The sequence below is a fragment of the Siniperca chuatsi genome, linkage group LG20, assembly GCF_020085105.1.
Source record: "Siniperca chuatsi isolate FFG_IHB_CAS linkage group LG20, ASM2008510v1, whole genome shotgun sequence".
NCBI lineage: Eukaryota > Metazoa > Chordata > Actinopteri > Centrarchiformes > Sinipercidae > Siniperca > Siniperca chuatsi.
The window spans coordinates 5,084,342-5,607,450 of record NC_058061.1 but is presented as its reverse complement, the minus strand read 5'-3'; the positions used below and the strand labels follow the sequence as shown (position 1 = coordinate 5,607,450).

The following is a 523,109-nucleotide window of genomic DNA, read 5'->3' as shown; positions in this document are numbered from 1 at the left end:
GAATTGTTCTGTGAAGGACATTAGTGTCTAACCTTTTTGCTATCGTTTTACAGCTCTCATCATTAAGTCTTTGCAAGGAGGTATTTATTTGTGTGAACGGAACCGCATGTTATAAAAAAGAAAGATTTCAAACTTTATCGGTGCATTGACGGCATATCTAGCTTTGCTGATTTTGTCATGATGCTGAGCCTTTCCCTTGAGCAGCTTCGGTTTTCCAGCCATTTTAATTTGATTTAGAACAGAAAATATGACAAACTAATAATACACACTCATTACATCAAAACTAAAGCTTCAAAGGCTTTAGGCAGCATGATACAAACCAATGAAAATGATGTAAACAGGCCAATGAGAACACACGTTTCACACACATACTGACGAGACAAAAGCGATATCTAATAGCACAAGACTGTGAGAAACCTTATATTACTGAATGCTGCAAAACACAGGCCTATCATCTCCACTTAAGAACACTAGTTACTAGTGTATGCCTGATCTTATCAGAGCTGCCATCACATTTTGAAGGTATCCATACATGTCTGTTTGCACTATTTAGCTTCTTAAATGGTAAGAGAAGGGACAGGGCTGTCTGTCTACCACAGGTTCTGCCCTCAAAATGTGGCTGTGACATGCCCAAATATGTTGTTATACTTTTACATGTGTGTTTTGTAAAAGAGATATTGTCTCTCAAGAGATTTATTGGTTAGGGAAGAGTTTGACATTTTGGGAAATTTGCTTATTCGCTTTGATACCACTCTCATGTTTGTCCATTAAATATAAGTCTACAGCCAACAGCCGGTTAGCTTAGCTTAGCACAAAGTCTGAAAATGGCGGAAAACAGCTAGCTCGACTCTGTCCAAAGGAAAAAAAATTGTAAAAATGACAATTTGTTGTTTTACGTGAGGTTATGTGCTGGACAAGGAAGTTAGTGCTCCCAGCCATAAAATCCCAACTCCCCACCAGAAATTGATTAAGGGTATTTCCCAAAATGTCAAACTTCTTCTTCTGTTTTAAATAAAGGATATTTTAACACCGGTCAGGGATGACACAAATATATAAAGTTTTTAAAAAATGGGAGACGTTTGACCATTTTAATTTGATAAACTGTAACAGGGTGAAAAATGGCTACAAATCTACGTGAACAGTCAGTCTTTTTCCTTGTTTGCTTGCCTTTTTTGGCAAAGCTACTTACACAATGTGAGTCTGTGAGCTTGATAATGAGCTTGAAGTTGTAGAATCTTCTGTCTCGTCTTCCTCTGCCACAATGATGATGCTAATTATATATGAAATACATTAATTGCCCTCCTACAAGTCATAAATGTTTGATATTCAATGTATAAAATTGACAAATTTCCTGTTTGCCCATCTCTAGAAAAGGTGACTTAAGCACCCTGAGTGCTAATCCCATGAGACGCTGGTCATTTGAAAGTCAATGTCTGAGCAGCACAGAGAGCTTTTGTGAGCAGCCCCACAATAGAGCTCCTAATCCTGCCAGGGGGAAAAGTGGAGACGGGAGAATGGGGGAAAGTTGATTACCCTCACCTGTGACAGTATAAAATGTCTCCTCAAGTTGTCAGGATGTCAGCTGTAGAGTTACTGGTGTTGGTAACCTGTTGAAGAGCCATGATCATCCTCTGACATCTGACTATTCCAAGGTGTTTTTTCCCTACAGGTGAGTCTTTTTTTTATGACAGATTTACATCATTATATGTTATCCTTAAATATTCTCTCATTGCTAAGGCAGACTTCTTAAATCTCTCTGCAGCATCACAGTATGGCTTCCGTCGGTGCATTATTATTGCTTTTGCCGGTTGCATGGACATGCTCTCCCCAAAAAGCAGGTAACATCACTATGGTGCAAAGAGTAGTTGGTACTTATGCGCTTGTGTCATATTAACTGCACAAAACACTGGTCGTCCTGCAGATCCTATGTATTACAAGCAATCATTTGTCAGGTTCACTGGGAGTTTGACTAATGCCAGATGTAATCCTTACAACATACGACCCTCTATCCTTTGACCCTCAATTCGGATAAGGAAAAACGTCCCCAAACAAACTTTAACTGGAAAAAAGGAGAAAGATCAAATGGAATGACATGCAAATGTAAATGTCTATATCCAGAGTAGACAGAAGAAGCAGTAGTAAAATTACAATAGGGAGAAATAGAATGACATTATTAAGTAAATATTAAGTGTATTAAGTAAAGTTTCAGGCAACATGTAAAAGTGTTTTGAGTGAAGACAAGAAATCATTTCTAAAGTTTGTCTCTCTGATTGTGTCTTATCTCAGACTACATTATGGTGTCATGTTTCCCCAACGCCATCATTGCCAACGTCCCAGAGTGTCCTTATGGCTGGGAGATTGACCAGCTGTCCCTGGGTGGAGTCTGTTACTCTGGAATAAACAGCCCAGGCTACTACCGCTTCATCATCTCAGACCTAACACCCAAAAACCACTCGTACTGCGGCACGCAGTCTGAGGTGAGACACCAAGCAGGTAAAGTGCTGGGTCACAATAACATCCTGCATCTAGCCATGGAGATAGTTTTTGTTTTATTTGCCCAGGTTTTGACACATCTGATCATCCCAGCATAATGGAGGTGAATGGAATTTAGTTTGTGGTGCTTAAAGCATTGAAAATTGAAACTTTACAAATTGAAACAAACTTTAATTCACCCACCAGGCATAAACCACAGACACACACAGTAATTGATCCAGTCAGTCCACAAGAGTCGGACCAGAGTAGCCCCACTTTGTGCCTCTCATATATTACCATTACACTTGAGTCACAGAGCTAAGCATCCGTTTTTCCAAAAAATAAATACCTGATGATCTTTGAAAAAAAAAACATCAATACAGACAGATGTGACTAATATAACTTTATTTTTGGTTCACGTTGAACAAATTGAGCACGGACATATGTCATTTCCAGCTACCAAAAGAGGCGGCATACATCGTGCAGCATATTTTTTCATCCAGATGGTTAGAAGAGTCTTTGAGGATTCTGGAAATACATCTAACACAGTGGTAAGTTTTGTTAAACCACCTTCTTGGTTTTTTAAAGATCGCCAGGTATTTATTTTTTGGTTAAATGGATGCTTAGCTCTGAGACTCAAATGGAATGGTAACATATGAGAGACACAGACTGGGGCTAGGACCAAAGTAACTAAACAAAGTAATTAACAGCTCTGGATCTAAATAGAAAACCACCACATGATGACCTGAGAGCTCTAACTGCACAGTGAGCAGGTCGGTAGTGTAGAACACCCTTACATACAACCATTTAAATGCAAGTTAATTAAAAGATTCTGATTCTGATGTTTATCTCCACTGTTCTCCACAGTACATGCCCGGCAAAGACCCCAAGTACATCTTCTATAATTCCATTGTGTCCAATGATACTTCGCTCACAGTCAGAAACCAGCCGGTCAACTACACCTTCAGCTGCATGTACCGAGCAGCCTACCTGGTAAATAACGCCGTCTTCAGCCAAAGGTAAGCATCGAACCCGGACACGAGGCGACCGCAGTTTCTGTGTGGAAGATGCATTCTAACCCAATGACTTGCAGTGTTTTTATTAAACCCTCTGCTTTTTCCAGAGTGGCTACAGTTTATGTCAACAACGGGAGTTTAGGCACTTTTAGATCACAGTTGTCTATGAATGTGTTCACGGTGAGTAGCCGCTCACAGATTCAGTTTCTTCAGTGGAAGCCTTTTGCAATCATGCTATTTTTAGATGTGTTATTTAATAAATCCTGTGCAGAATAGCTGTCTGGATAAATAAAGGTATAATTAAAAGTTGTTTGTTGTATGGGTCATTAGATGTAAATAAAAGAGTTTCAGGCACAGTCAAATGAAGAAATACAATTATTAAAAAATATTTTGCAGAATTCAAAGTTCCTGTATGCCAAGGACGCTCCCTATGTGATTGACACTTCTGAGATCGGCTCGGAAGTCTTCATCGGCATCGAGGCAAAAGGACTAAGTAACAGGTATATTAACAAATTTCAAAACTTTCCTGGCATTTGAATATTAAGTTTATATTCATACAAGTATATTCCATTACAGAGTAGATGCCCCTAGATTTCTAATCTTTTTATTATCATATGCTGTACCTCTCAGATTCAAAGTTGTAATAAACAACTGCTGGGCCACTCCTACTCCGTACTCGACAGACAAGAAGAGGTGGAGTCTCATCATTAACAGGTACAACGTAAAACATTTTAAACTGGTTCAACTTAAAAGCAAAAGTCTCTCTGCTGCCTTAAAAATGTGAGTTAACTGAATTTAACTTAAATTAAATTAGCTTAACAACAAGTTTAATAAACAACTGTTTAGTCACAATGACACACGATACAATTAGTGCTGGCAAAAACCCCGTATACTCAACTCAACACGACTCCACGTGACTCGACTCGTCTGCTGCTGATAACAGCGCTCGTACATACTCGCTGCCCTCAACACTTCCCGTACTGCAACCTGTAACCAAAGAATACCGAAGAGACCGGGGGCTTCGGGGCTCGACAGATTTGTTCATGTACCAGAGTCAGACAGTTGGCTCAGTGCTTGTTAGCCTGTTAGCCTGTGGATACTATCCCTGGCTGCAATTTGGTTGTTTGGTGGTTTGGTTGCAAACCTGTAGTTTGCATTTTTATTTAAATATTTTTATAGTCTCCAGGTCATTTCTTATTTCTGCTACTGTCATGATACGACATACCTACGAGTTGGTAGATTTTTGTTTATTTGCTGTAAAAAAAAAAAAATACAATTATCACAATAAGTTAAGTAAAGTCAGTCATCAGCTTTATGTAGCTTAGAGCTTAATATTTTGGGGGATAACGAAGCATAAATTGCTTTACTTCCGCTCGATACCTACATATGATAGATACATATGTTAGTGTGTGTCTGAAAGGTGTGCAACACCAAATACTCGAAAACTCGAAATCCAGCACTAGTTACAATCAGATTTACCTTCAGCTTACATTTCTCAGTTCTGAAGATTCAGCTGAAAATGAAAACTAGAAAATTTAAGTTGACTTACCTTGAAATGAATAAAACTTTAACATTAAGTTAATTAATGATAAAAGATTAGTTGATTCCACTTAATTCCTGCGTGATGTTTAACAGTATAGTTGAATGTGAAAGAATACTTCTCTATGCCACTTAATGATTGGCTGAACTCTCCAACAGATTCAACATTACTGTAAGTAAAACAAGTTTTGCGTTCCAACAGCTGCTCCTCTGACAACACTGTGACTATTTTTGAGAATGCCAAAGACAGCCGCTCCATGTTCAAGTTCAACTCTTTCCGCTTCCAACGGCTGGAGAAGGTCTCCACAGTCTGGCTTCACTGTGAGGTCCAGGTCTGTGATGGAGAGAGACTCATCTGTCAGCCAGTGAGTACAACGCTTTAATTTGATACTAAACATTAAAGCACTGTGAAATTTTATTTATCTATTTCTTTCTCTCCCATTACAATCCAACTTTTTCCCTCCAGAAATATCACATACAGTAATATATGTTTGTGAGTATACATATGTCTTGTCATTATATGGCATCAGTTTCCAGTGGTGGAGAGTAACTAAGTACATTTACTATACCAAGTACTGTACTTAAGCACAATTTTAAGGTAGTTGTACTTAACTTGAGTGTTTCCTTTTTCTGCCACTTCATACTTCTATATCACTACATTTCAGAGGGAAATGTTATACTTTTTACACCATTATTCATTTGGCAGACGCTTTTATCCAAAGCGACCTACAAAGGAGGTACAATCCATAGACTGTATAAAATATGGACGTAGTCTCCGTGACCCGTCACCCATAGGCGGCTTCTGAAAAGCCAGTGTGAAGCTCATTGTGGTGGCTCCGGCCGTCGCCATCTTGGCAGTGCCTGACTCCACTAGATAATCCAAAAATGGGCAAAGACGTAGAGGACAGCCCCACCTGTCACTCAAAACGGCCACATCCTGAATTATGCATACCTTTAAACCTTAATATAATTTACAGTACAGTTGTCATGAACGGGAAAATTAGCTATAGAGACCAAAACCGTTTTTTTGTACGAGGCTGTAAACATGTTTATTTCTGCTGTGAAGGCATTTTAACATGGGGCTCCGTGGGGATTGACTCGCTTTTAAAGCCTCAAGCCTCAAGTGGTCATTTGAGGAACTGCAGTTTTTTGAACTTCCACGTTGGCTTCATTTTTCAACCCAAGAGGTAGCTGCTTGGTACAATCCAAGCAAGTCCTCTACATTTATTTGACAGCATTAGTTACTAGTTACTTATCAAATTTATATTTTACATAAAAAAACACGTGATCAGCTTATAAAATCCAATTAATTGTTAAAGGTTAAATCAGTGGTTCCCAACCTTTTTGCCAGTGTCTAGACTTCTCGCCTAAACTTCAGAAGAGGTAAATGTACCCAATATTTCCCAACAAAAGTAAAGTTTAGAGAAAAGTCCAAAAAATGAAAACAGATTTGTGTAGTTTTTTCTTTGTTGCTCTCCCATTAATCGTCTCACAACCCCTCAGATTTATCTTGTGACCCTTTGGAGGGGCCCGACCCCTAGGTTGGGAACCGCTGGACTGAACTACCTTACTGCATATAAAGTAGTTAAAACTAGTTCCACCTCGAGCAGCTACAACAGTAAAATGCTGCTTAGACACTGATGCATCAGTATTAAAAATCTAATGTCATATATAATAATGTATCAGTCACTTTTTTGCAGAACAAGTACTTTTACTTTTGATTCTTTAAGCACATTTTGCTGATAACACTTCCGTACTTTTACTTGTACTTTGACCTATCTCACGTGCCTCCAAACAATTTTTTAAATGGTCTTTACTGTTTACGGTTGTTATTTGTGAAACATATCAGGGTTTAATCCAGCTTGTGACTGACTGCTCCTGCATTTATGAAGGAAGGTGGAGCTATTTAAGCCAGAATGTTTACAAAGGATGGGAGGGAGGAGACAATATGGAACAGAGCGCAGGGAACAACCTCAACCTAAATAGGAATTTAACCTTTAGTGTATCCTTCCTATCTGTATGTGTAGTTAATATACTTACATTTATAGTTATTCTTAGTTTAACGTGACAAAATATGCTACTTTGGATCAAGATGCAACCTATGTTTCCTCCTTGTTTCTTTCCTGAAGGGCCCCTGCTCTTTCAGAAGTCTGTCATCAGAGGCAGAACCAAGTGGGGGGATCCTTACTGCTGAGTTTCACATTAAAGGTACAGTACGCCATGTTGCCTATACGAGCCGAGGTATTTTGAACTTCTCACAATATTAAAATGCCCCTCCAGACATTTTTAAAGACAGAATATTAATTTATGTCTGATTTTTTCCAAGTTCAATTACCTAATTATTAAACTCAAACTTCTCAAACATCATTCTGCACAGTGAAGCTCAAGTGTGAAAGGACTTTAAATAAATAGCAAACTGTACCATTGTTATTTTTCCTCTTTCAAACAAAGATACTCCAATAACCTACTAAAAATCAGGTACTTTGTACGTTTGGTTTTTTGTCTTTTGTCTGTACTGTATAAGCTTGTGTTTTGTATTATGATGTTTTGTCTTTGTCTCTTGACAGGTAATGGGTCCTCCAATAATGGACACATAAAAGGTAAACAAATGTGATACAATGATAACTGTGATTGAAATGTATTTGAACTCTAATATTCAGAGCCGTAGGCAGGATATTAGAAATACTGAGGTCATGAGTCCAACGCTGATGAACATGATGATTTGAATCCTGTTTTAAAGCCTTCTCTACACAACCAGAAATCAAATTCTGGTGGGAAAATATGTGATTAATTTATTTGTTGAGAACATGAACTTCAGTAGATACGACTCCATTAATCTTGTTGAAAGTAGTTTCTCTTTCATTAACATTTGATCTGCTGTATCTTCTTTGCCTTTTCCACCACAGGTACTTCACTATTCATCCTGCTGGTGGTCCTGATAAACACATGTTGTGATTTAGTAAATGGATCAAGAATGTAGTAAAAACTTATATTTCATTCAGTCTCATTTATACTCACTTATATTCACACACACAGAGGGGGACGTCACAGGACTCAGGGAGCGTATGAATACAATCCTCCCCCACACTCAAATAAATGATTTTCTCATTTGATTATCTCACAAACAATATTTGTAATTAGCATTTATTGAGATTTTAATATCCTCTTGTGAATGGATATTCTTTTTAAAATGTTACATATATTACTTCACTGCTTTCTCCAATAAAGATTGGATAAAAAAAGATCCTTGTCCCGCTTGTTTTAAATTATGCACAAACCTTTAAAAATCTTCCAGGAATCCTCACAATGTTAGTAAATAAATAAACTATTTTATTCAATCCAGAAATTAAAATCAGACTCTCAACATGACAGCAGCACAATAAACATAAATCAAATGGATAAACATACTTTGATATTTCTTCTGTGTCAATGATACTACCTAGAACAATTGTGAATGTGTAACAATAGTGCTAGTGGATTTATTATAATATATACATAACCATGTTGATTGCATACAGCACTGTTGATATGCCTTCTTAACTCCTCAAGCCATATTGGGATTAGAAACAGTGATCATTTGTTGTTTGTTTGTTACAGCAGCACCAAGACAAAATGAAAACACATTATAAATGCCATTGTTACAACTTCACCAGAGTCACAGATTTTCATTTGTTTTTATAAAGTTCATTAATTTTTGTTTTAAAATATAAGGCCGTGAATGAGGCTGTCTGCTTACTGTCTTCTATACAAAATGCAACAAAAAACACTTTTTAAAAAACACAAAAGTACTTGATGTCTTTCAAGACATCATGGTTTCCGAACTGCAAAGATGGATGATTGATGTTGTCACAAAATTCAACATTATAGCTGCAAGACTAAATTAAAATTGCTTGAATGTCTGTTCTTTTACTTGCCTAACATAAAATGTTCAATTGCATGAGAAAGTTATCATTTAGTCAAGTCATAGCACAAAATATGTGTTACAAAGAACAGTTTGAATTAAACATAATCAGTATTTCTACTTACACTATTTAATGAAAGAGTGGATCTGTAATTGTACCAAAATCACAAAGAATTAAGATAAAAAGTATCTGTAGCCTCTTTTAGCTAATCAAAAGCAAAAGTGTTGAAATCCAGGTTCTTGTCTCTATTTTCTTCTCATGAAGTGTTTTGCATTTTCATTCCAGTCTTTAGTTTCCAGCCCTCCTCTTCACAAGTAGAGGAAACAAACTTGTTTTGCATTCTGTGAGACCTAAATACTTGTCATTTCCTGATATTCCTGTTAATTTATCCAAAATGTGGTCAGAATGTCCACTTGTTCTTTAAATGTGCACTGTAGTCATCATGGTCTCTGACATGTGAGCTTTGGTTTTCTGGGCCTTTTTCTCAGCAGCTCTGGCCATTCCTAGTTTCTTGAACAGAGATATCCCAAATATAGGTCAAAATACAACACCGCATTACATAAAATACTACATACACTGACTGTGCTTAGATGTAGAATGCTGGACTTGTCTCTGCTGGCTGTCTATCATTCAAGGGACAGTGATGTGTGTTAACTGTACCTCTGTTTGTAGTTTGAGACTGTCAGCTGGTGGAGAGCTGTGAGCAAAAAGTGGAGGATTAAATCCATGTTTGCTCAGCAGCCAGTAGGTCTTATGACACCCTTTACCCTGTCATGGACACGAACACACACTGATCAAAAACATGTCAAAAACATAGGTTGTATAAAGAAAACCCATGCAGACTCTTAAGTCACCTTCATTTCGATTTCCCCTCTTTCCTCCAGCTCAAATGACCCAGCCTGGACAAGAATGTCAGCAGTGCACTGAGATATATGAATCTTCAGGGCTGTATAACATAAACATAATTTTAGTTGTTTGTTTTCCAAGTCAAACTTCTGTGTTTGTATTTAATAGATAACAAGAGTAGCAAGAGCTAGAGTCCAAAGGCACGCTAGCAGCTCTGTGAGGCTGTACTTAGACACAGCGGTGCTTCGAGCTAAATGCTAAAGTCAGCATGCTAACATGCTCTCAGAGACAATGCTAACATGCCAATGTTTAGCAGGTAATATTTTTCAGGTTCCCCATCATAGTTTAGCTTGTTAGCATGCTAACATTTGCTGATTAGCATTTAACACAAAGTACAGCTGTGGTTGAGGAGAATGTCCCAATATAACTTAAATGTTTTACCTGATGATGCTGCTAGAGTTAAAGTCAGAGGATCACCAACTTCAGTAGGATTCATCCTCTTGGGACCATGAATGTCTGTACAAAATTTCATAGCAATCCATCCAATTGTTGATTTGGTATTTTAGTCTGGACCAAAATAGTAGAATAACTGACAAACCGGCATCCCTACAGCCGCACCGCTATATATAAACTATATTTTTCATATCTAAAGTCTTACCTAGAAGGTTTAAACAAAGAAATTACAATACTGATGGTCTGAATGAATAGCCTCTGCAAAAGTGTGACTTCAGTTCACTCACGAAAGCTGTTACTTTCCATGCGAGAGGCCATGTTCACCGTGTCACCAAAGAGACAGTAGCGAGGCATAGTAGTCCCTACCACTCCAGCAACCACTGGACCTACAAAACCCATAACAAACTGTACATATGTATTCAAACTTCTCAAATGTCACTTATTTCATGTACAAACTTCAACAAAGTTCTTGCATGCCATTAAGTCTTAATGACAAGTGTGTAGGACCAAAAACTCTGTGGACTTACAACGTTTCTGGCTCCTTCTAAATATTTAATGTACAAAAATATGAACAAATGTCAAATAGTACATGAAAAAATATACAAATATGGCCATATTGTTAGCCAAATAAAATTATTCCAAATATCTTCCATAGGACAAAAGGCAGCAACAAAACCAAATACTTCACTAATAAATCAAAGTTTTTAAAGACAATTGAGCTTAGTTGTCTCTTACCAGAGTGTATCCCAACGCGAATTGCAAGACACTCAGTAGGCATATGACGGATTCTGAAGACCTTGATGGCACTCAGGAAATGTAGAGCCATTGTAGATATCTCCAAAGCATGCTTATTGCCATTGCTGACAGGTAGACCACTGGCTACCATGTATGCATCACCAATTGTTTCCACCTAGTAAATATGCGTGAGGCGTAAGTGTTACTGCCAATTTGTAAAGTAACAATAGAAAGCTTTTGTTTACAAAACTGCACAACTTAATGAAAAAACTAGGCAAACAGAGCAATGCTCAGTTAAATTGAAAATCTCTGTATTTTAAAGGAATAGTTAGGTAGTAGTTAAATTTGTTCGCTGTCTTGCCAAGAGTTAGATGAGAAGAGCAATGCCACTCTCATACAACAAAATCTGCCGACCAGCACCTCTAAAGCTCACTAATAATTTGTTTAATAATCTGTACAAAAAAATTGGTGTAAAAACGTTAATTTTTGGTTTGACGGGCAGTTATGTTACAAGATTCAACATGTTAATTAGTGAGCTTTAGAGGTGTTGATTTTTAGACGTTTACTTGTCTTTCTGTACAGATTTTGTTACCTTTGGACAGAGCCAGGCTAGCTATTTCCCCCCTGTTTCCAGTCTATGCGCTAAGCTAAGCTAACCAGATTCTGGCTGTAGCTTCATATTTACTGTACATACATGAGTGGTATCACTCTTCTCATCTAACTCTCAGCAAGTAAAGCCAATAAGTATATTTCCCAAAATAACAAATATTCCTTCAAAAAAACATACATTTACTAGTCTGATACTTATGATCGTAAATGATTATCTGCAATAAAAATCACACACATTTTCTTATAACACATATAAAGAGTCACCTACCAAATCTTCAAGCCTACATATTTTGGAGATTGACACTCCCCTCTATGTCTCCCCTCATGTCTCTAATGCATAAAGTTGAATGAGAGACAAAAAGTGTTGTGTGTGACTTACTTTGTAGACATCATACATCTTGATGATGTCGTCAAAGAGGCTGTAGAGGTCGTTGAGGAACGTTACCACCTCCATCGCAGAGCTGACAGAGCACATGGAGGTGAAACCCACAATGTCAGAGAAGAAGATGGTCACCATTTCATAGCTTTGCGGCTCCACTGATTTCCCTGCCATCAGCTGATCTGCAATGTACCTATGACCAATGAAGCAACATCAGTGACAAGGTAAGGGATGTAGTCATGGAAGCCCATTGAACCGGTGGCACAGTGGTGATTTGAATGGGTTACCATAAATTGCTAATTGAAAAATATTATATTGATCATTTTGACGTGGTCGCATCTGTTACCTTGGTAACATGCTGGAGAGAAGCTTGTCTGCACGGGCCTTCTCTGCTGTGAGCTGATTGGTCCTCTCCTCCACCACCTCCTCCAAGTGATTTGCATATTTCTCCAACTTTTCCACCATGTTATCCAGTATATTTGCATGACTACAGTACAGAAAATCATGATCACTTCCGTTAAGGAGTTTATGTTTTCAGTCCAGGTTGGTTGGTAGTCAGCAGGATGTCTCAAAGTGTTGTTAATCAGATTTTAATGAAATTTGGTGGAACCATGAATTTTTGGATCATTTTTGGTGATCCAGGATTTAAAAAAAATAATGGCTTTAAAAAAAAGTGTTATCATCACATGTCAGGCACATTTTGAAGCAGATAACAGATTTAGAGGGTTTTACAGCCCTGGCGAAGGTAGTTTATGACAACAAGCTGCCTGATTGTCACTTGCATTGTAAGGTTTGTAACCATATTACATATTGCATCTGCAGGCCCAAATGAGAGACAGGGAGAACAATTTATTTTGGTATTTTGGAGCATATTAAGGGTAAGGGAAAAAAAGTCTGAAAAGTCCTGACCTATCTGGGCTGGTATCCCTCAGCTGTCTCCTTATAGACCCAAACGGCGGTCGGTGGTCAGGGTTTTCACTCCAACAGGCTCTCAGCAGTGAGTTGATGTTCTCCTCACACAGCTGCTCAGACAGCTGTGGTCGGAGGGGTTCCCCTTGGAAAGGCGTCCGCAACTGCATAATAATCTCTGGAGAAAACATGTAGCAAGAAGCAGGAATCACTGTAATGTTGGAATTTTGGTTTGAGTCATGATGGCTGTGTGGCTCTACGGATGGCACTGTTGGCCCATCCACCACTTTTATCCAAATTAAAATGTCTTGGCAACTACTGGATGGAAATGCCATGAAATTTTGTACAGATGTTCATGGTGTCCAGACAATGAATCCCTCTGACTTTGGTGATCAACTGGCATTTCCTCTAGTGTCACCATCAGGTCAAAATTTTAATTTGTCCAATACTTTGGTTTGTTCAGTATGCTACAATGATTGGAAATGAATAAGTGGCTTAATACAATGAATGTCTTTGTATCATGCTAACCTTTGGGCTCCAGGTTGATGTCATGATATGGGCAAGCCTTAGAGTTGTACATGAGTTCCCACATGATGATGGCAAAGCTGTAGATGTCACCTTTGGGCGTTCCATTGACCGGGAGACCGATTTGTCTCAGAAGCTCGGGGGCTGTCCAGTACAGTTCTACACCACAAACAAATGGTAACTAAGGAAAGTTAAGTTCAAATCACCTCACATGTGTTACTTCTCCTGTGCTAAACATAAATGCAAATATATTTAACACTCTTTGACACTCTTATTATAACTTAACACTTTGATTTTGACTGCACCGACTGACCGTCATATTTGGGGTTTTCCAGTTGGATGATCTTATTTTTGCTACCATATTTAAACTCCCGCAGTCCGAAGCCAGAGAGTTTTATCTGAAGTCGACTATCCACCAGACATGTGCTGGGTTTCAGGTTCCCATGAAATCTCAGGCTACTTTTGTGAATGAAATCCATTCCCTAAAGCACAAATGAACAGGGTCAACCTATGAATTGGCCATTGCAATGTGAAAATAAAAAATCAGCCCTGCACTATAACTGCAGTTTGTGTCTGTTTAATTTTGTGGAGCTAGTTGTTGCGTTTTTGTTTAACATTGAGTACAGGGGGCCAACATTAAAGCTAGAGTGTGGGACTTTTACATATAAATGAACGTCTGTTACATTTAAGCCCTTGCCAAATGAGTTCACACAATGCTGATTAAGCCTGTCACCGCCAGGTAAACCTCTCTGTATTTCACAGTATATGGAGTTTTTAAATCTGGTGTCTGCTGCCGGTCCCTCTTGGAATTGCCAGTGTTTGCCAACTCATGCCAATTATTATTACTATTATTATTATTATTATTATTATTATTATTATTATTATTATTATTATTATTATTATTATTATATTATAATTGTCTTGGAACTGTGGAAATTTCTCTGTATGTTTGTAACCATTTCTGAACATGAGTCTGGGGCGAGCTCACTGTAGACATTCGTCATCAGCACGCGTTGACAGTGTGTGTGTAATTACTCTCACTGCCAGAAGAGGGAGACAAAGGTTCAGCACTGCAGGTTTAAGCTTCATTCTCCATTCAGGGTCGTATTGTAGCTACCATTGACTAACATGGTGGGCATTTTATAGGCTGGTTCCAATAATTTCAAGATATTAAAATATGACTACATTTAGACCAACAAAAAATTAACCAGAATTTTGTTTCTGGCAGTGTGGAGAAAGCTTTGAAACACCATTTAGACCTTCATGTTGGGAAATAAACATACATAAAACATGATTGAACAATTTACTGAATAAAGGAAATATGAAAAATCTAGATAACATTTTTGAGACATACTTGGGAGATGCGGTGGGCAGACTTGGACTCTTGTACTACTTGTATTTTCATGTATTTTATTCTAATTATTTATTTCATTTATTTGTACTATTTTAGTTTTTTATTTTTGCATGTATTTTTTATTTATTTATCAGTATTCAGTATTTATCAGTAAATCCTGGCTACATCCCCATTTGTGAAACTTTGATTGTATTCAATGAAGTGTCTTTCCCACCACTACATAATGGCAACAACTTGAACATGCTGCATAAATGAACTGACTCACATTGACAATGTCATAAGCAAAGGACAGTTTAAACATCCTGTCGAGCTCGACATCTGACGCCTTCAGAATATCCTGCAGAAATAAATAACAACATCAAAGAGGGAACAACAATTTGAAGTTAAATATCTAATTACACCCTTTAAAAAATCACTGGGTTGGGTCAGTGTAATATAGCACCAATGCAATATTGGTGCTATATTAACTTTGCCCAGTACTGATGGGTTGTTTTGACGCAGTATTATTTACTCAAACTAAAATATCATTATGTTACACACCATAAGCTCAGGTTTTACCTTAAACTGTCACACATCTATTGTTGGTTGTACAAAGGATGTATCACATATTAACAATCAGTAAGTGACATGTAGACTATAACTGTTTGAAACCATTTTAGTTTGGGTAAATAACCCAACAGTGATATAGAAAATAACACAACTCCTTGTTTATGTGATTTTCTAAGTTAACCCAGTGTTGCATTGGTGATATGTTGACCCAAAATGGGTACATTTTGCCCTATTGATTTTTAGTGAGAGAATTCGTTGCAACTCTAAGAATTTCCCTGCAAAGTGCAAACAAGTATTAAAGTAGCAGTTTTACAGTGATGCTTTACAATATGAAGTAAAAGTGTGTTTACATGCAGTGCAGGCTGAGACACTGACCTTCAGACTGCCTTTCCTGCAGTACTGAATGACCAAACAGACATTCGGTGGCTCGATGCACACACCAAAGAACTGCACCAAGTTCTCATGTTTCATCTCTTTCATCTGAGAGTTTAAGATGGTTAGATACACAATATATCAATTCATGAGTGCAGAAAAAAACAGCTTCACTTATTCACTAATATGTCTTTAATAATATATTTAGCATTTAAATGGTTATTTGTTGCAAGGGTAGAAGAAGATCTGCACCATTATTTTAAGCTAAAGATGTTTCTTCCCCAACATCATGTGAACATTACATATGACTCTTTTTAGTTAGATATACTGTAGCTGAATTTAACTACTGTTACATTTATCAGAAGAACAACATGAGTAACTTTACCTCATTGAACTCTGTGATAATTGAAGGTTTCTGGAAATTACTGCTAATGTGGTTCTTGATGTACTTGATGGCCACTTGATTTCCCTGTATGGAATTTAAAAAATACATTAGGGAAAAGGCACATATTCTGGCTTGTGAAAACCAACTCTTGGCAAAGTTATATGTATATATACAGTATATGCAATTCCATCAAAAATTCATTCTTGTAGGAGGAATTCATAATGCCTGATGAAGACAATGAAGACACTAAAAATTCAAAATGTATGTTAAATGCCTTAAAGTATGACTGTATATCTTTTGAAAGAAGAAATAACACATCAATCCTCTTCTTCAAAATAAAAAGTTAATTTAATTAGCAATAAAACACACACACTTGCCCAGTTCAAAACTGCTGCCATAACCTTAATTGGTCTGGTATGACCGTTAGCTTGCTGGTCTAATGTCAGCTAATATTAGCAAACTTTAGCTAGATTTTGCTGTGAATCTGACATTACTGAGTCACTTTGCTGACTTTATTAGGCCTTTTCCACTACAGGATAACTTAATTACCCATAAGCTGAACCTGTAAGAACCCCATAAGGTATTGGTTCTAGGTTCTACCCTGCTGTTTTCCACTTCCACAATGTTTCAGATATACATCATCATACGTTTTTATGCGCTGCTTGGTAAGCAAGTAAGTGCAGTTGTGGGACAGACGACGATAGAAAAAGTGGTGCTAATATAGGTTTTCTTTTACATTTACACATGTGACTTTTAAACGTCGGTATTGTTAGATTAATGGAAGAGTCCCACCAGCAGTAGGAGTTCGGCAAAGTGGGGTACATGAGACCGGCACCAAACTAGCTCCCACCCTGCTGACCAGCTCTCCAGCACTAGCTGCAGATCGCTACAAATCTGCAACATTGCAGCAAAACACACGTTGGCTATGCTGAATCAGAATATCGCCTATTTATTGAAATACACTTTCTCGCAGTGCTTAAACACACGTCCTGCGTCATCACTTGTGATGTTTGCCATGTTGCAAACCAGCTGTTGCATTCTTCGCCCCGAGAGGACCTGAACTTGGATTTAGCACCATCTCCTGAGCAGCGCTGAAGTTTAGCTTCAGGAACTCCCCAAAGAGGCGGGTGTACAGCGGAAACAAAAGCATAAACCATGACAATGGCTACACAACCCTTGACAATGGCTACACCTTAAAGTGGCAATCCTTAAAATTTCAGTCCTGAGGTGGTCATCCATTACTCCCTGCAATATTTCAAACTGATCCGCTGACAAAAAATCTTTGAGATTGCTACTTTAACTTACAGGCTGTTAAGTTCCTGTAGTGGAAAAGGCATGTGAGACTCTACTTTCACCATTAATCTGTAATTGCCACTGTTCAGGAAAAGTTACATAGGCTCACTTTAAACTCTGAGCAAAACTGGTACCTGATAGAGACCTATAGTGGTGTAGATGTGTTCTCTCCCTGTCTTGTCCCTCAGGCCATAGCTGTTGTTGGAGAAATTGGACTGAGAGCCACTGCTTCCACTTTGACTACCTGTGGTGCTCAGAGACAAACCCTGAATTCCCTGGAGGAGACACAAACACACCAAACAAACATGTGAACACAAAGCCAGGCAAGCAAACAAACACATACAGTACATGAACAGAGGAACTTTTTATTCTTTATCAACAACACATCTGTTGAGTTCTCATACTGAGGGCTCCCTGATGATGCTGATGTCGTTGTAGTTGATCAGCCACCAGCAGGAGTCATCGAGCCTCATCTGGAGTCGTAACTTCTGCAGAATGAGGACCCCAATGCAAAAAACTGCTAGCACACCGATGATGGGGAAGGTCACAAGCAGAGCTAGCAAGGCGATGTCTGTGTCCCATCAAAACAATAAATTATGATGGTGGTTAGCTTAGCCTGAGTGTATGGTTTAAGTAGATATTAAATTATGTTTTATGAGTGTTAGTGGTCTAAAGGGAAACATAAAAACTGAGATAATTGGTATATTTACTGGTTGCATAAGGGGTCTTAAGTCCTGAGTGTTACTTTACCATTAATCAGCCATTCACAGAGTTCGTTGTTGAAACCACATTCTGGTTTGTCAGAAGGAGGTCTTCCCTTTGGCCAGACCACAGAAGCAAACACGGGCGTTGGCCTGAAATTACATTTTTTTGTGTGATTTCCCGAAATTTGTGTATCAAAAAAATGGTATATTGTTTGTCTGAAAAAAAGCGTCTGTTACCGGACAGCTTTGGTGTGACTGTCAAAATGGAGGATGGGTACAAACTTGGTGATGTCTCCTACATGCTGCAGGTCATAAATGGAATAGTCCAAATTTCTTTCCCCCTCTTCGTCAAAGTGGACTAGTCCAGAGGCACCTGCAAAGATAAGCCACCACTGCATGAAACTGCTGAAAATGATGTGCTAGCCTAGTGCTTTTAGTGTTTTGATAGAGGGTTAGGGTGCGATGAATCCATGAGTCAGTGGAACAAAGGCCTTTTAAAGGTTCAGTTCACCTAAAAAAAAAAAAAAACAAACGATAACAAAAAATAAAAATCTATGCCATGCAAATAGTTAAAATTTTGAGATACATTATCTGAGTTTTCTGCTAACACTCCAATACAATGGAGATGGAAAGGGACACAGCAGCACCCGCTGTCGTACCACCAGACTACAGAGCAGCTTCTTCCCTCAGGATGTGAGACTCCTAAATTCATCCTCAGAACTCCACCATGTAAAATTGTTTTCATTTCTATTTCTACTTCTATTTCTATGATTTATTATTTATTAATTGATCTACTGTATATAATTTAGCATAAAGCATAAATATCATTACACAACCCTGTGTTGTATAATGATCTTGTATGGGGTTAAATTTCATCTGTGGTGGTCACAGCAATAAAAAAATTATATTAAAACATAAAAAACTACTTTTGTCTCTATATGAAAACAGTTGACAGTGAGTTCTGTGGATTATTCGGAGTAATCAGGACACCGTATCTGGAAAGAGATGTTACTGTTAAAAGTTTTAAATATAACCTATTCACCTCCACTGTGTTGGGGTGGATGCAGAAATCTCAGAGACGGATATCTCAAAATCTGGGCAAATAAAACCAAAACTACCTCATTTGCATGGCGAGATACCACTAGAGGTAAGTTAAACCAACCCTTTAATGCATCTTTAACTGTTTGCAGACATAATTTGCGCATACATTGAAGAAAAATGCATTCAGCTAACTTATTTTGTGAAAATTAAGAAAATGTTTAAAAATAAATACATAAACTAACACTAGCTCTTAAATTAAGCATGTCAGTGGATGCTTTTTGTGTCAAAATATGATGCAACTATGCAATGAGGATGTCACAGAGACCGTGTGTGATGTGATGATTGGCTAGCTGATGGTATACATAAGTGCAGGTTCATTGCTTGTGACAGAATATATAATCAATTATTCAAAAGGCTTTAAAAGTACCAAACCATAAACTATTTCTGAACAGATGTTCTGTAATGTCCTTGTAAAAAGCCTTACGAACACACAAACTAATAACAAAAAAGCTCTTTTTTTTAGTACTTTGCATACTTGGCACTGCAGAATACACTGATCCCCACAATACATTTATTAAAGCTGCTACCAACCATAAAATCGAATGTTTATATTTTTTAATCTTAGTAGCAGCTGTCGTCCATCATGAGGGTCTTTTCCATCTTTGAGGACTTCCTTCAGTCCCATCGCATAAAGAAGCACTGCATCATGCAGATAGGCAGAGTAAGGGCTAACCTGAAATAACAGAAATAAAATGATTATATCTGTGATTTTCCTTTTTAGCAGAATGGATGTGAAAGTGTTACAACATCTTAATAAAACATTTTCCTATCATGGGTGCTTACCTCACTGTCAGATGTCAGGTTGCTCCGAAATGGGTGTCCTTTTAGTCTTTCAAAGACTTGCTCAAAGAAGTCATAATACTCATAGCCTTCGTAGGATTTCTGGCCAACGATAAAGGCCATGTCAAAAGCTCTTACGGCAGCTTGGTTAATCCTGCTGTTCAAGGCGTATTTCCACAAGTTATCCTGCTCAGGAAAAAGATTAATATGATACACATAAAAAACATCTTAGTAAAGAGGTGTGGAAGATAATAAGTTTGATCATTTGTTAAGAAAGATTTACAGGAAGGATGATGATGGTGGTGAAATACACCAGCAACTTCAGGCTTTTGGGTGTGTTAGCGAATGGTCAGTTATGGTCTCTGCTCTAGTATGATCAGTTTGAGTGAGACAAATCAAGTGAGTGTCTTCACAATTAGTTTTTTTAAAGGGAGTTATATGTTGGAAATCAGAAATGGTTGGTAACAGGGCCCCTATTGACCCCCCCAATGTTTTCTCTCACAATTATTGAGCATGTATTCTGTATGTATTAAGCAGAAATACATTTAGTGAAATGCACCATGTAAGCACAATATAAACTAAAACAATAAAGGCCTTAAAACTAGATACTGCAGGTGTTGCCTTAAAGGTGGGGTATGTGATTCTGGAGAAATCCAATATCATGACAAATACCATGATACAGAGTGAACAATGACACAGCAAGTAATATAACTAACGTTAGCTACCTTGTGGGTTAGCAAACTGTTGCTACAGTTGCTGCTGTGAAGCGAACAGCCAGAGAAGACGAAACATTTCCCAGAGCAGCACAGCAGCTCCAGACAGCGATACTCACAACTCTCCTGCTGCTATAGCTAACATCACAACAGCAGCATATCTTCGCAAACTAGAAAGTAAGCAGAATGTCCGTGGGCAAATCATTTAACGTTACCTATCACACAAATCATGGCTGGAATAGTGTTGTGTGGCCCGGTCTGAGCCACTTTGTTTATTTCCCATTTATAGAGCCAGGGCTGTGTACAAACACTGGACAGCTAGCGGACTGTAAGGAAATATTCGCTGTATTTGACAAAAAAACGTTTTTTGGATTAGAATTGCATACCTCACTTTCATTTTAGTTTAGAAGGTGCTTTTGTGGTGCAAACAGTATTAACAAACAAAGTTTCAATCAATTAAATTACCACACACCAATTGTCATGTGGTGAACCTGGAGCCCTGTTGGTTTGGGGCCCCTGGGAAGTTGCCTGATTTGGTAATCCATCTTTGGTTGCTAAGCACCGATTTTGATTTTGGTCCCAGTAATGGCATGATGTTACCAAACCAGGCAACTTCAGAACGCTGCGCACGATCACTGTACCCAACAGTTGTTTGACAAGAAATAGTTCCAGTACGTAACTCCTTGTAAAACCACAAATTCCTTAATGATAATGATAAAAAAAAATCAAATTAATGCCCATTTTTCTTGGTTCTTATCTTCCTGCTTTTTTTTTGGACAGTTTTCTAAGTTCTGTATGATTTGTTTTCCAATATTTTTCAAACCTTATCAGTATACCTTACAGTTTTTGATTTTACCTAATGGTACAGCTTAACTCAACCGTTTATGTGTTTTAAAGGTTTTACTCACCACGATGCCACTGACCTCAAAATGCTGCACCAGGAAGAACACATAGTCGCCGTTCATCAAACCCTGTCGCTCAGCCTCCAGCAAGAGAGCCATAGAGTCCTCTCTGTTTGTTAGCACCACAATCACTGGAGGACAGCAGGAAACATTTGAACATACAAACAGTAGCTAAATCACTGGTAAAAATGTGGTTATATGTGGTTTCAAAGTGGCAGTTTACCATAAAGTGCTCGTACTCTACTTACCTCTAGCAACTGTTGAGATATACTTAACATTTTGATTAACAAGCTGAGGATTGCTGGTATCAAATTTGACCGCGGCAGCCAGCTTGAATTTGGCTCTCAGTGGACTCTCAATGGTTTTCCACAAAGCGTCAACTTTATCCCAAGTGTTTGAATCTAATCCCCCTCCAATCATCGCTATATGACTCCACCCGAAGAATTCCAAGGTCTTCACCAGGACCTCCGAGCTTCTTTTAAGAGGGGGCAAAATTTTTATGTATGAATCATAGGTATTGCTGTTGTCCATTTTGGAGGACTGTCCCACAAAGCCGAACATGGGGATGTTCCATGCGGATGCAATGAGACCAGTGACCTGCACAGCAGAAATAATGATAATGAAATAATAATAAAAAACTCCATGAAAAGCTCCCGTGGATCTATAATTACCTATCTGATCGCTTGTTTTAGAGAGGTGTTGATTCAACTGTATGGTCATTTGGAGGATGTAGTTTGTGTTGCTGTTTAACTGTATTGCATTATACAGATAGGTGTTTCTGTTGTTTTGCATACCCTCATTGATATAAATGGGGTGGACAAACTAATAGAAACACCTGTCAGTGTAACGCAATACAATTCAACAGCACTACAAACATAAATCAACACCTCTCTAAAAACAACCAACAACTACAAAAACCGAACATTATAACCTTCATGATTGGAGGATTTATTGCAGGATTGTTGTATTAGACTGCAGTAGTTTTAGCTAGGTGTACCTAACAAACTGGCAATTGAGTGTATGTCTGGTGGAACCACAGTATTTTTCAGTATTCTCCCAACTTTTGCATGATTTATAATCTATAGCAGTATGGTTTAAAAACGTATGCCTACCATTTAACATGCATTGGTTTTAGCTAGGTGTGCCTAATAAACTGGCAACTGAGTGTGACAGTACTTCAGTTCTGTCTGCATACATCTAAAAACCTGCATCATGACATATTCTGGTAAGTCATTTATATAAAAACTAAAAAAGAGAAGTGGACCAAGACAGAATCCTGTGGAATTTCTGTTTTAAGCTCTAAAAAAGGTGAGACAAAAAACAAGTCTAATGCATGAATTATCAATTTCCATATTTACACACATCATTTCACATCACACGAATCATACCTCCGCTTCTTCAGGACACGCTGGACCAAATAGTGCAGACACATTTTCTTTCCACACCTGGTGAATGAATCCTCCCAGGGAAACTTTGGGATTACAGTCTGTATCCATGTACACAAAATCCAGACTGTAGTTCCCCAGGAAGGAGGGATTGGTGTTCACCTTTTCCACAGCTATCTGTATGGCTGAGCCCAGTCGCAGGGCACTGAAGGGGAAGGACATATTCCAGGGAGCCTGGAAACCAATGATCAGCTTGTGAGGTTGAGACCCATTGGTGCCGTTTTTGATGACAGCAGCAGTTAACGCAAGTGTGAAGTGAAGCACCAATATGTGCCTCATGCCAGAGGAATATACCGCCCTCAACATCACTCTCATCCTATTAGTTGCTTCATGTTACCAGGCTTAAATACCCGACTTCCCTAGTGATGCTGGACACTTCGTTAGGGAGGAGAAAATGTAAATATGTGGAGGAGAGTGGGAGGTACAAAGAGGCATTAAGCCCATCGTTTTTTGACGTTTTTCATTATCTGCCCTGTAATTCTTCATTAGAGTGTGTCCTACACTAGACTATCAATGTCATAGAAGTCCCCATGCTTCAGTCCATCATTGAATTCAGTGGATGTCTTTAAAGCTCTTTTCAAAGCATTACTCTTAAAGTAGGTGATTAGATTAGTCTCAATGCATTAAGTGTTTAATAAAAAGTAGAATTTCTGTTTTTTTTTTTTTTTTGTTTTACATCTGTATGTTCACGGCTTACATTTCGTACCCAGCAAACTCTTAGCAAGAAGAAATTTAACTGAAAATAACTATAATAAATAATAAATATAACTCTCATCTGATATCATTAAGACAGATTTAGGTGAGTTAAGTCCCTGATTAGATTTTATCAACCACAGATCAGTGAATTTCAAAGGTACCACATCCAGTCTGCCATCCAGTGTCAAAGTTCATCATAATCTCTTCTATCTCTAACACTTCCACTGCATGCAAACACACACAGATTGGGGAAGTGGAAAAATGACAGTAGACAGTTTTATTTAAAAAATGTGGGCTAATTTAATTATATACAGCAAGTTTTCCAAGTGAAAACAGTGCTGTAAAACTCCTGGGAGTGTTTTCTGCTGGTGCAGGGCTGCAGAGACCATAAGAGGCAGGTTGAGCCTTGCTTGGTGCAGAGAAGTTCTCACACACCTGTGTGCAGTTTAAGGTGCTAATGACCTCAGGTGGGCAGATTGTATATTAGTGGTGTTGCTGGCTTCAGCTGCTTCTTCCCAGGGGATTTTTCCTGTTCAGCCTGGCCACCACTGCTAATCCTACCAGGTAACCTTTCAAAGCTTCTCCTAATGAACCTTTATCTTCAGCTCACTGTCCAGCAGTGTTCAAATCATTCACACAAGAAAACATGTTTGAAGGTCAGCATTGTTTCTTTACAAAGTAAATGTATAAACTTTGGAGTGGGGAAATTTATTGATCAGATAGATAATTTAGTTAAGTGTCTGTTTAGATAAGTAATTTTTTCAAGTCTAATTATCTAAGAACTGCATCATTCAGGCTTTGTGAGCCTTAAAGCTAGCATGTACAGTAACTTTTTTAAAAGATGACCTACCACAATCTTCCTCTTACAAATGGAAAGTTAAATTCATAAACAGAAAAATGCACCCTTAATCAAGTCAGTACACTGAGTGGTTTTGTTAGTTATGACCAGTAGCTTATGGTGGCTAATGTTACTGTTAAGCCTTAATCTTCTCTTAAATTAGTCTAATGGAAGTTTCTGAAAGTGAAGATGTATTTTATTCATAAAGGTTATAATGGCAACCACTCAGTTTTTGTTAAATATTTTTGAAGTGTTTTTTAACTCCTCATTTTAAAGGGTAGTTTATGGTTGCTGTTGAATTGTACTGACAGGTGTTTCTTGGTGTATTCATTTCACTTTTCATAGTGTATTTTGTAGTGTATTCATGTCTACCCCTTAGTGTTTGTTTATATAACATTATACATGCGCACATTACTCTGCACTTTAGTTTTTTATGCACCTCTAATTAGATGCTAAACTGCGTTTTCAAGTCTTAGTACTTGATGTGCAATGACAAAGTTGAATCGAAACTCTTATTTTGAATCTGCCTGCATAAAAGGAGGATTTATTGCAGGACTGTTGTATTAGACTGTAGTTTTAGCTAGGTGTACCTAATAAACTGGCAACAGTATTTAAATGTGTGCATTTGTTACAAACTCTTTCTGTGACTTCCTTGACGGAAGTCAGACACCAGTTGCAGGTAACGTTTTCTTTGTTACTACTTCTCATGCACACACATTCGTCTATTCACATTACAAAACAAGCCAAACCACGGCACTGTCTTGCCAACATCCATGCAATCCATAATTTATTTCACCAGCCTTCTTGACTGGCTGGATCAGTCTGTGTGTCAGAGACTGAGGTCCAGCAAGCTACTGAATATAAGGGAGAGCATAATCAGACAAGACACAACTGTGATAATTAGCTCTCCCTGACATTGCTACCACCTCTCCCTCTGCAGCTGACTGCTAACCATGCCCACCGCCCGACTTAGGCCGGGGAGCCATCCGGCCTAACCCACTCCCCATGGCCATCTGCGCCTATGGATCACCTTGAAGTTAAAGGGCTGTAAGGCCAGATACCACTGGGTGATCTGGGTGTTGGCATCCTTCATGCGGTGGAGCCATTGGAGGGGGGCAAGGTCCGAACAGAAGGTGAAGGTGCACCCCAGCGGGTAATAACAGGGCTTGTTATCCTCTTGAATGCCAATTGGCACTGCCATCCACTGGATTTTAAAGCACCTTTTCAGGTGAGATTGGTCAGGGGGCTGGTCAGCTCAGCGAGGTTGGATGACCCACTGGTAATAGCCAGCCAGCCCCAGGAACCGTCGCACCTTTTTTTTTTATTTTTTAACACTTTGGCCTCAGGCAGGTGGTGATCGCTGTTTTATCTACCTGAGGACGCACCTGCCCTCTGCCCAAGTCGTACCCCAGATACATACCTCTCTCTGTCCAACTGCACACTTCTTGGGTTGGTGGTGAGCCCGGCCTGCTTCAGTAACTCGTGCTGCGCCCGAACAACTCTAACGGAAGCGTGACAAATTGGTCACCCGTGTGGAGAGGCCAGTTTTTTCCCTTTATTCCCTGGAGACAAGGAATCAGCCAGTAGCCCTTGGTCAAATCCAGTGTCATGAAAAAAACAAGCTGTACCCAACCGATCCAGAAGTTTATCAACCTGGGGCATTGGGTAGGCATCAAAATGTGATGTCGTTTACTTTGCGGTAGTCTACACAGAACTGTAGTCTCATCCTTGACCACAAGACTGATGGGGCTACACCAGGCACTGCTGGATTCTTCTATTACTCCCATCCCCAGCATGGCCTTCAATTCCTCTTTTCCAACTTTTCGTTTGCATTCAGGCAACCGGTAGGGCGATGAACAGTCACTCCTGGTTGAGTCTAAATGTGGTGCTCTGAGTCTTGTGTGACCAGCAGGAATACATTGCCGAAACACCAGCAGCTCAGCAACATCTGCTCTCTGGGACAGTGTAAGATGGCAGTTGTAATGGAGCGAGGCAGAATTGGTAGATTTTAAAACCTCTGGCCCCAACTTATCTCTCACTGTGGTCACCTGAGAAACAGATGCCTCTCCTAAGGAGATTGAGGTGGTACATTTGTGTTGCCCCTCCGCTGTCAGACTACACAACCTCATTGTCCACGTCACCCACTCACTGTGACCACAAAGCGTCCTTGGCACCTGGCGAGTAATTCGGAGCTGGAAGAAGGGAGCAATAAAAGTACTTTATCTCACGGTGTAAATTGTCTTAACATAGTTCCTGTTATACAGGTGCTGCTGACGTTCCTGGGCCAACTGCTAGAGTGTGTGTGTGTGTGGATCAGGTCCTGGATGTACTGAACTTCCTTTTTGCTCAGACCTCCATCCCAGGTTTCCTTAACCAGGTCCAGAACCCCACATGATTTTCTGCCAAATGGCAGTTCAAAGGGATAAAATCCCATAGAGGCCTGGAGTACCTCACCACACTGCAAACCGAGGGTCTAGTCATGTATCCAATTGCAGTTATCCTCGTGCACAAACTTATGGATCATGGACTTTAAGGTGTCATTCAGATGCTCGACCAGCCTGTCGGTCTGAGGGTGGTAAACGCTGGTCCGAATTGACTTGATGCCCAGTAATCCGTACAGTTCTCTTAGTTTGTGGGTGACATAAACAAGGTGCCCTGGTCAGTCAGGATCTGAAGATGACCTGAAACGGTGCTTTCCCCCCTGAATCCCAGGCCAATAGAGTAAGGCAATTATCTGGTCTAGTGTCTTATTAAACCTCATATGCCTGGCCATTGGGTTATAATGAGCTGCATGGGAAAACTGTTTGCTGGCGGCTTTTCGGTACAAACAATTGAGTAATCTGACGAGTGTCACGATTCACTCTCTACAGCCTGTCCCTGATCCCAGAAAAGTGTGGATATGACTGTGCTGAGTCAGGGCACACCAGATGACAATCAATTATCACTTGATCAAAAGCAAAGCATAGTGTCATCACAAGACTGCTCCAGTGGAAAATCTTCAGTGAAGGGTAACTCTCTATCTGTAGTATCAGATGACCTTGTCACTGCTGAACGTATCCCATGTCCCCGTCGGCCATTAACACTGCCCCACTAATCTATTAACCCTGGCCACTCATGCCCAAAATAAAGGGGTGTGTTGGGCGGAAACTAACTCGACCTTTAACTTTTTTTTTTTTTTTTAAATCCATGATATCTAATTTCTACTCTACAGGGTATCTGTGAATATCCTCCATGCACATTTAATATCTACCCAAGATGCCTCCACCAAAGCCCCAAGTCTAACCAGGCTCTGGTGAATAATAGACAGAGTACAGCCCGACACCACCATTGCCTGGTGTATACCCCTTGGATTCTTACAACTGAATGGCGCAAATCTGAGCTAAGGAATTGTAAATTTCTGTAACATCTGAGGAATCTTAATACAACTTGCACTGAAAAAATGACACTCCACAGGTCAACCTTAAGGTTATTTAACTAGTGCATACTGGAAGTAAAAATGTTTTTACTCTTCTTTTTTAGGTTTGTTTTGTTCCATTTTTGAGATGTAAGGACTTTAAACATAATAAAAAGGAGATAAGACTGACCTTTCATCAGCTGCAGTGTCTTGTCTTCTCTGACATTGTCTCAAAGTTTATCTAGCTGGACTAAAATCAAAGTCAGTCATTGGTTGGTAGAGCTTACAGTTAAGCAGCTTAATAAATTTCACAATACACAATCCAGAAGAGTTTGACATCTGCTTTTTTTTTTTTTAAATCGGTGGAAGTGATTATGGCCAAGGTTCAAAGGTTCCTTTTTAACTCTGTCACTGTTTTATGAGTTCTCATTCTCTATCTCTCTTCAGAGCAGAGGAAGAGGTTCTGCTGTGCACACGCCACACACCTGCCTGTCAACTGGGAGCAGAGCGGAACACCTGAGAGGACCGACAGCAGGTAAGACAGCCAGAGTGACTTTAGCTGCAGCATTGGTCAGTTTAATCAGGCCATTATGCTGGCACTTCTTTAAAATCGATATAAAGGGTCCATTCTTATAAACTAAAGTATTTGTAAAGTGTTGTACGGTGGCCAACAATTGATAATGTACACTTTGAAATAAATGTCATGAGTCTTGCCACCAGATTCCTATTGATGATTCACGCTTGACAAACTTTACTGAATTTTTCTTTAAAACTACTTTAAATGCTTTTAACAGCCATACAAATGCCATAAAACATGCTTGTTCCTAATTACTCTTGATGTGTTCTCATTAAAATAATTGACCCTGACCTCAGTGTAGCTAAATTATGACACATGAGCCAATGTGCATCAAAGGTCAAGACTACTTTATTTTATGCTTTATTAAAAAGGAAGAGAATGCATTTGTAACACCTTCAGACATGGCTTTTAAACTCATGCAGCATCTGTTTACGTGTGTGTAAATAGTGTGCTAAGCTTACTATGGCTATGTATGGATTGTAATGTTCTGAGCATTCATTGGTTGGACACTATCTTGAGTGATTAGGAATAACTCTTGCACAAGTCATGTTGACTTTGACCTCAAGTTATTACGGAGACAATTTCAAGAGCAGTGTCAAGGAGCTCAGAATTGCACGATAGGACTGTATTTCAAATGTTTTAGATCCAACTTGGTTACTTGTAATCTGTGACCGTGTTAAATCCTAACTCTGCATTTTTCTGCATCCCAGCACCATGGACTTTCTCTTCCAGTTGCTGTTCTCCCCTCTCCCGACCCCGGCCATCATCTCCCTGTTTGCCCTGGCAGCTGCTACCTTGTTTTACCTCAAAACGCGGCCCACCCCCATCCACACCACCATTGACCTCAACTGCCAAACTCTGGGCACCAAGGTAAAGTGACAAGCTGTCTGTTTTGTAGAGTTTCATTAGTCTAAAATACATGCACAAATGTGGTGGTGACTGAGCACCTGGGATCATGGGCTTTTATTATTATAGACCTGACAGGAATTATTGATCATATTTATGGAGGTTCAGTGAAGCGCAAGACTGCTGTTCATTCTGTGATTCTGCTTTGTCCTCAGGATGGAGCAAGGAAGCATGCACTGCTTGAGGATAACAACAACCTGATATCATATTACTTTAATGACACAAAGACCATCTATGAGGTCTTTCAGAGGGGTCTGAGAGTTTCAGGTAACTTTCTTTACATTCTTATGATGGGCCTTCATGCTACCAGCCTCCTATTAGCATTTCTCTGGTATGCCATTTCTCTGGTATGCCATTGCACAAAATGTGTAGAATACAAGAACAAAGGTCCCCCCCAATTGTGTTGAACTGTGCCAGTAAATGTCAGTAAGAAGCTGATATGTTTCGTTGTTTTATATCTTGCTTGTGCAAAAACAAGTGTCTGGTTATTTGTCAGACTACTTCTTTGCCAGACTGTGAAGAAAGTCACTGTGCCCAGCCAAGAAATGGTCTGGAAAATAGCCCTCCAGTAAAAATGACAACTAGACATGTTCAGTGCATTTATGACCTAATCTCAACACTGAATCTTCCAACTCACTATACTGAATCACAACTGAGTGGATCAGTAGCTTTGCATTGCATTGTGAATCATAGCTGATCTGACAGTGCAAATGGTCGCCTATTAGGGGTGCCCTGGTAGCTCAAATGGTAGAGCGCGTACCATTAAGGGTGAGTCCTTCCGCAGCAGCCCTCTGCTGCATGTGAGTTCTTTTGCAAATTGGTGGCTGCTGAGTTAATAACTTTATAAAAGGCACTTGTATAAGTACTGAACATAGCAGCTTGAACCAGCAACATACTTAACTGAACTAAAGTCAGTCAGAATCAGTACTGCATGTTGCAGTGTTATGAACAGTGATGCGATTACTCAGCTTAAGTTTTCAAACTAAGGTTTTTGAATCAACAGTTGCATTCCTTCTTGGAGTCATAACTCAGTCAAATCTTAACACACAGACATGGTTTTTTATAGATTCTGTGATTTACACCTGAGGATTTAATCTCCTACATCATAAATCTGCTTTCTAATAACTTGAACCAAAATGTAAGCAAATATGTGCTTTAAATTTTTTTTTTTGTGTAACTCACCAACTCAAGGCAACATTACAGCATGCTTCCTGTTTACATCCCCCAAAACCCACATTTAGCAGGACGCAGTTGTTTTGTTGATTTTTGTCTGAAGGGACTACAGAGTCTGTGAAAACAAATTTCTAAAGTGAACTGAACAAAATAATTTTCATATTCTTAATTTACAACATGTCCATTTCTGTACAGATTAAACTAGATAACATGGTGAACTTTAGAGGTGCTGTTGGGAGGCTTTAAAAAACCCAAAACTCTTGAACGGAGCCAGGTTAACGGTTTACTGTTTCCAGTCTCAACAGTATGCTAAGCTAACTGTCTCCTGGCTGTAGCTTCAAAGTCAATGCAGACACAAGTGGTATCTAACCCTCTGCAAGAATGCAAATAAACTCTTCTTCTCCCCCCCCTCTTAAGGGCATTGTGGTGAGCTGGAACATCAAAATGTGTTTCTGTGGAGTTTAACTAATTTAAAACAAAAAAAATCTAATACAGTATATGTAGTTTAATATTGGGCTCATTTACAGGTAATGGACCATGCCTGGGCTACAGAAAACCAGGAAGGCCATACCAGTGGCTAAAGTACAAACAGGTAAAACAGCATGTGACACCATTCAACATTGGAAAAACATGATAAAGATGAACTATTGTGAATTCCAGCTGACCTTTACTCTACTTCCTCTCTATGTAGGTATCTGATAGAGCGGCGCACATGGGGTCAGGGCTTCTTCATAAGGGTTTAAAGCCAAACGCTGACAGTTTTATTGGCATCTTTGCTCAGAATAGACCTGAGGTAAGTGAGGACATTGTCTTGATGTTTTGTAAAGCAGACATTTTTGGGTTGAACAACTTACTGTAAATGCTGTCTCACTTGTAGTGGATTATTGGTGAACTGGCCTGTTACACCTACTCCATGGTAGCAGTTCCCCTGTACGACACCCTGGGTCCTGAGGCTCTTGAGTTCATTATCGACCAAGGTAATTGGCGCTTCTCTTGCGCTCTAATGCTGCTAATTACAGAGTAGAGTCTTGAATCCAGTAACTCACTGGTCCCTACAGGGCTCTGTCAAGATGTGCTGTAATCTCTTATCACTTATTTATCACACCCGCTCCTTCAATCTGTGCTTCATTTTGCTTTTGATTATCTGATCACTTGTGGACAACTTATCACAAGACAAAGAGCATGACTATTACAGTAAGTCTGCAGTCTCAATACTGCTTGTCTTTTTGTAAATCCTGTTTTTTACTCTGAATCTTACTGATGCTACAACACTAGTGTTGACAAATAGAACATAACTTGGTGTAGCTGCTTGCCTCATAATACCAACAGCACTGGTGTCAACTTTAGCTACTATTGTACTGTATATTTAACTGGTAATACATTCTTCTTTCAGCGGACATCTCCATAGTGCTTTGTGACAATCAAAACAGAGCAGAAACACTGTTGCAGACCCGGGAGAAAGGCCGGACTCCAGTTCTCAAAACTATCATCATCATGGACCCTTTCAACTCTGAGTTGGTCGAGCGAGGAACCAAGTGTGGGGTGGACATCGTGTCCATGCAGGATGTGGAGGTACTGCATGCTGAACTAAACACAAATAAGTGGTTACTGGAGAGTAATTGCTTGTTTATACTGGCTTGATTTCAAGAATGAACTGTTAGTTCTGCACTTGTAACTAATACTGTTGGAAGAAGCAAACAGAATTGAATAACATGTGTTTTTATTCTCCAGGCTCTGGGGAAAAGTAATCTTAAAAATCCAGTTGTAAGTTTGTTTGATTTTCAATTAACAAATTTCAAATGAGATTTAAACAAGCTGTTCTGATATGCAGCTTTCATGTCCCAACAGCCACCAAAGCCAGAGGACCTCAGTATTGTTTGCTTCACCAGTGGCACTACAGGTGATGATTTTACACTTTCTGGGATGTATTTCATCTGCAGGTTTTTTTTTTTTTGTTTTTAATAAATGAAAACAAAAGAACTTGTAGGATCATTAAGAACAATTGATGCCTCCATGTTTGACTGCAGACTGAGCAATATATTCATGAAAAGCAAGAGCAGCCATGGTTGTTTTCAGTTTTAGTTACTCTAAGGATGTCGGTTGGTCGGTCCTACACTTGGGTCCAGACTGAAATATCGGTCTGGACTACCGGACCATTTGCTATGAAATTTGGGGCACACATTCATGTATCCTGCAGGATGAATTATAATAACTTCGGTGATCCTCTAGCACCATCTTATAGTCCAAAATGTAATTTGTTTAGTGCTTTTAGCATGCTAACTAAGATTATGAACATGGAACATTGTACCTGCTAAACATCAGTGTGTTGGCATTGTCTTGTTAGCATGCTGATGGTAGCATTTAGGTCAGTGCTGCTGACATGTCTGTAGCAGGGACACTACTTGTCTTGAAATTTGTCTTAAAAGATATTGTATCTCTCTCAGGAAACCCCAAGGGAGCAATGTTGACCCATGAGAATGTGGTCTCTGATGCTGCAGGTGTCCTCAAATCCTTTGAGGTATGGATCAATAACATTTAGATGTCATTTTAAATGTCTGATGTGGAGGCTTGAAATAAGTGCATATGCCATAGACGCTATTGCTAACAGAGCCTCTATGCATCCCACAGATGTCAGTTGTTCCAAATACCGAGGATGTCAGCATTTCATTCCTGCCTTTAGCGCACATGTTCGAGAGAGTTGTACAGGTGAGGTCCAGACTCCATTTAAGAACAGATGATAAAAGCATGTTTACAATCTTTGTATTTATAAATGAGACTTATGAGGATACCTTGGTTTTTTTTTTTTTTTAATGACTACTTTGTCTGCTTGTAGACAGTGATGTATAGTGCTGGGGCTAAGGTGGGATTCTTCCAGGGTGACATCAGACTTCTTCCAGATGATATGAAAACCCTGCAGCCCACTATTTTCCCAGTAGTGCCTCGACTTCTCAACCGTGTCTATGACAAAGTTAGTGATTTGTGTCGGCCACAACAGCCCCCTCTTTCCCCTCATTCTGCTTTAAACATCAGCCCAACACTTCCAGTTTCTTATTTCAAATGGTGTATTCAAAAATCCTGTCACTAGGTTCAGAGTGGAGCCAAATCACCTCTCAAGAAATGGCTGCTGAACTTTGCTGTGGAGAGGAAATATGCTGAAGTGAGGGAGGGCATCATCAGGAACAACAGCGTGTGGGACAAGCTCATCTTCCACAAAGTCCAGGTACCACTTCTGTTCTAACAAAAGCAGATTGTTATTAGAAACAGTCACTGAATGTAAATGTCCTTGACTGTAGGAGTCTCTGGGGGGACGAGTGCGGGTCATGGTGACGGGAGCAGCACCCATATCTCCCTCTGTTCTCAACTTCCTCAGGGCTGCTCTGGGTTGCCAGGTAATGAATATTGATCCTCACTGTCTTTTTTTTTTTTTTTTTTTAATTAAAAAGATGTCCTTTTTTTTGAATTGCTTTTTTAGGAAGCCATTCTAAAGGTGAAAAATTTGTTTTCTAAGTGCAATACTTTCTGGGATCTAATGTTGCTGGGGTTGACCCAGTTTCTAAAGCAGTAATGTATGATGTTTGAACCTTGGTAAACTGAGGTGTTGGCAACAAAACGACTGATAGTAACGCTTGTTTGTGGAGTAGAGAGTTCATGACAATGTCCGGCTGGTATTGATCACTTCATGTTGTCATGATAACCTGGTCTTTTTATTTGATTGGTACTCTTAGATCTTTGAGGCATATGGCCAGACAGAGTGCACGGCCGGCTGCACCTTCACTATGCCGGGAGATGCCACCTCAGGTATGTAGTTCAACCTCAACTGCCCCACATTTTCTACTTTTACCAGACTAGGACCTGCCCTATGAATAGGGGTATAAATTGATGAAGTAAATTTACTCAAGCACTGTACTTAAGTACAAATTTGAGAAAGTTAGATGCTGTTATTTTGATAAACAGTGATTAAAAGCAATTATCTACCACAGGGCATGTTGGGGTGCCACTGCCTTGTAATATTGTGAAGTTGGAGGATGTTGAAGAAATGAACTACTTTGCTTCAAATGGCGAAGGGGAGGTAAGTTCATGAAAACTGAACAGGTGAGATGGGTTTGATCCTGGCTCTTCAAATTTTCTCTGGCCAGATAGTTAATTATCACCCAAGTGGATGGGTCAGATCTTAAGTCACATCAGCAAAATGTGGTTAATCACTAAATTAAAAGCAAGTGGCATAAATGTAATTTAATGTTATCAGGTTATGTTGCTTTGTTTGAGGTAACCAGAGTAGGAGTTATGGAATATATTGGTTTATTGCAGGGATCCCCACCACACACAAATCCTTGCCCACATTTTAAAATAGTTTAAAGTTAATATGAATTGATTTTGTCACTATTACTTTTGCTGATAATCATTCTAATTTTTGTAACCACTCTTCACATAATGGCTCTAAACAGGAAAAATAATGTTGCCATGGATTGAGTTACACTGTAGCTACATTTTGGCAAAATGGCACCTCTTAAGTGTGCCAAATTAGCTATTAGCAGTTTCTGTTTTCACTGTAGCCTTGGATATAAAGACAACATTACTGGATTACTTTAATACTGAAGAAAACTTAAAGATGTGTTAGTTTCCCAGTATTTACTTGCCCACTTTTTAAAAAAACCTTTAGGAAAATGCAATATTTAAGTAAAACTTAATGGTCTACTGGTATCACTTTGTATTGTTTTCCTGGTGGGCTTTTTCAGGTCTGTATCAAGGGTAGAAATGTGTTCAAGGGGTACTTGAAAGACCCAGAGAAGACTGCAGAGGCCTTGGATAAAGACGGTTGGCTCCACACTGGGGACATAGGAAAATGGCTTCCGGTAAGAACCAAAATCCAGATAATAGGAAAATACCAGTGTTGGCAGATTGTATATTAAGTTCACTGTTTTGAAGAAAGGGATTTAAGCAGCTGGCCTCGTTATGTCCTGGACTATTTCTTGTTTGGGAGCAGTAACTTCCTGGAGTCTATCAATATGATGTTGCCAGACAACCAGTAAGAGTCTGGTTAATTCATACAAAAACCAAAAAAGTAGTTTAACCAACATGTTAGTTGGTGAGCTTTAGAAATCCCCTTACTGGTGGTTGGATTTTCTGGCTTTTTTTTTTTTTTTTTTTTTTTGGAAAGCCAGGCTAGCTGTTAACCCTGTTTCCAGTTGTTATGCTAAAGCTAACCAGCTGCTGGCTGTAGCTTCATATTTAATGGACTGACTTTGTAGTTGTATCAAGTTTCTAAAATAACTTTTGATAAGAAAGCAAATAAGAACAATTCCCAAAATGTCAAACTTGAGGACTATACTCAATCACTATCTAAAATGTTAGTTTTTTTTCTGGACTTGACTGGCACACTTTATGATCACTTTATCTATTCTTATCTAAACAAAAGCACAATGAAACTTCAGCACATTATTTCAGGGAGAACACAATATTAAACTTTTTAATGAGGCAATAAAAGATTTGGACACATGGTCAAAGGTGCTCCATTTCACAACACACTGTGGAAATTAACTTAAGCGTATCTCTAAAGGCTGATTGACTTGTATGTTTATTACAAGAACAAATAGTCCTTGGTTAGTTTTGCAACTTGCCTGTTTTGTGACTAGAGTGGAGTTCTGAAGATCATTGACCGGAAGAAGAATATCTTCAAGCTGGCTCAAGGGGAGTACATAGCACCAGAGAAGATTGAGAATGTGTATGTACGCAGTGGACCAGTGGCCCAAGTATTTGTGCATGGAGACAGTCTACAGGTATGGTAAAACCAGCATCTTTGCGGTCTGTGAATATAGGGTGTATACTCTCAATCCCTCTGATCAAACTTCTTTCTTCTGTCTGTAGTCTTGCTTGGTTGCTGTTGTGGTCCCTGATCCTGAGGTCCTGCCAGGTTTTGCCAAAAATCTGGGGTGCCAAGGCTCCATTGAAGAACTCTGCAAAAACACAGTAATGTTTCTGTCTGGTCTCCTCACATGTGAGGAGGACCTTTCTTCTCTGAACTTGTAGAAAACAACCTCGGGCAGATAATCTGGCATCACTCTATATAAATGAGTGTCTCTAAGTTTACAGTTTACTTTTCTACACAAGCTCTAGGAAATATCTGCAGTAAAATTAAAGAAGCCAGCTGGATAAATCTTGCATGCTTGCTGTAAAACTCATATGGCACAATACCTGCAATCAAACTCAATATTAAAAGTAGAGCAGTGCTGAATTTCTTTTTAAATTACTAATTAATTTTAAGTTCTAACAGTGATCTCTTTTTATTTACAGGAAATTAAGAGAGCCATTCTTTCAGACATGACCAAACTGGGCAAAGAAGCAGGACTCAAGTCCTTTGAGCAGGTAATGGCTCCTCCATAAATTCCCCAAATGAAACAACTACATGTAATGTATATGCAAGTCTATTATCAGACACTTGCAGTTATTTGTAATTGTACAACTGTAGCGATCAAAATTTCTGATTTAAAGATTTATCAGGCTTTTTTCCTCCTGTTCTGGAAACATGTAACTTGTGAAGTTATGACTTGATTTGTAAGACTCAGTTCTAGGAGAGCACAAGTGTCGAGTTACTCTAAATTTGTCAACTGAAACTTCGGGAAGTTTCTAACATTTGAGCTCGGATTCTGGTGCTACACATTTCACTAAACCTGTCTCAGTTCACCATCTAGTGGTTAAAATGAGCAGTTTCAAGACATTTTGTACAGCAGAGGTTTTAAAAGTGGGAGGTGGGCCATCCCTGGGGGATGGGGGGGCTTCAACAGTTTTCAGGGGAAGCTCAGTGAATGGAAGTGAGAAAATTTAGTTATTACATTTATCAAAAGATCACACAGTAAGGCTATTCTGTTTTCCCAGAGTCAGAAACAAAAATGCCTTTAGGACATTTAATGTATTTGGTGTAGTCTGAAGTTATGTCAAACAGCAATATTAGGCTATCTTGGCTCCACTGAGTGTCCTATGGGATCATGATTATGTTTGATCCCATAGGCATCAGAAATTGAGTGGTGATGCCCCCCCAAGCTTTGTCTGATAGGAGGCCCACAGTATCAGACTTGATGTTACTTTGAGGGGTTGTTGAACTGATTTCACACTAAACTCATTTACTCTCCTCACAACACCAAATCCCCCTTCTGCCCTCTTTACACACCCACTGTTATAAACATCTCTCAGCCTACTGGATTAAGACGAGTACAATAATTTCTAAACAGTCCGACTCTAATAATTTAAAACACAAACTTTTTTTTTATTCAGTTTGCATCTTGAACAGAATATTGTATCCAAATAAATTTTAACTCTGTACTATCTCCCCCCTCCCCCCCACCTGATGCAGGTGAAAGATGTTTACCTCCACCCTGAGCTGTTTACCATTGAGAACGGTCTGTTAACTCCCACTCTGAAGGCCAAGCGGGCCGAGCTCAAAGCACTCTTCCAGCCACAGATTGACAGACTGTACGCCAACATCCAATAAATGGAATAAACCTACACCAACTCATCTACTTTGGTCCCTTTATTTATTTACTTAATTTCTGGGTTTGATTTAAAACACAAATCAATTAAACTCTTGTGCAGTAGCCTTTCTAAACATAAGACAAATAAAAGAATAAAAAAACACTTATGCTACGCGTTTTGGCTTTAGAGGCCTGAGACAATGAGATTCTGTTAAACTCATCTTCATTCAGGACAAATCTTGCAGTGCAGCCTTGGGGTTTAGCTGGACAGACTCCTTGGCTACAACCTGAGTGACTCATCCTTACAGTGCCAGTTGGAGGCTGAAGCGCTAACCTCAGTTGAGGAGTTGGATGCATCAAGTCCGCCTCACAAAAGCCTTGAATGCACTCTGTGCATGCATTGAAATGCAGTGGTGGAAGTATAAAGATCCTTAAGTAAAACTACTAATGCAACACTGAAATTACTCTGTCCTGCATTTAAAAACCTTTAATAAAAGTATTATCAGCAAAAGTACTTTTTGTGCAGTAAAATGGTCCTGTCAGTGTTTTTACTATTATACAGTATAGGACTACTACTTTATATACTGTTGGGTAGTTTAATCTACAGCAATGCATCATATCCTATAAGACTGTGTTTGTAGCGTCTCTCCTATGAGAAACCGTGTATCTCTAAAGAGAAACAGCCCTGTTGTCAGCTTTGTGACAATGCATTTTCCAGCTAGTCCAAGGTGGCGTTTAGTTTATTTAGCTTAAGTAGAATTTTCTCAACCCATAAAACACTTAATCCTTAAGTTTATCACAAACACTCAATCACCAAATTTGGAGAAGCATGGTTTTCACTGGACATGAAGGATATGGAAAAAAGTGTAATCTGAAAAGTAACTATGCTGTCAGACAAATCTGGAGTTTAAAAAGTACATTTGCCTCTGAGATGTAGTGGAGTAGAAGTATAAAGTTGCATAAAATGGAAATTTAAAGTACAGTGAGGTACTTGTACAGCACTTAAACGTATATTCCACCACTGAAATGTGTTTTTTCAAATGCTCGACTGTTAATTTGATCACTGCCCTGCTCGCTAAGTTGGGACACGAGTAGTCAAAAATGAGGCAGAGACGGAGAGCCTGACTGACCTGAAGGTTCGGTCACATTAGTTACATTCAGCAAAGTTGCCCTGTACGCAGCCCCAAAAAAGGACATGTCACATTTCTGATGGGGGGGTAATGTATATTGATCAGAGGGATCACAAACTTAACAGTGTGTGAGCGACACTACAGTTCATAGTCTGGTAGTCATAATGTACTGAAAATGGTGATGAAACACAATAGAAATTAACTTTACCACATTCCCAAACAGTTCCTATTGGCCAACTGAACACATCTGATCAAAGGTGAACTCTACAATCTAAAATTTCATCATCTGGAGTGTCCATACTGTAATTTTACTGTGTGCACAGGCTAGACTAACAATCTATTGCATGTCTGTCCATCCTCTGTTGCTCTTACTGATGTGTTTCTTTTTTTTTTTTTTTTTTTTTTTTATTAAAAGAAGTTAGTCCTAATCTCAATTGAGGATTGTATCTCTACAGACTGTAAAGCCCCTTGAGGCAGCTTTGATATTTGGCTTTATAAATAAAATTGACTTGACTGACCAGTGAGCCCTCTGGAGCAGCTGGAGTCTGCACCGCAACAGGAAACGCACACGTTTTGTCCGTTGTGTGGGCTTCAATAGAAGTGAATATTTGCAGGATGGAAATGTAATGTGGCCATAACCTTTGTTCCTAGTATGAGACAAGCTCCAAAACACTCAGTCCTACAACTCTCACAATGCAACTCATTAGCATCTTTTCTTAGATCTCTCTGGCTGGTAAACACCTCATCTTTCAAACACCATGCTTTAGTTTGTAACAGCCTTTGTTTAAAAAAAAAAAAAGTCTCAGCCCAATAAGAGAACCCTCATGACATAAGGGTTATTTTCTCAAAGTTCCCTTCAGATCCACAGAAGACAAATATACAACGGTTTTCTCATAGTTCAGTACTCCTTGTGACAAGTAAACAGTCTTCATATATAAAACCAGAGGAGTGGCCATTTAAATCTTTACCATGTTGCCAATATTACAGAAAAGAAGTGATAAATGTCAATAACTACTACTGTAATCAGTTATATTTTTATAAGGGTAAAGAACAGGGCAACATGATCAGGCAATCAAAATGTGCAAAAATGCAGGTATTATGAATCATGTCCACACTACAATGTAACTGACTATTTCACATTCATTATATACAAGTGCATGCCACTGCTCCTGACAAACATCCACATGGTCAGAATAGGTCTTTACTTTGAGCTGAACATCTATGGAAGCATATTTTATCTAAATCTGGTCTAAAGTCAATTCGCAAGGTTTTACTAAAGCAAAACGGTTTCTGATTTTGTCAACACCGCCCTCATGTGTTACCATACAAACACTGCAGGTACTGAAGATTTACTGCTCTACAGAATTAAACTGTGCCACTGCGTATCATTATTGAAAGGAGTGAATGGAAACATGGCAACAATGGTTCAATGATTCACATCATTAGTGCAGGATGATTAATTATGTATTTGCAACACTCCCAAAATTTACTTAAACTATGCTGAACTGGCTTGCTGATTATTCAAACCACTGATTAGTAGCTAAAATTCATTTAACTGTTGAATTATTTTCAGGGCTTACTGGTAATTGGTATTTTTTCCCCCCTGGAGTAAGCCAGTAAGGAAAAGAAATGATTTATAGTTTTGTATCTCAATTTTCTTACAGAGCAAAAAAGAACATTACATGTGACTGAGTCTTAGTTGAAAAAAGGACTTTCAGCAGCTTTAACTACCATGTGCACTCTAATTTTAAATATATTCATTTAATTTACACAAAATATACATTGACAGATAACCACAACATGGAATGTACAAATGAGGTACAGACTGTGGTACATTATATAGTAGCTGTATATTTTTATCGAGAGGAATGTTCTGCAAGTAAAAACATAATATAAAATAGAATCTGATTCAGCTAAAGAGAAATTTTAGCCTACCTGTCACACATAAGCTGTATGATTATTTGTAGGAACCTTATAGGCTCATGGTTTGTGCATACAGGGATGTTTTTGCTTTGCAGGTCAGCTGAACATGCAAACATACAATTCAGCTTATATTAAGAATAAAGTTTCAAATAATAAATGAATAAACATTTACTTAATTATTTCAAGGAAATTCTTCTGGAAATGAACAAACATGACACAACTAACTAAACTCTCTCAGTACTTTGTGTTTGTTTTTTCCCTTGAATTATCACCAGATCACACAGCTTGTTCCAGGAAATGTTCTAGGAAATTATTTGGAAATAAAATAAAGCATTTCCAAATCAAGACAATTGATTCTTTGTTGGAAAAATGCTCATCCGTCCTGTGTCGTGAGGCTGCTGTAGCTCTGCTTCTGGTGTTAAACAATAAAATTAAACACAAATAGTGTAAATCAAAGCAGTAAAAAATAAATAATAACCTGCCAAAGTTATCTTATAGGCCATTAAAGGGCAAAATATGAGCTTGTAGGTGTTGGAAATGGAAACTGATTTAGCTAAATGAAAGAGAAACATCTGGCCTACTCATGTCAGCAAGACATGATTCTGTATGAGCAATTGTTATAGGCAGTGGTGGAAGAAATATTCAGATACTTTGCTAAAAGTAGCAATGTCACGCTGTGAAAATACTCCACTACAAGTAATAGTCCTGCATTCAAAGCCTTACTTAAGTAAAAGTATTATCAGCAACATTTCAAAAGTATCAAAAGTAAAAGTACTCATTATGCAGAAAAGCAGTCCCTGTCAGTGTTTTACTATTAAATATGATGTTTTTGGATTAATATCACTGCTGCATTAATGTGTATGTTGCATTTCACTGCTGTAGATGTTTAAGGTTGCCCTAATGGTAACTGCTTTATATACTGTTGGGTAGTTTAAACTACAGCAATGCCTCATGGTCTATAAGATCATCATATGGTTGTAGCGTCGCTGTCCTGTGAGAACCACTTATCTCTAAAAGGTCAACTTTTCATGAGCTCCGATAAAAACAGCCTGTTTCCAGCTGATCCGGGGGTTAAATAGTTTATTTAGCTTAAGAAGTAGGAGAATCTTCTCAACCCATATAGGAAAACGTAATCCTTCAGTTTATCAGAAAGACTCAAATTCAAACAAAACATAGTTTTCACTGGACAGGAAATGTGTGGAAAACTTGTGATCTGAAAAAGCTGTCAGACAAATGTGGTGGAGTAAAAAGTGCATTTGCCTCTGAGATGTAGTGGAGTAAAAGTATAAAGCTGTATGTTGAAATACTAAAGTACAAGTAGCCTACCTCGAATTTGTACAGTACTTGAGTAAATGTACTTAGTTACATTAGACCACTGATAGGCTACTCATTTTAAGCCACATTGTTCAATGAATACGCGGGTAAGGGCGCCACCTTGCGCTGGCTTTGCTCGTTGGTTTCCCGGAGAGTCGCTCCGGGCTGCAGCTGGATCCTGCTCCGCTTCACCTGGACTTTCCACCGGGACACACCAACGCTTGCACCGCTCTCCCCGGGCTGCTTTGGGACCACTAAAATGAACAAGTCCTTCAGTTAGTCAGAGAGTGAAGCTGTACGCAAATGTCACCTCATCTTATGCGTTTACATCGCGAATATCTTACAGTCGGTGCGAGGATTTGGCTCGTTGCTCCTTAACAACTCCTGTGATCAAACTTACCTGAGAGCCGGGGCAGCTGCACTGCACACTTCTTCAACATGGCTTCTTCCGCCACAGGTGACCGCGAAGAGCAGGTAAAGCGGATTTTTACTTGCCCTGCTGCTGAAAATGACACTTTTCCATCTTAATGTCAGGATTCATCTCCTCTTTTGGTTTGTTGCAGCTTGTTGAGGTTGTGAAATACAAACTTAGGGGAGCGTGTTTGTTTTCCTCCAAGGTCCTGGCGGTTGTTTTATTTCCCTCTGCGGTGCAGGGGAGAAATAGTCAAAATTACAACCCTCTCTGTATGGCTCGTTTACTCTGCTGTGCAGACCGTGCAATCCTCTAACTGTTACGGAAGGCAAGCTGTGTTTTGAGTCTTGATATTTTTACGTTGTAACGGTTAACATTAGTTTGCGATTCATTCATGTCCCAGAACAGTACATGTAAGTCAACGCTAGAGTTTTTACTTCAACTTGCTGATATGACTCCATGAAATGACATTGGACATATCTGTCTTCAGCTGAATTACTATAACATGCACATTGTATATGTGAACATGAATTTGTATATTGACTGGAATAATGACATTTAAGGACCATATCAGTGTGTTTTCATTAACCTAGTTTTAGCCCCAACATATCATGTGTACATAACATTTTTGCTCAGCATTTTTGAATGGATGCTGTACAGCGTTAGATTTTTTTTTTTTTTATGATTTTAGCGCCACCATTCAAGGCAGCCGTTGGTTTCCATTCATATGGTAGGCTATATAAATGTGGGCCTACTAGCAAACTTTTGAAACTTGAGGTGCTTAATCCATCGAGTCTGCATTCATTTCTGTCAAAGTTACATTATTGTTGCCTTGTCATTTAAATCGTGTCATTTAAAAAAACAAAAACAAAAAATGCCTAAAATTTGATTCCAGTTCTGGTTCCAGACTCTCAGTGATAGTCAGTTGAATATCTTTGGGTTTTGGACTGTTAGTTGGACAAAACGAGTAATATTAATGTGTCAACTTGGGCTCTGAGAAATTGTGATTGGCAGTTTTTACTGTTTTATGGTATTTCATAGACAAAACAACTGATTAATCCAGAAGTTATTCTTTGGATTAATCGATAATGAAAACAATAGTTAGTTACAGCCCTAGTAACACTATTGCTGACCATTTTTGAATATATGCTGACCCCCCCCCAAAAAAAAAAAAATCATTCAAGGCAGCCATTAGTTTCCATTCATTTCTGTATGGTATAAAAACACTGTTAGCAAACTTGCTTGAGTTGCGTAATCCATCATGTCTGCATTAATTTTTGTCAAAGATTATTGTTGCCTGGAATTTAGAGCTGAAATGATTAGTTGAGTAATTGATCAGTTCATCTACAGAAAATTAACAACAACAATTTTGATAATCCATTAATCGTTTAAGTCTTTAAGAAAAAGAAAATGTGGTTTTCTTAGTTTTCTTTTATAGTAAATTGAGTATTGTTTGGTTTTGGGTTGTTGGTCGGACAAAGCAAGCAATATGAATGTCAACTTGCGCTCTGGGAAATTTTGATCAGCATTTTTCACTATTTTCTTACATTTTTTAAATATAATGTGACTAAATGATTAATTAATCAATCAAGAAAATAAGAATCACTGATGAAAATCACCATTAGCTGCAGTCTGACTGGCAGTTAAAGTGCAGATTGATTTGATATGTCTGCGTTTTTGGCCGTCAACAAGTAAAACATGCATAGAAAGCGCAGTTTTAACTTGCAGCGTTTTGCTTTCTGTTCTTTCTGAGCCTTTGGTTTATATAGTGGGAACATGAGGTGGCACATTTTCAATGAAAATTAAATTTTCACATTCATAAAGTATATCTGAAATGCTTATCCTCTGCCTTTAAAAAACATTCATCAGTATAGATGAATGTTTTTTAAAGGCAGAGGATTTTCTGTTGCCTGAAGTCATACGTCCTTTCAGAAAATAATAGGTGTGTATGATGACTTCTTTTAGCCGTACTGTTGATCTATGTGTATTCCAGCCTGTTTGTGCACCTATCTGTCTGCGGTTCCTGCCATCTGTCCATTAATGGTTGACCACAGATTGTAATGGGAAATGGAAGGCAGTTCAGTTTCTCAGTGGTAGTAGTCATAACTGCCTGTTGTCAAGACACTGCGCAGGAGTTTTGTTGTGGCAGAGCAAACACAGTGAGACTCCATCTATTATCCTGGTCAAAAGCAAACTGATAACACAGTGATTAAACTCCACGAGGAGCCAGCAGAGCTGTGTGTGTTTGTACAGGGCGGTCTGACGGGTTAAAAAGTTATTTACAGTTAATTACAGTGCAAATGCAGACATGTATGTGCCTTTAGGGTTGCATGGGGTTGTCGGTAATCAGAAGCGGTTAGTCCTCACCGTCAAAACAGACATTTTATGTCCTATTTGTTGGTGTCCATATTTATGTCCATGGTTTGGCTGGCTGTTGTGTTGCCAGTAGCCACCAACCAAGTACTGCACAGAAGCCACAGCTGGAAATGATGATAGTGTTGCCGCCTCATGTCAAAATCAACATTTGGTTTCAGCTGTAGCCCAACCGATACTAGATTTTTGAGGCCAATGCCAATTTTGATGTTTCAGATTTAAAAAAAAATCTGGTAATGATACATTGGCTGTAGTGCTGCAACTAACTAATCGATTTATTATTTTTTCAGGAAAAAAGAAAAATGCCTGTCATAATTTCCCACAGCCCAAGGTGACATCTTCAGATGTCTTGTTTCGTCCGACCAACAGTCCACAACCCAAAGACAATCAGTTTAATGTCTTGTATCAATACAAAGAAAAGCATCAACTCATCACATTTGAGAAGCTGGAACCAGAAAAGGATCGGAAATCTTGTTTTAAAAAATGTTGATTATCCGGTTATCAAAATAGTTGCCGGATAATTTTCTGTTGATCGACTAATCAGTTAACTGGCTAATCGTTACAGCTCTAATTGGCTGAATTATTTTGCATCCATTTTTGACAAGGATCCCTAAAATTCGTTTTTTAAGAATCGTGACCAAGATATGTACTGAGGGGGACATTTTACAGTTGAAAAATCAACTTGTAAGTGCTCGCCTATGTCATGGAGACACTAACCTTAAAGGTATATTTGGCATTTCTTTACTGCAATTTCTTGTTACTTATCAGCTGAGATGTACGCCAACACCACCTATATAGCTGCAATAATCAGTCTAGCTCTAGTTTCAGCATTAAGGCCAGGACACACTAGGATTTAAGACGGCAAAGCCAATTCATTCACCGCGACGAAAGGAGACGAAATTAATCTGCACAAATGTTCCATGTAGAGTTCAACTTTAGTGAACTTTAATACGAGTTTGTGTCGTTGACCAATAGCAAGCCGTGTTGACAGTGCTGATCTTTGAGGCAACGGAGAGTCAGAGAGTCCAAAATAAAGGAAGTTACTGTAGCTTATATCAACTTTTATGTAACCTCCTCTGTCAGGGGATGTAAACCACTTCTGGCTGAGCTAGTGCTGAAACATGTAAGTCAATCAACACTAAATTAATTAACAACAATTTTGATAATCATTTATTGAACAAAAATGGTTCAAGTCTCTCAAATGTGAGGATTTATCGTATTTCTCTTTTTTATCATTTTAACTTTAATATATTTGGGTTTTGGAGTATTTTGGAAAAAACAGGCAAATTTAAAACATGATTGTGATGGACATTTTTCACAATTTTCATTTGATTCATTATCAGTGCACTTTACTGCATAGATTACAGCTACATGTAAGCTTGGCAATACACCGATGTATTGACATAGGGAATTTAGTAATGTAATTAATTAACTATGAAAGGTCATGAGAACACAAAAGGTTAGCCTGGTCGGCTTAATCATTCTAGTTTTTGTAATAATTTATAACACTTGAGCCTTTTCACGGTCCCTCTCATTTTAATGGGAAAAGTCTAGTTCAGCTGACTCAGCATGCTGCATGGCCGGGGGGGCTGAGCGAGCTTACTGATTCACTCACACTGGCTTTCAGTCAGTGCAGGGTATTGAAATGAGTAAACATGACCTCAGTTGTAGTGAGGTAATGTCAAGTCACTGAGTTAGTGTTTGTGGAGAACATGACTTGTTGTTGGTATCAGACCAGACAGCAGTTATAATTGTAATCTGTTAGCATGTGTGTAAATATGCGGGTGTATTCTGAGCTTAGTTTTAAGTATGTGTGTGTGTGGAAATGTATTACTCATGTTGTGGGGACATAAATCTGTTTACACAGTCACATTGTGGGGACTTGCCTCCCTTGTGGGGACCAAAACGCAAGTCCCTATAACGTAAATCATAACATTTTAGGATGAAGACTTGGTTTAAGGTTAGGGTTAGTGTTAGACAAGTGGTCGTTATGGTTAAGGTTAGGGTAAGTATCCAAGAAATGAATGTAAGTCAATGTATTGCCCTCTGACGTGGTGGAAACATGACTGTGGCTATTGACAAGAACTCCAGGATAAGAATGCCAGTATATGAAGTCTTAGGGGGATATTTACTAATTTACTACTTGTGGCCTTTTTTTAGGCACTAAACAGTCAAATTGTATTTGTCCTTATTTACTAAAGGTTTAACTGAGGTTTTGCACCGGTAAAAAGTAAGAAAATCAGTACAGCTGAACATTGCATGTTTGGGCTTATGCAATATGTATTTTAAGCAACCCTGTCTCATAGAAATGACTAAATTGGTTTCCCCATTATGTTATGATGACAAATGTAATCACTGCCACTGGATTATGTTCAGAGGCAACATTTTTTTGAGTAAATAAAGCAATACATATATGCACCCGCTGGACTGGCTGGGAGGTGGTGAGGGTGGATGGTGGGTGTACGAAGCGCCGGACTTTGATACCAGAGGCTTTGCATCCTGTGGTTAGGTTTAGGCAGTAAAAGCACTTTGGTTAAGGTTAGGAAAAGATAGAGGTTTTGGTTAAATGTTAATAAACACATTGTGTCTAGTGCTTCATGTCACTGCAGACTTTTTCTATTAAACCAAGACCATGATCTTTCTCTAACCTTAACCAAAGTGCTTTTGTTGCCTAAACATAACCATAAAAAAGCTTAATAACGCTGTAGTCACTACAAGCAGATGTTATATTGCAAGATCTTTGGCGGAAAACAAATGAAATACGTTATCAGTGAACATCTTAGTGATACTTTCAGTATCAGTTAATTAATAACATTTCCTCATTATGTTACTAGAAAACGTTATCATGCATTACATTTCCTTCAAAAGGTTTTTCAACAAGTTAAGCAGTAGGAAACTCTTTCTTTTGCACTCCCTTACTTTCCAGACACTCGTCAAAACAGCCCGGCATCAGATCTTATTTACACATTTGTTTGTCCGGTTAGATGACAGGAGGGAATATTGGTTGTTCTGCATTGATAACCTGACAGGACATGCTGCTGTTAACCAAAGCATTTTGAAAAGCATACACGGGACAGCATCTCTAAACCAAGAGACTCTAACAAACCCTTGCATTACCCAGATTTGTCTTAAGATTTTTAGTGACGACGAGACACTTGACGAATAATTTCATATATAACAGTCACCATCACAATTAATGCTTCTGTTCTACAGGCACCAAAAACAATGTGGATATGAGTTTATAAACGTGCAGATAAAAATCAGACAGTAATGATTAACCTCGTTTATTTCATTCGTTGGCTGCACAAAAGCCAGCCTTTAGCTGTTAAACATTAACAAAACAGTTGTTAATTCAAAAATGTACAAAACTGCATTCTCAAATATGGCAAATGTATAATGCTGTAAATAAACTCATAATATAACTCATTTATAACTAAAAACATATGCTGTCATGGCCTAATGTGAGCACAAAACAGATATCCCTACCGCAAGGTATGTGGTTTATCTAAACTTCTTCTCATTCTTGTTTTGAATTTATGATACCAAAGGTCAAAAGGACAAAAAGATACAGAGATCATTTAAGTATAGGCAAAGCTCCAGGTAGGTAATCCGATTGTAAAAGGTTACACCGTGCCTCAGTTGTGAAAAGGAGCATGCCAATGTTTTTGCATGTTTTAGCCCATTAACAACTAATGTTGACCATTTCCATGAAAATCAGGACCGTTTTTTTTTTTTCAGTTCATTTCATGAGGGTATAAAATAATGTTGCCGCAACATTTCAGGAATGAAACTGTGTATTTGAGATCATTTTGAAATGGTTTCAAAATGAAGATTCATGGTGTAGAATACATTTTATATTAGATGGAAATGAGCTGTGGGTTAGCAACACCACAACTGACAAAAGATCTGTTACTGTCTGAACATCTGCACATTGAAAGAATGGATGGATTAATGAATGAATGAGTACCAGTGTGTAAGCAGTAATGACTGAGAATAGGACACACACACACACACACACACACACTCAAACACTACATGCAGGGTCATAGCACTGACTGACACCAGGGTGTTATACAGTATAGGGGGTGTATTCTGTTATATCATATGAATGGGTCAACGTGTGTCAACTGACCCTCTTCCCTGGACTGAACGAGGGTCTGACGTGGGTCAGCGTTCCCATTATTGGGTTCGTCGTCCAAGAACCTGTCTGGACAGCCATACTGGAAGGCAGTATGCTTGTCATAGAGAGGGGGGAGACTCTATATCGTTTAAATATAGGGATAATGGGGCACATTTTCAGACAGTCACTCTTGGGAGGCATTCATAGTGTTGAACTCGGTTCCTCACACGAAGAGTACCACAAATAGTTGTGTAACAAATGGAAAAAGAGAGCTTGAGAGAGAAGTTCAAACCCAGCTTACTTTCTCACCTACACACAGCTGGCCAATCACGGTGGGAAGTGAGCGTGAATGTCGGATCGTCAGGTTTTGGGAAGTAGGGCTGCAACTAACCATTATTTCCATTATCGATTTATCTGCTGATTATTTTCACGATTAATTGTTTAGTCTATAAAATGTCAAAAAATTGTGAAAAATCAATTTCCCAGAGCCCAAAGTGACATCTTCAAATCGCTTCTTTTGTCCAACCAACAGTCCAAAACCCAAAGACTCTTCATTTACTATCATAAATGACAAAGAAAAGCAGCAAATCCTTACATTTAAGAAGCCGGAACCAGCAAATGTTTGACATTTTTACTTGAAAAATTACAGAAACGATGAATCGATTATCAAAATAGTTAGCAGTTAATTTTCTTTCGATCGACTAATCGACTAATCATTGCAGCTCTACTGGGAAGTTATAGAAAAGGTCGGACACAGGCCCCCCCAATCCGACGTCAGAAAGGTGTGTAGGGGAGCGGGTTTCCGAAGCTATTTGACCATCTGACAAGCACTTCCGATGGCATATACTGGCCCCTTAACTTGTGACTGCTGTCCTTTTATGAATAGGTCAAATACCGGTTGATTCAGTAGAGTCCACTGATCTCAGCGACTCCATTAAAATTAACTTTGATCTTATATTTAACTGCCATAAATGCTGGTGTGACTGGGCTTTTATTCTCCTGAAGTTGGAGTGTGTGTCACTTATCTGAGGCTCACTTACCGCCTGAGGCAAGATTTCTTCATAGGCCTGCCCTCGATCTCATTCTTTTTTCATGTACTCTTTCACTTTCTCCTTCTCTCTATTTCCTTGCTTTTTGGTGGCATTGCTGTTTCAGCGTTCTTTCTGTCTTTGAATAAAAAAGTTACGGTTAACCACTGTTTGCAACCTGAATGTCCTCGTGGTGCACCTGGCTGTTACATATATGTATTTATATGATGCGATGTTGTCTAAAGATATTCGGTAGTGTCATTATAGTTCTGCAAGACACACCTATTTTTCTCTGAGCCATCATTACAGCTGGAGAAAACTGTATCATCTAACTACCATTAATTTGCTTTTATGTGTGTGTGTGTGTGTGTGTGTGTTAGAGATCCTTCCTGTGTGTGTATATGTAGGTCAAACTGTCCATGTCCTTATAATTAAAGTGAAGGTGAAGTTATACTAAATAAATTGGACAAAAACTTTGACTTTATTAGTTCAAAGAGTTCAGAACTTAAACCAGGACATTATGGATATATAATATATTTTTAACCACTATCACAGTTTGAGCCACTTGTTAGTTGAGGTGAGGTTTAGAGGTGATAGGACTAGATCTACATAACTATGTTGATTTGAGGAAGCCAACATTTTGATACCACTGTTTTGATGTCAGTTTATTGCCATTTTCCCACCTTCACTGTAAACATTTTCTTTAGTTATATTCGGATGCAAAACATGCAGAGTTGCTGTTTGCTGATATCATAATCAGAACTGTACAGCAGGGCGTTATTAGAGACTAATATTTCGTCAGACGTGCAAAAAGAAAATCACAGAGCGGTAAACTGCAAAAATGTATGTTTTATTGGCAGAATTTTTATTTATATCTGACAAATTTTCTCAATTTAAGTTTTATAGTTCTGTTTATGTGATTGTATTGTGGTTATTATTTAAAATAATTTTAATGTTAAATATATTTACAATTATATATTTAGTGATCTTTGACAGTAAAGTTAACTGTTTGCTGCAGGAAAGCAGTAGATCACTTGAAATTTCTCCATTCCAGCTGGGCAGTTATGATCACTTTTATTTTGGATAGTGTTATATGCTGTATTTATATGACATCTTCTAATCAGGAAAATAAGGTTCACATCAGACATGAAACATGTTAGTTACCCCACCAGCAATCTGCCTACCTTTTTAACAGATTAAGGTATGTGGGTGGACATTGCAGAAGCATTACACAACATCTCATGTTTGACTAATGATTTGAAAGTGCCAAATTAAACATTAGTTAACCAGACCCACAGCCCTCTATCTGGAATTAAAAACACTGAAATCATCAAGGCCCCAGTTGCTCCCAAAGCTGTTGTAACTGATGTTACAGTTTAAGTATCATATATTTTTCTAGTAGTTGCAGAAGAGGCTTCAAAACCCTTGTCAGGGTAGATGAATTTGTGATGAAATACTGGCCGTGTGATTGGATGTGTGTACGAATTGAAGTGGGGGCAAGGAAAGCAGCTTGGTGGTAGAAAGTGAGTCAGGATCCAACTTTCCAGCTCTGCTCCTGTCACCGTGTGGCTCACTGGGGTTGGCGATGAGACCATTTTAGGCGTGGAACTGTGTCCTTTTTGCTGCCATTAGCATTGTGTGAGTGCGCTGGTTCCGAGACAAAGACGGATTGTAAATCAAGGGGAGGTTGGAAAGTCCGTCTCTTTGTGACTGGTGTTGGTGTGTCTGCTCTTTCTCAATAGGCGTGTGTGTGTGTGTGTGTGAGTGAGAGAGGGAGGGATTCCTTCTCTTCTGTGTAAATGAGCCTTTTTTACTTTACGAGTGTTAGTTAACCTTTGCATCGGACACTTAACTTGTGTTCCTCTGGGGTGTTGCAGAAACAGACCCGTCTGATTGGTCAGTTAAAAGGGACAGAACACCACTCAGGTTGAAAAGTTGAAAAAGGATGAAAGTGTTTATTCTTTTTCTTTATTTTTGCTGCTTCCTTTTACCTAAGCACGTTTTAGTAGGTTCATGCCCTCCCCCATAGTTAGTGATGTTACTGTACATTTGTTACCGAAGCCCTGAGCCATCTCTTGTGTACATTTGGCAGTATTTCACTGCTGTAGACCTTCAACTCCCAGCATCTAGTGCATTTTCAGGACACTTATCTCCACCTCGAAATTCACATGACTCAGGACACAGACAGAGAGAAACTAGTAGCTCTGTTGATTTTTACATGATGGTGGTCATGCCAAACGTCCTTTCCAAAGCCCTGATTGGTTCACCCAGCAGAATTCTCACAGTTTATGGGGTTGTCATGGAGAAATCCTGCCACATTTTGGTTGTTTCCATGGTTATTCATCTATTGCCATGGCACCGCCTTGGCAAACAAGTATGAATTCAGACAAATTTCCTCCTGGCTGGTCATTATCAAGATAGCATTAATGTGAAGAGAGTATGGCTGATAGTTTGCATGGGATATAGTTGAATACAGGCATTTCCATTATTTTCTTGCTTAAATATTTGGACATTCAAGTCTGTACTGTCTAAACTGTTGTGTGAAGCTACTATTTTCTTTGGGGTTGGAGGAAAAGGACGGAGGGGAGGAGAAGAGGTAAAGTGATGACAGGAACAAAGAAGATAGGAGAGAAGTGAAGGAAATGAACAAGAGAGGTGAAAGAAAAGTAAAACAGATAAGCTATCCGGGACAAACAGATTACAGGAAAGAGATACTTGATGTGAGAAAAGAATGGCAAAGCGTTTTTTTCTTTGCATTGTTTACATCAAACACTGATCTTATCAGTCATCAACATTCCTAGACGGCAACCAGTGATGTTGCTGAGATAGAGAAAACAGTTTGTAGAAAGACTAATTTGTGAGATTGTTGCTTTCATTTGTGTCTTTAATAAATGTATTGTTTTTACTGTGCTATTAACTATTGCTTTGTCTATTGTCATTGCTGGATTTTTATAGCTGGATTTCACAATCTACGTGGCCAACCCACAACTGCGTGCAACAAGTTCACACCTGTGCTCTGGTGTTTATCAGAAGGCATTTTGGGAAACAGGATGTACAAGATCAAATACTGAAGTAAAAGCAGGCCTACACGTGGCAGGGAAAGTGTGTAGACCATACATCTAATCACAGTTACAAAAAACAGTAATTAGTGGAATGTAAAGACATCTCAGATGGGTGGTTTACAGTATATCAGGGTACAACTCTGGTCGTCTTCCATGCATCGCAGCCAGTAGCTCATTAGCTCACATCAGCATCTATGTCACAACAAACCCATGGCTAGTTTCGCTCTCTCTCTCAGAAACACTCGCACACAAATCACAGGCTTCAGTGTAGAACCACACCTGACATGTTTGCAGGCTCACACACACACACACACACACACACACACACACACACACACACACACACACACTCACACACACGTACAACCTTCCAGTACTCAACAAAAACATTGAGTACATGTCTGCAGATAGCTGAAGCTTAGTGGGGTGTCAGATAGTGGACACCAATTGAAATTGATCCGATCTGTGCCTCTGCCTTTACAGAGTTCGGCTTTTACAGCAGCGATAGAGGAGTGTTTGTGTTGACACCCACTCAGACAAGCAGGCACAAGCCCATTGGTTGGACATACTGTAGAATCATTACGGTACTGTCAAACAGTTTACTGTATGTTACTGTATGAATTGATGTGTTTCCTCTGACCACTGTGTGATTGTTTTTTGGGGGCTTTCTGGTGGGGTGGATGTGTATAATGGTGGGTGGCACATAATAAAGCCAATGCTGAGACTACACAGCTCGAAATAAGATGAAAAAGAATTAGGAGTCTCAAAATGCTGCATATCTTTGTCAGTTTCCACCTTAGCCAAGTTCATAGCTTGTGTGTGTTTTGACAAAAAAACTCCTAACTCAAGGTCCACTGAGCTCTGATCTCCGTGACTGTGATCTCCATTTTATTTGTAAACTACTGTTTATAAAGTCAAGAATGAACTTTCAGGCGCAATTTTGTTCCCCCCTTAAATTTACCGGTCAGTTTTTATTATGAAATTTATAGTGAAATGAAAGTGGAATAATCATTGATTTTCTGAGTATTTTGGTAAATCTCCAGGCACTTGTGAACTAACCATGTGTCTCTTCGCCCTAACAGTTAAAGCCACTTACTGTACTGTGCTTACTTACGTCTGCCAGCATACATACACAACCGCACACACAAACCAGTCATCTTTGAAATGCTTCTGTGGTCAAAGTTCACACCCTCTCTGACAAAAAACCAAGCAATCAGCACACGAGAACATCACTGTTTTGTTGGCTGCAAACTTGCACATGACAGTCGTCGCTGCAGTGAGGAATGTAACATACAAATCTCACAGTATAAACATGTAGCTAAATATAGACAGGCGGCCTTCTTCTTTTCTGTCTCTGTCCTCTCTGATCCTTCCCATCTGTCTCCTCTCACTCTTTTACATGAACATAACTGAAAGCAAACGGTTATCTCTTCTGTCTCTGTCTCTCACACACACTCATTCTATCCCATATCTAAAATTTCCATAATCATTTAAATATGTACCTACTTGTACTGTATATCTCACTACTGAGCTTATTGTTTTGGTCCCATTAGCAACCCACTGGTGCTTACCAACCCCTCTCTCCTGTAACCACCGGTTCTCTTTGCCTATTATAAAAAAATTATAAAGCCACTCCCTTTTTCAATAGGCCTTTAATGGCCGACTGAAGGAGAATATTAGCTATAAAAGTATTGTGTTACCTCTGGGTGCATGGATGTAACCATTTTGGAGGCACATTATCGTGTTTTGTGTGTGTGTGTGTGTGTGTGTGTGTGTGTGTGTTTGAGGCTGTCGGATTGAATTCAGGCGGAGAGTTGAGGAGATACATCAGAGAGAAAGGGCTAGAAAAATAGAAAGGGAGAGAGGTGGATGTAAGCAGAAGACAGCACAATGATGAAACACAAGCTGTAACTTGAACACATCAGAGAAGAGATATTAAGCCAAATTTTATGTTTTATGCATAATGTACAAAAACGATTCTTGCCTTGTAAGGTTATTCTTGAATCATGTCCTTTAAAGACACAATAAAATGGCCTCTTTACTTCTTTAATATGATGTAATTCCTGTTGAAGAAGGGATTTAGAGGGAACCATGATGCAATAAAGTGGAAACAAATGGAATATTAAGTAGAGAATGGCTGTTTGGTTTGATAGGAGGGGCAGAAGGGCAGGAAGACTTAAAGAATTTGTGATGGCTTTATTGGTTTGATTTTATGCTCACATGTACCAGTGCAGAATGAGGTCATTGTTAAAGATTTATTTCCAGAAAGTGACAGCTTCCCAGGAAATTAAAGTGGCCAGCTGTGCCACAATTCAATAAGCAGGCTACAAGCGTGTTCACACTGGAAAAGAAACTAAATTAAAGGGGAACTGTGCCCATTTTACACATCAAAGTCTGTTTACAGGTCGTGGTGAGTACTACTGCATATGTGAAAAAAGTTGTATGAAGCCTTTTGTGGCTCCAGAGGGAGCTGTGTGAGGTCTGATCATGTCGGTTGGTGCTGAAGACAAGTTTGAAAAAGAAAGAAATCTGGGGGTGTGGAGGGAAAAAGAAGTGAGCTTACCTGTAGCCCGCTCCTCATCTCTGCTTGAGGCTTGCGGCTCGAGGCTACATTAGCTGCTACAAGCATAACACATCCGAATCACCGAACAAACTGTCAGCAGTTGAGTTGTATTGTGGTTAATGTAGGAGGCAGGTGCATCGATTTTTTTTTTTTTTATCCTTTTTTTTTTTAACCGTCCATCATGAGTCATTGCTAAATTGACGGAGTACTCTTTTAAGTACACTCAAAGAAAGTCAGTATGGAGGCTGATTGCTGTTGCCCACTATACAATACACAATAGAAATGAAGAAGATGCTCACAGCTGGAAAAAAAATCTAATAAATGGTGGATTGTGATGAGACATCTCCATTAAGATCTTTAGTATAATTATTAAATCTTTGGAAAAACACTTTGCTTTCTCTTTGTCAAGTGGAAGTCCATTTCCTGGTCTGCATGTACTTTACTTTTTGAACAATATGGTAAAATACATGCCATTCTTGTATACTACCAAAAACTATGACAATTAGTATATAGTGCATACTGTGTACAATTAATATCTACTATGGAATTTGGTCCGAACATCTATTTCATTGTGGCTTTATAGGTTTTTAGGATGTAAAAGGACTACAGATGGTTGTTGTTGTCATAGCAAGCCATTGCCACCAGATGTCAGACTGGACTCTTCCATTCAAAGTGTTCAGTGTTACAGTAAAACTTGAAAGCTTGTCTCTCTCCAATAACAGTGACACTAAGAATACACAAAGCAATGATTAACACCGACTCTACTAAGCCCAGGTGAAATATAGCACGTGAGTCTGCATTTTGTTAACTTTGACAGTCATATATTTGCATAGACACTTTATACTACATCTTATTTCAGCTTGGTTTGTGCAAGAGCGACAGACAGCAAAACAGAAAGACAGACAGTTACACAAACTGTGTGTGTGTGTGTATGTGTACATGGCTTTGCAGTGAGTGTGTGTGCCCTTTTCCAGGGAGAGTAACCATAATGAATGGCCCTGAATACAATCCTTGAATCCCTATGCTTCTCAATGGATGATACAGTTATAATTGTACTGGGCTCACATTGGCATAATCTACTCACAACACACACACACACACACAAACAGCAATAATCCACAGTGATCTGCCACCAGGGGTTTTCCTCTCTTTGTTCATTATTGATAAGGAAGAGGCAGAGGGGTGTGTGACAAGGGGCTGTTGAGGCATTTTTATCCTGCTTGGCCAACAGGAATCCATCACTTCTTCTCTCTCTTTCTCTTGTTCACCTTTTCCGTCTCATGTTACTCTTACTAATAAATATATAGACTATTATAAATATATTGACTTGTCTCTCATTGGTAGTCTCTCCTTCCTTAAAATAAAGAGATCTGTGTGACTGACAGCTCTCAAAGGAGAGACGGCTTGATGTCCGACAGGTTTCTTCACACAGGCTGAGGGGGAATCCAGTGATTCATCAGGAGCATTTCAGTCAACTCATCTGCTTAATGTCCCCATTTCATGCCTGAATGTCTCTCTGTGATTAGATTAGAGGCCGAATTAAACATTTATGGCCGAACGTTTTGATCCAACCAACATTTATATTGTGATTTATTTTCAATAGAATCAGATACATTTTAATGTGTTATTTTCTTTGGCATTGTCTGTTTTAACTTGTTGAAGAAACACACTATCTTCTCTCTCTCTCTGTCTCTCTCTCTCTCGCTCTCTACACAGAAACAGGCGCACACACACACAAACAACTGCCGATGAGCTAATATCGATTGCTATTAATACTCAAGCCCCCATAGCTTGTTGCTGCTCTGCTCTCACTTGTGGAGTGTGTGGGAGGCAACCACAGCCACGGACAGGTAGAAGTGAAGTGTGTGTGTCTTTGTGTGAAAGAGAAAGAGAGACAGAAACACACAAAGACAGAGAGAGAAAGAGCGAGAATGTGTGTGTGTGTGTCTCCATCGCTCCTGCTGGGCAGCCTTGCTGGCTCCTCTCCTCGCGGACAGAGAGTGTGTGTGTGTGTGTGTGTGTGTGTGTTAAAGTGGGTGTGAGCAACTGAGCTAGTTGGTCGCTGTGCACGTTCAGAGTGGCCGCCACTCCACTCTTCTCCGCTCATCCATGCTGGATTAAAAAAAAAACCTTTTTTGGACTCATACACACAGCTGTTTGGGGTACACACACACACTCTCACGGCTGCTGAAATGAGTGAGGAGGTTAAAGAGAAGGCGACGGGGAAGTCAGCTCATCGCAAGAAGAAAGGAAAGAAGGTAAAATAATTCATTAAGCCTGACTTGGGTTTGTAAACAACATGGTGCGGCTGCTTCAGTTGAAACCAAAATTTAATCTTAGTGATTCAGACAGGAAATGAGAACTTGTTTTATTTATTACACAAAAGTTACAGACTATTTTGTCAATAACATGTCTGATTTGATATCAGAGCAGGATTATTTGATTCTTTCTGACATGTTAATTTTTGGATATATTGCCTTTGGAAGTTGTGTGTTTGTGGTTTTTGTTGATGGAAGTCAGCTCTTTTGTTGTGTCAGCCTTTGTTAACTGGCGATTTGATGACAGAGCACTATCATGGCATAGCAGGGACTCTAATGGTTAGTTAGGCTTTTGTTCTTCATTCATTCAATAACAAATGGCAGTTTATTCATTCTGAATATAATACTTTTTGGTGTCATGTTCATTGTGTACATTTTACCTATTGAAGGAACTTGTGATGTGATGATGTTGCTGGGATGCTTCCATGTATTTGGATTTGTTTGTCATGTGTGTTGGATTGTAGGAGATATGTCCAGCAATTTTATGTAGCAATCCTGTTTGTTTGACAAAATATTTCCCATGTTGAATACCAATCCTTTTTTTTTTTGCACCACATAGTGTGACTGCAGCCATCAATCACCTGTTAACCTGTTAATATGCCCAGTAAGAGTAAGAGGATAAGAAATGAAAGCGAAATCAGGTCCAAACAGAAAATAAAAGGATGGGAAAGGGAGAAAAGAAATGATGTAAGCAAATGACAAAGAGATGAGGTAAAAGCTAAAAGATGAGAGTAAGAAAAGGCTAAGAAGGAGAGAGGGGGGAGTAAGGAAGAAAAGACTGGAGAGGTGAAGAAGAGCAGGACAGGAGGTGAAAGTGAAAAGAGACGTGGGAGAAAAGAGAGGAGTGCAGGAGATAGCGTGAGTAGGAATAAAACATTTAAAACAATGTGTCTGTATGAATCAACACATTGCAACAAAGACGACTACTTTAACTACTTTAAATTCATGGTAACGACAAAATGGAAAATGTGCCTTTGAGGTAACAGCTGTGATGAATCCACAGCAAAATCTTGCAGCACTACAACAGGAGCCAATATGGCAATAGTTTGTTGCGATGATGATGATGCAGGAAATCCCTTCTTGGTACCTGTCAGTGATTAAAATGTTTTTTTCTGTGCTTGGCAGACATTAGGATTTATAGTTCTACATTAGCTGGCTGTCTGGCTGAGTGGAGGGAGTTTTGTGTTTGTGTGTGTGTGTGTGTGTGTGTAGCCTTGGTTTATGCCACCAAAACACATATTCCAACAAGAAAGAGTTCAGTGTTGAGGAATATTCGCTGGACTTTATTAGGAAAAGGGGTTACATAGTGAGAATGAGATTAGTATTAGGGTTAAGGAATAGGGTTTGGTGTGGTTTGACATTTTTTGATACTAATGCTGATACAATAGCTACCTGACTTTTGGTACCCATACCAAAACAATACTCTTCAGATACCATACTTTGAAAAATATGTTTTTCTTCAAAATTCTGTCCTTTATTTAACATTTAATACATTTATTTTTAAATGTTGCCTAAACAAAAGCAGTTTATGCCTTAGTTCACCAGCTAGGGCTTGTTGGCAAACTACTGGCGAGCTAACCGCTAACACGTAGCCAGCTGCGCTAACGCTAGTCAGTCACAAATAGCTCCTCAAGTTTCTTTCTATTTTCTTTATATTGGGCTGTTAACTCTATCCTGGCATTTTGTTCTCAGGATTGTACATAATTTCATTCAACAAAGAAAAAAAGCTCTCTGAGTTAACAAGCTTGCTAACTGACGGTTAACATTAGCTTGTCAGCTTAGCTCGATCTATAACGGGACAATAAGTTCACACAGTTTATTCAAAAGATGTATTTGTATTATGGACTCTTGTCTTATAACTGTCTTAAATCCACGTCTCTTTTGTGGAGCAGTTTATATTCCAACAGAGGAAGTAAAAGAAGAGTTGATGGTGCAACACAGCTAACAAGCTACGATAGCTTCATGTTTTGACTCTGTCTTTCTGTTCCCTCAAAGTTCAGCACTGTCAAGATGGCTATTGGTCAAGAGTGCAAATTTGCTTGTCAAAGTTCAATAAAGTTGAACTGAAACAATTAGCGCAGATTAATTTTGACAATTCTATTAATTAATAGATTTCAACATTTGGACGTTTTAAATGCTGGCGTCACTGGCCAGCAAAACTGGCAAAATTCTGATTTAAATCCAGGACTATTTTATCAAAGGTAAACAAGATTCTGACTATACATTCAACGCTAACTTTCATGACTTGACAGTTTTTGGTTCTCAGTGCTATAGAAACATTTCAATCAATCAAACCAAAAAAAGTGTTTACGTTTGATACACAGCCCTATCAAGGAGTGTAGATTTCTGTCCTCTTATGTCTGAAAGTATGGCCCAAACTGTGTATTTCTATGCATTTATATACCTGTGTATACAGTGTGTGTTTCTTTGCAGAGCCTACTGCTGTGAAAAAGGCTGCTGGCTAAGCACCTTTATTCTATAAGATTCAGCCTTTTGTTTAGTCAGCTGTTCTTACTTGTCTCCCTGCACACACACACACACACGCACCACAAGCTTCTCTATTTATTTAGTGTAACAGGTGCTTTTGGCTCTCCCAGCGGACAAAAAAGGCAACATACAGTGTATATGATTTAGTACATCTTTTAATATTGATGCTATGTCCTTTGAAAGGGACAGGGCTTTCAGAGTATATATCTGTATATGTTAGGCTATCGTATTGGTGCAGAGATTAATGATTCTTTTTGTATTTGAAGGATGCGAATAGGCGCTACAGAGAGGACAGAGGGAAAGGGAGCTGGAGAGAAAGGACCAGAAAATTAGAGGAGGAGTCAAAAGGGGTGGGGAGGAAGAGATGGAGAAGCGGTGTTAAACAAAAGCAAGGGGGAGAAGAAAATGTCAAAGTGAAGAGAGTCAGGATGAAGGAAGACAGGAGGTGAGGAGGGAAGAAAGAGAGGGAATGTAATGATAAAGTGGAGGGAGAGAAAAGAGAGCTGGAACGAAAACCTCACGATTCTGTTGTGAGACGGCGTCTTGACTGATGAGAGATGACTGTTGTGTCGCTGTGATCCCATGGAGAACAGACAGTCAGGGAGTAATGGAAGAAAAGGGGAGAGGACAGTAGAGAAGATGGCAAAAGCAGATGAAGAAGAAGAGTGTAGAGTGATGTAAAGGAGACGAAAAGGAGCTTGATGGCTCTATTTTAGGGAAGAGGCAAGAAGGCAGATGAAGAGAAGGGTAGGCAGAGAGTGAAGAGGAGGAAAAATAGAGGAAGGCTATTAAAGGAGTGAGTAGACAAGATAAGTAGAGAGATCAGGAGAACAGAAAGTAATCTGAAAAAAAAGGAGAGGAACATGTTTTTGCTCTGATGAGATAAGTGTTGCCTCCACTCTCCACCTGTTGCTAGGGACGCAGAGTATCTGTGGTGATGAACCACAGTAAAAACTGTAGCACTGATGTGGAGGACAACATGCAGCATGTGCATCACTTACCACAAAAAGGAACAATGAATGCTTGGATGTGGGTTTGTTTATGGTGAGATTTATGAGTTTAGATAAGACATTTAGTGAGAGCTGTAATACTTCAGTGGGAGGACCTGACATGAAGCCCACATGTCAGTAAACAGCTGAGTGGTTATTAAGCAAGCCAGTTAAATCCCTACCATTTCTAATACTGCTTTATTGTTGCAACTTAGGCTTTGACTTCCCAAGTGGGAAGATATGCATTATTGTATTTTATCAAACCTTTAGTTAGAAGTTATTTTTTATTTTGTCAATAATTAATAAGTAATTTGCTAACTTTGTGATAGTAAAAGGAAATAGTACCAGTGCTGCAAACACTATAAAATGTCAGTCTGTGTTTTACTAACTCCGCCACAGACATTGTGGTTTTGGTTCCATTCCAAAACTTGTCAAGAGTTTTTGGTGGAAAGCTAGGCCGGGAATTTTCATGTGGAACCAATCATTTTTTTAAAGGGGTATTCTAGTAATTTAGTGTTGCATTTTCATGAAGTTGGGGGACATGCGACAGAAACATGAAAAAAAAAAAAAAAAGAATGGTCAAAGCAAAGGCCGAGATATCCTGACTTTTTCTCCCTGATATTCAGTGGCAGACTCAGGCTGCCTGAGGGACATGGGCGAAAAAAAACCCAAAACGATTGTGCGAGCAAGTTCACTGAGCGGTTTTACACGAACCTACCAACTCTATAAATAATACATAATTTGCTAAGCTATGAGTAGAGGAAAAGTCCCCTAGCCACTAGGCTAATTTATGCAGTGTAAAATGCTATAGGCTTAAGCTAATAATGATGACTAGCAAAAAAATTGTTTTGTATATGAACCTTGATAGTTATTACCCCCCCCTGGCTGAGGGAAACACTGTACTTTGTTTCTACACTGTGTTCAGACTCTGAGATAGTAAAACAGTTGCATTGTGTAGGCCTACCTTTTTCCCACACAGATAATTAATCAGGAATCAATAAGCGAATAGATGAAGAATTGGACCGATAAGCAGAAGTGATAATGGCATTGGTATCAATAAAATCTATTATCCCTAGTGGCAACCACTTCTTAACGTATCAAAAATAGGGACAGCAAACAGCAAAAAGTGCACCCCAAAATGAATACATTTTCAATATTTGTTGCATTAGTAATAATTAAATATTGTTGTTACAGTCGGACCCAGGCAACGCTGCACGTGAGTCAGGGAGTTTACTCGCGTGCCCACAGGCATCTGTTTTAGAGACATTGGCGAAGCAAATAAGGGTGTTTGACTGTGGGGTGAAAAGTTTGACTAACCCGTCAACATCACAAACGAATGCTGGTATTTTGGATACCAGGAATTGAGACGGTGGGCTCGTTAACTGATAACGCTTCAAATTCTGTAAAAAACACAAACTACAAAGAATTTTGTTCGGTTACTGTAATAAAGCTTTTAAACATTCTTTCATGTCACATTTTCATTATTAAGCTAACATATAACTGCATAGTATCTTAATTACTCAAAATATAAGGTGACTAAAAATGGCAACCATATTTTCAGTTTTAGCAACCAAAACCTGATGCATGGTTGCCAGACTGGCAACCACTTTTAAAAGCTAGTGTTGAGCCTGTGACATCATCAGGGTTATTTTCTTAAACTTTACAAAGCTCTCTCCCGAACTACAGAGGACATTATACAACTGTTTTGACAGGCTGTGTAGTACTCCACATGAGTAAACTGATCTTCAAGTTGGTAGTATGCTCCTTTAAGGATTTCTTAACATTGCATGTTTTAACATTTTCACTATTTTGTTCATGAACTACTTACTTAATGGGTGAGAGAAATCTGACGATTCTCTTAAAATAAGATGCTGAACCGGATCCAGTAACTGATTACAAATTTCAGAACATTATCTATTATTAAAATAATTGTAGTAAAGTGAAGTGTCCTGATCTTCTTGTGCAAAAGCTATTCTTTGTATCTGATAATTAAAATAACTGATAAATGGTTAGCCTTGGTGCTTATATATGATCTGTGATTGCTTTCTTAGTGATAAGTAGTGCTCCATCAATGACTTAAAAAGGCCTGTAATGGCAAGAATAAATGTACTGCATGATTGTATAACATACACATGACTTTCTGATATAACATATATATGACTCTTTTATATACCAGGCACATGACTTTCTTGTGGAACATACAGATGCTATACATAACTGTTTGACGTCAGTACTTGATCTCTGTACTCATTCAGAGCAGATTATACTGATGTGTGTTTTGCTGTTGTGAGTCCGTCTGAAGACGTTTGAAGTAAACCTACAGAAAGTGGTTGCCTTGAATGTTTCTTTATTCTGCAGAATTACCACTACAGGCCTCAAAAGGTTAATCCTATTAAATCACTTTTATTTCACTTATTGATAAAGCTAACAATTTGTAAACCATCATTTATTTAAAAAAAATCATGAACAAGATAGAAATGAAAGAGTGGCAAACAAAATGTGACACACTGTGACACGTCCTCCATATTTGCGTTTTTGTTTCTTACCATCATATTTGTGTCCTTGTCTGTCTGCTCTACCTGTAATTACATGCCAGCGGTGTTCTGTGACTATCACAGAAATGGTAGGCAGGAAAAAGAGAGAGAGAGAGAGAGAGAGAGAGAGAGAGAGACATGGGGGACCTAAGAGCTTAGCAGGTGTGTTAATGGATGTAACTATGACAACCAAAGGCCCGCTGGGAGAGGGAGGAAGTGAGAGAACCAGTTTTAAGCTGTGGAAGTTAGTCATCAGGTAGAGAAATTGCATACAGCTCAACTTTAAATATCAAGTTGGACTGGACTACTTCAGTGCATGTAAACACTCTGAACTGGATGAACTCCAGTCTAGGAGGATGAAAACAAATTGATATGGGCTGTCACGCCCTGCACATGGTCTGTGTGTGTGCGTCCAGTATACACACACATATACACAGGCCTGGTATGCATTTTACATTTTTACTATGTAACTCAAAGCCCGTCTGGTTGAGTCTTGTAACTGAGGAGGGAACCAGGAAGACGGGGACAGAGGATCCTTTCAGGCAAGCCACTTGTCCTGAGAAATACCTCAGCAGAGTGTGGAGGTGTAGATGGCACCCAAATGCCAAATAATCTGTTCAATCTGTTAAAAAATGTCGCTTGTTTGTCTAAAAATTGATGAAAACTTTATTTTAAACGTTTCATCGTGAATAAAAAAACATTTGTGCTAATAATTAGAATCTAAATCCTGAATATAATATGATATAATCAATATAATCATAATGTGTGATTATGTCTGAAGTATTAACTGATTTTACTACAGTAACCAGCTAACAGTAGCAGCTCTCTGGCCACTAATAATGACAGCTCCACTTAAATAAAACATCCCATCTGTTAGAGGGAGGTGAGCAACACATATGCATGATGTATCAGTGTTTTTGTGCTGTTTTAGTAAGAGAAGTGGACTATTGCTTATGTAACATGACTACCCACGTTCAGTCATTTTCAACCCACACCCTCTCCAATGTCAATACTGTCAATGCTTTCAATAGTCATGAAGTGGTAGCTTCAGCACACTGGCAATCTGATTTATCCAAAGTGCTAAGAAAATAGGCAGAGTTATTAGCTGAAATTATACATTTCAGATAAATACAGGTGGTTTTAATCTTTTGATTATAAGCATTGCTTTTTATACGTAAGTGACCAGTGTACCTGTAGTCATTCATTCTTTTTACTATCTGCAGCTTTGTTCATGTACTCTCAACAGAAGCTACGTTCAATTTTAAAGTGATACTTCACCCAAAATCGTAGAAAAGGTTTCAGTCGTAGTCATCTGGACACTGTTTTCAGAATCAAGACGTTTCGGCTCCCATCCGGAAGTCATTCTCAATTCTGAAAAATGGTCTGAGAACTCAGAAATTTAAGCTACTCTGTGTTACCCTCAGGAAGGAGTTTTCCTGAGTTTCTGCTATTTACCCTGCCTAGTTTCACCTGAAACTGACCTTCTTTTGTTTCACCCAAAATCTTTTGAGTATGAAACTCTCACTCTTTTGAGTATGGAACTCTCACCCTCTGTGTGGCTGTAAAAACTCTGTAGTTTAGTTAGTCCTTGTCAGTTAAGAACTGAGGCAGTGGTCAGCTTGGATTAATGCTAATTACACTGGATTCCAACAGTGACAAGTTTTTACATCAGAAACTTCTCAAACCCCTCCTGCAGCCTCAAGCAAAGGAGGAGCAGGCAACAGAGGTCTGGTAAGCTCACTTCTTTCTAACTCCACACCCCCAGATTTTTTCACTTTAAAACTTGTAGTCTTCAACTGCCATTGACTCAAGTGACATCACGATATAGCGACAATATATCAGACTTCATGCAAGTACTTTTATACAACTTTTTCACATGTGCAGTGTGGCACTGGCCTCATTTCCAACCTCCTCTTAGCTCTTTTTGATTATAGAAAGTGCAGCATCAGACTAGCCAGCATATCCATACTATATATATATATATATATATATATATAGTGTTCGTCTCTTTTCCCGGCCTGTGGCAGCCTTCCCAGGCTGGTGAAACATGGTCACAAATCCCAGGCGGATGAAGACAGGTGGAATCGGTCTTCTGAACAAAAATTATGACATGCCCTCTTTTCAATTTAGATTTAACTGAAATTATTTATCCACCACCGTTCTCATTACAGACGTTAATGAGATATTAATAGAGGAAATAGTGATTTGCCTGCCTATAGTTGCCTATGTTGGAATTTATTTACTTAATTTTTTTATCTTTTTAGAATGAATGTAAATGCCAGTTCACCTTTGTTTAATGTGAAATAAGGATAGAGGAAGCTTTTATGACCAAGGTCATTAAATACCAACCACTCCTAAATACCATCTCAAAGCTGGGTTATAGGTGCAGGCTACTTGTTTTCATATTTGGCAGCCTAGGACATAGGTTGGCTGTAAGAGGGCTGCAACAACTTGCCCAAAATTGGGGATAAACAGCTTATATTAAAATTAAAATACTGTGCTGTGTCCGTTATCATTGGTAGCCATTATATATGGCATAGACGCTGCTACTTATACCCCTGAGAACTGCTGTATGTTTTGTAGTGACCTACTGTATGCCACTGTACTATGATCCTGTGACTGTACTCTACTGCACCTCCAATATTTGTGTCCTTGTACTGTTCTCTTCTATGTGGACATAAATATATTGTTAAAATGTGGTAATGCAGACTCTGACTGAACTCAGAACTCACCAGTAACTCCAGTTCTTTCTGTTCTTTCCCACCAGTCTCTCCGTTTTCCTCTCATCTGACAATAACCACAAATTTTTCACTGAAGCTGAAACATTTTGAGCTTGCGTGGACGTGTCTGATTGCGTCTAACCTCTCTGCCTCTTTCCGTTTGTATTTAATCACGCCTCTTCTAAAATTGACCTTGCGTTCTGTGGAGCTCTACTGGAGGGATTAAACACCATTCATCCATCCAAATCCAAAACTTGCCATAGGTGTTCAGTTGGTTTGAGATCTGATGACTGTGAAGGTCATAGCATGCGATTCGTGTGATTTTCGTAGCAATCAAACCATAGACCATCTCTGGTTCTGGAAGTGAATTTCCCATTCATTCACCCCACTTACGTTTTAGAAAATCCTTATATAAAGAGTTGTAAGCCTGGAACCAAGCCAACCAACTACAAGATGAATCATGACCATAAAACATTTGATTTGTAACAAAAAAAAATTGGAAAATGGAAAAAAAGGCAAAGCTACAAGACTGTGTACATCATTGAGTGAAGGAACTACTCATCCCATAAACCATTGCGAATGATACCTTTCCAACGACCTCCAACCTAATGATGGTAACAAGGTTTTTCTTGAATTTAACCTTTGTCGTTATTATAGTTTATATTGTTAATAATAGTGTTGTAATATATTGTAGTTTGTGTTGTGTTTGTGTGTCCGGAGACAAGAGGCGTCCAACGCCTAAATAAATAAAAACGGCTGTAAATTTGCAGTGACACACTGAAGCAGCAACCAATTGCACATCGGGATTTGATTTTCTTCCCCCTGTAAATGTTTCCCTATGTACTGAAGTTCCTAGCAAATACTTGTTCCATACTGTTCCATATTGACAATGGAGGAGAAACTGTTTTTTGCGGTCCCCGGTTTCCTGGGGTTTCCCGCCCCTGGCGAGGGCTGGCAGCAAGCAGCCAGCTGCCAGAGCAGCCAGTGGTGCTCACGAAGCTTCTGGTGTGAGCGCACTATAAGGCAAACCATGGTTGCTCTGTGGTAAACGTAACGTAAACGATTGTAGAGTTCAGTGGTAGCAGTAACTCACCTGCTAAACCTGTTTTAAGTTGTAAGTCTCACTAGCCGTTCACGTTCATGGGCGCGGTAAACATTTCCATGGTAACAGCTAGCTCCACCAATCAGGGCCGTCGCTGTTACACTTTAGTATTGTGGGTAGTACTTCTCCATGAGATCGTGAATAAAACGTGTTTTTCTTAGAACTAATATCACACAGACTTGTGACTTCTGGGAACATATACCATTGTTTCACAATCTCATAGCTCGTGGTAAATCTACCTTGGATGGTCTATCTATCTGAAAATATGTTGTGAAAGGCTGTGCTGCCACTTCGACATGAACCTTATAACGGCAGCAGTCCGTTGTATGTAAGTATGTTAACAAAATAAGACTTATCTAGTAGGCGCTCAGTTGAACCATATGCTTGTTCATACACTGTGATGGTTCCAGGCAACAGGAGAGTATTTCCACTTTGGACCAAGTTTCCTCTTCTCCCAAAGGGTGGTGCTGGGTGGAGTCAGACAGGTTACTCTATACCAGGGTGTAATCCCAGTTGGAATGCCCGGTGCACAGCATCTTGTGAGCATGGATCTGGCTGCCCGCCTGTACAGTTCATCATTCCTGACAGACGTTGCCAGGGAAATCTGATAACTCCTCAGGCACTATTACGAGCCATTGATAGGAGTTGAGTTTGGCCAGGTTGTACTATGGGTGCCATATTGCAGACCCTTTTCTGAAAGCAGGAAGTGTTGGCTGCAAAGTGAAGCATTAACTGATCAGATGCCCATTCTAAGATTCTGCTGGCTTGCTCAGAAACTCTGCAATGTTATCCTCAAGTAGCACCCCCGGCGTGATGTACCACTGGAGTGAAAACGAGAGCCATTTAGCAACACCAGGGGGCACTGCAGCGACCCAGGAAGTTTATACATCTTTTGTTATTTTAAGTATCATAAATACCGGCGTTTCTCTCCTGGTGCAGTTTCCCCCAGGAAATTGTTTAGCCCAGACCCTGATGCATCTTGTCTTGTGATGAATTTAATATGCATTCATTTTACTACAAACGCTTAACAATAGTCATGCTCATATTTGCTGCGTGTCTTTATCCCTGAAAGGTAACATAATTTTGTTTTATGAAGTTAGTGGAGGTGGTCTTTGTTTCAGGTGAGGTGGCCCACCTCTACTATAAAACACAATGGGAAAACCCTGCTAACGTTTACCCGTACCACAAATGTATCATAACAGAGAACTTGACATTATTTAAGGTTTTCTTTGTGCATTGTATGTATGTTATGAATGGCAGCACTTTATTCCCAATGGTTTTGCTTTATGTGCTGGTGGATTATTTGGAAGTTGAGACACAGGTGAAAAAAGAGTGAGTTAACTAAATCCATTTAGCCTAGACCTCTCGACTATTTTCCCAGTTGTAGAAACTACTGAGCCAATCAGAGCCTCTATGGGTGGGACTAATGTTGGTGACATGGTGTGTCAGAGTGAGAAAGATCAGGACCAGAGACTCTTGAGGGACTTCTATGACATGCAAGACAGTGGTCATGTGACCGACGGAGGTAGCAGAGTTAGCACTAGTGCTAGCAAGCTAGTGTTAGCTTTTTTAGACAACGACTGGTTGTGCAAGCTACGCTGTTATCTTACAGATCACCACAATCTATGGGTCAATGTTAGTTTGTCAAAAATGCTAAAATATTAACACATCAGTGGAAATTAATTAATAAAAACGTTTGTTGTATTTTAACTTCAATAAGATTGATTTTGTGCTTCCAACAAGACACCATGACCAGAGTTGGTGGAAGTCTTTAACTGGGCCACCACGCACAATAATACATTTGAGAGAAAACTCTGTGATATTAGGACTGTAACAGAAGAACTGAAATAAATTGTGTATTAAAGGGATCCTTACATGTGGCTTTCAAACTCTGAAACGAAGGCAGTGACTTATAGTAATATTGGAGTGGTAACGAAGTGGCCATTCAGTCTAAATATCAGGTTACCATTTGCTACCCTTTCAAAAGATTATTTTAATAGTGAAGGACTCTTCTGTGTGGCAGAGGTTACAGTCGCTAGAATAATACACATGAAAGGTCAAGAGCTTAATTTAAGCGCTCATTGTGAGAGTATAGTTTGTAGTTTAGCCTGCTGAGTCAACCAGGTGTCCTTAAATCCCAGAAGAAAAGCCCACACACAAAATGTGATTATTAAAAAAAAAATAACTTAAAAATAACTTAAGCATGAATATGAAAAAGTCCTGGCTGTAATTATATTTGGATTTTTCAGCAACCAATTGCTTTTTATGAAGAGATGATAAAGCACATGTAGAAAATACTCCAGTAAAGCAGGTATGAAGCAGGAGCAGACTGAGCATTAATACACAGTACTGCAGTTTCTTCCCATTCATCATGCAGTGATTTTCACCCCCTCCCCTATATTTATTGTCCTGGTAGATACTCTAGCCAAATAAGCAGCATACAGTATAATGAAGCTGATGATATTCTGGGGTGAGAGCTCCTGCTAGCGTGGTCCTTTAGAGCCAACATATTGTATTTTTGCTGAGGCAGCCGTGGAGCAGAATGCTGCACTTGGCTCTATTTCTCACACTTCACAGGAACAGGATAAAGCTCTGCTGTTAGCATGGCTTGTTCACTGGTCTCAGGTCTCTCTCTTTTTACCCCCTATCTCTTTCACTCACTCTCTCTCTCTCTCTCTCTCTCTCTCTCTCTCTCTCTCTCTCTCACACACACATACACACACACACACACACACACACACACACACACACACACACACAAGTTGAGACAAAGGAGTTCACTGGAGATGGTAAGGTAAAAGGGTTGAGAGAGGGAGAGAAAGAAACAAAGTGAGATAGTACTACTTATTGGCCTGGACTCGATGATTCAGTTCCAAATGTATATTGCTGTGTTTGCCTTGCTCAGCAGTTGACTGGGACCCAGGACTGCAGACCTTTATTCTGTGCTTTAATCAACTTCCTAATCCTCAGAAAGAAAGAATATATGCACAACATCCATTTGTAATGACATAGATCTTATAATCCTTCTGCGGTCGCTTATTCCTGTTGGCTCATTTGCAGATAAATCTAAGGTCAATCAACAGTCTGCCGTATTTTAATCATTTGGCTTTATTGTTCTCTATGTTGAACTATGCTGAAATAATTGCAGCACGTCCAAGATCACATCATTATCACCATCAAAAATGAGAATGTTTATATTGTAGATGTGTTGGAGGGTCTGGGGTGCTGGACAAACACATCATATACTATATGTGATTATTTTATTTTACTTGTCTTATAGAGCCCGATGGATATTAGATTTTTAAGGCCGATATTTGAATATTGATGTTTAAGAGTTAAAAAAAATCCACTAACGATATATCTGCCAATCTTTTTTGCAATAATTGATTTTTTTATTATTTTTTGGTCACTTGGGAGCAGCGGAAACAAGTTTTGACAACATTGACATATCATCACCTTTTAAGTTGCTTATTTACACATCCAGCTGATACAGAGCAATAGTATCATTCATTTGGAATCGTGTTTCTGGCCACCTGATGAATGTAAATCCAATACTCACTTTGTTTTAGCTCTGTTTTGGGAAATATCTGGCCCATTAGCTGCTAAATGCTCCACTATGTCCACCAGCTAGTCTCTAACTGTGTCTCTCTGCCATTTGGTGCTGAGCAGGTAGTGTGCAGTGGGTTTATAGAGCTCTTTCGCCAAAAACGACACCATGAGAGCGGTGAGAGTGAACCTAAACAGTAAAGTTGCAGCCGGACAGCTAAACAGTGAGCTAAAGCTCACTATAAAGCTTCGTAAAGCCGAGGGGAGCAGCAGATTTGGGTGATAAATATCAGTTGGTTCATCACTACTGATAACAATATATCTGTGATCCTAAAATCGGCAGATAATATCTGCTATGCCAATATATCTGAATAGCTCTATTATCCAGAAAGTCTCGTTGCCCTCCAGAGCAACACACATAAGTGTTTTTTGAGCTAATCTGATGCTCTCATTTTTGTTTGGACAGTCTCCTGATATCTTATTGCTCAAAAGTTCACATTTTCTCCCAATTCTGTACCTGCGGTTTGTAATACCACATTTACTTTGGTCTGTTTTCATTAGTTTCGAACATTTCAAGCCTAAATGTTTAATTCCTTACCACAAATTCCTCTCTTCTTCTAGCTTGTTGCCTTTCTTAATGTCTCATATTTCCCATTTTTGGTCTTTATTTTCTCTTAAGCTTTCGCTCTCTGTTTCATCTGTCTGCCTCATTTCTTTGTTGGTGATGGCCTTTCCTGTTTCTGTCTTTCTTGTAGGGGCCGCTTATATTGCTGCTCACATCATCATGATGTTTAATAGCAGGATCTGTTTTATTAAAATCACTCTGCTTTCTAGTGCAAAGGACAGTAATGTAATGGTAATCAATTGTGAGGAGAGAAATATTAGAGATGCAACTGATACAACACTGTATACAACTGGAGGGATTATGTGTTCAGTATTTGTCCAAGAATGTGTATCAGACTTCACTATAAATGCAAAGAATTGCCTGAATATGATTTGGTATTATACAGTGGTATATGTTTCTTCTGTTCTTTAGCCACACATACACATACATGCAACCCTCGTATGCACCCGAACATCCAAACAAATGCCCTGTGCTCATCCATGACCTGTATGTGTCCAACAAGTGCTAATTAAAGTTTATTTGGATTGATCTCTGTGTGCGAGCTTTTGTGCGAGCACGTTTCTGCACAGTGGTGAACATATTGAGCTAGTAGTCATTTTTATAGCTTATTCCCAAGGCTCATTTCTGTATATTAAAAACAAACGTACGGCTTCAATTTTGTCTTTATTTGATGTGTTGAGCCATTGTTGTAGATATAAATATAATAAATCCCATTGCTGAAAAAGGTTATTGCTGAGAGAAAGCTTCATCTAGTATTACTTTGTGTCAAAGACTGCAGTGAAATGTAAAATGCACAAACACCATATAGCTGGTGAATTAGCTTAATGTTAGAGTGACTGACTAAGCAGCGGCAGTCTCAGAAGGAGCCATGGTTTGCAGAAAAGCTGGCAGAGGATCAGCTATAGATCGCTGTTCAGTACCTACACAAGCAATACAGTAGCTTTACTCAAATTCATTTCTTCTTGGGGGTCGGGATCCCCCCAAGGGGTCGCAAGGTGATAAACAAGAAAGATAGCAGAAAAAATATATTAATGCAACACAAACAAAATTATTTTTATTTTTTTCTGACTTTTATATAATCTTTGCTTTTTTTCTTATGAATTAGTAGATAATTTACTTTCCCTTGCTTTTAAGGATGATTTAAAGCTGCATTTATTTTTTTTGTCAAGGCGCTGTAGTGAGAAAATAGACCACCTTTTATTCAAATAGAAATGACAGGAAGAGGCAGACAAGACAAGTCAAATATACAAAGCCTGGAGTTCAGGGACGGAGCTCGGATGAAGGCTAAGTGAAGGTGTCAGACGTTAGTATGATTAGGCTAATGTGACTCTGTAGCCATGGCAACAGGAGTGTGCAGAAGGTGATGTAATCGTTTCAGGGGAAACATCCATCTCTTTTCCGTCATATTTGTCACAGTACATCATTCAGTCTTTCCCTGACTTTCTTCTCTCCTTTCTTCCCTTGAATGACTGTTCTTTCTCCACCCATGTTTATTTTCTCTTTTTCACTTTCAATCTCTCATTTATGTGTTGTTATCTCTCTTTCTGTCTCATCCTTTTGTCTCGCTGTTTTTCCACATCCACCATTACCTCTTCCTCCTCGCTCATTCTTTCTCTGCCTCTTTCTTGTCTCTCTTTCCTTGCTTTCTTTGACTTTTTAAGTTTCTGAGAAGCTGATTGCAGCTTGTTTTTACTTCCATTATAGAGAGGACAGACAAACAAATGCAGGTATATACCAGGGAGAAAGATGGATGGACAGTTATATAGGTTGGATGTTTGAGTGTAGCCTAAACTGGCAGAGATGTCTTAACCCTTTGAACCCACATCTATTTTTGCTCGGTTTTCACTCCCTTTATTTACATGCTTGTGTAATAGTCACTACATGTCTTAGCTAGACAATCCATTTTTTTATTTTATCAGGTTATCAGGATAAATTAAAGGATAAATTAAGCTACTCAGAAATGCTATCATTTGGCATGTGAGTAACTAGAACTATTGGCTACAGCAGTGGTTCCAAAGTTTTTTTGTCAAATGTAGAACTACCTGTCAGATAAAGTAGCCTTCCTCTTATCCATTACTTTTAGCTAACTATTTCAACTGTTTCCATTACTTTTAGCTGACAATTTCAACTGTCTATCCATTACTTTTAGCTAGCTATTTCAACTGTTTATCCAATACTTTTGGCTAACTATTTCAGTTGTTAATCTATTACTTTTAGCTAACTATTCAGTGGTTATTCAGACTTTGTGCTAAGCTAACCAGCTGGTGGCTGTAGTTTCATATTTAAGCTACTGTAGACATGAGAGTGGTATCAATCTTCTCAACTCTCTGCAAGAAAGAAACTTCCCAAAATGTTGAACTATTCCTTTAACAATAAGTGGAAAGTGAGAACATTCTTAGCCTCAGTAGTGTAGCAAAATGTGTCGATAATGTTAAACAAAAAAAAGCTTATTTTCATGGATTTTGTCAGCCCTATTGTTCTTCTTTTTTAAAATTTCGATATGTTTTTGGCACTGTGGTTCCCATCATGCTTTGGGTGATGTAAACACAGGGTTGCCAGGTCTGTGTGACAAAACCAGCCCAACTGCCAATAAAATCAGCCAAATACCAGAACTCAAAATAGGCCCCTGCCAAACCATATACACTGCTTTTAAAGTCCAACAGCATTGCTATCATTGCCAAATATATTGGAATATCTACAAAGTAACACCAGAAATGTTTAGTGTGCCAGCATTAAAAGCAATTTTCCAAAATTAATTCTTTCTCCTAGGTCCTAAAATGGCCTTGTTTAATCAGATACAATATATTATAATAAATAAAATATATCTCTGTGAACGTGTAGACCAATTCACTGACGCACAAATTAGCTTTCTGTATCCCTTTTCCCTCTTCCTCCCTGCCACTTACCAGGTGTCATGTTTCTCCCCGGGGTTGCTAGCAGGTGGTTTGCTGGCTTCGCTAACTAGCAGAGTTGATCAAGAGGCGGGTGCCGGCGGGTTGGAGAGCACGTTAGGCACGTTGTGTGTGTGTGTGTGTGTGTGTGTGTGTGTGTGTGTGTGTGTGTGTGTGTGTGTGTGTGTGTGACGTGTGACGTGTGTGTCCCATGTCCATGTGTGTACATGTTGATCTGGAGTCCATTTAGTAGGATTTGGGTATAAATAAATAATTTCATTTAAAATATGGATTTTTATTTATAGATATATGTAATTAGGTCAACCCGCGGCAACACTTCAAAAGTAGCCCGATTCCGCAGGAAAACCGCGGACCTGGCAACACTGTGTAAACAGGAAGTGTAATCTTGCCATGGAGTCACTAAGTTAGTCTGTGCGTTCCAGTTTGACTGAGTTATGACTCGAAGAAGAAGAAGAAGAAGAAGAAGAAGAAGAAGAAGAAGAAGAAGGGCCATATCTGTCACAACATCTCGGATGCCACTGCAAGGGTTAACTGCCTCAGGCATGTAAGGCAAACGGACGAATACAAATGACAGATAAAGTAAGAAAGGAAGAGGAACAAGTGCAGTAATGATGTAAGGAGGATAAGCAAAGGCAGACGGCAGAGGGGTTTCTGGACTAGAACATTGAGAGTACTGGCAGATCGCCTGCTGGAAATACCCAGACTGTTCCTCACACACACTGCGACGCACGTCATCATTGTCTGCATGTGTGTGTTGTATGTGTGTTATTAGTGAAGACCGTGTATGTTTACAGTTAATCGGGCCATTTTCAATCATGTCATGTTACACCACACCACTACAGCTAAGGGTGCAGGTAGCAAACACACACAAAGACACACACAATCTGCTTGTTTAGTGTGCCATATGAACAGCATCCTGTTAACAAACAGAACACCTCACAGAACATCATCAAAAAAGCAAGCATGCCCTCTTACTCTCTTAATGTTTCTATTTGTCTCTGTCACTTAGGCACACACACACACAAACGCACACACCAATATTCACTATTTAAAATCAGCACAAAAACAGCACACACACATTAAAAAAGTGGTTTCAATTACATAGTTCAAGCACAAATATGTGCAAACACCTATTTTTTTTGAGCTGATTATATACTATAAACCACTAACACTACTACGACCACTAATATTAATGTCAGTGAAGCATCTGTGTCTAAAATTGACTTTGTTGTATGAACTCAGTTGACCTTCATCCCTTATGCTCACGTTTTGATAGCACTTTAGACTTTGAGATTTTTAAATTTCTTATGCATAAGCCGCATATGATGACAGACCGTAGGGATGTTGATTCTCACGTTTTCCCATATCAAGTGATCATGTCATATACTCGATACCGGGATTGAGTAATCGCACGGAAAAGAAATCTACTGTATTGGCCCAAATATTGGATGACGTAAAACATGAAATACTTCCATCAAAGCAAAGCATAAATCGCACATTTGTGTAGCTTGAATATCAGTCACATATTTGCACTTTCTCTGACAGTTAGCGTTTTCTTTTTGAGCTTGCAGATTATTCGGACACTGGTGTGTTTCTGAAGTCGACGTTGTGAGACTTGTTTTCAATCGGCATTATTTCCTCTGTGGCAGTAATACACATTACATGAGCCATCAAAAACTCCCGTAGGTTGAACTTGGCTTCCTTAACACTTTTATGGCTGACTAACTAACTAACTAACTAACTCTAAGAGTTCTGTAAACAGACCTGAAGACACTCACTAGCCTAGCAAAAGTAAGGCAACGAACAACCCATAATGCAACACTCTCTGTAAGACACGCTCTTAAGAAGAAATGTTATCTGATGTTGTGAACACGAAATTGTCTAGTCTTCGAATATGATACAATCCCTGCTTTTTCAAACCTAATTTCCAGAGAAAAATATCGTCTTATTTAGAACAATACGGTATTTTAGAATGCCGTCTTTTTCGTGCAGCACCACGTTTTTCTACACGCATGCTCTCAAGTTAAGGCAAAAAGATGAGATTAGGGAACAAAAGTAATCGATTAATCTATTACTCATACCTGTCCCTAATAGATAGAGAAAAAGATGCTGGCTGACACCTGGAGACCCAGTTGCATAATTTATAAGATCATTAGCTGCTTTTGTCCTCCTTATTCACTCCTTCATCACCTTCTCACCTCCCTCGCCTACCATTTTCCTGTCTCTTTTATCTTTTTTTCTCATCAAAGGTGCATCCGTTTTCCTTTCACTCCTCCATTTCTCAATTTTACCTCTTACTACTCCTCTTTCCTCCATCCTTTTCTCCTCTCCCTCCTCCTCCCTCCGTTGTCGTAAGTGGCCACATGCCTGCTACTTGATGTGTTGCCATGACAGCCTGCCAAGGTGTCATCGCCAGGGTCATTTGCATAGCTCTACTGAGCATGCCCACCAGAGTTAGGTCAGGATACCCGTCCTGAAGTGGCGGCATCCTGTTGAGCTCGAGTATGCTCGAGTATGCTCTGTGTGTGTGTGTGTGTGTGTGTGTGTGTGTGTGTGTGTGTGTGTGTGTGTGCATGAGATGGTAATGTTTGTCTGTATGGAAAATACATGCTGTATGTGTGTGAATACATGGATTAGGATGAGCTATCAGTATCTATAATGGAAAGTTCAAGTCTAATTAACCTTTATAATGTCAGGGAGGGTTATCATTCCACATGGATTAGAGCTTCAAGACGCACACATACACATGACACAGACATAGAAGAGTGTGATGGACAAATTAGGGTTTGTTCTCCAAAGATGACCAGATGAAAGTGTAATGTCTTATTCAAATCCAGTGTAATTTCAGATGATCCATAAGGAGGTTTTTACTCATTCTGCGAGTGATCACTGGGGCTTCTATGGTGTGTTTGAGCATAAAAAATGTATTGAATGTAGTGTCTTACTTACTCGTTACTAGGCCTTAAAATAAAAACATACAACATGTACTCTTGTTATGAGGGGACCCAGAAGTTATTAAACTTGCATAATATTTTCATTAGAGGAAGGGCTGTGGTTGTAAAACATTAAATAAACATAACATTCTTTTGCTTCCATGAGTATTTAATACATAGATCTAGGGCCTGAAATGTACGATTATTTTCATTATTCATTAATCTGCTGATTACTTTCTCTGTTAATCTTTTTGCCTATAAAATGTGAAAAAATTGTTAAAAATACCTGTTAAAATTTCCCACAGCCCAAGGGGATCTATTTAGATTTGTTTTTTTCAACTAACAGTCCAAAACCCAAAGACATTCAGCCTACTATCATATATGACAAAGAAAAGCAACACATCCTCACATTTGAGAGGCTTGAACCAGCAAGTGTGTGGTATTTTTGCTTCAAAAATTACTAACACGATAAATCAATACATTTTCTGCTGGGTAGAGACAAATCTAAAGGGGTCACAAGATGACTTCCAGTGTTGAAAAAAAGAAAAACCAAAATTCTGCTCCATAAAATTATGTTTATTTTTCAGGCAATTTCAGTTTATCGAAATAAAACGGTCTGTGAAGGGAAAATCAACCTTTGAATGAACTGCTTTGTTTCTATGGACCCCAGGACAAGTAGCTGTTGCTCTGGTAACAATTACAATTTACGGTAGCTCAGTACTTTATATTTAAGGCTTTATTTACTTATTTTACATGTTTTTCACATGCTATAATTTAACATCACACTAAAATGTCCATTCTGTAATAAATATACATAAACAAATACAATGAATTATGGCAAAGGAGAGTTCAAAACTACACATGGCGAGTTTCTCCCATTCCTTAACCCAGTGGAGGGATTATGAAATGTGAAAGGGCGTGATGTGGTTTTATATGGCCCCGGCACAGCGAAGGGATACTCTGCTTGGAGTGCTATTTGTGGCTCGTGTATCCGGTTGCCGTGGAGACAGCTGGCAGAGTGCCAGCAGGAGACCGAAGTTGACCTCAGACAGACAGACAGACAGTTACAGATAAATAAGTAAGCAAATACCCCAACAGGCAGATGTAAACATTACAGGCAGATAGTCGTATATCATGTTTTCTGTTCACTTAAATTTTCTAATGGAGGTGAACACTGGTGATTGTAGCTCTCTCTCTCTCTCTCTCTCTCTCCTAGGTAAGTGGCTGTAATGGTGTCTCTCCCTGTGACTGTGGTGTCTCGACCCCTCAATTAGCCCTCATTCGTTGCAAGCTGCACCCTGCTCTGTTTTTGACTTGGGAAGTCAGCAGGTAAAAGCAGATTGACGAGATATGATTTAACTGACCATGAAAACCATAGACATGGTTACAAATGGCTCCTTTGCTCAAACCACAAGGCTGAGTCACTTCAGACTAGAGCGTAGTTATGACGAAGCTGACCTTTCCATTGTGTCCCAAGAGCTCTCTACTCTACTCTCATTATAGAGTAACAGAAGAGGGGAGGAATGTGTTGTACAGGTGAAATGTGTGATTTAAGGTGGTATTGAAATGTCCTCACATATAATGTCACATAGCATTGTAGTCCCTCCATCCTTTAGGGACATTTATCTCAGGCTCACTTGTAGTCCTGCAGCCAGCCTTATCAGTCTCCATGGTGATAACGCACTAATCTCCACAAGCACCTTCAGTACTTCAGTACTCGCCACTGAGTGGTGCCACCTTAAATGGTCCTGATGAGATTTGTGGCCAATTAGAAACAATTAGGAGGATTTTAGTGTGAGAGGAAGTTTTTCAATGTTGACAGGGTTTTTTTTTGAAGCCATGCCTTTTCAATTAGGGCTGGATATTGTTTGAAATTGTTCAATACGGTTTTACAGATTCCAAAACAATACTTTTTTGTACCTTTTTCTACAGAATCCTTTTGTTTTTTAGAAAAAAGGAAGCCAAAGTTCTCAAAGATGAAATGTTGTCTAAATACAAGAAGCCGTACAAGAATTCTGTCTAAAACTGGTGGAATTTTGATTCAAATCACTAACTATCTGATCAAAGTACACAAGATTATAAATCTGATCAGCTTTCAGACAGTTTTCAATACTCTGCTCTACAGAATCATTTTGTTTGGTACCAAAAAAGTTTTGATGTTTGATAACCAAACCTGAGGGTTTTTTTGCTAACTTTTGAGTACAGCTGTTTGTATTTCATATGTACAGTGACACCTCAGACTACACTGATCAAATCATTAGTCAGTTAATTGATTAGTTAGCAAAAAATGTTAAACAATCTCTGGTTTCAGCAAGCTGAATATCTTTGGGTTTTGGGCCATTGGTCGGACCAAACAAGCGATTTGAAGACATCATCTTTGGCTTTAGAAAATTGTGTTTGTGAAAAATTTAATTTTTTCATTATTTTATAAACCAAATGATTAATGGAGGAAATAATCAGCAAATCTATCGCTCATGAAAATAATTACTTGCAGCCCTAATTTGGCAGCTAGGATGGTGATTTACAAATTGGAGCATCAATAAACTTTAGGTATTCCTACAGGAAACATTTTTGTTATTGTAATGAATAATCACTAAGTAGCATATCTTCTGTATAGTATGTGCACAATAGACTACACACAAAAAAGCATCATAACATGCATGACGATTTCTAGCCACATCACACATACCAAAAGATACTGTTGCATTGCTGCTTCCTCCAAAATGATGTCTCATGTCACCTGGAAGGGTCTTGACCAAAGGTCATTTGAGGAGCAGTGAGTTTTGGGTTCACATGTGATTATTTGTTTCTGCATTGACATTTGAGAAGGGTTCAGCTGCAGTACTATTGGAGGATCCAGAGAGGGTACATGTATGATGGCTACCATTACAGCAGTCTGCCCCCATGAACTCAACCCTGTTGTTAATGGACATTTATCTTTTTTCATGTGGCCAGCCACACCCAAACTGCATCTCGTCCTAATGTGATCTAATCTGCCTGACTGATTCTGCAGGCCAGCAGACTGCAACCATCATCCAACAGTCACTTGAATATTGCAGATAGTATTATGCACTTATATGTATCTAGTTCTTAAGTCCATTTACAGTGTGTCGGATATCTGGATTCTGCTTTGTCAGTGTTGATAGAGCGAGAGAGGAAGAAATAAAGTGTGTGAGAGTGACAGAGACAGCAAGAGAGAGAGTTACAGAGACTAAATCAAACGGAACAGAGCGACAGCCAGGGGAGAGAGAGGCCATGTTATGTCTAAACAATAAGAGCACTTAGACATGACAGCTGAGAGTCACCTCGAGGGCTGCACTGTATCATTTATTTGAATATTTATATAGAGCCCGGCCAATACTGTATTTTGATTCCAATACCAATATTGATATTTGAGAGTTAAAGAATCTGATAATAATATATCGCCCGATACATAAACACCTAACATAAAAAAACCTTTCTGGTAAGAACCCTTTACCCCTTTGGTGATTAAAAGATGGTGAACAAAATACAAAAAAGGAATTTTATGCATATTTGACTTGAAGTTTAATATAATTTAGTTCTATCTAAATAGATTTATAATAATCTTATATTTCTTGTTACTGTCTGATAACAAAGTGTATTGTTTAACTGTAAAACCCTTTACTCAGACACAAAATGTTTATGTGTTTATATAAAAACAAACAAACAAAAAAGAATATCGACCAATATAATCTTATCAGATTTTTATTAAGTATTAATACCAGTCAGGCTCTAGTTTAAGGGGAGTGGTGTGTGTCTGTGTTTGGCCACCTGGGGGCAGCAGAGCAAGCTGTAAACTCAAATTTGATATACAATAATATCTCTTTTTAAAAGTTTTTATGGAAAACTTGTTAGCAAACAGTTGCTTATTTACACATCCTGCAGACACGGACCAATGTAAGTCCAATATTCACTGTCCTCATAGCTCTGGTTGGTCTAAACCAACTCCTGAGAAAGGTTTCAGGCTCTTTAGCTGCTAAATGCTGCACTGTTCTTCACCAGCTAGTCGCTAACTGTGTCTGTCTGAGCAGGTACGGTGGCAGCTTATCAGAGCTTTTTGCTGCTGTTGGAAACGAAGTTGATTAGAGCGATAAGAAGACTGAACCAAAACAGTAAAGTTAGTAAAACCAAAACAATGAGCTGAAAGAGGCTAAAACTCTGTGGTTTTGTCATGAAGAGCTAAGTCTTTCATATTGCAGATAGTCATCTGACCCATTCTTAATATAAAAATATTAATTAGTGCAGCTTTAATTACAATTTTAGTAATGTTTACTGTTTAGAATGTAGATATCTCATTAATGTTAGTCATCTTTGATAAAGAATTCTATACTGTTCAACTGTAAAATATCTTTACTCAGAAACAAAATCATTGTTTATGTTAAGCGTTTTATGTGTGTAAAAAATCAAACAAACCTGAATATCGGTGTATTTTAGCGACTTAGGTGTCTAGTACACATACCATGTAATCACAATGCACCTGGTTCTAATCCAGCTGGGGATGAGTGTTGCGTGCCATCCTCTCTTTCTCCCCCACTTTTACTGTCTATTCCCTACTGACTACTATCAAGTAAAGGCAGTATTCTCAAGTATCAGTATCAGGTCTGGCTTAAAATATTGACCAATATTGGTCAGCTCTTGTTTATGGGGAGTGGTCTGTGTCTGCATATGCTTGATGTTCTTGTGTCTTGTTAAAAAGTGTAGCTGAGCAGTTACCTGAGGTGAAACAGTGATCTAAATGGCACCTTGTTCACTGTTATTTTCATCAGACTTGACCTTACACACAGATGCTGTGATTCTGGTGTATTTGAGACATTGCACTCAATGAAGGCTGTTTTTCTCTCTTATGTTCTCACACACATTGATCTAAGAGAGCTGACTTGACCTGTCTAGCACATTTTAGACAAAGGGCTTGTTTTCCAGTCGTGTTTTTATTTATGAAACGTCATATAGTATTGCAGTAATTTAGGGTTTGAAGACTGAAGGGCAGAAGAATCTCGCAGCTTTATAATGCCCTTAGATTGGCCTAAAATGTGCCTGCATCCTCGTCTCTTTGTTCATTAGTATATCAGTTACAAGGTTGTCTGTGAGATCACACACTGATATACAAATAGAGAGGGAATAAAGCTGTCACCTGACAGCGAGATGCAGTGTACAGGCTTGACTGACGCAGAAGCACCACTGATTAACAAAAGGACATCCGTGTGTCCTGTTCGAAGTGATAAGGCTCAACAATCAGCAGGTTTACTGGTGTTTTGACAAGATAAGGAACAAATGGAGCTTGATATTGGTTACAAAATAAAACTAAAATTGCAGAGAATTGGAGAAAGTGCACGACCACACTATTTTATCCTACACTCGTCTTAAAATCCTGCTTTTCTTAAAACAAGTGAAGAAAATCTTCTGGTGTGGTGAGATGGTTTTATTTGCTTCCAGCTCAGCTCAGCATTTGAATTTTGTCTTGAGAGAACTGCATTATCTGGCACTAGCAGAGTCATTTTTTTTTCTTATCAGCATTTATTTGTTGGAGTGTGAGTGCAGAGAGCTGTCATTTGTACTGTATGTGTACCTGCTGCAACAGAGAAGAGCATCCCATCTCTTTGTTCAGACTTGGAAGTCTGATTCGATATTTAGGTTTAAGAAATACACAAATTTCTGACACCAAGCTATTTGATTTCTGGATATTGAAGTCTTCAAACTTCAGCTACTCGTGGCTCCCATTTCTGGCAATGTGGAAAGTTTTTAAGTGTAGTTTGGAGTGACAATGAAGCTGAATGAAAATGTTGAGAGGATCTTAATTGCATCTAATGTGATGTACTTTCCTATTGATTCAGGATATTGTGGTGGGACATAATGCAGGGTAAATGAGTGCAATATCAATTACAGAGACATTGAAATTTGAGATGGAAATGTTTTTAATTTCACTGAGCTCCAAACAGATAAAGGGTAGCACATAGGACTAAACAACAAGTCCCAGAAAGTGTAGCAAATCACATTAAAGTAACTCCATGAGGTATACTTTAATGGAACATCAGATTACACAATGCTAATGTCCTGATTGGTATAGGTTGTAATCCTCATCCACCTGGTGCTCTGCACATGCTAAAACACATTTCAAGGATAACTTTGATCCAGGTTCAGAGCTCAAACATCTCCTCTTGTTCATGAGCAAGAGTCCATGTTGGTGTCTTAACATTGGTTTGTGTGTGTCCCATTATAGCAAGAAACGTTGGGTTTAATTAGACTGGAGAATACAGAGGTCCAATGGAACAGAGTGCTAACATGATTAGATGCAGTAAATCACATGCACACATAGACACCTACAGAGGACCAGAGGCGTTTTAGGAAACCTACTGTAGTAAAGTGGTGCTTGTTGTGAAAAGCCTGGCTGGAGCAACCCTCACAAAGTAACATATGCATATAAACAGATACATAAAGGAACAGAATTGTAGATACCGCATGCAAAAAACATTTGACCTTTTTGAGATGAACTAGCTTTAAAACACAGTCCTAAAATGTCAAACACAGATCACTTCAATTCACGATGAAGAAAACAGAGAAGTGAAGAGATTAATTATGTATGCTGCTACAGAGCAGGACATATTAGACAAGAGAAAAATATGATAACAAAAAAGGACAAAACCATTTCCACTGCCCGCTGGGCTTAAATCCAGCTGGAAGATGCTAACTGGAGTGCTCTGCAGAGACTTTACTGATACAGGTCTGCGCTCCATATTCTAATTAAGCACTAACTGCAGCACATGTCAAATTAAATTGACATCCACTGCAATTTAAATCTATTTACAGCACACCAGTAATGTGGAACTGCTCTAGTTGGTGCATGGACATTTAATATTTCAGTCTGATTGATACACCAGACAAACCTGAGGTCAATATAAGATTAAAAACTAGCCTGACTGAGACAAGGCTGGCCTGAAAAGATGCCTTTTCATGGTGACATGACACTTTTTGCTGAAAAATAGTAAAAAAGAAAGTAATGCTGGTTCAACCAATAAACTCACTTCATAAAATACCCTTTAGTTCGTCTTTTTAAGTGAGTAAAAAAACAACACAGGGGCATCAACTTGCTTCCAGACATTGGACTGGGATTCTCTTTTCTCTCTGTGTGATGCTGCCTCTAAGTGGTCAGAAAAAGAACTGCATCTTGTACATCTTGTACTGTATCAAAAGAGGGTATATGTTTAGTTTCCCTAAAACCATCACACCTTTAAAGTGCACTATACATGCACACTGACACACACTCAAAATGCTGATCAAAATCATCTCTCAATATTCCCTTTTATTGCACTGACCCCAGCTCAGAGGCAGGAAACTCATATTACTGTGGATTAGTAGTTTCACAGTCTCTATATTAGCGTCTGCAGTATTTATTAGGACTTTAACTTGAGGGGCTAAAAGTGCTTTACACCCATCATGTATAGATGAATAATTCATAGGGCTTGTGAACACCTGAAAGATTTAACGTGTCTCTGTAACGTAAGATAGAAAACAAGCTGTGAAAGTCCTAGATTGCCACTAGAGGGAGCCAGACACCACAGGAAAAATAACTAAGCATCAGTATATTTACATGTAAAGGCAGAATAAAAGTTTTTCTCTTTATAAAGTATCCTTTTATTTGTGGAACAGTAAGTTTTTATGTTTATTTTCTTTGTTTTTGAACATTATAATAACCAATATTACTTTTTCGGTTCACTCTTCATTGTTAACTTCTCTCTCATTCACCTATCATCATATTTCCTGGGGGGCAGGTAAACTTCACCCAGGTTATTGGCTAGGAAACTGGCAGCTACTCATAGGGGGGATAAATCAAACCTTTTCTTGTACACACACACACACAACTCACAAGCATAAAAACACTCACACTTTGTCATCTTTCCTCGCCCTCTCTGCTTCCTCTCTTCCCCTGCTATCGTTAGGCTTTTACTGCCCATCCCGGATCCATTAGGCACAAACAAACACAACCAACTGTCCACATCTGGATTCATGCGTGCATATAAGATGGTGTCTGTGTGCAGTTTGTGTGTGTGCAGGTCAAACAGGAGTGTTTTGCCTGACATCTGAGAACTGCCTTAAGAGTAATTTACAGTGGTTTGTGTGTGTGTGAGATTATGGATGATTGTGTGCTCACTTTTTAAAGCCTTCCTTCCTTCACAGGTGTATTCTGTGATTAAGGTTTGACATGATCATGGTTTTACTATGTGTTTTTTGTGGAAGTGTACTAGAGCTACAACGATTAGTCGATTCATTGACTAGTCAAAGGAGAGAAAATTAATCGGCAACTGTTTTGATGATCGTTTAATATTTAACTGTTGGAGAAACTAGTTCTTATGTTGGCTTTTTTGTCATTTTCTTGTGTGATTTATTTAGCAAAAATGATAAATGGTGTTTTAATATGAAGGTTTGCTGCTTTTCTCTGTTTGGTATCATTGTAAATTAAATACAGTATCTTTCGGTTTTGGACTGTTCGGACAAAACAAGCAAATTAAAGATCTCGACTTGGTCTCATGGAAAATATGATGAGCATTTTTTCACAGTTTTCTGACATTTTATAATGATAAATACCAGAAATATTCAACAGATGAATCGACAATTAAAATAGCTCTAATTCAGACAAATTCCAAAGGACTTTTGGAAAGGATATTTGTGTTGTTATATTCATGTTTTCATATCTGAAATGAGTCTCAGTTCTCTGATTACCCCTCGAGGCCATACTGTGTTTATCCTTCCAGAGTGCAATATTGTTTCTACCTTGTGGAGGCCAGTAATACACACCACCAGAGACAGCAAGCCAAACTCTTAAACCTTTAGACCTCATCGTCTTTTGTTAGGCTAGTTTTACATTTCTGATCCATGTACAGAGAAATCACCTGCTGTTAATCCCAGTTTCAGGACAGACAGAAAGCCTTTAAGGGCTAGCACATCCAATTCATAAGCTCCTCTTACAGATGGAGATAATGAAGGATTAGTCCAATAAATCTGAATTCACTCTGACTGATGACTTATTATGGTGCAGTAACTGAAGTTTGGCCTGGATTTAGCCTCAGACGTTTGGTGGGCTGGAATTTTCTACTTAATGGAACATTTCACTTTAAATATGTTCTGTTTTTAAGGCTGTTTGAGCATCTGTCACAGTAAACTAAGTGCACCTAAAGATTGTGAATGATAGGAGAGAGGAAACTATGTTTTTATAGATGAAACAATGTGCACTTTAGGCACTGAGTTAACACTGTTAAAAAGGGACTTACAGTGAGTGAGCAACGGTGCTAGGATTCATAACTGTCAATGACCAAACTGGATATTTATTACATTTTATTTTGCATTGCAGGATTGAACAGATTGATAGCATCTAAACATGCTTTCAGCGTTAGTTTAACATTTCACCTGCTGCTCTTATAACAGCTGCAGTGTGTGGCTGTGCAGTCTGGAAAAGTCAGGGGATCAGCAATGTCAGTAGGATTCATCCTGTGAGGACCATGAATGTCTGTACAAAGTTTCAGTGCAATCTATCCAATGGTTGTTGAGATATTTCTGTCTGGACCCAAGTGGTGGACCGACTGACCTACATTGCCATCCCTAGAGCCACACCGCTATAATGTTGTCGAAACACAAGCAGCTGTACAATAACTGCCAGTTTACGATACTCTGTGCTACGTACGCATTTTAGCCAGCACCAAAAAAAAGTAATGAGGTTCGATACCCAGCCCTCCTCCTTGGAAAACTGAATTAGAATATTATCTTAAATCAGCCTATTGTCTTTGGGAGATTATCGAGAGTCACACTTTCTTTACATGAGTTATACGCACGGTCACCATTGTTTACACTAGATGCTGCAGTTAATGCCATGCAAGTCAGGTCCAAGTGTTCATTCACTCATTGGCTCATACCCAGAGGGAAATATCTGGGGCACAAGCTGTAGAGCAGCTTGGCTGTTACACTTAAAGGTTACATTAGTTTAACATACAAAACACATACCAGGATGTGATATTACCACATCTTCTGTGATGTCACTTATAAATCATCCTCCACATACAGTAAATAAAATATGTTAGGTCTCGTTTGGTCTTGTCATCTCACAGTAAAAAAAACCAAAACAGGTCAAAAATGTAGTTTAAGAAACATTATATTAGAGGTACAGTTAATAACTATAAAATGTGGGTTGTTTGTATTGAGACATCCTCTCCTCTCCTCTTTGTTATTGTCATTGTGTGGGTGGGACCTCCCTTTCCAAGTAGCCAGTTACGGCTCTCTCACATCCCGGACAGCCAATAGCAAGCCTGCTCTGCTGTCACGTGTCCTTGTCAAGGGCTACAATCCCATCCCCTCTACCATGTTGTTAATATTCAAAGACTGCAGTCTACTGACATGAGCTCATACCAGCACTCATCTCAACCACATACTGGAAACCCAAGATGAGACATAAACACATCCAGAGATGTATTGATCTGTCGGCACACACTCACAGCGAGCTGTAAATTACATTCTTAGGATCATTTTGATACATCGAGGAAAACATTACAGGGCTATTACAAGAACATCTTTGAATTTTAAATTGTTTGCTGATATTAGTTCATAGTTCACTAGTGCAAAAAGACAAAAACTTTAAATGAAAGGTGTGACTTTGACTTTAATGGTAGTTTTCTCACGTAAAGCAAAGCAATGCTGATTTTAATCCAGTTGAAGCTCCAGTGTGTAACATTTAGGAGGAGCTATTGGCAGAAATGGAATATAATATTTAAAAGTATGTTTTTATTAGTGTATAATCACCTGAAAATAAGAATCGTTGTGTTTTCATTACCTTAGAATAAGCCGTTTATATCTGCACAGGGAGCAGAACCCCTTCCATGGAGTTCGCCATGTTGCACCGCCATGTTTCTACAGTAGCCCAGAACGGACAAACCAGACACTGGCTCTAGTAACCGGAGTTTCTCCTACACGCTTGGAAGGTGAGGGTGATGCGAGCGGTATTCAAATGGTTGCAAACTGCAATTTCACCGCTAGATGCCACTAAATCCTACACACTGGACCTTTAACTTAAAATGTTGGCATCTCCCTGTGGGAATGTAACAGCATAATGGACGTTTCTTTTGTAGATTTTTCTGATTTAAAAGTGACAATAAAGAAAAATATAGAAACATTGTGTAACCAAAACAAAACTAAGAGTCAACAGCCACGCTAGCAGCTCTGTGAGGCTGTACTTATACACAGCTGTACTTTAAGCTAAATGCTAACATCAGCATGCTAACATGCTCGGAATGACAATGCTATCATTTTGATGTTTAGCAGGTATACGTTTGGCAGAATCTCCATCTTAGATTCTGCACTTCTGGACTCGACTTTATGCTGATTGGTTGGTTGAACATTTGGTTAGTTGTCATTCACTGTTGGAGCTGTTCTCTGTTTAACTATATAGTGTCTGTTGTTTAAAACGTGCTATATAAATAAACTTGACTATATAGAATTCAGACAGTTTTTGTGAATTGAAAACTGTGATGAAAGTAAATTTACGTCAGTAAGAGATTCACAATGTCGGTAATTTGATTGTTTGTCGTCAGCTCTTGTTTTGTTACAACCGTGACCAAGAAGGAAGAATAGTAGGGATCAAGACAACGAAGAGGCTGAGTGAAAGGAGTTTCATAATAGGAGCATCATGGCTGCACACTTGCTGCTGGACACCCAGCGTGTGTGTACTGTATGTACCCTGTGTGAAGTATCATCCTCCCTTTCTCTCTTTTTATCTCTCAGCCATAGCCAGCTGGTACTAAGCAGAGGTATTCATCCAACCCTACTCCCTCCTTTTTTTGTGCTGTCCCAGCTGCTCTCTCTACCTCTCTCTGCCCCCTCCTTTCTCACCCCTCCCTCCTCCTCCTCCTCCTATCTCAACCTCCTTTCCACTGTCATTTCCATCCTTTTCATATGTCCCGGCGAGACGTTGCAGACTGAGCGTGTGTTTACATAGAGGATGGCTCAGTGCTCAGGTGCAGGCAGTGGGCTCTAGGAACCAGTCAAGCAGGCAACAGAACCAGTTTATTTACCCAGACAACAGAGCACTCTGCTGGGCTTGTGGCTGGAGCTTAAGCCCCTTCTTGGACCTCCACCCTGGAGATCTACTAACATATCTGTAATGTTTATACATTATTTTTAATCAAGAGGACAATTTCACCTGACTGTGGATCATATAAATATATTTTTTTTGTATTTGCTATAATTGGCACTTGTTTTGCACTTTGAACATTGAGCAGTGGAAGCAGCTGCCTTCACAGCAGTGGAGCTTGAGGAGTTGAAACAGAGGAGTATGTCCTGTCTCTGTACTGTTCCAAACTGGACCTTTGCACTGCACAGTGTGGATAGCTGCTGAGGGAGATAAAGAACAAAAGAAAGAGGGAAATCCTTCCTAGACAATCTCCCTCTCACACACCTGTGAGGGCTCCTTCTCAGACAAAAGCACAGCCGAGGATAGGAGGAACAAAAAGAAAATTAGAATCTAAGAAGAAAAGGCTAGAGGAGACTTTTAGTCCACTCTTCATCCCTCCATTCATCCCTCCGTCTCTCTTTCTCCCATTCCCACCTGTGAGGATTAATTGGACCGGAGCAGCATGGCGCATGCTGCCTCACAGATCAAGAAAAGGGCGGATGAGAACCTCAATGCTGCAGAGGAAGAGAAGGAGAAGAAGAAGGCGGCGAGGAAGCGTTCCCGCGAAGTGAAGAAAAAGGTAGAGAAAGAGGAAGGGGGAAGGATGAGGAGTTTGGAGAGAGAGAAAAGAGGGAAAGTATTGGAGGAATGAGAACACACAGCTGATACAGAGGAGAGAAAAAGGCTTTACACGTGTTGGTCTAGTGGAGTCTAGGAGGTTCTCTTTTGTCATGATGCAGCCTCCTCACACACACACACACACACGCACGCACATACACACCCAGTGTGACAAGAGGGGTGGTCCCATTGGGAATACCGACGGGGGGTAGGAGGGTGAAAAGGGCCAAGAAAGATGGATGAGTAGAGAGCATGGACAGGGAAGAAAAGAAAGGAATCAGCTATAGGGGACAGATTGGTATTTTAGGCAGCGGTGTTGCTATTAATATGTTGCGTGTGTGTGTGTGTGTGAAAGAAACAGAGATGATCACTCATACTGCTGAGTTATAAACTGTTTCTGACGGACATGAGAAACCCACTGGGTTGACATCATTGTTGTAATGACTCTTTAGTTCTTCAAAAAAATCTGAAAATATCAAAAACGTGTTCGTTCACCATATGAAAAATTCTCTCTTGCGCATGCACACACACACACACACACACACACACACACACACACACACACACACTCTTGTTTGTTTTGTAATGAAATCTCATTACATGTTCATATAGCACTCCGTTTCCATGTTAACTTTCTTGTATGAAAACATTTTTCTTTATGCCATCACACTGTGCTGTGCTGAAAATAAAATGTGTGTTCTGTCTTTTAACATGGATATTTTGATGTGAAAGGTGTGTGAATTCAGGGGAGAAATCTGTACTGGGCCCGAGAGCGTCAGCAGTCACACCCTGCGGTTAGCTATGTGTTGTTTTTGTGTGTGTGTGTGTGTGTGCGCGCACATACGTCATTGTGCAAGGACAAAGTTAAGATCTCGGACATACACAAACATCCATAAGGTGATCAATAGGTCTGACTTGAAATCAATAATTATCCTCACTGCAGTGACAGAATTTGACAAAATATTTCAGCTGAAGTCGACGTTGATGCACGGTTCAGTGTTTGAATAACTTTGTTGACCTGTGTGTGTGTGTGTGTGTGTGTGTGTGTGTGTGCTTATTTGTCTAACTGTGATTGGCCCGGTGCTAAAAATCATTTGTGTTTGCCTGAGTGTGTACGTGCTAACATTTTGGCTTGTGTGCATGTGTGTGTTTGCGTGTGTGTATACATGCTGACCAGCTTGAGGCCATCATTAGTCCAGGGTTAGCCACTTGTCACAAAGAGTCAATACCAGTGACCTCATTAGCATCAAGGTCAAAATGGATGGAGAGGTGACTTACCGTGGTCACAGGAAGTCAAGGCTGTTGTGAGGTAGTAGTTGTACCACAAAGACAAGCACCAAAACAGTGGGGGTTTTTCATAATGAGCCCGAATGCTCTCTGGAGGGGCAATATTTGAAAATTTCGTAATGGGAGACTGTCCTCCCAGGAAAAACGAGAGCATCAGTCATTACAGCAAATACCAAAAAACAACATACGTGTACGTTAAAGTGACAGAGCCCTTTAGTGGTCGTAGTAATTATGACTCTTGTCTGTCAGGAGCGAACATGGAAGTCGGGTAACGTTATTATAAAGTGCGTTTCTAGTTCGCCTGTTTTTATGCACATTTTCAATTTGCGCATTAAGAAACTTAAGTGGAAACGCCAGAAATTTGAAAAAAAAACTCAAAATATTGCATAAAAGTTTTTATGCATGGCTGAGGTAGAAAGGTTGGTGTATCAATAAAAGCAAAACTGCAGCAAAGTGCAAAGGAAACTTAGCAAGTAAATCATGACGTGCATGAAGCATGTGACTTAAATGTACACTGAAGAGACTAAAAATGGAGGCAGACAAAAACATCAGTTCTGTTTGCAGCGATGAAGAGACTTCCTCAAATTGATACATGGAACAAACAGAAATGCCATATTTCCATCAAGTTTTCCCCATCGTTTTTGTTCGTTTGAGGTTTGACTGGTGCTCTTTCAATTACATCATGTTGTTGTTCCCTCTTCCTCTGCAGTGGTTTAATGGCATCCAACTGGAGAATTAGCACCATCAACTGTTTATCTTGATTCATCCAGTTCCTAATATTCGCATCACAGTAGTGAATGGAAACAAGTTGCATTTTCTTTTGCAGAATTTCTGGAAATTTGATTAAAATTTTTGCTGAATTTAGATGGAAACTCGAACTAGAGAGCCATTAAGTCTACACAGGGAGGAGGTCGGGGTGGATGTATGGGTCAACAAAACGTTGGACTTTTGACAGTCAACGTCTGTTTCTTTTAACTATGACTGCAATCAATCCATAACCTTAACCAAGCGGTTATCATTATATTTTGGTATTTAAATGTGGCTTAGTGATTACAGAATATTGATATTTCAATGTGCCTTTTTTTTTTTCAGAGAGAACAAAATGAATTTGTAATTAATCCCATTTGGGCGTCTGCCATGGTTTCCACCAGTGTATTACACCCCGCGTTTGACACCAGTATGAATTTGAAGGCATCAGAATGTATCGATCCTCTTCATCATGTTGCATGTGTAATAGATCTACTGCATAATGACATGCTTTCATCAAACACTGAAAGGAATTAAAGGCAGAACTCTTTTTGAATGTTGACATTGACGAATCAGAATAGCATGAATGTGACCAGAAATGAAGGAGGGAGGTTTGACCTTGACAGCACAACCTGTAATTTGAGCCTGTGTGAGCACAGATTTATGGTTTCCCTATTAAGGCAACAGGTGAGGGAAACGTGTTGCTATAGTATTATGTGTATAGGGTGACATCAGCAGTGTTTGTATCTTAATGTTGTAGGGAGGGTATCAGCTATCCTGGGCTCACTCAAGGTAAATCTATAACACTGTCTGCCCTGGGCCAACTCTTGGCACCACAGTGCAAAAAATATCCTCTCCCTCCTTGGGTCACATCACCTCAATTACCTTTAATTTCTTTTCCTCGCCTCACTTTAGCGCACCACACTTCTCTGTCTCTCTGATACTTACTATACCTGGCTTGGCTTTTTGTCCTCTCAGACATTAACATATTTAATAGATACTACGCTACACTAGATGTCCAGTGTCTCAACAACCCTACAACAATTTGGGAAATATTTGCTTTCTTTCCGAGAGTTACATGAAAAGATCAATATCAATTTTGTGTCTGTGCTTTTAGTACAGAGTCGGAGTCAGGACGTGTTAGCATAGCTTAGGTTAAAGACTGAAGGAAGGCGGAAACAGCTTGCCTGGCTCTGTCCAAAGTTTAAAAAAATTAATCCTCTGATACTTCAAAAGTTGTCTTATTTACAGAATGTATCTTGTTTGTTTAACCCATACATGAACAGAAATGTAAAAATGACAATCTGTGATTTTAGGGAGAGTTGCGAGCTGGAAATATTTCTAGGCGAGCAACAGTTTGGTCTCCGGCTATGGCGTGGTTTGCCAGATGGGAGACTGCAAGGTGAGGTGTTACCAAACCTTGGCAAACTCCCGGTGACAACATGGCACCTGTCTGTTGTTTACCAAGAATAGTTCCAGCACGTAATCCCTCCCCTAAAATCACAAATTGTCATTTTTACGTTTCTGTTTTTATATGGATTAAACAAACGAGATATGTGTCAATTATAGCCAGCTCTAGAGGTGTTGGTAGGCATTTTTGAACTTTGGATAGGCTAGATATTTGTCCCTCTAGTCTTTATGCTAAACTAGACTAAACATGTTCTGACTCTAGCTCCGTTTTTAATTAAAAAAAATAGTTAGACATTTTACCAAATACACTTATTCACTTTCTAGCCGAGACTTATATGAGCAGATTGATACCACCCTCATCTCTGAGCATTAAGTGTGGATCTAGAGCCAAGAGGCGATTAGCTTAGCTTAGCATAATGACTGGAAGCAGGAGGAAACAGCTAGCTTAGTTCTCTCTAAAGCTCACTAATGAACAAGTTGTATTTCATTTAGTTTAATTAGTACACAAACAGAAATGTAAAAATGACAATTTTCAATCTTAATGCCTTTGCTTGGGCAATGATGAGTTAATCTTCTTTCTGAATTTAATTATGTCTTTGGGCCTCCCTGTCTCTCGCTCTATCATGTATACACACTCCTGCTACATTATGCAGCACTGCATGAAATATCATTCCTTTCATTTGTACCTTTTATTTTAAATTGATTTAGTAATGCATTCCAGGCCCCATGCATCCAGTGGCCAATGCTGTGAACAGTATGGTGTGTTTATGGTTCTTACGGGAAGCTGGAAAACAAAAGTCATGCATTATGAGCACCACTGAGACCAATGCACAGTGCAGCTGCCATTAAAGCTATTAGCTGCATGCTTCAAATAAATGTGTACTATTGAACTACAAGCTATGCTTTTAAGCTGCAATGCATGAACAAGTTGTGTCTCTTGTAGCATCTTAGTCAGTCATACTTGGTTGGCTGGCTGGTAAACTGACTGACTAGTAGGCCTACACTATTGGTAGGCTGATTGACTGAGGCTGTCTGTCTGATTGTGTGGGTGACTGGATGATTGTCTGATTAACTGCTCTGCTACGTTTTTGTCCCTGGTAATAATCTGACTACTTATCAGTCTTTAACATGCAGTGCAAGTTGGGGCATTATCTTCTTTTCCTATGTTTGAAGCATCATTCATTTTGAAAAGTGTAACACAAATATTGATATTTGTGCAAAAAGCCATCTGTGGGCTGACCTTCCAAGGCAGTAGAAGAGGGTAAAATTGCTTTCAGCAGGGACTGAAATTGGAAACAGGACAAAATCAGTGTGTGTAATCAAATGGGCTTTTAGGCAGAGTGTAATGAAAACGCTTCTCTCAGTCAGACTTGTTGGCATCATTTCCCTTCTTCTGCTTGTTTCCTTTATCATTTCGGACCTCATGCTTTTAGTGATGGCGTGACTCCAGACTCTGAGGCAATCGGTGGCGGCTTCACCTCGACTCTACTCTGTCCTTTGTCTTAAATCGCACACACACACATGCACATATGGGCACACACTCCCACAAATACATGCACACACTCAGACATAAAGACAATAAAAGAGCAGAATACACTCAGATGCAATTTCTTTACCTTAGCATGCATTATGACATACTGTATATCCTAATTAATACACATTTTTATTTATTGGGTATTAATATAGGGAGTCACAAATGAATTTGAGTTTATTTATGCACAAGTTAATATCAAATAAAGTAACAAAAAAATAACAATGAAAGGAGGGGAGGGGAAAAAAAACCCACATGGGATTATACATTGCTTCTACCTTTAATAATATAAAGCAGTAAAGTGGTAATGTTAAAGATGTATGCAGAATATGTAAGAAAGGAAGAAACAAAAAATACATAAAACTGGGGATGGCAATGTTGGTTGGTTGGTCCTGCCAGGCGGTCCACCTCCAGACTGAAATATCTCAACAACTATTGGATAGATCGTCATGAAACTTTGTACAGACATTCATGGTCTCCAGACAATGTATCCTAATTACTTTGGTGGTCCTCTGATTTTTCCTTTGGATTATCATGAAATTTGGTAAACTTCATGGCCCTCCTCAGGATGAATAACTTTAGTGATTGATTAACTTTTCATTTAGCGCCATCATATTGATATTTGTGCAAAAAGCCATCTCTGGGCTGACGTTCCAAGGCAGTAGAAAAGGGTAAAATTGCTTTCATCAGGTCAACTTTTTAATGTGTCCAATACTTTGGACACTTCATTACTTTATGAACAAATACCTGCAAAATTTATCAGCCTCAGCTGTACTTTGTGTTTAGTGCTAATTAGCGAATGTTAGCATGCTAACATGCTAAATTAAGATGATAAACATGGTAAACATTATACCTGCTCACCATGTTAGCATTGTCATTGTGAGCATGTTAGCATGCTGACTTTAGCATTTAGCTCAAAGCACCATTGTACCTAAGTACAGCCTCACAGAGCTGCTAGTGTTGGCTGTAAACTCTTTGTGTTTAAACATGTTCTGCAGGACTTTAAGGAAAATGAAATTTCAACCAAATGAGAAAAATATATAGCTGTTAGATAAAGATAAAGATATACTGTAAGATATTTTGAGAAGATGAAGATTAGATGATCTGAAAATAAGACATCAAGTGATCTTGAAGATTTCCCTTTGGAACTGCATCAGAAACACCATTTCATAGGAAGAGAGGGGGTGACATCTCAGCAAAGATCGTACACGGTGATGACTCAGAGAGGTCTAATATTTTGAAGTGAGAGGAGAATTAGCGAGGGGGGATGGAAAGGTTTATTTTTGGGAAGGACTTGATTCTGGCTTCTTTTTTTTTGTCATCTGCAGCCTCTTCTCCGCTCCTCCACTCTGCTCCCCCCATCGTATCTCTCTTTATCTTCCCCTCTACCTCCCTTCACTCCTCTCTCTTTCAATGCCTCCCTCCCTCCCTGCATCTCTGTCAGCTGGCAGAAGGCTGTATTGTTCTGCCACACTTCTGCTTCTGGGACTGGGGGGAACAAGCAGGGTACATTAACACACACACACACACACACACACACGCGCGTGCATGCACGCAGGTCCCTTGTGACCAGGCATTGTACCACTTTAATCCCCTGACACTTATTTAAGCCAAGATTCATATTTGAAGCCTACTCATTCTTGCTGCTGTACAGCCAGTGTGTCTATATCTCTTTGTTCCATAATACTGCCCATATAAATATTCAATCCTTACATGCCTTTTTGTTTTCTTTCCATCTTTTCTGTATGAATACACAGACACTTTATATAGTATGTAGAAGGTTGCATTAAGGCTTTAAGAAAGATAATGTTTGCAAGAAAAAAATTCCAAAAAATAGTTTGTTGTTTTGGGAAAAAGTATTTAAAATACCCAAGAATTTACTTGTGTAACAGTTCAGAAAACTTTTAGAAAAGACATTTTTTAATGAACGTCTCTTTTTTTGTCTTGTCCTTGTCAAGCTCAACATTTTGTGTCTTTATCGTCATTAAAAAGCAGTCATGCTTGTAATGCCCAGAAATTTGTTTCCAAATAACATTTTATGCAACACTGCAATTATGCAATCATACAATTCACAAGTATACCTTGTTATTGCTGCTACATACTGTAATTTATGCATTGATTAAACACATTTGAAGACTTACTGCATTCCTTAATCTCCCATGATAGTAAACTGAATATCTTTGGGTGTTGGACCAGTTTTTCTGAGCAACCGAACAAGAGATTTTTCTCACGTTTTCTAAACCAAATGATTTATTACTCGAGAGAATAAATGGGAGATTAATTGATAATGGAAATAATCATTAGTTGCAACCCTTTACTGTTTTTTCTTTTCCTCACTCTTGCATACCTCTTGTCCCCTGCTTTTACATTAATCCAATCCACTCTTCAGTCAGTCAATTAATCAATCACTTTGTCCCCAAAAGGCAATTGGTTGTGCAGCTTTGAAACGGAAATATGGGATAAAACACAAAGGATATAAATGAATGAATGAACTCTGCTTTCTTTAAAGCTGCATTCTTTTGTTTTTTGTTTTTCTTTGGCCACTTCAGGGCAGCACAACAAGTTTTAAACACAACATTGACATACATATTGGCTTCTTATAAAGTTGACATGGCAAATGTGTAAGCCAACATCGTTGGTGTTTCTGTTCATCTGATGAATGTCAAAGTCCAATATTCAATCTCCTTTTAGCTCTGTACAGAAACTGAGTTGAAATAGTAACATTGTTGGTTTTTCTTACTCATCACACAGTGACAAGCTAAAGGAATCCTTATTTCTGTCATCAGAAGAACGCAGAGTCATTTGTAAGATGATGTTGTAAGTTTTAAAAAGCCTAACACGTGAAGCATCCTCAAGCTGGAGCACCAGATGCCAACACTGACAATCTGACAGCACTCAGCAAAGATGACAAAGTCGGAAACGAGTAACCTAACTGCGCAGAGAGCGTTATGAATTATAGAATGAGTCCATCACAGAGCAGAGAAGAAACGACAGCTGGAGTGGAGAGAAGATAGAATAGAGAGCCAAGATGAAATCTGAAAGGAAAGGGATAAAAGAGGGTTAGAGGAAGAGAGAGGAGAGATTGGAAGTGGGGAGGACTGTGGAGATCGAAAAGAGATGGTGGATAGAAAGGAAAAGTCTATAGGCAGCATGTTTTATGTCACCCTCGCAGCACCAAGCTGTAATGTTCACTGGAATACAGCTGTAGAGGGGGTTGCTGGGCCAGAGGATTGGTGCAGAGCCTGTCAAGCATCGTGATTGGTGGATGAGGACGACTGGGGGCAGTAACACATAACACATCCCCAACATACTGCGAAAAAGAGATAGGAGAGAGAAGGATGAAATCAAATTAAAATGAAAGGGAACTGGGGGGAATACAGAGAGAGATGTGGAGTTAGATGAAGGAGAGCGATTGATGAAGTGGGAGAGCTGATTTGTGGCAGAAAAAGAGGAGGAAATAGGAGAGTGGGCAGAGAGAGACAGAGAAGATGAGGATGTTGTTAGTTATGCCTTTTATCCTCCCTTTCCTCCACTTCCCCGCAGCTCTCTTCTCTCCTCTTAAGTTGAAGATCGACACTAAGAACTGGGACAGTCCATTCATTTACAAGCACACACACACCCACACACTTGCATATCAGCAGATTTAGCCCATCTTCATTTCACTGAACACACAACTGTTTTTGTTTTCTCTTTTTTACAGCCAGATTAGTGTTTAGCACAGTGACATCACAATATGTTGAATTAATCTGACTGAAACGAGACGCCTCCTGGTTTACATCTTGCTGTTTTTACAGGTTGCTGTCATACGTAGCAGTCCCGCCAGGCTCTTGCAGAGTTTTGTTGTGAATGTTGTCGCCGAAATTAACTAAAATAAAAAATATATATATGTTTTTTGACATAAATTGTGGTAAGTGTTTAAAAATTACAAGTTCAAGGGAAGCAAATTGAAAATGATATGCAATAAAGTCTTGGATTATTATATATTATCCAAGATTAGGGTTTGGTTCTGAGAGCTTGTTCCATTTTGGATGCAGTTCCTGGTTGGCAAAAGAGAGTTTTTTGCATTCCTGTAACTTTGTCGGACTCATGATGGAAAGTTTTTAAAAAGAAAAGGATCACAATCGATGCAGCAGAACCAGAGATATCGTCTTTTTTTCCACGCATTCTTCTTCCTTAAGACGGTGTAGTCCCTCAAGGAAGTTCTTCTTCCTTGTCAAAACCTGCTGCCTACATTACCCACAATGCAACTCAAGCAGGAACAGTTGGGTCAGAGATTCGGGTGTGTTATGCTAGTAGCAGCTAATGTAGCCTCATGCCGCTAGCCTCACGCAGAGATGAGGAGCGGGCTACACAGGTCTGGTTAGATTTCTTTCTAACTCCACACCCCCAGATTTTGTTTTTCTCCAGCCCCAACTGATGCTGACTCAAGTGACATCATGTGAGGCAATTTATCAGGGGCACATTCAATCTGAAAACATTGGGCACCGTTTTGCTACGGTTTCCGGGTTGAACGTCATTTTTCCTCAAAACGATGTGCAACAGGCTTTGAGGTATGTTTTCTCTTGTTTGGTGGGCGTGTCAGAGGTGTTACCCAATCAGAAGCAACATGTATATAAACACCGCCGTATTAAAAAGGCACTGCAGTCCGCTTGTATACACAACAGGGTCTTCAATGAACCACCATTTCCATTTAAATACTGTAAACGTTTTGCTATGTTTTGTAGGGGCTGAACGCACCCCAGATTTCATGCAGCTCCCTCTGGAGCTACAAAAGGCCACCATTTTTTATTAACAAAAAGCAATAGAAAAACATACTGATAGGTAGCAGACTTCTCATTTTCAGCTGACTGTCAGACTAGATCGGCTGTAGCTAATTAACGTCAAGCCTGTAATGGTTGTAACAAATAATGTGGGGACTAATTACTTGAAATAATTTTTGCAGTGGCAAAATTGTAAATTCCTGGAGGAAGTTTAACCACCAAGGGACAATATTTGGCACGGGAGAGTTGCTGAGTGGTTTGTCACCTCATAGCCAGAAGGTCCTGGGTTTGAATCCACTGGTGGGCTGTGTGGAGTTGGAATGTTTTCCCTGTGCCTGTGTGGATTCCTTCGGGTGCTCCAGCTTCTCCCACAGTCCAAAGACATGCAGGTTTCGTGAATTTGTAAATCTTAACTTCCCCAGGTGTGAATGGATGTGTTACCCAGTTACAGGGCTGTGGTAGGCTCCAGCCCCTTCCGACCCTGCACAGGATATGTGAGTTTAGAAAATTGCCGGGTGAAAGAAAGGGATCGGGGAACACTGGCATATCATATGAGAAGAGAGAAAAATGGGGGACGGGATTTTTTGGTGTTCCAACCCTGTGTAGGCTCTCAGTGGGTGAGGTGTTGATCCATGGCACGGGTCCAGCACAAAGTCACGACATAGACAGGATGTGAGTCTGTGTGTGTTTGTGTGAGAGAGAAAAAATGAGTCTTCTCCATTGCTCTCTGCTGTATTCTCAGGGTGTAGCGGACATTTTGAAGGTGAGCAGCAGGGAGGAGACCTTCCTAGATCAGACAGACAGAAATAGACAGACAGGCAGGAGCTTGCACACTCTGGAATATCTTATACATCCATGTGTGTGGCAGAAGAGAGAGGGAAGACTAGCCTTGTCTTGTGATGTGTGAAGAGGGCGTTTACATTGAAAACAGATCAAAACTATTCAACCAACATCATCAATGACCGCTGTCATTAGCTGTCATACATACTGTCTACAGTTTCGTATAAAAAAAATACTAGAGCTACACCCGAATCATAATTTACCAAGTTTACAGAGTCTTTAGGCTGAATGTTAGACTTTAGGTGGGGTGGGGTTACAGTCTAGCCCACCTGCAGAGCAGCCGCTCAAACTCCCAAAACATTTTAAGCTGCAACTGTGAATCTGAATGTGTTTGTCTGTGTGTTTTCCCTGTTCCCCCTGCGACAGACTAACAACCTCTACAGGGCATAGATGCATTATAAAAACTGTATTCCGAGATAGCGCAATCTGTAGCATACGACACCCTCAGCCCTTAGACCCTCGATTTGGATGAGGGAAAAACTCCCCAAAAAACAAACCCTTTTAATGGGGGAAAAATGGAAGAAACCTCAAACTGACTGCTGTAGAGTCCAGGGTGATATTGGGGTGATGGGGTGTCTCTAATGTACTGTATTTAGTGTGACTTTCACAGTAGTCCCAACCGGTTGGCTGTACAGGATTGCAGTGGGCCACTATGTGACTACTTTTTGTTGAGAGGTTTTAAGGGTTTCTAAGTTTATTTATGTCCTGACCCACTAACATTGTGCAGAGATGTGCAGCAACCGAGACCACTCAGGAATCATGGAATATTTGGCGTGAGCCAAAAACATTGTCCTCATTTACACAATTCCCTATTCCCTCTCTCTATATGTGTCCATGTTTTTCTTTCGCGCTCTCTATAAAGCTTGCTACACTTCTTCATCTTTCACTTGCACTTCTGAGACTAAAGGGACAATACCATTAAAACAGTTTGTAACTACCAACTTTCAAGTTTTTACTGTACAAATGAGAAAAGAGCTGTCAAATAGAGACTATAGAAAGCCTCTGTTCCCCCAGCTCCTGTAGTTCCGCAATCTCTCATTAAGCATTTATTTTATCAGTTTTTCATTTCTGAAAAATAAAGCGTATTCCCCAGGTTTACCTTCCATATTCAAGGACATATTGGCTCCACTACAGCACTTCCTTTTAGAAGTTGAAACCTTCGTGATTTTAACAAAGTTAAACAATGATACATCTTTTTGCATACAAAAAAACTACAGCTCCCAAATTATCGGAATAATTACAAACACACTCTTTCATGGTCAATTTTACATGTCGTTAGTTGTAATCTCTGCTGTGTAAAAACATTTACGGCTTTTACTCCTCTCTGTCCTGCTGTTATTACAGACATTTCTGAACTAACCATGACCCCTCGACTCTTTTGTTGAGCCGTGATGTTTAACCCACGATGGTCTAGGGCTTATGGGAAATGGTGCTCGTTAAAGGCAGCGAAAAACAGAAATATTAAATAAACAAACGATATTATATTTTCTAAATTACCATGCTTATCTAACAACTCGACATACTGTTGAGAAAGGCTCTGTTCCAAGCCTGGATTTTTAGTTATTAGCGATGGTATAAATGTCAGTGGGATTTTAAATGAGGTTTTCCTACTTAATAGGACCTTGGAAGGTCTGGTTTCACTTCGGCGGCTCTCTATGCAAGTTATCCACAGCTGAGAAAAGAAGGCTAAATACAGAATGTAGGATTTTAATATGACAACCACAGCCCAGTGTGTGTAGCTGGTCGTGGCCATGAGGCCTGAGAGTCAGCAGAGAGAGGAAATAGCAATGCTGATGTAGTTCATACAACTAAAGTGCTCTATTGATTTTCTGAGCAATTCCTTAATTGCCTTTAGACTCTATGAGCTGTAAAGCTAAAGGCCACTGCTCATACAGTACTTCTATTCCTGTTATCTCTGTTTACTGTATTTCATCATTTCCTCATCAACTAATGTTGTGAAGACATTTATGATGCCCAGGTGAACTGACTTTTCTTCTGCCGCCACCATGTACTTTGGTGTATGACCAAATACCTGCAAAACTGACATTCCCATCAGCCTCAGCTGTACTTGCAAATATTAGCATGCTAACAGGCTAAACTAAGATGAAGAGCACTTTTTTTATACAGTCTGTGGATGAACATAATAAACATTATACCTGCTAAACATCATCCTAGCATTGTCATTGTTTGCATGTTAGCATACTGATGTTAGCATTTAGCTCAAAGCACTGCTGTGCCCAAGTACAGCCTCACAGAGCTGCTAGCGTGGCTGTACACTCTTAGTCTTGTTAAACTCTCAAATATCGATATCGCCTCAAAAATCCAGTATCAGTCAGGCTCTGGTATGGAATTTTTCTTGTTTAGGTTTATTTGTCTGTGTCATTACTCTGTTGCAAATGTCGTGAAGACAGGGCTTTGTGTATGCATGAAAGGGCAGTTTGGTTGTTCACATGCAACACACACTCACTGCACATCCCTGTTGGTGCACTGTGTGCTGTGTGTGCTTTTGGTCTTGGGCTGATGTTAATTTATTCATGACCAGCACTCTGTCTCTGTCAGAAGAGATTAACCAAGCAGTGGTAACAGTAGCCCATGCTTCCCTTCTTTCTTACTTGTTTTCCTTCCTTTTGGACCTCATTGTGTTTGTCTTTTGCAGTAGTGCAGTCAAACTGAACTGACTTGTTTTTGACACCCAGATCTGAACCCATGCAGGTTGAGTGTGCGCAAGACTGAGCCGACAGGATCGATGTCTGTCTTTAGGTATTTCTGTCTGATTCCCTGTTTCCCCTCTGGGCAGGCCAGTGTGTCTAACTTAACAGTCACCATACACACACACACACACACACACACACACACACACACATAGACATCAGCACAGTGTCTGTAATCCAGCAGCAGTTGCAGAGCAACGACATCTGCTGTCATCCAATGAGGAGAGAGCAGAGCAGATCTGCCAGCCAATTGCAAGGAGACCTAATGGGGGACAGACCCTGCAGCTGACAATGAGAAATAGTTGAAGGGAGGGCTTCCTGACACACAGTACATGTGTCTGATGTCTGGAGTTTGAACATCTTAAAAAGAGACTAAAAATATGGCCAAATTGTGATTCAGCACAAGACATACATGTGTATATGTATATGTGTGTGTGTGTGTGTTAAAGATCACAGATTTGGAGTCTCTCACATTCAACTGCCATGGAATGTGAAAACAGGGACAGAAAAGAGGAGTTGAAGAGTTTGTACGCCGTGTTTTTATCCTCCTCTCAAGTGCTGTGAGAATACTGAGACTGCAGTAGCCAAGTAGCCAATCAGATTGCAGCACTCAACAGCCAGTCAGAGGTAGGACAAAAACACACACACACACACACACACACACACACACACAGGTTGCCTTTATCTGCCCGTTCTCTGCCGATTTCATAATATATACAATAACAAATGATATGGGCCTTTTTCTAAGAGGGAATGCGCTCGTTCTTATGTAACCAGTTCTTGATACAATATTGATAACAGCATTGATTCTATATTTAAAATTAGTTCTGTGTACTTTTGTTTAAATCTCTTAACAACAACCTGCGACAGACAGTTCTTATTTACATTTAATGACAGTCATCATCACACTATACAAATGTTTTTCTCTCCTGCTGCAGTTGATGCGGTAGTAATACTACTGAGAGACCACTAGGGACTGATATAGGACCTGAAAATTAATGATCGCTGACCAGGCGAGCTGAGAGCTTCTGTGTGTGTGTGTGTGTGTGTGTGTTTGTTTTGTCCATCACACACAAACACATAGATTATAGTGCATATAGTTACAGAAAAGTTGAACTTATAACACGATTGGCTTTAGATTTAAGACTTTTTATCATTCCACACTAGAACCACAATGATTAGTCGATCAATAGAAAATAGCAACTATGTAGCAACTATTTTGATAATTGATTGGTTCAGTCATTTTTCAAGCAAAAATGTCAAAAATTCTTTGGTTCAGGCTTCTCAAATGTGATGATTTGCTGTTTTGCTTTGTCATATATGCTAGTAAATTGAATATCTCAAGGTTTAAGACTGTTAGTCAACCAAAATTAAAAGCAGCTGTTTCTTCCTGCATTTTCAGCCCAAAACCATCTACCTCGTTATTAAAATCCAGGGCTCTGACCAGATCGCTAGATACTTATAGCTAATTATGTACTCTGAGGTAACAGGAAGGTTACCTTCCTGATTACTTTTTGTGATTTGTACAGTTTAAGCCACAAAAACAACTTTTCCTGATGATCTCATCATGCTCATGATCCCCCGTGTGCTCTCTCATCTCATTTTCTAAATGTATTTGTATCATTTAAATCAATTTGTATCATTTATCCTTTTGCTAATAAAAAAAAAGGGCTCTCGCATCTCATGATGGAAAAACTAATGAATACAGCAATTATTCAGAACATGGAGTTGAATATTTTTGTTGATATTCTTCAACACTTCTGATATTTTCCGATACTAGTGCCAATCCAATCCAATTTGGTACCAAAACAATACTTTTTCTCGATACCTCACTTTGAGGAATATACTGTAAACATGTTTTTCTACAAAACCTTTTTTTTTTATTTGACAAAAGAAGCCAAACTTTTCAAATGTTAAATGTTTGAACACATTTAAATAAAATGTAAATGTTTATTTTAATTAGGAACAACACTAAGAATGTGACCAGACATTCAATGCCAGATTTCAGTGCTTGACAGTTTTTGGCTTGCTGTGCTATGGACATATTTTAGCTGGTATCAAAAACATATTGAAATGTAATACCCAACCCTACTCACGAACCAGCCGATTTCTAAAGAACCTACGCAACTATTCCAGTAACAATGTTGTCTCTAATGTTTGGTTGAAAGAGGACCCTCACTGGCATCTGTATCCAGAAGGCCCAGATGTGCCGTTGGTGCCAATCCCATCACATTCGTACTGTACAGGTTAATCCAAATGTCAGTGATTATAGTTCATCAGATGGTTCTATCCATTTCACAACATTCAATGAACCCAGGGCAATGCTGCAAATTTAGGAGCTTCAGTTGCCATGGCAACCCCTCTCTCTCGTATCCTGTCTCCCTCCCCTCACAGATGTCATAAAACACTAAAGACGGACCATTAAACTGGTGTGTGTGTCTGTGTGTGGGGTAGAGATGTGAATGTCTGTATCTCATGGTTAACTCTGATGCTGTGGAGCCTCCTTCCTACTTGCAATGACAAAAGAGACACATTCCTCTGCCTTTCTTTCAGAGCTAAACCACCTACCTGCCTAAAAGAGGTTAAACTATAATCATCATCGAGCCTACAGACCCAGGAAGGCAATACAAAAGAAAAATTGTGTTATTTTGAAAACTCTACTTAGTTTTGAGTGTGAAATAGAAGCAATGCTTCTATTTGATTCTATTTGGACATTGCTAATTCTGCTGGTTGTGATAGATCAGTTAAACAAGGCTGAGCGCAGTGACTTTTGGCATTACTGAAATTGATCCAGTTCCATTTTTATGCAGCAACCGGTCTGATCTTCATTATCATGGTTTTTAGGGAGTATTCAAGCCCTTTGAAAGCATTCCAGTGTACACCAGCTATACGGGGTGAAGATCCCCAGGTGTAGATCCCGTTAGGGTTAGCCCCAAAGCAACCTGCGTACCAGAATCCTCCAAAACACAGCCTGGCGCAGTTTGAAGCATGAGTATCTTGATCTTTGTCAGTGGTGGTGAATTTCTGTCCATTGTGAACAGTTAGAGAATCCCCTAATGGAAAAACCCCAGAAAACACTGGTTAATGGTAACTAATTTGGTCTAACACAGCCATAGAACGAAATACTGACAATGTTTACAATGAAGTTTTGCTCAAATCAAGGACATTTTAACATTTTAGATGGATTTTAAGTACATGTTAAAATATGGCCATAATTTGCTGAATGGGAAAAATGTCCCACCTGCTGCTCCCTTGGTGAAACTTCCCAGGTTTAGCTTGTATCCCTCTGTCTCTGGACCAACGGAGAAGGAAGAATACTGGGCATAAACCCTCTGGCCCTCAAAGTCTTCCATGTCCACCCTCAGCTCGTAGTTTTTGGCCTGGGTCAGAAGGTGCATTGTCTCCAGGCCTGAAAGATAAACAGTGAGGCAACTGTTATCATCTGAAAGTAACTGATATAATCCAAAGTAGACTAATGTCAGTGCTGGAGGGACCATGACCTGTTTAGGGACCCAAGTTTTTACAGGATTTTGCTTATGATCATAAGTGATATTGTGACTATTTGTTCAGTATTCTGAAAAAGCACCATTTTTAAAAGATTAAAATAAGTGTTTTTCTAGAATATTGAACACTTTTTCTGTTTTAAGAAAAATGGCCTCATTTTCATTTTTACTTGACACTAAAGTACAGTTAAGCTGAAACAATGAATCGATCATATGATTTGTCGATTCACAGAAAATTACTTTGATGATCAATTCATCGTTTAAGTCGTTTTTTCCAGCAAAAATGCCAAACATTCAATGGTTCCAGCTTCTCAATTGTGAGGATTTTCTGCTTTTCTGTATTTTATATAATTAAATACTGTATGTTTGGGTTTTGGACTGTCAGTCGAACAAAACAAGCAATTTGAAGACATCACCTTGGGCTTTAGAAAGTTGTGATTAGCATATTTCACATTTTACAGCGCAAATGTGTTTATTGATTAATTGAGAAACTAATCCACAGGTTAATCGATAATGAAAATAATAGTTAGTTGCAGCCCTAGACTTGTGACCTCGAATCTGTCAAACGATACAATAGTTATAATTGTATCTGTATGTATACCATGTCTGTAAACATTTATGAGCTGTTACATTTACAGTGTTTCTAATACTTTCAATCAGACAGATTGTCTGAGCTGAGATGCATAAAAATATTGAAAATTAATTTTACAAAGTTTTTTCCCCTGTGGTCAGTAAACAAAGAATTTCTGTCGTACCCAGCCAGTATTCTCCAGCAGCGCTGCCAAATCCAATTTTGTAGTGATCCCACTTCATGTAGAAGTTCACTGTGCCATCTTGTCTTCTCTGAATGACCTTGTTTTTAGATAGAAGTTCAACAAACAGGGTGAGACAAAAAAGGGAACTGTCACGGAAAGGCAAATTAAAGCCTTACTAATTAATAATTTTATATTAACAATGGATCAAATGTGTACAGTGAAAGGTGTCGCTCATAGTAACAAATCCACAGTGAGTTATAATGACTCTGTAGTTCCCCTTAGTTCTATGGAGCGTTTTAGTGTCTTTCAGCTCAAGTTCTGATAAACTGATTAGTTTAGTATAGTGAAGCATTTAGCAGCTAAAAAGCCAGATTTTTCCTCAGGAGTCGTTGGAGACCAAAACAGAACTAAAAGGAGAGTAAATATTGGACTTACATTTGTAAGGTGGTCAGAAACACGACTCGAAAAACTCACATAAATGCTAATGTTTCTCTGTGTCTACTGATTGTTAAAATAACTGTTATTAATGTTATTAATAACTGTTTACTAATACTTTTGCCAAATAATAAGTCCATGTCGTGTTTACAGCTTCTTCCGCTGCCTTACTAATTGCAGTTGTTGCTGCTAAGGGTGGCCCAACCAGTTATTAGGTTTAGGGGGCAATCACTATTTCACACAGGGCCATGTAGGTTTGGATTTTTTTCACACCACTGTATGTGGATGAGGTTTGGATAAAAAGTGGTGCACTTGGTTTGGTCCTTCAGTCCTCACCGTCCACTTTTCTGTAGAATCGTCATCCTTGTTCATGTCACAGTAAACCTGCACAGGAGAGGTGGGGCCTGCTGGGTAGATGGTGTACACTCCGTCCAGGCCTGAGCCAGCTCTGTAGATGTCACTACAGTCAATGGGTAGAGGGGACTGATAAGCTGCCACTGGCAGCAGCACTGCTAGCATAACTCTGAGCTGTAGTAAAGAGAAAAAACAAGATATTTCTGTCAAAAATAAGGTTCGTAAACAAAAATGCATATACAACACCTGCATTATTTCACTGTCACCTTTAGCTTAATACATTTTCATATCAAGACAAGTAAGCCTGTGTTAGTCCGCTTTAAATAGCATTTGTTTGAATGTTCTTACTGAAAGGTTGTTCTGCAGCTGATTTCATGAATGCATGAGTGTTAAGTCGCTAAACGCAGTAGTGAATGTATCTTTATGTATCATGTCCTACTAGCAAGATTGACAGACATTAAGTGATTAGATGGGTATTCAGTGTCAAGCTCAAGGAGACTTTAACAGGACAAGCGGTTGTTGCCGGCATTGACCCTGTTATCTGTTACAGTCACGAGTCAGGCTGTGGTGCCGCTGTATTTGATAGTCCAGTGTTCATACTTGGTGTTCAGGTGGCGATGAATAGATCTGTCCTTTTCCTATTTTTAGACTTTCTGGTAATAAGTGATCATGTCCTGTAGTAGACTTACTCACACTATGTTAAAAGGATTACTACCTTACCACTTTGTCCTTTCTCATTTCAAAGAAGAAAGTGGCAGGAATGCAATTTGATGATCTTTGAGTGATTATAAAATCCCTTCTAACACTGTCTGAAAGTAGTTTTAAATGAGGAATTTTGCAGATTTTACACATAAAAGTCCCTTTACTGGTATTGGAGTGTAGCGTAGCATATGCAAAAACAGTTATAAAAAGTCTTCCATGGCTCAAGAGGGAGCTTTGCAAAGTCTGAGAAATGCTCAAATGATGTCCTGTGAGTAAATTTCTGTCGGAATTAGAGGCTACAATCTGCGGTGGTGGGAAGAGGAGGGCATCACTAGCCAAGCAGCTCCGATTGAGGCTAACAACTAACCTGTGGAGGGCTCTTTTGAGAAGCTGGTGAGACAGGAAAACATGGCTTACTTATCTGTTAATAGTTGTCACAAACTAAATTTAACATCCACTAAAAAGCAAAATATGACGATGATTGAAAAATGTATTTTCTTGATAACAGTAATGCATTTTCACTGCAGCATAGTGAGCAATAACCATACAACTACAATAGGGCTTCGACTAACAATTATTATCATTATCGATTAATCTATAAATTTTCTTTCAACTAATCGTTTAATCTATAAAATGTCAGAAAATAGTGAAAAATGCAGAACACACATTCCCAGAATCCCAAGGTCGCGTCGTCAAATGTCCTACTTTGTCTGACCAAACGTCCAAAACCAAAAAGTATTCAAGGGGAAAAGCAGCAAATCATCAGGAGAATGTCATACAAGTCGATGCAATTGTGACAGAGTCAAAGGGAAGAAAATGTGTGTGAAATGTTTGGACAAACAATGTATCATCTGATCCCACAAATGATGCCAGAATGTGAATTCTTTGCTTTATACTAAATGGCATTTAACAGAAAGCATTGCCCCCCCTCAAAGTATTCAGAAAAGCAGCAAATCATCACTTTTGAGAAGCTGGATCCAGAGAGTGTTGCTTGAATAAGGACAAACTATCGGCAGAATTGTTGCCTATTTAATCTGCTGTTGATCAATCAGTCAATTAATCGATGAACTGTTTCAGCTCTAAACTATATCTGGGTAAAAAATACATGTAATGCAAAAGTATTGTTTCAGTTCTTATTACTGTTATTATCTCAGTTATGAACAATTTCCACAAGGAGAAGCTCCTCTCCATGCACTTCTAAATAAGCTTTGCATTTATAGTTTTGAAGAAGTTGCACTTACAGTTTTTTAAACAAGGTTTAGGTCTTGAAATGTTTTCACTAAACATGTAAAATGCGTAATATTAAAACCTCTTGAGTAAAGTTGGTCAGTAAAGTATACTTTATGAGGTATGAATTATTGTATAATGAGAGACTTTTTTTGGCCAAGAGAATCAGACTGTAAATTGGTCCTTTTGGCGCTGAAAGTCAGAGTGGTTTCTCCCCAAACCTACACATAAACACAAAAACACAGACCTCTGTTCAAGCGCATACAATGTACCATTGGCTCCCATGTTGTTAAATTACATACCATCATTCTTTTATCAACTTGAGTGAATTGCAAAGAAAAGGCAGTGTGTGGTTATTCTGAAAAGAAAGCAAATATATTTTTAGCATTAACAGTTTCTATAAAGTTCATCAAAATAAGAGCAGATTAAAGTTTGAATTAAAGTTTGATGGGACCAAGTATGAACTTACCGGTAAGAAAAGCGTTCACACCAAGATGTGTTTCAGACATAAGCTGATCCTTTTATATTAGTTCACCTCTGCTGGTTGCAACACCCAGTACTTTCCCTGTGTTTTCCCTCATGCAATAAGTAACATAGTGTTGATTTTCTCCCTGTTTTTTCTCTCTCTTTATCTCTCTCTCAACAGTCAGCGTTAGCACATCAAACATACAGCAACTATTATAGTAGTATTTCTAAACAGTCCGTCTTTTTGTTTGTTATTATGTCATTTTAAAATAACCTCTTTTCATGGAAAATCCAAGTACGTCAAATGTGACAAAGTTTTAATAGACTCATATGTAGGTTCAGTTAAGTTTTTCTTTTTTAAGATGAATTTTTTTTGTGGCTTTTTTTGGCTTTATTTGATAGGATAGCTGAAGAAAGACAGGAAATGTGGGAGAGAGAGAGAGAGGGGATGACATGCAGCAAAGGGCCACGGGTTGGATTCGAACCCATGGGACTTTTCCATTGGATTTTGGATTATTGTAGAAAATAAGCTCTGTGGCAAGCAAACGTTTATGACACTTTTATTCAGCAAGATAATCTTCACAAATCTACACCTCTTTTATAATTTTTGAAACGTAAATGCAATCACCAGAAGTAAAAAGCTAACGTTAAACTATAAATGAACTACACCACGGTCGCATGACTACAGCGTCACCACCACTAAGCTTCCGACTTGTAATTTGATTTTTCGCTGTTGGGCGTGATGAAGTTTAATGTCCCCAACAACCTCTGTAGTCTCATTTAGCCACTTGTTAGCAACCGCCATTTTAAGACACATAAAAGCTTCAAAATAAGAGGAGAAAGACCAAAGAGGAGATTTATGGATGTAGTGAGAGAGGACATGAAGTTAATTGGTGTGAGTGAAGAGGATGCAGAGGACAGGGTTAGATGGAGGCACATGATTCGCTGTGGCGACCCCTGAAAGGGAACAGCTGAAAAGAAAAGAAGAAGGGGTATTTACTGCTGTATTTTATGTCATAGAACAAACCGTGAAAATCACTGAAGCTTGTGTTAACCACAGACCTTATTTCAGGCATCTAACCAAAAACCCATTCAAAAAATGAATTGACTTCCAGACGAGGGATCTCATTTCTGGGGTTCCTCATTTCTGCAGCACTCTATAAGAACATCACTACTTCCTGCTTTGGCACTGAACCAAAAAATGTTGGTTGTTTTAAAGGAATAGTTAAACATTTTTGGAAATGTACTTACTGTATTTACTTTGTGACAGAGAGTTAGATGAGAAGATTGATATCTCTCTCATGTTTGTCAATTAAATATGAAGCTGCAGCCGGTTAGCTTAGCTTAGCATAAAGACTGGAAACTGGGGGAAACAGCTAGCCTGGCTCTGTGCAACTGTCACAAAGTCCACCTACCGTCACCTCTAAAGCTCACTGATTAACACATCATTTGTTTAATCTGTACCACAGTAGAACTGTAAAAATGACAATTTACTGTTTTAAAGGAAGTTATCTGCCAGAAATGTGTCTCTCTAAAGGGCAGTTACAAGCAATGTATTTTGCCGTTTAATTTGGAGGACTTGTTGGTATGTGCTAGGTGTACTGTGATGCTGATTACTTGATCACCTAATTAGCTCCAGACCTACTCACAGACTTTCTGGCAAGGCTACTGACTTTGCTGACTGGATACACCAAGTGGCTCACCAACTAACATTTTAACTTGTTTACTGATTTATTTTTATCAGCTTCTCACTGATTTGAACTCTCACAGGTGGGGTCCTTTTCAGACATACTGGCCATTCTTCTGCCAAGTTAACCAGAGCTTTTTGCCTCTTTAATACCTGAGGAACCATCTAAATCCTGCTAATCTGTCTCCCGGGCTCTTGGCCCTGAAGCCTCATTTGTCTTTGTGTGTATTGGTGTATGTTTGAATCACCCTGGCTTGTTGCACCAGCTAGTTGTCTCTGTTATGTAGAAAGAAATTTGAAGAGAATAGTTTGAGCATACTGGCGGATTTTACTTTCACAGTATGATATTTTGGGTGCAGTGACTTCTGTGTTTACCATGCAACCACCGGCCCAACTCAGTGGAAGTAAGAGATGGTGGATTCGGATATGGTAAGTCAGGCAGGGATTCCCTAAGCATGTTTCATGCACACAGACACACAACTGTTGTGTAGTTGTATTTTAAGCTGAAACTAATGATTATTTTCAAAATTGGTTAATCTGTTTTTTTTCCATTAAAGGTGTCAGAAAAGACCCATCCCAATTTCTCAGGGCCCAAGGTGATGTCTTGTAATGTCTTGTTTTGTCTGACCAAAACTCAAGTATTAAATTTACAATCGTTTAAAACAGAGGAATAGCAGCAAATCCTCATATTTGAGAAGCTGAAACCAGCGAATGTTTGGCATTTTTGCTTTTGTTGACGATAGATTAATTAATCAACTAATTGTATACCTCTAATTGTATTAAATACTACATTATGTATACTGCGTTAGATGACTTTATTTTGACTTAACATTGCGAGATAGGTCACTTGTTACACCGATGTCTATGGCAAAAGAACTGAATTCGTCGTGCATGCGCGAACCCGTCATGATTAAAGTGAATGGTGTGCCGCGACTAAACATACAATAAAACATAACAACCACCTCAAACATCGCTGTAGAAACAAATGCAGCAGGTATGTACGAAATAAGCAATCAGGCATGTGATTTTAGGCACAACCATATTTTGACATACTGTAACTCTAATAGTTTTGGAAATATATCCAGACATATATAGTGGTTGTGCTTGCAGATTTGCATATCATAGAAGACTGGACTATTGGCCTTGGTGGAGGTCTGCGCTCTCCGAGTGCCCTTCTAGTTTATTTTGTACTTAGTATGTGTCTTAAATCTATCTATAGGATGCTTAATAAGTGTGGAGAAGAATCTGAATATGTTCATGTTTTGCTCTGCAAGTTACATTCAGTGGTACAAGAAGCATTCCGATCTTTTACATTAGTAAGAGTATAAATACAAAAATGTAAAAATACTCCATTACAAATAAGTCATTCTGACTTCATTCAAAATGAGTTAGCAAAATGTAGTAAAAGTACTGGTTCTTCAGAAAAATGTCCCCTGTGACTGATATATTAATATACAGGTGTATGACATTATTAGATTGTTAATACTGATGCATCTGTGTCTAAGCAGCATGTTACTATTGAAGCTGCTCAAGGTTGAGCTAGTTTTAACTACTTTATGTACAGTTTGGTAGTTCGGTCCAGTGGTTCCCAACCTAGAGGTCGCCCCCCCAAAAGGGTCATGAGATACATCTGAGAGGTCCTGAGATGATTAATGGGAGAGGAAAGAAGAAAAAAGAAAGTTCTGCAACACAAATCAGCGTTCATTTTTTGGACCTTTCTCTAATCTTATGCTTATTTATGAAATATCAGATAATTTGACCTCTTTGAGCCTCTAACAATTATTTAAATGAAACCAACTGAGATGTTTAGAGGGGAAATATCTCCTTGGTGGAACTGCCAATAACTCATAGACATCTTTGTAGGGGGCCACAAGCCAAAAAGATTGTGAACCACTGATTATCAAATCAAATTATCTGAAAAGTAACTAGAAACTACAACTATCAGATAAATGTAGTAGAGTAAAAAGTACAATATTTCCCTCTTAAATGTAGTGAAGTAAAAGTATAAAGTAGCATAAACTAGAAAGGAACTTTGATTTTTATATTCTGCCTTTAACAAGTGGCAGTGTACACACCCTCATACACTCAGAGCAGTGCATTGTCCTCTGATGCCGTGTTGTTCCAGTGAGAGTTGGTTTGAGATTAATGCCGGAACTCTTCTGTCTCACCCCTCCTCCATGCTCTGGACTTTCTCACTGCAAACCAGGTATTTTTAGCTGTGACATAATGCCCCCCCATCTTATTCACACTCTTTCACTCTCTGTCTTTCCCTCACCCTCTCTCTGTGTCTCTCTGTCTCTCTCTCTCCCTCCCTCCCTGTCACACAGAACGTCCCTCCCTCTCCCCTCTCCTCTCTTGCCCCCATCCCTCTCTCCCTAGCTTCCAGGCTATAGGGCTAGCTGCTACAGTAATTGAGTGCTCAGGTTTCACACTTTCAGCTGCAGGCTGAGAAACATGGCAGTGGAGGAGGCAGCAGACTATTTGGCTGAAGTAAGTCTTTACTGTCTGTACTTTACTGTAAAGTCATTGAGCTCACTGACTGTAAACAGACTTAACCTCCTCTCTCCTGCTACATTGCATTAACGCTAACAAGATTGGGGAATTTATAGCCAGTAGGATTTAGTGATAGTGTGGTTGGCGGTTACCGGTCCAGAGATGGGACATTGTCGGATGAGGTGGGACGTTATAGGTTGGGGGGGTCATTGATGGGACAGGTCGCAGTGGCAACTCTGCTGCACCACTCTGCTGCAGTCTGCGTGTATGTGTGTATGTGTGTGTGTGTGTGTGTGTGTTTATGCCTGTGTGTCTGTTTGCATTCCTAACTGCTTCACTGTGATTGTACATTTATAAATTCCTGGTGATATTTACGTATGAGCCTGTACATACAGTGTTCTGTGGATACAGTTTCATGTTGCAGAGTGATGTGAGTGGAAGCACCTGACCTTGGACAGTGGCACATGCTCTGTATGTGGTTGTGTTTGTGGAAAAGGGGAACAAAAGAGCAAAAAGGGAGACTTAGAAAATAAAAATTAGAGGGAGAGGGATTGATGTTAGAAATTGCCATTTTTAATTAGTTAATTTTTTCATTAACTCAAATCCACTTAGTGAGGTAGAAAGATAGCCCTTCATGAGCCCCATGCACCTGGTGATACAGTATGTGATATACAGTATGCAGTATATGCTAGCTCATGACCCAAGCAGCAGTTTAATGGTAGTTAATAAGGTATCGACTCACATATTAGCTGAATTTATGCAACATTTTTTGACCAAGTAGGAGGAAATGTAAATCTAATGTTTTGGCGTTAAAGAATCTTTTAGTAAACAGGTGTTTCCGTTAAATTTAACTTGTACAGAAAAGCTAGCTGGTGATATGTCTGACTGACACTCACTCGTCCCTCAGCGTCGTCGTTGGTTGCAGGGGGGCAGCTCCCATGTTGGAATGTGTGTAACTGTGTGAGTGTGAAGCAGTGTGTTCTGGAAAAAGAGCGACTGTAGCATTCTTTGCATATCTCTGGTGGATAAATAAAGTTACACTGGAATGACACTTAGCCGATGTTGAACAAGTATCAACCCTGCTGTTACAACCCCAAGACATCATTAAAGTTAAATTACACAAATTTCAGGTTAAACCAGTTTCTCGATCATCTGAAAATAAGATTAGGATTTTGAATCTGGAGTCTTTTTAGTATCTGTGTTAATTTTAATCACCAACAAATACATTTTAATGTTAGTTGGCCAAAGTCCTGCATGACACAAACAGATTAGAGGGGAGAAAATATAATCAGTTTTGCAAAACAAAACTTACAAAATATCCTCTAAATTCATTTGAGTTGGTCTGCTGCCAGTAAATCCCTTAGAAAAATTTAAGTTGGATTTCACCCAGATATTTTCAGATCACAAGTCTGTTCAATACTTTGTATCAAGCCATAATGTGGACAAGGGCCGCAAGTATATTCCTTATCAATTAATCCCAAGGTTATTTTCTTCATTAATCCCTTAATTGTTTGGTCTAAAAAATGTCAGAAAATAGTGAAAAGCCCAAGCTGACATCTTCAAATTGCTTGTTTTGTCCGTCTAACAGTCTAACAGTCAAGATATAGAAGACGCAGTATCTCATGAGACGAAGAAAAGCAGCAAATGACTGAGAAGCTGGAACCAGTGAACGTTTGTCGTTTTTACTCGACATAAAGGATTTATCAATTATCATTTAGAGCTGCCGACTTAATTTTCTGTCTATCCTCTAATCCATGAATCGTTTAATTGTTTCAGCTCTAATGTGGACACAGGAATAGTGTGATAAACAACACAGTGTCAACTGCATTCCTGGCTCACACCAACCAATGTGGAACAGTACTAGAGCTGGAGCAACCTGAGAGGAATGATAATGAATACAGTGGAAGTTGATGTCAGGAATTGCAGACATGAACACTCAAATAGGAAGACATATTTATTGATTCTATTTCTGTAGTCGAATGGCTTCCATGGGCTCTTATCAGTGACATTCCTGTGTGCACATGTACATGCATGTAGTGTGCTGTATGTTACTCAACACTACAGTCATGCAATAAGCACGCATGAAAGCTGCTAAGCTTTCTTTTCCTGTCTTTATCTGCTCAAATCTTAATGTTTTCTTTTCTGACTTTGAATTTTTGAGACAATGCTATTGCTCGTAATGCTAGTAATTCTAAATAGTACATAAGGGTTGTCTTTTCGGCCGAGGAACCAAACAAGAATTTAATCACTCACATAGGCTTGTAAATATGGTGCTACTGTTGTAAAGCGATGACCTGCCAGACATACTGAAGGTCCCTGACCCTTTTTTTAAATCTCCGGATGTAGTTGTATAAGTATAAGTTTGCATTGTTGTAGTTCTCTAGGTGGATGTCCAGTGTTTTACATCTTTGGAACTTGTTTTAGAATGTCAAGCTGTGCATTTGTTTTGTAAATGCAGCCAGAAACTATGTTTAAAGAGGAACACCTTTGAAGGGTTTTTGAATTATTTATGAACAGTTCAATAACAGCTACGACAGAGATAAAAAAGTGACACAAAGATATTGTCAGTGCTATCTTCAGTCTGATTGTCATGTAGTAATAAATAAAGGCTGTGACAAGTGGTCAAGTGCAGCTATTGGTGTCAAGTTTACAAAACTGGGAAATACTCAGCTGGACTTCAGTGCTCTTTGGCCAGAGTACTTTCTAAGAGCGTCATGCTTTGAACTGGAATTCTTATAATGCTCTGAGTTATGAGTAGCCAAGCCTGGTGCCACATTTAATTTAAAAGCCTTGGCAATGTGCCTTACAAATCTCCACAGCACACTGCCTCTCAAGATGCACTGCTTTCATAAAACAGTGGCAGAAATCATCCTCTGCAAATGTCTTATTTTTGATAAGAAACTTTAAATAATACCTTTTTCCACCACTTAACATATGAATTGTGAGATTAAATTTGCACATCGATATTGGCGGCCAGATTTACATATGGTACATGAACATGCAGTACCTATGTGAGCTGTGCCTTTCATTCAATTTGCACTCCCACTGGATGTGTATTTAGCATCTGATTTATAAAGACAAGAAGGATGGAAGGGATTCAATTCCAGGTCAGAGGGAAAAGTCGTGTATGTTTTTAAAGTACACAGCATCAGTTATATGCTGTGGTTGATGCTTTCCTGCGATGTTATAATATTCAGTGTGCTGCACAGGGTCATGTGACACAGGAGTTAATAGTAGCCTAGTCCTTCATCTGCAGAATGTTATGATGTTTTTGCAGCAGAGATCAGCCATTAGGTTCAACCTTGGGCCAGCTTTTTTTCAGCATTGTTCATTGGAGGACCGTTTTACATGTGTAGTCGAAAGCAGGCCTATGTGTTTTGGTACAGCTGAAAGTGTTTTGGTACAGCTGAAAGTGTTTTGGTACAGCTGAAAGGAGGGTGTGAAGGAAGAGACGTGAGGCAAAGATACTGTATGAGGTGAAAGGGTTCGTCCCACAGTAGTTCGTCCCACTGACTTGTCCTGCTTATCAACACGGTCAACAGTTGGAGCTGCAGCAGTGGTTGTGACACACAGCTCATGGAGGCAATTAAGGTACTTTAAATACTTTAACTACTCATTGTCGCAATTTTGTCAAACATCTTACTCCTTCTTGGAGCCATAACTCAGTCAAATCTGAACACACAGACATGATAAGCATATTGTTCGATTGGCTAGATGACTCACACTTCTTGAGGATACCATTATCTCTTATGTCCATCGTGAATAAACATCCATTAATCTGCTTAGAAGTCATTGAAAAAAGATGCTCGTTATAACTACAAACTAATTTTGTTGCTAATTCAGCATGCTTTTAATGGTGCCAGTATAAACAAACATAGGCCAAACTGATGTTCAGTTGCACATTTGTGTGTGCAGTTTAATGGTGTGATTTGTCCAAGTTCAGCAGGGTCAGACAAGAAATAAGGATGTAGTGATACTGTATTAATGAAGTAACAAGATTCAAAAACATGTACAAAGGCTTCAATGCAGTAACAGTAATAATAATAGTAATAATAAATTGTATTCAAGAGGTTTGTAAAATACTCGCAGTAGCGGCCATTCAATAAAGGTCTGTGTGTGCGTTTGTGTGTGTGTTTGTGTGTGTCTGATGTCATGGTCGCAGCCTCATGTCCGGTGAGCCCCCTAGTCTCTGCCCCACAGAATGGATGCTGACACCAAAAACACTCCCTGTGTTTGTGTACGTGTGATGATGAACTCAGATAAGATCCATTCACTAAGTGGGAAATGAGCTCAGCGATCAGCTTTAGCCAACAGTCTGTCTACAATAACAAAGATCATGGTGCAGTGAGCATGACAAGACTGTTCTTTAAATTACAGACAAGGCGTTACTCTTAATTTTCTCTTCAACATGGAAATCCAATGTAATGTCATGTCATATGTTATGATGTTTGTAAAACTATACTTGGATCATTCAGTTGATAGATCAACAACTGAATTCATGTATAGGAATAAAAACAGTTAATGATATCAGTTAATAACAGTTAATATCAACAATGACACTTTAAACTCAATAAATAATGTTTGATGTCTATCTTTACTACACAGAACACTGTCTTTTACTGCATTATCTTTTACTGACGATCAGTTCTAGCCTCTTTTTGGAGAATTATTTGTAAATCAAAACAGCAAAATTATTTTTTTACCCAAAAATGCAGAGGAGTTGGGGGAAATAAGTGTATGTTTAGTGTCCTGCATCAAATACAGAGTTTGTGTGTGGAGTGGGTTTAATGAATGAGCCCAGATGCAAAACTAAGAGCATACCACCTCTGATATTACACCATCAGCCTGTTACTAACTCTATAATGCCTTTTTTGTGTGTATAAGCTTCCTAGAGAATATTGTAGGTTAATAGGCACACGAACAAAGGGTAATTGGAGAGTGCTTATGCTGTGTACAGTGTGGGTATCCGTTTGACTACATGGGTGTGGCAGACTATAGCACTGCACTGCAATCATGAAATCGGAGACACACACTGACAGCCTTCCTGCCTGTTTGTCTTCCCCATATTTTTCAGCCTTTTGCCTCCCCTCCACACTCTCAGTCATTCTGCATCAACATCCCACTCCACCACTGATGTACGCTCTGTTTCTCTTTCTACACAACCCCCTGCATTCACCCACTTCTATGCTCAGCCCCACCCTGAAATCCTCACACACAGACACAGATATACACATGTGCACACACAGCATATTTAGTTCCCTCTTGCAAAATCCTCAGATCGGCTCGATAATGGTACATGTCTTCAGTTGTGACGGGTTAACTGCAAATTGCTCTGTCTCTGTTGCTACTGCTCCCCTGAGAAAAACAGCCAGTCATGGAGGCTGGTGCATGCAGTAGGTGTTAGCATTGTTTGTGTTTGTTTGACCCAATTACACTGCCTTTTGGGAAAACGCACTACAGTGTTCATAAACAGTCATTTTGGATGCTGACCGCCCCCAGTAGTTGTCAAGAGTCAGTCCAGTGTGCATTCAGCATAAAGAGAAACTGTTTTTTATTTGTCAAAAGGCTGGATGTGATCATGTGCTGCTAATAGTTGTAATGTCTACTGGGGGGGGGCTTAAAATCCTGTTCTTGTCCCCCCTACTTTTGATATTTTAGGTTGATTGTCTTTCAAAAATCTCTCTGAACATTGTTCTTACTGTCCAGTCACCACAGTCCAGATGAGAGAAGGGGGTGAGAGGAGAAGAGGTGATAAAAATGTTGATATTTTCATCAGAGTCTCCTTCTGTTATTACTGTGCACTCAAAGCGTTGAGCTGAACCTGAGTAGCAGCGAGTGGTGCAGCAAGGAATTTGCAGACTTTAATTGCCCTGCGTTTTGCCTTTCAGGCTACATACAGGCTGCCCTACCTTATTAGTGGATGTGTTGGTGCCAAATGGTGCCTGAAAGTAAGACCTGCAGACGTTTTTTAGGGCTGAAAAAGTACTTCCACGCCCTCTGCATGTCCTTCAGATTAAAAAAAAAAAAGTATAATTGAATCCATATTTTCAGTTATTCAATATTCTCAAATAGAACATTGATCATAAATAAGACCATAAAAAACAGAGCTCCTTGTTGTAATGACGCAAATACAACCTATCTAGCATCTCTATCAAGGAAACTAAACATGACATTAAGTAGGGTTAATGCAATAACACCACAGCAAAGGTTTCCACAGCATAACCCTTTTTTTGTTTGTTTTGTTATATTACCATTTTATGTGGAAAGCATGATAGCCAGTTTATCATAATTTCTAGCTAGATTGATTTAAATGAAAAACTATATATATATATATCCCTTACCTTACTATTAATTTCTACTTAATTGTTTCCCGTCCCACTTCTGAAACCAAACCTACATTGTGGTACATTTTTCTTCTAAATGTTCATGCATTTTGACTTGTAGCTTAATGCAAAGATGTCTTGTATCTACATTATGTAAAAAATACATTGGCACCAACCAAACCTTATGATAAACAAACAGATATAGTAAATCCCTTGGTTGTAGGCTTGGATTTGGCAGGCTGGTTATTCTTGGCTTGGTGTTGTGCTGTTTCACCAAGCAGGCATGTTGAACACAGTGTATTCTCACTTTCTTCCACCCTCAAACCTTCAAATGATTTCTCATTTTGGCTCTTATTCAGCTTCTGTGAGCTCTACAAGGGCTCGCTATACACAATTTACCCTTTTTCAGCTAATAACATACAAGCCCTGAAGGATTTATTAAACTTATCGCTCACTGCAGGGATTCATAGAGATGCTATGACACATACATAATAGCTTCTGGCTAATGCTGCAATATTTTTACATATTTCCTAAATAATAAATCTCTGAGTTATTAAAAATTTATAATTGCCGTTTTTAAATAATTCACCCTTTTTTGTACTCATAGATACAGCAAAAGCTTTACTATTTTGGAATCTGTTTTGTATTTTTTTATTTACATTTGTAATTGTTTGTTCTTAGATTTATTCATTTTACAGACCAGCAGTTTGTATTTTCCCGTGTACCTGCAGTAACCTTTCTCGTCAGTGAAGTTAAGATGACAAACCAACCTGTTCCTCTCTCTCTGTCTTCCTGCAGACTGATGTAAATGCCTGTTATCTGCGATCAGCCCGGGCCGGGAACCTAGAGAAAGCTTTGGACTACCTGAAGAATGGAGTCGACATAAATATTTGCAATCAGGTAAGCTTCCTAACATACAATCCTCAGAAAACAAGAGTGCACTCCCACTTAATAGTAATCTGTTTTTGGCTTTTACTATCACAATGAAGCTGCCAGTAAAGTCTGCAGAGATCTTGAAGTGATGTTCCACCCAAAATCAATTTTACAAAACATCCATGAAAACCTCTCAAATTGTTCTGCAGCAGCATCCACTTCTCACACAACTATTGGATAGATTGCCATGAAATTTGGACAGAGAGCCACAGACAGGTCAGGGAAGAGACGGACTAATACATTGTTGGCTTTGAACTCTACATGGGATTTGTCAACAATAACAAAAATCTAAAATAATGCTAGCCTAATATTTAATAAGTCATTAACAAATTTGCATCATTTGTTTTGGGTGTTTTATATAGAAATGGTTTGGATTAAAGATCTGATAATGTTCAATGTTAGAGTAAAAGTGCAGAAAGGTGAACAGGGCGAATATTTTTTCACTATATATATACAGGGTTTAATCTTTCCCCTTCTCTTGATTTTAACATCTCTTTCTCTTTTCTCTCTCCAGAATGGCCTGAATGCTCTCCATCTGGCCTCGAAGGAGGGCCATGTGGAAGTGGTGGCTGAGCTCATCAAGCATGGTGCCAATGTGGACGCAGCTACCAAGGTGTGTGCCACCCAGGAGTCACACACACACACACACACACACACACAGTATGCATGAATTCACACACACAGACACACACACACAGTATGCATGAATTCACACACACAGACACACACATACACATACACATACTGTAGTTTGCTTTGTCAGCTCCTTCCCAAAGTCACATTGCTTAAGCAGCACTAAAGGAGATGAATGGTTGTGTGTAAGCAGAGAGGTTGAGTGAACTGATTTAGTGAAAGGAAATAGTCAGTCTTGTCATGTGCATGACAGTGTTTCTCACTTAAACGTTTCTTGCCTGGGTGGTGTATTTAAATTACGTGATGGTGAAACTCTCTACAGGAACGAGTAGAGATGTAAATCCACAGTAAATGCACCCATCAAGCCGAAAAGTAATACAATTTGGCTGTGGTTGCGTTGCTTGCTAGTTCCTGGAGCCGATTGCACCAGCTCTTCATAAATTCAAACTTAGCTTCTAGCTTAAGTGTTTGCTAAGGGAGATTTACGCATCAGTAACTTAGTATTACGTAGAGATAACTTTTTACTAAATATTTACACCCAATATACCTTAAAACATACTTACAAAACGTTATGCTAATAACGGCAGGCTAAATGATTGTCTGTGAACACATTTAGCAACTAAAGAGCCAGATATTTCCCTCAGGAGTGGAGTTCTGGAGACCAAAAACAGAGAGTGAATATTGGACTTACACCAGGTGGCCAGAAAGACAACTCCAAATGAATGCTAATGTTGCTTCATGTCTGCTGGATGTGTAAATAGGCAGCTGTTTGCTAACAAGTTCACCATATCAGTTTTATAAGGTAATAATATGTCAGTGTTGTGTTTATAGCTTGTTTTCCTCTGCCAAAAAAAGTTAATGCAGGTTTAAGTGCATATGAACACACTGTAAGGGAAGCAGAGGTTGAAGCATTAGTTTGTGCACCACTGCTGCATATTAACTCCATCCAAGAGAGGAACTTGTGGCAAATTCAGATTTTATTCTGTTTGGTCCAAAGCGTAACTTATGTTCTGGCATCCATTCATTAACTTTTACATTCAGTATGTTATATATATATAGTTACATATGTCTACATGGTGAAGCATGAGAGGAAAAAGAGATTCAGCAGTTCAGATTCAGGAATGGGAGGAGGTGTATATGTGGAGGTTCCAGTGGCAGCAGGAATGACAACATGGCAACAGCTGCTGCTTAGCTGTTATAGCTGACACACATATAACAGGTGCATCCATTAGAGGTTCAGTATGTTGACACTCCCTTCCTGTCTTCTCTGTTTCTCTGTCACTCTCTTCACCGCCATCAGACAGTAAGATGGTGTTTCCTTCACAATAGACCTCTTACCCTTTTCCCCTTTGCTGCACCTTCCATTAACCTTCCAATCAGGAGGGTTCATAATAATGTTTCAATTGTATGTAACAGAAAGTGACATGACAAACAGACATGCTGACTTTTGTTTTATTAAATAATTAGTTATTGTAGCAAGTTTAAAATAATTTATTTTATATATAAATGCATATAAATTTTGTTATATATACTGTATACCATTGGAGTTGGACAGACTCGGGACGTCGATGTACAGGACTGATGCTGAGGAAGTTTTAAATGTCAAGTAATCTGTATATTGCGTGTGTTTTTTGTGTTATAATATTTAATGTATGTTATTTAATAATTAAACTCATTGAGACTGGAGGAGATCTGAGAGCATAACCATTCCTGAAATTGACAAAGACACATTAAACCATTGATAAAATAACGTAAAAAAACATCATACAAATTTAGAGATAGCTTTGTTTTAAAATAACTGAGGGAAAAATATAGACTTAATTTGACATTGATTTGCAGTCCTTTTGATTCAAAATGTACCAGAAGTAGTACCAGCCTTGGCAGGAGCAGAATGTAGATATATATAACTGATTCGTCCTGCCATCTAGTACCAAACTAAGTGATTCAAATACAAATTAAAAGTGTAATGTACTGTATAGCTTAAAAAAACACCCACCCTGTAGATCAGGGGTTTTCAAAGTCTGTCCCCAGGGCGCAATTTTAAATTGTTGACTTTTTTGTCTATATGTCCACAGATAAGAACCATCATGGGGGACGTGGGACATTCTGATCCTCAATAATGTAAAAAATATATTGATACTACAACATCAAAAAAAGTTTATATTAATGGATTTTGTAACTTGCTTTGATTTGGGGGATCATCGTTCTTTAAGTTTTGGAACTACAGTTCCCATAATTTGGGGGCTTTGGGAGATGTAAACAGGAAGTATAAAATTGGCACCATAAAAAGTATGCGGAATTATGTATTAGCAATTCCTGTTTGCAGTGTACCCATTAATATACAGACAACTATCACTGACTTACGTTGATCCTGAAGAAAACTTAAAAAAGCATGATGATTCTCAGGCAAGTTCTGGAGTTATAACGAGCATCTTTTTTCTATGACTTCTAAGCAGATTTATGTTTATTCACGATGGACATCAAAGATAACGATATACTCGGGAAGTGTAAGTCACAACCAATCTAAAAATATGTGTATCATGTCTGTGTTCATATTTGACTGAGTGTTGACCCTGAGAAGTAGTAACGTCCTAAAGGTTTTAAAGTACCTGAATTGCCTCCATGAGCTGTGTGTCACAGCTGCTGCTGCTGCAACTGCTGACCGTGTTGATCAGTGGGACAAATCAGTGGGGCAAACTACAATATCCAACTACCTCTTGTTTTTAGAACATCTCCATGCAACTGTCCCTTTCGTCTCACACAGTATCTTTGCCTCACGTCTCTCCCTCTGGGGCCCCCCCTTCAACTCTCCCAGCCCTCCACTACTGTTCACACGTTGAAAATGAGAACGTGTTGAAAACAATTAAAAATGTTTTTCATTTTTTTCAAAACAGAAAGGAAACACAGCCCTCCACATAGCTTCCCTTGCTGGCCAGACAGAAGTGGTGAAGGAACTCGTCACCCACAGCGCCAATGTCAATGCACAGTCGCAGGTAAAACACCCACCCACACACACACACACACACACACACACAAAGCTCTCCAATTGTGAAATTATCTTTGTTGGAAATCCATGTTTGAGTGTGTGCGTTCATGCAGATGAATGTGTATACAGATATTGCACACACAGTGTCTATCTGTGAGTGTGTCTGTTTGTGTGCTGTGTCAGCAGCTCTGCAGTGCTTCCTGGCCCACATTCAATCATCAGCACACACACACACACACACACACACACACACACACACTGCTCTGGTCACCACAGCAACCATAATAATGTCAATGTCAAAGCCTTGGTTGTAGCTGTAGAGAGGAAGAAATCAAGTTGGCAATGATTAGCTATAATTTTTGGTGCTGTACTGAAACTCATTGAATCTTTAGTTTGTTTTTTGCGACCATTTATGGTTTTATTTATTTTTTATTTTAAAGCATAATTCAAATGGCCGTACAGACATGAGAGTGGTTTTGAGATTCTCATCTAACTCTTTGCAAGAAAGGGAAGAAGTTTATTTCCCAAAATGTTAAATTATTCCTTTACCATTGCAAATAACCTTTATTAATTATGCAATGCAGTTTCAGATTGTATTTTGACTTTGAAGTTTAAATGAAATGTGTTATGAGAGAATGAACTAGAAGAGAAAAGCTGCTGGTGCATCGACATCAGAATAAATACAAAGAAGTGAGGAGGAGGAGCTTTTTTGCATGCTGAATTGATTTTTGGATCTTTGTGTTGCTATGGAGATGGAGTCTTCTTGGCCTTGTTCTAGTGTCGCACCACACACACACACACACACACACACACACACACACACACACACACACACACACACACACACACACACACACAGTCCTCTTCAACTCGAGCTCCAGAGCAACTTTTATCTTTACTGTTATCAGGTGTGAGGTATGTACGGAGGTGACAGTATGTACTCCATGATAGGTCTGCTGGAATAATACATTCATGTGCAGTTGTAGAGGTTGTAGAAAGAAAATACCTGTTTTGAAGTAGGAGACAGATCAGATACGGATCAAATCTTCAATCATTGTGCTGTATATAATAGCGATATCATGATAAAGCAAATTTTAATTAAGAAACCATTTATAGATCAAAAAAGCCTGATGGGGATGTCTGTTTTTGGCTGACACAGTTAATTAAATACCTGACAAATCAAGGTACTTTATCACATTAAAGGCGGGGTATGCGATTCTGGAGAAATCCAATACCATGACAAACAGCCTAACTGCCAAAGAGGAAGAGACGGTTTGTTTCCCAGAGCAAGCAAACCAACTCCAAACAGCGATACTCACAACTTTCCTGCTACTACAACAGCATATCTTGGCAAACTAGAAAGTAGGCTGAATGTCCGTGAATAGTGCTGTTTCTGTTTCCCATTTACAGAGCCAGGGCTGTGTACAAACACAGGATTTTTAGGTCTAGTGGACCGTGAGGAGATATTCGCTGAATTTGACAAAAAGACGCGTACTGGATTAGAATCGCATACTCCACCTTTTAATGCAACGATCCTGTAAATCCAATATTGCCATAAAGTAGTCCTGCTTATTGATTTTCAACACTGCCTGCAATGACATAATGCAAGAAGAGAAATCAATGGTATAGAACATCATATCGCCAAACCCACTTTGAAGTCAGCCTGACTAACATTTATTGTTTTTTTTAATGCAGTAACATTGTTCTTTTGAACAATATTTTTTTTATTTCGTTTTGATTTTCTGACAACATAGTTACTTGTGAAGCAAAGCTGTTGGTAACACTTTATTTTACTGTACAGGTCCCATATTTTCCTAAAAATGTCCTAGAAAGGAACTGATATTTAACTGTAAATTCACCTGAGACAATGTAATTTGGTACCAAGTAAAAAATGTAACTTGTTTTCATTTGGTACAATTCCAATTAATTAGTTACAAGTAATTTCTAGTGTAACATACAGTATTTTAGGCTGTACACAGCAGGTCATCTGAACATGCAAAAAATGTTTTTTGTCAGTTTTTCCAGTTTTTAAAATTTTAGTAAGTCTTAACAACTGCTAAACTCTACGTTCATCTCTTCTGTTTTTATATGTATACTAACTATTATATCATATTCTGGTTCATTCTTAAAAAGTACAAGTGAATGGCTGTTTACTGTGAGGACTGTCTCAGAATTGTCCCAATTTTCCCTTTTATTAGTACAAAGTGACACATTTCTTTCCAGTAAACTTCAAAATTATTTGGAAATTACAGTGCCTGGAAAGTAAAACTTTACATATTGTGTGTGTGTGTATATATATATATATACATCTCATAATTACTAGAAAAGATCTCAGAATTCCAATAAATCGATCTCATAATTCCAATATAGTTTCTCGTAAATTATGAGGTCTTTTCTTGTAAATTATTATGAGATACAAAAGTCATAATTACAAGATAATGCCTCAAAAAAAATTTTTCTTTGGTGAATGCAATGTGCTGTCATATGTTTTGACAACCCTCTTGTTCATAGAAGATTCAATAGTTACATCTAATGTTCAAATTCCTTGAGTAAAACAGAAAAGCATTGGTTTAACTGTCCTTTAAAAAACAGACATGATCAGGATTGTAGGTCTGATTCAGTGTTTTCTTTTCTTTTCCAGAATGGCTTCACTCCGCTGTATATGGCGGCGCAGGAGAACCACATGGATGTGGTGCAGTTCTTATTGGACAACGGCTCCAGTCAGAGCATCGCCACTGAGGTAACTAAACAAGCACAAACAGATAATGTACAGTGCTTATACACTTAACGCCTGTTTGCACACACACTCATGAGCCCATAACAGCTTATAATAGCTACCCTTAATCTCAGCCCTCATTTAGCCTCCCCGTATTTACACTGCAGCGTTATGACCAACAGATTTGTTGCAAAGGTGCTTGCCACCATCAAGCTGGATAACATATGAAATCATCGTTTACTATAATGTAAGGGGTGAAAAATAATCAAAGGTAATTGTTTTTATAGATGAATCTGTTGACTAAATGGTAAAGAAAGTGAAGAGACGGAGTGATTAGACTTAGAATCCACGAGCCTTAGCCTGTTAAAGATCGTATGGTAAAGCCCTGAGCCTTTTCAGTCCTACTACAGACATAAATCTGGTCACAAATATATATTTACATTGACATCAGGATGGTGTATGTATATTTGAGTCAAAATAAACTACGGTGTGTGTGTTCATGGTAATGCAGGAACATGTCAAGCAGTGTAACAGTGTGACTCAGTTATGTGTTTTTGGACAACAATGGAGCTCTACAGCACAGATAAATAACATATATATATATATATATATTGTTAGAAGGCAGTGATGACTCACCTGCCTGTTTTCTGAATATACAGTTGAAGCTGCAAGTATCTCAATTTGTATATCAATGTGGTGCACTTGTTTACAGAGCTCTGTCCTTGACAGTTCACAAACAACTCCATGGCCGCTCTTCTTCCTCCTCCTTATTTCTCCTCCTCTCTCCTTCTCCCCCTCCATCTTTCCTCCTTTTATCTGCCTCCTTCTCCTCCCCACCACATCTTGCCGTTCTCCTTCTTTCCTCCTCCCCACAGTCTCCTCCTGTCAGAGACAGAGTGAATTATTCATGTGGAGAATTATATATATCCATGTTTGAAGCAACACCCGGTGTTCAATAATTAATATTTAACCATTTCAGCATAGCATGAAGCTGAATAGATCCTATAATAAATCCTCTGTTTTGTTTTTTGTCTGCATTTGATCTTTTTTTGTTGCATGTATTGTATTTTTGAGCATTAAATTACATATATATTTTTTCATCATATTTTCTTAATGATTTGAAGCTAGTATGGAGGCCACTTTTTCAGATCTATTTGTCATGATTCTGCAGTTTTTAAATTATGGCATGTTAGTAGCCCGGTTACAATGAAAATAACTTGTCATGTATAGGTACATAGCGTCATGCTTTCTATAGTTTTGATTTGTGTGACTTAACTTAATGTTTTTAGGTAATTTTGTTTCAGTGAGGCAAAATTATGCTGTGTCATTGCAAGTTTTCAAGCTTGAAGAAAAAAGATCAAACATCCTCTTTTAGTGTCTTTTTGTTTGCTGCTGCCGATGTTGTCTCTGAAGGTATATTTAGGACATTAAACAGACTTTGTGTCTTTTCCTGAATCCATAATAAAGCAGATGAAACGGGAGGGTAGTGCTTTGGGATGGCTTATGACTTTAGACATTATTTAAAAAGGCTAAATTTATGCATTTGAACGTGTCTGTGTGCTTGTGGGTGCGGGCATGTGTGTGTTTTGGAGATATGCTTGTGGATCTGATTATCAGTGTGTGTGTGTGTGTGTGTGTGTGTGTGTGTGTGTGCGTGCGCTAGCATGGGTGTGTTTGTTTGGTTGGCTGTTTGTTTCCCGCCTGCACCGTTTTGTGTGTGAGCTATGCAGGATCTCTGAGGGGAGGTTCTGCTTTGATGTGTGTGTTTACACAGGATGCTGACTGTCTGGATAAAACCAACTCATCATTACTACACCCACACGCCTGTGCAAACACACACAGATACACACACATAATCTCTGTGTTGTTTTACTTGTGATAAATCTTTCATTTTCTTTGATGACTCATAGATACTGCTGCTAGTAAATGTTTGTGCCCATTAGCAACTAAATTTACTTTCAATCTGTCGTTGAGCGAGACACTGAACTCCTACTCAATCACTTAAACTATGTTTAGAGCACTTGCTAAAATGCCTAAATTGCCAAATGGCTATTAGATTTCCCTCCACATGTTAAGCTCATAGACTGCATATACAGATGGACGACGTGTCTCCACTTCCTCCCACTATACAAAAATGAAGCCAAAACATCCTGGATACGGGAGCTGCCATCTCGCGCTGGTGATGTCATTTGGAGCCAGTGTCTGCGCAGCAGTGATCGGAGTAGGAGCTGCGGTATCGAGGTCCCGCCCATACACCCGGCTGACTCACTCGCAAGCGGGCCTCAGCTGTCAATCATGACGTGAAACCCCTTTTTTATAGCATCAAATAACTAATTAAAACCAAACGTATCAGAAAAACGAACACTTGAACACACCTCAGCGTGATAAGAACTAACTAAAATGACAGAAACCATCTTGGGTAACAATTTATTTGACATGTACTTTGATTTTTTTTAGTTTAGCTCATGTCCCATCCATTAACATGGAGGGGGCGAGGTTTATGACCTCTACTGCAGCCAGCCACCAGGGGACGATTGAGATGTTTTGGCTTCACTTTTGGGGAGCTGTCATGTCGGCAATCTTTGGATACAGTCTATGATTAAGCCCCTTTCAGACATGCACTCCTTTATGGCAATTTAACGTGTCGGTCTCATGTCTGAATAAGCATCCTGCTCACTTTTACGTAACAGTCACAATGGCAATCTTACTATCACATTTTTCCCTGTATTGATGAATGACACTGAAGCGTTGTGTGTGTCTGTCTGTGAGCATCCAAGTGAGTGTGCTTGGCTGAGCTAAAGACACATTTCAGATGAGACAGGAATACTAAAATCACTCTGGCGGCTCCGCTGCTGACCCTGTGTGTCTCTCATCAGCTTAATAGGCAGCTGTTTGATTTATATAATCTAAGTCTACATAGGGTGGCCACGGCTGTAGTGACGACAGCAGTCGGCCACTTCAAAGGAGTTTGATTTGATTTTCCTCTGGTTGATGCTTTAAAGCACCAGCACCCAAAATGATCCTGTAGAAAACACATTTTGTTCTTACTGCAGTCAGAAGTTCACCTGAACAAACTCAGGTGTGTGTGTGTGTGTGTGTGTGTGTGTGTGTGTGTGTGTGTGTTTATGTGTTTATGTTTTTCTGTACTATAATGGTGTTTATTGTGTCTGAAGTGACATTTCCAGCTCTGGTTGAATAGTAAAGTTGTATTCTATTCTTTTCCGTTCCAGTTTTATTCTACTCTGCTCTACCCTACTCTACTATTCTGTTCTACTTACTCTGCTATTCTGTTTTACTCTACTCTACTCTTTGATGCTGTTCTATTTTTCTAATCTACTATATTTTTCTGTTCTTCTCACACTTACTCAGACTTTATCTGTAGAATAAAAGTATAGAGGCTAACACCAGTAAATAACGATGCCTTTAATGATACTAAAGGTATTTAAATTGAGGTAACAGTGTTAAAAAAATAAAACGTAACATAACAGTAGATTATCTTTTTAGAGGTGAAGTGAAGAAAAAACAGTATCTGCTAAATTGTAGTCTGCTGGATTTATAAATGGACAGTTGTTTCTTTGGAAAACAAATTCAGTTAACTGTTTTCTAAAATCACAATTTGTTTGTCCTATAAGACAGAAAAATATATATTTGAAATATAATTACTCATAATATTTTGGAAGTGCAAACTAATGTTCTTGTTTATTGCTGTAGCCATTGGTAGCTGCTAGCAGCTAATATTAAGTTTTCACATGGTCGCTTTGTATTTGAACTGTAGTGTATCCGTCTCACTACCGCCTCCTGGTCTTAACTGGTTCTGCTGGTTCACAGGATGGTTTCACTCCTCTGGCAGTGGCGTTGCAGCAGGGCCATGACCAGGTGGTTTCCCTCCTACTGGAAAACGACACCAAGGGGAAGGTCCGCCTGCCAGCGCTGCACATCGCCGCACGGAAAGATGACACCAAGGCCGCCGCGCTTCTCCTCCAGAATGACCACAACGCTGACGTAGAGTCCAAGGTACGCTCTCTGTACGATAGGCAGGACTACAAGTTCCATCATGACCTACTGTCAGAAAGGAAGTGATTTTGTTTATTTTTGTTCTGTTTACGATACTATGCAATTCAATTCAGTTTTATTTATATAGTGCCAATTCATAACAGAAGTTATTTTATTGCACTTTTCATATAGAGCAGATCTAGACCGTGCTCTTTATAATATTATTTACAGAGACCCAGCAATTCCCACCATGAGCAAGCACTATCCAGCTTATTCCTAGCCCTGTGATACCTTGAGTGAATTATGGGCAACTTACATTTATTTCTTTCACTCAACCAGCATCTGCGAGTTATTGGTGTGCTATAGGTATATTTCCTTTTCTTCGAGATTTTGGGGAAATAAATGATGTTGGAGCAAATGAGATTTAGCATTTTAACTAATGAGCTTTAGACATGCTGGTAGGCGGATTTTGTTAGCTTTGGACAGAGCCATGCTAGCTGTTTCACCCTATTTCCAGTCTTTGTGTTTAAACTAAGTTAGGTGGCTGCTGGTTGTAGCTTCATATTTAGTGTAGAAACATGAGAGTGGTGTTGATCTTCTCATCCAACTCTCAGCAAGAAAGTGAATAAGAATGTTTCCCAAAATGTCATATTTTTTCTTTAAACAGGATAATGTGAATATACCTCTGACTTCTAATACCGAGGGATGGGAGGGCGACCTGAAGAAGTGGCCTCTGATAGCAGTAACATACTAAGTTAGCTAAACTTAGCATCTGTTGAAATCCAGATGAGAGAAAAGAGAAACTCCCTCTGAGTCTCCATCTGAGTCGCCTTCAGTTATTACTGAACACTCAGAGCAATAAGCTTTAGAACAGCGGTGAGTAATTGCAGGCTTTATTTGGCCCTGGGTTTTGCCTCTTAGGCAACATACAGTTTACTGCCTGAAAAAATACTGCAAACTCATCTGCAAGTTTTTCGGGTATAAAAAGCAAACATTTAATGTATATTTTTTTACACTCAGTATTCTCCTAAAACTATGCAAGAACTGAACATCAATCAAATATTAAATATTAGATATGGCAGTAAATGACGGTGCTCTTTTTAGTAAAGATGCACATTTTTTCACATATGCTCACACTTCTGAAACCAAACCTACGCCTTCGTCTATTTCCTCAAGAATCTAGGCTTGGAATAAGGTGGATAGGCATTTTCTGTCGTGTTTTGTTATTGTGAGTTTGATGATGCTTTATGTTGGTTCCTATTAAGAGAGCATTTAAGTCCTGAACATGTTTTCTCTGGAACAAAAATGCAACAACAACAACAACTTTATATTTTTGATAAAAGTCTTTACATGTGTGACAATCCAAGTGCCACTCAGGGCAAGAACAGTGTAGTCTTTGACTTTGTTTGTTGAAAACAATAATACAGATATATTTACCACATAGACTGTCTCAGTGTGGAACAAATAACAGACTATAAGGGAGAGTCTCAGTGCATCATCAAGTTGTGTGTACCTCTGTGTTTTAGTTATTTTCATTATCTCCGGCCACATTCTCATATACCCATCAAACAGCTTTGTGCTACCATGGTGTTGGTGTTGCTGTTGTAGTTGTTGTGGTGCACTAACCACCCCATTCTCTCCTCCTCCTCCTCTTCCCTCTATTCGTTCCTTTTTCTTACCCTACCACTTCCCCGTTTTCCTTTTCCCTTCTAGATGATGGTGAATAGAACAACAGAGGTACATCTTGTGGTGTCTTCTCTTTTCCTCTCTTCTGTTCTGTCATTGTTCACTCATGTCACCATTGCAAAGCCAAAGCCTTCTGTCTGCTAGCATGAATGCTAAATGCTGGCATGAATGCTTTTGCTGCTGACAGCTCCTCCCCTTTGTGCCTCTTTTGAAGCCTGCATCACATTTCGACTTTTTGCTTTGTGTGCATCCAGTGGCTTGCTGCTTTTGGGCAGAGATGAAATAAATAACATTAGAATTTTAGTTACCTTGAGCATACCTAGAGCTTTTTGTCATCATAGGCAGACTTAGGTCTTTTTTCAGTAGATATTGTAATGTACTGTAAATTCTCATATAATAGCCGGGGGCCATGGCCAGCACAAACAAATTCAGACCTGTCACTAATACAGGCTGCGTAAAAAAAAACATTGAGGGTGGTGAAAAACCTGGAGCCAACAACAACAGCTCTCAAATGGTAAATTCAGCAGAATAACCTGTTTCATCCGCCTATTAATTCCAGTTTTTCTACTTTTCCATTTTTCCCATCCGATATCAAGCTGCCGTCAATGAAACTCAACACTTCCCATAGATTTTTCACTTTAAAAGCTTACCAATAATGGCAAAGCTGGAATACTTGTGAAAATCTGCCGGAAATGTTGAGTTGCGTTCACGGCAGCTTAACGATCGAGAAAAAAGTGAAAGTACTGAAATTAATTGTTGAATGAAAACGGTAAGAGAAACTGAAAGCAGCACAGTGGTGAGGATGACAAGACTCTGTTGTCGTACTGATGGGATTAGTGCTGTGGAAATCTATATAATACTGAATTTATCAAGAAAACAGGTAAACATGGAAGAAGTTTTGAGTTTGCATTAACTGGGAAGCAGGTGAAATAAGGAATAAAAACCCTGTGACTAATATAAACCTGTTCCAAGTAAAGGTCTGGTTGTCTCTGCCATTGAGGTAAATAAATAAATCCAATTTGAGAATTTACGGTATGCATATAGTAGTTAATCTTGTCCAGTGGAATAGCTGCTCCAGCAAAAAAGCCTCATTTGTATTCAAATCAATGGAAACACTGAAAAAAAAGGGCAGTAGTGGCCGCCTTGCTGCAATTGCTGTTGTCTTCACAGACATCCTGAGGGTTTAACACGTAGTGTACACACTGGTCATTTACTGATTTAGTGTAAAAATATTCTGTGTAATGTTTTGAAAGACTTCACTCCTGCTGGATCTATCAATAGATCTACTGGTAGATCTCAGTTGTTACTTTCTGGTCAAGCTGCAGTGTGTATAACCTGGACATACTCCCGGTCTTTAAATGTTAATTTAAACCTAATTATCTTATCTAATGACGACGTACTGCTTAGCCTTAAAGGAATAGTTTGACATTTTGGGCAATATTCTTATTTGCTTTTTTGCCAAGAGTTAGATGAGAAAATCAATACCACTCTCAAGTCTGTGTGGTAAATATGAAGCTAAAGGCAGCAGTTGGTTAGCTTAGCTTAGCACAAAGACTGGAAACGGGGAAACAGCAACTTTTGACTCTGTTCAAAAGTAACAAACTCTGCCTACCAGCACCTCTAAAGCTCACTAATTAGTTAACAAATGATATCTTGTTAGTGTAATCCGTGCAAAAATCAAAGTGAAAAACGCCTTCATGGAGTCTCCACTGCTTACCTGGTAACCTCACAGTGAGGACAAGGCTCCAGGAAGTCCCTAACTAGTTGCTTCCCCCTGTTTCCAGACTTAACATTTAAGTCACTTAACATAGTTAAGCTAACCGGTTGCTGGATGTAGCTTCATATTTAACGTACAGACATGAGAGTGGTAAACTCTCTGTAATAAAGCAAATAAGCATATTAGCCAAAATGTTTTGAATTTGCCAAAATCCGAACTATTCCTTTTATAGCTCAGAAGAAGAACTAACATTTTGTAATAAAGGATTATGAATGATCAGAAGTGATTTTCTTTTTGTGGTTTGGCCAGAAAATGACTGGCATGTATTGTTCCTGAAAGCCAGATAATTTAACCCTCACCCTCTATTTTTGTCCTAATTTTTCTCTCAAGCCTTGGTGTTATCAAGAAACATCAACTGCAGAATACTGAAGTTTGCATCCGATAGCCTTGTTGTCCTTGACAGTTGTAATAATAGCTTTTACAGAATATACTAGTAGAGGTTTTTATTCTTTCCCCTATGACTTTGCATTTTCCATCCACAGTAGCACCTTTCTGTAATGTGATCCTACTCGAGTTATAATAATATATGTGATAACTAGAAAAAGTGCTTTTGTTCCATGCACTGCTTGAGTGATTGCTTGTAATGCACATAGTCTTGAATTTTAAATTTATTTCAGTGTTGTATGTGCTGCAAATTGCTAATGTCTCGATGTACTTACATCAAGTTAAATTTTGGCTGTGCATGTGACCATCTGTCTATCAAACATCTTGACAGAAACTAAGGCTCTCATCCAGCTGCCAATGAGAGGAAAAACTGGTGGGCCGGAGTTGAGCTGTAGCATGCCGATATATTTTATTTGATTGCATTTTTAACAAACATGAACCTGCCATTGTGCTGACTATCCTTTGAGATAATGCTAATTGCTGTCACTGAAAGCATTTTCATCAGCTTTCAGTAGAACAGCTCCTTGTTTTTATTCTTGACCTTTCCTGTTTGTTGATTTGGAAAAATAAAAACACAAGAATTAAGACTGAACTGGCTAAGATTATCTGATTAAACTGAATGATTTATGTTTTGGATTAATACTTTTTCAGAAGACTGAATTTGAGCTGTTTACATTAATCCAAGCTGGTAACTTTGATATCTTAAAGTGGTTACTTTAGGTCCGGCCTTTAAAGCAGCTCTTTTTAGAACTAGATTGTCCTATTAAATCTAGATTACCTTTAACCAGTGCAGATGCATGCTCACCTGTATGTCTGGGTTTTTGATGAATCACCTTTGCATGGTTTTCATTTGACAGGAGCTTAAAGTGCTTGATTGCTATGATTCTATCCTCTTCACCCCCGAACAATGTCAAGTTGCGGTGCACTTGCCCTTACTATAGCACAAGAGAAGTAGAAATATTGATTTTGTTATAAAAGGAAAATCCAGCACTCTAACACTTTTTAATTTTGTCAAATTTTCAAAGCATGTTTTGCCTTCTGCTCAGCCCTGGTCTGCTGCGCTCTGTTAGCCTGCTTTTGGCCAACCGCTATGTAATGTCCCATCATGCTTTGCTCATGGGTCTTTATGAGAGATGTTTTACTTATTTTCCCCTCTCTTTATTTGATTCTCTGGTTTCTCTTTCTGTCGGTCTGTCTCTCGTCCCACTCAGAGCGGTTTCACTCCTCTCCACATCGCGGCTCACTATGGAAATATCAACGTAGCAACACTCCTGCTTAACAGAGGGGCAGCTGTGGACTTCAAGGCGAGGGTAGGTACTTCGCTTCAAAGACGGCACACACACACACACACACACACACACACACACACACACACACACACACACACACACAGACCTTTTGAAGTGAGCGCTGCTGCAAGCACTCACTCCAAGACTCTCATATGAGAGGGTGGGACGATGTGTGTGTGTGTGTGTGTGTGTGTGTGTGTGCGTGCCAGAATACTGACACATGTAAAATCTACAGCTGTGCTTGTCACTCTGCTGGAGGAAACATATACATGTTGTCTGTGTGCTATATGATCCTACAGATTGGAGGTTTGATGCTGGATTTATGGGTGTTTGAGACTGGGTGTGTGTTTGTGAATGTATATGAAAGTGTTGTCTCAAATAATTTATGTCAATCAATACTTTTTTAAACTGAAAGTCTAATTCAGTTTAACTTTGAAGGCGTTCGTATTTTGTTGTATTTTGTTCCAAGTGTTTTTGTCACTTCACAAAGTAGGTTTACTCTTAACTGTAGAGGACAAATCCCATGGAAAGATCAAAACCAACAATGAATTGATCCTGCTAACAAGTACTGTCTGTGCAACCAAAGTCTGATATATCTAACTCCTCCTGTCTTACTCCTCCGTGGCTGAAAATAGTCCCCAACAAATGCACTATTTACTCCTGTTTGAGAAACATTTGCTAAAAACTATAATGCCCAGCTGTCTTAGGAAATTACTGAGCCAACAGTATTTGTTGTCTGTTTTTAAAGATGTATAGTAAAAATGGACTTGTTGACTATAAGTAAAATATAGAATAATGCCAGCCATATCCTCTAACATTTACTGTACAAAATTGTGCAAATGATGTGTTTTGGTGACATTATTTCAAAGACATGCTGGCAAAGAACACTCTGAAGCAGTCTGTAGTCATACAGATGATATGATGATAAAACAGTTGACCATGTAAGGTACTCACTCCGCAGTGCATAGTGTCCTATTAAAACCTCCTATTTAGCCCTATAGAAGGACACCCAGTGCCACTCTGTTAGTAGATAGAGATACTATTGGCTTCTGGCAGTTTCTCTGGAAAGACAAAGGCCTGTACTGTCAAATAGAGCCCTTTTTCTCTAATTGGGTAAGCAAATTTCAGACAAGTTAGATGTATTAAAATGCTGCAGGCATGGACAGGCTGTCTGAAATGTGTTGTCTTCCTTTTTTCTTAAAATAACTACACCTTAAACTGGGTGTTACAATTCTGAGGCTTCTTGTCTCTGTGGCTGAATGATGAAATGATGCTTCTCTTTCTCCCCAGAATGACATAACACCACTGCACGTAGCATCCAAACGTGGGAATAGCAACATGGTGCGACTGCTGCTGGAGAGAGGGGCCAAGATAGATGCACGGACCAAGGTACACACACACACACACACACACACACACACACACACACACACACACACACACACACACACACACACACACACACACACACACATTATTTTGACCCAAAAAAACCCTAAATTTTTTAACTGATATTAATATTTAAAGGGATACTCCATCGATTTATTACTGCACCTTCATAACGTCAGGGGCTTGCAAAAGACATTAAATAAAGAATACTCAAAATCAAAGCAGCAGAGGACTTGTATGTAGAGAATGTAGCTTGATAGTGTTGCTTTTTTAAACCCTCCCTTTTTTAAGTCCATGCCAGAATTTCTGTTAAACATTTATAATCCCCAAGCCCAAGCCTTGTCCATTTATCCATATTATATCATCATCTCCAAGGTGTCAATAGCAGCTTGTTCAACCCACCATTTTTTTATCAGAGGGATTTTCTCAACCGGCAGACAAACATGTAATCCTACAAATGAAATGAAATCATGAATATCGCCAAAATCATCCGGCAGCTACGTGGAAGTGAAGGTGTCTTGTCATTAACCCCTGCAGTGAGGGCTTCATTGCATTGCTTAAGGACACTGTTGGTGATGGTATGAAGAACATCAGCCTGAACCTATACGGTTTGTTTTCTCAGGATGGTCTGACTCCACTTCACTGTGGTGCCAGGAGTGGCCATGAGCAGGTGGTGGAGATGCTGCTGGATAGAGGAGCTCCAATACTGTCAAAGACCAAGGTACACCTCCAACCCCAGTCTGTCTTCTCTTCTATCATTCTCTGTTTGTTCTCCCTCTCATTTCTTTCTCACCTTCTCTTTTTTACTATTCAAAAATCCCTAAACTGTCTGTGTTTCCCTCTCACTCTGCCTTATCTGTTCTTACAAATACATCTTTCTCCTGTGTTCCTTCCAGAACGGCTTGTCTCCCCTCCACATGGCAACACAGGGCGACCACCTCAACTGCGTCCAGCTGCTGCTGCACCACGAGGTGCCCGTGGACGACGTGACCAATGACTACCTGACAGCGCTGCATGTGGCTGCCCACTGTGGGCACTACAAGGTGGCAAAGGTCATCGTGGACAAGAAGGCCAACCCCAACGCCAAGGCACTGGTGAGGATAAAAGGAGGACGTGGGGGGTCGGCAGCAAAGAGAGACAGTTGATCCTCTGTAGTTTCGGAGACTCACGAATCATTTGTTATGATAAAAATATAAGGAGAGAAAAATTGCTCTCCATTTAAAAGGGTTTAGGATTAATTACTTGATCTGATCTAGACGCAGAAATCAGTACATTTATTTATTTGATAGAATATAAAATTCTGCTACCTATTTTGTGGCGTACAATACGACAGAGCCCAAGCATTGTTAAAAATTATGTTGGGTTGTGACTCTCATTTAATTCCTATATGCTCACATGCTGTATGTCAAACTTTCTGCTGGCTATATTCCAGCAGTTGGCAGGAATGAAAGATGAAAATTTAGAGAGACAGGTGGTCTGACTTTTGTGGTTTTTAAGTTTTCTTTTTCTATTTTGTCCCACGCTGCGAGGTGAAAAACATCAATGAAAATACTTTTTCACACAGTGGTCTGACATAAGAAGAGACTCATTCACAGTATTTTATGGTTTATTAAACAGCACTCTTAGAAGATGGAACAAGAAGTGCATTTTTTATCTCTCTGTGTGTATTTACCTTGTGCTGCTGTAGCCTTTACTTTAATAGGATGGCATTCAGTTCACAATGTTTAAAGAGTTACAGGAATGTTAGAAAGTCCAACTCGTAAGATTGCCATTTTGACTTTAACAGAAAAGTGACTTGTGAAACTACCAGCACATTTTTTTTACAACAAAAAGCGAGCAATAAGGGACTTTAATGGAGAAGGAGAGGGAGTACAGGACAGAGAACATGAAGGAAATTAATGAAGGAAACAGACAAGGAGACTAAAAGAGACTTTATAATCCTGGCCACTGCCTTGGTGTAAGACAACCATCTCTCTTCTGTAATGGGAGAAGTCTGGGTGTGGTTAGAGCACTGGGACTTTATAGCCAGAGAGAAGGAGAAGGAAAAAAAGGACACAGAGAGGAAAATGAAGTCATAGGATTGAGCCAGAAACCTCAAAGTCGAGGGAGTCAAGAGAGGGAGGGAGGGGGCAGAGTGTACGTGTTGGTGAGAGAAGAGTGAGTTGTAAAGAAAAGTATCTATTTCAGTACAGCATAGTTTTTATTTTCTTTACAGCTTAGAGTCAAGTCAATTATTTCCACACATGCTTGTCTGGTTTGCATGCAGAGGGGTTAAAAGAAAAAGTGAAAGAAAGAGGGGAAAAAGGAAAGAAGGTCCCCCTTTGTACTGTATTTTCCATTCGGCGTTCCAGATTCGTCTTCCGCCAGCTCCACAAGACCTGCAAAGCAGCACACAGAAAGTTTTTGGACTATTTTTATACTTTAAAATGTTTATATTTTTGTATTGATTTTTTAGAATGGTTTCACCCCCCTGCACATTGCCTGTAAGAAAAACAGAGTCAAGGTGATGGAGCTACTTCTGAAGCATGGAGCGTCTATACAGGCAGTCACTGAGGTAGGTTTGTGTGTGTGTGTGTGTGTGTGTGTGTGTGTGTGTGTTTGTTTGTTTGTCTATGTGTGAAGAGTGTGTATGTCATGGAAGCACTATGGCATCAGTTGTTTTCTGTGTAATCAGTTTTTACAGCAAAAAAAGCAGGAGTTGTTCTTGTACTCTGTGAACTTCTGGGAGCATCACTGGAGAGAGTAGGCAGGTTTTTCACCTGGGTTAAATTTGTCGTCTCAGTGGTGGAAAGTAACTAAGTACATTTTCTCAAGAACTGTACTTAAGTACAGTTTTGACATATTTGTACTTTAATTTTCTGCTACTTTATACTTCATCTCCACTACATTTCAGAGGGAAATACTGTACTGTTTACTCCACTACATTTATCTGACAGCTGGAGTTACTTTGAAGGTTTTTTTTCTATTATTGAGTCCTAAAAGTTATTTATCTTATTTTCTTAAAACGGAAACTGAAAAAGAATCTGCCATTGTAGAGATGATTTCAACCGCTTTAAATAGAAGTCACCTGGTTTCGTGAATTTTCTAGAATAAACATTTTTCTGATTCTAGAGCAGCAATCCCTTATTACATCTTATTTTAAGATTCTCACAGTTATTTATAAAAAGTTCTTGAAACAAGTTGATTTCTGTAAGAAACATGTTGAAATAATATAACTAGACTTTCAGACCACTAGACTCTAAGAAGACTTTTAGAACTCAATAAGTTAAAACTAATAACTACTATTGTGCAGCACTAAACATAATATGGTCATCATATAAAGTTAACAGTAAAATGCTGCTTACATATTGCAATGCAGTGCATAGGTGATAATAATCAAATGATATGTTATTAAAACACGGGTCATTCTGTATAATGAGTACTTTTACCTTTAATACTTTAAGTACATTTCATGATAATACTTTTACTTAAGTAACATTTTGAATGCTGGACTTTTACTTATTGAGTAGTTTCACACTTTGATATTGATACATGTACTTGTACACAAGTAAAGGATCTGAGTACTTCTTCCACCCCTGTTCTCACATGCAGTAAAAACAACACTTAACACTTTATGTTCAGCTGCCAGTGTCATACAGTATATACTGTAGGTGCAGTGTATTTAGCTAAATACCATATAGGTACTGATCAGTAGCTAGAGAGTATTCTCATGTATCACGAGGTGTAATAAAGAGGTTTTGTTTAGCCCAGTTTACCTAAAATAACTGGATCTGACTCTTCCTCAGTTTAGGTAAAGGATAAAGCTGGAGATATTCTGTATTGTTTCTTATTGTCAACAAATCCCATGAAAAGACCAAAATCAACAATGTGTTAGTCCGTCTCCCTGCCCTGTCTGTGACACTCAGCCTCAAGCCCATTCATTCCTGTTAAAGACATAAATCTTTAAAAACAAAACAGAAACTTTCATTTTTTAATGCAAATGTTACTCATACAGGAGTAAATAGTGCGTTTGATGGGGGCTATTTTCAGCTGCAGATTAATACACAATAGTGAGTATTTCCAGCAGCAGCAGTATATGTGGGATTTACTCCAAATAAAATACAGTGTGTTTGTTCATGTTAATAAAGGGATGTGTTACCCAGTGTAACAGTGTGACTCATTGGTGTGTTTTTAATAGTTTTTGTACAACAGTGGAGCTCTATGATATCTATGAGATATCAGGCTTTGGATACACAAAAACAACAATCAATTAATTGTTTGGTTTTGGTCTTTTCATGGGATTTGTTGACAATTAGAAAAACATAGAAAATCACCACTTATACCTTAACAATCATTTCGTAACAATCAATCATTTCACTTTGTAGAAAATGTCAGTTTCTGTAAACGATATAATATTGGAAGAGAGAGAGAGAATGGGTATGTAGCCGGGGGGATTTTTAGATATTGTTGTATTTGACAGTATAATGAAGGAAGGTTTTGTGAATGTGTGTCTGTGTGTTTATGTGGGCAAGGTGTCAAAGCTGTTAGGCACACTGAACACTGTAGCAGTTAATAAACTGGAAAAGGTGGCTATTTAAGCAGTCATCACTTTTCTGTTTTTATTAATTTCTCCTGTCCTCTGTGTGTCTCTTCACTATACAGTCCGGTCTGACTCCGATCCACGTTGCAGCATTTATGGGACATGATAACATTGTCCACCAGCTAATCAACAATGGGGCTTCACCAAACACAAGCAATGTGGTGAGTTCTTTCTGCCATGTTTCTTTCTTTCTTGTATCCTTCTTGTCCTCCCAAAGAAAATGGAAAATGTCAGTACTACATCATACATGGGGGGACATTTTTTTTAGATATGCAGAACAGATATAAGAGATATACTGTATAAGAAATCTGTTGGTGGTAAGTGTAAGAGTGATTGTCCATCCTCTGTACCTGAGAGAGACAACATGAGATGGCATTTTCGCAGTTTCTCTTCTATAATGCACAGTGGTTGAAAGTAGCTAAGTACAATACATGTACTCAAGTGCTTTAGCTAAGTATAATTTTGAGGTACTTGTACTTTACTTGAGTATTTCCATTTTATTCTGCTCTATACTTATGCTCCTCTACATTTCAGAGGGAAATATTGTACTTCATTTATACATTTAAGTATTCAGTAGGCACTAGTTGCTTTTCAGAGCAATTTCCTAAAGAAAACAATATGGAATAAAATACAATACATTGTTAAAGATTAAACTAGTGGTTCCCAACCTTTTTGGCTCTTGGCCCCTTACAAAAAAGCAGCATGGAGGTGAGACCCCTTGTCATGTTTCAGGTGTCTGTGAGGTGTTAGCAAAGAGACATTTCCCCTCTAAACTTCTCAGTTGGTTTAATTTGAATTATTGTTTTATGCTCCAGGTTAGGGTTAAGAGGTAAAATTATCCAATATTTCACAAAAAAGCTAATATTTTTAAAAAAGCTAAACAGATTTGTGTAGCAAAACTTTGCTTAATCATCTCACCACCACTCAGATTTATATTGTGACTCTTTGGAAGGCACCGACCCCTAGGTTGGGAAACACTGAATGAAACTACTTACTTACTACTACTGCATATAAAGTAGTTCAAACTAGCTCCACCTTGAGCAGATACAGCAGTAAAATGCTGCTTAAACAGTGATTCATCAGTATTGACAATCTAATAATGTCATATGTAATGATATATCAGTTACTGGGGCTATTTTTCTGCAGAACTACTTTTACTTTCAATACTTAAAGTACCTTTTGCTGATACTTTTGCACTTTTATGTAAAGCGGCTATAACCGCTATTTTAATTATAAGAATGTATTAAGTGACAATGTGAAAATGTGACGGGCCGCTTGTAGTGATGAACCTACAGAGAATTATCGCCTAAATCTGCAGCTCCACTCAAGTTTACAGAGTTTTTAGTGAGTTTCAGCTCACTGTTTTGGTTCACTCTCACCGCTCTCATAGTGTCGTTTTCAGCTGCAGCTGGAAGCTGTTTTCAGTGAAACAGCTCAAAAACCCCCTGTACCTGCTTAACACCAAACAGCAGACGGACACAGTTAGAGACTAGCTGGTGAACATCGTGGAGAATTTAGCTGCTTAAAAGCCAGATATTTTCCTCAGGAGTTGGTGGAGACCAAAAACAGAGCTAAAAGAGAGAGAATATTGGGCTTAGATTCACCAGGCAGCCACAAACACAACTCCAAATTAATAAAATTAATGAAAAGTTTGCCAACAAGTTTGCCGTATCAACTTAAAAGTTGATATGTCAAAACGTGTGTCTGCTGTCCCCAAGTGGCCAAAAAAATCAGTTATTGCAGGTTTAAGTTGGCTTTTACTTGTAATGGAATATTTTTACTTTATTGTATTGGTACTTCTTTCACCACTGATAATGTGACACCAAAAAGAGCATTTCACAGAGAGAGACTGATATATTCAAACACAGAAAGTGACTTTACTCCACCCTGCATTACCTTGGACAAATCCGAGCAAGTCCTCCAAAACCTCTGTAGTTCAGGAAGGAGGAGAGAAAAACTATTAATGCCATGTGTACGTAAGGAAAGGACCTCTCACTCTCATCTTGTCCATCAACACTCTTCTACGGGAGCTACAAACTCTTACTACCTACCCTGTTAACTCTTCAATCACATTAAAGGACAAAGAGGAATAAAGAGAAAGAGAGTTAGATGGGAGAAAGAGTTGAAAGAGAAGAACTGAGTAATGAGCAAACTGAGAGGGGGAAGAGTATTGCACATTCAACTCTTCAACCCCAAGTATTTGGTCGCCCACGCCGTGTCTGTGGCCAGGTTACCGTAGAAACGGGGCATTATGGGACGTCATTATGGTGAGTTGGGTGTGGAGAGAGAGGGGTCTCTCTCTTTCTCTCTCTCTCTCTCTCTCTCTCTCTCTCTCTCTCTCTCTCTCTCTCTCTCTCTCCCTCTCTCTGCCTCCCCTTTGCTTTGTACATCTAAACAGAAAGGGAGTTTCTACAAGAGTGTGTTTTCATGAGGAAGGAGGGCAGAGAAGAATCAAAACTTTGGAGTAACTATCAATCCCTCTTTCCTGTGTGTGTGTGTTCCAGAGGGGAGAGACAGCTCTCCACATGGCAGCGAGGGCAGGACAGTCAAATGTGGTCCGATATCTGATCCAGAATGGAGCACAAGTCGATGCCACAGCCAAGGTAGTGCACATGTGACATTTGACTTCAGACAAAAAATCATCCTTCTAAATAGAAAACACATCGAACCATTCAGCATCAGCCACAACTATTTTGTGTGTGTGTGTGTGTGTATTTTTATGTATGTTTGTTTGAGACAAAGTAACGATATTGTCTCTCAGTGTGTGCCTGAGTGTGTGTTTCTATGTGAGAGCGTGGTTTTGTCTTTGCACGTGTCTAATTACTGAGTGACTACAGTGCACAAACATTCCTCTTGTTTCCAATTTGAGGGTTTGTCTTCCTGTTCTCATTGTAAGAGAAACACTTTTTGTAGGGAAACTGTTGTGACATAATGATAGAAATAAATTACTTTGTTGTGCAGATATACTAATATTTGTATTAATTTTAAAGCAACAAGCATGTACATTTTTCTTTTCTTAGAATTTAGACCTATTCTGTAAAAAAGAGTCTTTTTTAAATAAGACACTAGCAAAGCCACTACTCATTATATCAGATACAATTTTCATTCTAAGTTGCGTGAATAGTGTAAATTGAAGGCTTCTCGGATTTAAATCCTATTCAAAATGCACAAAAACTACGAAAATTGCTTTGGCTTTTAGTACAAAGCTCAACATAGCAATTAAGAAGCTGAACACATAAACCCAGTGAGATTTCTTTCTTAGCTGCTGTGTTGTCTTCGTATCAATTAAAAATGTTTGTTTGGTTGTTGTCACCAGGACGACCAGACTCCGCTGCACATCTCAAGCCGTCTTGGTAAACAAGACATTGTCCACCAGCTGCTGGCAAACGGAGCATGCCCAGATGCCACGACCACCTCCGGATACACACCCTTACACCTGGCCGCCAGGGAGGGACACAGAGATGTGGCTTCATCGCTGCTGGACCAAGGAGCTAGTCTGGACATTATTACCAAGGTAAATATCACACACAGACACACACACACAATAAAATCTTATGTGTGGAGACGAATATTTCTTGGACATTGGTTGTTTTGATAGCTGAAGGTTGATAACGCATGTTCATTGACCAACAGATGCACACAAACATACAGTTGGCAAGCAAGAGGATTACTGTTACAGCTACACACACACACACACACACACACACACACACACAGGAACAGAGTGACTAGACACCCACTGGTCCAAAACAACCTGATTCATTTTAAGGGTGATTTACCTGTAGTGTAGAAAAAGATGGAGTAAAAACAAGGGAGAAATACCCTCAAAGATACAAAACGACAACATAGGAAAGACAAAGAATAGAAAGGAAAATAATATTGAGTAACTGGAACTCCCATCAAAGTGACAGACTGTTTTTATGGCAGAAGAATCCAAAAAGCATTGGGGCAGTGCTAATTCTACTGTGAAGTGACTGAATCTGACTGCTGTATCAGCAGTGAGTGCTGAGTGGTCTGGCTTCCAAATGACCTGGTAGTTAACAGTTGTAGATCTGCTACAGGAGACTGTTGCTCCACCTTAAGGGACTCCAGGATTGAGGAACAGAAGACTCAGGTCAGAATAACTTCTCTAGAGTCTGAAAACACTGTTCCAGGAGAGGTTTTTTTTCTTGCATTACTCATGTCATAACATCCATTTAAACTGCAGTAGAGCGTTTAATGGGCACAGTTTCGACACAGAGGAAAGTCCCTAAACTCTAAATACAGTCAAACAGATGAGATGTTTCCAGGTCATTTTCAGCCATGACTGGATATTGGCAAAAACAAAGGAAGGAACAAGCTCTATGTGTTGCCTTTATATTAAATCTATTGAGGTCCTTTTTATGATTGCCACAAGCCAGGAGCCATAGAATTTAATTTAAGTCTTTGTCATAATTTCATGCAATTAGGACAAAGACTCACAAATTTCATTCTTCTATTTTTCTCTTTGTTAAATCATCAACACTTGTGTATTAGTTGTAACTGTGTGAAAGTAGACAGCTGCTAATTAGGCTTGCACAATATGAGGAAAACCTGCAATGTGCGATAACATTATTCAATATTACGATGACAATATGACTTAGGATTAATATTGAAGTGTGCATATCAGCTATACAGTTCCTGTGTCAGCCAGGGTGTCTTTAAATTCAGAACAGGATTAGAATTGAATATAAGTCACTATATAAACTCAATAATATCTCACTGGAAACAAATCTAAAATGTCAATAAAATCAATCATATTCTTGACATCAAAATAACAATAAAGAGCAAAGTTTAGAAAGAATGAAAAACACAGACATCAATCAGTATCAGTCCTTCCTCCTGCCCTCTGTCCTCCTCCCTCTGCTGCTGCTGTGATTCACTGCCTGCAGGTACCGCTGGTAGAAAGAGGAGGGGCTGGTTTGCTAAGTTTACAAGATTTTGCCAAATTTTAAGGTACGTGGCAAACTAAGCTAAACAGTTAGACTACATACAGAAAGCTAAGTTTTAGCTTGTTTGTAGCAATTCGCTATTAGCTGAGCTAGCACGCTGTGCTTGTGTAAAACACAGCGTGGTAGATGGTGGATGAGAGACTGCAGACAGAGCAGATTAAAATATCACTTTCTACATGCTTGTTTAACAGGTGTATTGATAAAGTATTAGCTTTTTACTTGCGAAGGTCTTACTTACAGTAACGAGCAGTAGTTGTCCTCAACTCAAGTAATCTTCAACTTATCTTCACTTCACTGTCTCCACCATGGCCTTTCTTCTCTACTGTCCACTGACTTTGCTCTGTGTGTGTCTGTGTGTGTGTATGTGTAGGTGCCCAGCCCTCCTTAGCATGTTAGCATGCTAAACCAGGTGTGTATTCATGCATCTGGGCATGCTCTGTTTGCCAGCAATGTCTTGCTTACCAAGACGTCTTGAGATGTGCAGCAGAGTCTGGTCGTCCTTATGACATTTGGTCATAAGCCAAAGTATTGGACAAATTGGAATTTTGGGGCTCGAGGGGGCTGGAATGTTTTTAGCAAATTTCATGGAAGGATCAACAAAGTCATTAGGATTCATCATCTTGGAACAATGAATGTCTGTACGAAATTTTATGCCAATCTGTCCAGTAGATGTGGAGATGTTTTACAGAATAAGTGAAAACTTTGACCTACTGGTGGTGCTAGAGGAAAAGTCAGAGGATCACCAAAGTCAATAGGATTCATCCTCTCAGATGAATGTCTGGACGAAATGGTGTGCCAATCTGCGACATGATTTTGCTGCCATGTGACACAAAATGATCCTAACATACTAATGTACTGTACTGTACTGTACTGTACAGTCTGGATTCTGTCAAGTCCCATAACTATCAGTCAGCTCTCTGTTTGCAAGCATACACAGACGAGCACATACATTATACACGTGTGCAAACACACACAGAGCTGGGTCTATCTGGACAGAGTTGGTTTTGAACCACGGTAACAGATATTTGTTGCCTCATAGCTGAAGAATATGATGCAACACAACACACATCCTCTTTCCACACCCTGAGCTCTTATTTTGTTTAATAATTTTTAAGCACCAAATAATCAGTTTCTCATGTTGCCATGACATGCAAATTACTCAATTATAAGTGATTAAACTCATATGGTTTTGTGGAGCAAAGGTTTTGTTGTACCATAGTACAACTCAGATTAGATTTTGTTATAAATTTTGGTTGCAAATAAAACAAAATTCATGCTGTTTACCAGAGACAGAGATATCGATTGGAATAGTATTCATATATCCACTTGAATGGATCTAACATTAAGAAGGTTACTGAGTATAAATATCTTGGCATCTGGCTTGATGAGAAATTTACATTTAAATACCATATAGACAATCTTGTCATCAAACTTTTACAGAAACAGAACCAGCATCAGTAGAAAGAGGATTGTTGAGGCAGTTTTTCTATCAGTTTTGGATTTTTGAGATGTAATTTATAGAAATGCTGCTCCTGCCACTCTGGACACGGCCTATCATTCTACCCCATTACTGGTGATAGCTACAGTACCCAGCATTGTATCCTGTATAATAAGGTGGGTTGGTCTGTGTTTGTCCTATTTATTTTAACTTGTATGTAACTCGACATCATTGCAAATGAGGGCAACCTCAATGGTTCATCGAGTTTAAATAAAGGTTTGAAAATATTCTTTTCTGTTGTTGTGTGTCTGCAGAAGGGCTTCTCTCCTTTGCATGTGGCTGCAAAGTACGGGAAGATCGAGGTCGCCAACCTGCTGCTGCAGAAAAACGCTCCGTCTGATGCTGCAGGGAAGGTAACGCATGTTTAAGCACTGGTGTGTGAAATGATGATTTAAGAGAGACAAGAAGAGACGAGTGTGTGAACTCCCACATAAACAACAGGGCGCAGCATTTGTCCTCATTCTTATATGCCACTCACACACGCACACTATCACATGTGCTGTCTACGTGTTTGTTTTGTAGCTGCACTCATGGTATTCTCTTTATCGCCTCTACTCATACTGCACTATACTGTATGTACTGTATATCACCATCTTACAATGTTTGTGTGTGTGTTCAGAGTGGACTAACTCCACTGCATGTGGCAGCACACTATGATAACCAGAAGGTGGCGCTGCTCTTGCTCAACCAGGGAGCTTCACCGCATGCTGCTGCAAAGGTAAGAGTCAGTCAAAGTGAGTGTGTCAAGGGAATCGAACGTTCCTTAATGCATTAATGCACCAAAACCTCTCTTTCTCTCTTTGGCTCTGGGTGAAAGCAGGCTGACCTAGTTTCAGTCACCCACATAGTGAACCGGCTGAGCGAAGCATTGTGATAGGCTGGCTGGATGTCACTTTCACTCTAACAGCATCTATCCAGAAAGAGCTGCTTCTGAAATTACTTAGGCCCCAATAACTTTTACTCCCTGATGGAATATTGAATAAGTCAGTGTTTTCAGGCCCTAGACATACAAGATATTTAGCAAATATTTTTAAGCAAATAACTTTAGGTCCTGGACATAAACTGTTAGACTGTAACAGTGCTTAAAATAAGTGCTTAAAGTATTGTGCTACGCCCCATATATATATGTATATAAAATGTGTTAATTAATGAGCTTTAGAGGTATTGCTAGGTGAATTTTGGTACCTTTGGACAAAGCCAGGCTAGCTGTTTCCCCCTGCTTCCAGTCTTTGTGCTAAGCTAAGCTAACCGTCTCCTTAGCTTCATATTTAACGTACAGATATGAGAGTGGTATCGATCTTCTCATCCAATTCTCAAATAAACAACACAGACTTTTGTAAAGGGATAACACAATATGATGATATCGTCACAGTGCAATTCCACAGAACGTTGATAGACGATAATATTAAAATATAACCCAGCCCTAACAGATAACACTTACTTTGTGATTCTTTTTAGTGGCAAACAAGTGACAATAATATGTTCTCTCAAATGAGCTATAACTGTCTAACAGGATTATAATACAATTCTTCATGACAGTAAAAAGCCAGTATGCATTCTTCTTATAACTTGTACATGTTTTTGTTGAAAATGCACATAACACATGATACTTTATGAATTGAGCAAGTGCTATTTTGTTTAAATTTAAACTAATTGAGAGTTAGATTCAGAATATTCCAGATTTTGTCTAACTGAATTTGATTTTGACTTGACTGTATGTGAGTGGATGATGGTAAGAAAAAAGAGAATAACATGTGAACAAAGAAACAATCCTCTATGTTTCTTTGTACCCAGAACGGCTACACACCACTCCACATTGCAGCTAAGAAGAATCAGATGGAGATAGCCACCACGTTACTGGAGTACGGTGCCTCCACCAACACAGTAACACGCCAGGGAATCACGCCTTTGCACCTCGCAGCACAGGAAGGCAACGTGGACATAGTGACACTGCTGCTGGCTCGAGACGCTCCCATAAACATGGGTAATAAGGTACGAGCTCTGTGTGTAAAAACTGCCATTGCTACAGATGTTTGACTCTGTATACCAGTGTGTGTGTGTGTCTTACAGGCAGACATGGTACTCATAAAATTAGAGTAATTATTACATTATTTAATATTTAGTGTTTATGTGTGAATTATAAACTTGTGTTTAATGGCCAGGGCCTTATTTAAAAAATGAGACTGTGGGTTTCTGATAGTTTCTGGTATGGGTGTGTCAGCTTCTATTCTCTTGTAATTGGTCACTATAATGCACAGACATGTCATCGTGCTTGGAGCAAGCTTTATTTCTCTACCTTTGGATTATATTGTGCTATATTCAACACCTTTCTATCCTTCTGTCTCTCTCTGTCTATATATTTAACTGTGTCTTGTTTTTCTTTCGCTCTGTCTATATATTTAATTCTGTCTCTGTATTTAACTCTGTATATTTAACTTCCCTGTCTCTGTCTGTCTGTCCTCAGTCCGGTCTGACTCCGCTCCACCTGGCTGCCCAGGAGGATAAAGTCAATGTTGCTGAGGTCTTAGTCAACCAGGGAGCTACTATAGATCCTGAGACCAAGGTAATACTACTTGTGTCTTCTTATCCTTTTGCTCAAGTGATTATCGTTTAAAGGTCCAGTGTGTAACATTTAGGAGGAGCTATTGGCAGAAATGGAATATAATATTTATAAGTATGAAAATAAGAATCGTTGTGTTTTCATTACCTTAGAATAAGCCGTTTTTATCTACATATGGAGCGGGTCCCCTTCCATGGAGGTCGCCATGTTGCACCCCCATGTTTCTACAGTAGCCCACAACAAACAAGCCAAACACTGGCTCTAGATAGGGCCGTCTGCGGCCACCTTAGTTACACGCTTGGAAGGGGAGGGTGATGCGAGCAGTATTCAAATGGTTGCTAACCCTAACCCTTCAATTTCACCACTAGATGCCATTAAATCCTACACACTGGACCTTTAAGTCATTTATGAAGCAAAAATGCCAAGTATCCACTGGTTCCACTACTTCTACTTTTCTCTGTTTTATACCATTGTAAAATTGAATATCTTTGGGTTTTGGACTGTGGGTTGAACAAAACAAGTGTGCCGTATTTCCGGTATTTGCCACAGTGCCCATGTGGCTGTTAAGACTGCCAGCACGTGGAAGTTTATCAGAGCTCACCGTTACACGCTTGACATCCTGTCACTCATGCAAATACAAATACTGCACATGGCAAAATCGAGCTCAGATGATTTGTTGGAACAAGTAAGTAGGATTAACCATACAGTATTACAGTTACAGTCAGACGACATTCAGGAGCTGAGAGGAGTAATACAGTTAACAAAGCTATACATAAAAAAGACATGACATGATATTATTTTGAATGGTTTCTGTCTGATAACACAAAGACAGAACATATTTCTCAAAATCTTTGATAAAAGGATATGTTATTAAATATTTATCTTGACAGTGTCAGATATGCGGTATTATTCTTATCAGTTTAGTGCTCAAGACTGCAAGTGTGGATATTAGCATAGACCCTTTGTCACAATTTTATAGACCCTAGTTTAGATGAATGTAAATTAGGTCACAGGACAAACAAGTTCTCAGGCCTTGCAGGGATCAAAGTTATCCTCTCCATGCTCATCATACTGTCTTATCATTTCATAAAACAAATTACATATTTAAGTTACACATTTGAAGTAGACAAAGAAGAGACGGTGTAGTCCCTCATTCGTCCAGGAGTGTTATATCGTAGAAAAGGTTTCAGCTGTAGTCATCTGGACACTGTTTTTAGAATTAAGATGTTTCGGCTCCCATCCGGAAGTCATTCTCAATTGAGAATGACTTCCGGATGACTACGGCTGAAACCTTTTCTACGATAGACAAAGAAGAGGCAATACTATTAACAATGGCCGGATGATCATCTCTTTGCTAATCACATTTTGCAAATGATTTTCTGTATCATCAGCTGGGATACACTCCTCTCCATGTGGCCTGTCACTATGGCAACGTGAAGATGGTCAATTTCCTGCTGAAAAATCAGGCGAAGGTCAATGCTAAGACAAAGGTAACCATTTAGTGTGTGTGTGTGTGTGTGTGTGTGTGTGTGTGTGTGTGTGTGTGTGTGTGTGTGTGTGTTTTGTCTGTGTGCAGAAGAGTATTGAGCAATTCAATATTTTTCATACAGTATATATTCATTGTATGTCACTGATTGTTTGTGTCAGTGGGTGTAGAATAAATGTATTTTGTTTGCTGTGTGAGTGTTTTCTAACTCTGACCTTTCTCTCTTTTCCCTCCTCTGCAGAACGGTTACACACCTCTTCATCAGGCTGCACAGCAGGGACACACACACATCATCAACTTGCTGCTACATCATGGAGCATCACCCAACGAACTCACAGCTGTTAGTACACACAGACTCAGGCGAATACTATAATATACACTCCAAACATTTTAAGTTTGATTCTGGCTCATAAACTTTGTAGCTTGCAATCTGTTCTTTATCTCCAAATTCTTGTGAACAGTGAATAAGATGTGAAATAGCTTTGATAATTAAAGTTTTAGTGCACACGAAGAAGAGCAGTAGTTTTGATTTCCTGATACTGTTTCAAACCTATCACTCACCTCTTTTATTTTTTTATTTTTTGTCCAGAATGGGAACAGTGCTCTGTCCATTGCCAGGAGGCTCGGCTACATCTCTGTAGTTGACACACTCAAAGTGGTCACAGAGGAAACTCTTACCACTCAGGTGCGTATTTGTTTCTGAGAGAGTGTGTTTAAACATAACGTGTAGGCCTGGTTGACTGAAATGTATAGTTTCCCAAATCCTTCCTTTTTATGATATAAAACAATGGCTGCCTAGTGAACTCTAGCCTGAATTCTTTTAAAACACAACAGACTGAAAAAATTCCACATGCACTTACCATAAACTCTCAAATAGCAGCCATGGTCATTATTCAATACAGGTTTACATTAAAGCCAGGCCTTTATTCCTACTTTTCACATATATTATCATATTTTAGTAAAACATCTGCTTATTTTCTTATCTGCTCTCTAATTTTCTGTTGACGCTTTGCTGTTATTAAAACTCAACACTTCCTCCATGTTTACCTGATATCTTGATAAATTCGGCATAATGTACATGCTCACTACTCTGCTGCTTTGAGTTTCTCTTTTTAGCAGAAACAATCACTAATTAATTGCAGTCGGTTCTAAGTTAAGCTGGTGTCAATGATACTCAAGACTTCCTGCAATAATGTTTCACATTAAAAGCATTCCAGTGGCTCAAAGGGCACAATCCACCTCTTACCTGGTAGGTTCTTAATGTGAAACATCTGCAGGAAGTGTTGAATTTTATTTCTTGTTAGCTTAACGCTGATCAACAAAAACGGCCAAGTAGAAACAATTGGAAGTAATGAATGAAAGCCGTTTTAAAAAGGGAAACATGTAAACTTGAAAGTTATACAAACTGATTCAGTATTGTGGAAATTTACAATGTAAGCCATTAAAGTACAGGTTATTCCACTCTCCCCTCTTTGTTTTTTCCCAAGCCTTGATTTGTTCATGCTGGCCATTATGGGAATAAATGCTTTAATTTAAGACTTCTCTGTAATAATTTTGGTGGTGGTAAACACTGAAAATTCACATCAACACCTTATTAAGAACATATGTTTGTTTAACAGACTGTGATAGAGAAGCACAAGATGAATGTTCCCGAGACAATGAACGAGGTGCTGGACATGTCCGATGATGAAGGTAAGGATTCACTTTACAGCTTTATCTTACAGCTTTGTGTTGTGTAAATCTCTATTACTGTAAATCCATCAAAACAGTTCGCCCAATACAACCTGACCTCAGTCACAAAATCCTGGCGAGACACGCCAAAGTCTATAAAATCCCACTTTGAGTCATATTTGGCTTTTGGGCTTGAATAGGATGAGATCCCAGTGCTGGTCCCTTGGTCGCTAAATTTCCCCATTGTTGTCAAGGAAACAGTTATTTTGTTGTTGCTGCTGAGTAATTCAGGTGAAAAAGCCAACATGTTTTTTTTCCATCATTAACTTATGTAATTTTATTCCATCATTTGACATTTTAGTTACAATCATGAGTATGATTTAAGCCTTTATTTCCAAAGTGACATATCCAACCACTGAAAATGTACAATAATCACTTTGTTGTTTTTAATTCTTTCTTTGTCTGTGATTTTTTTTAATGGATATGATTTATCCATATTTTTGGTTCCCGTTTTTCTCTCTAACCCTCTCCTCCATCCCAATCACACAGTTTGTAAAGCCAATGTCCCCGAAATGATCACAGAGGACTATATATCTGATGTGGAAGAAGGTATTTTTCATCTTTCTTCATTTTTTTGTTATTTAAATCCTCACTTCTTTTTTTCACTTCTTTCATACACCTTTCTGTATGTCAGTCCTCTGTTCTTAACATTTCCAATCTCTGGTTTCTCATTCATTTTTCATTTAACCCTATTCCAGTGGTGTAAAGATTTATATGTACTTTATTTAATTGAAAGTAGTAAAATACCATCATGGAATTGTGTTCTAGTAAAGATTTCTTTTTCTTAAGTGTATGCACAAACCGTTGTACTGTACATGTGCGATACATCATACTGTACTTGAGTACTTTCTGCTGCTGCTTCCTCCGTTCGACTCTCATGCTGTGTTGTTGTAAAGCCTCCAGTACTTTCATGAGCCGAAATGCAGGGAATATGCCTTTCTCCTGGTTGCCATGCCAACTGTCTGCATATGGCGTTGTGGAGTGTGTAACAGACTTCTTTTCATGGCATGGAGTAGACGGCACACACACTCGACCCTTTGTCTTCGGAAGGCTTGTCAGGGACGCTTCCATTGTAGTTTCACACATTTGGGCCAAAGCAAACATGATGTCAGCTGCTGGAGTGTGTGTGTGTATGTGTGTTTGTGTGTGTATTTACTTTGTGTATCTCTTTTCTCATGGTCTCTAGTATGACTCAAAAGTGGCTGAGCTTGAACTCTATACTGATTGTCCCTAATGATACGCAGACTGGGGGAGGAAAAAAACTAGGAATTGATATGTTGAGATTTTTCAATCAATAGTTTGTTTCATTTTAGCTTGGCTCATTCAGCCCCCTAGTGTTTTTGCTAAACAGTCTGCATTGATGGTAAAGAATGGTAGGCATTCATTTTTAGGTAGTCACATGTTTCTTGCTATCTGCAGTTTCCAGTTTTTGTAGCTGCTAAATGTCAGCAGCCTGCAGAAATCCACATTTCCTCAACACAACTGAATCAGTTTACTTTCCCACAATGGTTAAGTATATGTATGGACCGATATCATGAGATTACCAGGTGTGCCATAGTTTCTACTGGTCAGAGACAACGTCTGCTGCTGCCATTTATATTTAACACAATATATATGCAATATAATGTAACATAGATCTCTATATAGGATGGCAGAATGTTATAATGTATAGGGCTGTCTCATGTATTGCTCTTTGCCTGAATGTTGTAGGTGACTTCACTGTGAGTGTCTTTCTAGTGAACCACACTTGAAGTAGCTGGGGAGAAAACAGAAGACAGAATGGAGAAAAAAAAGAGAAAGTGTGAGCAATGGGATGAGTTGAGAAAGAGAACAGAGGAATGTAAAGAAAAGGAAAAACAGAAAAAAATGGAAAATGTACACAGGCTCTTTAACATCATTAGATAAGCATTTTATATGCAGCCTTATATCTCAGTGACTAATATTCCTGCATTTATGATTTAAAAATACTGAAAATATTCCAAAGGGTTAAAAAAAATCAATGGTTGAAGGTGTATTTCTGCTTTGTTTAAACAGAGATGGATGTTGGAAATATCTGCATCAGCTATTCCTGTAAGTCCAAAAAACGGTGATCTCACTGTAACTAACTCCAATAACCAGTCTGAAGTGGTACAGTTAAACTGATGGAACTAAACTTTCTCTGTGTGTGTGCTTTTGTTGCCATTTATTTAATACTGTATGTTTATGTGCATGTTTGCCCTCACACTGAATTTGTGTGCGAGTTGTTGTTTTTGTTGTAGAGCTTTAGTAGAGCGTCCATCTTTCATTTCTGATCTAAAAATATATGAAGTGTAACTCTAGGCACACAAATACACACACACACACACACACACACACACACACACTCTCTCTCTCTCACAAGCTCACATACCAGATGAGTAACAGCAATGAATAACATCTCCAATAACACGCACAGTCCAAGATCTAAATCAGGACAGCCCACAAACACTGTACAGTCTTTTGTAAACTGTTATGGGCTTTCCAAAGAGTTTTTCTAGAGTTGTAAAGTTAATAAAATCTGAAACATTAATTAACTTAACTGTTTATAAGGCAATAACATAGTTACACATATTTGCTTATATTTGACAACCAAGTTTTCTACTTGTTCCAGTAATTGATGTAGTGCTTAATCATCTGGTTCCAGTGTTGTTTTATAGGCAAAGATCCAAAATCCTTGGCCCTTCATGCCTGTCTTTGGTTTTGACATTTCATATTCTAAATATAACACCTGCTATTTAAAAAAAGAAGAAGCAGTATCATTAATAAGAAGGCAAATGGCAACTGATCAGTATACTGTGACTAAGATAATCTTATATTGATGGTTTACGTTTGGACTCGAGTCAGACTTATGTAAAAAAAAAAAAAAAAAAAAAGGAAAAAAAGAAAAGAGAAACAAAAGGCAACTTGAAACTTGACTTGGACTCGACTGCTCTGAGACTTGACTTACTTGAGACTTTATTCCCTTAAGACTTAACCTGAGACTCGAAAGCAAAAACATTGAAGTTAAGTCTCAATCTTTCACTGTTGCTGGCCAAGTTGCATTGTGGGTAATGTAGGCGCCAGGTTTTGACAAGGAAGAAGAATGCATGGAATAAAAAAGACGATATCTCTGGTTCTCCTGCATCCATTTTGATTCTTTTTTTAAACTGTCTATTGTGAGTCAGTAATGTTATTGGAGTGCAATGCTAAATCAGTGGAGTACTCTTTTAAAAGCTGACTGTGCAAGATGGGAGTAATTAAATCTTAGTTGCAATCTATCTCAATGAATTGAAAGGTTTATTTTTCACATACAAAAGTAATATGTGTAGTGAAATGCAATGTGGCGTGCTCCTAGACTAGTGTGAAAATAGGAATTAGAAAAAAAGGACAAAAATTCTAGAAACTATATGTACACGTAGAGACCAATCAACAACTCACATCAGCCATCTTTATGAACTTTATTAAAAATGTATTTATACATGCCAGTGTAGTATCTACATGTATATGTCTATGGGTGCTTACAATGTCACCAGCGGTCAGTGTATTCTGCTTTTCTTTAATGCCATGTTCCGATTGGTTGGCTCAAAGATATGGGTCGTAGCAGCAGTCACACTTTGAGAATTTGAACCTAAATTTCAGACACTGTCAGAATATTGGCACAGTTTGTTTTTGGTCGCCAAAGCTCTGAATCAGCCGCCTTGTGGATGTGTCTTACAGTGTAATTTAGAACTACCATTTTGGATTAAAGACCATGGATTTCACCACATTTCTCTCACAACTCTCAACTTTCATCTTTGACGGTCCAAAATTGCACAATGGTCTTCACTCCGACAGGCTGAAGACGTGCCCCAAACGGCTTAAAAACAGTTCTGTTAGATGCTGTGAATTGTATTATTTGCCTTATCAAGAATAGTTACACTAGTAAAGACAGACTGACCACATCAGGGTCTGACAGCTGCAAGAACCAATACAAAGACAAGCAGACAGATACTGTTGTGTCAACCCCAGCTGGAGTTGTTTGGGAAATCTTTTTTGGACATATGCAGAGTTATGAATTCCTGCAATCAATGCCAGCTCTAGAGGTGACAAAAAATGTTGTTAGACATGTGAGTTTACACATGGAAGCAGCTGGAGGAGTTAGTTGAAAAGATATAGAGATTGAGAAAGACGAAGACAATGAAGTAATGAGTGAGCATAATGACAGAAAATAATGTGTACTATTTAGTATATAGAGAGATAAACAAGCAGACAGACAGGTAGAGCAAGGAGAAGGGAGAAAAGAAAAAGACTATATAATATAATATATAAATAACCAGCATATAAACCACAAAATATAAAGATCAAGAAATAAAAGAGTTACTGAGAGCAGTGAGGATATATACTGTACTGTACGTACTCCTATGGACGCCACATAGGTAGAGTTTAGATGTTAGACAACTTAGTCTGAGTCACACACCCACTTACTATTTCTGTCCTGCAGTGAGCTCTAGGTGGCTGCTCTGAAACTCACACACACACACACATGCACACACACTGGATAATCCTAGAGCAGGGTGGGTAGGCGGGAGAAAGCTGATCTGTTTGTGTGAGCGCTGGGCTGTGAAAGAGAGATAGACAGTGTGTGCAGGAGAGAGCGACAGAGAGTTGAAGGGAGGTTACAAGTCGAAGAAAGTTAGTTCAGGGTGAAATCCTGCAAACTGGACTGCTGGCTGAATGAAGTGCTTCAAAGCAGGAGGTGAGTTGTGGCTCACTCTGGACGGGTTTGCTGAAATGAGAAGGGGTCCCGGAGAAAGAGTTGGAATGTTGCCAGATGGGATCTGTAAAGTGTGTGTGAATATGTGTGTGAGAGAGAGAAAGTTTCGGGGGAGGGGTGCTGTAGCAGCAGGGGATGAGGGGACAGGAGGGTGGGGCGGGGCTCTCCGGTGCTTTGTGGTTGCTGGAATGCCTTCCTTTTCTTTTTCTTTTGATTTCTCCGCCCGCATGCACTTGCTCCCCTCTCCCTTTTTAACTCCTCCTCTCCTCCCTTCTCTGTTTCAACTCTGCGGTCACCGGTTCATCAGTAGGCTAGGAACTACAGTACCTCTGAGGGGAAATCATGCTGCTAACTGTTTTCCTGCTAGGCCTGTAACGTATGTTTCAACTCTTCAACCACTTTTTAATAGCTTGATGATTTGTTTGCTGTGATGACATGGGATCCTGCTGTGTTGGAAGTGTTTTTATTTACCTTAACTGGAAACATTGTCCTTTACATGAGTCTGTGGTCAGTGAAACTTGCTCAAAAACTACATGACCTTAACTTTATTTAGATATAAAGCTGTTAAACTGCTGTTATTGCCATTACTGTTAGCTCACTAAACTAACCTGACATAAAAAGTTACTGACAGCAGCATTATTTGTTCTTCACAAGCTTTCCTGTTAACATTTTTTTGTGATCTGGGGACTGAGACAAAAAGCCTTTAGTGACAGCAAGAGTTTTGTTTGTGTGTGTTTGTTGGACCAAAGCTGAACTGGAAAACAGCCTCTGGGCAGAGGTTGCATTGATCCGTCTAAAAGAGCTGCTCTGTTGGTCTGATGGTCTGCATGGATGACAAAACAAGAAACACAGAGAGAAGCCAAAATTTCAAATTTGCATTCATAAAATTTCCCAGTTTTACACTAGGCAGCAACCCAGTAAAGCTAGTCTGTCACAGCTAAATCGGGAAGATCTCAGATGAAGCAGGATGTGTGTATTGCTCACACCGTGAACCTGGACAGTAGTTATTGAGTGAAAGGAGAGCTTTACTCATTCATTCTCTGAAGGCCTACACTTAGTTCCCTCACCAGTCCAGAGTTTTGAACTGACAACGTTTTGGTCACACACCTGCTGCACACACTCATAAAAACATGGAAAGACAATTTATGTTTTCTTTCTGTAACTTTTTGTCGGCTCCGTGTGTTTTCAACCGACAGGTGATGATGCAATGACGGGGGACACAGACAAATATCTGGCCCCCCAGGACCTGCGGGAGCTGGGCGACGACTCGCTCCCTCAGGAGGGCTACATGGGCTTCAGCGTTGGTGCGCGGTCACAGAGGTAAGACAACCCAGTCGATAATCAATATTATGACTAATTCTAAGTTTGTTAAGGTAAATGTAGCCTTTCAATATCAATTGTTATGACATTACAGCTGTCACAAAATGAGATGATTGTCAGTGACCTCTGAAGAATACATGTGAGATTTGTAAAGGCCCAGTCACTGGCTCGCAGGGTTCAACTTTGGTGAACTTTGACACACAAATCACACCGTTGACCAGTCGGAAACCATCTTGACAGTTCTGAGCTTTAAGCATGGATGTATTATTAGAACTGAATACCGGACCCAAAGATGGCGGACCCCAAGATGGCGCCTGTTCATTCAAATGAGAATTGCTCGCCTGGCGCATATGCCAAAAAAGTTTTCTAGCTTCCGGGTTTACTTCTGGGGTATATGGCCCACTGAATATGCACAAAAGTGTTTCTCCCGCTGGCTCCACCTGCGAGTTCCCGCTCAGCCCATAGACTTTACATTGTGATGATGTCAGAGATTTTTAAATGGCTGTTTCTCGACTCGAGGAAAGTTTTACAAATATAAAACCTGTCCTGTCAACAGTTTTACAGACATCTCTTTTATAACGATGGCCTATGGGGAAAATGCTTTTTGGGCCACAGGGGAATTTCCCACTGAAATACAGCAAGTGGCCACTGGAAAAAATTGGAAGAAAGGCTGAGCAGCGGCGCCATATCCAGGTCTTATTATACTTCCATGATATTAAGGGAACAGAGAGACAAAGAGTCCAAAATGGAGGAAGCTATATTGTAATTGTAGCTTGTTAGCTGACTAGCACTAGCATGTTTCCAGCTGGATAGTTTGTAAGCAGTTATCTCGCTAGCTACAGTAGCAAATAGCCCTGCGAGTAGTGTCTACAACTTTGTTAAAGATGTGGTGTGGATGACTTTTGCTGTGCCACTTTCTGGCGTGACTGGGTCTTAAAGGAAATTGCACATGATACAGTACAAAACAGGAAACTGACCACTTCTCTTTTTGTTCAAAAATAGAGGAAACCTTTTACCAAAGAAGCAAAGTGCTCTCTTAGACAGGAAGCTAATGGAAATGTATGGAAATTGTGTTCTTTTTTATTGCTGGCCCTTGGTAGACATTCCCACCATGGTCTCCTCTGTTTATGGTAATTACAGTATAGGTATCACAACTAATTTGATTGATACACTGAAGTTTAGACGTGCTGAAGAGTCTATTTCAAAGCTCCAAGAAACAATGATTTCTTGATAATGTCATACAGTGATTAATAAAATGACAGGCTTACGCTGTAGGAACATGAACTAGTCTAACAGCACAAGAAGTCTTGTGAAAGCTCATGATCTAAAAAACTCACAGAGAGCCGTCAGGTGAGAAATTGCAGTTTTTTTTAACAGTTTAATATGAAGTTGTTTCCAGTTTATAAGTAATATCGTAACTGAAATCCATAAAAACGTTCGGTTGAAGTCTATATATGTCATATGGCAATGCGGGTTTACATTATTCTAACTCCTGACAGGCCACACACATACATAGACTTTACCCTCACCAATGGGAGGTCATAGTTCGCTTTCTGTGGCTGTTGAACTGACATAAAATATTGACATTTTTGCAACCCGCTGAAGAGGGAGGGGTTATGGAATATCTGAGCAATGACACACATGGACACTGAGCCACAGGAAATTAGAAACATGTTCGATTCCATGGCCTTGAGCGCTGGGTTACATCAACACACAGTGGTTGAGTGGGGTGGTATATATATGTATGTATGTGTATGTGTGTGTGTGTGTGTGTGTGTTGGAGATCAACCCAAGCTTAGAATTGGTTTAACAAATTGCTGGTCCGCTGTAGGGATGGGTTCAAATCGCTTCCAGTTTAATCAATTTAGGAAGTGAATTATCTACAAAAACAATATTAGTGAGTTGAAAGAAAGTTGTAGTTATGTCATGTATGTTATTTGTTTTTTCAGTGATCACTATAAAACTTTTTTATTAGGTCACTTGAGGGTTTTAACATTGTTACATTATCCTTTTGAACATCAAAAAAAGCAAAACATGTCCTAGTTAACTTTTCTCCTTAAAGCTGCACTAATCAACATTTTAATATGAACAATGCATCAAAAGACTGTCTGTAATGTGAAAAAGGTCACTTGTGGTGATGAACCCTCAGAGAATTATCACTCTGCACTTCCCCTTAGCTCTATGGAGCGTTTTATCATCTTTCAGCTCAATGTTTTGGTTTTAAGGCTGCAACTTTACTGTTTTGGTTCACTCTCACTGCTCTAAGCAAAAAAAGAGAAACCCAACACATTTCCTGATTTGATAATATGTCAATGTGTTTACAGCATTTTCCACTGCGGCCAAAAAAATCTATTAATGCAGATTTTAATTTCTGCATACGCAGGTGGCTTGTGCCTTTTGAATTTTTGGTGAATAACCAGATATTTTCTAATGTAGTTGCTTGATCTTTTGTACTGATGATTCAACAAAGTGCCCAAAATGACATTATCTATGCAGAAAATGAAGGAGAATTTTACATCTGGAACCCTGACTGCATGAAATAACTCCTCCCTCTTCACAACTCTATAGTAAATCTTTGAAATTGAAATCATTGAGTATACATGTGGGGACACTAAGATGAAGCTGCTCTGATACTAGTCAGTAAATTAGGACTTTATAAGATAATTAGTTATAAATTGGACATGTGCTCCAAGTTTCAGTTAGACAGCATGCAGTGATGATGCCAGGCAGGACGACAAGCAGTCAGTCAGTCGGAAGCATCTGGCATCATTCTACCAACCTGCATCTCTGCTCTGGCTTTTCTCCTCTCTGCATCTCTCTATCCACTCCTCTGTTTGTTCATGATCTTTTATTCTCTCCTCATGTCCGTTCTTAATGTTAGTCCCAAAGTCAGGTAAGGCAGAAGGCATGAAGAGTCCTCCCTACACCTCCCCCACCAGCTCCCCATCCCACCCATTTAACCCCTTTCCCTCCCCTCACACCCCCCAGACTCCAGTCACTCTCAATATCATGACTTTGTGGTCCAATGTAATACATATTTACTGTGTTTGTTTGATTACTAACTTAATGATTTTGACCAGTTTTTATGTTTTTTTAACACTGTTGTATGTTGACATCAGGCACTGTGTTTTGTAATGTGGTTCACTTGTGTGATCTTAATGTCTGATTTCTTATTTTCAGTTGAAAACAGTTCTGCTGTGTTCCTTGCTTGTAGAGAACGGCCTGTTGTGTTTACTTTTGTTTTTGATTGTGGTCACTGTATCATTAATGCCTTGGTCTTTGTGGGATAGCCACAAAGGTGGAGCTTTGCATCATTTTTGGTTTGTGTGGAGTATTCCTTCATCAAGCTTCCAGGGACCTGAACTGATATATCTGTAGGCAATAGCTATTGCCTTCATCAGTTTGGTGTCATATAGTTACCACAAATACTGGACAGTGCAGAATAATCTCACTGTATGTTGTCAAGCACGGTTGAGAAAGATATGTACATTTCATACAAAAATGTACATTTACATTTACACACGATGTTCATCATACAGCAGGATGGAATTTTATGTTTTGCCAACAACAGACTATCATTAAAACTATTTTAACAGAGCAGTTGTAATTTTTTTAATGTTTTGTTTTTGCATATAACAGATGAACACAAACCTGAATTTGTAATCTAATCGATAGTTGGTATTACAAAGACATAAGTTCAGCAAGTTTTAGATTATGACTGTTACTTTTAAATATCATAATATGTTGTACCTTTTCCTTACATGGAAGCTAAGAGTGGCCATGGTTGCAATTTGTTTTATCTCAGGATAATTTATGGAAGATTTAAAATGCTTAAATTAAACAAATCAAACCAAGAAGTGAAGAACTGAAATACAATACACATTGTTATACATATTTCCTTTTTGTGTATGCATTTACTGTGCTATAAATAAATGAAAAACATGTTAAAAGGACAATTATTTAGCATTTTGTGTTTTATAACTGAATTAATTGTTTTTCATGCCACGTTAAAATAATAATTGGATTAAATAATATATATTGCAACCACGGGCTCCCTTGGCTTCCATTGACATTTCAGAATTAGAGTTGTGTTTTTCCATGTTGTGCTGAAGAGCAGTTCCTCTGAGCACAGGCTAATTGATTCACAGCAGTTTACTTGTGTAGAGCAAATAGCAATGTTGTAATTGCGGTTGAGATGTTGCAGGCAAACATTCATCGTATGTCATTGCTCAGGAATGCTCTTTTATTTGCCTCATAAAAGTCTCTCTCAAAGCTTCATCACAAACAACATCACAGCACACAGTCACTGACAAATGTATTGGGATAGAAACTTAATCTTTCAAACAATCTACAGTTTAATGTGGGTGTATTGTCAAAAGATGGGTATGAGACAAAATTACAGCATAATTATCTGCAATTTTTTCATTATGACAGCCAATACCAGCTTCCTGCCCTAGCACTATGTCCATTGTCCATCATACAGTAATCTGCTTAACTTTCATAAGCTACTCTGCTTCCCTCAGTTTTGTAGCGCATTCGAATTGTGCGCTGGTTCGGTGTGAATAACCCAGTCACTAAGAGTTGAAGAGGTTAAAAAAGTTGGAATTGTCAGAACAGGTATAGACAATATAGTGATTGTTGTAACAAACCCACGTTTTTACACAAAACATGTTTTTTTTGCTCTTTACATTCACCATCGAAAAGGTATTATTTGGAAAATCAGCCAGCACTGACAACTGCATTTGCATCTGGATTTCTACACTTTAGTTTCTTGAGATGTTTTTGTTGCCTCAGACTTAGTAGCCTTTGCACACACATCATTTCTTTCTAGCTCTGGGTTTTGTCTTGGAAACACTTGAAATCCCTCTCTAAGAGCGTCCTTTCTTGCCTTGTAGTTGTTGTTGTCACTGGTGGCATACAGTCAGGTTCCTGGAAGCTGCATGCATTTAATGTGTTTATGTTTGTTTTTTCTGTTCACTTTCATATCCCTTACACCCAATCCCCCTCCCAACTCCTCCTCCTCCTCTTCCTCCTCCTCCTCACCTCCGCTCTCTATCATTGTGACTGTTGTCTTGGTAATCCGTGACTTCTACGGCAACCACACCAAGCCTGCGTTCCTTCAGTTCTGATAGGTCCAACACGCTGAACCGGAGCTCATTCACACGGGACAGCATGATGATAGAGGAGATGCTGGCACCCAATAAGGAGATGGTACGTACACTGACTGGACGGTTAGGTGCACGTGCTTTGTCTCTTTTTGTCTTTTTGTGTCTCTTTGTGGCTCTTGCTGGCTTCTGTCCCTATTTCTTTCTCAGTAATCCGCAGGTCATTAACTTCACGAGAGAAACAGTTCTGTCTCCAAATGTGCCAAGCTGTCTTGGTGCTGTGCCAAAAGCCAGACTATTCACCAATCCTCTTACACCTGAGTTGGTGTTGACATAAAGACAACCAATCCCGTTACATTTTACTGAAAGAGGAAATGAGATTAGTGGTTAGTGCTGCTATCTAAGATTATTGTGATGACCCACTTAACTTTAAAGATGCAGCAAAATGGCACTTAAGGTAAAGTGGGATTACAGGTGAAACTTATCGTACAATACATCCCAAGAGCCAAAAGACTTGACTCTTTTACCACCAGGTCTGCCATCAGTAGACTTTTTCCTCCGTCAAAAACCTTGTGAATCAGAGTTTTATTAAATTACATAACAAAGATTATTTTTGCTAGAAACGGTGAGATGAGATGTATATATGCCGTGTTTATAAGCATCATAATAAAAATGTATTTGTTTTCGTCTTCTCATCATCTTTGGATATACAGTATCAGTTCATGATTCAAATGTAGATTTGGCTGAAGCCTCTTGCTTAGGTAGTGGTTGTAGTTTCTTAAAACCAACTGCCTGGTTTGCTTTTCAAACAAGTAACTAAACTAGAAAATTTCCCAGCTTTAGAAGCAAAGACAGGATCAACTTTGTATGTGGACAGGGCTGGGTATGGTTAGAAAATGTACAACGTAATTTTCAAAGTGATGCTTGAGTTTTGCTGCTGATACCATACCAATACCTTTTTTGGTTCCTTATTTTGGGGAATATAAACATGTTTTTTCATTTAATAAAATATGTCAAACTTCTCAATGCATCAGCATCATTAAACGGTACTGCAGCTTTTTAGATTTGTGAGGGAGAGATTAGACAAAAGCATTGTAAAATTCGATAGAGCAGAGACCAAGATATCCTCATTTGTAGGCCCTAAAACAGGTCCAAAAAACTCCAAAACTAGTTCCAAAAACACTGCATCTTACACTTCCCATAATGCAACTTGATAGTGTCTTTTATTACACCTTACCAAACTGGTAAATGCCCAGGTCTTTGTAGCTCCATGCACCCAGCTTATAACTCAAAAACAACTGTTTTCGAGGGGCTCTAGTACTAACCATGACTAGTAAACTGACCTTCATATGTAAAATAATAATATAATAATAATAAAACTTTATTTATAGAGCACTTATCAAAACAAAGTACAAAGTGCTTCACAACAAGAGAAATAAAATATCACAGTGGAGTGCCCCTTTACACTCGACCACGAAAGCCTCTGAGAAATGAATATACTGAAACATTTTCCATTTGAAAGCAGTGAGACAGAGAACTTTGTGTGGTCAAAGTATTGCTGTGTCTCTATGGGCTAAACAAGAACCATTGTTAGCGAGGAGTGTGGACATGCTCTTCTATGCATGCTAATGTGTAACAGACAGTGCTGCTACAATGTGACACAATGCAGTGATTTGAAGAGTACTTCAGAGTAACATGATTATATGATTTGTGAATGGAAGCTGCTAAATAACAGCCCGTCTCCTCTCACGCTGCTCCAGATGCTCTGTAAGGAAAAGTCTTTCATTGTAGAGCAACACAATAAGGTAGATGTTCAAGTCATCATGGACTCATTCTGTCAGTGCATGTGAGAATATGTCAATCAGACTTTATTGTCATTTGTTTTATGTAGCATATTTGTTTAAATTCAGTTATTCCATCATCAGTTCAGTTGTTACCATGCACAACGTATTTCAGAGCATGTATATATACATGTGTGTGTATATATATGTGTGTATATATATATATATATATATATATATATATATATATATTCATCATTTTCTATTCATTGTTATAAAGTGGACTGACGATTCTTTATGCATGTGTTGGTGATGCAGAGGCTATGGTACCACACTACCACCACATCAAAACTTAATTCCTTCCTTATTAATTGTGGGATTGATTAAGAGTAAGATTTAATTTCACAACAATGCTACTTTACTTTGTAAGCTGGGTCTTTAAAATGATTCCTAACTTTAATAGTAACCTATAAAGTGTTAGCCTTCTTTAAACAGTTATAACTATGTTGGTTTTAATTTTGTCACATAGTGGCTATTAGATTTTTTGAGATGACACACTGAATTCTCTTCATGTCAGCAAACAGTGTTTCTATTAACGTATCAGAGCCTCGCTGGTATAGAAATATTGCATCTACATAATTTAATGCAAGAACAGACAAAACACCAGACCTGCTGTCAAGTCAATATGATCATACAGTGATTGCATCTATTCACTGTGTACAATGCTGGCAGATGTTGATCTGATGTTGGTTTCCGTCTTTGTTACCATCCTTAAAGCAGTGATTTTTCAGTTAAAAGTCCATTATTCTGTTTATGTTTTCCTTTTTTTCCACTATTGTACTGAATGTATAGATTGATTTTCTTTTTCTTAATGACAGCTGCCATAGTCTCCCATGTGTAGAAATCATTTTATGACGCCATAAATCCTGCAAGAGGTACCAGTAGCGATGCCCTCCTTCCCCAGAGGAGGTGTAACTTGAAATAAGCTAGCTCACTGCTGACCCTTAAAGGCAAACATGGCAACCCCGTAGTTAAAAAGACTCACAATCATCTTTAACGGGAGCAGATTTATGTGTCAGTACGTGTTGGTTCTCATTTTGGATGACGACAAGTACATTTCAGGAAATTATAACTTTTTATTGTCAGCTTTAAGAAGGTTTTCTTGTTGGAGATATGGTTTCTATAGAACACTGATGTCATGAGTTTAGACTTCATCATCACAGGCTGCATTTTCATCATTTGTTCTCTTTTTCATGGTTATTTTAATGCATGGCTTCATGACAAAAGCTAGGTATTGTGATCTAATTTCTTCATTGTACCAATACTTTTCATTTTTTGACACCCATTCAGATAACAAGCATACATGATCATTTCTCTGCTTTCTTCTTGTGCACATGTAAGATTGCTCACATGCACTCACACTCACACACACATTCATGCATTGCAATGACCTTGTTGTCTCCTCCACAGCATTTGGCGGTGGCTAAGGACTTTGACAACGACTCTCTGAGGAGGTACAGTTGGACTGCAGATGCACTGGATAATGTCAACCTAGTCTCCTCACCAATACACTCTGGGTAAGAACGTTTGAAAGGATGAATGGATAGACAGGAGGAAAGGGAGGGAAGAAGGCGAGGATCAGGGCAAATGTCAACCTAGACTGTCTTACCTGACTACTCGGGGAAAGGATAGAGGGAAAGGTAGAAAACGTGCCTTTGTGAACACAGTGTTTTCAGTTTTTAAAGGAAAGGAAGCATTAGAGGTGTGAGGGAAGAAGGATACAAGATATGTGCTTGTCTTTGTTTCCACCTACCTGTTACGTATTCTCTGGCTGTCTTCTTGGCCGATTCTCTCTTCCTCACTTTCTTTCCCCTCGAGAAAACAGCTCCTACCTGCAGCGGTTTTTAAAGCAATGTAATTTAAAGCAAAAGTTTGACATTGTGGGAAATATGCTAATTAAGTTTCTAGCAGAGAGCTAGATGAGAAAATTGATACCACTCTCTTGTCTGTCTGGTAAATAACATTAAGGAAAAATATATCTATAGCCAAGAGCTGGTTAGCTTAGCTTATTGCAAAGACTAGAAACAGGGGAAACAGCTAGCCTCGCTCTTTCCAACGGAAAATCCGCCTACTTGCACGTCTAAAGTTCACTAATTAACATGTTATATCTCCTTTGTTAAATCCGTACAAAAACTGAAGTGTAAAAACAATAGTTCCAGTTCCAGTCTTTGTGCTTAAGCTAAGCTAACCGGCTGCTGGCTATAGCCTTATATTTAACGGACAGACACGAGAGTGGTATCAATCTCTTCATCTATCTCTCCGCCAGAAAGCAAATAAGCATATTTCCCAAAATGTCAAACTATTCCTTTAAAGGACTCTTTGGTAATCGTCTTCTCAGTGGTATTTCCAATGACAAAGCTCTATTGTTGACCTGTCACTCCTGCGTTGCTTTGTCGTCCATCCTGCAGTTTTTCCTCTCCGCTCCCGCAGTACGACAGCAGGTGATTGACTGTGATTGGTTGCCTTCTTTTATCACCACCACTACCTTGTTTGTGTTACTTCCCGTTTCTGGTGACATCACACCCTCCCCTCTCTCTATTCACTCATAACATCTGTGTTTGCTCTCCTCGCACATGAAGTGTGTTGTTACAGACTTCACATAAAGTGGTTTGGATTTTTGGCCGTGTTTATTCTTTTTTGTGGAGGAAATATTTGTAAGTCCCTGATCTGGATGAGTTTGTGTTGAAAAAACCTGGCAGAATGTGACTTTGCAGAGATTGGACTTGTGCTTTAGTTGCAGCTGGATCTGAATGTTTTTACATTTTCCACTAGCAAGTTATACTCTTCAATGGATGGAGAAATTAAAATAGATTCAGGGCAAATAGTCGTTAATCAGTAGCCAGTTAAATACAGTCCCGTTCAAGGTTAATATATTGCAACCATTAACTAACATTTGTGTTAGTTAGTGTATTTTATAATCTCTTTACATTTGCTTGAGACTCAGTCATACTTTTTAAATGATTAATTTATGCAAAATTACATTTATATTCACAGCATTTGTTCAACAATTACATACAAACTAACATGACATTTTGTTCACCAAATTGCATGGTGTGGATCTGTGTGTGTGTGTGTGTGAGTTATGTGATTTCCTTCTTTAAGTCAAAATGTGTTACACACAGAACAACAATTCCTTCTAATATGAATAAAACACAGGTTACACTGGAGGTTCCTGTGTTGGCATCTTGGCTAATTCATCCACACAAAATAGAATATAAAAAATAGAACATTTAATGTTTGCATTTTTGCTCAACAGGTTGTTTGTGGCAACAATCATTAGGTCTTACTGAAGTATTGGAGAATATTCATTTAAGAACGTACATTTTCTGGAAATGGATGCAGCAAAATTGTGAAATCTACTTGACGAAGCTGGTGTTGTTTTCTAATTGTAACCAACACTTTTTAAAGCGCAGTCATAGCCAACACAGAAAACTCTTTACATTTCTGTTCTTAATCTTTCTTCTCTTTTCCTCACACTTACTTTGTGTGTGTTTTGAAGATCACAGCATGGGGAGAGACATCACCTCAACTAAAGCTCTTCTCTCTCCATCAGTACTGTTGTTATACTGATATGTATTTTACTTCTTATTCCATTCCTTTTCTATATCTTTTCCTCTCCCTCTCTGATTATCGCTTTTTCTCTCCCTACATGCTACTCTTTCTTTCACTTTCCTCTCACTTTTTACTTCACTGTTTCTCTGTCTCCTATCACTCTTTGTCTCTTCCTCCTCTCCTCCTTTGTCTACCTAATCGCTCTCCGTCAGGTTCCTGGTCAGCTTCATGGTCGACGCCAGGGGCGGCTCTATGAGAGGAAGTCGCCACAATGGCATGCGCATCATCATCCCGCCCAGAAAGTGCACAGCACCCACCAGGATCACCTGTCGACTGGTCAAGAGACACAAACTGGCATCTCCTCCTCCGATGGTGGAAGGAGAAGGCCTGGCCAGCCGACTGGTTGAGGTCGGTCCGGCAGGAGCTCAGTTCCTCGGGTAAGACTTCATTTTTTTTTTAAATCTCACCAATATTGTTGCAGTTCGCTTAGTTGCTTATTTTTCTTCACCCTTTTTCGGTGACATATCCTTCCTTCTGCTACTTGCCATCGCCATTTCCAGCCATCTGCGTTTAGATTTGAAAGTGTGAATGTGTGTATATGCATGTTGAGGTGTAACCTGCTGTTTAATTTGCAGTTTAAGTGTAACTGTTGCAGAGTGCTCACCCTCAAGCATCAAGTCCAGCTGTGTTTGCCTTTGGCAAAGTAAAGGCAACATCACTAACAGATGTAAACTGTGAAAAAGTGTAGATTGTGAAAAAAAGTAAGGCAAAGTAATTATGTGCTCATGTTTCAGTTTTATACACGCTCCTACTATATGTCAGGAAGTGTGTCAAAACCAACAGAAATTATACATTTGGCTCAACTGAATGGCAAGGCTTTGATTACCTGTGTAAATACAGCAAAACAAAATGCAACAAACATGTCTGCATGTTTGATAAAGATTACAGCTGTGAGCCACAAATATCTGTTGTGAGTGTATAATAGCGTTTATAATAGGACTTAAAGCTATGATTTAGGGTTGGGCGATTGTTTCAATTTTCATATCGTTCAGTCGTGGTTACTCGAGATTGCCGATAGGTGATCTGATCGCCAGGGGGCGGAGGGAGTAGGAGGGGGTGGGGAGGAGTCACAGCACGCCAGTGAAATGCCAGCATGGCTTGGTGTCAAAGAAAAACGTTAACATCTTGTATTTGGGGATATTATGGGTTTTACCCGGATGCCAAAGGTGAGCCATTACACCAGTGATGGGTGAACAAACACATTTCTATTGTTAAAATATTTTTATTACCTTAATAATAACATTCTTAGTAGCCTAGTAGTAGTAGTATATTTAGTCATTTTTATTAAATAATTTATTCTTTGTTTAGCATTTTTTTAAATAATTATTGACGTTAGAATTTAATTTGGAATATAAGATTTTGAATAATCACCTTGAGTGTGGCTCAGCGTCTGACGGATCTTTGAAATAATCAAACCTTTAAGCTTTCTGCAAGCAATACAGTTAAAGGTACGTGAATAAACATTTAATAGCAATGTCTCCTCTATTCCACAAATGGCTCAAAAGTCTGTGTGTCTGTGCTTGGTGCGACAATATCACAGCATCGTGTTCCATTTAACATTATTATCGTATCTTTAATATCACAATCCAAATCGTTAACTACTCTTGAGTGCAGAACAAAGTTTTGGTGAGCAGGCATATGGAGAACGGAGATGCGAGGTGTCAGATCCATGGTAAAGAGACGGCAAACTGGTTCGTAATGTTAATTAAGGATTTAAAATTCACTCGTCACTCGTGCTGATTTGAGGGCAGGCATGCCGCTCCAGAAACATCTCTCAATGCAGATTCTAGAGATTTTTTATAGCATCACAGTTCTGATAAGTGATTATTGTTACTCTCAAAATGCATTAAAATGCATAGATTTTTACTATAGTCTTCAAAATTTTCTCAGGGGGGGACATGCCGCCGTACCCCCCTATTGGGGCTAGGACTCATGACCTCAGTATTTCTCAGTATTTAAAATCCTGGCTACGGCCCCGATACCAACCAGTTACTCTGATAATGTGAGTGAGTAGTTGCCATTACTGATGTCACTGAGTACTGGAAAGAAATAAGAATCGTATTACTGATATAAAACTAGAACTCAGTGGTGTGTGCTTTTACTGACTATGAGAGTATGTGTTTTGTGTATGTATGTGGGTGCGTGTGTGTTTCATTATCTTGCGGACACAGTAAACTACATCTTCCCAGAAAGCTGCCAGCCCTTAATGAAGGCGAGAGCCTGGTTAGTCCAGTGCTACAGCTGGGACCCAGAGGAACTAGATTTGTTGGGTAGGAACCAAACATAGCATTCCCCCCTGTACCTCCCACCTCCCCCAAGGAAGCGACATGACCAAGGCTGATTCATGCTGATGGATATTATTATTTTACCCATCTCTGTTCACTTTGATTTGTTAGGATACAGCATTACTGTTATATGGTTGCCATGTAGTTTTGGGAAGAAATCAATGACATAGTAATGATTCAGAAAAGCTTTCTGAACCTTTTGAAGGGAGGACAACTAGTTACTACTTACTTGTATTTAAAGTTATTTGGAAGATGGGTCCACCACAGCAAAGTGGATTTGTTTTAGCCTCAATAACATTCCAGGGAGAGAATATAGTTTTTACATTGGAGATTTTACAATTCTTCCTAAAACTACACAATTTAGCTTTAAATCCATTACGGTTACTTTCCAGACACTTTCATTGAGAGACCATTGTATTTTTTATTTCAGAAGCTTTCAGTGGGCTTCTGATGTCACTGAAAGTAAAGGTTTTGATTGGCTGTTTGGACTGGACTGCGCTTGTTGGGCATGATGAGCCTTTTCCTCCTCAAGCCAAGCATCATCCTGCTTCCCATGACTGCTGTTACTTTACATCACCTTTAAGATCAGTTTTGTGTCATCCCACAGTATTTTTGTGTAATTAATTTCCAGAGCCATTGGTAGAAAGAGTTTGGATGAGTTGTACTGATCCATATTACATTAACCCGAAGCAGTGAAAATGTGTTTATACCATGAAATACAGAAAATGACAGTACTGTGAAACTTCAGGGCTACAGCTCAACTTAGAAGGGTTATTTCATTATGCTTATTGATAAGCAGTATATACACTGTGCTTCAGTGGGTATGAGACATATTGTGGTTTGTCTCCTTACATTCTTGATTTATATTAGGACTGTTTATCACAATTAAAGTTCTCCTCTCTGAGTTCTTCAGGCTTTTCTTCATAATATTGTAAATTATGAGATTTTAACTGTTTACAGCACCTATTAAACTATTTGACTGAATAAGCAACAATCACACTTGCTGTCATTCTATTGACAGTCTCTATGGCAATATGAGCAAAAGGCTCAACTGTCATCAGATTCAGATTCTTGATTGGTGCATGGAAACACGTGACATCAACCTTTTCCCCCTGCTCTGTCCTTTGTCGGCAAGACGCTCAAAGTGCGGTCAAAACATGAGGGTTTAATGGAAATTTATAAAAGTAAAATTGATGTCATGGAGCAAAGGCTTTTCTTTTTTTTCTCCCAAAGTTGAAGTTAACTGTTGGAGCAGCTGATAACAGCACACAACAGAAAAGTTATATTTTTAAAAACTGTTAAAACTTGACTAAAATTTGTTGAAAAGGTTACGTTTTGTGGACTATAATGTTTATTTTAATGGCATTTAATGACAATTTTTCACCATATAATCAGTTCTACTGGATCTCTGAGACAGATTTCTTAGCAAAAGTGTTAAGCTTAAATCCTTTAGAAACATTACAGTGTTATACACAGCTTTATAAGTGAGGTGCCACCGCAGTAATGGTGGCTTGTCTACTTCCGCCTACAACCTAGATTCATCTCCAACTTTGGCAGATAATAGTGTATTCTTGTAGGACCCTTGTTTTAGAGGATTTCACAAGGGGGTGATCAATGAATGTAGTTCCTCTGTACCTCCACATTGGGTATTCTAGTCTTTTCTATTCTACTCTGAGCCACTCTGGAAAAAAATGGTCCTCAGGCTAGAGTGTGTTCATCCTTCTCCCTTGTGTTGCTGTCATGCCTTGTTTGAATAAGGGCTGTGCAGCTCTCTCCTCCCACTCCTCATTCCATTTCATGTGTCTTGTCTAGTCACGCCAAGCTATGACATGCACTCTGGATGTCCCATCGAACTGTAGCACGGCCACGGCTATCATTATGAAGCAACACTGTCATCAGCAGTTCATTCATACCTGTACAGTATGTTTGTTTCAGACCAGTGTCCTTCAGTGTTCGTTATTCATATTTCACTTGATTTGTAGAATTAACTAACAGAATTAGTGTTAATCCCTTGCATATATCATCGTAATCAGAAAGAACTAAACCGTCTATTCCCTTACCCAGTCTAGGTCAACTTTAAAGACAAATGGTAGAATTGCTTTGTTTGGGTTTACTTGTTACTTGTCGTTTCGGTCTAAAATGAATAAAATGTGATTAATTAAACCATATTTTCATGAAATGTACTTTACTAGGCCTGTGATAGTGGAGATCCCTCATTTTGGCTCCATGCGGGGCCAGGAGAGAGAGCTGATCCTACTGCGCAGCGAGAACGGAGAATCCTGGAAGGAGCATCTGTACGACTACAAGACTGACGACCTCAACCAGCTCCTCAGTGGGATGGATGAAGGTAAAGCACGTTTTTACTTTAATTATTTGGTCAAAACTTTGTCTTATAGTGGCACCCAGGTAAGTTTAAACATTCAAAGACTTGTTTTCAAAGACTTGTTTTCCTGGGATTTAAAATGATACATGCCTTAAAAGTATTTTTAAAGCCTCTATGTGTAGAATTTTATGTGATAATGTAGAAAAATTAGACTAGTCCTGATGAAAACTGGCGCAGTCAGTGTATTGTATTGCTTTTCAGCCCTCCATTATGGGGGGGGATCTTGCATCACCTGCATCACTATAGTGACTAAACAGATATGTAACTTTGTAACATCTACAACATTTCGATGCATGCATTATTATAAGTAAATGACCAGTTGGTGTCTGACGTTTATTGTGCTTAGGACCAATACGTCATAATTACAATTGGTAATAACACTAATTATTTCATAGAGCACACAAAATAAAAGTATTATGTATGTTTTTTAAATAATGCAGGTTACGTAATTACAAGACAAGTTAAGGTAATGAAAGCAAGTAAAATAAAGATAATTAAGATACCTGAGACAGAATTTTTTAGATTCTGATTCAGGTCTGGTGCTAGTAGTACTACAAACTGAACTGTTTCTGTAGGTTTGGAAAATGAATGATTTACAATTTACATATGATTTTCCTTCCCTGTAGAACTGGACAGTCCCGAAGAGCTGGAGAGGAAGAGAATCTGCCGCATCATCACCAAGGACTTCCCACAGTACTTTGCTGTAGTGTCTCGAATCAGGCAGGAGACCAATCAGATGGGACCAGAGGGCGGGACTCTGTGCAGCCGGAGTGTCCCATTGGTTCAAGCTTCCTTCCCTGAGGGGGCATTAACCAAGAAGATCAAAGTTGGACTGCAGGTGAGCTGAGGGATATGGATGTCTGTTGTTTTCATTAATCTGTCTCACTGACGAGATGCTGTAAACAATACACATAAATGTACATGTAGGTACACAAACCTACACTCAAATTAAACTCATCGTTGCCTCTTCTCTCCCAGGCCCAGCCAGTACCTGACGAGACAGTGAAGAAGATCCTTGGTAACCGAGCAACCTTCAGCCCCATCGTTACCGTGGAGCCCAGACGAAGGAAGTTCCACAAGCCCATCACCATGACAATCCCAGTCCCGCCCCTCTCAGGGGAGGGGCTTACCAACGGCTACAAAGGAGACTGTACTCCATGTCTCCGCCTTCTCTGTAGCATCACAGGTGTGTGTGTGTGTGTGTGTGTGTGTGTGTGTGTGTGTTACGTTTGTACGTGTGGTATGTTTGTACATCTTATCTTTGTGAGGACCAATTTGATTTGATAGCCAATTTTGGCTTGTCTTTACTTCTTTTAAAGGGATGTTTAAGGGTTAAGATATGGTTTAAAGGTTAAGCTTGGAATAAGGTTTAGGTTAAATTAAAGTTAAGGGTTGGGGTTCGACATGTATTTGTGATGGTTATGGGCTAGAGGAGTTTGACTTTAGTTCTGTTTTAAAAGTGATATGAGCTGCTTTGAGGTCTGCATATTTCATATTTTAACAGGTTTGTGGTGTCAGGACAGTAAGCAATGAGTCATTTCAGAGAGTAGATGTAATTTTAATAATTTTTAACTCAGTAATCGATGTTTTTTGTTGAAAAAAACACATCTGACACAAATTATTTAGTATTTTTATAAAACATGCGTGGAGGGGACCTCAAATTTAAACATTTCATAACATCAAACTAATCTTAGTCAAGCTTGCTCTTACTGTATGTGTCAAGAAACACCAAATATTACCCAGTTTCTTATTATTCAACCCATAACTAGAATAGCTTGTCAAAAGAAAATATGATGATGACATCTGTCATCATCTGTGTCTCATGTTCCCTGTACATTAAACGTAGAAAAATGAATCACATTAAAAGAAAATCTGCAGGATGTTTGATGTTTCATATATGACTGTCTACCAGGTGGAACGTCTCCAGCACAGTGGGAAGACATCACTGGCACAACTCCTCTCACCTTCGTCAATGACTGTGTCTCCTTCACCACCAATGTATCTGCCAGGTGAGACACACTACATACACTACATTTTGGGAAGAAGCGACTGTTTGTGACTGAGTCTGCAGACACGGAGATAAATACAACAATGTTCATCATTTTATTTGTCATTTGTGCAGGTTCTGGTTAGCAGACTGCCACCAGATCCCAGAGACAGTGGGCTTGGCCACGCAGCTGTACAGGGAGCTGATCTGTGTGCCCTACATGGCCAAGTTTGTGGTGTTTGCCAAGATGAACGACCCAGTGGAGTCCAGACTGAGGTGCTTCTGTATGACGGACGACAAGGTGGATAAGACCCTGGAGCAGCAGGAGAACTTTGAAGAGGTGGCCAGGAGCAAAGACATAGAGGTACATAATTATTGGTTGGTTATTATCAAGCCCCATCTTAGGACATTAATAAGTTATTACAGCAGTACTTTATTTTTTATAAGTTGAAATGTTATACACAGCTAATATTTTACACAACCTTTTTTTTATTATTATTTTAGTGCTCACTGATTCTTTGGTTTGAAACAACTTTCATGCCATATTGAGCAAATGCTTTCCATCATCAGTGTGAAAGCTATTATAGTAAAGCTATATTATGTGGTTACATGTGAAAAGTATATGTGAGCAAAGTTCTTGTCCATGGATTGTAATAAGTCAATTAAGGTGATTTGTTATTTTGATTTGACTGTCAGAACATTAGATGTAAATCAATCTTTTGTCAAATGCCTGGTAGGTTATTTAGTTTATTCAGTTCAGTTTATTTACACAGCAACAGTGTCACTTGTGAATATGTTTAAATTTAAAACATGTATTTTAAAGTGTTAAGCTGATTTGGTTATTCAAGTGCCTTAAAATGACTGCAGCAGTACATTAAGCCTAGATCATAAATCAGTAACATTATTATAAAAGCAACAGTAAGAAGAGCAATGGTCAGCGCTACAGTGCCCTGACTATACTCCTGCAATCCTAGAATAATTATATAAAGAAAAGGTTGAATTGAAGGATTTGCAAGTGCTTGTGCTCATGCCAGTTTAGAGTACTGAGTGCTGTTGAGGGTTACAAGCATGGTTTGAACTGTAAGCTATAGCGTATTCCAGCTATCTTGATTACTTTTGAAAAATGGTAATTCTGTAACAAGAGTGATGCATTTGGTTGTTGCATGTGACTGTTGTTCTCACCTCTGTGATGTGCTCTCTCAGGTTCTGGAGGGCAGGCCCATCTATGTGGATTGCTATGGAAACTTGGCTCCTCTGACTAAAGGTAGTCAGCAATTAGTTTTTAACTTCTACGCCTTCAAGGAGAACCGTTTGCCCTTCTGTGTCAAGGTACTACATACACTCTATCATCACCATTGCCTACACCTTCTTCTCAGGCTGGGATCTATAAATCAACATGGCAAAAAAAGTCATTGAAAGTTACTAAAATTACATCAAGGTTGTCATAACCGAGTACAAAAGGGCACAAGACATAATACTGGATAAAAGCAGCAGCTAGTACAATTTTGTAGCTGTTAAAATACTGTGCTAAGCCATTATTGTTTTAGCTCCATTCCCCTTTGCTGCCCTGCTTCCCACAATAGCTTTCAATACAATGAACCCAGTCCACATAGTATAACCTAGTTCCCTTTGCCACTGCTAAATAACCTCATGCCATTGATCGACCCATTAACTTCATGTTCTCCATAATCAATCCTATTGCATCATTTGGTGCTCTGTTATTGTGAAAACTATCCGTGCTGCGTGTGAACTCGATCAGGCACAACTTTATTGCAACACAACTATTAGAGCTACAGTAGCAGGGCACAGTGTGGTTAACATTATGCACAAATTCGACAAATAGAGCAATAAGCAAAACATTTTTGTAGGTAATGTAGTCTTAAGGGCCTTTTTCTTGTTGAATTAGGGGCAAGCCCTCAAACAGTGTGTTTCGTGGTGGCATCTTGTGGCCGCACTACATGCTGCAAGTTTAATCCTTCAGGAGCTAATTCTTTGATCACAGAGCCAGCAAATTACCTTGAACATTTAACATAAAGTATGCCCATTTGCAAATAGAAATGTGGAAAAAGTAATACCCAAGTGTACAGTGTTGACATACATGTTCACATTGAAATACATGAGCGGTGACTATCACCTTATAAAGGAACAAGGTACATAAAGAAGCAATGTCCTCTCTCTAGGTGAGAGATCCCAGCCAGGAGCCCTGCGGTCGTCTTACATTCCTCAAAGAGTGTAAGACCATAAAAGGCCTCCCACAAACCGCTGTGTGCAACCTGAACATCACACTTCCTGCAGTGAAAAAGGTAAGGTAGCGTGAACTCACCATTCTCTGTTGTCACCTCCATAACCATACTCATGGTTAGGGTAGTTTCGGCCCCAATAACACTGATAGATGAAAGACAGAGAAAGACTCTGGCCAAACTGCCGCCACTGTGTCTTTTATCTGTTTAAAGCTTCTCTGTATATATTTATCGGTTACCTTTGCCGTGGATTCTCGCCATTGGCTGTTTCATTTTGTTCGTACCTACCTTTTGATTTGGATGACATGCTTTTGGCTGAGGGCTTTTGTGCAAAAGGCTATTTTTGATTATCAGGCTGGCTTTTTGTGGCTTGACTTCATTTGCTGTTTTTGCTGATCTGAGTGTTGGCGCTTTATAATTTTTTTTGGTGTTTGTTTAGTCTGGGTTTTTTTTTCGTTTGCTTAAGTGGCTTCTCTTCTGAGTTTGAGCTTCTGTCAATCACTCCTTTTTCACACCCTGATGTTTCTTTTCCCCCTGCTTTCCATTATGTTACTCCCCCTGTTTCTTCAATGCATCTTGGGAACCAGGAAATGGAGTCAGATGCCGAGGATGAGGTAAACCACACCCTCCCCACCATGTGCTGTCCTCTGCGCTAGATCTTTAGCGGCCCTGCTTAGTGGCCCTGCTCTCTTCATCATAGCCTTATTCTTTCCGCTTCTACAAGGGCAATACGAGCTTTCCTTGTTCGAGGCAACCTTTAGCTGCTCAGTTTTGCATGATATATTGTAGATATAAAAAACAATTTGCTTTATCTCCAATCCTTATCCCTTCCGCTCTACAGTATGTGATACAAGTGGCTTTGGAGTTTAGATGTACTTACATTGTCCTTAAGTCAAGATTTAACCTTTAGTAACATTACTTTAAGTTTTGAGTTTGTAGCCTTATTATGATTAACTTAAGCTAATTTGACTAGCTTGGCATAGTAACATTTATTGTAAGTAGTGCTCTCAGTACTTACAAAAATAGAAGATTGAAGTGCAGTGAATACTCTTAAAGGAGAATTTGCTGCTGTATTATGCAACTGTTAAATATGGGCTTTGTTTTTATGTTAACAACTAATGCAGACTATTGGGTTTGCTTTAATTTGACATTATAAGGTCCAAATGTTGCTCATTTGGCAGCACTATGCAATGTAGGGTGACCTAGAACTGATGTGTTGTTTGCTATTGTTGCAGACTGAAAAGCCAGAGCGACGTCATACCTTTGCATCCCTAGCCTTACGTAAGCGCTACAGCTATCTGGCCGAGCCTGCACTGAGTGAGTTTGACATTTTCACTAACAAACCCTTTGATGAATATAATAATGCCAATTTTCGTGGATAAGTTAGTTTATTAACAATTTTAATTAACCTGTAAAATGCGTGATCAATATGTAGATAGATGTGATTTACTTAATGTAATAAATGAATATTTCTCATCCTACATAACATGCACTGTCCACATGCTTGTTTACAACATGGTACATATTTTTGCATGGGTCAATGAGTGTTTTTTAAGTTTTTGTGCTGTGCTTGCCCACGGTGTGAGTTGTACTTCTTCTGGGTTTGTTTGGTTGATTTCCACTGCTGAGTTTTAGAAGTCCAAATGCAGCAACATCAAAATTTTTCTTTGACTTACCAACACAATGTTATCAGCATTTGGGAAGGAGGTCAAAGTAAAATTGTATTTGCTTTTCATTTGTCCCCTCTGAGTTTAAAGCTCTTTTTGGCTTTGTGATGATGTAGCAGCTTTTTGTGGGACAAAAATGCATGTTAAGAGGTCTTGAGTTTGGCTTTCTTTCTTCTCAGGTGTTTCTTTTCGGTTTTTCACACTCTCTGCTTGTCACCAATTGTTATCGAGCTTGCATGACAAAATGGGCCAAAACTAAAGTTTTGGAAAACACATTTTCTCATATTGTGTTTGTTATATAATAAAAGGAAAATGGAAACTTCTGCAGCCCTTGGCTTTATTGTATCATAGTGTCTAAATTGTCTTTGGGGAATCTGTCATTATGTAATTTTTTGACCAAACAGATAAAAGGCACTTTAAAAAGCGGATTGAAATTAGAGCCGGAATCCATATGTGATTTTAGAACATCTGAAGTCCAAAGAGAGAAGTTGTTTTTGTGTTAATCCTGGTGCATTTGTCTTGCCATTTTTCTGTTGTCAGCTGTTGTCTTTGGAATTTTACTTTGCTGCTGTATGTGCTTTGTTCAGTTTATTCATTATGTTGTTGTTGTTGTTGCTGTTGCTGTTTGAGTCATCTCCCAATCCTGAATCACACGGGAACACAACTGTTTCTTTTCATAACTCCATCTTCAATCAATACTCAAATATGTTATCTCAGCACGTCATAAAACTGTTGTTTTTCCCTCCTTGAAACCAGGACTGCGTCACTGACCAACTGTTCCTCCTTTGATCTCTTTTTCTTTCACATTTTTTTCCCTTTCCTTTCCCCAACATATTTTTCTGTTACCTTTACTATTCTGCATTCTTTTGATAATTTTTTCCATTCCTTTTTTAATCATTATTTCTACAAATTCATCTGAAGAAACAACAGTTGAGCGAAGCACAACAGCAAGAACACTGCCTGCTGGTTACCCTCACAAACCTGTCTTTCCAACCAGACCTTACCCACCATGGTCGACTGCTCCTATTACCGTCCCTGGCCAAACAAGGCCCATCGGAGTGGGGGGTTCCCTCACCTCTACCGATTCATCGGCAGGCTCACCAGCTGCTTCTCCATTGAAAACTACCTGGCCCCTCTCCTCCCCGTCACATGCATGCCCTGCAACTATCAAAGCCACCCTGGGAGCTCCACCACCAGTACCTACCCTGTCATCCCCAGTTAAATCAGTTAGCGACATAGTGTCCTCATCCCCCATCAGGTCTTACAGGACTATGCCATCACCCATTAAAACTGTTGTCCAGCTGGGTCAGTACCCTATCCAGGGGTCTGCCAGCCTTGTGTCCTCTGGAAGCCCATGTAAACCTGCTACAGATCCAGCATCTATCAAAAGCCTTGCTTCAGCATACACATCAAGGACTTCCCCACTTCACTCAATACCCAATGGTTCTGTACCAGAGTGGTCATCAGCTTCTATTACTGCTCCAGCATCACCAAAGACACCTTACAACATGTACAATTCTAATCTGCCTTTTAAAACTGCCCTTGGATCCACAGTTGTGACAGATGCAGGTGCACCTAACCTTTCTTCTGTTAAAAGCATCTCCAGCCTGTCCTCTTTGAAAACCCCTGTAGATTCAACGCTCTCATCCAGAGGAGGGAGGTCATCCCTCTCGTCTCTCTCCTCAACTGGGCAGACAACCATTGCTTCCTCAGAATTGTCCATGATGAACGGATCGGTCTCTCCTGTTAAATATCCATCCTCCTCCTCCACACCATCCTCCCCTTCTTCTCGCCATCTCTCAGAGAGAAGTAGCAGCCTTCAGGAGAGGATCCAGGCCACCACCCAGGCAGCAACTTCCGGTGTCAGTGCAGCCATAAATGAAGCTATAGACTCATATTCTGTGTCAGGCTATGGCACTCTTAAATCACTGTCCTCCTCGCGTAGGTCTGCAACAGCAAGCTCTGCTTACGGTTCTCTGAGATCTGTAGCTGCCTCCTCCAGCTCTGCAATTTCATCTAATACGGTGACTGTACCTGTGTATTCGTTAGTCAATGTCATTCCAGAGACCCCTGTCAAACCAGGGCCAGGGTCTCTCAAAATGGCACCGCCTGATTCTCCTCGTGCCTCATCCTCGTCTTCTTCCTCTTTGTCTTCCTGTGTTACTGCATCAAAAATAAAGTCCCAACTGAAATCCCCTCCATTTATCACACCACCCATCATCCACCGAACTGCAACTTCCAACCAGGAGATACTAAAAGATGTAGCAGACATGAAAGAGGATCTGATCAGAATGACAGCTATCCTACAGACAGACACACAGACAGCAGCTAAAACTGTCCAAACATCACATACTGGCACTCCTAAAGAGACCAAGTTAGAGGAAGAGGAGCCATTTACTCTAGTGGAGAAAGTGAAAGAAGATTTAGTGAAAGTCAGTGAGATATTACAGAAAGATATCATGAGTGAAGGTAAGGCCATTGCAGGTAAAGAGAGAGCCTCAGAGGATGAATGGGAGGAATTTACCAAAGATGAGATTGAGGAGGCACAAAGAAGTGCCCTCTCAGACTATTACCCTCCTTTTGATGAAAACACACTCCTGCTCAAGCACCAGTCCATGTCAAGCAAAGACTTAGAGTTAGCTAAAGTAGTCGATTTTTTAACAAATGACATTGGTGCTAGCTCTCTCTCCAAAATGGCAGAGTTGAAATGTAGGTACGAGGAGGAGGCAAAAAGGGAAGGGGAAGAGAAACAGAAACGTGTTCTCAAACCATCTATGTCGATACAAGAGCACAAACTCAAAATGCCTCCACCAGTCTCAGGCATGCTTAGGTCTCCCTCAGAGAAGGACCTAAGCAAACTTGCTGAATCATATCAGGGGGCAGACACTATTTTGGAATCACCTGAGGACCTGTCTCATGAGCAAGATAAGAGTCCCCTGTCAGACAGCGGGTTTGAGACCAGGAGTGAAAAGACGCCCTCTGCTCCTCAGAGTGCAGAGAGTACAGGACCTAAGCCTTTATTCACAGATTCACCCATCCCTCCCTGTGTAACTGAGACCAGGACTGAAGTGGTCCACATTAGGAGCTATGATGATCCTTGTGAGCCTGTACTCATGGAGGAGGCTGCATCTGCTCCTCCTTCTATAGAGCCAGATGCAGCTTCAACGAGATCCATCAAAGCCTTACAGATGAAAATGTCAGAAGAGGACTCCATGATGAACAAAAGTATGTGTCTTAAAGAGGAAACTCATATTACTACTACTACTAGAATGGTCTATCACAAGCCCCAACTGACTGATGGCACAGAGATGATAGAGGAAGCTATGTCAGTTAGAGATATCATGAAAGCTTTCCAGTCAGGTAGGGATCCATCTAAAGAACTGGCAGGCCTTTTTGAACATAAAGCTAGCCAGGATTCTGTCAAAGGTGATGAGCTGACTCCTAGATTTCTTGACAGAGACATTAAATCCAAACCCAAAGTTGAAAGGATAATCGAGGTTCATATTGAAAAGGGCCACAGCACAGCAGAGCCGACAGAGGTTATTATCAGGGAAACCAAGAAACACCCTGAGCTTTATGTCTACAAAGGGGACCATGGAATTAAGGAACTTACTGATTACGATGAGGCCCAACAGGAAGAAGAGGAGCTTACTGCCGAAGAATCCCTGCCCTCCTTCCTAGAAACATCTCGCGTTAACACCCCAGTGTCACAGGAGGAGGACAGTCGCCCAAATTCTGCCCAGCTAATAGCAGATGATTCATATAAAGCCCTGAAACTACTGAGCCAGCACTCGATAGAATACTGTGATGATGAGCTATCAGAAATCAGAGGCGAGTCATATAGGTTTGCTGAGAAAATGCTCCTCTCAGAGAAACTTGATGTGTCATCGTCTCACTCTGACACAGAGGACTCAGCATTGGTGACTGACAAAAACCGCCACCTAGTTTCTGAGGAGAGTGGTTGCCGTGGCTCTGAGAACATGAGTCAGCAGCATGGAAGCCCCAAAAGAGAGTTTGTTTCTAAGTCATCAAAAGATGGGTCCCCTAAATCTGGTAAATTCTTGCACAGGGATGAACCATCTCAGTTTGATAAGGTGACAGTGCTCCATTACTCCACAGAACAGGGCAGCCCCAAACATGCTGTTTGGATGCGATTTACAGAGGATAAACATGACAGGAGCAGGGATAAGCTCCTTTATGAGGATAGGGTGGACCAAACTGTAAAGGAAGCTGAAGAAAAACTCAGTGAGGTATCACAGTTCTTCCGTGACAAAACAGAGAAGCTCAATGATGAGCTGCAGTCCCCTGAGAAAAAGCCTGTGAGACGAGAGCAAAAGGAACCTCGGTCCTGGCCTAGCTCAGCTTGCAGTAGCCCTGAGAAAACACAGCAGAAACCTAAAGCAGGAGAAGAGGGCTTAGGTAAAAGCAAACTCAGGGAGCCTGCTGTTGGTAAAATATTTGGTAGTACCACTACAACTGAAAAGAAAAGCTCAAGCTTACCAAGCAGTCCCCAGAAAAGCATGCTCTCTCATATCAATGAGGATCAAATTAAACAAAAAACTAAAACCAGTGAGTCTGAACCCTCTTCTCCCGCTCATGTAAAATCAACATCCAAAGTCAGTGCTGTGAGGATGAAGTTTGAATCTGAGGCTCAGAAACAAAGTCAGTCTAGTCCAACCAAAATTCCTCCTCCAGTGCAGCCAAAACCTTCAATAAAGAAATTACAGGAGAGCAAACTTCCTGTTTATCAGTTTTGTGCAGGAGGAAAAGCATCAAAAGTATCTGAAATATCAGAAGAAGGAAGCCTGAAAAAGGATGTTGAGAAGGACATATGTGCTGCCACTGACAGCAGTAAACCTGCTTTGATATCATCAACATCTAAAGCCCCAAAACATACAGTAGACAAGTTGCCAAACAAAAACATCCCAGAGGCCTCACCGGAAAGACAAATTAGTGAAACTGAGTCTCAAAAGGCAACTAGTAAAGGGAAAGATATCCATTCCAGTGTTACTCAGGAAATTAAAGAAAGCAATAAAGGTCAGAAAGTTCAGACACCTGTTGTTCATGATACTACTAGATTACTAGAGAAAGATAGTGATGCTAAAAAGTACCAACAAGTCACAAAAAGTGAGTCTGCCTCCAAAGAAGTAATAGCTGAGGTGTCAAGAAAAGACACAGAAGAACCACTAAACAAAAACCTTAGAAAAAAGACAGAATCCCAAATTCCTGTAAGATTGTCTTCTACTTTAGATAATGACCTCATAAAGAAACAGACAATAACTAAACCCTCACAGATACCTACATTATCTAAGAGCAAAATGCAGACGAATCTTGAGACAACCTCTGCAAAAACAGATGAAAATCTCACTTTTGAAATTCTAGATAATGCACCCAAAGATTCCAACTCAAATAACCTTCCCAGCCCTAGAGAGACACTGGAGAAAGTCATAACCCCTCCAACTGCTATAACAACCAAAGAGAATTTCAAGGGCATCAAAACATTACCTGTTTATGTCAGTGTCCAGGTGGGAAGGCAGGGAGAGAGAGAGGCCAAAGGTGCTCTGTATACAGTCAAACAGAAATCAAACTCAGCCCTCAGCCCCATAAGCCCTGATGATGACACACTTGAACAGGTCTCTTTCATAGATAGCTCAGGGAAAAGCCCCCTTACACCAGAGACCCCCAGCTCTGAGGAGGTCAGCTATGACCTCACGTCCAGGACCCCTGATTGCTTTATGGGATTTATGCCAGGGAAACCCAGCCCCATCATGGAGGTATCTGAAGAATCAGAGGAAGATGACCAAGGCAAAGTTGTTTTCTCTTTTAAAGAAGGCCTACCAGAGAGTAAAACTAGTGTTCACACCACCCAAGCAGACCTTGCTAATGCTAATAAGCAAGAAACAAAAATTAATGATAACCAGCAGGAATTAAGTAATAATTTCAACCAGCAAGAAACAACATGCAATATCAGGCATGATGAAATGACAGGGCAAGAGCAGCAAGAAGTCTCAAAAGACAAAGGTATCGCATATATTGAGTTCCCTCCCCCTCCTCCTCTGGACTCGGTTTCAGAAATTTCAGACCCAGAAAGGAAAGGTTCCTGTGCTTCTTCAGAGACTGAGACAGAAATGATGGAGGTGAATTTACAGGAAGAACATGACAAGCATCTGCTGACAGAGCCAATTATACGTATCCAACCCCCTACCCCGGTGCTCCCTGGGGCAGATGACAGTCAATCAAATGATGAAGAGGCAGACGAAGAGGAGGATGAGTCAATCTTCCAACCAATACCTTGTAAGAAATTAAATTTTCCCGAGGAGGAGGAGAAGAAGAAGGAAAAGGCATCTAAATCCAAAAAACATGACAAAAATGGAAACAACAATGAACCTCAAGGTGGGACAAATGGCTCCAATGGTTCCAATGGTTCTAAAGGTTCTAATGGCAAAGGAGAGGACTATGAATATGAACAAAATGGAAATGACCAGTCAATAACAGACTGTTCAATAGCCACAACGGCTGAATTTTCTCATGACACAGATGCAACAGAGATAGACTCCCTAGATGGATATGAACTTCAGGATGAGGATGATGGCCTGTGTGAGCAGGCGGATTTACGGCTGTTTGGTCTTCCAGACAGCAGGAGAGACGTCTGGGCAACAGACACATTTAGGTCCACTGACCGCTCTTTTCCCCCGACCAAACTGGAAGTTATTGAAGAGGAGAAAACCCCAGAGGAATGCCAAAGAGACACTTTCAAAAAAGATACCCCCTCAGATGGTGAAAGACTGGATGGTGTTAGTAAGGATGGGGTTAAAAGTCAGGAACAAAAACACTCAGATAAAGAGGGATTTTCAGACACTTACTTTAGTTATAAATTAGAAGAGGAGTTTAACTCTCCTTTTAAGACTGTTGCCACTAAAGGGCTGGACTTTGATCCCTGGCCCAGTAAAGGTGGAGAAGAAGAAGTCGTTGACATGGGAGGGACACGGGGAAGCAATGGTGAGCCTAAGCCTTTTGGACTGGCAGTGGACGACCAGTCTCAGGCCACAACACCAGACACTACCCCAGCCCGAACACCAACGGATGATAGCACACCGACGAGCGAGCCAAACCCATTCCCCTTCCATGAAGGGAAGATGTTTGAGATGACACGCAGTGGTGCGATTGACATGAGCAAGAGGGACATGGTGGAGGAGAGGCTCCAGTTTTTTCAGATTGGTGAGCATTACTACTCAGCGGGCAGGTACAGGGTTAGGGACTCAGAGGTAGATGTGCCCTCACAACACAGGGATCTGTTTCATACTCAGGATCCCAAAGATACCTTAACAGCCTCTCAAGTCTCCATTCAGGCTACTACTGTCCAGCTAGAAATACCAAATGCGATTGGCAGTTACAGCACATGCAGAGACTTAACTTCTGACATTGAGCCTAAATTCTCCACTTTTAGAACAGGATTCAAGTTGTCATCTGATAAAACCTCTGATGCTTCAAATAGCAGTTCTGAATGTAGAATACCAGGCATCTTTGATTGGTCTAATGACATAACCTCAGGAACAACTGTAGATAGTTCTTATTCTGTAACCTCAAACCATACATGTTATTCTAATTTTAATACATCAGGCATGACTGATAACTATTTGAATATTAGACCATCAGGCATCACAGATTATTATTCAAATCACAGAATTCCGTCAGGTACATCTAAACAGAGGGACCATTTGGATTGGACCTCAGAAAATCAGAACACTTGTTACCAAAGCACAGATTCTTCTTTCAAACCTTCACAACAGATTAGCAATCCACAAACATGGAGCAGCAATACCAATAGCAACAACCCTGACTCCCATTATGTTCATTCAGATGTCATTCAGGCCGGTAGTATTGTGTTCAACTTGTTGTCCTCTTTGGGATCCACTCTGCAGGAGGTCAGCAGGATAGAAGCATCCTTCAGCCAGCTAGAGGAGAACAGCAGGGAAGGCAGGGCTTTTACTAATGTAGCAATAACAAACACAGGAGCCAAAGAGGTCAAAGGCAAGATATGCAAGTCCAGGTTACCAGTGAGGGAGCCCAGCCACAAACTATGCAGTAAAAGTCAACCAATAGTGAAAGACAAGGCACAAGAAAATGTTGATAAATTCCTAGTCAGGAAACATGCAATGTATGGTGTCAGGGAAAGATTAGACCCTTTTGAGAATGTATTTCCTAAATCTAGAATCCCAGTAATGAAAGCCATCAAATACTCCTCTTGTTCCAGAGAGCAGAAGCAGGTGAGAACCAAATCTGTAGTTAGTAATAAAAACATTAAAACTGCTAGGGGTAATAAACAACTAACTAAAGGCAAATCTAGTACTGAACACAGATATAGTTTAGTGAAACCCCCAGGTAGAAGTAGCACAAATGAAACAGGGAGAAAAAACTGTGCAGTGGTCTCAAAAAACTTTAAAACAAGTTCTGCCAATAGCCAGGCAGCCAACATTTTGGACCAAACCATTCCCAAGGAGGCTGAAACAAAGTTAGAGGGGAAAACACTGCCCACTGAGGACGAAGAGAGCTGCAGCCTCAGCACTACCAGGAACACTTCCTTGTCAGAGCCATCTAGAGCTTCTAGAAGTTCCCGCCCTTCACGCACCTCTACCTCCACCTCCACCTCCACCAGCACCACCACATCAACACCATCTGCTAGAGATGTGAGAGCTGAGGTTGAGCAGGCCAGCAGTGAGAGGATGAGGAGGAGCAGGAGGAAGAGTAGGCGGACACTTGGAGGGAAGGAGCAAGAGCAGAAGGAGAAGGAGGAAGGGAGTCAGGTTGATCAACCAATCACGGCTCCTGTCACGGAGAACAAGACTAGTTTGTAAACTCTTTCTAAACACTTGTTATACTTAATATTTCTCTATGAGATGCATGTAGCTGTTGTGGGTGCTTTGTGATGTGATGTTGTAAGTGTAGCTCTCTTCTTCCTGTCAGTCTTGTTATCTGTCCTGTGCTGTGTGATTTAGACAAAGAGGTAAAGGCTAAGACAGAGAATCAATGACAGAATCAGCAATACCCAAAAGTTTGTCCCTGGATCAAGCAAAATATCTTAAATAAATCATGCTGTTTGATGTTTAAAATCTGTTGGGGAAAGGGGTATCTGTAAATGTGCTATGACAGTGGATTGATTACCTCATTGCTAGTGAGAGTTTTACAACAGATTATAGTGATGTCTTTGGTGCACAGAAAAAAAAAAAGGTACAGGAACTACAATTTCCCTATCAGCAAACACTTTTTAGTTGTCAGTATTGGTTTGCAAGTAAGCACACTTGAGGGGCTAAGTTAAGAGTGAGTATGCATTCCTTTCTATTACTGTGGGGTTTTACAGGCTACCACACACATTCTCACTTTCATCTCACACTACAGATTAAGTTAGCCTTGCACCTCACCACGACACCACACCACTCACTTCCACCCTCAACATGATGAAGACCTAGATGTTGAAGATTGTTTGGGGAAATATGTGACCTTGTGTTTGTTTTGGTCTGCTTGCCTGGTTTGTAGATATCATTTGGTGGTGCTTTTGCTCTTTGAAAACACTGCGAAAACAATTCATTGGCTGAACTTGACAATCAGATGAATGAAAGCTGCACAAGAGTGTGTCAGTGTAGTGAGTCATTCGCAACTTGGTGGAAAACGTAGTGCAGCTGGATTACTTTTGATTTCATGCTGAAGCCAACTGAATTGCTAGTGATGTGATACCAAACTCTTTAACTCTTTGAACCCCCTACTACTACTAATAATACTGAACATCAAATATTTTAGTGTGAAAATATGATGTTTTTCCTTTTCTGGCCTCACAGATCCTCATTCTTTTGATTTTATTTCGTATTATTAGTTGTCTCACTGATGTTCTTTAATAGTGCTAGTCTAAAAGTAGTTACTTCAACAATTGAATTAGATTGATATTTCATGTTACTTACTTGTCCTTGTTAGCCCATCCAGGAGGCATATCTGCATTTCACAAGGCTTAATAATTAAGAGAAAGGAAATAGAATATAGCCCTATGGACAGTTCATTGTAAAACTTAAAGGAATAGTTTGACATTTTGGGAAATACGCTTACGACCAAGAAATTATCCGACACATGTGAAACCACAACTTTTCATTTTTTACACTTTAGTTTTTGTATGGATTAAACAAATGGAACATAACGTGTTAATTAGTGAGCTTTAGAGATGCTGGTAGGCAGATTTCTTTTTACCTTTGGACAGAGCCAGGCTAGCCGTTTCCACAGACAGAGGCATGAGTGGTATCGATCTCCTCATGTAATTCTCAGCAAGAAAGTGATAAGTATTTCCCAAAATGTCGAACTAGCATCCATTATCCAAACTGAATCATTGAGGAGAGTCTGGCCAGAAAAACTTTTAGAGGTGAGACCTGGGACAGTGAGCTAAAGTTAGTCTTTATGTTTGTTAAGTTGCCAACACTACAGGGTTTAATATGAATATTACATCAGAAAATAAAATTAAAAAAACAGACAAAACTCTTTAATTAAGTAGGTATTTATTAACTAGGTATTTAATAGGTCTTATGATTAAACCACATTAATGTCTACAGTCTGAAACAGACAAACTTTCAGTTCACAATCCCAATCTGTTTCTTTCATTAAATGTCATTGATCACCTCTGCGGCCATTTTATAGGACCCATTTTGTGTATCTCTTACTGAGAATCGCATTTAATTAATTTGGGGATTGTTGTCATAATATCACGTTAATTGTTTGTGTCCTGCCCTTCCCTGCTTACTCGCACAGGCCCTCAGAGTCCCTGTGAGAGAACAGACCTCCGCATGGCAATAGTAGCCGACCATCTCGGACTCAGCTGGACTGGTGAGTCTACACACATCTCACTTTTTCACACTCTATAAAACACCCTCAAAAACAAGCATGATGCAATGCAAGAATACGTCTTTATTATGGCAATTGATACAACACAGAGAAACAGTTGAAATGTTGGCGTTAAATCAGTTTCATCTCAATACCATTAGTTTTACAATGTTTGTTGCCATCTGGTGGACATATAGTATAAAAATGTCTTAACTGAGCAGTACTGCAGTGGAATTTCTACATCATCATCACTAAACATATGATACAACATGAAAGTACGAAAATTCTCGAAACTCGGATTGCATTGTAATGTTTTAAAATAATTGTTAAAATTTAAACTTATGCACCTCATGATGAGACATATTAGGGGTTCAGGGGTTGAAAAATATATAGATAATAAATGTATTATTAATTTTAATATCAAAAAGCTTTTATAGCAATGTATTTATATTATTCCATGTCATGTATCTGAGTGTGTGTGAGGGGAACAGTAAGAGGATTTTATGTTTATATTGTACTTGAGCAGCGATAAGGGTGTGGCCTCTGCAGTTTAGTCCAAGCCTGACCACCTGCACTGCAGTACTGCCCCACGCCTGCCTGCATGTGTGTTAGAGTGGGCGTCACCGTGTCTGTATGTGAGTGAGTGAGTGAGTGAGTGAGTGAGTGAGTGAGTGAGTGAGAGAGAGTACACAGTAATTGTGTGTACACAGGCATCCATCTGAAGTGTGTATGAGTGTGAATAGTTGTAGTTGCGTGCCTGTCTGTCCAGTGCAGTGACAGAGTGAGTGCTCAGTAGAGAAAAGGAATCTAATCCATATTTAATGTATGTTCCTGTTGCAGAGCTGCAGTGTAGTAGATCTGCTGAACATTATGTTCTCATGGTTTTAAATTAATAGCCAGTATGCTTGTCTGTACAACAAGCAGCATTTCACTGCTTTATTAGCTTTAGACTGTGTTTGATAGTGTTTGGCAGTTACAATCATTTTGCAAATGAGCACTCAGGAAATAAATAAAAATATAAGAATTGACACAAATCATGTCCATTACCTCTTGTTTCAAAAACAATCAAGTGTAGCTTGTAACATGATAAAAAAAAACCTGCTGCAAACCTGAAATCTAAATTAAAATGCCTCATTCTTCATATATCTTTTCTAGCTAATTATCCCGTTGCTGTTTTTCTGCATTTCTGTCCCCTGTGGCATCGATTTGTTTACACCACATATGATGCGTCAGCAGCAGCTCGTCATCAGATAACTGACTTACTGTTTTCTAAAGTTTCTCTTTAGTGACTAAAGTCACTCCCTTTTGCAATGTTGTGATTATTTTTTCTAATCTGTCAGCCGCTGACAGATGCCACTTGATGGATGATAAATCACAGTGCCTCATTGTCATTGACATTTTTAGCACAGGTTACCTCAATAGAAAGAGACTCGTATGCCTTGCAATGTTAGTGCCAAGGCAGACCCGTTAAGCAACAAAGGACTGCATCTTTATGTTTTTAGTTCAAGAATAGTGTTTTTTGTGGCGTTTGTTGCTGTTACAGAGCTGGCCAGGGAGCTGGAATTCTCTGTGGACGAGATCAACTTCATCAGAGTGGAGAACCCCAATTCCCTGACAGCACAGAGCTTCACGCTCCTAAAGAAATGGGTGCACAGGGACGGTAAAAATGCCACAAGTAAGCAGTGTGTGTTTGTGTGTGCCTGTACTGTATGTATGTTTGACGGAGAGAAATGGATATGACCATTATAGTTCATATCCAGGTCTTCTTCTCCCAGCTGACATTCTCGTATATCAGAATGCATATTTCTAGTTTATGAAAAAAAATGAATAAATATAACAGACAATATCAAGGTTTTGTGGTATTACAACATGACGTGAAACAAATTCCTGTAAATTACATTTCTCTGTCTCTCTCTCCTCTCTAGCGGATGCTTTAACTGCGGTGCTGACTAAGATCAATCGGTTGGATATTGTGACTTTGCTGGAAGGGCCCATATTTGACTACGGTAACATTTCAGGCACACGCTGCTTTGCCGATGATAACGCAGTATTCCCGGATCAGTCCGATGGTAAAGTGTAGCCCACCCTAGATGAACTCTCAGTCTATCTCTCAGTCTATCCCTTCACCCTTCTTCACCTCCTCTCTCAGCTAGATAGTCAGACCTGACTGTGTAAACCAATACAGAACCAATCAGGCTTGACCAAACAATGGATGTTAATTAGAATTTAACCAAAATGACTTAATGCTCCAGCAGGTTCATTGAGCTCATATCAGTTAATGGACCATCAGGTAATAATAGCATTAGAATCGTCTATCGAGCAGTCACCCCAGTCAGCTTGTTAGTTTTCCAACACTGGGCAGTGCAATTCATTTGTAGCACTCAGTCATTGGAATGTTAATGGCAAGTGATAGATTTTTGGGTGAATATTAATACATTTTTAAAATTTCTATAAAATCTGTACCATTTTGGGTGCATGACACTTTTTAGTATGTGTGACTGTTTTTATAAATTTTTCAAAAGCATGATCCTGAAGCAAATGTAAGCCGCTAATGAACTGGTGTCTCCGTCCCATCTGATAAATGTATCGATAAACTTAGTCAATGAAGCACATTTTTCAGATGGGTTAGGGCGCTGGCTCATAATTTGGTTTGACAATAGTTATGTTTATGTGTATGTTACAAGTTTAGAATTTTAACTGATACCGAACACATCTCGTTTTGTCAATTCTGTGTCATATGCTATTAAAAAATACATAAAAACATAATTATAACAACCACTTCTAATAATGGCATGTTTGCTTTAAGCAGTATGACAAGTCTTTCTCTCTTTCTAACTTTCTCTCTCTCCTCTTAATGAAAATGAACCAGTGTTCTCTGATTCTGACAGACCCAATGAGGGACATTTTAGAACTTTGATGAGATTGTGCCTTTTGTTACAGATAGTTGATTTTGAAATATACAGTATGTTACAAGTTGAGAAGCAATTAGCCTTTTTATCACTCTGGAAGTAAGGCACATTAACAATTTTCTCATAAGCCTATATATACAAACATCTTCTTCACATCAAAAGCGACAGTATAAACAGTATATAAAGTAGTTAAAATAAGCTCCACCTCGACCAACTACAACACTGAAATGCTTCTTACATGTTATAGCATCAGTAATAACAATCAAATAATAGAATATATAATAATGAACAGGACCATCCTGCTGCAGAATGAGTACCATTTAACTAGTTTTGTTACTTTAAGTACACTTGCTGTTAATACTTCTCTATTTGAATGCAGGACTTGACATTTGTTTCCACTGCTTTTATAGAACCATCATTTGGTCTGCATATGTATCCCATCATATAATTTAAGAAAGGTATCCAACCAGCATATAACTGTACATTTTTCCATTGTTGTTCCTTTGTTTGTCAATGAAACAAGGAAATGAAGACCCCCTGTCAAATCAAATTAGTTCTCTTTAGTAATTAGTAGATGACCCTACAGAACTAGCCAGTGTTAGCCAGGCACACTTTAAAGACAAACTTCTGAAATGGGCCTCATTGCCAATCTGCCAATCAATTAGGTTTCTGAAAGTCATCTTAACACAAGGGTCAGTGTTATTATTGCTTTGAATAGCAGGTGATCTTTTTGAAAAGATGATTTAAAGTGAAACCAACATTTAACAGACAAAGAAAAATTAACAAAATGCATGGCTATGGCTTTGTGTGAGAGGCTGCCTGCTCCGATGTTGTTGGCTTACAGCAATACACTTTTAACACTCTTCAAATGGGTGGAGCCTTCTCAACACATGCACATGAGTGTTTTTGCATAGCACATGTTGATCAGGATGTGCTCTGTCCCAGATGATACTCACAGCTGGGTTGAAAATGAAACACCTTTTTCCAAAGTGTACAGTGTATAATCATGCTTCTGTGTCACTGCTGTTAGCTGTACTGTACCTGTCATCTCCTGGGTTCCTCCGAGCCTCCCAGCCTCTACACTCCGCTGTAGCTTCTCCTGCTTTGAGACCAGCAGACTGCCCGCCTCTGCCTCCGCCTCCTCCTCCTCCTCTCTGCTCTTCTTGCTTCTGAGTGACTAACTCCTACAGCAAATTCCCTTGTCAGTGCTAAGCACCACTAACCAACTAATTTCCACCAATGGCTACCTTTTGCTAACTTTAACAGCTTCTGGATTCAATCGTAGCTTCTGCTTTTACCCTCGGTCGGCACTAACAGCTGTCATGTAGAGAGCTAGCAATCTTAAGCCTCTTCGGCGAGGGTTGCAGATCTCTCCTGCCTACCTCTGCACTAACTGGATGACATAGCATATCCCTAACTATATGGCCCTTTCAACAGGACTGTAACTTTGATGGGGACACCAAGGTCATGTCGATATTACTACTGGGAATGCGGGGGTTTTAATGGGCCTGAGGAAGATTTTGACTAAATTAAGTATACTCAAAACTCCCACCACGCAATGCACAACGGAAATACAGGAGCTGCTTACAGCTGCAAAAAATTTGAATAAATTGCCAAATGTGGTGAGACAGCTCAAAAACAAATCTTGAAAACAAAATAATAAGTATTAAATTGTTAGGAAGACATTTTACTTTAGAAGTTTAATTAGCAGTGACATTCGAAAGGCGCAGTTTGACTGCTGTCCAATGTATTTGTGACATATTATATCTTTTCTTGTTAGTACAAAATATATGATATATATATATATATAGTATATACTGTATATAATTAGTGTGTAGTATGGGCTAGCCAAAAATGTCTTAGAGAGTGTGGGGTTGCCCTGGGGAAATTTGGTCTAATGACCTCAGTATTTATAAAATCCTGGCTACGACTCGGCCTTTCAGCATTTCCATTTCCCATCTTACTTCTTCTTTGTTCCTCTGTGAAAATGAATTTGCAGCTCAGCAAACTTTAGACCTCCCTAGATCCCAAAACCTGTACTCATGCAAGACAAAGCCAGAATGTGAATTTTGCTCCCTTATTTATACTCTCCTCTACTGCTTTCCTTGCTGTTCGAAAAGATGCTGTTGACTAAGAAGCCTATTCTTACTTATCAACAATCCCTTGACTCCGGTGTGCAATATCTTCTGCAGCTTCTAAAACATTAAGCCTTCATCAATCACAAGTTCACTTCACTGTCTGTGCATTTATCTGTTTTTCGGTTTATATATGGTGTTTGTCTTTTCATCCAAGTCTTGTCTAACAGTTGTTCTGGGGTTTTTTTTGTCTCTTGTGAACTGTGATAATTGTAATAGCTCCAAAACTTCTTAGGTCTCCTACTTTCCTCCTGTGTTCTCAAACGTCTCAGCCTGTCGCTCTTCTCCATACTACTCCTTCCCCCTCTTCCTCTCCTTCCTTTCATCCCAGTTATATCACCTCTTCCTCTTTCCCCTCCCCTCCTGCTGTCCCTTCTCCCTCCTCTGTCTTTCACTTCCCGTCTCCCCCTTCCACACCTCCTGTTTACCTCCTGCCTGTCGCTCCTGTTCTCCCTCACTTTGTCGCTCTGCCTCACTCCTCGTCTCTTCCCTCCTCACCCCAAAGCTCAGGTCACTGCTCTTCGTTCTTCTCTCCTCCTCAATTTATTCCTCATCACCTCCTTCCCTCTGCCCTCTGTCTGCCCTTGTCTCCTTCCTCCTCCTCCATTTCTCCTCTTGTTCTTCACCCTCCTCCACCTGTTAAATCGTCTCCCCTTTTCCCTCTCCTCCCCCTTCTTGCACTTCCCTCCCCATGTCTGGTCCCCTGTCACCTTCTCCAGTTTATTTTCCCCTTTCTCCTCCTTTGCCCTCTGTGCCATTGTCTTCTCCCCCTCCCTCCTTAATATGTGCCTCCTTTCCTCCTCCACTTCCTCCCACTTCTACACTTCTCCCCTTTTCTTCCCCTTCATCCTCTCCCCTTCCTGCTAATTCCCTTCCTTCTCCCCTACCTCATTGTTTCCCTTCTCTGCTAAATCATCACTCTCCTCCTCCCCCTTCACTTCCAACCTCCCCTCCACCCTCTCCCCTCCCTCCTGGTGTCCCTTCTTACTTCAGACGGGATCTTTCTGTTCCTGAGGTCTACATTTAGCCTGTTTGTTGCTCTGCTCCTCTCTGCCTTTTGTTGAAATCAACACAACTAACCTATCTGAATTCTACTCAGGCTTTTGCTCATACTTTTGCTCAATTATTGACATAATTAGTGAGACAATGAGCTGAAGTCAGGCTTGTTTTAAAGTGCTATAATGAAGACCCCCTCATTAATTTCACTACTGTTGCATTTTAATTGAAATCAGTAACTCTGAGTCTGAGACGGGGTCTGACGTTAAGTGCTTTTACAAAAGGCATAGCTGACTTAAGTGCCAGTTTGAAATCTATCCAGGAACTACAACAGTTCCTGAGGAACTGTGCAGATGACATTAGTGTGACTGAATGTTCATGTAAAATTTATATAAATACAGTTTATGTGAAGTTTCTATCTTCTGTCTTTATATTCTGTTTCCATCTCTTTGTGATCTGGTCATGTGTCTTACCCTGTAGTGCTGGTACAGAAGTCACACACGAGTCCCCACGTGTTTGAGAAAGCAAACATTAAATAGCTGCTTATTTACGCATCTAGCAAATACAGAGCAACATTAGCATCCATTTTGGGCCGTGCTTGTTCTGCTGCCCTGTGCCATGGGCCAAAAAAAACAGTTAATGCGGCTTTAAAGGGTATTTGGGTTACACCTGTGTGACTTTTGACCTTTAGATGTTACAAGTGTTTCTCATTTCGTCACCTCCACCACTCTACCTCTCCTTCCCTCCCTCCCTCCCTCCCTCCCTCCTTTCCTCCCCTCTTTTTTCTTTCCCTCCCTCTTCAATCCCCTTGCCCTCTAATCCTTTACTCCTGCCATCCACCCAGGATACCACAATATAGAGCTGGAGCTGCAAACCCCCTCAGACCTGAACTACGAGCCCCCCACCCCACTGCGCTCAGACGACTTCTTTAGCGAGGGCGATGCTAGCGCAGACTCCCCTAGCAAGACCATGCTTACTAGACCTAGCGAACTCTCTCTCACTCAGACCACCAGTACCTCCAGCAGTGACCCCCTCACCGTTGCCCCAGCCACCGGCTCCAATGCCCCACAGCCCCCCATTGTTGGGGCCGAAGATACAACCTTGACCACAGGAGAAAGAGGGATGTCTGCAGAGGAAAAGACAGGGCTGGTTTCTTATGAGAGGCCGGATAATGACAGAAGGGCAGTAGAGCAATCAGGAAAGGGAACAGACAGGCATGCTGAGGCCTTAGAGAAAGAACTGAAGGCAGGGCAAGGAGTTGTTTTAGAGCGTCAGGGAGGAAACCAAAAAGAGGATGCTGCCTCAGACACTGGTCATGGAAATGGAAGGCAGGAAGAAGAAGAAGAGGAGGAGGAGATGACCCAGGAGAGGCTGCAGAGTCTACTGGAGGATATAAAGCTGGAGGGAGGCTTGGAGGATGAGGAGATCTCAGAGGAGAGGGTGAATGCAATCCTCGAACAAGTACAGCAAGCAGAAAAAGACGTGTATTCAGTTCCAGGCTGGACAAGTGAGACGTCCGACGTGATCGCAGAGTCGGCAGCCCCTGGCCACAGCCCCGGCACTGAGGAGGGCAGGTAGGGTTTGTTTTTATTCTGAGGACCTGTTTCTCTACCATTTTTCTGTTTACATATGTACACCCCAAGTCAGTCCAGCAGTTCTGTGACAGCATCTCAATTTATCTCCTAACTATATTTCACTCCCCCAGCCCTGACAGTTTGGCTGATTCATTAGAGCAGCCCCCGGCTCAGACCGACAGACAGAATGGAGGTCACGGTGACGAAACCAGGGAAGGAAAGGAAAAGGAGAACAAGAGGAAGGGACCTCAGGAGGACAGCAGCACAGTGGGACCAAGCAGAGGACGGGAGGAGGGAGGTGAAAGGTCCCAGCACAAAGTCCAGGTGAGAGGCAGTTAACAATTTTATATTTACTTTCTTATGTTTTCTTGAAATTCATGCACAAACACACACCGTGATTTCTGTAGGCTTTGAAAAAATCTTTTTGTTATAACTCAAGGCCTAATAAAATCCTTGTGTACTGTTATTTGCAGCCTTTAAAGCCTTCAATTCAAAAATTGGTCCAATATTTCATTTTCACTTTAACCATTTAAATAATTCCACAAAGTCATAAATTAACGACACATGCACACACTGGGATCATTAATGTTACACTGCTACTGGGCTGCCTTTGTCAGGGGAGTGTTAGAGCTGACAAGTCCGGCTCTGATGAGGAGACCACTGTCACCACCAGGGTGTACCGCAGAAGAGTCATACTCAAGGTGTGTGAGGCCTGGTGTGTGGACAGCTCTAGGCAGAGTGAACATGCATAAGCTCTGTCACAGAGATAGACAGAAAGATTGTTAACAAAAGTTACGTGCTGCGCTGGTGTGCGTTTGACAGCGTTTGTGTGTTTTATAGAATGAAAGTAAGAGAGTGTGTTTGTGTGTGGCTATAGAGTTTTTAAGTAAGACAATGTGATAGAAAGAGTGTACCATACAGTGGGTTTCCATCCAACTGTTTTTTTGCGAATTTTCAATTTGCACATTAAAAAAAAACTGGGTGGAAACACTGAAGTAGAAAGTATCACAAAAACGTTTTACGTTTGGCTGCGGTGGAAGAGTTTGCGAGTAGATAAACACACAATGCGACAAAGTGCAATGGAATCAGACTTAGTGAATAAATCATGACGTACATGACGCATGTGACTTAAACGTCCACTCAAGCTTTGGTTCCACTGAAGAGAAGAAAACTAGCAGCAGATGAGGAGACTGTAACGTTACTCAAATTAATACATGAAACAAACATAAATGCCATATTTCCATCAAGTTTCCACTTTGGCACCCGACAGGAGTATTAGCACCAGCAGCTGTTTATCATGATTGGCCCAGCTCCTAATTATTCGCATAACGGTAGTTACATTAATTCACATTTTCTTTAGCAGATTTTCTAGAAATTCTGTCAAAAATTGCGTTACATTTGGATGGAAACTTAACGCAACTATAGTTGTATAGGAGAGTGAGGGACAGTGAGATGTATGTATGTGGATGTTTAGCCTTGCTATAGCATGAAGTGCTACTCACTGCTTGTTGGTGTGAGCCGCTACACCACCAGCCATGCTGTTTGGTGTTTGGCATTGCTACCTGGTTGGTGGACTGTTGATTGTGCTGCGTGTTTGGCTCATATATAGAGTATAATACTATTTGTAAGATTAATCCTGAGGCTGGATTTCCACAGGAGCAGATAATCTGGTAAATTTAAACCCCTTCTGATGGGTGGCAGATGGCCTTATGGTGGTAGTTAATGTTTTATCCCCACAACATTCAATGTGTCCCATCAAAATGTCCTCAAACAAGACCCCTTCCATGTTTGCTCACTCTTAATTCAAAAATGGATAACCGCATTAAGTATTTGCTGAAATTGTAATGTACAAAACATTTTACGAGCTGCATCTAACAGTTATTTGGAAAATCTAGGAAATATTCACAGTTAAGAACCTGGAGAGAATTTGGGCATTTTTTCTAAAAGAACAACTCAAACCGATTAACCAATTATCAAAATTGTTGCTGATTAATGTTTTTGGTCGATTGACTAATCGTTGCAGCTCTAAGCTACAGATGATCTGTCTGTGTAAATGGAGCCTCGTTTTTGAGCTGACGGTGTTAATACATTTGTGTGGTCTTTATTGTTGAATGAGGAAATTTCAGTCAGCAGCATAGCAGCAGAGTTTGCAGCTGCAGCTTTTTCTTGGGGGTCTGCATCCTCTTGAAGCTGTTGGACAGAGTTTTGCAGTGACTGACATGATTTTACAGTATATTAATAAATGAAATTGCTTTCACACCTCTATGATAAATCCAGGTAAAACAATAAACCATAGTTTGTGTTACAAAGCCATATTTACGTGTTGAGACTGCTTGTGTAATGCACTAACATTAGTTGGGTTTCCACATTGTCCCAAACAGTCTTACCTTACTAAAACGCAAAATATCAGTTAAATAAAAATTTAAATGAGCAAAACATTTTTACATCTTCAGAGCACCCTAAGAAGTCATGCTATCAGTCCCTCACAGATGAACACTATCAAGGATTTTAGTTTTAGATTATGTTTTTATCTATCTGAGAATTTGTACTAATCAAACTGCACTAAAAAAAACCTTGAACTGCTTCAGTCTTCATTACTATTAATCTTGGTTTTTCAGATCTTTATTCATGATTTTAACAGTGGGAAACCCATCGGCTGCGGCAGGCAGGCTGACGTCTGTTTGGAAATGTTCTCTATTTTCTAAATAACCAGATGAATAACAGTCTTACAGATAACCTCTCAAACCTCTTCCCAACCTGTACCTCCACCCGTCCCATCCTCCCATCTCTCACTCCTCCATCCCACCTTTAAACCTTCACCTCAGGGAGAGGAGGCCAAAAACATTCCTGGAGAGTCTGTGACGGAGGAGCAGTTCACAGATGAAGACGGGAATCTGGTCACCAGAAAAGTAACCATCCTCGCTCTCCTCCATTACCTGTCGCATCTTTATCCTACAGCACACACACACACACACACACACACACACACACACACACACACGTTTCCCCAGTAATATTGAAGCTTTTTGAAATAATTAAAAAAATCTGTCAGCTGAAACCAGTGTCACGAGGATGCTGACAGACACAGATGCAAGTATCAAACTGTATCACATGGCATCTCATACACCTACACACATACACACTTCTATGTACCATCCTCACCCTCCTTTCCATTATTTCTCCTCACAAAATGCTTTCCTGCTTCCCTCCCCCACCTCTTCCCCCTGACGTACTTCTGCCCCCTACAGGTGATCAGAAAGGTGGTGCGCCGTGTGGTCAACATGGAGGAAAGGATGGAAAGTGAAGGCGAAACTGTTACAGAAGAAGGAGCTGGTGTTGGTGGTGGTGTAGCGACAGGTGCTGCTTCTTCAGCAGGAGCAGCAGCAGCAGGAGCCACAGGGGGGAAGGGCAAGAAGAGGGGGAAGCGCTCCCGACAGGGCCACAAGGCCGAGGAGGCCCAGAGAGGGAAAACTGAGGTTGGCGTTAAAACCAACCGCCTAACTTAGTCAACTGAGCTATCCTGGCCCACTTACACCTGCATGAAGCTGTAATTGTGTGTAAACACTCAATCAAATCAGCCAAACCTCAGAGGATTAACACCAAACTCTGCAGCTCTACGCGGCTTTTAGCTCATTGTTTTGTGTTTTCAACCTACACCTTTTCACCGCTCTGATCCACCTCAGCCCAAATATAAAAACCATCAGCACTTGTTTGTAGGAAAGTACCAGCAGAGTGTATGCTACCTGTCCAGCACAAAACAGCAAAGAGCTGAAGTAAACTAGTGGCGGTGAAGAAAGTTTGTGCTAAGAGTTTGTGCACCAAGTGAGGACCAGGGTAGGCCAGTTGGTTCATATTCAAGGCCCTCTTGCACATTAGTTTAAGTATTCTCTGAGTTGATCTTGGCCTAAAGAGCACTTTTGATCCTGGTTTAACTGGAGTAAAATATTTCAGCTTCAGCTACAGGCTAGTTTAGCTAAATCCTGCTCTGGAGCAAAGTTATGCCAGGATGAGTCTACATTTTTTTAAGATGGTCACTGTGTTAAATTAGGAGACGATGGCGCCTAAACTTCCTGCCATAACTTAGCCAAGACACGTCAGACGACACGTTAAACCCTGACCAGTCATAGCACAAACTACATGTCGAGCTACGGTGATCAGGCAGGAGGGGCCCCAGACAGACTTCCCAGATCAACAATAATCCATCCACTTGTTTTTAAATATCTACAGAGTGAAAACATTGTTTTTCACGTTGGTTTGGTTTGACTGGAGCGCTTTTAATTACGACATCTTGTTACGCCCTCTTTTTCTGCAACGTTATAATGGCACCAGACTGGAGAATTAGCGCCACCAGCTGTTTATCTCAATGAACCAACTCCTAATATTCACATAACAGTAGTGGATGGAAACGTACATTCATTTTCATTAACTTTTGCAGATTTTCTTTGGTTGAAATATGCGCTGCATTTGAATGGAAACTTGGCTAAAGACAATATTAAAGTAAACGAGAGCAAAAAAGGGCAAACTAAATCTGGCGTGCGAGTATATTGTTGTGGCCTCATGATGCATGACATGGAGTAAAATGACAAATTGTCTTTCCCAATACTCATTTTCATTCTCGCCACTGCACATCTGTAGGATCAGGCCATTATTGGGTGCATATTGTATAGTCTGATCTCAGCATTAATCTGAGCTCTTTGCTTGTTATGCTACTGTGAAACAATGGTTTGCAGTTTGTGAAGTGCTGTGTAATGGAGTAGCAGGGTCAATACAACGGCCTTACTGTCTGTATACATGTCGTGCAGTTTGCAGTGGTTGTGTTCTGCTGTTTGTGTTTCCTCTGTACTCCAGTGTATCAGTAGTACTGGCTCGTTGATTGGGCTTGAGAACTATATATTGTGTTTCAACTAATAGTTATAAAAAAAGTTATTTTTTCTCTCTTTTAACATGTATTGATGCATGTGTGATTTTGTTTGCAAATGTACAGAAGTAGTTATTTTAACATCCTTTTTACTCTCCTTAAACTCGTCTCTCTTCCAGCATGCTGCCTGTGATCTCCTGATGTACAGTAGTGGAACTGAACTGTGCTTCATTAACACACATGGGTCATAGTCAGCCTGAGCACAACACTAATGTGTTTCTTTCTCTCTCTCTCTTTTTTTTACCTCTTTGTTTTTCTGTCTCTTGATGAATTTCCCTGCTTTCCTCGTTCTCTCTCTGCCAAGCCTGGAGACCGCGCCAGCAAGAAAGAAGGGAAGAAGAGTCAGTCATAACAGTAGAGCTCTCAACTAAACCAGGTAACAGGCTAATACCTTGAATTCTGACTATTTGCCATTCATCAAGTCAATAAATACCAATCTGTAACTGTATCTGTGAAATGGTTCACAATTTTGCTCTAAATGTAAACTAAATGTATTTTAAGATTAATTATGCAACAAAACTGTCTTTTTGGAAATGTAAAATTGCAACTAGTGCATTAAGGAAGAGTTTGACATTTTAGGAAATATGTTTATTTGCCTGCTTGCTGAGAGTTAGACGAGAAGATTAACACCACTCTCATGTCTGTACGGTAATTAGCTTATTGATTAATTAGTGATCAGCATTATGCTTAGCATAAAGACTGGAAGCAGGAGGAAACAGCTAGCCTGGCTCTGTCCAAAGAAAAAAAAAATACACCTACCAACACCTCTAAAGCTCACTAATAAACATATTGTATCTTTTTTGTTTGTTTAATCTGTACAAAAACTGACCCCTGCTTCCAGTCTTTATGCTAAGCTAAGCTAATCGGCTGCTGGCTCTAGTTTCATATTTACCATACAGACATGAGAGTGGTATCAATCTTCTAATCTAACTCTCAGCAAGAAAGCAAATAAGCGTATTGACTAGTCCTTTCATTTTATTATTGATTAATCTGTCACATATTTTTGATTGTTTAGTATATAAAATGTCAGAAAATATAGTATATATAAGTATTATAATACTATTTTGTCCAACCAACAGTCCAAAAGATATTTAATTTACAATGATATAAAACAGACAAAAGCAGCAAATACTCACATTTGATAAGCTGGAACCAGCTCATTTTTGACATTATGTTTGGAAAATCAATGAAACGATTGATCCATTATAAAAATAGTTGTCGTCCAACTAATCAACCAATAATTTCAGCACTATTCTGGATACTGCACAGCGGGCCTTTTAACAGATTCTGTGATCCGACATTCAGATCTGTGGCATTGAATATCTACAGTATCAACTCATTTGCAGCACCTCAGATTTTAATGTAAGCTTGTAATTCTTCACCCTCCAGGTCCACTGACGTCCACCTGCGACACCACACACACCCTGGGAGGAAAAACGGACTGGAAGCCTCGTCAATCGGCCAAAACGTGTCTGAAGCTTTCACTTACAACGCATGGTTTTCAGCAAGACAACGCAAAACTACTACTTTTCTTTGATTTCGCATGAGCATGTCACCAAACTCACTCACTGTTGGAAACAAAACACCGAAGGACACGTGTGGACGTGAGCTGGAACTTTCTTATCTTTGATAAATGAAAGCCGTCTGTGACCAACGATGGCACAAACAGGAAAAACAAGAAGCGAACTGCTGACAGATAAGGATGACGTGTGATCCACTCTCTCTCAGACACTCGCCTTATATGGTCTATTTTTTCCTCCTGGACCCACAGTATTGGGGTGTATCATGTGGTTCTTTTTTTTAAAAATGAAATATAATAGTAAATGGGTGACTTTGTTGTATATAAATGACTGTATAAAATCAAAAACAAAAAAAAACAAGATCAGTAGCTTCACAGATTGTTTATGCACTGATTTGAGTTGACGAAGCTTTGCAGAGTCGGTGCGTTTGTATTGAGAGGTCGACACTGTGTGAGCAGCCTTGAGTGTGTGACCTGACATGCTCTTCCAAATGAATACAAAAAGGAACAAAAAAAAGCTGTATGTAAATGACAAACGAATGGAGTGGGAAAAAAACTGCTTGATTTTAAACAAAGGACATTTCTTTAAAGCCAACAGCTACTTCCGCTCTGTCTGTGGAACATTCTTCGTCTTCAGAGAAATAATATTTTGCTGCATGTGGCGTCACTTTATTTTTAACGCTTTCCTTTTTTTTCCTCCTAATTCAAAGCACTGTAATACAATTAGAGAGGGTTTTGATGGTACTTCTGTCTTTGTGAGCACTCATAATAACCCAACCATCTGTCATCTATAACTGTTTTTATTTTATTTTTTACAAAAATGAAAACACACACTCCACACTCGAGTGGCAAAGATAGCAAAGCTTCGTTCTTATGCTTCAGGAAGATCAGTGTCCCCCGAATGTAACCTGCAGACTGGCACAATGTGTTATCTCCAAACTGCTAGCAGCCTGGTGTGCGTGCAACATCAAATCAAAATGTCTATCTGTAAGCCCATCATGCATACTAGAAGTGTACGTTTAAGCTTTTAGGTCTGCTGTGGTTTTAAAAAGGGGACTGTTTTCATTTTGATGGTTTGATGACTTGATCTTTATTTAATAGGTTGTAATTACATGAGAACAGAGAATCTCATTTTAGCCCCATTATCGAAATCTTGTCCTTTTCACTAATGGCTAAATCACATAAATCACAGTATTGATCACACATTGTTCAAAATCTGATCTTCTGTTCCTGTGTTTTTTTTTCTTTCTGTTTGTCTTTTTTCATACAAAACCACCCCAAGCATCCATTGTTGATGATAAATCTGGTACCAACATGTATGACAAACCAACATAGCCTACACTGGATGATCCAAGTAATTATTTAAGCAGAAAAATAAATTGTGTTTAAACTGAACGTCCGTGTCTGGTTTCTCTATGTTGATTTTGTTTTGCAATTTCATGCTTTCCATCAAGACACACCTCATTTTTGCCAACTATGAGGTAGCCAAAGCAGAGAGGTAAAAGTCACATTAGATGAATTTAAATTCTGCTACACAGTAAAAGCCTCTCGCGTGTGAGGGTCTTCAGATCTCCCACGAAAGGAAATTCATCATAGGAGACACTGAATCTTCTAAGGTGAGTTCACCACATTCAGTGCAATACAGAAGGCGTCATAACAGAATTATACAAAGAGTACTTTGTAGAGCTGAAACGATTAATTGAAAGACAGAAAATTAACTTTTGATAATCAATTAATTGTTTGTCAATTATCAAGCAACAACACTGATTCTACAGCCACACCAGCAGCTCTGTGAGGCTCTACTTAATGTCAGTATGCTAAGATGCTGATGTTTAGCAGGTATTATGTTTACAATGGTCACCATCTTAGTTTAAACTAACAAACAAGCAAGCTCACATTTGCTCATTAGCACTAAACACAAGTACAGCACAGGCTGATGGAATGTCATTAGTTTAGTACAGTAAAGTCATAGCCAAAGTAAAACTTTGACCTGATGAAGGCGCTAGATGAAAAGTTATGGGATCATTAAGTTATTACAATTAACCCTGAAGGGGACATGAATGTCTGAGCCAGATTTCACAGTAATCCATTTCAGTCTGGATTCAAAACTCAAATTTGAGGGATTTGTATGATTATGAATTGAATATCTTTGGGGAATGGACTGTTGGTTAGACAAAATAAGCACCTTGGACTCTGGGAACTTGTGATGGGCAGTGTCCCCTATTTTCTGACATTGTATATACTAAATAATTGAAAAATAACCGACAGATTAATCGATAATGAAAATTATCGTTAAGTGTCTTAAACTGATAAGACTGGTAATCTGATCAACCCTCATTCTTCTGAGTGTTTCTGCAGAGCTCAAAACAATTACAATATCAAGACATACAGCTCATACTTTGTCTTCAGGCGGCTGTGGGAGCAACAACAGGATATCAAATCAACTGTGTGAGAGCAGCTTGTTGAAAACACCCTGTTTACATTCTGTCACTGCTCCCTCCCAACAACAATCCCAAATATCTCTTCAGGTGCTGAAGTTAGTTTTAATTTTATTTTCAACAATTATTTCAACAAAATAACTACTTTTTATTTTTTTAAATAGTTGATTCACATCTGAATGGGAGAGGCATCGCTCTCAGGTTACAGCTTTACGTTAACAGAAAGCAGTCAATGACAAAAGGACAGATTTCCTAAATTTATTGATGATTAAAACAAAATACTGTAGCACCATTTTATGTGACTTTGGAAATAAAAGACAAGCTGTGAAATTAATATAACAAAAATTTGAACTGTAAAATTATAAAAAGCTGTTTTTTTTATATTTCCTTTTTATAAGTGAAGGGAAACAATTAAAAACACTGGCGTTAAATATACCAATACCAAAATATTTGGTATTGGTTTACACATAATTTTGTGTAACATCTCTCCACTGAGACAATCTCTACTTTTAAAATAAAAAACAGAATCTTCGAGTCGAACTATTTTGGTAAGTGATCAGGCTAGGACACATGCACGTTACTTCAGTTTATCTATCAAATACATACGACTGGTAATATCTGATCTGATATAATATACAATACACATCATTAAAAGCAACATCTTTGTAGGGAAAAAAATGCCCTCTGTGATTTATAACTGGCTCTTTAAATAGTGTTAAAGCTTTTAGCGTTTCTGGGTCTGTTTGTTTATTGGTGTGATTTTTGTTAATAACTCTCTAAGTATCGATGATGTGATATTTACAGCCCAGGCGCGGTGAAGTTCAGAGGCAGGAAAAAAAAAAAGAGATGATCTAAAACTGTAAATGTCATTTTGGTTTGAGCAAAAGTTTCTTCTCAGACTAAACATGTGCAAAGTAAATCACACAAAATAAACTCTGGTGATTCTCTGAACATCAGACTGATGATATACAGGATAAAGTAAAAAACAACAACATACCGTTGAGGATTTTTTTCTTCATTAACATCTTGCTGAGATCGGATTGATTAGTTACCACTGAAGGCTCCTTTATAAAAACTTTTTTTTTAAAAGAGAGAAAACCACAAAGGCAGCTGCAGAAACAAGAGAGGTGATAGTGCTCTCAACAGATTCCCTTAAAGAGTTTCATTAATCTTTCTTCCAATAACTTAGTGACTTAAGTGACTTTTTTAAAATTAAATTTGTACTTCGTTGACACAAATTCAGCAATATGATTACTTTTTGAATCCCTGGTCATCATACAACAATTAAATTGGGCATTTTCTGAATATTCAGAAAATCTTGTGCTTAGATATAAGGCCTCAGTTAAATGTTGCCAATAAAACCTTTGCCAACTTTGCTTGAATAGATGTTGGGATACAAGTTAATTTGATAAGTGTCCAATGACAAAGATTTAAAAGCACAAGGCTATAACAAAGCATCTCATTTAAATATGCAATACCTGACCCAGCTTCAGTGCATTCATGTCAAATCTGTAGAAAATGTTTATTAAAAATGCCACAGAACTTCCCACATCAGCGGCAGCCATCTTGGTTGTTTACAAAAATGTCTCAACGACACTCCTCTGTTAGTCATCGTATCAAACCCGCCCCATATTAGATTAACGGTTGGGATTGGCCCGACCAGATCCAGGATGGGTGTAAATCGGTCTGAATGGGAGGGGGGCCGGACGTACCTGCCAGAGCAAACGAAACATGAGCTCGCAGATTTGTCTGGTTCTCAAGCTAGCCGAAAATCTTAAGAAGGCACGATGTACGAAGACTTGTTCAAGTTGTGTGATACATGTGAGTTAGCAAAGTAAGTCTTCAGGCATGTTTATATTGAATATATCAGGACATAGTATTGTGATTAATCTTTTTATAAATGAATGAAACGTGAGACAGTGTGTGTACAGTATATAACAAGTAAAAATACATGTCAAACTAGCCTTGTCAGCACTTTCCCTTTTGAGGTGTAAAATTGTATAATGCATCATTTAAAGGAATAGTTCAACATTTAGGAAAATATTTGCTTTCTTTCCGTCAGTCATGTAAATAAGATTTAGAGGTTTATTTAACTTTAGACAGAGCAGAGCTTCCAGTCTTTATGCTAAGCTAAGCTAACCACGTCCTTAACCCAGCTCTGCATTTAACACAAAGACATGCAACTAACAGTTATTTTCATTATCGATTAAACTGACAATTATTTTCTCGATGAAATGATTAATTGTTTGGTTTATAAAAAAATATATATATAAAAAATGTATTTATTTACTAATCACATAAGAGAAAAACAGCAACTGCTCACTACTGAGAAGCTGGAACTTCACTTCTCATCTCACTGACGGAAAGAAAGCAAATTAGCGTATTTCCTAAAATGCTGAACTATTCCTTTAACAGGCAGCACCTAGACTCAGCATTAAAGACTTGTCAGCTGTGTGGATTCGTCCTCATGAGTCTGACCGTGTCTTTTCAGATCCTCTTTCCTCAAGAATCCTTTACCGCAGACGCTGCAGCAGTGTGTCCGCTCCCCTTCGTGGACGCCCATGTGTTTGGTCAGCGAGCCGCTCGCGGTGAAGCTTTTCCCACAAACGTTACACAGGTATGGCTTCTCTCCAGTGTGGGACCTCATGTGGATCTTCAACGCTCCACTCTTGTAGAACTTTTTGTCACATATGCTGCATCGGTGTGTGGACTCTCCTGTGTGGATCATCATGTGCGTTTTTAGCGTTCCCCTCTGTCTGAATCCTTTTCCGCAGACGCTGCAAAGAAACGGCTTCTCCCCCGTGTGGATTCTCATATGAGACATCATGTATTCTTTAAAGCTAAAGCTCTGACCGCACACACTGCAAACATACGGCCTCTCCCCTGTGTGAACTCTCATGTGTCCCATTAGATTTCCATTTTGAGCAAACGCTTTGCCGCAGACGGTGCAGATGTACGGCTTCTCTCCTGTGTGGGTTCTCATGTGCATCTCCAGTTGTTTATGGCCGTCAAAGTGTTTGCCACAAACTTCACAGTCATTCGTTCTGACGTAAGTTTGCAAGTGAAGCTTCAAGCTCTCCTCAGACTCGAAATGTTTCCCACACACGCCACAAAGATCTGTATCCATCTCGTCTTCTTGCACGTGCTTCAAAAAAGAGGCTCTGTAGCAGAAAGACTTGCCACACACTTTACAGCAGTATTTCAGATGGGATAAATCCTTGTAATCCTTATTTTTCGGCCCCTTAGGTTTGTTTGATCCTTGAATTTTTGTTTTGGACTCTGGCTTTTGTAAACAAGGTCGTTCTTTGGTCTCATCTTTATCGCTGTCTCCATCGTCGCTTTCAGTTCCTTCACTGTCCTTCCAGTCCTCATCACTGTCACCCGCTTTACTCTCGCCGTCAGAGCACTCCGCCTCTGACTGTCTGTCATCCGTTTGATCCCTGAAGCTGTTTTCTTCGTTGTGGGTTTGTAAATGCACCTTCAAGCTCTCGTCGGAGTCCAGATGTTTTCCACAGGCTCCACACAGATCTGAGCTCTGTTCGTGCTTAAGTACATGTTTCAGAAAAGAACGTTTGTACCGGAAGAACTTTCCACACACTCTGCAACAACTCTGTCCTGTAGTTTGGCTCTTGTTTGTTGTAGCAATTTTGATTTTCTTCCCAGCAACACCTTTGCGGAAAGACCTTCCACACGTTTCGCAACAATCTGCACCCTGACTTTGTCTCAGTCTCTGAAAAGTTTTTCTTTTTTTGGATTTGAGGGGTTTCTCATTTAGCTCTTTATTACTATCATTATCTTCACTCCCAGCTTCTGAACTTTTTGATGACAGAACATCCTGGTCGCTAGGTGGCAGCCCACACTGCTCTCCTCGTGTCTCTGTTTCTATCACAGTTGAGGTGCCCTTTTCTGCTCTTTGTGTTTGGTGGAGATGTGAGGGCTTACCGTAGATAAACTCGGAGTCCGTCTCCGTAGACGCGTCTTTAATCTGCGGTAGATTTGATGTTTTCTGGACCTGACTGGAGCTGCTGCTCGGCTCACAAGAAATGTCCTTTCCACAGTCCGATCCAGAGAGTGGCAGTCTGTCTGAAGGGAAGACCCAAGAGAAAATTCAGCATGGAAATACTGTAAATTGCAATAAATACCAACACCAAACAATATTTCCTATAAACTGATGTAAATAAGCAACAAGAAGCTCTATTCTGCAGTTACCTCAGTCAAAAGGTGTGCATTTAAGTTAAGTGTATCACACATTCATCAAATTACACTCATGGCTGCAAAGCTGTTGACAAATGTTTACAAGAAATTCTAGCCAAGGATGGATGACTAATGTTTACATAATGCACAAGATTTATCAACAATTGTTAATTAATTATACCACACTAATTGTCAAAGATTCATAATTTACATACAAACAGCAAAATAACCCCACAGCAGGGGCCTCAGTGCAAACTACCTTCATCAATTTCACTTCCATTTGTTGTGCTGTGTCTAATAATTTATTAAATTATGACAAATTAAACGGTACCAGCATGAAAAAAAATCAATGTAAAAAAATCATTGTTGCAATATAAACATTATTTAATGTACGATGTACCTTTTCTCTGTAAATTTGTCTCCGTTTTCAACGTGATGTCCAGCAGTTGCCGTTGACGTTGGATCTCCTCGTGGGAGCTGGAGACTTCTGCCTCATATTCACCCATCATCATCTCCAGGATCCTAAATATCTCGTCAGCAACCACCGACAGCCGCTTGTGTACAACTGCCCTTTGCTGCTCAGGTGACATTTCTGTAGGAAGGAAGAAAGGAAAGAATTAGGCACAAATAAGAGTAAATCCCATATATACTGTAAATTATTTGGGATGCCAACCCAAATTAATTTGCCCTCCCCTTAGAAGGTTGTTCTGGATTTATGTGCTTATTATTACTTTCTTTTTAAAGTCTGTGTGGAGATTAGGCTGAAAATGCAGGTTGGTGTGATTTGTTTAGAGAAGTACATTTATATGCGATCCTTAATTTGTAAATTTGCAGCCAAAATATCAGTATAAAATATCACAGCCTGCTCCAAACAGCACAAATGTTTCTTTAAAGTCCACTGTTACACTTCTTCATCATGTCAGTCCAAAACATTTCAGTGTAGCTGAACTAAAGTCTCACCACATCTTTTACAAAAGGCACACAAGGTATCCAGGTCTAGTTTATATCTAGATAAAAACATTTTCACTGGGTAACATCTATGCATTATTTTAAAGGAAACCCCAAATTAATCTTGTTAACATCCAAAACCATTTCCAGTCCATGTTTTCAAAGCGGTTGTTGATGTAAAAGTAACAGAATCTCTAAGAATGTTTCTAATGCATTTGTTGGTTGCTTTGTGACTTATAAATGGACAATCTTCATCAATATATATTTTACTGGTATCAGAAGATGATATTATGCTGTCTTTGCCTTTGGGAGCAGAGGAACCTGATTGATTTGGGATTGCACCAAAGATGATTGCATAATTAATAATTCTTTATATGAAAGTAGTTAGCCTTCAGAATCAACAATTTAACTTACTAAAATAATTCCCTTATCAAACCAGTTCTTATTAAAAAAAAAGTGTCTTGTGTTTACAAACCTGACGTGTGCAGCATCTTCTTCTCTGTTATCATCCTGTCGACAGCGCTGAATATCTCGTCCGCAGCTGCTGCCAGTCTCTCGGCCACCAGCGTCCTCAACACCTGCATTTTAGACATGATGGGCCGATAAGGTCTTTCTTCAAGACCTTGTGAGCATTTTGTAGCTTCCACAGCACCTGCACATACACTTTACCCGGCACAACAAACTAACAATTTAGCTGCAGGCATGGATGTATTATTAGAACATGGCCGTAAGCAACAGTGCTTCCGGAGTCGTCTTCTTCTACTCCCATTAGGGTAAAATTTATGGTTGATGGTGCAATACCGCCACTCTGTGTTCTTAAATGGTATTACAGCCACACGCACAAACTGTGAGGTCGCAGCAGTGGAGGAAGAAGTACTCAGATCCTTTACTTAAGTAAAAGTCCTGCATATACTTAAGTAGAAGTACAGAATTATTATCAGCTACATTTACTTACATTAGGCTATTCAAAGTACTTGTAACTGTGACTGACGTAATAAATTAGATTATTTATACTGATGCAAAAATGTGCAAGCGGCATTTTACTATTGTAACTGGTCGAGGTGGAGCTAGTTTTAACCACTTTATATACAGTTAGCAGTGGTGGAATGTAACTAAGTACATTTACTCAAATACTGAACTTAAGTACAAATTCGAGGTACTTGCACTTTACTTGTGTATTTTCTTTTTTTGCAACTTTATATTACTCCACTACATCTCAGAAGCAAATGTTGTACTTTTTACTCCACTACATTTGTCTGGCAGTTACTAGTTACTTTTCAGATTACAATTTTTCATACCCTTTGTGTCCAGTGAAAACCATGTATCTCCAAATTTGGTGATTTTGATTTTGAATGTTTCTGATAAACTGAAACGAAGTGTTTCTTTATGGGTTGAGAAAATTCTCTCTAAGATTTTGAATGCAGGTAGTGGAGTATTTTCACAGTGTGGTATTGCTACTTTTACCTAAGTAAAGGATCTGAATTCGTATTCCACCACTGACAGTTAGGTAGTTTAATCCAGTGGTTCCCAACCTAGGGGTCAAGATCCTCCAAAGGGTCACCAGATAAATCTGAGGGGTCGTGAGATGATTCATGCGAGGGGAAAGAATATTGTGAAATATTGGAGAGTTTTACCGCTTTGGGTTTAAAACAATTATTGAAATGAAACAGTCTAAGAAGTTTAAAGGGGAAATGACTCTTTGGTGGAACTGCTGACAATTCATCAGACATGTGACCAGCACCCCCAATTTTATTGTAAAGGGTCACAAGCAAAAAATGTATGTATGATCAATGTATTGTATTTTATAAACTGATTATATGTTTTTTATGTAAAATCCTAATCTGTAAAGTAGTAACTATATCTGCCAAATAAATGAAGTGGAGTAAAAAGTACAATATTTCTCTCTGAAACTTAGTGAAATATAAAGTAGCATAAAATGGAAATACAAATACATAAAAAATCTACTTAAGTACTTGAGTAAATGTACTTTGTTACTTTCATCACTGTCTTTTATGGTAGTAACATGTTTGATGCATCTGGATTCACGTACTATATATATATATATATATATATAAATGACAGTTTGGGGTCACAACCTAGTTTCTTCAAAAAATGTATATTCTATATATTTTCAAATAGTGTGCAAGCTGGTATACAAAACTTATTAGTTGACTTATTACATGCAAAGATGTTTTGAAAGAAAACGGAAATATAACTATGCATAAACATACAAAAACATGCATACATATTTTCTTAATATCTGCATTTTTGTGGCTGCTTTCTGTTCTTCTGTTATGACAGGCCATCAAACTTCAACTAATACTGATTCAAAAAGACTATGTTGGCATAAAAAAGCATGCAGCTTCACAGAAAATCTAACTTTTGCAGTAATAAGCCAATAACAGTTTGTTTAAAGTTATGTGGAATTTACTTTGAATCTCACAGCATTAAGTCTTGGCCCAGTTTTCGTGACACAGCATTGAGAAGCACATCAGTGACACACATAACTCAGCGTTCATCAGGGATGTCATGTGTGCATTCCGCAAAACACAAACAGACAAATATTGAATGTTCAGCTTGCATTGTTGGCCTTTCGTGCACTGGCTGACACACAGACAGCTGTATGACGTGTTGATCCATGTCATCGCTGCACGTCAGGCTAAAGGCCAGGGCTTTGGTGCTGAGTTAATGATTCATATCTCATTCTGGCTTAGCCTAAATGTCTATATCTTTATCTTATGAGGTTATACAACAGCCAACATGGGACATGAGATTTCTGGAAGGGGGTCATGTGTGTATGTGTTTCTGTTAAATGACACATTTGGGAATAGATGTTGTACTTCACTAGTTGACAGGGACAAAATTAGCATCTTCAGTTTAGTTTCACTGCAGTCACAATCGTCAAGAAAGGATACAATTTGGGTCCTCACTGAGGTAAAGACAAAGTGATACTTTGTTTTTCCTAGTGCCCTGGAGTGAGACTAAATCCTTGGTGCATTTGTTGTCTCAGTATACAGGTTGAAGGTATGATGCTTGCTGAGGTTGGCGTGTTTTGGATGATACAGTGAAGTATATTACATTTCCAATGACTCAAATTTGCAAAACTTTACTTTTAAATTTTTACTTTACATGATGTACAAAATATCAACTCATAATCATCTGAGTTCAAAGAGTTTATGTAATGTATGTTCAATAAGTTTGAATATTGTGGTTTTCACTTTTTTGGTTTCAAAAATGTTTCCTCAAAGTTTGAATGCTTTACATAGCTTCAGCTGTCATACACATGTAATTAAATGAAGGGCCATTGTGCCATGTTGAAACTGTGTGATCACCATACAGGTATACATCTTTTACAATCAGATTGATAGATGGCGGTGTGAAGTTTAAAACAAGCGTGGAGAAAGGGGGTTGCCATTTTTTCAGGTTAGAGCAACAGCCCCTCCAAAGGTCTGTGCACGTCACTGCTTCCCAGTGTTTCCAATCGCGATTAAACGTCTATAAATCCACTTAGATATCATAGAAAAAAGAGCCAATAGCTAATTCAGCATACTTTTAATGATGCTAACTTGCCAAAATGTAAACAAATATAGGTTTTTGTTTAAAAACGGGGCTCAAGTTGTAGCCCACAGCTAGCTAACTGTCTCTATGACAACATTATACTTCCTGTTTGTATCCCCTAAAGCTCCCAAATTATAGGAGCTGTAGTTCCAAAACTTGAAATGATTGATCATGATTATCCCCCAAGTACTGTCCATTGTCTGCTACTTTAAACTTCTACTCTACTGTATTTCAGAGGAAAATATTGTACTTTTAACACCACTACATTTGTGTGACAACTAGAGTTATCTGTTACTTTGAAGATCAAGATTTTACATGCAATGCATATAATCAGAGATTACACTACCCATCAGTATATATAAAGTAGTCAAAAGTAGCTCCACTTCAACCAGTTATGACATTAAAATGCATCTTACGCATGAATCTATCAGAAATAATAATTTGAAAATATAATAACACTCTGAGAAGGGCCATTTTGTTGTCTAAGGAGTACTTTTACTTTTACTGGTACATTTTGCTGATGACACATCTGTTTATGTACCTGAGTAAAATTTTGAATGGAGGACTTTTACTTAAGTAAAAGATCCCAATAGTTATTCCACCACAGGGGAGTGGAGGCTATTTACTGTATGTGATTGAATAGATGCTGATTAATGGCTAAATAATCATGGTACAGTCCAGTATGATTGCATTGTTCAGTAAAATATGAAGTCATTTAATACATTTTCAAGATTTTTTTATTAAAAATATTCAAAACAGTTTCAAAAATACTTTCTATAACATTTAAAATACATTACTATTACAGCTGAAATAAAATATCAAAGTGAGTGACTTTTATTGTCTTTAAAGTGAGGTTTAACACAGCAACTGAGGCAAATAGTCACTTGCTAGACTGGTGTGTGTGTTCATTGTTTGTCCTTTTCCAGGACTCTGAAACAATTGTAATTATCACACTTAGCTAAATTCAAAAATTGGTCTTTGTAAGTGCCCCTGGGCAACCTGGATAGTACTGTCACACAGTGCTCACAGAGTTCAGTGTCAAAAATGACACCAGTGACAATTTCCCATTGATCTCATGGGCTTTTCCTGAGGATCAGTTGGACATACGAATGCAATAAGCACCAGAGAAAAGTTTTTTTTGATCCGGAAGAGGCTCTGCACTTCCATTTCATTAGTCTGTATAATCTATAGTTCATTGCTCACACTCCCTTTTTGTTCTGCAGGCTCAGAGCTCCGTTCACGCAGTACGGGATGATACTGACAGTGACCAGAGGCACGGTGGCACTCTTGCAGAAGGACAGCAGGTAGAACAGGGCTGCAGTGTGCGTTGGAGGCTTGAAGGAGTCAAACAGATGCAGCAGGATCAGAGAGCTGATGACGCACCCTGCTTTGAACAATGTGCTGCTGCTTTTCTTGGTCTCGGTGTAGAGAGGTGAGTGCAGGCCCAGGCCCAGGCCAAACAGCGTGCCCATGTTACGCAGGAGGCTGGCGAAGGGCGTGGTGTCCAGGTGAACCCACTCTGCCCTCACGCACCACTTCTGGGCTTTCTCCAGGGTCCACAGCAGGTCCACGCCCAGAGCTTTGAGCAGGAGGTAGAAGCCAACAGCGAAGGAGGTCAAGAAGAGAGTCGTGTAGAAGTATTTCTTCATGCTGGCGCTGTAGATCCACTGAGTTCTGTTGAAGGCTTCAGCCACGATCATACCTAGAATCCATTGAAATGTCCAGGTCAATATTATGTGTTATAAAAAGCATAACAGCACCGGCTTGACAATTGTTCTTAGTCTATTCATAATAGGGTATTCAATTGTCCACTGAAATTGGATATTAAAAGATTTCCATACTGACCTGTGATAACACCCGCTATGACCTGGTGGGGGAAGTGGGCGGCAATGAAGACCCTGGAGAGACAGACACACACCTGGACTCCCCAAAACAGTGTCCACAAAACGGCCTTCAGATACCTGTCAAAATAGAAATTCAGACAATTTAGATGATTTTATTTTGAAAAAGGCAGAACTGAGGGTGCAGCACTCGAGATTTAAATCAGTCTGGCCTTTGCTAGTCAAGCCCCGGAACATGCAAGTCGACCTTTTAAAGCAATATAACAATTGACACAGTTTTTCTTCGCTGCCTAGACGTCAAAACAACTCATATATAATCTCCCCTTTCCAAACCAATAGTTCTCAGAAGTCAATGATCAACCACAGCACAGAACAGAGAGTGTGTCCACAATGATAAGCTCTGGGTGGAAGAAAATGGTAAACAACACTGAAACCAATGGGGACAAGACAGCAAAGTTGTAGGTGTTTGTAGATTCTCTCAGACTACTACATTTTCTGACTCACCAGTTCTTGTTGGTGGATTTCTTGCTTCCATATTTCTTCTTGCTGGTCATGATGGCGAGGACGGAGGTCACCAGGGTGTAGTAGACACCTGCGGCTCCCATAGCATGGCCAGAGGGGCTGCCTGGAAAACACAAACAGAGAGGTTAGATATTAGTGGCTGATTCACACAAGTAGAACAATGATTGCATTGTTCATTTGTCATTTTTTGATGTTTTGTTTCAAAACTTAAGTGACTGAATCAATGAGCAAACATTTAATCTAATTTTTATGTTACTACTATTAGAGACTAAGTACATTTACTCAAGTACTGTACTTAAGTACAATATTGAGGTACTTTATTTGAGTATTTCTGTTTTATGCTACTTCTACTCCACAACATTTCAGAGGGAAATATTGTTCTTTTTACTCTACTACATTTATGTGACAGCTATAGTTATTAGTTTTCAAATTAAGATTTTACATGTAAAAACATTATAAGCTTATAAAATACAATACGAAACCCTTTCCCAAAAAAACAGTGTCTAGTTGGGGCCCCTTGTCACAGGTTTCAGATGTCTACGAGTTGTTAGCAGTTTCACCAAACAGTGATTTCTCCTATAAACTTCTCAGATGGCCCAAAAAGTTTTTCCTTCTTTCCTAACCCATTAATCATCTCACAACACCCCTGGATCGGGAACCACTGGGCTAAACTACCTAACAATCTAAAAATTTAAATATATTATAAATTATCAGTCACAGGGGCCAAGTACGCTTTTGATACTTGAAGTACATTTTGCTGATAATATGTACTTATCTTACTTTAGTACACTTTTGAATGCAAGACTTTTACTAGTAATAGAGTATTTTAACATTGTTTTGGAACTTTTAATAAAGTAAAGTTTTTGAGAACATTTTCCACAACTGATTAAAGACAAATATGTGCATGATTACAAAGCTGGATTACAAACTTCAGGTTCACTGTGTGGCAAATGGTTTGTGGTAATTTAATTGACTGTAACTTTGTTTAGGAATATGGGAACATGCACCACTAAAGCACAACATCAACTGACAGCTTAAAGGGCCTCAAGATGGGTCCTACTGTAGTACCTGATCTTGAGGCCCTGTGTCAAAATCAAGCTTGAAGATCTTTTGCAACTGATATTGCACCCACATAGGTAAACTGATGAAGTGTTTAATCAAACTACCACACAGCAAACCTGAGGCCATGTATTATCACAGGAATAATTGAATGGCATGCACAGAGAGTGGGAGGAATGGAGGGTTAACAGGGGTCCAGCAGCTCATTTTTGACCTGCAGCAGGAAAATCCAACCATGGATGCATAGTGCCATTTCTCACCTGGCCCAGTCTCACAGGTCATGGGGTACTGCTCAATGTGAGGAGGAACAGTGTTTGCATAATGAGCCGCCTCATGGACCCACCAGTAAGGCCTCTCCCCGAACAGAATCCTGAAGAAGATGACAGAAACACGCATTCGGTTATAGTCTTTAAAAAATGTTAAGGACATTTGATTTCCCATGACTTTGCTCAAAAACTTCTAATTCAAAGATTTATTCGACTCACCATTTGAACACCAAGTTAAGCCAGTCTCCGATCACGGCCACCCAGATAAGCTTGATGCCCACTGAAGCCCGCAGGTGAAACCAAAGCGGGAAGAAGATGAAAAAGGTGTTCCTGAGGTCTGCCGCCCAGGAGACCCAGAGAAACAAGCCTTGGGCATCCTGGTAGTTGGTCTGCAGGTAGTGGGTGGTGCTCACCCCAAAACCCTGCATGGCATCCATTATAGCGTTCATCTTAGCCTCGAGAGAGAGAGAGAGAGATAGTGAGACAGAGAGAGAGAAATCTCTGTCTAGTGATGTGTGAGTGAGTTAGACAAAAAAAACAAGACTGTTGCTATCAGTAACACAGCTGGTTGGTTTTATACCAGAGGGACCCACCACCTAAACGCATGCTCACGCTGATCTTTGGACCTTGCACATGTGTAATAAAACACCAGGAGTCAGGAGCGTTTTGGAGGTTTATCACACAAACAAGTTGACAAGATAGCGGAAAAACAAAATGTCAATTGATATCTTTCTCACTGAACTACTGTACACAGCACAGAGAAGATGTCAGTTAAACAATGGCTATATTTCACAATTGTGACCTAAATCAGACTGAACAGTTTGCAGAGTAACATTTTCCTTTCATTGAACTGCAAACGAGTTTTAAATATCAGCCTGTGTCCTCTTACTTTCTTAGAACAAATAACATACTCCACAGTGCTTAGGTTTAGGCTAAAACTGACTATGTGGATATCTATTATATTTCAGGTAATTACTTTCCTATTCATGCAGCCACTGAGTAATAATTTGTCAGTTATATAATTTTCTTTTTGATGATTTGGTGAAAACATCTAACTTGTGGAGGTAGTGTAGGTTACATAAGGAGATCAATGATTGAATGAAGGGGTTTGGACTGGAAAAAGAAGATTGGCAGGTTCTAAGTTGTGCAGAAGTTACTGCTCATGCTATGACAAACAGGTCTGGCAGGGAAGCTCAAGATGAGCTCATGTTTTATCTTGTTTTGGGGGACACGTTTGTGATAAGAACGTCCTCATTTCTCCCATTGGGGTCCCAAGCCTGAGTAAGAAGGAAAAATGATGCACTCTACATTATCCATGAGACACAGACGATCAATTGTGAGCCAAAATCAATGGATTTCACAAGCAACTGGCTTGAACAGAAGCTACTTCAGTTTCATTGCTCAGAGAGGAAAAAAAGGGTTTTCCTAGAAATCTGTGATCTGTCAGAGGGGCGGCAGCTGATTTCTGTGATGATGGATTTTAGCAGAGGGGGCCTCAGGGGTGTAAAGGTTAAGGAACCTGTCTGCACTGTCCCAAAGGCAAACAAATTTGCTAGCCTTGAATAAAGTCCAATAGGGATAACACAGTGGCAGAACAGAGGGGACTGTCTAAAAGAGCTGGCAGCAACATAACAGACAAAACAACCCAGATTCAGTGCATCATCCTCAGGTGTCGTGATATCATGGATCTTCTCCACAGTTGGGGGGTTGAGCTGGCGGTCCATCTGCAGACCAAATACAGCAGGTATGAGGGCTTGTTTAGCCTGGCGTCCACAGTGGCCGACCTGCACACCACGTTCTTCTGCTTCTTCCCAATCTGGTTCCACCTGCGGAGGGACACTGGGCTCAGGCTCATCTGGGTGGCTGTCCTCGGAGACTGGCTCAACTTGGTCCTGAAATGGTAACCTGCTCAAATGTGACGGTGAAGTCGATCAAAATACATAAAGAGAGAGCGAACCGTTGTATTTTCAGTTTCTTGGTCTTTCCATGGCAGGGTTTTGTTTGGGGAGAGACCGTACTGGTGGGTTCACGAGACCCAGTTTTATGGAGCAGAACCGGCCCCTTCTCTGCAGCAGTTTCCCATCACATGTGAGACTGGACCAGGTACAGTTCATGACAGACCTGCAGTACATCACATGATGATTGTCTTTTCCTGAAGAACTGATGGATTTTGTCTGTTACAGTAGAATGACTTGTCTGGCACAGTGAACTAATCTGTGTAAAGACATTTGAGGTTGGATTGTACCTTTCTGATGATTGCATTAGTTCCAGTTTTCTTTTCTGTGTGTACATCTGTGTGTGTATATGCAGTGGTGGAATGTATCTAAGTGCATTTACTCAAGTAGTACTGCACTTAAGTACAAATTTGAGGTACTTGTATTTTACTTGAGTATTTTCTTTTCATGCCACTTTCTACTTTTACTCTGCTTTCAGAAGGTAGTATTGTACTTTTTACTCCACTACATCTATCTGACAGATACTCTCACGCTGGACTGGAATTTCTCAGTATTTTTTGAAGTTTTACAATACAAATAATCAATCAATTAATCAAGGAAATAATCAGCAGATTATATAATTAATTGCAGCCTTAAATTAAATAGTTGAAAATGAGCTCTACAGATGAGCTTTTACATTAACACATGAGTAATAATAATCTAATGATACAATATGTACCAGTCACAGGGGCCATTTTTCATACTTTTCCTGATTATACTCACATCCTCCATCCTTAAGTAACATTTTCAATGCATGACTTTTACTTGTAATGGGGTATTTTTACAGTGTGGTATTAGTACTTTTACCACCATTGCATATATGTTTTTGGTTTGTCTAAATAACATATAGAGGGTACTTGCAGATGGAAGCTTCCTTTGTCCTTTTCATAAATGATCTAATCCTCATTCTCAAGTAAATGCTAATTAGTTTGGGTTTGACTTTCACACTGCTGTAAATGTGATTTCAAGATTTTATTAATATGGTTCAACAACATTCACACTAAACTAAATTATAACCACAATAAATCTGCACAGAAAAATGTGACTTGTGTTGCTTTGAAATTGCATCCCTGAAGATGAAGCTGTAGTTGATAAAGCCTGAGATTAAGTCTAAGTCTGTTCTTTGCAGGAAGCCCTTCGGGTCATGCTATGGGTGCAGCTGGGGTTTGGTATGTGATGGTAACAGCCCTACTCTCTATTGCAACAGAGAAGCGATGCCCCCCTTTACTATACAAGTGAGTCTGTGGCAATCATTCATTTCTTTGAAAGTTGGTCCTTAGGTGTTAAATAAACTGTTATCTTAATCTATTAATAATCTTATCTTATCTTAATGTTATTATTCTCTAAACCTCTGGGCCCCGTGCATTCATGTTCAGTGTTCACTCCCTGTCAGATTCTTGCAGGTAGGCCTGTGGATGCTAATGGGCCTGGTAGAGCTGGTGGTCTGCATGTCCAGGGTCTACATGGCTGCCCACTTCCCACACCAGGTCATTGCTGGAGTCATTACAGGTCAGTCTGCCCAAATAATTCAAAATTGATGCATTGTTTAGTGATGAAAGTTTGGTTTTCGTGAAGATTTTCTGGTATATTTGGCTATTCGGAAAACATTTTGAGTTAGTTTGGGGATGTGGTCAGGTAAGATTTCAGTGAGTGGTACATGCAATAAAACCATTATTCATCTAAAAGCATATTCAGAAGTTCTAGTGGCATCCTAGGTTTTGCAAACATGTGATGGTTGCTGCTGTTTTTGTGTCAGGTTTACTTGTAGCTGAGTTTGTCTCGAAGGAGAAATTGATCTACAGCGCCAGCATGAAGAAATACTTCTACACGACTCTCTTCTTGACCTCCTTCGCTGTTGGCTTCTACCTCCTGCTCAAAACTCTGGGCGTGGACCTGCTGTGGACCATGGTGAAAGCCCAGAAGTGGTGTGTGAGGGCAGAGTGGGTTCACCTGGACACCACGCCCTTCGCCAGCCTCCTGCGTAACATGGGCACGCTGTTTGGCCTGGGCCTGGGCCTGCACTCACCTCTCTACACCGAGACCAAGAAGGATAAAAGAAGTACCAGTTTCAGGATGGGATGTATTATTGTCTCTTTATTTCTGCTTCAGCTGTTGGATGGATGGACATTTTCTTCTGAAAATCTTATGACTTTCTATTTCCTGTCGTTTGGTAAAAGTGCCGTTGCACTTTTAATCCCAACCACTCTGGTTCCCTGGGCTCTCTGCTGGATTTGCAAGGGAAAGAGAGAAGACAAGAACTTGTGATTCAGGACCAAGTTGTCGTTTAAAGTCAATTATTGGTTTAATTTTCTGGGATTGTTTCTTCTCATGTTTAATACACAAGGACATTTAGACTTTACGGACAATGTCCCTGAAGTTATACTGTGCTTGCCTGGATATCAGGTCCTTAAAGGAATATGTACTGTAGCTCGACATTTTGGGAAATACGCTAATTTACTTTTTTGCCGAGAGTTAGAAGATAAGATTGATAACACTCTAATGTTTACGCTAAATATGAAGCTACAGCCAGCAGTCAGTTAGCTTAGCTTAATGGGGAAACAGGTAACCTGGCTCTGTCCAAAGGTTACAAATCCACCTTCCAGCAGTCCTTAATTAACATGCTGAAGAATAAAAAATGTCAATTTGTGGTTTTACATGGGGTTTTGTGCTGGGCTATTTTTTGGCCAGGAGCACTGACTTCTTAGAGTCTCCACCGGTTGCCTGGCAATCTCGTAGTAAAACCACAAATTGTCCTTTATGTACTTTGGTTTTTGAGATAATGGAGAGAGCCTGTTAATTAGTGAGCTTTAGAGGTGCTAGTAGGCAAATTTAGTTACCTTTGAACAGAGCCACGCTAGCTGTTTCCCCCTGTTTCCAGAATTTTTGCCAAGCTAAGCTAACCATCTCCTGGCTCAGCCTCCATACCTAACGCACAGACATGAAAGTGGTATCAAAAAATCTCCGGGAATCAAATTCAGTTTTTTTATTTTTGTCTGTATTCGGCCTTTAAGGTCTTTCAGTGTTGACATGTCTGTTTAAGACAACTGTCTTTTCTCTCACACATTGAAGGCTCCTTTAACGTCAACGGGAGCATACACATGAAATAAAAATATTTTTATACAAATGTAGTCAGCACCTCAGCAAACAAAAGTGCTTTTTCAGCTGAATGATGCATAAATGATGGAAGGAAAATATTGCTAGCAATTTAAATAAAAAACTGTTTTTATAACCATTTGCTTTCAAGAGTTGTGCTTATTTTAGCAGTGCCGCTCTCCCCCTATCAATTTTCTCTGAATGTCTCAGACTAATACTGATTAATACTCTGGTAGGAACAACCATTAAATATTAACCAGAGCATGCTCCCTTCACTCGGCAGTCCCACATAGTGCCACTGCCTTTCGTCACAGCCATGAGCTTTCAAAAGAGACATGGAGGGTCAAGGGGCAGAATGCGTTACAGACAACACGTGTGTCCCTTAAGGCTCTAAAAGTAGTACATTGCTCAGGCGACATATCAAAGGAACTTTGGATGCATTGTACTGAGATCAGCAGGATTGCAGAGACAGACACACCTCTGTAACTCTGCTAATTAGATTATAAAACCATTCTGTAATTTGCAGCTGAGTGCAATTATATGTCTCCTAAAGTCACCGAAGTAGTGATAAAAAGTAGCAAAATGATGACCTATACTTGATCAATAATTTTCAAAATATCAAAATTCTGTTTTTTTTTTTCACTTAAAAATGTAATCTTTATATGGACTTTGACATATTTTCATCTTATTTTACAAAACATAATTAATCTCAATTGTACACACAACACAGTAAGACAGGGTCCAGGAGAGAGGGAAATGTGGGGCCCCTTTTGATGACATAATAGTCGTGGCCGTGTGACATTTCCCACCTGCAAATCCCAAGTCTCCTTTTTAACCATCTTATCTCTTTTTCCAGTGCTTATCTCAAGAAGCCATATTTATGTGGTGCTGCTGCTCAGTACTGTATGGACAAGCTGCATTGTGGGTTTGTAAGACAGACGGGGGGGGGGTCAACGGGAACAGACACTACATCTGCGTCAGGAACATTGAGCAACAGTACGCTGTTTACATCTGTCTATATTTACCACAGTCAGCTCAAATGTTTTTCTCAGTTATGATGTACAGATCTAATCTCTTCACTACTGTCTCATCAGGACAACAAAAACATCAACCTCAGTCTGAGAAAGCATGTCAGATATGGTGCACATGTGTAGTGTGTATAGTGTTTCCCATATGGAATTCATTCAGGCTGTCCACCCAAAGAGATTTGACACCACTGAAAAATATTTTATTTTGTATTCTGTATCTGTCATGTCTTAATTTAAACGTCTGCACAGAAACGCAGGTGAAAGTTTGCACTAAGTAAAAAAGCTGCCAGAATGGTGCAAACTGGGAGAAATAAATGGGTCAGATGTTAGCTTGGAAATGAATTGTTTTGCAGATGACTGTCAAGAATCGGATGTCGAAGCCTCCCATCAGCACACCTCCACATCCACTGGAACAAATATTTTTTCTTTCCACAATAATGGTAGTATAACAAAATAAATTGCTATGCAAACCTCTGCTGTATTGTTAATGCACTATATTCATGTTTAGTTTCCTTAATAGAGACTTATTTATAATACATAATGTATTTGCATCTTTACTACAAAGAGCACTATGCTCTGTTATTTCTATACTGCTGGGTAGCTTAATCTATCATTTGACATCAGAATTTATTAGTTTACTATATTTTGTATTAATGAAATGAATTTGCAAAGTAATTATTCAGATAAATGTAGTGGAGTAAAAAGTACAATATTTCCCTCTGAAATGTAGTGGAGTAGAAGTATAAAGTAGCATAAAATGGAAATACTAAAGTACAAGTACATCAAAATTGTTCTTAAAGCTGCAGTGCTGAACTTTTGTCTCCCCCTTCTGGCAGTGAGAGAAATTACACAAACACTGTTGACACCTTCTTATGATGTATGCCTACAGTGAGCTTGCCCCAGGCTCCTGTTCAAAAATAGTTACAAAAATACAGTTCCAAGACAATAATCCATTGTTTAGGTAGAGTAAATGTAATAGCTACATACTCCAAAGGATTATTTTACCAACCTGGCCAAGAGCAGTAACTTGACATCTGTGTCTGCCCTCAGTCTCTTCTCTCAGCGCTCTTCTAGGAAACGCTAAAGCTACACCAATGGTAATGATGTTTGGCCTTGTCGTTTCTTTTTTGACTGTAATCCTTCCTCTGAATGCTGAGTTTCTTTTTTAACTGGAGCATCAGACACTTTTCTTGGATGCTTCTTAAGTTTTACTCCTAGTTACTGTGGCCTTTTCCATCTATGGCCGCTCCAGAGCCATGTAGAGAGAAAGTTGTGTCATCTCTGTTCAATTTCAATTCAAGTGACTTTATTGTCATGACTGCATACAATACAACATTGCCAGAGCATATTAATGCAAACTATACAATCATAATAAACATTCTCTCCAGTGGACCTTTTTTTATTCTTTAAAGCAATGGTGGATTGCAGAGCTCTCCACATGGCTCTGGGTTACTCCCAGCTTCCGCTGTGGCAAACCAAATCAAATCCAAACCAATCATTGTTAGTTGGCATAAGATGCATCATTAGGCTGCGCCAGCAGGGGAATGTCGCCACAGACAGCAGATTTAAAAACGCCATATACTGCAACGGCTTAATAAGCATTGTGTGAACTTGTTTGGCAAGGGCTTGAATGTAATGGACGTTCATTTATATGTAAAAGTCCTGCACTCCCTAAACAGTATTTGAGTAAATGTACTTAGCCAAACCTCTAAATTGTGTAAAGTTGCTCAACAGTCATGTGTAGTCCCACCAAAGATCTGAAGCATACTGACTCGAGACCATAGTAATGGCATTGGCAGGCAGTAGATTAAATTGCAATCTGATTTCCTGGGGATTTGTTAACAATTGATACATTATTTGCTGAATTTAATTTTTTTTCTGTTAGTTCTGCTCATACTACAAAGAACTCAATATTTAGAAACAACCAAATATATCTGTATATCAATCTGCAATTTCATCAGTATTTTTTTTGGTTGAGTGTACCATACTTGTGTCTTCAGTCCAGCTGTTAAGTCTGCTGATGTACAGAAGTGGTAGTTAGATGCCACATTGACATCTGCAGGCCAATAGGAAACATAGCTACCCTATGCATTCTGATAATAGGTATTTTAATGTATGTCGTAACACAAACCTATGGATATGTGAATGAGCATCTTAATATGTGCATTAAAAAAAAGCCCATTCACTTTTATCTCATATCAAATAAGCATTTTTTGCAAACACAAATATGCCAAAACAAAATTCAAAATTTCTTATCAAAAAATGTTTTATTCAATAGAATCAATGCCTCAACATAAGAGATGCTTTGGCGACTTATGAATTTTCACTGAAAACCAATAAGCCTGTGGACCTAAAACCTGCGAAGTATTCATATTTGATAAGACTAAACCGCGTAATGTATAACATTCGGATAAAAACAAAAAAAACAAACAACTGCTGTGTTGCATATCCTATAAACGACCATCCTCCAGATGCAGTAGGTGTCTAATATAAGACAAAAAAAAAAATTAAAAACAAAATAAGTGACAAACAGTGGGCATTAAACAAACCACTTTTGCTCTTAAGAGCTATAAATGAAGCAATTTCACAAAGATCTGAGGACAAAATGTTTAATTAAAATTAAAAAATACATAGCGCTTTTTGTTGTCAATGATCTATCTCCCCATTTTTCTTCAAATGGTTTAAAACAAGAAAAATATTTTACAATTAAAACAAAAACATGTGCGTTGTGTCCATCTATGGAAGCTATGTTTTTGCACTGGGTGGTATTGATTGTACTGAAGTAGGTGAATGTCTAATTGTAGTCCTGTGGACCAGGGTCAGACTACTGTAGCTCAACAGGCATGGCAGGGAGACGGGGTTGGAGATGGGAGGTGGAGGCTGAGATGGCTGGATGAACATCAGTACAATGCGTCAGTATTACTGCTTCGAGGCCTCTTGATCTTCTCAATGTTCTTCAGGATCATGTCGTGTAACGTTACCTTCACAGAAAGAAAAAAACAAAATACAGTTGAAAATACTTCCTTTAACTTGTCAGGTGTATGTTGGTATAAAAAAAACTTTAATGGATAGTGATATGAGAAATAAAGATCATGACATACGTATTGATTTCTGAGCTCCGAAACTATGATCTTCAGACTGATGTATTCCTTCTCATCAATCTCGGTTACTGTGCGCCGATAGTCCTCCTAATAAGTTAAAAAAAGTTGATTCTATGTCAATATTCATTCTACATCTTCACTTAAATATATTAGCTAGCCAGTTTCACAGTAAACAACAGGAGATCAACAAAAGATCCACTTTATTTTCCCCCTTTTACTGCGTTGTGGCCCGAATTACCAGATTAAAAATTTTTTTTTTGATAAAGTCACCTGCAAAATGAAATGGTTCATATTCAGTCACCAACAGTTGGTTTCAGTTGAACATTCGGTTGCTAGTAGCAATCACTACTAGCAACGACTTCTATAGCAGTTGCTGCTTAATGTTATAGTCCTTAAGATATTCATGAAACCAAACCTCATTTTTGGTCTATTTTTTCAGCAATAGCTGTTCAATGTATTTACATTCTGTAATTACCTCTCTAAAGCAGTTTTCATTATTAGTGGTGGAGTCCACCATTCGGCCCTGGATTCAAATTGCTGCTGGATTCAAATTGCGCAAGGGATTCACAGAAAATGATGCAGCAGGTAATCCACGATGCTGCTTGTAATTTTATCTTATCGATATCAGCCTCACTGTTTACTGTTCGCCCTCCTAACACTGTATCAGAGCTGTACTAAGTTACTGCTAATGCAAATCGAGCGTTTTCTACTGCTGCTAGTTGAAATTAAAAGCTTTTAACTGAGGAAACGGGGGGGAAGAGATGCAATGTATTTGTCAGCACTAACAGCAAATGTTTTTTCAAAAATGCGCCTTGTAAACAAGATGACAGGAATTTTGGGGAATTATTTGACAGATCAGTTTTAAATATTGCAGGAATTCAGATTGTGGCTGCTGATTGCATTATAGTAAAAGGCCAATTATTGACTGACATCATTATTAAAAACAACATGAGTTTGTCTGGCTGAACTGTAAACAGATACACCAGTTGCTCTTCTGTCGTATTTCTGACAAAGTAGCTGCTCAAGGAGTGTTAGCTGTAGTATTACAACGCACTTGCAGTTACCACCTGTAACCACGAGTGGCTTAAGTTAGTAGGAATCCAGTCTGTGGTGTGTCGAGTCTAGCCATGTGTCTCTGTTGTGTGACCCCTGTAATTAAGTGTCCCTGTAAATCATGCATTTTGTATAATTCTGTATAAGTTCTGTATGTCTTACTTGTTTGCACGATGTTTGCACTGAGGAAAAGAATTGCCTCCCTGTTGTGAGGACTTGATATCCACTGTATTCTATCTTTCGTTCTCTCAGTACCTTCTACTTTATGCTTTGATTCTTTAGATAATATTCACTTACCACATGTGGATATTTAGCTATTTTAGAAACCAGCTTTGCCCTTGTGATGTAGTATCTAGAAGTAAAGAAGACAACATGTTGACTGACAGGTAAACGTGCTAAACAATGCAGAGCCAATCTTGTAAAGCTTAGCGATCTTATGTGGCACCAGTTTCATGCCTCATAGCGTATTATGTACAATATGGTTAAAACGTCTACAAACCTTGATATCTGATCAAGGTAAGATGCTGCCTCCCCTTCAACTGTTCTGAGTTCAGCTACTGTCTCCTCCTGGATGGACACTCCAAAGTTGTTGCCATCCTCTATCCTGGGGATAAGCAGCTGAACCCACATTTTGACCTGCAGAAGAGAAGAAAACTGCTAAGAAAAAGGAGAACGCAACATCTGGGATGCTATCAGTTAAGTCAAGATGTACACGAATCATGTCCACAACACTTGCAGTAACTGTCTGGGAAGGGGTGCTCAGCGTACGTGATATGTTTCTTACTATAATGCCCTACATGCATACACATGTTGGAGCTTTATATATCACAGGGCTGACACTGATTTGTGTCTTGTTTTCCCTGTTTCATCAATACATCTTTAGTAGTGCTACACTTATTTTACACATTCCCAGCTGTAATACCACAGTTCATGACTTGGCACTTATGTAGGGTTACTGTTACCAATTCTGAAACTAATATAACTTTACTGAGAAACTACTGATGCAGGAGTATGGTCCTTGGTTAAAGACATTAGAGGCATCACTTACTGTGTTACATTTCTCAATGAGTGTCCTGATCTCTGGTTTAACCTTTTCAATAAGATCAACAAGGTTTCCGTTGCTCTTCATCATCCCACCAGGCATGACAAAGACTTTGGTGCCAGTCACTGGGTGACACAGGAAAGAGAGAAAGGAGGGTAAAATAATTAAGTTTCAAACATATATAAAAAAAAGGGGCCAGGAATGATGATTATATATAGAGGATGCCATACAATGTTTCCTGTAAAGTAAGAAAATAACTGCACAATGCCTTTTAATTGCACGTTTGTCTTGCAAGTAAAAAACAAAACTTGCGCCCCTAATGTGGGCTACTACACAGTCACGGCAACACTCATAAGGATGCTGCGCAACTGTAATTCAGAGCACAAAGATTCTTGATCCTGGAACTTACTTAGTTGTGTTCATCTATCCAGGAAGTTTTAAGCAACTATGATTCTAGCGCTTTAAATCTATTTTAACCTACTTAATAGTCTTATACTCACCCATGTCCTCCCCACCTCCATCCTCGAGCTTTCGCTTTTTGGCATTTTGCTGTGAAATAGATAAAAAGAGGATCAGGCTACAAATCTCACCTCTGCTCTGCACCAGTAGTTATTATAAGCATTGAGGCTTTAATTGCACTCTAAAATGGAGCCTCACCGCTTCTAGTCCGTCATGCAGGTTTGAGAGCACAATGGGGTCTGGCACCGTCAGGTTTATCTCCGAGTGTATCTCCTTCAGTTCAGAGATGTTTATGATTGGATCCTGAAAAACAAGGATACTAGCTGTACTATTTTTCTTTAGAAATAATGCTCTGTGACTTGACAAGATTAGATATGACCGTCATATTTTGCCAAACCGTTTATACCATGGTAGCTACCCCTTTAATATGTCTGGGTGTTTTATAGCCCTTCTCCATACACATGTGGCTTTGCTCGACATGTCAGCCCAGCGCGGCAGGGATTTGCATTTCCATTACAACAGGGCCACCCGCGTGAAGGTGTGTCTTAAGCGAGCGAGCCAGAGAGTGTGATACACTTCGTCCTGTCCCCGGTCTCTCTGCTCTGCCTGTGTGTTTGCAGCTCAGCCCCACCCTCGCTCAAACAGACACCACAACTTGCATGGAGGAGGTCGGGCGCGCTTTGGCCCGACTCTGGAGAAGGGTCATCTCTGGCAAGGCTCGGTGCGTTTAAACTAGTAATGGAAATGCAAATCAGTGCAGCATGGTTTGACTGGATGGAAAAAATGGAAAAACCCTGCAATGCTGCAAATCAATGGATTTTTGCATCAACTTGATAAAGTACCTTGATTACCAGCTATTTAATTTTTCAGGATTAACCAAAAACATTTAAGGTTATTTTACCCATAAACAGTTGGTAAAACAATCTCACCACAGTCCATTTGTAGCTGTTCTGGAGGTTTTGACAGTATAACAGGATCTTTTTCAGCAAATTAAGTTTTCCCAGCTGTCATGAAATTGAGATGTACAGAACACTTCTTGTCCATGTAACAACTTTTAAGCCAAAATGGATGAGAATTAACTTTCTCTCAACTATCCATAAACTGTTTCTCAACTGATTTCCAAGAAACTTTATCGTGTATAAAACTACATATACCATGATGGAAGCTTTTATCTATTTATCACCCACTCCTAACCAAGATGTATCCTGCAAATATCTAAGACTATGCAATGTGTATTTAGTTAATTGAACATGTAACTGACCTTTAGGAAGTGATCAAGTTCCAGCAACTTCTTTGGGAAAAAATTCGCAACTAGATCCTCTGCCTGAAAGAAATGCAAACCTTTAGTTGAGTCTTGCTTGAAAACGGTTTTGATAGCTGTGTTTGTAACAGTGCTCACAACACATTTTTTCACATATTAACCGATACTTACTTCTGAAGTGATACGCTCCCTGAAAGCATCAACCTGCAAATACATAAGACAAAAGTCCATATATCAGACCGGCTGCAACTGACCATATGCAAAACCATTCATTTTTCATAGCTAAACGCGGATGCAGGCTTAAATTTCATTAGACTTGAAGTCGGTTTATTTTGGCCTAGGTTATCGGCATGGACTCTATAACTGTGGCTGGTGCGTCAGTATAAGAGTGAAAAGCTATAACATTAACATGACAGAGGTAGGTTAACGTTATGACAACGGCAGCTTGTTGAGTTGGCTAACTTGGTAGCGAGGGCCATTTTTGTGCATGTGGTCTTCCAACAGTAACCATTATTTATGCACACAGAGCTGTAACGTGGAGCTCCCTTCACTACTCATGAAGCTTAACGCCACTAAAACACAGCACCTGTCGGGAGGTTTGACAAGTGTATTGTAACAGGCGGGAAACAAGCCGGTTAGCCGTTGTTAGCTGCTATTAGCCTGGCCTTATCAGTGCTCTCACATCAAGCTACAAAACGTGGCTAACATGCTAGGAGGCAAATGGCAACAACAACACGTCGTAAAACCTTAAGGTTTCCAAAAGACAAACCTTACCTTGGCTTTAAGTTCATTTTTCACCTTGAGGAGTGAAGACATCTTATGTTATCAAATAGGCAAAGAACGATTGTCCCAACAGCATTAAATTCACTTGTAAACGTGTGGCTTATTACTTGTCAGCCACACTCGTGAGCTTAAAGATGACGACTTTGACACGCGACAGACTGAGTTTTGACTGCGCCTGCGCGAAACGTCACCGTATTTTTCTAGACGCAGCTGACGATGTAAACAAGAAAAGACAGTCGAGGGCAACAGGGATCAAATAGGCCGGTGTCACCGCAAATGATAGCCATTATATACTCATAAACGGCTGACATGGGGCTGCCTGTTACTATTAAAGTCAATTTCCGGGGGAATGTGAAGAGATTTCTGGCTCAGGATTTGGACAAATTGGAGTGGGAATCCGTTGAAGCCTGGGTAAGCTGCTAGCAGAGCGTGTTGGCTAAACGCTGGCGCAGTTTGGTGAAAAGCAGGCCCAGACATGGCCTAGCCACGTAAACAATAGACCACCTGAAGGACAGTCGATACTGTTGCGACAAAATGTGTACATAATGTGGTATTTTTTAAGCCAGCCAGTACGTAACAAAATATGCAAGGAAGGGAAATCTGCTCAGTTTGCTATAATGCGTATGTAAGTTACATTAGCTAGTTGTAGAGGCATTTCTCAACGTGCCGTTATTGATGTTTTCATAACACGTGTGAGGGGAAAAAAGTTCATATTTAATACGATGATGTCTGCCATGCATTTGAGCTCCACTCTTTTAAATTATATTTCAGATCAAAGCATCTTTTGGGATCAACCACTTTCAAGTGAAATACTTTGATGAGGATAATGAAGAGGTAAGGGAGTGTGTATAAATGTGTGTACTACTGTAGAGCTGTAGTGTTTCCACATGAATTGCAAACTTGCTGTTTTGGTTGTGCTTAAGTTCATTCTGTTCTTATTCACTCTTTATTTCAGATTTGCATAAACAGTCAAGGTGAGAAAAATAAATGTGTTTGTTTATCTCAATTTCTTGATGTATTTGAAGTAGAACATAAGCAAAAAAAAAAAAAAAACACAAACATGTGAGATAAAGATTTAAATAAGGTTACAACTGTAACTGCAGAATTTGTCCAATGTCAATTGGTTATCAGTCAATTGTCCAAGCAACTTACTGTTGATTTGTTTTATTTCAGATGAATATGAAGAAGCCATCAAGGTACTGGGGCACTGCTGGTTTTTCTGTAGAACAGTGAAGACAGGATTCAATTCAACAACAAAAGTCAATGTCATTGCAGAGGGATAAGTGCAGAGATCATGCAGAATGTGGGCACATTTGAGTGAACATTGTAGTGGCAGTAGAATTCAGTCAACCGTTCACTGCATAAATGAAGATCGAAAATAAAATACTTCTCATTACATGACTGTTACTCTCTATTTACATGACACAATATTTCATGCATTATATAGACAAGATGTACTGTGAGACTGTACTTAAGACATAAACACATGACAAATATGTACTTGTTCCAGTGTAGCAGCAATCACATAGTTACAGTTGCAAAGATATATAAATGACAAATGTGCCAAATACAACTACAACTGTGTTGATATATTGAATCCTAAACTTAAAGTCATATGATAGTAATATGTTACATTGTTTTCTTGAATATGTCAACTTGTTACACGCGTTATATGCATATTTTTGTGTCAGCTTGTGTGTTTTATGCTTAATTTTCGTACAGAGTGCCGAGAAGCAGGGGAACCAGTTGCACATGAACGTGTACAAGATGAAAGGGCAGGCCTGTGGAGGCCCACTGAAGACGGAGGTGAAGGAGCTGAAAGGAGACCTCCGACCTGCCCCTCCTTATCCATCAAGGGTCAAAACAGTGGACAAAGGCACACAGGTCACCCCAGAGCGAGAAGCTGTAAGGAACCAAGTGGATTCTCCTCCTCTTCCTCTACTTTCTTCTTCTTATACACTATCACATGTGCAGTGTTTATTGCCTTTATTTCATTGCCTATGTATTTATCTGGCAATGGTGGACATTTTACAAGACTTGTGGGGGTTACTACTGAATGCATGTAGGGAAAACCAATAATGATAGTTGAACTTAGGCATAGGTTTGATGTAAGTTTGATGTATTTCAATACAGGTCACAGTAAAGGACAGCAAGGGGAGCAAACCAGAAGATGAGCCACCTCCCATGTGGTTTAGATCGTACATGGAGAAGGTAAGATTTAAATGATGTGTTTGGGTTTTTTTCAAACAGTCGATGTGAAGCGAAAATTCCACCTTTTAACCTTTTATGTTTGAGGCTTGATTTATATTGTTGTCTCTGAATTAAAGGTCGTGTTTAGCTTCTACTAACATAAATCAAACTCTTTTTTTCATAGTTTAAAGATGAGGTGGTGAAAGAGGTAGTGGAAAGGATGTGCAATGACTTTTCTGGCCAGTGTTGTACCCACAAATCATCTGATGGGCCCCATGAGGCCACTGGGGCTAGTGGTGGTCCTATAGGGCCCAGGCCGGGCCCCTCCACCTCAAATGGATCTCTTGGCTACACCCCAAACTGCAGCAGCTGCAATAAACTCACCTCTGAAGGGGCCTACAAGTGCAGGTAGGCATGGAACACATTCTAATATAATAAGTATTCTCAGGTAAATGGGTAACTTAGTGGCTTATGTAAGAGGGGACAGTTAAATTTTAATATACAGAATTTTAGTAAGCATTGCACACATTTGACAAATTCTGAAAATGTTTTACCTGATGAATAAATAAAATAAATGACAGTTGGGATTCTTTGAACATGTCACACAAACTTTTAATGATTCTTTAGACCATTGTGCCTTTTTATGAGTTTGTTCTTCGTCTCTGACTTGCCTTTTCTTGCATGTTCTGGGTTTCGCAGCAGCTTTACGAGTTTCCATGTTGATATTTGTGTTGGCTTTTTCCCTGCCAGTGTGTGCCCATCCTGCATCCTGTGTGAGATGTGCAGACATAGCCATGATCCTAGCCACAACCTTGTGAGAACCAAGACACCTCTCTCCATCCCCGAGCATGGAATGTCGGGAGAGTTGAGGTAAACCCCCAAGACTGAGGATAAATCTTCCCACTTCTTGAAACATAAAGACATTTTTACTTACAGCAGTGCTAGCCCTTTTTGCTATCACTTCTTCTACATTAATGGAGGAAAACAAATATAAATGGATGCAAAGCAGGATTGCAAACATGTTTTAGAAGCTAGAATACTGTAAATAATGAATTATGAGTGTGTATGTGTTTTGTTCTTGGAAAATAAACATTTGATAGTCAACAAATAGGTGTTCCTGATGACATTTCAAACCAGGTTCCCAAGGCGAGGAGACAGGACAGTGCGCAAGGCTGAGCGACAGCGCCTCAAAGCTGAAAGGAGGCAGCTAAGAGCTGAAGTGAAGGAAATCAAGAAGAAACTGAGACTGGAGAAGAGGGGGCTGCAGTGGAGTGGGCCCTCTACCTCAGGCAGAGCCAACCTGACAAACATGGCCTCAGCGTCCACCCAGGTCCCAGCCCTGCCCCTCCCTGTTGCCTCAGAAACAGCCTCAGGTCCAGCCCCAGCCCAAGGTCCCATCCCTGCCCTGGTCCCTGATCCCCAGGCCTCCAGTCCAGAGTAAGCGCCACCTCGGAAGGGCGTCCGACAGTGCTGGGTGCCTCAAACCCAGCATGGATGCAATAAAGTCTTTTTTTCCAAGAAAAGAAATCAAAATATGCCATCTTTGTAATCTAGTCTGTATGAGTGTATCGCTGGCTGATCTGGGGTGGTGGAAAATGTTGGAACTACCTCAATGTGAAAACTGCTGCTGCTGCTTCATAGATTTTCTAAGAAAAATTGCTTTTGAGCTGCAAAAAAATCTGGGGTCCTGCTTTTTTGATTCGTAGAGAACAAAAGAGATGGGTATTATAAGAAACCAGGGCTTTTTTCAACAATGCTCTGTACACTTGAAACTAGGGGTCCCGGGGTCTCGCACACGTCCTTGGTGCCCACTATGGCTGCGTTGTTTCTGGATGAAAATCTGCCGGACGGCACCCGTCTGGAGCCTGATACCAAGTTCATCAAATACTGGAAGATGAGGAACTCGGGCACTATCAACTGGACCTCAGAGACTAAGGTACCCCTCCCACCCTTCGAGAGGACAGGCTCCACTGTCTCTTTGCCCCCTTGCTTCACTTCCACTTTGACTCCCCATTCAGCTCATTGCCTACTTCTTATCCACTAACACCAGCTAAGATTTCTTACCCAGCCTAATACAGCTAATGCCCTTTTTGTCTGAGATGTTTATTATTTGAATTCAGTTGAATGTGTGTTGTGGTTTAAGTTTTTAAGTCTTTGTCATTGTTAAATGTGTGTGTGTGTGTGTGTGTGTGTGTGTGTGTGTGTGTGTGTGTGTGTGTGTGTGTGTGTATCCCTCACTTGAGCGTGTATTATTTTTCTGCTGCGTGACTTTGGTTGCATGCTCTTGTCTTTGTGCTTTTTCGCATGTGTATTCCTATTTTGTGTTTTGTGTATGTGTGTGCGTGCACCCAGCTAGTGTTCATGTGGGGAAACCTCGACCTGGCGTCAGAGAAGAAGAGGGAGGTGCCGGCCCCCTTGCTGCTGCCCGGACAAGTGGGAGTGGTCAGTGTGGCCTTTGTGGCTCCTGTGATGGAGGGGACGTACACCTCCCACTGGCGGCTGGCGCACTGCGGGTGTCAGTTTGGCCCGCGTGTCTGGTGCAGCATCGTGGTCGAAGCTGGTGACAGCTGCAACACACTCGTGCATCAGAGCAAACGACTGGCAAGTCTGCAATCCAATGACACCCTGTACAGCTGCAGAGAAAACATCAACTGTTGACATGTGCATCTAGATTATGCCATTATTTGTGATACCTGAGTGTCAGTAATGGAAAGTAACTAAGTAGATTTAAGTACTGTACTGTAAAGGTTTGGCGTACTTGTACTTTACTTGAGTATATTCCTTATTATTATCCAAAGAAATATTGCAGTTTTTACTCCACTACATTTATTTGACAGCTATAGTTACTAGTTACTTTACAGATTTTACATAAAAACATTGGATAAGCTTATAAAATACAACACATTAAGATTAAACCAGTGGTTCCAAACCATTTGGCTTTTTACTTACAAAAAACAGTGTCTGGTTGGGACCCCTTGTCACTTTTCAGATGAGTTGTTAACAGTTCTACCAAAGAGTGATTTCCCCTCTAAACCTTTCAGATTGTTTCATTTAAATAACTGAGGCCCAAGAAGGTAGAAGTATCCAATATTTCACAAAAAATCAAAGGTTACAGAAAAGTCCAAAAAATGAAAACAGATTTGTGTGAGAGAACTGTTTTTCTTCTTTCCTGTCCCATTAATCATCTTATGACCTCTCAAATTTATCTGGTGACCCTTTCAAGGATCTCGCCCCTTGGTTGGAAACCGCTGGACAAAACAACCAGACTATATTTAAAGTAGTTAAACTTATCTCCACCTTTAACAAGCTACAACTGTAAAATGCTGCTTACACATACTGCCAGTCTAATTATCAGTCACAGGAGACATTTTACTGCACAACCAGTACTTTTACTTTTGATACTTTAAGTATATTTTGCTAATAATACTTCTTTTGTAAGTAGGACTTTTTGCAGGACTATTACGTGTAATGGAGTATTTTTACATTGTTGTATTGATACTTTTATTTAAGTAAAAGATCTGAGTACTTCTTCCACCACAAATGCCTTTTCCAACTTTATTATTTATTTATTTATTATTATTAATAATAATTAAATAATTTAAGATTTAAAGTTCAACATGAATATGACAGTATAAGACAGTTATTGCAGTCTGTGTAAGTCCTGCTTCATTTGGCATTTGAAGAAACATAATCCACAATAATACTGGTATCCTTAAATCCATAGGGACACTATACTTATGCATTACTTAAACATTTAACAGAAATGAAATTCTCATAAATATAACATAAAGGGTCATCTTTGAATGCACACTGTGGTCATTCTAATGATGCCATTCTTGTATGTGCTTAAGAAGGAGGAGGCGATGCCGGTGGAGAAGGAGAAGGAGGTAAGAACCAAGGACAGCAGCCCTGGCTTGTCTGTAGACCTGAACCACGAAGACTACTACTTCCCCTCAGTCGACCTGCTGACTGCACAGGTGCACACCCAGAAAGCTCTGGCATTCAGCTACTTAAAACATGTTTTAAACTAGTTTCAGTGAAAAGAATTGCTTCATCTCATTGTTGCACATATGCTAAATGACCAAACCAAGCCTAATTCATGATCAGTAGAACATCATTCATTCTCCCTGCTTGTCTTCTTTTTTTTAGGATCTACTGTCATTTGAGTTGCTGGATATAAATATTGTGCAAGAGTTGGAGAAGGTCCCTAACAACACTCCTGTGGGTGAGCAATATATGATGCTTTTAACACTGGAGAAGTTGATTTAACAGGAGCTGTGAGACAATTCTACTATTCTTATGCAACTTCCTTCCTTCCAAAATAGCTTTAGCTTTTGTAGGAAAACTATGGCTACACTTGTTACTTCCCAAGTTTATTTTGACTATGAACTTGAATATCATACCATATTTGTCACATTAACACTTGAGTGTGTAAACTGTGTTGTGTTTGCTTTATCTAATTTGTAGATTTGACACCCTGCATATCCCCTCTGCCCGATGATGCACCAATGTTGGAGAAGGCCATCCCTTCACAGATAAAAGAAGACACAGAGGTCACAGGGGTCAGAAAACTTTTTGGTAAGGACGGTTGTGTACTAGAAAACGCCCAGAGTCGTGAATCATTTAAGCAGTGTTAAGTGAACTCTCACTGCAGATGTTTTTTGAAATGTTGAGCCAAATGTTAAAGGGGAACTCCACCGATTTTACATATAAAATTTTGTTTACAAGTCTTCGAGAGTACGACTGCATATGTGAAAAAAGTTGTAAAAGCCTTTTGCGACTCTAGAGGGAGCTGCACGAAATTACTAAAATGTGATGATGAAAATAAATAAAGTAATGTCACTTGAGTCAGTGTCGGTTGGTGCTGAAGTTTGAAAATGAAAAAAATCTGGGGGTGTGGAATTAGAAAGAGGTGAGCTCACCAGGCCTCTGTAACCAGCTCCTCATCTCTGCTTGAGGCTACTGGCTCGAGGCTACATTAGCCACTACTAGCATAACACACCAAAATCTCAGATGGAACTGTCAGCGGATGGGTTGCATTGTGGGTAATGTAGGATTTTGACAAGGAAGAAAAATGTGTGGAATGAAAAAAGACGAGATCTCTGGTTCTGCTGCATCAGTTTTCATTGTCCATCGTGAGTCTGGCAGTGTTATAGAAGTTCAATGCTAAATCAGTGGATTACTTTTTTAATGTGTGTTGTATTCTGGCTAGGAGTGAACCTGAGGCAGCAGAATGAGCTGCTGGAGCCTGTGACCCAGGAGGATGACAGGGAGGAGGAGATCAGCGGAGCCCAGTTCCTCTGTGAGACGGTCATCCGCTCCCTCACCTTGGAGGAAGCCCCCGATCACAGACCCCTGCGCAGAGCCCAGCACAGCAGCCACAAACCACAGGGTGAGGAGCCACAGGACCTCCCTTACTCACACTGTATTATTCTATAATATTACCAAAATCTAATCTAATTTTATACTATAACCCTATGTTCAAAAATACAGGATTTTTGTTCCGTGTTTAAAGGTTACTGTATAATGACGTACTTGGAATTTGTTTTTTTATTCCATCCAGTTGTTTCCCGGGGGCCCAGCTTTTGCTTCGAGAAAGCTGCAGAGGCTGAGAAGACAGAGACAGTGCAAGAAGGGAATGTGGAGATCTGTGTCATTAGACTTGAGAGTTCAGCTCTGCCTCCCAACACAGGTCTCAACCAGATCCCCCGGGAAGAGCAGACAAGGCCAGGTTAGAGAACGACTTCCAGGATTCTATTCATTTCTGCTTGTTTCCAATTAGGCTTTTGATTTTCTCATTTTTTCTTCATTTTTTTTCTGTTGTCTTTCTGTTAAATACATTGACAAATATTTCAAAAAAACATTTGTCATTACAGTTCCATGTCATAACTTTTGTAGTAATTAATTAATTCAGCCTCACCTCCAATTTTCAGATGCTAATTTTAGTGTTTTTTTTCCCACTTATAAGTTCTTCTGCTGGAACAAGCGAATGAAAATCTGCATATCAGTTCACATCATGATAATGAAGACGAAGAGGTCATGGTCTTGGATGACATGCAGAACATGAGGGATACTCAAGAAGAGAAAGAGGAGGGTGGAACCAAAGGAGAAGACTGGGAGGAGGTGAGGTTTTAACCTTTTTATACAAACACTTACGTTATGTTTTAAAGGACAAAGCGGATCATACATTATTAAGACGTTGATTCTTGGAGGCAAAATCCTATACAAGACAAAACCATAAGCGTAAATGTATGCATCACAAGCAGTGCAGTAGCCCATGCGCATGATGTGAAATTAGTAATTTTAACCAGTAAAATATTATAATGTTGTAGACACAATCTTATTGATACATTTCCAGGAAAGTGTCTCTTGTATTGCAATATTCTGTAACAGTACTAACAACATTAGTGTTTATTACTGTCTGCTGTTAAAAGCAATAAAACCTGAAATCCTTGACCTTGCAAGAGGTTTTTTAATGGACTGTTTGCTTTGTGACAATGCATTTTTCAGATGATACAATGGGTTTTAAATTTATTTAGCTTAAGAAATTGGAGAATTTTCTCAACCCATAAAGGAACACTTAATCCTTCAGTTTATTTATTTATCCAAATCACCAAATTTGGAGATACATGGTTTTCAGTAGACAGCAGCGTTTTCCAATTTAGTCCATAATTGTCACCATTTTCTCCTCCTGTGTCTCAGGTCAGCAGCCAGACCTCCTCAGTCTCCTCCTGCGACGATTACATCATTGTCCTCCCAGACTGCTTTGACACCAGCCGGCCTCTGGGCGAGTCCATGTACAGCTCCGCCATGTCGCAGCCTGACGCTGCTGCTGCTGCTGCGACCGTAGCCGATCCAGACGTACAGCAGGAGAAGGAGGAAGACTCCAACTCCGAGCCAGGCGAGGCGGCACCACTGACAGAGAGGCAGGAGAGGACCGAGGTGGTCAATGCTGAGGATTCATCTGTGAACACGTGGCCTCCACCTGTCCCTCCCATCCACAGCAGTGTGAACCAGTTGCTGTGTGCCTCCCAAACCTTGGACGCTGTGACGCTCACCCCTGAAGTGGTGCCACCACCGGTGCTGCCTGACCCCATGCTGTCCCCACCGGCCCTCTACTCACCCAGGTTAGATGGGAGCTCAGTCAAATAGTCCCTGTGCAGTTCAGAAATCTGAACCCCCCCCCCTTTTCATGTTTGAAAAAAATGCAAATTAATTCTTGGATTTAGAATTTAAATAAATCCTAGAAATGATCCCTATCCATTTTAATTTGTATCTCCTTGCTACAGCCTTATGTGGTTGAATTCTTCTTTGTTTACTGTATGTTTCAGGTCTGAGGCACTGTACCTGGCTGAGGACCCCAGTCCTCCAGCCTGTGAACCATATGAGCCACACCAACCAAGGGTCCACCTAAATGGTGAGTTTTACTATTTGAATCACTGGATACAAGTACATCACAGTATCATACAACATGCTAGTGTTTTTTAGGGGTTACTCTGAGCCACTGACATGAAAAAGACATGTACTTTGATTTAAACTTAGATTGTTTAACTCCAGTGTTGCCTCACAACTTTCTGTTTGACTCACGTTGTTTACCTGAATTAGCAGTTTAGTACTTGGAGGAGCTGTTGCTCTGTTGAGGCAAGAAACGAAACTCATTTTGCCCTTTTTAGGAAGACAGGAAGTAAGACAGCACACAGGCTTTCAGGAGTTGTTGGTTCAGCAAAATGCTCTGTTCCTCCTCTAATGTTATGTGTGTTTGCGTGTGTGTGTTATTTCCCTTTTTATCTGCTCTGCAGTATCATCTGGTCTGTCAAGATCAGCAGGCTCAGCATCCAGTGCCTTTGAGACATATAACCCCAGACCCAGCAACGCTTTGCAGCCAAGGTGCAATACAACAAAGAGTAAAACTTGATACGATTCACTTTTGTGAAGGAAATTCCTGCACTGTAGTTTCTCTTTCGTGTTGACTGCATTTATCTGTAATCATCTTTTTGTGTAAAAACTTCAGTCAAACAATCAGTCTGTATAACCTCTGACAACACATAAAGCAATGTAATGCACCTCTTAACTTGCATTTTTGTTTTCTGATATCTATGTGCTTTTTGTTAAAGCGAGTTTAACTGGAACACATTGTTCTCTGCAATACTGTTATGTAACCCAATGTAACCACATCCTTGTCTTTATACAAGGGGCCAAGGAGGCATCACAGAGGGACTTGTCAAGGGGGCCCTTTCTGTGGCAGCGTCCGCTTATAAAGCTCTCTTCACTGGGCCAAACTGTTCAATACAGGTACATCACACAGCAACTCTTATGTCTACATTTATCAAATCTAGCCAATATGCATAGCTAAAATATACTACAGTTGCAGTGGCAACATTAAGTTAAGCCAAACATGCCAAAACGTATTGTCCCTCCAAAGATGTAATTGAAATGGGAAGAACGTATGTGAGATATCACATTTCTAGGATCTCATGACCTTGTGGAGTTTTTTTGTGGTAATTGCATCCCAACGTGACTGATGTTGCATCAGATTCTCCTGAAAAAATGTTGTTTTGGTTCACTCTCACTGCTCTCATAGTGTCATTCCCAGCTGCAGCAGGAAGATGTTTCTAGCGAAAAAGCTCTTATAAACCTGCTTTATGCTACCTGCCCAACAGCAAACAGACAAAGTTAGCCACTAGCTGGTGAACATAGTTAAATATAATATTAAATATTTTGCTTAGGAGTTGTAAGAGACCAAAATAGAACTAAAAGCAGAGTGAATACCAACATGAGTTCAAATGAATGCTAGTGTTGCTCTGTGTCAGCTGTTAGGTAACTTAGATAAATAGCTCACTGTTTGCTAACAAGTTTGTCATAACAACGTTATGAGGTGATAATGTCAGTGTTGTGTTTGCAGGTTGTTTCCACTGTTCAGTTGCAAATCAGCTGTAAAAAAAGTGACTATTAAAAGAACCTGCTTATAATCATAAAATTGAATCTAATGAGGGTATTAAAAAAGATCTCAAGAATAACGTGTTTGTGGCTATTTTTGTCAGTAGCCACTAGCTTGTGCATTTAGTTAGACAGGAAGTTCAATGCACTGTTGTGACCAAATTTTCCCTTGAACTGTCAACAAGGTAACCTTGGTGCTTCCTACCATGCCTTATAGAGCTGCCAACAAGTTCCATTAACCAAATGGTTTGTTTTAGGTACCTTGTTAGAAATGGTTTAGTTAAATAAGCTCAGTTTGAGCGATACATAGCCTGGGGGCAAGCACTGCCTGACAAGACAAGTTCTGGGGAAACAAAGTCTTTTCCACCTTTGTTACAAGGAGGTTTGTTTGTGAAGTTTGCGGCTTAAATCTTTATTTATTTTGGCTTATAAAAGTGGCTTTAAATTGGATTATGTTTATGTGGAAAGGTGTGGCGATTGATAAAATTAGCAAGCATTGATCCAGTTTGACTTTGGGGATTTGAAAGAATTGCAAGCTGCAGGGTTGAATTGGCATCAATTCTTGTAGTCACACCAATATTCAGTGTAAAGTTTAGGCACTTGAACACACTGTGAATGTGCATCAACCCATCAGACCAGTAATGGCTTGAGATATCACTTGGGACAGACAAACACCACCACAATAACCATCACCTTCTCCTCTCCATTTACCCTCATCTTACCATCTCCATCTCTGTTTTGCACCCCTCCCTCCTCCAGCGAGGCATCGACCCAGCCACCAGACAGGACCCTTCCATGATGGCAATGCTGCTGGAAATGGGCTTCAGAGACCAGCGGCTCAATCAGCGGCTGCTGAGGAAGCACGGCTACAGCCTGCTGCACACTGTCAACGAGCTGGTGCAGATGGCTGAGGACCGCCAGAACAAAGCTGTCAACATTCAGCGCTGAGGGAGGGAAAGCTGTGGGAAAAGGCTACTTTAAGGCTGTAAAAGGAAAGAAATTTATTTGACTTTTAAACGTAACGTTGGGTATATTTAGATTATGACATGTGTAGCCTATCTCTCACCCTTCGCAGTGTCTAGATTTATGTTGAATTATTTAAAGAAGAGACGAAGAAAACCTATTTATGATTCATGCAGTTGATTGATTTTCCAAAGGGTGGATACTTTATCTGGACCAAGAGTAATGCTAAGACAACAACATGTCACTTAAAGTGTAAAAAACATGAAACAAAAATGAAAGAGGAGCGTTTATTTCTTGAACACTGTTGATTAGAGTGAAAGGAATGAATGGCTTCTCCTGCCTTTGCCTTTAATTTAGCTTCAGCATTTGGATGCAATTAACCTTATACACACTTGTAAATTATTCTGAATAGTGGTTAAAATGCCTTGTTTACCTGGGCTATAGAGCCTTATGGGTTGGTCAAAAGGAGCAGGAGCTGTAGTTTTGACAGGACAAAAGTGTGTATTTCAGCTCTTCATCTTAGTGTTTGTGTGGCTGTTGTAGCTGCTTCCTCTGCGCTGAAAAATAATTGTCTTTTGACAGGGCTTGGCTAGATTCTTCTCACAAATAGAGCAGTGAAAATTAATATTGTTGAATGTCATAAAAGATAGAAATGTTCTGTAAAGCCAGCTCTCATTTAAGACGATGCTACTGAAGCTACATGGATATTCTGGGTGTTGAGGGTCAGCAGTGCAGTAGTCAGAACAGATATTTAAGACTTTTCTCGATTTTATCGTAGTGAAATCTGCCTAAACAATGCAATCTTTTTCTGTATCAGAGTACTGTTATTTTAGACGTTGACATGTGGAATGTATACAAAACTGTCCGGACTGATCATTGTTCGGACTCAGATGTTTTCTACTGCTTTTTAGGAGACACCTGCATGACAGGTAGAGGCTTTAGAGGTGAGTTGTGTCCTCGTGGTCTTAGCACAGTCACAGTGGAAAATGTCCGCTTTGCGTCATTGTTTAACACCCCTGCCTGCATTTTCACGTGTCCTCATTAAACCACCAACTGAAACCAAGCAACAGTCATTTAGCATTAATCCAAGCTGAGATGTCTCTAACAACACATTCCTCAATCTCATAGTGGAACCAAGTATATGTTATTTCATGACATTGCCTTTATGAAAGATTATTAGTTTACTGAAATATACATAAGATATGGTGATTTGTAGTGTGTGTGCAGATAAGTTAATGTACGCCTCTGTTATTTTGAATTATTCCTCCTGTGTGTGTTTGTGTGGTTGAGAATTTTTTAACCATATTTTCTTATGTTGATGATTTTCCATGTTTTAAAGAATCATGCTCTAGAGAATAATTCTGAATATATCTACTACTGGATGCTTGTCAAATTATTCTTCTGTCACAGAGTGTATACATTAAATACCCTTCTACTGTCAATCTGCCAATAAACTATTTGCACATCTCTCTGGTCTCTTCCCCCTCTGTTAATGAACATTTTCTAAATGTAGGTCATGACCCTCTGCACACACTGTATGTCTTATATTTAGCACATTCTGTACTTGGTTAACTGGATGGTGTAGAAAATACAGAGGTTATATAGGTTAGAGTGTAAAGCTCATACTGCAGACAGAATGAGGTTGGATTTAACATATTTTAATAGTACAGCTAAGTCTAGCCTGGCTCTGCCCAAAGTTGAAAAATACACATCTTTAAGGTGAATTTTTGAACTTTGGAGAGAGCCAGGCTAGCTGTTTCCTCCTGTTCCCAGCCTTTATGCTAAGCTAAGCTTACCAACTGCTGGCTCTAGCTTCATACTCAACACTTAAACATGAGTGATATCAATCTTCTCATCTCACTCTCAGCAAAAAGGCGAATAAGTATATTTCCAAAAATGTTGAACTGTTCCTTAATTTTTAAATACCATGTACTTTAACTTCACTTAAGCTTCATATTAGCCTAAACCGCCATAACTGTTAGGACAACTGAATATCAGCGAGTTCACTGCATATGACCACCATCCCAGGTGTAAATCAGACCCTGATTTAAATGTCCAGACTGAAAATCAGTAGGGCTCTGGTTTTGAAAACCACTGCAGGATCTTGTTTTTTCACAAATGCCTCCACAGAAAAGGTCATCGCCTGTGGGGAACAAATCGTGACTTCACAGCTAAAAGGTTTAATATTGTAACAGTTAATCCAAAAGTACATACAGCTTACTGTAGATCTTACTAAGTGCTTGTCATATAAAAATAATGTGTGTGTGCTTTGATGTGGAAGAACAGGAACAGATACTGGTACCATTTTTCACCTTGATCTGTCTAGATAGCAAAGCCTATGTGCATGTATGTAGTGCCAATTAGAACTAGTCATGTTGGAAGACTTAGTCGTAGAATTATGTGATAGCCAAGCAGCTCCCATGGATTTGTTTTTCTCTTGGTTTTCACTATGAGAAGGATACTAAGTTCCTGAGGGACAGAGAAAACTCAGAAACTGCTAGTTTTGCATGTTTAGGGTCCTCTCTCTGAGTCCACGCAAGAGACTTACCTAAAACAAGAGTAATGTATTTAGGGAGAGACAGTGTAAACACATGGGCCAGCTTTTATAGCCCAAGGGCCCAGGTGAGCTTAATCACCTTTATAATCTGTGTTAACCTTTGTTTAATGAATTACTCTTGTTTAACTAAGTCTCTTGCATGGACTTCCTGTTTGTCACATTCCTTGAGCTGATTTGTGACACTGTACACAACAAAAGAAACTTCAAGGTACAAGGTAATTTATTTATATTATACAAGGTTGTACAAGAAATGAGTTTGTAGTCCATTCATGGTGCACACATAGAACATAACAGATAATTCAATTTATATTAGCATAGGGTAACATATAAAATAAAATAAAACAAATACATAGGCTATATACATATCCTGCAGGTATTACGCCCAAGAAATAATTCTGCAGTGCATTTTTTGAATTTTTATCTGGCGATGATGTATTTCTGTCATGGGTAATACCTGTACAGACTGCTGCTTACTTAATGGGGACTTGGAAGTGACAGGGTACATACACAATACACAGAGGGCACAAAGCGAGGGGGTCAAGAGGGTCCCAACAGCAATGTTTTGCCCCAGTGGCCCGTTAATCCCGCCATGCTATAATAATAAAGATTATAATATAATTATCTTTATTATTATAATAAAGATAAGATTTCTAGGTCAAAATGACCTAACCTGCAATGCTTCTTACATTTGGGTTACTTGCACTTTACTCTTGATTATGTATTGTGCGTGAATATGTGTTGCAACACTGCATAAAGGAAGGAAAGTTAATCCAGAGCAGCACATGTGATCTGCCGCTGTGGGCAGCCTTAACAACCTGTCATGTAAAGAAGGAGGAAGTGTTCCTCCCCCTTGGTTTTGTTTTGATACACACTTGAGGTAGTTAGTCAGCAGTCTCAATGTAGCTTTTCAAAACTTAAAGTGTAAAGAAGCCAGCGGTGCCGCACTTTAGTCTTTATTTAGTTGGAGTTTAAACTCGAGTTGCGTTGTGAGGTAAGCGCTCATTTCACTCATCAGCTGAAGCCATTTAATATTTTACTCTTTTAGACAGCAGCATGAGACTAACAACCAAGAGTTCTAAATTTAACAAGCCCTAAACCCTAAAGATACGGAAGTATGTCTATCAAGTTCATTTTGTAAAGCGTGGTCTCAAATCTTAGTGATTTTGATCTCTAAAGTTGAAAGCACCGTTTCTTTTTGAGTGAACCTTCGTAAAGATTGTCTTAAGAGATGAGAAAGGTCATTAGTAAAGCTAATTTAACTGTACAACAAGTGTAACCTCGCCTCCAAAATGCAGGTAAGAAAGAGCCTGCTAAACTGAGGTTTTATCCACAGAATAACAGGTGGAGGACGCATCCAGATCCGAAGTAAAAGTAGCAATGCTGCAATATAAAATGCTGTATTAAAAGTGTATTGAAAATGTAAATTTAGTGAAAGTATTATCACCAAAATGTACTTCAATTTTAAAAGTAAAAGTACTCTTAAAGCAGTATAATTGCCCCTTTGAGTGTTAGGCCTATATTTTACTGCATTATTATGATTGATGCATTAAGTAGCGTTTTACTGTTGTAGTTGGTTGAGGTAGAGCTCATTTGAGCTATTTTATATACTGTTGGGTAGTTTCATCACTAACAATACATCATGTTTTATAAGCTCATATGTTTTGTTTGTAAAATCTTAATGTAAACTAGTAAGTACAGCTGTTAAAAAAATGTAGTGGAGTAAAAAGGACATTTTCCTCTGACTCGTAGTGGAGTAGAAGTATAAAGTAGCATAAAATGGAGTACTTGAGTAAATGTCCACCACTGCAGAATAATGATTAGACTTTGACATGTTAAAGATTTGTTTACATCAGTAGTTTGTAAACTCTGAAGTACTTATAATTTGAGAGTGACAAAAAAGCGGAGAAAAAAAAATCTGATCTATAATTCAATTATGTAGGTGAATAAACCTGCTATCTGTATGATCAATTAGTGATTAGGCCGTTTCAGTAAATATTATCCTGATTTTTAAGTTTTACTACAAGATGATTGCTTCTTCATGTTGGAAGAAGGTGAACTGCAGCAAAGCCAGTTATGAAAATTATGAATTGTGTCACTTTTTTCAAACAGAAGTTGTTCCTTAAAATGAAGTGAAAACGATTGTGACCACAATGTTTAAAAGGCTGACACTTTAGAGAATAAGGCATGTTTTACTTTTACTGTATGTTTCTGGAACTACAGCTGCATGAACTAAACAAAACCAGTTTAGCTTCGTCACTGGAAAAGGTGGGTGAGTTCTATCCAGCAGGAGACGGGACAACACAGATGATCTTGAAAGATAATGTACTTTTGATTGAAAGCCAAAATCTAGAACATTTAAGGGAATTGTCACTGTATTTGATTTAATCAGTTTTGTCACATTTGAACTTCCAGACCTTTTGTTCAAAGTTGCTTAGTTAATCTAAATGTACGGAAATAACTGCTGCATTTTGAGAAAATCCAGAACATGCATTACTTTTCTTCCTTTCTTTGTGAAATTTAGCAGTCATCACACAATCATGCCCAACACTAAGAGTATTCCAGGGTTTTACTAAGTTGCAATAGAACCATAAAATAATGTCCCTGGGGGTGTTTTTCTGTCACTCCCACTCCGTGGACTCTGCTCACATCCTGACATGTGGAGCAAAAACAAGCTTCTATTGGTCATTTAAAGGTTTTTGAGGAAAGCTGGCATTATAGGTCACTGCACAATACTCTGTTGGCTCTCCAAAGCTTCTCAGGAAGCTTTCTGTGGAACTGCTGCACTGGGTCTGCTGTTACTCATAGGTGAACTTGATGAGTGTGAGTTTTACGTGGAGATTTCAGCCATTTTGGTCTAATTTTTCTTCTTTTGACTGGGCTTGTTCTTTTGATAAAGTGTCATGGTTACACCCAAGAAAAACAGCAAAACCACAGCGGAACCTGATCTGACAAAAGGGGCAGAGAAGGAGAAAATGCTGAGGCAATTCCCTCCATATGGTACCACGAATGGAAACTCAACAGGAGACACCTGCCCCACATGTCGTGGCATTGGGCGAATTCCCAGAGGTTGGTTTTCTGCCCTGAAAAATCTGTTTTTAAATGTCTGGAGTGTCCATTTTCACCATTCTGATTGTATTTTAAGCAACTTCGGTGCCTCAACAAAAGCAGCTAACTAAGATGCTGCACCATTTCTCATCCTCAAATAAATGTTTTATTTCATAACAAAGGGAACTAAGTCAAATTGAAAGATACAAATGTGATCTGCAGCTGACTCTGTTTAGCCACAGTTGTTTCACTTTCACATCATTTCTGTGGTATAAACAAGAGTTGAAAGGAGATTATTTCCATTTGTCTTTTTTGTATTGACAGGCCACCAAGACCAGCTAGTTGCTGTAATACCATGTAATGATGTGAGGCTGAAACCAAGACGCACGTAAGGGACATATGTGTATGTGTATGTGTGTGTGTGTGTGTGTGTGCCTTTATAATTTTGAACATGTCAGTCAGTGATAGGTTTGCATAATATTCACAAAATGGTTATGTTCATTTTATGTTCGCATTTGGACTGTTTAAATATAATTGAATATAAACAGATTTTTATACACAGCATTAGTCTGTATGTTTATGTCTTGCACATGCACACAGATATAATGGTTGCACCATGTCATTTAATATGAACAACTTTGCATGTTTGTATTGCATTTCAGGAAGCTGTACGTGTGTGTCTCCATGGCTGTGTGTCTCCTTCTTAGCTGTCTGATCCTCTTCTTCCTCTTCCCCCGGAGTGTCACCCTGACGCCCGTGTCTGTGCTGTCAGCCATGGTCTACTTCACCCCATATACAATTGAAATGGTGGTCACAGTAAGTAATAGGAACACTAAGAGTGCAGCCAGTTACATGTAAATCTGTACCACCTCTTTGTTTCTCCCTGTTTCTAGACTTAATGCTAAGCTAGTCAACTGCTAGCTCCATCTACATATTTAGTGTACAGACATGAGTTTAGTGGTATCAATCTTTTCATCTAACTCTTGGCAAATGTCATACTATTCCTTAAAGGAAAAGAAATGCATTACAACAACATTTAAAAACTTAATGAAGAGTAAAATAATATAATTACATACATTAAATAGTAAAATTACATAAAGAACACAGTCAAAAAATAATGGACAAGAAATACAGTTCCAATGCAGTTACAGTGCAGTATTAAGTTGTGCCATATTTAATAAAGGAAATAAAAGTGCAGTAGTGAAAATAATCAAAGGCACAGGAGACAATGAGTTTTTAACTTCGATTTGTAAATAGGTAATGTTTGTGTTCATTTAAGATAATCAGGAAGTTGGTTCCATCTGTGTGCAGCATAGTAGCTTAATGCAGCTTTGGTTCTTAGTCGAGTGCTTTCCACTACTGTGCCTGAACTTCCTGAGCCACCATATTTTTACTGTACATGTTAAAACACTGTCCACAAGGAACTGTCTGAATTGCATTCACATAACACACTGCTGATAGCTGCTGTACAGTAGTTATATGAAGGACAAAGTTCCCTGAGACTTTTTAATGATAGAATGGTGAATTGGTTGCACCTGACCAGCTGTGTGTTTCCTCCCCTAGAATCTCATCAACATCACCAACGAGAACTTTGTCCCAGTTCATATTGTTGACTTTAACGTTCAGGGTCTGGTCTCTGACGCAGTTGTGGGTAAGACCAAGATATCCAATATGACAGCCATCCAGTCCCGCTCACAGAAATCGGTGAGTTTCACACAGAATGATTTACAACCAAATATAATGTTGATATATTTGTCATGCAATGATTTTCTTACCCCTCTTTCTTTAACTTTTGCAGTACACCATTCAAATTGACGTGTCTATCACCGATAAAGGCTTAACGTAAGTTTGAAATAAACCTTAATTTTCAGATAGCACTTTCTAGTTCTTAACAGAAATAGTGCATGAAAATGATACAATACTATTTATAATAATACATGTCCACACAACTGCTTTATCTCTTTCAGCTCTTACTGCAAGTTGAGCTCTATCAAGATTCACACGTTAATTCTGGAGTTGCAGTAAGTGTTAATCTCAATCTGAATATCATCAGAAGAGGCAGCCACTTAGCATATCTTGCACTCACAGGGTGCTAAAGGCATCACTTTATGCAGTGCAGGGTGAAAAACCACAACCGCATAAATAGGTTATCTTAAAAAAGAGTCTTATCCTTCAAAGTCAAATCTTTAAATCGGAAATGTTCTTTTTAGATAAGACAAAAAGACATGAAACCTTTTTTTTTTTTTTTTTAGGCTGACTGCACTAACCAACCAAGTACAACTGCTGAATTTAATTTGACATTTTATTCCTTTTGCACAAGTGGTAACATCAGAACCTGTCAGTATTTGCTGAGGTTACCTCTAGTCAGCTTGTATTGGCCATATATAACCTATCAGAGGCCAAAAAGGAAGCTTCCGTTAACATATTAATTTCTGACACCATTGACCCTACATACTGCAAACTAGCCTGTTTTTAAGTTGCAAACAACATTTGTCTCAGTCTAATTTGTTATATACTGTACCACTTGTGATGACATTGTATTTCTTCTTGTCATGTATAAAAGAACAGTTGAACTTATGGTAAAAGTTGAAACTGCATTCATCGATAATTTTTTTTGGCCACTTGGGGGCAGCACAACAAGCAGAGAACACAACACTGACATATATCACCTTATAAAGTTGTTATGGTGAACAAACAGCTATTAACACACCCAGCAGACATATTAGCATGTTACCTGAAGAATGTAAGTCCAATATTCACTCTCCTTTTAGCTCTGTTTTGGTCTCTACCAAATCCTGAGGGAAATATCTGGCTCTTTAGCTGCTAAATGCTCCATTATGTTCACCAGCTGGTCAAGTACTTTGTCTGTGTGCTGTTTGGTGCTGAGCAGGTAGCACATAGTGGGTTTATATCAGTCTTTCTTTGAGGAAACCCAGAAAACCTGCAGTTTGCTGATCGGAAAAACCAAAAAGAGCTAAAAGGCACTAAAACACTCTGTGGAGCTACTTTACACATAGTTATTTGATCCATTTTTAATATAAAAATATTAATTGACGTTATGAAAACATGACAACGCAGATGCAGGTTCCAACTGTCTGTAATTGTGTTCTTTCTTCTTCCCCCCAGAATGACACTGAATATTTCTTATCTCTCTCACTCGGAGCAGCTGTCTCTTGACACCTTTGAGTATATTGACTGTGGCAAAAATTCAACAATCCCACATCCTGTGAGATGATGACATCAAAATGAAAAACATTGAAGTGGGAGTGTGAAATAATGAGTATTCTGGCTGCATTCCACTCTTATCTCTTCTGTATGGGATGGGAATTTGTGAATGATAACTACTGTGACAAATGCATCTTATCTTTTTCTGTATGTTGTATTAGCATACCTTAATACTTTAATCAATCACTACAATGTTATAATTTAACAATACAGATGCTTCAAATACATTTATATTTTAGCATGAATATTTTTCACTCTTACATGTTTGAGATCAGCCTGTAAATCTGTATTATAGGGAAAATGGTCTCAAACAAGCACAATTTCTTAAATGCAAAATGTAAGAACTGTGTGTTTGTATTTGAAGAACAGAATGTACATTTCTTAAAAATGTAACTCATTTCACAACATTTTTGGCAGGATGCCATATACTGTGTAAAGAGGATGTTAATCTCTGATAATCTTGTCTTTTTTCATTTGCACTTCATTAAACTGGCATTTAAGGTTCTGTATGTTAGATTAGCATTTTTTTTAAATGTTCCATTGGTTTGCTGGAAAATTTTCTAGGCACTGCATGGAGCGACCGTTTACCATAAACCCTCCATCATCACACTACAGTACATTGTGGACTTTGCTAAATTGATCCTCTTTGTGTTAGGGTGGTACTGAATTAATAGTTGCTGCAATTCCTGATGAGGAACATTTTCCCACCATATGGAGGAAGTCAAAACTGTGTGTACACACAGTACACCTCTCAATTTATACCGTGACATGTGATGAACTCATGATAGTCACTACCATTATGTTTCCAGATATGTCACAATTTCTATTTCTATTTTGTAACTACACCGTGGTGAAGTAACTAAGTACATTTACTCATACTGTATAGTTTTGAGGTACTTGTACTTGAGTATTTCCATTTTATAATACTTTATACTTCTAATACATTTCAGCAGGAAATGTACTTTTTACTCCACTACATTTATTTGGCAGTTTTAGTTACTAGTTACATTACAGATTGAGATTTTACATACAAGACATATGATTAGTTTACAAAATCTGATTCATTGCAATAGGTTCAGCTACCCAACAGTATATAAAGTCATACAATTAGCTCCCTCTCCACCATCTGCAACATTGAAATACAGCTTTTATGTTGCATCAGTAATAATAATCCAATATAATAAAATAATAATTATATTAACAGGAGTGATTCTCTGGCATAATGAGTGCTTTCTCTTTTGATACTTTAGTAGTATATTTTGCTGACAATACTTCTGTACTTGTGTAACATTTTTTAATGCGGGACTGTTACATGAAATGTTAGTAAGTAATTTTACATTTAGGATGTGAGTACAGAAAGAAATGAGTATAGAAAAACAGAAATATCTACAACAGGCCCTTCAACAAGACTTTCCTCTTGAAGTTCTTGAGAGTGGACACAGGGTGGAGCCAATGCTTTGTTAGCCTGACAATGTGGACAAGCTATGGTATTAACTGTAAGATGCAAATTACATGATTGTCTTCTAGCAAAAAACCCTGTCACCATTACTGTTTTTAAAAGCATAAAAAACTATTATTATATTTCCATGTTATGCTACTTTGCACTTCTCCTTTACTACATTTCAGAGGGAACTATTGTACTTTTTTACTTACTTTAACATTTATCTGACAGCCATAGTTACTTTTCAGTAACAGTACATTACAGATTGAGATTTTACATACAAGACATATGATTAGTTTACAAAATCTGATTCATTGCTATAGATGAAACTACCCAACAGTATATACAGTTGTTGAAATTAGCTCTACCATGACAACATCCAGATGCTGCTTATGCGGTAATGAATCAGGAATAAAATTCCAATAAGAAATATATAGTAAATGTAACACTTTGAATGGAGCCATTTTGCATAATGAGTACTTTTGATACTTTAAGTACAAATTGCTACTAAAACTAAAGTATTTTTACTTAAGTGAGTTGAATGCAGAGCCTTTACTTGTAACAGAGTATTTTTTTCACTGTGGTATTTCTACTTTTACTTAAGATTAAGATCTGAGAGTACTTCTTCGACCACTGATTCTCACTCGAGTGTAGATGGTTTACGTGCCTCCACAGACCGTGCAGTTCACTATTGTACCGGCAGGGGGCGTGGAGTAGCCGTCCAGGTGGTCGTGACGTCACCCGGGCTTTAGGTGCCGTGCGCTCGTGGCTCTCCGGGGCTTTTCAGTGCTGCTGGAAGAGAACAGGAGCGGATGTGACCGCCGGGACAAACGCCACTTTTTTTGAAGTCAACTATGGATGTGTGTGTCGCTTGTGGACGATGTTTTCGCTGCACATTTAAAAGGTATGGACGTTTTTTTTTTAAATATGCATGGAGGAGGGCAGTTTTTTTGGGGGGGCGATTTCATTCCTATATCCTATAAACTGCATGCATTTTTATATTAGTGGCGTTGATTTAGTCTGGTTACAGTTTATATATACTTAAAGTTAACCTTCCAGGCTCTTGGAAGGATATTGTGAAATTGTTTAATTTATTTGCACATGTGTTTGCACACTTGGAACATCATGGCAGTAACATACAGTACTAACTAGATGGATATGTGTCGAACACTAAGGTGGCTTATTCCAAACTGAATAATTTCAAATACAGTCAAGCAAAAAAAAAAAATCCATTCCCAATCATATAAACAATAATCATTGAATTATACTCTTAATATGCAGCATCAGAATTTTCAGGGCTCATGAGTAAATAATAAATATCTTCATGTAAACATGCAGTGTCTGTATTCTGTCCAAAGGCAGCTGTTAGATGGGTATCAGGATGTCCACAACAACGGGATTAGTGCTGCTGCTGCAGTCCTCATAGACAGTAGGCAGAGTAAACCAGTGAATACATATCATCCATCCACTGCATTGAAATCAATCTGCAACAAGAAAAGCCTTTCAGGTTTAGCAGTCTTAAGAGGATTACGCTCTAGATAACCTAAGCCACCCAATTAACTGTTGTTTGGCTCTGTAATGTGGCACTGGAAATGTCTGGAAAGACGTTTATTGTTTTACATAAGCAGAAGAGAAGTTACTCAAGTATGCAGCCATGGATTAAATCAATTGTGGGTCAGTTGGTTTACAGTGAAGTAATGAAACACAGCGAACACAACAGGAAGTACCATGTTAATAAAACGAAATTACATTAAGCACTTTGAAATGTGCTTCCACTGATAATCATCACTATCTATTGTAAACGTCTGTGAAATAGCACTTGGATTGCAAAGCAACCTTAAGCATTGTCTTCTCATTAAATGTTAACTCTGTGTGTGTTTTTTGATAAGGTCTCCATCACCATCTGACCCCATCTGCCTCTGAGGACAAATGCCAATCTACTGAGGAGAGGATTAAATCAGGAATTTGTCACCTCACCTAAGTAGGTGTGAATCGCTGGCTGCAATCATGGGGAACCAGCTGACTGATATCGCTCCTAACACGTCTTTCCTGCCAAACTTCCAGTCTCTGCACGTGGTGGTTATTGGCCTCGACGCCGCCGGCAAAACCTCTCTGCTCTACAGGCTCAAACTGAAGGAGTTTGTGAAAACAATCCCCACCAAGGGCTTCAACACGGAGAAGATCAAGGTGGCTGTGGGAGCTTCTCGGACCATAAACTTCCAGGTGTGGGATGTGGGCGGTCAGGAGAAGCTGCGCCCGCTGTGGAAGTCTTACACCCGGCGGACAGACGGGATGGTGTTTGTGGTGGACTCCACTGAGCTCGAGCGGATGGAGGAGGCCAAAGTGGAGCTCCACAAAATCACCCGCACCTCAGAGAACCAGGGGGTCCCTGTGCTCATCCTGGCCAACAAACAGGACCTGGATTCAGCCTTGACTGTCAGCGAGGTTGAGAAGCTGCTTTCTGTGCATGAACTGAGCATGTACACGCTGCATCACGTGCAAAGCTGCAGTGCTGTGGACGGTCAGGGACTCCAGCCAGGCCTGGAGAAACTTTATGAGATGATCCTGAAGCGGAAGAAGATGGTGAAGCACAACAGGAACAGAAAGAGATGAACTCTTGGCTCCCACTGTGGACATTATCTTAGGAGATTTATCCACTGTTGAGACACTTCTAAACTTAATGGTCCCTTTTAATGGGAGAGCAAATTGTGCCAACAAAACAACAATTACACATGGCCTTAGGGTCAGGAGAAATGGATTTGCTCATAATAACTGAAGCAGTATTGACATGTTCTTTGTTCTGCAATCGTGCAGCTGCCCTTCGAAAGCTTATGTTGTAGATTTAAAGGGAACCTTGATAGCAGTTAGTCTTCACTAAGTGCTTTTCTACACTTGTTTTAAAGAATTATAACGAGACATTTTCCTGTTAACGGTAGGACTAATATATGAACACATTCACATCCATGTGGCAGGTATGTGGTGAAGAAATATACAAAATACATTTTAAAATGTCCATATAATCCTCCACAAGCTTGCACAGATTCTGCCACACTAAATAGCTGTTTTTGTCCCACGGATGTTTCCCCAATATATTTATTCCACATGTTTGTGTTTGCGTTGGACAGAGGGGTTTTTTTTTTGTAAATGATATGAAATGAAACAGAGTTCAGTGGTGACAGCACCAAATGATATTAAATTTCATTGCCATGGAATGGTAATCCTAAGTGCATTCCCTACATGGCCACAGAGGTTAGGTTTCAGTTACTATAACAGTATTGTTTATACAAATTGTACATTTTTGTAACACTGAAGACTTAATAAATCTAAGCACTGTACAGAACATTCATTGCTTTCCTTGTAGTTAATGGAAGTGAATGAAGGAACACCGTGATGGTTTTCTGAGTAAGATTTGAGCCTACAAAAAGTTGTACTCCTTAAAGCTGCTATAATCAAAATTTTTATATTAACAAAGTATCATGAGACTATGTGTATGTGAAAGGGGTCGCTTGTCGCAGCATCAAACTGCAGACAGACAAAGTTAGCGACTATCTGGTGAACACAGTAAAGCATTTAGCAGCTAAAGAGCCAGAGATTTCCCTCAGGAGCTGGTGGAGACCAAAGACAGAGCTAAAAGAATTGGACTTGCATTTATCAGGTGGCCAGAAACACGACTCCAAATGAATGCTAATGTTGCTCCATATCTGTTAGATGTGTAAATAGACAACTGTTTATTCTGAAGTTCCCCATATCAGCCTTAAAGGTGATAATATATCACACCCCCACACACACACAAGCCAAACAATCCATCTATCTTCTAGTCTGCCAGCTGCTAACATTGTAATTGCATAAATTAGTGGTGAGGTGGCTCAGAGGTGAGGTGGTTTGGTCCTGTTGTGTGATCATGTGGGATTGAACCACCTGAAGCCATCACCAGCAGATGCTCTGCCTTACTGTACCTCTGATACACTGACTTCCAAACCAATAATAGATTGAAGTAATGCAGGTTTGGGTTGAGACCACCTTATTTAGGTCAGGGGCACCACTTCTAGTAGTAGTAATGACTCTTCATCACAGTAGTTTGTAGTCATGTTTATATGTTTAATGACCCTCGATAACCACAATCTGATCAAAGTGTCAAAGAAAGAATATCACTGTACGTAGATATGCAGCTAGAGTAAAGGTAAAGGATGCCTGGTTTCTGATGTTTCATAACAGTTTATTATTGTTGCATCATTTCATGACCAGTAGAAATCATTAAACCTATTTGTGGTTTTAATCCACTTGCTTTACTACAAATCTCTTAAAATGCCACTCAAATATGATATTATGCAACAAATACAAGGTCCAATCTACAGGTAACACATTGTTGACTGCATACCGTCAGTGTGTGTGCTCCTGCCGTGTATTTGTCTTGAGATAATGACTTGTTACCTACTCAGAAGCCTCCTGCTGAGTGTTCTTAAATGCTGAAAGTCAAAACAGACACACATTTATTTGCATATAACATGAAAAGAGACCTGCACACCCACACACACATGCACATCTTGACTTCTCTGACCTCACCGTCCCCATTATTAACAACGGTGAGCTCATTAAACTTTCAAGGATATCTTTTGCAGAATCATCTTGACACAGCAACTGGTCCATGAATAAATTAGCATCATAATGTGGTGTTTTCAACAGCTGAGACACACTGTGGGCATGTGGAGGCATCGATCAGCCAACGAAAAATACCCAAACATTCTGCAGCTGAGATTCTCTGACCAGAGAAAAGGACGTAAAAGACACTGTGTTGCAGCTAAGGAAAGGTGCTGTTGTGCTGTCAGTATACTGCACACTTGATTGAATTGCTGATTTGGAGCCGTGATTCATCCAGTGGGGGGGAGGGGGGCGGCATGTGCATTGTCTTTTTTTGTATTCTGTCTTTGCTTTACTTTTGCATGTTTCTGTCACATTCTGTACAGTCTCCCTGTTTCTCTCTGGTGGCTGTCAAGAAACACACTAAAGAGGGAAGCCTTGGGGTTTGTGTGTCAGGGATTAGACAGGGGAATCGCACATAGCTAGCTGTATCCCTGGAATTATGTGACATAAATCAAAGACAGGCTTCAGAAACACAAATTTCCATCAGTCACCCCAAGGACACAAACAACTCTAATGCTTCCTGTTCTGCTCAAAAAACATAATGCAGTGACTGCTAGGGGGCACCAGTTGTAAAAAGTTGCAAACAAGACAATAAGCAGCTCTGTGAGGCTGTACTTAGAAGCAGCGTTGCTTAATGAGCTAAATGCAAACGTTAGCAAGCTAACATGCTCACAAAGACAAAACTAACATGCTGATGTTTAGCAGGTATAATGTTTACCATGTTCACCATCTTGGTTTAGAGTGTAGAGCGCAGCTGAGGCTGATGGGAATGTCATTAGTTTTGCAGGTCGCTTGATGAAAAGTCACGGGATCGCCAAAGTCATTAGGATTCACCCTCTGGGAACCACGAATGTCTGTACAAAACATCATGGCAATCCATCCAGCAGTTGTGGAGACAATTCAAAGTGGTGGACCGACTGACTAACCGACTAATCCACATGGGCATTTATAGAGTCATGCCGCTAGTGAAGGTAAAAACAGGGACACAAAAAAACACAAATTTTGATCAGTAAACTGTTTTGTCGTCTCAAAAACATAATACAATGACTTCAAAGGACACAGCAATTGAAAAACGTTGCAAAATATCCAGCTAAATAACAACAGAGCAATAATTCTCTGCTGCAGTCTCTTTATAGCCCCCGTGATGAAAAGCAATAGGGAGCTGGGCACAAATCCAAGCCTCTTAACATGTCCAAAAAGGGCCTAGACATAATTTTCTGTCACTATGGCAACCTGAAGTCAGCAGTCAGTAAATGGTGACCTGTGAGGGCAGCGGTGGGGGTCAAATTGCTTTCTGTGGCTCGAGGTCCACTCCAGCTGAGGTTACTGAGCGGGCAGTGGAGATTAGAAAAAGAAGCTCAGATCAATACTGGAATCCTGAGATCACCGCCTCACGCTATCAGTCCCTTTGTCTTTTTTTCACCTCTTTATCTCCCTCCCTCTGTCTGTATTTAATCTTCTTCAGTTTTAAAGTTGTGACAACCTCTGTTTTGTTTGCTCTTTCACTCTCCCTTGCCCTGTATTTGTTGATTGATGTCAGTCTCTAAGAAAATATCTCAAATTTCACACCAACAGGGTCTTTCTAGGAAATGGACCTTGTTGACATTGCTGTGGATGGAGGGGGGGTGGTTTTGCAAGGGAGAGTTGGCTGTTAGCACCTGACACGCTGCAGAGTGAATGTCTTTCAAAAGGGACAATGTGTGTGGGAGGGCTGGCTTAGCTGCTATAGCTTTTATTCCTGAAAGGTAGTAAAGCTGCCACTTGGCCTTCATTTAGAGCCGAGCCAGTAGGATTGTATAGATGGGAAGGGATTGCGAGGGAAACTGAAGCTTGACTTTACTACATAGTGCAGTTTTTCACCCTCGGGGCTATAAGTGAAGAAGAACAAACACCAAGGCTGTAATTCATAGCTGTGAAAAAGACAATGTCACAGTGGGTGGGGCTTCTGTGTTTGTATCAAATCGCCTTTACCTCTGAGGTGACCCTGCACCAAAACATATGGATATAATCATCTGTTTTATTCATCCTTTGCCATTGGCTAAAAAACAGTAATCATTTTCATTTTATTTGTGAAAAAAGGGTATCACATCAAGGGTCAGGGAGCATTTATTCATTTTCATAAATACACTTGTTTCCCTGCAGACTCAAAAGTCAAGGATGATTCATTGCTCATGGGAGCCATGACGAAATTATGGGCCACATGCTTACTGTGATTTAAACTTCATGGCCAGACTTTTTCATAACTTATTCAACTGCAGGGGGGATATAAATATGACTTCATGGATGATTTCATGCTTCCACATAGACTGTCAAAGGGTTAAACTTATATCACTTTTCAAGAACAACCTCTTTTCATGAAGTGATGCATAATGGTGTCATTTTAAACATCTGGCAAATCACAGAGCTGTTGTGTTTTGGATTATTACACAGAATTGGTTACTACCCACTCATCTGGAAATTGGATACCTTCTTTACATCTATGCAAGGTTTTATGATATATTTTCTTTTGTCTTCATTTGGCAGCAATTAATCCAGTATAGATTCAGTAGATCCACACCGCCACCCTGGGTCTACCCGTGATCCCACACTAGGATTACCCAGAGACCCATCTGGCACATGCCAGCTAGCGAGGTGTAAATGAGCAGTGGCCGGTGTGGCTACTAAACACCAGCTCTTGTTAATCCCCGACTATTACTGCTGTCTAAAGGCAGACAGGCCTCTGAGCTGTAACCCAGATTGCTATGGAACAGACATGCTGTGAGGTGCTATATCAAGATCGGAGCTGTTTATTTGTGTCACCCTGGTAGTGGGCGGATCTGGGAATGTGCTGACTTGGGAGTTATGTGGCTTGATTTAATGTAATAGAATGATTTAATGTGATAGAGTGAGACATAAATAATTGCCACTGTTAAAGATGGACTCAGAGATCACAAATGTGAACCATTGCCACAACAAACACTGAGCAGTCAGAGCTGTAAGAATGGATGACAACAATACATATATAGTCTACGAAAATAGAATACATTTATTTAAAGTGCCTATAATTGATATTTTTTACAATAACAATGTATGAAATGGCAATGTGAAAACAATGTGATAATGTGAAAGGGTTCGCGCATCAGCTGAATCTGAAGCCTTCGGCTTTACAGAGCTTTATAGTGAGCTGCAGCTCTTTGTTTAGCTGTCGGGTCAGTAACTTTACTGTTTTGGTTCACTCTCACTGCTCTCATTGCATTGTTTTCAGCTGTAGCAGGCAGCTGTTTTCAGTGAAATAGCTCTAAAAACCCACTGCAGGTGGGTGATTTCAACATATTGACCCAGGGAAAAAACATTGCTGAAAACAGAATGAGAAAGAGACAGAAACAGAGCTAAAAGAGAGTGAATATTGGACTTACATTCATCAGGTGAACACAAACATGACTCCAAATGAATGATAATGTTGCTCCTGTAACCTCTTTTAACCTTTTTTTTTTTTTTACAATATGCTGCATGCTAAAGACAATGGCTGTGTAAAAAATGTTACCTAGTGCCCTATAATTACTCCTTTGCATTTTATTTTAGCATCTGAAAGTATAAAATATATGCACTATATAGTGCTCTAACAAATTCACACAATGTAATGCTTCATTTTTGCTGTATGTGTAAATTAACCTTATGCTACACTGCACCTGTTGGTGATTCATAAGTGTCTTAAATCTCATTTTACTCAGTACAGAGCCGGGGTGGAAGAAATATTCAGGTCTTTTTTAAAACTAGCTATGCTACAATGGAAAAAAGAACTCCATTACAAACTAAAAGTCCTGCATTCAAAAGTGCAAAAGTATTATCATTTGAATAATTTAATTTACTGTTGGGCAGTTGAATCTATAACAATGCATAGTTTATAGTTTAATCATGCATTTTGGATGTAAAATCTTAATCTACAAAGTAACTGTAGATGTCAAATCAATGTAGTTAAAAGTACAATATTTCCCTCTGGACTGTAGTGGAGGAGAAGTGTAAAAGGCAAATACTCAAGTAAAGTACATGTACCTCAAAACTGTACTAGAGGAAAGTACGTGAGTAAATGTACTTAGTTAGCTTCCACCACAAAGTAAACCACTGAATGTTTATTATGTATTCGAATGGGTGAATGAGGGAGTGATTTCGGACGCAGCTATGCTCTCACCTAACTCATGTTATGGACAATGTGTAGCTTGTAAATGCATTGAACCACAGCTGTGTCTGAAGAAAAGATGACCCAATCCACTGCAAACACACACTCCATCTTTGAGGTCGTACTGTCTCTCCCCACGTGGCTTTTGTTGACACTGCGTCGTGCCTGGCAGATACAGATCAGAGCCCCATCAAGTGTGGGACCCCCGTGCTGTGGCTCTCCCCTGGATGCAGGACCAGCTGTAATGGCCGGTGTTGGGGTTTTGTTCAGCCTTGTACAGATAGGAAGAACACGTGGAAGTGAGACTGCACGTGAGCTGTGGAGCTCATGGCAAAACAAATCATCCTGGACTGAACGCTCGTGTTGTGAAGGTTTTCTGTGTGCTTGTGATGGGGTGCAATGATCACCGTCAAAGAGTGGTTATTCATGCATATCTGTTTCTTCCCTCTCCTGGTGTTGCTCTTCCTTTCTTACTTGCTTTCTTCTCTAAATTATTTTCCTTCAGACAAAAGAGGACGGTGTTTTTTAGGTAAAACATTTCAGAAATATTTGCCAAACAAAATTTTTAAGGAGCTACTGTTCTTGTAGATTTGTTTGAAATGTAAGACTGGGAGAAAAGATAATCTCCTTGCAGGGATAAACCAGAAAAAAATACCAGATTCCTGAATGAAACTGTATAAATATAAACAAGTGAGGGGGAGTTTTCAATACAATATAATTAATTTTGACACATACAGTAAGTTTTAAATCAGAAAAGTATTGATTTCAAGTTTCAAGCTAGAACCATGATGTGGAAGTGCTACTTCATTTAATAACAAAGGCTAAATAATGTGTATTGTTGTTTGCCAGAATGCACTCAGTTAAAGAATATCTCTGTTATGAATGCAAGTAACTCTCATTCTGTGTGTACAATGGACTGAAAGCTGTATTGTGGAGAAGAACCCTGGAATCTTGACCAAGGTTGTGAAGGGGAACCCATGCGGATCAGATCTGGTATTTGGAGCTTGGTCTTCCAAATGAGGCACCCATAGCGGCCTTTTTGTTTAAACCAGCCATGCTCCGGTCTTTCACAACATTCCTTTTGTTGCATTTTCATGTTATTTTATCAAAGATTTCACTGTTTGAGGGTCTGAAGTTGGCCAGATTGTCAGGCCAGCACTCCAAACCAGGGTACTTCAGAACAGACATCATGCTTGGATAAAGACTGTGCTGTGGAGGTTTTTTATTGAGGGTCAGCAGTAAAATCCCAATCCTCCAGTGGTCATGACTACATAGGACAACCCAACCAAAAGTACTGATTTGACAACAGTGAGTTCATTCCCACAAGGAGATGTGGTTATTCACTCGAATCTATATCAACCTGGATTCATCTCATCCTTATTTAGCCACGTCAGTTCCCTTACATCCCAAAGTAATTCTGTATACCACTTTATGATCAAGAAGTGAGCTAATATATGACTATTGTTACAGAATTTACAGAAATCTTCTCCATCATCCACCGTTATTATGTAACACTGTAGGATCAAGCTTTCTCTCAGTATTATACTCCTACAGGAATAGTTTGACATTTTGGGAAATGTGCTTGTTCACTTTCTTGCCAAGAGTTAGATAAGAGGATCGATACCACTCTCAGATCTGTCTGTTGAATATGAAGCTACATTCAGGAGATGGTTATCTTAGCTTAGCATAAATACTCTAAACAGGGGGAAACAGCTAGCCTGGCTCTGTCCAAAGGTAACACAATCCACCTACCAGCACTTCTAAAGGTCACATTATAGCGTGTTTGTTTATTTAATCTACAAAAAAATCTAAGTGTGGGAAATTTTGGGGGGGCTGGCACAGTGACTTTCTGGAGTCTTGTCGTCATTGTCACCGTTTCTCCCTGTTTCCTGTCTTTATGCTAAGCTAAGCTAACTGTCGCTTGTCTCCAGATTTATATTTACCATGCAAACGCAAGGGTGGTATCAATGTTCTCATCTAACTCTCAGCAGAAAAGCTAAGAAGTATATTTACCTAAATGTCAACATTTTCCTTCAGTTTCTCTCTCAGCTTATTTCCTACCCTATATGTATCCTATTGCATATATTAATCTCATAATATCAATTATGTACAGAATAAATGTTATAAGTACTGAACACTTTTGTGGTGTAACATTTCACTCTTTCTCTTGTTTGTTGAGAATAAAACTTGAGATGAATGTAACGTTGCTGTATATCAAGCATCAAGGGCATTGTAGCTGTTTGTAAAACCACATGTCTACTGACCCCCTGTGTGCATAGGTGACATACGTCCTCCAGCGTTGCTTTGATTCTGTTAGACAGACCTAAAGCTGGGAGTGTTGCCAGCAATCACCAGCCGAATGAGACCAGCAGGTCACAAATAGCCTTAAGTCCCGTCTAGACAGGAAAGCTAATGGATGGTAAGTAACACCCTGCATGTGCAGACCCATGCCCTGCCAGATGATTAAGAAATTACGAAATTAAGTTTAAGTGATAGGAACATTTTACGCTCTTCTAGTCTATGGTATCAATTAAAGGGGACATACTTTTTCAGTGGCTGTGCCTATAAATATGAAAACAGATTGTGAAATGAGACAACCCGCTCCTCTTTTTGAGGGCTAGCTCACTTGATTAGAGATTAAAGAAGCAGTTTTTGCCTGCCAGCTCTACGTAAAGTAGGGAGTGATTTGAATCACAGTTTACTACCCTCTATGTAAGTATCCTCTGACAGCATTAGGGAGCTCTGCCCGTCTACATGTGCCGCCATTTTTCTCCTGCTAGCGACTTGCTAGCAGAATGTCGACGCTAACAGCTAAGCATGAAAACTTTTCTGTTGTTGACTGCACAGACAAGCATAAATCTCTACATCAGCTCCCAACTTCTGACCACACAAAGGCAGGATGATTAAACTGCCTATATTTTTTCTTTTCCAGCATTTTGCCGAACCAGGAAGCCCAATACTTAACGTACCGACCAACTATTTCTGTAAGTAAGCAACACAGTAAGTAAACAAAGAACAGAATATATTGTCCTGTAGATCCTGAGAACTCATCAGCATCAAACAGTTGGCACATTTTCTAGCTTTCCTTATCAATTTCAGCTGTACGTTGTTGATGAAAGAACAGACAAAATTCGCAATGTCCTTCATTTCCCTCATTATTTTTTCACATGTTGCAATGGGGTGAAATACAGAGCTGGCACCAGTAGTTTCTGTCTTACTCAATTGAGCGTGCAGCTTTATTTATTTATTTTACAATGACACCGGGATGCACACTTGAAACCATCGTGCCATTTCTAAGGAGAGGAGGGGGGAGGGGGGCATACCCATTGTGCATTCCTTTGTCTGTTTCCTGAGACACCCCCACTTCCATTACTATAATAGGAGAGGAGAAGGAGGAAAGTAAATGGAAAGCCATTGTGTGAATGCTTTTTGGAATATGTTCCATGGCACACATTTAAATCACCCTAAATGGAGCATCCAATGATCTGTAACTGTGCAGAGGAGATTGACTCAAACAGCTTCCGTCTGCCCTCTTTCATTAGGAACTTATTAAACCTGAATGGAAACTCGGAGAGTGTGACAGTAAAAAAAAAAAAAAAAAAAAAAAACCCCAAAAAAACTGCCTCAGGCGTCAGTTGAATGCAACTAAATACCCTGTCATTCTGTCAAGGGCACACTGCAATTTTAGGGAAATGCAGAGGATTTGAGACTACAGCGTGACACTTGCTTTTACTTGAATATAGTTCTTTTAAGGCAGTAGAGGCCATGATTTGCCATTCCATTCATTATTCACCAGCTGTATTTTATCTGTGTTAAAGCACACATACTGGGATCTAGAAGGTAACAGCTGGGTGAAAAACAGCAGGAGGTTAGTAGGAAAATACACCGAATATCTAAATATATGTTAAGAAGAAGGAGAATAAATGCAATCTTTCCATCCAGATCTGATCTTTTTACCATTTATTTAAACATCGAGAACCTCGTGATCAGTGTCACATAAAAATGTTCTGTTCCTAGAAGCGAAGAAGCAGCAAAGGGCAAAAGCAATACTTTCTCATCACTGTCAGCTGCAGTGTAAAGCTCACAGCTCAGCATGTGTCATGGGACAACAGCTCAGAAGGTGAAGCGGGAGGACAGAGGAAGTGTGTATCGTATTACTCGATGTGTTGCCTGGTGGTCTGTGCACAGGGGCAGAGATGACAGGCAGAGGCCAGCAATGATACACGGTGCATATGCTCTCTTGACAGCTTCAGGCACTGCAATGCAGAAACAGAGAGAGGAAGAGAGAGGAAGAGAGGGGGAGGATACAATTACAGGTGCACGCTGACACCAATAACTCTCATTCTGCAGTGTAAAATGACTATTATTAGACAATCTCACACTGACATGATTGAATGGATATTAAGAATGCATGAATAGTTACCAGGTAATTTTCACACGCTGGGAGGAGAGATGTGCTTGATCAGCTGATGACAAGTAGATGAACAGTATGATGACTGATACAGAGAGGTTTGAATATTAAACTTATTACCTTCCATTTATTCACATCCAGGACAAAATATCTCAGAATCTCAGGTTGCTCCTAAAGTCGTCCTACAAATCTCCCTATTTTCAGTATTTTCTTTTCTTTTTATATTATTATATATAACTTATCTCTGTTTCCAGCTTTATTTAAACATCACTGACCCACAGTGGGACACGCTGTGTAGCCAAACTTTATTTAAACCCACAGAACTGTACAATTCTACACCATTATGTCACTTCGATTGAGACTGCATTGCATTAGTTTAAGTACAACACTGGTCCTGGGTACCGTATGTACACTGCTTGCTTTGTAATTTTGTGTTAAATTGCTCTTGTATAGTTTCTATTTTATTTATATTCTTATTTTCTATACTTAGAATTTTTTATTTATGTATTTATCTACTTATTTCTGTCCTTGTGCTGCTGCAACACCAGAATGTCCCCTCTGGGAATCAATAAAGGCTTATCATATCTATATCTAATATAGTGAAGACATGTCATAACCGCCTTGATCCATTGTATAAAGGAGGGAAGCCACTGAAAATATCAGTATAAGATTTAAAGGTAAGATTTATTATTATTATATTTATTTATTATGTTGTAGGGTGTTCTTATTATTTTGTTCATCTTCTGACTTCTGTACCTGGGCTTGAAAGAAGCATCATGACAAAGCAAAAAACTATTTTCAATCATGTAAGTGAGAAAAATGAAAGTTGGAATTTAACAGTCTGTGCAGTTCATGCAGTCGTAACCTGACCTCTTCTCAGTTACAGTTTTCCAAAATAGTTTCTAACAAATATAAATGTACCATGAGAAAGAGGTTGTGCATGTTTACAAACACCAAATCCACATGGGGACTGACCCTTCAGTACAAACCAATCTGATTGGTAAATAATATTATAAAGAGTACGGTCTAGACCTGCTCTATAGGAAAAGTGCACTGAAGTAACTTCTGTTATGAATTGGCGCTATATAAATAAAATTGAATTGAATTGATTAGATTAGTTTGGCCACGTAACCTGAAGCTGATGTTTCTCTGTCCTCACTTTAGCCTCAGTATGGCAGCATTTAACATGATTAACTGAGTTGACTGACCAAGCTATTTTGGGATTGTTTGATTAGAAAAATTTGATTATACTGTTGTATTTGATCCCCTACCAGGAGCTGCGTTTGTTTTTGCCACAATTACTGTAAAATCAGAAGTGCTTTCTCGGAAAATATTCAAAACATTGGGCAGTAATAGTACAAAATCCACATGCTCCGCAGCAGCATGTGAATGGCTAATTAAAAGCTGAAATATGTATCAACAATCAGATAACTAGTAATGCATTTCACATAATTACTAACAATAGCCCATGTGCGTAATATGCAACATAAATATAGACTACTGTAAGAAGCAGAGGCACTGGGCCATTAAAAACAAATAATAATTGGTCTATGGAGAGTTTGGTTTGGGGCAAATTATTTATTAATAGTTTATAGTCTGTGAGTGTACTACTGACTGAATTTAATACATTTCTTGGCCAATAAGAATACAAGAGTGTATCCTGTGAGGCCCGTGGCTTATAACTTGCCTTCAGGCAGGAATCAGGGCCGCTCAGGGAACAAGAGTCAGTCTTTCGCTCTGCAGCAAAAAACAAGCATCGGGCTCATGTTTTTATCCTAGAAGTAGGTTACTTCATCTAATCTGCCCAGTAACAGTTATACAGTGTGCATATGTATGTTACAGTAGCGTGTGTGTAGGAGATTTGGTTGTGTGCAAGCATGCATAAGTGTGCATGTTTGCATGTGCAGCCAACAGTGAGTGGGCTGAGGGGAATGGAGGAAGAGGAGGAAGAGTGGGAAGAGTAGGAGGAGGCCTATGGTAAAAGCTTCAACAAAAGCTAAAGATAGCACAGTGCTTGCAGGCACTCAGTGAAGCTTAGCTTTCTCTGTCAAGGTTACACACACACACACACACACACACACACACACACACACACACACACACACATGCACACACATACAGAGGCACAAAGGGCCTGAAAGTGCATGAGAAGCCTTTTTTCAACAGAAAAAGTAAAATAACTAAATGGGTAATTGTGCGTTTATGGGATAATGAACACTATTGTCCATAATACATTACAGTAATGTTGAGATCAGGCTTGGTCTGAAGGGAATTTGCCAAATGAATATTCCTGATATGAGACAGAGTTCATTATTCTGCAGAATGCGAAATTGTGGTGTTCACACTATTGTATGTAGTATGGAAATTATGCAAGCTATGCCAGTTTAAACATGTATAGTCAGATATTGATTTGTAAATTAAACTGTTTTAAACTGTGAACTGCTGTTGTTGACGTTCCTCAGGAAAAGCCTCCCCAAAAAATACTCTTCTAGAATAGCATGAATTCATCCTTTCATTTCTCTTCAAAACATTATGTTTACTTGACATTATATACTACAAATTGGTCACAACATGGGCTACCATTAGCCTCCAGAACAGCTTCAATGCTTCTTGGCACAGAAGTCTGTGAAACTCAACTGGAGGGATGAACACCATTCTCCCTCATTTGGTGTTTTGATAATTATGGTAGAGAGCACTGTCTAACACAACAAAATCCGCCATAGGTGTTCAGGTGAGTTGAGATCAGGTGACTGTGCAGGCCATAGCATATGATTCACATCATTTTCATACTCATCTAACCTTTCAGTGAGCCCTCATGCCCTGTATGGAAGCATCTGAATCTGATATGTTCTCCTCCCTTTTATTCAGGTTTTTCCTTTAATTTGTCACCTGTCTGGATATCTAATATTGACTTATTAAGATTCATGTAAACTTGAAAAGGTGTTTGGGTAAAACTGCATTTCTTTATATAAAAGTGGGTAACATATGTTTGGTTGCGTTTATCTGTCACACCATCCCTGCAAACCCTCTAACCCTCCTTTGATTTATGTTGATGCAGAACACAACAATATGGCAGACTGCCTGGATTCTTATCAGCCCTGTCGTGGTGGCAATAAGCTTCAACTTCACACTAATCTTGACATAAGATCCTCAGTTAACCATAGTTTGTAATCCAAGATTTCTCAGGATGCGGAACTTCACACTGGATGCAGGTCACCAATCGACTGATGTAGTGGCCTGACTACATCTTCCTTCACGGGGTGATGATCCAGAGGCTTGAGGCACTTTTCTGTGAACAGTATTTCCCCCGGCCAGCCTCACAGTTCCTGTAAGTAGAGACACCGTGAGTAGATTCTAATTGATCACATCTGGCACACCAAACCTGCTAAACGTGAGCATTAAGTGGTAAATTAAACAGAAATTACATCATCAGCAGCCGTGACATGATGATCTACTTCCCTTCAGCCACATGTCAATACGTCTCACCAACTCCATCCAGCTCACTAATAGCTTGGGTCTAAAAATAGAACTAATTGAACTAATGGACATTACCCAAAAGACTGCACACAGCCATGGGCTCAATCTCACAGGTTAGTTAAAGCCTCTGTGGAACTTCATTTAGTAGATTTGTTGCTTTTCTGTGATCTTGGCAGCCATAACAACCAGCTTTCTTTAGAAATGGGATAAAATACTCATGTACCTTGGAGGGGGTGATAAACCTTAGCTTAGCTGACACACTTTTGTCTCATGGCTGCCTAATGCTGGGATCTGACTACCTGATACCCAACAGATGAGGGGCGTTTGGCATGAAAATGAGCATATAGTGTGGAAGACAACTGAAGCAGCATCTGGGATGGCTCATTATGATCATTTTTTGCCTTCTCTCACCTAGTTTCACAACTTTTAGGACATGATGTTGACTCCTGGTAGCACAGAGCTCTCTTCCTGCACAACTGTAAACACGGCAAAGCGAAAGAGGAATGTTTTCAGTGAACGTGTAACCATTTGACTATTACCCTCAGGCCAGGAACTTCAGCTTAATCCAGCCCAGTATCCCATATTGGACGATTCCATACCTCAGTATTTATGTCCAATGCCAATGTTCAGCGACAATGCAGAAAGTAGTGAGGAGTATGGAGTCTGACTTTCACACAGGAGACTGATGTTCACGTCCATCACAGACCTCGATTAATGTTTGCCTTTTACTTAACTGAGAGCCCATTGTTTTTCTAATCTTCTTCTTCTGCTAATGATCACCTGATCTGACACATTGACCATCTCAAAAGACAAAAATGTATAGTGTGTAGTCTGATCCTGGCGTAATGGTTAAGAAGAGGTCACAGGGTCACCAAAATCATTAGAAGCCATCTTCTGTGTCTCCTGGGGAAATCCATACCAAATTCCATTCAAATCTGCCCAGTACTTGTCAAGAGCTTGCTTTTTACCAAAGTGTGGACAGACTAACAAACCAACTGAAACAAGAGCTACTTTAATTAAAGTAAAGGCAAAGGAATAATTTGACACTTTGGGAAATACGTTCATTTGCGGTGTTCATTTGCGGTGGTATCATTCTCATTTAACTCTCGGCATGTTCCTTTAAATAGTGAAATATGTGACACTGAAAATACAATCTCCATCTAGTGTATATGGAGAAATAAAACAAAACATTTGCTTAAATCCAGACTGACAAATCTATCAACATTATCCAGACGAACAAAGTAAACATGCAACAAACACATGAGCACACAGGTAATGTATATCTTGGTTATCTTTAAAAGCAGGTCATGTAGTTGTGGATTTACATGTTCCTATGTAACCAGATTATCAAGAGCCCTGCTGTTATATGTGAAAACAATTCAGTCATTGTGCCATAATGTGATCTAGCAAGCTTACATGAGAACTGCTGGATTATAACTTTTGAACACTCCCCATGTAATGAAACTTGTTCAACAAGTATATAGCAAAATCACATGCTGCAATATATATGTATTTTATATATCACATTGGCGTCACGAGTTGTGGATTCACAGAAGTCTGCTTGGTTTCCTCCAAACCTCTTCCGAGTGATTAGTGACCGAGGCCCTGTCAGCTCGCCTTGTCTTTATACCCTCTTTTCCTGGGGGTCATTATTTGATCCCGTCCAAACACAGATTACCTAAGACAACACAGAGTGGCTGTGGTTATCACATCATCACTCTGTTGTTGGAAAACCATTGAGCCTAATCACAGTTTGACAAAGAGGCCATTGTACGTCAAAAACAAACATCGCATTTCAGAAAATGGGAGAAATCCTTTCCTCAAACATGCCAATCTGCTTATAAGAGTAAGGTTTATTTGTGGTGGAAAGCGAGCACAAGGGTTTGTTGTAGAAGGAGAATGTTATCAGTTTCCCCAAATGTTAATGGGTTAAGCACCGAGCAGAGCCTTCTAGTCACTGTAAGCTTGTAAGGGGCAGTGTGTAATCATGGTAAAACCTTATTTTAGTGAATTATGGAACAATGAAAAGTAGGTGATGTAAAGGACTTTACTAAATAATGCATTCATGTGCCTTAATAATTGAGATGATTGGAGGGGAATGAGGCAAGAAGGGTAATATGGTTGCTCAGTCTTCTTAGAAGAGTGTAAAAATAATAGAATTATAGAAGAATGGAGAGTGAGAATTGTGGCCACATATCTTTCATGGCTGCTTTGTGTAATATAGGTTACAAAACCATACAGTAATACAGTTTTTGATGATTGATTTGTGGTTTTGAGTGAGTTTGGTTCCGATATTCATGTTCCCCGCAGGATGAATTGTAATAACTTTGGTGACCGCTTCACTTTTCATCTAGCGCCATGGCAACAGGTCAAAGTTTTAATTTGTCATATACTTTGTTTTTTGCCCCAAACCTGCAAAACTAGTGGCATTCCCATCAGCCTCTGCTGTACTTTGTTTTTAGTGCTAATTAGCAAATGTTAGCATGCTAATAAGCTAAACTAAGATGGTGACCATGTTAAACATTACCTTAACCAAAACGTCAGCATGTTAGTTGTCATTGTGAGAAAGTGCAGAGTCACAGAGTTGCTAGTGTGACTGTAGACTCTTAGTCTTGTGTCAGTTTGAATGAAAGTTTGTACGTCGTCTCAAGGAATGTCATGTCAGCAAGGCTTTCTTACAGTCAAGAGTTTTTTATCCTATACACACCAATCAATTAAGTGATTTATGGTGTGCAAGAACTTTATTATTATGTCACTGTCATAATTGTTGTAAGAATTTAAACCAAAAATCTAATTTATTTTTGATAATCAATTAATCGTTGAAGTCATTTTTCAGGCAAAAATGCCAAACATAACCTAGTTCCAGCTCCTCAATTGTGAGAAGTTGCTGCATTTTTTTGTCTTACGTGATAGTAAACTTAGTATCTTTGGGTTTTGGACTGTTGGTCAGACAAAATAAACAATATGAAGATGTCGATTTGGGCTTTAGGAAAATGTAATGGACATTTTTCACATTTTTCAGACATTTTATAGACTTAATGATTAACTGAAAAAATATCAGGCCAAGTAATCAATAATGAAAATAGTAACAGCCCTACAATTTTTTTTTGACTCTTACAGAGTAATTCACCTTATAAATAGAAACTATACAGTGTATACATTATGTATTGGTTTAGCATATGGACAGCATTTCAAAGCTCTTTGTGTTCTCTACTGTATCTATTGAATTACTAAGCTTTTTACTCTTTTGTTTCATTTTAAACCAACTATATTTTTTTCACTAACCGGAGGCCTTCATTTTAATTAACCGCTGAGGAAATACATAGCATGAAAAGGTTACTCCGAAAGGTTAATCAGAAACGAGCAGACTGCTCAGACTGAAAATGACCTTCCCTGAAAGAAACGCCCCCGAGGTCACGACCTCGTCTCTCAACTGTGAGATTAATGTGGGCACAGAGTGACCACCCAGAAGAGGCACAGAGTGGTCAGCAAGGCCAGCCTCATCACTACACTCCAACTAACAGACCAGACAGGCACGTTTACACACAGATTAAATGCACAAATACATGTACAGTACATGTATGCAAACACTGGGAGGCAGCCAAGTAATTTCACAAATAATACTGTACCTTTTACACTTCTGGTTTTATTATTATCATACCCTGATACTTTAAATTCTGTTGTAATCTTTGCACTATCCCGAGGCATCAGCATTCAGATTACACTCCTCTCCTCAAGTTTAATCAAAGTGGCCAGTCAGGCAGATGGTTATATGAATCACATTTGTTTTCCCCCCCTCCTATATAAACTTCTATTGTTATATATCCTCTGACATAAGACAAATAACCCTCTACTGACCGGCTCCAAAAGCTTCTGGCTAAAGCTAGACAGAGCAGTGGTCACTGCGAATAAAAGGAACTCAGATTGATTGAGACGCACTGATTCTGGTATGAAAAGAGCTCAGGGGTAAAAGGCACCATGTGCAGATATGCATTACAATGGCGTGGATAATTCACCAAAAGGCTGCTGTTGGGTAGAAACTTTGCATCTAGAAAGGTTTTCAGGAATTAAGAAAAAGGACTTTATTTTATATTTTAATGACTATGCTATAGCACATACTGAGTCTAGAAAATGTTGAATATTTTCATGACCCAAGGGTCATAAATATTCCTGGAACGCAACTACAAACCTGAAAATCACCAGAACTGGATTTACTGTGTTTTACTTTACAACAGCACCAGAAAATCTGCTGACCCGTGGCAAATGTAGACCTCTGCTGGTGTTTCTCGGATAGTGATGAGTGCAATTGTGTAAGGGGGATACTGTCTTGGTCATAGTATTTTTAGAGCATAACGACTTAGAAAGGAAAAACCATTAATGCATGTTTCACCCACGCAGGTTTTGAAGAAGATTGCAGTCTTTGGATTGAGAATAGCATGAAATGCAAATCTATCTGCTCACACTGGTTGTGCACAAGCAAAGGAATATCCCACTTAAAAATGTATATGCATAATAAAAAATCTATTCACATGTTGATAGTGGACCCATATTCAATCTGCTCCAATATTATATGCAGCTGATGAAGATGCAAACAAAACCATTTTCCCAGTCAGAGCTGCCTTGAGCCCCTGGGGAAAACTGACAATGGTTGCCAGGCTTCTCTTTCTGTATAGATGTTTTGGTGACAAATGTAGAGAAGTAAAACAAAATTCACCTACAATCCATTCAACCAACTCGTAAAAAAAGATGTTAACCCCCCAATTCAAATTTGTTAAAATTTACAAACACTAACCAATGCATTTGGCAGGGCCTAATGTCTCAACACTTGTAGCAAAAAACAAAAAACAAACAAACAGACTTGCAAATTTTAAAAATAAATATTACATCTATGCATATCAGTTTTGGAAATCTACAGATTTACAGGTAGGACTCAGATGTTGTTGCTCTAATCAGCCATTTACAGACTCCATGCAGGTTTTTCATATTAAGATAACAAAGCAAATATCAGATATTAGTCAGAACAGGGTCACTTCAAATCAGATTTGAGCGTGCAGTGTAACTACTGCCTGTCACTGATAGCTGATTTGCAGCAGGACTCAGGTGGTGTTCGTCCAATTAACTGGTCATGCAGCATCATGATGCAGAATGAGGAAAGGGAAACTGTCAATAAAAATGCTACTAAATCAATGTTAAGTCTTGACTTCTCTTTGACTTCTCTCAGCCAGATGGGGCTGATGGGGCTGATGGGGCTGATGGTGCCCCCCCCAGTCATAGTTGATTAATGAAGTAATGCTGGGTTAAGTATGTAGCAAGCTGGTTAGCCGCACATGCTAACAATCGCAGCTTATGTTAGAGCAGGTTAATGCACTTTTTGATCAATTTCTTACACTTTTGCTCTTTTGTTTTTGGTTTTGGAAAGTCCAAAAGAAGAAACCACCCTCCAAACTCTTTACCGAAAAGCCTAATGTGGCATGTGGAGACATCCAAGCCTGCCCTTACGGACAATTGATGTGCAGGGGAGGGGTTTAGCAAAGGTCTACTGATCTATGGAAATATAAATTTAAGAATAAAATAATGGTCTTTGGGTACTGTTCTCCCCAAAATGGATTTGTAACACTTTACAGTAGCTCATTACTTGAGATTAAAGCATCTTTTGTGCAGAACTGAATCAGTGTCATGTTCCATTCATTTACCATCAAAAGTGCTAAGTGCGGGTCTGTATTACAGTGGACACACACACAGTGTGTCCATTGTAATACAGGCCCGCACACACACACACACACACACACACACACACACACACACACACACACAGGTGTGTGCACAACAGGGAGCACAAATTTTGTTCCACAAGATCTGTTGTTGCCATGGTATTGCACTGCATCTCCTTACATTGCCATGGAAACACAAAAATTATGACTGGCATGGGGCTTTAAGTGAAGTGGGTCAAGAGCATCTGAGTCAAGTCAAACCAAATCTATTTGTACAGCCCAGTATCACATAAAAAGTCTCAGTGGGCTTTAGAGGCCAAAACCAGCAAACCGAGTCCTGGAGAATGAAAAAAATCCCCCAAAATACCTAAGCACTTAAGGAAACAAAAGGCTCATAGGGTTAAAGGGAAACTTCTGTATTTTTCAACCTGGACCCTATTTTTTTTTGTGTCTAAGTGACTAATGGGGACAAACATTTTGAAATTGGTCCAATATTGAGCGAGAGGGCTGCAGCTGGCAGCCGCGAAACAGAGCTGCAATGTAATCCTTCTAGCTGCGCAACGTCAATGTACGTCCTCTAAAAGTGCTTGTTTTTGCCGCTGACAGGCTGAGATTGTTAATATAAGTGTCTGACAACATAATGGAAAGGACCCTACAGAGATAGACCTTTTTGTTAACCAGAAACATCCATAAATATTGCTCGTCAAAGTCAAGAGCCATTGACAAATAGAATAATTTGACCTCGCAGCTCATCGTAAAACACACTTCAAACTCGACAGAAACAAAATAAAACACACCAAAACCATCTTGGTTTGTCTTCTAACCCTTCCAACAATCACCAACTTTGGTTTGGTCGATATAAACCCTTAATTCACTGAGTGAGATGTGAAAATATTATGGCTCTACATTCTGCTTCTCTGATGCCCGACCTCCCTCTCGCTCCTCTCCCGATATTTTCACATCGAACTCGGTGAATTAAGGATTTATTTCGACCAAACCAGAGTTGGTGATTGTTGGAACAGTGGAATGACAAGCCAAGACGGTTTTATTTTGTTTCTGCCGAGTATTATGATGTTTAACAAAAAGGTCTATCTCTGTAGGGTCCTTTCCAAAATTTTGTCGCTCAATACTGAACACATTTCAAAACTGTTGTCCCCATTAGTCACTTAGACAAAAAAACATGGGGAAATAGGGTCCAGGTTGAAAAATACCAAAGTTTCCCTTTAACCCATGTTCAGACTGCATATATTCCAAAACATGTCATCTATCCACTTTAAATAACTTCTAAACACTTCATTCACTTGAAATGCAGTTATGTAAAATTAAGACTTGAAAGTTTACACATATTCTCCAAAATGACTGTAAAACTAAGTTTGTGGAGAAATATATGAACCTAATAGATGAGACGAAAACCTTTAATCAGCAGTGGTCAGCAAACATTCATTCTCAAGTCATTTTTACTGGATGAGATCGATCATTTGTGGGTCACTGGCTGAACATGACTGAATGCACCTGAATTCTTTTGACTCCTACATTATAAACCTCTCATTCAAGGTCACCACTGAGGGGCGGCAGAGGAGAACAGCTTTCACTCTCTAAGCAGGGATTTAAGCCCCCCAACTCTGTTGTATGACTAGTTAAATACAACTCAGTATGATAATTTATTACTTGTTTTTCACTGTGTGCATTGTTAGGTTAAATTGGCCCTCACTGTTCCCCTTAAAATAACAGTTTTATGTGTTTAATTGTGGTACCAGTGTACTTATTTGATAGAAATGTGGCTCTCTCTATCTTGTGTAAGTATTACAGTAAGTACCATGCAGATTGGTTGAGCACACTGTTTTAGTTCACAGTAACATGTATTCACTGCAGTGAGACCACAAACAATACAGGTCTACTGTTTGTCCTGCAGCAAGGAGCATACAATTTGCAGATCAATGAAAAATATGTCATCAGTCATCAAACCATGTGTCCTCAAATTTGTCAATATCACTGTAAGAAAACAGTTTGATCAGAAATCCAAATTCTGAAATCGCATACATTTCAATTTGCATCAATGTGACAAGCATTATGAGGGCTAAAAATAGCATTTGGTAGTGATGTTAAGGTACACTGAGATCAGTGTACAGTAACATCACTACCATAAGGCTAAATAAATTGCCTACTAAGGGCTTGTGCTGACATCTAGGGGTGTGCAGAGTCAATACATCTATCGAGATATGTTCATTAAGAGTGGTTGGAAATAGCTAGAAATCATTTACTCTGGCAGTAAGACAAACAATAAAGAAAATTGCAGCTTTGTTATTATTCAACTTTTATCTGACCATTATTAGTATTATTATATATAAAATACAAGGTGATGATTGAGATGATAGTAAGCTGTTGTTGTTATTGTTAGGGTTGTTGCTTTTTTTTTGTATATATTTTTGCTATGTAGCACAGCTCAGCTCTCACATTGTCATTGTCATACACTGCCCTCCTCACACCTCCATGCATATCTACACACTTAACATAGCATGCCTTTTTGCACACAAACATGTACCAACACATATATCTCAGATATCTTTTCAATAACAGTTTACTCTGCACATTACAACAATTATTTTCTCTTGATGTCTACATGTTTATTTTTTCATTGTTCTTACTTTGGTCTCATGATTTTCTTTTAATATCCTTTGATGTCCTACCTTTTATGTCACACTTTTGTCACATTAAAAATAAGTTTTATTTTCTTTCATTATGCATATTGTTTCTTGTTCAATTCTTCTGCCTAAAATTTTCATCTGGCCCAAGAATTAGTGCCAACATCTGTCTAGTAACAGTCCCCCATTTCAGTTCTGTGAGGATTATCAGAGTCGGTGCTAATTTAAAAGACACACCTTCTTGATACATTGATTTCTGCCATTACATGGCTCTATCATACAGCACTGAAAGCCAGTACAAACATGGCTGTGGATACCTGTCTAAAGATGCACACAATGCATGGCAATTGTGAACTAAATTTATGAATATACACAAAGTGTAACTTCTGTTCCAGCAAAACCTTGTCAACATTCAGTGTTTTAGGAGTAAAATAGACCACCTGTTGCAGGCCCAGCATAGAAAAGCATCACTCGGACTCTGAACTGTAGTCTATAGTTTATCTTCACAAATTATCCACAAACAACTGAGCTGGGTACTTATGATATGCTAAACGGGCTACCTATTTTGTTATGAAACCCAGCCAAAATGGGAGGTGGGTCTAATTTTAGGATCTTACGAGCAGCACTTGAAGGCATCACTACCATCTCTTGTTGGCGTGTGTCACCACTGTCCTCCTCTGGTCCAGCTCCCGTCTCCTGAGTGTCTGACTGCCGGTGGGGTGTGTCTGCTGGAGATAGTGGTGGCGAGAGGCAGTTGCGTCAACTATACCACAAACAGACAGAAAATACCGGAAGTTACACGATTTTGTCTGTAAAATAAAAGCACTGCAATGCCTGCTACTGTCGAATCTTGTTCAAATGGGCAATTTTGAAAATTTGATGGTTTAACATGTCATCCCAAAAACCATGGGCATTACTCTGCTGCTATAACAGCCTCCACTTTTCTGGTTTTAGGCTTTCCACCAGATTTTGGGAACTTGGCTGCAGGGATTTGCTCCCAGTCAGCCACAAGAACATTAGTGAGATGATAACAGTCGGCGTTCCAGTTCATCTCAAAGGTATTGGATGGGGTTGAGGTCAGGGCTTTGTGCAGGACAGTCCTGCAAGACAGAACAGCTTTGATTTCAATTGATAATGTGTCCTCTTTCTCTGCTCCATTTCCTGTGGAGTACCACACGGTTCCATATTAGGCCCTATTATATTTTCCTCATATATGCTTCCTTCGTAGTCTATTTTTAGAAAATACAACACCTCCTACCATTTTCGTGCAGACTATACTCTGCTGTACCCCCCTCTGAAACCTGGTGATCCATGTTGTTTTAACTCTGCTAACGGAAGTGCACAGGAGGATGTATAAGACTCCTACAGCTAAATAGAATAAAACTGAGGACCTCATCTTGTCTTCTCTCGGTAGACCACTTTGATCATTTGTTGCTTTTAAATGCGCTCTGTAAATAAATTCACCTGACTTGCCATATAATCTATCTATCTATCTATCTATCTATCTATCTATCTATCTATCTATCTATCTATCTATCTATCTATCTATCTATCTACAGCTGTGGAAGAAGTATTCAGATCTTTTACTTAAGTAAAATTAGCAATATTGCAGTGTAAAAATACTGGTCCTACATTCAAAATCTTACTCAAGTAAAAGTACAAAGGTGTTATCATCAAAATATAAAAGAGGCCTACCAAAGTAGAAGTACTCATAATGTAGAATGGCCCATTTCAGAATCATACTGTATGTTACATTACTGGATTATAATGATTGATGCATTAATGTATACATCACTTTAAAGTTGCAGCTGGTAAACGTGAGGTTAATTCTGATTACTTTACATACTGCTGGGTAGCTTAACCTATAATAATGTACCATAATTATTTACTTGGTTTATTTTTTGTATTATTAATATAAATCTGCAACGTTGACTAACTAAAGCTGTCAAATAAATGTAGTGGAGTAAAAAGTAAATGTAGTGGAGTAGAAGTATAAGGTAGAATAAAATGGAAATACTCAAGTAAAGCATGAGTACCTCAAAATTGTACTTAACTATTTACTTTCACTAAATGATACATCCCACCGTCTATCTATCTAGCTAGCTGTCTTTTACTTTGAAGGGTTTGACCGGAACTACATTTTAAAACTCCCTTTTCCTTGACGTTGATGGGAAAAACTGTAGAGCTCTCACCTCATCAGACACCTTGTAGACAAGAAGACACCGCGCGCACGACTCACGTGCGGAGGTAAAATGCAGCTGAATAACCGGACGAATCTCACGAGTCTGGAGTTGGCTGTAATCTAAGATTAGTTTTTGGAGAAGGAGAGCCATGAAGAAACACCTGAGTCCCACAAAACAACAGCAGCAGCAGCAGCAGCAGCCACCGGCTGAAGTCCCGGTTCCAGGCGGCGAGGTTACCGTTCAACAACTGAACGAGCTCCTTTCCAACGGCAGCGGCTTTTACAGCTTACCGACACAACATTTCAATGAGGTCTTCCCCAGAATATACATCGGTAACGCGTGAGTCATTTATCACTTTATCAAAAGCGATTAAAAATGCTGTCGGTGATGGTGTTTGACAGTGACAGGTAGGACAGGTTTTTTTTTTTTAAAGACGCTCCCTCCCCGTCCACCGACCAGACGCGACAATGACAACAGTGTCGCATGCCGGGCAGCACGCACGCAGGGCGGGCTTGTTATTTTGGTGCCTCCACTACCATGGACAGAGCGACAGCCTGTTGTTGTCAACACATTTTGTTGTTGTCCTCGAAATACCATCCTGTACCAGCGACGTCAACGTGCCTGAGCAGCCAGACAGGTAGATATTGTATAACAGTGTAACATAATAATAATAATAGCCTAATAATAATAATAATAATCGATTCTTGCTTCCATTTAAAGCACATAAATTCATAGTAAACACCCCCGGATTGAGATGTGGACGGACACAAAGAGCTGTTTTTACCCAGTGAATCCCTCCATCGTTAGTAGGCTATCACTGCCGTGTAATCACGTCTTCATCGAGCCGCTCCCATTCCGTCCAGCTGGGCTGCAGGGCGACAGCAATCATCACATCTAAAAGGGGGTTTATATTCATTCATAAACTGCTAAAAAAAACAACAACAGGCGGTCTGGTGGGTTCCTGCAGAACAAAGAGGGAGAAGAGGGAGCACGTGAATTTTGTAGTCGTGAGTGGTGAGGTAAACCTAAACTCATGTCAGTGAACACATTTTTAAGCGTTATGACCCAAATTCATAGCATAGGGTAAATCATAGTAACAAGTACCAAACCCAGTGAACATAAACAACGTTTTATTTAATTAGTAGTTTCAGAGATATCCCCACATTAGAGATAATAAACCTGTTTTAAGGCCAAAAGTGCAGTGCTATCATTACTTACTGCAAATAGCACAAGAACTGCGATTTTTATATTCTAGAGAGGAAACAATTAGTGGATTAATCGATTAGCTGAGCAACAGAAAACTAATCTGCCACTATTTGCTAATTTGAATAATTGTTTAAAGGTCCAGTGTGTAACATTTACCTGAAAATAAGAAGTGTTGTGTTTTCGTTACCTTAGAATAAGCTACAGAGGGAGCGGGTCTCTTCCATGGAGGCCGCCATGTTGCACCTCCATGTTTCTACAGTAGCTCGGAACGGACAAACCAAACACTGGCATTAGATAGGTCCTTTGTGGTTTTCGCGAGTTTCGCGGCCACCGTAGTTTCTCTGACAGGCTTGGAAGGGGAGGGTGATGCGAGCAGTATTTGTTGGTTCCAATCCTACTAAATCCTACACACCGCTCCTTTAATTTACTATTCAAACAAAAATGTCAAATATTACATTCTTCAGCTTCTCAGTTGAGTATTTTCTGCTTTTCTCTTGTCTTATGTGATAGTAAAACTGAATATGTTTTGGACTGTTGGTCAGACAAAACAAGCGTCAAGAAGATTCAGAGATTTTCTGACTAAACGAATTGTCGAAAATAATCGGCACTTAAAAGTAATCGTTCAGCAGTTCAACGAAATAAAAAAAAAAAACATGACATGACATTATTTTTGCTTAATCATGTTATGGGAAAAATTAATAGTTGCTATGTCCTTAAATCCAAGCTCAGTTATCACATTGTGAAAGGTGCTGAGCAATATAGCCCAACCAATACTGTATTTTTGAGGCTGATACTAACATTGATATTTGAAATAAAAAAATCTTATTATGGCTGCAACAAACGATTATTTTAATTATCACTTGGTCTCTAAAGCATTAGAATTTAAATGCCTAGAGCCCAAGGTAATGTAATCAAACGTCTTGTTTTGTCCAATCAACAGTCCAAAACCCAAAGACAATCTACTACAAGACAAAGAAAAGCAGCAAATTCTCACATGTAAAAACCTGGAAGCCTCAAAGTTTTGGCATTTTTGCTTAAAAAATGACTGAAACAATTAATCACTTATCAAAATAGTTGCAGCTCAAAATCTGATAACGAGGTATCAGCTGGTAGTTGGTTTTTAACAAACACACAACATAAATAAACTTATTTGATAAGGATCTCTTAAATTTGGGTTGTAAAAGAATTAGGTCTGCAACTAACAATTATTTTCATTACTGTTTATCTGCAGATTATTTTCTTGATAAATCAATAAATTGTTTAGTCTATAAAATGTCAGAAAAAAAGAAAAATGCCCATCACAATTTCCTAAAGCCCAAAGCGATGTCCTCAAATTGTTTCACCAGACCAACAATCCAAAACCCAAAGATATTCAGTTTACTATCACATAAGGAAAACAAAACAATACTCACGATTAACACAATTAAGGAGCCAGAACTGGGTAATGTTTGGCATTTTTGACTGCAAAATGAGTTGACAATACATTTTTTGTCAACTTATGGATTAAACGCCTAATCGTTTAAACTCTAAAAGGAATCGTGACCGAGATATGCACTGATCGGGACCCGTAAAGTGCTCTGTGATGGACAAACTTTGACAACGCTGTTTCTAAATTCCCCTAAAACTCGCTTATGGCATTTTTGTACTCCCAATTTCTTGTAACATATCAGCTGACATACTGTGTGCTAATACCAATATATGTGTGATATGCTAATATCGTTGTGAAAGGTGCTGAGCACACAAACACATACATACAGTGTATTAACTGTGTATGTATATTAAACATGGCAGAGGTGGAACCATAAATCCGTGGATGCTATCGGCTTTGTAATGAACATGCCGACTCTTTAGGAATTTACAGCTCACTGTTCCAGGAAAGCCAGTTCCTGGTACTTCCCGCACAGATGTACAGATTGTATATAAGATGTATTATGTGCCTGCATGACAAAGAGATGAACAAATACACAACATTCCTCAGTCCTCACTGTCAGTACACTTACTGTACAGTAATTAGAAGCTCAATACCTCAATACAAACCTTGTTTACTTATATGACCTATAGCCCAACCAGTACTGGATTTTTGAGGCTGAAACTGATAACGATAGTTGTAAGTTTAAAATGCGATGATCGGCCGATTGTAATTTTTTTACATTAACACATAACATAAACAAACAATCTTGATAAGAATCCGTTAGGTTTGTCTTTTTAAAATTGTGACCAAGATACATACTGAGCGGGACATTCACATTGTCAGTAGGGCTGTGCCATATCATAGCGTTCACGATAATACCGGTATAATTTTTAATGTGAAAAAATCATATCGTGATAATGACAACATTCTGACTTGTCGACGTAATGATGTCGTACCGTTAGGCACAGCAGCAACAAGCATCGCTGAAAGCGAAAGCACCATTGCTACCGGTGTTGTGCCGCTCCACGGTGGAGGAGTTGGTTCCAAAGAGAGGAGGGACTTCAGTAGTGTGGAAGTGGTTTGGTTACAAAAGATCAAGCAGTGTTTCCCACACATAGACTTTACTTTAACATGCAAATATTCCCAGGTATATTAATGGCGGTATCCGCGATCGGTTAACTAGTGGACAATCTTATAAGATCAAAAATACAGAACAAATTTACTTTTGTCACTCAGAGTGATCTAACATCATCTGCAGCCTCTCAGGTTTCTTGCAATTAAATGTAAAAAATCCTAAATTGCACAAACATCAGAAATCATTTTCAGGTTTCAGGTGTCAAATTTGTCAGAACACTCAGTGAAGAAAAAACAGTTACGGGAAATATAATTTTCAAATATATTTTGCTGTAATGTAATATAAGCTTTTACAGAGCAGGTCTTAATCTCACTTTTATGGATTCATGCTAGAGAACTGATTCAGGGATGCCCCTGAGAAACGTAGTGTCTCTGTGCAGTCCATCATTTGGCTCCAGTCTCTGCCAAGAGAGTGGTGGAGGAGGGGGAGCAGGACGGATTACAAGCACATTACTGTACCTCAGTGCTACAACAAAATCAATCTGAATATGCCAATCTGCCCGGCCAAGTCTCTCTGAACAAAGTGCTGGCAGTCTTGTGCTTAGCTGAAGCTGATCAGACAATAGTGTACGCTTGAAAGAGAGACTCTAATGTGCTCTCAGCTTTATGATTTCTTTTGAAGAAGAGATTTTGATTTCTGATGAAGAAATTATGTTCACTGATTATGAAGAGCAGAGTCTTTTTAGTAATCATTTAAAGTACTCTTATCAATGGCCATGTATGGTGGGGTAATTTTTCCAATAAAATATATCATAGACTGTCCAATCACGTTGAAACGGCAGTGTAATGTAATGGGATATTACAAATGGCTCAGGCAGGGCGGGGTGGTATTGATTGTCCACCTTGTCCACTGTTTCCACCACTGGGACCCACTAAGGCTCTCTGCTGATGTATCCTCTTAGTTGTACCCTGTTACAACTTAAATTGTGTAGTTGGATGGCAAAATAAGATCAAATCTAATGCACTGATTAATGCAGTATATATGTGGTGCATTTCACACACTTCACTTATTTGATCACAGTTCAAGACTTAATTTAGATAGCTTTGTCCTTGAAAATATTTATTAACATCTCTTATCATGGAATTCCCTTGGGAATGGGGCCCATGACCCATTTTAGGCCCCAATCTATAAGCAACTTTTTCACTTCAGAAATTAAATATAGGATTGTTCCTCTGCCACTCAGGTTCATGAAAATACATTATAGTTCAGTTAATAAAAGGACCAATCAGAATATTCTCATAAGCCATGATGTTAACTAACATTTCAGCTGCTGGTGTTGATATCTGTGTTGAAAGACTTAAAGTCCCTGAAATATCAGCTTCAAATCTCAAGCATTTCTCTATAACATTAAATATTTGTGGCTAATTTAGTAACAAGTAGTATAAGTATTATTTAGATGAGATTTTGGACACTTACTAATCAGCATAATTTTGCACCATTACTGACAGCCATAGATCGCTCAACGATAATTCTCACATCTGATAAGCTTTCAAATTCACCGATCTGTTATTTAAAATGGACTTTCTGGATTGTATTTCATGTCTCACCGGTACCTGAAGCAACACACCAACGCAGCCCCCTTGCATTGTTTTAACACAAGGCTGTTTTCGGTCCAAATGCCCGCTAACAGATTAGTCGAAAATCTCATATAGGTGTTCAACGGGGTTAAGATCTGGTGACTGTGAAGGCCACAGCATATGATTCAGATCAATTTCATACTCATCAAACCTTTCAGTGAACCCAGTTGGGAGTATGGGAGCATCTGCATTTGTTAGTATTTTTATATTGCAATATACTGTATATCTTAATTGCAATATCAATATGTATGTGACATATATATATATATTCTCCTAAAAGATAACCAATCCTAGGGACTAAGCATTAAATTATCCAAAAGAGATGAATAGAAAACAGACATCTGGGAATGGGAGGGGGAAGGACAAAAAAAACCCCAGTACCACTCCAATAATGCAATAGAGTTTTTAAAATGATTGTCTGTGGGCCATGTCAATAACCCTCGGCACTTTGATGAACTAGTCAAAATGTTCCCATCCCCTAAATGGATTATGACTGTATTTTCCCAAACTCAAACCCTTACACTGTTTTCAGATCAGTCGTAGTCAGCACAATAAAACCACCGTGTGCAGCTCAGGGACACACTTAAGGTGTGGTTGTTTGCTTTGAGAAACACTTTGGCTCTTTGTAAAGGTGGTCTTTAATAATGGATGTTGTGGGACTGCAGATCCCAGGGTGAGGAGGCTGGGACACGGCAGGTAAATAGGAAGAGAGCCATTGGCTGTGAACTCACTTGAACCTAGTGTGCCTCTGCATTGTGTTGTGTAGAAATACAGTAAATGTGAACAGCGCTGCTCAGATGCTTCAGTAACTCACTTCTCCTTCCACACACACAGATGCATGTGCTTGAAACTGGCTGTACTTATGTTGCATTGTAAGTGCTAATACCCAACATGTAAACATTTACTGTAAGCATTTATTCAATCATTTATGCACACAGGCTTACGTCTAAATATACAAGGACATATTCTGAATTAAATGTGGAATAAAATGAATGTCTTGTGTAGCTGATTTGAGTCCTCAAATCTGAAGGAGTCTCTGCCCTGCAGCTGACACACAAACAGATGGTATGTTTCATCCCTCCTCCTATGGCCGTAAAGCAAAATGGTGGCAGGGAGGATTTTTTATTAGTTCTTGTAGAGGGGGCTTTGTAGCCACCACCTCTAGGGAGCTGTCCAGGGTCACCTAGCCTCGCCTCACCAGCCTCATATTGACTGTAAGCACACAGCGCTGTCAGGGTGAGCATTTTACATGATGTGTGATTCTTGGGTCTGAATAGAAGTAAAGCAAATAAAAATGAGACACGTTTGGCTTTTATAGAATTTAAAACAATACATTTTGTGCTTATACCATAAGTCTGGCATTGTACAGGTAATTACAGCTTGGTATAATTCCAATTTTGTACATCTTTATGAAAGAACTCGTCTCTCTTATAGTTTTTTAATGCATTCAATAGTGAAAGAGGTAACACACTGGAGAAAATAAGAATAGGCTGACAAATGTTACAAGCATATACACTCAAGTTTCACTAATTTTTGTCTCTATTAGTTGTATGGCAACAGTATGGTGCAGTTTTTTGTTGTTAAAACATAAAATCTGTACAGCTAATTGGTGACACTAGGGGACCTTTTTTAAACGATCTATAGCGCATTGTCTAAAGTGCATGGCGCAAGTGCAACTCCACTCTTGCTAGTTAAACGACGCAATGGCCGCACAGATGGGCGCAGGTACATTTGCTACTTACACAATGTGGGCACTGGGCGTGAAAATGACAACTGCGTCAGTTGGAAACTAGCAATGACACTTGCGCTGCACTGTACACAGCTTTGTGCCGGGTGTAAGATAGGGCCCTTGATGCTCCATAAAACTTTAATCAATGAATCAGTGGTCAGGCCCAATATGCGGAATTGTAGTTCTTAGAAACAAAGGAGAACAGGAGGGGAGCAGATTCATTGTTTCTTGGAAGTTGTGTAGATGAAGATGGAGGTGAAACTGCTGGAGTGGAGCTGAATGAGAATAAAGAGATCAAGATGAAGCTCTATAGCCATTTCTTTCTGTCCTGCTTGAAAATGAAAATTACTTTCTTTCTCCTGCTTACATTGCCCCCCCTTTCCTCCCCCTGCCTCACTCTACTACATTCTACTTCCTGCCTGTTCCTGACTATTGTTACTTTGTTTTAGAGCACCATGCTTTCCTCTGTACACAGCTCTTAGCAACAGGACATGTAGAATCAGTTTTGCTATCATAATGCCACATGCATGTGTGCATCCATTCTAGTAATTGTGGCTTTGTTGTGAGCCACTCACATGACACGACAGGACAATTCTATCATTCAAATGTGGCCACAACTTTGATGTCTACCAAGCTTTAAGTCATTGTAAATTGAATTTCTTTGGGTTTTGGACTGTTTGTCAAACAGACAATTTGAAAGACACTACACTCACATGGTTCACTTACACAGGTGTTTTAACTTATTTTACCTGATTAGACCTCTTCTCAGGACTGTGTGGGTGTGGACAGCCTATGCTGGATTGACATTTCCCTCACTTTTAGTTTTTTTGCAAATAATTAGGCAAGACAATGAACACCTTTTAAGGCATTTTTCACAGGGTACATTTTGACATGTCACAGTAGGAAAAGAACAGGTGTACATAATGAAATTAATTAGCTCCACTCTACTTCAACCTGACCAGAGGCCTAATCAACCAGAATAAGTGAAAACACCTGTGTGGGCCTCAAAGACATCACATTTGGCTGTGGGAAGTTGTGATGGACATAGGTCACTTTTTATTTTACGTTTTCTAGATTAAATTATTAATAAAAGCAATCATGAATAAATTCATCATTCTTCCTGACTTTAAGTACTCCACAATTTGGGATAACATTTATGAAAAGACACATTCGAGTACTGTTTTAAAGAACATGCAGAACTGCTTTCACGCCTCCCAGCAGATATACAGTATTTGGCTGTGTATCAAGTGATACTGCCAGCACAGTGTTCACTAAAATGCATGCATGAAAGATGCAGCCCACATTGTCAAAATATCACTTTAAAATAAATTGTGCTGACACACTCCCATGCTGTATCTGTCAGATGTTATTATTATTGCTATTATTTGTCTTAGATGTCTTGTTCTGCTGCTGTATACTCATATACATTTTGTGATGTGAGAGCACAAAAAAGTTTTATTTCACCATCAACAGAAGCACTTTATACGTTTTTACTAGTGTACAAACTTTGTTTCAATGCAGCCGACTTGTCACAGACATCAACAACTTGCTAAAGGGATTAAATTAATAGTGTTTTTCCACTCTGATCCTGAATCTCATCCTGCCCACTCAGGTTTGTAGCCCAGAATGCAATGCGTCTGCAGAAACTTGGAGTGACGCACGTCCTCAACGTGGCGGAGGGCACCTCCTTCATGCACGTCAACACCAGTGTGGAGTTCTACGCCGGCACGGGCATCACGTACCATGGTATCCAGGCCAATGACACCGTGCAGTTCCACCTCAGTGCCTTCTTTGAGGAGGGGGCTGATTTTATTGACAAGGCCCTAGCACACAATAATGGCAAAGGTGAGTTTATTTTTAGCTATGAAGTGTAATAAGTGGAGATTTTAATGCTCAACTCCAGCCACATTGTATTGCATTCTATTATATTCTGCCCTTTTCTGTTCAGGGGTGCCTGATTGGTCAGTTAATTGGGCTAATGGGCTAAAAGTAGAGTTAATAAATATTTTTATATTTTTTATATAACATTGGATCACATGACTACTTGTATGTTGTTGCTCATAATGATGAACACATAGAGAATTATCACCTGACTCTGCAGTTCTCCTCAGCTCTATGGAGCATTTTAGCGTCTTTCAGTTTATTGTTTTTGTTTTCCTGCACTTTTCACTCACCGCTCTGATAGCATCGTTTTTAGCTGCAGCAGGCAGCTGTTTTCAGCAAAAAAAAAGCTAAAGAAAAAAAAAACTGTACACTACCTGCTCGACGCCAAACGGCAGAAAAAGTTAGCGTCTAGCAAGTGAACATAGTGGAGCATTTAGCAGTTAGCAGCTAAAAAGCCAGATAATTTCCTCAGGTTTGGTGGAGACGAAAAACAGAGCTCAAAGGAGAGCGAATATTGCAACTTACCTTGGCCAGGTAGTAAGAAAGACTAATCTAAATGAATGAATGATAATCTTGCTCTGTAACTGCTGGCTGTGGAAATAAGCAACTGTTTGCCGTATCAACTTAAAAGGTGATGATATGTCAATGTTGTGTTCACATTTTGTTTCCACTGCCCCCACTTTACAATGTTTCTCCAACACACTTAAAGTAACGTGAGATATTCTCCTTCAGTGTTTGCAGACTCTTGGAAAACGTTTAGTTTTAAAAAACTAAGCAGAAAAGGTTCTAATAAAGCAGCATTTTATGTGCATCTTTACAAAGCATCACTCTTACAGTATTACTGATAAAAATCCACTGTTGGACAGTAGACTATGATGGTATTGCAGTAATAATATCAGTATCGGTATGGCCAAAATTACCATGAAAATGATAATTGGTTATTGGATATTGTCAGAAAAATCACCTGTTATCAGAAGCCTACCTGTAAATGCACCTAAAACCCAAAGAGAACTGAGAAGTTATATCTTCGCAAAACCCCTGAAAGGTAGAGGAGATCAAAAGGGAACACAGTGTCTTTCTCACTTCAGTAGCTCCCACTTGAAAGTAATTTGTTTCCACAAGTTGAGACATGAAAACAAGCTCCTCTTGTTGCTTGTCTAACAAAGGATACAAGATTAAAGGCATCTTTTAATGATTCAGTTTCAATACGCTTCATTGCTGTGGATCTTAAAGTGAAGACAGGAGATGATCATGACGGCCCTGAGCATCTCAGGCTAAATCTGACACACTCCTGAGCCCTGCTCTATATTCCATAATCAGATCATGTCCCTGGACGTCAACATTGTCAAAATGTTCCATGCATAAGGCACCTGTAGCACCATTTGTTAAACAGGTGATATGACACTTTTGGACTGGGTAAGAGAATAAAACAATTAGTGCGATGAAACAATGTATGATAAATGGTCAAAATGCAGAAATCATTAGGGAGTTAAGTCTTAAATTAGCCATTTGATATACCTACTAGCCTACTGACACTATGTGTTGGAAAGCTGAATATTTAGATTGAAGAACAATCAATCCCAGGGGGCCTCAGCCTCCAGGGATGTGTTTAATTAGTGTGCTGAACCCCTATATTTTATGGCATGGATTTATTGTCAGATTTGACATAGAAAAAGATCTTAATTCCCAGGCAGTTTGGTAAAGTTGCACCAACACTGTGGTAAATCAGGAGTGAAGAGCTACTGTAACAAGGACTGTGGAGGAGAGGAGAGCAGTGGAGAATAAGGGATAAATGAGCAGAAATAGGAGAAAGTGTCTCACCTCTGCCCACTGCCTGGTGTTGCTGTAGTTTGACATTGTGCTATGTGCAACATTAAATTTGACATTTTGTGACCCGTAGCTGCAAACTCTGGAAAGGAACTGCACCGACGCATTGTTCCTATGTTTCTGCCATAATGAGGTTACTCTTTGTACAGTAAGTGGTTTACAAGCTCACACGGCATACTTTCATTTGAAACTATCAACAAAATGATCAGCACATTGCACTAATCAATATTTTTTAGATTAATGTGTTTATGGTGAAATGTGTCAGTAGCCGTGTTTCCATTAACATATTTTTATGCGCATTATGAAGTATCGCATTAGAAAAGGTTGATGGAAAGCAAAATTCGAAAAAACGTCTTTAAAACGTTTTTTCCGCCCGCTTGAGGTGGTTAATGCAATTAATGGGAGATGGATACACTTTTTCCGAATAAGTTCTGATGTAGCAACCATTTAACTCACATGACTGATCAGCTGTTTACGCTACAAGAGAAAAAGCCACTGTCAGCATCTTCACTTTGTCTTCTCACTCAATTTTTCTCTCGTAGATGGCTGAGGCGACTGGTTTTGTTTCTTCTTCTTCTTTGAGGTTTATTGGCGGTTAGCAACCGTTTCGCGACCTCTACCACTTCTAATATTTATTATAACTATGCATAACAAAGCCTATACCTCCAACTTCTGACGAAACTACACTTTGCGTAGCCTAGTTTATTAGCTGCAAACAAGTTGATGGAAACTCGCCTAATTCGCATTTTCTTTTTTGCGACATTTCAAAAGTTTGCTTTAAATTCGCTTCACGATTAGATGGAAACATGACTAGTGATTTATCACAGAGAGTTATCACATGACTCTACATAGCCTCTTTAAAATCTCAATTTAAAATTGAAATTGTCAAATAGGTAGATCTGCAGGTTAATTATAACTTACATAGTTTAAAAATGTCTTACCCACCTGTAGGATTTGAGGTCTAGTCTGTGACTGTTAATTTCACTAGCTATAATGACTGTCGCCGTTAGTTTTACTCAGCTGCAGTGTTAAATCTGTGGGTCTGCGAAATGAAATAAGTGTATAAGGCTGTGTCCGAAATCACTGTATATAGTTGGCTCAGAGTATCCCAGAATGCATCGTGAAAAGTAGTGTATAACCTATGGTCACTAACCAAGCAGTATATACCATCATGCATTGCGCTGAAAGAAAAACGACGACATTGATCGTGCGACAGCCGAGTAGTCTCTGAAAGTTTTTTTTTTCATTTTGCCGATGAGCTCACTATATAATCTTCTACATAGAACTCCCTAGATAGTGAGTGGGGAGTAGTGAATGAGTAATGATTTCGGACACAGCCTAAGAGTGAGTGAGGTAGGGAGTGACTGAGTGAATGGGTGAGCAATGAAATGAATGAGATAAAAAAGAGAAGAGAAGAAGAGAGAAAGAAAGAAAAACTAGCGAGTCGGACTCACTTTTTAACCCATGCGTCATATACAGTAAGCATGTTTGGCCAGACAGTGTCTTACCCTTCAGTATAGTCTTTATATTATCCTGCGTGGTGTCATTCAACTGCACTATGTGTCTTCAGTAGGCAGTCAGACGAGGTTGTACAGTTGACGTTTCTGCTGCCTCCGCTGCCTCACTTGGGTTGCAGTTAGCAGGTGAGTCTTCAGATTTGTTGTGGTTGTAAAGTAAGGCAGCTGGTTTTTACAAACTCGGCAAACAGTCGTATCTTTGTTGTTAATTTTGCCATCTACTGTCTAGAATGCAAAATACTTCCACACACTGCTTCTCCAATCCTTTCAGCACAGCTTTGCTCGCTAGTGTCTTCCTCCATTTTTATTTATTAGCTTAGTTTACTGATAGGTCAATAGGGCATGTAATAGGTCAAGCTGATAGGGAATGTGCCCTCTGTTGGACCACAAGGCAAACGACTTTAAAAGGTCTGTTGCGCTTAGAGACTGTACATTTTTACATGTCATTACAGTTTGAATATTACATTTTTTTCCACGTTCGCGTGAAAATTAAAATTTTGAATAAGAAGTGACAGCTCTACTAGCGAGTGATGGAGTGAGAAAATGAGTGAAGTCGTGAGCCAGAGATTCTACGTGTCTAACAAGAGGATACAGTAGAATCAACATTGATCTGTGGCAGGCAGAGTGATTAGGTATTGAAGAGGTCATTTCATTGGCAGCGGGCTGCTCTGGGTGGAGTATAGAGGAGGAGAGGATAGAAGGAGATTATACAACAGAGGAGAGGATTGGGGATAATACTGGGAGAGGGACCCAGAGAGGTGTTGGGTTTCAAATAAACTGCAGAATCTGCAGAGCTGACCCGGAACATCAGCTGTTCTGCGAACGTTGCCAAGTTAGATTTCTCATGGGGTTTTGGCTAGTCAGTAATGAAAGCGTAAATCAGATGGAGACACATCTTAGAAGGCACACAGATAGATACACAGACATGAAAATACAAATACAGTACAGAGAACATACATGTATTCTGTGCACACACACACAGACAGCACATTCTTTGCAGGATGTGGGTTCGCTGTAAGATGCGGCTGCAGTGAAGATGATTGACTTTGCCGAGTCTGCAGCAGAGGTCAGGTCTTGTATTTGCATTTCCTGGCAGAGAAGATGCTTTGCTAAGCAAGTTTGATCACAGCATATGTTCCCCAACCACATTTACTCTTCTTTGTTAAAATTGTTTCTTCTTTCTTTCCTCATTTTTCTTCCTTTGCTCTGTTGTTTGTTCTTCAGCCAGTCTTAGTGAAAAGAAACAAACAAAACAAAAAAACATAAATCAGAAAGCCTGTATACTTTTTTTCACATTACCCTTGACATTTAATATTTCTGCATGTTTCTATAAAGACACTGAAATGAAACATACATTTTTCAAGTTGTAACCATGTTTCTCTGTGTTAATTAAGTTATCTCTTGGTTTCTGTCAAATCTATGTAAAAAAAAACAAAAACAAAAACAAAATCCTCTTGTGTAAACAGACATTTAGCCAATCAAATGTGATTTGGGGTGACTTACCAACCCTGCCCAACATATAAAACAACACTTAACAGTTAGCTCGTAGATCGTAGTGGCTAGCAGAGCAATATTAGGGGTCAGAAGTGTGTGTTTGGATCTCAGTCGGCAAAATAGCGTAATTAAAGTTATGTAAAAACGCGAGTGATGGAGGTGTGCGTACATGCCAACAGCCATGCAGCTCCATATCTCTATATATTACAGTTGTATTATGGTATTGCTCCGTATTTGCTAAGCCATGGCCACTTTTGAGCAATCCTTAGAAATTCATCACATTATCATTATAAGCTAAAGATGCTCTAAGTACCGTTTGACTTAGACTTAATAGATAGAGAGCCAAAACGTTTGATCTGTAACATCTACATGTGCAAGTAGAGACAGAAATACCATATAAAATATACATTATTTGTGTTAGTGAAAGATAATGCATGAAAATGATTTAATTCAACTCAAGTACTTACATTTCTAAGGACTACACAGAAACTTGAAATATGTTTTCATTCTATATTTTTTATTGTCAACAAAACCAACAATTCATTGTTCCTACTAACCAGTATTTCCGTGTAGCCAGAGCCTGATATATCTTATATAACACGTCACTGAGCCACATTGTTGCACTGAGTGACATGTCGCTGTAAAGACTCCACCAAATATATGTTAATCCACAGCTGAAAATAGTCCCCAACAAATTCACTGTTAACTCCTGTTTGAGTAACCTTTGCTAAAAACTATTTTAAATTATTTAACCTTTTAAAAAAATTAAACTATATATACGTGAGCCGTTCTAAAAGAAGGACGTCTTCAGAAGGAATCAGTGGGCTTGGAGCTGAGAGCCACAGACAGGGTAGCGAAGTCAGAAAGTATTGAGACGGACTAACGCATTGTCGGTTTTGGTGTTTATGTGGGATTTGTTAATGCTAAGATATAGATACTGTAGAATACTGCCAACCTTATCCTTCAAAACAACTTATGATAAGACTCTGCATTTCTCTCTTTGTCACTCCATCCTTGCACCACATATAGCACTCATCTTATTGTTCTTTTCTCTTATTGTATTCTCCAGGGAAGGTGTACGTACACTGCAGAGAAGGCTACAGCCGCTCCCCTACCATGGTTATTGCTTACCTCATGCTGCGCCATAAAATGGATGCCCGGCTGGCAGTGGCCACTGTGAGGCATAAGAGAGAAATTGGTCCTAATGACGGCTTCCTTCGCCAACTGTGCCAACTTAACGAGAAGCTGGCAAAGGAGGGCAAGCTGAACGGGGAGGTGGGCAAACTAAAGACCAAATGAAAGCAGGAGACCCTCTGCCCTGTCTTCTCCCATCATGCCTTTCACAGGTTTCAGCTGCTCTCGGAGACTGACCCCACCCTGACCAAACCAGCACTCATCTGACACACCAGGGGTATTCTGAAACACAAACATACATGCATTTATCTGTGTAGAAAATTATTCTTCATGCACACACACAATCTCACACGCGTACATGCTGTTTTCTTTCTAATCTCCATGTCTGTCACTGCTGCTCTGTAAGTGGACATCTGTCAGTCCTCTGCCTGCTCCTACAACTAGTGTGATCTCAAACACAAACAAACCCCTCATCCCCCTTTTTTAACTCGACACCACACAGATGTGCAGACGTCTCGCTGCTAGTACCCGAAAGCTCAAAATGTCTGTGCTGAGCTACTTAAAGCATTCCTTCAGTTCCCATAAGTTGAGAAGGTGAAAACTTTGCCCTGATTTTCAAGATTTCCTTAAATAGTTGTACAAAATAGAAGATTATAGCACAATCATTCCATAGTTTTCCACTGCCGGGAATGTCAGTGATGTATCCGCCAGCAGGAGTGCTCTATAAATTCCAAATGAACTCTTAGATATTAAAAATCCAGATGGCCACACTTGATGCAACCTGCAGACACAATAAGTCAGTTATGGTACACAGAAAGCAATATGTGAATGGATGGAGGAAAATCCCAAACATTCCATGAAAACTGAAAAAGCCCTCACAGTTTTGTTCGCCCACTCAATCTTTAATTCTTTTCTCTTCTGCATGTAGGGGCAGATATTTAATGCACACAACACAAATTATTCACAGTCCAATGCAAGCTGTAGCATTTCATTTGGCATCCTTGACGCTCTGGCCTCTAGTTTGACAGCAGCATTACATTTGTCAGTCGTTGACACAGAGCAGTGGTATCACTGGAGCTGGCTCCAACAACAGCAAAGGTCGAGCTAATTAAAAATAATGAGCCGCATGGGTTGTTCATGTAGCAGCCATATTTAGCTGCTGATATGACGAATGTTCATTAGAGCTAAATATGATGTTTTTTTAGTTTGTCATTGAGCTCAATCAGCGTACACACAAGACAAATCACATTTACATAAGTAGGGACAGTATCTAAGGGGAACACTGGATTGAATATCCTCTTCAAAAGAAGAAAAGGTCTCTCCAACACCTTCAAATTTGCTCATTTGCAGTATTTAATTTCTTAAGTGGCTTGTTTATAAATTCAATTTCCTGCTGCATTAATAAGAATATGAGTGACATTCATTTGAAGTCATTATAATTTTCTGTTATGAAGGCAGCAGGAAATGAGTAGAACAGGACTGCATGACAAAATGTCGTTTTACTCGCCATCAGTAACCTGTAGCTGACTTCCATTATCTAGATAGCATCCATCCAGGATGCAAAGAAGAGGTTTACACATGATATTGATAGATATACTTAGTCTAAACACAATCTGCTGGTTCAGTTTGTGTGTTAGAGATAAGTATTATACTTTTAATAAGAACTGTAACATTTTTCCAGAACTTAGTTGGTAATTTTACATAGTTGGTCATTTTAAGCCCTGTATAATTCCTAATAAGGACTTAGAAAGTACCTGGTTGAGTGAACAGACTTACAGCGTATCTACACAGGAGACGTTTCAGCTGCGTTTTCGTGTGTCACACGCCTCTGAACAGATACAATTCTACTTGAATCAATCCAGCTGTCTACACAGGTCAAGTAACGGCTTGAGTTTCACTCTCGCTATACACGCAGAAATGCGGCCTGAAGTGTATTTTTACACTTAAAATCTATATTTTTACGTTTTACATGTGTAACTACATTGATTGTGTGTTGGGCTCAGAGCAATGCCAAAATGCGAGTGACCTACACTTCAATACTGTGCCTGAACGCATCCTGTGTGGACACTGACGGAGTGCTGAAGCTGTTGCTCCTGTGTAGACACTGTGTTAGAGTAACAACGACCTTAACATATTTTAAATTCTTCCAAATTCTTTAATCTTTATGTACTCACTTTAAATATATATATATGAATCATATGCTCCTGGTTTTTGTTTCAGTTTAATTTGCCAACTTGTGCCAGCGTCCACACTAAGCTGGCTAATTTTGAAAACGCTGTTTACACGGGAAAATGGTGTGCGTCCACACTCTTCAGGTTGTTTTGGTGAAGATCTCCACTCACACTAAAAGGCCTGAACAACAGGATCACTGCGAAATCTCTTCTTCCTCCTCTTTTGGTCGGAAAGCAATGAAACTGAGCATCACAGCCAACATCTGGTCAGAAGAGGGACAGACCGTCTCAGCTGGTTAAACCTCTGTTCTGTCCCCTTCTGCTTTGTGTGTAAACACAATATACTGTGTTTTAATATAGCTGCAGTCCCGATTTTTCATTTACATATTTGTCAGACAAATGAATAAGCATAAAGTTGAGATTTGATCATGGCTCATAAATGCTACCTGTTAACCAGGCAAACAGTATTTCCTGCGCTGCTGCACTGAGACATCAATAAAATTATTAGTTTGTGATTGTAAAGTCGTCTGACAAAATAAACATAAATACAGCATAAAGATAACAGCTGTGGGCCACAACGATATGTCGATGAATCGGTTGGTCGATAGACAGAAAATTAATCTGCAACTATTTTGGTAATCGATTCTTTTTTATTGTTTTTCAAGCAAAAATACTAAATATTCACTAAATAATGTTAAATGTGCGGATTTTGTGCCTTTCTTTGTCATAGATGATAATAAAAGTGAATATTTTTGGGTTTTATACTGGTGGGTGAATTAAAAAAAAGCAATTTGAATATGTCACCTTGGGCTGTTGGAAATTATAACAGGTATTTTTCACTAGTTTGTGACATTTTATACATAAAATGATTAATCGAAAAAAGAATCGGCAGATGAATCGATAATGAAAATAATTGTTAGCTGCTGTGCTATATGATTGGCTACACTGACATTGAAAAAGCGGGTTAAATGTTAAAGGACTGTTAAACTGTCCCCAACTCTCTGGGCAGACTTATGTCATTGATTTCCAAAAGCTCAGTTTTCCTCATCCACACTAAAATGCAGTTTTCAGAATCATCCACTCTGCAGACCATTTTCAAAAAGCTCCATTTTCAAGTGAAAAAAACTCCAGATTAGTGTGGAGAGAAGGCTAAAATGGAAGGAAAAAGATGCGTTTTTAAATTTAGCCGGCTTAGCGTGGACGTACCCAGAGGTTCTTCAATTAAAGACGAAAGAGATTTTTAGTAGTCCTCTGTTGTAATATTAGTTAACACTTTTAGCAGAATATTCATACACACCCACATTACCAATGCCACACCAAAATCAACAGTAGCATAGTGTTGTTAAAAGCTGATTTTGCCAGTTTACCACCTTCAAACTAGAGGCCTTTAGTTTTAACTGTCAAATGCATCACCAGGGAAGGACGCCACACACTTTCAACAAAAAGTTCCAGTCATCATGCCAGAGAGTTGTCCACTGCCAATTCCCTGACACAGCCATTCGGCCAGTATCCAGTTCCACTGTTTCATCAACACAGTTTGTCAGAGGTCCATACACAACATGTCACTTGTCTCACTCCTAATTGTGTGTGTCATACAGTAATTTATTATGCTTGACTTTATGCACACACAGAGTCAAATCACAAAGCCTTTTTTGGTTGTATGTACTAAAGCATTGCAATATATGTCAATACCCCATCAGATATATAGAATGTAATCACATCTAAATATGACTATTCAGACTGTAGTTGTTACATATAGGCAACAGTAGTTCAACAATACATTTTGTATTTATTACTGGGCATAATACTGTAAACTAGACCTAGTGCTAGGAAGGACAGCGATGGAGTGTTTTTAAAACCTGCACCAGGTCACTCCTCAAGAGAGACAGGGTTGTTTTATGAGACAAATTTCCATGAAAGTGTGAGAATGAGGGAGTGTTGACGATTTGAGATGGAAAGTCAGAAGTGTTGGTAGTTCAGCCACTATGTCCCACGCACCAGATTGCATATTTCTCCTGAACAAATGGCCTGGGGTATGTTAGCATGAATCCAGGAGAATAGTTGTCTCACTAGAGAGGAAAATGGAAACTAGATTGTCTCACCTCATTAATGGCACTATTTATTCCTCCTTTGATATATCTGTATACATATGAATATATACATGTATACTGTATATACATATTTAAGTGTTGACATATATGAATGTATGAGCAATGTGTCTATAACGTGTAGGTATCGTCAGTATGTCTTGAGTCCTTATATATCATGTTATATTTGTATATGACATCACAGAATAGCTCCTCCATTCTTTCTGTTCCACAGTTGATTACATGTACATTCATATTCAAATATAATGTACATGTAAAAATGTGTGTAATCACTTTATCACGATTGTGCAAAAGTTGCTTATGATAGCAGGGTTTTTCCAAGCTTTGCTGGGATACTGAGGCATGTAATCATCGTGTTTACTAGTGTTTTGTCCATGGTAATGCTAATTTATTCATAATATACAGCAAGATGCAGGTGGCAGCATAAGATGGATATGGATTACATGTCATCATGTCCAAGGATACACTCAATCCCATCACCCGTTCATTTGGTGCTTCAAAACATTTACAGCAACTTTCTTTTTTGACAGGAGTTGGAAGTTTTGTGTTAATGCACACAGATCAATATCTGGGTTTATTTGGCTGAGAATGAACTGATTCTCCAGCTACACTTTGTCTTTAAATGAATTGTTTTTAGCTGCAAAACACTCCATGGAACTGGCTTGTAACTCACTCACAAAGAAACATTCACATTTAGCAGGCTGCAGACTCTCCACTAGGGGGAGCTGTTCAGCATGTTAATTTTTCGACCACGGGTCTATAGTGTTAGGCCAGTCTTCGTTTTGCTTTTAGATTAGTCTATTGCAAGTTAGACAGTTTCACAAAAATAATGACTTACTTATTTTAAGCCTAAAAAGCCCAGGCTAACTCTGAATTAAGAGCCATGTTTCCATAGTAACAATTTGTGGTTTGCTAACAATGCTGTGAAGTGACCAATGAGAAGAGAAAGAGTTCTTAGTAGCCTGTTGAAAACATTTTCTGCTGGAGTAAACAGAACTGAGCAGTTTAACACAATCAGTTAGCCATGTTTTTTAGTTTGAAAAACTATTATTTTACCCAATATTCATGGCATATTAGTCATACTTAAAGAGTAACTAAACCCCAAAGTTTTAGCTGAGGTGCCTCCACCCTGGAAATTCAAAAAATTTCTCTAGAACGTGAAAAAACGGGCAGGGCTGGGAGGGGGAGCAATTGGATAGCCCTACAACCAATCAGACCAATGAAACGGGAAGTTACGTAGCACTGAGCGACAGAGCAGTGCTTCATTCGTTTTCAAATGAATGGTCTGATTTGGCCTGGTTACAAACTTTCTCAAATTACAGTTAAACAGTACACTAAAATGTGTTTCTGAAAACATTTGAGGTGGGAAATAGGCAATGCAGTAACAGAATCTTGATTCATATTTGATCAGCACTGCCTGAGTTTTGTGAGCCTGGAGGACGGACCTGCAGACTGGACGCAGGCCCAGACCGACAACCTATCAGAGAAGCGAAACATGTGACATGTGACTTTTTAAATAGGAGAAGGGTTGTTTGATGATGAAAGCTGCCACCATATATGTCACCTGCCTCCAAATCAGCCAATAGCAAAATTCAATTGCAATAGCCAGGCTTCAACCTGTAGAGGGCAGTTGCTATGCACATTTATAACACAATATGTCGAATTCAAATACTTTCCACTAAAATGTCAAGATTTGGACCAGAATCCATCAACAACACTACTAAATACCCATATACATTGGTTTTCAGCTGAAACAAAGTGGTTTAGGGGGTTTAGTTACTCTTTAATATAGTCAAAAACAAGACAGCTTTGTGCTACAGATGAATTTAGACTTCTATTTGAAGTCTTACTGTTAGTCAGATCCAGTGTTGTGCATGAACGTGCTCAAAGAGCGCCGTTCATTGAACGTGCTCATGTTTTTGGTGAACTGAACGTATTTGTTTGCAATTAATGAACGTGAGCGTCGTTACTCTCGCGGGAGTTAACGGCGCTGTGTTTTATGGCACCCGGTGTTTTGGGTCACAGAATCTGATGGGTCACAGATTTTTGAAACGACACATCGAGCTAAAGCATCCGACCAGTCTTGGGAAATATCTGCGAGTGAATGATGATCACAAGAAATCATTAAAGGGTAAGACCATGAGCCAACAGCCGCAACGTTTTTTGGTTTTGTGAACTTAGTTCAAAATTCTAAATTGTGAACTATGAACGTGAACTAGTTCATTTTAATCTATGTGATCTGAACCTTGAGCTAGCTCTTGTGAAGTGTGAACTTGCACAACACTGGTCAGTAAGTCGTAGTGTGAAACCGGTCCCAGTTCCACACATGTTGACCTGCCCCACCTACAGGAAAGGAAAGTAATAGCAGCAGTAATTGAGACCTGCAGATGTAGACTGTTGCTGTCACCAGCTACTGGCAAAGAAACTAACAGTGGCTGCATTTTTAACATTCGAGCCACCGGAATTTGTTTTGTAAAGTTTTTTTATTTCTTCTGAACTATCTATGATCCGGGCACAACATCAAGCCTTTTAGAAACTTGACCAATCAGACGATTGAGCTGAAGTCAACCTAATAATTTTCTCTTGCAGAAAGATGCAGACTAAAATTGATCTTGCTCACTGTACTATCAGATGTTTCAAACCAGACATGGAAGTGTTCAGAGTAGAGCTGAAACGATTAGTCGACGAACCGGCTGGTTGATCGACAGAAAATGAATCTGCAACTATTTTGATAATTGATTAAACGTTAACAGTTAAAAGCAATTTGCCACATTTGATGGTTCCAGCTCCTCCTATGTGCAGATTTGCTTCCTTAAATTCAATATTTTTGTGTTTTGGACTGTTAGTCAAACAAAAAGAACACTTTTCACTCATTTCTGAGAATATATAGACCAAACAGGTAATCCATCAGTCAAGGAAATAGTCGTTGGATCAATCGATAATGAAAATAATTATTAAATTAGTTGCTTCCCTGGGTCCAGAGTTGTAGTATGATTACAGTTTTACATTACTTGGAAGCAATCCAGCCAAATATGTGACAAACAAATGTGAAGATTTAGAGGGTCAGTGGGAAAAAGTTCTGCAGACTCAAATTTAAATAACACCCAGAAGAGGCCATGTCTCTCAAGGGGGACGTCACAAGGTTGCACTGATTCTGGCTCCCAGTGATGGTCTCAGTGCTGGTTCATACACAGGTTGATCCTGTCCACTCCGAGCCCCGTCATTTGGTCATCTCATACGCTTGAAAATGTTTCAGATCTGTAAAGCAGTACACTTGATTTCACACTTCTTGCAAGCACTGCTTCCTGTTTTGGGATTCCTGAAGTGTCTGGTAAGATAAATCAGGTGGAAATTTGAGACCATTTTCAAGTATAATTTAGTGCATGTGTTACACTGCATTTTCCCACCTCCTCATCACAAACCCCAAACCACACAACAATGAAGTTTGCCCTATTGAATAGATCATATAACAAAGAGTATACTTTAGTCTACAGGCAGAGAGAACCACTCACATACACATTATACTCCAAGACTGTCTGTGCCAAGTGACCTACTGTATTATACAAAAGTCATTTCTAAATGTTTATGATTGGCTTTTTTTGTCATGTACATGGACTGGGGTTTTACTCATACAAATATTTGCATCTGCTCTACAATACTGCCCTCCTTCTGAATACACCAAAGCAACAACTAATTCTACACAGTTCAGTGTTTCTTTTACATACAGTATATCTTTAAATTTGTGAATTATTGGGGTACAATTCTTCAAATCGGTCCAGGATGAGGGTATGTACTTTATAGCATCAACTGCCTACACCAACCTGCTTACTGATTAAATCATTGACAGTTTTAACTTAAGGCTCCCATGATAGGGTTTGATAAACACTGTGGTAGCCAAACTAGCCATGGTAGAAGTTTTCTGTCACATTTTGTAACCACTATTTACATGACTAAATTGTAAAACACTTCCTTTTTGGGTGAAGCAAAGTTTGCATAAAAGGAAAGCTTCTATGATGGCTACACTACTGGCTTCACGCTCTTTTATGCATTGAGTAACAGATAAACACTGCCACCTGCTGTTCAACAAAAAAGTTCTTTTTTAAACTGCTAATAATTTATGGTGTTTCTAGCTCACGACATGATGAATAGTTAAAATCCAACCACAAAGACCATTTTTTTCCTCTCTAAATGTGAAACCCTGTAATGTCAAGATCAAGCAGTTTCCTTTGTTTTATTTAACAAGGTACCAGCATAATTTTGTCTGTTATACTCCAGGTACAGTACATTATGTATTATTGAGAATGTCAAATGTGAAATGCCATTAATATATATTGTTATGTATTCCAAGTATGTAACACGCACTAAGGCAATTGTGAATTGCTGCATTTTACTGTCTTAACTGGCCTACTATATAGATAGGACATTGTTTGATATTGGATCTAGAGAGTTGAAATTGCAGATGAAACATTGTTTCTGATTTTCTCCTCAAAGTAATGTTTAGTTCATTTTTATTTAAATTTGTCAGGTTACAAGGACATAAGTTGATTATAGGTTAATTATTTTTTCTTTGCTAATAAAGAAGGCATTTTTTTGTACAGTAGGAAACTCTAAAAAGTTCATGAAAGTGATTGTGACCTACTTCTCCAACTTAACCATTAAGCTAAATACAGTATGTCATTATCATATTATGTTGTTTTTGGATGAGTCACCTATAATGGTAGTCAGACCTGGACCAGGCGGTAATTGTAATTCATTCATAGTGTTTGTTGAAAACCGTACGAGTTACCAGAGTGGAAGGGAGGATTGTTAAATCATCAAGAGAGAGCCAGGTAGTTGTTTTTTTATCATAGAAAAGTACATTAAATTGACTTTCGTCCAATTTTGCTGTCCCATGTGGCGTATCTCAGCCATCTGCGTAGCAGTAGGCAAAAACCTGAGATGTTGAAACCGTCTGTGACTGACAGTTGATACCTTACATCATGGAAACTCATCTGGCTGAACTTATCTGAATTATCCATGATGCAATAAACTCCATCCATCTGGTATTGTTGAGAGCGTTCAAACAAACACCAGAAATGACTTACAAATACTGTTTGGCCCTGGTAAGGTGCCGACACCAGAGCTGCCACCTTCTTCTTCTTGCTCCCATTCTGATAAACAGCTTAAAGCAGGAGTTTTAGCACAAGTGAGCCCACTGCCTGACTCCTCCTGGAGTCCATTACACAGTCGATGTCTTGTCAGATAGTTGCATTTCTGTTCATGTACAGATGTCGCTGAGGACATTGTTGTGATGTTGGATTGGCTGTTTAGGGGTATATCCACATATATATTTGTCACCGCCACTGACATCACAATGAACGCATCACAACAGTAATGACACAGCACCCCACCCAAAGCCTTACCGTAAAGATTGATTCTTTAGATTGTTTTTCAGTTTGTGTATCTCACTTCACACAGTAGGAAGGGACAGCTCCCTTACAGAATGAGACATTGTTGAAGTGCACTTGATTTTAAATTGCAATGTTATTTTTCTTACCTTGGAGAAGGTCCTTCTTTCTTATGTTAATAAATAATAAAGAAATAAATGGCTGAGGTATTAACATCTTATCATGAGTGGCTTATTATTTTGACAACCAAGATGTATGTATGTTTATTCTGCAAGAACAGTTGCAGATCAATAATCAGTAATTTCTCCTCTCCGTGTTTTCCATTTCCAGTGCTACATGGGAAATTGAACTTGACTTATTAAGTGTACATAATGCACTGGATACTGATGACATGGTACGATATTTTATTTATGTGTACCCGTTTATATACATCAAATATATCAAGAAAATGTCAATGTATTGGGTTGCCACACACCTGCTTTGAACTGCAAGTAGTTTGTTATAGAATTTCATTAGAAAGACTTTTTTTTGTCAATAGCAACAAAATAAAACACTGTTGCCAGGCACCATAATATCTATAACACAAACATTATAAATTATGGACCCCAAGTCTTTTTGCACCTCATCATATTTGTACATAATTACTCATGAAACGTAAAGCAAACCAAACAAAAGAGTGAATGTAGTGTAAAGGAGTAAAAGGTGAGAGAGGCAAACCAACTGCCATGTTTATTATTCCAAATAATTATATCCATTTTATCCATGTGACAAGATGTAATTTAATCACTTTTTTGGAGCAGGTTTAAAATGTCTGGAATAGTGGTGTTGCGAGATACTTGTATTGACGATAATTGTGATATTTAAAAATGAAATATTGATTTCAAGTTAATAATACACATGATAATATTGTGTAAATAATAAACAGAGGGGAGGGGGAAGTGGCTGATATATATGTTGGGGCTCAATGAGGGAATAAGGGACAGGTATGCAGGGAGGAGCAGGGTCAGGTGATTAGCAGGAGCTGGAAATTCAATGGTGAACAAAATGCCAGGGGAAAGTAAACAGAAGAGCAGAGAGAAGCTCCGGGAGCTATTGTTTCTGAGCTAACGGTTAGCTCACCAGCTACAGCAGTTTACCACTAGCCCTGCGAGTAGTTAACAAGCCTCTGGCCGCCACCTGTTTCCCTCGGACGAGCGTCCTGTCACTTTGTGGTGTGACTGCCGCATTAAGGGAAGGAAGAGAGTGTGGAGGGGGAGACAGGGCAGGTGTCAGCATGACCTGTAGTTGTTTGAGTTGTGTGATAAGGATGGTGATATTCTACAGTTTTCAGCTTTCAACCCCAACACATTTACTCCTTCGGAAGATGTTCTCTACAGATCTACAGACATCTGATCAATATAGTAAAATAATGACCTCTAAAATAATACAAGTATAACAACATTTAAATACTCATAGAAAGTGCCAATTCTTCAAGTATGTGCTTGAGTAAATGTAACTTTATATGTCTTCAATTGCTCACAAGGCCAGACACAGACACTAGAGAGACACTTAACCAGTCTGACATATAGTATTTGTGTGTGTCTGTAGCTGCTGCACAACTTTACCACTAGGTGGAGACAACCCCCTGTTCAAACTCTCTATTTGAAACAGCAATGAGGACAAATGTCAAAAATAGAGCAACGGAGAGAAAGAGAGAGAAAGCAAGAAAGTCAGAGGGGAAATGACATCAAGAATGGGAATGAGATGCCAGAGAGAGCAAGAGAAAGCCTTCCAAGTGCGAGTCTCCAAGTGTTGATGCAAATGCTATTTTATGTTTCACAAGACTGGACCGACACACCTGGGATGGACTAGTCACACAGCATGATGTCCAGCAGGGTTACTGAGAAGGCTCAAACCAATTGGAGTTGCTCTCTCTACCTTCTGCACTGGTCTTCTCTCCACGGTTCCTTGCACAAGCAATTATTGCAGACCAGCTGTGTGGTCCCATATGGGCCCCAGTAAACCAGGGACCTCCTCCCTACTCCATCTGAATTCAAACTATCACTATCACTACAAGTTGAGAATTTCAATCGATGGAGCAAGAAAGCAGCCATTTTATTACTGTTGAAGCTTGGAAAAGGTGGACAATTGAATTATTTGTATTGAGATAAAAGGATTCCTGCTAAAAAAAAAAAAAAAAAAAAACGAGACCTATTATTCACCCCGAACTCCACATCCAGAGTGTCTGATGGAGAAATATGCCAGGTACAGCATTCACGAGGGAGAACCGAGGGTCAGGAAGTAGCTCGAGTAAAATGGAGGGATTATGTGTTGCAGCAGGTTATAGGTCCCTCTCTGCCGCTTATTTGAAAGAATCCAGGATGCTTTTTTCCGAAATCTCATCAATAACAGCACCGAGCTCTGTGTGATGAAGTGCCATTTATTTCAGCTATGTGCAGCAGCGTTTTTTTGCAGCGTGGAAATGTTTATAGCTAAAGCCGGAATCAAAGCAGACAAGTTCCTGTGTTCATTAACAGTGCAGTCACACGCGCTGGTGACACTTTAATTAGTGACTCAGAAGGAAGGATACGTTTAAATTCAAGATGGATTTGGTTTCAGGTTTGTTTTAGATGTTATTATATTTCAAATAAAAGTGAATTAAAATGTCATGTTTTTTCAAAGATGAAAGTGTGCACTGAATCATTGTCTTGTTCATACCCGATCTCGTATGATCTCAGAGTCACTCATCACGTTTGAATAGTATGGGTGGAAGCTTATGTTTGATACTTGTTTATGGGGGGAAATGATTCATTTGTGAGAAAGAGGATATCTAGTCATTTGCAGATAGTTTTGGCCTTGACGAACTGAAATTCTTCTTCCATAATCTCACTAAATAAAGTTATCAGTCGCCTTTGAAAATTTTATTGCTAGTTGACTCATTTATCCCGTTTCCCTCAGGCTTTATGAAGTCCAGTGGGTTGATTTTCAAACTTCCAAAGTCACTCACATTTTTCGTTTCTTTTTCCCCATATGTTTGGGTTCATTAGACTACTTAAAATATGATTACAGTCCTTAAATACGCTTGCCTATAATTCTCCACAGCTTTTTTTCCTCATATGGGCCATTCAGCTTTCATCTTTGTCCTCAATTTTAATGGCTTTATCAAATAGAAAGCATATGATGCTTTCTTTAAATCATCATCCTAATATCCCACATTCACATCCAGAGGATGGAGAGGGTGGAAAGGCAGCAGGGTGAAGAGGGAGAAATGCACATCTGTGGCGCAGCGCTAATTATTAGGAAATATTGAGAACAAGGGAAAAAGGGAGAAAGAGAGAATGGGCTTTGGAGCTGAGCGATCCTCAGATCCTCTTCCAAGTGCCTGTGCCTGTGGTGGCATTGCTTGTTTCATCTCCGTCTCTCAAGTGCTGTTTTACTGCACTTGCTGTGCTGTATGTTGATCCTGCGGGTCCACTGTTTATACGGCAAACCCACACACAGATATGAAGATAAAGCTGCCATGTCTGGCCTAACAAAAGACAGTTAACAAGTACTTTTGCATTTTTTTTAATCAGTGACAGGAATCAGTATACTGTATTTCTTTCCCTAAATACTTTGGTGCTGCTTGATTTGTAGTGATAAATAATGAGAGACATACAGTATCTACCTAGTAATAACCTAGTAAAAACACTTAATGGGAACCACTTGATTGCTGTGAGAGGAACAATGTCCTAACTTAGCCAAAACCCAAAACATCCTCATAGAGAACTGTTTGAGGTGGTTGTACAGTGACATTTAATAGTCGTGGAAAGTAGTTGGTGACATTGTTGAAATGCAGGCCTCTTTTTTAGCTTTAAAACAGATTTTGTAGCCACACTAATTGCAAAGGCCTGTTCATTATCAACCCATTGTCACCAGAGGTGGCATATTTGACTGCACAAGCACAGCGCTCTGCCTCAATAACAAAGTATTCCCAAACCATTACCATAAAATATCTGTTCAATTCAAGAATGCAAGTACAATAGACTGGGTTGTGCACTGTCTGTATCCTTGCAATTGTGCCTGTCCTGTTAGAGGAATTGTATTTGAGTGATACATTTAATTTAATCAGCTCCAGATGGGCTGTACCACTCAATTAGCATCACCTGCTCACAGTTAACTTGCCCATATTCATAATACAGTAACTACTCAAGCTTTATACTGTAACAGTGTACACTTCATTAATAAGAGTGTTAGTGCTTTTTTTCTATAAGGCATGGTTTAGGTTTTTAATAAGCTCATCTGAGTCATTATGAGTGTTTTTTCAGTCTATACAGAAAAACATGTGTGCAGCTTTTCAGTTTTTAGAGGAAGTGAAGTGACATCCTGTTCATGAGAAATCATACAAACCTGACTTGATTTTTCAAAAGTATATGCGCACAACTGTATAATGCATCTTATGTATTCTTACATCACATTCAGTATTAGTACACTGTGACAGCTCTCTCTTGTGTAGAAGGGATCAACCCTGTTTATGTACAAGTCTGTCTTAGAAGCATGCCAATGATGGTTTTCGTTTAATATTCTTTCAGCTGTACCATGACAATGATCATATCTACAAAGCATGCAACCATTTCTTTCCCAAAAACCCATGTGTGGTCATACTTTGTAAAAAGGTGCGGGAAAGCAACATTAGTGTGTAAAACAAAGGCTGGACTTTGTCAGGAAGCTGCACGGTGGGTGGGCTTGGAACTGACAGCAAGCTGCAGCACCTTCATGTGACGAGCTGAGGCATGACCTCTTTTAATACCTCTGCTTTTAATTAGACTTTATTGGATTAAATACAAAAGCGGTGGATTATTCTCACATGCTTGTTATCTTGTTTTATTAATCTTGTAAAAAGAATCAAAGTTGCAAGCGATTCTCCAAGCACTGAAAATAGCCATCTCCTGTGCACAGAGAGCCGGTATGAGTTCTCGTGGGCATGGTGGCTGAGCCTGTTTGTACTTTCACGCTTAATTAGCACACTTTGCTAGGTATTTTGGGAGGTTTTGACAGTCAGGAAGAATGTGCAGCCTTCATGCAGAAGCAGCACCAGATTTTTCATTCACCACCTACACATATCACAACGCGCTTCTGTTGGTATTTTCATAAGCTGGGCTTTGGTGAGATTCTTTTTCCTGCTTGCAAAAACACTTCATTACTTGGCGCCTAATAGTGCACTGAAAAAGCTATAATGTGTATTATAACAAGCATACATTACAGCATACATGAATGATGACTTGAGCTCTGTATTAAGTTGAAAGGTTACATTTTTATCATGTGCAATTTACAGAGATATTAATGGAATAGTTTGGCATTTTGGCAAATACACTTATTTGCTGAGAGTGAGATAAGAAGATCAATACCACTCTCATGTATGTGCGTTAAGTATGAAGCTGGAACTGCGAGGCTGTTAGCCTAGCCTAGCATAAAGACTGGAAGCAGGGGGAAACAGCTAGCCTGGCTCTGTCCAAAGTTTGAAAATACGCCAGCACCCCTAAACTAACTGGTTTCTTAATTAGAAGTCTTTACGCTAAGCTTTACGGCCTCTCCAGCTCTATACTTAAAGCACCGACATGAAAGTGTTATCAATCTTCTCATCTAACTGGCAGCAAGAAAGCAAATAATCGTATTTCCCAAAATGTCGAACTAGTCTTTTAAAACAACAATAATGAAACTTGTTAAGAGCTATTTTGCAGACATATGACATATAATAATATATATATATAATGTGACTTTTACTGATACTGAATACAACACAAAACACGCATTTGCACTGGTGCAGAGGAGCCCAAACTATAGTGAGTCTCTTTGTCTAAACACAATGGATATACATATAGCACGTTACAAATAGCTCACAATATACAGTACATATAAAACCAAATATAGTGCATGCAGAGTATATGATGTGCGTTTCTGGTTAGGAAGAGTTAGTCTACCGAAACTATATTGAGCTTATGACAGCTTTTTTTATGTTAAGCCACTATAATGTAGTCAATGTAAAAAAGGGACCAGAGACAAACCTTAGCGTTCATCTGCCTTAGCAACAGTATTAATTACCCTCTTTGCTTCCATGTCTGCTACACAGGTTATATTTAGACATTTTATGGCACTGCTGTTTGACAATATACAGCTTAGATTGAAGGGAAGGTACAATATGTGAAGTATGGGAAGATGTCAGTTTTTTTTTTTATCCCATTACTGCATGTTACTAACTCGACATCTTCTCTCTCCTGTAGTTCTGTGCTTTCTCATTTCTCTCCTCTTTCCTTCTGTCGCTTTCAGCAGGTATTTCTGCCTCCAGAGCTGCAGAGACTGGATCTGTGGTTGTGGGCCACCTGCTGCCCCTGTGTTTCTGCTCGACAACTGCTACTACAGTTGTTGTTATTGGCTCTGTTACTAATACTGACATTATTTTTCCTATAACTATCATTCCTATCATTATTAATTTATTAATATTTACACTACCATTACAATTCTACTATTTTTTTTAATTCTAGGTGGTATTTGCATTGTGCCCCCCCAACCTCTCTCTCTCGCTCTCTCTCTCGCTCTCTCTCTCTTTTTCTCTCTCAAAACCTAACACAGCAGCAGCGGATGGCCGCCCACCATTGAGTCTGGTTCTGTCCAAGGTTTCTGCCTCTTAAAGGAAGTTGGTGGGATTTGTTGGGTCTCTGTAAATAATATTATAAAGAGTACAGTCTAGACCTGCTCTATAGGAAAAGTGCAATGAGATAACTTCTGTTATGAATTGGCGCTATATAAATAAAATTGAAAATTTGATTGAATAGTTCCCAAGTCAGCACAATGCTTTTGCTTTCGACTCGAGGAACCTCGAGAGAGACACTAATAGTAGCCCACAGTCTTGTAAACCTACATTGTTGATGCCGTATGCATAAATCAGGAATTTGATTTACCTAACTCATCCTGCAAAGATGAAATCTTCTTGTGGCTGGGTGATGACCATCTTGTGGACAAACATTGATCTTTTCTGTGGAGGTATTTGTATAAAACAGGATCCTGCAGTGGTTTTCAAAACCAGAGCACTATAGTTGTAAGTCTGGCCATTTGAATCAGGGTCTGATAGAGTTCAGGCTCAAATGAAGCTAAAGTAAATAGTGTTTAAAAGTTATGGAACAGTTCAACATTTTCAGGAAATACACATTTTTGCTTTCCTGCTGAGAGTGAGATGAGAAGATCGATACCACTCTCATTTTTGTATGCTAAATATGTAGCTAGAGCCAGCAGGCTGTTAGCTTAGTTTAGCATAAAGACAACAGAGTGAAAAAACTAGCTGAAAAAACGCCTGCCAACATCACTAAAGCTCACTAACTAACTCATGCTATCACATTAGTGAGCTTTAGAGGTGTGTATTTATGAACTTTCCATAAAGACTGAAAAACTAGGGAATCAGCTAGCCTGGCTCTGTCCAACTATTAGTTTTAAGTTTGGTTTCATTAGTTTACATATATTTATATATGGTTTAAATAGCCAATAATGTATTTGCTGCTTGGTCAAAAACTGGCCTTAACAGGGACAGTTAGTTGATCTAAAAACATCCGGGGCTATATGAGTGCTAAAACACAGACATGACAATGAAAGCACATAGATGCTCATACAAAATCAGCAGACAACACACTGGAGCATTGTGTACATGTATGTGAGAGCGAGAGACTCACACACAGAGAGATAGCAGTCTACTTTGTGTGGTGAATAATTTCTCTCACTGCTAAGAATAGCACCTGCGGCCGGCTGGCAGGCAGCGTGCTGGTGGTGAGCGGTGTGCTGAGCGGCTCGGGGTGGTTAGCAAACAGCTTAGTGTGGTCTCTGAGGTCCAGCCAGGCTTGTTCCCACAGTTCCTACTACTTAGCTGCAAGGCTGTTTCAATGGGCGTACTTTCTATTTTGATGATTCTCTGAAAAGCCCAAAGACAAACAATGGAAATGGCTGGAGTCTGATTTATAACAGCCAGGGTTAAATCTCCTGTTTTCATGCGTGGAAACCACATAAAAGATCAGAGTGGAAGACGAATCCCACTTTGGACTTTAAGGCTTATCATGTCTCGGCTTCAGCTCGGCTGGAGCAGTCAGTCACCTCCCAGTGACCTGCGGTACTGAAGAAACCCATTGTGGCTGCCAGCAGACAAACAAATTGTACTTACAGTCAGGATAAGGAAAATACAAATCACTGGCAGCATCCTGAGCTATAATCTATTTTACAATCTTTAGTGTCTTCCCTCGTTCTCTTTCTCTCATGTCTACGTTTCTCAAAGCTGTGTTTAATCTGGAGGAGAGTGTTACTTTATTCTCTTACAATATTGTTCAGCTGAACAGTGATAAATTATTTTCATTAAACACCAATGCACAGATATGGTTTGGAAAGAATTGTGTGTATATGAACAGTTGATAAATCAACTGTCTGGGCTGTTGCAAAGTGTGGAGAGAGTCCGCTCTGGTATTCTCTACAGTGGGATATACAAAGTGATTCAGAGCAGAGCCACTGTCAATAATGAAACACTTTCAAATATGTCCAGGGTCAACGCACAGCAATTGATCAACAACATTATTTGTTCCTGATCATTTCAGTCAGCATCCTCTGTTGCATTTAAATTACAGTAACAGAGTTACTGTTTTCTCTCCTAACCTTACTAATGCAAGGTAAGTAGAGAAAACATGTTGAGAGTGTTATGAGTAGATATTTTCTTGTGGAAGAAGCTGCTTCCATGAAGGGCAACAGATTTAAAAGTGCAAATACAGCCTTTGCTGTGACATGTGAAGTGGCAGTGGTTCACATTATCTAATTTATAAGTGGTGCAAACTATATCCAGATGTGCAGCGACTTGAAATGTAGATATGATACAATCTACATTTGAAATTCACAAACACTTGGGTACACTGATAAATATCTACATGTATATATATGACCACAGACTTTCCAGAATGGCCTGCTTTGTTACTTTATCTGTGCTCTTTAACTTAGATTTGTCCTGTCACAAATGATACATTCTTGTACTTTTGAAGCCTAATTTGTGTGTAGGACATTGTCCAATTTGTTCTTAGATATACAGTATTTGACAGCTTTTCAAATGGAATAACATTCAAGAATTGTTCAAACCACACACAAACCACATCAGGGTATTTATCACTGATCCACATCTAAAGAGTGCATACCAACACATTTTCTAAATATTGCTGTATTTAAAAACATGTTTTGTATCTTCCGTTTCAGAGGGCATACAGGATGTGGCTTTGCCCATGTTACATTTTATACATATTGTGGTACACTCATCATATCTAGATCTTGTAATGAGTAGTGTATGAATGATTTAATATTGTATTTTATGAGACAAGCATAAACAACTTATCAACCTATTTTTATGTGCATTCTCAATTTGTGCATTAAAAAGGAGTGACAACGCTGAAAATTAAAAAACTAAACTAAAAACAAAAATATCGCAAAAAAGTTTTTAGCTGAGGTGGAAAAGTTGTATCGAGGTGTATCGGTGAAACCAAAATGTGACAAAGTGCAATGGAAACACACTTAGCGAATAAATCATGACGTACATGAAGCACGTGACTTCAACGTCCATTGAAGACATTGAAAATAGCAAAAGACAAAAACATCAGGTCTATGTGGAGCGATGAGGAGACTGTAACCTTCCTCAAATTAACACATTAAACAAACATAAGTGCCATATTTCCATCAAATTTTATATTTTATTCTTTTACAGATTTTCTGGAAATTCGGTTAAAATGTTTGCTAAATTTGAGTCAAACATTGGCTATTTTTGCTTTTTGTAATTTTTTCAAAATAAAAATGTGAAAAAGGTGACATTTTTCAACACTGCGTATTGCTAGTGCCAGTACATTACCTGAGTTTCAGTATTGATACCAAAACAATAATTGTTCTGATACCTTACCTTACTTTTTTAAAACTTTTTTTCTGCAAAAACCCTTTTTATTTAACAAAAGGAGCCAAAGTTCTCAAATATCAAATGTTGTCTAAACACAAAAACAAGCTGAACAAGAACTTTGCCTATATAATATATTGTATATTTAAGAACAAATTGTACCACAATAAGCCGACTTTAAGTACTTGGCAGTGTTCGATACTTTGTGCTACACATTTTGGTTTGTACCAAAAAAGTATTGTTCTATACCAAGCCCTACTAAGCCCTAATGGTATGAAGAAATATTTTCTTTTTCAACTGTGTGGCTACAAAATATGATAATGTAGTCATTATGACATGTTACATTGTGAGCAGGGTCACAGCAATGTGTCGCCATTTGCTCCAGAGTAAAAAGAAACCTCCACACGTTCACTCTCATAAAGCTTTTACTGTAATATCTTTCTAGGGATTGATGTGGGAAGCCAGAAAGCTGAACTTGAACCTGCTTTGCATAATTGTGGTGGACACATTATGAATAATTCACCCTCTCAAACTAGGAGTTAAACATTGCAGAGTTTCGAGCACACAACACTGTAACAGTATCTTCTTATTTACTTTCATTGGCCTGTAATTGTGTTGGAAAAAAAGGGAAAATTGTTTCTAACCTGTGTGATCAAGTAGTTAACAAACTTGTACTATGAATCACGCTACCAAACACACAAGGCACGAGGAGCTGGAACAGTTTGTTTATGGACTGAAAACACTGTTTTTCTCCATTTCCAAAAAAATTATGCTCAGCCATCCTCTGCAGGGCTGGAGGCTTTCTTGGAATCTGGTGAGCATCTGATTGTTATTTGGGCCTCATTGTACCGTTATCATGATAAAAAACACTGTGCTGGGGCCCAAGGGCTCTTTAAAGAAACCCAGAAAGGTCTAAATTGAGACTGTGACTGACATCGGTCGCAATGTCGGCGAGAAGCCTGTAATCAGAGCTGGCTTTGTGTAGACAGTGGGACCATCCGTCGCTCACAAAAAAAATTCTGGCACAACCTCAGAGCTTTAGGCTTACACACAATAGGAGGACATAGCTGTCTGCTCTAGCTACTTTAAGACCTCTTGGCTTATGAAATGAGAATCATGTTCAGCTTCAGAGTCCATAAGTGTTACAACAGCTCCATCAATACTTGTGAACATGAGCAACCCTTTCCAAGATTCAGACGCCGGTGGACTGGTTTCTCAATGTGGACAAGTTGGACCATTATTAGCCAAGACTCCAGGACCAAATTCACACATTAACATCTTGCCGAAAGCTCTCGTCTGTCATGACTCTAGTTTATCCTGGTCACGAACAGCGGCCTCCTTAGGTGAAAGTCCTTTGTTTGAACCATCCATCCACCCCAGCCTCCATCCCTACACGGACTTTGTCGCTCTTCATACTACCTCACCTGACTTCCTCCTTTACTCCCGTCGTAATTACTATGACCACGAGAGGTCGCCACCTAACAATAAACATGAATATGGGTCGTGATAAGCTGCTTGCACAGGTGACCTCTATGACCGGATTTTTGGGGAGGACGGTCTGCAAATGACTGTGTTGCTCGTAGTGACAAACCCTCAAAGAATTATCTCCAAACTTTGCGGTCCCTCTCAGCTCTACAAAGCATTTTAGTTTCTTTTAGCTAATTGTTTTGGTTTTCCAATCCACAAACTCCTCTCTCATCAACCTCCTTTCCAGCAGGAGCAGGAAGCTGTTTTCAAAAAAAGCTCTGGCCCAGCACCAATCGGCAGACAGACAAGTTAGCTACTACCTAGTGAACACAGTGGAGCATTTAGAAGCTAAAGAGATATTTCTCTTAAAAAAAAAAAAACAGAGCTAAAAAGAGAGTGAAAATTTAACTTACATTCATCGTGTGGTTGAAAAAATGATTCCAAATGAATGCTAACGTTTCTCCGAGTCTGCTGAATGTGTAAAAAGGCAACTGTTTGCTAACACGTTAGCCATAACAACTTCATAGGGTGCTAATATGTCAGTGTTGCTTTTAGCTTGTTTTGCTGCCCCAAAGAGGCCAAAAACAAATCAATTACTAGTATAGATTGAATATTATAGCCAAAATCACATAAAGTATGAAAAAACAGAAAAACGTAATTTTTTCTTTACTCCCGTGGAAAAACTCAACATGTTATATTGTACCTGACAACATCACAAACTTGGCTGCAGGTAACTGTAGCTGTAGGATAACAGAACTTCTAAATTAAGCAACAATCCTATTTTTTTTTGGTTGCAACATTCACGCAAGCACATTAACACATGTTCATTTATATATTGTGAATGCAAATTATGTGGTAGGTCTTCAAAAGGTAATTGAACTCGACAGAAGAGTGTATTTGAGACTTTCACATATGATGAAAGGCTCTGTTGTCACTGGTCCTTTAGAAGATGTGGCTGACTGACTGACGTTATTTAAGCCTCATCTTACAATATCATTATTTTAATTTAGTATTATCCCTGTTTATGTCCACCATTTTGAATTGCGATGGACGACTAGTTGGCCACAGCTCTACAAACCCTGATTTAAGACTAGTATAAAAGTATATGGACCATGATGAGTGCATGTGATTATGGAAGCATCTCTGTGCCCAAAATGAATGGGTACAAGATGTGTCAAACCAGTGATATTGACCAAAGTATAAGGGATGTTCCCCTTCATATCTCTGGCTTTATGTTTTTATCTTTCAAGCTATTCTTGCCTCTGCATGTCTATGCCCACCAAAAGAGCTGGACTCTCAAAAAGACCTGTGTGATGTAAATGAACCCTAATCCTATCTTTCCCCCCTCACAACATTTGTTTATTGTCCCTCAAGAGGGCAGTGTTTGAATAAAAGAGCCTCCATCTGTCAGCACTCATCAAATAACGGGGATATGATGGATGCCAAGAACTTGCAATCCTCAGTCTATATTATTTTATTCAAACCAGATACAAGGATATAGAATATTGGATTCCCATGTAAAACATTAGATAAATTCAAATCATGTACACAACACATGGTGCTGAAGTGTATCTTATTGCAGATGGAGGAAGAAGTTGATGAAGGTCAGTGGATGTCTCAAAATTTAAAGAAAAGCTTGAGGCCCTACTGGGATGTTTTGAATTCAACATCTCATTGGTTTGAATGTCTCTACTGAGAGCTATAATAATGGATAATTAATGTGAGAAATGAATGATTAACTTGTGTACAGCCTTGAATCAAACAGGCAGGGTAAAGCTTCTTAGGAGGAGTGTGAGGCGCATGTTGCAGCAGTGGAACAACTTCATTTGTGTGTGCTGTGCCTTGAGACGCAGTCCAAAATAAACCACCTCAAAAATGCTTAAATGCTTTTGAGACACGTAATGCTGCGGAAATCATTAAAGGGGGGGAGAGGATGCAATTGTACACTTAATTCCAACAACAACAGCACAGTGAGATGTGCAGATCCGCTGTCTCACTCAACACACTCCGACATAAGTGTGCTCCTCTCCTCTCATTTCCTCTGCTCTCCTCTGACTTTTCTCTCCTCTCCTCTCACTCGTTCCCTCTATTTTCTTTCCTCTCACCTCCCTTTCCCCTGTCTTCTCCTCTGTAGTCCTCTATCCCATTTCCTCTCCTCTCCTCTCTTCTCACTTTCCCTCACCTTTATTGCACTCTCCTCTCCTGTAATTTTCTCTCCTTTCACCTCCCCTTTTTCTTCTGTCTTCTCCTCTAGTCTTCTCTCCCATTTCCTCCCCTCTCACCTCACTCTTCTAATTTCCTCTATTTTCTCCCTCCTATCCTCTCCTCTCTTGTCCTCTTACCTTTCTCCTCTGTCTTATCCCCTTTCATCTAATCACCTTTCCTCCCCTCTTCTCTCACTCCCCCCTTCACATCTATTGTCCTCTCTTTCCCCCCTCTACTTTATTTTCTTCTCCTTTCCTCACCTCTCACTTTTCCCCCTCTATTTTCTTCCCCTCTCATCTCTCTTACTCTGCTCTTCTCTTTTCCCCTCTCCTCTATTTTCCTCTTCTCTCCTCTCCGCTCCTTGCGCACGCATCCAAAACCTCTCCCCTCCTAGTTTCTCAATGAATCTTTCTCCCAGGTTCAACCCCTCCCACTTTGTGTAAGCGCTTAATTGTCAGCCTTGACGGAAACTTGCGTCGGCTTAAATACCGTGTGCGCCTCATGCATTGAGGGTGGAACTGACTAACTTCTCCAAGCGGGCATCTCTTGTGTGCATTTTTTTTTCTTGTTCTTGTGCGCTTTGCTTTATTTCTGCCACTGACCGACAAGCATGCAGGTGTCTCTGGCCCTCCTCGTCTCCAGCTCGGCGCTCCTGCTGCTCCAGGGATGCTGCACCGCCGTGAAGGGATGGAAGGTACTAAAAAATGATGCTACGGAGATTTTACCGGAGTACAGAGAAAATACTCGGACTCCACAGGAGGCAATACTACAGGCGTCCAACGGCAGCAATAACAACAATAGCAACACTATGAATAACAGGGCGAAAAACGGTGGAAGAACAGCAAACACAGTCTCCTACAGTAAGTATTCCTTTAAGTTGATTAAATGTTAAAATGAAAAACATTTACAGGTGGCACGTTTGAGGTGTTTATAAAGAAATAAAACTGAAAGGAGCATCCTAATAATTAATTCTGTGCAATACTTAAATTATTATCCAGGTCGACCTGAAAAAAAGCTGATGCGTAAAAGTGAGGATTACGTAAGTTCCCTCACTTATATATATATATATATATGTATGTTGAACTCCAACTGCAATTTATATATGTAAAATTATGCATATAGATAACGTGTCAGGTCACGTCGTATATCAGTGAAACCTCATTGCAAGCGACTGCGTGTACATGTGAACAAGTGCGCGGGAGAATGAAAATATATAGCCTAATTTAAATATCAGTGACTCAAACTGCAATTTCTACATGTGTAGACAGAATAACCATATATTAAAGTTCATGATCTTTTTTTTACAGAAATGTTCTTGCTCAGATAAAATAAACTGATTTCAGTATTTGTGGGAACGGTTGTGCGCTCAGACTGTCCCGTTGGCCCCAACAAATGTTTAAAGAATCTTCATTTAATACCTCAGAAATGTAAGCTAAATTAGATAAAGTTTACCTGTTATTACATGTTGTGTCTTTGGTTTTGTTCTAAAGGAGTAAATGGTTTAATTAGTGTTGATCCACCTTTTTGACAATTTTAAAAATTGATTCTTGTGATAGAATCACTGGATAGGTGGAATCTAGTGGATCTGATTTATAAAAACGCACCAAGACAACTTGCCTTTTCATTTGACTTCATTTTCACACTGATTCGCTGATTAAGAGCAGCTCTGTGTGGGAAGCGTGTTTTCTTGCTTAATCCATTGCCAAAGTTGAGGGTGATGAGAGCAGCGCAGACACACATTCTTATGGTTTCTTCCTCTACACAACTTAAAATGGAGCATTCAGAGAGACATCGGGGCTTATTTCACGTTTTCTTCCAGGTTATTTCCTTCTCTCGTTATACTATTAGTCAAGCTCTACTTACGCCATTACTATTTGATTGCAACAACATGTCTCCCAAATAGAAACCCCCCACAATTTGTTCTTCAGGGGATGTCTTTTGGAGGGCTTTGGAAATTGCTTTTTAAATGCAACACTGCCTTTGAGAATGATTCCCACTTGTGGCCAGTAAAGGTTGTATGTTCTGACTGAGCAGCGCATGCAGAACAATCTCACGCTTGCTCTCTTGGAGTCAGGATGGGTGGTGCAATATTCTCACAGTTTAGCCTTCAGTTAATCATGGCCACTCAAGTCGGAGATCAGAGAAGAAGATGATTGATTAGATTAGAGGAACAACAGCTGACGGAGGGAATTAGCGAGTCAAGATATGTTAGTGTGACTGATTTTTGTCTGTTGAGGATATTACAACCTCAGGAGCAACAAATCCACACATTAAGCAAGAACATGCTTTATATTAATTTGATTCTTTATTAAGCTCCAAAAGGGAGGAGGAGGGGGGGCATATGTGTTGAGTTTCGAGACAAAAATCTCCTGGATTATTTTCTTCATCCATCTCTCAGCTTTCGTCCTCGGACGGCTTCTCGGGGTCCCTGTGGGGTCACAGCAGAGGCTGAGACCACTGCCTGGCCTCCCTCCAGTCCTCTCCCAAGACTCGTCTCTCACCGCCGGGGGAGAAGAACAGCTCACGCAACTGCTCAGTAGTTTAGTGTGCGATCCTTTTTTTTTCCCCCAGCCACCATCATTAGTAATGATTTTTTCAGGCTGACAGTCGAGAGGAGAACAGGAAATGTAGTGGAAAAAACAGAGCGAGACGGGATTAAAACAAACAACCAGCGCTCACTAAACAACCTGACTGTTTGGGATCTGGTGGTAATTGGTGCAAACCGCTGCCCAGTGCGTGCTGTAGGCATTGTATACTATTGTGGTCCCTTCAGCGGCGGCCACAGAATAACACTAGATCAGGTTCTCATGGGGAGAAAAAAAAAGGAAGTCACCTCACATAAATCCTTTGTTCAGCCCTTTTTGCAAAGAAAGCCACAGAGGAAAACAGATCCCTCTCTGAGTGTATCATTTCTTAACCGACAGTTCCTCTGCCCCTTTTTTACACACTGCTTGTAAAAAAAAACACTGGACAATAACTCATGCATACGGCTGTTAAAAAGCTGCGGCTGAAACACAGGATTACAGGCCGAGTGCGTTGTCTCAAATCAGTCTGGCAGATGTCCAGTTTGTTCAAAATTGTACAGTTGCAGCGCTGCCTTAAAATAACCAGACAGCTATTTACTCCTCCATCACCACATATATTTCCTGAGGGCCAACGCTGTATGCCAGCTTTTTCTTCCAGCCCCAACCTCCATTAGGTTTGATTGAGCTGTTTAATGGCCCTCTGGTCTGGATTTGCTATCAGCTGATTGCTGCCAGCTGGATTTTTTTGTCAAGCCCCGTCGTCAGCTAATGATCAGACCATGAATCAAATTCAGAAACTCTGATCTGATCTCAATGGCTTAAATCCTTACTTAAATGTACAAATAGTTGTAGCTATTAAGTTGGATTTATAAAAGTGCATTTTTCGGCTGCACTTTTGTGTTTCAAAATGTCAGAATTAAAATGAAACGGTGCTACCTGCTCACTTTTTATCTAGCATATGTTGTTTAATCCCTCCCCACAAATAACACAAAAAGCGAGTTCATGTTGACATTTAACAGAATCAGAGAAATGAGCACATGCTGGAATTAGACACAGCTCCGGCACTGAAGCAGTCAACCTGCAGAATGTCCATTCCAGTGTGCGCCTCTTCAAAGTGTTTGTTTTGGGCTGAAGCCACAAGTGTAACCGTGATACCCTGCTCTTCAACCCAGGTGCCTCGGAGCTGAGCTGCAGGGAGCTGCGTTCCACCCGTTACATCACCGACGGGTCCTGCCGCAGTGCCAAGCCGGTTAAGGAGCTGGTGTGTTCGGGCCAGTGCATGCCCGCACACCTCATGCCGAACTCCATCGCTCGCGGCAAATGGTGGAGGAGTAACGCTTCGGACTACCGCTGCATCCCGGCCCACTCCCGGACAAGGAGGGTCCAGCTGCAGTGTCCTAACGGCAACACTCGGACTTACAAAATCCGCGTGGTCACCTCCTGCAAGTGCAAGCGCTTCAGGCCCCACCATAACCAGTCGGTGGCCAAGGAGGTCCCGAAGAGGCAACGCAACAAGAAGCACAGTCGTTCGCCTCAAGACAGAAGCAAGAACACCACGCCACTGATGGGCAACTCGTACTGATGCTCCTCTTCAGCATCCAAAAACAGACACCAAAGCACACACATACACACGCACATGTCACACAACACACAAACCAACATATCTCCTTCAAATAGGGAGGAGATGCAAAAGAAATTTCAAAGAGAGCGAATTCATAAGCTAATTGCTGGGCTGGTTTTAAGTCATCAGTCTTTCTTTTTCAGCCACTCGTCAGCATATTTGTGAACTTTGCTTATTTGCATGACAAAATGAGTCAGTGCCAGGGCTTGCCACAACTGTGACTGGTCATGAGATGTAGCACCATGTCGGTTAATATGAAACAAGTATCTGATCACCCCAACAGCTCAAAACCTCCCTGAGCTCGGGTCCATCCTCCACTCAAACAGATTTCATTTAAGCATAATGAGAAGTCCTCCCAGAGACTTCCAGCCCATCTGTACAAACATCCAGCGGATGCAGAGCTCCGCCACACCACAACCCCGTTTAAAGCTGAAAAGGTGCATCTTTGCCAAAGTGGTTGTAATCCATCTCCTTTTGGCTGTGTGTGGAGGAGATGGTGGCAGCTCTGGGGGCTCTGATGGTGGGATGTCGACAGGTTTTGAGAGGCCCTGGCCAGTACAGTCCAGCACTCTCCACGCTGCAGCAACCCCAACAAGGCCTGTCAGTTACAGTAGCGCCTTTCCCATGACTAGATACAGAGAGTCAGGAGAGACAGAGAAAGAGAAATGGGGGAGAAAGCAGTTTTGTCAGCACTAACACCACGGGGGTACTGGGTATTCCTGTGACTTCTCTTTATTACTAAATGAGCCCATTCATGTGTTATTTGAGTCATAAAAAGCCATTTCCTCTGGACATAGCCAGTTCCTGTTTGCTGGAATCACACACAAAAATGTGCACGTGTGTAGGAGGCATCAGAAAATTGTGCGTGGTTGTGTTGTTACCTAGGGGCAGAGCGTTCTCCAGCACGCCCACACTGGAATTCTTTTGTAACGGGCCAAATAGAGCAGCGATCAACCATCCACGGCCAAAATCCATCCGTTGTGTTGGATTCTGCCTGCAGGAATCGAGACACCGCCACTCCTCTCTGCTCCCATTCTGTAAATAGCTCAAAGAGGAAAAATAGGAATAAAAATAACATAATGAAAACAATAATTCAGTTTTTATCATTGTACTGACTGATAAAAATCAGTCAGGAAGAGGAAGTGGCGATACCCAGTCTGTCAGTACAGGCAGCCACCTTCCTCCGCAATGCCTCAGATGGGACTGTACTTCATGAAGAATATTCACAATGTTTCCACATATTGTCAGCGCTCTGTTGTTTTTCCGCTCATATTGCTTCCCGATTTTGGTTGTCTAAACTGTACTGACAATGTTTGCTTCTTTTTCCGATTGTATGTTTGAAATAGCAACTGGAAGGGGTTTGTCGTGTAAGCTGAGAGCTGTGATGCATAACGTGATTGTACATATCATACCTGTGTGGTCTTCTGCAGTGGTGCCCTCACTTGACAGGGTTTTAAAGAGAAGCAGGGAGGGAGGGAGGGCTGTTTCCTACAGACACAAAGAAGGACTGTTATAAAGAATGAACTGCATATTTATTTTTTATTTCCACATTTAAATTATTTATGCAACCTTTTGTAGTAAATGATAGCCATTATTGTCATATAGTATGATAGAGACTTTGGAAATGAAATACTGTACAGTACATAAATAAAGTAAAGGCAGATATATTTGAAAGAGCTGGCTTATTTGTTATTATTCTTATTCGAACGTGTTGCCGGTAACACTTCACTTTAAACCCCCCATGTAGCAATTATAAGCAGCATATAAACATTTAATAAAAGTGTTTATTAATGTATTTGTCAACAACTCCTGCAACAACTCCTGTGGGCACCCATAAGTGGAGGCTGGTGTATAAACACATAATGAATATAAAATGTAGAAGAAGTTATAACTGTTGTCAAATAATGTACATTAATAAACACTTAAATGTTGTTATATCTGCTTATAACTATGTTATGGTGTGGGATAAAAAACGTTAAATGCTTATATAGTGCTTATAAATGCTAAATATGGGGGGTTAAAGTAAAGTGTTACCATGTGGCCTTTATTTGTACGTGCATTCTTGGGAAATCTCTGAATTTGGATGTCTGTCTGATATCTGTGCAAAGAAATTCAGGCAATTAGGAAGTTGAGATTTGCCACAGTTTGGAATCTCTGCACAGCTTTGCAAAAGAAGAAGCGGAATCTTCCCTCATGCTCAGTCACAACACCACCATTTATTTTTTTATGAGGGTGGATATGAACCATAGCCATCATTCAACATCATTCCTCTCTGCTTCTCCTCCCTCAAGGCTTCAGGCTTGATACACTGCGAGTCTGAGAGTTCAAGACGCAACCCATTTGAGAGCTCTGTGGATGCTTGTCATATATGGAGTGCACTTGCCAACAGTACTACCAGCACTCACTGAATCTTTGGACTTGCAGTCGAACTGGAGTTATGCAATCCAGGCACAGAATATGTACCTAACTAAATGAGGTGTTTATGCTAAGTTTTATCTGCAGATGTAATTTTTAATTACCAGGACAAGAGCTCCCTTAGAGGGCCAAATAAACTTTGTGTAAACACAAAACAGAAAATCACTGTGGCAACTGTGGCTGAGAGCTTGTCTTTTGTTGTGCCAATGGAGAACAGTAGATATTAAATTTCACTACATCATCCATAATGCGCAGTCATTATGTCATTTTCAAGTCCCGTTTTCCAAGAGAGAACAGCCATGCCATGCCTTCACTCAGGCAACTAGCATGGAACAAGTTTCCCAAGAAAGTCAAGAACACATACTTAAGAGCAGTACATGAACAGTACCTAAATATATTGATGCTGACAAAGCATCTGCCCCTTGTTACTGTGTGCACACACGGCGACCTGCATGTGACCCTTACAGACCTGGGGAATACTGAGGTGCACGAGAAGTCAGGGATGATCTATTTCCAACAAATGTAACAGGTCTACGACACTTTGTTCAGGCCCCAATGTACGTGTCATCAATGAAGTTTTGAATACCAGGTGCAGGAGTCCCTGAGGATCCCTACTCTGTTACAAGTGTAAGAAACCGGACTCGATTAGGTACACACAACGCCAAGAGTTCACAAACAGTTCCTGGTTGACTCATGGCCTATATACGGAATATTTATAGAACTGACATACTGACCACAATAAATGATAACTGGCTTCCTTTATCCAAATGCGGGAGAAGAAATGATAAAACTGCACTGTAGGAAAAGAGTTAAGCTGTTATGCTCCGGTTGAACAAACTTTCAGTCAGTTCTCTGTGCACACTCTATGTTAACCTTATCTTTCAACTGACAGTTTCTTAAAATAATCACCGTTGCAGCTCCATGCTGCTCTCAGTGCAGTGAGAATCGACTTGTCTCTATTTCGCCATGTCTTCAATTTAACTCTGCTGACTGAAGAAAGGGACCTACGTGGAATAAATGGTGAGCTGCTTCTCACAAATGCATGTTTCTGTTTCCTCCTTTGAACTCACATAATGGAACTGTAAATATCTAATTTCAGCTTTGTGCAGTGCAAGCTCATTGTTCAGCACATAGCCAGAAAGTTGTCTAGAAAGCAGCCACTTGAATGGCTTAGGCACTGTCAACACAGAGTTAAGTGATGTTCTGCCAAATGCAGAAGAGACAGTCAAATAAAATCGATTGTTTATCATCTGCAAATAAAGAGATGCTTGATTGATGTGTGTTTTTGCCAGTGGTATCCGTCTTACAAAAGCAAGAAAGTCTCTTCTGTTGACTGCAAAAAGCACCAGTGGAAACTGACTGGAAGGTGACATTCATAGCATGTGAAGCACTTTCTCTCGCATGCCAAAAACTAACCCCTATAAAAGTCTTTAAAGTGCTGTGTTTCTGGTCAGCTGCCTGTGCAATTGAATTGCTTAACAATGTTGCAGACTGTCCAAGACGTTTATTGAGATGGAATATATTTACCGACCACATAACATTCAGACCTTCGTCAAGGATTACATAAAGTCAAAATGCTTCTACACCCCAGTAGTTTCACCTCCGGGCCTTCCAGTCAAACTTTTCCAGGAGCGGATATTATTGCTCAAGTCAAACACATATGGACAATGACGGATGTATTCGGAGACGGATGTTTGCGCTCCTCCAACCACTCCCTTATCAGGTCGTGAGCGCTAATAGCTTTAAACAAATGGAAACCAGAAGAAATGTCTGGCTGCCTAAAGGAATGAGGAATGCGGAAAGCACAAGTTCAGCTAATTTTGTGTTCCTCCAACGACGCAGGCTTTGGAAGTTGGATAAAGTTTCCTGCAAGCTGAGAGTGTATTTCTCAGCAGGGAAGGGAGAAGCTGGGGTCAGGACAGAGGCGAGACCAAAGTTGTCCTCCTATGTTAACTTCAGCATCCAGACTGCATCTCAGTAAGTGGTGTGTGTTGTTATTTGCTGTTCTGGGTGAATTTGAGAGTGCCAATGACAAAATAGACTATCTCTGCACCAGTAGAAAGATGTAGAAGTAGGTGACACTTTTCCAGAGATGGACATTAGCACCATACGGGTCAGGGGCTTCTACTGAGCCATGTAAGCCTCAGTCTCTCAGCCGAGGCCAGGCATGTAGAGAGGCGAGCCAACCATATGTGCTCAGGTCAACAGGAGGTGCAGAGGATAGGAAACAGGGCTGTCAACAAACAATTCTAAACAACCACAGCAAGCCCCAAGGTTCTGGAGGCAGAGTGCATTTCCTTACTTAATCACCACCTTATGGAATTTGTATCTTGTGGAAACATCAACGAAAATATCAATTGAGTGCCGTGTTTTAACAAAAAAGATATTTCAGTTCTGGAATAAAAAAGTGCTGTATGTTTTGTATTATTTTTGGTAATACTGCAAAAGTTCAGACCCTTAAATGAGATTGAATATGTCTGGTGTAAGTGATGCACACTATGTGGTGTGTTATTTTGTGTGCGAATGAGGGGGCATGTAAAGGCCAATCTAACACGTGTCGTATCAAGAGTGTACACAACCTGTCATTTGGTAATTAGCTTGTGGTCAATGTAACTGGCGACTCAAGGAAAGCTGACATAAGCAAGGTCAATTCCTCTGCACACAAAAGCAATTCAAACGTCTGTATATATTTGACGTGTTGTAAACTGTCATGTCGTTCATGCATACCAGTGAAACTGTAAATCCAAATCTTAAAAACCAAAAATCCGGCCTTTGAACAGAGCCTTGCTCAACATTATGTCATGTGGATCGCTTCATATCTCTATATAAGGATGTTTTTTTTGTTTTAGTTTTTTAAAAAACAATCTAATATTGTTGTTCATTTAATGTTTCTGTTTTTTAAGCTGCCTTTAACAAACAACATTTCCCATAAGCCCTAGTCGCAACGCGACTCAACAAGACTTTTACCTGGTTACATTTTTAAAAAATGAAATTAAATGAACACTCTCATGCAACAAGCTGGTTTAAAAAAATGGTTTGAAATGCTTTCAAATGAAGGCTGACAGAAGAAAACCACAGTTACAGCAAATTCCCATTTTGCTGTTTGACGTCCACATATTTATTCAGTTTGCTGAAATTCATACGAAATGAGCTGACTCACTTCTCTCCTCACTGTCAACTTGTCATTTTCCAAAGACAGCGACCCAGGTCTTGACTAGCCCAGCCCAGCACTCCCTCCCAGGGTGGAGCACAAAATGGCTTCGAGGTACCGTAATTGCTGCTTCTCATCATGTCTAAAATATGTGTGTTTCATTCTGTGACATTCAGGAGTTCCTCTCAACAACCATGTCATCTCCAGATGGTGTCTGAGCAAACCGGATTGCATTTATTGAGTAATGGACAGAGTTGTCTTTTCAATTTTAGCTGCATATTGTACATGTATGCGCACTGGGTTAACCTGTACAGTAAACACACCCATGCACACACACACACACACACACACACACACACACAGACACACACACACTCTCGCATAAATACTGGTGGTCACTTAAAGCACTTGAGCTAATTCAGCAGGCATTTCTGAAAAATTAAATGAGTAGAGGGCTCGTTAAAGCGTGCCTTCTTTAAGAGCGCACAGCAACAATTAAATCTGCTGCGGATGATTTTTAAACAGGAGCAAAGTATTTGTGTGGGTGGTAGACATGGCAAGTCTGGGATTATGGAGCAGATTTATGACAGGCAGTAGTCAGTCTCTAACCAGAACCTCCCCTCACATTTTAAATCCTTACAGAAATAAATACAGAGTGAATCAAACCAATCAATTCTTGATGTCATCATTGCTAACCACAAGGATGCTGATTGTATTAATGTGGTGATGCCAACCAGACTGTGAATCGTGATCCATCCCTCCCTATACCCTCCCTTCCCTTCATAAATTATTTGGCGCATTACATCTGATTCTGAACATGACAAAGCTCTCTGGACAGGAGCTCGCCGATGACAACAGCATCTTTGTCCTGTTTGAATTAAATTAATTTCTGTGGCATTCTATCACCACTCGGCACACTGGTTTAGCAGCTGAGCCTGCTCGCTCCCCTTAGCTAGTGGCTCTACCCTCCCTTGAGGAGGATCATATCTAGTGTAGCCTATCTTGAAAAACCACAGACACCATGCTCAGTTCACTGGCATTCCAAAACAGACTGTGCAGGATTGAGAAGTAAACAGTGGCGTATTCTCCTCCCCAGAACAACAAACTGGAGTTTTTTTCCCAAAGGGTTTATGGCTACTTCCACAGACAGGCCGGTGCCTTTGTGCTTGTTTGTATGTTTATGTCATAGTTCATCAGCTGAGGAGGTTATTTTAGGGCACTAGCGTAACATTACAATGCAGCATCTTTCACCCTGAACTTGATAATATTCCTCTGATACAAACATGGATATAAACAGTCAGTAAATTCAAATTTTTCCCCACATGGAAGCTGTTTTATTTTTGAGGCCCGTTGCTCATTAATCAGGCGTCAGTTTCTTTTTTTCCCCTTTATTCTGACCTCCTGGACCAACTCAATGCAATCAGCTCCAAGTGCAGAGGAAATTGCTTCCTATCCGTGTGGCCATTGGTGCACGACCCAGGAGAGGCTAAGGCAGATATCTCCACAATCTCCCCAGCTTAGGAGAGTTTAAGATCAGGATCAATTCAGCTCTCCAGCCCTTATCAGATGTCAAAGAGCCTCTGGAACTGTATGCCTAAGTCAGTGTCCCAGTCTTGACCCAGGTTGCAACGAAGGTCCCTGAACGTACATTGTTTCTATGTGGTCAAAATAATGTCCCTGAATCCAGTTTTTTTTTAGTGAAACAGATGATTCTGGGAGGATCTTTCAACTCTTATGCTGCTATAAAGTAATATTTTCCTTAGAAACTTCTCAAGCCCTCAAACAACAGCATAATTGATAGCTGTGCATGACTATCAAATGCTGTATTCACTTTTCTCATAGAAACAGTCTTCTCGGGGAAATGTGTGGTGTGAGAGCAGAGTAGTCCGACACTGGGGCGTGGGCAGGATTATTACTGGTATGGCAGCTAAGGCTAATTGTTCATAAAATAGTTGTCTGAGAAAGTGTCTCTTTTTATGACTCACAGTCTAACATCTGTCTATGTGCGGAGAACTTTTCCATTTAAAACATTAAGTGTTTGCATCATCTCCAAATTCTCACCGCGATCAGTAGAAGCCTGGGACGGGACTCAGAAATAATCCACCCCCTTTCCTTTTGCTGTTTATGATGATACATAACTCACAGCCTTTGACAACATGGAAAATTATGTGCTGCTATCGCTTCAATAAAATACTGAGGGCAACAATCTCATTCTTCACTTTTCTGTCCTTCCCGGTTTAATCAGCCGAATTCATATGCCTGAATTTCACTGTTGCTTGGAAAGGCCTTGGATCATTTCATGTTGTTATCACAGTGAGCTGAGATTGCTCCCTTAGTCAGCATATCTGACCCAGCAGGAAGGAACATGGGGCAAACAGTATGTTTTCGACCTCCACTGAAGACGAATAGATGGGGAAAGAGTTGATTCACCCAGCAGATGCCTCTGGGCCCTTTTGCGGACAAGTGACCTAGAAGAATATAGATAATTAAATGCATTACAAAACCATCTCAGGCTACTGTGTATGGTGCCTCAATCACTGAGCGACAAAAAACAGCACTTTAAAGGAAAACCCATAGCGTATCATTGACTTTGGAGGGAAACTTGCATGTCTCTGCACTATTTTGCTTACAGATATCGAGCTTTTTTCCAACAAATTTGAATAACACTGCTCAATGCCAAATGAAATATGACTGCCAGACAGCAAGGCCAAACACCTACTTGAAAAATGGTTACATCAATGGGGATGAGGTTTTTATGACATGATCGATCATATTTTGCAGCAACTTGGCAAGAACAAAACACATTCAGAAATACATCCAATAAATTAAACCGTGTTGTCCCTCCAATCTCTGCGATATAAATGATGTGTTCTGTGTCTGGTTCAGACCCTGTCTCGGTCTGGACAGTGAAGAAACACTTATAGAAGTGTTGAACTGAAACTAAAAGAATGATGTACACTTTACAATTCCGATCATACTTTTCTGATTAACGTTAAGTGTTTTTTAATCTTGTAACCTACAATGTTAAAAACAAAACTTGTTTTTGTGTGAAAGGAATTTCGGTAGTGCAGAGCCACTTGTGCACACTATTGTGTAAGTCCTTTAAAGTCACAAAACCAACAGACCCTCTTGTAAAGCCTTGTTGCAGCCAACAGTCCAGACCCCCATCAGGCTCTGTGACCAGACTCCAGGTCTGAAATGGCTCAGGTCACAGTTTGAGGCACCAATGGCCCACCCAGGACCAGCACACCACCCATACATGCACTGGCCAATAGTATGTGGCCCCTCTTGGCCTGGGACTGTTTTTTCTGCTTTTGTTCAACTTTTCATTGAATGAAATGATGTCCAATAAGAAGAAGAAAGTGCCAGGGGGAGTAAATGTGAAAGCATCACATGATGACTGACTAGCACAAGCATGTTCTTGTGGCTAGTTAGCTTGCCAGCTACAGTAGTTCACCTACTAGCCCTGCGAGTAGTCACTAACTATGTCACCAAACTTCTAGAACCAAATATCTTGCAAAGACACGAGGATGAATCTGATGATGAACATGATTGGAAGAGCAGACTAGCTCAGGATAGTTCTGGTGGTCTGCCTCGCTTCCACCTCTGGAATGTCCATATTACAAACTGCAATCACTTCCTATCTCCAGAAGAGCTGTTACAAGCGTGTAGTTCATTTCAATGTCAGATGTCTTTTTTTTTTCCTCCTTTCCCCCCACCATGTAATGGCATTCACTGCGCCGTGTGCGGACAGACGGGGAAAGCACTTTCTGCTCCCATAAATAAGGCCGAGGTAGGCTCCGGCCTGTTTCATCCATCACTGGGCTGGAGCTGTGTTTGTAGAGCAGGAGGGAGTGAGGGGGCCAGATTCATCCATGTTCCCAGCAGCCGTTCCCCTGTGGGAACTTCACACAGCCATTAAACACCTCATGGCAGCCCGTTAGCTATTGGGCCAGCTGAGTCGAAGAGAGAACTGCAGTCCCACAAGCTCTCCTCTCGTCCCCATGGACATGTCAACAGGTTTTTCATTTAAAGTTTTAATGCACATCTCGGGCACATAAGTCTGCTGATATAGGAGAAATGGAGGCACATACATCCTCAGTCTTACAGAGAGTCACACAGGTGTTAATGTAGGATGTGAAATACAGTGAAAGGTCATTAAAAATGCAATTCTGATTTATTCACAGTTTCAGAATTGTTCACATACAGCAAATGTTACATTGTCAGTAAGTGTTCATTTTTAAGCAACATTTATTACAGCTGAGAATTAGAATGGGGCTTTTTGGGAGAATTACAGTACAGCTGATATGACTTTGGGGCAGGTGTTCAAAATTATCTGAAATCAACTCTGATGGCTGTTTGAACCTAATTTTACTGCACACTGAATGCAAATTGACAGCTTTAAACAGTTAAAGATCAATGTGGAATTGCTTTACAACAATTCAGACGATCAAACATTTATCTCATTAAATCAAAATCTGCTTGATAAAGCTTACATAATCAACTGTTGTGTTCAACTACTTTGGACCTTTTCACCATTTATCTTGATGGTAATCGTGAGGTCATCTCAAAGTCCTCAGTATCCATGACAACGGTGATCCTTCAATAAACACAGATGACTTTTGGGATGTCAACATGCCGGAGAAACCTGCAGTTGGAGTCTAAAGGGATGTGATAGCGTCTAACATGCCCTTAAGTCACCCTTGGGAGTGAAACAAGGTGGTTTTTATGAGGGATTGAAACGCAGGTGTTGAAATTGACAGACTGCGCTGTAGATTCCCAAGCTTTTTAAAAGCATGCATCTGGACTAATAAAGCCCTACATTTATAAAGAGTGGGCAGGACCCAGATATGTGTGTTTTTGGTTATCATCACTTATCACTTTATTAAAAATCAAAATGAAAAACATAATCATAAAGAAAAGAAACAAACATTTCTCTCCAAAATCCTAACAAGTTAAATTCCCCAGCTCGAGAATTTTCCCCCACCCTGACGTGGGAGTGATGCAGGCTGTTTGATCTCACCTCGCCCTGATTAATTAAAGGAGAATGCCATGGACTCTCAATGTCTCCATGGGTTTCACATAGCCATCCCATAGAGTCAAGTTAGATCATTCAGGGAGTCGACGGCATTGTGTTGTTGAGCAAGACTGAAGAGGTGGCTGCTTCCAGCACTCCTTAAAACCACACTCCACATGCCAGGGATTCCTTCTGACCGCACAACTGGGCAGAAGCAGATGCTTGATTGATGAATAGGCTTCATTAAGTGTGTTTTCTTCATCAAACAACTGCAGTGTCTTTGAACTTCATGACATTTATTATTATGGTGATTTTACCCTTCAGCATCCAGCTATGAAGTTGTATAGTTTGTAAAAAGCTAAGATTTACACCCATATGGAGTCTATCTATCTATCTATCTATCTATCTATCTATCTATCTATCTATATATCTATCTATCTATCTATCTATCTATCAGATGCTCTGCAGCTCTATCCCAGAAGGTCAGAGGTCAAATGGAGGGGTCTGGATTCTGTGATTCTGGAGGAGGATAAACTTCAGCTAAAGGGCTGTTCACAACCTGGAAACTCAAACGTTGTCCCTGTTAATGATTAATGACTGATCTAGAAAGCATTAATAAATTATTTATTAACCATTATTGACGTCATTAGTCAATAGTTACGATTTATAAGTCTTCTTATATTCTATCCTGGTCAATATTTTCAACTTTTCTTCTGTTAGAATCATTCATTTCACTGAGGCTGAATGGCAAAGAAAACACTTTACCTGCTCTATGAGGGAGTGTGCCTGTCTGTGGGATAGACTGCATGATTATAAAGCATCTCTCTGGGCTCCATCATGCGGTGTGACAGTAAGGACACGGCCCTGGACCGGTGACAGCACCCATAAGTCTCCATCAGGGCCCCAGACAGGCAGTCTCATGACTTTGTGCAGGTGCCTCCTGTTCCTGCCGGAGTCGCCAGCCAGTCACCCCCTAAATGGCTCTTTTTCTCCGTCTTGTCTCGCATCCTCTTTAAGCTGAGCTCCATCACGTCACTCAGTAAGATGTTCCACAGCCATGCAGGGGCTTAGTGTACGACGCCATGTTTAGTCGTTAGTGAACATGAGCTCTTGCACAACTAGAGAGAGGAGCAGCATATGTGTGTGAGTGAAGGGGTAAAGGATCGAAGAGAAAAGCATACATTAACTTACAGAGATAAACAGCGAGATTTGAAAAGTGGTTGGTGGTTTCCTGTAAGATGCATTAGCTATTATTATCATGAAACTAATTCAAGGAATTGTTTGACATTTTTGGAAATATGCTTATTTGCTTTCTTTCCCAGAGTTAGATGAGAAGATTGATACCACTCTCACATCTGTAAGGTAATTATGTAGTTGGAGCCAGCAGCTGGTTAGCTTAGCTTAGCATAAAGACAAAAATAAGGGGGAAACAGCTAGCCACTTAAATTTGGACAAAAACCGAAGTGTAAAAACAACAAGATGTGGTTTTATGGGGGGTGTCGGACTATTTCTTGGCAGGAGCATTGATTTCCTGTAGTCTCCACTGGTTACCTGGCAAAGCTAAGCTAAGCTAACTGGCTGCTGGCTGTAGCTTCATATTTACCATGCAGATGTGAGAGTGGTATCGATCTTTTCATCTAACTCTCTGCAAGAAAGCAAATGTCTAACTATTCCTTTAAAAAACAAACTACAATGGTAATACTGGTTTTAGAAATACTGACCAACGTGATGACAAGAGAAAAATAAACAGTGACTGTAATTAAATCAAATATAAAAGGCAAAATAATTGTAAATGTCTGTTTTATGTATTTGTTTTCCTTCTCCCTTTATGTGTGTGGCCTGTGCCCCATTCACCATCTCCTCTTCCATGATTTGATTGGTATTTGATCACCTGGCATGGAGTGGCGTACTGATGAGGACTTGGTGTACTCTTTCTTTATTGCAGTTAAACAGCTGTCCAACAAATAAATCATTACTCTTTCACTTGATGTCTCCACAGCTGTGATTTGTCAAAAGCAGGAGGGCTGTGATTAAAAGTAAATAACTCGACAAACAATTAGTGCACTTCATGGCTTTCCAAACACCAGACATACGCTTGTACTCACACACAAACACACAGTTCTTACAAAGACACTGGCATGGCATGTGTCTGTATCGGCCAATTGGGCTCAGGTTGTAAAATTTGGTTTGTTAGGAAACAGACCAAACACTCAGCAGACGAAAAGGCAAAGTCTGTAAAGGCCTACTCTGAATGTTAACAGAAAATCACAGCTTTTCCAAAAACACAAAGGGGTTCTGGGTACTTACATAGCTGGGGTATGAGAGAACAACCACTGCTAATTGCCATAACCCATAATGTTGATGTCCTTACAGAGTACTACGGAAGCCCTGAGAGGCGGATGAGAAAAAAAAAAATAATTCTGGTGATCCATTTTCTAAATTGTTTTCTCTCCTGTGTTTATGACTTAAGAACAGGTGAAAAAAGGTTTTGCCAGGATAATCTTTCTAAGTTCCTTAAAGTTTTATTTCATCTGTATAACAGGTGGGGGAAAATTGCCAGGTGAAAAAAAAAACGTTTTGCCAGGAGTTACTCTTTTTTTCACCTTTGAAAACAGATGAAAAAAAAACATTTTAGCAGCTGAAAAAGAAAGAAGGAAAACATGAATGCTTTTAGTCTAACTTCGTCCTAACTTCGTCCTTGGATATAAAATTGTAGATGGCGTGTTTAGCCATTTTCAACCCATGAAAAGCAAATTTTGATAAATTTGGTAAGAATGTCAATATCAACACCAGCATTGACGTGTTTCATCACAGTACAGTCATATAATTTAGTTTACAGCTGAAAAAACATGTTTAAGTGTACGGTACAGGAAGCAATAGTGAAAGTGTGAAAATAGTCTAATTCAATAGTAATTACAAATCAAAGAGGTAAGATATCATGAACAACAGTTAGATCAAAGATATTGTAAAAATGAATGAGTACAGTAGCAAGAAAACAAAATTCACAAATGTATAAACTAAGAGAAAAACAAAATATGATCAGTGAAGATCAATATTACGTCCCCATCGGAAGTACAACACAGTAATAACATACATAAAGTCCACAAAAGTAAAACTAAAAGGATAAAAATATCAAAACATCAACAGTTAGTCCAACAGTAAATTAACAGTTGCTTAGAGTGATGTATTAGCAACACGCTAGCTTCAGAAAGCTAGCGTAATGGCTAGCTTAGCACTAAACTGACTGCAGAACTAAATTAACAAAACACAAATCACAAACCCATCTTTACAGGCAAGTCTTTTTATAGATCTCCATCGCTGTCTTATGCTTTGGTTTGGTTTTGTGCTGTGCTTTGTATTGTAATATATCTTTATTTATTTATTCGTTTATATTGTCTGTGTGTGTGTGTGTGAAACACTTTGCAACTGTGCAACTTTACTTACTTACAATCAAAAAACAGCTATAATAAAAAGAGTACTTTCAGATAATGGTCCGAGGGCATTTGGCCAGTAGATAAAAGATGCTGGTCAATATTTGTTTGGTCAAAGATCTGACAAAACAGAGGCTATACATAACAATGTCAGTTAAACTCCCATAGAACTGTGTCAGTAGTGGTAGCTACTAGCAACAGAATATACAATACCATTACAAGTAAAAGACCTGCAATCAAAATGTAATTTCTGCCTTCTGCCTTCAAATGGGGTCGTGTTTACCCTGTTCACAAGAAGATTCCACATGAACGCCCCCCGCTTGTGGTATCAACGACCCCGTAAATGGAAATTTTCTGAAAGCTCTGAGTTTACAAGTTTGCTGATGTTTTCAGAAATGGTGGAGGCCATTGAAGTTCATTTTTCTATGGATGGTAAGTTAATATATTGTAATTCTCTGTAAATCTCATTTCTTGCTCCTCCGCATGGCGTTGAAATACAAGTCAGCATTTCTTAGAAAGAAGCCAAGAATGACAAGAGAACAACGAGGAGTCTATTGGCGTCCATGTTGCCGTTGCCTAGCAGCGATGTTCTCACAGTATGACTTACCACTTGAATGCCAAGCATATCGTTTCATTTGAAGGCAGCATAAGTATATATCAGTAATTATTACTAATACATTGACATTTATGTGGGATTTTGAAGCAGTGGCTGATCGAGGTGGAGTTAATATTAACGTTTTTTACATACTGTTTGGTAGTTTTATAAGATGATCGCATGTTTTGTATCTCAAATATGAATGTGTAAAGTAACTAGTAATTACGGCTGTTAGACAAATGTATAGGAGTAAAAAATACAATATTTGCCTCTGAAATGGTGTGAAGGAGAAGCAAAAAGTAACATAAAATGGACGTACCCCACCTATCATCTACTTACTCACTTTGAACCACTCTTTAAGTCTAACATGTTACTGTTGATATAATATGCTGATACAATGCACCAGTATGTATATTTGTATAAATGTGTGTATATACTGTGCATGTTTGTGTGCATGAATATGTGCATGCATGTATATACTTATATATGCCTAACTAAAGTGTATTTCTTCTCTGGACTGTGTAGCTTGTTGTTAAATGTTCTAAAGTTTGTATTGTGATAAGGGTAGGCATGATTTTGATATTTTTATTTCTGATATTGATATTTTTTCAGTCATTGCTCTTCTCTGTTTTGACACTGATTTATTAAGCATTCATGTATAATTCTGTTTTCAGTTTTTATTATCAATTTTAACTTAAAGAACAAAATAAAGATTGATCTGTCAATCAAACATATGTATGAAATAATTGATATCTAATTCTACTGTAAGAAACAGATCACGAAACAGATAAGTTATTCTTGAGCTTGGTCTGCATTTGCAATATGTCTTACTTTGCTCTGTTGGGAGGATATTTTGCTTTCAAACCAGCTGCAATACAAATATTTTCTAAAAGATTTCATTGCCCTGAGGCATATTTCTGCTAAATCACAAAAACCCAGAGGACTGAATTAGCATAATTTAACAAAGATTTACTGTGATTACACATTTTTACACTACGCATTGCCTGAATGGTACAAAACCATAGATCTAGTTGAAATAATACATATGATTGTTCAGCCAAAACTATCTGACATATAAAGCAAACATTTGACTTCATGTTACAAGTTCAACAAGTGAGGGGGAAAGCTAAATGCTGTAGGATTCCACTGATGTTTGCGCCATTAAAAACATGCGTCCTCATGTGAATAACAACAGAACGCCGTCCAAATGGGCTGTTGTGTCGAAACCTTAGATCACCAAGGGGAGAAAGAAAAACTTTGCAAGTTAATGTCTTCCTTTTGGAACCACTATCACACATGTATCTGCGTCTTGAGAAATATAGTGCCATCTGACTCCTCTTGTATCTACAGTAAGAGTTAAAGAGCAAAGCAGGATGAACTGAAGATGGGTCAGATAGGTGTTTGTGTTTTTACGGTCGAAAGGTGCTGCAGTATCCATTACGAATAACGGTTCTGTGGACAAATAGAGCTGGGTGTCTCTGAGGTGCTTATTGAGACGGCAGATGGAGTATAAATTATGATGAAAAGGCATCAGCAAGGTTGACCCCACTCCATCTATGCTCTTAATCTGCAGCCAAGGAGAGATTTTATTTTCCTTGCAAGATTGGGGGGGAAAACGGCCAGGGAATCATTCTGCTAAACCCTCGGTTGGCAGGCTCTGTCTCAGAGTGGTTCAGCATCTGTTGCTTTATTTTCCGATGGAACCTTCAGCTTTTTTTTTTTTTTTTTTTTTTTTTTTTTGCCTAAATGATTTCTTGCACCATGTGAAATTGATTAATCTTTCATAATAGCAGGACTAGTCTTAATTTTGAAAATGTCCCACATCTTGAGTCAAGTTTATAAAATGTTTTGGCAACAGTCAAAAAAAAACCCTGAGGTGCTATCAGTGTAATAAAGGTCAGAACATATTAAATGGAATGAGTTTAAATAAATATGGATAATGGCTGTTTCTGGTCTGGTCTGAAATGGTCTGTTCTTGCCATGTTTTGGTGGTAAAGTTTAGTTTAGTCTCATAGCAATTAAACACAGAAGTCATAAAACAGAAAATGATAAAAACCCAGCAATAAAATACCAACTGAAGAGACAAATTTACTGAGGGCATTAATATATCACAGCTGGCCTCTAGATCCATCTGAAACTAGAGCAAATACTGCTACCAAGGCAGCACAATCCTCAAAATTTGTTATTTTAATAAGATTTTGTAAGAAATTTCTTTCAAAAAAAGAACTGGGGATGACATAACTCTTTTCACTTCCACAACCTGACTTAGAAGAAAAAATAAAGGAGCCGAAACCATTTCCAGTCAGTTGCAGTGAAGCCCGACTCTGACCTTTTTCCCTGTGACTCCATCATGCACCTGTGCAGGCGAGGACCTTAGGGACGGTCACTGTTCAAACCATGCATGGGGCCTCGGGCCTCCCTGTCGTGTCTGATGTATGTCGGAGTGTCCCGGGGTCCTCTCCCCATAGGTGTCGGCCTCCCTCCAGAGGCCCGATTAAAATGGCCTGCTCTCTCAGCTGTGTTTGCCGCTTGTCAAACAATCTGGTTTACGGGCTTCATTAGTGGAGGAGGTGGGTTACATATGGGGAGTGTGTTTTACTGCCACTGGCTGTCTGTAAAGTCCAGAGATCACGACTTGTCTGACACTCAGTAAATCAGCCAAGCTTTTGCACTTTTTGGTACAGTCATGGAACACAAGTGCAAACCGGATGAGACAGAGAAAGAAAGAAAGAGAGTCTGTTACAGAACAGTTTCAAGAAATGAGAAATGCTTAAAAGTATTGCCAATACGAAACACAATACTATAAGATTTTATGATATGTAATCAATGCCTGTGTGTGTTTATGGGAATTGGGTGTTTTTTGTCTGCACGCATGAGTCAGTGATTAGTTCAATCTGATTTTTGTCTATGTAGCTTTGTTGCAGCTGAGTCCTGAGAGTGTATGTCCTGTTGAATGTGTGTGGCTTTGGTTAAGCTCTGTGTTGACAACATTGTACCTTTTTGTAAATTTGCAAATGTTATATAGTTATACAAGAAAAGTCATCTTTGCACACTTGTATACAGACTGTTGCACAGGAGAATAAAAAAAACCCCCACATTTCTTATTATTTATAATTTACTCCCAAATTCCAAATATATGTTAAAACATATATATTTTTTGTTTCACAGGTTTAACAGCTGAACATAAGATGTCTCCTACTTCACTGAAAAGTCAATTCTCAGTGTATGTGTACTGGAGCCTTCAAGTTTCCCCTTCACACTTGCATAAGTTACATATTGGACCATTGGCTTCCAAACTTGTTGTGATGTCACAAATCCTGCTTGTGCGTCCTTACGTGTTAAACTCAGATTTAAGATGAGCACAGAGAAATTTTCCCGCTTCAACAAATGAATGTGAAAACAGCCTGTCAGTGTCAAACTGCACATGCATCATTCTGCACAGTGAAACTCGTGAAGTAACAGTGAAGTGAAGTAACACTAAGCAAGACAGTTGATAGAGCCATAGAAGTTCTTTGTACTTGTAGTATAAAGAACAACTTTATTGTGAGAAATTTAAATAAGATATGTATGAAACAAAAATATATCAAAGACAACGCACATACTGTGAAAAACATTATCAGACAAGATGTGGGGAGGCTGTAACCACCAGTGTCTGCGGTTGACATGTTGATAATGGTTTTACAGGGTGTTTAGAGCATTGAGACAGCTACTGTAGCTAAATACAGGCTCGTTGACATTCCTCATGACACTTGTTGACATTTAAAGACAAAGGTCAGTTAAGAGACTGAGGTGCTGATATTTGTTAAGTTATGACTGCAAAAATGTCAGCAGTATTTTCTCTAGATTCACTCCTACACAATAATGAAACATTTGATTTAATAGCATAAACTTGGGATAAAATAAAGTTAAGTCCAAAGGACTTTTTGCAGTGGGAGATACAGTAGATTTGTTAGTGTGTTAACAAAGTGAGAATAATTTAGTTCCAAATAAAGTAAAATGTAAATAGTTAAGTAGGGGACTAAAATGGATGGAGATTTAAATACTTTAAATTTAAAAAGATGAAACTTAAAGTGGTGACTAATGACAGATGTGAATAGTTTCACAATAAAAATACAGACTGTACCTTCATTTTTGACCCTTTTGGTTTCATTGGTCACTGTTAGTGGTCAGTCATATATACCTTCATGGAAAACAATTGACAGATTAAGCAATAATAAAAATAACCTTTAATTGCAACCTTATTAATTTGTTTTGAGTAGGAGTGTTTCTAGTTTATATTAGTCGGATTTATTGACATGTTCAGTTATTCTTACTTATTATTAAGAGTCTTTTCTGTTTAAAGGGGTCTAATTATGAGGATGACAAAATTTGAATTCACTAATTCATTAGGATGACAAAATATTATTTGTAAAATCACAATGGAGCTGTCAGCAAACAATTTTATTTGGATTACATTGTCTGGGTCAGTTATTTAAACATGAATAAGCCTAAATTTGGTTGTGTTGATTGCGGGCTGTGATAATTTCACTTAATTGGTAGCTACCTTGAGTACCTTGAGAGTTTAACTTCAGTTTGTGACATCTAAGACACAGAATAGGGTGTTGGGAGCTACACATAAAATTTCAATAATTGAAAATAGAAATGGAAATGTTGATTTCTCTATGTAAGGGATTTGCTTTATTGGTCAACCACTGCAGTCCATCTTCTCAAAACAAATGACCAGAGTGCTTATTATATCAAGTTCCACTGCCACAAATCTCATATTTTGACTTATTTGGACTTCTGGCCAGAAATCTTTGTTCCTACAAAATGTCTCTTTTAATGCAGTGAGACATAAGAGCACCTAATGCCAGTGAGTGAATACATATGGGAGCAAATTTGTTCCATCTCTCAGAGATTTAGTTGGAGGTAACCTTATATTTTCTGAGCATTTCTTGTGGGAAGTTGACTGACTGAGGAGATGGGCCTAAGGAGTCATAACAGAAGCCCTCATCTGTTCTACTTAATGCAGACTGACTATTGGCTGTGACTTTCATTTTAATTCTCACCCAATCAGGTCACTTTCACTATTGATGTTCTGGAAAATAGTGATGCACGCTTCAAGGCCCATGCCAGACATGGCAGACGTGCTGCTCTGTGGTAGCAAAAGCAGTTATGTTTCCCAAGACGTATTTCAATTTAATGATGCAAGGAAAACGAGGGCTTTCCCTTGAGCTTACTTTTTGACTATTCCTATTTTTCAAGCAATTTCACCTGTCCACAGCTGGCCTCAGATGGCAAAATGATGTTGTAGTGAAGCATGACATCGATGTCTTTTAGCATTTTCAGCCTTTGTTGTGGAAAACTGGGAACAAATGACTTCACTCTCAACTGTAGCATTGAAATACCTGTATGTGGGTGTGCTGTCACTGCGGGGTTTTTAGTACTTGGCACAGAGCTGACAGGCCAGCAAATCTGGCAACTTTTGTGCTTCTTTGGAAGTTTTCATCGTCCACTTTCCTGGTGGTCTTCAACCTACCAATTCAACGCATTCAGCCGTCTAAGTGCTCGGAGAAAGACCTGGCAGGAAGACAAACCTGGCAAAGTGGGTTTTCATGCAGAGAAAGAGGAGTGTGTGTGGCACATTGCACGCTGGTATGTGAGTGTGTGCATGGTGGTGGTGGTGGTGGTGGAGGGGAAGGCGTCTAGTATGGGAGCAGGCAGCTCTGCTGTGTATTTAAACAGCTCACTGAGGACGAGGCACTGGCAGCCGAATGTACATCTGAGGTGACGCGTCATATAAAAAAGGCAACGAGCGTTTAATCTCCTTCTCCTTGAAAAAGAACAGCTCCCTCTTTCTCAGAGTTCCCAAAAAAAACACTGCATTCTCCAACAACGCAGATGGGGGTTGAATAATTCATGGCAACACAGGCAAAGTGTCCTCATGCTGCAGTTCTATAAAAATAATCCCATAACATCATCACACTCACCCCATAGCTCGCAGCACTCATACAAGGCATCTGGGAGAGGTCGACTGGCCTTTAAGACTCATGACTCAGACTTCATTCATAGGGCCTCCTCTATTCTTTGTGAAGAAATCTTTGCAAGAAAGAGACATTTTAATAAAAAGGAACACAGCTCTTGGTCTATTTCGACAATCCAGAAATGTAGATGTGTTGCTGCAGCCTGACCACAGTAATGAGAACATTTCACCTAAAACAGAAATGATCAAGACTAGGAGTCTACAGCTATGCTAGTGGCTTCGTGAGGCTGTACTGAGACACAGCAGTGCTTTGAGCTAAATGCTAATGTCAGCGCAATAACATACTCACAGTGCCAATGCTAATATGCTGATGTTAAGCAGGTATAATGTTTTCCATGTTCACCATCTTATTTCGGTGTGTTTGCATGCTAACATTTGGTAATTAGCACTAAACACAAAGTACAGCTGATGCTGGTGGGAATGTCATTAGTTTTGCAGATATTTAGTCATAAATCAAAGTATTGGACAAATTAAAATGTTGACTCTGATGATGGCCTTAAATGAAAAATCAGGGGATCACCAAAACCATTAGGATTCATCCTGAGGAGGACATAAACAAATTACTACCAAATTTCATGGCAATCCATCCAATAGTTGTTGAGACGTTTCATCCAAAATCACAAATGTCAATCTCATGGCGGTGCTAGAGGTAAAGTCAGGGGATCAGCAAATTCATTAAGATTTATCGTCTGGTAACCACGAATATTTGTACAAAATTTCATGGCAATCCAACCAATACTTCTCGAGATATTTCAGTCTTGAATAAATGTGGACCAACAGATGACATTCCTAGATCCACGGCACTAGTGTGGCTAAAATGTTGGAATGAAACTGTGTGAATACAATGAGAGAAGAAAGATAAATGCTACGTGTCGGCAGAGAGGAGATGGACTGCGTGTTTCCTGAAGTGAATGTGTCTGAGCTTGGCTTCCAAGGGGGCAGCCTACTTATTTTGGCCGTTTTTGTTCGTCTTGGCAGAAGCAGCATTAACAGTTGTCCACCCCTTCCTTTGATGTGCTTCCAAAGTCAAGTTGAACAATTTCATTACGACAGCACTTTGCCGTCCTGGGAGACAGAAAGGGAGACAGCTGACAGGGATGAAAAAAGCAGGAACTGATGATAAAGGATGAAAAAGCAGCCAGGAGAAGGAACGAAGAAAAAGAGGTGAAGACTGAATTGGTCCGATATTTCACCCAACTTGACAGCACGGTGGTGTTAAATACAGTGAGTACAGTTAACTTGGCTTTGAGTTTTTTCCTCACACCTCCTTTGTTTCGAAAAGTGAACAGAGAGGTGAAACAATGACAAACTGACGTTCCATGGCTCTTTGCCAAACTTTCCCCCCTCTGGAGTGATGTGATCTCCCCCACAGAGGATATTAACAGTGACCCGTCATGTTCATAATGTGACCCATGGACAACCTCGCTGTTTAGCTTGTTCCAACTCTGTACACTGTTGTCAATTTATTCAAGGTTTCCCAACGTGGTTACGATAACATGAACCCCAAAAAGACATTTACATTGTGATAGTGTTACAGGCCAACTGCCTGGGAGCAATACTATTTAGACATATGTGCAGTCAAAAGCATAAGCATGGAATCATAGAATCATCGTTTCTATGCACCGTGGAAATATTGGTGTAATGCTCATGATTCTGCGTTAACCTAAAGCATAATGTAAGAAGAAAACTTTTAGCTTGATGGCCCATTACGTTTGATTTTGACTGTAATCTGCATTTGTCATCTGTAAAACAGTCTAAACAGATCAAATCACCATGAAAAGTAACCATCATTCATGAAATAAATGATTATTTCTCCAGACATTCCTGTAAGTACCACTTTTAATTAAACACATCTATTGATAAAAATACTTCTAAAGCTTTTCCTTTGCCAGTGTTTTCACAAACAGGCAGCACTGTGGTGTGAAAAAGTGGCTTTATGAGCACATAAAAGTGGATACTGTTACAGCACACTGGCTTGTGGTCAGAATCTCTTAAATGGTTAAAACAACAGTTGGGTTTTGTGGGTTTTTTTAAATCACCCCTTTCTCTCGCTTGAACTCGGGTCAAAAGAAAACCGTGGCACACTATGGTTGAACTTCAGTCCATAAAAGGAGTGCAGCTCAAAGCAATGCAATTTATGCAAAATGGTTGTGGTTGAACATGATATTTTCTATTTCATTAGGGCAGTTTAGTAACGTAAACCTGCGGAGAGGTCCTTATGGACAACTTCACAACAACCGTGACCATTATATTTAGTCATACTTCAAGTGGAATCTGCAGATAGTTAATAAAGACCATATTTATCTTCAGAATTGTAATTATCGCTGGGAAAACTAGGGACACACTGGGGAGTAATCTTGTATATCTGCACAAGTAGAGTGATTGAACTAATGTTCTTTATTTCGGTAAGGGACTGGGACTCATCCAGATTTCACGTGCATATAAACACACACTCATACCCGTGGCCACATCCGTGCGTTCTAGCCCCATGGGCCAGGGTGAGTCTCTTTCTCTTTGTTCTCGCTGAGTGCCTGATTAGAAACATCAAGCATAATTTCCTAATTGGGCTGTCTTAACCACTTTCATCTGGGGGATGCAAGGCGAGCAGGTACAGCCGTAATCTAATAACCATGAACGTGCGGCCCACTCCAACAGACACATGTAACAGAGGATGTTCGCCCTGTGACTCAGGCTTTTCCATGGAAGAACTGAGTTATCATCGCCAGCATCATCCCCCCCCCTCCAGCACTGCATGGCCCAGAGCAGATCCACTGGTCTGCGCGGTATCTGCTACAGGCACCTGCATCATTAGCATGTGAAGATGTTGTTGTTGTGCAGCTTGCTGGAAGCATATTTGGGATATTGTCTGTGTCTTGGAGAAACTTAAAGCTGCACTAATCAATATTTGTATATTAAAAATGGATCAAATGGCAATGCGTAATGTGAAAGAGGTCACTTGGAGTGACAAACCCACAGAAAATGATCAACGGACTCTCAGCTCTAAGAAGCCGTCTTTTAGCGTCTTTCAGCTCATTGTTTTACGGCCTGCAACTTCACTGTTTTGGTTCAGTCTCACCAATCTCATCTACCTCGTTTTTAGCCACAGCAGGCAGCTGTTTCAGTAAAAATGCTCTGATAAACCCGCTGAACGCTACCTGCACCAAACAGCAGACAGACAAAGTTAGTGAATAGCTTGTGAACAAAGTGAGTATTTAGCAGCTAAAGAGCCACATATTCTTCTCAGGAGCTGTTGAAACAGAGCTAAATGGAGAGTGAATATTTTATCTTCATCGGGTGGACATAAACATGACTCCAAATGAATGCTAATGTTGCTCCGTGTCTGCTGGATGTGTAAATAGACAACTGCTTGTCAACATGTTCGGCTAAATAGTTGATATTGACAACTGCAGAGATAGACAGGAAAGGTGAGAGAGAGAGGGGATGGCAACCAGGGTTAGAATCAAACCTAGGCCGCTAAGTTAGTTACTTAGTTACTGTCGTAATCTGAAAGTCATTACTGCAAAGTTCAACAAATAATATTTTTTATTTAAATATTTACCAGATTAAGAATGTCATAACTTAAAAATATAGAAAAACTACCCAGAAAAGTTTTAAAAGCCTTTTAGATTAATGTCACTGACAAGCCAACACAGTATTTTCTATCAGCCTCTGTGGACGTTTCATATAAATGTTGCTTGGCTTAAGTATTTCTTGATAACTCCAAACTTTTAGTTCAAAACCTCCTTTGGGACAAACAAAAATGCTCATGCAAATAAATCAGGCTAAATGAATGTAAACAAATGCAAGTCAGATGTGGGGAAATGCATCACGGCCATCCACAGAGGGCCCTAACCTCATCACTGCAGTGAAAAGCTGTTGTCGGATAGCTGTTCTAAATGGACAGCGACTTTAGAATTGTCAGTATATACTCAAAAAGTGATTGAGTCATCTGTCTTTGGGGCCATAGCTTCATATGGCACACATGTTATACACTTATAGAGGGCCTCATACATCTATCAAATCTAAGATCAGAGTGTGATTGTGCCTTCGAGTGCGTCTGTGTTTGTGCGTGTGTCAAGGTGTCTCTGTGTACCGAGCTCTGTAGCATACATGTGCGAAACATACGCAACCATGTGAGAAAAAGGAATAAACCTATCCCATGGGCATTAGAGGAATGCAGATGGTGTAGAATGGCGGGTGGGGGCTCGGTGGAGAGTATGTGCCCTATTTTTTTACCCTCCTTGTGGTAGTTACAGATGAACATAGCGGAAAAGGGCGGAGTCTCAAAGGCATTATCACAGGGCTCCATCTCAGGGTTTTGCAGCGCTGACATCCCTTGGGTCAGTCTTACGACCTGGGAAAGCCTTTGGGTCAAGGCCGAACCAATAAACCTTCACTATCTATACCTCCCTCATACCCCTGTCCCACCATCCACCATCACTCAGTCTCACACACTCACCATCCCCTGGCTCTCTAAATAAGGGCATGTTGAGTCTATTATTGTAGCACTTGGGAGCGTAGAGGATACCTTCTACTTACAAATCAGGAGGGGGTTAAATTAAGGGAAAAGAAAGTTTTCTCTGCAACTGTGTTTTTATCTGATAAAAGCAGTGTAGTAGAAATTCAATTGGTTGTTTTTAGATTTAGGATCAGACCATGAGATCCTCAATGATTTTGCTGCTCTTGTGTCAATCAGAGGTTTCTTTTCAAAATACATATGCATACAAACATGTGGTACAGACCCATATTGGTAAAATCCTACTTTTCATAGTCAACCACTCTTGTGGCCATTATATATATCAATATCAATGTGGCTCCCTACTTTTATTCCAATTACCATAATGTTGCCTGATCTGCGTTTAACTAACAAAAACCTTCTAGTTATGTCCACTACTTATTAATCTGTTGCTTACTTTTTCAATTCATCTCTAAATCCTTTAGCCAATGAGATAAAAATATTGAGAAATGCCCATCACCAGTACCCAGATATTCAAATTACAATTAGAAAATTATGAGAAATTAATCAAATCTCACGTTTGAGAAGCTGGGAGCAGCTAATTGCTCGATAAATAACTTAAACCATTAACTGATCAGCAAAATATTCTATATATTTTCTGACAATTGACTACAAGCTGGAACATGCTTCTCCATCTGCAGGCAAGAGAAAACGTGTGGTTTGTTGACAGCTGTTTTCTTTTATACTTGTATGGATTTTGGGTATAATGTTAATGTGTCCATTTCGAGCACCCCTCCTGAAAGGAAGATGGATCGATCAATCAGCTTATGTGACACAAAGGGCCAGACTACTTATTACTTACAATGCCAAGATAGTGTTCTTTTCTTAATTTTTATCAATCTGCAGAAGAGAAACAATAGCGCACCTCCATCTCCCAGCGTTCTTATTTCTTGAGCAAATTTTTGTTTTTCCAACTTTTCCTGCTCCGTCTGCAGTTTTCTTGTTTCAGCCTCCACTCTGATGACTTTTTTCTCCAGCAGCAGCTGATGAAGAGCATCCTGTCTCCTCTGTTTCCTTGGTGGTGCTCCGCTGCTGCCGTGACACCATATGGAGGAGTGGCATTGGTCAAGTCTGAAATGAAATAGCGAATTAATTCAATCTGGCATGTACCGTTATGTGACAATTTCTAAGACTTAGCCTAACGTTAGTACACTCTAGCTAGAAGCAGAGATTGTTGATTATTGAGATTTTATTATTAGTTTAATTATCTATTATTAAACTAACTAACTAAATAATTGGGTAGCTTATGTGGAATACACACCTTTGCAATTCATAGAAACATTACGGCTATCATTGCTTGTAATGTTAACTTGGTTAACATTAATCTCTGGAGAGACATCACTTTCTTCCAATGGGTGGTTGATTCTGCCTCTTTCCACACCATCCAAACCAGTGAAAGCAGGTGAATCTTCTCCAAAAACATCAACAATTATGTCACTGTTCTTTGCCTTGCTCAGGAGGTCTTTCCACTTCTTCCGTACATCGCTTTCTGAACGAAGGCAGCCTGAGTCGGAACAATCATTAATCGCCTCCGTTATCTCTCTCCAAGTCGACTGCTTCTTCTTATTGGTTACCAGGTTGGACTGGTGTGTTTTTGTGCCAGCTGTGCAGCTCTATCAATTTTCTTATCTCGATGTCGGTGAAATTTCCTTTTCTTCTACTCTGATTCTCAATTATAATGTTGCGAGAAAAAATTACCAGTAGCTACAATTTGGCAAGACAGCGGGAGATTGTTAACAATGCATCCTAGCATCGCACGCTGCTAGGCAATAGCCACAGTCGCATGGACATTCACATGATCGCGTATTGCTAAGACCGGCGTAGTTAAGACCAGGCTTAAGTATGGTTGGCGCAACCGATGTAAAGTCCATTCTAAAGACTGGTCTTAACAAAGACCAACTTAGCAGTTACGACCAGGCTTAGTAAAGACCAGTTGGTACAACCGGCCCCTGGACAGTAGTACAGGAGGTGTGCGTGGGGGAGAGCCTGGGAGTGGAAGTTTGAGGTTTGTAGTTTTGACAGTTGATTGATGGATGGAGCACAAGATGAGAGAGCAAGTGTGGCAGATAGATGTTGTGGCCAAATCCTCCCCAGATTCTTCAGCTGCCACCCTGTGCTGGCATAGCAATGTGGGAGTTAACCCACATAGACCCACAAGCATAAAACTCAGATGCACACACACTCACAGACACAAGCATGCACATGCACAGATGAACCACATACACTTACCTGAAGTAGATTACACTATATAGACATTCAGCCTAAATATTTGGAGTGGCTGTAACACTGGTCACTGGCTGTCTGAATGTACCTGCAGGGTTTATGTGTATTGAGAATTATTTAATTCTGACAGATGAAGGTTTTAGTTCCGTTTTTAAGGTGGTCTGGGTTAATAAATTCAAGATGTGTCACAAGGCTTTACCCTCCTTCCCTTGCGCATGCCAGTATACACTCCGTCCTCATCTATACATCAACGAAATGCAGTGATTTATGTTTGAATGAGTATGATGCTCAGTCCCCTGCTTCAGTATAGGGGCTTTAGGTTGATTCTCTGTTATTCTGAGACTTAATGGCAGAAAATGTAGTAAATGCAGGTCCAAATGAAAACCAGGGCCTATTGTCAGTGTGCATTACATGTCAGCCTTCTGCTTCACCTCTCCCATTGGTCGCAGAGAGCCAGTAAACTGCCCAGAGACCAAGGGCCCTTCCTAGAAATGCTGTTGAACCATCACAATCCTCCCAAAGTGTTTGCATTCAAAGTATTACTGGTCAGCCCCCATCAATTACATTCTTGGCAGTCGCCAGCAGTGGAGCCAAATTTATTTAAGGGTGGTGCCCAGTTGAGATGCTTGCACGGGCTTTGAGGAGGGCTTTTAAAGATTTCAAGGTACGAGGGGGTGTTTTGCTTTGAACTAGCCCCTTTATCATTTCAGCTTAACATCCATTAGAATGCTGCAGACATCAATTGTGATAGATACTCTGCCCAGAAAGGCTGTGCTGTTTTTTGACATCTTAAAATGATTACCAGGGTTAAAGAGGCCCTTTAACATTAGAAGAAGGACTGGGGGGGTGTAGAAGGCCTCCCAGGAAAATGGCACATGGCTTCACGCTGTGGGAGTCTGGCACATCAGTTGACGCTGCTCATGCTCTGCATTAATTTTTGTAATCAGGGCTGCAGAAAGCCAGCTTTTACAGACGCAGCTGATGTCATGCCACACAACATTGCACATAAACAATGTCACTTCACACTCACTGATGTCGAATAAATACCCTAACAACTCCTCTCATCTGTGCAAGACTCTAAGTCTGACTTTTATAGTTCATTGAAGTAGACAGCAGCAGCCATTTCTGAGTATCTGTTGACCGTGAAGGATGACCTTGTTGCCTCTTGAATGTTTAAATGCCATTTGATCCACTTCTATTCTGTTTCCCTTCATTCTCAAAGACAACGCCCAGGACATGATGCCTAATTTGTGTCTTTCTCACCCACTCATACAATGAGTATGAGTGGGTGAATAAATTAGAAATGTTTCCACAGCCCACTTCATATGCCTGTTGTGTTGTACTTTGTATACCTTCACTTACCACACACCTGAATCACATTTTCCTGTGTTTGAGTCTGTGTTTGTTCTCCTTGACCCACCCCAGTGATGAATAAACAGGCGACCTTGCCTGGATTATTTTCTCTGCTTCTTTATCCATGTGTCTATGTGTTTACTTTCACGTATGTGTGAACACATGCTTGATTATGTGTGTGCATGTGTGCTGTTCCGTCCTTGCTGAGTCAGTGGCTTTGGAAATGTGCCTTACTTTGTCAAATCTGAGAGCTTTCTCAACTCTCTGCACAAAAGAGTGCAGATCCACTGCGACCATTTGTAAAGTGTAGTTGCAGGGCGATTGGGTAGAGTTATTATCAGTGTAGTGTAGTTTGCCAGAACCTGAAGTTTTAAGAACCTTGTGAGGGTTTCATTGGCAGTTCTTCCTTGTGTTTCCACTGTATTTTACAAACCAGGATGTTTTCGATATATGTCATTAAGAAGGCGCCAGATGCACATCATTTTAATGTGCCATTTGGAGTAAGCGGTTTTGGGACAGACAGCAGTGGAAGAAGTGGTGCTGATATTTTTTGTTATCCAGGCTGAATCCAGGGCACTGCTGGGGCAGCACAAGCCAGACAGTAGGGCTGGGCAATATGGCTTATAAATAATATCTTGATATTTTTAGGCTATGCCGCGATAAACTATATATAACTCGATATTTTCACATTTTCTCTAAAATAACATACCGTAAATTCCCAAATAGTGGCCGAGGCCTTTATTTCTTATATTGATTTAATAGCTTGTTGCATTGGCTTTAGGAGTGATAACTGAAAACAAACAATTTACTTTTAAGGTAATACTTTAAAGTATTACTTACTTTTAAGAAAATTTAACTTTAATGTTATCAATATTCAAACATTTCTCTGTGATACAAATATTACGAAAATAATCATGGGCACTTTAATTGAGAATAAATAATGTTTTACCTGCAAATCAGAACTTGGGTGCATGCACTAATATCAAAGACTGCAGTATTAGCGACAAAATTTACTTTAACTATGCTTCAGTCATATAAAATATATTCTTAAAGTTACATTTTACAGATTGATTACACCAGTGCACTAATTTTAATTTTCTCTTAGGGGAGTTTATATTCTTCCATGTTATTATTGGTCATTGGTGTGGAATGGTGAAGTATGCATTTTAAAGAGTGCTCCCTTCATCCTGTGGATTATATCTTATTTTGTATTTGCTCTTAATAACTTAATTGGAGTCAGGAGAAAAAACATTTCCCAGTCTTAGACAGGTTTTGAATCATGCATCGACTACACTTTGTTGTGGCTGTTCGGGCATCTTCAGGGCATTCATTTTAAACTCATTCATGAATATAGTGAGGTCAGATATAAGCTACTGATTTACTGAGCTGAAGTGAATTCAAAATGCTCCGTTGTTGAATTCGTAAACAAAACACGTCGCTACAGCTGCTTAATTCATCCAAAATTGACCCAGAATCCAAAAGTGAATTCATTTAAGCTTCAGATAATAAAATCTGTTTTCCCAACAGATTCATCTTTAGCTTTAATGCACAATTAGCAGAATGTTTCTTGCCAATAAGCACTTTGGGAGTTATAGCTGACTTCTCTCCTTCAGTTTTTATGTCCACAGGCTTCTTGTAGCTTTGACTTTTTATCAAAGAACCAGATTTTTCTAACACTGTTGTTCGTGTTTTTTCAAAACTATGGCAGTGCTTGAACTATCGGTCACCTGACATTGTCTATGGGGGAAATGAATGAATTTCTGGAACCAGGGGCGCCTGGAATAGCTCCTCCCACTTTTCAACTACAGAAAATGAAAAAAAAAAAAAACCTGTCAGAAAGCTCCTGTTCTATGTGGGCGTGGCCTCTTTTCTTCTTCAGAAGCAACTGAATGGAAAAACTATGATGCTGATATTTGATGCAGGAGTCTAGAACTCTGCTGTCTGTCTGAACACCAGTAAGTTTACCTCAGAACCCCAACAGAGTAACTCGTATCAACTACACACAAGTGTCGTTTACCAGTTTAGTCTACTACAGACAACTACAGTGTACTACAGACAGTGGCATGGATCGAAAAAACAACCCAAGAAACAAGGTTAGATTTGTTGGCGCTGCTCCTCAGGACTGTCCAACATCTCACTCAGACTTCTACCATATGCAAAATGCCCTTGATAACGCTCACCAGGAGAATCATCGCCTGAAATGGCAGATAGACAGCCTGTGGCAGCATAACAATAAATTACAGGCTGAAAGGACAACGTTTAGCCACAAGATCCACAGCGATAAACTGAAAATAAGCAGGTTGGAGGCAGAAAAACAAAAACTCTCTGAGCAAAACAATCAGACGTTCAAGGCGACGTTAGAGAGCCAGAATAGCGTCCAACAGCAGCTCCACCAGAGGGACAATGAAATCCTGGATCTCAGGAAGGAGAAGGAGGAGCTCGCTCAGAGGCTCACAGAGGCCCCAAACTGGCTGTGGAGCCTAGGAGCCGAATTTCTCCAAAGCGACAAAGCTTGGCAGACAAGATACAATGCTCTGGAGGAGAAGTTCAGGAAGGAGCTGGCCGAGAAAGAACAGAGCTGGGAAACCAGAGTAAAACAGGTGGAGGAAGAGAAGAAAGAACTGGCCGAGAGAGAACAGAGCTGGGAGACCAGAGTAAAACAGGTGGAGGAAGAGAAGAAAGAACTAGAGGAGCTATGTCTAAAAATGAAGAAGAAGAGGAGAGGTTTCTGGTCTTGCAAGTAGAAGGTAAAGACTGGACAGACAAAGGTGGAGAAAAAGAAAAGTAAAAAAGATGAGAAGGAGATGAAAAAGAAAGAAAAGGAGGAGAAGACCAGGTTGAAAATGAAAGAAAAGGAGGAGAAGACAGAGAAGAAGAAGAAGAAGAAGGCTTTTCTTGGGCTGGATGCACAAGAAGAAGTGTGACAGCGACAGTGAGGTGGAGGAGACTGCACGATGTGCAGTTCAGGATGGACAACAGTAGCTCCCTCTTCCTCCACCCTTCACTTCTCCACCCTCCCTCCTCCATCTCCCTCACCCCCTCCCTCTTTCCATCTTCCCTCCATTCCCCCCTCGACCCCACCTCTATCTCCCTCACCCCCTCGGTCTTTCCCCCCTTCCTCCCACATCCTCACCCCCTACCCTCCACCCTCCCATCCCCTAAAGTTGAGGGCAGCACAGCGGCTCAGTGATCAGCACTGCAGCGTCACAGAAACACCTTGTTTCTGTGTGGAGTTTGTATGTTCCTCCCACAGTCCAAAGACATGCACGTTAAGCTCATTGGAAACAATAAATTGCCCCCAAATACATTAAAAATCAAATAAACAATCAATCAAATAAAAGTTCAGTTATATTTCTGCATGTGTCTTCCATCTCTGAATAAAGATATACAGTATAAATACAATTGTTTGATATTATGGTTGCTATGAAGTACAAGTACTGGTGTCTGTCAACAAATATTGCTTTTAAGTTATGATTTAAACAACACTAAAGCTCTATTTGGACAGGATCAATGTTACATAATAAAATATATCGTTCCAAATGGGAAATTATAGTTTAAACCATTCTAAAGACAATTTATTTTATTAGAAATCTATTTTTTATACACAACGGCCAAGATAATAAAAGTTAATAAATTGTAAGTAAGTAAATTGTGAACAGCAGCACATCTTGCACATATCCGGATTTTCTCCTCTCGCGGTTTTGCAGTGTCGCAGAGTTGACGCGATGACGGTGAACATGTCACGGTACGTATGAATGGAGTCACAAATTAAAAAGTTGAATGTTAGTTGTTTAATCTGTACACAAACATGGCTGTGTCAATCATGTTGACATCATCATTAAAATGATTTTGCTTAGACATTCCTCCCTTTGTCACGTGACAAAGGTCAAACTCTGGATTTGAACCCGCAGCTTTGGGTGAGTGTGGCTGGTGGATTCCCAGGTAACGACTGCATGTTCCCACCTGCTCCGCCTTATCTTTACTGCTCTGCACCAGCCGTGGAAAACTACCAAATACAAAACTTACAATATTTTAATTTGTCCAATACTTTGGTTTATGACCAAAATACCTGCAAAACTAATGATATTCCCATCAGCCTTAGCTGTACTATATATTTAGTGCTATTTAGCAAACGATAAAATACAAGACTCACTAAGATGGTGATCATTGTGAACATGGTAAAACAGGTAAACATCAGCATGTGAGCTTGTCATTGTGAGTATGTTAGTTACCTGACATTAACATTTAGCTGAAAGCATTTCTCTACCTAAGTACAGCCGCACAGAGCCGATAGCATGCCCTGTAGACTCTTAGTCTCGTTGACTGCTGATGTCAGCTCTCTCTGATTGTCCTCCTCTCCAAAAAGGTCTATATGTGTACATGCATATGTGTGCATGTAGATACAGGAGGTGCTAGTGGTCTGTATAAAGTGTAATGAGAAAAGAGGATTTAGAGATCCCCGTGCTTTTGAGTGGCAACTAGCCATGAGCATCAGCCAAAACAAACCCATATGCAGGTCACACACTGGAAGTTCTTTTGTAAAGAATCTGTGATCACTTTTTCATCAAGCCAGTGTTTGCGTTGGTGCAACTCCAGCCTCTAATTGAGTAAACGGTACAATAGTTTTCACCATACCTTTTCAGTCTTTCAGTAGATCCCTGGTGATGTTTCGCCTCATTTGAAATGCTGGATGTGAACATTACTAAATCTTTATCCCCTTTCCATATTATACAAAAAAATATTCCACACCTGCAGTTTCACCTTTGGACTAGACCTCTCAAGTGATTTCCCATGAAATCTATATGATGGCAGATGCCAAGAAAAAGCTTTTTAATTTGTATGCAAATTATCACAAATCATGGCTGGTTTTGGCTCTTGTAGTAGATTTAATTGATGTTCATGTCAGAATTTTTACACACACACATACCCTGCCGAAATCAGCTCAAAACCAAAATTTCACTGAAATGATGAAATGATTGAATTCCAAAAAAAGAGAGACTTTATTGAGGAGTCATTATTCTCAACATCACAGAAGTCTTGGTCTGAGAAGAGAAAGTATTTCATTCCTTTATTTTCTACTGACAGATCTCTCTGTTGACTCACTTAAGAGGTCATCCAAAGCTTGGTGTCCATAAATCTTAATTGATGGCTGCGTCTCTCAAAAGCTCAGCAATGTCAAGACACTGAGCCCCTGTTAAAGCAAGATTAAAGGGAAAAAAACAACCCCTCTCCCATTGTGTTTATTAGCCAAACAAGCCACATGGCTTAAGTCTGCCTTGCTCTGCTCTCAGATAAATGGTCAAATTAAGGAATTCAGATTATTAATGATTCAACAACACTGCAACCCCAGCAGATAATGGCCTTGCCCACGCTTTGAAAGACTTGTAAATATTTTGTTTGCCGAGGCAGGGATGGAATCGCCTTCCGGCTTCTTATCAACACTTTCTGTGGGAAAACAAACTCAAAGGGATGAATTTGGTTCTCCCAAATGCTCCCCCTATTCCAGCGCTATCCCAGCTAAAGGAATGTGATTCTGTTTAATTAGGGACCATGAGTGGGCTCATGGGAAGCCCCCCATTTTTAATTACTGGTCCCCATGGCTCCCTGGGCTGTCTGTAGCTGGTTGGGGGTCAGTGCTACAAGGCCCAAGTCATAGTGCCATGCTGCCAGAGGTTACCAGGGCCAGCTGGTTCTCAGACAGGGTGTGTGTGTGTGTGTGTGTGTGTGTGTGTGTGTGTGTGTGTGTGTGTGTGTGTGTGTGTGTGTGTGTCAAGTCCAATATTCTCCTTAAACTGTCAAGACTCTGGATGGCATGCTACAGGCCTGTTTAAAACATATTTTCAAAATATTTGTAAACCTAAATGGCTTCAAATATTTGAACAACCAGACATGAAAGGTTGACTACCAAATCGGTCGAGGAGCCGAAAAGCTGTGTGAGTCCCCTGCATGATTAGTTAAATGAGCAATTCCACATGGATTTCCAAATGTATTTTTCTAATATTGTCCAGCTTTTGTATGTTTATGCCACCGCCCAAGTAAACACCAGAAACTATTTGGCCATGTCACAGATTAGAAGTCATTCCTCGGATTCAAATACTAACTTTGATGTAAGTGAAGAGAAAGGCTGTGGTTTAGTGCGGTCTGTAATCCAAGAGTTATATGTACATGAATGGCTTATTTTACAACACTTATGGCACGGAATTGCCCACTGTGCAATAAAACCCACTGGGCTGGCATGTCTCTCACACATGGACTCCACTAGATACTTATAATGATCTTGAAGTGGGAAAATAAAAACAAATTGACTATTTCACAATAATAAGTGCAGTCAGAATGAGCATATATGTGACATGGGAAATACAACACGCAGAAGGGACATTGCTATACCAACTGCCAGCCGTCTTACGTCACTTCAGCGTATCTATTGGCAGTGCGAATGCAAACAGAAAAAAAAAGCACTTGAAGGTATGTAGTTCTCGGGGAGTCCCCAGAACTGTTTGGTACACATGTATTAGTATCTGTCTTTCCTGCCTTTGAGCAAGACACATAAACCCAATTCCCTCCAAATGTTTTGCTCAGGGGCAATCAGTAGAAAATTGTGGTTGCACTAGAGAGAGCCTGGGACATGACTGTATCAATTTAACAGTTCCATCCAATTAAACGATCAGTTTAGTCAGTAAGGTTTTCATTATATCAAACCCCATTTTTATACTATTTACGGTTTGCATATTCTCAGCAATAGCCATTCAGTGGATTCACAGTAGTTTTCAGTTGCCCTTCTTCTATTGCATTTCTGACACAGTTTCATTGGTTTTAGAAATTCTTGCCCAAGGACTGCAGTTGAAAATTTGAAACACTGAAACATTAACGTGCATTGTCCTCATAACATTAAACAAATTGAGTAACAGCTTAAGGCGTGTTTTCGAAAGTAACTGCGGGACCTGTATTATTAAAGCGCACATGTCATTAGCATCAGTAACCACTGATGTTACCAAATCAACCAGTGTCAGAAGTCCCCATGAAGAGATCACATGATTTTGTTTTCTCAAATTAGTTTTCAGATACATCAACAGTCTAGCCCCAGAGCCATTATATATCCAAAGACACGACAGTAACAGAGTAACTAGCAGCATGGTGAATGGCAACTGTACTATGTTACTCTAAATTACCAAGTTGTATTGTTGTATGTGTATTGGTGTATTGTGGTATGTGTATTTTATTGTATTTCCATATCTGTAATGTATTGTGGTTTCATGATACTGAAAGCTGTATATTTTAATTATTTTAATTAATTACATGTAAAAGCTCAACTAGGCACAAGAGTTGAAAATTAGCAATAGCTATAAACTGTCTGAGCAGCACATCGGTTTCATGCTCTGTATTGGAACTATAATAAATTTCATTGTCCCTATCAAATAAAATAAAGATCACACCTGAGGCAAGGAGGATGGCACAAGCGCTCCTGCCTGGAAAGGAACCGCCCCCCTCAGGTGCAATCACTTCACCTTAATGAGAGGCTTTATATGCTGCCTTCCTCCCTTTGTTCTTTCTTTCACCTAGCTGTGTTGTGTGCATTCTAGCTTCACCACACACACACACACACACACACACACACACACACACACACACACACACACACACACACACACACACACACACACACACACACACACACACACAAATGAGATGAAAATAGAATAAAACAAAACTGCTCTGCATTTTGAACTTTGGACTCCTGCCTAATCAATTGGTCTGTTAAACATACTCAGCCTACCCACTTGTTAGATTCTAAATCTAATAGGATTTAGAATCTAACAACCAGGACTAAAATCTTAAACCTGCATTAACTGATTTTTTTGGCCACATGAGAAAAACAGTAAATTTGCTGGCCTTAAAACCAAAACCATGAGCTGAAAGACACTAAAACGGTCCCTAGAGTTGAGGGGAAACTGCAAAGTCGGGTGATAATTTGCTGTAGGTTTGTCACTACAAGCGACCTTTTTCATGTTCTTTTTTACATGTAGTCATTTGAATCATTGTTAATATAAGCAAATTTATTAGAGCAGCTTTAATGTAAAGAAGGGTGTTAATGAATGGTCAGTAAAATCCTTACCAGAATAACTAACGGTCAAACTTCTGTAAGATACCTTTTAAATTTCTGTAGTTCTTTCATCCTTTTAAACGCATGGCTTGGTGCGTTTGAGGCCAATTATGTACAACTTAGCATGAGTGACACCCGTAGCAGTAGGTTGGTGGGAACAGATGATCAGAGGTCAAAGGGTCTCAGTGTTCAAACATATTGACGATGCAGCTATTTGACCTGACAATCCGCCCATCAATCACCTCCTCACCAGTGAACATGCACTATGCCCAAGACATTTAATGACATGGTGATACTTAATGAACCTTCTTAAAATAAAGTTCAAATACACTCACAATAGAAGCTTGATTGATTGCGATGCAATGAGGTACAAGTAGTTAAACCTAGTGGAGTAATCACTTGGGGGAAAATGTTTCAATTTCATATCAAACAACTCTTACAATAAACTTAACACATTATATTTCAATTATTCTTGAAAATGTTTGCTTTTATCCTCCAGGAGTGTATAATCTGTTTACTGGTGAATCGAATTAGAGCTGAAATAAGCCTCTAAAGTTTCTGTGTTGCATACAAAAATGCTATCTTCCCACAGCCAGACAGGAAAAACAAAGGAGGTCGAAGAGAAATGAGCAGAAGGATAAAGGTGAAAAGCTGACTACATCCTATGTTTCTGTAGAATTTCCTCCCCAGACACATTCTCTCACACACACACACACACACACACACAGGACAACCTGTTCCAAAAGAACCAATGACCTTCTGCGTGAAAGCCTCCTATAACAAAACGAGACATCAATAAGCTGAAAAATGATACTTTGCAAACGGAAATCACCTCGGCGCATGGGATAGCCCCAGAATGGCTGTTTAGAGCACAATTGCCATAATTCTGTAAAGGAGGGGATGTGCTTCTGTATTGTGTTGGCCAACAATAGCTGACTATAAACTCACAGTCACACCACCCTATGGATTTAGCAGTTCTTCATAGGGCAAGCTATTGTCCTGGTCCCGAAAAGCAAACCAATGCTTTGTGGCTGAGGGCCAATGTGTGTCAGGTAACAGGTAGAGAAGATCAGTGGAGATACAGAGATATGAGAAACAGAAAGAGAGCGAGAATAGAGAATGAAAAACAGAGAGAGTGTCTTTCTTTTTTTTTAAATGTATTTTGATTGCTCTTCAACTTGGGCGGAGCAGGATTTAATATGTTCCACTGGCTCACAAAAGGGCTGTCACAGTGGTGTGATACCTCAATACACTGGGCTGCAATGAAGCATTCAAGAGCTCCAGAAACAACACCACACCATGGGTTCAGCACACAACCACAACAACCTCTCTCTTCCTCCGCCTTCTAAATAAATTGGGTAACCTTACTACATATAAAGAATATACCTTTGAATACCATTTTTTTAATATCAAACTACTTCTATATTAAAGCTGCATTAATATTTGTAATTTTTTTTATATTACCAATGGATCAAATGTAAAGTCATGTTCAGATCTACGGTGCTTTATAGCCACTTTTAACTTTCTTTTGTCATCAACCTTGTTTCCAGACAGAGATGGCGCGGATAAACACACTATACACTACCTGGCCAGCACCAAATGTCAAACAGACAAAGTTAGCAACTAGCTGATGGAGAGAGTGGGAAATCTAGCCACTAAAAAGCCAGATATTTTTCTCAGGAGTTGGTTGAAATGAAAAACAGAGCTAAAAGGAGAGTAAATACTGGACTGGTGGCCAGAAATGCAACTCCAAATTAATGCTAATATTGCTCCGTATCCTCTGGATGTGTAAATATGCAGTTGCTTGCTAACATTTATTTTATAAGGTGAAGACATGTTAGACATTATGTTTTCAGCGCTTTCTGATGTCCCACAGTTTTAAACTGTGTCATGCTTGTAATGTTGTCTCACATTGTGCAAGTAAAAATCATACCTAGCTCTATGAAACTGTCCTTAACCAACCAGGTAATGTCTGTGATAACTTGCTAAAGTAATGAACTTGCTTGGTATGGGCTGTGTGCTGAGGCCCTTCCTCTACTCCCTCTTCACGCTCGACTGCAGGCCTGTGCATGGATTTAACGGCATCATCAATTTTGCAGACGATACTACAGTGATTGGTCTCATCAGCAACAACGATGAGACTGCCTACAGGGAGGAGGTTCAGCACCTGGCCACATGGTGCTCAGACAATAACTTACTTCTTAACACCTCCAAGACAAAGGAGGTCATCGTGGACTTCAGGAAGGAGAGAGGAGGCACACATGACCCCATCCACATTAACGGGATGGCTGTTCAGCGTGTCTCCAGCTTCAAGTTCCTGGGGACCCATATTTTGGAGAACCTGTCCTGGACCACCAACACCTTTTCTTCCTGAGGACACTGAAAAAGAACCATCTGTCCTCAGCTATCCTGGTGAACTTCTATCGCTGCAGAGTAGAGAGCATCCTAACTAACTGTGTCACAGCTGGTATGGGAACTGCTCTGCTGCAGAGCGCAAGGCACTGGAGTGGGTGGTGAAAACTGCCCAGCGCATCACAGGGACTACACTTCCAACCATTGAGGACATCCAGAGGATGCATCAAGCCCGCAGCATTCTTAAGGACTCCTCTCACCCCGCCCAGACACTGCTTTCTCCCCTGCCTTCCAGCAGGTGCCTCTGGAAAAGGACCAGCAGACTGAGAAACAGCTTTTTTCCCAGAACTGTCTTCCTACTGAACTCTGCCCCCCGCTGATTCCACTGTCCCCTCATATACTTTAACTTTAAATGCTGCTATATTGTTTTTGCTGCTGCTATATTGTTTTTGCTACATGTACCACATGTTCATTTGCACGACTATTTTTTTATACATATACTGCATCATTTGCACGCCAGTACTATGTACTGAATACTGCAATAACTCACTACTACTCACTAATACTGCACTGTTAACTATTTCTGTCCATAATTTGCACTACTTAATATTTATTGCACCACTCTTCTGCCCAGTCCAATTCATTATTGTACATATCCATCAGTATATGTCTGTTTATAGTAATGCCATCTGTATATAATGTCCATAGCACCACTTGTAAAATATTTTCATAATATTGCTCTATCCTGCATTTATGCACATACTTCATATCCTGCACTTGCTTATTGCACGTCTGGTTAGACTGCATTTTGTTGCCTTGTACTTGTACATGTGTAATGACAATAAAGTTGAATCTAAAACTTGCACACTATAGTAGCATGATATACGCATACATTTTATGATATGAGTTTATGTCACTTTGAGTACATTTACTCTGGTTTGAAAAGACTTTATTAGCATTGTCAGTCAGAAAGGTAGTGAGCCGCTACGCAGAACAATGACACTCCACCATGCTGATGAAATAAATATATTTCAACAAAAATAACTTGCAGATTTCAGCTTTTTACGAATACACGGAAACTTCAAAAGTCTGCCCACAAGCAGCGTGGTGCCAATATCAACCTCTAAGGACCTTGCACCAAATCACCTGGCCCAAAACAGATCTCTCACCCAGGGGACAGAAGTGAGCCTGGTCTGGTTCAGTGTGGTTAGGTCTGGCTTGGACTGGACTGGAAAGAAGTAGGTGCAGGTAACGTGGATAATGGTCCTGTCTTCCAGGTCAATGATGTGCAAAACATTCATGGATCTGCCCATTCAGATCACACTCTATCATTCAGCCCTGAGTGGTTGATCAGCATCCAAGAGGGTACGTCCAGTGGGATGCCCTGGAGGAAATGAAGTCATTGGAACAGATCATGTGGAGTAAATGAAGTAAACCATGCTGATCCAACTCTTTCGCCTCTGCATTTGACCTGTTATTCCTTTCAACTGTTAGAGGTGACTTCATTGATATACCTCCTGGTTGTCTTTGAACGCCTACGCCACCATGGACGCACCCCTCCAGAGGTCTCATGCTCAAACAAAGCTCCCACACATATGTCCATTTTAAGACACTCTAAGGTCTGGTGAGCACGCTCCTATCATCCTCAGTCCTGTCCAGCTTCCAAACAATGCTCAGCAAAGAGGGATGGCTGGGAGAAAAGAAGACCAAGTGAGGTTTATATGCTCTTTGTTATTTTATTACTCAGTATACAGCAGAGAGCATCAGGGAAGATGATTGAGAAAGAGAAAAATAAGAAAAAAAGCTCATGAGCCAAGGTCCAACGTTTTACATCACAAACAAGTTTGCACCTTAGCCTGTTGATCCTCCAGCACACCCCAAAGTGAGGGAATTTGGAGGAAGAGTAAAAGGAGCTTGTGTCTTTGTGCCAAGCATTACATCTTGCCTTAGTCACCAACCCCTGAGCCTTCAGTCTTGGCTACATTTGGCCACATAGCCCAAAGGAGAACAGCCACTTAAACAGATTATTTTTGTTTTCAACACAACCGCAGAAACTAGAGGGGGAAAAAAACAACTTTCAAATGGCATGAGGATGTCAGATTTCAGATCAAAAACTTCTGAAAGAACACACATACACAAGGATTTCCTGTTTCATCATTTATTTGTGTGTTTGTTTTCCAAGTCAGCATCAACAGTATTCTTTCACTATCATTGCTCTTTGATGTTTTTGCCAGTTTTTTCAATATGCATTATGATCTGGCGATGAGTAAGGCTGAATTACAATGACAATGAAAACATTTTGGAGACAGAAATGTTTTTTCTTAGTGGTTTGTATTGTCTCACTGAAAGGAAAATGTTATACACTGTCCCCCATTTAAGGGCCAGGGTCACTTATCTTTTGGTCTTTATGGGCAAGCTGAAGAACAAATCAAAGCAAAAAAGACAATATTTTTGTGCACTTTTTTACTACTTTTATTTCATTATATTGCACTTTTTTATAGTTACATTAGGCAGGATCTGACAACTAGGGGGCAGAAAACCTCACAGCAATAGAGCCTTTTATATACAATCGGCTTCTCAAGTTCTTATTGGGAACATGTTAGCAATCAACTATCTTCTCCATGTTGTTCTGAACAGCATGGACATCCCAATGTATTCCTATTTCTTATCCCCTGACGAATTGGCATCCAATAATTACTTGACTTCTAGCCATGGTTTGGTCCAAAAGTGCCTGAGAAAATGATTAGGGTCCTTTGGCTTACAATATTTAAATTTCTTCATTTATTTATTTTTGCTCTCTTTCTTTATTCGGATTATCTGAGTGTAGTGGGAAAAGTATCCCTGGTGGTCGAGTGATAAAAACTGCAAAAAGCTGTGGAGTTGGTTGTTCATTCTCAGTGGAATTGGCAATAATAATAGTAATAGCAATCTATTCACATTGCAGGGACTAATTAGAGCTTAAAGCAACAGAGCCATATACAATTGGCTTATCAAGTTCTTATTGCTAGCAATCAATTACCTACATACTCAGCAGACACAGAACATAGGCATCCCATCTTTCTTAGATCCCATCTTTCTGGAGCCAATCATTTTTTGGCTTCTCATATTCAAATTTATAATATATTTTTTCGTCCTTACCTGTAGTTTTATATTGTTAAGTTGATGAGGGCCATTCAATGCTTGGTGAAAAATAACAATAAAAAGAAAGTGGCTAAAAACTAAAAAGCTGCAGAGCGGAGTGTTTCCGTGGGATTGACAGTACTAGAAATCCATTCCCATTGCAGGGACTAATTTAATTTAAACATATCAGTTTTAAAGAGTACACACAATCAATTAAAATGTCAAAAAATGATTGATGTAGATACGATGCAGATATACTGTATGATGCAGATAGAACTCCTAAAATTGAGTGTGGTTGAGAAAGTATAGCAGGCTGTTCATCACATATGTTTTGCAGAGTCCCTCATTGGCTTTGTTGAAGTAACAAAGCAAAATTGCTCTTGACATAGATAGGGCCCACTTTGGAGTGTGTTCAAAACATCCTATATCTAACAAATATGTTTGCTTGCAGTGTGTGAGTGAGTGAGTGGTATGGGAACAATTGCGCTGAGAAAAGCCCAGCAATATGCTTACTATCATGCAAGGCAAGCTACATTGAGATAACAAAATGCCCTAAATGACTCTAACCCCAGCATGTAAAGTTTCTTGGAGCAAATGACAAACCAAAGTAATATGATAATAGCAGGGCACATGTGCTGTTAAAGTACTGTAGCTTCAAGCAAGGATAACTGTTTAGACACAGTGTGACTGTTTCAAGTAAAACATATAAAGTTTCTTTAAAGGGTTATGTGTCTGTAGGAAGTGTATGAAAGAGTATACTTAAGCTCCTTTATATGCACAGGCACAAAGAAAAGCCATCACTTCGACAAAATATGTCATGAAACGGAAGGTCCCACCCATGCTTTACCTGAGTCCCATTGAAAGAAAGTGTGCAGAACAGGATATCATTACTATTAAAGAGGAAACAAGGCTTAACCAGTGCCAACAACCTGCTATTAAATATGTGAATACCTTATTGTGTTGGTGGTCTAAGGCTGAATCTTAAAATAACAGGGTTTTACATGGTTCTCACTCCCCTAGGCAGTGAATTGTAGTCACACTTGTCTTTCAAAGATTTTCACTTTCCTTGTGATCGACGCCCTCATTCACATGATTCCTCACAGAAACCCCTAAAAAAAGATATAAAAAAGAGGGTTGGCACTCTCTTACTTCTTGATTAGTATTCTGAGAGGCAGACAAAGAGGGCCGCAGCAGAATTAATAGCCTTTGACACTTTCAACTTCCTTTCCAGAATCCACTTTGATTGGTGGGGAGTTTTTGTGTGGGTGATGATAAGAATGCCGGAAGGCAGGCTGACATTGCAAGTCCCCAGACAACTGATTTCATTAGTATTGTCTGGCAAGATAGGTCTTAACCTGAGTCCTCTTCTGTTAAAGTCCCCTCCCCTTTTCTCTGGGGCAGAAGAGTACGAATTCCAACACATTTAACACCTAAAAGTAAAAGCCAAGAAAAGAAATTGGGGAAAGGGGGTTTTGGTAAAGAGGGCCAAGCTTGATGAAGCTCAAGCACTTTTTTGGGTCAGGCTGGTTATTTCTCCAGGCTGTCTGAACTATGAATATGATCTTGTCCCTGTGGATGTTGTATGTGACTTACAGTATTCCATCACAGTCTGCTCTGCGAAATGATCAAGGCTGATCAGTAGTGATGTATGAGAATGATACGCAGGCAAGATGACTTGTTTTACTCCCATCTACTGATAAATAACAGCTGCATAGAAAAACAAATACAGTACATCTGTTAAGGAACTGTTTCAAGCATTTCTGCTTTCACAAGAAAGTTTGTGGGAAATAGTTTGACTGTGGACACATAACAACTTACATGTAGTGAGTATTTTTTTGGCTGATTCCACATTTTACACACTACATATTCAAATCTGATTACTTTTTAGGTCAACAAAAGCAACTACGCAGCTGTTATCAATGACTATAATGCCACTTTGAATGTCATGATTATTTTTGAACATTATTTGTCAAATAGTTATGCTGCTGATGTAATCTTATTACATGTGTACTAAATTGGTATTTTTTACCTTTTACCAAGTTTACTTATTTTGACTACTATGTGACTTTTCACTGACCCTGGGAGGACCAAAACCAAGCAACTGCATCATTTTATGAGATATTTTTCATGTAGAATTAAGTTGGTAATTATATTTGGTAAAAATGTATCTTATTTAATCTCATGTAGGCCACAAAGAGAGCCCAATGCGATATTTTAAAGAAAAAGAAAACAATTTAAATTTAAATTCAAAAGTTTTAATTTCTGTCTAAAGTTGTTCAGCTCTTAGTAAAGTAAAATCCTTTTGATTTCTGAAATCGTGGAGGGTGCATTGAGGAGCTTGGACTCATGACCTCAGTATTTCCACAATTCTGGCAATGGCCCTGCACATAAAGCTTGTTGATGGAAACATGCACTGATTTACATTTTATTTTGCTGAACATTCAAAAAATTTGCTTAAAACTTAAAGCAACATTTTAATGGAAACATAACTTTTGCCTGCTTAGGTGGCCTACCTTCTTGCAGACTTTTCCACCTCCCAGCCTGCTTCACTGTTTGTCACACAGACACCCTTTACCCTCACAGGCAAACCTCACTAATTCAAATTACCTCTCCTCTCCTCCAGACTTCTCACACCCTTCCCTCTCCTCTCTGCCAGTCAGCCATTTATAAACACTCCTCCTGCTCAGCCGACTAACGCAGCCCAAGACAAATCACACCACATATAAACAGGAAAGTCAGTGAATAGACCTGACCTCCCTGCGTTTTACATGCCAACCAGCATGCTGTCTGTCAGTCAAGAGCTGCTGGCCCATAAAGAGCCCTTCACATGCGTGTGATGTTTATAGTGTTATATTCCTGTGTTTGATCTTCACATGTCCTGGCTTTTACTTTTTTTTCTGCAGAGAATTTTCTCCCACTGCATTTGCGAGGCGAGGAGCGTGTGAGAATGACTGTGGGAGAGTGTAATAGCTCTTGACAGAGGAATATCTGTCACAAGGGAATAACAGCTCTGTGGTTATACTCACTGTAAAAGGAAAGTTCTCTGTATTAGATGGAAGGATTTGCATGGGAGTTTGGAGTTTCCACTGAAGATGCTGACTTTGAGGGTACACATGCAGCACAGTTTGATTCATCCTTTAATTCCAGGCATTATTTTCACTGCCAAACACTGTGGCCAAACAAAGAATCATAATTTTGATCAGAATTTCCATACTTCTACTGAAGATGCAACAAACATGTACCGAGTCTTCAGTACATTATGTTAGATGCAAAACAGCATTGCTGAATTTCCAATCATTCTCACAACATAATGATTTTCCAAAGGAACGTGCGGCTGCACTAATGTAAAGGGTGGATCCCCTTAATGGTGCACATAAATCTGAGGTAATGTTAACCATGAAGGGTGTGTGCCGACAAATCTTCATATCCACAAAATACAATCGTTTGACGGCCTGTTTGCTTATTTTTATTTTATTTTCAAGTGATTAGTCATATTTCTGTGGTGGCAAGGAAATGGAATATTATTATTTTGGCCAAATATTTAATGTTCCCATTATTTGAGCAAGCGCATAAACAAATGCGTCATCAGCAATTCATTGCGCGTACAATAACACAGAGGCTGTTTCCCACAGTGGGGCCAGGCCTGGCAGCGGGGCTCGTCTCTGCCTCGGAGCTGCTGGGAGGGGGCCAGCTCAGGGTTCAGACCACCACAGCACTGAAACACACACAGACCGCCACTGCAGAGTCATACTCTGCACTACAATACACATGCAGACAGCAATACATCTGTGGTCACTGAAGACACACATACCACCGCAGCCATGAGTATTTGTAACCACCTTCTTTGGTAACTCAACAATAAATCTGTTTTTCACTTATAACTAAGTGTCTTTTACAGGTTCTTGTTGAAATTGCTTTTTGTCTGAGTATATTGTTTTCTGCTACACCTGCTGCAAAACTTACATTTCAAAATAAGAGTTGACGAACAGAACACTAAAAGAAGAGAGCATCTACACTATTATAAATTCACAATTACTAGAACACGAGGTACATTTCAACAATCATATGTACCTTTTATATTACTAAAACTACAACTATTAATTTAGGTATGCAGCATGGGAACTAGGCCACAAGACTGATCTAAGTGTAATGTTTTGAGATTGATGGGCCATTAAATACTTTATTACCTTATCAATCTCTAACAATTACCAGTAGAACTCACAACACCAATGATAAAGCCAATGGGATGCCATGACATTTTAAACAGACATTCATGGTCCTCAGAGGATGAATCCTACTGCCTTTAGTGATCCCCTGACTTTTCATTCAGTGCCACCAGCTGGTAAAAATTTTCAGCAATCCAGTAAAATATCCCAACATCTACAATATGGATTGGCACAAAATTTTGTACAAACATTAATGGTTCCCAGGAGATTTTTTCCACTGACTTTGGTGACCCCCTCACTTTTCCTTTAGCTCCACCATTGATGGATTGCCATGAAATCTGGTCCAGACATTCAAGTCCCCCACATGATGAATTGTAATAACTTTAGTGATCCTCTAACTTTCGATCTTGCACCATCATCAGGTCAAAATTTCAATGTGTCCAATATTTTGGTTTATGACTAAATTCTTGCAAAAGTAATGACATTCCTATTAGTGGTAATTAGCAGACCTGCCAACACTCCTGTTTTTCCTGGGTTTCTCCCGTATTTTAAGGCCATCTCCCTGCGCCCTCCAGTTTTGTTGTTTCTCCCTGGAAAACTCCCATCATTTGCATGGCCCTCAAACTTTATTATGAATAATCCTCATACGCCAAAACCTCTCGTGTTTTGAAACCTAAATGTTGGTAGGTATAGCATTTAGCTCAAAGCACCACTGTGCCTAACTACAACCTCACAGAGCTGCTAGCATGGCTGTAGACTCTTACGTCTTTATAGCCTTTGTGTAATTCAGATGAGATTGGGAACATCTTGAAAATAGAATGGACAAGGAGTTTTTGTTTGAAACAGTGTGCAATGTGGACCTTGAGATCTGAAAGCCAGACATCTAGTTAACTGATTTTTAAGTCACTGGTATTGATCAATAAACCAATCTAAATGCCTTTAGATTGGTCATTTTGCACTGTGGGAAACATGTTCCCACTTGTGCTGTCAGTCATTTCCACTGTTTAAAACTACTAAAACTAAAACTTTTAGTTCTTCATTGACAGACCAAAAGGTCATGGCCAGAGTGGTCGGTCCTGGTCATCATTACAGCTCCATTGAGACGTACAGAGGATGGTGATGTCACCATATGGGGCCTCTTACACATTCCTGGATCAGACCAAAACCTCCAGCAAAGTAAAATGACATACGACTGCACTCTCAATGCACGCAAATGTCACTGGCTACATTTACACACTCAGCATAAACCTGACATGTTACCCATAGGACTCAGGCTGCATTGACACGGTAACACACATCTGTTTTTAAGCATTTTGTGGCACAAATGCAGTCTCTTAATATCATCATAAACTAGGGAAAAAATCATTTTCATGTGGTCTCCCATTAATTTTTTCAGTAAGGAGAAGCTCATATTCATGCCATATCTTTAAATTTTATGTCAAATAATAATAATAAATCTTTCAGCATGGGTGCACATCTGATCTGAACAAATAAAAAAAATGCATGAAACTTGATGTTTTGCTGTTTAGACAACCTAATTTCTAGAGTAAAACCACTTGGAATGTGGCATTTCCTTCTCTGTACCACAAATAGTTAAAAAACTATAAGTTTAGACCTGCGTAAATAAACCCTAACTAAGACAACAAATAATATATCAGATGCGTGTCACCTAAATAGATATGAGTCAGCAGTGCAGCCATAGCGGAGCCATTGTATCCTGTGTCATCAAGATTAACAGCTACACTGTAGTCTGGATGTAGCCTCTGGGACCAGGGAAGTGTGTTGTGAAGTTATTGTAGTATCTCGATTAATTTCGTGGGAGCCTTCCCAGAGTACAGAGACTGCAGTGAAACCCTGCTGATCACTTCTTCATTCTTATGTTCTGACATGCTGCACTCGCATAGAGAAAAATCTGTAATCTTAGTGAAACATATCAACCACAGGGAATACTGAGCAGTGCTACAGCACTGGTCATCTGGTATAGAATCTAAATCAAAAGTGTGAATGGGACACGTCAAGAGAGACCACTGTGATTCTCCTTCAAATGGCAATAAAGCAGTGTGGCAACAATTAGATAAGGTGTACTTGTTAACATGATCCTAAAGGTGTGGTTAAGTCATCATCTCAGCAGCCCTTTAATCCTCAGAAGACAAGGCATCAGAAATCTGATGTCTGTAATGTGTGCGTGCATGTACAGTATTCCTGTGTGTGTGTGTGTGTGTGTGTGTGTGTGTGTGTGTGTGTGTGTGTGTGTGTGTGTGTGTGTGTGCATACTCGTGTTCTGATTTGATCAGAGATATTTCCTTTAGCTGGGTTGCTATTTACAGAACTACTGTAATGACTCAGAGTGAAAACGCCAGCAAGCATGCCGATACCCATCGCCAGAGTCTGGCACACGGCCAAGTCTGAGTGTTTGACTGGGTGTACAGACATGCAGTGTGACCTCCAAATAACAGTATTATTGTCTGGATTACAAGGCAATAAGGAGAAACACAATAAGCATTTGTTTGTTGTGTTGAGTACTTTTTGCAGTGTGCAATGCTTAGGTGAATTATGCATATGTGCTAGACCACAAGAACATGAAGCAGCCCTGCAGGTAGGGACAGGTAGTACAATTAAAGGGGCAATATGTAAGAACTGAGCACCAGAACAGGATCTGGGCGAGCCGGCAACGGAACCGGGATCAGCAGCCTCCCAGTAAACACGGCCAGACCGTGACCGAACATAGCCTCCAAGACTGACGGAGGCCAGTTTGACGACAGGGAATATACTGTAGTACCAAGGTGATTTACAGGGGCCAGGACTCTGACTCCGGGGGGCGACGGAGACATGGCGGCTTCAAGCAGGGACAGGAGAGGAAGGTCAGGCATTATCGAAGTGGTATTACAACACAGAACGGGCCGGGCTAGGGTTAGCATGCTAATTTCAGTAGATATCTCTGCAACACAATACATAGACATCTTTGACATGACATCGTAACTGTTAACTTCTCAACATTCTGTTGGTTAGTACATTTTGTGAATGTTTTAAACTAAAATTCTGGCCAAATCTTACATATTGCCCCTTTAAAGATAGGTAGATCTCCTGGCTTATTTTCATATTTAAAGGAATACATTTCAACACCTATTCGCTCTCTTGCTGAGAAGTAGATGAGTAGATGATCTGTACGATAAATATGATGCTACAGCTTAGCTTAGCATAAAGACTGAAAACAGGGGAAAACAGCTAGCATGGCTGTGTTCAACTAACAAAATCCACTTACCAGCACCTCTAAAGCTCACTAATTAACACTTTATATCTTATTTGTTTAATCCATAATTCGTATCAATCTTCTCATTTAACTCTCCTTATTTCCTAAAATGTCAAACTATTCCTTTACTGCTCAGTCAACACACAAATTATTTTTTGTTTGGCGCTTCTTTGAGCAACAGTATGCAACCTCTGCACTTTACAGTGCACAGAAGTTTTTAGATCAAGTCTTCGTGACCTGCTGCTTAAAAATAGCATCCAACTATCCAACTGTGCTCATGTAGTGACACACACATCGCACACACACCGAGACACACACACACACACACCTTACTTTATGCTCATCAATCATCCTTTTTCCACAGGAGTGTCCTCCAGGATTGAGTCTTAATGTCTGTTATGAAATCTGGACCATGTGTTGTAAACCAATATTAGTTTACAGTCCCTGGGCCTTTCAGCCTAGTTTGGTCCTGTGCCTAAGTGCTTCTCAAAATCAAATCCATTTATAATGCAGTGGTGCATGAACATTTGCTTTCCCTTAAAGGCCCAAGCTGGAATCGAAACAGCATCATTAAAATCACCCTGCCGGCTTTGTTAGCATGCGTCATTGTGCTGAAGACATTCTTTGACTGACTGACTGACCCAGACTCTGGATTTAACATGCATTTTGGTGCTGTTTACAAATACAGGAATAAAATAAATCTTTGTTTTCAGTTACCACTGGAAGCTGAAAGTTGCAGAGAGATCATTTTCCACCATAAAATCATCCATCATAAAATGTTTGTGCATTTGACTCTAAATAATTCCCATACTCTTAATGCAAGAAATATTTATATGAAGATGCAATGTCTTTTTCTCACCCCTCCCTTCATCTTTTTGATTTTTCTCAACCACAGTGGAGAGACCAAAGGTTCCTTTCCTCAAACCAAAATCCAGAAATTGTGACAACGATGAGGGAGAAGGTGTGGGACACATGAGGGCCTCCGCTGGGTGTGAAGCTGTGGTCGACTGGGCTGACAGGAGGGAGATTTTCCCCTCAAATTTGCATTATTTATCAGGATGTCTGCATCGTTAACACATGCTCTAGCAGCTGTCTTGGTGTATAATGTGTGTTTTTAGGTAGGTTAGATGAGTTAGAGACCACTACATCCCCAATGGTACCATGATTTTCCTACATATACATTTACATGAGACATAATAGTGAACAAAAGTGAAAGAATGCAAAATAGAAGAACTGAGGCACAAAGAGAGAATTTTATGGAAATCATTTAGGCCTATATGAGTGTAATCATTAATTTGAAAGCCTGCCAGGGATTTCTTTATCACATATGTACACATACAACAAGAAAGGGTGTAGTCATGTTTTTGCATTCAGGTATCCATATGCAAGAACAAGCGTTTGTACGTACTGTGTGTTTGTGAGTGTTACCCCACTTCGAGGCCATATTCGTATCCACCCTGTGGGGTTTTCCTGCACGGACCCCTCCCTGACGCCGCACCGGGGGAGAAGACAAGAGAGCAAAGGAGGGTCCCTGCCTGACAGCACCAGGGAATGACTCCCTCCAAATGCTATGCAGGGTGACATCTGCAAACCATAACAACCCCTTAAAACCCCCCGAAAATGTGATACAAAGAACAGGGCCACGGCCTTCTTCTGCTCACATAATGAGGCAATGGGATAAGCATCCTCACAGAAAGAAGAGGAGAAAGAAGAGAGGCTCCTTGAAGTTCAGCTTTGTTTTACGCAGATGAATTAACAAGATGTCAATTTTTTGCTAAACATTTATATTACAACTCAGTGCATGTAATTACAATGCATGACATACACCATTAGCATCATCGTGTTGAGCGATTCAGTATGTTGGTCCTGAATTTTCCCAGTTGTCACCTTTTAACCGGGATGTTATTTATCAAAATTATTTCAAACTCTTGTTCTTTTACATTCTTGCTCCACTCCACTGAGCTGGGAGGAAATTCACTCTGCTACATGATGGCAATTCCGCTGCCCCCTCTGCTTCAGTTGTTCCCATTGTGTGGGTGCGTCGAGTCATGGCAGATTTGGGGCCGAGGCAGTCCTTAAATAGAGGCTGGCTCCTTCAAGGATCAACTCCATCAGACGTCTAAGCAGCCTGAGGACTTACTGGTTCACTGCCGCAACATTTGAACATTGAGACCAGTTCAACCCAGTTGACTGTTTACTGAAAAATAACTGATAAAATCCAGTGGACCTGGCTTCATCTGACATAAAATGTTATCTGAATACCTGAATATCTAGAATTATTTGTACTGAGAAATTTTAGAGGTGTGACTAATATTCCAAGCTGCTGGGACACTTGGTATCAACTTGCACAGTGTCTGACAGAAAGTTCATAAAAGATCTAGAATATCTGATATTAAAGGGGGGAAAGAGCCTGCAGACCTCAAATCTGTGTATCTAAACCTGCATATCAAGGCTTATGAAAGCATAAAAGCTGTCAAAAACAAAGTGATATTTAATCAGCCTGAACTTGGATAAAGTTTGCTCGTCTGACCCAGAGAGGGAGTCAACCAGATGTCTTATCTCTGTTAAGTCAGTTGAGGATCAGTGTCAGAAATGCCAGCACACTCCACCAAAGCCCCCTGGCAGTTCCCGATGCAACCCTACCTCGATGGCCGACTTACAGACAGCTGAGGAGAAACTCTGCTGCTCAGACTTCACCTTGGCTTCCTCTCTCATTTCCTCCTCTGTTGCCATTTTTGTTGAACACATATAATTGCGGTGTACTTTTCCCCTTTTCCTTCTCTGGCGAACAGGGAAAGCCCTGTGGATTCATAGGCATTGAACCCTAATTGGGCTAATGGCAGTGGTATATCTAAATTACCTCCCTCCATCCATGAGGGTTGCTGTGTTTATGTCTGCTGCCTTGGGTAAACCCCCACCCTGTCCTGTCATTTATCGGGGCACTTGTTTGTTGTAGAATGCAGCTCCACAGCAGATCTTTATCAGCTTGGCCAACTGACCTGTCTGGCCCATGCAGACAGTAAAACAGAGCACTGACTTTTTTTAAGCCTGTACTTTGTAATGGCTGTTTAACCCGAGAGGTCTTTCCCTGAAAAATTACATTTTGAAAGATTTGAAATTGCCAAAATAATTACAAATGTGAAGCCATTCAACGTTGTTTGGGCTGTGGATGTTACATATTAATGAAATATGAAACAACCTGGAACTCTTTAACTATGAAAATACATAACATGCAAGCATAAATTGCTGCTCTGGGGGCACCCCAGTAGCTCACCTGGTGGAGTCTGTACCATTATAGCTGAGTCCTTACTGCAGCGGCTCGGGTTCGATTCCAATCCAAGGTCCTTTGCTGCATGTCATCCCCTCTCCCTTTTTATTCAATTAAGTTTAAACAAGTTCAATACAAAAGAGAAACAAAACAAACAACCTCCAAAAGGTGCTTTCATACATTTCCGTTCTTGTTGCCGCCTTTGCCTCTTCCACTCATCATGTAAAGTTTACTGATTAGCTGACTGAGAAACCCTTTCCTGTCTGTCTCTGCAGCTGTCACTGTCCAATAAAGGTAAAAATAATCTTTAAAAAAATAAAAGACATTACTCCTCTGATTTAAAGGAATGGTTAGACATTGTGAGAAATGTATTTATTTATTTCTGCTGGTGAGATGAGAAGATCAATACCAGTTTCATGTCTGTGCATTTAGTATGGAGCTGGAGCCAATAGGCAATTAGCTTAGCTTAGCATAAAGACAGGAAGCAGGGAGAAACTGCAAGCCTGGCTCACTCCAAAGTTAAAAAAATTCACATTCAAGCACCTGTAAAGATCACAAATTAACACAATGTATATTGTTTGTTTAATGCATACATAAACAGAATTGTTAACTGGCAATGTGTAGTTTTCGGGGAGTTACATGCTGTAACTGTTTCTTTGTGAAGAAACGCATTTCCCAGAGTCACAGTGAGATAATGGCAACCAGCAGAGGCACTGCACAGAATTGCTGGACAGATGGATACACTGTTTTTTGTCAAGAAATAGTTACAGGCCGTAACTCCCCCAAAAACAACAAATTGTTTATATCGCCCCCTTGAATACTGACGTTTGTGCGTAAGAGCGCACGTTGAGTATGTTCTAAGAATTGCGTGGACGACTTTTTTTTAGAGTTGTTGTTGCATTCCCAGATCACAGCAATTAACGTGAGTACAGTGTTTATTATTATTAACTGAAACAATGGCCAAATGAAAATAAGATCCAAATTGTAATAAACTGGAATTTTCTTTCAAAATGAACTTACATGGTTCTTTGTCTTGAGGCAAATTTATAAAAGAAAATAAAAATAAAATTAACACCTGGCAAGAATGACAGCAGTTTGTGTGATGTATTATTTCTTTTATGCAGAGCTGCTTTTCCCAAGTGCGATTAGATCATATTTGTTAAACTGAAAGCCAAATGACAAAGATGAACTGAATGCCAAGATCATTTTGAAAAACATGCAGTACAGGCGGTCATGGTACTTATATTTATCTACTCTGTCATCCACTGTACATTTCATGACATGTTATTGTTCTCTTCCACAGTGAATTAAGCAGAAAAAAACAGTGAAAGGGCAAAAATGTGTCTACCAGACTCCTAGTTCCCATCGAACAGAAGTCATGTTTATAAACCAGCACTCTGAATACTAACCCAAATAACACTCCTGACCCCAATGTGAATGAAAACAAAACCCGAAGGAATCACAGCCCGGTTCTTCGTTGGCCATCACGCCGTTTTCTTCCCTCAGACCACAGCCACCACTGCTTCTCCCTCATAACTTCACTGTTGCATGTAGTTTACTCCTGCAAGTGAGGAGTAGTAGTTGCACTGACAGATGGGATGTGTAGGCCCGCATCAGCAGACCCTTGTTAGGCTGCAGAGTCACATCCTCCTGCAGTGCCTGCCGGTGACCTGAGGTGACCCCTGGCTGCCCCTCCTCTCCACAGGATCCATGTGAACAAACTCTGCCTCCATGAATCCTGCTGTTGACACCAAGAGTGGTGTTGAGGGAAATCCTTCGAAATAGAGCATGCTCCAGCAAATTGAGAAGAGAAGAAAAGGCTGTTTTTTCACCAGCACAAGCCTACTTCCTCTGTCGCTGCTACTCTGGGAAGACAAAGAAAACATACAAGGGCTGGCGTCCCTTTTCCTGCCCTTGTCCCGTCTATCTAGTGAGTTTGGAACTGTCTGCCCTAAACAATACAGATTCAGTGTGACAGTGAACACCCCTTGGATAATGCATGAGATTTTGCTCTGCAATTCACTACAACAATGAGAGAGTAAAAGTGGATATTTCAACAGATGATTCAGCATGTCATTATTACCTGATAAAGGATACAAGAAGAGGCAAAAGGATACAAGTCAACAGGAGACAAGAAGAGAGGATAGGAGAGAGGAGGAGAGAAGAGGAGTGGAGATGAAACAAGACAAGATGAGACAAAATGAAATGAGACAAGATAAGAGAGAAGAGATGAGAGAATAGGAGGGGAGACGAGATGATATAAGAGGAGACGAGATGCAACGACAAGAGACAAGATCAACAAGAAGAGTCTAGACTAGACAAGGCTAGAAAAGAGAATAGGATATGAGACAAGACTAGACACGAGAAGTGATGACAAGAGAAAAAAGGAGATGAGTGGAGAATAGACAAGCGGAGATGAGATGAGAAGATTCGACAGGAGGAGCATGGATAAAAGGAAAGGATAGGAGACGAGATGAGACAAAAGGATACAAGACTCAAGTAGATGAGGCTAGAGGAGAGGAGAGGAGAGGAGAGGAGAGGAGAGGAGAGGAGAGGAGAGGAGAGGAGAGGAGAGGAGAGGAGAGGGGTGTGAAAGCTCATTTTCATCCTCTTGCTCCCTCCTTTGCCTTCTTTTCGTCATTACCCGTCATTTCCTTGCTCCCCAGTGCCCGGCATGGTCCAGGTTGAGGAGTCCTGGAGCGAAGGTCTGCCTCAGAACCTGCGAGGTCTGCAGGAAAAGGTGATTGAAACCATGTGAGATGAAGCAAGCTCTGGAATCAACTTTCCATATGAGCTAACCCCTGAAACCTTAGCTGACAAAAATCTGGAGAGGATGAAGAGGTCCCAGTGCCCTGCCTGAGCATAAATAGAAACACAAACAAAAAAAGAAAAACAATAACCTAATATGTACACTGCCGGAGTAAATTAGCTTGTATACTGAACGCATACACAAATTATGTACACATACACTTGACACAAATAATAAGTTGATAACATACATTTGATCAAAGTGACATTACTAACAAACTCTGGTATCAGTTTTGCACCCTTGTGTACTGTCACGACAACACACCCTTCCCTTGGCAACTTTGTACCTTGGTTTCCAAAACATGACAGAGACACATCAGATGCTATATTTGCATCACAGCCAGAAGCGGTGACACGTGATGTTGAGTGTTAGGGATGTGATGAACGGGTTTCCATGAGATTCCCAACGAACTGAAACACTGCAAGATTTCTCTAAGCCCTGTGTCATTGTTACCTTAGGAGGGAAATCCATCCCTGAGAAGTACGTGTCATTACACATACGCGCGTGTGCTTGTGTGTGTGCACACGTGTGCCACAGTGAGATTCACAGAGGTTTCGGATCTCTCACTCTCTCTTTCTCACACACACACGCTGCCCAAACTCCTTTGTTTATTTGTTTTGGGTGTAACTCTGAAACCATGGTGCCGGGCCACACATCGCTTCAGTTTCAAATGGCAGTCAGACATACCAATCCGGTATAGTTGTCTTACTTCTCTCCCTCCTCTTTTTCTCTGTTCTTATTGTCTCTGAGTCTGTTACTCTTTTCCTCTCTTTCACTCTCTCCCACCCACATACACAAACACACACATTGACAGATGAGAACTGGCTTCATTGGAGCTGGCGAAGCACCACTGCAGCTCAGCTAATCACGCTCAGGCACCGTTCTCTGTGAACTCAACTGTTCCAGTGGTGTGGCCAAACTCCCATCTCCATCGCCACCTTCTTTCTTCTTCTGCATCATGCAAAAAACCGCCCTGCCATCGATACCAAGAGTTGAGGCAAAGCAGGAAAAAAATGCCAGCAGGGAGTAATAGGATCATCTCTAGCAACTTAGCTGAGCCTTATCAATTACAGTTCTCTGTCACAATGTCCTATGTCTGTGACAGTGTTTGGTAAATCACTTGTGTAATTCACATGTAATCAATTACTCATTACTTATTCATCATTGGAAAAAGTAAATACATTACTTTACTAATTACTCAACAGCAGAAGTAATTAGTCACATTACTCATTACATTACTTTCTGTTACTCAGCTCAGCTCTCTCAACGGTGCCTTGTATCAATTCCAAAGTTGCCACAAAAGAATTTTCTATATTTAAAGGTCCAATGTGTAGGATTTAGTGGCATCTAGCGGTGAAATTGCAGTTTGCAACCATTTGAATACTACAGAAGAGTGAGAAACTATGGTAGCTGCGAAACCTATGAAAAATGTGAACGGCCCTATCTAGAGCCAGTGTTTGGTTTTTCCGTTCTGAGCTACTGTAGAATCATGACGGTGCAACATGGTGACCTCTGTGGAAGGGGTCCCGCTCCTCATGTAGATAAAAACAATTCTTATTTTCAGGTGATTATACACTAATGAAAACATACTACATATTATATTCCATTTCTGCCAATAGCTCCTCCTAAATGTTACACACTGGAGCTTTAAAGCTGCATTGATGGATTTTGTTTTGACCCCTTTGGGGCCACACAACAAGCTGTAAACACAACATTATCACCCTATACAGTTGATATGGTAAACATGTTAGCAAACTTTATTTGCCCATCCAGCAGCCCAGAAGTCCAATATTAATTCTCCTTATAACTCTGTTTTGGTCTCCACCAACTCCTGGGGTAAATATCTGATTTTTAAGAGGCCAAATACTCCTCTCTGTTCACCAGCTTGATGCTAACTTTGTCTGTCCACCATTCAGTACTGGGCAGGTACAGTCGGTTTTTCAAAGCTTTTTTTGCTGAAAATAGCTGCCAGGAAATCAAAACAATGAGCTAAACAAACGCCAAAATGCTTTGAGCTGAGGGGAGCTGCAGTGTCAGGTGATAATTCTCTGTGTGGTTCATCACCATGAGCGACTCCTTGCACATTACACAAATAGTCATTCCCATTCCCAAAGTTTTTATTAGTATAGCATTAACAAATACAGAAAAAGAAAATTAGATCTTGTGGTTTACCATGTAGCCACAGGAGGTATTAACTGACCATCAACAGCTAGCTTAGCCCCAGTGACTGCACACATCTCTATAGGAGTCCCAACCTGACAGTGAAGCTGTGATTCCTGAATGCTTCCCAGGGGCTGGCTAGTCAGCTAAAAAGACACCACATGTAAAGGCAACTTTGGAGTTACTGGCACCCTCTGTGCCAAGATAACATGTAGATCCTGGACCAGTCTCTCCGCTCTTACACTACTCCTTACTGTAACGCACTACTCATAATGCGTTACTATTCAACACTGGTGTGTGATTACTCGAACAATTTAACAGTGGGCAGTGTGGGTAAGTGTCAAATTTCTATATCTTTAAGTGCATTTGTTTGGCCTTCCTTGTCAAGTCTGCCTTTTCTAACAGAGTTAGAGTGGCGCCTGGTTATTGTGGTCTACCGCCATGTAACCAGCCCAGGTTACACAGATCATATCTGTGGTGAAGTAATCAATCCACCAGGTTACCCCACCTCCCCCCTCTCATCCTTAACCAGAGGATTAGTTCAAGATGGGTTGCATCAATTTAATTTTTAAAGTGGTCGGCCCTTGGTTAACCGCAACACAACGTGTGGTGCAGTCCCCCTTCAACACAGGGAAGCCAAGGACCGCAGGGCTGTGGCTGTGTGTCCCTGGGAGAAAGAGGAGAAAAGGAAATTCTGACATATTGGCTGATGTTTCACAGAGGGTGGGTATGTGGTGTTTTCTGTATCAAGGTCATGGTAAGCAAACAATGTCATGTGCTAAGGATGAGGAATTCATTTAAAGATGCTGACAAAGAGCCACATCTAAATATACACTTGTATTCCAGTTCCAAAAGTGTTCACAGCTCTGAATTACAGTCTCAAACACTTGTCTCTCAAGAACACATCACTGCTATTTGTTTACCTCACCATTAGGCTTTAACCAAAGATGAAGCTGAACGCTATTCCAGATTACATCACCTTAATGGTGCTTTTTATGTAAGAAACTTAATGGAGCAAGCCTCCTGCTGATACTGTGTGTTGTATGTGAAAAATATTGTATCCTTCAGAGTATAATGAGCACTCTGCAGTCCCCGTCGGACATACTGTGTCCTGTTATGGGTTCAGTAGAAGTCAACGATTTCCCCCTCGGTCTTGGCGCGAACGGGAATGTGTCTGCCTGTTTCTGTCTATGCGTGTTCATGTATTCCTTTGGGATTTTCTTGTGTGTCAGTGTGGAGGTGGGGCCATTCTAAGTTCGGAAAAGAAGTCAGAGCAAACTCACTGCTAAGAAGGAAAAGTCTCCCTATCAGAGGAAAACAAGCGTGATTGGAAGTCAGCAATTACCATGTTGGAGATAACGAAATGGGGGAGATAAGACTGCCACGATTTAGCTCAACAGGCAAATCCCCTGTAGGCTTCTGTGAATGCAGCTCCACACGCACAGCACACGCAGACTACATAAATAGACACAAGTCCTTTCAATAACATTCTTTCACTCAGAGAGATATCATGCTGGATTAACATATTCCCTAATTAGCATGTCTTATTCAGCGGGAACTCATGTTAACATGACCACAGACTAAGAAAGAAAATCTTTGATCAAAAACGGCAGCTTCCAATTTGGTCATGTGGTCCAACAAACAGAAGTAGTCTGTGGGAACCCGGTGAGGGATCTTGTCCTCTTCACTGCACCACTGACTCCTACTGGTTGGTCAGGGCGCATGAAGGAGATTGGGATTTGAGGGGATAGCAGGTGATAGCATGAATAGAAATGACTGGCGACACTATTTTTGTCACTTAACAGTGAGGTAAACTCCACTCTCTTAAAGCACTGTGCAAGCTTAGTGTCTCAGTTTCCCTCTCAAAGCTGGCATGAGACAAAGAGATGGAAGACATAACTTTTTATTGGCTACATTGATGGGCATCAAGCTTTGATGGACAGCCATAGTGCAATCACCCTACATGTCATCCAGACAGAAGTAGTTAAGGTAAATGTAATACAATTGCACCTTTTCTAGAGGGTTGATGGACATCCATCCATAAATGGTTAAATCATCTTTGATCACATAACTATTTCTGATTAACCTTTTTTACGAAATCCAGTTATTAGTGTGTAATTGGTGTATCTAATTCATTTGTTTGCCAGCTATTAAAGTAGCCTACATTCATCACTGATTTTTACAAACAAATATTGTGTAATGTGGGCTACAGTGAAGTCATGAAAACTCTACCATATTGATGCTGTTGAGGGTCAGAAAGTAAGTTTTCCGTGAAGTGTTGTTTTTCTCCATAATTGTGTTTGCTGGACAAATACAGACATACTCAGGAAGGGCTGTTTATGGGTGTTTCAATAGCAAACTTAATTCTACTGTAAAATCTGATTTTAATCATGAAACTTGTTTTAAATGACTCCTCAATTGTTCAAACAATGTTTTTGATATCAATCACTTCATAACATAATATTGTCAAGCCTGGTGAAACTACCTCAACTATTGTGCAACTGTTAGTTTTGAAAAGGTACCATATTGATTTTTCCAAATATTTAGGCTTGTGTATTAAATTGTTTGTATTACATTGTGTATTATTCAATAAAACATTTCTATGAACAAACACAAGCCCAGTTATCCAATTAGAGAGCAAAGAGAGTGTGTGTGTGTGTGTGTGTGTGTGTGTGTGTGTGTGTGTGTGTGTGTGTGTGTGTGGGTGGGTGTGTGTGTGTGTGTGCATCTGGTGTGTACTTATGAATCTTAATAATCTTTAGCTGTGTTTCTACGTGCAGTAGATGTCAGTGTGTGTAGGTGTCAGTGTCTTCACATTCATCTGCGTATGCTGTTTTGCTTTTGCATGTGTGTGTGCATGTGAGAATGAACAGAGTTGTGCAGAACTTTGTGTATCTGTGACACACAGAGTATCTGTTGGCATCCTGCCTCTGCTCTCTGCCAGAATAACCACACACTTAATCTCTCGCTCTTCTTCTTCTTCGCTCCCTCTCTGCTTTCTTCTTTTTGTCTCTCTGCCTTGAATGCCAGCCCCTTCATCAAAAACAAGAATGTCTCCAAGCCCTATGTAAAAGAAGACTCTTACTCTTCAACAGCACATAAACAAACAGAAGTTGTTGTCATTATATTCACTGTCCTGGCCCCAAAATCACAAAGTTGCTTCTTCTTTAATCCATGATTTTATTGTTCTCTGTCTCTTCATGTTTACGTCTTCTCTGAGGTCAAGCTCCAGGTGAAGGTTCTGATCGGCTTTTTATGATGAGCTCTGTTCTTGCATTTTGGCCAGCAAGTGGGCTAGTGAGGAACACAGACAAGCTTTGAAACAGTTTGCCATTTTCCTCCAAGCAACGACATAGCTGACAAGCAAAGTATAATTCAAAACACAATAAATCAATGCGGATTTCAATGGGATTACGATAAGAGGAAAAAAATTACTAAAAGCTTGATTCTCAGGCCCGGTGAGTTATGGACTGTCTGGTTTCACCAAGAGCAACAGTCTCAAACCTGAATCTGTATAAATAATCATCTGGAAAATTAGGACTACTTGAGCATATAAGGTATCGGTAAAGGCTGTGAGCACCATATGTTTTCAAACGATGCTGAATAGCAGCGGTGTTACGACCCGAGTCACAATGTAAAGAAGTGTTTTTTTGACATGACGCAGCTGCAGCAGATTCACAAAACAGGCAAACACCTGTTAATATCTTCCGCGAGCCAGCGGAGGCTTTTCAAAGCACACAAATAGCAATAAAGGGATTCACTGCCTCCCAAAATCATGATGCATGTCAAGCTGACATTTGAGAATCTGAAACATGATTGGGCCATAAGGTCTTTACAGCCAGCAGAGGCTGTTACTATGTTCAGACACCTTCTGCTGCTTTTCTACAAATCCATGAGGGCTTTGTTGCTCTTCCATCACTGTGATGGATTTTGGTCCTCACGCTATGGTGCTAATCCACACTGATCTGACCAGCAAAGAGTGTATGGTACTGTGAGGTACACCTGTCTCACAAAATGATGAATTTGTACAATACGATTTTGGTGGAGAAATCTGTAGAAATCATAATGGGGTGAGACATTACGATCAGAGATGTTTAAAACGTGGTGTGTTCCCAGCTGATGTTAATTTTTCCATCTTATCTTTGTCTTTACATCTGTGAGCAATGGGTTATGAGGATTAACAAGGAGGGATCATAAGCTCTGATCTTTCCAAACACTGCAGAACCAAGCAAACACATCATAGCCCCATAATAGGTTTTGACTGGAGGACACGGTCTTTCTACAAACATCAATAAATAGCAACTAAGAGCAAAAAGTTTTCTGCATCAAAACAACTGTCTTGAATCCAGAAAAAATCCATATATCTTAGTTGTAGAGCAGCTAGTTGTAGAGTGACAGAAGACCTTTATCTGTTGTGTACAGTTCATATACAGTACGTTCAATGCAACTACAAATCACATAATAAAAGTATAACTCTGTGTCTGGAACATGCAAGAAAACACTCACTCCATTTTCTCCTACTTGCTCCATTCCTTAATCTAATTAGTGGATTCTGTATGATCACCCCATTTTTGACTCTTCTCTTTCTTTTTATGATTACATAAACAGACAATAAAATAAACACCCCAACACACACAGGAAATAGAGGGCATCCGCCTGACAACTAATCACCCTTGATTGTGTGCTAATAGTGAAAGCAATGCATGTAGAGGGGAAAGGAGGAGCACAGCGGGAGGGGAAAAAAGAAAATAAACAACAGCAATAGGAAGGGGAAAAGGGCAGTTTCAACCGAAAAAATATTAATGTAATCAGGGCAAATTAGTAGGTTTGGGATAACATTCCTGTGGCGCTGTGTGTTTATTTTGCAAGCAAGTAATGGAAAGTAGGTAGGGTAGAGAGAAGGCAAGGGCATAGCTAGACTCACCTATCAAACCAAATGAATGCTTGCACTGTAATTGCCACTATTTTCTTAACCCTGCCCTTTTCTTTTTATTGGAGTAAACTGTAGCTGTAGCTGTAGATTCTGTATAAACTGGCAAGAAAATTATAACAATGCATGTGCAGGTTTGAGTTACTCTGACTGTCACGTGCATTAAAATTCAATGGTGTAGAGGATGGTGATTTAGCTGGGGTAGCTGTCACTTATGATTGACTGTGAGCACGTCCTGTTTTGTTTGTGTATGTGCCTGTGTGTGCACATGCATAACTTTCTGTGAGTTTGCGTACAAAACTGTGTGAGTACAGTATGGCTGACAGTGTGAAGGGTGTATGTGGGTGTGGGTGTCTCAGTCAGTTTTATTTCTCCCCTGTTAGCAACAGGCTGAGTGATGAGCAGGGGGGAGGGAGGGTCAGGACAGCAGCACAGAAACACTGTGATGCTTAACTAAACAAGATGTGCTTTAGGGCTTGAACTGTGCACTGTTCCTCATCTGAAACACAAGTGCACAAAGCTGTCAGACACACACATAACGCACACTTCCCACTCCTCAATTACATATGCACTTCTGCACACACGTGCAAACACACCAGTGACTCCTGTTTATTGAGTCGGATGTTAAATTGTCCTCCAGCGAGGAGCACAGAGGTTCCCAAGTGTTGAAACAGACTGTGCCTTGTGTGAAAGATATCCAAACACACGTCCAAGTTCGCTCTGGAGATGGTCCGGTAAGAGCATGACCAGGCCACATCACAGTCCTTTTTCTAGATTGATTCAAGCTTCTTGTCCAAGAGCTACAGCAACCTATCTGTGTACTGTGTGATATGAAAAAAGACACTGGCCCGCTGAAGTCCTCTATGAAATTCAGTGGATTTATATTTGTACAGAAGTCCAAGAGGTACCTGTGGAGCAGGTTTGTTTCCCAAATACTAAAATATATTCATTATGTGTCTTTAACATGGCTGGATTCTGTAAATACACTTAGTTATCTTTGGCATCTGTGGAAATACATGATTGATGAGCTGGATTTCAGCAGAAAATATCGTTTCTATTTTCTCTGTAGGTAGGAGTGAAGGTGGTTCAGGTTAGACAGCTGAACGTGAAGTGGATTACGCAGTCACACAGCTCCCACTTGTGGTTGGACAAAATACAACCTTCCCTGTCCAGATAGGCCTTCACTCAAGAGATGCAGTAAAAACTCTGTTGCCCCTCAGCACAACAAACTCCAAAACAAATGACAGTGATCTAACAAAATCACACTTTCCATTACTCTTTGTAAATCAGTATAACCTAACTCAAGAGGGAGCCCATTTTGGGAAACAAACCTCAATAAATGTTTCACAGTGTGGCCTTTTCAATCGGCAGGGGCTCTTTGTCAAACAGCATAAACAAATATGATGTAACTGGACTGGTGTAAAGCATGGAAGTAACTCGTCTATGAATAATGAGTGGTCATGGTCTCGGTTGGTTTGCCGTCAATTGAAGGCAGATGTGGGAGAGAAAGCAACACATGGGTGGCGTAATCTGGGTCAACCTCACATGGGGAGAGACAAGCAAATCCAAACAGAGGGGTCCTCTCTGAGCATTGCGTGACCTTGTTCTGGTGGCCGTTGAGTCATGGTTCGTCACTGTGGCTGCTCCCAATGGCGTCAACAGAGAATATTGGGTGCCCTAAAGAACACATCGAGGTCAAGACTGAGACTATAATTAGACAGTTTCTTTCTTTTGAGTTAAACTCTATTATATCTTCAGAAAGGTATACAATTATATTTTGTACTTAAGGTTAATACTAGTTTTTATGGTGTGGACTTTTAATTAATTATGTCTTTTTATAAAGAAAATAATAAATTCATCAGTGTATACCAGATTGAAAGTGACTATTGTTAATGAATACTATACCGCTGCTGTATAAAAACATAAAACATAAACATAAAAATGAAAGAAAAACAAAGGAAAAATGAAGACGAAAGAAAGAAAATATATGTAACTTTGCACTCGGGAACACTACAAATTTTAGTCTTTAGCTGACTCCATACTATACAGATATTTGCCATATCCTAAAACAGCTCCACATATATCCCCTGGACTTCTTTTATGGAGAAAATAATAATAATAAATAGGCTTAATGAAATAAAAACAAGCCATTACAAGCTCATATTTTTGCTGAAACCATACCATCATAAATAATAAGGACTTTGTTTGCCCAATATTCAGACTGGTCAACGGTCATGAAGAGAAGCAAGAAAGCTTCACCATGACTTCAGCCAGTTCAAACTCCTGATTTTTTATGATTAAGACACCAAGCAGTTGTTGTACTAATAATTTCTTTTAATATGCCAACACCTGCCAAATAGATGTGGGTGTGGTTAATGAAACTGTAGGGTGAGTAAACAGATGGAATGATAATGATAGGTGGTAAACTATATCTGTACACCATAAACCCCTGCTGTGTTGGTTAAACTGTCTGAATGTTACAGCAAGACCTCACAGTGTGGTGGGCTTCAATACAAGGGAGCTTAGCTCGTCTGGTTTGTACCATGTTTGGAACAATTTGTGTTGTCGATATTCAATACAAGATGTTGCTGCAGTTTTAAATGTGTAGAACCACTAATTGTGTTTGAGTGGTCGACAAAGGATGAATTATAGTATCGTCCTGAGAAACATTGATTTGTAGGGAGACCATTAACAGTTTTTTCACTCTTTAAAACACAGAAACAAGTTTCACCCTGTACGAAGATATGATTCACTGTACTTAAAGCTGCATAAATCAATATTTTTATGTTAATAATGTGTCAAATGACTACATGTAATGAGAAAAGTGTTGCTATCACCTAAAAAGCCACATAGGAGTTGGTAGAGACCAAAACAGAGCTAAAAAGCCAGTGAATATTGGACTTACATTCGCCAGGTGGCCAGAAACACCACTCCAAATGAACGTTAGTGTTGCTGGTGTCTGCTGGATGTGTAAATAGGCAACTGTTTGCTAACACATTCGTCATAACAACTTTATAAGGCAATAATATGTATGCCACTGTTGTGTTTTACAGCTTGTTCTGAGGCCCCCAAGTGGCCAAAATCTAAATCTATTTAATCCAATTCTGGTTTGAGGTATTCAACATTTGACCTGTGAAGGTGTTGCTGCAGTTTCTAATGTTTCTAACCATAAAAAATAATGTTTTTATACTCTTATAGGACAAAAGTTAATGGTGGTTATCACTGTGAAAGACCATGATTAACAGTTTTTCCCTTCCCAAAAGTAAAAGTTTTAGCTTTTATGAGGGTATGATTCCCTGTACTCTAAACTGTAATTCATTCAGTCTTATAAATTTACCATTTCTATTGGATACTTCAAGAAGGTATTATTTTCTTTGCAAAAAGCTTCCAACTCCATTCATACTGAAGAGTTTCTCAAATAGTGATGCATGATTACCTCTGCCAGTTTCAATTACAATCAGAATGAAGTTTCAGCATCCAGCTGCGGAATCAGGGATGGAGATCCACAATAGAGCTCATTTAATTTGGCCGGAAAGAATTTGCAGTTGCTTTTCTTGTTTCCTTTTGCTCTCCGCTTTGCTTGAAATGCTTTTTTGGAAAAATGTTCATGGGTCACTGTTCATGGGGTCAGTAAAAGGAGCCCTAAATGTTTCTATTGGCATAGACAAGCATGTCAACAGGAGTCTGGCAGAACAAGAAGACTCTGCACAATTCAGGCTCAACCTATGAATCTACATCCCCCAGGCTCCACAGTGCACCTGACCTGCAGGAGTTGGAGACGGAGGAGGAGAAGGAGTTCTAGGTTTAACTACTCATTTTTTTTCTCTTTTTGACGTCCAGACATCACTCTCGCTCCCTGCGGGGAGCAGAAAGGTCACAGTGAAGCCTTTCTTCTGGCTCAGGTTTAGCAACACGCGGTCCTGGCCTCCAGAAGAACTCCTATTCTCTCTGGCACATGTTAAGGCACTCTATCATCTCTCTCTTTCTTATACTCTCTCGTGCTCTCTCTTCCCCATTCTCTCCTGTCAGATCTGTCTTCACAGAGGCTTGTAAAATTACCTGGCAAGAACAACTCAAAGCACTGGACAGGACCAATGTCCCCAGTGTCCCACAAACTTTTTTGTTTCATTAAAATGAAGAGGTCACTGAAAAGAGGTCCTTTTTGTGCCAAAGGGTCAATTATTACTGAATTTGCTGCAAACTTTCAAGGTGATTCAATATAAATTTATCCCATTCCAAAGTTTCCTGAGCTATGGATATTAAATTTAATTTACTAAACATGTTGAAGCCATTGTGGCCCACTGGGTGTGCATTTTTATTTGCTGTTCTTGGACAGGATTGCTGCTTCACCATGGATTCTGACAGAAAATAAGGTTTGCACTGTTTGGGTAATTGTTTTCACCATGTTCCCTGGCAGGACAGCTTGTGAAGAAACAAAAGGATGAGGAAGCCTGTGCTTCAAGAAAACAGTTCCAGCAATTAGCTTAGTATGAATTAAATGAATCTGTAATATAGGCAGTGTACAGTACAATACTTTGTATACACTGTGTATATTTCATAACAATGGACAGAGAAAAACATTATTTTGATGACCATCAAAGGCCTACTGTTAACATTCGTAGTGTCTCACATCATCACAGATGACAGCTTGTTATCATCCACCTTGTTCAGATAACATTTTTAATCATTTTACAGAGTGTCTATTGTCTCAAGTTAGCTGTAAAAGTTATTGGGTTATCTGGAGATTTAATCCGCTTGTCAATGTAAATATTTTGTTGCTTTTTCAAACTTAAACCTGCAATAACTGTTTTTTGGGGGGGTGGGCACTTGGGGGCAGCAGAAACAAGTTGTAAACACAACACTGACATATCACCTTTTAAGTTGATATTCACTACAATATTCATTCTCTTTTAGCTCTGTTTTTGGTCTTTAACAACCCCTGAGGGAAATATCTGGATCTTTAGCTGCTAAATTCTCCACTATAACTGTGTCTGTCTGCCATTTGGTGCTGAGCAGGTAGTGCACAGTGGGTTTTTAGGGCTTTTTCACTGAAAACAGCTGTCTGCTGTGGCTAAAAACGATGCGGTGAGAGTAAACCAGTAAAGTTTCAGTACTCCGCTGAAACTCGCATTAATGCTCAGTAAAGCCGAGGGGAGCGGTATATTCTGGTGATAATTATCTGTAGGTTCATCACTGTGAGTGACTCATTTCACATTGTCACATTGTTATTTAATACATTGTTATTATAAAATATATCTTATAGCCACTTTAAGCAGCTGATTTTACATAAAGCAAGAAACATTTTTATTTCTGGTTTAAAATTTGTATGTGTATCATTTGATCTGGTGGATTTAAACTGTGGGTCAAAAATAACAGCAGACAGATGGAGATGTCAATCAAGCAGTCTAAACACACCCACACAGTTCTGAGAAGGATATAATTGGGCGAAATAGGTGGAAACAACTGCGTGGGCCATTCAAACCAAAAAACATGGCCAACCAAGCTACAGCTTGACACTGTTAACCTTTGCACTCCAACAGAAAATGATGAGATGAGTGAAGTAGGCTTTCCTGTTTTTGTCAGCAGGTGAGTTGTCAGAAGGTATGAATGTTTCTAAGCCCATGTTCTAAGTAAGCCTGGGGTTAAGATGGCAAAAAGTTTTGGGCTTTTTTGTTAAATTGTCCAATGTCAGCATTTTAGCATGAAAACAAGTAGTCAAACAGCAAAACTAATCTCCAAGACAATTTATTTAAGAGCATAAAATGCTTCTAATATTGTATAAAGAAATGCTTTTTGTCTAAATTATCTTCCAACAGTCACACAAATGTGTCCTAAGGCTTCCACCTGAAAATGATCCTACAAGATGTCCAAATACACTGTGGTTACATTAGGTTACAGCTCTTCCATGCCACAAATATAACAAGTTGGGAAAGTATGTATTATTGCAAGACTATATTTCATCACCGGTCCTCCTATTTCAAGTGAATCATTGTCAAAGTTAAATAAATATTTTAGTTATAGTTATAGTTAATAAATATTGTGCTGAGTGAGAGCAAAGTCAAAGATGCTCTCCAAAATATCATTGAAATTCCTTCAACAGTAGGTAGAGGGCAGTGTTGTTTAAAATCTTGGCATTAGTCTGTGTAAATGTCTTGGTATTCTTGTCCACTGGTCCTTGAGCTGTCATCGGGTTCAAACAGGCCTTAAGCAGGTTTAGATTTATATACAGCAGATTGACTGGGTCTTTCCTGAACTTCAGAATTAGCCAAACAAATTGGCTATGAAACTAGTTCCATGACAAGACTTATTATACATGTGTTATAAATCTGCATCAAATGTAAATTTAAAAGGGATGTGAAAGTGAAAGAGTGTCTTTAAGTGTAACCTTGAGAGAAAAAGGGGAGGGGGGGATTACATTTAACTACATTGTATTTGTCAGGATAATCTAGATTAGAAGTTAAATGTGTTGTGCAGTTATGAAATACCAGAGAAATAATCTGACTTGAAGTCTAAACAGTGTCTGCTGCTTTTTACTTTACAGCATGTTCTCCCCCTAAATAACTGTAACACGGAAGGGAGTAACCATCCATGATTTTAGCAGAAACAATAAAATGCTTCACAGACAAAGGACAAAAGAATATATCACTATGTTTAATGTCTCTTTTGTTATATAGGCCCACCCTTTAAAATGCATTTTTCAAAAGGTGAAAACAGTTTAATTGCATGCCCATCATTTGATTGTTGTAACTTTGTAGTGTGACAATCATTCATCAATTTTAAACATGGCAACATCAGCTTATTTTTTATTACACTCATATATTATAATGCTAGCACTTTTAAAAATGGCTATATTTAAGAGGCATTATTTATTGCAGTAATTGGTGTTTTTTTATTTAATGAATAAAAAAATGAATTTCATGTCATTTTCACATTTTCACTATAAAATGTGAAAAAAGTGTATTTAAGAAACCTTCATGTTATGTCATTAAGTAACATTTTGAATGCCATGCTCAAGGATGAGTTTAAAGAAACAAAAACAGTAACCGCTAATGTCTTTGGCAGTCAGTGTTGTAACAAGCCATGTATGCAGCATCATATTTCCTCGGACTTGTTTGGCAGTTGTCTCTCATTTCGTGGTTGCAAAACATTTCTGAGAGAGCCCCCGAGGGAGCCCACAGTTGGGTTAGATACGAGAGAGCCACCCAGGCTTCATCATCACATTATACAACACTCAGCAATGTCTGGTTCAGCTCAATTCAAAGTGAAAGTGATGGAGACCATTTTCCCCCGTCCAGAAGGGATGATGCATGGAGGAGTAGGGGTGGTGATGGGGGTGGGGGTTGATTGTGGTTAAAGCTCAGCCATGGGAAGAAGAACATGGAAAAATCTTGGAAATGAAGCATGTCCATCCACAGAGGTGACAAGCAAACTAAACAGTACTTTGGAGGACAGGATGATGATTTTGGAAGCCACAATCTGACCCTAACCCCCATCTTTTATGTATGACACCCACACACATGGACACACATACAAAGAAAAATAACATGCAGTAAACACACACACACACACACACACACACCAGAAAAATAAGAGTAGGAAGGCACCCTGAAACTCACACATTATCGGTGGTGAGAAGTATTCAGATTCTTTACTTAAGTAAAAGTAGCATTACGACCAATGTAAAAAAAAAACTCCATGACATTATACTCCAAGTAAAAGTCCTGCATTTAAAATTAAAAAGTACATGTAAAAATGTTACTTAAATGTACTGAAGTATTATCATTATGCAGAATGACCTCTTTAGGTGTAACATCATTATAAATTATATTATTGGCTATTATTAAAACTGGGAGTGTTATTACTGAGGAGTAGAGCTTGGCCATAGTGGTTTATCAATGTTCAGTCAATCATACTGTGATGATGTGAACATAATGTGTTGTCGTTTAACAAAACTTGTTTCCTAAATTAAGGATTCTGAGACCAAAATGAGTTATTGAAGTTCTTGATTAACATGTGTCATAAGTAGTCTTGTCTGATGTAATACATAACAGTGGAGCACAGTTCATTGCATAAACATCAATTTGATTATATTATTTGTGATTTTGCATACATTTGGCATAGTCGGATATATATCGATATCAGAAAAATACTTGCTGATATCATGATGCTTTTTGCAACTATATCTTCCAGTTCTAATGTATTATGCAGCATTTTAATGTTGGACCTGGTGAAGGTGGAACTATTGAACTACCTTCTATACTGCTGGGTAGTTTAACCTATAGCAAAGCATCGTATACTATATGGCCAAAGATATGTGGACACACCTGTCCACATTCTTAGCGTACTTTTGGTCTGGGGCTGTTTTTCCTGGTTTGTGCTCCACCACTTAGTTCCAATTAAAAGAAATCTTAATGTTACGCCATAACAATGATATATTAGACAACTGTGTACTTCCAACTTTGCAGCAGCAGTTTGTAGAAGACCCTTCCCTGTTTCAACATGAGAATGCCCCCATGCATAAAGCCAGGTCCATAAAGAAATGGTTTTCCCAGTTTGGTGTGGAAGAACTTGACTGGCCTGCACAGAGCCCTGACCTCAACCCCATCCAACACCTTTGGGATGAACTGGAGCCAGGACTTATCGCTAAACATCAGTGTTGGACCTCACTGATGCTCTTGTGGCTGAATGGGAGCAAATCCCTGCAGCCAGCTTCCAAAATCTGGTGGAAAGACTGAAACCAGAACAGTGGAGGCTGTTTCAACAGATTGATGCCCATGTTTTCAGAATGAGATGTTCAACTATCACATATGTTATGTTCGGGTGTCCACATACTTTTGTCCATATGTATTTTATAAACTCATCATATGTTTTCAGGTTAAAATCTTAATCTGCAAGTAACTATGTAAGCCAGAACTGTTAAATGTTTGTAGTTAAGTAAGCATAATATTGTCTCTGAAATGTAGAGGAGTAGAGGTTAAAGTTGCATAAAATGGAAATACTCAAGTAAAGTTTGTACAATAGTACAAGTAAATGTACTACTTTATGCACTCACATACACACACATGCAAGAAATCCGAGGAGGTAGGGACACGTTCAAACATTACACAATGCAACAGGATCAGGGCACACACCTTCATCTTCTTCCTCATGTCCACCCTGTCAAATTAACAGTGTGTTCTTAGGAGAGGCAGCAGCAGCAGTGTTGGAGAGCTTGATTGAAGGGCTTCCGAGAATTCTCTGGCTTTGTTGTGCAGCTTCCCCAGCACAGCAGCCAGAGGTAATGGCTTTAGCAGGGGCAGGTACACAAAGCTCCAGTGGCCACAAACCGGAGCTGGACAAACTTTACTGTTGACATCTGGAATTTCTTTCCTCCCCTTCCTTTTTATTTTCTTCCTCCTCTTCTTCCTTTTTTTCCCTTTTTGATTGAGGGCTGACTCACTCGGTATTCATCATCGTAAAAGCATCAGCCAGCTAAATATAGACATTTGTTTTCTTGTGCCTGTTCTGGCACTGCATATTTTACCACACATGAAATCATGCCCTCCTCTGCTGTTGGCTTGACCTCACACTGAACCATACGGTTTCACTGGTATATGTACACACCGGGTAATTATCATAATGGAGGCTGTCAATGGCAATTTATCTCACATCACAGATACTTTGTGTCTTATCATACCCTCGTCTGCTGTGGCTTTGACAGAGCAGACAGTGCATTAACCCTAACGTTACCCTCTCTGAAACCCAAAAATCTTAATGCTCACACATTGTCGTTATACAGTGGATAATGTCACTGGCAATCCATAACATGCTTTGGCTTGTCTCAGCTAAATGTGCTGCTCTTATTATTTCCACTGCAGTGATCATGCCTATATTTCAGTACTTAAGTACATCTCATATCTCAGAAAATGAAGTTATTTTTCAGCTGAAATCATGTAAAGTTACGTATCCTGCTGTTGTGGGTTGGAGTTTGACTTCAGGCCTTTTTGTCCTATTGTTTACTGTCTCTTTCTCATGTTTCTTAGCACACTTTCAACAAATATTGCATAAGATACTGGTACCAGCAATGTCCACAACTATGATACGGTTGAAATCTCCAAAGAAAAGCTAGTAAGTGCACCCTTTACTTTGGGATTGCTTTGTCAAATCTGTAAAGATAATTAAAGTAAAAAGTTATTTTATAAAAAAGATATAATGTGACATTCATTTACACATATTTTACAATACATTTTTTTGGTATTGGTCGTAGATTATTATAATTTCACAAATAAGGTGAATGTATTTAGATTTTTTTTAATTGCATATTCTATAGATTTTGAAGTCACAGCTAATAACTAATGGATAAATCACATTACACCACTGAATTTGGGCATTCAAACAGATGATGTTGCAAATAAAATTACTTTAATATGGTAATCAATAATCTGAAAAGTTATTTGATTTGTGAATTTAATTTGGTCTAATGTGTTTGAACTAATAAAAAAAAAATCATATGTGTATAAAATACAATTTGTGCCTGTTATCCTGGAGGCCTTGGGGTTTAAGATGCTGACCATGTAACCGCAGCGTTCCTGGTTCAAATCCGTCCAAGGACCTTTGTTGCATGTCGTCCCTCCTCTCGCTCGCCCCATTTCCTGTCCACTCTCTTGTATTGGCTATCAAAACAAAGGCAAAAATACCCCAAAATACTTGAAAATGCTTTATACAAAAATTAACTCCCAGTAGACATTAAAAAGTCTCTCCCAGGCCACTATAACACTCTTACAATTATTAGCGTTTCCTAATCCGCTGTCAGAAAGACAGTAAAGCCATCAAAACAATTAAATTATAATAAAATTATTTTTAAAAATAAATCCATCCACCTGAACTGGCAAATGGGCAACAGTTATATATTTTAGCCTTTCTTTCAGTCAATATGAATAATACAAAAAAAGTCCTGCATGACAGTATGTCTTCAACTCACTAATAATGCAAATAATGCATGTGTTCATTCAGGGGAAACATACACAAATAAACAAAACCCAGAGACACAGCCATATACAAATATAACATAGACAAACCTGACAATATTTTATTTGTACAGTAGTTTACCTGCAGTGTCAATCATTTGCACGTGCATACACACACAGTTACGCACATACAGTACTGTACACACACATAAGCAAAAAACAGAAACAGAAACAGAAAATCAAACAGGATGCTGCTGCTCAGACAGGGCTTCCCTTTTTTCATCCTCCTGCCTCCCTCCCTGCATCCCTCCTTTTACAGGAATCGCATGAGGAAACAAAAAAAAATGACAAATTGCATCTTTACTGACACCACTGCTGGTAAAATACATCACTTCCACTAAAGCTGCAGGGAAATGATGTGTCTGAGGCTGTCTGTACACCCATTATGGTGATGTTCTTTCCCTTTTTTGTGTTGGGGATTTTTTTTTACCTGCATGTGTATGTGTGTTTGGAGGGTGTGTGTTCTTGCACACATAAATGAAAATGTTCTTTCACATGCTTAATGTCCGTGCTACAGGGTGTGGTGTGCATGTGCTCACATGTGTTCTTGCCATCGTTTTCCTTGCATGTGAACAGCTCCAATCCTCTGCACAGCTAAAACTCCCTAAAACTCTTCACATTGAGCATTGGGGAGTTGGTGCCCCTGTGCCCTGGGAATGTAAACCCCAAAGAGTCTTTTCAGTGATTGAGGAAATGTTTGGCCCAGTGAGTTTGCTCCCTTTTGAGGTGTTTGTTGGCCAACTCTGATCCTGACAATCCTCCAGGGAGCATGCTCAGTAGGCCTCTTCAAAGAGTCCCAGCTCCCAAAGCAGGAAGTCCAGCCCTGTGCTGCTTGGAAACAAGATGAGGCAGACAGGAAGGAAGGTAATCCATGAACACACAATAGTGCTACCGTCCACACAGCAACACACACGCAGACACACACGTACAGGCATATCCGATCAGTCCCTCCTGACACCCACAAAAACAGGGGTATTCCTTGGACCCCACAGACATTTAGCTTGATTTATCTTGTGTTTCATGCTGTTAAATAGCCAAGGTTATCACAAGCAACTCACTGTAGATGATTCTGGTTTCCTGTAGTGCAGCTTTTTGCATGTGTGTGTGCAAATACTCTAAAGGTCACAAAAGAAAGCAGTTTCATCGCAATAGCAGCCCTGTGGCCAGATTCTTACCTACTAAAATAACATGAAATTTGAATTAAATTTGGCATGCACTATCAAATATGATGGTTGGGAGGTTACTATTTGGAGCAAGATTGATTTATTTGTCTCTGGCAAAAGTACAAAAGCACATCAGTTGCACAACATTGGAAGCAAGTGAATGTATCTGATAGTTCTTTTTGGCAAAATAATGCTGCATCCTGCTGCTAAGTTGTTCCGCACAACACCTAGCTTTCAGAAAAAGATTGAGGACTAGCATTTTATGGACTTCTTGAACAACCAGTTCAAGGTTGAACAAAAAGTGTTTCTGTATTGAATACATGTATGCGGAAATTATGAAAGCCACTAATCCAATCACTGTCTGAAATAAAAAAAAATACCACTGACAGTTTCTCCATAAGGTGATGGACTGAGTGAAGGTTTGGGCTCATTTCAGCTGTTCCAACTGAAAACCACTAGAGAGCAGTCTTCAATTGATTTTCCATGAATGAAGTATTAACTCATACTGTGGCCCACAGCTGAGTGAGAATGTGGCTGGAACAACAGTCTGATATTGTTGCCAATGAAATCAGTAGCCTGGTTTCCTCAGCCCCAGCCTGGTCCTCCTCATATTATACAGTATGTGGTAATCTTGTGGCAGCAGGGAAATTAGTTTTTGTGGTGTAGTGTTGGTGAGGTAAAGATTAGCTGTTTTCATTGTTGAAACATGACCCAACATGGAAGCTGGAGACCTATAATATAAGACAAGACAACATGTTTAGGGTCAGTTCACTGAGAATTGAGAAATTTCACTCATTCAGTACTGTACAAGAAGAACTATTTATTCTTAAAACCACCACATTCTGTCAGAGTTCACTCTCAATTCAAGTATTTCACATATTTTGGTTTCATTTAAAAACATTTGACATTAAAGAAAGCCTTCCCAGCTATTGTATTAAAGAATATCAGGAGAAAGATTTGAATGTACTATTAATTCATACTTTGCACTAGCTCAGGTGACAGTTTCACTAGAAGACAGTATCTTCCTTTCTTTCCCTCTTTAAAAATCTTTTAATATGGAATCCATTTTTTACTATTGGTGTCTGAGTGAAAAACATAGTACTTTTTACTAATGCATCTGATTATTTTAATTTTACTAAAATAAAACAGACATCAGTATGTTTCATACCTTTTCCCAGAGGCTAAGACTGAAAGTGGGTTGAGATCAAGGACAGGATGGGACTATCTTCACAAGACGCTCGTTTTCATAATTTTCCTCCCTATAAAATTACACAGCAGCTGCTATATCCGGCTATAATCAATATTTTTATATTAACAATGATCATATGACTACTTTTATGAGATAGGTGTTGCTCTTAATGATGAACCCACAGAGAATTATAACCCAACTCTGCAGTTTCTCTCAGCGCTACGGAGCGTTTTAGTGTCTTTCAGCTCATTGTTTTCATTTGAAGGCCTCCAACTTTGCTGTTTTGGTTTACTCTGATCACTCTCATTGGGTCATTTTCGGCCACAGGATGCAGCTGTTTTCAGCAAAACCTGACTTGACCACCACCAAACAGCACACAGACAAAGTTAGCGGTCACCTGGTGAACATAGTGGAGCATTTAGCAGCCAAAGAGCCAAATATTTCCCTCAGGAGTAGGTCAATAGCAGAAAGAAGAGTGAATATTGGTGGAAACAAACTCAGCTCCAAATGAATGTTAATGTTACGCCTTACCTGCTAGATGTGTGAATAGGCAGCTTCACCACATCAACTTTAAAAGAGATAATATTTCATGTTGTGTTTACAGCTTGTTCCTTCTTCATCCATGTGTTGCAGGTTGAAAGCAAATCTGTACTGTTTACATGTACTACTTCACTTTCATAAGAAGAGAGCCATTAGCCACACTGCACTTACATCTAAAAACACTGAGGCTGACCGACATAGCCTTTCTTAGACCTCCATGCTTTTGCTAGTGTTTAATTTTAAGAATGATCCAAAGCCTAGAATTTCAGACAGATATATTGTGGTATAAACTGGCTTTAACCTGTAGGATAGTCTCCGAAAATCTGACTGGAAAAATGGTAAACAACTTCACAATGGGAGATGACGATGAGAGGCCAAAGCCTTAGAGAGCTATAATATTCCCTCACAATAGCACGAAATTGTTGCCAACACCTGATTCCAATCAAATGTGATCATATGTGATTATTAGCACCTGTGGGTGTCCCCCCTCCCTTCCACCCTCCCACACACACACATACACATACACATGTATAGATGCTGTAATACTTACAGACAATAGGTTTTCAAGAACAATCAGCAGATAATTTGCAGATTATTCCTAGTATTGGTATAATATTGGAACAAAATAGTTTCTATGATGGATTGGTCAGTCACTCAGACATCCAGAAATTTTATATTAATACCTGAGCCAAGTCTTTGCAACAGAACCATTAGTAAAAATGCTGAGAGCTGTACTGTTGTGACCAGGCATTACATTGCTTAAGAGCAATGAGCATTATTTGATGCGGTCTTTTTTATTTCTACCAGTTGTTCATTAATTAACACCAATTTCATTTGCTGATTGATGGCTGCGTGCTGATGTAATGGATCTTCTGAACTCCTAGAGATGTTTATTCAAGAGTTGTCCTGACCTGGGGCCAGTTAGTCCAACTGAAGTTCACATACAGTGTAACTGACACCAAGAACAATGAATAAAAAGGAGTCTAAGTGGGGCTGTTCACATGATGCAGTGTTTTTTAAAGCTAAAATTTGATGGATACGGACATATTGTCAAAGGTTATTGAACACATCCATACAAAATATCATCCCCTCCCCTGCATTTAATTATTTTTTGCTAATTGCTTAGCAATTGCTTTTGGTTAGGGAAATATATTGGTCATTGTTGAATAAGAAAACAATGTTTTTACGAGCCCCAGCTTTACTGTTTTTATTCAGTCTCACCACTCTGTCTCACCCACTTTTCAGCAACAAATCTCAGATAAACCCACTGTACCTACCTGTCCAGCACCGAACAGCATACAGACAGTTAGTGACTAGCTAGTGAACAGCTAGTGTATTGGAGACCAATACAGAGCTAAAAAGAGAGTGACTGTTGGATTTACATTCGCCAGGTGGCCAGAAACACGACTTCAAATAAATGCTAATGTTGCTCTGTGTCTGCTGGATGTGTAAATAAGAAACTGTTTGCTAACATGTTTGCTGCATCAACTTTATAAGGTGATAATATGTCAGTGTTGTGTATACAGCGTGTTATACTGTCCCCAAGTGGCCAAAAAAAAAATCAGTTAATGCAGGTTTAATTCTAAAAGGAAAAAATAACACTTTTTTCATACAGAGGACCTAAACACCATTCTACTTTTATTTTGAAAAGTTTTCACAGTCAGAAGTGCTGGCAGCATCCTTCTCTTTTGGCTAAGCAACCTCAAAATCCAGTCCATTTGTCACTTAGCCAACATATATAATGACTTTAGGTAATACTGTTGGCAAACTGAAGAATAGAAAACACACCATCCATCTCACCCACATCTCTCTGCCTGAAGCTGTTTATACAGTCTATTGAGCGTTATAAATTGTTATAAAATTAAGTAATATAGTTAATTTAAGTGTAAAAACATTATACATTTCATTGTACAATATAATTACAAGTTGGACATGATAGTTTTGCATTTATAACAGTACATTCTGTGGTTCAAATGCACAAATACTATTTGCTTTGCAGAATAAGGTTTTACATGCCAAACCTACAATGAGCTCATAAAATATGATGCAATGAGTATGAACTGGCCAGCAGAAGTGAAAAAGAACAGTAGTCTTGTCTATTTGCTCCTATCTGTCTGTCAGCTGGGCAGTAGATACTATCTCAGTGGCACTGATGGTTCCACAATTGTGGAGTGAATTAACTGGACATGAGGCTACAGAGACCATAGAAGGATTTCACTGAATCTTGGATGTTAAAATGTGCCTATTATGTTGCATCTAATGAAATAGGCCTCTTTTCTTCTCTATGCCCCTTTTTCTTCCCTTTTTCCTGCTCTCTTTTCCCCTTCTCATATTCATCCCCCGCTCCTCCGCAGGACAGTAGCAGAGATAAGGGGCTCCCACAGTCCAGTAAGACCCAGGTGAACCTGGGGTCACAGGGGGTCACGCTGTCAGACACAAGAGATTGATGGAGAGCCCTAATCCTGCCAGTGTCACGAAGATGGATCAGATGAAAACACACACACTTACACTCACACACGGTCACACATATTCATGCACAAATATATTTGGAAGCATGAGAACATGCACATATGACAACAGAGCAACATTTTAGAAAACTTAAATATGTGTGCATACATAAACTCTCTTACTCTTTTTTGTTTCATACTTTCACTTTCTCTCGCAGACAAATACACACACACACACACACACACACACACACACACACACAGATAGACTGACAGAAACAGGTTGTCGGCAGGGTGAGGGGAGATGTGACTCATGTCCAGCTCATTTATCTGCAATCCCTGGTGTGTATGACTGAGTTAGAGTCCACATACTCCCGAGTTTCTCAAACAAACACTCTTACTCACACGGGTAGCAGAAATGCTCACACACACACACACACACATAACTACTACTGTGTGCAACATAGTGAAAGAGATCTGGTGCATCATAAAAAAATACAGTTAAGCATCACTGCTTCTCAAAGGTTAAGATACATGATTTTATTTTATTATTATTACTATATTTTTCTTATTGTCAACAAATTCCGTAAGGACACCAAAACAAGCAATGTGTTATTCCATCTCTTGACTTCTGAAGGTCAGAGAGCTATTGTAATGAGCGCTAGCATGTTCCCGGCTAGCTAGCACGTTAGCGGTTATCCTGCCAGCTGTAGTGGTTTACCAATTAGCCTGCAAGTAGTCACTACGTCACCATGCCTCTAGAACCAAATAATTTGTGAAGACCCGCAGATTCACAATTTTCAGTGCCACTTTCTTGTGTGACCAGGCTTTTATCCTTTAATAATGTCAAAAATGTGTTTGGGACTTTCTTTCACATACACAGAAATACACATAAACCCCCTTTATCTCTGTCTTTGACACGTACACACACCCTCTCACTGATGTATATTTTAACAGCACACACACACAGACACACACTCTAATTTATACTGACACACAGATGGCCCCTGCTCTGACCACAAATGCAGTGTAACCCCTGCTCCCTGCGGTGCGGCCAGGGCTCAGACTGCCAGTAAAAGCGAGGGATGCTTCATGGCTCAACAATTCGCTGGGTAAATGGAAAGGGTTTGGTGTGTGACCTCAAACACTCTCCTTTCTGTCTCTCTTTCTCTATCTGACTTTTTGTCCACTCGTAGTTTTGTTGGCTTTCATTTAATCCCATTTTCCTCTTGGCCTCTTTTTATGTCTTGTGTTACTTTCTTATATTCAACTTTGCATCAGTGGATGTTCAGATCTTTATTTTTTGTTTCTCTCTGTCTCTGAGTTTTTTCCTCCTCTCCTTTTCTTGAAAGATTTTGTCGCAACTGAATGCAGTGTGTACGAAATAGGGTCGGAGCATATTCTAGCATCCAGAGAGCAATACAGGGTAATTTTAGGTGCTTTTCTTTTTCTCTTTCTTTCTGGCTACGAAATAGTCACCAGCAGAGGTACAAAACAAGTTCTCCCTATCTCTCAGGTGCACTACCTAGGTTTTTGCTCATTCCCTTTTTCTGCTTCTTTCTTCTCTGGTGGAGGTGTGATCCACCTCCCCTCATGTCTGAGAGGTCAGGAGCAAAGTGAGGACACACAAGGAAGGCAAACCTCAGCTCACAAATATGAGCAGCATGAAGAAAAACTGTGCATTTCTGTAAAATGTGGTTCAGTGGGTTTACTGGGTAACGGATACGCTGAAATTGAGTCCAAATTTTGGTTTAGCCAAAAAGGTTTTAATGGTATTAGAGACATTACTTCATGGGGAAGTGGCTTCTATCGTGAGTAGCCTGCAGAGATTAAAAATCAGTGATCTTAAAATTGAATAATTACATCTCTTTTCATCCAAATGTGGTAACCTACATGTGACTGCTGTCACACACAATTGCTACTGCTGCTTAATATCTCTGACGTAATAAGCAAGAAAGGGTTCCACACAGAAACACAACACATACAAAAAAATAGCAAAGTCCCTCAGTCACAGTGTTTGCTAAGAGAAAATATTAACTTGTGTTTTTGAAATATGGCTCTGAAATTTCATACTGTGTTTCAACAAAGTGAGAAAACCTCAAGAGGTGTGACAGCCTGCATAGCCAATATCAAATCCAGTCCTCCTATCACCTCAGAGTTAAAGAAAGTCCAGCCAGGTGGATTTGGGTGTGTAGCATTAATGTGCACAGGCACACACACAGTCATTAAAACAGAGAAAGAAAAGAAAAGACTTTTCAGATTGGAGAAGACAGGCAGGGATCAGGGGTGCAGGGGGAAAGGGTTAGGGTTAACTTTCCTCTAAAGGGTGTCAAAAAAGGAACTAAATTGGGTGTCAGAAAGCGCTAAGGAGCTGAAATAAGTCAGGTTCCCCAGCTCTCATGTGGGTGGGTCATTTTATATTTTACAGACAATGTCCCTTTAAAAAGCCCCACGTCTGGAAAGCCCATTAGATGTGCATATAAAATTTCCCCCGTGATTAATAGTTGATGAGGCAGGGTTGGTTGGAGGGTACTACCAACATGTGGCCGGCAGGGCTCCTCCTCTGCAATCTCACGTTACACTCCATAAACTTGCCACTCTTTCCCACCTATATGTTTAAAAAGGAGGAGGGCTCACTTGTCAAGAATGCCTTAGAAGAGTTGTGAAAACAGCCAGCCCGAGAAGGGGAGTCATGCAGTTGCGGATGCAGCTCTCCTGCCGAGCCACAAGCCAGTCAGATCAGTCAGGGAGAGAGGGTGTGTGAGAGCAAGACAGAGGGAAAGTGTGTGAGAGTGTGTCAGGACCAGAGGCTCCAAAGGACGTCACACACACGATCCCAGAGAGAGAGGGAAACACGCTGTCACAGGAAGGCGTCTATCCTCACGCATTCTGGGCTGTGGAAGATTCAACAGCCTCTGACAAAAGTGAGTATTCCTGAGGTGGAAGCAGTAAGACGATGATGTGCATTTAGTCAGCTGAAGTGGATTTTCCTCAAGACTGAGGCAGACTGACAAGATACAGATTTCCAGTCCTAACTTACTTTCTGGCAGGGGGGGTTCAACTCCTCTACAAGGAAAACACTTGCAATAAGACACTGATCAAGATTGTGTGAAGTGTTATTGCATCACCATGGATCAGCCAGCCAGCAGCTGCATGCGGAGCGCTCACCCCAGCAGCCCAATCTGGGGTTGCATGAGGAACCCTCACTCAGGGGTCCCAGGAGCCAATCTGCAGTCACCCTACCAGCAGGCCCCTTTCTCCCTCCACCAGAAGCCCGAGTTCCTGGCCTACACAGACTTCACCAGCTCCTGCCTGGTGCCGACTGCGCCACACGCAGCCTACCCCCGCGACGACAGACTGTACCAAGAGAGCCAGGGGGGTTACCAGAGAGCGGACTGGCAGTTCAACCCCTGTGAGACACGAGTGAGAGCGCCCGAGGCCTGCCCGCCTGTCGTCGCCTCTGTTGTAGTAGGTGGAGGTGGAGGGCCAGAGCTGGACAGTGTAGGGGCAGACAGGCTGCCAGGGGCCGTGCCTGGGTGCCTGGAGGGAGAATACTCACCGCAGAGCGTGGCGTCGGCCGACTCTGACAAGAAGAGCTCCAATAAGAGGAAGAGAGATGTCACAGGTGAGTCAGGGTGCACTGGGAGAGATGGGAGTCAGCTGGGGTGTGTTGGTTTATGGGGAAAGAAGAGCATCCAAAAACAAATCACAGGAGGCTTAGAAAAGGAAAACATACAGTGATAAAATGCACATTTGGGACTATTAAAAATGACAGTGGACATTCCTCTTTTTCTACTGTACACTGGTGTATTTGATGGTGGAAATATAAAGAAAAAATGAGGAGGAAACATGGAAATGTGCCATGGAAGCAGCACAACTTTTGATCTGGCAATGAATAAAAATGAAAGATTGACAGTAAAGTTTTTTTTTGCCAAATCTCTGCACACAGGTGTAAAAAATGCTATGCCATTGTTGCTATATTTAAAGTTTAGCAAATGTTGAGTATGTCAAGGTTAAGAATTTCTTCGGTGCCCTGTATCACAGCTGGCATCGACACAGATTCTCTCTATTTCCTCACCAAATTGATCTTAAGCAGCACTCTGACCAGATTGCTATGTGAAAGGTGAGTAAGTGACAAGACTTTTGTGTTCAAGACACACACTTTAAGTAGCAGTTGCATCCTGTTATTGTTCAAGGGTTTTCAAAAGGCTGAAATGATTAATGGGACATGTGAACATTTCATTGCGCTCCTGTATCCGTTGGAAATAGACTATTGTGTTATAACAGTATGGCCACATTCGAGATGAAAAAAATTACATCAGGCTTCTGTGGGGAAAAGTGGTTTAAGGCATCACAGGTGCTTCAGACTGTATTTATTTTTATGTGTTTTAGATTTATAAGTCTCAAAAGTGAATTAGTGAAATAAATGAATACACAAGCCTGCTGTATATAATAGTGAATCAGCAAATTATTAATTTCAGAACTTTTTCACCTAAAAGTATTGAAGAGAAAAAAGGGTTTTTCAGCCGCTTCACCAAACACCAGTGAGTCAAAATAAGATGATAATATATTACATGCTATTTCCAGCAACACCTTTTTGCCACAGAAGAATGAGCTCATGTGTCCTTACATGTCCTTATATATGCTTAGAGTTTAGTTGTAAGCATTGAAATAGTATCATTCCATGCTTTTGGATTATAGTGCAATTTATTCCCCTGATTATACTTCAGACTTGCTAATAGGAAACAAAAGTAACTGATATCCATGACGAACAAATTTCTAAAAGTTTCACACATAACGTTAACAACGAGAGCAACAGACTAAAGGAAATATTTATGTTTAAACTGAATCTAAAGGTGTAAAAGATTTAATGTGCAGAATCTCACCCTGGCAGAATGAAAATAAATCCACGTCCAACACAGCTGGAGCGTTCACATTTCATCTGTGAAAACCGTTTTCTAGACTGAGGAAAATTTCAGCCTGTTGACTTTGTTTCCCTCACAAAGATGATGATTTATGCAATAAGACTGGCATTTGCACTACACCTAAAAAGAAAGAAAAAGTTTGCAATAAATACTGCACATTTGTACTGTGGAGAAATTCATGTAGCCTCTAGTAAAACTTTGTAAGGCTTGAAGAAAGTTTCTTGTACATATAGTAAATGAGATTTGGTTGTAGGGAGAAAACTTTGTGGCTCAGTATTTACAAATTTAAATTTTAATCCACTTAGAGTGCTAGATGGGTGGAGTTTGCTCCATCATACAGTATCACTTCAGATATTGTCTAAGTTATACAGTAGTATTCAGTATTCTTTAAGTGCTTCATTGTGATTATCTTTTTTGTCCAAGCGTTACAGACCATATCTAATTAGAAGAACACGAATAATTATTTGGAAAAACTATATAACTAATGTCTGCAACAGCCTAATTGAAGAGGATGGTGGGGGAGTACAGACGCCCCCTCCCTCCCTTTCTTACCTTATTGTAACCTCCACTCACTACACTGAAAACATGCCAGACCACGTCTGGTAAAATCACTTTGCCTGTGAGCCCACTTTTTACATTCTTATCCATTGACATTTTCCTGTCGTTAAGCCGTAACACAATCTACCACTGAGTGCATGCAACATGTCTGACCACTACATCAGTTCTTGGTTTCAGAAAAGAGCCATTCAGTCTTGCATTGACTAGCTCGTAGAAGAGCATATATTAGGAAAATGTCCTGAAGGCATTCGCATTACAGACAGAGCTGCTATACAGTCTGCTTATGTCTGTGTGTATTTATACAGATATGGAAATGTGGTGCACTGGAAGTGGAACTCCAACTGGTATCTGATATTGACTTTAATCCAAAGTTTGCAAATCTGACAATATTATTATTATATTGAATTGTCTGTCATTTCTGATAAATTAACGAAAACAACTATTAAAAAAGTTCTATTTCATTATAAAATCAAATTTTTTTTTACCATTTATAGCACTGAATATAACAATAAATGGTGTATAACAACCTATAATAAAAAAAAATGAGGATTTTTAAAATTGTGATTATTTTGCTATATACATTTTTAAGTGTTTATTAATGTATTTGTCACTAATTATAACTCCTCTTGTGAAGCATCTATAACTGTATAAACAGTTAATGAGTGCATAATAACACAGCTGCATGATTCCACGTATGAACGAATCCTTACAGTATGGTATAAAGTATGTATTAACTGTTTGTACACATGTGCAAATAATTCACAGGTGGGTATAAAAGTGTTAGCAAATCAAAACTCATAAAGACAATTCATTATATTTAACTTTTTATAAAGCATACATTACCCGTCCAAGCATATTAATAAACTCTTATATATAAGAGCTATTTATATAATTATATAAATATATCTGTTTACATATTACAAACATTATAAAGTGTTAGTGTGTTATAAACAATTTATTAAATCATTACTTCTTACAAATGATAAATAAGGAGGTTTAAATAAAGTGTTACCAATAAAACATCCTAACTCATAGTGAAATCCTGGTTCCGACTTTTACACACACAAATTACGTGATAAATCACACATAATTTTCACCTGGGGTTTTTGCTTTAAAACAATCATTTACCACAGCTTTAATTCTGTCCTGATGAAGACAAACTACTTTTGCAGCATCCACCCAAAAAGGCACCAAATGCTGTTTGTCTTTGGGACCCTGCTGGGTGCAGAAGCCTTCTCCCAACAAGTTTACGGTCTCTGGCTGTGCTGGATATTTATTGGGGGCCTGTTTAGTGAGAACCAGTATGTGCCCTGCCAGGTGTTCAGTCTAACTAAACCTGCTTGACACAGCTCCAGACCAGACCTGACAAGGCCAGGCAGTGCTGGCACACTCTGGGTAGCGTGTCATTAATAACACTTAACCAACAATAAGAAGGTTTTTTGGCATGACACATGGTTACTCCAGTACACTCATCAGGCGTTTGCACACATTAGCAGGTATGCACAAGCTACACGTGTGCACAAACACACACACATGTCCTGGTCTGCCCAGTCGCATCTGGCCCAGGTACTGCAGTCCATTTCACATTTTGGCCCGCTGCTCTGGCAAGCACCGAGCAAAACTTCTCACTTTGACAAATTAGAACCATTTTCTAGAGATTACATCAGCTGCTAGTGTCGCTACCAATGCACAATTATTACCCAAACTCTTTCCCTTTAATACGCAAGAGAGGTTTTACTGAAAGTTATATCAACTAGCTTTCATTTATATTAATCCTGGTAAATGAGGTTTAAAATTCTACCATTTCCTAGGAAATATGAAGATAGAGAACTCTATAAATTTTATCAATAAACTGCACAACTCTTGTTTTATGAGAGCTTGGCTAATGATGCTGTGTTTGTTCACAGTTTTACTACTGAAACTGATGTCAGTGTAGTTCAAAGCACATTTACTGATCGACCCTAACAGCTGACCGCCACATGCATAGAGATATATCAGGCTTTTTCCTGATGTATTTGCTGTCATGTAGAGATGAGTTAATGTGAATCTCCTCCGAGTGCTCCGGAGGGAAATCTTCTGACACACACACACACATCGACACACACACACAGACAAACACCAACGTAGCACTCAGACCTGGACACATCCGCACCTTTGTTCTTTTGTTAGAGGCTTTAACGATGTTCCGCTGCATTCCTCTCCTAACTCAGTCCCTCTGTGGCTGGTTTGGCGGCCCCTGCCCTGTGCCGATATGCTCTCACACACACCATGAATGAATGTTGAAATGTGTGAATTTGTACTTAAATATGCATACGCATAAACAGACAAATAAAGGCAGAAGCCAGGAAAAACTACATGCTTCACTGCACACATGCTGCAGGTGAACAGGACTCATAAGCTCAGGTCAGGGTGGTCTCTTTTTAAAGTGCTGGTTTTGGTGTTTACTATATGAGGGGCCTCTCACTAAAGAGTCTTTGGAGTTGTGATTTGTTGGTTGGAAAAGTCCTTAAGGTCTGTTTAATAGTCAACTAGAGACTGGTCACAAAATGGCTAGAGAGCTAATTCAAATCAGATTAGCTGTGAATAAAATGAAAATAGGGTCTGTTGGTCAAGTGATAGAATCACCATGTAAGACAAACTGGGTCCCTAACCCCTTATATAGAAATATATATTATATATATTTTTTTAAAACAAATGTGATGAAAAAAGTATGCAAACAATATGGATACCTTCCTCTAAAATAATGCAGAGAATATGTTAATTTGTCAGCAAACAACCTTAAGGAAAGTTGTTGAGAATTTCCACAAAGAACATGTCCTATTTGTTTCTCTCCAGATATCCAGGAGTCCAGTTTTAAGGTGGACTCCAGCTGCAAGGCCCGGAAAGAGCGCACAGCGTTCACCAAGGAGCAGCTGCGAGAGCTGGAAGCTGAGTTCACCCACCACAACTACCTGACCAGACTCCGCCGCTACGAGATCGCCGTCAACCTGGACCTCACAGAGAGACAGGTACACCACCTTTCCCTCACATATGATTCCCAGTAGGGCAGGAAAAATATAATATTTATATTATTATCACTCCATATTAACCACTCATCTATTAATTTTTCAAAGATCTTAAATATGAAAGTAAGTTTTGTTTGTAGTCAAATTGTGACTCACTTAAAAACAATTTTTCAACAGACTTTTCATTTAAGACAATAAAAAGATACAAAATCTGGTAGAGTGCAGAATGATCAGCTACCAATCTTTTTTTTTTATTCCTACTGTCATATTTTAAAATGCCAAATTTTACTAAACAATACAAAAATAAGATCACCACAAACACCTTAAATAGCCCAAATGGTTTGATTTCCAGGGGCATAAAAACGAAAGATTTAACAAAAAAAATAAAACAAATATTTCTTCCAACAAGGTAATCATCATGTATTTAAAGTGGACCATATCCACAGTATTCTAAATCTCTCTCCTTCCACTATATAATAATAATAATAATGCATACACATAGTTGCATTTAATTACAATGAACCATTTTTTCCACACTATTTTTCATCCTGTGGTTCTAGCGGAATGACATGCAGCTTTAATGAGTGGGCGGCAGCTCCAGACTTGATGAAATCAGGCGAACATGTGTCAATGCTGCTGGATAAAACCCCAGTCTGCCTGTCAGGCCCAGTGTCCTAATGAGGCCACGGTGCCACAGTGACCACACATACTGCCGTCTGCTCCTAAATGTATTTCCCAGACCTCTGGAACACACACACACACACACACACACACACTTGTATAGACACACACACTAACACAGCCAGGTTCCATCTTCACTCAGAGCTCCCACTGCAACTTGTCGACTTTTTCCAACTCATCCTACATGCTTTGGCATCGTGTTGTCCTTTCAATCAGTCACAATGAGCAGGAAAGCTAAAAGACGAAGAGGCTACAGTATGTGGGAACAGATTCATCTGAATCCCAGAGTTGCAAGGGGGAATGCTTAATGGGATGTGCAGAGGTCACTCAAAACATCCTTGACCTTAGATTCTAAACTGAAAAAAGAACTAGAGCCTTGAGCTGCTACAGTCATCTTAAAACTTGAATTTAGTTTAATACTTAACGAGACTTAAACTTGACCTGTCATCGCTGTCCTGTGAAAATCATGACTCTCCAAAATGTCAACTTTTTATCAACCAGCTTGAAGAGCTTAGTGTCATTGCATTTTGATACAATCCAAACAGTTGTAATGGGTTGTATTAACTTAAAGGATAAGGCTGAGGATATTCTATATTTTTCCTTCTGTCAACAAATCCCATCAAAAGACCAAAACCAACAACATCATATTAACAACCTATTAAAAACCTGTGTATCCAAAGCCTGCTATTATTCCTCTGTGCCATAGAGCTCCATTGTTGTCCAAAAACTATTAAAAACACATAAACCAACCAATTTGTTGCACTGGGTGACATGTTCCTTCACTATGATGAACATTGGTACAGTAGATTATTTTGAGTCAATCCCACATACACTGTCCTGCTGCTGTAAATATTCACCAGTGTACCAAATGTGTATTTATCTGCAGCTGAGAATAGTCCACAACAAATACACAATTTATTCCTGTTATAGTAACGTTTGCTAAAAACTACAGTGGCCAGCTGTTTTTTTTTAAATTACTGAGCCTTTTTTTTTATATATACCATACATATAGTAGTTATAAACTACAGTTCATGCACCTGTCACCATATTTTATGAGCTTGTAAAATCCTGAGGGAATGTTCTTAATCACAGACTTAACAAATGTTAAGTCCCCTCAGTTGTTTTTCTGCCGCATTTTCCCAGTAATTTTCTTGAGTCTCAGGAAGTGTTTGTTTTCGCTTCTATTCTTGGCCGGACAGTTAAAGCATGATATCATTCTCATTTCAGAACAGTGCAATGACACAGATGAGCACTATCCACACTGCGAATAAACTCCCATCCTGTGTAGGCTGACATCCTGATAGTTGACTCTTTTGACCTACTGTCTATACGATACTCTCTGCCTGCATTTGCAGAGATTTTTGAGCCAGAACCGAGCGCTTTGTACTGACAATTCATACTCCTTGCAAGGCCAACACAAACCGAGCCAATTTATATACTGCCCTGGGAGATTTGTGGGGGATTATTTGTCAATTTTTCTGCTGACCATGTTATAAACTTTGCTAAAAATTGAAAAACAGAGAGAAAAGCCACAGTGATCCTGTTACAAGTTCAAATTCTGTGAAAAAAATACATCTGCACTGTGTTATCTAGTATAGATACTTATTGTTGAGTACTTAATTTGCAGTATTAATTGTTATATACCGGTACTAGTAGTAGTTTAACTTATTGATTAAGCTGATGTTTATTTTCTCAATTAATTGCTTAATGGTTTGGTCAATAAAATGTCAGAAAATAGTGAAAAATGTGCATAAAATTTTTTCAAAATCCACAGTGATGTCTTCAAATTGCTTGTTTTGTCTGACCAACAGTCCCAAGCCCGAAGATATTTAATTTTTTTGTTGATTCACTAATCAAATAATCGACAGCATTCATCTTAAATTATTGCAAAGGGAGAAGAGGTAATCTGTCTGAGGCAAATTTAGCTCAGATTTACATTTTGTCCATGAATGCTGATGACTTTGCATCAGACCTTTAAATGCGATTCTTTATCAAAATCAAGATCACACTTTTAATTTGGCTTTATCAGCATTAATGCATAATCTAATGTAGCATTTCCTTTATTTCTCTACAACAGGTGAAAGTGTGGTTTCAGAACAGGAGGATGAAGTGGAAGAGAGTGAAGGGAGGACAGTCGTCTTCGCCCAACGACCTGGAAAATGACGACATAGACTCCGCTGCCTCGCCCAGCTCTGAATGAACAAAGGAGTCGGCATTATGAAAAGGAGATGCGACACAGACCTTGTGACACAGAGAAACTGGGGTCAACTGGACAGCAGCACAATGCAACCTTCACTCATCTCTTTGGAAAGCTGCAGGAACAACTCTAGAGACTCTTTTTAATTCCCAGGAAGAAATCACTGAGCATCACCTTTGTTGTTTTCTGTTGTAAATAGTTGATTTATGTCCATAACGAACTGCATTTTGATACACTATTGATAAATACTCTGTTCAAGAGGCCACCTCTTGTTGCATTGACTGTTTCAATAGTAGAGATGATACTTATGGTCATTGTAGATCAGTGACAAAGTCCAGACAGCAGCTTAAAGGCCAGTGATGACATATCAGACCGTGATGCGATTGTGTTTGAGTGCATCCCCTTTGGTTTCAGTATTGTAATCATGGCCTTTGACGCTTGACTACAACCACCTGGGAAAACTCAGACTGCACAAGTGTTGCCAAGCCATAAGTGCCTCCGAATCAGATCTCTTTTTTAATTTTGTCAGTTTCTTTTTCCTAGAATATAGTTGTTTTTTCTGTCAAGCATTTTTTTTTTACTATTCTTTTTTATACATGTTGAATGTTATTGATAAAACACAGATGTTGCCTGTTTTTGCAAATAGAATAAATCATCTGCTGCAAAATGGGGAAAATATCTTGATAATTTCTTCCACCCACAACAATCGAGTTATGATTGGACAGTAGATCGATCTGTATTCTTGGCTGATGGTTTTATCACGTGTGGATCTTTCGGTCAGACATGACATGACAAAATGATAAGTGAGGAGAAGTTTGCTTCCATTTGCTTTTGATGTCGGCAGCTGACATCAAAGGTAATAAATTGTGTGTGTCTGTGTGTGTGTGTGTGTGTGTGTGTGTGTACTTGCATCCCCCTTTAAGCAAGGTTTTTTTTGAGTGACTTAAATAGGTCTGGTGTTGCACTCATTGATGACATTAAACCAACCAATCGGAAGAGCTGTGCCAGAGCCAGAAAGAAAAAGGCAACAAGCAAGGATGAGATTGACGCAGCTATGCAGGTTTTATATATATATATCAACAATGAATCAAATCCCTATGCGTAGTGTGAAAAGGCTCACTCATAGTGACGAACCCACAGAGAATTATCACCTGACTCTGCAATTACCCTCAGCTGTACGGAGAGTTTTAGCATCTTTCAGCTCATTGTAGCATCTAAAGAGCCAAATGTTTCCCTCAGGGGTCAGTGAAGACCAAAACAGAGCTAAAAGGGGAGTGAATATTGAACTTAAATTTGTCAGGTCACCAGAAACACAACTCTCAAATCAAATTTATAAGGTGATAATATGTCAATATTGTGTTTTCACAGCTTGCCCGCAAATGGCCAAAAAATCAATTAATATTTCTTTAAGTTAACTGCCAAACAAATATCAGACTGAATAATAACACGAAAACAAAATGGGAATTGCTCTTGTGCATATATTTGTGCATGCTCCTCATGGACATCAGTTACATTGTACCAGGTCACACACTTCAGTGAAATCTTCCTGTATGGGGGTCGCTGCAACAAAATCTTATCTGGAGCTACGCAGCCCTAACGTGTAATATAGGTGTTCAGTAAGAGCCACTGCGACAGAGCAAGCTTTACACAAAATCCCTTCCGATGATGGCATGATTATCTTCATTAATATCTCACATGGAGGTCGGCTATCCCTGAGGTCAAATCGGATTCAGCTCTCATCAACGCCCACCTAGATCCTGTCTACAGCACCATAATCCTTAAGAATGTTTTCATAGTGGCAAGTGGTCTCCTTCAGACCCAACGCAGATCACTCTGATTGGTATGAAGTGACCTGTCAAGCACTGACAGAGCTATAAGTAGATTTGAGTGTGTGTGTATGTGTGTGTTTGAATAGGAACATTCATTTTTGCACACCATCACTGTCACTACAGTCAGCTCACAAAGGGCCATTAACCTGACAAGGTGGAGTTGGGCTCCAAAAGCTAAAGTATTTGGCCCCTGCACACTATTTTCAACGGAAGCATCTGGATGGGGCCAATTTGATCTCAACCTGAGTGGAACCTAGACAAACCCACACACGGGGCCCCCAGGACCAGAGGGGGGAAAAAAACAAGAAAAAAGCTTGCTGGCTGACCACTTGCGTATGATGGAAAAGGGAAATAATAGGTGGGTATGGGTGAAAAGACGGCTTCTCAAGTACAGGATGTTGTTGTAGCAGGTAGCCAGTCATCCAATTTCCTGCTTCCCAAAGAAAACAAGAGCTCGAGCATAGGAGTCCCCAGACTTACAATGGTGGGCCTATGCTCAGACTCCGGCCAACCAAACAAAGCCTTCAGAGGTTACTGCCCTTTCTGCTGGTCTGCAGGGACTGGAGTTGGCGGGAGGGTGGGATGGTTGTTCCACACACACACACACAGAGTCGGGGTCAAGTGTTACTGTACGTCTGACCCCTCTGGGCCCCTGCTGCAGCTGCTGGGGGTGGAATAACTCCAAGTCGATCCTGTGCCCGTTTCCCCCCTCACTCATCCTCTATTAGGGTCTATTATTGTATTAGTGGTAATAGTAGTCAAAATAAACCATGTCCAATTGTAATGATAGTATTAATAACAGCAGTGTAAACTAATGAAACTGGAATGTTATTCTTTCACCATAGAGGTTCTTTTTAAAGGCACAGGGGTGGCCAAATTTATGGATTAGATTGAATTGGTGGTATTGTGATTGTGGGATGTTCAACCATGCCAAAACACCCATGAAGGAAGAAAATGTAGGTTTCCCTTTCACTTTTCTTACCCCACCAATGGTTTTGAACATTCTATTTTTGTTGATTTAGGATCAATTGAATTGCTGTGGAAGTTCAGGCAACACATTTCTAAGAATATCACTCTCTGAATCTTAAATGACAGTCGCACAGAATTTAAGGCTGCGGCAGCCACCAAAAATAAGGATAGATTCAGTCCCAGCAATATCTCCTGAACTGTGATTATAAAAGCAGATTCGGCTGCAGGAAACATTCTTGAAATAACTCCTTTTCTTTGAATAACCGTCTCTGTGGGCAAAGAGCAATAAGAAAACATTCGTCAGAGTTTGAAGCAGCCAGTGACTTCACCCTCAGCACTCAACAGGAATATTCTTATAACAGGCTTTCAACATATGGGAGGTATTGCCACTAAAAGCACAGATTACCAGAGAATTCAGCCAAAAGCTCGATTTTAAGTGAACAGGCTCTCAAGTAGGCCACGTCACCAGCACAATGCTAAAAATGTTGCGGTCACATGAGCAGCTGCGCTACACCATTTCCATTTTAAAACATTTCCAGTTGTGAATCATTCATCTGGATAGAACAGTATTAAAGGGACAGTTCAGCCCAAAATCAAAAAGACATATTTTTCCTCTTACCTGTCGTGCTATTTATCCATTTAGATTGTTCTGCTGTGAGTTGCCGAGTTTTGGAGATATCAGCCGTAGAGATGTCTGCATTTTTTTAATATAATGGGACTATATGGAACTCTGCTTGCGGTGCTCAAAGCGCCAGGAAAAATATGTATTTTTGATTTTGGGGTGAACTGTCCCTTTAATGAAAAATGTGGTATGCCTACAGTTAACCTCAAAGAATTCAAAAATATTAAAATATTGCTGTTGACACCACGGCCTATATACAGGTAGTTACTGAGTGAACTATAATTTCACTATATATAACCCCCCATCATTCATAAGTGAGTTTTTAATCATTACAAGTAACATTGTATTTGTAACATGTATTTGTAGTCACAGTAACTTTATTAAACGCTCAGAAGTGCTATCATTTTGCATGTGTGTGGTACTACACATTTTCTATGACAGTTGTCTATGCAATTTGAAGTTGTTTGTTGTTTTTCGTCTGTATATCGACAGGTTTTCAAAACATAGAAATTAATGGAATATCACTGTTTATGGGCTATAAGAACTATGTTGATAGGACACTCTGTGTCGTAGTACAGTCAACAACAACCAAATAAGCAGATTTTCATGTATTTTGTGTTTCATGTATGTTGCAGTGTATGTGAGTTAGCTAAGGGAACACCTGAACCCTCGATTTCAGCCTATATTTCTTTATATTTTGGTGAAATGGCACCATGAAAAGTTAATGTAGCAGTTTCTATTTGCACCACTGAGCTAATGGATTTGAGTTATGACTGTGTAAAGAAGGACATTTTGACATTTGATTAAGCTGAAAGAAAAAAGTTAAATGGACATCCCAACTATTGCAAGTTATTTGCTTCTTTATTTATTTTTTTCAGTAAAATATTCTTATTACCAAAACTAAGTGCATCAATTATACTCTGTTGTCACATTCAGAACCATTTCAGAGCCTGTAATCATAAGTTCAAATTGTAATGTACTTTACTTTTATGAGTTTACTCAACAGCCTTAGAAATAAATAAACCTAGTTTGTGCATCTCAAGTTTTCTTTAAGAAGAGAAATACATTATTTGAACAAAAGATTATTAGTTTACAGAACTGTTCAAAATTCATCTGTTTCAGACTCAAAACTCAACTAAAGTTGCCTTAAAATGTTATATTTTCTCAGCTTGTGCGTCAAGAGTGTGGTGACTAAAAGAAAAACTGGTAAGAGAAAGTGAAGGGATGGCAAGTATCATGCGCTTTACATGACCTTTAATGCCTGAAGTTTGTTGCAGCTCTCCCGCCAACACAGTCCACCTCAGTCTACATTTATTTTGAAAACCCAGCGGTCTGCTTTCGGCTCCAGCAGTTCTTGGCGGGAAAGATCTTGATGGATCGCCAGAGGTGTGAAGGTCAGCTGTACAAGAGGCGACCGTAGAAATTAAAGCATGTCCTTCTCCTACAGGGCCCTGCGCTCTGCTCCGTAAGCTCCATATGCACATTGTTATTGTGTACTTAGACAGCAGCTCATTGGTCACATCAAAGACTCTTTCTACAAACTCTGACAGGCTGATATGGAAGGACACCGCTGTGAAAACGTGAGATAGTGAGAGTTAAGATAACATTATAATGGCACAATATTATAAGGGTGTGTATCTGAAGGCGGAAGGGGAGGGCTGGTGCATACATGAGTCAGTTTGTGTTTGTGAGAATGTATTGTATCTAACTTTATGTTTAGGTGGCTTACAAAAAAGGATCATGAATAATTAATATGAAAATTAAAATAATTCCATTTATATTTTGGACATGGCATTATTGTCTTTGACAGACTCATCCGACATGAATTTGGGAATGCTCAAAAGAAAAGCCTTTAGACTCTGCCTCTTGTTAATTCTCATCTTTTTAAATCTGACAGTAAGAGTCTGTCATGAACATATCTGTCTCACCTTGCCGATGGCTTGTAAAAGACCAAAGTACACTGGGTTTTGTCAAATGAAATGGACCCAGGAGAACCCTAATGTAACAAGTCTGTTCTCCTGTCTTCCTGGCCCTCTGCTCTGCCCTTCTCTCTGTGATACTTTATCTAGTGACTTACAAAGTGCCTGGGAGCCATGGACACACATCCTCTCTTTCTTTTCATCCTTATTGTTATTTTAGGCCACCTGCAAATCTAGTTCTCTGTTTTAGCTTCTGTGTTGTGTGTCTGTTTTCAGACTTACATACATGCAAGACAGAAACCGCCAAACAGAAAGAAAGGGAGGAGGAAATATGCAATCTCTTCCACACATCCTCCCAAGACAGCCGTTGTGTTGAAGGAGGCATATGTGTGTCATGTCAGAGTGAGCATGTGTGTGAGCTTGCATGTCAGTCTGTGTACCTGTGGGGAAGTGAACAAGCCTGGCAACTAAGCCTGTGTGTAGTCAGACAGAGGTAGTCAGGGCTGGACACTCATGCGGCCCGCCTCTGCTCATCCTTCCCCCCCAAGCCTCTCGTCTCCGGTGATTAGCGACTCCTGCAGGAGTTATAAATCTTCAATTTCCATTGCACAATCAGTCAAGACGGGCCAAAGTTGAGGAGCTACACAACATTAAATTATTTGAGACTTCCTACAAAGGCTCCTTTGGACATTTCATTTTAAGCAAAGTGGATACCAGAACCCCAAGCAATGGGACTCTGGTCTATGGCTCCCTCTGGTTGGTACTTCTGACCTGCTGTGTCCTACCTGGTGTGGAGCCAGGAAATCCAGCAGCAGTTTGACTCTGCAAATCATCACACAGAGGACCACTCAATCACACTGTTTGCTGAGCAAAGTGAACATAGAGGGCCTTGTTCACCAGAAAGCACACAGCATGAAAGTTGGAGAGTGCGGCTTCACACTCTGGTTCAAAGACATCAACAAAACCAGTGAAAAACAATCAAACATCACAAGTCCACATTAGTGATTCTGACACTGCATGGGTCCTTTAGTCTTTTTGCAACAAGTCCTGAACAAAAATTGCTTTCCAAATAGACTCATAAGACCTTTACAAAAGCTACTTATATGAGTGTTTTCTGCTAGTTTTTTAGTTAAGTTCAAGCAACTAAAACTACTTGGTTAAGTTTAGAGGAAGATCACCTTCATAGTTAGAAAAACCAACATTGACTGCTGATAGGACACAGGACCCACTCTGATGTCTTCAGTGTTGAAGTCACACTCTTTGTATGACCTGCGATCCTCAACTAACTTGTGTTCAGACTGAATGCAAAGCTAATTTTAGAAGCAACATGATTGGATATAAAGTCAATGCAAAGATGTGTGTGGGCACTAATAGACACAAATCTGTGGTGTGTGCTGTGAATAAAAACAAAGATGTGTCCATATAACTCCTCAACTAAACTCCTAAACTCCTTTTAACTCAACTAAAAACTTTGCATGTATCTCAAGGCTGTGTGAGTCCACTTCATAAACATACATAGACAAGAAAAAAAGGAGACTGGAAGAAATAGAAAGACCTGGAGTTCCTGGTGAGTCAGAGATGTCAACACGTAAACACACAGGCACACTCCACACAAACGGTCAGTGCTTATGTTGCGAGCTAGCTACAGCTAATGTCTGTAAAGTCAGTATAATGGCAGTTTGGGACATGGATGTAATAAGTAAACTGGTTGCCGCATTCCAAGATTGCACCCAATTCATTCCCATAAACGTTGCTCACTACGTCCATGTGTTGAAAAAGCACTTTCATAGGAATGAATGTGGCAGAGCGCATGCATGTTAGCGCGTCCTCTGGCCGGCTCCCCACGCAGTCAAATTTCTGTGAGTAACATGAGAAATTAGTTAAGTTCATCAATGCCATCAATGCACTACTTCTGCCTTTGCTACTGAGAGAGCGCAGTCATTATTCACCACGAGAGCACTCATCAGGGTTGATTTCAGGGTTTGAACAAATTACCAATACTGTCAATAGAACAAGATAGCACCAGTGCTATTTGAAGAATTTTCTACCACTGCCACCCTCATAATTAAGTACTACAACCCTTTTCCACAATATGTTTCACATTTTTTAAGACTTGTTTTACCTGTATTTTGGCAGTTATCTTCATCATTACGAACTTTGGTCTGGGTACTTTTTGTCCATTGATCTGAAATGTTCCCAAAAGTCGATAGAGTGTGATGTTTATATATAAAGGACTCAGATTTCCAAGGGCAAACTAGCTTCCCAAAACCTGGACTGGGACATTTTGTGAAGGTTAAGTTTCAGAAGGTTTCAGAACTGCTGCTCGTATCAACGTGACATTGAAGGATCATAAACCAGATCTCCAATTTAGTTTTATTTATGTCTCAGAATTGCAACAAAGTCTTTACCTGAATCTGCAGCACAGAAAAACTGTATAAACATAAACATGTCTATAGAAAAACATATCAGTCATATCAGTCATATCAGCCCTGGTTTGAGGAGCGCTGGGGAAATGGTCCTGGAGGCAATGGCATCAGGCAGCAGGGGAATCATCCATCAACGCGAGAGCTACCAGAGTGCACTGGGATCAGACTGCTGTCATAAAGGTGTCATGGCTGCCAGACAGCCGAACCAAGGGCAACAAAGACACTCATGTCTCTTGACTATAAGGATCCAATGTGAGTTTGGCTTCTGGAGCCTGGTTTCACAGAAGCATCTGAAGATTAAGACCTCTGGAAAATGCAGATACTTAATATTTATAACTTGATAAGACTGCACTCATATAGAACTTACAGCAATCAAAAGTATTGTTACTCCCAACAGTCTTTGTGACATAGAGAAAACTTGCATAGAACACAGTGTGCAGAATTTTTTTCTCTCTTCATAAATTGTAGAGGGAAATAAGAGAACTTTAAAGCTGCACTAGTCAATATTTTAATATTAACAATGGATCAAATGACTATGTGTAATGTGAAAGGTGTCGCTCATAGAGATGAACTCACAGAGAATAATCACCTGACTCTGTAGCTCCCCTCAGCTATACAGAGCATTTAACCGTCTTTCAGCTCATTGTTTTGGTTTTCTGGCTTGCAGCTTTATTGTTTTGGTTTAGTCTTACCGTTCTCATCAACCTCATTTTGAGATGAAAAGCTCTAAAAAGTCCTAGTGTACACCAGCAACACTAAACAGCAGAGAGACAAATTTAGCATCTAGCTGGTAAAGAAAGTCAAACATTTAGCAGCTAAAGAGCCAGATATTGTCATAGTCAGCCACACCTCTCTCCTGACCCATGTGTGCTCTAGTGTGCTCTCCTTTCCCTGTGTTCCTTGTCCCTGTCCGGCCTGCCTCACCACACGAGTAAACTGTCTTGCCGGTTCTGTCCATCACGCTACCTGAGCTAAGCCAGAACCTACACTCACCGTCTCCGTTCCCGGAGCCCAGCCGTTTCTCCTAGGACCGGGCCTGCTTCGTCCTCTCTGGCTACAGTGGACTACAGTGGATTAGCCGCTCTGGAAGAGTACATATCCACCTGTGATTGCTTGCAGTGTTATAATACAAACTGCTGCTACCACAATCCAGGTACCACTTCTTTGTGTTCTGCAATTGGGTTCTTAGATTGTGCACTACGACAGATATTTCCCTCAGGAGTTGGTGAAGACCAAAAGCAGAGCCAAAAGGAGAGTGAATATTGGACTTACATTTGTTGATTGAACAGAAACACGACTCCAAATGAATTCCAATGTGCTCAGTGTCTGCTAGATGTTTAAACTTTTTGATAACACATTCACCATAACAACTTTATAAGGTGACAATATGCAGCGTTGTGTTTTCCGTATCTATGATACTGTGAAAAAGTTTGAAAATGACTGCTCTAATTTTACAATATAGTGTATACTGAACATTTACATGCATGAAAATGAACAATAAGAGGCTGATGGGCTTTTATACTATTATTGCGTGAGGAAAAATGGGATTGTTCATATTGTTTTTATATTTTGTCAGACACAGGACTTGATATCCAAAGAGCCTTTTGTGTTAGCATGAAAGAGTAGAAGTTTAACACTCACTGGCTGATCAATAAATAGCAGGGTTACTGACCATCAGCCGCACGTTTACTGCTCCCAATAAATTCCAGGGATTTGGGTTTCCATACAAAGTTTTAGACGCAAGATGACAGAGGTTTTCAAGTACAGGTGTTGTCATAAAAAAGATGACCAAGATCCAACAATGGGGAGCCTGTATGAGGTAATGCAATCTAAAAGGGCATGGTAGCAGCAACACCAGCAGGTCACAGTTTGTGTTTGAACAAGGTGTTATTTTGAAGTGTTTGAGGTAAAATGCTGGGCTGTGCTTCTGAGTTTCCATGTATAGTAAACACAGTTTAGTCATGGGAACAATTTGGAAAAAAGGGTACCAGTTTCACGCATGACTGCTTTATAATGTACTAAACTATATTCACGTTGTGGCCTGTTTCTTACTAAATCACAGAGCTGTGAATTTTTTAAAATGAAAATAAATGTTAAAGCTTGACTTGGGCTAAAGTTGCAGAAAACATCTGTTAGCATCAGTTACATTGGTGACCACATGTTTATGCTTAATTCATTTTCAAATAGTGTAAGATTTCCCAACCATCTGGTACTCAAGCAGAGTAAGAAAAAAATCTACACAAATATTTGCAAATAGTATTTCATCCAGGTCTGCTGATGATTTCAATAAATGCAGATGTAGCCACACAATGAGCCCAGCTCCACTTGAAAATATACAGACTCCTCAGGTCTGTCCTCTCTGTATTTTAATGATCTGTGGCGGGACTGTGAGCCAAGAGTGTGACTGTGTTCACCTGTGCCAGCACACTTAGCCTGGCCTGCATCCAAACCAGCTTTGAGCAGAACCAGAAATGGGCTCAGCCATTGTGAACCAGGATTCTTTAAATCTCCTCATCCACCCAATCCACCACCCATCCATCTATCCTGCTACCCATCTCTCCACCCACCCCCACACTCCAACTCCCACTGGCCCTTAAGTCTGGGCTGTTCAAGCCTGTAGCGTGACAATGTGTATATGTGTTTGTCTACCTTGTGAACCTGCATGGATATCTGTGTGGGTGTGTGTGCCTGCATCGTGTCTCTGCAGGTACGTGTGTGTGTGCGTGTGTGTGTGTGTGTAGTGCACGGTGTCTAGGGAGCCTGGCGTTTGTTATTCTCTCTACAGTCACACTGTCTTTCATCAGGGCCCGTCCTGCAGCCCACAGACTCTCAGTATACAGTTTCATAGTCTAGGGCCCCTGTCTGCTGTAGCACGTGGGTGGATGATTTCTAACACATGGGAACCTTGGGAGCCCACGCAATGCTGGAACAATAGAGGACCTGTCAGTATCAGGGCACTGGAAGAGGACGAGACGGCAGGCGGTGATGATGTCAGCATCATTCACACCCACCCACACTCCATCCGCCCTTCTTGGCTCTCACTCACAGGGATGCATGAACACATACAGAAGCATCCACAAATGCAAAACAAACATATTGCATGACAGGACAAATATTCCTTATGCATGCAAATATACAGAAGAAGACCCATGAACCTCACCCCAATCCCAATTAAAAGAAAATTCCAGCTTTATTAGAACTTTGGTCTTATTTTTAGCCATGCTAGCAGCATTGCTCTAGGGATGGCAATGTTTAGTCTACCACTTTGGTCCAGACTGAAATATCTCAACAACTACAACAACGACTGCATCTTTATACGGGTTGTAAACAAGCCAACAGTTTAGCCATATCATCTAAATGACTTTATTTGGAGGTTAAACAGAAAGTGAGTGCACCAAAAATGTAATAATCGATCATTGCACAGGAATACTGTATGCGCTCAACTATGGCAAGTACAGTTGGTCAAAGGTATAAACTGTGGTGGATGTTTACAGTATGGGTAATACTTTTTAAGTAATCCTGTATGATTGTCTGTGTTTCTTGCCCCATCAAACTTATTTTTGTGGTGTCACTCTGTTCCCAGATCTCAGCAATTAACTTGATGAGTACAATGTCATTATTACTAATAAAAATTATTTCCAAAACTAGTTGTATGATGTCAGAATTTCCTTTTAAATCCAATTTTCAGGATCTTCCAAGTCTGCCAGAATGATTTGTGTATACAGGCCTAAGTGTATGCACTCATATGTGTGTGGGTATGTGTGTGCATCCTGTATGTACAAAATCCAACTCAAAGCCCTGAGGATTAGCCCTCTCCAAGCAGCCGTTCTCCAGCTGCAGACCTCTTGCACGCCCAGTGGATAGCAATCTGACTTCCTGTGACACCTCCGCCCCACTGAAAGTGAGAACCAGCACTCGGGCCCCATGTGGGCAGTGGATAGTCTGCATGTTAGCAAAACTAGCAGAATGAGCTCCACCAGGCTGTCAAATTTCCACATGATTATGTTGGTTTTATCTTGAACATTATTTGTCATGTCTTGCTGGGCTGGATGTGTGTTTGTGTAGTGTGCAGGCACATATGCGTGGTGTATCTGCAGAACATGAGAAGGTTTTTGTTGGGCAAGACGATAGACAGTTACTATATACACCTTTTGTTGCATCTTTCTGTGTCTTTCTTCACCTCTTGAACAGGAACCAAAGGACAGACATTGGCTTAATGTCTCTTTATTGTCTGGAAGCAGAAGCAATTCAGAAGCAACAACAGGATCCACACTGCATATCTGCCAGTGTTGGAAAATATAGGCAATACAATATGGTAGAAAGGCAAGGAGGGAAGGTAGGTAATGAGTGGAGTTGCTGACTGTTTGGAGGTTTCAGAGTCAGGGAGAGGGTAAACGGGGCAGTTCCCAATGGTCTTCTGGAGTCCGGCGAGGCCACAGCACACGCCAAGCACCGAGAGTGAGGAAAGCAATCCATCAGTGGAGGTCCACAGGAGGAAGAGAAGGGGGGGATGCAACACTGGGCCAAACCATATTAGTATGTGTGTGTGGCCATTGTTAGCTGTCCAGGGTCATTGTGTGCTGCTGGTAGCCTCCACACCCTCTGATTTCAGTGGGAGTCAGTACCTTCAGATACTCCCAAGAGGGGGGCCCTTTGGGAATATACAGCAGAGAAACCTTTGCATTCTGCACACAAACATGCCAAGCAACACAAATGCCCTATTTAAAGTGAAAGGAAAAACAATGAGGTAGTAGGGATTCTTAGTGGGAACAGCTCTAAATATTCTTTACAGACTGTTACAGTTGTGAATCATTTGAGCCTAATATTGATGCCTTTCCTTTCTTTGTCTTTTAGAATTAAGTGCTGCCTCTAACCCCACTGACAACAAAATCTGCCATTTTGAAAAGTGTGTAGGCCTCTGTGTGTAAGTACTGTCTTTAATTTGTTTTCTTGTGATAATCACAATTCTGAATACATATATGTAAATTTTGGAGTTCCTCAAGGCAGCATCCTGGGCCCCCTCCACTTTCCATTAAACATTTTAACTGATAGACTGTATATTGACTGATATATTGATTACTATGTATTAATCTAACAGTTTTACATCCAACCCTACCCTAACAATATTCTTTATTTAATATATTTGTTTTGTTTTATGTTTAACTGATATGTTTTTAAGATATCTATTTTATGTATTTTCATTTTCTTGTTGTAAATCAGTCATAAATGTTTTGTTTGATTTCTTTGTATGGAAAATACTATTACTATATTATTATGATGATTATTATTAACTGGATCAATCAAGTAAATCTACAGAAGGTGAGTTGAATAGTAACGACAATCTCTGACACATCATAGGATTCTTGTCTTGGTAAATTGACAGGTTGTTATGCCAGCCTGCAGGCTAGCTGGGCCTTACCTAAACAGCCCTGGGATTACCTCTATGTTTGTTTGACTGTTTACTCTGGGCCATGTTAGCTCCCTCCCCACTGACAGCAACACAAGCCATTACTGTAGACCATCTGTGGACAAGGATCAATGTTGACCTGCTGCTTTCCAAACACCATTTAGTTACATCTAGAGGGAATCTGACCAGAAGCAACACAAATATGGTAAATAAGGAAAATGGTGCCTGTCTGTACTGTTTACACTTGAGTACCCTCTAGGCTTGTGCTTCTACCAAGCTACGTACATTTGAAAATGACATGGCATATTCTGATTTGAGTTATTAACTGATGTAAAGTGGGTAACTATTTAGTAGATCGAGATACCATGATTGATTTTTTTAAGTCATATATTGATAACCTCTCTGAAATTTTTTTAAATTTTTTTATATTAATCTAAGAAATCAAGAATCACATGAATTCTTTAAAAAATAAAAATGTGATTAGTCATAAAAACCTTAATAGCAAAAAATGTTCTACTGCATTAACAGTAAATAAGTGTAAGCAATGCTCTAGATGGTGTTAGGATATATTGTCACTGTTTTGTTGAGAATTTAAACTATGCACATCAAATTGTAAAAGGTTTATGCTTTTTTAATCAGTCTATCTGTCTACTCTGTCTACCAGAAAGCAACCTGTCATTTTCAGGCAGTTTTAAAGTTGTATCACTGGTTGGTCAAGTAAACCTATTCTGCAAACACTTATATATATATATATATATATATATATATATATATATATATATATATATATATATATATGTACACCTCTCAACTAGATTGGAAATCAATACACGTCACAATGAGCGGTCTCAAAGGGACAATAAGCGAGTGTTCAGACTGAAAATAGCCCTGCATTAAGAAAATGCAAGGGGCTGCATTGGTGATGGCAAATTTTTGAATGTACTGGTGAGACGATGAAATATGATCCAGGAAGTCCTGTTTGAGTAATAGATCCAGTGTTTTGGCTCATCAGACGCCACACTGCACAGCAATTTATAATACTCTAATCACGGCGGCAGTCATTTATCTTTTGTTGCGATGATTGCCAGGTAAACAGTAACATGGCATTCATGTTACAAAGTAACCTACTAAGAATGTACATTTGCACATGTTTGATCAGACAACACAGCACCTTGCATTGCATTGCATTGCATTGCATTGTGGTAAGTTGAGTCAGGTTCAACTTTTTTACTAATCAATCCTGCATTTTTTGGCAGTTCCTTTTGAGTCAGCACCCCTGCTGCATCAATGCAGTGGTCCCATTCAAATTAATGAGGGGGCTGTGTTTTTTCACACAGTGCTGTTGTTTGTCTGAATGCAGTTCACTGAGATTCTGGCCCAGAGGATCCATTTTTTTAAGAAACCAGGCGCTACACAATCATAGTTTTGAAGAAAATCGGTTGTGGATGTGAGCACCGTAAAATAAGAAATGTATCTCAGGAAGTCTTCAGGAAAGTATGTCGATTTTGTAGTTACGGCTTGGAATTAATCTCTTTAGGTCTCAACACTTCCTACTGTCAGACTGCACAATTATTACGGCCATTTAACACCACATCAAAAAGAGTGGCAAATATACCAAATACACGCTAGAATCTCAAGCACCAGCTGGTGTGAAGCCAACGGCCTGTATCTTATTCCTTAATCCCATCCCATGGAGGACAGGAATTCTCACAGAGAAAACCCTCGCCTTTCAGCAAAACACCTGGTTAAACCAATGGCCAAAAATGCCATCTCCCTGCTATACATCATCATCACCAGCTTTCATAACCCCATAGTTAGTCTTCATCACTCTGTCCTCTTCCATCATCTAGTTTCCATTGCCTGACTCACCACAGGTCTGTACACACAAACATTCGTAGACAGGAAAGCTAGCCTTACACCGATTACCTTCAAGTTTGCCTCTGTCTGAGGGGGAAGTCTCAGCATCCACAAGTGTTGCCTGCCTTGGCTGTAAACCAATTCCTGCCAGGCTATCACCTTTCAGCCCCCCAGTCCCTGAGTTATTACAGCGCGGCTGTTTTCTAGCCCAGCGTGGTCTGGTCTGGTCCGGCCCGGCACTGAGCTCTGCAGTCAGCCACCTCACCCCCACCCCCACACCCCACCTCTGTCTCCAACCAAACAGTGTTTTGAGGGCTTCCGCCACAGGTGTCTGAAACTTTTTTCTCCTCCTCCTGTCAATTCCTCTCCTCTTTGACGAGAGCTTTAATTCCCTGTCCTCTCACTGCTTCACTCCCTCCCACGCTCCTTCTCTCACTCTCTCTTTCTTTCTGGGTTAGTCGCCTCACACAGGCAGTCCAGATTGTTCTCATTTAGTCTGGTGAGTTCAGGGCTCGCTATCTCACTGCAGACCTCAGAGCTTGCATGCTGTCCGATTCTCTGTCACACACACACACACACACACACACACTCCTTTCTTCATCAATCCTTCTCTTGGTTTTACAAGTCTGAGCAGCTGGTTTGGCTACTAAATCTCTGGGGATTTGGGTTTGAGTTTAAAGATAAGGCTTGAGGAAGGTGCCAGAGGGAAAGTTCAAGGCTCAACACCAAAGGCACATTACAAAGGTTGGTTTAGGTGTGTATGTGTGGTGTTGGGTAGAGGTTTGAAGAAAAGTGAGACTTGTTCCCACCTTCTCTGCCCTAAGTGCTCTTCCTTTAACACTAAGTCTGTGTCCACACTAAGTCAGCTAATTTTGAAAACGCTGTTTACGTGTGAAAACTACATGCGTTCGCACTGCGTTTCCAGGTAGTCCATACTGCGTTTCCAGGTTCCAGTAAAATACTTTTCTCACAATGCAATGTCATCCAGCAATGCATGGGAATGGCCAGTCAAATACGTGCAAACACACATTTCTGGTAGATTGCTTCATGACGGCTTAATTCTACTAGATACTATATTCTGGAGTAGTAGTATAGTTTTATATTTCTGTTCTCAAACAATTGAACAAGCATAAAATAGCGACTTGATCATGGCTTATAGATGCTAGCTGTTAAGTTATCACCATTTTTTCTGCAATGGCCATTGTATGTATTGTATTTTATTGTATTGTGGCCTGTATTTACAATCAGTAATAACCTCTCTATAGAGTAGTTTTTATTCAGATTACGCTGGATTCAGATTGCCTACCTAAACATGATGGATTCACAGGAAATGATTCATGCATGTTATCCAGTGCACAATTTCCTCATTGATAATAGCCTCACTGTTTACTGATCACTCTCTTAAAACCATATCAGAGCTTTGTTAAGTTACTGGATTACAAATCGAGCATTTCATACTGCCGCTGCTTCAGATTGAAAGTGTTCAACTGACCAAACACTGGGTGGCTTTTATTCTGAAGTTGTGTGCCATGATGTAGCAAGAAGGAAAGTAAGGGTGTGGAGGTGAGGGTCAAGGTGGTGGTGGTGCAGTTGTAGACTGGGCAACCAGAGTACGCATCCTGTAACAGACTAACAATTAATGTTCACTTTAGAGTGAATGTTAGGCAATTAGTGTTTTAATTGCCTAACATTAAAGATTTTGTAGTTACCATGCGCAGATATTGTAGAGGAAGGAATCATTAATTAAAACTTTGGGATTGAACGTTGAAAAATTATTTTCAACGTAAAATGTAGTTGTCCAATGTCAACCTTTTGACCAGGGATAGGGTAAGGACGTACTCTCAGCTTGACAGCAAAGGTCTTTTTTCACAGTTGTGGTATGCAGGATATGCCATATTGCAATATGAAAGAGTAACAGACAGGTCAATAAAATATCTTAAAATGTCAAATAATTTTTATGTGTGTGCAGTTTTAATGCCAGTTTCCTAAACACCAGCTGTGGCACTGCAAATGGCCATAAAGTCACTTAAGCTCTGTGTAATTTCCCTCCGACACAATCCACAGAAAGTGAGAAAGTGAGAAGCTGTCCAACACGGTAGCACCACCTCTCCCTCAGCTGTCCTGCTGAGTGGGAGGCCATGTTGTTTGTGTTGTGTAACTACCACTGGTGAACCAAAGCACCAGTGGTAATAAAGCCCAAAAATCACAGCCTCTAGTTGAATATTTACCTTAGATTAATCTGACCATGGTTTATATCATCCAAGCTCTGTGAGTGGATGGAAACAGACATGTCTGGGGGGGCGCTGTGCCCAGGCACCTCGTCTTGACCCTTTGCAAAAACCAGTAGACACTTTTGAGGAAACCTGATCAGCAACAAAAACAAGTATGAAGTCAGATCTTTATTTAAGGTAGTCAGCAGGAGCACAGATCTGTGATATTCAGAGGAGAGGAGACAAGAGGGGGGCAAAGGGGGTGTGGGAGGGTGGAGTGCCCCCCCCCCCATCCTTCTCTCCTCTGAGTTGTTTTCTGAATGCCTGCCAGGAAAGTTTAATGGCTGTGGAATTTGGACAGGAAAAAAGCGGTGCTGGAAGTTTCAGAGGAAGTGGGGATTTGTGCCTCACGAAGGCAGCACCTCTGTTTGTGTTCTCCCAGCCTGAGAGACAGACAGACAGAGAGAATGAAAGACAGAGGAAGAGCGTCACAGAGCGTTTCCAATGAACAGCACAGGCCTCTTGGGGAGGCAGACCTCAGACAGGCCATGATCATTTAACCTCACATATACATGCCATGCATAGAACAATACAGAGACAGACTGCCAGACACACACACACCCCACTCACACAGCCATGCACACACAAATATTTTCACAAACCAAGATGTTTAAACACATGCACATATAAAAATATTCAGATGCATAGACTATCAGCAAATGTAACACACACACACACACACCACTACAACCGCAAACATACACATTACACATGGCCACATTCACCATCACACACCATTTACATCTTCTCCTGAATGGAAATAAGATCTCCAGTTCAACACACACTCACGTCTAACCTCAGCCCAGCTGTTTCTCACTGCCACTTCAGACAGTAGTAGACAGATGCTGCACCCGCTGATACTTTGAGTTTCAAGATATTTCGATTTACAAATGAACAACAGCAAGAGTTTGTTGGAATCGTTTGAAAATGTGTTTCCATGATTGAATTGGAATTTAAATGGTCAGTTGACCCATATAGAATAAATATAGAAATAAAAGTTTTGGGTCTTGTCTATTTGAACATTGTTGTCCACCAGGTTTACTAACTCTATGTAATCTATGGTTCTGCCTTCCCACAGGTTCTCAGAACCAAGACTCTCACCCATGTCACCACTTAATGGCTGTACATCTGCCTGGCTCCCCATCCTTCACCCCACACCTCTCCAAGCTGAGCCCAGAGACAGATGGGTAGACATGGGGACAGACAGGCCAGGCGCCCCCAGCCAGCCAGCCAGTCAGTCAGTCAATAATTCGGTCCTGGATAGAAGGCCATGATGCTGGAGTCCACTGTATCCATTACACACACACACACACACACACACACACACTTACACACATACATAAAAAACACTCATGGGTTCTTTGAGCCCGCTCCATAGCATTAGCTACCACAGGATTCCTTAACACTCACATGGATACACAGACACACACACAAACACATACTTACACATGCATTCAGCACACTCACATCCTCCAAACACCCATAAAACAGTGTAAGAATTGATGGGGACACATCCACCTCTCATCACTCTGAGATGTTTTTAAAAAGCCACCAGGCGGTGCATATAAAGACCTTTTATCAGTGGATAAACTGCATCACATGCCAGTCATAAAGGTTGTTTAATGCCTGCAATGAAAGGCCTTGTGTTTTCATCCTATACAAAACAGTATTTAAAGGGCCGATTGTACAAGGCTGTTCTCATTCACTTTTCGTAGCTATACCTACAAAACGTTATGCACTATAATTCGTAGATAACCCACGTAATAGGAAGCCACGAGGCAGTTACATTTATCATTTGGCAGCGACCTCTAGCAGCCTCAGTAATTATGATGGGATCAAAGGAGGAAGTTAGATGAGGAAGTATGAAGAGCATCAAAGTCCATGAAGGGAGGACACAGGACTTTCACCTGGGAGACTGGGGTTCAAGTCCTGTGTGAAACGTTGAGCTATTTTGAGTTACGATTACTTATTTTAAGTTACGTAACCTACGTAAGTTAAGTCACGTGATTTACTTCACATGACTTATATGTTTATGTCACGTGACCTACTGTGAGTTACTAACGTAACGCAACCGTGAGCTTTTCCTAAACCTAACCAAGTAGTTTGGGTGCCTAAATCTAACCAAACTATGACCGTTTCACAACATTAACCACATGTTTATAGTTACCATGACGATGAAGGTCCGGTACACCTGTTGTTGGTAGCTGGACATTCGTAGGATAATGCACGAAAAATGGTGCGTTACTTTTTGTAAGATATCTACAATCCATTGTATAAGGTCACGTTGATTGTACACATGAAGTTCAGTTTACTCATCATGGAGAGTACCACTGAGCCTGAGAAAACTGTTGTATAATGTCTTTTGTGCCTCCAAAGGACACTTTATGAATTCTGAGAAAATAACCCTGATGATGTCATCAGGGTTACCTGGAACTGGGCTTGACACTTGCTGTGGGAATTTACCAGGCAGGAAAAGTCTAACACAAGATAATATTAAGTTGCATTGTGGGAAAGGAAGGATCCAGTATTTTTGAAGACTAAAAAATATCTGACTATATCTGACCTGGGGACAGGGCAACATTGAGAAACATGAGCAGTGAGACAATCAGACAGGTCTTAGACAAATCCTAGCTAGTCAAACTTATTTAGAAGAGAAAATGAAGGCAAACTGAAAAATATTATCCAAACTGTCTGTTGTAAACATCCATCACACTTTATAGACAGACGTACTTCCCATCATTCATAGCCGGTGCTAGGTTGGGGCTAGATGGGGCCATAGCCCCACCAAGAGATTGCCAGATGTTTGACATACAAAATTCTGTCTGAGATCCTGCTGCTGTTTCTCCAGTTGATAGTGCCCATGATCGCAATAGCAACCTTTTATGTGCCGGTATCACCTGGGCAAGTTCAGTTTGCGGACGCCATGCGAGATGTATTAGCTAGTAAAATGATATTCAGTTTTCTTTGGTACACTAGCAGCGTCATTAAATGACCTCGTCAAGAGTAACCAGAAACTAGTGAAAATGAGAAGTGAAGGCAGGCATCAAGAAAGAGAGTATTAGAACTGCAAGGGGAGACCACCTGTGGCATGCCATAGTAGGTCCTCCGGTGCTGCTCACTCCTGTCAGTGCTGTTAGAGATGTTAGTTGGCCAACAAAACAAGCACAACCAGTGAAGGAGCTTCACTAGGAGCTGATAGGAGCAGTACTCCTGGCTGGAATATTCTGTCATTAAGGATTTTAGTACTTTTGAATAATCAGAAGTGTTTGTAGCTGGCATATGATGCTTGGAATTGACTTTCAAATGCCACACATTCTAGCTTTGTTTATTCATGTATTTACTAAAATTCTTTAGCCCCACCAATAAATAATTAAACCCCCAGCCAGCAAGAAAAAATCCCTATGTTGTCATTGCATTTTTTTTCCTGTGCAATGAGGGATTAATACCAACATTACAGATGTGCTCACTTTCAGCTTCAGGCTTAGATCATCTTGCTGTTTGCTTGTTTACAACCTGTCTGACTGTTCTTGTTTCTTGCCCCCTAAGATTTCATTGTAGCAATGTAGCCGTGTTCCCAGATCTCAGCACGTACCTTAGTGAATACAATTTTATCATAACTGATAACAATGATGGCCAAAGCTAAGTAAATAAGACCCAAGTTTTAATAAACTGGAATTATCCTTTTAGACAAGAAAGTTTCACATCTGCTCCAGTTGTTTGGACACCCTCTCTCCTCCCATAGATGAAATCCACAATTAAGTAAATATTCAAAAACAGTGGAGCGCTGTGATAATGGACAAATTACAGAATTAAATGTTGTCAAAAGGTGTAGTAATGTTGTTTGTTACACCACTATCCAACTGCAGCACTGTTGTTGGGTACAGGGTGCTACGTTCAACACTTTCAAAGACAAACACCCAAAAGAGGAAATGCCTATCAACAAATGGCCCCAAAAATTAGGTGACCACTATATAGTGTGCCCATGTCACATCACCTGTGAAGAAGTGGACGATGGTGGGCGTTACAGTTGTTAAATCCAGTTCAGGGCTGTTATTGGAGAAAGCTCCCCTGCTGGGTCTGGAACATAACATTTGACACCGCAGCCTGACATGAGAAACAAACTTTTGGCACCAGGGTCTGTCCTAAACAAACTGGGAGCTCTGCTGCACACAAGTGGAGGCAAATCGTGATAAGTAATAGAAACAGTATACAAGTCAGGAGAAATTTGTCATGATTACAGATTGTATTTGACACATGGTATTCCTAGATGTGGAAAGTATTTTGTGTTCTTGTGTTCTGGTGGTTCTGGGAGCAACTACCGCAAAATAAAGCTGCTCTCAATTCCATATGCTGCTGGCAATTATGTTGTTTTCTACCCACAAGTAATGCCTTTGTCGTCTAGGTATCTGTTTTGATTAGCCATCCTGTCAGAGCATGGGGATCAACAAATCAATCTTGAAACCTGCTGCCAAAAGAAAATCTTTGCGAGAATCTGGTATTACTCATGGTGGATATCTGTGCAAATGAGCAGACAGTATTCATCCCCCAAATATTCATATGGTTTATATAAACCTCCACATGAATTTTATGAGATTTATAGAATATTTTTAAGAGAAAATACTAGTTATTTATGGTTAGTGCTTATTACTTGTAATTACAAAATCCTTTTGTCTGAATAGGAAATATATTCACGACTGCACTAAACGTGGGTTGAATCAAAGCATGTTTATGTAACTGACTACTACTGGCAACTATTACTTATAGTGAAATAATGATTTGTCATCTTTGCTTACAAAGCACTGTACGGCTTCATTTTATGTTATATATTCACTCACCTCACGCATTCCATTGCCATCAGACAAAAGCATTCATAATTTTTTTCAATAATGTAGAATGCTCTCTGAAGGTTTCAGGGGCCATACTACTTTCTCATCGCATACATTTTAAAGAACATGTAACAAAGTAATAAATCTGCAGCCACAGCATGTTTTTATTTTAAAGCAGTCTCTCATGAACTGTTTGACCATAAGGAGCCGATGTGTGTGTGTGTGTGCCACACATGTTTAGGGAGTGCGTTTCTATGTGAGGACACAAAGATGTTTTTCCTTCACCCACTGACACCCAGATGACTTCTTGTTGGATCTCTTACACAAGTCGGGCATCATGATATATCCAGATTTTTTGTGATATGGGCAGCACAGCAAAGTTCTGACAGATCTCGCGAGTTGCTACCTGTAGTAGGGGGGTTCCCTGTCAACCCACCTCAGGCCTAGGATCGTGGCAGCGGGGTGGAACAGCGTCTGGGCCTGTTTACTCAGCTGTGGGGCTCCCCAGGTCCAGGGGAAAGAGAGGATGTGTTCAGGGCCTCATTAATCATGGCTGCTTCGGAAGAGATAAACAGGCAAAGCCCAGCAGGGATGCTGCAGCTCCTGCCGGTGATGGGGGGAAGGGACAGAGGAGAGGAGAGGTGGACAGCGTGGAAGGCCAGAAGGGGTGTGGATGGGGGACGGGGAGAGGAGACAGTGGACTTGCACACCAGGGGATACACCATAACACTTGCTCTTTGGTTCCACATCTGCATGGCTGCACAGGCTTGTAAATCTACATTCCTTTTCTGCATCCGATGCAAGTGCATGAACCCATGACCGTTCCTTTAGACAGTGCTGCATTGTTGTGCATTTTAAAAGTGATGCCAAGTGTTATGCGCACATTCATGAGCATGAATCAGCAGTCCTCTTGAGAACAAAATACCTTCATTATCATCATCAAACTTTTTGGTGAGTGAGATTCAATTCAATTCAATTCAGTTTTATTTATATAACAGAAGTTATCTCATTGAGATGTGTTCATTGAAATATTTCAGGCCAGAATGCTCTCCCATTATATACAAACAAGCAAACAAAACTTTTATTTTTAGAGCTCATTTCATTCAAAGGGAATTAACAATGTCCTTCACAGAAAAGCAAGAACATTAAAGGATATTAGGAATGAACTCGCTTTAGGAAGGGATCACATCACGGCCAGTATGGACAGGAGGAACAATTACACCAACCAATTACTCTTTCAATTTACATATGAGCCTATTAGTATTGTTTTAAGATAGACTTGAAAAAATGTGAACCTATCCTTTAATATATATGCACATATATACAGTACATGCACCAACAAACTGCAACGTCCTATTCCAATTTACGGCTGAGGACCTTTCATGTCATACCTCTCTCTCTCTTTCTCTTTCCCCACGTTTTTAAAAAGCAAAACTTATGAAATGCCCAGGGGAAAGTGAATATTTTCAGTCTGCTTTTAAACATACACATGCTAATGTTGGACCACATCTACAATCTGGCAAAGTATTCCAGCAGCTAGGACCATAAATACCAAAAGCTGCTTCAGCAACGTTTGATTTGGCTCTGGGAAAAACCAGAAGGCCTGAGCCAGATGACATAATATGGTAGGTTCATACTGATAAGCAGGTACTGAGGAGCAAGGCCGTGCAGGGCTTTATAGAAATCTGAAACGAACCGGAAGCCAGTGCCGAGATCTCAGAACAGGTGTGATGTGATCAAACTTTTTAGAGACCAGTGAGGAGGGCATTGCAGGCAGTACCTAATTGTTGGTACCAATACCAAAATGACACTTTTAATACATAAATGTATCATACACTTTCTATATCATTGACACTCAATAGTTTATTCAGTAGAGAGCAGTAAATTGAGATTTCTGACACTGTTGGATCATCGTCAGTTTGCATCATCATTGACAGGTCTATTGTCAGACGACTAATTTTTGCATCTACAAAATGGGGAGCATTGCATTGTGGGATTGTTAGCAGTGAGTATTGTAGGTGCAATAGACACTACTTCTTTTTGTTTTGTTTCGTCACTATATATAGCATCAATTTAACTCTCAGAATTGGGACACAAACATGGTGGAGTGTAAATATAGTGCACTATACAGTAAACAAGGAGTTATTTCAGGCACAGCCTATGAATCTGCCCAGATTTTCAATGTCATCTTCCTTACTTGACAGTTACCAATGCTTTCAGTACATATATACAGTGCATGCATATGTTTATGTTCATCACAGTCTGCTTAGCAATGACTATTATGATATGTTGCAGACATTTAGTCTGCTTTATTTATTAATGGGAATTTCTGGGCTCCAAAACTCTAACCACAAATAATGGTCTTATTTGATATGAATAGAATGTTCTCTCCAATGTTCCCTGTCAACTTGACTCTGTTGGCTTGAATCCCACCAGATCTTTCCTTGTCTGTATCCTGTTCCTACTTCTCACTTTCTCATTAAAAGAAAAGAATGCTTGAGAGATTTGTATTCAACTGTAAGAAAAAGAAATAGTGTTTTTGTCAATCTGTCATGTGGACGAGACACCGGGACACAGCGCTGTGTTATTCTACACCCACAGACTCTGAGAAGGGAAAAAGATGACCTTGGTGAAACCTGCTCGGGCCAGGGTCTGTTCCAAAAAGCCCACCATTATTACCTGCTTCTCCTCTCCTCAGCCTGTATACTTCCTTCCAGACCTCTCTCTAACAACCTCTGTGTGTCAGAGCAGGCAAGGTTTCACTCATCTCCTGCATAATATTTCATCAGTATGGGGATGTCTGAGAGAGAAGGAAAGAGACAGACCAATCAGTTTGAAAGACCTGACAAATGCAATAAGCCAAAGGTTTATTTCAGTGCTCCCTCTAAATGGGTTTTAAGATATTGTATTACTCTGTTTATATAAGTCTATTTCTTAATTATAGTGTGTGTATGTGCATGCATATGAGTGTTTATGTGTGTCTGTCTGCGCCTGTGTGCACGTGTCCTTGTGTTGTACACTAATTGGTCTTGATAGGCTCGGAAAAGTGACATCATTACCAGATTGTCTGGATTTCCCCCAGAGTTCAAACAAGTGGGCAAGATTGAAATACTGCTCCACGATGCGGTGAAGGAAACACAAAGATATATGCGCTCCACTGCTTCCATGATAACTCCATCACTGGTGAATGTAACTGAGTCAGACACTGTGGAGGACTTGGGGCAATATTTATGCATTTCAGTTGTTTTAATCTTGAACTTCCACAGAGTAGTTTGATGGAGTGTGATAGATCTTTTCGAGCAATATCTTGCTTCAGACTAAAAATGTTATCTAAAACATCTGAAAGACAAGAAACAGAGAGAGACAGCGAAATCTAGACACTACGCAACCTCAGCTTCTATTTGATCTTTTGCTCTGAGCTAAATGTCAGGACGTCATCTTGATATGATAACATAATAGGATATTATGTATCATATAAATTAATAAAGGCACCTAAAAAAAGAACTGTATTACATAATGATGCAGCAATTTTAGGATTATGTTGGAGCAAAAATAAGAATATAAGCAAAATCCCAATGACGTTACTATATAAATTTACTGTTCAGTAGGTTATCACACATAAGCTGCTTCCAGAGTCCTAACTAAGACCAGGAAAGTGGATTACATCGATCCAGTTTTCAGATCTTTACACTGAGTCAAAGAATTGACTTTACTGTTGCTTTACACAGCACTGAATGGTTTAGGACCAAAATACCTCTCTGATCTGCTGCTCTGTTACGAACCATCCTATCCCCGCAGTCAAAACCAAGAAGCAGCATTCAGTTTTTATGCACCCCATATCTGGAAAAAAACTCTCAGACAACTTGAAGTCTGCTCCAACTCTCAGTTCTTTTGAATCAAGACTGAAGACTTTTCTGTTTACCACTGCTTATTATCAAATTTAATTTGGGACTGTTTATGTTCTGGGACAATTTACATGTCATTTATATGTTATATTCATATTGTCTTTTCATATCTTCTTGTGTTCCTTTTGTATCTTGTCTTAATGCATTTTATTTCTTATGTAAAGCACTTTGAATTGCCTTGTTGTTGAAAGGCACTATACAATATAAACTTGCCTAGCCTTGCCTACATATAGGAATAGAGATTTTTCATCAGACATGTCCTTAAATGGCCTCTTTAATATGAGTGCACCAGTGATAGGTCACTGATGAACACGCATTTAAAATTGAAAATCATGTTTGAATGTTTTATACACACAAAAAAATCACTGGGCAAAAATTTGACACAAAATAACCATATTTTAGTTTGAGTAAATAATCCAACAGTAACATAAAACATAACAGTAACACTGTGTCAAAACAAGCCATTGGTACTGGGTAAAGTTTACTCAGTATTGCATCTGTGCTATATTGACTGTATTTTAACCCAGTGATTTTGAATGTGTATTCTTTATTATGAAAGCCATAACACCTGGATTGTTGTCTTACAGTTTGGAGTTGTTGTCCCATACTTTCTTATTGTCTTATTTGTTAGTGTGGTGTTTTAACCCCGGGTCCACATCAAATTTCCCTTTTGTGGGACAATAAATATTGGCAAGTGACGACATTATATGATCATAAAACACAATAACACAAAAACTCTCTGCTGGCACATTTTAACTGATCACCATTATGAATAATCATTACATTTACATTTTGATTCAGTCACTAAGGCATTTAACTTGATTACATTCATACTGCTTCATGCTTTTCTTTTTATCTTAGATTTTTGACGCAAGGATGTAAATTATTAATTTTTTTGCTGTGATATTGAATTGTAACCTTTTAAATGGTTTTTATAAGATTGGGCCTTTCCTGTATGCTCATCCCTCTTTGCTACTGACTGGTTGGTTTAGAGCAGATCTGAAAAATACAACAGTAGGTCACTGACGCCACCTATTGCTCACTTACAACATTCTGTGCTTCACATGCCTGGATTATCTGGATATGGATGCCAAATGGCTGAGAATAATCTGTGATTTAATTGTTACAAAATGTCTCTGGTCCAAATGTATTACCTTACATTTAGTTGCTGAGGACTAATTTGGACTAATGAGGAGTAATTTTCCATTTGGCTTTCAGGTGTTTAGGCTACTTCACTGGTCAGACTACAGACCACCGCTACAGGGCCCAAAGACAATGATTACTCCAGGGATGCTAGGATAATTTGAGCTAGTTAGTTAGGAAGTAGTTAGTTGATTAACATTTGCATATCACAATACAATATAAAAATGTAAAATATCTTTACATTATCAAATGTTTACATTTTTAAGTCCAAACAATATTCCATATACAAAAAGCCTTTTCCACAGAAGACAGATATTTTTGTCCCTCAGTCGTAATACGTTGCATTTCAGTTCCTTCAGCCTGAACAGTTCTTTTTTTAGCCCTTTCTTTTTAACTGGCAGTGACAATAACACACGAGAGGTGCTTGTTTTTGCTGCAGCTACATGCCACCGGCAAACAGCAATACACAAATAGGCACCTTTGTATCTGTGACTCACACTGCTCTGCTGCCCCAAAGCAGCCTGAGTTTTTGCCCTACCTATGAGAGCATGTCCAGTGCTTTCAAAGCCAAGTATTGAATCAAACAAAAGTCTTTTGTGCAGTATTAATTGTCCTGGCATTTTGGATTTAATTATAAATGAAGTTCCATGCTGTTTCCCTGTGAAGATGAAAAATGTGTGAATGTTACTCTGCACAAAAGAAAGATTACTTCATATTTATTTAGTTTCATAAAGGACAAATATTGCATCAATACCATCTACAGGCCAGTAGAGATAATGTGCTCTACCAGAAGTGACCTCATGGTGGCGTCTGTGACTACAACATGACCAATGTTTCACTGAACCACTTTTTCACATCTTATACCCCCCCTTTCCTTTCAAGAGATCAACTGGAAACAGTCACTAAACAATTACCACAATAATCATACATCATGGAGTTACTAAATACATAGTATTCCTCCTTGCACTTCTCATTCATGAACAGTGGCACTGAATATGACAGGTCACGCGGTTGCCACCATCCACCCTCCAAAATATTTACTCAAATCAAACACAGCACCAGAATTTTATCTCACTCACACTGTGTTGCCTGGGGACGTCACCATAAACCTTATCACCTCTTAACTCCACTTGTTAAGGTAGATACATGGTCAGAGAGTGGATTTAAGTCATCACACTGTTGTTTTATCCCCATGTTTTCCACTTCTCTTTCCCTGTACAACAGAAACTGAAAGTTAACACAGAACAGCAGAATAAAAACGAAAAGATTACACATGTCCAAAGAATGCATTTTATGAATGAGCCCTTTCATAACAGAATGGGAATATATTTAACAAGATCTTGAATCAAGGAAAAGCTTAAAGTGTTGTTGTTTAGTTCCAGTTTTTGGGAATACACTTTTTTTTTTTCTTGTCAAGAGTTAGATCAGATCGATACCACTTTCATGTCTGTCCATTAAATATGAAGCTACAGCCAGGAGAGGTTAGCTTAGCATTGCATAAAGATGTCTTGTTGTCACCTTGAGGCCACACTCCAGCACACAAATCCAGTAAAACCACAACTTGAAGTTTTTACTCTTTGGGTTTTGTACAGAATAGGCATATAGAGATATAACATATTATTTAGTGAGCTTCAGAGGTGCTGGAAGGTGGATTTATTTTCCCACTTATGCTAAGCTAAGCTAACCATCTGCCAGCTGTAGCTCCATAATTAACAGACAGATATGAGAGTGGTATTGATCTTCTCACGTAAGCCTTGGCAAGAAAGAAAATAAGCCCAATGTATCAAACTATTCTTCACGTAAAAGTTAGTCTCTATAGTCTCTCTAATCTTGGGTTTGCCAAACTTTATAGCAGATTAGCAGACCATTGCAATGAGAACAGACCATATCATTCAATAACATTTACATTGCATTTTCATTTAGTGTTCAAGTTATATTAAGGACCACATAAGTAAAATAAAACTCTTAGATTTATTAAACTAGTTTTACAAATAAAGTATAACATGCAATAAGGTCTCTGCATTGAGTCGACTGTTGCATATGATGCTTTCTGAATCAAGTCAATCAGTCATTCTATCTTTATCACACAATCAATTCCCATGTGAAACTGGACTCCAAGCCAGATCAATCTGCATGACTGTCAAAACAGCTCCTCCAGAGATCTTAAATAACAAGTGCCTGAATGACCTATTTAGAATCACTTGTGATTATGCAATGGTATGTGTAACAGAATAGCACAGGGAAAATGTTTTCACTGAACCAGACCCACCTGTATCAGATGTACTTGTGTCATAATATGGCATTATTAGCTTCAGGGATATAGCAAGGTTTTTTTTCACATGCAGCACACTGGAGTTTAGCAAGGAAGGTCACTTAACACTTATCGTATTTGTAAAGTTATCTGACTGGCCACATGGCTTTGGTTGTTGAGCCTTTTATATTATGGAACGTGCTTCTGTATGGTTGTATGTGTTTTAACAAGACTAATGCTGTGTCTCAATTTGCGTACGTCCATACTTACACTTAATATTTTTAGTGCATAAGTACGTTCACACTGACAATTATGGCGAAATGCAGTGCACTTCAAGTACCATAACAGTCAAAATGTTGAGTGTGGATCGCTGTACACTTCTCACCCTCAATAGTCGCCATCTTGGCTACATAGAGTAAGGGAAGCGGTTGCGGTTGCTCCGGTGAACACCATGCTTTACAAATGTAATGTCATGTGTTTTTTTCACTAAGTACTCACTATACTCTTGTCAGATAGAAGCCATCAGTATGTTTATTGGGTTAATTTAGCAGTCTATCATGATTTGGTACCACGAACGGTTGCATTTCGCCATTAAAAAGAAGAAGTGGTCAATTGTTGCGATCGTCATTTCCAGTAACAGCTGTGTTAGATTTGGCGACAACACTACCCTGTCGATATTCACGCACTACACAAGTAAGTACATAGTGTACTAAAGTATCCAAATTAAGACACAGCATAAGAGTCTACATCCATGCTAGCAGCTTTGTAAGGCTGTACTTATGTACAGCTGTGCTTTGAGCTAAATGCTAACACAATGACAATGCTAACATGCTGATGCAGGTATAATGTTTACCATGCTCACTAGCTTGGTTTAGTGTGTTACCATGCTAACATTTGCAATTAGCACCAAAAAAGTACACTTGATGCCTGTGGGATTTAGTTTTGCACATATTAGGCCATAAACTAAAATATTGGACACTTTGAAATTTTGAGGCCGTTTGATGAAACGTAAGAAGATCACCAAAGTTTTAACAATTCATCCTGAGGGGAACATGCATGTCTGTACCAAATTTAATGGCAATACATCCAATACTTGTTGAGATATTTGAGTTTGACCAAAAGGGTGGACAGACCCACAGACTGACATTGCCATCCATAGTGCCATGCTGCTAGCATGGTTAAATAATGTCCTTTCATTTGTCATTTAAATAAAACATTGAAAATGGGCACTTGACCAAGACATGGTTTAGGTAAGCTATACATGAGACCAGACCCCACAATATTTTTGTATGTTTTTTACTACAAATCTTACTTTTACTTTACTTTACTAGTAGTGTTTTACTAACACTACTTTACAAACATCAAATAAAAGCTACAGTAAAACTGAGTTTGGGAATGATCATTTGCCTTTGCTTTACCTCCCTTTACATGTCAACCACACCTCCCATGAGAAAGTAACATGAGGGACACATGATACACCTGCTCTCAGCTCTGGAGAATACTCTTGTACAATAAGTATATGACAGGAAAGTGTGGGAAACCAAAGCTGTAAACAATACAACAACCTAACGTGTGGATTACCTTCCAAGAAAGAAACTGGTTTGAAAAAGAAAATGTTACCAATTATTTCTGACTTATAAGCTAATGAGATATAACATCTTCTCAGGCATATTAAGACCAAAGGTTCAATTTGTGAATGTATTCTGTTCTATTTCATTCTGCAACTATGTGTGAGATGCATTCCTTCCCCAGTGTTGCCAGTAAGGTGATTACTGAGTATCATTTCCTCTAGCTGTGGAAACCCATTTTCTGGGTCAGTGGACCCCACCAAAGGACTGATTGAGTCTTTAAAGGGGCTCCCTCAAGCATACGTTTGCTCTCCTTGTACCCGAGACAATGGGCACAACTGCAGCAAAGTAAAGCAACACCCTTGCAACATTACTGGGAAATGCTGTAACATCAGAAGAATATGGTGGTTAAGTCAACAACACATCCTTCTCAGACAGCCTCAGTCTGATTTACAGTCTAAATGTTTAAATGAAATTACCACCACAGTTTAAATCCTACATTGGTTGATTTTTAATGAAGTGAAGGATTGTTGTTGAATTTAGATGTTTTTGTTGTGATTCTTGCTAACTTAAAGCCTGTTGAAGAAAGTATGTGCTGTTGTTAACAAGCTAGACCTATGTTTCACATTATTTCTAATGTATTATCAAAATGTATTAAATTTAAATTAATGGATAAAAAAAGGCATTATTTTTTTTCTTGACCATTTTGTGTGTAATTTAAATTCAACAAGGCTGGATCATTTATCATTTATTAGATATTAGAGTTAAAATATAACTTAATTTGTTATATTCTCGTAAAGCTAAGTTTAAACAAGACTAAGGCCAGGTTCATACTAGAAAAGAAGTGGTTCGTATGATGTGTCCAAACACGTCAGAAATCAAAGGTTTTGTAGTTTTTGCGAATGGTCACACTCAAAGTTAACATTTAAATATGGAAATAACGGAGCCTGTCATCCCCAAAAATATGGCCGTATAGGTTGTCTATGCAAGCAGCTTATTACGGCCCATATTTACGTTTCTTGGTAGGCAGCGACCTCTAGTGGCCATAGCAAGAATGATGGGAGCAAGGGAGGAAGTCAGGTGAGGTAGATTAAAGAGCGACAAAGTCCATGTAGGAAGGAGGCCAGGGTGGTTGGATGTGTCAGACATAGGACTTTCACCCAGAAGACCACTGTTCATGTCCTGTGTCAAACCAAAAGTCAGTGTTGACTAAAATTATGTAGAACTTAAGTTACATCACGTGATTTACTGTGACATACTAACGTAACTTACTTATTTTAACCCAAACCTTGATCTTTTCCTAAACATAACCAAGTAGTTTTGGTGCCTAAACCTAACCAAACTGTGACCGTTTCACAATTTTTGGGGAACAGTCATAGATGTCGTTTTGGGATTCATTGACAAACAACCTATTCTGACATTTAGGTATGAGGACTTATGGCTCACATTTTCAGACTGTCTCTGTTCAAACCAGTCATGGCGTGAAGTGGATTTCTGAAAGTTACAGAAATAGCCGCACACAGAATTTTAATCTGATGATGGCACTAGAGGAAAAGTTAACCAAAGTCATTGGGATACATCATCTGGGAACCATGAATGTCTGTATAAAATGTTATGCCAATCCACCTGGTAGATGTAGAAATATTTCACTGGACTAGTGAAAACTTTGAAAAGTCAAAGGCTCACCAAAGTCATTAAAATTCATCCTCTGGGGACCATAAATATCTGTACAAAATGTCATCATAATCCATTAATAGTTATTGACCAAAGTGGTGGACCATCTGACACACCGACATCCCTGAAGCCACGCCGCTAGCGTGGTTAAAACTATTGCCAAACCATTGGTTAAAGTAGATGTCAAAGCTATTTACTGTCCATTCATCTCTCATGTTCAGTTTGGACAAATATTATTCAGATTCACCGAGGTCCATTGTGTTTGTGTGTGAGTCAATGTCTGTAATGAGGTGTTTTGTTTATATGTTTTTTTTTACATTGGTTTCCGCTTCATCTGCACATCATTTGGCCTCAGAATTGCTCATGCATGGCATCAGTGATGGAGGAGAGGAGTGGTGGAGAAAAGAGGAGGAGGAGGAGGAAGAAGGGAGGGATTCGTTGCTCCATGTGTAACGAGATTCCCAGCTAATCAGTGACTTTCCTGCCTTATCTCTGCCATCAGGACACTCGGGAGGCCGAGTAACCCAGGACGAGCTGATGTCATGCTGAGATGGGTAAAGGGGGGGGAGGAGAGAGGTGTGTAAATGTGTGTGTGTGTGTGTGTGTGTGTGTGTGTGTGTGTGTGTGTGTGTGTGCGTGTGTGTGTGTAGTCCTGTTTGTTTTGTTTGTGGGCATCAGTGTGAGTGTTTTGTTTCAAGTTGTTTGTTACAGTGTGTTCTCACAGGTGTAATGTGCCTGTGCATGGCCGTCTGTGTCTGTGATCCAGTTAGGATAAGTCAGTTATTACATGTGTCTTGTACTCTTAAGTATATGCATTCCTGTTTGTGTGTGTGTGTGTGTGTGTGAGAGAGAGAGAGAGGGAGAGAGAGAGAGAGAGAGAGAGAGAGAGAGAGAGAGAGAGAGAGAGAGCAAGGCAAAGTGTTCTGTTCGTACTGAGGAAGAAAAATAAGCAATATTTGCAATGAATATCAGTAAGAAAACCATGACTTTAATATACCATGATATCTTGATATCTTTAAATCCTCAGATTTGTTTATTAGGTTCTACTAGACAAGACAGTTAGAATTCATATGATAAAATATTCTTTCTGAGTGGTGGATTAAGCTCTTCAAGGTACAATTTGATATTTTGGGACATAAGCTTATGTGTTTCTTGCCGAGAGTTAGATGAGAACATCGATACCGCTCTCATATCTGTGTGTTTTCCACACAAATTTTAATATTTGCAAATATTTCTAAACAATTTTAAAAAGAAGCAATAAAGAAATTATCTGAATCTTATGAAGATAAAAATGTTATAATCTAATTTCTGTGTACCTGTCTGTGATTTCCATTTGTCAGACCCTGTACATTGCAGTTCATATTATATGTGCTGTTGTTTGAATGTAATTCCCTAACAAGTTTAGGCATTAGGTATGTATTGGGTCTATACTGTATGTGGAATGATACGTATGTATGTGGAATTCTACCAACCTCGGTCATGTGGTCAAATAATTGATTGATTGGGATTGATTGATAAAAAAGACCAAAAGTATAAAAAAGAAAACCGTGACCAGCCTCAGTTATGTTCATCATCTCTTTGGAATGTCATGAATGACAGTTGAGCGCACAGAGAGACAAGCAAGCAGACAAGCAGGCAAGAATAAAAGCAGACAGACAGGCAGGTCGATAGACAGGCAAGCAGGCAGACAAGCAGCATCTCCCTGATTGCCACAAGAGGTGTCCTTTACACTGCCCTACTCTGCAGTCAATGGAAAAATGATCTCACTCCTTCAAACACCACTGACTTCATCCCCTGATGTTAGGCCGAGAGAGTGCTGACATCAGTGCAGCTTTACCTGCGCAGAGCAAATATAGCATGACACGAGAAGGGAGTGGTCACTTAGCATTGCCCGCAATACGGGCCCAAGTTTTCTCAATGGAATATTGTTTTTATTATGTCATGCTGCATGGGGCTGTACCCTCAAAACATGTACTGAGGAAGAAGAAAACAAGGTGCCATGTCACATGAAACTGTTAACAGTTTACTCTCCTCTAAAATTGAAGCTAGGCAACCGTGTTAAAGGATAATTTCAGTTTATTTCAACTTGGTTCTTATTTTCATAGTTTTGACCATCATTTCTATCGGTTAAGATATCCAAAGTGATTGCTGAGATCTGGAAATATAACAACATTGCAAAAAAGAAGTCCAATGAGGTAAGTACAGCAGGTCAAAATTGAACCAGGAAGTTGGTCGGCAAACTGTGATGAATGTTTTCAACTGACTTTTGATTAAAGATTTTACCATTTGCTTTTGTTTTCTCTTCAATATTCGTTTGGCTAAGCAGTTTTTTGTTCTTTTATTAACCTTTCTGATCGTCTGACCACTTGTGTTTCTTGCCTTTTTCGAGTTCTTGTTAGTGGTGTCAGGTTCCCAGATCGCAGCTATCAACTTGAGTGGTAAATATAATGTTAGGTATAGGAATTCTGGCCAAAATTACTAGAATAAGATCCAATTTATAATAAACTGGAATGATCTTTTATATAAAAGAGGTTTAACCACATCAGTTTGTATGTGTTGATAAATGGCATAATACCCAGGTGTTCAGATCATGTGCATCATGCATCCAGCATCCAGCATATCTTTGGAAATCACTTTTCTAAGTAGGACACCTATTTCCACAGATAAACTGTTTCACTACTGCTGAAGCGTGTTGTATTGGAAAACTGAAGTGAATACACAGTATATGTTTATTGTTTAGATTAAGTAAGCACAGCATATTCCCAGTGTTAGGCCCAGTCCCAAAGTCCACCCCCTTATAGTCCTCCCGTTAAATCCATGACAGCTCAGGACTGTCACACTGTGAAATTGGCAAGTGCTTGAGGGCTCCTTCTTGGTGTTTTGGGGCCCTTCATGCACAATTTCTGTAAGAGGCAATTACCCACAATTCATACCTTCATTGTGTTCTAACGTTAAAAACAGGCATGACAGGGGAAGTCCAAAGTCATGAATAAGAATATGTCTGTAATTGTTATTTTGAGTTCAAACCTATCAAAAGTGATTCAATTAGCTATGGCAGTGCAGTGATTTTTACACTCTCAAAGTGAAAGGTTTGTTGTTTGAATTTCGTCCCCAAGAACACAAAGCTCCGTACACAGTACGTGCTCTTAACATGGTACCAGCCTCTACTAAAAGTAACCCGCAATTACCATAAATGTAGTGCTAATATCACTGAGAGGCGTCCAGTGTCTGTCAAAGGATACCATTCATTAGCACCACATCGCAGGAACCCACTGGCATTTCCACCCCCTAGGACACAGCTTATGGTAATTGCCCTTAAACCTTGTTCTCATTGCTTCTGAACTATCAGTCCCACATACAGCCCATGCACCTCCATCAAGGGCGGCCATGCACATTCCTGGCCTGGTGAAGTCCCAGATGTCACAGGATTGTACGAGTGCCAGTCTCACATACTTCTCCCCCTGTTTGCTCACTTCAAAGACAGCGTGGAGTGCCAGGCATTTCATACATGTAGGGCATTAGCTGGTCCTTACAGGTGCAAAAGTCACCTTTTATCTTATTTGCTGTTATGATTGTGTGTGTGTGTGTGTGTGTGTGTGTGTGTGTGTGTGTGTGTGTGTGTGTGTGTGTGTGTGTGTGTGTGTGTGTGATGATGTGTAGGTATGTACAGTATGTGTGCCATGATTTAAATTTTGCATTATAATACCATCCGCCATCTTTAAATCGATTTAATATTCAGTGTAATGTTCTTCATTGTTTCCGAACAAAAACAATATGTGATCTACAAATATTTCAAATACTGGACACATCAAGAGCAATATGAAAAACATAATGTAATGGAAATAGGAGAATTTATTATATAGCAGGACTCTAGCTCCAAAATGGCTGTTTGCAGGGATGTCAACGTCAGTCTGTCGCTGGGTCCACCACTGTGCTCCAGAACAAAATATCTCAACTATTGGATGGATTGCCATGAAGTCTTCTACAAACATTCATGGTCCTCAGACAATGATTCTTAATGACTTTGGGGATCCACAGACTTTTTCCCGCAACCAGCAGCTTGACATTTTTAATTTTAAGAGAAATGTCTTGACAATTTCTGGACAGATTGCAATGAAATTTGGTGCAGATATTCAAGATCCTAATGACTTTCCCTTGACTTTTCATCTAGTGCCACCAACAGGTCAAATTTTCCACTTATCCAGTAAAATATCTTGACATTTAACGGATGCACTGGCACAGAATTTGCTACTGATATTCATGGTTCCTAGTTGATGAACACCTAGCCGCCACCTGCAGGTTGACACCTTTGGTTCAGAGTGAAATGTTGTGGGAACTATTGGATGGATTGCCATGAAATGTTGTAAAGATATCCATGGCACCCAGAGGATGATCCCATGGTGATCCCATGGTGATCCCCTTCATCTAGCTCCACCAGCAGCAGGTCAAAGTTTTTACTTATCCAGTAAAATATCTCCATGTGCTCATACGACTGGCAGAAAGTTTGGCACAGACATTCATGGTTCATGGATGATTTGTGATAATGTAGGTCATCCCCTGACTTTTTATCTAATAACATTAGATAACATTTCAGTTTGTCTAATACTCTAAATTCCCATCAGCCTCAGTTGTACATTGGGTTTAGTGCTAATTTGTATGTCAGCATGCTAATACACTAAACTATGTTAAACATTATACCTGCTAAGCACACAGTATACCACTTCCCTTTTTACTTCGTCACATCTGCCAAGAATCAAAAACTAACTTTGTACCTCAACTTTTATCCATCTTACAATTCAGTTGTCTCTCCAATGAGCATTACAACCTCACAGAGTTGCTAGCGTGGCTGTAGACTCTTTTTTTCTGTTGCTATTAGTGGATCTCAAACATCTAAAAAAAAGGACTTCTCAATAACAAAAAGAAATTGTAAAAAAAAAAAAAAAAAAACTTTTCTTCATAAACAACAAGAAAGCAGCACATACTACAAGGGATCATACAGAAACCTTCAGAACATTCTTTTAAGGTGAGTTTTTCTGTAACTTTCACATCCTATTAAATTCACCATCACCCATGGTGGGACATCTGCGGTCAAGCTGAGTGACCTTGTGTTATCAGGTCTCCTAGTACCGGATAAACCCAAACTAAACACAACCGCCCACTTGTTCAGGCCTCTAAACAGGCTTGTGTGTTGTTTTGGTGGAAAGATCTGGAGGCATTGTTTACACCACAGAGTTTACAAGGATTGAGAGTCATTACAAGCAGGAATCCAACAAAATTAGACAGACTCCCTTGTGAAAACACTACAATACGGAATAGCAAAACCATGAAACCCCAGTAGAAAATGTGGAGCAGAGCTCAGAAAAGCTAAAATAACTTACTATTTATCTGGCTATTGTTTGATTTTCAACTCATTACTGAGTATCCCTTTATGTTACATTCTTAAGAGACATCTTTATCTTTAGTATGTCAAATTGTCCTACCATCTACATATCCTGCCTTTGATTCGACAGAGGCAGTTTTGATGAAGGGGAGGCCATGCCCTGGGGCCAGCCCCACTGGTTTTCCCCTTGTATAGATAGATAAACCAGCTGCATCACTATAAATGACATAACATGGGATTTTTTGTGCCCCCCAAATTAGCATGGAAATTAAGTGGAAAATGGGATATAAATGGAAATGTGTGTGAAGAGGGGGCTAGTGGCAACAATAGGAGGGTTTACACAAAACCAGCGCTATGTGGGTAGCTAACAAGTGAGCTAGACAGACGGGGGTGGGGGGTGGGGGGTAGACATCAACAAGGCTCCTCTGTGTCTCCTTAAAGTCATCCTGCTTTTAGAACAAAACAATGTCTCCCACAACACTCTTTGGTCTCCACGATGTGCCTTCGGCCAGTAATAGAGGGCCAGTTTTATGGTGTGAATGTGTGAATACGCATGAATGTGAATACATGCATATTTACATGTGTCTTTAACAATGTTAACTCTACTTGAATAAATAATTTGATGTCACAGCAAATGTTACAAACTCCAAGAAATCAATAAAAATGTATCTCTTTCATTTAAATGAAGGACTGATGATAGTCTATATTTATATTATTCTTATCAAATCCCATGAAAATACCAAAACAAACTGTCTATGTAGCCAAACCATGATATATATAATGTATTCCTCTGTGCCATCGAGCTCCAATGTTGTCCAGAAACTTGTAAAACACACCAATGAGCCACACTGAGTGACACAGGACTACAATTAATCTGGCTACTGTAGTTCATTTTGAGGCAATCTCACATTCACCGTCCTGCTGCCATAAATACTGAGTAGTGAGTACTAAATGTGTATTAATGTATATCTTCAGTAGGATGGGCTTGAGGCTGAGAGCCACAGAGCGGGTAGGGATTTAGAGAGGGACTAACACATCGTTGGTTTTGGTCTTTTCATGGAATTCATTGACAATATGACAAATTATAGAAAAACCCCCAGCCTTATCCTTTAAAACAGTTTAACTTCAAATGAAATGCTTTCAGTCATATTTTATCAGAATCAGCTTTATTGGCCAAATATGTGTACACAAGGAATTTGACTCAGGTTTTAAGTTGCTCTAAATGTACTTAAACACAGTTCCAAGCACAATTTACAGGAAGAGAGAAACAGACATATAGCTAAAAATGAAACCAACAAAGCTGAACAATTATATTTATCTTATTTGTATATTATCTGAAAAAAATCAATAAAACAATGAGTGACTAATGCAGGACAAAAATCAAATAATACGATTAAGGATTAAAATTAAAATAAAACAATAAAAGATGAAAAAATCAAATAACAAACATAAAACATTCTAAGCATAAACCAGGCTAAAAAGGTAGGTTTTACATTTATGTTTAAGTTATGATATATTTTCTCCTGTTTAAAACCGTTAAAATGGGTGTTTTGCAGTGTCTGTGTATCTGTGCGGGGGAGAGTTTAGAGTCAGCTTTGTGTTTTATCTGGCAGCTCAGCTGGGCCGGTGCAGCTGCATGGCAGCTACTTCTCTTCAGGGCTGCCAGTCAAAAACACCCCTATAAATGCTATTGTGCTCACCTGATTGATCTTTCACAGGCCCAGAGCAGGCCAGACAGGCTGACTTTGGAGGGGAATGGCAAGGAATAGTCGGTGAACAAACAAGCGAGCCAGTGTCTGCGGCAGAGGAGGTTGGGCCGCAGGTGGCTAGGAGGCACGCTTGGGTTGGCGCACTAGCCCTCGTCAGATGCCAACAGTGACATTTCCTGACTATGGCTATACACAAGCAGGCATCCCAGCAACGGTGCAGTGTCCTGGGGGAATGAAGAACAGGCCTTGGGCGGATTTTACCACACACACAAGCAAAGGAGGAGGAGATGTATGGGGGCGCACATACGTGGACACATGCATTAAACATGACACACTTTCTCATAAACACACTAATAAAGATCTCTTTCTGTCTCATTCTCTTTCTTCTCACACACATACACACACCTGACGCTCATCTGTTGCTGAGAGCAGGCAGGGCTCAACTGAGGCGAGCAAAGCCTGTCTGGGGTGCTGACTGAACATCACTGCCAGGAATTCCATAGGGGTGGTGCACGGGTGGGAAATCACTCGCCATGTCTCTGTGGTCTAAAACCCGGCAGGCAGTGACAATCCCCTACACCAGCCTCAGGAGCACAACGCCAGGAGGTGTAAATCAAAATCCTGGAACATCTCCTAGCTAGCAACCGATCGTGTCAACAGAAGTGACTCACAAATCAACTTTTAGCTTTCTTATACGCACAGGTTGAAATACAGTATGTTCACTGTTTAGGCGCTCTCTCATAATCAAGTCACTGATGCATCTCTGTTCAGGGCAGCTCTCCAAGAGCAACATGATATGGAGTACTTTAACGCCCTAAACAATGGGATCTTTCCAGGAAGGTTACAAATTCAAATAATCCAGCTTGAACCTTTTAAGGAAGTGCTCTTTGCGTTTTAAAAATCATGCAACAAATATAGCTGGCTCTATTTTGTCTGGAGTTATTTTCAGGTATGTATTGTTTGCTAAGGAAATATTCTCCTGGATGTAAATCAGACACCTTGGGTTTCGCGCAAGCAGGACACCAGGCAGCCTTGGGAGGTCCAGATTTGGCAAAGTGGCATAGTAAGGATGTGAGATAAGTCAGGGAACTTACGTGAAGTTGATTTTATTTTTGGTCAGCCTGGAGGAGAAACTGGAAAAGGTTTGTTTCTGGGCACAGATACGCAAGCAGGTTCCAAGGGCATGTGAAACAACAGACTGTCCTGTGTTTCACACAATGAGTGTTTGCATTAGAAATCATTTTTCAGTTTGCATGGCACGTGAGAGAGGCTGCTTTTCTTCGGAAGCCTGTTCCACACTCCAAACAAACCAGGGCTCCCTGGTGGCCCCCAGCCTAAGAGTAAGTCCTGTTTGTTTTAATGGTCGTGTGATGCCTAGCGTTCATAATGAGAACTAATGTCATCCATGTACAGTGAATGTCCTGTGATAGATTTCAGTAATTTCTTTTTCAAGGCATGAGGAAAGTTTTAGTATGAATACGAAATATAGAATATAGTTTTTAACTAGCTGGTGAAGATAGTGGAGCATTTAGCAACTAAAGATCTAAAGAATTAGCCATTTAAATTTTATATTACTTAAAGAATGACACTTTTCAATCTCAGAACAGTATATTAATGTATGTGTATTTAAAGATTATTTGTGTGAACTTTTGAATGATTTAGTGTGGTGACATAATGTATTATTCAAATTCAACTACTTGTACATAAAGTAAATACACCAGAAAGAATGAACAAAGACAAATAAATAAACAAATGTTTTTTGTGGGGAGGAATTTAAGTGCTGGCACACATGGATTGAACCCATATGGTTTTGGTTTTGGCATTGCTTGGCAAAGCAGAGTAATGGTTGTTATGGGAATCCATTACATTCCCAGTAGGGGTGCGGCTGCTGCAGGCATACTATGGACCACTGCTTGGTGAAGATGGGTGAGTTTAAGAAAGAAACTGAGATATCATCAATGCAGTGGCAGGTAAACCCAAACATAAACTTCAACCTTGAAGCCTGCCTAATGTTTTGATAGAAAATCAAAAGATATATTAAATTCACGATATTCGTATCATGAAGAGCAGGGTCAGACTGAGTGGGACAGAAGAACCTTTTTCAAAGACTTTGATGAACATGTATTTGTTCATTTACGCACGCTGGTGGTTGTTCATCATGTAGAAGTAAAGACAACTTCTTCAGCAAAAACACGCTCAACTGAAAACATCAATTTATATTTGAAATCAACCATCATTCGTTTATTTTGAAAATTTAGGAGTAAAATCTATTCATTCTTGACCTGGGAGAAAAGAAATGGAAGAGACTTAACATCCTTGTTGGCTTAATTCAACTTTTAAGCCAACATGGACAATAAGTCTTTAAAGTGCTCAGAAAAAATGGAACATCTACAATTCCATGAAAACTGGACACACTTCATGTGCTGATAAAGATCATGTGATATGATTGAAAGCTCCACATTGTTTCATGTGAATGCAACAAGAATTTGGCTTACAGTGTGTTAAGGTTACATCAAAATGAATAAATCTTCAAATAAATCTTTGAAAAATGTTTTTTGTATTTTTGTACAGGTAATATTGTGTCAACCCAGAGTTGGAGAAAAAGAAACCTGGGTGTGACTGGATGTTTTGATCATGCATCATGCTTCCAGTAACTCCCTGTGTGATGTCCTTGTTTTATCAAAGATCTTCATTTGTTTATCAATCACCATCAGCCTTATCAGGAGCGAGGGAGGAGTAGGAGGGAGGCGAGAGGAAGACGAAGCTCCAGAGACAGGAATGAGAGGAAAGATGGAGAGGTGTTGTCGACAAGCCTTACAAACAACACCATCCCCCACAGACGCCTCGGCCTTTGGCTCATTCTGTCTTTCTTCTCTCCGCATCCTCGTTTTCTATCACTGTCTTCCTGTCTTATTCTTTCATTCCATTCATTCTTTAATTTTTCTATTTGTCTCAATTGCTTAGTTTCTTTTAATTTCTCGCTTGAAAGTATTTCACTCTCGGTGAATATTCAGTATTTCACTGAATATTTCTCTCTGTCTACCTCCATTTCAACACATCTCACTGTGTCTCTCAATAACTAGAACAGCTGAAGCTATAATAACATTTCACCCATCCATCAAGCACAGCCAGCTTTGATCAATAAGCACTTTGAGTCCACTCCACAGCACCGCATTGAACTTAAAATGTCTCCCCTCTGTCTCTGTCAGTACTTATCTCACTGCTGACAAAGCTATATTAGACTCAGGGGCGGATGACTATTACAATAGATTTCACAATGCATTTCAGCTCTGTGTAGTGTGTGTGAAAATACACAGAGGTGATATATGGCAACTGTCTATGTTCTTTACAATTTCAATTCATCCTAAAGGATCTAAAGAAGTTGTAAATCCTGTGCAGGCTGTAACAACATGACTGTATCAGCACAATAGTAAATGTAAGTGTATCACTGTGTAGGTATTTAACACGGCTGTTTCTGCCCCTTTCATTTTTTTTTCAATTTAAAGATGTCAACCACATGTGAATTAAGAACACATGTGCTTTCCAAACACGTGCCGTATTTCAAAAGTCAACTTTTTTTCACGTTGTATGCTAGTCTGAAATCACAAGTGACAGTTTTCACTTTAGATGTAAAAAAAAAAAAAAATGAGTCATGGGTGAGAGGTGACAGTGAGCCAAAGAAGAGGGGTTTTCCCACACAAGAAGTTTTATTTCATTCACTTGAAATCATATCTATATTATTCGCGTGAGAAGTTAATTTCACATAGAGAGAGTGAGAGAGAGAGGGAGAGACATGATTGGCCAGCAAAAAACATTTTCAGATGGAAAATGGGGAATTTTGTGCTCACATGCTTTGATGTCACATATCACGTGCGACTTTATTGCTAGGTCAGGAATTTGCCAATACTGTGTGACAACAGCACAATAATGTTGAGTCATGCTTCAATATCTGGGACAAATGAGGTTGTGGAAATGAAATACAGGGGAATCTAACCATCAGCACAAACTGTTTCCATTTTTCTTCCAGTTCATACAAGAAGGAGATCTTAGCATAGCAAACCCCAACCTTCTCGGTTTGTGACCCCTCATCACATTATGCCTTTAGTGTGGACATAAGTAGTGAGCAATTAAACCAAACAGTGATTTTTTTTTTCTCTGACTGTTTTATTAGAAAGATTTTAGAGGTCTAAATAAGTAAAAATATCCAGTAGAAGAAACAATTGCCTACGGCTACGCGAGCAGCTCTGTGAGGCTGTTCTCAGCAAAGCAGAGCTTTGGGCTACATGCTAATATCATGCTAACATGCTCACAATGACATGGTGATGTTTAGCAGGTATAATATTTACCATGTTCACCTTCAAAGTTTAGTGTAATAGCATGCTAGCATTTGCTATTTTTATTTAATTCATTTAATTAATTAATTAATTAATTAATTAATTAATTAATCAAACACAACAGTACAGTTGAGGATGAATGCCATTAGTTTTGTACATATATGGTCATAAACCAACATATTGGAAATTCATATTCAATTTAATTTAAAATGTTATTTAAACTTTAAACCTGATTATGGTGCTAGATGAAAAGTCATGAGATCAACAGAGTTATTAGCCTACAGTTCATCCAGAGGGGGGCATGAAATTTCATGGCAATCCATCTGTTAGTTTTCAAGACATTTCACTCAAAACCACAAATGTCAATCTCATGGTGGCGCTAGAGGTAAAGTCAGAGGATAACAAAGTCATTAGGATTCATCCTCTGGGGACCACAAAGTTCTGTACAAAATTTTATGCCAAACGATCTATGAGATGTTGAGCTAAAGTGTGAGAGGAAAAGTAAGAGGATCGCCAAAGTAATCAGGATTCATCCCTCAGGGCACCATGAATGTCTGACCGACATAACCATCCCCAGGGCCATTCCGCTAATGTTCCTAAAAAAAATTTGTCACATAAAAAATGGGAAATTTAATGTCCAAATTTCACATGCTTTGGAGTCACATGTGGGTTGCCATGGGTAAAAACAGAATAATGATTAATCATGCTTTAATGTCTGGGTTGAAATGAGGTTACGATGATGAAAAATCTAACCATCAGTACAAACCCTTTCAATGGAAGTCTTAGTCCAGTCCAACCTTTCTGGCCTGTGACCCCACATCACATGTACAGAAGCCCTGAGAGTCAAGTGAGAAAAGAAATTCTGGTGATCCATTTTCTAAGTCTGATCTAAATAGTTTTCTCTCCAGTTTTTATGACTTAAGAACAGGTGAAAAAAAAGGTTTTGCCAGGATGATTTTTCTAAGTTCCTTCAATTTTTTTCATCTGTGAAACAGGTAGGGGGAAAAAAAGCCAAGTGAAAAAAAGGTTTTGCCAGGATCATTTTTCTAAATTGGCAGGTGATGTTTGTTGTTGTAATACTAATTTCAGCCACAAGAGGCTGAAGTGCAGCACTACCCCATGTTCTAAATATGACTAAAAGCATTCATGTTTTCTTTCAGGTGAGTTTTAATTTCTCCATGCACTCTAATCACAAGGTACATATATTGTGTGTTAACAAGTTATGTAACATTACTGTCATGTCTTTCTTTTGGCTATATTTTAATCGGCGCTTCACCTGGAAGAAAACATGAATGCTTTTAGTCGTATTTAAAACATGACTGCAGCCTCTTGTGACCGAAATGAGTATAACAACAACAAACACTTAGAAAAATGATCCTGACAAAAAAAAAATCACCTGCCAATTAAGGAACTTAGAAAGATTATCCTGGCAAAACCTTTTTTTAACCTGTTCCTAAGTCATAAACACAGGAGAGAAAACTATTTAGATCAGACTTAGAAAGTTATCACCAGATTTTTTTTTTCCTCACTTGACTCTCAGGGCTTCCATACATGTGATGTTGGGTCACAGGCCAACTGGTTGGACTGGACTAAGACTTCCATCATTTAGTTTTAGCCTATATGGTTACAGAAGAGTTTATAGAGTGGCTCAAATTTAATAAAACAATACTAATGTTTACTTTTCTAATATCCTTGAGCCTGTCATGCTCTGTGGTGAAACTGCTCAGTGCTGGCTGTACTGAGCAGGGCTGATGTAATATTTATAGCCTGTTGTGTACATCTAAATGGACATCTAGATATCATTAAGCAGGAAATAACATGTACAGTTTCACCTGTTATCGAGATTAATTTTGAGATATCAACAGAGAGAGGAGGAAGAGGAGTGCGTACATGCTCTTAAACTGCTTATTGTTAAGTCTCTGAATCTCAATCACCACTGAAACTAAAACTCAAATCCCATCAGAACTTTGTTTCCTGACTCCTCGCTTCCCACTCTTCTTTTTAAAAAACTGTCTTTGTGGCTTTAGTTAGACAGTGTAGTTTCAATAAGCAAGCATTTCACCACTCGGCTGGTCTTGTGAACAAAGCTTCGTGGAGAACGTTAAATCCTGTGGTTTTCGTGTGGTGTAGACTTAAAACCACAAGAATGCAAGAATACATATTCCTGAACTGATTTACTGGGTTTTAATGTACAGGGCTCCTGCAGAGGTAGTGCCACTGTTTCCTGCCTGGCTGTGATCACATGCTTGTCATAAGTAGAGGGGTAGATATGAAATGAGGTAAACAAAGTGAAGTTCTTTGAGTTCGGATGGAACATGTCAGGACTTTCGTGCCAGGGCAGGTTTTTATGAATGGAAGTTTTTTTTTTTCTAACTTTCCCTCTCTGTTTTTGTGAATGAAAAACAATTGGAAAATCCAGTATAAAAGCCCGAAGTCTGCCGGGATATGATTGGCTGCGGCGCAAGCTCCGCCCACGGTTGCTAGGAACCCGACAGCGAGGCTTCTGATTGGCTCATAGAGGGAACCGAGACTTCATTCATAAGTCAGTGTATTCATCCGGACAAAGGCAAGAAATTCGAGCCCTTGAAAGAGGAAATCCACCAATCACGAACCTCGTCTGGCCCGAGCAAGCAAAGCAAGTCTCGCTATTATCCCCAAATCATGTCTGTTACAGAAATGACAGCACAGCTGGCGCTCAAAAGTCACCCCAATTCAATATAAACTTATTCTAACTCACTCTAACTGCACATGTCTGTTATTTATCGCCGAAATAGGGTTTGGTTTTGTTGCTGTGGCTCGACAAACATCTGTTTCCCGTCACAGTTTCAGCGCTGGACTGTTTCCTACAGAAAGTGGAGCCTGGCAATCCGGGCAGACGTGGCAAAAAGCCCAAGAAACAGGCTACTAAATAACACTCATAACTCATACAGGCTTTATGACCCGTCTGACATGTTTTTGCATCAGAAAGCGCGACTTCAAACACAAATAAACCAAACACACCGACATTATTCCGCAAAAAAAAAAACATACGGGGAGAAACAGTATCTTGAGGTACAAGCTTTACCTGAAACGTGTAGGCTAGGTAATGTGACGAGCTGTCTGTCACTCACTCACACACACACAAACACACACAAAGAGATTTGTAAAGAGGGCAGCAGCCCGCTGGGTAATCACTCGCCATCACTTCCCCTCGGCATTTTTTGTGAATGGAGCTCATTATGCATGCAGCCTCCACGCAGCTCCATTCACAAGCAGCGCTCCCTCCTCTCTGCAGGCTGCGTGGATCTCACTCAACGCAGCCTAAATGACCACAAACGGTTAACGGATGGATTATAAGATGGATGGATATTTGGACCAGCAAGTGCCTTACACTTTAGCAAATGTACGTATGGATGAACTTTTCTGTTACTTTAATGCTTTTTGCCTGCTTTTTTAATGATTCGGCTACCGGGCTTTAGCTCTCTCCGTCTCGCGTCTGCACGAGTTTTGGCCGAAGCAGCTGTGTGTGTGTGTGTGTGTGCGCGCGATAAAAAAAAAACAATTTCTCTCCCCGCTTAAAACTAACACACAACTTCATAAACTAAAGCATAGCAAGTGGTGCATTTCATAATGTTTGTCAGCGGGTTTCTTCTGTGGGATACCTTGGTTGGAGAACGTGTCAATGCGTGCCAAATGGTCACTTTCTTCAGACGCAAACAGCGCGTTTGTTTTTCCCTGATTGCCTCCACAACTGAGAAATGTGTTGTTTTATGAGGAGCATGATGTTCACTTATAGCTGCAAGAGGCTCTCATTTGTAGCTCATTACAATTTTTTATTATTATTATTATGATGATGATGATGCTACTTGTTGTTTTTTTTTATCAAATGTTTCCAAGTGGTGGCTTCACTGTACACATGCCACATTAAACATGGCATTAGCTATTTTGACACTGATGTGCTGGAAATGCCCTGTTGGAGTCTGTTTCTCACTTCTCCTCTGTTAACATCTATGGGTTTTGTAGAAGTCGCATGGAAATGGGCCCCTAAATAGACTGTTGATGGCAGCGAAAAGGAAATACATGGACACAGAATTACCCCCTCAGGAATCTGAAGGTAAAGTAGTGGAAGTTCACAATTTTGGCCTCTGGTCTCTTTACATGATGCATGTTTACATCATGGTCTATCAACCCCAGGCAATGTCAGTCTGAGTCTCAGTTACTGCATTTAAATTTCATGGGGATAAGACACATATTAGTAAGAAGTGGTCTAACATTCTGCAGTGTGCTCATTATACACTCTTTCTTTTTATCTTCCTGTTCAGACCTCTTCCAGGATTTAAGCCAACTCCAAGAGACATGGCTCACAGAAGGTGAGATTTGCCTGCAGGCTGCTTTTCCTCTTAATTTGTACTTTTATGTGATGATTTCCCCATTAATGACAGTCATGAGGCTTGATGATGTGTCTGTCTGGAAAGACTGGTGAACACAGACACCTGAAAAATACAAAAAAATACATTCTATTTTATTCAATTTAAGGGATTATGCTGCTTTCTATCGTACATAAAATGAATTTTATCACAAATTCTGTGATTACCATGAATGATCATTGCTTCCAGGTTTTCTGTCAGTCCAACAGCTTTACAACAAAGTCTTATTAACACACTCAGTTAAATGCTTTCATAAATCTCTGCATTTGGTGAAAAAGGATGACCTCCTTAGTTCAGCTGAATCTCACTTGGGAGCCCAAACTTTCTGATGCAACACACATGCTCATAAACCATACAAAACCAAAAAAAAAACGAGGCCAGAGAGAACACAGACGGGACATTATTAGCTTTGAGCATGTCCTATTTTGGCCATGTCGGCATGTAGCATGCGTGCCAGCCAGCGGCCAATGCAAACAAACAGGCTATTTGGCTTATGTCACTCAAAGGCACATAGCGATGAGATGAGGCCCAGTCAGAGGCAATTGCAGCTAGTAGACTTAATAAGTGCAATGATGATGTGAGCCCTAATAGAGTAATTATACTGTATGTCAAGAGGGAGAAAACAACGCAAGCCGTGAGTCATTGTGCCTGTTTTTGGTGCTAACCTGGAGCACAACAGTGGCAGGACAGTGGGTCGAAATGTGCTTAAAGCTGCAAGTAAAAATGAGAACTGCACCACGAGGTGTGAATTTTGTTGTGTCAGTTGCTTTGATGTGTTTTGATGGGGACGTTTAAAGGGAAATGCCACTCATTTTTGACATTTAATGTGAACCACATCAACCTGATAAATCCTGTTATAATGTGTTTTTGCTTATATTGTAACTTCACATGGATGTTTGAGCTTCACTGTGCAGAATGATGTATGTGCAGAGTTTTACACTTGAAGGTTGTGTTTACATGTATCTGCTGAGGGGGAAAGTTGCTCTGTACTCACCTTGAAACTGAGTTTATAAGCGATTTTGTGACATCTGACCTAGTTTGGAAACCAATCATAGTCCAATATGCAACTTATACAAGTGTGATGTGGAAGGTTGAAGCCTCCAGTGCAGTGTAGGAGACATCTTGTGTCTTGTAGTTAAACTTTTGAAATGAGCAATATTTGCATATTCAGATTCTTTTAATGAGGGAGAAAGGGTAGAGAAGGGTAATTTTATGAATGTTTAGCTAAGTAATTTAACTTTTTGGTGGAAAAAGTATTTTTTATATGTCTTAAAACATGTCTGGAGGGAGTTTTGAAGTTATGGCACAAATGTCATTGTATATTCTATGTAAATGCGATTCTCGTGAAGTGAGTATACAGTGTATGGGTGTTGCTTTGTTGTTATGTGTAAAGCGGAATTCCTTAAGCAATTTCTCAAACTTAGAGATATTATGTCAACTTAAAACAGTACGAGTTCCAGTATTGACTTTGAGTCATACACACTGACCAGCACATCAGCAAACTAGGAAAGTGAGGCAGTTACAATCAGAGACACTGTGGAAGCAGTTGTGTCTGCCTGAAGACCAGACATTTAAACAGAGCCCACTCCCAGACCAGCGACTGTTTATGGCAAACAATGCTGTATCCACGTTGGCTTTCTTACCTTTTCTCATGCAGCGTCAAAAACCAGCAAGTTCACTTCACACCAGCGTCTCACGCAGACAAAGACAAGAGCCAGAGCCAATAAAACTGCAACAATGGGTGTCGCTTTAAAGTCGGAGCCTATTTGTATTCACATATTTCACTGTAAAGGCCACACTTAAAGGTCCAGTTCACCCAAAAAAACACTTTTTCTCACAGTGGTATATAGTCTTTCGGATAATTTTCGTTCAGTTTGCCCATGCTGAGATATCAGCCTCTGAGATTTATGCCACCAGCTCACTCCAATGGAGCTGAATAGGATTTATTTTGTGGTGCTCAAAGCTTTGAAAAAATTGCATTCAAAAAATGTATCTAGAATATGTCCCAGTTACTCTGAATAACAGAACTCACTGTGATCAGTTTTCATTGAGAACTATTTTCTACCAAATAAATAGTTCCTATGAAAACTGATAGTAGCATGACACACTGTTTCTGGAAAGAGAGGTTGCTGTTGAATTTTTTAAATGTAGTGTTTTCATTTTTCATAGGTATACGCACTACAAACTACATTCCATTCACCTCCATTGTATTGAGACCGATATCTCAAAACCTGGGCAAATAAAACCAAAACTATCTGCATGGCTAGATACCACTGTAAAGTAAATGACAAAGTATGTGTTTTTGTAGTTTTGGTGAACCGACACTTTAAAAGGAGACATTATTTTATGTACTGAATTTACAAATTGGGTGGTAGCTTATTGTTGAGTCACAGAGAGCGAACAAGGCAAAAAATCAGGGCCGAAAGATGGAAGTGTAACTTTATCAAAGTGTTATTTAACCCTAAGTACTGGCTTGTTTTCAGCTTCCCCAGCTAAGACCTCTCCTTTCCTGTTGCATTAATTAAAGACCTTATCATGACTGATTGCAGTTGTGAGGGATTCACCAAGATTGTAAAAGCTGGGTAGCTGGAGGGAGTTGTTTTTTTTTTTTTTCTGCCAAAGGAGAGCGGAAGCAAGAGAGAGACAGAAAGGGTGAAGTACTGAATGGCAAGAGTTCAGGAGCTTGTCACATCTTGTCTCATTTTGGCCTTTAGGTTTATGTGACTGAGGCTGCTTAGCTCCTCCCAGGATCTCCCACTGAGAGAAAAAAAAAAAAGTCATTCAAGGTGCCTGGAAGCATCGAGGAGAACATGCGTCTGTGCTCGTATAAACACACTTTCCTTCTTGTGCTGACTTGCATCTCAAAGCCCCTGACGAGGTGTTCCTGGAAACAAATCAGATACACATGCAAGCGCTCATGCACACACAGGAAAGTGCACAGACACAAACATCCACACCGGGGTTTGTGATAATGTCTGATGCTCATCATCCGCGTTTCTTTTCTCCTGTCTCGTTATGAGGTCCAGCATGTTCCGTTTTGGACATGTTGAAACTAGTGGAAATGATTGATTGTTGGATCTGCAGAACTAAATATTGGGCCCTGCTCTGTCTCATACAGCAGCTTTATTTCTCCCCCCTGAGGGCGAAGACTGAAAAGTTAAAAGGGGGTAATATTATTATGGTATAGTAAGCCACAGGATGCGTTGTTATATAAGAAATCGATGTCATTTATCTGAACATGCTCCAAAACGCCTTCATCCGGTTTCCTCCGTACAGGAAGGAGGAGTGTGACGACAAGAAAGTGGATATGAATTTCTTATTTCCTCTTTTTGTCCTCTGTGTCTGTTGCTCTCTCTCTCTCTTGAGTTTTGGTTACTGTGTTGTATCATTGACTGGAAACCGTAATGTGGATGAAATGAGAGGGAAGAGGCTATTGAGGTTGAATGCTGGGTCAGATTTAGGTTCTTGGGTGAGGTTACGATCACATCCTTTTGGTGCAGAGTTATGGTGGATTCTGCAGATGTCTTTGAGGGGAAAAAATACAGACATCTGTGTTTTAGTCTACAAGAACATTTTTATTATTTGATCAAAAAGGGGGCACCATGGTACCACTTAGTTTTTTAGCCCATTACGCCCCTGATTGATTCATGATATCCATCAACTTTTCCCTACTGGTTAGCTTGTACCATGACGTAAGTGTGAGTCCAAAGCAATGGAAACATTTTAAAAACCTCAGAAACTTGTGGAGCTGGAGTGGTGCCAGATTAAAAGGTTGCTAGCCCTGGTTCTGCTCTACATTTAGGGTTAGTTTATTAATTCAAGGGTAGGCGAACAAAATGGCAGTGTGCTCTGAGGGTCAGTTTGACCCCCTCACCCCTTGTAGGGTGTTGGCAGTCAAATGATTTGAGCTTTTCTAGCGTTTGTGTGACTCAATGTCCAAAGCTCCAAAAGGACAATTGTGAATGGGTTTGGATTCCTAAAAAAAGAGCTGTACAATAGTGTCTGTCTAGCTCTGCTGCACCTGGGCTTGGCATCACTGACTGTGCTTTTTCAGTTAGATCCTAGAAGAGTTTCATTATGAGTGTCTAATCGGAGCCACTGAAATTGTACACCACTGCAAGTAATTATAGATCAAGATATTACACATACCGTATCACTATATTGACTCATCTATTTTTACAAATTATTGCAAGCTGGCTGTATATTGTCTCTGTGTCACTTACATTTATGCATCACAGCATTGCAACCAATATGATATAGGTTGATGTATGAACTGTTTCTTAACAGGAAAAGTAGTGAGATCATATCTTAGTGTAGCTGCAGAAAACACACAAAGTTACCACTGCTAGCTATGAAGTGCTTTAACCTTAACTTGCTCTTGTTTCGCTCCCCCACTTCTCCTCTTGCTTTTAGTCTGGTTTCCTTGTTCTCTATCCGCTTCTAGTTTGACTGTAAGAGCGATTCCTCATCTATGCAGCAGATGACATTCAGACTACTTCTAGACAGAGTACCAAACTCTTAAGGACAGAGAGAAGTTGAATCTGAATGGCTGGTTTGTCACACCATTTGATAGATTTACTCACTTGTTTAGCCAGAACAGCCTGTCTAGTCTGTCTGGATTTCTATGATGGAAATAGAAAGAAACTAGTTAACAGCTGGTAGTACAAACTTGACCGTTGGTGTACAGATGTCTGACTAGTTTGAGTACTCAAGAAAGTAGTTACATGTCTCAAATAGGATGTATTAAAGGAGGAGAGGGGAAATGACTTTACATATCTACTGATTGGACTTCAACTTGACTGTCTTCCCATTCAGACCAAAGCAACAGTCAATCACATAAGTGATTTTGCCCTCTTTGTCTTGATTTACAGACAAAAGATTTTGTGATGAAAAGCGGCATTGTGAAATATAAACAGACTTTGGAAAAAGGACATTTTGAAATAAAATAACTGCTGGATTAATGGACCTGCAATAAACTCTTATATTGTAAAAAGAAACAGGATGAAATAGCATTTCATTATAATGTGAGAAATTAAAAAAAAAAAGGATGGTTTCACAATTTCATTGTTATATTTTTGATTGTTTATTACATATTGAACACTTTGGGTCTCCATACAGAAAAGCCACCCAACACAAAAGGTGGATGTTACTTTTGTGGTTATGGTCAACATTTCAGTTTTTAATTGGCTGAAATCTCTCAGCTTAAGCCAAAGGTCGATACTACCAAGTTAAATCGACACAAAATCATGTTGGCAGGTTAATATCTGTGATGCCATTCAGGAGCTCCATGTTCTTGTGTATTGATCTATGGATGTGCAAAGTGCCGGCAAGCTGCTGAAATCATGAATTGAAGGTCAACTGAATGCAGCCCAGCCTGGCTCTCACTCAGATTTCAAGGAAGAGAAAAAGTAAGACAGAATGAGGGAGGAAATGAGAGACAGAAAAAGGTCAGATTTGGTCTGAAATATAATAATAATGTTAAAGTTATGGTTGCTCTTTTTTTTTTCTTCTACTTTCAGCTCAGGTTCCTGACAGCGATGAGCAATTTGTTCCTGATTTCCATTCTGAGAACTGTGAGTACTTTCAATTTTTGTTTCCTCGCAATGCATCTTTGTAAATGTACTGCATGTGTGTCCACGTCACTAAATTAATTTATACATAAGCCAAACAACAGATTTTATGACCATATATTGCACAGATCAGATCTTTTTTTTTCTCTTTTTTTTAAATTGTTTATTCAATCGGTGTATTGATCCATGCAACATACAGAGCTGTAGATGGACAGTCTCACCCATCTTTCAGATTTGGCCAGCTGGCCTGCTCATGTAATTCCAGCTGAAGTATGCATGTCATGAGAAAGTGAGGACGAAACCAGCGGTCAAATTTGGGCTGTGAAACCGCCAGAGGCTTAGGTGGGGATACTGTAACTCGCTGATGTTACAGTAATCTCTTTGGCAGACAAAGCTATGCAGAAACAGAAGGCCTAATGAGCCAGTCATCATGAAGTGAATTTGGATGCCGGCATTATGTGCTGCCGTCATCCATTTGCATGCCTTTGAAAAGCTGAATGGGTACAGCCCAGGAAACCAGTAAAAAATTATTCAGGGCCCAGATACAAACATGGCCCTTTGTGCACATCGGAAGGTGTAAAATAGGAAAGCAAATTCCTGGGCTGCGCAACTGAGCGGCTATTTGAATGAGTTTCCCTTTCTTGTTGTGTGTCTTAACAATGGCGATTCAGGATCTGGGTGGGAGTATGTGACGCTCTACAAACAGTTTTTTCTGTCCCACACTGCAGGCTTCTCCAGCTTTAGCAATGACACTGAAAGGTTAGCGACTTAAAGAGAACTTGAAAAACCTCAAGAATAATCTCATCCCCAAAGTAAAACTGACAGCATTCAGTCCCAGTCAAAGGCACTTCCTCTTATTTAAACCCATGTGTCTTTTGTGTGTAAACATCATGTGATTTAACCGGCTCCAAGTCACAACTGGTCAGTAAGGGACTGACCAGTTGTGACACATGCCCTGTGCAACATTGACGCTGTCTGTTGGCCAACAATGCAGAGGAGGAAGTGCAGATGAACCCCAGGGCACGCAGGGATCATGTCTACTTAACCCCTGACCTGTCAGCCAATCAGCTGTCAGGCCTCTGCTAAAGGTTGACGAGGGTATGATTTGCAGGGTCACGGGGGCTTCAGTTTGATGGGCAGCTCGCTTATAAACGGCAGAGACACTCCCGCATTGACAGACAGTGTCCCTGCTGGTCAGAGTCAATAGCTGCAGAGTTCAGTTAGAGTGTCTCTATTCAGCTTTGATTTATGGAAAATTGAAGCTCACAAGCAACTATAAATATATTCATCTTTCTGTTTGTTCTAGATGCTGTATGTGGTCTATTAAAAGCATACAAAGGCTTATATTTTCCCATACTGAACTAAAGGCATTCTCAGTGTCTGGCATACGTGTCTGGTGACTCACCTGTTTTGGAAACTGTAGCACATAAAAAAAAAAAAAACAAAAAAAACATAAAGCAATTAAGCCCTAATCCCAGGTGACCGGAATATAATTGAGGCTTGCATTGAAAACTGTGCCCTGGTAAAATTAAACATTGTTTACTGAGTCAGGTTGTTACCTGCATGGGTGTGGTGTTGACGGAGAGGGGAGAAACGGAAAGAGGGAGCCTGTGTAACAGTAAAAGATGGGACACAAAAACACTGGGACATGTTGGAATGCTAGATTAGGGAAGAGGAGGGGGCAAAGGAGGGATTGTGCAATACCTGCACATCTGTTAAATCTATCTCATCTGGTCCATTCTCCCTCAGTTCATAGCTAACAAGCATGCTCTGTCTGCAGGCTGCCATTGAGGGAAGGTTATGCAAACATGCAACTTTTATGTACTTGCTGACCTGCCTGTGTGTGTGTGTTTAAAGGTAATTGAGCCGTTGGTGATAACAGTGCACCATAATTTTTTTTCCATTGAACTGATGTGATTGGCCCTGCATGGAAGTTTTTAAAAGAGCGATGTGATTTTAATCTCATGCTCATCAAGAGAAGAGGAGAATGTGAATGTTATCACAACTTGGACCTTAGTCTAGTTTTGGCCATCATTTCTACTGGTAATAATAAGATTGTACTTGCCAAGTTAAGATGTTTGGTTGGCAGTGCTGACAGCACCTTCAGGGGTAATACTGGCCTGATGCTAGGCTGTCGGACTGATTCCTTTGTCTGTTTACTGCCTGTGGGGAAGAAACACATGACGGTGTCAGTCAAATTTATAGTGCACATACTTAATTAAAATAGTTTGAACATGTCACTACTTTACTTTTTGTGTCAAAAACACACCGAAAGGCCTCAGTTGGAGTGTTTACCGAGGCATTGCCTGTGCTGAGAGCTCATTCTTCTTTGTCCAAGTATGTTGTTTACACTTGGAGCAGCTCGAGAGATGTGACCCATTCATAAATTTTCTTCCCTGTGTGCGTAAGAGGAAGTGTGCCTCTCCCTCCCCCTCTCTCTCTCTCTCTCTCTCTCTCTCTCTCTCTCTCTCTCTCTCTCTCTCTCTCTCTCTCTCTCTCTCTCTCTCTCTCTCTCTCTCTCTCTCTCTCTCTCTCTCAGTCCTTCGCTGCTCTCTCCTTCGGTCTTCATTCATAAAAAGCCCTACAGTACTACAGATCCCCCTCTCCAACACCCCCCTCCTCTCCAAGTGGATACTCCAAACCCCTCCCTCCCTTCCTGTGTCTGTACAAACTAAGTCGAATTTAAAAAATCTGGACCCCCCCCCTTTCCCTTTTCTCTCTACCTCTCTATCTCTCTCTACACACACACACACACACACACACACACACACACACACACACACACACACACATTGAGTGTTCCAAGATGTGAACTAATCCAGTGATTTTGGAGCTGTGTGGGACGATTGTTTAGTTTTGTGCCTTGCAGTAATTATATAGGAAGTTGTGGCTATAGAATGCCGTTACAGTGCTTTTCAGAGAGCAAGTTTAGCTAAGGAGAGAAAGCAAGAAAAGAGGAGAGAGAATGGAAGAGAGGCGAGGAAGTAGAGAAGAAAAAGAAAAATATGAACACATGCTTTAAAATCTGCATCCTCCTTTTTGATTTTTGTTTGATCTTTTTTTCTGCTATGGTTCTCACCAATTACATTCAATTGTTAAAATACATCTCATCATATATATTCTTTGGGGGGGTTTTTTTGGGTTTTTTTATGCTTTGCTTGCAAGAATTTTTGCAATGTTTTCTTCTATTATAGTATACTATGCAGTGGGGCAGAACAGTTCATTTCTTTATTAATCGTTTAGTCTATAAAATGTCAGAAAATTGTGAAAAATGTTGATCAGTTTCCTAAAGTCCAAGGTGACATCTTCAAATTGCTTGTTTTGTCTGACCAACAGTCCAAAACCCAAAGATGTTTTGTTTACTATCACGTCTTCTGTCATAAGACAAAAAAAGTAGAATGTTTAGCATTCTTAGTCCAAAAAGTTGCAGATTAATTGAGAAAGAAAGAAATAAGGAAAGACAGAAAGTAACAAGCGAAAGGAAAGATTCCAGTAACCAAGCTCTAACCAAATCCTCCCAGCAGTGTGTCTCTCTGGCTCTGTGTGTTCTGCTTTGTCATGAATTCACAGCCTTCCTCTTGTTTGGGTTGTTTTTCTGGATCAGAACTGGCCCAATCAGGCCCTATTTGGAGCATGGGGGATGGGGGAATTGAGCCCCTCCCTCTCCAACTCCCTCTCTCCCCAAAAAGAGAAACATGCAGCTCTGTGTTCTCCACTTTCCAAAATACAGCTGCTATGCAACAAAGTGCGCAAAAACAGCCAGGTACCTGCCAGATATGCATGGATACCGCTTGCTTACTCGGTCTGGGGAGGCGAGGTGTTTTGTTTTGCTTATGAGTAAAATGGTTGATTTCTCTTACGTGAACAGATGATTTCTTTTGACAGGCTCTCATCCACTTACTCATGCGCGCACATAAACACACTTGGCCTGGTGAACACACACACAAACTTCAGCCCTGCAGTTTTATGAATGGGTTGGTTGTGAAAGACTGGCTGAGGCAGCACATTGAGTTAAGGGGAGTGAACCTTCATTCATGACATTGGGGGACGTTACTTCAACAACACCAATGAGAGGTGCAGGCCTATTTTTCTGTCAGCCTTTATCTGACTACAACATTTTTTTTTTTCAAGATCTAAGCTTTTTGGGGGGCATGTAACTCCTGTTTTATCTAGTGAGGATATGTGCTTTTATTTGCACTTCCTTTCTTTGTTGCAATCACATCTCTGGCCCAAATGTTAGAGGGTTTCATTTGAATTTGCTTTCAGGTTAGGATCCTAAAAAAGACAATTATCCAAAAGTTACTGCTAGTTTATAACATTATTTAGTCATCTTTAATCAATCACATCCAATGAAAATGGGTTTGTAAAGGCCAGGCATGTATAGTAATAGGCATTTAACAGCTTCCAGTGGGGAAGTAAAAGCTGTACTTCTGCATGTTGATTCAGAACAGCCCTGTCAAAGCCAGGGGGCCGTGGGGATTTGAGCCAGGCAGCACAGCCAGAGTGTCAGCAGCATAGCTTTGTGAATGGACAGCAGTGTGTATTTTATTACAGGAGAGTGAGGGGAGGTGTGTGTGGACGGAAAAGAGAGTGGTGTGCCAGTACATCCCTGTGATGCTCATATGCGTGCTTATGCATTTCTATATCCGTGTTGGTGTGTTTACTCCAAAAGGACGGCTTTGCTCTCTGCAACTGGAATGTTTTCTCTTTCAAAAGCAACACAGACCAAAGAGGGGAACAGATGCTGTGAAAGAGACGGGGCGAGGCCGTAAAAATAACAGTTGTTGAACTTGAAGCAATCATTAATAAGAAGATACTGGGAGTATGTCAACCGTGCATTTATGGCAGTGATGAAGTCAAGTTTGGACATCTTGCCTGTTGATAGATAATCCCAGTTATTACAGTTTGGGCCATAGTCTAGTTTTGGCTATCGTTTCTATTGGTAATAATAAGACTGTACTCACCAAGTTCATTTGTGAGATCTGGAAATGCGGCGACTTTGGTAAAAAGAAGTCCGACAGGGCAAGAAAAGTCAAACAAACAGGTTAGCCGTATTTGGTAGTGAAAAAAGGGCGCATTATTACCCAAACTGTACGTTTTGAACCATGGATCACAGTTCTGATTTACCATAGCTGTTCTGTCACCTCTCTATGGTGATGTGACAGAACAGCTATGAGCACATTTGCCTTCAGATGTGGTCGGACGACACGTCGTACCAACTAGTTGGTTTCAACCCCATCCTTAAGCCTTTCTGATTGTCTGACCACTCCTGTTTCTTGCCCCCTTCCGACTTTGTTGTAGCAATGTCACCATGTTCCCGGATCTTAGCAATTACTTTGGTGAGTACAATGTTGTCTTAACCGTTTAAAAAAAGATGGCCAAAACTATGAAAATAAAACCCTTATAACAAGCGGCATTATCCTTTTGAGAGTTGTTTTTGCTGTCATTTCTAGGCCTACATTCACACTCAGATTTCACTCTGTTTTCCACTTTCATATGCACATACACATACATATCAACACACAAAACATACACTGCACGTGAGTGGAGGAGGTGGCTGCAGAGGGTGGACCTATAGTAACCTGCTGACACAGACCAGTAGGTGTGTAGAGCGAGCTGAGAGCCAGCGTACGGCTGTATCGATCCTCGCTGATCCAGGAGAGGAGGAGGAGGAGATGGAGAGGGTTGATAGATGACTTGATAAAGATAAAGCACAGATAAATCAGCATGAAGGCAGATAGGGGAAGAAGAGGGGTAAGAGTGGGTCAAATGTGCCGTGAAACATTACGGTCGAGATCCTGATCGAGAAACTGAGAGAGGGTGAAAGGGAGGGTGAAAGGGAGGGTGAGGGGGGTTGCAAGAAGAGCAAGAAGAACTGTGGATGTGGCATGTGCGCTGATAATTTCAAGCAAGGTTGTCCCAGCCTTTCTGTGTGTTAACTCCTTCTGATTAGGCAGATTTCGCCTAGAAACGCACGCTCGAAACACACGTACAGGCATGCGTTGCTATGTAGGCGAACAAACACCGCACATACACACCCTCACATCCATGATACCCTGGTGGGGAGTGGGAGCTCATTATGTCATTTCAGTAACAGTGTGGATCGATCGCTACATTAAACATTAAGAGGGGACAGCTATATTGGGGGCTGAGGGATTGAGAGTGAGGAGTCAATATTGTGCCAGATTAATTACATCCACCCCTCGCCTGTGACGAGTTGTCCCTCTCGCTGCACATGTCCTGGGACAGGGATATATTGTATCTGGTCCACTAAACAGCAATGGAGCAGTGAAATTTATGACTGGTCAATGGACATTTATAAAAAGCCAATGCGGCACAATTGAAAGTGAAGTGGACAATAGGGAAAACGTGAGATGTCAGAACATTTACAGATTAAAATTGTGATCCCTTGATGCTACCAAGGCCATGGAAATATGAAGTTTATTATCATATTTTGTGTGTTGTGTCAGGGTTGTGTAAATATATTGTGAACTCTCATTTGTATTCATTTGAAATTTCTCTTTTCATTCCCTCATACCCAGTTTGTTATGCTCTCCTCAATCACATCCTTGCTCAGGCTGAATATCCATCTCTTCTGGATAGCACAAAGCAACTATTTACAGCACTCTTTAACGAGAGTAAATTAGGATTCTATGTCCACGGCTGATATCGCAGACCAATGCTGGCTGATACTGAGTTCATTCATTGAGATTGAGATTCAAAGCTAAAAATGCAGGGATCATTCTGAGAAAAAGCTGAGTGTACTTGTTCAGAAAAGAACATTCCCATCATTTCAGACCAATACTGCAATCTGTTTTCAGTTGACAAAAGGGAAGTGAAACTATGATGTTTGCAAAAATGTACTCTGCTACTGCCTTTCCCCATGATGGGTGTCATTCAGATCCACATCCTGTTAGCCAACGCAACATGGTGTAAAAAAACGTTTAACGGCCAACAAAAAAAAAAAAATCCAATTTGAGAGAAGGGCCACAGTGCTGTCCCAGCCAATCATCTGTCTCTCTGATACCATTGTACTTTCCATCAATCTCGTTAGGCTTGTTTGGCAGGTATCTGACAACCATTCTTTAAATATTCAAGGAGCCTGAACCATTATCAGATGAGAGAGCACAACCTGTAAATCAGATAGAGCAGACACTAATGGATCCAACACTCCTGGGCTCCCTGAGCAGACAGATACTGAAGCCACTCTTGGGCCTGTTGGCTCTCAGAGATGAGGATGAGTTTGTCAGTGCTGGTCAGGCAGCTTTTCTCTCTTTGTCTCTCTGTGTCTTCCTGATTGTGCAGTGACCTGAGAAGCACACACACATGTCCAGCACATGTTTCCATGCTCCAGTGGAATGACTGGATACACTCTGCAGTCGAAACGGTCTGGATCATATTGTATCGCCTCACTTCCCTTCCCTCTCTCACTCTCTGTGTCTCTCACTCTCTCTCTCTCTCTCTTGCTCTGAATTTTTCCACTGAGCTATGACCTACAAAGCCAAAACACAGTAAATACATATTTGGTCAAAATAGTGAAGACCAGAATCAAACTTTTTGACATTTGACATGTACCATATGAAACATACTGTAGTTGTGCCATAGAAATGTATAATGGTGTTAGGAGTCCATTTGTTTTTAACTTGTACATACAATTTTTTAATTAATGTTTATGAATTCCTTAGTTTGTGTCCATGAATGAGCCATTGTGGAAGAAATACTCAGATCTTTTAAGTAAAAGTAGTAATACCGCATTGTAGAAGTACTCTATTACAAGTAAAAGTCCTGCATTCAAAACTTTACTTAAGTAAAAGTACAAAAGTAGAACCATTAAAATATACTAAAGTACCAAAAATACTCATTATGCAGAATGGCCCATTTCAGAATAATATATATTATTAGATTAGGATTATTAATGCATCAATGTGTAATTATCACTAATGTTGAATTTATTAGTCAATTATATTTTGTATGAATAATCTGACTGAAAAGTAACTAGTAACTAAAACTGTCAAAATAAAAGTAGAGGAGTGAAAAGTGCAATATTTGCCTCCAAAATGTAGTGGAGTAGAAATATAAAGTAAAGTAAAATGGAAATACTCAAGTAAGTACCTCAAAATTGTACTTAAGTACAGTACTTGAGTAAATGTACTTAGTTACATCCGACCACTATGTAATTTGTGCTTTTAAATTACAATCAAGCTACTGTAACTGTAGGAAGTGAAGGTCTAGGTTGTTGTACCTTCTCTGGTAAGTTAACTTATACCTGCGTTTTGGTACTGAGGTGCTTACAAATCCTGATTTTAGTTTTATCATATTGATGTTGTTAAGTTATCACATTCGTTACATTTGTCCTTTCCACTTTACAGTTTTTTTTTAAAATTTATACTGCAGTGATGCAACATCTCAGCAAAATGGCCAGCTTTGGCTGCAGGAAGTCAGGTTCACAAATGCCACTGTGTAGCAGTGAAGATTTCAGGCCATGGACAATCTAATCTAAATGATCCGCTTGGGTTTAATGCAGTTTAGGTTTGAGATACAGGTATAAACAGATGTTGCCGATTAGACAATGTTGTTATCCTTGAAGCCATAATGTTAACATGTTAAAAAAAATAGTTTTATAGTATAGTTTTCATGTTCTTTTCATTTGTGAAAACAAACAAATTTTTAATTAGAGAATATAAATTAGTAATTTCTGCACACAAATAAGTATTTTTTTCCACAAACGCACCTGCAGTGCTCTGTAAATTTCCCTGAAAATGTATGTAAAATTTGCAGTAACTGCGAAACAAAGCAAAAAAACATGCTTTGTATTTCTGCTGCAGTTACTGCACTCAGTCTCTGGTCTCTAGAAACCACCACCGCACTTTTTGCACACCCTGTCATAGCAAGCCAATCAACCAGACAGCTAAAGCAAGAGAGCCTTATCAAGTTAAAGCAAGCTTGTGAGATAGCCACGGCTAGCCTCAGCTAAAACTAAATGAACTAACTGTTTTCTCACCAGTTTGCTGTTATTGAAAAATCTACATTTTGATGAACCAACATCTTGACAATTCATTTTTTTATCCTAAGTGAAGTCAGTATCATGAAGGAGGAACACCAACCTATTTTGGGGTATCTAATCAGCCTAAGAAGGCATAAAATGAAGGCATCAAAACCTGTTTGCCAGGCCAAAACCTTTAGATCTTTTAACCTTTTTTCTCATCTTCATTATGTAGTTGGTCTTGCTCTCAGTGTGAAGCTCAGAAAATGATATTGTGCTGTTTAGTGCCCATAAAAAACAAAGCTAGAAACTTAGAAATAGCATCCAAACTTGGTCTGAGAAAGCTAAACATACCACTGCGTGCAGGATGTTAAAATTACCATTAAAGTATAGGTTATATGTAACTTATAATGCATGTGTTGACAGTCAAATACTTTAAAATTACACTGTTGCTTTTCCCTATTACGCCTCCCTCTCACCACAATGGAGCCATGTATTCAGCTAAGCAACTACTGTTATTTGCAACCCATGTGAATCAATAGCTTCCTTTTTAACCTTTTAAACCATTGTGGCATAATTAGCATCTTGTTTTTATTGATCGGTCACCACATAAGGGGAGAGAACCAGGTGTAGCCTATCACATGTTTCCAGCTTGCTTTTAGTGTGTCTGTACAGCATACTGAGGCCTCGTGCCACTTGCACCGCCACATGTACAATACATATCATGTGCGATAAGAACCAGATCTCCAGATATCCCTGAGATGGTTCCTCTAAGAGCAAGACTTGAATCTTATTTGTATGATTGAACCATTAAGTGTGTATTTACATTATGCTTGCATGTTCTTCGGTTTAGCAAGATCCATTCACCCTGTTTGACACTGGGGCTGATGTCCAATGAGTTATTGTGAGCGAGGCTGTCATGTGCTGCAGACTTCCAGAGGCTTAAGACTTGGCCAAGTTGTACATAAACATCCAATGTAAGACTCTCCAGATCCACTGCTGTCTTCAGATTGGATTTCCCTCCACTAGGGCCTTTAATGGTAGGAAATACTCTGTCTAAAATAAGATGGGGGAGTTCATAGTGAGGTCTTGTCAACTGCTTGAAACAGTTAATTCACAAGTGATGTTTTGATTGCTATACGTGAAACTTTAATCCCCTAATTTTGTCTCTTTCAACGCCAATCTAGGTTCGTAGGAAAGGTGTCAAAATGTAACTTTTTTTTAATCAAATTTGTAATACTGTAATCTTTATTTATGTGCAAACCAAATCTTTTTGCACAAGCTATTATAGTATATCTCACTGTCAGTGCTGATGGTGTTTTTAGGAATCCCATTGGAATCCAATAGTGTTTCCTGAGATGTTCACACTACCTCCGTATGGCTCAGCTGAGGGGCCCATTGTGTAGAGATGTGTGTGTGGAGGGGGGGGGGGTCCATCACTGCTCCTGCGATTTGTTTGTGGTGGGTGTCTGTTGAATGGGATGCCCCCCCCATGTAATGATCCCACAACTTCCTAAAGCACTCAACCATGACCATCACCTTTCACCCTGCATCCTCCCACTCTAAGAGACAACATTTACATATGTAAAAGTCCATCTCCACCCTGCCTTTAGCTGGGGGTCATCTCTATATGCAGCGCTCAGAATAGGGAGTGAATGGGAGATGGTAAAGAATACCACAAAATAAGGAAGGAGGAGATACATCAGGTTTGGAGTGAGGAAGAACTTTGACCTTATCAGTTTAGAAGGTGCTGGGAATCCGCCGCGGTCCACCCAATGCTGAAGGAGAAAGTGCATACACATAAATACTCACATATACATATACTTTACTGTGCACACTTCTGCACTATCTCAAAATTGTCTGCTTTAAAAGGCAACAGCTGTTGTGTACTGTATCTGTCTTTTCACTTCTAAACACCTTTCAGGTTCTTCACACTGTGCTTAAGTTCATGAACAGACCCTCCCCCTCGGTGTAGAAAAGAAACTATAAAATATGAGGATCTCTGTGAAAGGCTGATGTAACATTTAACAAAGCAGTTAGAGGAGGTCATATTGTCCCAAATAAAAGCAGGAAGAGAAGGGAACCTGAAGAACATAACTCTCCCTGGATCCGTTTACAAGACTGCCACCACCTTATAAACTTTAGCAGCAAATTTGACATCATTTGGACAGGGATGTTTACTGTAATATGCCAGAGTTTGTAATAGTTGGAGGAGACCTGAGTTTGTTTTAATTTAAGGACTATTCTTGGAACTGGATGTTAGATTAATTCCCAAATTATGTTTTTAGCCACGCAAGCGGCACGGATTTAGAGATGCTGATGTCGGTCCATCGCTTTTGTTCAGACTGATCTCAACAACTATCAGATGGATTGCCATTAAATTTGGTACAGATGTTCATGGTCCCCAGAGGATAAATCCTAATGACTTTGGTGATCCCCTGACTTTTCATATAGCGCCACTAACAGTTCAATGTTTTAAATTATCTAGTGAATGATCTCAACATTTACTGGATGGATTGGCTCACAATTTTGTATAGACATTCATGGTTCCCAGATGATGTACCTTACCTTCTTAACATCAGCATGTTAGGATTGTCATTGTGAGCATGCTGGCGTTAGCATTTAGCTCAAAGCAATGCTGTGCCAAAGTACAGCCTCACAGAGCTGCTAGCATGACTGTAGACTCATAATCTTGTTCAAATTTGTTTATTAATCAAAATCATAAGGAAATTCAGAAACCAAAGATCAAAGGATTTTGAGTTTCTCAATTTTCTCTTTGGTTCTTTGATCCATAGATTTATAGATTGGTGTATCCTTGTTTGAGAATTTGTTCATCGGAACATCAACCATCTCTATCTAATTGGAAACGCATGCAACGCAACACACAGCAATTACAATCACAGGCAAATACACAAACACAAAAAGCTGCTTGATGCTCATTTACCAGATTAATTAATATTCCAGAAAGGTCACACACAAATAGCTCAAACACACACACACCCAGACCCCTCCATCTACAGCTGACGCCGTTCCCAGGCAGGACTGTTTGAAATGGAACATCCTCATAAACTGAGAGCCACATCAAGGGCAATATTCCTGCCAATCGCATTAGTGGCTCTACTTGGCTGCACTGAGTGGGCTTGTTTGCAGTTCATGACAATGGCAGAGAAAGGGGGGAATGTCAATAGGCAAACACGCTAGTATTATTAGAGCAACAGTCATGTGCCACCCTCTGTGTACTAGCAGACGAGCTGTCGGAGACTTAGAGGAGGCTGGAATCCCATCGCGTCTGTCTGGGAAATCTGGGTAAATGCTCTCTAATCCTGTTGATCCTCCGCTAAAGCCAACACTTCCTCACCTGCCTGCCTGCCATGGGAGAGTGAGTACAGACCAAAAATAGGATAGCTATGATGATGAGCAGCGCTATTTGATTGTTAGATTCTGTTTATCATTTTAAACATGTTCTCATTCTCAGTCAAAGGCAAAGTGAAATAAACATCTGAATAGGAGGGCAGGAAGGGATTTCTTGACTTTTTCAAAGTAGAAATACCAAAAGAATTCTTAAATTTTAAAACGTTTTTTTTTAGAATACAAGATTATGTAGGTGTTCATGAGTGACAACCCACCAAAACTGTTCATCCCATAGTCATTACTACTTTCTCATTTGGAATACCAATTTAAAAAACTGTTATACAGTGTAATATATGTAACAATTAGAAAGATGAAACTAGCTGCAGTTAAGTTATTTTCCTTATCAATTTAACTGTTTTTATTCTTGATTAACCAATAAAATGATGAGTCAGAATTGTCAGAAAATACTGAAAAACCCCCTTTAAAATTTCCTAGTGATGTCTTAAATTTGCTTGTTTGCAAATATTCAATTTACAATGATATAAAGCTAAAATGTTTGGCATCTTTACCTTTTTATAAATGTCTTAAACGATTGTCATAATTTTGTTGATTAACTTTTTGTTGATCGGCTAATCTACTCAGCACTAAATGAAACCCTTTGAAATCTTTGATTTTTATTCCAAAGGCAATTTTTAACTACTTCCAGCCAACTTCTTCAATTTTGAGAGTTGTGGGAAAATCCTGAGTGCCAGCAGATCCTCAAGACTGTTTGTAGTTTATGTCACTATAATCTTTTCTCACTTTTTGTTCACTATTTTCTTCCTCATTTTTTACTTTCTATCTCACGCCTCAGTGGAGCAGTCATCTCTGGCCTTATCCAGTCAGCCAGACATTTTTTCTCCTCCTTTTTTGTGAATGGAAGACAGTATGTAATTACCTGGGCTGAGCTTTCAGTGTGGCCTGCTCCGTCAGCTCCACACCCACTTCACACACACAAACACACACACAGATACACACTTTTAAGCATACACACACACCCAGTTCACAAGCGCACACATGGATACAGACTAGTCGAGATTACTAACACACACACACACACACACACACACAAATGCGCACTCTCACACGCATGCACACACATAAATACAGGCCTCCCCAGCTGGAAGTGCACAGCTGCTGCTGTTTACCCTGTCGGGACCAGAAAAACATCCTGTACAGTTCTCCGGGTGAAAACCTCCCCTCACATAATAAACACAAGCCCTCGGCACAGTTTGAAGCTCCACTTTGGGTGGTTTCTGTGGCCATCAAGGCAAAGGTCCCCTCCAGCAGTCCTGCTTGATAGACAGTTTGGTGTGCAGGAGATTAAGTGGATGAAACATGAAATGGCAAAAATGTTGCTAAATATTTTGAACTTTGAGGGAATACGTGGCATTATCAGGTTATCACACTCTGTCTTTTCTTTTCATGTTACCCTCTTTACTCAAAGGCGAAACGTAAAGCTTACAAGCGATGGCCAACATCTGGATACCAATAGGAAAGAATGCAGAGATGCAAAATCGGTGTATATGCTGTTCTAACAGAGGTGTGACATTCGCTTTCATCCATCCACAGACATCTCTCTGGCCCGTAGAGTTGTTTAGCTTTAAGCTTGACTTTGACAGAGGAAGTTTTGGCTGCTGTTGTGTCTGGAAGAGTGAAGAAAAGTGGGCGAGGACACTTTGGGCTTCCAAATGACTGCTGGAATGCAGTCGTGTGTGAGCGTGTGTGTTTTTGTGTTCCCGTGCGCCTCAGTGTGTATGTAAGTGTGTTTATACGTGTCTGTCTGCTGTCCTGTGTTTTGCAGCTGACAGTCACTTAAACATTTTGGCTGGCACGTAAAAGAGATTCCTGTGAAGACAGAAGTATTTGCTTTTGCCTTTGAGCTTAACAACAGTAGTATCGGGGCAGGGCTGAATAAGAAAAGGATATACAAAGCCCGCTGTCTGTGTGCCAACCCTCATCTCTGTTTTCCATTTACTGTCTCTTGTAGCGGTGGCATTTCACAGCCCTCCAGTCACTATCAAGAAGGAACCACAGAGCCCGGGCTCCGACCCCAGCCAGTCCTGTAGCCACAAGCAGAGCTTCAGCTACCCCAGTGGAGAGCAGTGCCTTTATGCCAGGTACCTCCAAGTTCTCCTAATAGAAGTACCTAAAGTGCGTGTTGTTTGGAAGTATGTTGTTGGTCTTAAAGTGCCTCACAGTCCCTAAACCGTTTACGTGTTTCAAAGGGCCAGCACACCCAAATTACAAAACAAAAAACATATTTTCTTACTTACCTCTAGTGGTATCCAGTCATGCAGATGGTTTTGGTGTATTTGTCCAGGTTTTTTAGAAACATTTTGCCTCCACCCCAATACAATAAAGGTGATTGGACAATTGGTTGCATTGCTCACAGCATTGGGAAAATAAAATGTAAAAAATTCAGCATCGAGGTTACACTTGATAATCCACAGAACACGCTGATAAGTTTTCAGAGAGAATATTTTTTTTATTCACATAGTCTTTGGTTTCTCATCTATTCTCTAAGTTTTGGTTTCTAGATAAGAGCAAAGAAACGTTTTGTCATTTCTTCCTCTTAATTCTTGTCTCTACCAGGCTTCCAGATTTTATTTTAGCTCTTGGAAGATATTTCTATTTTTATTAGGGCACTGATACATATCTCTCTGCATATTTACTGACATCCTTTGTTACCAAGGGCAGAATAAATGAAACAATAATTACTTTGTTTTACCATTCTCAATGACAACAGTTATCTTTGCCCAATGACCCAGCACTGGTCAGCTGTCATGCATTAGTCAGCACAGCTAAAACACTGACCACATGCTTTGACCACCAAACCCCCCACCATTAGTTCTGTTTGTTGTATTGACAGATAACAAATAGTAAAACCTGCACCCCTCCCCACTACGACCCTGTTGTAACATGTGCATTTATGCATGGATGTATGTTCTCATGAGTGTCTTCATGTTTTACAGTGCCTATGAGCAGAAAAGGGCTGCAGGAGGAGCCAAGAGCTCCTGCCCAGGGACCCCCATGTCTCCCATGCAGCAGCATTACTCCCCAAAACCTGCCACGGCCGGACGGCCTGATGCTGGCTACATGAACCCTGCTGCCACCTCCCAGCCACTGCCCAGCAACAGTTACCCCATCAACGCCAGGTGACATACCACATAAGTCTTGGCAGCAGCTATGATTGTCATCACATCATAAAATATGATGTGTAGAATTATTTAAGTTACAGTAAAATCTAAGAATTTCAAAGAATCTAGCAACATGGCTATATATATATATATAAAAAATATACATACACACACACACACACAATATAAGATCCTGAAATGAGCTGCTGTATCTCATTTTTCAGTTCCAGGTATCAGGGCCCTTCAGGAGACCCCATGTGCCCCCAGTTCCCACTACCAGGACAGGCCTTTCAGCGCATGCCATCTGCCCCAGCGGGACGTGGGGGTGAAGGACCAGGGGGCGGCGGCGGTGGTGGTGGAGGTTATCATCGGCAGCACTCTGACCCCTGCATGCCCTACGTGCAGCAGAGCTTTAAGCAAGAATACTTAGACCCGTTGTATGAGCGGGCAGGTCACATGGCAGGGCCTGGGCACAGGAGCGGACCGGGACATGGGCACGGGCATGGACCTCACCCCCACCCACATCCACACTCACACGCACACCCACACAGGTTCCCACCAGCCCACATGATGGTTAAGCAGGAGCCCACAGACTACACCTACGAACCTGGTGAGTGATACAGAGTAATGTCACTGTATTTAAAAATTGATTGATGCAGGAGAAGTCAGTTTTAGGCTTTTTAATGAATCTGTTGTTTTATTTGTATACATAAAATCACATTTTAGCATTAAAGAGAGTGTGGCAAATACAGTACCTGTGAACTAAAACTAGAATCTTGACAATGGTTAAGATTATTTATAAGGGTTATTTGGCATTGCAATCTGCCTCAAAAAAGTCAGTTTGAAGACAAAACCTCCCCATTATGCACAGCTAAAGTGCACAAGAACAAAATGTCCAAAAGGCAAACAAACTTCTTCACTGTATCTTGACTCCTACCCGACTCCCTCCCTGCCTTCAAAACTCCTCCTTTCAACTCTCTGACACTTTGCAAAGAAAAGGGGAAAAAAAGTATTTTTTTCTGCTGCAACTACACTCCTCCCTCCCTCCCCCCACCACGCTCTGTGAGAGAGAGGCAGAGGAATTTCATTGAGAAAATGGAGGGCACTGGAAAGACTAGAGTCCCTGGTGGAGTGCTCCAGGGTTTCAGGTTGCACCAGCGGCTTCCTTTTTCTGCAGGCAGATGAACTCATAATGGAAAAATGAGCGTGGCCACAGTAACCCGAACCTCTCACTGGCTGGGCTTTGGGAGAGGGTGAGGGGAGAGAGTGGTAGGAGTGGGGGGTGACGGGGGGTCCAGGGTGGGGTAGCCAGCTCAGGCGCTTTAAAAACAAGCTCTGCCGCTGGAGAGCACAGAAACCAGCTCCTCTGCTTGCCTCGCTGAATTTAAAACAAGGATTGAGAAATATAACACTCCACATACATTGTGTCCTCATTCACCTGTATTAAAGCTGCTATAGGACTTAAAGTAGAAAAGCTATTGTTAAAATTCCCACTGGTCCAACATGCACATTAGTAGATGGCTACAAAGCATGCCTTCCAGCACAGAAACCAGCAAACTTTATGTATAATAATAATAAAAATAAAAACCCTAGGAAAAGCGACCTAATTCTTTTCACTCTGTGTTTTTATACTCACACCTTTGATAGGGGGGCCGGATAGCACTGACAAGGATTGCGCAATCTTGAGAAAGAAAGAGGGAACGTACAAAAGGATGTTTTTCTGTGGATAACTGCTGGGAGGAGCAGAAAGTTGAATTTGGTGGGGTTTCCTCACAAGTGTTTCTGATATCACTTTGACCAACTGCAGAGGCCAATCAGACATTAAAGATCAGAGTTTATCATTCTTTTGTAGACAGTTATACAATGCACCACACTTTTCATGAGATAATACAGGGCGACAAATTTCACTCTATCCTCCCTTAATGATAACCACTAGATCTGCTTGAGCACAGCTTCTCAATGAACAGTGTATGGAATTGTGTGTATGAAAACAATGATGTTAGTAGAAGACATAAATAAAAACATTAATTTGTTTAAAGGGATTAGTCATGGGATTCCACATAGTCTTTAAAAAATCCAATTTAAAAACATCAGTACACATGGGAAACCTTGATCCGCCACCATTTAAATGGAGTAACGTATGTTTAATTTGCAGACAAGGTTTCTTTCAGGCAGATAATTGGATAATTTTTGTTTAAAGAGCTTTTGATTGAATGCATCCTACAAACAAAACATAGGCATTAATATGGTTTATAAAGGCAACACTGCCACATTAGCTGGAATGATTGTTTGTTTATTTGCTGCTGATTTTTAATGCCGTCCATTTATATTCATTTAATTGAAAGAAAACTTGTCCCAAAAAGTCATGGGCATTTAATGGGGAAAGGGTAATAGAGCATATAAAACATGTGTATCGAAGTAAATACAATGCTTGTAAAGACAACAACACCTGTATTTTATTTTAATGTCTACAATGTGAACAATGAAAGCCAAATGCCACAAGTCTGCAGTCTCGTTTTAAAAGCAGGCTTGAGAATGAGAGTCCTAGTTTCACATACAATTTGGCATTCCATCACTTAATCATTGCTATTGTGTCGCATAAAAGACACAAAATGGTCATGCCACTCAGTACACAATTAACCCCGGTGCTCTCACACCCATCACTCCCTGGTGGGAGCCTGCCATTGCTGGCAGACATATTATTTACAGTATGATCGAGTGCTGCTGCCCCAGAATGGAGGGTTTGATTTTCCCCAGTGGCATCTTATCACAGTCAAAGTGCTGCAGCTGCATTCCCCAGGAGTGAGTCACGTCCAGAGCCAGAGGCAAAGAGCTGCACCTTTCAGTTTTTATGCTCTTGCTTGTCTCGTTCATACAGTTGACAGACGGTATAAAAACACACAAACACATATAGAATAGTCAGTGACACACCTGTATTTTTTTTTAATGCACAGACAGCCAAAGAAAAATATCCAAACACACACAAAAGTGTGCAGAGCAGTCACAGGATATGGAGCACAAAACTCTTAGCAACACTCCTCAGATTGCAGAACTCATTATAACATAAATGTGCTTTACAAGTGTTCCAACTTGCAGAGAATTTTGCTTGAGGGTTTATGAGGAGGAATATAAAATCTATTTCGGTGAATGCATCTATTTGAGTCAGTCAATGATGTGCCCAGATAAAGTGCAGACACTGTATACTGTACCACTTTTCTGGTCTGGTGAAGGTGCTTGCTCATGGCCTAAAAATACCACCAGAGACAAGAGAAGTGATATGATAAATGCAGCGTTCGTCCTTGCAATGCTCGGAGTGATCGCATAAAATATCCATATAATACACCCACGTTCTCAAGCTGATATTGTAAGTACAGGGTTTTAATTCACTAGAACTTATAATCAGATTTACTACTTTAAAGTGATTATTCTTCAACAATTAAACCTCTTGTTTGCAATTTCAATACTGCCACTACGATTGATGGTTGATAAAATACAGAGGTTTGGCCACAAATCAAATTTCTGTTTCTCAGCAAATTGGGAAACAGTTTTTTCAGAGAAGGGATTGATGGACATTTATCCTATAGTTGTGCATTGTGTTTATCACTGTTAAACTGTTGAAATAGACAAAATTTTGACCTATAGCTATTTGTGTTTCTGTTACAGATGTGCCGGGATGTCCCTCTATGTACCACCACAATGAGGGCTACCCAAACCCTCAGCACAGCAATGAAGGTAATGTGAATTTTTTCATTTCCTATTCGAATTTTATCGTGATAACCTTCATATTTTTAGAGGCCTCTGCCAAATTATAGTTGTTATTCAGTAGAAGACATAGTGATGTCAACATTGCAATTGCATGTATCCAATCTCCTCCTCTCCAATGCTTTATCTACATTGCTGGTTAGAGCTCTGCGGTCATTGGCTAACCAGCGTAGAGTGTCCGTGTTTCCATTGGCTAACCAGCGGCGTGTCCATGTTTCCATTGGCAGAGGCTGTCGCCTCACCCCTGCCTCAAGAATCCCTGAATAAACATAACTCCTGGAAAAAGAACACTATTTTCCCAGCAAAAAAAGAAAACAATCCTTCCCTTCACTCTCATTGTTTGTTAGACCATTTTGGGTAATTCAAATTCTTATACACCAAATATGCAGAGTATATAAGAGCTTTAGAGTAACTCCTAAAGGCCCAAAATATGTTAAAATAAGGTTATTGGCCCTGAAATTGGTAGCAAAGATCTCTTTCATATGTTTCCAATATGATATCCTATCCCTCTATATTCACACATGGGCTCAATCAGACATTACACGGACTTTGTACTAGGGTGCTGGCAGGGTAAAGTCCATTTGATGTCCAGCCCAACTGATTCGGACATTTGCGTTCTCATCTAGACATTACCCAGAGGAGCTATATGTAAGTTCAGAGCTGCAGTGCATGTGTGAAAGACGCTCCTGTTACTGAAGTGCTCTAGTCTACTTTGTAAAAGTAGAGTACACACTTATTGGCTTAATGTTATTCAGTGCGTGAATAGATCCTTGTATTTTGTTGGGATGGTATTCAAAGCTTGGCTCAGATCCCAAATGAGCAACCTAGTTGTGCTAAGATCAAGGCCCCTTGAAACTCTAACACAATTCTGCCTTTGTCTCCCAGGCTTTCTGTTTGAAAATGACTCCCGTGTGGTTCCAGAGAAGTTCGAAGGTGAGCCTGCTGTACCCATAATCCCTCTGCATTCACACGCAATTTCATTTGCACACGGCAATCTAGTTGGCAAAGTGTTAGTTGGATGTCAGCAGGTAAAGGAGAGAAACACTAGCCATACGGTCACCTACTCCAATCTTTATACCTGACTATCATCTTATATTGACGTCAGGGATCCTTGTGTAAGAGGTACATGGGTCTTTGTGTACTCAGACACTTAGTTAGTGGGTTTGGTTTCTCCGCACACACGATGTAGGGCTCCTCTGTCATGGTGAGAACAGAGACAAGCAGTTTCCCATGGTGTTGTTAGTGTTGGTGATTGACGCTAAAGGAGAGAATGAGTGGAGAGCCTGAGGGTGTCAGCACTGGTTGAACCAGTGAAGTGTGCAAGTTCTCTGAGAGACAACAGCAGTAACTTAGCTGAGCTTCTCATGTTCCCACACTTGTGTACAACATATCCAGTAACCGGTAAACAACCAAGAACCAAACACGGATCCGTGTCAATTTACCTACATATTACTTCACCCCGTATTAATCATGTCTTGTTTTTATTTCTATTACATGTAGTATGCATCTTGTTCTTGATTTAAATATCTGTGTGCTCTGTAAGACCTTCAGTTTTTTCTCTGTGCCCAAAAAATGTCCCTAAAAAAAGTTCCTATTTCTGTCTCAACTAAACACACTGCTGCCATTTTAGTTGTCAATTTGATAAGCTGTTAATAAGCATTTGATTCAGTTTAGTCAGTATGCAAACATGAAACATCAAGATTAAATGTACTGATCCCACTAAAATTCAGGTACTTCCCAGCTGTTGTTATTCAAATGTTCCTTGTTTGTACATGTAATATACGAACCATATTAGACCCTAATTTAGTAATTGAATCTTAATGGTCTGATGCAGATTAATGTGCTGAAGATATATCAATTATCAATTAACTTGACGTATGTGATCATAGCCCATAAACATGCTGACCTCCAGTCTCTTTTCCCCTCATTCCAGGTGAGGTGAAGCAGGAGGGGGGTGGTGTTTTTCGCGAGGGCACACCTTACCAGCGCCGTGGCTCTTTGCAGCTCTGGCAGTTCCTGGTGGCCCTGCTGGACGACCCAGGCAATGCCCACTTCATCGCGTGGACCGGCCGCGGCATGGAGTTCAAACTCATTGAACCCGAAGAGGTACGTCTGAAACTCCCTTTTAATGAAAAGGTGTATTTTTTTCCTTTTGAGATAATATTAACAGTAAAAGTTTGTGTCCAAATGGCAGGAGTAGAGGTGCTGTCTTACAGAGTTCAATTGATTAATTACAGTTGGGTGGACAGGTGTATTATTCTTTAAGCAGATCCTTCACTTTATCATGAGTAACAATCAAAGATGGGGGACCAATGTAGAGGCTGTGACATCGTCTGTAGATCTCTAAAGTTGCATGTTGATGCTTGCATTTGGGTTTACAGCTCGCACACATCTTGGTGTTTACTGGAGCCAGCAAATCCAGTGCGATAGGCCGAGACTCCTGTCAAACAATCAAATACAGTCACTATCATACCTCTCTTTAAGATGTTTTAATGAACCTGTTTTTTAAATTCCCATTAAGGTTATCTGTTAGCTATTGAGGCCAGACAGTTTTGTGAGATTTTTTTTATTGAATTTAGATTTTGAGAGATAAATTGGTACTTTTTGAATGGACTTAAATACAATATTTCAAGAGGGATTTTTGTGGCAAGCATCTAGCACATTAGGTTCTCTAGGCCATAGCCTCTGCAGTAATATTACCACCTTAAATGTTTGAATTAAAGAGATAAACTTTAAAATGCATCAGCACAATTTTTAGTTTGTATTACTGTATGGCCTTATCCACAGATAGTGGAGAAGTGTTGATAGGGATCATAACGTTAATATAAATCTGATAAGGACAGCACAGAAGTTATTCTCAGAATGAATTTATGTTAGCAGGGTTTTAAGGGGCTACCTAGATTAGAACGATTAGAAGTGAGATTTGGCCACTTTCCTCATAGGTCTATTCTCTGATCCATCTTCCATTAGTCCCCCATTCATTATTCAACACATGAAATGCTGGATTGATAAATGAAGGACAAGCACTATCACAGAATCATCCAACACCCCCGTTCTCTCTCACCTCCTCACATTTCTTTAGCCGAGACATTTTTGCAATGTTTAAGTCTGCAGTTTGATTGGACATACCAGACAGCATCCATTTAGGTGGGTCCTAATACGGATAGGTCTATACTGTGTTTTCCATTATCTTTTTACTGTACATTAAAAATGAATGGGGTAAGAGTTTTACAAGAGCAATTAGGGTTGAGAGCACACTCAGAGATCAAACAGGGCTGCTGGCTTGATGGCCACTGTGGGATACAACCTGTCTCTTCCTGAGTCATGAATCTCTGTGTCTCCCTTCCCCAAGCTTTACAGTTTCTTCCACTATCTCAGATGTTCGTCAACATAAAGATTGTTCACTGCTGCGAAATGATTTGATTTACTTCCCTTTGCCTGTGTGGGGTTGTTGTGAGACACTAATTTTCTATCAGAGTTAGTGGTCCCTCGTCAGCTGAGGGTTCAATTTTGGGTTTGGAGTGTATTTCATGGCCTGCCTCTGACAACCAGCCATGACTCTGATTTCACTGTGAACACTGTGGGACTCTGGTTGCATTCAAGTGGTAATGAGTTACATAAAAAGGAAGTGAATCCACATGTGGGGACTCGCCCTGGTCTTGGCATGTTGAAGCTGTTGAGTTAAAGAGCAGAGAGTACTTTGACTTGCAACTGAGGACCCCTACTGGTCACCATGTGGAAATGCAGACAACTGTGTCTAATTATGATTTTGGGAATATGAACTTCAGGGGGAAAAAACGCTGACACAAAGATTCTCTTCTGTTGACGTGTCATTTGAGGAAGGATATATTCTGAAGCCCTTTCAAAAGCATGCAAATAACCAGTCACCTTCAAATGAACCTCACCGAAGCTGAAATATGCCAGAAGTGTAACCACAGCCATTTCCTTTTCTGCTGTCTTCTCCCCTCCCCTGCCTCCTCATTCTCCTTCTCTTCAGGTTGCCAGGCTGTGGGGCATGCAGAAGAACCGTCCAGCCATGAACTATGACAAGCTCAGTCGCTCTCTGCGCTATTACTATGAGAAGGGAATCATGCAGAAGGTACAAAGCACGCCTGTTTTCATATTGTAAGCTCAGAGAATTTTGTCATTTAAAATGTGTCCTAATTTCGAGATAGTATAATCTTTAACCAGTATTGTCTCCAAAACTTTGCTAAAGTGTATCTTCCTCATGTATTCACGGTAGGATAACTGCAACAGGTTCACTTATCAGTCTATGGTACAACTTTCTTATAATGCACCCTTTTATCAAGGGGTTTAGAAGTTGTAACTAATGCCTTGTAAATCATTTACTAATGCTTTATATATCAGTTATAAGAACAACTTTTGGGTTGCCAGGTTGTAAATAATCCCTTTGGCTGGTGTTGATCTTCCTCTAGCATGGCACAAAGGGATTGCACAACAATCCACAAACTCTGCAGTTTTAAATGTTAATAATAATAATAATTATAATAATTAATAATACGATAGTTGGGTCACTGCATCCACTCCTCTTTTGTGATGCATTTCTGATCATTTACTGGATATCTAAACCACATACAGTCTCTGTTAAATGAACAAATAAGACTTGGGCCAGTCATAGACACAGAGTAAGATCTTTGTTACGCACATACTGTAAAAGACTCAAATAGGCAACAGAAAAGTCTGCACACCTGGGGAAAAAAGAGTTGAATGTGTTTCTTCATATACATTCCTATATGACTCAAGCCATTTACTCTCTCTCCAGGTGGCAGGGGAGCGCTACGTTTACAAGTTTGTGTGTGAGCCTGAGGCCCTCATCTCCCTGGCCTTCCCCGACAATCAGCGGCCCAGCCTGAAGGCCGAGTTCGAGCGCTACGTCAATGAAGAGGACACAGTGCCCCTGTCCCACCTGGATGAGGGAGTGCCCTACACCACGGAACAAGCCCCACAAAACATGGGCCCCCAGCCCTACTCTAAAGGCTACATGTACTAAAGCCAGCCCCCACCCTCCCTCTTTTCTCCCCACCTTCAGAAATCTTCCTGTTGTACCAACCCATCATCATACACACCCTGAAACCCCATGCACCTCTTGCACATGCCCACCCCATCCACTTGTATATAAGGCTATGGTGTTTTTGTTTTAAATTAATCTCATTAGGGATTTTGTTTTGTTTTTTAAACGCTGCATTCCTCTCACATCTGAAGCCTATTCAATCCATAAACATGACTGTGGTTGAAGAGATTGCTTAATAAATACCCATAATACCCAAACTGAAGTCCAGACTATTCTTTCCTGTGTTTTTGTTATGAGTCGCATGTGGTTATTCTTTAACTTTTGTGAGCGAATAATTATGTGATTCAACTTCTCAGGCTGTTTTAAAAGGGAACAGTTCATCATTTTAGGAAATATGCTTATTTGCTTTCTTGCTGAGAGTTAGATAAGAATATTGATAACCTCTCTCAAACCAGTAGCGTTCATATATAGCTACTGCCAGCAGCCATTATCTTAGCTTAGCATACAGACTGGAAACAGGGAGAAACTGCTAGCCTTGCTCATTTTTACACTTTGGTTTTTGTACAAATAAATAAACAAATAAGATACAACATGTTAACTAGTGAGCTTTCAAGGGGGTAGAAGGTGGATTGTGTTACCTTTAGACAGAGCCAGGCTAGTGGTTACCCCATTTCCAGTCTTTGTGCTAAGCTAATCGGCTGCTTCATATTTACTGTACAGGCAAAAAGCCAAGAAACATATTTCCCAATATGTCGAACTATTCCTTTAACCAAAACAGCTTTTGGCCCTAACACCTTGCACACACTTTGAATAAATATTTCATAAAACTTCATAAACTTTCATAAAAGTGCATCCAGTGTTTATCTGCAATGACAAAAAACAAACGTCAATATTGCAATTTAAAAAATCTAAATGACCTATGCTAATTATTTCATAGAAAATATAATATAGGAAATGTTGACCAACTTAAGTGTTAACACCTGATAATGGTAATGACATAGCTAACAAGGCAAAATTAAGTATTACTGAATATAGTGAAAAACATTCCAATAAATTGATTAATTAAGGTTTAATTACCATTTGTCTGGTTGAAGTTTGGCTTTGGCAAAGCAAAATTAAAATATGAAACCAAAGTGTCTTTGTCAGCAATTAGCTGGCTCGATCAGTATTCCCTACGCAGTTTGTCCACCTGGTATGAGCGTAAGGCACAGGAGATCAGCGGCGTCTGAAGGCGCGGGAGATTCTCCAAGCATTGGGTTCCTCGTAACGGTTGTAGAGAGGTTCCAGTTTCTGCTGCCTCTTAAGCTTGCTGAGGCGTGTGGGGTCGCCAACTCTGTAGAAAGCAGGTGCAAACTCCACCAGCCAGCGAGGGTCGATGGTGGTCACCTCCCGCATGTACTCCTTGGTGGTCAGCACCAACTCATGGTACACAAGCCTGCAGGAAGTGTGATGAGGACAAAGTACAGTTAATAATGATTAGGGCTGATTTCATTGACAAAAAATTACAAATAGAGCTGAAACGATTAGTAATTCAATCAATTATTCAAACAGAAAATTAATCAACTATTTTTCATTTTCAAGCAAAAATGACAAACATCGGCTGATTACAGCTTCTCAGATGTGAAGATTGGAAGCTTTTCTTTGTCCTACATGATAGTAAACTGAATATCTTGCTGGGTTTTGGACTGTTGGTCAGACAAGCCACCTTGGGCTCTAGGAAACTATAATGGGCATTTCCCCCTACTTTCTTTTAGAGATAAAACAATTAAGAAGAAAATGAAAATAATTAATAGTTGCAGACCTAGTCACAACTATTTTTTTCCAGATTTATTGATGAACCATTTAAGCAAAAAAGTCAGAAAACAGTGAAATGTGCTTATCACAGTCCAAAACCCAAACATATTTAATTGACAGTGATATAAAAGAGAGAAAATCAGCAAATGAGCAAATGCTCACATTTAAGAAGCTGTAATCAGTGAACATTTGGCAATTTTACTTCATAAGTGGCATATGTAATTATACAAGAAATCCATAGAATTTATACACTCATTCTACAGGAAGTCGCAACAATAAATAGCTCTAACTATAAATTATGTTTGTGGGATATGAATTAAAATCTTGTCAACAATGTCAGATGAGACTGTTCCTCAAATCAGCCCTGCAGATTGTACAATCAGGATTTACCATTCTGGCTGGCGGTTGAAGAGAGTGCTAGAGGGGTGGAGGTACACCACCTGCTGGTCAATCAGGGTACGGTACCCATCATGGGGGTGCTTCCTGGCTGCGTTCCTGAAGAAACCGCTGCAAATAGCTTTCTGGACCCGCATCGTAGCTGCTCCACAAGATACCACATCCAACTTGTGTCTGAGGAATATTTAGTGTTGTTTAATATTTGTATACTACATTCAAAATGGGTTATCTGTATTCAAATTCTAGTTTTTTCACAAGACATCATGTAATATATATTTGAGGTTAAATACTGTGTGACTGTTATTCTCCAAGTCTGGCATACATTTAAATACATTGCTACATATTTTTTATATATTAATTACCATGATTATGTCTACAGTAGTTTCCCCATTCCACTCTACATTAGGTCAAATGTGGTCTATGAAATATACTATATAATCTATGAAAAAAATGATCAGTGGAATACATTCTCAACAAATACAAAAAAACACAGAAATACACAGAGATAAATCAAACACATGGTTAAAACACAGTTGAATTTACTACCTGTCCATGATGCTCAGCATCTGCTTGCGTATGTCCTGAGCTCTCTTTAAGGAGCGGGCTTGGATGAAGTTCTCGAAACACCAGGGGTTGGAGAACTTGTTGTTCTTCCAGGAGTTGTAGACAGCCAGCAGCGTAAGGTGGTCTCCCTCAAGCTGGAAGAACTTTGTCTTTTTCTGGTCAGCAAGGGCCTGTTTGTCCTGAAAATGGACAGATTGAATTTTGTTTTTGTGTCGTTTGACGAATTATTGAGTCTGATACGTATTATTACATAAAAGGTTTTAAGCTTTACCATGTTGTTGCATTGAGAAATGCTTTTATTATGTTTTATCAATGATTTGGAGAGAGAAGAGCTTGACAGTATGATCATGAATCAAGTAATTGCATATGTTATAGATATATGAAGAAGACTGAAGTCTCATCTGGTCAGTATGACTGTTGTTATGTATTAGCCAAATACCTTTGGTCTGTAAAAGATGTTCTGAACAGACAACATGGAGACGATGGTGAGCATTTCTTCACTGCAGCCAAGATGGACGGACATGATCAACATCTTACACAGCATCGGCTCCAGGGGGAACTCAGCCATCTGACCCACAGAGATAGATACAGTATTACAGTATAGGGACCTCTGATCAAACCAAAATGCAGACTTAATTCATAAACAGAGAGCTTGGAACACAGTGGACAAACCTATTCTAGGTATTACACACTTTGTCATTCAAGCACTTCTTTAAGACTGCACAGATTATATGAGTAAATACAGCTGTATCATGAATATACTAAATGCCATTTGAAGGTTATAATGCAACAATCTGACTGAGTACATTGATTTTCCTATTCTCCTCACCCTTCTACCCAGACGTGTGAGTAAGCCTTCATCATCCAGAGCTCCCAGAGTGTAGAGCTGCTCCATGGCTGTGATCAGAGTCTCCATTGGAGGAGCGTCCATGAAGTCAAATGCCAGGAGGTCATTAATACCCATGGCCTGGGGAGGGAAGGAGCGCAAGGGGGGGAATCACATTGACGATAATAGTAATAGAAAATAATAACTGGGCAACAAAGTCATGAATAATGTTCAGATTAAAATTTCTAATGACATGCATCATTCATCACAATGCAAGGCAGCTTTATTTATATAGCATATATATATTGAAACACAGAGGTAATTCAAAGTGCTTTATATAGGCAAAGAAAAGCATTGGAATAACATTCAAAAACAATAAGCAACAAAAACCTAAATAAAATCAGTTAAGATGGAATAAAATTAAGAAAGCTAAGTAAATCTGAGTGTCGTCTGTGTAGTTGTGATAAGCAACGTTATTGTGACGTATGATTTGACCTAGAGGGAGCATGTACCGGTTGAATAATAGCGGCCCAACAATTGAACCCTGGGGGACTCCACATGTCATGTTGATCCACTCACATTTACGATCGCCAATGGCAACAACAGCCCCTGCCTTCGACCACCAGATTTATTGATTTCAGCACTGTAAATACGAAGCCTCTCTTTAAAGTTGTCGTAGTGAATCTGAAGATTACTTTTTCTCCACTTGCGCTCAGCTTTCCTGCATTCTCTTTTCTGACTTGTGACAGCTGGGGTGTTTCTCCACTGGGCTTTCTGTTTGCCAAAGATGTTCTTGACCTTTTCAGGTGCAATAGCGTCAATATGTCAGAGTTTTATGGTCAAAAGACAGATGGAAATTGATTCATGGAGGCGTTAGAAAAAGTCAGTACATTACCTTAAGAGACAGCACAGTGCTGGCCAAGTTGGTTCTCTGGATCTCCGGTACATTGGAAACGAGCATCTCGTCTCTGTAGGCTCTCTCTGTGTAGAGCCTGTAACACTTCCCTGGGCCTGTTCTGCCGGCTCGACCTGCCCTCTGCTTGGCCTGGGCCTGAAAACAGATCAGGGAGTTTTTCAAGGATCTATCAAATCATTACCAATTTCAACCTTTTTCAGTTTTTCAGCATAGGATAAAATGTTTAACTTGTGTAAAATGTTTACTTTCAAATAATAAGGATTGTGTTAAAAAGGATGACCTGTGATATGGGAGTCACCACAAGCTGGTCGATGCCCGTCTTGGAATTATACACAATCTGTTTAACAAAGCCAGGGTCCACCACATAGTAGATTCCATCAATAGTCAGAGACGTCTCAGCAATGTTTGTGGCAATGATGACCTGGTGGTAATCAGAAACAAAAATGAGAGTATCAGAAATGAATTACTCTTTAAGGTGTATGATTTGTTCTGTGCTGAACTTAATATAATAATAATACTTAACATAATAAAATCTACTTAAATTCAGCAAAGACAGGTATTCTAAAAGTGTTATTTTGGAACTAAAAATGCCCAACAACAGCTTTAATCTTATCCAGTGTATTTTATTACCTTTCTGCTGCCTGGGGGTGCAGGGTCAAAGATCCTGGTCTGCATCTCACTGGGCAGGGCAGAATAAACTGGCAGAATAATCAGTTCAGGAACATTAGGCCCCAGTGACTTCATTCTCTCATACAAGATCTCACAGGCGGTGTCGATCTCTTCCTGTCCGGTCAAAAACACCAGGATGTCACCTGGACAAAGGACAGGGAGAAAAGGAATGTTTGTTTTTTTTAACATAAAAACAAATTCAAATTCCTTTTGTCCTATAGAGACATGACTTGGTTTCCTGTTTTTGACACATCTGTACCTGGAGGCTCAGTTAGATGGATCTGCATAACAGTAATGAGACTGGCATCCAGGTAGTCTGTCTCCGGTTCTTTGGTGTAGAGAATCTCCACTGGGAAAGTTCTTCCTGGGATGGTGAAGATGGGAGCTTCAAAGAAATACTGGGAGAATTTGACAGCATCCAGTGTAGCAGAGGACACTATCAGCTTCATGTCTTTGCGTTTCTGTATCGTCTAAAAGAGACAGAGGAAGTTATTGTATGTGAAACAGCATTGTTGGTATGGACTATTCTTTAAAAAATATTGGATAGTTTGTAGAATGTAAAGTACCTTCTTGAGAAGGCCAAAGAGCACATCAGTGTGGATTGTTCTCTCATGGGCCTCATCTAGCATAATGAGAGAATACTGACTCATGTCTGGGTCCAACAGACACTCCCTTTGCAGCATACCATGGGTCATGTACTTGATTACTGTCTCTGTACTGGTGCAGTCCTCAAAACGAATGGTGTAACCAACCTAAAATTAAGGTAAAAAAAAACAAACATAGCAGGCAAGCAACTAACTGCAAAAACTGCAACTAATAAGAAATGGATAAATGCTACAGGAGAGAGGAAAGAATTTCTTGTACAGATTAAGAAGATCACTTACCTCTTGGCCTAGACGGCAACCATACTCTTCAGAGACTCTCTTGGCCACTGACATGGCAGCTACACGACGGGGCTGCGTACAGCCAATTTTCCCCCGGGAAGTGTAGCCTGCCTCCGCCAGGTACTGAGTAATCTGCGTGGTCTTACCAGACCCAGTTTCTCCAACTACAATCAAGATCTGATTATCATGGACAGCCTGTCAAGAGAAAGAATGACTTGGTAAGGTATTAAAGTGTGTTAATAAAGACTTAATAAAGAAAAACATGGGTGCACTGGTGGCTCAGTGGGTAGATGTAGGTTGTAATGTGGGTTCAGATCTTGTTCAACACCTTTAAGACATCTTTCAAAAGTCAATCAGTTTTCCTATCATCTCCCCTTCATCTTTGTGCCTAATGAACCAGTAATGCACTGAAAGTTATCTCACCACTGCTTATACCTGAATGAGCTGTTCCTTAAGCTTGAAAATAGGCAGACTCTCTCTCTGCTGCAGGATGGAAAGTTCTGTCTTCTTGCCATACGACACCTGGTTCCCTCCGAAGGCATATCTTTTCCACTCTGGAAGATCAATAGGCATAGCGCCGATGCCTCTCATGTTGGCAGCAATCTGCCTTCCTTCATCTGTACAGGAGAGGAACATTGATTCAGAACCAATGTAAGGTTCCGGCAAGATCCACCCCCACCTCCTAGAATCTACTACTTTATTTAATCAAGATGAAATGCAATGATAATGAACTTCCCAACAAGCTCTTTTTGTATTAAACTATGAGTCAGAGGTAGTAACCAGTGCTGGAAGGAACTTGTAAGGCCTCTGATATCCCCTCAGGATACAGAAGACAGAGTCACAGTGCATTATGACTCCAGTGAAAACTCATAGGAAAGCCAGATAATCATCTCCAGCCATGCCATGGTAACAATTTACAGTGTAATAGGCCTGGCACAAAACAGATGGTTAAATTTTATTTTCTAAATTTGAAATCCCTGACACAACATAGATTGATTTTGTCTTTTAATTAATTTCCAGTTGGAAGTAATATTTGTGGCAAAAGTTTGTTCCACTGATCCTTGATTACAGCAAGAAATCACACCGTCAGGGTTGCACACATTTAAATCTACAGCCTCGCTGGGGCATTCAAAATGTGTAGTCCAGGTCCTTACAATCAGGCATTGGGTCTGTCCAGTGCTTGTTGAGACCGATAGGGATGCAGTCCATCTCTGCTGCGCGAGCCGCCTGCTTCAGCTCTCTCCTCTCCTTTGCAAGAGCACTCTGCATCATGGCTGCTTGGGAAAGGGAGCCGTCTGGATTCTAATGGACACAATGAAAACAAGTGTTGGTATGATGACAGAGAAACAAATAGAACATTTTGTCAAACTGCATCAGTATTTACAGCGCAAACATACAAATCCCATGAAGATTAATAAGTGCACAGTCTCACTGATACAAAGCACCCACAACCAGACCCAGCTAACATCATCCAACTGCAGAGCTGTAGTGCCCAATCAAACCATACGCCACCCACTGGCTTGAAAATTTACAGCAGCAGTACATTAGAACAGCAGATGGGCATGTGCTAATGTGCACCATGTACAAGCAAGGAAAGTAATAGCTGCTGCAATTCTGATACTTGTGCCATCTCCAGGCAATTCATTCTTTTTTATAGCAGCTGTAAGTGTTTGTGTGTGTTTTTTTAGATTTTAGATTTCACAATTAACCTAAACCTATATGAATGAGATACAGATACTAGGGGAAAATAAAGAGTGTTCTCTACTCCAGAACTTTGCACCTGGTTACTTTTGAGAGGGAAGAAGCCTGATGGGTTTTAATTTGCCCACACAATAGTTATCTCTAGATAGGTAACTATTTTTAAAGCTTAAAGAGTAATTTAACAAACTGTTGAAAATGTTTTTGCTTACCTCCAGTGGTTTAACTTCTCACCAAACTGCAGTGACGTATAGGTTTAACAGAGCACACTTCTGATCACGCCCATCAGTGGCTTGAATCTTTTAACCAGAGAGGGCAGTGAAACATGCTTTTCAGCCTGGTGTAAAGTTTCTCTTTAATGCTAAGCCAGCTTAATAGAAGTTTAGAGAGGGATACAAATGATAAATTAAATTCAAAAAGCTTTAAAAACTAACATTTGGTGTTTATATCAATGAATTAAATTTTATTTGCATTAGTATTTGATATCCACTGGAGGTTGCTGTGATACAATTCATTATTTTATTTTAGCTAACACAAGGTATTAGGTGGTGTTCAAAAAATTCCAAGTGTAACACTCTGGTTGGCTAGTGTGAACTGTTAATACTGTAGCAACTGTTAACATTGTTTGCCTATAGAAGAACTTGTCACCATCAACATGTTTACATCTGATGGTCTAAATTGCTGTGCCTATTTTCTTCCCTATTTAGTAGATAATTCAGGTTAGCAAGACAGAACTGGTCTGACAAGGACCAAACAGTCCACTTGCAGCCTGCTAAACGTGAATGAGTACGTTTGTGTCTGTGTGAGTTACAACACAGTTCCATGACATTTTATTTAAAGAAATATTCAGTAAGATCTACAAACATCTACCCACCCCACAAACAACTTTCTGGATTCTGGATTTATACCTTTACTATTTTGATTGGGCTCATGTTCGTGCTCCATTTAGTCTGTCCCCTCAGGAATGCTGGTTCCTCTTCGACCAGATCAATCTCCATTTCTTCATCTGTGGAGGGATTAGTTATAGAAGAGACATTATCATGCAGTATTACTTTCATTTTGCAAAAAACTTAAGAAAAAAGTGTAGAGTTTTACCTTCATCATCATCTATTTTGGGAAGGATTCCCGTCTCCTCGTCAAATTCTGGGAACTCTTCTTTAGGAAGTACATTGGCTGCAATCATCTGAATGGGAGAAAAATATTTTTAACATAAACTAGGTGGTTAAAAACAGCCATGGAAGATATTTAACACTTAAAGAATCTGTGTGTGAATGTGTTTGATGAATACCTGTTTAATCTCCCATTTTTCAAGGTCAGTTATCTTGGCGAGCCGTTTGCGTTCTGTTGGGTTTTCGTCTACTTCCAGCATGCTGGCTTCAACAGGGCGGTCAGGGTTCCGCATGGCTTCGTCTCCAACTCCAGGGTCCAGGTTTCGTCTTCGGTTGGGGTTTAGGTCCTCTCCTGTCTCCTGGTCGACATCCTGGCAACATTTGTGGAACCAATTGTTACACTGGATGTAAGTCAAACTGTGTTTGCAAATAAATGTATGCATTAGTTTAACGCATTTTAAACAAATACATATGTAATGCAGTGTAACCAGCAGGTTGCAGTTTTCACTATACTAAATTTACATTTGATTTCATGTTATTGTCTAAAACCGGGGAACAATGAATGATTTATGATTCCCTTACAGTAACTACAATACTACATCAACCATGACTAGTGTTTTTATGAGTAAAATATTTTACAAGGTGGGTATGTACTATCTCCTTGAATATTTTTGAATCAACTAATCATCTGTTGGATAGAAAGGATAGTGTGAGAGGATTGCATCTCTTCACAAATTACCTGCACACATCTTACTGTTTCCATGGTAAATGGATTTCTCTCGATTCCTTACAGTGTGGTGTACAGACCAACTTTCCTTCCATTATTTTATACATGACTCACCTTCATGCTAAGGCTGGCTTTGGTTCCAGTGAATGACAGCACTTTGATCTTCACCTTTTGGCCTTTGGTGACCACGTCAGCAACATTGGCTATACGTCCTTCTTTGCGCAACTCTGAGATGTGCACTAGGCCCTCCCAGCGTTTCCTGCAGACAATGACAGTCACACACTACAGGTTAGTATCAGGGTGCAAACACCAAAAGAACATTACAGGCAGACACTGGCAAAAACAAATCTGCATGCAACATAACATGCAATTTAGTGGGTGTTTTTGTTTAGTTAACTAAAGTGTCTTATGGTACCATAAAGGCAAGAGCTCACCAGGAAAAAGAAAAAAAATAAACAATCTCTGAAATATTCAGAATTTATTAGAAACACTCAAACACATATAAGTATGTAATAGATGTAAAAAAGTAGGCTACAAGACAAACAAGCAACACTTTACAATATTAAAACAGAATATGTTTTAAAAAACATATCTCTCACTGTATTGGTGCATGGCTGTAAAGACGCCATTTAGCTTACTAACCTGAGGCCCTCTAGCTGCACAAAACAGCCAAACTGCATAATACTGCTGATTTTGCCGTTGTAGATGTCGCCCACAACAGGCTCTTCTGGCGGAGGCCGATCCACAAGTCTATCACGGCAGCGGTCAGAGTCTCTGTCATCCTTGTTGTTGTTGTTGTTGTCGTCATCGTCTCTGTGTGGGCTCGGTGGATGGTCACTCCAGCGAGACACTCGTTTCCTTCTGCGTTTGAGGTTTGTTTGACCGTCACGATCTCTTGATCTGGAGCGAGAACGACTTTGCTTACGGCCGCTTTCTCTGTCTGTGTCTCGACCTCTGTCACTGTGCAAAGGCTTTACTGACCTGACGAGCAAATGAGAAAAAGAAGTCCAATTTTTACTCCCATTGAGAAGCGCTACTTCCAGGCAGGTATCCACTTTTGGGACAAAACCCGTTTTTTAATTACCCGTTATCAGAGCTTGTTCCACAGAAGTTAGGCATAAGCATCTCCAGCTCCTTCATGGCTGCTGCAGCAACCTGCTCATCATCTTTATCTGTGTGGCGTGGTGGAATCTGATGGAGAAGTAATAATTAGTGACAACAGCTCCATAACCCCATAAATACTACAAACAGCAGTAGCCTCTGAAAATTCATGCCATTGCTGATTTTGCCACTGACAAAGATTTGTATTTTACTTTAGAGGCAGATAAAAAGGTTTAAATGAAAATGAGAGAAGAATGCTTTAATTGCCTGTCATCCTTTTTGAAGAAAGTGTCATCAAATGAGCCTTACCATCCACACATGAGCATCTGGTTTACATAGAGCAGGGTATTTCTCTTTCATCTTGTCTTTCTCACTCTTTGCCTTGACCTCTGGCTGATGAGCTGGCATTCACAATAGAGAAGAGACTATTTAACAATAGACCTACAGCTGTAAACATAAGGTATTATTACATAAAATATATTAAAGGTCTCTGTACCTTTACTTGTAGATGGTAAGGGCCGCATGGTATGAATAAGTCTAAGTAAATTACCAGTAAGGGTATCCTGAAAAAATAAATATGGGTTTAGTGTGAAAACACAATGCAACAGCAACAAAGAAAGTGAAGGTGTTTGTTTAGCTGCACACTTACTGTAAAATCTGCTCCATTTTCAGACAGAACTGCTTTGAATTCCTCAAATGTTGGGTGTTTTTCGGCCAGACTGATAATAAATTCAGCTGCAAAACAGCAACTCGTGTTTAGCTATTCATGCTAATTTAGTACAATTAATACAATTAACATTATCCTGTTTCTTATCAAGCAATGGCAAGTTAGCTAGCAATGTAGATGAGAAAACAATGCTGTCATGTAACGTAACGTTACCCAGATCTTTTTCGCTTATTCCCAGATGATTCTCCAACTCCGTGCACACCTTTGACACCAAAGATAAATATTCAAGACGTTTTATTTCGTCTAAAGCAGCCATTTCTCTTGTTTATTTTAATATGACCAGGAAGTGGTTCTACTTCGCCTTCTTTAGTTTGAGCTTCCACGATGTGTTTCACTGCTGCTGCCCCCTACCGGCCAACAGGCAGATAACAATATTTACAGTTCACACATAAAAACCTTGTGGTTGAATAACTAAGTGCATTCACTCAAGTACTGTTTAAGTGCAATTTTGAGGTATTCGTACTTTACTCTTCCATTACATGCTACTTTAGACTTATACTCTACTACATCTCAGACGCTTATATTGTACTTTTTACTCTACTACATTCATTTGATGGCTAAAGTAACTGGTTACTTTTCAAATGAAGGGTTTTACATACAAAACACGATAACTTAAATACAATGCATTGTTGTAAATTATACTACCCAAAGGTATAACATTTATTCTCATTCGACCAGCTGCAACATTAAAATGCTGCTTACACATAAATGCATCAGTATGAACAATCTAAACGACATTTTTCTGCAGTGAGCTTCAGTGTGCTTTTATAACTTACTTATCTAACATCTTGAATTCAAGACTTTTTCTTGTAACAGAGTATTTTAACATTGTCATATTGCTAGTTTTATTTATTTGAACAGAATAAAAGTTCAAGTGGAAATGAGTGGCATAGTGTTGCATAATTTTGGATTTGATTTCAGAGTTGGGCATTTCCATGGCAATTTTTTTTTTTTGCCTGACACATTTTTCATATACAATGTTTTGAGTGGGTATTTGCTCAGAGCAGGCACATTTGTTTATCAGGAATTGTTTATATGTGAAACAACTATAACATGTTGCTATGACTGATGTGGCTAGTGATGGCCCTTTAATATTTTACTATATCCATAGAGAATACCACAATTTAACATAATATATTAACATTCAAACCTATTACATCAGGTTTAAAGAGTGTTCCAAGTGGTTGTTTTATTTGTCATTTTTGAAATTTTCCCATTCAAACATCTTAGTTTTATTTGTTTACTTTTTTGTGTGGCTCGGACAAACGGACAGCTACACCACAATCTCCCTCTCAGAACAATAAAATGTCTGTATCTACTGTACCTTTCCATCCACTTGAAAGTTCACAACAATATCACACAGACTTAAGAAAATGTAGCATTTAATGAGGACACACTCTGATAGTTCCACTGGCAAGTATAGCAAAGCAACAGTTTCAGATACACAGACAAGTGAAACTAGTCCCAGTTATAGTACAAAATCGAACATATATGTACTTCCGTCCTTGTGGTCTGACACTAAAGTATGGACTACTGAAACATAAAGGCCCATTACGATTCTATCAGGTCCTTATTTAGGCATAACATTATGCTTTTGCAATTTACAGAGTCAAATTAAATAGTCCACTGTTTTGCAGATTCTCCTCAAAGAAGATTATCTTTATAACTGCTGTCTCAAAAGGACAGATATGGAAATTTTCTTTTTGTTCCTGCATTAGTGCTATGAAAAGTAAATAGCTATGGGTTTTCTAAAATATAGACACTAAAATTTCCACCCAAACCCCGACAGACAGGTTAATTTAGGAACTTCTGGGGGAAAATGTGTACAAATTTAAAAAGGAGTGAATACACAGCTTGAAGTGTAGTAGTGATGACAAAAACTAACCACCTGTGCTGGTACAGGACAATGCAGCCGACTTTATCATCACTGTCTAAACACTTTTGTTTTGTATTTGTGATGTCACACACATCAACGCCGTCTGAAGGCACGAGAGATTCTCCAAGCGTTGGGTTCCTCGTAACGGTTGTACAGAGGCTCAAGGCGCTGTTGTTTCTTCTGCTTGCTGAGACGTGTGGGGTCGGACACTTTGAAGAAGGCAGGTGAAAACTCCACCAGCCAGCGAGGGTCGATGGTGGTCACCTCCCGCATGTACTCCTTGGTGGTCAGCACCAACTCATGGTACACAACCCTGAGGATAAGAGAAATTAACTATTATAAAAAGGACATTTATTTCGTGGTTGACTGATAAAAGGTCGAACTGAGTTGCTGTCGTACCACTCAGGCTGGCGGTTGAACAGAGCACTGGAGGGGTGGATGTATACAACTTGCTGGTCTATAAGGGTGCGGTAGCCCTCTTGAGGATCCTTTTTGGCTGCATTCCGGAAGAAGCCACTGCAGATGGCTTTCTGGACCCGTACTGTGGCTTTGCCACAAGATACCACATCCAGTTTATGCCTGAAGAGAAAAGAGCAAGTTCATGAGAAACCAGAAAGATGTTCATGTTATTTCAGACTCAGTTGCTAACATGTATTGTGGTTCTGCCTTGTCATCTTGACAATTATACCTGTCCATGATACCCAGCATCTGTTTGCGGATGTCCTGGGCTCTGCGCAGGGAGCGAGCCTGGATGAAGTTCTCATAACACCAGGGGTTGGAGAACTTGTTGTTCTTCCAAGAGTTGTAGACCGCCAGCAGGGTCAGGTGATCACCTTCAGGTTGGTGAAACTTTGCCTTCTTCTGGTCAGCCAAGGCCTGCTTGTCCTTTAACACAAGAAAAAGAAATAAACGAATGAGAAAAAAAATTAACATTGTAATGATTGGATCTTCACACAGGGAAAATGAAGTTCAAATGATGAGTAGACAAACTGTCACGAGATGATAAATTAACTCAAGTAGAATTTTAAAAAAGCAAAGAAAGGCAAATTTATTAACTGCCAACATGTCTTTCAACTTGTTCTGTGCCTGCCTGAGTGCAAAACCCAGAGACAACAATTAATTATTAAACAAAACGAGAACTACTTTAAAAATGTTTGTTCCACAAACAAAACAAACATATGCTAAACTGTCTGTTATAATGAACTTTAAGCTGTTTTTTACTTTATGCATAGACACAGAGCAAAATCAAAACTTATAAGTGTAAATATCCATTTATTAGTTTCCAAGGACTGTGACAAGCACAGCAATGTTGTATCCCTAATCAACAAAAATAAAAAACACTCCCCATGATCATAATGAAGTTTGACCTGCATCTTCAATTATATTAGAAAACTGCCCACTCAGAAAAAACATTAAGTCATATTGAATATAAAGTTTAGCGGCGGCATACCTTAGGCCTGTAGAAGACGTTCTGCACAGACAGCATTGACACGATGGTGAGCATCTCTTCACTGCAGCCCAGGTGGACGGACATGATCAACATCTTACACAGCATCGGCTCCAGAGGAAACTCAGCCATCTAGAAGACAGATTTATAGTCAATTGGAGCATTGCTAAAAAAGACAACAAGGGGAAAAGTGAAGGGCATAAGAGAAGAAACTAAGAGAGGCATAAGAGAGTAACCACACACGGACCTGCACTGATACAAATTTAGTTTATTTAAAAAACAAAGTGCATAAATGTGATTTGATATAGATTTATTCTCTTCGTCTTTGCAGCTGAGAGAAACCACCAAGAATAAGCACTCCTCACCCTTCTTCCCAACCGTGTGAGTAAACCCTCATCATCCAGAGCTCCCAGAGTGTAGAGCTGCTCCATGGCTGTGATCAGAGTCTCCATGGGAGGAGCGTCCATGAAGTCGAAAGACAGGAGGTCATTGATGCCCATGGCCTGGTGGAGGAAACATAAATATAGGAGAAAAAAAATTATACCAATGTAGTATGTTAATGGTTTTAATTAAAACCTAAAGGCTGAGAAAGTTTAGCTGCTTAACTTTTGGTTTTTTACTATACTCAAATGCTACTGCACTGCAAACCTGTACCCAAGAGATGTGAATTCTCCTTGATGAACTAATTACTTCTTAAAGCCAAATAAATCCAGCTGGCCCGGCCATAATCTTAAAACTATCATTACTTTGATAAATAATGAGTATCGGAAAACATGATGCATAAGATGCTTAAATTAGGTGTGACTATGTGTTTCAATTTATGTGACAAAGTAATTTTATGTGACTGATAAAGTGGCATTATACTAGAAACATGAAACATGCACATATTTTGGGCCTGTATACACACTGCCTGTGACTTCACTTAAATACACTCTATGTCTCATGCGGCAATAAAAGCTACTCAGTGATCTCCAAATACATACTTGCTCCATTCCTTTGATATCTAAGCTACGTTTCTACCTGCTGGTCACCCTAAACAGCAAAAGATCACATTCTGTATAGGATAAGAAGTAAGCCTAACATGTTGGTTGCAGGGTGACTGTTTACCTTCAGAGACAGCACAGTGCTGGCCAAGTTGGTTCTCTGGATCTCAGGCACGTTAGTCGTTAGCATCTCATCTCTGTAGGCTCTCTCTGTGTAGAGCCTGTAACACTTCCCTGGGCCTGTTCTGCCGGCTCGACCTGCCCTCTGCTTGGCCTGGGCCTAAAATTGAAAACAGACATTTTAAGACAATTCAGTAAGCTGGCCAATTGCTTCAATTACACATGCTGAAATATCAGGAAACATTTGGTATTGTTCTCCTACAATATTAAGTGCATCACAACAATACTATACCTGTGAGATGGGAGTCACCACCAGCTGGTCAATGCCAGTCTTAGAGTTGTAGACCTTTTGCTTGACAAAGCCAGGATCCACAACATAATAGATTCCATCAATGGTCAGAGATGTCTCTGCAATGTTTGTGGCAATGACCACCTAAGGGGAAAAAATAAGATTATTCCACGTTTCTTTCAAACAAATATACATACAATTTTTTGTGCCAAGATCATTGCCTATTAAACTCAGCCTGGGCCTATTCTTGATACATTTTACCACCATACACAAAGACTATTGACTGAATATTTTGCAGGACATTTCATACCAGTGACCATTTATATCAGTAGTGCAGAAAGATAACAAAAATAGCAATGACATAATTTCCAGAACTAGCATACGTTTGGACTACCATGCATCAAACAGACCATAAATAGATACAGATATTGTAATGGACCATTTTAGGTACAATGCAATTTTGCAACGGGAACTTAAAAGATACGTATATTCCCATGTGTTTGAAAGATTACTGTTAAATGTAGACACCTTTCTGCTGCCTGGGGGTGCAGGGTCAAAGATCCTGGTCTGCATCTCACTGGGCAGGGCAGAATAAACTGGCAGAATAATCAGTTCAGGAACATCAGGCCCCAGTGACTTCATTCTCTCATACAGTATCTCACAGGCGGTGTCGATCTCTTCCTGTCCGGTCAAAAACACCAGGATGTCACCTGGACAGAGACAAGGGAAAGACGGATTTTGACATGGACTGATGTTAGGGTCTACAGGGGAAAAGAACACCTGTGTATTTTCAAGATTTTAAAATCATACCTGGAGGTTCTGTTAGATGAATCTGCATGACTGTGATGAGACTGGCATCCAGGTAGTCTGTCTCAGGTTCTTTGGTGTAGAGAACCTCCACTGGATAAGTTCTTCCTGGGATTGTGAAGATGGGCGCTTCATAGAAATACTGAGAGAACTTCACAGCATCCAGTGTAGCCGATGTTACAATCAGCTTCATGTCCGTGCGTTTCTGTACAGTCTGAGACAGACAAAAAAAAAAAAACCTCAGCGTCTCTTCTACTTACCGGTCACAATTTTCCCTGTATGTATGAATACACAAGCCTCTCCTCATCTTGCTTACCTTCTTGAGCAAACCAAAGAGAACATCAGTGTGGATTGTCCTCTCGTGAGCTTCATCCAACATGATGATGGCGTACTGGCCCAATTCAGAGTCGATCAGGCACTCTCTCAACAGCATACCGTCTGTCATGTACTTGATCACCGTCTCTGGGCTGGTGCAGTCCTCAAAACGGATGGTGTAACCCACCTGGACCAAAAAAATATTTATATTAGTCCTCGGGAGATTAAACTAAGCTATTACAAAATATCAACGCTGCAATCTTAGCATTATCAAATGGGAGCACCATAACGGATGGATCACTCACCTCTTGTCCTAGACAGCAACCATACTCCTCAGACACTCTCTTGGCCACTGACATGGCAGCCACACGACGGGGCTGCGTACAGCCAATCTTCCCCCTGGTGGTGTAACCTGCCTCCGCAAGGTACTGAGTAATCTGTGTGGTCTTACCAGACCCTGTCTCTCCGATCACAATCAGGATCTGGTTGTCATGAACAGCCTGTGACAGATTAACACAGAGAGAAAATGTTACATACTGGCGCTTGAATGGCAGCCATTCCCCATTGTATCTTTTTTTAAAGAAATAAAACTATGACGTGTAAAGAAAATGCCAACAGAAGAATGATACTACAGACGCAACCACCTATACTGTGGTATTGTTACTGTATCCTTTAGCCACATTTCTGTAGGGGTTGTTTGATATCGTACATCGTCAGCACCAGAGAAAGGCAAATTAAACAAAAATGAAGAAACCTGGTAATTTACATTTGGCAGATGTTTCCATTCAGTGAATTTCAAAGCATAAATGTACTTAAGCATCAACATCTGCTCATTAAGGATGATCACATTTTCAAAAGATCCTAATCAGAATCAATTATAAACTCCCATATGAAGCATCCAACCTAATCTCTGAAAAGTCTTCCTTTGGGTTTTGCTGTGACAAACCTGAATGAGCTGCTCCTTCAGCTTGTAGATGGGCAGGCTCTCCCTCTGCTCCAGGATGGAGAGCTGGGTCTTCTTTCCATAGGAGGCCTTGTTGCCTCCAAAAGCATGCTTCTTCCACTCCGGGATGTCATTGGGCATCATGCCAATGCCTCTCATATTGGCTGCAATCTGCCTACCATCAGCTGTAAAAGAGGAGTAGAAGTGTGCTTGATAATGAAGAAAAAAAAACAGTCTATTTTTAACACTTAAACTAAAATCTCATCACATCTATAGCTGCGTCACTGCCAGATCTGCACAGTTATGGCAGGATAATGACCACCCTTGGAAACTCTCTAGACCACCGGGGGCCACGGAGGGCATACAAGCACACTGAACCATGGCAAGACTATTTCATCTGGCCAGATATGGGGCTGCAGGAAGCCAGATACCCATCTCCAGTACTGGCAAGCCTGGGGGATGCTGTCTACCAAATCATACTTCATCAACAACATCTGTGACTTAGTAATTACTTAATGTGCACATCTAATGGATTTCTAACCGTCTGGCAGCGGGTCGACCCAGTGTTTATTCAGCCCCATGGGGATGGAGTCCATCTCTGCCTCTCGTGCAGCCTGCTTCAGCTCTCGTCTCTCCTTAGCCAGAGCGCTCTGCATCATGGCTGCTTGAGACAGAGAGCCATCTGGATTCTATGAGCAGGGGGAAACACAGGACCATGTCACTTAAATGTACATTTTATTAAGCTATGGATGCTGTGTATAGTTACATTCACTGAAAATGTGTGTTGAACAGCTCCTAAGTCAGTTAGATAAACAAATGATTGATTATACAGTAAATGATTAATCAACTCTGTTCTAATAACTGTTCTACTAAATATTTCAGCATCTTCCCTAAGTTGACAATGACATAGCAGATGAAATTTGACATTTAATTGTTCAATAAGTGTCAAAAGTAAGAAAGTCTAAACTAAACTGAATATTTCAATTGAGTTCTCATGTCGTCTGTGTATTTAGCAAGATACTGTACCTTGACAATCTTGACAGGGCTCATGTCCATGCTTTGTTTGGTGTGTCCCCTCAGGAACGGGGGTTCCTCTTCAACCAGCTCAATTTCCAAATCTTCATCTGAATGGCAGTGAACAAGATCAATGAGCAAGCAGTCCACTCCAAGTCATATTTCATAAAAATGTAATGAAGACACAAGACTAGGAGTCTACAGCCATGTATGGTGCTTTGAGCTAAATGCTAACGCCAGCATGCTAACATGCCGATGTTTAGCGGGTATAGTGTTCACTATGTTAACTGGCTTAGCATGCTAACAGTTACTAATTAGCAATAAACACAAAGTACAGCTGAGGCTGATGTGAATGTCATTAGTTTTTTTTCAGTTATTTGGTCATAAACCAAAGTATTGGATAAATGAAAATGGTGACCTGATGGTGGCACTACATGAAAAATTAAGGGTTCACTAAAGTTATTGCAATTCACCCTCTGGGTATCATAAATGTCTGTACCAAATTGTATGAAAATCCATCCAAGAGTTATTGAGATATTTCATTCTGGACGAAAAGGGTTGACCGACAATGTTATCCATTAGAGACACAGCGCTAGCATGGCTAAAGCGGATTTGTTTGTGTATTCGCTGTCAGAAAAAACACTGACAATAATCATGTGTTACAATCTTTTCATTTGTTTTATTACAACTTTAGACATGCTTAACAGCATTTTGTATAGGCACAAGAAACTTTGTATGGGTTTTACTGAAGAAACACACTAGTAAAAAATATTGTGTTAAACTGGTTCTGTGATGGGTGGAAAACAATTAGTTTCTTACCCTCTTCATCATCAACTTTAGGAAGGATCCCTGTCTCATCATCAAAATCAGGGAACTCTTCTTTGGACAAGACGTTGGCAGCAATCATCTGAGGGCAGACAAAGAGCATGAGTATTTGCATGTGATAAAATACACCTTCAAAGGCCTTCTGTGTTTTCCTCAAAGATTTACGCAGCTCTGCCACCTTGAATGTGTGCAGAAAATCATACTCTTATAGACCCACCTGTTTGATCTCCCACTTCTCTGGGTCGGAAATTTTGGTGAGCCTCTTGCGCTCCAGGGTGTCGTCCTGCTCCAGCTCAGGGGCGTGGCCCAGGTTCAGGTTGCTCGGCCGGTCGGGGTTCCTCATGGAGATCTCCTCCCCTCCGTCTGGGCCTACGTTCCTCCTCCTGTTGGGGTTGAGGTCTTCTCCTGTCTCCTGGTCCACATCCTGGCAAAGAAAGGAGGAAAAAATAAGGCCATTTACATACTGACAATTCAGGGAATAACAGTCAGAGAAGATCCCATGATGGTAAAACGTAGCATTTCCAAATATACTGTCCAAATATTGCACATGGGAAAGTCAGAGAAAGTCACACACACACACACACAATTCATTTAAATTAATTAAACACCAATGCTGCTATCAAGATCTCTATTTTCCAACCTGGGTCACACAAAGAAATCTGAAAATCTTCCTTCTGAATTCTACACACACACATTTCAATTCATTTATTCTATTCAGATTAACTTCACATAAATCTGTTCAATAAGTTGTTGTCTGTTCTTCTTACCTTCATACTGAGGCTGGTCTTCGAGCCAGTGAATGAGAGCACCTTGACCTTGACTCTTTGGCCTTTGCTGACAACATCAGCCACGTTGGCCACACGGCCCTCTCTACGCAGTTCGGAAATGTGGACCAAACCCTCCCATCGTTTCCTACATACAGAGAACAACATGGCTGACCTTACTAACAGAATCAGACAGAAAAATACAGTTCCTTACTGTTAACTTATGCACAATGTATGCACCATACACCATAGGAATACTTACAAAACCTGAGCACAGACCTGAACAGTTGCATCAATTTACAGAATTTATGTTTTTGACTGGGACAAATAAAATATTGTTTCATTAGTAACCAGTAGGCTAAACTGCCACCCTAAGGTTAGGTCAATGTTGTATTAATAGCACTTTACTGACCTTAATCCCTCCAGCTGAACAAAGCATCCAAACTGCATGATACTGGTGACTTTGCCGTTGTAGATGTCACCAACAGAAGGCTCCTCTGGGGGAGGGCGGTCCACATGTTTGTCCTTCCAGCGGTCAGAGTCTCTTTCTTGGTCTTTTTTGGGGCTAGGTGACCGCTCAGTCCAGCGGGAAGATTTGTCTCTTCTTTTGCCACGATCTCTGTCTCTGTCTCTCTCTCTGTGCCGATCACGGTCTTTGGAGCGAGACCTGGACCTGGAGCGAGAACGATGCCGTCTCTTCCTGTCCTTCTCCCGATCTCTGTCTCGGTCGCGGTCTCTGTATCGGTCTCTGTCTCTGCTTCTGCTGCGACTTCGGCTGTGGCGTCTGCTCTTTTCTGACCTTCCAAAATAGGTGTAAAAAGTACACAAAAGTAAACATCACAAGCTACTGCTGACATGTAATAAAACATTTTTAAAATAGTTTAAATTAAAAAAAAACAACTTCACAATAGAAGTAAATATTTGCTGGTTTTGGTATTTTCGTTTCCTTTAAAGCAAACATCACTTACATGTAAAATTTCTATTTCATGAAGGCATGTAAAAACGTGACCAGTGTCGTTAGTCGTCTTACCTGCTCTTGCTGCTTTTGGAGTCTGTCCCACTGACACTGGGCATAAACATCTCCAGCTCTTTCATGGCATCAGCTGCTACTTTCACATCATCTTCATCTAGTAGCTTCTGATAAAGTCAATCATACAAATAAATTAGCAGCATACTACCATCCAACTTTCACTGCAACATCTTTGATTAGTTTTCCTATCAAATTTTTATAATTTTATATTATTTCACAATAACATAAAAAGATATATATCTGATTTCAATATTAAATTTAACTACAGGCTTGAACAATGTTAGGAGTTCATGGGTTTTGTAAATATGGCAACTCTAAGGCGAACACTGCATTATGCTTCAGGCACATTATCATCTATTTCTAACTTTGAGGGGACACACACACACACACACACACACAGCGAGTTGCAGACTACTGTGAGCCTCAATGCAAGTCCATCAAAATTAAAAACATGTCCCACAACTCTTCTCCAGAACACCGTGCTTTTTTCTCCAAACATCTTGATCGGAGTGCTGGTTTTGTATACTAGTATTGGACATACTAGTATAAAAAACAATATTTGTTTTCACATAATTAAAAAGGTGAGGTATGCGATTCTAATCCAATACACTTTTTTTCCCCTCCTCCAAATCAGTAAATATTAACATTAATATCTCCTCACGGTCCGCTAGCTGTCCGTTCTGTGTATGCGTGAAAAAAAAAAAAAAAAAAAAAAAAAAATCTGGTGTGTGTACACAGCCCTGGCTCTGTAAATTGGAAAGGAAAAAAAATGGCTCGGACCAAGCCACACAACACTATTACAGCCATGATTTGTATGTCAGGTAACATATGCTGCTGTTGTGATGTTAGCTATAGCAGCAGGAGAGTTATGAATATCGCTGTCTGGAACTGGTTCACTGGCTCTGGGAAACGTCTCCTCCTCTCTGCATGTTAGCTTTACAGCAGCAACTGTAGCGACAGTTTGCTAACCCACAACCTAGCTAACATTAGTTACATTACTTGCTGTGTCGTTGTTCGTTCTAAATCATGGTATTTGTCATAATATTGGATTTCTCCAGAATCGCATACCCCACCTTTAAGGCACACAGTGCAAGGCATAATCAAGAGCTCAGTGGTGGTAAATCAGCAAACTTTTTGTGTCCAAAGGCAGGCATCCCACCTGGCTTGTGAGGAATCATAGATTTTCAATGGGTTTGTTTCAAGCTGGCATCAATCATGGACAATCACATCATGTCCTCTCATCCCATTTAATCACAGTGTTCTCCTCGTAAGGATGTATTGACAGATTGATTATGAAGAGGAGAGTCAAGACCAGCTTCTCCTATGACAAAACTATGCTTGTGCAGTCAAACAGATACCACCTACAAATAATGTGTTAAAGCCATGTACCTTTGGTGCTGGATCATTTGGTCTACACAGTGCAGGAAATAACTCCTTCAGCTTCTCCTTTTCTGTCTTCGGCTTGACCAAAGCCTCAGAGGCTGAAAATCAACGGTTATTCATTAATTGTAGTGTTGATTATTCCCAAAGTAGAATGATGAGGACACACCATATGTCATTGTACAAGAGGACCACAGAGAAGTAGCAGTTAAACAGTGCAAATATAGAAAACATACAAGTAAATATGCTATTACACAGCATTTTGGGGGAAAATGTCTCTATGGGTAAAATATGCATTTTGGCTCTGAATGGAGATCAACCTAAGCAGTACCCAATACTATTTTTAATCGTCACAATGCCAAAATAAAATGTTCCCCTATATAGCATAGAAACTATTACCTATATTGAAAAAAAAAATTATATACACACACACACACACACACTAATGTACAGTTGATATGTTTAACTAAAGTAAATTAATGCTTTGACAGCTCAAAAGTTACATCAACTAACCTTTACTCGTAGATGCTTCGGATGGAGGTCGCATAGTCTGAATGAGCCTGAGCAAATTACCGATGAGAGAATCCTACAATGAACACAACAACACTGATTTGTTACCAAGTACTGTTAACGTTAGCTTACATCACTTTATGACTGTTAATGCAGCGTTTAGCGTTGAACTTACTGTGAATTCGGCTCCATTTTGGAGCAAAAGAGCTTTGAATCCGTCAAAGGTCGGCTGTTTTTCAGCAAGGTCGATGACAAATTCAGCTGCGAAGCAATGAAACAACAAATTATCAGTGGACAGGACATTAGGAGTAAAGTTAGCTAGCTAACGCTAAGTCGCAGTTTATGCAGCGTTGAAAAAACACGAAACATCGATTCTAGCAATGTTTGATGTTATTACAAGCCCACGTATCTAGTTAACGGGGGACAACAGTCCGGAAAATACTTGATCTGTTTGAAAAACATGCAGTTTACGGTGTTAACAGATAAAACTGTAGTTAGCTAGCTAACTACAGCTAGTTAGCTAGGATTTTTCGTCCGGGTGTTCTCGGCCACAAAATACACACCTAAATCTTTGTCACTTATTCCCAGATGGTTGTCAAGCTCCGTGCAGACCTTGGACACCAAAGACAAATATTCAAGCTGCGATAGCTCGTCAACTCCACCGTTTGCCATTCTCCACGAGTGTTGTTTTGTTCAGGAAAAGTAGACGCCAGCAGACATATTGAATGTGAGCAACTTCCACCTTTATGTCGTACGTGCTTCGCTATTGGTTCACCCCATCGAGGCTCCGGCTCGTCATCATGACGAAACCATGTAGGGGTTGCCAGTCTTGCTCCTACGAGCCGCACGATGGCGCTAAAGTTTCTAACAATAAATTTACAATAACGCCACTTGGGACTCCGCATGTGCGGTTTTTACTGTGAAATATCAATTTGTGTTTTGGCAGCAGGCTGTAACAATCTGTATTTTATAAAAGTGATCAATCAAATCAAAAGCATCTCTGAGGTATATCAGTTAAACACAAAGTGAAATAAAGATATTGCCTATATATGTTTCT

The 523,109-nt window shown here is 39.7% G+C and overlaps 18 protein-coding genes and 1 long non-coding RNA gene across 80 annotated transcripts; 11 read left to right on the top strand and 8 right to left on the bottom strand.

Annotated features, from left to right (window-relative positions):
• Positions 1 to 1,303: 1,303 nt before the first annotated feature.
• tectb (tectorin beta) lies at positions 1,304 to 8,263 on the top strand. Of its 4 annotated transcripts, none has more exons than XM_044178722.1 (11): positions 1,304 to 1,669; positions 1,763 to 1,838; positions 2,287 to 2,477; positions 3,340 to 3,491; positions 3,566 to 3,668; positions 3,885 to 3,988; positions 4,119 to 4,202; positions 5,230 to 5,392; positions 7,157 to 7,235; positions 7,595 to 7,627; positions 8,064 to 8,246. In XM_044178722.1, exons 2-11 carry the CDS (start codon positions 1,772 to 1,774, stop codon positions 8,138 to 8,140), a joined length of 1,053 nt encoding a protein of 350 aa, XP_044034657.1. In that variant the 5' UTR covers positions 1,304 to 1,669; positions 1,763 to 1,771; the 3' UTR covers positions 8,141 to 8,246. The 4 variants fall into 4 exon arrangements, with proteins under 4 accessions (XP_044034657.1, XP_044034658.1, XP_044034659.1 ...); XM_044178723.1 differs by having other exon boundaries at positions 1,307 to 1,669; positions 7,934 to 8,246; XM_044178724.1 differs by having other exon boundaries at positions 1,308 to 1,669; positions 3,596 to 3,668; positions 8,064 to 8,263.
• Positions 8,264 to 8,334: 71 nt separating this feature from the next.
• gucy2g (guanylate cyclase 2g) lies at positions 8,335 to 23,551 on the bottom strand. 2 transcript variants are annotated; one of them, XM_044178719.1, is made up of 22 exons: positions 22,927 to 23,551; positions 21,787 to 22,135; positions 21,545 to 21,669; positions 19,927 to 20,109; positions 19,675 to 19,816; positions 18,280 to 18,415; positions 18,089 to 18,192; positions 17,743 to 17,909; positions 17,473 to 17,613; positions 16,046 to 16,129; positions 15,664 to 15,768; positions 15,005 to 15,076; positions 13,699 to 13,867; positions 13,389 to 13,544; positions 12,861 to 13,038; positions 12,298 to 12,438; positions 11,952 to 12,144; positions 10,964 to 11,138; positions 10,516 to 10,614; positions 9,784 to 9,875; positions 9,590 to 9,697; positions 8,335 to 9,439 (listed from the first exon to the last, which is right to left on the bottom strand). In XM_044178719.1, exons 1-22 carry the CDS (start codon positions 23,296 to 23,298, stop codon positions 9,350 to 9,352), a joined length of 3,381 nt encoding a protein of 1,126 aa, XP_044034654.1. In that variant the 5' UTR covers positions 23,299 to 23,551; the 3' UTR covers positions 8,335 to 9,349. The 2 variants fall into 2 exon arrangements, with proteins under 2 accessions (XP_044034654.1, XP_044034655.1); XM_044178720.1 differs by having other exon boundaries at positions 21,560 to 21,669.
• Positions 23,552 to 24,171: 620 nt separating this feature from the next.
• acsl5 (acyl-CoA synthetase long chain family member 5) lies at positions 24,172 to 38,077 on the top strand. The gene is made up of 22 exons (XM_044178721.1): positions 24,172 to 24,243; positions 28,359 to 28,446; positions 29,199 to 29,358; positions 29,550 to 29,661; positions 31,095 to 31,159; positions 31,259 to 31,360; positions 31,445 to 31,544; positions 31,961 to 32,139; positions 32,299 to 32,331; positions 32,416 to 32,467; positions 33,012 to 33,085; positions 33,196 to 33,273; positions 33,401 to 33,535; positions 33,653 to 33,787; positions 33,861 to 33,956; positions 34,293 to 34,365; positions 34,548 to 34,636; positions 35,304 to 35,420; positions 36,201 to 36,344; positions 36,433 to 36,534; positions 36,859 to 36,930; positions 37,916 to 38,077. The coding sequence occupies exons 3-22, from the start codon at positions 29,203 to 29,205 to the stop codon at positions 38,051 to 38,053; spliced, it is 2,052 nt and encodes a 683-aa protein (XP_044034656.1). The 5' UTR covers positions 24,172 to 24,243; positions 28,359 to 28,446; positions 29,199 to 29,202; the 3' UTR covers positions 38,054 to 38,077.
• Positions 38,078 to 42,649: 4,572 nt separating this feature from the next.
• On the top strand, positions 42,650 to 210,244 carry LOC122867843 (ankyrin-3-like). 50 transcript variants are annotated; one of them, XM_044179149.1, is made up of 52 exons: positions 42,650 to 42,874; positions 122,940 to 123,041; positions 123,589 to 123,687; positions 126,602 to 126,700; positions 129,335 to 129,433; positions 133,238 to 133,423; positions 135,116 to 135,139; positions 138,461 to 138,559; positions 139,829 to 139,927; positions 140,550 to 140,648; positions 140,824 to 141,021; positions 142,383 to 142,481; positions 144,569 to 144,667; positions 147,011 to 147,109; positions 147,823 to 148,020; positions 151,229 to 151,327; positions 151,594 to 151,692; positions 152,769 to 152,966; positions 153,439 to 153,537; positions 154,926 to 155,024; positions 155,262 to 155,360; positions 155,610 to 155,705; positions 156,640 to 156,712; positions 157,241 to 157,300; positions 158,786 to 158,821; positions 162,698 to 162,821; positions 165,703 to 165,714; positions 167,930 to 168,032; positions 169,687 to 169,731; positions 171,178 to 171,284; positions 172,176 to 172,208; positions 173,532 to 173,756; positions 177,857 to 178,011; positions 178,674 to 178,885; positions 179,026 to 179,233; positions 179,960 to 180,056; positions 180,170 to 180,398; positions 181,238 to 181,363; positions 182,215 to 182,337; positions 182,862 to 182,888; positions 183,510 to 183,591; positions 184,863 to 191,159; positions 194,727 to 194,801; positions 196,342 to 196,473; positions 196,724 to 196,867; positions 201,683 to 202,412; positions 202,544 to 202,736; positions 203,030 to 203,113; positions 205,238 to 205,321; positions 205,661 to 205,888; positions 207,635 to 207,706; positions 208,720 to 210,244. In XM_044179149.1, exons 1-51 carry the CDS (start codon positions 42,839 to 42,841, stop codon positions 207,680 to 207,682), a joined length of 12,516 nt encoding a protein of 4,171 aa, XP_044035084.1. In that variant the 5' UTR covers positions 42,650 to 42,838; the 3' UTR covers positions 207,683 to 207,706; positions 208,720 to 210,244. The 50 variants fall into 50 exon arrangements, with proteins under 50 accessions (XP_044035084.1, XP_044035078.1, XP_044035105.1 ...); XM_044179143.1 differs by lacking the exon at positions 42,650 to 42,874 and adding an exon at positions 57,861 to 58,216; XM_044179170.1 differs by lacking the exon at positions 42,650 to 42,874 and adding an exon at positions 90,064 to 90,873 and having other exon boundaries at positions 196,724 to 196,804; positions 202,331 to 202,412.
• Positions 106,134 to 111,740, bottom strand: LOC122867847 (microfibril-associated glycoprotein 4-like). Of its 3 annotated transcripts, none has more exons than XM_044179190.1 (6): positions 111,643 to 111,740; positions 111,476 to 111,531; positions 109,227 to 109,418; positions 108,456 to 108,552; positions 107,439 to 107,606; positions 106,134 to 107,250 (listed from the first exon to the last, which is right to left on the bottom strand). In XM_044179190.1, the coding sequence occupies exons 2-6, from the start codon at positions 111,479 to 111,481 to the stop codon at positions 107,000 to 107,002; spliced, it is 714 nt and encodes a 237-aa protein (XP_044035125.1). In that variant the 5' UTR covers positions 111,482 to 111,531; positions 111,643 to 111,740; the 3' UTR covers positions 106,134 to 106,999. The 3 variants fall into 3 exon arrangements, with proteins under 3 accessions (XP_044035125.1, XP_044035126.1, XP_044035127.1); XM_044179191.1 differs by lacking the exon at positions 111,643 to 111,740 and adding an exon at positions 110,314 to 110,336 and having other exon boundaries at positions 111,476 to 111,537; XM_044179192.1 differs by having other exon boundaries at positions 109,227 to 111,531; positions 111,643 to 111,664.
• A 1,287-nt stretch (positions 210,245 to 211,531) lies between the features above and the next one.
• LOC122867846 (gastrula zinc finger protein XlCGF57.1-like) lies at positions 211,532 to 217,205 on the bottom strand. Its single transcript, XM_044179189.1, has 3 exons — positions 216,905 to 217,205; positions 215,882 to 216,073; positions 211,532 to 215,370 (listed from the first exon to the last, which is right to left on the bottom strand). Exons 1-3 carry the CDS (start codon positions 217,020 to 217,022, stop codon positions 213,722 to 213,724), a joined length of 1,959 nt encoding a protein of 652 aa, XP_044035124.1. The 5' UTR covers positions 217,023 to 217,205; the 3' UTR covers positions 211,532 to 213,721.
• A 3,593-nt stretch (positions 217,206 to 220,798) lies between these two features.
• Positions 220,799 to 224,233, bottom strand: g6pc1a.2 (glucose-6-phosphatase catalytic subunit 1a, tandem duplicate 2). Its single transcript, XM_044177988.1, has 5 exons — positions 223,895 to 224,233; positions 223,670 to 223,779; positions 222,333 to 222,453; positions 221,833 to 221,948; positions 220,799 to 221,689 (listed from the first exon to the last, which is right to left on the bottom strand). Exons 1-5 carry the CDS (start codon positions 224,122 to 224,124, stop codon positions 221,187 to 221,189), a joined length of 1,080 nt encoding a protein of 359 aa, XP_044033923.1. The 5' UTR covers positions 224,125 to 224,233; the 3' UTR covers positions 220,799 to 221,186.
• Positions 224,234 to 225,178: 945 nt separating this feature from the next.
• g6pc1a.1 (glucose-6-phosphatase catalytic subunit 1a, tandem duplicate 1) lies at positions 225,179 to 228,901 on the top strand. Its single transcript, XM_044177989.1, has 5 exons — positions 225,179 to 225,575; positions 225,669 to 225,778; positions 226,799 to 226,904; positions 227,063 to 227,178; positions 227,426 to 228,901. The coding sequence occupies exons 1-5, from the start codon at positions 225,358 to 225,360 to the stop codon at positions 227,932 to 227,934; spliced, it is 1,059 nt and encodes a 352-aa protein (XP_044033924.1). The 5' UTR covers positions 225,179 to 225,357; the 3' UTR covers positions 227,935 to 228,901.
• Positions 227,492 to 251,047, top strand: nbr1a (NBR1 autophagy cargo receptor a). Its single transcript, XM_044177986.1, has 23 exons — positions 227,492 to 227,508; positions 237,704 to 237,900; positions 238,261 to 238,323; positions 238,445 to 238,463; positions 238,663 to 238,685; positions 239,212 to 239,394; positions 239,623 to 239,700; positions 239,864 to 240,087; positions 240,430 to 240,549; positions 240,817 to 241,116; positions 241,456 to 241,615; positions 242,032 to 242,280; positions 243,531 to 243,656; positions 243,829 to 243,904; positions 244,147 to 244,257; positions 244,892 to 245,071; positions 245,243 to 245,410; positions 245,648 to 245,802; positions 246,382 to 246,806; positions 247,011 to 247,096; positions 247,479 to 247,566; positions 247,872 to 247,971; positions 249,376 to 251,047. The coding sequence occupies exons 2-23, from the start codon at positions 237,799 to 237,801 to the stop codon at positions 249,562 to 249,564; spliced, it is 3,225 nt and encodes a 1,074-aa protein (XP_044033921.1). The 5' UTR covers positions 227,492 to 227,508; positions 237,704 to 237,798; the 3' UTR covers positions 249,565 to 251,047.
• psme3 (proteasome activator subunit 3) lies at positions 232,386 to 237,648 on the bottom strand. The gene is made up of 10 exons (XM_044177990.1): positions 237,481 to 237,648; positions 236,878 to 236,910; positions 236,707 to 236,769; positions 235,644 to 235,748; positions 235,487 to 235,535; positions 234,993 to 235,111; positions 234,444 to 234,580; positions 234,242 to 234,296; positions 232,892 to 232,978; positions 232,386 to 232,771 (listed from the first exon to the last, which is right to left on the bottom strand). The coding sequence occupies exons 1-10, from the start codon at positions 237,520 to 237,522 to the stop codon at positions 232,691 to 232,693; spliced, it is 771 nt and encodes a 256-aa protein (XP_044033925.1). The 5' UTR covers positions 237,523 to 237,648; the 3' UTR covers positions 232,386 to 232,690.
• Positions 251,048 to 252,969: 1,922 nt separating the features above from the next.
• Positions 252,970 to 258,915, top strand: tmem106a (transmembrane protein 106A). 2 transcript variants are annotated; one of them, XM_044179209.1, is made up of 8 exons: positions 252,970 to 253,127; positions 255,033 to 255,202; positions 255,506 to 255,569; positions 255,844 to 255,997; positions 256,745 to 256,885; positions 256,980 to 257,023; positions 257,149 to 257,202; positions 258,308 to 258,915. In XM_044179209.1, exons 2-8 carry the CDS (start codon positions 255,037 to 255,039, stop codon positions 258,414 to 258,416), a joined length of 732 nt encoding a protein of 243 aa, XP_044035144.1. In that variant the 5' UTR covers positions 252,970 to 253,127; positions 255,033 to 255,036; the 3' UTR covers positions 258,417 to 258,915. The 2 variants fall into 2 exon arrangements, with proteins under 2 accessions (XP_044035144.1, XP_044035145.1); XM_044179210.1 differs by having other exon boundaries at positions 253,005 to 254,941.
• A 1,680-nt stretch (positions 258,916 to 260,595) lies between these two features.
• On the top strand, positions 260,596 to 263,187 carry arl4d (ADP-ribosylation factor-like 4D). Its single transcript, XM_044179452.1, has 2 exons — positions 260,596 to 260,751; positions 261,737 to 263,187. The coding sequence occupies exon 2, from the start codon at positions 261,855 to 261,857 to the stop codon at positions 262,458 to 262,460; it is 606 nt and encodes a 201-aa protein (XP_044035387.1). The 5' UTR covers positions 260,596 to 260,751; positions 261,737 to 261,854; the 3' UTR covers positions 262,461 to 263,187.
• Positions 263,188 to 272,587: 9,400 nt separating this feature from the next.
• Positions 272,588 to 288,676, bottom strand: LOC122867603. 4 transcript variants are annotated; one of them, XR_006375959.1, is made up of 4 exons: positions 288,462 to 288,676; positions 287,853 to 288,029; positions 285,503 to 285,648; positions 272,588 to 276,381 (listed from the first exon to the last, which is right to left on the bottom strand). It is a non-coding gene; the product is annotated as an uncharacterized LOC122867603 (long non-coding RNA). The 4 variants fall into 4 exon arrangements; XR_006375958.1 differs by lacking the exon at positions 288,462 to 288,676 and having other exon boundaries at positions 287,853 to 288,385; XR_006375960.1 differs by lacking the exon at positions 288,462 to 288,676 and having other exon boundaries at positions 285,528 to 285,648; positions 287,853 to 288,385.
• On the top strand, positions 287,051 to 308,208 carry dusp3a (dual specificity phosphatase 3a). 2 transcript variants are annotated; one of them, XM_044178586.1, is made up of 3 exons: positions 287,051 to 287,407; positions 295,739 to 295,971; positions 301,918 to 308,208. In XM_044178586.1, exons 1-3 carry the CDS (start codon positions 287,217 to 287,219, stop codon positions 302,145 to 302,147), a joined length of 654 nt encoding a protein of 217 aa, XP_044034521.1. In that variant the 5' UTR covers positions 287,051 to 287,216; the 3' UTR covers positions 302,148 to 308,208. The 2 variants fall into 2 exon arrangements, with proteins under 2 accessions (XP_044034521.1, XP_044034522.1); XM_044178587.1 differs by lacking the exon at positions 287,051 to 287,407 and adding an exon at positions 287,418 to 287,705.
• A 17,352-nt stretch (positions 308,209 to 325,560) lies between these two features.
• sost (sclerostin) lies at positions 325,561 to 331,050 on the top strand. Its single transcript, XM_044178585.1, has 2 exons — positions 325,561 to 326,090; positions 328,928 to 331,050. The coding sequence occupies exons 1-2, from the start codon at positions 325,841 to 325,843 to the stop codon at positions 329,335 to 329,337; spliced, it is 660 nt and encodes a 219-aa protein (XP_044034520.1). The 5' UTR covers positions 325,561 to 325,840; the 3' UTR covers positions 329,338 to 331,050.
• An 80,168-nt stretch (positions 331,051 to 411,218) lies between these two features.
• On the top strand, positions 411,219 to 420,637 carry meox1 (mesenchyme homeobox 1). The gene is made up of 3 exons (XM_044178584.1): positions 411,219 to 412,225; positions 416,919 to 417,091; positions 419,847 to 420,637. Exons 1-3 carry the CDS (start codon positions 411,730 to 411,732, stop codon positions 419,967 to 419,969), a joined length of 792 nt encoding a protein of 263 aa, XP_044034519.1. The 5' UTR covers positions 411,219 to 411,729; the 3' UTR covers positions 419,970 to 420,637.
• Positions 420,638 to 465,733: 45,096 nt separating this feature from the next.
• Positions 465,734 to 498,595, top strand: etv4 (ETS variant transcription factor 4). The gene is made up of 12 exons (XM_044178574.1): positions 465,734 to 467,437; positions 468,058 to 468,148; positions 468,357 to 468,404; positions 473,981 to 474,034; positions 488,395 to 488,524; positions 489,380 to 489,562; positions 489,769 to 490,154; positions 493,208 to 493,276; positions 494,192 to 494,239; positions 495,240 to 495,412; positions 497,304 to 497,405; positions 498,090 to 498,595. Exons 1-12 carry the CDS (start codon positions 467,381 to 467,383, stop codon positions 498,315 to 498,317), a joined length of 1,569 nt encoding a protein of 522 aa, XP_044034509.1. The 5' UTR covers positions 465,734 to 467,380; the 3' UTR covers positions 498,318 to 498,595.
• LOC122867594 (ATP-dependent RNA helicase DHX8-like) lies at positions 497,943 to 510,142 on the bottom strand. 2 transcript variants are annotated; one of them, XR_006375957.1, is made up of 24 exons: positions 509,903 to 510,142; positions 509,672 to 509,757; positions 509,519 to 509,585; positions 509,332 to 509,423; positions 509,006 to 509,112; positions 508,564 to 508,902; positions 508,036 to 508,180; positions 507,374 to 507,565; positions 507,181 to 507,268; positions 506,994 to 507,091; positions 505,542 to 505,689; positions 504,823 to 505,004; positions 504,388 to 504,582; positions 504,070 to 504,255; positions 503,763 to 503,973; positions 503,465 to 503,646; positions 503,115 to 503,255; positions 502,814 to 502,969; positions 501,922 to 502,059; positions 501,532 to 501,660; positions 501,075 to 501,271; positions 500,523 to 500,702; positions 499,416 to 499,773; positions 499,171 to 499,202 (listed from the first exon to the last, which is right to left on the bottom strand). XR_006375957.1 is itself a non-coding variant. In XM_044178571.1 (23 exons), exons 1-23 carry the CDS (start codon positions 510,003 to 510,005, stop codon positions 499,554 to 499,556), a joined length of 3,582 nt encoding a protein of 1,193 aa, XP_044034506.1. In that variant the 5' UTR covers positions 510,006 to 510,142; the 3' UTR covers positions 497,943 to 499,553. The 2 variants fall into 2 exon arrangements, 1 of the variants encoding a protein (XP_044034506.1); XM_044178571.1 differs by having other exon boundaries at positions 497,943 to 499,773.
• Positions 510,143 to 511,114: 972 nt separating this feature from the next.
• Positions 511,115 to 522,804, bottom strand: LOC122867593 (ATP-dependent RNA helicase DHX8). Its single transcript, XM_044178570.1, has 23 exons — positions 522,616 to 522,804; positions 522,228 to 522,313; positions 522,056 to 522,128; positions 521,552 to 521,643; positions 520,163 to 520,269; positions 519,545 to 519,931; positions 519,136 to 519,280; positions 518,586 to 518,792; positions 518,363 to 518,450; positions 517,556 to 517,653; positions 517,071 to 517,218; positions 516,533 to 516,714; positions 515,892 to 516,086; positions 515,588 to 515,773; positions 515,275 to 515,485; positions 514,993 to 515,174; positions 514,468 to 514,608; positions 514,180 to 514,335; positions 513,438 to 513,575; positions 513,076 to 513,204; positions 512,314 to 512,510; positions 512,025 to 512,204; positions 511,115 to 511,938 (listed from the first exon to the last, which is right to left on the bottom strand). Exons 1-23 carry the CDS (start codon positions 522,722 to 522,724, stop codon positions 511,719 to 511,721), a joined length of 3,657 nt encoding a protein of 1,218 aa, XP_044034505.1. The 5' UTR covers positions 522,725 to 522,804; the 3' UTR covers positions 511,115 to 511,718.
• Positions 522,805 to 523,109: the final 305 nt, after the last annotated feature.

Excerpts from the sequence above, each read along its gene's own strand:
- tectb (XM_044178722.1), top strand. The coding sequence starts at position 1,772 with ATGGCTTCCGTCGGTGCATTATTATTGCTTTTGCCGGTTGCATGGACA. Across the intron at positions 3,989-4,118 it reads GCAAAAGGACTAAGTAACAG|ATTCAAAGTTGTAATAAACA; the intron begins GTATATTAACAA and ends TGTACCTCTCAG. Across the intron at positions 7,628-8,063 it reads CAATAATGGACACATAAAAG|AGGGGGACGTCACAGGACTC; the intron begins GTAAACAAATGT and ends TCACACACACAG.
- gucy2g (XM_044178719.1), bottom strand. The coding sequence starts at position 23,298 with ATGAGAGTGATGTTGAGGGCGGTATATTCCTCTGGCATGAGGCACATA. Across the intron at positions 20,110-21,544 it reads TTGAGGTCAGTGGCATCGTG|GATAACTTGTGGAAATACGC; the intron begins GTGAGTAAAACC and ends TTTCCTGAGCAG. Across the intron at positions 19,817-19,926 it reads ACCTGACATCTGACAGTGAG|GTTAGCCCTTACTCTGCCTA; the intron begins GTAAGCACCCAT and ends CTGTTATTTCAG.
- acsl5 (XM_044178721.1), top strand. The coding sequence starts at position 29,203 with ATGGACTTTCTCTTCCAGTTGCTGTTCTCCCCTCTCCCGACCCCGGCC. Across the intron at positions 32,468-33,011 it reads CTTCACCAGTGGCACTACAG|GAAACCCCAAGGGAGCAATG; the intron begins GTGATGATTTTA and ends TATCTCTCTCAG. Across the intron at positions 33,957-34,292 it reads GGGCTGCTCTGGGTTGCCAG|ATCTTTGAGGCATATGGCCA; the intron begins GTAATGAATATT and ends TGGTACTCTTAG.
- LOC122867843 (XM_044179134.1), top strand. The coding sequence starts at position 90,757 with ATGGCGCATGCTGCCTCACAGATCAAGAAAAGGGCGGATGAGAACCTC. Across the intron at positions 147,110-147,822 it reads AAGTCGATGCCACAGCCAAG|GACGACCAGACTCCGCTGCA; the intron begins GTAGTGCACATG and ends TGTTGTCACCAG. Across the intron at positions 202,737-203,029 it reads GGTCCCAGCACAAAGTCCAG|GGGAGTGTTAGAGCTGACAA; the intron begins GTGAGAGGCAGT and ends TGCCTTTGTCAG.
- LOC122867847 (XM_044179192.1), bottom strand. The coding sequence starts at position 109,496 with ATGCAGGTGTTGTATATGCATTTTTGTTTACGAACCTTATTTTTGACA. Across the intron at positions 108,553-109,226 it reads ATTCTACAGAAAAGTGGACG|GTCATTCAGAGAAGACAAGA; the intron begins GTGAGGACTGAA and ends TCTAAAAACAAG. Across the intron at positions 107,607-108,455 it reads TGCTGGAGAATACTGGCTGG|GCCTGGAGACAATGCACCTT; the intron begins GTACGACAGAAA and ends TTTATCTTTCAG.
- LOC122867846 (XM_044179189.1), bottom strand. The coding sequence starts at position 217,022 with ATGTCTAAAATGCAGGTGTTGAGGACGCTGGTGGCCGAGAGACTGGCA. Across the intron at positions 216,074-216,904 it reads GAAGATGCTGCACACGTCAG|AAATGTCACCTGAGCAGCAA; the intron begins GTTTGTAAACAC and ends TCCTTCCTACAG. Across the intron at positions 215,371-215,881 it reads GACAAATTTACAGAGAAAAG|ACAGACTGCCACTCTCTGGA; the intron begins GTACATCGTACA and ends TCTTCCCTTCAG.
- g6pc1a.2 (XM_044177988.1), bottom strand. The coding sequence starts at position 224,124 with ATGAACGCTATAATGGATGCCATGCAGGGTTTTGGGGTGAGCACCACC. Across the intron at positions 223,780-223,894 it reads CTTAACTTGGTGTTCAAATG|GATTCTGTTCGGGGAGAGGC; the intron begins GTGAGTCGAATA and ends CATCTTCTTCAG. Across the intron at positions 222,454-223,669 it reads GACCTGTGAGACTGGGCCAG|GCAGCCCCTCTGGCCATGCT; the intron begins GTGAGAAATGGC and ends TGTGTTTTCCAG.
- g6pc1a.1 (XM_044177989.1), top strand. The coding sequence starts at position 225,358 with ATGGATCTTCTCCACAGTTGGGGGGTTGAGCTGGCGGTCCATCTGCAG. Across the intron at positions 225,576-225,668 it reads CTCAACTTGGTCCTGAAATG|GGTTTTGTTTGGGGAGAGAC; the intron begins GTAACCTGCTCA and ends TTTCCATGGCAG. Across the intron at positions 227,179-227,425 it reads CATTGCTGGAGTCATTACAG|GTTTACTTGTAGCTGAGTTT; the intron begins GTCAGTCTGCCC and ends TTTTTGTGTCAG.
- psme3 (XM_044177990.1), bottom strand. The coding sequence starts at position 237,522 with ATGTCTTCACTCCTCAAGGTGAAAAATGAACTTAAAGCCAAG. Across the intron at positions 235,536-235,643 it reads TGCATGACGGACTAGAAGCG|CAAAATGCCAAAAAGCGAAA; the intron begins GTGAGGCTCCAT and ends TCTATTTCACAG. Across the intron at positions 232,772-232,891 it reads CGGAGCTCAGAAATCAATAC|GTAACGTTACACGACATGAT; the intron begins GTATGTCATGAT and ends CTTTCTGTGAAG.
- nbr1a (XM_044177986.1), top strand. The coding sequence starts at position 237,799 with ATGGGGCTGCCTGTTACTATTAAAGTCAATTTCCGGGGGAATGTGAAG. Across the intron at positions 238,686-239,211 it reads AATATGAAGAAGCCATCAAG|AGTGCCGAGAAGCAGGGGAA; the intron begins GTACTGGGGCAC and ends ATTTTCGTACAG. Across the intron at positions 243,905-244,146 it reads CCCTAACAACACTCCTGTGG|ATTTGACACCCTGCATATCC; the intron begins GTGAGCAATATA and ends TCTAATTTGTAG.
- tmem106a (XM_044179209.1), top strand. The coding sequence starts at position 255,037 with ATGGTTACACCCAAGAAAAACAGCAAAACCACAGCGGAACCTGATCTG. Across the intron at positions 255,203-255,505 it reads CATTGGGCGAATTCCCAGAG|GCCACCAAGACCAGCTAGTT; the intron begins GTTGGTTTTCTG and ends TTGTATTGACAG. Across the intron at positions 257,203-258,307 it reads ACGTTAATTCTGGAGTTGCA|AATGACACTGAATATTTCTT; the intron begins GTAAGTGTTAAT and ends TCTTCCCCCCAG.
- arl4d (XM_044179452.1), top strand. The coding sequence starts at position 261,855 with ATGGGGAACCAGCTGACTGATATCGCTCCTAACACGTCTTTCCTGCCA.
- dusp3a (XM_044178586.1), top strand. The coding sequence starts at position 287,217 with ATGAAGAAACACCTGAGTCCCACAAAACAACAGCAGCAGCAGCAGCAG. Across the intron at positions 287,408-295,738 it reads AGAATATACATCGGTAACGC|GTTTGTAGCCCAGAATGCAA; the intron begins GTGAGTCATTTA and ends CTGCCCACTCAG. Across the intron at positions 295,972-301,917 it reads AGCACACAATAATGGCAAAG|GGAAGGTGTACGTACACTGC; the intron begins GTGAGTTTATTT and ends TGTATTCTCCAG.
- sost (XM_044178585.1), top strand. The coding sequence starts at position 325,841 with ATGCAGGTGTCTCTGGCCCTCCTCGTCTCCAGCTCGGCGCTCCTGCTG. Across the intron at positions 326,091-328,927 it reads AGCAAACACAGTCTCCTACA|GTGCCTCGGAGCTGAGCTGC; the intron begins GTAAGTATTCCT and ends TCTTCAACCCAG.
- meox1 (XM_044178584.1), top strand. The coding sequence starts at position 411,730 with ATGGATCAGCCAGCCAGCAGCTGCATGCGGAGCGCTCACCCCAGCAGC. Across the intron at positions 412,226-416,918 it reads GAGGAAGAGAGATGTCACAG|ATATCCAGGAGTCCAGTTTT; the intron begins GTGAGTCAGGGT and ends GTTTCTCTCCAG. Across the intron at positions 417,092-419,846 it reads TGGACCTCACAGAGAGACAG|GTGAAAGTGTGGTTTCAGAA; the intron begins GTACACCACCTT and ends TCTCTACAACAG.
- etv4 (XM_044178574.1), top strand. The coding sequence starts at position 467,381 with ATGGATTATAAGATGGATGGATATTTGGACCAGCAAGTGCCTTACACT. Across the intron at positions 468,149-468,356 it reads ACCCCCTCAGGAATCTGAAG|ACCTCTTCCAGGATTTAAGC; the intron begins GTAAAGTAGTGG and ends CTTCCTGTTCAG. Across the intron at positions 493,277-494,191 it reads CCCTCAGCACAGCAATGAAG|GCTTTCTGTTTGAAAATGAC; the intron begins GTAATGTGAATT and ends TTTGTCTCCCAG.
- LOC122867594 (XM_044178571.1), bottom strand. The coding sequence starts at position 510,005 with ATGGCTGCTTTAGACGAAATAAAACGTCTTGAATATTTATCTTTGGTG. Across the intron at positions 507,269-507,373 it reads AAAAATGGGAGATTAAACAG|ATGATTGCAGCCAATGTACT; the intron begins GTATTCATCAAA and ends TCTCCCATTCAG. Across the intron at positions 505,005-505,541 it reads GACAGACCCAATGCCTGATT|ATGAAGGAAGGCAGATTGCT; the intron begins GTAAGGACCTGG and ends TCTCCTGTACAG.
- LOC122867593 (XM_044178570.1), bottom strand. The coding sequence starts at position 522,724 with ATGGCAAACGGTGGAGTTGACGAGCTATCGCAGCTTGAATATTTGTCT. Across the intron at positions 517,219-517,555 it reads GCCCTGTCAAGATTGTCAAG|AATCCAGATGGCTCTCTGTC; the intron begins GTACAGTATCTT and ends CCCTGCTCATAG. Across the intron at positions 514,336-514,467 it reads TGGTGACTCCCATCTCACAG|GCCCAGGCCAAGCAGAGGGC; the intron begins GTATAGTATTGT and ends TTTCAATTTTAG.